At 37.9% G+C, this 576,716-nt stretch overlaps 2 protein-coding genes and 1 pseudogene across 9 annotated transcripts; 1 reads left to right on the forward strand and 2 right to left on the reverse strand.

Moving 5' to 3' along the window:
• Positions 1-11,390: 11,390 nt before the first annotated feature.
• On the forward strand, positions 11,391-431,292 carry SLC44A5 (solute carrier family 44 member 5). Of its 7 annotated transcripts, none has more exons than XR_004276315.1 (26): positions 17,642-17,680; positions 42,782-42,849; positions 83,599-83,674; positions 208,686-208,724; positions 246,650-246,698; positions 306,638-306,711; positions 333,274-333,358; positions 360,343-360,427; positions 375,137-375,265; positions 376,128-376,188; positions 379,649-379,772; positions 381,160-381,243; positions 384,312-384,424; positions 396,162-396,293; positions 399,709-399,808; positions 401,941-402,033; positions 402,496-402,583; positions 403,284-403,546; positions 404,069-404,163; positions 417,531-417,634; positions 418,687-418,760; positions 419,369-419,439; positions 419,560-419,648; positions 421,194-421,278; positions 423,577-423,646; positions 428,019-428,100. XR_004276315.1 is itself a non-coding variant. In XM_032302976.1 (26 exons), the coding sequence occupies exons 3-25, from the start codon at positions 83,662-83,664 to the stop codon at positions 428,123-428,125; spliced, it is 2,157 nt and encodes a 718-aa protein (XP_032158867.1). In that variant the 5' UTR covers positions 17,642-17,680; positions 42,782-42,849; positions 83,599-83,661; the 3' UTR covers positions 428,126-428,155; positions 431,045-431,292. The 7 variants fall into 7 exon arrangements, 6 of the variants coding, with proteins under 6 accessions (XP_032158868.1, XP_032158865.1, XP_032158867.1 ...); XM_032302976.1 differs by lacking the exon at positions 423,577-423,646 and adding an exon at positions 431,045-431,292 and having other exon boundaries at positions 428,019-428,155; XM_032302973.1 differs by lacking the exons at positions 423,577-423,646; positions 428,019-428,100 and adding an exon at positions 424,364-424,868.
• On the reverse strand, positions 107,331-107,424 carry LOC116568337 (annotated as a pseudogene).
• A 42,163-nt stretch (positions 431,293-473,455) lies between the features above and the next one.
• LHX8 (LIM homeobox 8) lies at positions 473,456-498,871 on the reverse strand. Of its 2 annotated transcripts, XM_032303490.1 has the most exons (10): positions 498,616-498,671; positions 498,356-498,428; positions 496,549-496,635; positions 495,991-496,152; positions 492,008-492,129; positions 489,776-489,996; positions 489,172-489,275; positions 483,928-484,023; positions 477,844-478,027; positions 473,456-474,166 (listed from the first exon to the last, which is right to left on the reverse strand). In XM_032303490.1, exons 3-10 carry the CDS (start codon positions 496,621-496,623, stop codon positions 474,090-474,092), a joined length of 1,041 nt encoding a protein of 346 aa, XP_032159381.1. In that variant the 5' UTR covers positions 496,624-496,635; positions 498,356-498,428; positions 498,616-498,671; the 3' UTR covers positions 473,456-474,089. The 2 variants fall into 2 exon arrangements, with proteins under 2 accessions (XP_032159381.1, XP_032159382.1); XM_032303491.1 differs by lacking the exon at positions 498,356-498,428 and having other exon boundaries at positions 498,616-498,871.
• Between the last annotated feature and the right edge of the window lie 77,845 nt (positions 498,872-576,716).

Genomic DNA, 576,716 nt, shown 5'->3' on the forward strand with positions numbered 1-576,716 from the left:
TTTGCTAACATGCGGTGGCTACAGAAACAAACAAATAAAAAATTGGTAAGGTATGTTAGGCAGAATAGTAGCTAGTTTCTTTCTTTTTTTAAGATTTTATTTATTTATGACAGATGGTGGGAGAGGGAACATAAACATGGGGTGGCTCGAGAGGGAGAAGCAGGCTCCCCACTGAGCAGGGAGCCTGATCTGGGGCTTGATCCTAGGACACTGGAATCATGACCTGAGTGCAAGGCAGATGCTTAATGACACTGGGATCATGACCTGAGTGCAAGGCAGATGCTTAATGACTGAGCCACCCAGGCACCCCCCAGTAGCTGGTTTCTTACAGCTGGTGCACATTGCAGAGAAAATTTAGAGGTTCTTGAGCAATTCTGCAGAGATATAAAGGGTAATTTAGAAATAAGCATTAACATATTTTCCAGAAAGTCACAGCAGAGGAGATCTCAGTAGAGGTCTCTGTTCAAAGGAACATCATAGCAGTAACTATGAGTAGGCACCTCCGAGTTGAGGTCCAGATGGAGGATATTGAGAAGTCTCAGAAGGTCAGTAGCATCATCAGCAACATCTTCAGCAGTGAAAATCAATGTAGACAGCCTGGGCTGCAGGAGATGGCCGAGTTTCTTGAGAGCAATCACCATGCATTGTCTATTCCAAGAGATCAGACTCTTGGTCTTTTTAGCAGAGGTCACAGTGAACATATAGTCCAACTCCCAGAGCCCAGGTGAGGCGAGCTATGCACCAGCCAGACATCATATGCATGCCTGGAGCGGACAACAAGAAAACCAGACAACCCCCCCACACCCGCCGTAGTGTGCTATTGCTAAAATATTATAAACTTCTGTAACCACATCTCAAAAGATGAGAGCGTTAAGAAAAGGAATGGGCGGGGGGGGAATCTTTGAAAAACTGAGCATTCCATTCAGTTTTCCCTCCCTTCCTCATGGTCTTCCATGCTATTGCTTATGTTCCACATATGACCAAAACCATATGATAATTGTCTTTCTCTGCTTGACTTATTTCACTTAGCATAATCCACTCCAAGTTTCATCCATGTTTGTTGGGGTCCATCATCAAAGGAATGAGACTGAGACAAAATGAAAGTTATGCAACGCTTTATTTATGTCAAGCATTAGAAGTCAGACTGACTGGCCAGGGCCACCTCCGAAGAGAGGGACAACTCCCAGTCTTACAGGCTCAAGAATCGATTGGCTGGTCAGGGCTGCCTCTAAAGAGAGCGACCCCTCCCAGCCTCACAGACTAACTTTTATAGAGCAAAGGCCATGTGGTTAAGCCTGGCCAATGAGATTGTAACACACACAGAAAGTTGCATAGTCATGTTAATCCATATGCAGGTGCCCAAATAAATTACAATTTACCCGATAGCAGCTGTTTGAACTAGCCTGTCACTCTGGTCAGAACTGGCGCCCAAGTTTGGCGCCCAAAAGGCAGGTTTTACATTCTTTGGTGGTTAGGGAGATAGTATGTGTGATTTTTACTGATTGGATGTCTCCACCTGGCCTGACTCATCCTTGTACTTTGGGCTCTGTTATTAGAAACTGGCCGACTACACTTCACTGCTTTCTCGGACTTGCTTCTAAGTAAGTTTCTTTGGGGGGGGGGGATTAATTTAAGTTTACTGCACAAACAACAAAATGGCTGTTTAACCGAGATGGGAGTCACTCTGGCTAAGTAGGCCCTTACATGTTGATGCAAATTGTGGGTATTCATCCTTTCTGATGGCTGAGTAATACTCCATTGTATATGGACCACATCCTCTTTATCCATTCATCTGTTGAAGAGCATCTCCACTCATTCTGCAGTTTGGCTATCTTGGACATTGCTGCTATGAACATTGGGGTGCATGTGCCCCTTTTCATTATGTCTGTATCTTTGGAATAAATGCCTTGTAGTGCGACTGCTGGGTTGTAGGGTGGTTCTTTTTTATTATTATTATTTTTTAAAATTTTTTAATATATTTTTTTAAATTTTTAATTTATTTGACAGAGAGAGATCAGAAGTTGGCAGAGAAGCAGGCAGAGAGAGAGGAGGAAGCAAGGCTCCCTGCTGAGCAGAGAGCCTGATGCAGGACTCGATCCCAGGACCCTGAGATCATGACCTGAGCCGAAGGCAGAGGCTTAACCCACTGAGCCACCTAGGTGCCCCCGGTGGTTCTATTTTTAACATTAAAGAAACTTCACACTGTTTTCCAGAGTGGCTGTACCAGCTTTCATTCCCACCTTTCTCCACATCCTTACCATACCTGTTGTTTCCTGTCTTGTTAATTTTTGCCATTCTAACTGGTATAAGGTAGTAGATTTGTATTTCCCTAATGGCTAGTGATGTTGAACATTCTTTCATGTGTGTTAGCCATTTGTATGTCTTCTATGGAGGCACTCTTTGGCCCATTTCTTGACTGGGTTATTTGTTTTTGGGGTGTTGAGTTTGAATCCTTTATAGATCTTGATACCAGGCTTTTATCTGTAATGGCATTTACAAATATCTTCTCCCATTCTGTAGGTTGCCTCTTAGTTTTGTTGACCATTTCCTTTGCTGTACAAAAGCTTTTTATCTTGGGGTGCCTGAGTGGCTCAGTGGGTTAAAGCCTCTGCCTTCGGCTCAGGTCATGATCCCAGGTTCCTGGGATATCACCCTGCATAGGGCTCTCTGCTCAGCAGGGAGCCTGCTTCCCTTCCTCTCTCTCTGCCTGCCTCTCTGCCACTTGTGATCTCTGTCTGTCAAATAATAATAATAATAAAAAAAAACTTAAAAAAAAAGCTTTTTATCTTGATAAAGTCCCAAAAGTTCATTTTTGCTTGTTTTCCTTGCCTTTAGAGACATGTCTTGAAAGAGATCGCTGTGGCCAATGTCGAAGAGATTATTGCCTATGTTCTCCTCTAGGATATTAATGAATTCCTGTCTCACATTTAGGTCTTTCATCAATTGTGAGTTTATATTTGTGTGTGGTGTAAAAGAATGGTCCCGTTTCATTCTTCTGCATGTGGTTGTCCAATTTTCCCAGCACTATTTATTGAAGAGACTGTTTGTGATGTACTAATTGGCTGGCTAATTGAACATAATGAAAAAAAACTAAAACCAATCACAAATTTAAAAAAAAAATTAAAAAATAGGAAAATTGAGCATTAGTCTTCTGTAAGAGACTGAATCTATCCTAAATAAAATTTTTTTTTTTAAGATTTTAACCTAATCTCTACAACCAACATGGGGCTTGAACTCACAACCCTGAGATCAAGAGTCACATGCTCTACTGACTGAGCCAACCAGATGCTTCCTAAATAAACTGTTTTTACCTTTAATAGAGAAAGCCTTAGTTTTTCACTTTTTCTGCCCATTTTTCAACTTTATATTTTGAAAATTTTAAAACTAAATCAATAAAAAAGTTGAAAGATTTTTACAATGAACTTTCCTATTTTTCGCCAACATGCATCAGTTTTTAACATTTTGCCTTATTTGATTGTCTTATTTAGCTAGCTACCTACTTACCTACTTATATATCATCTATTAAATTTTTTTTTTTGCCTAACCATTGAAAACAAGTTGCAGACATCATGACATTCATGTCTTAATATTATGTTTAACCGTGTGAAATTGCTTATGTTTAGTAATTTTTGTATGTTCAACTCAATACTTCAGTGTCCATCTCCTAAGAATAAGGACATTGTCCCACACAACAATATTACTACCGTTGCATGTAAGAAAATTCAATCAGTTCTGTAATATCTAACATACAGTCCATATTTTAACTTTTTCCAGTTGTCCAATATGTCTTTTAGAAGTGATTAGCCTTGCCCACTCTGGTCCAGAATCCAGCTGAGGTTCATCCGTTGCATTCGGTGTTTATATGTCTTTAGTCTATAGAACAGGTCTTTGTCTATTTTCATGATATTGATTAAAAATATAAAAGTACAGGCCAGTGTCTTCTAGAATTGCAAATTTTGGATTTATTTGAGTTATTTCCTTGTGACTAGTTTTAGGTTAAATACATTTTTAAGTTTATTTATTATTTTTCTAACTAATCTCTGTACCTAACATGGGGCTCCAACTGTGACATTGGGCTTCAACTTCTGACTGACCCGATCAGGTGCCCCATAGTTTTAGGTCAAATATTTTTGATAAGAGAGGCACCTGAGTGGCTCAGTGGTTAAGCATCTGTCTTTGGCTCAGGTCATGATACCAGATGCTTGTTATCTCTCTCATTGGCTCTCAAATAAATAAACTAAAATCTTAAAAATTTTTTTTTTGATAAGAAAACTACATAGGTGACAATTGCATACTTACTGAGTCTCATTAACCAGACACATGACACATTGTTCAACTACTGGTGATGGTAAATTTGTTTGTTTAGTTAAGGTGGTGACCACACAGATTTTCCATTATACAGACACATTTTCCCCTTTTCAATTAGTAACTAATGTATGGAGGGGTGCCTGGGTGGCTCAGTCGTTAAGCATCGGCCTTCCGCTCAGGTCATGATCCCGGTGTCCTGGGATTGAGCCCAGCAGCCAGCTCCCTGCTCAGCGGTAAGCCTGCTTCTCCCTCTCCCACTCCCCCTGCTTGTGTTCCTTCTCTTGCTGTCTCTCTCTGTCAAATGGATAAATGAAATCTTAAAAAAAACAAAAACAAGGGCACCTGGGTGGCTCAGTGGGTTAAAGCCTCTGCCTTCGGCTCAGGTCATGATCCCAGGCTCCTGGGATCGAGCCCAACGTAAGGCTCTCTGCTCTGCGGGGAGCCTGCTTCCTCCTCTCTCTCTCTCTGCCTGCCTCTCTGCCTACTTGTGATTTCTTTCTCTGTCAAACAAACAAAATCTTAAAAAAAAAAAAAAAAAACAGAACCCTGATATGGAAAAATATTTTGAGACCATATGAATATCAATTCTAACAACCTTTTATCCAAAGGCTTTAGCATCTGTTGATGATCCTTAGCTATTATATTGAATTACCAAATGATGATTTTTCAAATTCTATCATTTCTTCTATACTTATTAGTCCAATCCTTAAAAAAAAAAAAGGAGGAAATAACTCAAATTCTATCTCTCTCTTTTGAATATCACTGTGGATTTGTTCATTTTATTTTATTCAACATATTATAATCTATTATCATCATTGTTCCTTCTGAGGTTCAAATTTTCTTTTTCTTTTCTTTTTTTAAAAGATTTTAAACAAGCAGGGTCAGTAGCAGACAGAGGGAAAAACAGACTCCCTGCTGAGCAGGAGCTTGATGTATGGCACTTGATCCCAGGACTCTGGGATCATGATTGGAGCCAAAGGTAGATGCTTTACCAGCTGAGCCACCCAGGTGCACCTGGTTCAAATTTTCATATATTTGATCGGTAGGCAACCACTTTAAGCTGGCTCTTTTATCTTCTTGGTTTGATCTCATTAGTCTTTGAGTATTTCCTTGCTTTCAGGCACATCAAGATGTTCCAGATTGACCCAGTACTTTGGGTTCTTCAAGGTTCTTCAAGTACTGGGTTCTTTGAGGATCGTTGTCTCCTTTTAGTGGAGAATGGTATTTAGAAACCAAGATCTGGGTGCTAGTTGTGTTCATTGCTGTGGAGTGCATTGCTTCTAAGCCTAGATGGGCTCCAGAGCACATCTGAGTCTTAGTGTGAAAACTTAACTCTCACCCAACCCCCAAATTATATTTATTAGGCTTATTCCAATGACTCATACAGTGATCAGAGTGGTATTTTAAAAGATTTTCCAGCTTAAAATCATCACATACTAAACTTCAGACACATTGGTCTTCCTTAAGTTCCTCAAAAGCAATAGTCTCTGAAAGTGTTCAAAATAGTCCATTTTAAAAAACCTTATTCTTTAAAACTTTCAACTTTTTATGTATATTTTACAATGTACATTATGTTAATACATAGTACACACAATGTAAATATAACCAAACAAATATAGTTGGAGTTGTGCAAGCAAAAAAAAAAAATTTTTAATTGATGACATGCTCAATCACTTTGGAATTTGGAAACCACTGCTCTCGTTCTAAATTTTCTACTGGGGGCCTTTGCTGTTTCCATAAAGAATTTACATGTTAATTTTGTCTGTCCTATAAAATTATGAATGCCGTGTATGTATGGATCATGTTTTACTTTGTTGTATAACCAATCACCTAGAATAGTGACTAGCACATAGTATTGTTCAATAAATATTTGTTGGATATATGTTCAATAGAATAAATAGAAAAGAGAAAAGGATGGGAAATACAATTTGGCCCATTGACAAAAATATTGCAGAAACAATTATTTTTCATGCCATTTATTCCACATGTGAATTGTTCACTCACACATGAGGAACCAGTTGGTAGGTAACTGGTAGGCTGAATAGAAGAACACTCTCATAAACGGGAATTACCGTGGAGGGAGTTACTGCAGTTTTAAAACATTTAGAGGTAAATAGATTAATTAGAAACTAGAAGAGGTCACATTGAACATTCTGCCCTTGAGTAGGCCAACTGGAGTATCAAAACTATTTTAGTGTTTTATATATACTCCATAAAATCTTGATGGTTTAGCTGTGTTTCATACACAACGGACTATCGCTATCCTTGTATCTGTACTCTGCCTTATTTAGGCCAGGTCTGTGGCACTTCCCGCAGAGGAATTTCTGGGTAATTTTTTTTTTTTAAGGTTTTATTTATTTGACGGACAGAGACCACAAGTAGGCAGAGGCAGGCAGAGAGAGAGGAAGGGAAGCAGGCTTCCCAGTCCTAGTACCCCAGGATCACGACGGGAGCCGAAGGCAGAGGCTTCAACCCACTGAGCCACTCAGGTGCCCCAATTTCTGGGTAATTTGAGTAAAGGCTTAGCTTTAGGGTTTCTTGGCTCTCCCAAATTCTTCTTCTTTTTTTTTTTGTTTTTTTGTTTTTTTGTTTCTTTTGGGTTTCTGTGAGATTGAATTATAATAGGCATACATCTCACTGTGAGTGCAAAAATGCTCTTTGTTAACTTCCTTTTAGAGGGGTATGGTTCTAGGAGTTAAGTTACAGTAAAATAATTTAGCAAAATTAAATGAAATTTTCTTGTGCACAGATTCAACATGATATTTTCAATTGCTAGTACTGATAGTGGTGTCATGGGTAAGTCAGCTATCTCTGTAGGAGAGGTTTGCTCTGAAATTAGTGGTGTTAGGGGATTTTTTTGTGAAGGTTTTCCTAAGAAACCTAGAATTTACATTTAAGCCCCTTAAATGATGTCTCTGAATTTGATGTCTTTCTGTGTAATTCAAATGTGCATAAGTCAAATTATACTTCTTGTGGTCACAGGAGAATTAGAATGAAGAGACAAAGACTCTATAAACTCTTATTCCAGGGGCCTTTCATTTAAATTCAGGTGAAATTTCATTATAATGAATCTGTGTCAGCCTGGTTACCAGAGATAAAGGGAAAAAGTGTTATTTAAGGCTTCATGCATCCATAGTGGTATGCAGGAAGGGGAAGGAAGACAGACTCCGTTTCCTCACTCCTTCACATATTGGATTTTGAACAGTAAAGTCTCAGGTTTCTTTTTTTTTTTTTTTTAATGCACTTGTTGACTATCCCACTCTCTTCCCACACACCATCCTTTCTTTCCTTTCCTTTTCTTTCTTTCTTTTTTTTTTTTTTAACCTTTTTTAGTTCTAGTTACAGAATTGTAGGTTCCCTTAAAACCTCTGCTGAGGTATTTTTTTTTTTCTTTTTGCATGTCAATTTTAAAAATAAAAGATTTTTTTTTCAAAAGTGGATTCTTTTGACATCATTTGCTATTAACATGATTAAAATCATTGGGGCTTTTGTTTTCCCTTTTCATTTCCCCTATAGTAGTTAATTTGTAGTTAGACATTCAATATAGAATATTTCAGCAAGAAACACTCTTCTGACGATTATATTTTTCAACCCTTTTACTGCAATTGCAGTAACATATAATTAATGCCAATTATGCCTTGTGTAGTATGAATTATATTTTCATTTTGGTCTTCAGTATAATATGTATGACAAGTTCATTTTCCCTGTTGAGCTCACTTGCTACTTTCAAATGAGGAACATGTATTCCTTTCCTCTATTCCGATTATCTTTTACTCTATAGGGAGTCTTGACAGGCTAGAATGATCTAAGAAGAATGATTATACTATGTCTAACTAAAGTTGCCATTTTAGCACCATGACTATTTTTTCAAAGTATTCATTCAGAATATTTCTGTAAGGGAAATAGAGATTAGGCCAATTTTATCCTTCTTTTCTTCTTCTTCATCATCATCATCAAATAAAATGTGTAAGTTTCCTTATGCCCAGCAGAATCACATGTGACTTAAAAATTACTAGATTTACTGTAGTTACTCTCATTGGTGGCTCCAAGAACAGCCAGAAATGTAGAAACACCAATCTCTCAATATCTCTCTTTAGAAATCATGATTGATTGAGTCAAAATCTTGATCTTTAGTTCTGAGGGCATGTAGATAAATCAGAACCAGAACTATACCCAAGAATTCAGTTCCATCCCTGCTCTCTGATGATAAAACTCAGTTGATGAGATGTAAAAACAGACCCAGAGACACAGCCCAGAAGGCTGCAATGTTACTGGTAGATGTGGCTCGTTAGACCTACCATGTTTTACTTTGTTTTATGTGTTAATCAACATGAACAAAGGTTTGTTCTAGATTCCTGACTCCTACTGAAAAACCAAAATCCTGACCTCTCTAGGTTTCCATTCCTACAAGGTAACCCGGGAGTGTTGCACAGTCCCTATCCTTCACTCAATACAGTATATCTATTTAGACTGCTTGTGTCATGTATTTTAATAGGCATTCTACTTGCAGCCATTAATCACAAATACGCAGTGTGGGCTAGTCAGGCAACACGTGGCCTGGGAGGTGTTGTAACTTTGAAGTCCCCGAGTCTGTTTCCTCATCTGTTCAGTGGGGCTAAATAAACCTCTAGATGATCTCCTGTGATAGTTGTGACCTCCAACTGAGAAAACACGTGTAAAAACACTTTGAAGTGCTACAAGTATAAAAACTTGTTAATTACATCCATACACACACACACACACACACACACACACACACACACAAAAACATATATATATAAATAATAGACATAATTTGTCAACTTAATCTTTGAGCTCCCTCTGCTGAGAATAGTATTGACACCATGGAAGGAGTAAGTAGAAAAAAAAGGAACCTCTCTCTGGTCTGAGGCAGGAAGATTTTATTTCATAAGTTGGTATCATGGGAAGAGCCTGGTATTGAGTTTGAAGGGCATCAAAGTACTGGAAGCTGTGTACAAGTCAGTGAACCTTCACGAATCTCATTTTCTTACCTATAAAATATGGAAGACAGGACCTGCAGTCTAAACTCACAGGCATATGGTCAGGATTAAATGAAATAAAGGATGCAAAAGTAATTAATAAATGAGAAGACCTTATTCTAAGGAAGGCAATAATTAGTACTTAATGATAACATATGAAACACATAAAATGGACTCAGAATATTTACAAGCCTAATACTTGTACACCTTAAGAGTTTGAAGAGATGACACAGTAGTTTTTTGTTGTTGTTGTTGTTGTTTTTAAAGGAAACTCTACCCCCAGGGTGGGACTCATAATCACCACCCTTGACATCAAGGATGGTATGCTCTTACTGACTGAACCAGTGGGGCATCCAGACAGAGAAGTTCTGAATTAAATCAGAGACTGGGCCTATTTTGCTAATTAAAATAAGCTTGTTATTTGTATTTTATATCCAATGCATACCTTTGTTGTTAGAGGGATTGGGTATTTCACATGTTCTTTAGATGACTTAATTCAATACAATACATGATGTAAATTCAGGAAGAGTGCAAAAAACGTGTTATGATTTTGGGATACAAAAAAAAAAAATCTCAGGACATTTATTAGAGCTGGACAGAATCTTTGAGATGATATTTTACAGACCAGAAAACAGAAGAATAGAGGACTTCTACAAGTTTTCAGAGGCAAAATTCAAAACCAGGCATTTGAACTCCAGTGTTCTTTCTGCTACACACCAGTGATGCTGGGGCTACTTCTGGCTAGTGGTACTGAATGGAATCACTAGATATTTAGATAATCTGATTAGGTTGGAAATGTAGGGAGGGAAGGGAAAGAAGTGTTAGTAAGACCACTGTTAATTAGTATGTGGGTTTAAGGGAAAAGTCAGCTCCTGTAAAGGGAAAAAAAAAAAGATTTTGTATTCTTTTTGTACACTGGTAACCCCCTCATTACTCTACCTCTTCTGCCCTTTTTTTGAAGCCTGGTTACTACTTTTACATTCTCAGAAGGATCTTAAACTTTTGCATGCCCTTGCAGTCCTGGGTCACTGGGGAGGTTCCTTCTCTTATCAGCACGCCAGAAGAGGACAGCTCCTCTAGGAAAATGAAAACTTTCCAAACCCCCAATCAGAAAGAATGCAACCACAGGGACAAAATTTGTACCGGACACCAAGAAATCACTCCACCCCCCCAACCCCAGTTCCCCCAACATCTGAGACGTTTTTTCCCTCTATTCCTACAGCCCCAAGGGAACTGTCTAGAGTCCTCGTTTTAAAGAAGTTTAGGGCGTGAACTAGGTCATTCCTTCCAAGTGTCTGGGGGAGGGCTGCACCTGGAATTAGATTTCCCATCTCCACTGTCTTCCAGTGTTCCTCTTCCCTTTTTGGTTCTGGAGGGGCAGAGGCATTCGCGCGCCCCTGGGCTCATTCGGAACTGGTTCCTGGAGGAGGATTTTGGAGAAGTCGGTGGCTGGGCCGAGTTGTTCGAGCCCGTGCTCGTTCTCTTGTAGTTAGCGAGAGTTCTTTTTGGCCTATGGAGACGGGTGTCTTTCGCGCCCGCCCCCCGGCCCCCACACCACGTCCAGCCGCCTGGGAAGGGGTTTCGCAGACCCGAAGGAAAGCAGGCAGGCAGAATGCGGGCCTCACCGGAGTCAGGCTGCCTGGCTTTCCACTTCCTGGCCCCAGAGAGCCGAGGGCTCCCAGCTTCCCCCAGCAGCCCCCCGCTGCCGCCACCACCGCCTTCCCCAGCAGCGGCTGCTAGATGACGGCGTCGTCACTGGTTGGATTGGAGGTGGCGGCTCAGACGGGACACCGGGGTGGGAGAGTGGGGGAGGGAGGGTGTGGGCAAAGGGGAGGTCAGCTCTGGGCGGGCGCTCCGGGGTCCCTGCGCTGCCCCCTCCAGCAGCTGGAGCGCCACAGCAGCATCAACAGTCGCCGCCGCAGCCACAGCGGCCACAGCAGCGCTAGCGCGAGGCTCGCAGCGCTGCGCGGCCGAGAGCAGAGGGGCGGCGGCGCCCGCGCCAGCCGAATCGAGCCGAGCCGAGCGCGCAGCCTGGCCGCCGCCGCCGCCGCCGCCTCGCAGATGCCATCACTGCAACAAAGGGCTTGCTGAGCTGAGAGCCGCGGCGAGAGCTCGCCTGGAAACCGCCGAGCGGGCTGCGGTAGCCCGGCGGCCGCCGGAGGAAACGCGCGGGGGGTCTGGGGGAGGGGCGGGGGCAGAAGATGGCTAAGAAGAGAGGGCCCCCCAGCATCAAGGGTGAGTTCCGCTTCGTTCTCACCTCGGCCCAGCCCACCTCCCACCCGCGGTCCGCCCCGGGGTCCTGCCTGTTTACATCCAGACTCCGCCAGGTGGAAGGTTGTCTGTAGGGGAAGAGTTTGCCTTCTCTGGGAGGTGGAGGGACCTCAGCACTGCTGCACCTCCCTTTGCCTCCGGGGAGACTCTGACAGGAGTTTGTCTCCTTTTTCTAACCTGGGGAAACCTGGAGATTCTTTCTCTCACCCCACCCCTTTCCTACTCCGAGAGCTTGGGTATCTGTTGCGCGTTCCCCCCTGAGGGCACTGGGGAGAAAAGAGACTCCTGGCTCGTAGCGTCTCGTCCTTTTAGGAAACAGGCTGCATGTGTGTGCGTGTGTGTGTGTGCGCGCGCGTGCGCGCGCGAGTGTGTGTGCAGAGAGTGAGTTTTTTCCTTGGTCTTTCCTATTCCCTCCTCCCAACCTCCCCTCTCCTACCGCCCCTTCATCCCTAGGGTGACAAGTTCTGCATTCATTTTCCCAACCTCCAGCCCGAGGAGGTAGTAGTTGTCTGCCTTTCCTTTGGCCCAATGGTTAAGAGGAGTTGCTACCGGCCGGGTCCCTGCACGCTATTTCCCCCTTCCCGACCTGGGCAGGCGAGCAGTGCCCCCTGTTGCTCCTTTGGAACCAGGGTTTCCAAAGTTGGGAAGTTCAGGGGAGGAGAAGCGATGGCAGAAAGGACAAGGAAGAGCTTGTTGCTGGGGTGGTCCAGGGCTGCAACCAGGAGGGAGCCTCGTGGGCAGCATCCGGTTTGGCTGGGCGGGGGACGGAGGGGTGTGTCTCCGGGACTCGCAGAGCGCTGCGCAGCGGGAGCTCGTGTACCGGCCTCAGGCGCGGGGACTCGTAGAGGTCGCAGGTCGACGGCTCCCTCCCACTCCCGTGCTGTCGCTGGGGAACCGGCGGTAGCCCAGAGGTTGTACGCAGCACTGCAGGGAGGTGGAAGTCAGCTCGGTAACCGCGCACGCGGAGGACCGCTGTGCGCCTGGGGGTGGGGGGCCGGACCTCAGTAACTTGGGGAGGAGGAAGGGCCGGTGCTTGAAGTTGGATTTCGACCCAATGGGCCTCTTGGACCGGTAGGCGGAGACATACTGTGCTTTACGGTTATATAAAATAGGACCACCGCTCTGAGATGGGAACCTGTAAATTATTGAATATAACGGCTAGGTTACAGCAGCGCGCTCGGCTTTGACATGCTTCTTGCTTTCCCCCCAAGTCCTGCTTGTGGAAACTTAGCTCCACTCTAGAGGTCACTTAGCGGGACACAACTTCATCTTGGTGATTCAGCTTTCTTGTTAATTGCTCTGGGGTACTCAAATCACTTACTAGAAAGGGTTTTAAGCCACATTCCTTAATCTTTTGGAAGATTTTTGTAAGATGTTACTACAAAACATCTGGGATTCTGTTTGAAACTGATTATGTATATATACACACACACACACACATATATACAATACATACGTATATATGTATGTATATATATACACAGAAAAGGCCTTAAACCTGATTTTTTATTCTACCAATTAATTAGTATATGTTTATAGTGGTAGACGACTTGAAGAAGGAGAGGATATATTCTTCTTCAATTTCTTTATGGTAATATCAGATAATTCCTCTATATCCAGATTGACAAGGTGCATTAGTTGCACTTTTGTTTAGCTCCTTTTTTATGGAACCATATGGCCTGATGAGCAAAACAGAAGGATTGTTTTTCAGCACTGCTGATGTGGCTATCCATTGGCAGGAATACATTTCATTTCCACTCCAAACCTTGCAGATTGTAAATGGTCCATGAACAGTAGAAAAAATTTTACAGTTTTGCAGTACATGCTTAAAGACAACCTTACTCTTGAAGTTAACCTGGACAGAAGCACACACACACACATACACACACACAAATCCAAAGAGACCAAATTAATGAGAAGTGAACCAGTATAAGAGGTTTGATGAAAAGACACCTCCTTTTAATTCTCTCTAACCCACCAAAAAACACCCAAGAAATTTTTGCTTTGGATGCCATGGTAGGATTGTGCGTATTTCCTTAAATTTAAGTTGATGGTGAAATAATTGAAGAATAGTGGTTAATAGAGTTTTGTCATTTAAGTGTTAATAGTTCTTCTGGAAGAATTAATAACCAAGCTTTCCTAAGATTTGTGGCTTCAAGAAATTTCATTGCAGTTTTAAAAAAATAAGGTTTTCTTATGCTACAAGTTTTCCTTAAAGGGAAAGGTATGTTATTTTGCTCTTACTGACTTGTGGGCATTTTTCCCCTCTCTGCTAATGTTGAATTTCTTTTCCTTCCTTCCTTCCTTCCTTTCTTTCTCTTTCTTTCTAAATCAGTTTATTTAATTCTTAGAAGGAAAGGTGCTTGTTTTTCTTTTTTAAGCCTTGGAGTTTCACTTTGGCAAAGCAGGTTTAGTGGTGATACTTTGTAGATAACAAAAGCAAGCCCAGGAAGTTGTAATCCATTGACCTGCCTCAATTTTTCCTTTTAAAAAAACAGCTCTACAAAAGCATCTGACTGCAGGCTTGCAGAACTGCTTGCTTTCAGACATCTGCTTGTAAGCTACAACTAGCTAAATGGAGACTGCCTGGTAGAAAACCAAATTGCTCAATTTCTGGACTTTTATTTTTATTTGTATTTTTTTCCTTTTGGCAGCCTGCTAGGGTAAATTTTGCAGAATAATAAACCATAGGTTTAAGAGTATTCTATGCTGTGTTGGTTATTATCTTAGGAGAGCTGCTTTTCTGCTTAGATACACTGCATAGGGCCAGAGATCATTTGTTGGGGCATGTGACAAGCAAGTTGCTCATTGGCTTCTGAAGTCCTAGCAATGGATACTACATACATAGAACAGCTAGAAATTGGCCAAAGGGAAATGTAGTTTCTTAACACTGACAGAAGAATAGGATGAGTTGGCAGCATTTCTCAAGGAATCCTGGCATTCATTTGTGATATCTCATCAAAAGGACAGCTTTTTAAAAACACAAGTGGAGGGGCGCCTGAGTGGCTCAGTGGGTTAGGCCTCTGCCTTCAGCTCAGATCCTGATCTCAGGGTCCTGGGATTTAGCTCCACATCTGGCTCTCTGCACAGCAGGAAGCCTGCTTCCCCCTCTCTCTCTGTTTGCCTTTCTGCCTGCTTGTGCTCTCTCTCGCTGTTAAATAAATAAATGAAATCTTAAAAAACAAAACAAAACAAAAATGCAAGTGGAATATTTATCAATCCAATATTTATATTTCATTGAAAAAATGTTGTAGTCCATGATCAATAAAAGTCTTATAAATACAAGTTAGTTACATTAGTTATGGTGACCTTAACAACTGTGCCCCCCTTCCAATATTAGTGCAGGATTTCTCAGTTATTTAAATTTAAATGTTAAGTTATGCTTGGATTAATCTTCATGCCTTCATTCAGCATATATTTACTGAGCACTGAACACATATCAGGTTCTGTGCAAAACATGAGGGACACAGGGATGAGCATGATAGGCAACGCAGAGTAAGTGCATTGGTAGGGGGCCTGGAAAGAGCAGGTAAACAATAACACGAACAAAAAAAGTCGCAGTTATGATACCATGAAGAAAATAAACTAAGACAAAGAGGCAAAGAAAAAGAAAGAGAGACAAACTCAGAAACAGACTCTTAACTATAGAGAGCAAACTGTTGATTGTAAGAGGGGAGTGGATGGGGGAAATAGGTGATGGGGATTAAAGAGTACACTTATTGTGAAAACAAAGAAAAGAAAATAGGATGATGTGCTAAAAAGGACTGTAGGATTACTTGAGGTTGTCTGAAGAGGTGACAGTTGAGGTGGGAACCAAATGAAAAGTAATTTACATGCCAAAAGCTGGAATGTAGCAATGCAGGTCTTAAGGCAGGAATGATGTTGCAGTTTGGCATGTTCAAGTATGAAAGGAAGGGCAGTTCAGCTGGAGTGTAGTGCATGAGGTAAAGACAAGTAGGGAGTGGTTTTTGTATAGGTTTTATTTTAGGTGCAGTGGGAAGCCAACTGGATGGTTGAGGTTACTTTCTTATCCTTGAGGCTGATTTCAGAAAGAGCAGCTTTCATATGTCAGGGAGCAAGAATTCCTGTTAAACCTCAAAGGTCTTTCTAGCAGGACTAAGAAATTATTGACCTGGGGCACCTGGCTGGCTCAGTTGGTGGAGCCTGCAACTCTTGATCTCAAGGTTGTGGGTTCAAGCCCCGTGTTGGTGTAGAGTTTACTTAAAAGTAAAAAAAAAAAAAAAGAAAAAAGAAAAAGAAACAGGAACATCTGGGTGGCTCAGTCATTAAGTGGCTGCCTTGGGCTCAGGTCATGATCCCAGGGTCCTGGGATCAAGCCCTGCGTCGGGCTTCCCACTCAGTAGGAAGCCTACTTCTCCCTCTCCCACCCCTGCTTGTGTCTGCTCTCTCGCTGTGACTATCTCTGTCAAATAAATAAACTCTTCAAAAAAAAAAAATTGACATGAAGCAGATTAACAGGTTAAAGTGAAATTTATTAAGTATACATACGGAGATTTCACATAGATATGGAAATTCCAAAGACAGGCAAAATGAGGTATATATGTCACTCTGAACTTAGGAGAAGGAGTTAGGGGTCTGGAATTCCAGAGGAAAGGAATGCATTTCACAAGGCAATAAGGAGAGCAGATGTTTATAATTAGATGTTTGCCCTACCATACAGATAGATCATTCAGATAAAATTGATCTCTATTAATAACCCTTATTCTGGGAAAGACCTCCAATTTGGTTCTTCTGTGTGGCTAAGGGAAGGACATAGTTTTTCTTGAGCTTGTAGGTGCCTTCATCTCAAATCAATCCATATGGCAAAGTGGCACATTGTGTGTGTGTGTGTGTGTTGGGGGCGGGGTTTATTGGGGGTCTGTCCAGAACCCCTACACATATATCAACTCCTTAGGCCAAGTAAAGCAACCCAATGGACTTCACTTTTCTAAAAGGCCTAGTTATAGTCAAGTGTCCTCTCCTACTGCTTACCAAAATACCTACAATATTTTGGGCAGAGATGTTGATAGAATTTCTAAAAATTTCTGCTTGAAAAACAATTGTAAAGAAAACAAGTACTAATTCAAAATTGTGGTAATGATTGTTGGGTTAGTTAGCCACCTAGCAAGACTCACAAAGAAGCCTAATCTTTGGACAAACATACTGTAATGTTAGAAGGGAGAATTGTAAAGAGTCTGGAACATGAGTGTGGGTAGGTGGAATGCGGAAGGCAGCAGGAGGGACTCCTAGGTAACGGAAAGGAGTCCGTGAAAGAAGAGTGATGGTGGGAAAGGGGACATAGGAAAACCTCTACAACAACATCAGCCAATTCATGATTTTTGCCAAGAGAAGCGGAAGCTTGATGTGAGAGTGTTCCAAAAGAAACACTCTAATTCAAACACAAAGGAAGTTCAAATCAGGGTACCTTTATGCTTCTGACTGATCTTTTACTTGTGAAGCATTTATAACAAAGCATGCAGGCTTTTAAAAGATCACTTTGATTTTACTTAATCATTATTAGGTTGTTCTTATGGATTACAGATCTCACAGATGAAAGCAGCATGAAAGAATGATAAAAACTGTCATTTGTTGGCGGGAGCTGCTTGACAGCTAGTTAGCAGGGAAAGTTTACCCTTGGGTCTCTGATCTTATTGTGGAGATATTGGCAGGGGGTAGGAAAGTATAGGGTGTTTTGGATGATTTTCTACTCCCTAAGCATTTGTGATTAGAAAGTGCTATGGTGTTTAGGGAAGATATAAATGATAAACATTTTAAAGCCCTCCATCGCCTTTTTCCAACTCCAAACTGTCTACTGCTTTGCCAAAGATTAATACTGAGAATATACTAAGAATTTTTGTTGGGTCAGGGCTTTGTTTAGTCCCCTCTGTCTCTTTCTTTGAACTCTAAGTCTCTCTTTTGAGCCTAGCAAGGCTGGTAGGACCTCAGGGATTATGTAACTAAGAATGGATCTGGCCCTTAGTGATACTGCAACATAATGTGTTTGTGACATCAGCTCTTTTTCATACTATTGAGAATCACAGTATGTTGGAGTTAGAAGAAATGCTCAGTGTCCACAGAGTTATTAGAAGAATGATAAAGAGGTGAGTGATGCTGCCACATATGAATAGTGTAGGTCTGTAAGGAATTTGATCAAGATTATTTATTATTTATAAATATATATTCTGTATAAGCCAAGATTTATGTCTTGATTGTATATATGTGTGTGTTTGTGTGCCCATGTATATATACATGCGTGCATATTATATATTATATGTACATATATACGTGTATATAATTTAAAGTCCAGAAATATCTATTTCAAATTTGGTTAAGTTTATTCTCTTTTTTTTAAAAGGATTTTTCATGTATTTATTTGGGGAGAAAGAGAGCAAGAGAGTGAGCATGAATGGGGGAAGGGCATCTGGAGAGGGAAAAGTAGACTCCCCACTGAGGGCTGGATCCCAGGACCCTAAGATCATGACCTGAGCCAAAATCAGATGCTTAGCCAACTGAGCCACCCAGGTGCTCCAAGTTTACTCTTTGTAAAAACATATTCTGGGTAAGACAGATCTATATCTAGCTCTATTTATATCTCTATCTTTATATGTTACATATATATTTACATATGTATGATAGAGCTCAGTTCCCAATTTATATTCATACTTCACTCTTTACATATGTGAATGAATATTATTTGCATTTTACATATGAGGAAATTGAGATACAAAGACATTAGGTGCTTTCCTGAGGTCTAGGAGTAAATTGTATACTGTGGATAGAGACATAACCAAGTCCAGTGACTCTTTTTACATTGTCTACATCCAGTATTTTTTTTTTTTTACATCCAGTATTTTAATATCTGTTCATTTCCCTCAAGGTTTATCAAACCTAATGTAGAAAGGTAGATCATGTTTTTTCCCTTCTGAATCAAGAGGATGATATATCTTCTTATACTTTCCTCAGAAGTGTCACAACTTTATTGCATTTAAAATTAAAAATACATTGTTAATAAAAAAATGCTCACAGATGTAAGATGATATTGTATAATGGTTTTATATTATATTATGTATTATATATATATTACATTATATTTTGCCTCTCACTAGAGATGGAAAGGCAAAACAAGGTGAATAAATGATCACGCTTTTTGAAGTGGTATAAGCAGGAAAAGATGCATCCACGTCAACTCTAAGATGAACTGAGATTATTTTTTTATTTTTTAAAGATTTTATTGATTTATTTGACAGAGAGGGAAATCACAAGTAGGCAAAGAGGTAGGCAGAGAGAGGGGAAAGCAGGCTTCTCGCTGAGCAGAGAGCCCGATGTGGGGTTTGATCCCAGGACCCTGAGATCATGACCTGAGCTGAAGGCAGAGGCTTAACCCACTGAGCCACCCAGGCACCCCTGAATTGAGGTTATTTTGCTGTTCATGTGACAAACGATTTTACTGTTGTGGTAGCCAGCCTTCAAGATGTCCTCTATGTCCTTTGTCTACTGGTATTCACACCCTTACAGTCTTCCCTCTTACACTGAATCTGGGCTGACCTGTGTGACCAGTAAAGTATAGTAGAAAGCTACATTGTACATAAAAGCATTGTAGCTTCTCCTAGCTCTTGTGTATCTTTTGCTTTCCTATCTTGCTTACTTCAGGGAAAACTAGCTGCTGTATTGTGAAAACATTCAAATATCCCTGTAGAAAGGCCCACTGTGGGAAGGAGCTGAGCCCTCCTGCTAAGAACCAGCACCAGCTTGCCAGCCATATGAGCGATCAACCTTGCAAACATACCCTCCATTCCAGTTAAACCTTCAGTTGTCCATTGCCTCAGTCAACATCTGACTAAATTTCGCAAGAAACCCTAACCCAGAAATGCCCACTAAGCTGCTTCTGGATTCCTGTATCACAGAAACTGTGAGAGAGAATAAATGGTTACTATTGTGTTAGGCCACTAAATTTTGGAGTAATTTGTTGCATAACATTAGATAATAATATATTTGTAATTTATTATTTTTGCATCTCTCTCTTGGGAGATCGAGACCTTCTCAGGGGTATATAAATATTAGGGGAGATGCGTGTGGAAGAATATATTTTTTTAAAAAACACTCCGCTACAATGGGATTAATTTACTTATTTTGACAGTTATCTTGAACCCTATCTGTCACTTTCAGTCTCTTAATAAAAAGAACACTCTAGTTCACAATCTTTCTTACTAATCTCAGGCATGTCCTTGAATTTTAGCTGTCTTTCCTACTGTAGTGAATTGGACTGAAAACCTAAAGATCTCTTTTCCTGTTTTTCTGGAGTTTCTTTTAGCAGCCTGTCACTTTCCCATATTTTTTGATCCTCATCCCTAGCTCCTTTGTTTCTCTCAGTTTAGAAGGTACCTTCCAACCAGAAGCCCCACTGAACTAAAAATCATAGTGGTAAAGAGAACACAGAAGTCCTAAAATCCCCAGACAGCCTGAGACTTCACAGCTGAAACTGAAAAGACAAAAAGTCTCTTAAAACCTATAATCTACCAGTAAAAAGGTCTCCAGTTATATTTGTCTACTCCTTCCTACCAAAGAATCCCTTCTCCCTCCCAGCCCAGCTAGTGCTTTGATGTGTAACCAGGAAAGTGAGAAAAAGGATAAAGAAAAAAAAAAAAAAGAAGAAGGCTGCAATCCCTTCTATTTCAGAGTGGGATATTCATCCATTTTATTTCACTCATTCATTTGACAAATATTAGCTGAAGACGTATTCTGCACTAGGTACAATTCTGAGGGACTTACCAGAGAAGAAAATGGAGGCTTTTTTGAGGTTTCCATTCTACATAGGGAAGATAGGTAATGAATAATAAACACTAATAAGCAAATCGTTGATATTAAAAATTGAAAAATGTTGTGAAAAAATGTAGAGCACGGTGAGGAGGATTTGGAACGCTGTTACGGGATGATGGAGATCAGTTGTGGGTAGTACTAGGATGCTTAGGATAGACCTAATTGAGAGGTAACGTTGGAGAAGGTTAAATAGTTACTCATGGCAGGGGAATAACCTTCTAGATAAACAGAGAGCAGGTTGGGTGAATTTAGAAAGGAGAATAGAAGTAGGAAAGGGGATCAAGAAGACGAGGGAGGACCAGCTTCCATTAGGCCCTTTAGACACTTTAAAGGAATTTACCTTGGGGGTGTCTGGTGGGCTCAGTCAGTGGAGCCCTTTTAATCTTGGGTTCATGAGTTCAAGCCCCACAATGGGTATAGAGATTACTTTAAAAAATCACTAGCTTATTAATTAAGTGAAATAAAGGACTTTGACTTTAACCTTGAAGGTTTTTAACAGGTTTTTAGCAGAAGAGTGATATGATATGACTTACATTTTATTTTTTTTAAAGATTTATTTATTTTAGAGAGAGAGTGTGTGAGCATGAGTGGGTGAGGAAGAGAGAATCTTGAGCAGTCTCCATGTCCAGTGGAGTGCCCAACACCACTGTGGGGCTCAGTGTCAGGATGCCAAGATCTTGACCTGAGCCCAAACCAAGAATCTGCTGCCCAACCAACTGCGCCACCCAGCTGTCCCATGACTTACCTCTTAAAAGAATTGTTGGGGCTACTGTGTTGAGAGTGTCCTATAGGTGCAAGGAGAGAAACCAGAAGAGACTAGTAAGATGTTTGCAGTATTTCAGTTGAGAGATGCTAGTGGCATCCATTAGGGGAAAAGCACGAGACATGAGAAATGCAAGGACAACCGAATGTATTCTGAAGGTGAAGCTGATATGGTTTTCTGAACTAACGGTGTGTGGAGGGTGAGAGAAAGATAGGCATCACGGATGACTGCACGGTTTTTGGCTTGAGTGACTAATAGGATGGAGTTGCCGTCAGTGTTATTAGAAAATTGTGGATGGGGCAAAGTTAGGGGGAAAGATTGGGGGTTCACTTTTAGACATACCTGGGTTTGAAACATTTATTTGATATTCAAGTGGAAGTGACAAATAGGAGGTTGGATATTTGAGTCTGGAGTCTGGGAGAGAGGCAGTTTGGGAGTCATCAGAACATAGGTGGTATTTAAGGCCACAGACTGGCTGACTCACCGGGAAATGAGTGCAGACTGAGATAAATGACCTGAGCCCAGGCTTGCTGCGTTATGAAGAGGAAGGAGAGAAGAGGAGGAAACCGGTAAAGGAGATTGAAAAACAGTAACTAGTGAGTAAGGGGGAAATCAAGAGAGTGTGGGGTCCTGGGGCTAAGGGGGAAAGCGTGGGAAAGAAGAGGAATAATCAGCTGCCTTAAATGCTGTCCATAGGTGAAGTAAGATGAGGCGGACTTAGAAATCGCCACTGGATTTATTAACGTGAAGGTGACTGCAAACCCTGGCAAGGGTGGTTTCACTGTGGTGGCAGTCATGGTCTGAAGGGACCAGGTTACGAGAGATGGGAGGAGGATTAGAGAAGCTTCGTTCCCTCTTTTGAAGGGTGTTGTTGCAAAAGGGGCAAAGCAGAGGTGCTGCGGCTGGGAGTGGGAGGAGCCCTAGAGAAGAGAATTTGATTTTTTTGAGATGGGAGAAATAATAGGTTTCGTTCCTTGTTGTGTGTTACTCTTTGCTTTTTGAGATGGTCTTTAACCTCTCTTTTACTATTTTACATTTTTTGGCTGCTTTTTTGACAGTTTCCTGGGGAGGTAAGGAAGAGTTCGTGTAGAACGACTTTCTGTCACTGAGTTATGTTTCTTTTTATCTTTATTTCTTTAAATATAGTAAATATAGCACTAAAAGAGGCATATAAATGGACCTCTGGGCAATCTATTTAATAAAATATGCCACAATAGGAGAAAGTTGCCAGGAGAGAAAGGTTTACTAGACATCATGTTTCTGGCTGTAGTAGTCCATTCTCTCAGGTGAAAAGCTCAAAAGAGCTAAAGAAAAAATAAAAAATACACTGGAGTCACTTTTGTAGTGTGTGGAGGCCGTCTTGTAGTGTCATGACTGGAGTAGTGGTATTGGGATCTAGTGAGTCGACACCAGAGAGGCTAGTAAACATCCCAGGACGCTTAGGACAGTCCCTACAGCAAAGAATGACCTGGTTTGAATTGTCAATAGCACGGAGGTTGAGAATTTCCAGGCTAGCCCCATTATTTTTCCATTCTTCCAGAGGGGAGCTAGGAAGCTATTTCTGAAAAAGGAATCCAAAACAGTTGGCTTTACCTATCTCATTATTCTGTTTAGACGAGGCACAACTTTTTAACAATTAGGGTTCAAAATAAGAACATTTCTCTTTGCTTTGCTTTCTCTTTGCCGCCTCCTTTCTCTCTCCCTCTGTTGGTTGCCATTGCATCTTACAGTTTTTCAGTAAACTTACACTGGTTCTCATTAGGGTTCGTGATATTAAAGGAACATTAAAGTCACAGTTAAAAATCGCTAGTTCAGTTGAGGTACCACAATTTCACATTGTTGATTCCTGTTCTGCATATGTCTAAATATTTTGTGAAAGAAAGGATCAAAACCACAATGTTTTGTTAAGCTCTGGCTCTATCTCTCTTTAATGTGAAAGATGAGTAGCCCCCGAACTACTTTTCTGTGGCTTCTTTTGGCCATTAGGACTTTAGCGGAGAGCTGCACTCTTACTAACCCTATCATGTAAAGAACAGCAGTCAGGACTGGTCCTAAGTGCTTGAGCAATTTTCCTGTAGGAACAAAACTAATATAATATTATATGTTAATTATACTGGAATTAAAAAAAATAAAATAAAAATAAAAAGATTTAAAAAAAGAATTGCCATATTCAGTGCATTTTTTTCCAAAATCCAGTTTTATAAGAAGCAATTTAAAATTTGTGCATTTTAAGAACTTTAAAGGATGGATTTTGGGGTGTATTTTGTAGATCATTTGCCTGTGTTTCAGTATTCAAATCATGAGAGAAAAAAAAAAGATTTTGTAATTGACAGTAAAATTTTATTTTATTATTTTTTAGAAGTTTTTAAAAAAAAGATCATATTTATTTATTTATTTGTCAGAGAGAGAAAGAGAGAAAGTGTGCTCAAGGCAAGCAGACAGAGTAGCAGGCCGAGGCAGAGAAGCAGGCTCCCTGCTGAGCAAGGAGCGTGATGGGGAACTCGATCCCAGGACCCTGGGATCATGACCTGACCTGGCTTAACCAGCTAGCCACCCAGGCATCCCCACAGTAAAATTTTATTAAAAAATTATTGTCACTCCAGGTTTGCCTTACAAAGAACTTAAAAGTCATTTTAAAGTTAGGCTATGATCGTGTCCATTTTGTAAATATTACTTGAAAAATACCCAAAGTCACAAAATGAAAAAAAATACTATAAAACATTATTAATGGACATTAATACTACACAAATTCAAGTATTAACAGTATTTTTCAGTTTGAATTAAGTTCTTTTTTCTTTTTATTCACTGTTTTCAGCCTCTTATTCACAGTTCTTTTGTTTGGCTGCACAAGAAAGTCATCACATTCTTTTCCCATGGCAATGACATTGATTCTGCTGACCTAACACCTTTACTGTAGTGCAAGAGTATCAGTGACTAAAGAAGAGCCATTAAGTTGGGAAAAAAATTTTTTGGTCATTAGTAAATGTGTCCAGAGGTATCTTAGCTGTACGGGGTAGGACAGACTTGTAGTTATAAAGAATAAAATTGGAATCTGCCTCTTCCCTCATCCTTCTTACCCGCTACCAAAGCCTTACATTGAAATATGTACTTCGTGAAACTTCATGGAAACTCTGCATTGAATTGTTATCACACTTACCACACATTAAACTTTTATTTAGTAATCTATAGAAACAACATGAAGACAAAAGGAGGACGTACACTTCACATGCCTAATTCTAAACACTCCTTATGTTTTAACCTCTGTAGATTCTCACTGCTGGATTCTGAATTAATGCCCTAGGTATGATGAAGAGTAAGCAAAGTAATAGATTATACACAAGTTTGTGTGGGTCAAGAGAGGCATGTAACCTGTTTAACCTACTTGGGAAGCACAGTTTTCAAGGTTTTGGCAGCACTAAATGTTAGAAAATTATATACGTTAGAAACAATTTTTTTTTTTTTAAGATTTTATTTATTTGACAGAGACAGTGAGAGAGGGAACACAAGCAGGGGGAGTGGGAAAGGGTGAAGCAGGCTTCCTGCTGAGCAGAGAGCCCGATGCGGGGCTCGATCCCAGGACCCTGGGATCATGACCTAAGCCGAAGGCAGACGCTCAACGACTGAGCCACCCAGGTGCCTCGAAACAACTTTCTAAAGGAAGTCTTCGAGGAATTTCAATGGGCATTTTTTTTTTAATTTTTAACTTTTTATAAACATATAATATATTTTTATCCCCAGGGGTACAGGTCTGTGAATTGCCAGGTTTACACACTTCACAGCACTCACCAAAGCACTCAATGGGCATTTTTAAAGCTAACTTCTTATATTAAAAAGATTGAAATATCTTTTGAGTATTTAGAATTTTCGTGAGTCTAGACTTCTTTCCTGTAATTCGTCCTGTTTAATGAGGTTTTATTCTGTATCCTGTATTTCTGAAAAATGGGGTTTTTAATGTATTAAAGCAGAAAAATCTCTAGAGAATTGCCATTGTTAAAATAGCGGTTCAATAATCAAGTCTTTGATTATTGGAGGGCTCTTTACGAAGGATTTCCTGAATAAACATGCAGTCCTTTGATTCCTATAGATATGCTAAAACTTTTGCTTGGAGTCAGCCAGACCCTGAAATAGCTCTTTACCCAGCTTGGGCTATTTTGGCCCCCACAGACGTGCTTTTGCTGATTTGTGCTTAGTTGTTGTAACATTGATTGACATTGAGATGCTTGGCATCCTATTAAGTTCGCAGGTGTTGTTTCTTGTGCTGATCACTATTTACAAAAGTATCTGTGTTATGAGTATCTGATGGAGAAGTTTCTTGGAGAAGCCACTAGCTAACAGTGGATAAACAGAGTTCATGGCGTCTCTTACTATGGGTAGACAGCTAGGAAGCTCAGAACTGAGTCTGAGAGTTCACTCAAGACTTGTATATCAGACATTTGTGGATTTATTTTGTTTCTCGTCGTCTCCATATACTTTGTTTTGTTGAATTGTAGGTATTTCTGAAACTATTTTAAATCGTCTTCAAAACGAGAGGAATTATAAACAAATTAATATTGGCTGAAAATAAATCCATGGAAGTTAACTAATCTATTTAGTTATAAACTAGTAATTTGCAGAGCCTGCATTTAAACCTAGATGTAGTCCCAAATAATTTTGTATGTACAATAGAACACTGAAAGGATTTTGGGAAACCATCCTACTGTCCTAACCCCCATTTTAATTTTATTTTTTTTCATTTGGTCTTTGTTCATGTATAGTTCTCCATAGCTGTGATTTTATTTTATGGCATTTTTATCCACTTGGTTTCACAAGCTGAAAATCTGAAGTTATCCTTCATTCTTTTTCCATGCCCCTGCTTAGCCCTGATCCAGTCAGTCACTACTGTCGATCCTAAGCATCTACTTCTCTCTAATTCCAAGGTATAACTGAGCACTCATCATTTCTAGTATGAATCGAACCACCTGTACACTAACAGGTCTTCTTGCATTAGACTTTCATCATCTACAATTAATTTTTTCACTCTATTGCAAATCTTGTATTCCTACAAGGCAAATCTGATCACTTCACATCCTTAAAATCCAATAATGGTTCTCTGTTACCACCCCAGTGTAAAAATCAGAATTTCACAACAAGGCACACAAGGTTCTCTAGGATCTGACCCATAATTACCTTTTCTGCTTTATCTCCCACCACCTCCCACATCTATCCTAAGTTTAATGATCCTACCATTCTAACACTGGGGACCACACACATTCTTTTGTGCTTCTCTGTCTTTCTGATACTAGATTTTTTGGTTATGATGAAAATCCCTTTTTATCTTTCAAGCTTCAACACGAATGTCCCTACAGTCTCTGTGAAACTTTCCCCATCTTCCCCTCTGGCACTCCCGCCCTGCCCCTACCCTATAGCTGAGTTAAGCACTTCCTCTCTGGAGCTCCTGGACTTGCACATGCTTCTATTAGTGCTCCCAGATGATTTAAATTGTAGAGTCCATCTCCTTTCTCAGTCCTTCTGTGGGTCTTCAGTTTTGCCACTGCCCTGAAGTAAAAGGAACCAAAAAATCTGACAAAATCAGTCAGCGCCTTAACAACCCAGGGTCCAAACATCGCCCGTGCCGTAGCTGACTCCTGCACCCCTGCCTCCCACTGTTCTGGTGACACCATCAGGCAGTTCAGGCCAGCTAGTCTGTGCTTGGTGCCTGAAAGAACAGCACCCTTTCCCAAGCCAGCTGTCTGGAAGCATTCTGCTCTTTGGTAGGGCTGCTTTCTGTCTTTCTGTATCTTGACTTAGTTCTCTTGGATCAAACCTGGCTTTGTGTAGGTTGTCATGTGCCCCAATTTGGACCTGCATTTTACTGGATTGCAGCAAAGGACTGCTGCCTCGCACAGCTTGGGGTTTACACGTGCCCGTTTGCTATCCACTTCTTTAGGGCCCTCCATAGATGTCCATGACTAGGCTGTGAGCTCCTTGAGTTCTGATTGTGTGATATTTATCCTATAATCTAAAATGTCTGGTATAACTCTGGGCATGTCATAGATACTAAATGGCTATAACATTGAATAAATCAAACATACATATTTCTCTATATTTTTACATCGTCTTCATAATTTTTATGGTTTAATGATAATCAGTAGCATAACTAACATATATAACATTTCTAACTGAATATATATATGTATATAAAACATATATAGCTGAATTTTCCAGGTTTTCTCTGTGTATACAATGTTTTAATAAACATCTGTGTGTATATGTGTGTGTGCATTTACCATGTTGAACTATCTATTTAGATTAAAGAGGCTCAGTAGCATCTGAGTCTAAAAGTTAATGTGGCCCATTAAAGGGAAAGTGAATTTATTATTGATGTATCTAGGGAATTGTACTGATTGGATAGTACAAAATCCGATGTTAGCTCCAAATTGTGAGAGTATTATCTTATAATAATGTTATAAATTAGAAAGTTAGCTAGAAAATTATTCCAAGGTCTGATATAAAATAATAGCTCAAGTTCTAACAAAAAGGTACAGAAGAAAGTGATGCTAAATCATCTTCCTTTAACTAGAACTCCTATAGTTTTTATATTCATTTTTCTTTTTGTCCTATTCTTCCTTTATTGACAATACATTTTCACATGAAAATGAAATTAAACCATAAACTTCTTTTTTATTTTCAAAGTATGCTGCCCAGCATAAGCTCATTTTTTAAAAAAAGATTTTTATTTACTTATTTGACAGAGAGATAGAGAGAACAAGTAGGCAGAGAGGCAGGCAGAGGGAGAGGGAGAAGCGGGCTCTCTGCTGAGCAGGGAGCCCAATGAGGGACTTGATCCCAGGATCCTGGGATAATGACCGAAGCTGAAGGCAACCACTCAACCAACTGAGCCACCCCGGCGCCCCCTAAAGTATAAACTTCTTAGAGACTACTAAATTTTTATTTTGATGCCTAACACTTAGTAAGTGTTCAATAATAATTAGTTGAATGAATATGTGAGTGAATTTTAGGATGTAGTTCTTTTGCAGTGAATGGAATAGAGCACTTATGCCTGCTCCTAAACTGAGACCGACAGACAGAGCTCCGAGCAGGTGTTCCTTCTTCCCATAGTAGGAAGAGTTCCCCAGACTATTTCTGAATAATCCATAATGTGAATCTGTTTCTGGATAATAGGGAGCTGTTACTGTTTGTCTGTCTGTCTTTCTTTCTTTCTATTTTATTTATTTGAGAGAGAAAGAGAGGACATGAGCAGGGGGAGAGGCAGAGGCAGAGGGCAGCCCTCATAGGGCTCCATGCTTTGTTGAGCATGGAGCCCTATGAGGGGCTCATCCCAGGACCCCTCAGATCATGACCTGAGCCACAGGCAGATGCTTAACCGACTGAGCCACCCAGGTGCCCCTACTCTTTTTATTCCTTTAAGACTTAAAAGAGGGAACTGTTGAACTCGTCTGCAGAAAAACTTATTGCAGAAAAAGTTGGTTTCATGATCTACAGGGAATAAATAACTTCTGTGTCAGGGCCTTTGAGATGTTTTTGAAACACTGAAGTCAGGTATGTTTAGACAGAAAAATTCTGATTTAAAAATATAGGCAATGAGGGCGCCTGGGTGGCTCAGTGGGTTCAGCCGCTGCCTTCGGCTCAGGTCATGATCTCAGGGTCCTGGGATCGAGTCCCGCATCGGGCTCTCTGCTCAGCAGGGAGCCTGCTTCCTCCTCTCTCTCTCTGCCTGCCTCTCTGCCTACTTGTAATCTCTCTCTGTCAAATAAATAAATAAATCTTTAAAAAAAAAATATAGGCAATGAGAGGAGAGTGGTGAACAGGGCATGAAAGGCTGCCCTTAGGCAGTATCTTTTCCAGAGGATATATCACTGTCACCTAGAGACACTCTTCAGTTTCTAATAAATGACTTTTCCACATTTGGCGTCTTTAAATCCCATTACTCTGGAATTATTTTTGAAATACCTGGAGAGATATTTTTTTCTCTTCCCTCCCTCTCATCCTCCCGCCCTTCTTTCCTTCCTTCCTTTGGTATAATTATTTTCTTATTTTGGGTTAGTCTTGGTTAATAAAAAGTAATTTATTGAAAATGGTTTCCTTAAAAACCACAGCTATTTAATACCAAGTATAATTTTAAGGATTGTCAAATTAATTTATCTATTTGTATTTAACTATATATGTTTTGGTAAGATCTGGAGCTAAATATTATATCTTGAAAAACTAACTTGATGTGAAGGTTGTTATTATTTAACATTGTGATTTTAATCTTTTTTTTCTTATTAATATGATTTAAAAGAAAAAGGTACCATATGCCCTGCCTATATCTGTTGTCTTGTTAGCTTTCCTCCAAGGTATGAAACCTTTTAATTGTTAGCTCATTAATCTTCAGGAGGGAGAGAAAATTTGTAGATAGTATTTTCCCCATTTCTAAAGATAAAGAAAGCACCTTCACCAAAGAATTTTTGTTGCTTATTATCAATTTACATAGCACTGGATGATTTCATTATAACTTTGAATGTCAGTTTATTTGTGACATATGGACAGTTTTTTAAAAGGTTTACCTGCAAATGGGATATTATTAATACGGAGGTTCAGCTTTCCTAACTTTTAATCTTGTTATTTTTCTACTCTGTAGATAGTCAGATACTATGATACAAATGAGAATTCTTTTAACATTTCATTTGAAGACACTAATGACATTTAGATCTGACTTAGACACTCATGCTATATTTAAACATGTTCTTTTTTTCCCTTTTAGAACTTCATTTTTCATCTCAATTTTTAAAAGCTGATGTATTTCCATTTGTGATGTCAGTTTTTCTTACCTTCTTTAGTATTGATTGTGAAATTCATGTGACTAGGGCTCAGCATATTTTTAAAATAATGTACCTTGAAATACTCATCAATATTAAAGTCTAAAATTTTAAGATAGTTTTCAATCAATTTCTGATTAGCAAGTTATGATATGTAGTTAGAGATCATTAGAGTTAAAACTCCAGGCTGTGTTAAAAATGGAAGATTCTACCAATGGGTTCGCTTAACTTCATTTTGGATAAATAAACTTTGGTTCAGAAAGGTAAAGATTACTTTCCCAAGTTACACAGCCAGAACTTAGGCAAGTCTAGATTAAAATGACTTTAGTTCAATGTTGCTTTCACCACGTGCTCTGGAATTGGCTCTATTGTCTGTAGATGACATGGCAGGTGGGGCAACAGAGGTCTTTCATTTATGGACTGGAATTAGAGTGGTGTTTGTGTGCGTGCACATGCACACACAATACAAGAAAGTAGAAAAAAGGTGCTTTAATTCTGCTTACTCATGCTTTAAGTCCCTCTATACCTCCTTAGGCTTTCACTTGTTACAGCATTTATCAAACCATTTTAACTGTATGTATTATTGAGGAAATAAATGAATATATATATATATATATATATATATATATATATTTAAATAAGAAAAACATTATGGAGTCGATATGGGGATCAGATATCTTATTCTAGAAAGAATAATCCCACATCTCAGGGTCCTGGGATCAAGCCCCATGTCAGGCTCCCGCTCCAAAGAGTCTGCTTCTCTCTCTGACCTCTCCCCTCTCATGCTCTCTCTCACTGTCTCTTTCTTAAATAAATAAATAAAATCTTAAAAAAAAAAAAAAAAAGAACTGAGCCACATAGCTGAATGAAGAAAAAGTCATAAAAATAAGCTAATTATCAAAATACCATCTGAAGGGAAGGGCTCTCCTGACACAGGCCATCATCTTGCCTCAGTACAGAAAGTGAGCTGTCAGAGGTGAAGCAACTACTGATGAGGTTCAGATTAGATAATAGACCAGGTGGCCAAGAGTAAAGAAGGAAATCTTAAAAAAAGAGTGTTTGACTCAGAGTGAGACTATTTTTTTTTTCTTCTAATCTACCACTAACTAACTTTGTGATAGAGCCCCAGGTTACAAAGTCTGTTGGTAAAACAAACTGTTATATGCTTGCCAATTGTTGCTATTGGTATTATTTCTTTGGTTTAAGGCCAAACTTTTGTTTAGGAGGGTGGTAGGAGAGTTTACCTCCTTTGAGAACCTCTGCTCTAATGAAAGAGGTATGACAGGGAGATGGTTGTCTGTATACCTCTAAACTTTACTGTGGGGTTACCATGAGACTACAATAAAAAAAAAAAAATCACAAAATTACTTTATGCCAAGTGAGTTTCCATTCATTCATTAAGCATTTTATTGAGTGTCTGCAGGCACTGTGCTGGGCTCTGAGGGTACATAGATAAGTATGACCTGATCTCTACCTCCAAGGACCTTGCTGTCTACTAAATGGAAAAAGTAATGCTTTACCAGTTCATTTCCCTACAAAGCTAAGTGCAACGACACCTGGCAAATTGATACAAATTGCAATGGGACTGCAAAGATGTGACCTTCCCATTCACCCTAGGAGTCTTCTGAGGCTTTGTTGAGAAAGGTGTCATCATATAAGACTGTATTTCAGATCATCAAACAGAGTTAAATTCGCTGACATTGAAACTATAAAATTTTGATACTGTATTTCCTGACTATTGTTTGTTTTCATTTTATACAGACATAATTTTCGGATGTGATTAATGTTTCTCTAACGTAGTATTTTCTCCAAGTGTCATGACTTGGACAGCTGCATCAGTGGCATCTGGGAACCAGCTAGAAATGCAAATTCTTGGGTCCCACCTCAAGCCTACTGAATTGGAAACTCTGGGGGTAGGACCCAGCAATCTGTTCTTACACGTTACCTGACATCCCACTAGACTCACGCCAAAGTTTGAGAAGCACTGCTTTAATAATTCACTGATTATCTCTTATATGTTATATAAAATATTTTTATAAATATGCATAAAATAATGTTTTAAAAAGCAGGATGTGAGGGGCGCCTGGGTGGCTCAGGGGGTTAAACCTCTGCCTTTGGCTTAGATCATGATCTCAGGGTCCTAGGATCGAGCCCCCATCGGGCTTTCTGCTCGGCAGGGAGCTTGCTTCCTCCTCTCTCTCTGCCTGCCTCTCTGTCTACTTATGATCTCTGTCTGTCAAATAAATAAATAAAATCTTTAAAAAAAAAAAAGCAGGATATGATCTATATACTTATATGAATTAAGTATGTGTTCTTAATTAAGTATCTGTATGCATCTCCTCATTTAATCTTCACCATAGCTCTGAGAAGAAGCTTAGTGGCTCTCACTTCTGTGTTATTTTCCAAATACGTGTGAAGCATACAAATACTATTTGTCTAGACCTTGCCTCAGACCTACTGAGTCAGAGACTAGAGTTCCTCATTTGTGCTGTGATTGAGAATCACTGAAGTAGGTATTCTTATTGTATATTTTACATGCATGAAAATTGAAGTTTGGAGATGACACACAATTTGACTGGAATTCTGACATAGGATGAGGTTGAACAAATATTTCATTATTTGCTCAGCAAATACCTACTGACCTTGAGTAATTGCTGAGACTGTCTGACTCCAAGGACTGTGCTACTAGTCATTCAAGTAAATTCTTCTTATGTGATCTAACAGAAAAAAAATTTTTTTTTTGAGAGAGAAAGCTAATATTTGCAAAGTGGTTTACAGTTCCATGACAAAGCATCCCACTGTTGTTATCATTACTGTTATAAATTGGAAACCAAGGCTGAGTAAGAGTAAGTGATTTGCCTAAAATTATGCAGCCAGTAAGTTTTGGGGCCAAGAGTGTGAATGTGGATTTTCTGAGTCTGGATTTCAGCTTTTTCCCCAATTCTACCTAATGGCAATTTTATGTACAAAATTAGAATAAGGAAGCTAGTGACATGATATTTACAGGATAGTTTACTTTCCTGATCACGAAGTTTACTTAGAAATTGTAAACAAAATAAAACTAATGTAGTGTTTATAGTTGGATTTTATTTTCCCAAATCTTAAAGAAAACATTTGTGAATCATCCATCTTCTAAATATGAAGACTGTAGCTTTTTTTTTTTTAAAATATTTTATTTGTTTATTTGACTGAGAGCTAGAGAGAGAGCATAAGTAAGCAGAGCGGCAGGGAGAGGGGGAGAGAGAAAAGCAGGCTCTCTGCTGAGTAGGGAGCCCGATGCGGGGCTCCATCTCAGGACCCTGGAATGATGACCCGAGCGGAAGGCAGCCGCTTAACCCACTGAGCCACCCAAGACTGTAGCTTTTTAAGTTTACTAATAGATAATACTGATAGTCCTAATTCATTGCTAATGCAGGATATGTTTGTCAATTTTATTATGGTCCAGATTTTTAATTTTAGTTGATAGATACCTGGGCTAGTTTATTAATGTAGCGACTGAAGCAGATGGGTTTATTTACACCAGGAAGAATGTAATTAGGATAATGTGCTGCTCTTTCTATCGGCCTTTTAATTACCTTTGCCTTATGCCCTTTCCACTTGGGCTGAATCACAGAACAGTTCAATAAAAGGACAGTTTCTGAGGAACAGAGCCATTTCAAGTGAGGGCCTTCAGCCTCTTATTTTGGATTTCTCCTTTCGAGGCAGTTGGGTGGCAATTCAGAAAGACATAACATAGTTTTATTCGAAATCACATCTATAACATCTGTAACATCTGTTACATCTATAACAACATAAGGAATGGTAGATGTTCTGTTGTTTTAAATACTTGAGAATGCAAAACTTAGGACACTGGGTGAGAGTTACCTCCCTACTTCAAAAAAGAGGTGCTAGACACAACCCAACAGGAATTACTGAAAAGGGGTCAGATCACCAATCTGGGTATCTGTCTCTGGTCTATTCAGAAGAAAGATTCATTTAAGATCCTTGGAAGGGAACTCATAGGAATCGAAAGCAACATGGCATTTCTTTTTCTTCTCTTACAGGGAGGGAAGGGAGATGTTTCCCTCAGCTCCAAGTCAAGTGCTGGGGAATGCAAGATATTGCTTTTATTTTTTTTAATTTTTTAAAAAGATTTTATTTATTTATTTGACAGAGAGAAAAAGATCACAAGGAGGCAGAGAGGCGGGGTGGGGGTAGGCTTCCTGCTGAGCAGAGAGCCCAATGCAGGGCTCCATCCCAGGACCCTGAGATCATGACCTGAGGTGAAGGCAGAAGCTTTAATCCACTGAGCCACCCAGGTGCCCAAGAGTAGTGCTTTTAAAAGTTATGGTGGAGGAGTGCATCCTGGGCAGCTCAGTTGGTTAAGCATCTGCCTTTGGCTCAGGTCATGATCCCAGGCTAGGGCTTCCAGCTTGGTGGGGAGCCTGCTTCTCCCTCTCTCTCTGCTGTTCCCTCTTGCTTGTGCTTTCTCTCTTTCAGAGTTATCTATGAAATGGTGGGTTGGCATCTCAGGCTCTGGCTGGATGTTTGCAAAATGGTAGAGACTAGAGGACTTTTCCCATGCCTCTACATTAGCAGAGTGTGAGCATTTTCTTGAAAGAATCTGACACGTGGACCCCCATAATTTGGAGCAAAGTATGATCATAATAGCTTTCTGCTTCTCCTCTAGGGAAGACTAAAGATAGGAAACAAAATAGAGCTGCCCTTAACTGAAGGGCCAGGAGGAAGGGGTCAGCAGTTTCTAAAACTGCACTAATATTATAATTTCTGTGAGCCAAGCGAACCCCATCAAAGAGGGCTGCTTACAGTGGCAAAGCAGAGAGGGGCTGGATATAACAGGTCTGTTGAAGAGTTCACTGTTGCAGGAAACATGTAGACCATATAACCTTGTTGAGTATCTCCCAACTCCACAGACGTGTCTTATGAGATCCTATATTTGGAAGACCATCATGCAGGATGCATTTAATAGTCAAATAATAACTGCAAACAATACTTTAGTTTTTGATGCTGCATCTCTCAGGATCTGGAAATGAATGGAGCAAGGGTGGGGGTGAGGTGAGGAAGGATGAAAGGAGCATAAAAGAACAGAGCAGAGTCCTCTTCCTTATCTTCCTACTGCTTCTCTTCCCACACACCAGGCGCCATTTCCAAATTGGAGGGAAGGGAGAAGCTCTAACTCTTCTATGAGATTAATGCTTTGATTTAGATAAGACCAATCTTTTTAAAAATACCTGATAGCGAAACTATTATGAAAAGATTTCTGAAAGGGACGCTGTCAAGAGTAGAGGAAGGGAGACCCGATGGAGAGTGTTTGGATGAAGTGATGAGAGAAGAATGAAGCTCGCTCTAGTTCATGAAATAATGGATAATGAAGGTCCTCTTTCTCTCACCGATAGCTTATAAGGAAAAGAAAAAGATGGAAGAGGATTCTGCTTTCTGAATTATAAACAATTTAGAATGTATAGGAACACTTCATTTAAAGGAGAGGCTGAATTAGATCATTTCCATGATACCTTCAAACTTCAAAAATCCATACCTTTTTGGTGTGTGGTGGCTGTGTGTGTGACTTTTTAATGGATTGTGCCCAAGAATAATTTTTCAGCTCCAAGTATGCTTTTGTATATAAGTGGAGCGCAAATATTATTTTTGGAATACTGTCTACCTTTCCTGTATGATTATATCCCATATACATCATTTTTATGAGTTATTAGAGGAGAGTTTTCATTACACATTTTGAAATTACATTCTTCCTTGCTGACAATGCAGCTTTTAAATTGTTGGTCCTAATAGTGGTATTAACTAGTTGGCTTTTTTATTATTTTGTGCCAGTGGACCAAAATGACTCAGCCTTTTGAATATAGGCCAGTTCATTCATTCAGCTAGATCCATTTCTTTAAAGCCAAGATACACCATGGAACAATTTTAGCAGGTAGATTTCATGACCAATTTTTAGACAATGAACTTTGGTTTTGGAAAACTTGATCATACATTGTAATATAAAGTGCTACTTTCCCCTCCAATTTCTGTTTTAAGCCTCTGTCTACTACTAATGCTAATGGTCTCTCTAGGTAATGAGAGAATTAAATCATTGGAGTCATTATATGGTGAATGTGGCTGTTTTGATCAGCCTTCAGGGTCTGGCCTGTCTAAGTTTTAAATGGCGAAGTTGAATAATACCCTTTGTTTTTAAAACTTCCAGTGCCTTAGGCTATTTCTAACTTTTTGACATGTACCCAGAGCTAGGCATCACAGGTAGTAGGTATCTGAGAAAAACTTTTTTCTCCCCTTAGGCACTAATCTTGTATTTTAGGTTTTGATTTAAAGAAAAAAAAAAAGTAGTCTCTGAAATATATTAAGTTACTGATCCTAACACGTTATTCTCTCTAGAGCCAATGAATTCTTAAGCAGTATAACTCTAGGGTGTCATGGTCCTTTCTTCTAATAAGCCTGGTTATCTAGTGCTTACCCTGTTTCTTCTCCATGAGCAGAAGACTATGGACTATACAGACTATAGAGACTATATAGACTATAGACAATAGAGACAATGTAAGAAAACATAAATACTTGCATCTGACTCTCAAATTGCAAGTTTTAGAGCCAGTCATATGAGAAGCTCACCCTCTTTATTTTACAGGGTGATAATTTGTTGTTTAAGATGCTGCAAATTTTGCTTCCTATTGTCTAGGCTCATAGATCCTACAACTGTCCATAAGTATTCTTTAAAGCTTAACTTCAGATTTTGCTTTTTTTTTTTTGCATCTTATAATAAAAGTAGTACAGATCCTACAACTGTCCAGAAATATTCTTTAAAGCTTAACTTCAGATTTTGCTTTTTTTTTTTTGCATCTTATAATAAAAGTAGTATATCTGAGACTTAGATTTGCATCTTTTGACCCTAGAAATATAATCACTTTACTCTATGCTGTGGGTGGTTTTGTTGTTGTTGTTGTGTATTATTTTGGGAAGTGCCTGAATAAGACTCTACTTTTAACGTTTTAGCAATAGATGCTTATGTAATGTGAGTACAGTTGCAAAGACTGAATTACTTTCGGTAGTTTTCCAAGTGTGACACTCTCCTGATTACAACCACCTCTTTCCTGGTAAATTAAAGGGTCATAATTCAGAGTCCATTTCATTTCCTGATTGAAATCCCTACCTTCAGGGTTTAAACTGCAGATTTTAACTCTGTGGTTTATAATAAGCATTTAAAGCCCAAAGATCCCAGTTTTTAATCAAGAATACTTTTATTGATGAGAATACTTATGATAATATGTCCAATTTTAGTTCACAGGGTAGATTTTGTATGCCAATGTTTTTATATTTCAAGTGCTGAAATTTGGCAACAGATTTTTTTAAAACTTAAAGTACTTTGTAAAAATATATATGGCACAATATACCTATATTATTGGTTAGGAGGGAGAAAGAATGAGACATTTAATATGTAAAATCTTGGGTTAATTAAAGGTTATTATTTATCTATATATATAAAACATAAGTTGGGATTTATTTATTTTCTTTTTCTTTTCTTTCTTTTTTTTTTTTTTAGATTTTATTTATTTATTTGACAGACAGAGATCACAAGTAGGCAGAGAAAGCTGGCAGAGAGAGAGGAGGAAGCAGGCTCCCTGCTGGGCAGAGAGCCCGATGCGGGGCTCAATCCCAGGAGCCTGGAATTATGACCTGAGCCAAAGGCAGAGGCTTTAACCCACTGAGCCACCCAGGCGCCGCTTCTTTTTTCTTTTTTTTTTTCTTTGCTGAAAAGTTTCCATGCCCAATGTGGAGCTTGAACTCCAACCCTGAGATCAAAAGTCACATGCTCTACCAACAGAGCCAGCTAGGCACCTATATATATTTTAAATTAGTAAGTGATTTGGCAAAAATTGTATTACAACAAAATGCCTAAGCCAGCAAAGTTATGCAAAAACAATCAAGGTTTTCTAATAGTGAGGCAGAATATCTACTATGAACACTTGCTATCCTTGTGCTGTTGCTATGGAGAGATGCTAACTCAGAGAGCTCTAGCTGTGTTGGTTTCCAAACAGCCACCTGAGTACTATTCATATTTTTGACTTATGATCCCGTTTTGTATGGAATTTAAAAAGAAGCAACGAGAATGATAGAAGAAGATAATGGTATGCTAGATTGTTTTCTTTGCTCTTTATGTAATTTATTTCAGTGCTTCCATAAAATTCTTTTAACTAATTGTTTAAACTCATTTAGCTGATAACACTTAAGAAATCATAGAAAATGAATAGAGAAATATATACAAATTATGTATCTAGGACTTTTATATATAAATATATATAATATATTAAATTAAATAATTAAAATTAAATTTACTTTATTTAAATTAAATAAATTAAAGTTATATATTATATATAATATATAATTTATAATATATAATATACAAATTATGTATCTAGGACTAGGACTTTTTGTAATTCTCCTTACATAAAGTATACTTAGGGAAAATGTATTTAGAGACTAAAAGAGATAAAATATGTATTTAATGGCTATTAAAAGCTAATTTTTAACTGATCATCCTTGTAGGGAATGTCGTTGGACCTTTATGATCACGAGTTTTTAATGTTAGAGTAATTGCATATTGAAGACAAAAAATAACCCCAAACATTAAGGAACAATAAAATGCTTTGAAGCTAAAATAATCTATGATCAAAGTATATACTGAGGAGACTTAAGAAACTAAAAGTCATTATATAAATGAATACACTGAATAAATAATAGCTAATACTTAGTATATACTTAATATGTATCAGACATTTTTAGATGTTTTGTACTTATTAACTTATTCAATTATTTAATAAATATTTATTGGGAAATGTCTCTGTGATGGGTATTAGTTTAGACTCTGGAGGATATATATCACCAGATAATTAAAAAAAAAACAAAAAACCTCTGCCCTCTGGGGATTTATATTGTAGTGGGAGAAGACACATAATAATTAAAACTAATAAGTAAAACATCATATGTTATATGGTGATAAGTTTTGTGGTTTTAAAAAAAAGGAGTAAAGGAAGAAAGGGTGTGTAAGTGAATGTGGGAATTTTTTTTAAAAGATTTTGTTTATTTATTTGTCAGAGAGAGAGAGAGAGAGAGTGCACACAAGCAGGCAGAGTGGAAGGCAGAGGCAGAGAGAGAAGCAGGCTCCCTGCTGAGCAAGGAGCCCAATGTGGGACTCGATATCAGGACCCTACGATCATGGCCTGAGCTGAGGACAGCAGCTTAACCAACTGAGCCACCCAGGCATCCTGGGAATTCTTTAATTTTAAGAAGTTTAGTCAGGGAAGGCCCCCATTAAAACCATGATATTTGAGCAAAGACTCGAAATAGGTGCTGAAGACATCTGGATAGTTGGAAGAAGAAAGGCCGAGAAAGAGGAACAGGTGCAAAGTCTAGAGGAGGAAGTCGTTTTGCACATTCATTCCCAGTATATCAGAGAAGCCCATGAAGTGGGAATAGAGCAAGCAAGGAGGAGACTAACTGGAGATGAAGTTAAGGAGAAATGATGGAACTGATCATTTAGACTTGCACTTTCATTTTACTTTCCTTTAAGGATTTATTTTAGAGGTGGGGAGAGGGGCAGAGGGAGTGTAAGAGAGAAACGTAAGCTGACTCTGCACTGAGCACAAAGCTCTGTCCTGTGACCCTGAGATAGTGACCTGAGTGGAAACCCAAAGGGTTGCCCAACTGGAGCCCTGGCTTACGCTTTTATTTTGGAGGCTATATGAAAGGTTTGAGCAGTGAAGTGATACAACCTGGCTTACATTCTAACAAGATTCCTCTAACTGCTATGATGAGAATAGACTGTGGGGAGCAAAAATCAGAAGAGGAAGTCAATTGGGAAGCTGTTGGAGGCCTCTAAGCAGAGATTATGGTTCTTGGAATGGAATTCTGTAATGGGGAGTGAAGTGAGAAGTGGCTGGATTCTGGATGTGTTTGGAAGATAGAGCCAATACGATGTGGTGCCCAAGAGGAAAAGAAGCATCAGTTATGACTCAAGGCTTTTGTCCTGTGCAATGGAAAAAGAAAACTATGGTGGAGATATGAAGACTATGGAAAGAGCTGGTTTGGAAGAGGAAGATCAGTGATTCGTATTGGACATAGTGAATGGACATAGTGAATTTGAGATGCTTGTTAGCTAAGCAAGTAGAAATGAATCCTCACTACTACAGTTCTATGAGGTAGTTAGTATTGTTGTCCCTTTTCTACAGACAAAGCATCAGTCTAGAAAGGTTAACTTCTCTTTATTCACACAGGAAGTAACAGGGGTAGGATTGAAACCCAGGCAGTCTGACACCACAGCTCTTGATTTTAAACACTGAGGTGTCTACATCTAAAGAATTTAGAAATGAGGATCATCATGTTGAGTTCTATAAAATCATGACATGATGAAGTCCTACCATTAGGGTGCCTGGGTAGTTCAGTCAGTTAAGCATCTGCCTTCCGATCCCGGGGTCCTGCATTAGGCTCTCCTCTCAGCAGGGAGTCTGCTTCTCCTTCTGCCCCTCCTCCTGTTCACATGTGCTCTCTTTCTCTTTCTGAAATAAATAAATAAATAAATAAATAAAATCTTTATTACTTTTAAAAAAATTAACATATGATGTATTATTAGCCCCAGGGGTACAGGTTTGTGAATCGTTAGACTTACACACTTCCCAGCACTCATCATAGCACATACCCTCCCCAATGTCTATAACCCAACCACCCTCTCCCTACCACTCTCTCCCTGGGATCCCTCAGTTTGTTTTGTGAGACTAAGAGTCTCTTACAGTTTGTCTCCCTCCTGATCCCATCTTGTTTCATTTTTTCCTTCCCAATCCCCCCAAACCTCCCACTTTGCCTCTCAAATTCCTCATACCAGGGAGATCATATGATAATTGTCTTTCTCTGATGGACTTATTTCACTAAGCATATTTACCCTAAAGATATGAATGTAGTGATCCAAAGGGGCACGTGCACCCGAATGTTTATAGCAGCAATGTCCACAATAGCCAAATTATGGAAAGAACCTAGATGTCCATCAATAGATGAATGGATAAAGAAGATGTGATATATATATATATATATATATATATATATATATATATATATATATATATATGGAATATTATGCAGCCATCAAAAGAAATGAAATTTTGCCATTTGCAACGATGTGGATGGAACTAAATAAAATCTTTAAAAAAAAAAAAAAGTCCTACCACCTGATCCAGGGCATCTGGCAGTATAGATGGCTCTATCTATGTCTGTGTCTGTGTCTGTGTCTATCTCTCTCTCTTAATCTTTATCCTAGAGAGCTAGTTCTCTGTATCTCTTTAGCTGGAGCGGGAAAGGGTTTTCCATACTGCATAACTGTAAATAAATGTGGCAACAGTTCCTATTTTGATTACTCTATTTCTGGTACTGTTTGTATCTGATACTGTTTGCCTCTTAATCTCAAGCTTTCCACTATTTTAGCTTCAGAGGAACTCCCGTGATTCCTGATTACCTCTTGAATGTTGGTTGACACAACATTCTGATTTCCTAGATGTCCATAGCTAACAGCGTTGTTCAGGCGTAGTATATCCTTATGGTTCCATTTGGCTCAATGTGCTCATCATTGTCCAGCTTACCACATGGCAGTTGTTTAGGCTTCCTTTTGTAAGCTCATCTCTCTACACAAGCCCAACTTGTGTTGCTTTGTGCATAATTCAGCAAAAAAAATTATTACCATTTTAATATATAGCCTCTGTATTAAGTAAGATAGACTTAATGTGGACTATACTCTATATAATTTGTACAAAAACTTGTGGAGTGGAAAAATTTTAGTTTTTAAAGGATTACTTATGTTGTCGGCTAAGTTTTGTACTAGCTCTTAGGAAATGTTTTATATCTTGGCATGATATCCTTGGAAACATGTATTTGTAAATGAATGGCTGACATGCTGTTAACTATTCAGCAATACATTCACTAATCAGAACAAATGTAGTGCGTAGTCAATAATATGAATCATTTGTCACTTGGCAGTTGGTCCCATCAGAGTAAGTACAATATTATAAAAAGCTAAACTTTTTCTTTCCTACATGGTATGCTGTGTTATTGCATGATTAAACCAAAGCATTAAAGTCTGAACTCATGATATTTCACACCTACAAATAAAAATACATGTGTCTGGAAGCACTTAGTGAAGCAATGTAAATAATTGAGGGAATTTAAGCTTATACTTGGTGAAGCTATCTATGGCTTGGAGTTAAGCTTGATTAATTATTAAAAATGTGTTGGGTGCAGAAGTGAACTAGTTCTAGGGAAAGAATATGATTTTTGGATTTTTACTTGTAGAAACTTTAATAAGCATTTTAATGTGTCATAAATGTCCTCTAGAAAATGGGAGTAATAGCATCTTTCTTCCCTGGACTACACTTTTTGGAGTCCCTTTCCCTAAGACTTCCCTCTTTCTTCACTGTCCTTGTTTATCACCCCAAAGGCATGTGTAGTGCTGCATTTTGTGTTTGACTCCTATTAGTTCTCAGACATGTTCCCTATAAATATTCATAAAAGCATAATCAGTCCTTCTCTTTCTGTATCTTTTTTTTTCTTTTTAAGATTTTAAAGTTTATTTTAGAGCAGGGAGAGGCAGAGGGAGAGGGAGAGAGACACTCAAGCAGACTCTGCCCTGTAAATGGAGTGGATGTGGGACTCCCGTCTCCTGACCCTGAGATCACTACCTGAACCAGAAACCAAAAGCCAGATACTTAACTAACAGTGCCACACAGGCACCCCTCTTTCTCTAGCTTTTATTGTTTAAGTAATTTTCTTATGTTACATAGATACCCACACTGTGGGCTTAATGCTTCTGCTAATGCCTGGGTCTAGGAGAAGACAGAGCCTCATTCAGGTGAGTTGTGTTTTACAAGGTAGTAGCCACACTGGGCTGATTTCGAAGGGTGCAGGTATTGGTTTATGGGGTGTTTGTAGGAGTGAGGAGCTCCGGTAGAGCTGGGTCACTGAAGTTTCCTTATCCCACAGTTTTGCCTAAGAGCCAGATCTGTTTCTGCTCTTTCTGTTATTAAACAGTTTGCTTTATCAGCATTGCTAGGTCATAGTTTAATATCAGGAATATTTATTATTTTCAATATTTCATCAAGATTTATCTGTTTATCTGTTATTTAAAACTGCATAAATTTCAGGTTGTACAGAAGAAGAAAAGTTCTCGAATTCAGTCACAGATAATAACTTACTATTAGGATATTCTTGCTTCAGTCAGGTACACCAAAGCCAAGTGGCACCGTTTAGATCACTTACTAAACAATATCAACGTATATTTTCTGTCCAGGCTTCCTTGAGATTAGTTTGCTGCAACACAGTCCACCTGGGACAACTTTTGAAAATGCAACTTAGAAAATGAGTGAAGCCCGACTTCTTACCAGGAGGACATTGTTCTTGTCCTCTAGTTCTGCTGTTTACTTCTAGGTCTAATCAAGGGTGCTAGTTCGGACGTGTTCCGCTTTCTCCGCTTGTTAGCTTTTTCCAAATGCCTCCTCATGAAGCTTATTCAGCTGAGACTGAAATGAGTTGAGACTTTTGCTGACATTGTCTCGATTTGCTGTGTTTGCTGATGCTTTGGGTGCACCAGTGCATGGGGTGCGTAATTATCTTTACCGTAAATATTGAACGTAGATAGAAGATGCAGGCACTCTGTTTGAATCTCAGTGTAGGGACAACACGGACATGGTTCTCAAAGCAGCGAGTATTCTCATAGGAAGTGGAAGGAAACTTTTTTCCTGGCTTCACTGCTTGAATGAGAACTCATTTCTTTTTTTTTTTTTTTTGTGCTAATTTACATAATATTTATTAGGGTAGCCCCTGTTTGTTTCACAAAATTAACCTGCATCATTTGTAGCCCTAGAGCTCTTTTGGGGTGGGGCCACTCCTCTCGTGTCACCTTTAGTTGTCAGAATGAGACTCAGCAACCTTTAAACACATTCATTTTACATTATCTGTGAGGGGAACACTGTGAGGAATATTGTCATTTCTCCATACATTGACAAACATTAGATTTTATTGAAATAATAAATTCATGTGGTTAAAGAAAGTCCAACAATACAGAAGAATTTATAAAAAGTTACAATATCTCAGAGATGCAGTGGTAAGTAACTACTAGAAGGGTCAAAACAGAAATGTTTTAAAGCTAGTCATCCCTGTGGGTAGGGAAGGAGGTGGCTCAATATTGTGGAGATATACATATATATATATGAAGAAATATGTTTTGTTAAGTAGATACATGTACCACTATCAATTTATCTTTTTCTTTCTCTCACTGACTTTAAAAACATTATTTTATTTATTTTTTCAATGTTCCAAGATTCATTGTTTATGCACCAAACACAGTGCTCGATGCAATACATGCCTTCCTTAATACCCACAACCAGGCTCACCTAACCTGCTACCCCCTTCTGCTCCAAGACCTTCAGTTTGTTTAGTTTGTTTCTCGGAGTCCACAGTCTTTCATGGTTTGTCTCCCCCTCTGATTTCCCCCAATTCACTTTTCCTTTCCTTCTAATGTCCTCCATATTATTCCTTATGCTCCACTGGTAAAGGAATCCATATGATCATTGATTTATTTAATTTTTTACAAATTTTGTTTCCTTCTTGATATGGTAGATTAGGACTGAACTGCTTTTCACCTCCTTATTGTCCTATTTGTACATATAATAATCAGTAGTCTGTTTCCATACAGATCACCTTTTGTACTTGAAAAGCATAATTAAATCTTCCTTTCCTATTCCATTGACTGTAGACAGTGCTCTTAACTACTCACTTTATAAGATAAACATACTCCCATTTCTTTTCACCTTCTACTTCCCAATCTTTCAAGTCAATAAATAACATTTTCATTAGTATGACCAGATAAATATTATTTACTGTGCAGTCTATATAGTGAGATGGTATTAACACTTCCTTCCCTGTGGGTCTTATGTTGGGACTTCTCTGCCACTCAGGGCAGAATGTTCTTAGTTTCACATCCCAGGACGAATGAACTCGTTAAACATTCGACCAATAGACTTTATCATATCCTTATCTTTTTCAGAGTTCTCAATCCATTCAGTTCCCTCTTTTTCATCCCTCCTGGGACACTGTGTCTTTTGGGTCCTGTCTATACTGACTCCTCTCTAGGGTCCTGAGACTTATTTTCTTTCTCTCTGAATAACATTCTGTTTCTTGGGTAGTATGTTTTCTTTCTGGCTTACATCCTCAAATTAACTTCTTGAGGAAGGGCACTCAGGAGGTAAAATTATCAGAGAAGATAGCTCAGATTTTTTGTGTAGGGTTAAGTGTCTGACTTCAGGCAATCTTAATTCCTGAGGTGGGGGAAGGGCTTGTATGACAATTGACTGTTCTATAAACTGAGGGTCAGTAAGTGTTTTCTGTAATGACCTGGTGGTAATATTTCGACTCTATGGATTACATACAGTTTCTGTCAGATAGTCTTCTTCTTCTTCTTCTTCTTTTTTTTTTTTTTTAAAGCAAGGCTTTAAAAATATAAAAACTATCTTAGCTCACTGGATATACAAAAGCAGGTGGTAGGCTACAGTTTGCTACTCCGTGCAAAAAGACTTACAGTTAATTTATTTTCCGCCCTATGTTTCATTCTCAACTTCTGAGTCTCGATCCTGAGACTGGGATACCACAAAGTAGATTGAGCCCCAGATTGAGCTTTCCTCCTCACTTTTCCTGGGCTTAAACATTTCTCCCTGTGTATTCTGGGCTGTGTTTATGTTTCAGTCACTAGCTTTCCATCTTCTTTCTGTCTCCCAAGAATTTGTTGAAAATTCATGCCCACTTATGGCTCCCTCACCATTCTCTTGTTATTGTGTGTGGTAGATGCTGTTGGTACCTATATCCCCTCTTCACTTCCAGTTTCCCAGCACATATCCCATTTGCAACTGCCAGCACCTTCAACTCTTAGAGGGTTCTGTCTGGCTGTAGAAGTTTCCTTTGTCTGCCCATGGGGTAGGCTGGAGGAACCAGAGACTGTCTGCCTCAACTGATGTCTAACAAGAATGCATGAGTAAATACCCCAGCTCCCTCACACTACTGCTGGGATAACTCTAAGGTGCATGTTGTATACTGGCTCTAGAGTTGCCTGGCAGGATTGAGACATAGGTTCTAATCTCTTGCTTGATAATGAACCCTTTGTTGGCTCTTCTCTATTCCATGACTCATTTTCTCCTCTCCCTAAATTTCTTGGGGTTACCTCTCACATAAATTCTTGATTCAAGGAACGCCTGGGTGGCTCAGTTTGTTAAGCGGCTGCCTTTGGCTCAGGTCATGATCCCAGGGTCCTGGAATCAAGTCCTATATCCGGCTCCTGGCTCAGCAGAGAGCCTGCTTCTCCCTCCCACTCTGCCTGCTGCTCTCCCTGCTTGTACTCTCCCTTTCTGTTAAATAAACAAATAAAACCTTAAAAAAAAATTCTTGATTCAAATCCTTATCTAGAGTCTGCTTCTGAGGAACCTAGATGGAGATACCATGGGCTAGTTTTTAAATGATTATTATAATTTTAATGAGATCTCAGAAGAGCAGATAACTTTGAGTACTTATTTTTTATATTGAATCTGAATTCAATGAACTAATATTATATTCAACATTTACTATGGACCAGGAATTATTCATGGGGTAAAACAAATAAATTTGACATGAATTCTGCCTACAGGGAACTGAGGAGATAATCCACACAGAATGTTTTATGTGTTGTTAAGAAAGGTTAAGATGTACACATCATGGGGTTTTGCAAGCATGAGAAGTTATTTGCTGATGTGTGATGAGAGATGACTTTAAGGAGAGGTGATATTTGAATTCGGTAAAGAGGAAATTGATGTGAAAACAGAATGATGACTGGGTCAGTTGGTAGAGCATGTAGCTCTTGATCTTGGCGTCATGAGTTGGAGCCCTATGTTAGGGGTAGAGATTTTACTTAAAAAAAAGAGAAAAAAAGAGAATGATGGGACTGGGCATTCCTTGGGAAGAAAACAGAATGAACACAAATCCTCTTCACGATGCACGTATCTTTGCGTGCATCTTTACGTGGTTGACTCAAGAGAAACCTTCCATTTCTGAGAAGAGGACAAAATCATGTAAAACAAACATGAGTACACACACACACACACACACACACACACACATTAATTAAAATTGTAGGGATATGCTCATATGAATATTCCTGAAGATAGGTGGTAAATGATTTATATAATTAGGAGTTTGGATATGATGTGGGAAAAAATGGGAGCCATCAGATTCGTCTGTGAAGGGAAATTAAAAATATCCTTTAAGGGAGAATGTTGTGATATGAGATGTTTTATTCTTGTGAGGAATAGATTGAATGGAGGTGAGGAGGAGACTATTGCAGGCAGGTGCTGATTTTTCAGTCCGTGTCATTGTGGGGGACATATATATATATATTTAGACAGAGGTCACAAGTAGGCAGAGAAGCAGGCAAAGAGAGAGGAGGAAGCAGGCTCCCTGCTGAGCAAAGAGCATGATGTGGGGCTTAATCTCAGGACCCTGGGATCATGACCTGAGCCAAAGGCAGAGGCTTTAACCCACTGAGCCACCCAGGTGCCCCGAGAACAATTTTTTAAAAATAGAAAGTAATATATTCTTCACTGATAATAAAGTCTTGAGCCCAAGTAAAATACTCCTAGAGCCTTTAAATTGAACATGTGAGTTTCTATTTAAACTTGTTTACTGCTGTAGTCATAACATTTACTTTGCTGATTTCCATGTGAAGCCTTCCTGTATACAGAAAAAGTACAAAATAGAATCTGCTGCTTTCCCACAATGTTAATTTCTAATATATCAATCCATGAATTAGTGTTATTAGTGGGGAAGGACACCCTCTGTCTAGCTATGTGTATTTAATCACACGCTGAAAAGATGTGGTCATTATTGCAGCTATAAGGTAGATCTAGCTACACTTTAATAAGTTATGAGCTGCTATGTCAGAGAAATTGCTCCACCAATAATAAGTAGCCTTTATTCTATTTTCCTTCTCCCTTGAATATCTGCATGGAATAAATTAATTCAGAAAACAATCTCAGAGAAGTAGGAAAGCTTAAATCATCTCCAAACCCACTTTTGCTTCCATTCCCCAATCTTATCAAGCTGCATTTGGAATTATTCTAGCCTATTAGTTGCTCTTTCAGACCCTAAACTGTAAGTATTTGTTTTAGTTCATATATACCTTCAAGGTTACCTCCCACTACTTCTTCTGTTTGCAACTGGTAGAAGTGTTATCACACTCTTCTAGTTTTCTTTTTTACCTATCAGTCATTTACTCTGAAGATTCTTTCCTTTCTTCTTACATCCAACAACATGAAAGCTGACTATCCTCTAGGAATTCAGCTCTTTTCTTAGGACTTTAGAATGAGCAATTCCTGAAAAGCCCCTGGGTACTCCAAGAACACTTTTCTTTTAATTTCACTTATTTTTTTTAAAGATTTTATTTGTTTATTTGACAGAGAGAGAAAGGTCACAAGTAGGCAGAGAGGCAGGCAGAGAGAGGGGGAAGCAGGCTCCCTGCTGAGCAGAGCCTGATGTGGGCCTTGATCCATGACCTGAGCTGAAGGCAGAGGCTTAACTCACTGAGCCACTCAGGTGTCCCTCACTTTTTTTTTTTTTTAAGACTTTATTCATTTTTTTTAGGTGGATGGATAGCTAGCTAGCTAGCATGATCTGGGAGCATCAGAAGTGGAAGGGGATATGGGGAGGGAGAGGGACAAGAAAACTCCTTGCTCAGCACAGAGCCCCTAGAGGGGCTTGAATCCAAGATTCTGAGATCACGGCCAAGCAGAAATTAAGAGTCTGATGCTCAACCAACTGAGCCATCTGGGCACCCCTGATTTCACCTATTCTTTTAACAAATGTATCATTGCTTATAATCCACTGTGATAGAATATTGCTGCTTAGTTACTGTCAGATATTTCTGCTTAGCAAATTATGAGAAAGGTTCTTTTTAAATATTTATTTATTTAAGTAGGATTCAAGTACAACATAGGGCTTGAACTCACAACCCTAAGATTAAGAGTTGCACAGTATGAGAAAGGTTCAAATACGAGGGCAGAAGGTACATCTTCTGGGAAACTTCTAAGGTTGTCATATATATGGTGTAGAGTTGTGCTTAACAAGGTACCATCTTTTCTGTTCCACATTTAGCTTTGGAGAGTGTGCAACATCCTGAAGGAACCAGGGATATCTGAATACTTGCAGTAGTTGTGTGACTCTGCCTGAACTTACCCACTTCCAAGATCATATAATCATTAGGCTAAGGAACTTGAAAGAAGAGACCATGTAGATTTGTGTACCCACCTCTGCTTTCACTCAACATTCCTATCCAGTACTTGGCCAGTGAAAATAAGAGGCAAAGATGGGACAACATAACATAGTAGCTGAAGTGTGAGTTCTGCAGTCGGACATTGAAATCCAGATCTTTCACTTACAATTATATAATTTGGGGTGAGTTGATTAACCTCAAATTAACCTCAAAAGCCTTAATCCCCTCAAGCAGTAGACTACAGTCATTAATAATACCTACACCATTGAATTGTAGAGATGAACTGAGGGACCTATAATGTCTTAAGTATTAAATAAAGTGTTAGTTGTTGTTATTTGTTACTTTCAGAACATGTAAGGGCCATTTCCTTAAGTTTGTGCTAAAATCTTTTATGGCTCTCATTAAAGAAATGCCTTGTGGGGCGCCTGGGTGGCTCGGTGGGTTAAAGCCTCTGCCTTTGGCTCAGGTCACGATCCCCGTGTCCTGGGGGGCCTGCTTCCTTCTCTCTCTCTGCCTGCCTCTATCAAATGAATAAAAAAAAAAAATCTTAAAAAAAAAAAGAAATGCATTGTCAGTCCAACTTTTTGAATAAAATCTTTTGTGCTCTGTTCTGCATTGTATCAAACTAACTTAATAACATAATTTACATATTCACATGATATATATACATCTTTGAGTTATTTTTAAAAATCTAGCTATGTTTCACAAAGTTTTAATAAAAAGGGCGTTAGAGATGATAAAATATTTATCTTTTAGCGGCACAGTTTATTTTCATGCTGTTGTTAGGGCTCTGCACCAGTGCTATTTTATATGACTGCTTAAAATTACAATGAGAAAAACTGCTTTTACTATACCTGGTATTGACCTTTTTTCCATAGACTCAGCCTCAGACCTTTGAAAAATAAAGACAGTTTTACTGATTATTTGTTTCTGTCAAATGATTTCTGAATCTCATAGAACTTTAGTTGTTCAAAGTAGACTTGTGGTGATTGTCCCATGTATTTTTATCCTAATATAACTAGAAATAACTGGAATAACCTCTGCCCCTTTTAATTTTGTGTGAATTGGTGCTCTAATCACCAGGCACTGAGTCTCAATAACTGCTGGTGACAGTGTGTTTTTTCCCAGTTCTCACAGGCCCCAAACACTTACTTCAGAAGTGCCTCATTACTGCAATAATGTTCCTGGATCATTGTCATGAACAGATAGCCTGAAGTGGAATGCATGCTATTTAAAGATAGCGGTGTTTTCTTTTTCTTTTTTACATTCGAATAATGCATCAGTGTGGAAAATAGCACTTTCAATATTAAGTTTTGGAGAAAAATTGAATTGTACAAAATTTCAGAAGTTTGTGTCTCAAATGCTACTTTACTTCTTATAAAGCTCTCTCCATACCGGGTAGGGAAAGCATCTCATATTTATTTAGTAGCTTTCCAGTGCCAAGCACTTTGGATAAATTATATCATTTTATTCTCATAATAGCTCCTAGAGGTGTAGGAATCATTACCCTCATTTTATGGAGGAGGAAACGGAGTGTCACAGAGGTAAAATGATTTGCAAAAGTAGTAAGTGCAAAGCTAGGACTTGAACCTGGATCTGACACCTTTCCACTCTACTGCCTTGAGTGAAGGAGAAAGAAATGTGTGCAGCGAAAATGCAAACGAGTCTGACCATCTGGAAGGATAGTTCTGCCAAGTTCTAATACGAAAAGTGCCTCGTTATGGCAAACATTAACATAAAGTTGTACCCATTTACAGAATGATCCCAATTCCTATGAAACACTCTGATATGAATTTTAGTTCCGAGTTTTGTTCCCATACATGAAGGTACAGTAATGGCCATAATTATTGCTGTTGTAACTTTGTACATGAATGGTGATTTTGTAAGACTAGATGAATTTTTCTATTTAGCATGAGCTTGATTGTTCTCTCTAGACTTCCCTTAATCTCCTGCTGAGATCTTGTTAAACATTTTGAGGATGAACTAATCAGTGTTTTGCATCCTTTCAATAATGTGAATGCTTGTTTTTTGGGCATAATTTAATGTGAGACTATTCAGATGGAAATAGATGGAAAGATGCTCTCACCAGTTATGGTCTGGGAAAATGGGCTGGCTTAGTGATGCTGGTGAATAGGTGACCTCATTAAGATTTAACCTGGAGTAGAGGTTTTAGATAAATGTTTGTAGTGGGCAACAATTTATAAATACTTACTAGTCATTTATTCTCTCATTCTCAAAATTAATGGTTACAGGTCAATTGCAGATACAGAAATTCCCCTGGGGTTATTATGAGAGGAAGGTGAGGATTCACAAAATCCTCATAGCCAAACTGATAAGCTTCTGATAGTGTCTGTTGATGCTTGAAAATCAAATTTGCTCTTCCTCCCACCCCAGTGGATCACTTCAGCATAAATTTAGAATGCCTAATTTGAAACTAATTCTCCCCAGAGGAGAAACAGGTCTAATTTTCCTGTTGAGGTTATCGGTACTTCTTTGGATCTAGGGTGAGTCGATTACAGTACTTCCCATGTTGCTCCTGGGTCAAGATCGTCTCCTGGTGTATTACAACTTATAACAAGGAGCCAGCATGTATTTAAATAGTATTTAGTATTTCGATGTATGAGATTAAAATATGTTTTGATGTCTTTGATGGCAACAGTCTTTAAATATAACTTTATACTATTTGAATTTGTAGAGATGGGGGTATAAACCAGTCTCTCTCTCTTTTTTTTTCTATATATTGTACGGTACAGATTCTAAATTTGAGTGGTATAATTCAGATTTTTGTCTTATGTTCTCTGTTATTAATCTGAATATTTTCCAAACTTTTCAAGAGTTCTTTTGATTTGGTTTAAAACAGAATTGGAAATTGTAAGCTGTTAATATAATTTTCAGACACCTGTATGAAAACTGAAATGGTCAAATGCCTAGATAAATAATATAAGGGAACAGTTTTGCTATTTTCAGTTATTATGTGGTATAGGATGATGAGTTTACATAAATGTAACCATTTCTCTTACATTTGAAACCAAGATCATAACTCTGTCTTGTCTTATTAGGGGAGACTTTAAAATTCCTTCAGACCCATATATGCAAGCATGCTCTAAATTATTTATATTTATATCTGTATCTGTATATAGATATTATGCTCTAAATTGAATATATACCCACAACTCATCTTACAGGATTTGTTTAACTATTCTTTTTTTTTTTTTTTTAAGATTTTATTTATTTGAGAGAGAGACAATGAAAGAGAGCATTAGCAAGGAGAAGGTCAGAGGGAGAAACAGACTCCCCTTGGAGCTGGGAGCCTGATGCAGGACTCGATCCCGGAACTCCAGGATCATGACCTGAGCCGAAAGCAGTCATCCAACCAACTGAGCCACCCAGGTGTCCCTTGTTTAACTATTCTTAACTAATCGGTTTGGCTATCATTTAAAATATTATATAAAAATATTTTTTCTAGGCGTGCCTGGGTGGCTCAGTGGGTTAAGCCTCTGGCTTCTGCTCAGGTCATGATCTCAGGGTCCTGGAATCGAGCCCCACAATGGGCTCTTGTTTAGCAGGGGGCCTGCTCCTCCCTACCCCCTCCTGGCTTTCTGCCTATGTGTGATCTCTCTCTCTGTCAAATAAATAAATAAAATCTTTAAAAAAATATTTTTCCTAAATAGTATTAAAGATAGTATCTGAACTGGAATGACAGTACAACATTTCATTCAAGATTTTGGAGTCCAGACTACATAGAACAGATAAAAGACTTCTTTTACAGAATAGTTTCTAAATAAGTGAAATTATCTTCACTGTTACAAAACAAATTTCTATTTTTGCCTTTTCTGTTGCCAAGAAATTTACTACTAATAAATTCTAATAGTATGGAGTTTCAGACTACAGTATAGAGTTTCTGAAACTCCATGTCTAATTACATATAATTGATTTCTCCACTTTTTCATATGTTGCAAAGAACAGATTATGATTCTAGGAAATTTGGATCATGCTGAGAAAAGATTTCAGATAAAAGTGGTCCATGAAAATATAGACTGACATCTTGCTCGCTACCAGAAGCCACAAATAGCTCGCTGAGTGCTGAATTAGCCTATGGGCGAATGTACAGGATTCTTGAAAGAGTTTTAATTAGAGGTGATTTTTAACCCTATCAGATTATTTTCATTAGATGTAGCTAAATAGAATTGAGTATTTAATTATCAACCTGGTTTAGGTTTTGACAGTATACACTGTCAGTATACATCTAAACTGTAACTAGGAGTGGAATTGTTGGGTCATGCGATAACTCTATATTTACCTTTGTGAGGACTTTCAAAATGTTTTCGAAAATGTCTGCACCATTTTATAATCTTTTTTCTTTTTTTTTAAATGTAGGGCTTGAACTCATGAACCTGAGATCAAGATTTGCATGTTCTACTAACTGAGCTAGCCAGGTGCCCCCCATTTTACATTTTTATCAGCAATGTAAAAGGGTTCCAATTTCTCCATATCCTCACTAGCTCTTGTTATTCTCTTTTTTATTATAGCCACCCAAAATGTGAAATGATCTCTCATTGTTTTTGATTTACATTTCCCTAACTATAGTAATGTTGAATACCTTTTCATGTGTTTATTGGCCATATGTTTATCTTCCTTGGATAAATATCTATTCAGTATTTGTCCATTTATCTTAAATTGGGCTGTCTTTTTATTGCAGAGTTGTAAAGGTCTTTATGTATTCTGGATACAAATCCTTTATCACATATATGATTTGCAAGTATTTTCTCCCATTCTGTGGGTTGTCTTTTTACTTTTTTCTTTTTTTTTAAATTGAAGTATAGTTGACCTACAGTGTCTTCTAACTTCCTTGATTGTATCATTTGCAGCACAAAAAATTAAATTAGGTGAAGGGCACCTGGGTGGCTCAGTCAGTTAAGCAACTCTTGATTTAGGCTCAGGTCATGAACTCAGGGTTCTGAGATTGAGCCCTGTGTCAGGCTCCACGCTGGGCTTGGAGCCTGCTTACGATTGTCTCCCTCTCCTCTCTCCTTCTGCCCCTTCCCTCTTACTCTTGTTCTCTATAAATAAATAAATAAATAAATAAATAAATAAATAAATTAGACAAAATCTAATTTATCTAGTTTTTCTCTTTTTTGCTTGTGCTTTTGATTTCATATAAAAAACATTTGAATAGTGTAGTCAATAAGCACCTATTTATGCTAGGCGCTATAAAAATTTTAAGCATGGGTGATTCCAGGGATTGGCAACTTTTCTGAAATTACATCATAAATAATCATGAATAATTTCATTATATTTCAGAGGATGTTTGTGATAAGGAGCACAATGTTTATGAAAGTGCTATGATTTGGAGTGGCCTGATGAAACCACTCAGTAGACATATGGATGGGAAATGCAATGAAGGTAGTATTTTTAAGAGTACTAAGAAGATTCCCTTCCCTTTAAGATTGAGAGTGTGATCATCAAAAGAAATGAAATCTTGCCATTTGCGACAACATGGATGGAACTAGAGCGTATCATGCTTAGTGAAATAAGTCAAGCAGAGAAAGACAACTATCATATGATCTCCCTGATATGAGGAAGTGGTGATGCAACATGGGGGCTTAAGTGGGTAGGAGAATAATCAATGAAACAAGATGGGATTGGGAGGGAGACAAACCATAAGTGACTCTTAATCTCACAAAACAAACTGAGGGTTGCTGGGGGGAGGGGGGTTGGGAGAAGGGGGGTGGGGTTATGGACATTGGGGAGGGTATGTGCTTTGGTGAGTGCTGTGAAGTGTGTAAACCTGGCGATTCACAGACCTGTACCCCTGGGGATAAAAATATATGTTTATAAAAAATAAAAAATTAAAAAAAAAGAAGATTGAGAGTGTGAGGTCTGGCACTGGCTCTGGATGGGTCAGTAAATCATTTACGTGTCATGCACTTTATCTAAATTAGTCATTTAATTTTCATTAGATCCCATGACCAACTTCTCCAATTCCTCAGGAAACGAATATTCAGGAAACTAATTCTTCCGTAGAGCTTCCCGGAGCGGGAGCTGCTCAGTCTCGCATGGTCCAAGTATCATAGATCCCAGAAATCTCATTTGAGTTGCACGCTATCTGGAAGTCACTCCCCGTCTCTTCTGTTAGCTATAATTTACTGGCACACTGGTTACTCTCTCATGCCCATCAAGGCTTTTGCATTTTGCTTGCTGCTTTCCCCTCCAGCTGGAGACTTACCAGTATTCTGGGTGGGCGTCTTCATCTGTTATTGAGCACTTATTTCTTCTTTATAACACTAGTCGATTTCTACTGTTCATTAGATCAGATTCATACCTCTCCATATAATGCTCAGTGCTCCTAACTTAACTATTGCACAGTATCGTACCCAGTGCTTGGTGCCAACTGACCGTGAAAGCCAGTGTTATCGTTTTTGTGACCCAGACACTCCTACCACCTCTGTATGCTTCTAGCTTGTACTTTGGTTTATGTGATTCCTAGCATTTAGATTTATATTTTGACTTCTGATTCATATTTTGTCCATCATTAAAAAACCCTATTCCAGTTTGGCTTTATTTTCCTTGACTGTCCATTACTATTTCCTATTACTCTTGTTTGAGCCAGACAATTAAAACTTATTCGGAGCTATTTATTTATTCTAGTTTCTAATATTCTGTACAGTTCAGTTTAAAATTTTTTTAAAGATTTTATTTATTTATTTGACAGACAGAGATCACAAGTAGACAGAGAGGCAGGCAGAGAGAGAGGGGGAAGCAGGCTCCCTGCCAAGCAGAGAGCCTCATGTGGGGCTTGATCCCAGGACCCTGAGATCATGACCTTAGCTGAAGGCAGAGGCTTTAACCCACTGAGCCACCCAGGCGCCCCTCAGTTTAACATTTTAAGAATAGTACAATCTTATTTCCTTATGGTGCTGTGTTTGTAAGACTTCTTTTCAGTAGAGAGCTGGCTTCTTGTGAGCACGTCAGTGTCTACACATCTATCCCATGGTAGTTTGGCAGATGGTCAGTAAGCACTTAATATACTGACTCCCTGATCCCTTTGGGAATCTTGACTCTCTGTCAGTGAGATGATGAGTTTTAATTAATAATAAGTACAATGATAATAATAATAATAATAGGAAGAAGAACAAGAAGAAGGAGCAAGAGGAAGAGGAGAAGGAGAGGTTGAAGGAAGATGAAGAGATGAAAGGAAGAAGGGGAAGAGAAGCTATTTTATTTTTTGTTGATTTTGGGTTATAAATGTGTGACTAAAGATCACTCTGCACTATTCTTCCCTTTGGGTGAGTTGATTTCAGGTGAATATGTGTTTCTCAGATCAGACAGTGTTGGTTTTATGATAGTGACTCAATATTGAGGTCTCAAGACCTGCATCAGAATATCACAAACTCATTGATCATAATAGAAGAAAATTATATACAGCTCATGTCCTATAGTTCTACATGAAAGTTTCCGGATTTTCTGAATATGCTCTTTATTTTCTTTTGTCTTTTTAAAAAGCAGCTAACCAACCAACAGTATCAAGGCAGCATTTATGTATGAATGTTTCCTTTTCTCTGAGTGGAATAGCAAATCACCAATGTGCAACTGCCATGCTCACAGATGCCAAAGGGCAGGAAACTGTGCCTGTTTTGAATACCCACTTTTAGTACAATGTAATTTTCTGTGCTAATTTCTTGGCAGCATCTCCAACAGAAAAGAACTGATATGTATCTGTAACCAATACACTTGATCTTTGGCAAAATAATGTGAAAATTTGTGTTACATTTTATCAAGTGCTAAAAGTTTTAGGTAGGATGTTTTTAAGATCTCTCAGGCATAAACTCCTCAGTGCTCTTATTACTTGATGTTCTTGCTCAGCTATCTTGCTGTTGTTTCTTCTAAAGAGATGTTAAAAATGAAAAAATGTGAAGGCAACAGAAATCAGAATTAGAGGGACATTTGCTGTGTCAGTTACATATACCGGCTCTACCATGTATTAAACTGTTATTAGATCGTGATTTTTTTTTTTTTTTGAGTCAGGGACTATGTTTTATTTGATTTCTGAACCTAGCACAATGCATAGCTCACTGGAGATGCTTAGGAATAGATGTTTGCTGAATTTTTCCATATGTTTTTGGAGTGTGCTAATATATAAAATATAATCTTTAATAATTTAGACTGAAAAAGTGAATTCTTAATGTTTGACTCACTGACCAAATATTATAAATTAATAGATTCATAAAAAACAACACTCACTCATATTTTATACTTGAAAAAATGTTCTTCATGTCTACTAAATTCTTGAGCAAATGAAGGACATCCATTCTAATTGAACAGAATACTGGGTACTAACTGTGTAGACATAAAATGTCCAGGCTTGATATCATAGTTAGAAATGAATAGAGATTTGCTTGTATTTCAGTCACCATGGAAGCATTTAAGCCTTCTAAACATGAACCATGTTTTTCTCTAGTTCATTAAAAAAATTCATTTTCTTAGATATGATGTTCTGCCTATCTTGCTTCTTCACACCCAGATTACACTTGTGGAACTTTCACATTTGTAAAAATTGCCCTGATAGAACATCAGAGAACTATCTAGATATGAAACATTCAGGAACTGGTACTGTATCACAGGGCAACACAAGAAGCAAAGCTATTGGGGGCACCCTGAATGACTCAGTTGGTTAAGTGTCTGCCTTCGGCTCTAGTCATGATCCCAGAGTCCTGGGATCGAGTCCCATGTCGGGCTTCCTGCTCAGTGGGGAGCCTATGTTGCCCTCTCCCTCTGCTTGCCAGCCCCCCTGATTGTGCTCTGTAAATAAAATCTTTTTTTTTTTTTTTTAAGATTTTATTTACTTATTTGACAGAGATCACACGTCAGTAGAGAGGCGGGGAGAGAGAGAGGAAGGGAAGCAGACTCCCTGCTGAGCAGAGAGTCTGATGTGGGGCTCAATCCCAGGACCCTGGGATCATGACCTGAGCCGAAAGCAGAGGCTTTAACCCATGGAGCCACTCAGGCGCCCCTCTGCCTAATAAAATCTTAAAAAAAAAAAAAAAAAAAAGGCAAAGGTATTGGAAAGAAAATGTGTGAAGTTAAGCAGTAGATCATCACTTCCCAACAATCCCCACTGTCATAGTCTCTTCTTCCTTTCTCTTCTGCTTTTTCCTTAATTATGCTTACTTCCCCCATAGATAAGAAACTGATCTGTCACTTAACAAATACCTGTATGTTCCCTGTAGCACTCAAAGTGTATCAAATCCATGTTTCTCAGGATTAAATTTCTTACCCATATTTGGCATATTAAGATGCCTTTAGAAGAATTTACAGAAAACTATATGAATAATAGCATCATGGTTAATAGCCCAGGTTTGGGAAATAAATCAAGGTCAAATCCTGACTTTACCTGTTAGTAATTGTGGCAGAAATTTCTGGTTTGCTCCTCTGACCTACATTTGCAATCCTTTTCTTCTTAGTGACCTTCCAGTTAGGGGAGGCCTTGTGAGATAATTCTAGCCAATTGTATATAAGCAAAAGCTTGCTGGGTAAGGCTGCTGGGAAAGCTAGGAGATTGAGCTAATGTCACTCTTTTCCCATTCTTTCTGCTCGGAGTCCTGTGATGCCCGAAGGCACAGCAGCTGCAATGTAACTGTGAGGCAAGTAGTGTGCCATCCTTGCTGGAACAGAGAGCCTTCTTATCTTTGTCCACATTGTTTAGCAGTGAAAACAAATATGCATTGCCTACCTATAGCCCTCTTGGTTTTTTGTTTGTTTGTTTGTTTTGTTTTTTTGTTGTTTGTTTAAGATTTTATTTATCTGACAGAGAGAGGTGTGTGCGTACAAGCAGGGGAGCAGCAGAGGGAGAGAGAGAAGCAGGCTTTCGACTGAGCAGGGAGCCCAATGCGGAACTTGATCCTGGGACCCTGAGAACATGACCTGAGCTGAATGCAAATACAAATCTTTCAGTTTTTTTTTTTTTCTTTTGTGTTTACTCAGTCGATTACCAGTTTATTTACACAAGATGTTAAAGAGTACAGATCTACATCCAGGTGAAGAAATAAAAAGGGCAGGTATGGAGAAAGAGCATGGAGTTTCCAAGCCAACCAGGTGCCCCACTCTCCCAGCACCTCCATGTGTTCACTCTGGAAATTCTTTGAACTCTGGCCTTTTAAGTTTTTGTTTTTGTTTTTTTCCTTTATGGTCTAATATTTAAATTTTTTTTTAGATTATAAAACATGTAATCTACTATTTACCTCAAGGGTACAGGTCTGTGAATCATCAGGCTTACACATTTCACAGCACCCACCATAGCACATACCTTCCCCAATGTCCATAACACAGCCACCCTATCCCTACCCCTCCAACCCCCCAAACAACTTCAGTTTGTTCCTTGTGAGATTAAGGGTCTCTTATGGTTTGTCTCCATCCTGATCCCATCTTGTTTCATTTTTTCCATCCCTACCCCCCACAACCTCCTGCCCTATCTCTCAAATTTCTTATATCATAGAGATCATATGAATATTGTCTTGCTCTGATTGATTTATTTCGCTCAGCATAATACCCTCTAGTTCCATCTGCATCATTGCAAATGGCAAGATTTTGGTTTTGGCTTTTTTGATGGCTGCATAGTATTCCATTTACTATGAATACCACATCTTTATCCATTCATCTGTTGATGGACATCTAGGTTCTTTCCATAATTTTGATGTTGTGGACATTGCTGATATAAACATTTAGGCGCATGTGCCCCTTCGGATCACTACATTTGTATCTTTAGGGTAAATACCCAGTAGTGCAATTGCTGGGTAGCAGGGTAACTCTATTTTCAATTTTTTGAGAACCCTCCATACTGTTTTCCAGAGCGGCTGCATCAGCTTGCCCTCCCACCAACAGTGTAGGAGGGTTCCCCTTTCTCTGTATCCTCGCCAACATCTGTCACTTTCTGACTTTCTAATATTAGCCATTCCAACTAGTGTGAGGCGGTATCACATTGTGGTTTTGATTTGTATTTCCCTGGTGCCGAGTGATATGGAGCACTTTTTCATGTGTCTGAACTGGATGTCAACTGGATGTCTTTGCAGAAATGTCTGTTCATGTCCTCTTGGTTGGTTCATGTCCTTTTCTTGGTTGGATTACTGGTTCTTTGAGTGTTGAGTTTAATAAGTTCTTTATGTATTTTGGATACTAGCCCTTTATCTGATATGTGACTATCTTCTTGCATTCTGTCAGTTGTCTTTTGGTTTTGTTAACTGCTTCCTTTGGTGTGCAAAAGCTTTTGGTCTTGATGATGTCACAATAGTTCATTTTTGCCCTTGCTTCCCTTGCCTTTGGCAATGTGTCAGTATGAAGTTGCTGCGGCTGAGCTCGAAGTGGTTGTTACCTGTGTTCTCCTCAAGGATTTTGATGGATTCCTGTCTCACTTTGAGGTCTTTCATCCATTTTGAGTCTATTTTTGTGTGTGGTGTAAGGAAATGGTCCAGCTTCATTCTTCTCCATGTGGCTGTCCAATTTTCCCAATACCATTTGTTGAAGAGACTCTCTTTTTTCCAGTGGACATTCTTTCCTGCTTTGTTGAAGATTAGATGGCCACAGAGTTGAGGGTCTATTTCTGGGCTTTCTGTTCTTTCACACTGATCTATGTGTCTGTATTTGTGCCAGTTCCATACTGTCTTGATGATGACAGCTTTGTTATAGAGCTTGAAGTCTGGAATTGTGATGCCACCAACTCTGGTTTTCTTTTTCAACATTCCGCTGGCTACTTGGGGTCTTTTCTGGTTCCATATAAATTTTAGGATTATTTGTTCCATTTCTTTGAAAAAATTGATGGTATTTTGATAGGGATTTCATCAAATGTGTAGATTGCTTTAGGTAGCATAGACATATTTACAATATTTGTTCTTCCAATCCATGAGCATGGAATGTTTTTCCATTTCTTTGTGTCTTCCTCAGTTTCTTTCAGGAGTACTTTATAGTTCTCTGAGTAGAGGTTCTTTGCCTCGGTTAGGTTTATTCTTAGATATCTTATGTTTTTGGATGCAATTATAAGTGGGATGGAGTCTTTAATTTCTCTTTCTTCTGTCTTGCTGTTGGTATATAGAAATGCAATTAATTTCTGTGCATTCATTTTTTTTACTGAATTCCTGTATGAGTTCAAGCAGTTTTGGGGTGGAGTCTTTTGGGTTTTCCACATAAAATATCATATCATCTGCAAAGAGTGAAAGTTTGACTTTGCTGATTCAGATGCCTTTAATTTCTTTTTGTTGTCTGACTGCTGAGGCTAGGACTTCTAGTACTATGTTGAATAGAGGTGGTGATAGTGGACATCCCTGCTGTATTCCTGACCTTCGGAGAAAAGCTCTCAGTTTTTCCCCATTGAGAATGATATTCGCTGTGAGTTTTTCATAGATGACTTTTATGATATTGAGGTATGTACCCCCTGTCCCTACACTTTGAAGAGTTTTGATCAAGAAAAGATGCTGTACTTGGTCAAATGCTTTTCAGCATCTATTGAGAGTATCATATGGTTCTTGTCCTTTCTTATATTAATGTATTGTATCACATTGATTGATTTGCAAATGTTGCATCAACCTTGCAGCCCAGGAATAAATCCCACTTGGTCGTGATGAATAATCTTTTCAGTGTACTCTTGTATCCTATTGGCTAGTATTTTGGTGAGAATTTTCACATCTGTGTTCATCAAGGATATTATTGGTCTGTAATTCTCCTTTTTGAAGGGGTCTTTGTCTGCTTTTGGGATCAAAGTAATGCTGGCCTCATCAAATGAGTTTGGAAGTTTTCCTTCCATTTCTATTTTTTGAAACAGTTTCAGAAGACTAGGTATTGATTTTTTTTTAAATGTTTGGTAGAATTTCCCTGGGAAGCCATCTGGTCCTGGGCTCTTGTTTGTAGGGAGAATTTTGAGGACTGCTTCAATGTACTTACTTGTTATGGGTGTGTTCAGGTTTTCTGTTTCTTCCTGGTTCAGTTTTGGTAGTTTATATGTCTCTAGGAATGCATCCATTTCTTCCAGATTGTCAAATTTGCTGGTGTATAGTTGGTCATAATATGTTCTTGTAATTGTTTGTATTTCTTTGGTGTTGGTTGTGATGTCTCCTCTTTCACTCATGATTTTATTAATTTGGGTCTTTTCTCTTTTTGACAAGTCTGCCCAGGTGTTTATGCATCTTTTTAATTCTTTTGAAGAACTAGCTCCTAGTTTCATTGATCTACTCTACTGTTCTTTTGGTTCCTATTTTATTGATTTCTGCTCTGATCTTTATTATTTCTGTTCTCCTCGTGGGCTTAGGCTTTCTTTGCTGTTCTTTCTGTAGCTCCTTTATGTATAGGATTGGGTTGTGTACTTGAGACCTTTCTTGTTACATGAGAAAGGCTTGTAATGCTATATACTTTCCTTTGAGGACTGCTTTTGCTGTGTCCCAAAGATTTTAAATATTTGTGCTTTCATTTTCATTTGTTTCCATGAATTTTTAAAATTCTTCTTTAATTTCCTGGTGACCCATTCATTCTTCAGTAGGATGCTCTTTAGCCTCCATATGTTTGAGTTCTTTCCAAATTTGCTTTTATGGTTCAGTTTTAGTTTCAAAGCGCTGTGGTCTGAAAATATGCAGGGAAGGATCCCAATCCTTTGGTACCAGTTGAGACCTGATCGGTGACCCAGGATGTGATCTATTCTAGATAATGTTCCATGTGCACTAGAGAAGAATGGGTATTCTATTGCTTTGGGATGGAATGTTCTGAATATATCTGTGATGTCCGTCTAGTCCAGTGTGTCATTTAAAGCCTTTATTTCCTTATGGATCTTTTGCTTAGATGATCGGTCCATTTCAGTGAGGGGGGTGGTAAAGTCCCCCACTATTACTGTATTATTGTTGATGTGTTTCTTTGATTTTGTTATTAATTGGTTTATATATTTGGCTGCTCTTATGTTAGGGGCATAGATATTTAAAAAAAAATCTTGTTGCACAGACCCTTTGAGTATGATATGGTGTCCTTCCTCTCATCTCTTATTACAGTCTTTGGCTTAAAATCCAATTTACCTGATATAAGGATTGCCTCCCCAGCTTTCTTTTGATGTCCATTAGCATGGTAAATTGTTTTCCATCCCCTCACTTTAAATCTGGAGGTGTCTTTGGGTCTAAAATTAATTTTTTGTAGACAGCATATTGATGTTTTTTGTTTGTTTGTTTGTTTTTTAATTGATTCTGATACCCTGTGTCTTTTAATTGGGGCATTTATCTCATTTACATTCAGGTTCACTATTGAATGATAGGAATTTAGTGTCATTGTATTACCTGTAAGGTGACTCTTACTGTATATGTTCTCTGTTTCTTTCTGGTTTGTTAATTTTAGGCTTTCTCTTTGTTTAGAGAACCCATTTCGATATTTCCTGTAGTGCTTGTTTGGTGTTTCCAAATTTGTTTAAATTTTGTTTGTCCTGGAAACTTTATATCTCTTCTTCTATTTTCAGTGACAGTCTATATATAGTCTATCATATATAGTGTGAATATATAGTATTCTTGGCTGCATATTTTTTTTAGTGTCTGAATATATCATGCCAGTCCTTTCTGCCCTCCAGGTCTCTGTGGATAGGTCTGCTGCCAATCTAATATTTCTACCATTGTATGTGCCTAACCTCTAATCTCAAGCTGCTTTTAGGATTTTCTCTTTGTCACTAAGACTTGTAAGTTTTATTACTAGATGATGGGGTGTGGACCTATTTTTATTAATTTTGAGGGGGGTTCTCTGTGCCTCCTGGATTTTGATACTTGTTCCCTTTGCCATATTAGGGAAATTCTGTACTAAAATTTGCTCCAATGTACCTTCTGCCCCTCTCTCTCTTTCTTCATTTCTGGGATCCCAATTATTCTAATATTGTTTTGTCTTATGGTATCACTTAACTCTTGAATTATCCCCTTGTGGTCCAGTAGTTGTTTGTCTCTCTTTTGGTCATCTTCTCTATTCTCCATCATTTGGTCTATATCACTAATTCTCTCTTCTGCCTCACTTATCCTAGCAGTATGAATCTCCATTTTTTATTGCACCTCATTAATAGCTTTTTTGATTTCAACTTGGTTAGATTTTAGTACTTTTATTTCTCCAGGAAGGGATTTTTTTTTAATCCAGAAAGGGATTCTCTAATATTTTCCATGCTTTTTTCAAGCCCAGCTAGCACCTTGATATAATCATCATTCTGAACTCTAGTTTTGACATATTACTAATGTCCATATTGATTAGGTCCCTAGCCATCAGTACTGCCACTTATTCTTTGTGTGTGGTGGGTTTTTCCACTTTGTCATTTTATTCAGGTAAGAATAGATGAGTGAGAGAAGAAAATACTTAAAGGGTGGCAAAGACCCCAGAAAAATATACACCAACCAAATCAGAAGAGACCCAAAACTGGGGGGAGAAGAAAGGAGGGAAATATATATAAATATATTAATTAGACTGGTGAATAGAACAGAGCCACACACTTGATTTGGTTGTATTCTGGTGTCTTAGAAGAAACTACCTCCCAAAATTTTAAAGAAAGAAATATATATATATATATATATATACACACACACACACACACACACACACAAAAATAAGGGTAAACATGATGAAAGGATGAAATATTAAAGATGAAAATTAGAAACGATTCTGGAGTGCTGTGAAGTGTGTAAACCTGGTAATTCACAGACCTCTACCCCTGGGGATAAAAATATATGTTTATAAAAAATAAAAAATTAAAAAAAAAAAGAAACGATTCTGGAATAGGAATTGATAAGATAAGAAGTTAGTTGAAAAAAGAAAAAAAAAGGAGAGAATGTGATCAGGCTCAAGACTAGAACAAAGCCATGCACTAGATTTAGGGTATATTTTGATCTATTAGAGTAAATTGTATCCCAAAGTTTTAAAGAAAAAAAACCTATATGTATACAAAAAATAAGGTTAAATACAATGAAGGGATACAATTCAACTATAACAGTGGAAATTTAAAAGATTTTTTGAAAAGTGTATTGATAGAATAGTTTAAAAAGTTTAAATAGGAAAGAGGAAAGTTAAAAAATAAGAAAAAAATAAAATTAAAAAAATTTATAAGACTAAGGGATCATGGGAAAAAAGCCATGAATTCTATGTGTTGCTTTCCCCTAGCTTTGGAGTTCTGCTATTCTGAATGATCGGTGAACTTGGTCTTGGCTGGATATTCTTGCTGATCTTCTGGGGAGGGCCCTCTTGCAGTGATTCTCAAATGTCTTTGCCTGAGGCAGAACTGCACTGCCCTTGTTAGGGGCTGGGCTATATAATCTGCTCAGGTTTGGTCTCCATAGCTTTTTTTTCCTGAACACTTTCTGTACAGCTTTGGAGGAGGGGAATGAGGATGGCAGCCTCAAATCTCTGACCTTGTAGGAGCTGGGAGCTCGGGACCCCACTCCCCAGCGCACACTGAGAGAAAAGTAGTCAATCCTTTCTGTCTCCCTGGTCTCCAGCTACACTCTGGGGTCACCCAGCCTGTGACCCAGCGTTTCTATCTCTGGCGCACAACCCCGTTTGGTGTCTCCAAACACAGCAGGTTTCTGCAATGTGCTCCTGTGACTCTCCTTCCAGAGGAGAAAGGTGAGTCTTCCTGGATATGCTGCTTGTTAGGTCCCTGCCTGAATAGAAGTGGCTCAATGGTGCCTTGGATCATGGTTTAAGGTAACCTGGAGCTGAGTGCACACTCCTTGACTCTATCTCTGTTACCAGCTTCCCTGCTCCGATACCTGCGAGCTCTGCCACACTCAGACATCCCTGGTATTTTTTTTTTTTAATTTTTTATTTTTTATAAACATATATTTTTATCCCCAGGGGTACAGGTCTGTGAATCACCAGGTTTACACACTTCACAGCACTCACCAAAGCACATACCCTCCCCAATGTCCATAATCCCACCCCCTTCTCCCAAACCCCCTCCCCCCAGCAACCCTCAGTTTGTTTTGTGAGATTAAGAGTCACTTATGGTTTGTCTCCCTCCCAATCCCATCTTGTTTCATTTATTCTTCTCCTACCCACTTAAGCCCCCATGTTGCATCACCACTTCCTCATATCAGGGAGATCATATGATAGTTGTCTTTCTCTGCTTGACTTATTTCGCTAAGCATGATACGCTCTAGTTCCATCCATGTTGTCGCAAATGGCAAGATTTCATTTCTTTTGATGGCTGCATAGTATTCCACTGTGTATATATACCACATTTTCTTGATCCATTCATCTGTTGATGGACATCTAGGTTCTTTCCATAGTTTGGCTATTGTGGACATTGCTGCTATAAACATTCGGGTGCACGTGCCCCTTTGGATCACTACGTTTGTATCTTTAGGGTAAATACCCAATAGTGCAATTGCTGGGTCATAGGGCAATTCTATTTTCAACATTTTGAGGAACCTCCATGCTGTTTTCCAGAGTGGCTGCACCAGCTTGCATTCCCACCAACAGTGTAGGAGGGTTCCCTTTTCTCCGCATCCTCGCCAGCATCTGTCATTTCCTGACTTGATTTTAGCCATTCTGACTGGTGTGAGGTGATATCTCATTGTGGTTTTGATTTGTATTTCCCTGATGCCGAGTGATATGGAGCACTTTTTCATGTGTCTGTTGGCCATCTGGATGTCTTCTTTGCAGAAATGTCTGTTCATGTCCTCTGCCCATTTCTTGATTGGATTATTTGTTCTTTGGGTGTTGAGTTTGCTAAGTTCTTTATAGATTCTGGACACTAGTCCTTTATCTGATATGTTGTTTGCAAATATCTTCTCCCATTCTGTCAGTTCTCTTTTGATTTTGTTAACTGTTTCCTTTGCTGTGCAAAAGCTTTTGATCTTGATGAAATCCCAATAGTTCATTTTTGCCCTCGCTTCCCTTGCCTTTGGCGATGTTCCCAGGAAGATGTTGCTGCGGCTGAGGTCGAAGAGGTTGCTGCCTGTGTTCTCCTCAAGGATTTTGGTGGATTCCTTTCTCACATTGAGGTCCTTCATCCATTTTGAGTCTATTTTCATGTGTGGTGTAATGAAATGGTCCAATTTCATTTTTCTGCATGTGGCTGTCCAATTTTCCCAGCACCATTTATTGAAGAGGCTGTCTTTTTTCCATTGGACATTCTTTCCTGCTTTGTCGAAGATTAGTTGACCATAGAGTTGAGGGTGTATTTCTGGGCTATCTATTCTGTTCCATTGATCTATGTGTCTGTTTTTGTGCCAATACCATGCTGTCTTGATGATGACAGCTTTGTAATAGAGCTTGAAGTCTGGAATTGTGATGCCGCCAACTTTGGCTTTCTTTTTCAATATCCCTTTGGCTATTCGAGGTCTTTTCTGGTTCCATATAAATTTTAGAATTATTTGTTCCATTTCTTTGAAAAAGATGGATGGTACTTTGATAGGAATTGCATTAAATGTGTAGATTGCTTTAGGTAGCATAGACATTTTCACAATATTTAATCTTCCAATCCAGGAGCATGGAACATTTTTCCATTTCCTTGTGTCTTCCTCAATTTCTTTCATGAGTACTTTATAGTTTTCTGAGTATAGATTCTGTGCCTCTTTGGTTAGGTTTATTCCTAGGTATCTTATGGTTTTGGGTGCAATTGTAAATGGGATTGACTCCTTAATTTCTCTTTTTTCTGTCTTGTTGTTGGTGTAGAGAAATGCAACTGATTTCTGTGCATTGATTTTATATCCTGACACTTTACTGAATTCCTGTACAAGTTCTAGCAGTTTTGGAGTGGAGTCTTTTGGGTTTTCCACATATAGTATCATATCAGTGAAGAGTGATAATTTGACTTCTTCTTTGCCGATTTGGATGCCTTTAATTTCCTTTTGTTGTCTGATTGCTGAGGCTAGGACCTCTAGTACTCTGTTGAATAGTAGTGGTGATAATGGACATCCCTGCCGTGTTCCTGACCTTAGCGGGAACGGTTTCAGTTTTTCTCCATTGAGAATGATATTTGCGGTGGGTTTTTCATAGATGGCTTTGATGATATTGAGGTATGTGCCCTCTATCCCTACACTTTGAAGAGTTTTGATCAGGAAGGGATGCTGTACTTTGTCAAATGCTTTTTCAGCATCTATTGAGAGTATCATATGGTTCTTGTTCTTTCTTTTACTGATGTGTTGTATCACATTGACTGATTTGCGGATGTTGAATCAAGCTTGCAGCCCTGGAATAAATCCCACTTGGTCGTGGTGAATAATCCTTTTAATGGTCTGTTGAATCCTATTGGCTAGTATTTATTGAGTATTTTCGCATCTGTGTTCATCAAGGATATTGGTCTATAGCTCTCTTTTTTGATGGGATCCTTGTCTGGCTTTGGGATCAAGGTAATGCTGGCCTCATAAAATGAGTTTGGATGTTTTCCTTCCATTTCTATTTTTTGGAACAGTTTCAGGAGAATAGGAATTAGTTCTTCTTTAAATGTTTGGTAGAATTCCTCCGGGAAGCCGTCTGGCCCTGGGCTTTTGATTGTTTGGAGATTTTTAATGACTGTTTCAATCTCTTTACTGGTTATGGGTCTGTTCAGGCTTTCTATTTCTTCCTGGTTCAGTTGTGGTAGTTTATATGTTTCTAGGAATGCATCCATTTCTTCCAGATTGTCAAATTTGTTGGCATAGAGTTGCTCATAGTATGTTTTTATAATAGTTTGTATTTCTTTGGTGTTAGTTGTTATCTCTCCTCTTTCATTCATGATTTTATTTATTTGGGTCCTTTCTCTTTTCTTTTTGATAAGTAGGGCCAGGGGTTTATCAATTTTATTAATTCATTCAAAGAACCAGCTCCTAGTTTCGTTGATTTGTTCTATTGTTTTTTTGGTTTCTATTTCATTGATTTCTGCTCTGATCTTTATGATTTCTCTTCTCCTGCTGGGCTTAGGGTTTCTTTCTTGTTCTTTCTCCAGCTCCTTTAGGTGTAGGGTTAGGTTGTGTACCTGAGACCTTTCTTGTTTCTTGAGAAAGGCTTGTACTGCTATATATTTTCCTCTCAGGACTGCCTTTGTTGTGTCCCACAGATTTTGAACCGTTGTATTTTCATTATCATTTGTTCCATGATTTTTTTCAATTCTTTAATTTCCCGGTTGACCCATTCATTCTTTAGAAGGATGCTGTTTAGTCTCCATGTATTTGGGTTCTTTCCAAACTTCCTTTTGTGGTTGAGTTCTAGCTTTAGAGCATTGTGGTCTGAAAATATGCAGGGAATGATCCCAGTCCTTTGATACCGGTTGAGTCCTGATTTAGGACCGAGGATGTGATCTATTCTGGAGAATGTTCCATGTGCACTAGAGAAGAATGTGTATTCTGTTGCTTTGGGATGAAATGTTTTGAATATATCTGTGATGTCCATCTGGTCCAGTGTGTCGTTTAAGGCCTTTATTTCCTTGCTGATCTTTTGCTTGGATGATCTGTCCATTTCAGTGAGGGGAGTGTTAAAGTCCCCTACTATTATTGTATTATTGTTGATGTGTTTCTTTGATTTTGTTATTAATTGGTTTATATAGTTGGCTGCTCCCACGTTGGGGGCATAGATATTTAAAATTGTTAGATCTTCTTGTTGGACAGGCCCTTTGAGTATGATATAGTGTCCTTCCTCATCTCTTATTATAGTCTTTGGCTTAAAATCTAATTGATCTGATATAAGGATTGCCACTCCTGCTTTCTTCTGATGTCCATTAGCATGGTAAATTCTTTTCCACCCCCTCACTTTAAATCTGGAGGTGTCTTCGGGCTTAAAATGAGTTTCTTGGAGGCAACATATAGATGGGTTTTGTTTTTTTATCCATTCTGATACCCTGTGTCTTTTGACAGGGGCATTTAGCCCATTAACATTCAGGGTAACTATTGAGAGATATGAATTTAGTGCCATCGTATTGCCTGTAAGGTGACTGTTACTGTATATGGTCTCCGTTCCTTTCTGATATACCACTTGTAGGCTCTCTCTTTGCTTAGAGGACCCCTTTCAATATTTCTTGTAGAGCTGGTTTGGTGTTTGCAAATTCTTTCAGTTTTTGTTTGTCCTGGAAGCTTTTAATCTCTCCTTCTATTTTCAATGATAGCCTAGCTGGATATAGTATTCTTGGCTGCATGTTTTTCTCGTTTAGTGCTCTGAAAATATCATGCCAGCTCTTTCTGGCCTGCCAGGTCTCTGTGGATAAGTCAGCTGCCAATCTAATATTTTTACCATTGTATGTTACAGACTTCTTTTCCCGGGCTGCTTTCAGGATTTTCTCTTTGTCACTGAGACTTGTAAATTTTACTCTTAGGTGACGGGGTGTGGGCCTATTCTTATTGATTTTGAGGGGTGTTCTCTGAACCTCCTGAATTTTGATGCTCATTCCCTTTGCCATATTGGGGAAATTTTCCCCAATAATTCTCTCCAGTATACCTTCTGCTCCCCTCTCTCTTTCTTCTTCTTCTGGAATCCCAATTATTCTAATGTTGTTTCGTCTTATGGTGTCATTTATCTCTCGAATTCTCCCCTCGTCGTCCAGTAGCTGTTTGTCCCTCTTTTGCTCAGCTCCTTTATTCTCTGTCATTTGGTCTTCTATATCACTAATTCTTTCTTCTGCCTCATTTGTCCTAGCAGTGAGAGCCTCCATTTTTTATTGCACCTCATTAATAGCTTTTTTGATTTCAACTTCGTTAGATTTTAGTTCTGTTATTTCTCCAAAAAGGGCTTTTATATCTCCTGAGAGGTTTCCTCTAATATCTTCCATGCCTTTTTCGAGCCCGCCTAGAACCTTGAGAATTGTCATTCTGAACTCTAGATCTGACATATTACCAATGTCTGTATTGATTAGGTCCCTAGCCTTCGGTACTGCCTCTTGTTCTTTTTTTTGTGTTGAATTTTTCCGTCTTGTCATTTTGTCCAGATAAGAGTATATGAAGGAGCAAGTAAAATACTAAAAGGGTGGCAACAACCCCAGGAAAATATGCTTTAACCAAATTAGAAGAGATCCCAAATCGTGAGGGGGGAGAAAGGGGATAAAAAGAGGTTCAAAAAGGAAGAAAGAAAAAAAAAAAAAAGAAAAAAGAAAGAAAAGAAAAGAATTAAAAAAAAACGAAAACGAATAAAGAAAAAAGGGTAAAAGTTAAAAAAAAATTTACCAGAAGGCAGGAAAAAAAAAATGAAAAAGAAAAAAATTAAATTAACTGCAAGACTAAAAAAAATCACAGGGAGAAACCCATGAGTTCCTTGCTTTGCTTTCTCCTCCTCTGGAATTCTGCTGCTCTCCTTGGTATTGAAACCGCAGTCCTTGGTAGGTGAACTTGGTCTTAGCTGGATTTCTTGTTGATCTTCTGGGGGAGGGGCCTGGTGTAGTGATTCTCAAGTGTCTTTGCCCCAGGCGGAATTGCACCGCCCTTACCAGGGGCCCGGGCTGAGTAATCCAATCGGGTTTGCTTTCAGGAGCTTTTGTTCCTTGAGCGCTTTCTGTAGAGTTCCGGAGGACGGGAATACAAATGGTGGCCTCCTGGTCTCCGGCCCAGAGGAGCCGAGAGCCTGGGGCCCCACTCCTCAGGGCGCCCTCAGAGAACAGCGCCCAGTAACTCCTGTCTGCCTGACCTCCGGCCGCGCTCCGAGCTCACCGAGCCTGTGGCCTCTTCAAGGTAACCCCGAGCTGTGAGCTTACTGTCGGCTCTGTCTCTGTAGCCGGCTTTCCCTTTCTAATCCCGCAAGCTCTGTGACACTCAGACACCCCCGATCCTTCTGTGACCCTGCGGGACCTGAGGCCACGCTGACCCCTTGTGGGCTTCGCCCCGGTTTATCCTCTGGAGCGATGTCCCTCAGTGGAACAAACTTTTAAAAGTCCTGATTTTGTGCTCTGTTGCTCCGCCGCTTGCCGGGAGCCAGCCCCTCTCCCGGGGGTCTATCTTCCCGTCGCTTTGGATTCACTTCTCCGCCGGTCCTACCTTTCAGAAAGTGGTTGTTTTTCTGTTTCCAGAATTGCTGTTCGTCTTCTCTTCAATCTGCTGATGGATTTTCAGGTGTTTGCAATCTTTAGATAAGCTATCTAGCTGATCTCCTGCTAGCTGAAGTAGTCTCAGCCTGCTACTTCTCCACCATCTTGACTCCTCCCCCCACATCCCTGGTCTTTTTGTGACCCATCGGGTCCTGAGACCACACCGTCCCAGCGAGGGCTCTGTCCCCCACTTAGCCTCCGGAGAAACATCCCTCAGTGGAGCAGACTTCTAAAAATTCTGATTTTGTGCTCTGCTACTCTCTCACTTTCTGGGAGCTGGCTCCTCCCCATGCAGTCTATCTTCTTGTTGCTTAGGAGTCACTTCTCTGTATGTCCTAACTTCCAGAAAGTCGTCGATTTTCTGTTCCTAGAAGTGCTGCTCTTCTCTTTTTTCTCCTGTTGAGTTTCTAGGTGTTTGGATGGTTGATAACTCTCTAGTTGTCCTGGGATCCAATGACAGTTCAGTCTCCTACTCCTCTGCCATCTTGCTTTCTTCCTCCTCTCTTTTGGTATTTTTGCTCATATTTTTTTTTAGTAACAGTGGCAACGATTTCTTTTTAAACCATTGAAGCTGTTTTTTCTGCTACTCACAGTTGAACACATTCATAATTCTGTTCCTTCAGTTTCTTCATTTATAACTTGGGGATATTAATACTATCTACTCCATAGGTTTGATGTGAGGATGAAGTGAGAGACAGAACAAAGTGCCTGATTCATTATAAACCCTCAATAAGCATTAGCCAATGTCACTATTCCAACTTGAATTTTTTTTTCATTATTTTTATTGTTAGAAATTTATGCTGTAAATACAGATCATGTGTTAGTTGGTATAGCTATAACATTTTATCTATCTCCTCTCCCAAGATTGTTTTTAGTATTTTTTTATTGCAGTTTTGTTGAGATATAAGTGACTGCATAAACTGCATACATTTAGTCAGTTTGATAAATTTTGATGGATGTATTACCTGTGAAACCAATATAAGTCATAGAAGTAGAACAGGATAGAGCATGATTCATTCTGCCTGGAAGAAGAGGGGTCAGAAAAGGTCTGAAACTCTCACTATCATTAAGATAATGGATATATGCAATGATTTCTTCATTTCCCTTTGTAATCTCTCCATTTCATCGGGTCTTATCTCCTTCTTCCTATGGCCACCACCCTCATCTGCTTCCTGTCACTAAAGATAAGTTTTCATTTTTTGGAGTTTATGAATGGAATCAATACAGTATGTCATCTTTTTAGAGGAAGCTGGGTCTGGCTTCTTTTCATTCAACACAGTTATTTTTAAATTCATCCATGTTTTTACATGTTCAATAGTTTTTAAAAAATTGTTGAATAATATTCCATTGTGTGGCTATACAAGCATTTGATTTTAACTTGTTGATGGGAAATTTGTAGTATTTTTAACTATTTTTAAGCATCTTTCCCAGAACACATTGTTCATAATGCTAGTAGAACATATCTCAGAGCATATATGTTTGTATGTGTGTGTGTGTGTAAATATATATATATATATATATATATGTATATATATATACATATATATATATATATATATATATATATATATATATATGAAGGTTTTTATTTGTCAGGGAGAGAGCAGAAGTATGGAGACCTATAGGCAGAGCAGAGCAGGCAGAGGGAGAAGCAGGCTCCCTCCCTGCTGAGCAAGGACCCTGATGTGGGAGTCAATTCCAGGACCCTGGAATCATGGCCTTAGCCGAAGTTAGGTGCTTAACTGACTGAGCTACGCAGGCATCCCTCAGAGTATGTTAAACTAAGTTGTTTTCATATATCCTTCATTATATTTGTGCTTACCCTTCAAGATTAGGGAACTCTATCTTATTTTTCCTTGCTCTTTCAGCCTCTTGCATAGTGAGTATGGAGAGCTGCAAATTGGCTCTCCATATAAACAGCTTTCTTAGGTGAAGCCCAGACTTTTTCTTCCTCCTCTACTGTCTCCATTATTGCCACTTACTGATTTGTTCAAGTCAGAAACTTGAGAGATATTTGCATCCTATTTTTAACAAAATCTACTTTGTTTAGATGTAAGTTATATACAATAATACTCATCCATTCTAAGTATATAGATCAGTTTCTTTGAAAAATGTATAGACCTATATAACCACCAAACCATTTATTTGATATGGAACATTTCATCTTAAAGGTTTACTTTTGTACCTTTGACTGTATAAGACTGGCTCAAATGATCAGTCTCTTGTACTAACTCTTCTAGGCAACCACTGATTTGATATCTATCAATATGAAATGTTTTTTGTCTGATTTAAACTTTTCATATAATTTCAGTTATTAAGCATGTACTCTTGGTTCATTTCTTTCACCCAGCATAATGTTTGTGTGATTCAACCATATTGCACTGATTTGTCCTTTAAATTGGGGATGTTTAGTCTGTTTACATTTACTATGATTATTGAAATAATTGGGTTTAAGTATACTATATTGCTAGTTTTAAAATTCTGTTTCTTCCATGTTTTCTTCTTTTCTTGATTTCTTTGGGTTAAATGAATTTGTGTGTGTGTCCCATTTTATTTCCTCTATTGGCTTCTTAACTATACTACTACTATTCCTACTACTACTGCTGCTTCTTCTTCTTCTCCTTCTTATTATTTCAGAAGGGGAGAGGGGCAGAGGCAGACAGAGAGTCTTAAGCAGACTCCATGCCCAGTCAGGGCTTAATGTGGGGCTCGATCTCATGACCCTGAAATAATAACCTGAGCCAAAATCAAGAGTCAGATGCTTAACCTCACCGCCCACCAGGCACCTTTATTATTATGTTTTAAATGCTTGTTTAAGGGCTTACAGTATATATCCTTAATATGGCATAGTCTATTTAAAGGCAATAGTCTACCTTTTCATATTTCCTACTTCCTTTTCACACATCCCACTTCTCATTTCACAAATATAAAATGTTAATTATTATTATTCATTTATACCCTTTCCCAAATTCACTTTTTCATTTAAAATCACTCAAATGACTGTTGTCCATTCTTTTCTGTTACAAAAATTAAACTCTTCATATGGCTTGCCAAATCCATAATATTTTGGGCCTTATCCACATCTCTAATGACCTTTGCTGCCACTTTACCTCCAGTAATACTGATTTTTCTTACAATTCTTCAAACACAGCTTGCTGTTTCAGACCTCTGTGTCTTATGCATATTGTTCCTTCTGTTTGGAATACCTATCCCCTTTTGCCATTGGGAGAATTTTTCTGAGGAACTTTAAGTCTGTGAAATTTTCCTGGCTCTTCTCCTTCCAGGTAGAATTAATCGTTCTCTACTCTGCTCTACTTCTGTGCCTCATATATGCTTGTTCAGTCCTCCTTGTGCACCACTTCAAATTTTCTTGACCCTTTTATTCCAGTCCATGACTGCAGTGACAACTTGTAGGAAGATGCTGTCCATCTTCATGCAGGAACAGTCTGACAGTGCCCTGCCTGAGGGCTTTGCAGTTTTCACTCTCAACTGGTTCCTCCCTCCTCCGCCCTCCTTCCCCGCCCCCCCCTCGCTTCCCTGCTGTCCCCCAGGGTGAAGTAGCATGGGGTACCTCTGGGATTTTTCCCGGTACTCATGCATGAGCGATTCAGGAGTGATGGGGAGTTAATGCCCTAGGGGTACACCCTGGACTAGGGAAGAGCAGAGTAATGTATACATGCTTTCTGCTCCCCCCACCCCTGCCCCGGGGAGGTTATCAGGGTGTTCTATGAGACTGAGAATCCAGCCATCTGTATGGGTAGCCAGTCAACTCGATAATGAATCTTCTGACTCTCCTTCCTTCTCTAGTTTGCTCCCTCTTTTCTAACTCTTATACCCTGACTCACATTCCTTTGTTTTAGGATCTGTATTCTGGGGAATCCAGGTTGAGAAAATACAATTATTACTTGTAGAACACTGTATGGTATTTATTTAAGTGTCTGTTGCTTCCTCTAGACCAGTGACTTTTTAAATATCTCAAAACAATAATATCTTATATCAACCCCCCAAACACAGAACTGGTGAACGGAGAGAAATTCTGGTTGATAGAATGGGACAGAAGCTTTGAAAAACAAACAAAAAATAATGTACTAATTGAGCTGTGAACTTCATGAATTAGAAAATATGTCTTGTTAAACTTTGACTCCTAAGAACCTGGTATAGTGTCTGGTCCCCAGCAGGTAGCCAGAAATGTTTGTTAAATTGATCTAAATTGAACTGAGGGGAACGGAAGTCTAGAAAACATGATTTTATTTAGGCTACAATGATTATGGATAAAAGAAGGAAGAAAAAAGAAGTATAGTTCTAATACTTTTCCTGGAAACTTGAGAGGTTTATTAGAAAAGACAATACAACTTCTTCTGCAAGTGTGTTTTCTCATTCTTGACTTGGTATGCTAATTTTCAAATTGTTGTCCTGTTTTTGTTTTTTGTTATTGCCATATACCAGCAGTAATAGATTTAAGTTGAGTTTTTAAAAATCCCCTATGTATATACAGTGGAATATTACCCAGCAGAAAGATTGAATACCTGCCATTTACATCAATGTGTTTGGAACTGGAGGAGATTATGCTAAGTAAAATAAGTCAGTCAGAGAAAGACAGTTATCCTATTGGTTTCACTCATATGCGGAACATAAGGAATAGCATGGAGGCCATGGGGGAAGTGAGGGAAAACTGAATGGGAAGAAATCAGAGAGGGAGACAAACCATGAGAGACTGTTGATTCTGGGAAAAACTGAGGGTTGTGGAAGGGGAGGTAGGTGGGTGTTGGGGTAATAGACTGTCGCTCTCGACCCGCAAGAACGACCTGTAGGCGAGGTGAGTGGCAAACTTCTTTATTCACAATCTTCAGCCGGGGACCCCCACCCAGTCTAAGACCCCCAAGTATATATCCACCAAGTGCGAACTATATCCAATCAGAGTATACCACGACTAACAAAACTACCAATCAGAAGGACTATCTATGTGCACGCATCGTGCTCGTGAGCACGTACATGACTCCATAGGTTTTCTTTGTTCTACAGATCATGCGCCTTTCCCTTGACTCCTGGTATCTATCAAATGTCACCCGCGAATGCACTCACAGTCCTTGGGTTAATCTCTCACTCCCCCCACTCCTCAGGCCTCGCTTAGTACGTGACTCCCTGCATCTGCTCGCATTCCTTAGGCAAACTATCTACAGCCCTGGCCCCTCAAGCCTTGCTTAGTACGTGACTCCTTGCTCCTGCTGCATGGCTCTCCACAATAGACATTAAGAAGTGTGTGTGATGTGATGAGCACTGAGTGTTATACACAACTGATGAACCATTGAACACTATGTCAGAAACTGATAATGTGCTATATATTGGCTGACTGAATTTAAGTAAAAGTTCCCTACGTTCTTTAAATTATTTATTAACAAAGGTGAAAGGGTTGGGAAAGTTATCATTTATAATTACTTCATAGTGACAAATGTGGAACAGGTGAGATAGAGAGCTAAAGATAATTTCTCGAAAGTAAATATGCCACTACAGAATTGAAGACTTGGAAGCTTCTCTTACATCCTGTTATTATAATCAATACTGAATTGTGCCATCATTTCCTAAAAGTGTTAGAAACTCCAGAAGGATAGCTATCAGGAGCAAGGTTTTCTGGGCATTCTGAGATGGGGAAAAAACCCAAATGAAAAAAGCTGGGCAGGAAATTTATGCATTAAAAAGGTATATTTTAAAAGTGTACTTCTGTATGTATTTTGTATAAAGCATTTTGCTTGTTGACTGACCCATCAATCCCATTCATTCATTCATCCTCATGATGTTGAGGCTCGAACGTAGAAACCTACATGAGAGTCTAGTCTTTACCTTCAGTCAATGGATTTTTTGTCAATAATTTTTCTTTATACAAGAACTTTAAACTTTTATGGATAACTAGTGCCTGATATCCATCTTCTTTATTGTAAAAAATGGGTTTGTTTATCAGATTTTTGAACAAAATAGAATCTTAACATCCATTTGTCTAGTTATCGACCTAAATGTCAATCACACCTACTTTGTGCTAAGTTCTGAGGATTCAGTAGTGAATATAGTTAGACATGGCACAGTTACTGATTAATGAGACATAGATATACCTATATATCTATATATCTATATCTATAGGCTAAATGACTTGCCCAAGATAGCAGAGCTTGTGAATAGATTATTCCTCAGAATTTATAAGATTATTTTCATATGCCACTTTTACTGGCATTAAGCCTTCAAGCATTACCAAGTGATAATCTATGAAAGCAGCCAGTTGCAAAAGTCATTACACAAATGAGAGAACATGAAAAAGGAAACTAGAATGGGGAGATTTAGGAATAGATTGGGGTGAAGTGGGAAAAAAGATTTTATTTCAGTTCATCTGGAAATTTTTCAGACTTGGGTTGCATATGGTTTGCATATTAAAAAATATGCAATATATTGCATATAAAAATAAAACATAAACTAATGTTTATTGACAGCCTAACCTGTGCCAGGCACTATAATATTTATTAACATATTTAATAATTACCAGTATCTGTGAAATATTGTATTCTTATACCTGGATGGCCGTTTCAACCTGATATTACAGTGTGCGTGTCAAAAGTGACTGTCGTTGCCCAGAGTCTGACACACAGCTTTCAGGTTTGGAAACTGGGTTACTATGGGGTCACCCAGAAGTTAATAGGCCCAGGCAAATTGATTCCTTCTAGCTAAACTTACAAGAGTCTGATTATAAACCAGAACATCAATTTACAAGTCTCTATGAAGAAATTAACTGCCAAGTAGTCTAGAATACTCATGTGAGTTGTCAGCACATTTTATTCCCTGTGGAAAAGAAAGGTTGGAAAATAAAATTAAGGACAGAAAGATGCCAAGGAAGTATAAAATTAGAAGAAAATGAGTTGGATGCTTTTTTTTTTTTTTAAAGATTTTATTTATTTATTTGATAGAGACAAAGAGAGAGGGAACAGAAGCAGGGGGAGTGGGAGAGGGAAAACCAAGAACCAGGCTTCCCGCAAAGCAGCGAACCCGATGCGGGGCTTGATCCCAGGACACTGGGATCATGACCTGAGCCGAAGGCAGACGCTTAACGACTGAGCCACCCAGGTGCCCCTGGAGGCTTTTCATAAGGAAATTGTTGTGCCATTATTTGAGCCCAGCATGCCTTCTCCACCGTAGAAATGCACTTGTCTAGCTAAGGGATCTAAATATAATTTTCAGTCAGTCAGATCTCTCTCTCTCAATACATCTCTGAAAATGGCCAGTTGTAGCCTCAGCTGCAGCAAGACAGAGCAGATTGGGAGAGTCTGAGATTGTTCAGAATAGAGCAGGCCAGGCTCCTGCAGGTGCTGGAAGGAGGAACAGAGAGGCAACATATGGAGTAAGTATAGTAATCAGGCCAAAGATTGTAACAATAATAGTAATCTCTAACAATGATTGAAGATTTATTATGTGTTAGAAATTGTGCTAAGAACTTTATATCAGTTACTCAGAGCAACCATCTAAGGTAAATACCATTCGTGTTCCTGTTTTATAGATGAAGAAACTGAAGTCTAGAAAAGTTTAAGTAATATACTAGAAAGTATACATTTCTTAACGTAGGGTCGTCCAGATGGTGTTGGGGCATGTCAGGGTTAACAGATCCAAAGTGGAGTTCTTCATTTCTTCTTAAAACGTGTTTGTCCTCTAGGTCTGAAGCTTCCTCTCCCTTCTTCCTGCCTTCCCTGCCTCCCTCTCTCCACCTCCGTTCCTGACATCAGCAATCCCTCTAAATTTTCCTTCCAAAATACACAGTGGGTCTTTCCCCTTTCTAATCTCTACTGTCACTGCTCTAGTGCAGTTACGGAAACCACTCGTCTACATTTCCTTTCCATGAATTTGCCTGTTCTAGACATTTCACACACGGGATTGTACATAGGTAACCTTTTGTGTCTGGCTTCTTTCACTAAGCATAATGTTTTCATTATGGTTCATCCATTACATAGCATGGATTGGTGCTTCATTTTTTTATGACTGAATAATATTCCCCCATATGGATATCATATGTTGTTTATTCATTCATCTGTTGATGGACATTAAGGTTGCTTCCACTTTTGACTATTATGAAAAATGGTGCTATGCTTGTTTGTGTACATGTTTTTGTTTGAAAGCCTCTTTTCAACTTGCCAGGGTAATCTTTTAAAAATGAAAATCATGTGGTTTTCCTGCTCACAGCCTTCAATAGCTTCTCGTTAGAATTATAATCAAAATTCCTTTCTGTAGCTCCCAAGGGTTTGCATGATCTGCCTCTCCTTTAACGCATAAGTATTTTTCCTCTCCCCTCAATATATTCCAACCCCACTGGCTTCCATTTAGCTCCTCCAACTCCCTAAGCTTTTTAGGGTATTCACACTTGCTATAGTTCAGCTAGAAATCCTCCTCTTTCCAGTGCTTTTCATGGCTAGTTCTTTTTCATTCTCCAAATCTCCAACCTCAATGTCAGTCAGAAATGCTTTCCCTGATTAAACTCCATTATTTCCTATTTGTTTCCTAATACTTTTCATACCATGTAATTACATGGCTGTTTCTTTGTGTACCCACTTACTGTCTGTTGCCCTCAGAGGAATACAGTTTCTTAAGCTCAGGAGTTAAAGTATCCCCCCCTTCTTTTAAATCACTACTCTCTGCACATGAGTTTAGCAAAATATTAGACATAGAAGAGGTACTTCATAAATGTTTGTTGAATAAATGAGAAAGATCACAGGTGTGGGAAGTGAGATAGAGCAGTTCAACATGTAGTGGCAGAGCTATACGAACAAGAAGGAAGAGCAAGCTGGTGGAGAATTTTTAGTTACACTGATATTTAAAGATCTAGGTAGGGGATTGGTCAGCAGAAAGTTGTTAGTTCAAGATGGGGAAGTCTGGTCAAGGAGTCAAGAGCTGAAGTCAAAGAAAGTTAAGAGAAAAGAGCATGTTTAATTTGATGTCAGTTGTAGAGAGGCTGGCTAAATTTCCTGTCTAAAATCAGGATTGCTTCTAGAAACCAGGCTGGGACTAAGATTGCAGCCATAGCTTTTGGGAGAGGAAGGATGCAAAAGACGGGGGAACTTGGCAAGGCTTGACCAACCCGAAATTGCGTTTTAGAAATAGAAGTGAACTTTTAATTATTTTTAATTGTTCAGTTGCTTAATAGTAAACACATTTTAAAAGATTATTGAATTTCAGACTGTTAACATCCCAAGTATTTTTTCACTGAGGTTATTGAATCAATGCGTTTTCTGAGGATTACATTTTGATTTTTGTCTGAACACAAAATTGAACTAGGGGGATACAAGGTTCCTGGTCCTTAAATTATAGGATTGGGCTAAGCCTTCCTTATTCTCCACCATGTGATGAATGAAGTGTGATAAAAATGAGAATTAGTTTGTACAAACCAGAGATATAGTAACAAGATTCTTGGATAGGAGTTAGACGTTTTCCAGGACTAATTAAGTAGCACTGTCACGAGGCAGAGGTAGTCTTGGATTATAATTGGAAGTTTGAAGCAAGACTTAGAAATTTCAGTTTTATGAGGTAGGAAAAGGGTTAAATGGGGCAATAGGAAATGTCAGTTCTGGGCTTCTTCTTCTTTTTTTTTTTAAATAATTTTGATTTTATTTATTTATTTAACAGAGAGAGAGAGAGATCACAAGTAGGCAGAGAGGCAGGCAGAGAGAGAGGGGGAAGCAGGCTCCCTGCTGAGCAGAGAGCCTGATGTGGGGCTCCATCCCAGGACCCTGGAATCACGACCTGAGCCGAAGGCAGAGGCTTAACCCACTGAGCCAGCCAGGCACCCCAGTTCGGGGCTTCTTAATGTGTAACGTTGAGAATGTAAAATTTTTAAAAGCGTGATAATATTTAACAAAAAAGATTTAAAAACAACTTGAAAAGTCTTGAATTGGGACATACTTATAGGAAAACAAATACGAATCAAGAACTTTAAGAGAAAGGAATGGTGACATCAACTAATAGATGTAGAAGAAATAATGGAAGTAGAAAAAAAACAACTATTTTGGAACCACTGTGGAAACAACTGACTCAGAAGAATGATTAGTGAATGATAAAAGTCTGAGGAAGAACAGCATATATAATATGTATAAACAGAATACCTCTGCAGAGAATACTTATTAATTGCAAAATAAGAAATGGTAGCCTATGGAGGAGAAAACTCACTGACACTGCCTTACTGGGGGATCAAAGTTAATATCATCCATGACAGAAACACTGAGATTTGATTCCCATTGTGATGCACTGAGAACGTTAAAACATGGTTTATGTAGTATTCTGGCCCAAGAGGCATAACCTGAATCTAGTCATGTGGAAACAGGTTAGACGGACCCAAAGCCATATTCTTCAGAATAACTACTCTGGTGCTTCTGGAAAACCGTCATGAAAAGAGAAGTGTGAAGACCTGTTCCAGATGAAGGGGACCAACAAGATATGCCAACTACATGTGGGCTGTGGTCTTGGATCTGGACAAGAGAGAAATTCTATAAAGGACGTTATTGAGACAACTGGAGAAAGATGATATTAGATAGATTAGATATTAGAAAGATTTATATTAGATAAAAATGGTATATAGACCTTGTCAGAATACACATAGAAGATTTTGATAATTATACTATAGTATAATGGACGATCTTAGCAGAGTATACATAACTGTCCGTACTATTTTTGCAACTTTTCTGTAGGTCTAAATTTTTTTCAAAATAAAAAGTTAAGAGACATACATAGAAAAAGGATGGACAGGACAAATGACCAAATTTTAGTGGTGATTTTCTACCTGGTAAAATTAGCTTTTCCCTTTCATTAAAAAAATACTTTTTTGTAATAAGTTTTCACAAAGAGTAATGTGTTGCATAATCATTTAAAATACTTAGCCTAAAGTTAGGGAAAGAAGAACTAAACGCAAAAGAAAAATGCCACCTACTACAACCCCTTTGTTGATCAGCGTGGCAGCTAAACAGAAAAGCATTGATGGGAGTGTTGAATAAAAGGAGCATAAAAGTGGAAGACAGGATAGAGAAATCAGCTGGCTAGGGATGCGTGTTACAGGTGGTGTGAGGTGTGAGAGTAGATAATAAAAATAAGGACCGAGATTTAGGAGGCTGTGGCAGAGAGAATTTTATTCCAGTAGTAAAGAGGAGAACCCAGTTTCCTTCAAAGAGAGTAGATGCCGGCAGTATTTTATGTGTTAGAAGAGCATTAGGCTAATTCTCCCGGTTCTTAGGGAGTATAAATTAGGGTTGTGAGAGTTTTCCCCACATGTAGGTTTTTAATAAGTTAAAACCATTTGCTTCAGATAATCATCTTCATACTTGTTTTTATCACAGACTCCTTTCTAAACAACTCAACCTGGCAGTGACTCAGGCATCCCCCGAAGAAACAGCCTCTTAATGAGTGACAAAGGTAATCACCTACTCGGGTTAAGTCCCTCTTGCTCGAGACTTCTGCGTAAAATATTATTTGTTCATTATTAAATAAGGACAGTAGGGAAATGAATATTCATTGCGGCGTCATGAGGAGCCGCACCTGAAAGCCTGCAGTGTGGTAGGCGTTATGGTTCTCCATCTCTTCCTAGCTCAAGACCTCTGAGACGCAAGGTACCCTCTCTTCTGTGCCTGAGGCCTCCTGACAGCAGGGTTGCTGGGGCAGGTGTTGGGACCAGGGGCTACGTGGTTTGTAAAAGCCCACCCCCACGCATACTCCAGTCACTTCTTGAGTATGATTCCCTTTTTCCTGCACAGTTCCCGCTACCTGAAGGTTTATTGCTAGAACTGGAATCATTAACCTTTATTTCAGAGGATGATTATTTTCAGCCCCCTTTCTCGTATTGTGACACCACCAGAGCTTCGCTCCTTAGAGAAGCAACATGCTGTCACTTGTTCCTTGGAGAGGGACCACAGGGCTCCACTTCAAATTTTAACCCCGATTCCCACTATTTCTATCTCCGTAATTAGGTTTTAAGCGCCTGGCAGTCACAGACAGGGTCTCATCTATCTTTTTTACCCTCTTCAGGCCAAGCCTTTTACTTTCAAAAAGCTAGTTACTTAGTAAATGTTCATTGAAAATGAACACTGTTTTCCTTAAGAGCACATTTTTTTCCTTCATGAAGGAAAATCTATTCCTAGCTATGAAGAAAGAGCACAATGTTGCCTGAGTACAATTTAAAATGGAAGATCTAGGATGTGTAGCTTAAAGCTAAGCCATGGCTTTGGCTGAGCATTTTGAAAAGATTAAAAGGGTTATTAAAAATAGGATCTAAAGATCTAACAAGATGCTTAAAAGGGGTCCAAGAATGTGTCTAAATGTGTGTAGGTTCCTGAAGGCTGTAAATGCACTGTAGTATGTGGCTGGCCACCGACAGGAACCCCTGCTCCTATGAACGTGTTCCTGGGGATGGCGTGTCCAGAGATCGGCCCTGTGAGTGGGGGTGACAGCTGTCCTCGAGTGTGAGAACTGGGGAATAGCCAACTCACAGGGCATTTTCTTTTATGCAGACGTACAGTGTTACTAACATACTCTGTCTGGGGCAGATGACGTTAGTATTTTAGGCTGGTTTGCTCATCAGTAATTATCACATCGACCAAGGTGGCGCAGGGGGTTAAAGCCTCTGCCTTCGACTCAGGTCATGATCTCAGGGTCCTGGGATTGAGCCCCACGTGAGGCTCTCTGCTTGGCAGGGAGCCTGCTTCTTCCTCTCTCCCTGCCTGCCTCTCTGCCTACGTGTGATCTCTGTCTGTCAAATAAATAAATAAAATCTTTAAAAAAAAAAAAGGTTGAATGTGTTTGAAATCAAATTACTAGTGCTGTATTTTACTTCAACAACACTGTAGTTTAGATTGGTTTATACGAGCAAAGAGCAAAGCATTGCTACCATGTGTAACAGTGCTCTAGGAAAATAATTTCTCAAAGCTATACCATTAGTGTTCTCCTCGACCTTTGGAGCCATGCTGCACATGTGCGCTGAGTGTTACCTAGCCCTTTTGCCTGTTGCTCATTTGATATTTACCTCTCTCCTCTGAATATTGGCCACCGATGATCTGGAAGAGGCATCGCAACTTCCACCACCAGAAAGAAACCATTTCATTCACCGTAACACCCCCTTTTTTCACTTCCACTAATCAATGCTTCTGTCGACCTCCATCTCCAGGCCTTACACTGTAAATTAATAAATGACTTTCTCCATAGCATTTATAAGTCAAACTCCCTGGGCTTGAGTTCATTACTCAAATCACTCTGTAAGGACACTTACCTTTTATTTTTTAATCCCATTTTGGGGGAGGTTTTAATGTAATAAATGAAAACAACCGATGATGATTAGACATCTATAGCAAAAGTTCTACAGGGGATAGCATAGATCCTGGCAAAAACTTGTCCGTTTAGAGGACAATACTTGTCCACTTGTTCGAGTGGAGGAGAGAAGCTGCAGCGTCACCAACACCACCGCCATCAGTACAAAATAGCTCGTAAACAAAATGACCAGTGAAGCTGTGCCAGGCAGCACCATAAGAGAAGCACACTGAGAACAAGTGACCAAGAATTACTTACACAGAATTGATAGATGTTAAACAAATATCTCGAAATGGCACTGTAGTTTTCACGATATTCAACTAAGGTACAAATGAAATTTTGGCAGGTCCCAAAGGCCAATTAGGTGACTGGAGTCGAGATTAGAGATAAAATTTAAATCTTTTGTGTTTGTCAGATTGATCTCTATGGGTAACAGTGTGATTTTGTTCTTTTGAGTCTGTCAGGGGATAGGGCATTTCACTTTTGGTGGCCACCAGGACAGGATATCAGGACAGAGGCATGGAGAGTGACGGCTGTTATTCTTTGGAGGGGGTTCTTCAAGGAGAACCCTGACTCTGGGTGAGCCTGATACTAGTACCTGGTTGCTGATGGCTCATGCTTCATTTCCAGAATGTGCCATTGGCTCCTGTGACTGGGGGAGGGGTTAGAGAGGGGAACACTAGTTTTTTTATGCATGTAGTTCTGGGTGGTGCATAGCTTCAGGGACAACAAAGAGGAATGCCAATGCCAGAGATAATCAAAGGGCAAATAATCTAGCACCAAAAATGGCCTCAGAGATGAATAATAAATTTCAATTTTCACCTGATGTGAAACTGATGTGAATTTTGTATTTTCAAGTGCACGTTAGCAACAAAACCAGCAAATATTTAAATTGGATTTTCAAGCTAATAGTTGACTCAGAATGTCCATGTTAGCTTAAATGGGAACACCTCAATTCACTCCTCATTCAATTCTGCATTTGAAAGGAAGCTTTTTATAGTAGACCTTAAAGCACCCTGAGCGTTTATTGTATGAACATCTTAATTTGGCTAAATGTCAATAAATGCTATGCCTTTGAGTCCCTCTTCTGTTAGAAATTGCCCTTAATGAAAATGTTCTTTTGTAAAACTTAAGAATTATACTGTAACTCATATTTCCTGAAGCCAAGATGCTATTTCTGGTTTTATCTCTAACGTTGACAAAGGATCTACATGTATATCCATATCTGTATCTATTTGTGGCCCAGTGGTCACACACTCAAACATACTTTTCCTACAACTTCCTACATACTTTTCCATACAATTCCTAAAAGAAGGAACTTATTCCTTTTCTAATTAAAAAAAATTTTACACCCCATGAAAAAAATTTCAAATTCACAACCCCAAAATCAAGAGTCACGAGCTCTTACCAATTGAGCCAGCCCGGCACCCCAGAAAATTATTCTTTGGATCCATCGTGGCTAGCATTGTGTCTGGCTTCTAGGAAACACCCAGAAAATCCTTAATGAAAGAATAACAGGATGAATAAGAATTTCGTAGTCTGTGAATAAGAAACAGGCGGCAATTCTTTGTATTCATCATCATGTATTCATCATTCATCACCCAGAAATTGATTCTGAAACAGTTAATCCTTTTCTTCCCTCCTCACCTTATCTTCCTGATGACAGAATTTCTATTTTAGTGTGAAGCCCACATGGCCACCTCCTATTGATAACTAGTAGGCACAACTTAGTTTCATGATGGACAGATGGACCGGCCTGCTGTTGTTCTTGGCCATGAGACTGTTACTGCTTATTCTCTTAGATGCATCCAACATGACGTGCTTCCCCTCTTTTTATTAATTTCTTTTGCAGGACTGTACATATTTGCTCCTAACACTGCCTTGCTGTATTTGTAGTATTCAGAGGCCCACAAGCAGGTTCTGGAAGACAGATTAGCAGAAATACTTTGAGAGGTGCATGTTAATCTAACACAAAAGAAGAGGACTCCATGGAAAAGAGGTCATAAAATGTTGCCATTATTCAACGGAACAGGGGTAGATCCTCCCCCTCTTTCCCTTCTAACAGAGTGGGATTGACTGGAAGAAAAATACAGTTGCAATATATTTCTGGGAAAAGGGAACCAGATTATGCTGCCAATTTGAATTGTTCAGCTAGAGGACTGCAGAGTTATTCATTGAAATTTTGTATATAATTACATATATGAATAGTAGCTGCTTCAGATTAGTTATATAAACAATAATTCATAGACTTATCTAAACGCTGGAATGTTACTTGATTTTTTATTTTTTAAAAAATTAAAAAAAAATTTATTTATTTGAGAGAGAGCATGTGCGTGCGAGCACATGAGTAGGGGGAGGGGAGAGGTAGAGGGAGAAAGACTCTCCAGCAGACCCCTCGCTGATGCAGAGCCTGATGTGGGGCTTAAACCCACCACCTCGAGGTCCGCTGATATCAGGAGTCGGATACTTTACTGACCAAGTCACCCAGGTGCCCCTACTCTCTTGTTACTTAATTTTTTAAACCATATACAGCACCCAAAAACATTTTAACATGGATATCTTCTTTATAAGAAAAAAGGAAATGGGGGAAGAAAATTATTTACTTAGTTTCTCTCATGGGTCAGTCATTTTTATGCCTTTTCCAGTGTTTTTCATGTAATCTCAGAATACGCTGTGAAATACATTTTATTATGATTATTTTATAAAAGAGAAAACAAGTACAATGACAGTACTGCTCATGGTCACTAGGAATGATAAAACTAATAACAAGGCAAGTGTTTCCAACTCAAATTTATTCTCTGTTTACTGTGTTGTATGAACTAGCATACAGTAAGTTTTCAAGAAATTTGGGCTTTAATTATGTAAATAACAGTGTTTTAAAGAATTTTCCATATTGTGAATGGTGTCTTAGAAACTAATTTCTTCTAAGTTAGGTAGGGCACTTGTCCCCTTGGTTAAAAAAATATTCAGTAATGTGCTGCAGGGGAAGTGATTTCTGAATTTTTGGAATGCCTAAGCCAAAAATCAGAGTGCTCCAGTGTTTCACAAATATGCCTTGGGAACTACTGTTTTTCTAGAAGTCATGATTTCTCTCGTGTATTCTTTTTGCTTTCAGGATCCATGCCTGGGCTAACATGATGGGGTCTGACCAGAGCTCTTGGTTTCATTTTGTTTTGACCAAATTCATGGACCACCAGTGCTGAGCAAGGAGCCCGATAAGGGACTTGATCCCAGTATGCTGGCATCCTGACCGGAACCAAAGTCAGATGCTCAACTGACTGAGCTACCCTGGTATCCCATCAAAGGGGGTTGAGGTGAAAATCACTCCAGTTTTCCAGGAGGCTCTTAGCAAGCATCAGTTTATGGCCAGATTTCTCTGAGGCCCATTGGGATTGTTCCTGTGTATATCTAGACCCTAGGAGAATCCTCTTACTGACTGCCCTTTTTTGTGGAGCAGGGGCAGTACAGGCCTTGAACTTCCTCTGTGTATGTTTCAGCATACACTCCTCCTCCTCTGGTGTGGTGGCAGGGTCTGTGTCGAAGAGAAGAGATTCACCTATTTGCTCCTTTCCTCATCCTACCCTTAAATATGAGTCAGACTCATTTTCTCAGGGTAGAAGGATAGAGTATGGGACCAACTGCTGGTAGCCTTACTACTAAGTAACATAGTTGTGAAAATGGATTAACTCTGCAAAGTAACAGAACTGCCAGTTGTCATCCTGGTTTCCTTGGGTAAAGCAAACAGTGCTAGAGGCAATTTCTAACTGCGTTAGATGATGGTTTCTCCCCCCAAATCAGCTTCAATTATAGTATACCTAAAAAATAAGGCTTAATCAAGACAGAATTATCAAATGTCTAGGCAAAAATTTGATGTCAGTTTCATTCCAACTAAGTTGCAAAGGCAATGGCAATATTTGGAAACTGTGCTTTAGGGAGAGGATCTGGAAAATTATAATTCCTTTTTTTTGACAGACAGAGATCACAAGTAGGCAGAGAGAGAGAGAGAGAGGAGGAAGCAGGCTCCCCGCTGCGGGGAGAGCCCGATGTGGGGCTTGATCCTAGGACCCTGGGATCATGACCTGAGCTGAAGGCAGAGGCTTTAATCCACTGAGCCACGCAGGCGCCCCTGGAAAATTATAATTCTAAAATGTGAGCATGTTTTCTGTGATGAGGAAGTGGTTATTATTTATATTAAAATAGATGTTTGTTTCTCTCCATTATTTTCTTTTTTCATATTCCTTTAAATACATTTTTCTTATAATTTAAATTTAGTGATTAATCTGAACTCCTAATAATGCATTGCCATTAATGAGAGAAATAACACCTTTTACAAGTTGATTCAGTAGTATAAGTTATTTTGGGACTGGATTTGAGCCCAGTTCTTTTTTTTTTTTTTTAAATAATTTTTTATTTTTTATAAACATATATTTTTATCCCCAGGGGTACAGGTCTGTGAATCACCAGTTTACACACTTCACAGCACTCACCAAAGCACATACCCTCCCCAATGTCCATAATCCCACCCCCTTCTCCCAAACCCCCTCCCCCCAGCAACCCTCAGTTTGTTTTGTGAGATTAAGAGTCACTTATGGTTTGTCTCCCTCCCAATCCCAACTTGTTTCATTGATTCTTCTCCTACCCACTTAAGCCCCCATGTTGCATCACCACTTCCTCATATCAGGGAGATCATATGATAGTTGTCTTTCTCTGCTTGACTTATTTCGCTAAGCATGATACGCTCTAGTTCCATCCATGTTGTCGCAAATGGCAAGATTTCATTTCTTTTGATGGCTGCATAGTATTCCATTGTGTATATATACCACATCTTCTTGATCCATTCATCTGTTGATGGACGTCTAGGTTCTTTCCATAGTTTGGCTATTGTGGACATTGCTGCTATAAACATTCGGGTGCACGTGCCCCTTTGGATCACTACGTTTGTATCTTTAGGGTAAATACCCAGTAGTGCAATTGCTGGGTCATAGGGCAATTCTATTTTCAACATTTTGAGGAACCTCCATGCTGTTTTCCCGAGTGGCTGTACCAGCTTGCATTCCCACCAACAGTGTAGGAGGGTTCCCCTTTCTCCGCATCCTCGCCAGCATCTGTCATTTCCTGACTTGTTGATTTTAGCCATTCTGACTGGTGTGAGGTGATATCTCATTGTGGTTTTGATTTGTATTTCCCTGATGCTGAGTGATATGGAGCACTTTTTCATGTGTCTGTTGGCCATCTGGATGTCTTCTTTGCAGAAATGTCTGTTCATGTCCTCTGCCCATTTCTTTTTTTTTCTTTTTTTTTTTTTTTTTTAAAGATTTTATTTATTTATTTGACAGAGAGAGATCACAGGTAGACGGAGAGGCAGGCAGAGAGAGAGAAGGAAGCAGGCTCCCTGCTGAGCAGAGAGCCCGATGTGGGACTCGATCCCAGGACCCTGAGATCATGACCTGAGCCGAAGGCAGCGGCTTAACCCACTGAGCCACCCAGGCGCCCATCTGCCCATTTCTTGATTGGATTATTTGTTCTTTGGGTGTTGAGTTTGCTAAGTTCTTCATAGATTCTGGACACTAGTCCTTAATCTGATATGTCGTTTGCAAATATCTTCTCCCATTCTGTCAGTTGTCTTTTGATTTTGTTAACTGTTTCCTTTGCTGTGCAAAAGCTTTTGATCTTGATGAAATCCCAATAGTTCATATTTGCCCTCGCTTCCCTTGCCTTTGGCGTTGTTCCTAGGAAGATGTTGCTGCGGCTGAGGTCGAAGAGGTTGCTGCCTGTGTTCTCCTCAAGGATTTTGATGGATTCCTTTTGCACATTGAGGTCCTTCATCCATTTTGAGTCTATTTTCGTGTGTGGTGTAAGGAAATGGTCCAATTTCATTTTTCTGCATGTGGCTGTCCAGTTTTCCCAGCACCATTTATTGAAGAGGCTGTCTTTTTTCCATTGGACTTTCTTTCCTGCTTTGTCGAAGATTAGTTGACTGTAGAGTTGAGGGTCTATTTCTGGGTTCTCTATTCTGTTCCATTGATCTATGTGTCTGTTTTTGTGCCAGTACCATGCTGTCTTGATGATGACAGCTTTGTAATAGAGCTTGAAGTCCGAAATTGTGATGCCACCAACGTTGGCTTTCTTTTTCAATATCCCTTTGGCTATTCGAGGTCTTTTCTGGTTCCATATAAATTTTAGAATTATTTGTTCCATTTCTTTGAAAAAGATGGATGGTACTTTGATAGGAATTGCATTAAATGTGTAGATTGCTTTAGGTAGCATAGACATTTTCACAATATTTATTCTTCCAATCCAGGAGCATGGAACATTTTTCCATTTCTTTGTGTCTTCCTCAGTTTCTTTCATGAGTACTTTATAGTTTTCTGAGTATAGATTCTGTGCCTCTTTGGTTAGGTTTATTCCTAGGTATCTTATGGTTTTGGGTGCAATTGTAAATGAGATGGACTCCTTAATTTCTCTTTTTTCTGTCTTGTTGTTGGTGTAGAGAAATGCAACTGATTTCTGTGCATTGATTTTATATCCTGACACTTTACTGAATTCCTGTACAAGTTCTAGCAGTTTTGGAGTGGAGTCTTTTGGGTTTTCCACATATAGTATCATATCATCTGCGAAGAGTGATAATTTGACTTCTTCTTTGCCGATTTGGATGCCTTTAATTTCCTTTTGTTGTCTGATTGCTGAGGCTAGGACCTCTAGTACTATGTTGAATAGCAGTGGTGATAATGGACATCCCTGCCGTGTTCCTGACCTTAGCGGGAACGGTTTCAGTTTTTCTCCATTGAGAATGATATTTGCGGTGGGTTTTTCATAGATGACTTTGATGATATTGAGGTATGTGCCCTCTATCCCTACACTTTGAAGAGTTTTGATCAGGAAGGGATGCTGTACTTTGTCAAATGCTTTTTCAGCATCTATTGAGAGTATCATATGGTTCTTGTTCTTTCTTTTATTGATGTGTTGTATCACATTGACTGATTTGCGGATGTTGAACCAACCTTGCAGCCCTGGAATAAATCCCACTTGGTCGTGGTGAATAATCCTTTTAATGTACTGTTGAATCCTATTGGCTAGTATTTTGTTGAGTATTTTCGCATCTGTGTTCATCAAGGATATTGGTCTATAGCTCTCTTTTTTGATGGGATCCTTGTCTGGTTTTGGAATCAAGGTGATGCTGGCCTCATAAAATGAGTTTGGAAGTTTTCCTTCCATTTCTATTTTTTAGAACAGTTTCAGGAGAATAGGAATTAGTTCTTCTTTAAATGTTTGGTAGAATTCCCCCGGGAAGCCGTCTGGCCCTGGGCTTTTGTTTGTTTGGAGATTTTTAATGACTGTTTCAATCTCTTTACTGGTTATGGGTCTGTTCAGGCTTTCTATTTCTTCCTGGTTCAGTTGTGGTAGTTTATATGTTTCTAGGAATGCATCCATTTCTTCCAGATTGTCAAATTTGTTAGCGTAGAGTTGCTCATAGTATGTTCTTATATAGTTTGTATTTCTTTGGTGTTAGTTGTGATCTCTCCTCTTTCATTCATGATTTTATTTATTTGGGTCCTTTCTCTTTTCTTTTTGATAAGTCGGGCCAGGGGTTTATCGATTTTATTAATTCGTTCAAAGAACCAGCTCCTAGTTTCGTTGATTTGTTCTATTGGTTTTTTGGTTTCTATTTCATTGATTTCTGCTCTGATCTTTATGATTTCTCTTCTCCTGCTGGGCTTAGGGTTTCTTTCTTGTTCTTTCTCCAGCTCCTTTAGGTGTAGGGTTAGGTTGTGTACCTGAGACCTTTCTTGTTTCTTGAGAAAGGCTTGTACTGCTATTTATTTTCCTCTCAGGACTGCCTTTGTTGTGTCCCACAGATTTTGAACCGTTGTATTTTCATTATCATTTGTTTCCATGATTTTTTTCAATTCTTCTTTAATTTCCCGGTTGACCCATTCATTCTTTAGAAGGATGTTGTTTAGTCTCCATGTATTTGGGTTCTTTCCAAACTTCTTTTTGTGGTTGAGTTCTAGCTTCAGAGCATTGTGGTCTGAAAATATGCAGGGAATGATCCCAATCTTTTGATACCGGTTGAGTCCTGATTTAGGACCGAGGGTGTGATCTATTCTGGAGAATGTTCCATGTGCACTAGAGAAGAATGTGTATTCTGTTGCTTTGGGATGAAATGTTCTGAATATATCTGTGATGTCCATCTGGTCCAGTGTGTCGTTTAAGGCCTTTATTTCCTTGCTGATCTTTTGCTTGGATGATCTGTCCATTTCAGTGAGGGGAGTGTTAAAGTCCCCTACTATTATTGTATTATTGTTGATGTGTTTCTTTGATTTTGTTATTACTTGGTTTATATAGTTTGCTGCTCCCACGTTGGGGGCATAGATATTTAAAATTGTTAGATCTTCTTGTTGGACAGGCCCTTTGAGTATGATATAGTGTCCTTCCTCATCTCTTATTACAGTCTTTGGCTTAAAATCTAATTGATCTGATATAAGGATTGCCACTCCTGCTTTCTTCTGATGTCCATTAGCATGGTAAATTCTTTTCCACCCCCTCACTTTAAATCTGGAGGTGTCTTCAGGCTTAAAATGAGTGTCTTGGACGCAACATATAGATGGGTTTTGTTTTTTTATCCGTTCTGATACCCTGTGTCTTTTGACAGGGGCATTTAGCCCATTAACATTCAGGGTAACTATTGAGAGATATGAATTTAGTGCCATTGTATTGCCTGTAAGGTGACTGTTACTGTATATGGTCTCTGTTCCTTTCTGATCTACCACTTGTAGGCTCTCTCTTTGCTTAGAGGACCCCTTTCAATATTTCCTGTAGAGCTGGTTTGGTGTTTGCAAATTCTTTCAGTTTTTGTTTGTCCTGGAAGCTTTTAATCTCTCCTTCTATTTTCAATGATAGCCTAGCTGGATATAGTATTCTTGGCTGCATGTTTTTCTCGTTTAGTGCTCTGAAAATATCATGCCAGCTCTTTCTGGCCTGCCAGGTCTCTGTGGATAAGTCAGCTGCCAATCTAATATTTTTACCATTGTATGTTACAGACTTCTTTTCCCAGGCTGCTCTCAGGATTTTCTCTTTGTCACTGAGACTTGTAAATTTTACTCTTAGGTGACGGGGTGTGGGCCTATTCTTATTGATTTTGAGGGGCGTTCTCTGAACCTCCTGAATTTTTTTTTTAAAAGATTTTATTTATTTATTTGAGAGAGAGACAGTGACAGAGAGCATGAGAGGCGAGAAGGTCAGAGGGAGAAGCAGACTCCCCATGGAGCTGGGAGCCTGATGCAGGACTCGATCCCGGGACTCTGGGATTGTGACCTGAGCCGAAGGCAGTTGCTCAACCAACTGAGCCACCCAGGTGTCCTGAACCTCCTGAATTTTGATGCTCATTCCCTTTGCCATATTGGGGAAATTCTCCCCAATAAGTCTCTCCAGTATACCTTCTGCTCCCCTCTCTCTTTCTTCTTCTTCTGGAATCCCAATTATTCTAATGTTGTTTCGTCTTATGGTGTCATTTATCTCTCGAATTCTCCCCTCGTGGTCCAGTAGCTGTTTGTCCCTCTTTTGCTCAGCTTCTTTATTCTCTGTCGTTTGGTCTTCTATATCACTAATTCTTTCTTCTGCCTCATTTATCCTAGCAGTGAGAGCCTCCATTTTTTATTGCACCTCATTAATAGCTTTTTTGATTTCAACTTGGTTAGATTTTAGTTCTTTTATTTATCCAGAAAGGGCTTTTATATCTCCTGAGAGGGTTTCTCTAATATCTTCCATGCGTTTTTCGAGCCCGGCTAGAACCTTGAGAATTGTCATTCTGAACTCTAGATCTGACATATTACCAATGTCTGTATTGATTAGGTCCCTAGCCTTCGGTACTGCCTCTTGTTCTTTTTTTTGTGGTGAATTTTTCCGTCTTGTCATTTTATCCAGATAAGAGTATATGAAGGAGCAAGTAAAATACTAAAAGGGTGGCAACAACCCCAGGAAAATATGCTTTAACCAAATTAGAAGAGATCCCAAATCGTGAGGGGGGAGAAAGGGGATAAAAAGAGGTTCAAAAGGGAAGAAAGAAAAAAAAAGAAAAAAGAAAAAAGAAAGAAAAAAGAAAAAAAAAAGAATGGAAATGACTTTAAAAAATGAAAACAAATAAGAAGAAGAAGAAGAAAAATATAAAAAAGAAAATATATATATATATTGGATAAACTAGTTAAAAAACGTTAAAAAAGAAAAAGGTAAAAGTTAAAAAAAATTTAACCAGAAGGTGAGAATAAAACAACAAATGAAAAAGAAAAAAATTAAATTAACTGCAAGACTAAAAAAAATCACAGGGAAAAAGCCATGAGTTCCGTGCTTTGCTTTCTCCTCCTCTGGAATTCTGTTGCTCTCCTTGGTATTGAAACCGCACTCCTTGGTAGGTGAACTTGGTCTCGGCTGGATTTCTTGTTGATCTTCTGGGGGACGGGGCCTGTTGTAGTGATTCTCAAGTGTCTTTGCCCCAGGCGGAATTGCACCGCCCTTACCAGGGGCCGGACTGAGTAATCCGCTCGGGTTTGCTTTCAGGAGCTTTTGTTCCCTGAGCGCTTTCCGTAGAGTTCCGGAGGACGGGGAATACAAATGGCGGCCTCCTGGTCTCCGGCCCGGAGGAGCCGAGAGCCCAGGGCCCCACTCCTCAGTGTGCCCTCAGAGAACAGTGCCCAGTAACTCCCATCTGCCTGACCTCCGGCCGCGCTCCGAGCTCACAGAGCCTGCGACCGGTTCACCCTAGCTGTGAGCTTACTGTCGGCTCTGTCTCTGTAGCCGGCTTTCCCGTTCCAATACCTGCAAGCTCTGCGACACTCAGACACCCCTGATCCTTCTGTGACCCTGCAGGACCTGAGGCCACGCTGACCCCGTGTGGGCTTCGCCCCGGTTTAGCCTCTGGAGCGATGTCCCTCAGCGGAACAGACTTTTAAAAGTCCTGATTTTGTGCTCCGTTGCTCCGCCGCTTGCCGGGAGCCGGCCCCTCCCCCCGGGGTCTATCTTCCCGTCGCTTTGGATTCATTTCTCTGTCGGTCCTACCTTTCAGAAAGTGGTTGTTTTTCTGTTTCCAGAATTGCTGTTCTTCTTCTCTTCGATCTGCCGATGGATTTTCAGGTGTTTGCAATCTTTAGATAAGCTATCTAGGTGATCTCCGGCTAGCTGAAGTAGTCTCAGCCTGCTACTTCTCCGCCATCTTGACTCCTGAACCTGAGCCCAGTTCTTTAATGAAAACTATTCCCTTTTCTTTTTCTAGGATAGTGGAATGGAAATAATCTGTTTTGTCTATTTCCAGTCATGACACATTCTCGGCTTAAGTAAATAAACCGAACTGACAAATAAGAGACTAACCAACTCTGTCTATCACTTGACTCAAAACTGTCATTTTTCATTTCAACGTTATATTCATGAGTATTAATATGAAAACTCTCTGTCAAAGGTTTGCTGTCTGTATTTTGGTTGCTTTAGAATGGAAACTTAAATACTGCATTTCAGAAATGAATGAGGAGAGAGAATAGAGAGAATTCTGGAGAGGAGTCGGGATGATGGTTCTGGTCTTGGTCTGCTATCATGTATGTGCCTGGACAAGTCAATTTAAATCTCTTGGCATCAGTTTTCTTTGCTTTTAGAAACAGGGGGGTTAGACTAAGTTAGGATGGAAATAGGTGTCCCCTTGTCTGCTAGGTCTGACCAACTGGTAATGGCTGCCTAGAGGGCCACATTGGGGATGATTGTGGGCCTCTTCCAGACATAGATGACAGGAAGACTGGGGGCCAGAAAGCCACTAATTTGCATTCCCTGAACTCAACAACTTCTTGGGTCATTATCTGCTTCAATTTTGACTTTCACTATTCTTAATTTTTCACTTTAAGAAAATGGTCTCCCCATACTTGAAAATATTTTGAAAATTTGACAACAAGGAGACATAGTCTTTGAGATCATCTAATCAAAACAAGATTGATGTATTTAGAGGTACTTTGTAAAATGTAGAGCACTGTTTTTGTTATTTGAGGACTCCATGGCTAATTAATGGTGAATTTTTCCTGGGATTCCTTTGAGGACTCCTTCCTCTGTCAGTTTCATGAATGCTTATTGTATGACGGATGCAGCCTCTCTCAGTAAATTTAAATTTTAGTAAAGTTGCTCTTTCCAATTCATAATTAATTAAGATAAGTTAAGTGCTATTGTATAGTATAGACAGTAACACTGTAGACATTCAGAGAGTTACTCATCAGAATTATCAAGGAATATTAAAGAAATAGAATTTGAGCAGGGTCTAAAATGAGCAGAAGTTAAATAAGAAGGCATTGTTAGGTATGGGACAGAATTTGAATAAAGCATGTAATAAGACATAAGCATAAATTGGAACAGTAAATGGGAAGTATAAGCTATTGTTTTTCAATAAGAAAAATTTGGATTGCTATAATATTAATATTGATAATCATTAACATTTATTCATTCCTTTATCGCACCAGTTGAGTACATGCAATGTACCAGACCCTGACTAGTCACTGGGAATATAGCTCTTAACAAATGGACAAAAATCCTTGATTTTATAGAACCTACATCTTAGTAGGAGAAGGCAGATAATAAAGCAATTAGTGGATATATGTTATATGTTAGAGAATAATAATTGCAAAGGCAAAAATAAACCAGGGGAGGGGAAAAAGGGAATGGTAAAAGTGGGTTGTGATTTTGGACAGAGTGGCCCTGAGGTCCTCCCTGCAAGAGTGACAATTGGGTAATGACCTGAAATACATTGCAGGCATTCTGCTAAGTCTGTTACATACACAAAATCATTTAATTTTCACAGCAACTCTGTGACAATAGGTACTATTATTATCCTCACTTTATAGATGAGAACATGAAACACAGACAGCTATAATAATTCCTCAAGAGTGCACAGCAATTAAAGATTTAAATCTGGGAAGAGCTTATACTGTTAGTCTGTTTAAGACCCAATAACGAAAGTCCTTGAAAAGCCTGTTTGAGGTCCAAGAATGATTCTGTTTTAGAGCCAGAGGGAAATCGACTGGTTGTCCAATCCAGTGGTTTTTACCTGGAGAATCATCTGGAGAGCCGGTTAAAACCCAGGTTACTGGGGTGCCTGAGTGGTTTAGTTGGTTAGACAACTGACTTTTGGTTTCAGCTCAGGTCATGATCTCATGGGTTGTGAGATTGAACTGAACACTGCATAGGGCTCCTGCTCAGCAGGGGAGTCTGCTTGAAGAGTAGCTCCCTGTGCTCTTACCCCTATTTTCATTGCCTGTCTCTCTCTCTATAAATAAATAAATACATACATACATACATAAAAACAAAACCAAAACCGTAAAACCACAACCCAGGTTTCTTTACCCTGTCCCCGAGTTTCTGACTCAGTAGGTCTGTGGTGAGGGCTGAGACTTCTCATTCTAACAAGTTTCTGGGTATTGTTGATACCTGGACAGCACTTTGGGAATCATTTAGTCCAGTGGTTCTCAAACTTGGCTGCACCTTAGAATCACTTGGGGAGTTTTTGAGAACTGCCCATTCCCTGTTGAAGGTGTACTGACAGCTTGTATTTTCATTGGTCTGGGCTGAGCCTCTCTAATAGGATGATGTCCATGACTGCAAGAGGGTTAAATACCACTGGTCTGGTTTAGCCCTCATTTTAAAGATTTTATTTATTTGACAGACAGAGATCACAAGTAGGCAGAGAGGCAGGAAGAGAGAGGAGAAAGCAGGCTCCCTGCGGAGTAGAGAGCTCTATGTGGGGCTCAATCCCAGGATCCTGGGATCATGACCTGAGCCGAAGGCAGAGGCTTTAACCCTCTGAGCTACCCAGGCACCCCAAACCCTCATTTTATAGATAAGGAAATTGAGGTCTCAAAAAAGTAGCTCTTCCCTTCTTGTTTTGGTTCCTAGCATTCTGCACATTGTTTTTTACTCACCTACTTGGTACTCAACAGTATAAAGTCAGGGGCTCTGTATCTATTTAGCACAGAGTACAATTTCAATAGATGTCTACTGTTGAGTTACTAATGTTGAAAGGAATGGGGGACCACTAAAATTTTTTGACCAGCAAGGAATATATATTGGAAGTAATATTTATTTATTTTTTTAAAAGTTTTTGTTTTTTTAAAGATTTATTTATTCATATCCAGAGAGAGGGAGAGAGTATACGTGAGTGGGGGGAAGGGCAGAGGGCGAGGGAGAGAGAGAGAATCTCAAGCAGACTCCCTCCTGAGTGTGGAGCCTGATGGCAGTCTCCATCCTGCAACCCATGAGATCATGACTTGAGCTGAAATCACAAGTTGGACACTTAACTGACTGGGCCACCCAGGTGCCCTGGAAAGACGTTACTTTTAAAGGGTGTCATTTAAAAGTGTCATTTGACCCCCCAATGTGGGGCTCAAACTTACAGCCCTGAGGTCAACAGTCCCATGCTCTTCACACTGAGCCAGCCAGGCACCCTGAAAGTAATATTTTAGGAGGATTTATTATTAGGAAGGAAAAGATAAAGAGACTGGAGATGTGATGATCTTCCTACCGCTGTGGTTCTGTAGAGCCTCGCTACTCAGCATGTGATAGAGACCAGCAGCATCAGCATCACCTGAAGCCTTCTCAGCAGTGCACTCTCCAGCCCCAGCTCAGACCTACTGAGTCAGCATCTACATTTGTACAAGATCATATGTGCACATACAATCGAGATGCATGCACATATAAGTTTAAGAAGCACTGCTCTAGGACATCCTATGACCAGTGCTGGACTTACAGGGGGAGCCCCATGGGATCAAAAAACCCTGCAAATATGAATGGCTGGTCAGGTCAGCTTTTCCTTAAGCCTATTCCTTGAGATTACTGGTTCTCTGGGATCTTAATAGGTCAAAAAGATTTAGCAAATCCCAGGTTAAACAATGTTAAACAAGTTTCTTTATGGGCAGACTTCTTTTATCTTTTAATATGCTAATGTACTTTCTGAGTCACCAAGAGAAAAACTGTATTACATACACCATGGAAGCCAGTTTGGGGGGCATCTTTCCATGTTACTATTTTGTGTAGCACATCTTGGTAAAGTTGTAAAATGCCTTTGTGATATTTAGGGTCTCAGACATAAGATATTCTAGCCCCTAGGCAAGAAATGGTCTTACTCCTAAATTTAATAGATGCCCACTCTTTCTGTCACTGGCCGGGATATGTCCTTTCACTTCTGACTCACTTTCACTGGCTGAAGCCTATCTGGATGGCATCATAGGATAGATTCGTGGGTTCTGTTAGTGCTGGTCTGGGGAAAATTTTAAGAGTTAGTTGCTGGTTATGATGTTTAATGAAAATGAGGAGGAGACCCTGGAAAATGTTAGGGTCATTGGTAACATACTGAATTTTAGTTTGTGTGTAGCAGTGAAATCGGGGATGAGTGATTACTAGGTGAACAAAGAAGACAAAAAGAAATTTGATTGACAATTATGAACCACATAATCTGTCAGCAAATTTATAGTCAAAAATGAAAAGCAGCAGATGAACATATACATTTTAGAACTAAGGTTGTTTTGGACTTAGGACAGTCCAAAATTGGTTTTTCAAAGTTTATTTCCATTGATGCCTTTTTTGAAAATTTATGGCCCATTTTAACACTGACATGTTGATTATCCTGCATTTTTTAACTCAGAAAGCATTTGATTTTAAATCACACTCACCAATAAACTACCTATATTTTGGATAGTGCTTTGTTTTATGTATCCTTGACATGAAGTTTCACTTTTTCTTTTTCTTTCTTTTTTTTGGTAGCAGTATACTTCCTGCTCTTCATGGTAAGAGGAATGAAAATACTTTCTCAATGATACCCTTACTGTAGGCAGTAGCAACATCACTTTTAATTCTTTTCTTTCTGTTAATAAAGCAATATAAAGAATTTTTGATTTGGATCTGTCTTTTCAAAAGGGCACGGATTGCATGGAGCACGGGGTGTGGTGCAAAAATAATGAATACTGTTATGCTGGAAATAAAAAAAAAAAAAGAAAAAAAAATAAAAGTGTAAAAAAAAAAAAAGATTTACTTTTTAAAAAAAAAGATTTTATTTATTTATTTGACAGAGAGAGAGAGATCACAAGTAGGCAGAGAGGCAGGCAGAGGGGGAGGGGGAAGCAGGCTCACTGCTGAGCAGAGAACCCAGATGCAGGACTCGATCCCAGTACCCTGATACCATGACCTGAGCCGAAGGCAGAGGCTCAACCCACTGAGCCACCCAGGTGCCCCAGAAGCTTTACTTTTTATTCCCTTTTCCTGACATAAAAAACGTCATTTCTTGCAAAATCAAGGAAGTACTGTTATTTCTACTTATGATGCCAGTATGCTTTTTCTTAGGATTTTTTCTCTTTAATGGATAAATTTGGATATATAAGCCTTTTTGTTGTTGTTTTTTAGAGAGGGAAAGGGGAAGGGCAGAGAGAGAGAGAGAGGGAGAGAGAGAATCTAAAGCAGGCTCCATGCCCAACATGGAGTTGACACATGGCTGCATCTCACAACCCTGAGATCAGGACCTGAGCTGAAATCAAGAGTGGGATGCTTAACTGACTGAGCCACCAAGGTGCCTCTGGATATGTAAACATCTTAAACCTGATTCAACTCAGTTTCTCTTTACTGTACCCTTAGTTAACAGAATTACCTGCATTTTCAGAAGAAATTTTTAAGAGAAAGGAAGAAAATTTTTGAAAAATCAAGCAGAATATATTGAATTAAAGTAGTCTTTGGTTTCAGAAACTTCTAGAAGATGTTAGTGTAGTTTCAGCCCACTTTTCTCCATGTCTAAAATTGTCAGTTCCCATAACACTATGACTAGAATGGTGATCTGAGATTTTATAAGCTATTAAGTCATCCTAAAGAAATTAAGTTTTTCTTATTTTACTAGATTTACTAAGACAGAAAAGTAGACTAAAGCATTATGTAATGCCAGCCTTTGGAAGGAATTCTAAGATGCTTGAGCTGTCCTATTGGCAGGATAACAATGGTGGGAGATGCCATTTACTAGGCAATTCTGCCTCTGCAGTGGAGTGGGATGGGGGATTTTGTAGCAGCTGAGTGACTACCTCTGGACAGGTGGAGAGGTCTAGATGGGTGCTATGGGAACACCAGCTGCTGAACTTTGGACAGCATGGGTGGCTTGTCCCAACTACAAGCCCTTGGAGTTGGTAGGAAAGAGATAATAGAGGCAGTAATTGTCCCACATATCAAAGGTAATTTACTAATAATCCTTATTTAATATACATGCTGAGGGTTGCCAATAATTATTCTAGAAAGATTTTCAACAAGCATTGGAAATAAGGATTTAAGTTAAGCTTTGGGTCACTAGACAATCCCATTACTTAAATATTTGTACAACATCAAGCCAATAAAGTATTTATCAAGTATCATTAGGGGTCATGTTCTGTGCTAAGTTCTAGAATGCCAGTGCAAGAAAAAGATACATGTTACCATTGCTATCACATTGCATGCTGACTAGCATGTGACGCAGATAAATCAACAAGATGGTATAACACAATAATAAGCCATGAGAGGAGAAATAACAGGGAACCATGATAGTATACAGAAGGGGATACTTGGCTTTTAGTGACGGAGCCAGAGAGGCAGAGGCATCTACATGAAGGATGACTAAGCATTGGATGGACCAAAAGAAGTTGGGCAGAAGAAGCATTCTGGGCAGGGGAAAAAAGCATACACAAAAGCTCAGAGGAAGATCTTAAAGAATGTTTTGTCTAGAGCATACAAATCTTGGGAAGAAGGAGAAGTGGTAGAAATGAGGTTAGAAAAGTAAACAGAATCTTGGCATATAGAGTTTCATAAACATTTGGGCTTTATTATAGATGGAATAGAGAGCCATTGAAAGGTTTTCCAACAGAAATTATTTGATGTGCATTTTAAGACAATGACTCTGGGGGCATTCTAAAGAATAGACTAGAGGGAGGGAGAGAATGCTGGTGAGAATGAGACCATTCTCATGGGGAGACTGTTGCAGAGGTTTAAATGTGAGAAGATGGTAGCCTGTATTTCACAAATGATAGCATTCTTCTTCTTCTTCTTCTTTTTTTTAAAGATTTTATTTATTCATTTGACAGACAGAGATCACAAGTAGGCAGAGAGGCAGGCAGAGAGAGAGGAGGAAGCAGGCTCCCTGCTGAGCAGAGAGCCCGATGCGGGGCTCTATCCCAGGACCCTGAGATCATGACCTGAGCCGAAGGCAGAGGCTTTAACCCACTGAGCCACCCAGGTGCCCCCCAAATGATAGCATTCTTAATGGCTGGTGCTTTCTGACACACTAGACACTAAAGTTATTTATTCTTACTTTAAAAGAATAAAGTGTTTATTATTTTTAACTTTGTATTTCCCATGTTATACTTATTTAAGAAACCATTCTTATTTCTCCTTTCTTGTACCTTTGTTAATTATTATGTCTGTTGCTTCCTGAATATTCTCCTGTAAATGTCTTTTCTGTTCTTGCCATGTATTTTCTACCTTTTGCCGTTGTGATTTCTTTTCCTTTCCTCCCTTCCTTCCTAATTTCTTCTTCAAACTTGAGTATAGAGTTCATGATGAGAGAAAAGAAATTATGATTCTAGTGAATAGATATCAGTTATCACAACTAGGGATAGCCTGAGATTTCCTGAAAAGAACAAGTAGAAAAAAATTCAGTTTCCAGCACTGGAAAGAAAGATCACAGTTTAAAGACAAACAATGTTTTTGGAGGGGAAGTGGCTTGCTGTACAGCAATCAATACAGTAGAATTAGAAAAGACCAACATGAATCAACCCCGAAGCGCAAAAAGTAATTAAGGGCACAAAAAGCACATAATAAATGTCAAGTACAAAACAGAAGCTGAGAAATTACAGAGTGAAGTTCAGAGTTTAAAAATGACAGAAAGACCAAAGGTGGTAAATGACAAAAACATTTCATATAAGACTAACTAAAAGTGCTAAAATATCACAACAATATTACATAGGACACAACAGGTCAGGACACAGCCTTGAAAGATGTCTAATGGATAGTAAGGGTGAATCATTGAGAGGGTCTTATAGACATTGATTTAAAAAAAAGTAAGATTAAAAGAATTCTTTGTCTTAGAACTTTCAAAAAGCTTAGTCTTGCTAAACAGAGAAATCAATGTAAAATGAAAGAAATAAAATTGTTCTTTGGAAACGTTACCAACCAGTAAGTGGCAAAGAAATTGAGAAATTTGAATCTTCATATAGGACCAGATATGCTTGCTTTTAGGATTAGTGATGTCCAAGGCCTTTAGAAATACTTTATAAAAAAGTATGTTGCTTTTGTGTATTTTTTTCCCAAGTCACCCAAGGTAGGCCACTTTTAAGGCTTCCTTGGCTTTCTGTGTGTTAGAGTATGACACACCTGTCCCTTACCAGATAAAATGAAGGAAAACATCAAGAGGATGTACAGAAATCCTAGCAAAAGAACTTCCAACCTATTAAACCTTTTGGGGGGAAGTGGGAAAGGAGGATGTGCTCATTATGTGAAGTGGAGAGCTGGAGGAATGGGAATGCTCTGGAAATCCTTTGTCTTAAACCCTTTGGGCTGCTATAACAAAACTATCATGGACTGGGTGGCTTAAACCAGATTTATTCTGGGGGTGCCTGGGTGGCTCAGTGGGTTAAAGCCTCTGCCTTCGGCTCAGGTCATGATCCCAGAGTCCTGGGATCGAGCCCCGCACCAGGCTCTCTGCTCAGCAGGGAGCCAGCTTCCCTCTCTCTGCCTGCCTCTCTGCCTACTTGTGATCTCTGTCTGTCAAAAGAAAAAGAAAAAAAAAAAAAAAAGACTTATTCCTCACAGTTCTGGAGGCTAAAAACTTCAAAATTTACCAGAAGCCTATTTCATTGTTTCTTAGCTTCTACAAGAAGTCTTGTAGACAGCTGCCTTATAGTTGTATGTGTGTGTGTGTGTGTGAGAGAGAGAGAGAGAGGCAGACAGAAAGGCAGGCAGACAGACAGACACATAGACTAATCCCTTCATGATGGCTTCACCCTGATGACCTAATTACCACTCAAGGGCTTCATCTCCAAATACCATCACTTTGGAGATTAGGGTTTCAGCATATACATTTGGAGAGGACCAGGAGCATTCAGTCCACAGCATTCTCAGAGATAGAAATTTTCCAAAGAGAGAGCAATTGTTCTTTTGAAATTGTATGTTAGCGGCAGGATTCAAAGCATGGGTGTGCCTGACTAATTTATGCTCTATTCTCATTATGCTTGGGGAACAAGGACCACAAAAGACGGAGCAGGCGGAGAAGGTGGTAGCACCTGAGGGACAGGAAGGCAACTGAAATAAATCACAGGAACTGAGGGAATCAATGGAAATGGAACATGAAGAGCTGGTCTTAGGCAATGCGGAGGATTCTGAATCCTCTTGGGGCTGTCGCGGGTTCTGCAACTGTTTTGTATCTGGTCCTGGAAAGACAGCGGTCAACTCTGGAATTACTAATTATATTACTTTAAATGTAATTATATGACTTCAAATGTAACTTCCAAATTTCCCCTTAATTTTATATTTAAGCATTTTCCAAATATCAGAAAACCTCAAAGAATAATACAATATGAGCACTTACGTACTCATTACCTTGATTCAGTAGTTGTTTATATTTTGCCATATTTGCTTTAAATAACTATAAGTATATATATTTTTTCTGAATGCCTTAAAAATAAGCTGCAGACATTGTGATATTCACCATAAATGTTTTATATAACCATAATATTATCAACAGACTTAAGAGAATTAAATATATATAAAGACAATAGGTTACTTTCAAAATTTTTCAATTGTCCACAAATGATTTTTATTTTTTTTTATTATTTTTTAAGATTTTATTTATTTATTTGAGAGAGAGCAGGAGCCAGCATGAGTGGCAGGAAGGGGAAGGATAAGAGAGAGGGAGAAGCAGGCTCCTCACTGAGCAGAGAGCCCAATGTGTGGGGCTCTATCTCAGGACCCTGGGATCATGACCTGAACTGAAGGCAGGTGCTTTCACTGAGCCACCCAGGCACCCCAACAAATGCTTTTTAGATCTCCTTTTTAAAAGCCAGTATTCAAAGAGGATTCAGAGATTGTAATTGACTTCTACGTCTCTCCAGTGTCTTTTAATCTAGAAGTCTCAATTTCTTTCTTTATAACTTTGACTTTTTGAGGACATTGCAGGACAGTTGTCTTTTGGAATTTCCCACATTCTGCATTTACCTGATTTCTCTCATTTGGTGGTGTTTTCCTAGTTCTGATATTCTCTGGATAGCCTTCAAAATCAAAAAGTAGATCTAAAAGGTTGATTAGATTCAAGCTAAACATTTTTTTTTTTTAAAGATTTTATTTGTTTATTTGACAGACCGAGATCACAAGTAGGCAGCGAGGCAGGCAGAGAGAGAGGGGACAAGCAGCCACCCGGCTGAGCAGAGAGCCCAATGTGGGGCTCAATCCCAGGACACTGGGAACATCACCTGAGCCGAAGGCAGAGACTTTAACGCACTGAGCCACCCAGACGCCCCAAGCGAAACACTTTATTAGCAAAATATTATGCAGATTATGTCCTTATTTCATATTATGTTACTGCAAAAGACATGTAAAATTATATTGTTTGATAATTTGGTTAATATGAAATCACCATATCTCTTCATTGAGAAGGCATATTTTTTTCTCTTTACGATTAGCAAGAACCCTGTGAGATAATACCCTGAAACTTTGTGAATAACCAGCAATCTTTCACCTAAAGATTTTATTATTTAAAAAAAAATATATGGAACGCTTCACAAATTTTTGTGTCATTCTTCTGCAGAGGTCATGCTAATCTCTGTATCGTTCCAATTTTAGTGTATGTGCTGCACTCCCCTAAAGGTTTTGATGTCCAACAAAACTCCTTGCCTGAAACAACTATATCATTAGGAATTGCAAAAGTTGTGATTTTTTCTAATTTATATATAATTTCTTCAACATTTATTTGCTGGCATTCTTCTGTGAAGAATAACTGTCTCTCATCAACTGGCTCTTGTATTTCTTTCTAAAGAAGCAGGACTCCGTCCTAATTTTAAAAAACGATTATAGCAATTTTGAATATAGAGAAAAACAATCCCAGCTATAATCTCAACAGATAGTAAACTAGTGTTAACAATTCGGTATGTTTCTTTCCATTCTTCTTTCAAAGCCTATAAGTATATATATTACAAAATTTGATACATAAGTTTTATATCCAGCCTTTTATAGTTAGTATTATATCATTATCTTTACTATGTATGCTGTTAAATATTCTTTAAAGTTTTTTTTTGCTGGCTGTCTGCCATTTCATAATTAGGATGTGGCATACTTTATTTCCCTATTCCCTTACACCAGGAGCCCATATATCCTGCTTTGTCCAGGGCAGTTCTTATTTATGACTGTCGTCTTTGCAAAATTATTAAAGCACCCCCTTTTACACCCAGAGGCATCTCAGTTTGGAAGATAAATTATACAATCACCCTATCATCACTGTACCTGCAATTGGTCACTTGCTATTTTTAATTTTCTAATCTATCTACTCTTGCATAAATCTTTAGGTGCTTTTCTTATTATTTCATCAGGATAGATTTCTAAAAGTGAAGTGACTGGATCAATGTGTATGAGTATTTTTGAGGTTCTAAGTATTGTCTTGTTTGTATTTCTGTTAAATAAGTAAAACACTGTACTGTTAAACTGGACTCAACAAATTTCTCTGCTTTACCTTCCCTTTGGAAGGATTTATCAATATTGGCACTATTAACATTTTAGCCCAGAAAGTTCTTTTTGTAGAGGGCTGTCTGTGCATTGTAGTAGCACCTTTGGCTTTTACCTACTACCTCCAATGGCACTCCCACCCCAGTTGTGACAATCAACACAATCTAGGTATTGCCAGATATCCCCTGGGAGGCAAAATAACTCTCCATTGAGAACCACTGGCTTAGAAATAATAAATGTTTTTATTCCCCCTTATCTAGCTTATTTGTCCTAAGCTGTTAGTTTTTCCAGTAAAGAATTGTCTGTTTAGCCCACTAGTAATAATAAATGGTAAAAGTTCCTTGTTCAAAGTTACCTGATTAAAAATGATTGAATAGGAATTTGAGCTTAGGTCTGTCTGTTGTCAGTCTTATCCTTGGGTCCTGCTGCCTCATGTAAGTACTGTCATCAGGTACCCACTATAGCTACACAGGCCAACAATCAGAAAAAGAAGTATTTTGTCGCTGGTGAGTTTTTGGTAATCATTTGGGATCTGTTTGATTGTTACCAAGATAGTTCTTATTTATTTTTATCATCTGTAAATGGATTGGCTGTGTGAAATAAATGTATTGAAACTTGCAGTTCAGTTCCTGGTACACAGTGGGTACTCAATATGTGCTGGTTTCCCCCTATACTTATATTGGGTTATTATAACCATCTGCTAATGGATCTGCACAGGGCTTAAAGGAGAAGCAAACGAAGGGGGGCTGATCACCTTTCCATCTAACTACTTTCAAAAGCTGCTCTCTCTGCTTTTCCTCAATGTTGAGGGCTCACATGTTCAAGAAAGAACAGGAGTCAGACTCCAGGGCATTGACAAATGAATGAAGGAAACACAATTTAAGTCACTGAAAGTAGTGTTGATCCATCTTCTGTTTCAAAAGCTGTTTGTTCAGAATAAGAAAGCCGTCTTCAAGCTCTGCATATGTAGCTTTATTCCACCTTGTTTGGGGACAGGTTCTAACACATAAACATAGGGCTAGTGAGAAGGGAGAGGACAGACTGGGGAGAATATCATCCACTAATACTTCCCAGAGTCACTCCACCACTACTGCCAGTTAAGTCCAAGTGATGACGGGCCGATAAAAGGAATCTGGCTGACTCTTCCCTCCTAACATAGAAGAAGGAGGTTTGGCTGGAGTTCAGCAGCTAACCTCAACTTAGAACCTTAACTATGATTATTTCAGGAAGCAAGGCTGAACTAAAGCTAGTTTTATTTAGGTTTCTCTTAAATAGTGGACACTGCCGACTGTGGAGGTTTTTGAAAGGAAAAGCAGAGAGACACTATGACAGAATCACGTTTCCTCCAGAAGATACTAGACCAGGAAAGAAAAAAGAGACTGGATGTGAGATACAGGAAGTTCTCATCTATTCTTAACCTATTTTTAACTTCAAAGTGTGATCGTTTAGGCTTTACAGTAGTCTGTGGTTTTTAAAACATTTTCACGAGGGTGGCTCAGTCATTAAGCGTCTGCCTTCGTCTTGGGTCTTGGACCCAGGGTCCTGCAATTGAGCCCTGCATTGGGCTCCCTTCTCAGTGGGGAGCTTGCTTCTCCCTCTCCCACTCCCTCTGCTTGTGTTCCCTTTCTTGCTCTGTCAAATGAATGAATAAAATCTTAAAAAAGACAACATTTTCATGAATAATAGCTTTTTGACCACTGTAACATGGCCTTGAGAGGCAAGTCAGGCAGACCCACATTCTTGAAGAAGAAATGAAACAGGGAGAAGTTGTGATTTTCCTCAGTTTTACAGAATTAGAAATGATAGGGGATCCTTGATGCCTACATCAGTATGGTCTGCATTCTACCCCAATGCTTATATAGTTCTAGAGCTTACACCATTTCTCCGCCCTTAGACTTTTTTTTTTTTTTATTGTTTGGCTGGCTTTTTAAACTACTCCATTTGTGAATAGTTGTTAAAAGAATGATTATGTGGTTGCCTCTTCCAACTTCAGTGCAGCATTTCAGAGTATGCCTACCATGTTGTCTGAAATGTGGGTACTACCCCCTACTCTGTTTTTGTTGTCTTCTTTTGTGTCCTAGTGTAAGGCTGAGCAGGGTTTATTGCTGTACATATATCACATTTTGAATTTATGATAGCTTTCTATTAATGGCTTGGATATTATTGTGTTTCAACCTCTGTGACCCTATGTCAGGACACCTCAGCTTGGGGATATATTGCTGAATTATAATTTAAAAACCCTTGGCCCTTCTCCCCGTCAGACAAACTTGAACATAAGACAGTGTTGTCTTAAATAGGACAGAGTTAGGACTTCTTTTTCAGTAAACGGTGGATATTTGAAAAACAGCATATGCTTAAAATAGCATGTGTTCTCCCTCCCTCCCCCTCCCTCTTTCTCCCTTTCAGACTGATCACAATGTATGAAAGCATAATACAAAGTGGGAAATGATCTCTTTTAGTTATCATGGTGCTGTTTAAAAAAAAAATCTTATTATATCTTGCTTACTAGAAATAATAACATCAAGCACTTATGTCTTAGTTACTTTTAAAAAATTTTAATTCCAGTATAGTGAACATATAGTGTTAAATTAGTTTTGGGTGTACAATATAGTGATTTAACTAATTTGTACATAACTCAGTGCTCATCATGATAAGTGTACTTTAATCCTCTCTACTTTTTTCACCCATCCCCTACCCACCTCCCCTCTGGTAACCATCAGGTTATTCTCTATAGTTAAGAGTTAGTTTTCTGGTTTGTCTCTTTATTTGTCTTTAAATTCCATGTCTGAGTGACATCATATGGTATTTATCTTTCTCTGACTCACTTATTTCATTTAACATTATACCCTCTAGATCCATCCATATTGTTACAAATAGCAAGATTTCATTCTTTTTTTGTGGCTGAATAAAATTCTATTTTATATATATATATATATATATATATATATATATATATATATATATCACTTCTTCCTTGTCCATTCTTCTACCCATGGACACTCAGGGAGCCTCCATAATTTGGCTATCAAAAATAATGGTGTAGTAAACATATGGGTGCATATATATCTTTTCAGATCATGGTGCAATTTTAACTTCTAACTCTTAACTATTTTATTTTATAAATCTTTCAGACCCAAATTACCTTATGTCCTAAATAGTCTTCAATTTCAGCCAGTTGAAATTCATAGTTATATTACTCTCTCCCTTTTTCTTATTTCCCTTTTCTATTATATCCTATTCATCCATCCATCCATCCATCCATCTGTCCATCCATCCATCTGTATCTCTTAGTAGAGGAAGCCCCCAGGGTTAGCATGCATAGAAGCTAAAGCAGCACAATTTCAGAATTTAGTATTAAAAAGTATTCTTAAATTAAGCAAGTGTAAGTGAGTTTGAAATTTATCTTCTCACTCCTATTTTGGAAGTGTTTCATCATGATAATATTATTATCTCTTAAATATAATCATATAACCAAGTGCCCATAATTTATTGACTTTATGTGGTATCATATTAAGAAGCTGAAGAGGTTGAAATTTGAAGTCAAAATTAGAGTATAAAATTTAAAGAATTTAAATTTATTGAGTTTAAATGTATCACACTTATTTATTTTTATTTTTTAAAGATTTTATTTATTTGATAGAGAGAGACAGACAGCCATAAGGGGAACACAAGCAGGGGGAGTGGGAAAGGGAGAAGAAGGCTTCCCGCCGAGCAGGGAGCTCCATCCCAGGACCCTGTGATCATGACCCGAGTGGAAGGCAGACACTTAATGACTGAGCCACCCAGATCCCCCTAAATGTATAGAATTTAAAGTTGAAATTTAGAGTGCAGATAAAAATGGCTTTCTGTGTCTATCCTCATATGTTGCAGTAACTGATCTTTATGATTTCAGTGGCTGGGCCATTTCAGTGTCTCTGCCCACCTCCTTGTATACTGCCCTCACAGCTCCATCTCCTCACAAGATGGAGTCAGTCCTGCTGGTATCACGCATCATCACCCCCAATCTGTGGCATTTTTGTCAGTTACCTCAAGATTACCTTCCACTCCAGTCTCTGAAGGAAATTGACAGGTGGTCAGAGAGTTTCAGCAGTTGAAAGAAGTGTCTTACTTCCTAAGAGAAAACTATCTATAAATTTCCGTCTTAAGAAGGTATTGTGATGAATTTAGATAACTTGGAGCAAAGTGACTGGAGAGTTATTATATTGTAAGGATGTATTATTTTTAGGAGATGAAGGTCAGAGTCATGTAAACTAAAAAGTAAGAAAAAAACAACAGCTTCAGTATCCACATGTTTATTATTTGTGAAATGCTGCATATTTTCCAATATAAAATAGGGTTACTTATGTTTTATTATAGGAAGTTTGGTGTGCATTGGGGAGGAGGGTACAAATAATAATGTAGTAAATCCAGAAGAATGTCTACCTAGTTTATGAGCTAAGAAATATATCTTATTCTCACACTTTGTTGTAAAGTTGTCTCTACTGTCTTTTGTTGAAATATGAAAAAAGAAAAAAGGAAATTTAAGAACATATCCAGAGGTACAACCCTGAAGTCCTGTTTGTGAGTTCAAATTGAAAAAACAAAACAAAACAAAACAACCTTGTAATGAAATAATCTTTACTAATACTTAAAATACCCGACTATCTTAAACAGCTTTACTGAGATAGACTTTCATTTTATATAGTTCTATTTAAAGTACACAGCTCAATGATTTTAGCATATTTACAGAATTGTGTAAACATCAATATAATCTAATCCTGGAATATTTTCATCTCATTAATAAGAAATTTCTTTAGCATTCACTCCCCATCCCCTACCCCAAGGCGACTACTAATCTGTTTTTTTTTTAATTGATTTGCCTATTCTGGAAATCTTACATAAATAAGAATCATAAATACGTGCTTTTTGGAGATGGGCATCTTTTACCAATAATTTTTTGTTATTATAAAAGATAATTGTTTTCTATTTTTTTAACATATGATTTTTTTTTTATGCATCCTGATTTTTATTGCAGCATTATTTATAGCAGCCAAAATACGGAAGCAACCTAGGTACTGAATATTAGACAAATGGATAAGGAAGATGTGAGACAGAGAGATAGATATATAGTTAGGTAGATAGAGATGATAGATAGATGATAGATAAATACATGGTCATGAAACAAGGGTGAATTCTTGCAATTTGAGACAACATGAATAGATCTAGAAAATATTATGCTAAGTAAAATAAGTCAGACTGAGAAAGACAGATGCCTTATTGTTCAACTCATAAGGGGAATATAAAGAAAAATACTTGAATAAACAAGCAAAAAACAGGGCGCCTGGGTGGCTCAGTGGGTTAAAGCCTCAGCCTTAGGCTCAGGTCATGATCTTAGGGTCCTGGAATCGAGGCCCGCTTCGGGCTCTCTGCCTGCCTCTCTGCCTACTTGTGATTCCTGTCTGCCAAATAAATAAATAAAAATCTTAAAAAAAAAAAACAAGCAAAAAACAGAATTCTGTAGACCTATAAATACAGAGAACAAAGTGATGCTTGCCAGAGGGGAGTGAGATGGAGATTGTATAAAAGCGGTGAAGGGAGGTATGCCTGGGTGGCTCAGGGGGTTAAAGCCTCTGCCTTCAGCTCAGGTCATGATCCCAGAGTCCTGGGATGGAGCCCAGCTTCGGGCTCTCTGCTCAGCGGGGAGCCTGCCTCCTCCTCTCTCTCTGCCTGCCTCTCTGCCTACCTGTGATCTCTGTCAAATAAACAAATAAAATATTTATTAAAAAAAAAAGCAGTGAAGGAAAAAGGGACATACAGGCTTCTAGTTATGGGGTGAAAAGTCACAGGAATAAGAAGACGGTGCAAAGGAATATAGTCAAAGATTCATAATTACAATGCAACAGGAAAGATGGTAGCTACAGTGTGGTGAATATAGCATAACATAAAAGCTTCTCAAATCACTAAGTTGTACACCTGAAACTTATGTAACATTGTGTGTCAACTACACTTAAATAAAAATTTTTTTAAACATATTTTATTAAAAATAAGTAAGTACATAAATAATCTCTGACTCTCTGATTTTTTCCTTGTAACAATTCTGCTCACATACCCAGTATTTGCCTTTTCATAGGCAAATTTACAACAAACTTAGAACAAAAACTACACATATGTTTTCACTGATACTGCAACTCATTCCTATCATCCTTATCTCAAGTCTCTATACCGAGTCTGCATGAGCATTTTTCTTCTAAGATTGGCCATGACCTACATTTTACCAATTTCAATTTTATTCATTCTTTCAAAGAACCAGCTCCTAGTTTCGTTGATTTGTTCTACTGTTTTTTTGGTTTCTATTTCATTGATTTCTGCTCTGATCTTTATGATTTCTCTTCTCCTGCTGGGCTTAGGGTTTCTTTCTTGTTCTTTCTCCAGCTCCTTTAGGTGTAGAGTTAGGTTGTGTACTTGAGACCTTTCTTGTTTCTTGAGAAAGGCTTGTACTGCTATTTATTTTCCTCTCAGGACTGCCTTTGTTGTGTCCCACAGATTTTGAACCGTTGTATTTTCATTATCATTTGTTTCCATGATTTTTTTCAATTCTTCTTTAATTTCCCGGTTGACCCATTCATTCTTTAGAAGGATGTTGTTTAGTCTCCATGTATTTGGGTTCTTTCCAAACTTCTTTTTGTGGTTGAGTTCTAGCTTCAGAGCATTGTGGTCTGAAAATATGCAGGGAATGATCCCAATCTTTTGATACTGGTTGAGTCCTGATTTAGGACCGAGGGTGTGATCTATTCTGGAGAATGTTCCATGTGCACTAGAGAAGAATGTGTATTCTGTTGCTTTGGGATGAAATGTTCTGAATATATCTGTGATGTCCATCTGGTCCAATGTGTCGTTTAAGGCCTTTATTTCCTTGCTGATCTTTTGCTTGGATGATCTGTCCATTTCAGTGAGGGGAGTGTTAAAGTCCCCTACTATTATTGTATTATTGTTGATGTGTTTCTTTGATTTTGTTATTACTTGGTTTATATAGTTTGCTGCTCCCACGTTGGGGGCATAGATATTTAAAATTGTTAGATCTTCTTGTTGGACAGGCCCTTTGAGTATGATATAGTGTCCTTCCTCATCTCTTATTACAGTCTTTGGCTTAAAATCTAATTGATCTGATATAAGGATTGCCACTCCTGCTTTCTTCTGATGTCCATTAGCATGGTAAATTCTTTTCCACCCCCTCACTTTAAATCTGGAGGTGTCTTCGGGCTTAAAATGAGTGTCTTGGACGCAACATATAGATGGGTTTTGTTTTTTTATCCGTTCTGATACCCTGTGTCTTTTGACAGGGGCATTTAGCCCATTAACATTCAGGGTAACTATTGAGAGATATGAATTTAGTGCCATTGTATTGCCTGTAAGGTGACTGTTACTGTATATGGTCTCTGTTCCTTTCTGATCTACCACTTGTAGGCTCTCTCTTTGCTTAGAGGACCCCTTTCAATATTTCCTGTAGAGCTGGTTTGGTGTTTGCAAATTCTTTCAGTTTTTGTTTGTCCTGGAAGCTTTTAATCTCTCCTTCTATTTTCAATGATAGCCTAGCTGGATATAGTATTCTTGGCTGCATGTTTTTCTCGTTTAGTGCTCTGAAAATATCATGCCAGCTCTTTCTGGCCTGCCAGGTCTCTGTGGATAAGTCAGCTGCCAATCTAATATTTTTACCATTGTATGTTACAGACTTCTTTTCCCAGGCTGCTCTCAGGATTTTCTCTTTGTCACTGAGACTTGTAAATTTTACTCTTAGGTGACGGGGTGTGGGCCTATTCTTATTGATTTTGAGGGGCGTTCTCTGAACCTCCTGAATTTTTTTTTTAAAAGATTTTATTTATTTATTTGAGAGAGAGACAGTGACAGAGAGCATGAGAGGCGAGAAGGTCAGAGGGAGAAGCAGACTCCCCATGGAGCTGGGAGCCTGATGCAGGACTCGATCCCGGGACTCTGGGATTGTGACCTGAGCCGAAGGCAGTTGCTCAACCAACTGAGCCACCCAGGTGTCCTGAACCTCCTGAATTTTGATGCTCATTCCCTTTGCCATATTGGGGAAATTCTCCCCAATAAGTCTCTCCAGTATACCTTCTGCTCCCCTCTCTCTTTCTTCTTCTTCTGGAATCCCAATTATTCTAATGTTGTTTCGTCTTATGGTGTCATTTATCTCTCGAATTCTCCCCTCGTGGTCCAGTAGCTGTTTGTCCCTCTTTTGCTCAGCTTCTTTATTCTCTGTCGTTTGGTCTTCTATATCACTAATTCTTTCTTCTGCCTCATTTATCCTAGCAGTGAGAGCCTCCATTTTTTATTGCACCTCATTAATAGCTTTTTTGATTTCAACTTGGTTAGATTTTAGTTCTTTTATTTATCCAGAAAGGGCTTTTATATCTCCTGAGAGGGTTTCTCTAATATCTTCCATGCGTTTTTCGAGCCCGGCTAGAACCTTGAGAATTGTCATTCTGAACTCTAGATCTGACATATTACCAATGTCTGTATTGATTAGGTCCCTAGCCTTCGGTACTGCCTCTTGTTCTTTTTTTTGTGGTGAATTTTTCCGTCTTGTCATTTTATCCAGATAAGAGTATATGAAGGAGCAAGTAAAATACTAAAAGGGTGGCAACAACCCCAGGAAAATATGCTTTAACCAAATTAGAAGAGATCCCAAATCGTGAGGGGGGAGAAAGGGGATAAAAAGAGGTTCAAAAAGAAAGAAAGAAAAAAAAAAAAGAAAAAAAAGAAAAGAATTAAAAAAAGAAAATGAATAAAGAAAATTAAAAAAAAGAAAAAATATATATTAGATAAACTAGTTAAAAAACGTTAAAAAGGAAAAGGGTAAAAGTTAAAATAATTTTAGCAAAAGAAGAGAAAAAAAATGAAAAAGAAAAAAATTACTTTAACAACAAGACTAAAAAATCACAGGGAGAAAGCCATGAGTTCTGTGCTTTGCTCTCTCCTCTTCTGGAATTCTGCTGCTCTCCTTGGTATTGAAACTGTACTCCTTGGTAGGTGAACTTGGTCTTGGCTGGATTTCTTGTTGATCTTCTGGGGGAGGGGCCTGGTGTAGTGATTCTCAAGTGTCTTTGCCCCAGGCAAAATTTCACCGCCGTTACCAGGGGGCGGGCTGAGTAATCCGCTCAGGTTTGCTTTCAGGAGCTTTTGTTCCCTGGGCGCTTTCCGTAGAGTTCCAGAGGACGGGAATACAAATGGCTGCCTCCTGGTCTCGGGCCCGGAGGAGCCAAGAGCCCGGGGCCCCACTCCTCAGTGCTCCCTCAGAGAAGAGCACCCAGTTACTCCCGTCTGCCTGACCTCCGGCCGCGCTCCGAGTTCACCGAGCCTGTGGCCGGTTCAGGGTAACCCTGAGCTTCGAGCTTACTGTCGGCTCTGTCTCTGTAGCCGGCTTCCCCTTTCCGATACCCACAAGCTCTGCGACACTCAGACATCTCCGATCCTTCTGTGACCCTGCGGAACCTGAGGCCACACTGACCCCGCGTGGGCTTCACCCCGGTTTAGCCTCTGGAGCGATGTCTCTCAGCGGAACAGACTTTTAAAAGTCCTGATTTTGTGCGCCGTTGCTCCGCCGCTTGCCGGGAGCCGGCCCCTCCCCCCGGGGTCTATCTTCCTGTCGCTTTGGATTCACTTCTCCGCCAGTCCTACCTTTCAGAAAGTGGTTGTTTTTCTGTTTCTAGAATTGCTGTTCTTCTTCTCTTCGATCTGCCGATGGATTTGCAGGTGTTTGCAATCTTTAGATAAGCTATCTAGCTGATCTCCGGCTAGCTGAAGTAGTCTCAGCCTGCTACTTCTCTGCCATCTTGACTCCTCCCCCTAACATATGATTTTTTAAAAGAAGAAAGAACCGCTTCTATCAAATAACTCCTAACAACTTTAAATCATTCAGTCTTTCTCGATTTGTTATTTTTTCCTTAATTTGTTTAAGAAATATTTATTGAGTACATAATATGGATCAATCACACTGCTGGGTGCTGGACATATTGAGGTATACAAGATAAGCAGCTTAAGAGTTGTTGATAGAATAGGTAGTAATGGGGGACCTTGGTGGCTCAGTTGTTTAGATATCAGACTCTTGGTTTCAGCTCAGGTCATGATTTCAGGGTTTTGAGATCAAGCCCTGGGTCAGGCTCTGCAATCAACATGGAGTCTACTTGAGATTCTCTCCCTCTGTCCCACTCATTCTCTCTCTCTCTCTCTCAAATAAATACATCTTAAAAAACAAAAGAATAGGTAATAATAACCATTGTAGTGAGTGCCACAAAGAAGAAGTATAGGCTGCTGTACTGTACAGTGTGGACCTAATTTAGTTTTTCTAAAGAAATTATTTAACGTATGCCTATGTATATGTGTTTTAAATAATTGGGATCATATGATATATTAAGTTTAGTGTATTTTTTCTTAAAGCTATATTATGAATGTCTTTCCATTTCTTTTTTTTTTCTAAAGATTTTATTTATTTATTTGACATAGAGAGAGAGACACAAAGTAAGAGAGGGAACACAAGCAGGGGGAGAGGTAGAGGGAGAAGCAGGCTTCCCATGGAGCAGGGGGCCCATTGCTGGGCTCGACTGCAGGACGCTGGGATCATGACCTGAGCCAAAGGCAGATGCTTAACGATGGAGCTACCCAGGTGCCCCTGTTTTTCTATTTCTTTAAATATTCTTTGAGAATGCTGTTTCTTAAAAGATTTATTTATTTATTTCAAAGGGAGGGGAGTGGCAGAAGGAGGGGGAGAGAGAGAGAGAATCGCAAGCAGACTCCTTGCTGAGCGTGGACCTTTTTTTCCTCCAACAGAGGGCTCAGTCTCATGTGAGATGATGACCTGAGCCAAAATAAAGTCTGACGTTTAACTAACTGAGCCACCCAAGCACCCTATAGAATGCTATTTTTAAAGGCTCCATAATTTTCTACTGGATGTATATACCAAATTTATTAGAAACAAATATCCTGGAATTTAGACTGCTCAGAAGTGGCTTTCATCCTGAGGCTTATAAAGACAAAAAGTTCACATGTGAAAGCATATGAATTTGTAACCAAGAACTACTAATTAATTTCTTTTAATTATGTCTGCCTTGTATATTTTGCTTTAAAAGGTCTCTAGAATCAGGACTTAGGATTTATGGCTCCTGGAGATAAGAAGGTAGTTATAACACTTCTTGCCTTTAATAACCTCGCTGTCACTGCTTTATGATATTTGGGAAATCTCAGAGAATTAAAATAGAAGGGAAGAAAATGATGGCTGAGCTCTCATGGTCCTTCTGGACTCCAAACTGAGAGCTCTTTCTGGACTTAGTGTAGGTATTTAGCTGATTATGGGGAACTTAGGGACAGGAACAGATATTGTTGAAAATAAACTTTTAAAAGAGATGGTGACTCCACAATTGTTGATGTTTGGAAAGCATTTTCTTTGATATTTATTTATGAGTTTACTTGCTTTTTATTTTTCCCTTCCCAACTTTTTGTTCTCCTTTTTAATGTGTTCCTGTGTGCTCCCACCTTGTTTTGTATGACATGCCTTCTGTTTATCGGAGATCATTTCTTTTGTGTGCGGGTCAGAACTATTGTCAGATTTCTCACTGGGGTGAAAGTCATCTGAACATAAATCTTTTTTGCTCTTTTGCTTTCCCCCTCCTCTATGTGTGTTGTCCTTTTCTCCCCCAGTTTTGCATTCCTTCTTTTGTTTTCTTGAGCTACTTGTCCCACCTTCATTCCTCCTTGACTTTCTTGGGTCCTAAGATCTCTCGCTCTATCTTTTTTTTTTTTTCATTTATTTATTTTCAGCATAACAGTATCATTATTTTTTCACCACACCCAGTGCTCCATGCAATCCGTGCCCTCTATAATACCTACCACCTGGTACCCAACCTCCTACCCCCGCCCTGCCACTTCAAACCCCTCAGATTGTTTTTCAGAGTCCATAGTCTCTCATGATTCACCTCCCCTTCCAATTTACCCCAACACCCTTCTCTCTAACTCCCCATGTCCTCCATGCTTTTTGTTATGCTCCACAAATAAGTGAATACCTACGATCTCTTTTACACTCAGGTATAGCTGCTTCTTTTCATTCTACTGTGCTTTGATATTCTGTGCTGCCTTTCTCTTTCTCCCATTCTCTCTCTCTCTCTCAGTGTATTTAATATGTGTTTCACCTTGGCTCTGCTCACTTGTGCTTTTGAATTGCTGCAGGAACTTCTCACACATCCTATGTAGACTGAGGGAAAAGACAGATGTTGTAGTCACTAATGGAACAGCTGCTCCAAATGCAGATTCACTTAGGAAAGGGACTACACTGAAGAAGGAAATTTCCCTAATATGTTTCCCCTATTAAGAAGTTCCCTGGCTGGGACTATGTCACACTAAAAAGCTTTTGCACAGTGAAGGAAACCATCAACAAAACAAAAAGGCAGCCTGTAAAATGGGAGAAGATGTGTGCAAATGATAAATCTGGTATGTGGTCAAAATCCAAAATAAATAAAGAACTCATACAACTCGATCTCACACACACACACACACACACACACACACACACACTCAAAGCAAATGATCAAATTAAAAGATGAGCAGAAGACCTGAATAGACATTTTTTCAAAGAAGGCATGCAGATGGCCAGTAGGGATGTGAAAATGGGCTAAACATTACTAACCCAAAGAAAATGCAAATCAAAATCACGATAAGATATCATCTCATGCCTATCAGAATGGCTATTATCAAAAGACAAGAAATAACAAGTATTGGCAAGGATGTGGAGAATAGGGAAGCCTTGCACAGTATTGGTGGGAGTGTAAATTGGTAAAGCCGTATGGGAAACACTATGGAGTAGAAGTAAACTTAGAAGTACAGGGGTGGGGATGCCTGAGTGGCTCAGTTGGTTAAGCGGCTGCCTTCGGCTCAAGTCATGATCCCAGCGTCCTAGGATCGAGTCCCACATCGGGCTCCTTGCTCGGTGGGGAGCCTGCTTCTCCCTCTGCCTTTTCCTACCACTCTCTCTGCCTGTGCTCGCTTTCGCTCTCTCTTTAACAAATAAATAAATAAAATCTTAAAAAAAAAATGTAGTACGGGGTGCCTGGGTGGCTCGGTTGTTAAGCGTTTGCCTTTGGCTCAGGTCATGATCCCAGAGTCCTGGGATTGAGTCCCACATCGGGCTCCTTGCTCGGTGGGGAGCCTGCTTCTCCCTCTGCCTTTTCCTACCACTCTTTCTGCCTGTGCTCGCTTTCACTCTCTCTTTAACAAATAAATAAATAAAATCTTAAAAAAAAAATGTAGTACGGGGTGCCTGGGTGGCTCGGTTGTTAAGCGTTTGCCTTTGGCTCAGGTCATGATCCCAGAGTCCTGGGATTGAGTCCCGCATCGGGCCCCCTGCTCCACGGGAAGCCTGCTTCTCCCTCTCCCACTCTGCTGTGTTCCCTCTCTCAGTGTCTCTCTCTGTCAAGTAAATAAATAAAATCTTAAAAAAAAAAAAGAGTAGAAATACCGTATGACCCAGCAATTCTACTTCTAAGTATTTAACCAAAGAAGACACACTCATTTGAAAAGACATATGATTTCTTATGTTCATTGCAGCATTATTTATAGTAGCCAAGATATGGAAACAACCTAGGTGTCCATAGATAGATAAATGGATTGTGTATATCTGTATGTTGTGTGTATATATATAGACCTACCTATATACACAATGGTATATTAGTCATAAAAAGAATGAAGTCTTGTTATTTGCAACAACATAGGTAGGCCTGGGGATGCTGTACTAAGAGAAATTAGTCAGCTAGAGAAAGACAAATACTGTATAATTTCACTTATACGTGGAATCTAAAAATCATAATGAAGGAACAAACAAAACTAAAAAGAAACAGACTTATGGATACAGAGAATAAACTGATGGTTGCTAGAGGGGAGGGGTTGGATGAAATAGGTGAAAGGGAATAAAAGGTCCAGCTGTCCAGTTATAAAATAAATAAGTCGTGTGAATGTATCATACTGATGGAGAATATAGTCAGTAATATTGTTAACAGTTTTGTTTGGTGATAGACAATTATAAGACTTACGGTTGTGACCATTTCATAATATATTTAAATATTGAATCACTATGTGATATCGTCAAACATAATACAATATTGTATGTTAGTTATTCTTTTTAAAAATTTATTTAAAATTTTTATTTTAAATTCTAGTATAGTTAACATATAGCATTATATTAGTTTGTGACATATGGTGTTAAATTAGTTTATATATTGATTATTATTTAATACAATTATAAAAATAAATTTATTTAATAAAATTATAAAATAAAATTATAAAATTATAAAAAATAAAAATAATTATTTAAAAAAATATTCCCTGCTCAGTCTATTTTTTTCAAAGAAGATCTCTAAAAACAGGCTGGTCCTCCAAATATGATTATTTATGGAGCTGCACCTGAGTCTTCCTGTGAACAGAACTATTTTAGAGACTTGCAATGGGAAAGATATTCTAAGAAGCAGCTTCTTAGAACCACTTTGAAATTTTAAAATTTTCAAAAAAAAAAAAATACACACATGATATGCTTCAATACTCCACATGACAAAAAGGTTATTCCAGAAGTCTTAACCTAGCTTGCAAGAAGAAAGGTCAAAGAGTCAATCTGACCAAACTTACTGTGGGGCGATTATGAGCCTTGTCTTGTTGTGGTTGCTGGAAATGGACAGGTGAGTGAGTAGGCATACGTAGTACCTGCCATGGTCACAGTCTAACAGAGAATTCATATTCATCTTTTAGCTCATTCATGTGTTTATGCCACATAAATGAACTGTTTTCAACCTTGATTTCACAGCCAAACTGTTGCTTACTGTCCATGGGAACTCATGCTTCAGATAAGGAGCTCACATTTTGCATACAAAAAAAAAAATAGTATGTAAAATCATTGCATAGTGTGCTATGGAATATTTCATTGATACCAAATTTCAGATTTTGTATTGATACAAAATTTTTGAAATAACCAAGAGCTTTTCATAGTGGCCCTATTATACTTAGGCAATTGGACTGGATAATTTCTAAGGCCCCTTTCAGTTATTAAAAAACACGTTTTCTGATTTTATTCATGTCTGTTTTATAATACATTTTATTAATAAATTGCTCTCCATCTAAGAATCATATACCCAAAAAACCTTTGTGTAATTCAGACCAGGTAAAATAGTTTTTCTACCCAAACATCCCATTTTCTTTTCAGTTAAAACAGGTGCCCTCAGACAGTACTGGATATAAAGTCTAGGTTTGTCCTCATAAATCAGTGTAATTCGCTGGCCTTGAGTAATTATGTCAAAATAATTCACCTTTATTCATAATTGGATATTTAAATAAAAAGTCTGTCATTGCCTTTGCAGAGTCTGAAACAAACTGCTTGGTTGATGCAATCAGCATGTTTTCCAACAATGTGTGTTTGAAAATACTAATTACCTAATTAAGTACTAAAAAATAATCCTTTTCCAAATTTATGTTGGTAAAGGAGAAAGATTAAGACAATTATCTCAGGTTAGAGAGGAAAGGACTCCTAATAGAAAAGAAGCTCATTCATTTGGTGTCTGTGTCTCATTTTTCACTTGGATACCATGGCAGCATTTTCTTTAGCCCATGTACAGTATCTGGCCCTTCACAGGACAGCAGCATTGACTCACCTGTAAATGTAACACAATTTTATAGTTGTTGTCACCCTCAGGATCGGGGTGTGACAGGAAAATGTTGGGTGAAAGGCCACTGTAGAAGAATGTGGATTAGCTTTGAAGGGCTCAAAAGTTAGACTCAAAGAATTACAGAGCCATTAACAAGTTTTGGCTAGGGATATTTGGTTCTAATACATGTTACAAAAGAGACTGTAAACAAGAGCCACTGCAGGTTAAACAGATTTTTTTCATATTAATAGTGGCAAGGTATAATTCGAATAGGAAATGATAGGTTAGTGGTCCTTTACATATTATTGATTTAAAAATTAGAGTGAGATTCAGTCTACTCATCATGCAATAAAGAGAAGAGGCAATAGGAAAAGTATAATTTCCCTTCACGGGCTCCCCTTTGTATGGGGGATTAGACCTCCTCCTGCACTTCCAGTTAAGTACTGATCAGTATGGTTGACTAGCATTCATTTTCAAGAGATTGGGTGGCAGTCTTTAACTATGAATTTACATCTAACTAGAATTGTTTTAGATATATGTAAGGAAACAATTTTTGTTTGTATGTGCCATTTAAGATAAGCTTTAAGTTTACCAAGAGCTCTCTGTTATATTTCTTCTATAAATTCAGCATGATTTATTTTTAAGCTTTTATGTTATAGAGTGGTTTATGTCACTCATTATCTAGTAAAAATGGTTGAAGTCATGAACAAAGATGCACTTGACACATCCTTAGATTATGAGTTCTATGAATAAATTATCTAACAATAGTCTGAATTTGAGAAGTCAAATGATTGTATTCTGATAAACACGATTCCCCCATTAAAATCATATATATTGGCATAGCACATTTGAAAAATGTGTTATGCCAATTTATCTAATTCAAGCTCTGACATGAGATTTGCATCAAAATTATAAATGATGGCTACCTACACAAGTCGTTACAGAGTTTCTTCCTTCTGTTTAATGTTATTTGTGTGGTTCAGACCTAAGTCTTCCTCTAATAGCTCTGGACCTGGAGTCAGACGATTGAGATTCCAATTCTGGCTTCACTGATGACTAACCATGTGACAATGAATAAATCCTTTTATCTTGGGTTCAAGGTTCTCATAGGTGAAATGAGCCTAACTGTATTATCCTACCGAATTGATAGAGTTGGTATGAGGATCAAGTAGAATTAAGTAAGAGAGTGGATTAAAGAGCTCTGAATACTGTAATCACCTCAAGTAAATTAATAATAAAAATAAGGTAGACAAACTTACCAAATAGTTTTTAATAGAAAATTTTGTTTTTTAATAACACGAAGTGAAAATTTTCTGCCATAAAATATATAAGGGAACCAAAGGGGCACATGCACCCGAATGTTTATAGCAGCAATGTCCACAATAGCCAAACTATGGAAAGAACCTAGATGTCCATCAACAGATGAATGGATCAAGAAGATGTGGTATATATACACAATGGAATACTATGCAGCCATCAAAAGAAATGAAATCTTGCCATTTGCGACAACATGGATGGAACTAGAGCATATCATGCTTAGCGAAATAAGTTAAGCAGAGAAAGACAACTATCATATGATCTCCCTGATATGAGGAAGTGGTGATGCAACATGGGGGCTTAAGTGGGTAGGAGAAGAATCAATGAAACAAGATGGGATTGGGAGGGAGACAAACCATAAGTGACTCTTAATCTCACAAAACAAACTGAGGGTTGCTGGGGGGAGGGGGTTTGGGAGAAGGGGGTGGGATTATGGACATTGGGGAGGGTATGTGCTTTGGTGAGTGCTGTGAAGTGTGTAAACCTGGTGATTCACAGACCTGTACCCCTGGGGATAAAAATATATGTTTATAAAAAATAAAAAATTTAAATAAATTAAAAAAATATATATATAAGGGAAACATAACTATGGAATATGATCCCATGGATGTCCATTTCCTTCCTCACCCCTTTTTGCCTAGTTAACTTAACTCAGACTTACTCAGAAGAATCTTATGCAACTGCTTTATCCTTCGCTCATACCCCATTGCAATGGGTAATTATACACTACCCCCATTATACAACCCAACACTCACTAGACTACTCTTTTTTTCTTCACTAGACTACTTCTACATAGCATATATGACCTTTGTCTACTTCTGTGCATATTTGATTATCTCTCCCATTAAGTCATAAGCTTCATGAGGGCGTGAACTTGTTCTGCTCATATACCTGAACACCAAATCATCATTGCATGACTGTTGGATAAAAGTTTCAGCTGTTAATGTTTGTCTAAATCAATTTGAGTCACTAACCAAAAACTGGATTCAGGATTGCTCAAAAAGTCAATATAGTAATCTGCAGAGATGAAGGAATAGTCAGTCATTCTACTTGAACTTGTATTAATTATGCTTGCTTTAGCCCAGATGCAGATTGCCATCTTTGAGGTCCTAGGTTCAAAGTAAATTCAATTCTTTTAATGTCATATGAAAGGAATTTCTGGTTTTAGTACTATTTCTTGAACTGCATTCAGTCATCTTAAATGTTCAAATCTTCTGGTTGTAAATAAATTTTTTTTTAAAGATTTTATTTATTTATTTGACAGACAGAGACCACAAGTAGGCAGAGTGGCAGGCAGAGAGAGAGAGAGAGGAGGAAGCAGGCTCCCCGCAGAGCAGAGAGCCCGATGCGGGGCTCGATCCCAGGACCCCTGGGATCACGACCTGAGCTGAAGGCAGAGGATTTAACCCACTGAGCCACCCAGGCGCCCCGTAAATAAATTTTGAGTCCAATTTTCATTATTCATTTATAAAATAATTCCTTTAAGTAGGATCACATTTTCAGAGAGAAATCCGTCCGTATCTTAAGGGTTTTCTTTTCTACTTGAGCTCTGCTTATTTACATGGGCATGTTTCCAGATTTACTGAGGCCAAACCACAGTACATCAACAGGATTGTGAACTGGACCCAGAGGCTTATGAGTTCCTGTTGCAACTCAGCACATAACTTCTCTGTGGCCTTGTGCCAGTCGGTAAGCACTTCTGAACTTTAATGTCCCAGTCATGTAACTGGGATTATAATATGTGTCTCTTTCCTGCATCACTTGAATGGTGAGGGGATTATGAATAGACTGGCTTGACCCTACTGGTGAGAAAGAAGTAAATCACTTGCTTTTTATGGGGTTCATTAACTCTTTGAAGCTAGTAGCTATTTAGTGCTTGAAAAAGATAATTCACTAAATGACCCCAGGTTAGCCTCAAAGATGTAATGCATTTCTCCAAAGTGAGAAATTGTCTCCATCTTGCTGGCAGGAGTAGGCATTCAAGCTTGTATATCATTCTGCAGGAGTGGGTCTCATAGATGTGCATATTAGTCACATCACTTTGTTAATACGTCATAAAAATAATGATGAGATTGTACTGAGAATAGATGAAAGTGGATTTTATAGGTAGGTAACATTTGTTCAAATGAGAAACACTCTGCTTACTTGATATTTATGTTATTTTGTATTCCTAATGATTTTCTTGGGAAAGTGTTCAAGCAAGTTCTAAAAATCATATTTGCTTCTGTCATAGCAATGTTTGTTCATTCACCGCCCTCCCCCACACAGTCTTTATTTTTTAAATTAAAAAATATTCTTTAAATTAACTGATATAATTACCATGTAAAGGTCTGTAAAACACGTTTTATGTTATGAAAGAAGTCCCCATAACTTGAAAAATTTAGAAAGTACTGTCCAATAACAAGTCTGACTATATATATAGACTACAAGTCTGGCTACATTTAGTGTTCCTGTCCCTGACTTAAGATTTAAGGTAACGTTTTGGATTTTCTCCAATGTTTTTACCACTTCTGCTTCATTAACTGATTTTCTGATCTTTGTTGATCAGAATTGGGTTCAGAGAGCAGGTATCTTTATTCTTCCTTTTAACTCCTCAACCAAGTATTCTCAAGGCACACCAAAAATTTATCAGATGCACCGATTTTAGCAAATGGACTTCTTTGAGACACATAGCTACCTGAAGCCCTCCATAATTACTGTATCTTGAGATATGCTATATGTGAATGTGTTCTACACAGTATCTAGTAGCAACATATAGATATTCAGTAAATCTGTTTTCATTCCCTTTTTGCCTTTAAAACATCTGTATCAGGTGTGCGACATTCACATCCTCCAAATGGTCAAGTGGCCTGTGGTATATGCCCTCAGTAGTGTCAGGTCTCTTTCTTTCTCCTTTAACCCTCTTACAAGTTTTCTATTCACAGCACTGCCTTTTCTCCAATCCAGGTTTCTTTTCACTGAAATATGCATTGTCATCTCTGAAATCTAGCCGCAAATTTATCCTGTCAGGTTTGGGAAATGCATGGTTTCCTCTGTCTTAAACGCCCTTGCTCTTTCTGCTCTTCCAGCCTCTTATTTAAGGACCAGCTACTCTAATTTCCCCAACCCTCTGCTTTGATTCAGGTAACCCTCATCTCTTATGTAATGAAAACCCATATGTATCTCTATTGGTATTTAAAACATTGTAATTGTTGGCTCCCTGATCTGCTTCATCCACTAGGCTGTAGGTCTCAGCCACTGAGGTTCTTAGCACTGTATTTCATCTCTGTAACCCAGGACTTAGCAAGTGATGAGCATTCAATAAGTATTTACTGATTCTATAAAGAAAGTTGCACTTATTTGCTTGTGTTAGTATCTTCAATTTATTACCCATTGTGCTTTGGAGTGTAGACATCTCATCTCATAACTCTTACTCCTGCCACTCCTTTATAAATGGATTTCTCATGTAAATTATTGAGTATTTCCTCCGTTGCAAGTCTTCTTCCAATATCATTCATGTCCTCCAAAGTAACCATTCTATTTATATAGTTTTAACTGAGCATTTTTACCTTACCACTTAGATTTCCCACTTAAAGCCTTCTTGGTCAAAGCTGTTCATTTCTGGGCAAACATATAGATTCTTATATTTGTGTAATCACCATCAACATCAAGAAATATGCATTTTCAGCCCCCTTAGAATCCCTCCAGCAGCCCCTCCCAATCACTACCACTTCCCCTCAAGGTAACTATTATTTTAACTTCTAGTACCAGTTATAACTTGCCTATTTTTTATAGACTAAGATTAAAATTATAAAAGCAAGAAACACCCATTTGTAGAATAAGATAAGCCTTGGGGGAAATGGAAATTTTGTATATTAATTTACCTTAAGAGAACTTTACTACACACATACACACACATATATGAAGCCACTTTATCAACTTAGGGTCATAAAAATATTGTGTGTGGCTCCATTGGCTCATGGAAGTATTTAAAATGGATCATTGGGAGATAAGAAATAAACAGGAGAACAAAAATTTTCCCCTCAGCATACAGGGAAAAAATATGTAACAGTCTGGAAACAAAATCTGGGATTTAAAAAAAAAACAAAAAAAAAACCTTCTTTCTTTTTTTAAAGTTTGTACATTCTCTCAGATTTTGTATCTGTAGCCTGCTGATGTGGCCACATTAGAGACCTTTTCTAGCTCTTATTTGGTCACTCAGAGTACTGCAGTTCCATGGCCATGATAGATTAGATTGGCTGAACATTACTACCGGAGTAGTCCTATGGCTCTTTATGTAGACACAGTCTTTTTCATTGCAACCTAAATACTATGACAGGCCAATAATTCTGTCAGCATGTGAGAACTTGTTATTGCAAATGGACAATGGTATTATTTCAAAGGTTCGTAAGGTTAGTACATTTTTTTTTCAGGGAACGTGATTCAGGTACTGAGATTTTGAGTCCACAAATACAAATTATTAATGTGTACTAACATTATTAAGGAGAGCAATAAATTGAAATTACTTGAGAGGAGATGTTGAGAAAGGGTTGAGATAATGTAAGACTATTCAGGAATTCTGAATGTTTTTATAACTAATCTTGTGGCTGTGTCACTTTGTTTTTTATTTTTACATATATAGATTTATTGGTATGCTTGACATATAATATCCTGTTAGTTTCAGGTGTACATCAGAGTGATTCAGTATTTTTACATATTATGAAATGATCCTCATGATAAATCTAGTTATCATCCCTCGCCATGCAAAGTTATTACAGTATTATTGGCTACGTTTCCTATGTTGTGCATTGTATCTTCATGACTTATTTATCTTATAATTGGAAGTGGGTATTGCTTAATCCCTCTTACTTCTTTTTTCTGCCTTCCTGCCCCTCTCTTCATTCTTGTAATCACCAGTTTATCTCCTTTATGAGCCTGTTTTTGTTTTGTTTTCTAGATTCAGCATTTAAATGAAATCATATGGTATTTTTCTTTCTCTGACTTATTTCACTTAGCATGATATCTTCTAGTCCATCCATGTTGTCACAAATGACAAGATTTAATTACTTTTTATGGCTGAGTAATAATTCACTGTATATATTTATATACACATTTATATACCACATTTTCATTATCCGTTCATCTGCCAAAGGATACTTGGGTTGCTTTCATATCTTGATTATTATAAATAATGCTGCATTGAGTTTAGGGGTGCATATATCTCTTTGGATTGGTGTTTTCATTTTTTTGGATAAACACCTGGAAGTGGAATTGCTGTCATAGGATAGTTCTATTTTTAATTTTTTTGAGGAAACTTCATATTGTTTTCCATAGTGCTATACCAGTTTACATTCCTGGTTTTATACTTCTGTGGTCAGGAAAAAAATGCCTGGTAGATTTCAATCTTCTTGAATTTACTGAAACGTTTTTGTGGTCTGATACATGATCTGTCCTGGAGAGTGTTTCATGTACACTTGAACAGAATGTACATTCTGTAGTTTTTGGATGAAATGATTAGTGTATATCTATTAAGTCTATCTGGTCTAATGTGTTGTTTAAAGCCAATGTTTCCTTATTAATTTTCTGTTTGGATGATCTACCCATTTATGCAAATGGGCTATTAAATTCTTTTATGATTGTATTACTGTCAATTTCTCCCTTTATGTCTGTTAGTGTTTGATATATATACATACTTTCATGTTGAGTGCATAAATATTTAGAATGTTATCCTTTTTTTGGATTAACCCCTTTATCATCATGTAGTGTCCTATTTTGTCTTTTGTTACAGGCTCTGTTTTAAAGTTTGCTTTGTCTGGTATAATTATTGTTATATCAGCTTTCTTTTTCTTTTTGTTTCCATTTTCATGGAATATCTTTTTCTTTCTTTATTTTCTGTCTTTGTATGTCTTTAAATATGAAGTCTTTAGATATGAAGATGCCTCTTAGAGGAAGCCTTATATTTTTGTCTACTGGAACATTTAGCCCATTTATATTTAAAGTAATTATTGGTAGGTACATACTTTTAAAAAATATTTTATTTATTTATTTGACAGAGAGAGTGAGAGTGAGAGATCATGAGCAGGGGAGCAGGGTAGAGGGAGAAGCAGACTCCCCCATTGAGCAGGGAGCCCAGTGTGGAACTCGATCCCAGGACCCTGGGATCATGATCAAAGGCAGAAGTTTAACTGACTGAGCCACCCAGGTGCCTGATACGTATGTACTTATTGCTACTTTGTTAACTGGTTTCTAATAGTTTTGTAGTTCTGCTCCTCTCTTCTCTTGGTCTCTTCCATGAGGTTTGATGATTTCCTTTAGTCTTGTATTTGGGTTCCTTTCTCTTTATTTTTTAATTTATATATAAATATGTATATTTATATATAAATATATAAATATATATATAATCAGTCTATTTTAATATGATAATTGGTTACATTTAAGTGCATTCTAAAAGCAATATATTTTTACTACTCCCCCTCCATGTTTTGTTTTTGATGTTTTATTTTACATCTTTTCCTTTGTTTATCCCTTAACTTATTATTGTAGTTATAGTTGATTTACTAGTTTTGTCTTTTATACTAAGTGTCACTTTGAATAAGACATAGAGTCAGTGATATCCTTTGTTCATATAACATATATAACTTTAATCTCATTTAATTCTCAGAGTAACCCTGTGAGATAGGCAAGAAGATTATGAGCCTAATAAGGAAATTAGGGCTCAGGAGAGGTTGAGTGGATTGAGGGTGAACAGAGAAAGTTGCTGGCCAAGCAAAGACTAGAGCTCCCCTCCTGAGCTCTTCGTGCCAGGATTGTTGTATCACAGCACTTGGATTTATTTCAGAAATATGCTAAAGCCCAATTTGAGCCACTTATAAAGAATAGTAAATCTTTGTATGTCAGTTTACAGGACAAAAAATTTCTATTTTAGAAAGTATGGATCTTGAAATTCATCCTTTTCCTCTTCATGCATGAATATTAATTGAGGGTGCACAGGATGGTTGGCACTGCGATTGACTATTTTCATGTGAATTCTGACTTCCCATGAGGCAATGATAAAGGTAAATGGTGCTGGACAAAAACATGCTGGCAGATATATAGGCAAAAATACTTTTCTGTTTTTTGATCAGTATTGGTTCGGGTTACTGAACTAAACTTTTGTCTCACTCTGCAGGCAAGCAAGACATAGTAGGCACAGAGTTGCCACTTAATTAAAAGAAGCTCTGTACTCAGAGAAACTCCATGGGTTTGTTTACATGTGTGTATGTATGTGTATTGTGAGATTTGGCCATTTATTTGGTGCATGAAATTGTTGCTTTTCCTCTGTTGCTTTTGTTAATAAAAACTATTGTTGGCACTTCACTGGTACCATGCATCGAATTTTACACTGGCTTTTATGACTTGAATCTCTCTAATGCATCACAAAGATCTTTAGTAATTTTATTCACCTTGTACCTGAGTGATCACCTTTGTATCTGTGTCTTGGTGTTGTTAAATCCATTTTTAGCATGTGTGTGCCTAGAGAGAAAGTATGTTTTTAAAAAGAACAGCAGGAGTAATTATTTTGCCATATAATGCTGTTTTATTAGGCATTTGGTTTTGGTATTATTCATTGACATCTGTCATTTCTCTTTGCCTGAAGCTTTTAAATCAGATAGCAATTCATCAGAGAAGAACACCTATTCAAAAAGAATACTCTGTGTAAGAACCTGGAGTATAAACTGTTTCATCTGTCTTTTGGAGTTATGTGGCAGCTTACTGATGACTAACAAAAACACTGTAATCTCTCCTTGGCTCATGAAATTCATTACTGCAAGGTTTTACTTCTCCTAGGTATTACTTGATCATGTTTCTTTCATTATAATGAGAAAATGGATGCAAAAGTTGTTTGGACTTTATAGAATGCTTAGCAAACATTAGAGTATTGTTATTATTATTTGTTATGCCTATCACGATGCCCGTCCTAATAATGTAAGATTACCTTGAAAAAGGAAGAAGAGCTGTTATCTTCAGTTTTGTACTGGTTAGTGGAATGTCGTAACAAAGTCTAAGCTTGCAAAGAGATATCTGATTTATTATATATATTTTTTACTGCTTTTTAGGCTTTCAGAGCTTGACAAAAAAGAATGCAACTGAGGAGAGTCAGAAAAATCAAGAGATAAGAGGGAAATAATTTCCCGAGAGACCTTCACTGAGATGTGATTGAAAGGCTGGTCCTTGGTCTCTCTTCCACCCTATTATCCTGAACTTGTATTGTGTTTTCTAATGTCCACTGGAGTCAGTGATTGGAGTCTTTTACTAAATTAAATTAAATATAAATTAAAATAAATAAATTAAATATACCAACTACTAATTTTCTAAGCTTTACTTAATACCCTGAGCTTAGTATAGGATTAGGAAAGAGAGTAATTGTGCACTTTACTCAAGGCCCAACTGTGCCCTAAGCATGTTGTATATGTTATAATATTGTCAAAACAACTCTACAAAGTAGGGTGGGTTCTCTCCATTTATATATGGGAATAAGGGGGCTCTGAGATGATAAATCTATTTATTCTAGGCTCTACAACTAGGAAGTGGTAGAGCTGGCATTCAAGAATATGTTCTCAGAACTCCTTAACAGTGCTTTTAACCTTGTACCTAGCATACTGACTTGGAAATGAAATTCTTATTGATTTGATGTTTTCAAGGTTCTTTCACCAAGTTAATTGTCTCTGACTTCACCAATAATTGTGTTGATGGGCAGAAATACTGGGTGCATTTTTTCAAATGAGCTTCAGATTGTTTTATCAGTTAAGATAGCTGTTGCGGCAACAAGTCTGAAAGTGTTTTATGATTTTAAAATGAAAGAAGTTCATTTTTCTTTCATATAAAATTTAAAAAATCCATACTTCTAATTGGTGGTGTTGACTATTTTCCAAGCAGTGACTCAGGCACCTAAGTGCCTTCCATTTGGTGGAATCTCCATCTTAAACATATGGTTACCAAGACCTGCTGTAGAAAGGGTGTAAAGAGGGAAATAGTCATGTCAGAGATCACTGAGAGCTATCCACATGACCCTACTTAGTTGCAAGGGGAGTGGGAAGTGTAATCTCTGGCTAAGCAGAGCTATAGGGTCAGTGGACACAGGATCTATCTTACAGGTTTTGGTAGGTGATAGTTTTACCAAGTGTTTTGCTGCTGTATATGATGGACCTCCATCTTTCCAGCCTCTGACATTAATTACTTATTATTCACTGCTTGTCCGCAAAGCAATGGCATATATTTTAGGTTTTTCTTACAATAATATCCCATTTGAAGGAATGGCTTTTCTGTATTGATTGTAATAGACTAATTTCTGTACCAAGTAACCCTTAGAATTGTTATGGTTTAATTCAGTAGAATTTTATTTCTTGGCCACATAATAGCAATGTGGGTCCATATTTGTATGTTGCGGGTGAGGGAAATCAGGGTTGGGGGACTGTGCTCTACACAAGTCATTTGAACATCCTGGCATTCATTGGTTTTCCACTTTTTTTTTTTTTTTTTAAAGATTTTTTTTTTATTTATTTATTTGACAGAGAGAGATCACAAGTAGGCAGAGAGACAGGTAGAGAGAGAGAGAGAGAGAGGAGGAAGCAGGCTCCCTGCTGAGCAGAGAGCCCGATGCGGGACTCGATCCCAGGACCCTGAGATCATGACCTGAGCCGAAGGCAGCGGCTTAACCCACTGAGCCACCCAGGCGCCCTGGTTTTCCACTTTTAACAGATGGCTTCCAAGATCACTTGGGCATTGACAACAAGACAGTGATGGGAATGCTTTGTGGGAGGCCCTAGTAGTGGAGCCCATCACTTCTGCTCACATTGCATTAGGCAGAATTAAACCACATGGCCACATCTAACTGCAAGGGAGGTTGGAAAGTCTGATATAGCTTGTGCCCAGCCAGAAGGTTGCAGTGGTTTGGTGAATAGCTATTCTGTTCCATAGTGGATAATAATTTTTAAAGCATATTTACATTGGCTTATATATACATTTGGCAAAGGACTGAGTATGTTCACATGAACTGAGCAGGTATTGAAAAATATTCGTGTCATCATACAAGGAGAATGAGAGCTAGTACAGTAAAAAGCTAGTACAGTGAAAAGCTAGTACAGTAAAAAAGTACAGTTAAAAAGCCTCTCCTACAAGGAGAATGAGAGCTAGTACAGTGAAAAGCCTCCTCCTATCTCCTACCTTGAAAAATATTCGTGTCATCATACAAGGAGAGTGAGAGCTAGTACAGTAGCTGAAAGCTCCTGTGTCTCAATTAGTAAATAAGATGCATTGCCAAATATGCAAAACACTAGGCAAACTGGTTTGATTCTATTTGCTGATAGTAAAAATTTGACTTACAAAGTGCTGCATATAATTCTGTCATTTGAGAGAAGGAGTATTTTTGCAGAACTATAAATGAGTTCTCTCATCTTGAAATTAGTCCAATTCATTTCATAGAAAATTTACACACTGCTGATTTAAAGAATATGATTTTAATAACAGTATGTACTTCCTACCACTGACCATATATGACTTTAATCCCTTTGCAGAGGAAAAACAGACTGATGGTGTGACTCCTACTCTATTATTAAAACAAAATATTTTTAAGACTAAAGTCAAAATAACTGTATAGCATACAAATGTTAGCATCAGACTTGAAAACGTATTATTTTAAGGATAATAGAGATTTAAAATAGTAGAATGAATGCTATATTTTCCTATGCATATCTTAAAAATGCAGCATAAGGTTCAAACTTGTAAAAAGGAAAGAGGAAATCGTAATTAAATTGACTGAAATAACATCCAATTTTAGTAATATGGTTCTATTTCAATAATTTAATTATGAGAATTTATTGCTGGTTCCTTGACATGTAAATATTTAAGACTAGATGTATGGAAAACAGAAAGCTGACACTGAGCATGTGTGCTGTAGTGTTCCATCACATGTGACCTTTTGAGAACCATGGGCCAGAAACTAGGTTTTAAGAATCATTGGTTGAGGGGGCGCCTGGGTGGCTCAGTGGGTTAAGCCTCTGCCTTCGGCTCAGGTCGTGATCTCAGGGTCCTGGGATTGAGCCCCACATTGGGCTCTGTGCTCAGCGGGGAGCCTGCTTCCTCCTCTCTCTCTGCCTGCCTCTCTGTCTACTTGTGATCTTAAAAAAAAAAAAAAAAAGAATCACTGGTTGAATAAATGAATGGTATATTTTCAGGCTGTTTGGTCCAATGTATTGACTGAAATAGAAGCCTTAATTTATACATAATATGACTTTTTTTTCTTTTTTTAAAGATTGATTTATTTATTTGAGAGAGACAGAGAGAGGGAAAGCATGCATGTATGAGTTGATTGAGGGGCAGAGGGAGAGAATCTTCGAGCGGACTCCCAGCTGAGTGCAAAGGCCAATGCGGCGCTTGATCTCACCACCCCAAGATCCTGACCTGTGCCAAAACCAAGAGTGGAGGCTCAACCAACTAAGCCACTTGGGTCCCCCAAATCATGATTTTTTTCTAACAATTTTAAAGTTAGATTGTATTCTTATCCAACTGTCCAAACGTGACAAGAACCTTAGCTGTTTTAAATAGCCATTAATTAGTATCCTTCTTATATTTCTCTCTAGTTTTTGCTGTCTAGAATTTTGATTTTTCATTTTTAAAAAGATTTATTTTATTATTTATTTGAGAGAGAGAAAGCTCACATGAGCGATCTCAAGCAGACTCTCAGCTGAGAAGGGACCCCAATGGTGGGCTTGATCTCACCACCCTGAGATCATGACATGGGCTGAAACCAAGAGTCAGATACCCACCTGACTGAGCCATGCAGGTGCCCTCATTTCTCATTTTTTAAATCATATAAGTAAGTTCCTTTTTTGATAGTCATTAATAATTTATCAATACTCAAAAACTTAATTTCTATGATTATCATTATTTCTTATGAACTGTACTTTTCCTCTCCGTGGTTTTTTTTTTTTCCAGATAAAGTATATCCTCAAGTGATTTTTTTAATGGGTGGTTTGCTTTATATTCTATTAATCATTAGGTATATCTGAAGATGTCAGTATTTTATCTTTATTTATACATGTATTTCCTCAGGATTTTGAAGATGTTGATACATTGTTTTGTGGTCTTGTGGCCGATGATTCTGTTGTAGATTTAATTACTCTCCTCTTGTGGTTAGCATATTTTTTTTTCCTCTGATAGATTTCCTCTCTGTCACTGATTTATCATTTATTCATATAATTATATCAATTGTTGCATAATATATTTTGAGGCTTGCATTGTTAAGTGCATATATGTTGACAGGGCATGTGTACTAACTGGAATATAAATATGCCTTTGTCCTTGTTGACAGCTGATTTGAACATAAAGTTTAAATGCTTTCCAGGGTTAATTATGTGGGCAAAATCGTCAGACACAGCCAAAGGTCAGAGAGCCTGTGGTATTCTCTATGTATTATTATTCTTTCAGTTTTAGAAATTAGAAATCTAACACAGAGTAGCTTAAACAAAAAGGAAATTTTTAGTTCAAGTAATTGTAAAGGGCAAGGATGAAGCTGGATGTGTATGCAATTGGAACCTAAATGCTTCTATACAGAATGCTCCGTCCATTTCTCTGCATTTGGTATTTATTTTCTTCTACTATAGATGGGCCTCTTCCTGTGATAGAGCCATGCTCTTTGGCTACTCAGGGTTTATATATGAAAGCTTTGCGATCATATGACAAAGGGAAGTACTTTGTGAGCTCTATGTACTGAAGGCCTAGGGAATGGCTTTGATCCTCTCAGCTTTGGACATTTGCCCATCCCTTGTCTAGTCTACTCTGCCCAAGTGGGTGGGCAGCATGATGGACCCAGTCTGTCTGAAAGGCTGACACGATAGTCAGGCAGAGTAGAGGTGGGATTTGTTACCCAATGATAGGGGAAGGGATGCTAAAAAGATGAAAGCAGTAGCTTTTACACCCTGTTTTTCTACTTTTCCTTGTTAGGAATATGACCCATCCTTAATTTTAATCCTGTTATATCAATATATCTCTATCTTTTTGCCTAAGCCTTCCTTTATCTTATCTATGTGTATTTAATTACTTCTTTGGATATCTTCTTAGCAAGTTGTGTTTCCTTTATGGATTATCACTTTGCCTAATGTTTATATCTGCGTATGTCTCCCTTATTGGACTTTATTCTCTTTTTGGTGAGAAATGTTTCCTTTTCATTTTCGTGATCTTCATTTATTCATTCATTCAAATAATACTTATGGAGTGCTGCCTTTGTGCCAGGCACTCTGATAGCCACTGGGCAAATAGTGGACATTCCATAAATGCCTTCTTGAGTAAAGCTTTCTGTACATTCTGAAAACAAAACAAAACAAAAAAACAAACAAAAAAAAAAACCAAAAACATTTGTTATGCTAGTAAGGTTTTGACAGGCCAGATGCTTTCATTTCATTTTCCTGTTGTAATTTAAAAGCACGAAGTCTAAGGAATGACCTTTGAAATGTTGCACATGATGTGCATTTTAAGGGAAAAAATTTGGCTTGGCACACCAACCTCCTGACTGTATTTTAAGATGTGATACTTCAGGGATGAGGCAAAAGAGCAAAGCAGGCCAAAATCTTCTCCATGGAGAGATGAACCACAGGCCTGATATATCCCTGTTTTCATTAAAACGGGGAAAATACCCATAATGCTCAGGCAGCTACAGGCTATTTGAAGACAGTTTTTAATACTATAAAGTCACTAAAATAAATTCCAGTGCTTCTCAGGGTAGCATCAAATAAAACAAAGGGTAGAATTAAAAAAATGGAAGACATGAAGACCTCATATTCTACCTTCTGGACTATACTTGTCATAATCATAAAAAGCATATTAGAGCCATTTCGTTTTCTAAGATAAAAATCACTTTTCTTTAGAAATAAGCAACTAGGGATGCCTGAAGGGCTCAGTTGGTTGAGCAGCTCTGACTCTTGGTTTTGGCTCAGGTCATGATATTGGGTAGTGGGATCAAGCCCTGCGTTGGACTTTGCACTCAGCTGGGAGTCTGTTTGTCCCTCTATCCCTGCTCCTCCCCCTGCTCATGCTCTTTCTCTCTCTCTCAAATAAATATGTAAATAAATAAATTAAATAGAAAAAAGAAATATGCAAGTATTATTCCCATCTTCCTGAAGACCTTGTGATATTACCAAAGATCTAATTAACACAGTGTGTGTGTGCATGTGTGCATGTACCTGTGTATGAGTTTGTTAAAATCTGTGGCACCCTAAACTCTAGAGGTTTTCTGAGAACAACTCTGTGTTGTGTGTGTGTGTGTGTGTGTGTGTGTGTGTGTGTGTGTGTGAATAAAGCATCATAGAACCAGGAAGTGCTTTAAAAAGTAGAAAATATACTTGTTCATCCAGTTTTATCCTATAGAAGTGTTCTTTCTCACTATTCTTTTTACTTTATGCATCTTGTTTCTTATCCCTGTATGGCCCCTCCCCCTTCCATGTATCAAATTCATACTCTTCCTTCAGCTGCAAGTAATAGGAAATCCCCAACTCAGATGAATTAACAAGAAAATCTATTATGGGACCTAACCTTTCCAGGGTTGGTTAATTCAAATCTTATTAACATTACTGAGAACCTGGGTTTTTGCCATTTTAAAAGTTTTTGGTTCTCAGTGTATCAGTTCAGTTTTGACATCAGGCAAATTTATTTTGTGGTTGCAAGATAGTTGCAACCACAGGACATCAGTTACGATGTCCTGATGAAAAAGGGTACATCTTTTCCAACGTGTCTGTTTTTCAGAGTGGGGAAGTTCCCTATATGCTCTAGCTGACTTCCCCTCACAGCTCATTTGCCAGGATTGGCCAGATGCCCTGACTAAACCAACCTCTAGAAAAGGGAATGGGATTAATATGATTGCCTTGGATTTACAGAATTAACTTTGAGGAATAAGAGGGAAGGGTGGATCCTGGACAAAATCAGGATTCTCCAATGAGGATGAAAGGAGAATTGGGTACTAGGCAGATCACCCTTGGTGCTGGCTCTGCTCACCTGGAACATTGCTCTCCCTGACCACTTCAGGTAAAATTAATCTTCCTTTTCTATGCTCCCAGTGCAAACTTGAATGAGCATTTTGTTTCTGTTATTTGAACTTAAAAGAAATTACTACTAACATGTCATATGTAGTTTATGCATAATATTACACTCCATTTATAACCCATGCTACCTTTGTTGGTCAAAATGAGGATTCCATCACACCAAAACAGACACTGGCGTTCAAAACTATTGCAGTATGATTCCTTATAGATACATTCCCATGTCATCCATTCCTATGTCAACAATACTGTGATGTTTTTGAAAATATACCTCTAAAATATCAATGTTAGATGCTGTCCCATCCTGTCTCTCTGCCTATTGTGAACGTTTGCTGGAATAACGGAGCGGACCTGGTTAGGAGTATTGAAGGGTGGATAGAAAACAATGGAATCTGAGAGGCCGCAAAGTTTGTGTCTAACATGCGGGGATACATAGCTTAGTTTGGGGAGAGAATAAAACTCTAACATTATTTTAAAACATCTCTTTCAAATTGTTTTCTCTTTAAAGAGCAATAGTGGCAAGATCAGATGAAGGCTGTGGTAATAAAGCAGAAGTTGAGTAAATAGTCTCAATAATCATCCTTCAGATGTTGACCTGTGATATAACAAGGAATAGCTTGGAGAAAAATGTTCTTTTCATAAATAGTAAACATTGCTTCTATAGAGAGACCAGTCCTATTAATTTAAAAAATGCCTTTATCTCAATGTGTTTTTAATGGAAAACCAGGAAAAAAGAAGTCACTGATAGGTGATAAATCTGAGAAATCATGTAGATAACCCAAATGCCTTCCTTAAAAACATAGCCAAATTTAAGTGAACAAACACATTAATATCAGTATTTAAATGTAATGTTCTGTTAACTTAAGTCAGTAATTACTAGATAATGATTTTTCATATTCTTAGATATCCAATGCATTAGTCATTCCTCCTTTGGCTGAGATACGAGAGAATCAGAGTGATCATAGGTTTTATGTAGTGATTTATAGGAAGAATAGATTATTTAGATAAATATTAAATGGAGGCATTGTTGCCTCACTGTTTATTTTTTGTGATGTTTTATTAACCTTCTTTATTGTTCTTTTTTTAAAAATCATTTTACAATGTAATGTTTTCATGAGGAGCGGAGGTTCTAATGGGTGTGAATTTTAGTATCCTTATTAGAAATCAAATACCCTAAAGGGGATTCAGCATGTAATAATTTATGTGGCATCTTGTTCTTCCCTTAATTTTTCACATGAGTTAGTGTATAATGAAATGGAGTAAAGAATTAATATTCTTTCTTTGTACTTATAAATAATTTGTTTTGCTTATTAAAAGTGAGTAAATTTGCTGTTCCAAAAGCTGGTGACTAAAGTTATTGGCTCTTAAATAATCTTTCTTGAATATTAAAATCTACTTATTTTATGTCAGCTTCTTTGAAAATTTGTTTTGTTATCTTTTTTTTTTTTTTGACTTGCCAGTGTAGTCCATTCATTCATTCACTTGGTCACAAAAGGCAATGGGACCCAGACTCCACTGGGACAAACAGACCACACTTGGTTTGAAGCTTCTACTTGCCTCTTTAATGCTGCTTCTGGTTTTTCAAGGGCTTAAGCATGAAGAAGCCCTGAATAAAAGCAAACAACCTGGCTCTAGACCCTTTTATTCTTTTTTTTTTTTTAATTTTTTTATTTCTTTTCAGTGTAACAGTATTCATTGTTTTTGCACCACACCCAGTGCTCCATGCAATCCGTGACCTCTCCAATACCCACCACCTGGTTCCCCCAACCTCCCACCTCCTGCCCCTTCAAAGCCATCAGATTGTTTTTCAGAGTCCATAGTCTCTCATGGTTCACCTCCCCTTCCAATTTCCCTCAACTCCCTTCTCCTCTCCATCTCCCCTTGTCCTCCATTCTATTTGTTATGCTCCACAAATAAGTGAAACCCTATGGATATTGACTCTCTCTGCTTGACTTATTTCACTCAGCATAATCTCTTCCAGTCCCGTCCATGTTGCTACAAAAGTTGGGTGTTCATCCTTTCTGATGGAAGCATAATACTCCATAGTGCATATGGACCACATCTTCCTTATCCATTCATCTGTTGAAGGGCATCTTGGTTCTTTCCACAGTTTGGCGACCATGGCCATTGCTGCTATAAACATTGGGGTACAGATGGCCCTTCTTTTCACTACATCTGTATCTTTGGGGTAAATACCCAGTAGTGCAATTGCAGTAGACCCTTTTATTCTATAGCTATGGTCCTTCGCTGTGCACCATTAATGATAGAGCATCTGGGAGCTGGCTGCATGTTTCTGTTTTCCATCCAGTTGTTTTGGTGTCAACACACTTTCGTCAGTGAGGCAAGAGTTACAGAGCAGAAATTTGGAGAATCTCTATTTTTAGTTCACTAAAGCTCTCTGACCCTTCTCTTCCTTATACACATGAATTTTTATTGTTTGTTAAATCCACTCTCTAAATTCACAGAACAGATCTTGGGCTTATTTTCACTAATGAAGGCTCCTTTCACTTTGGATTGGAGAATAGCTATCATAGTTTTAGGATTGGTCTCAGCTATCATTGATGTTCGACTTAATTATACACATTTTTAGCAAGTTGTATATATGTCATCAGAGCATTTCACCACAGAACGTATAAATTAGTCCTATAATTACAGGGAAATGTCACATGCATCTCATTATCACATGGCAGAATTTGTCTTAGAGAAATAAGTAACTTCATTCTAAGAAAAGGATAAAGTTCAAGTATTTCTGGGTACTGCCAACACCCTAATGCATAATTGAATAAAAATGAATCTGGAGGATTAAATATGAGAGATGAGAATGATTTTCTAAAAATCCAGATTAAAAAAAAATTTATTTATTTATTTATTTGACAGAGATCACAAGCAGGCAGAGAGGCAGGCAGAGAGAGAGAGAGGGAAGCAGGCTCCCTGCCTAGGAGAGAGCCCGATGTGGGGCTCGATCCCAGGACCTTGGGATCGTGACCTGAACCGAAGGCAGAGGCCTTAACCCACTGAGCCACCCAGCTGCCCAAGTCAGTGGAGTATCTTGACCCAAGGACCTTATAGAAGTGATCATAGTTCAGTGAGATTTGAATCAACTCTTCAGGTAGCTCATGTGGATTATGTCTTGAGACTCTGGGTAATTTCCTAGTTCTTCGACATCCTTTTCTATGCAGTACGTGTGATTCATACTTCTCTTCTTCAAATTCTTTGAAAGTGCCATATTTTATCTTGTTTCATGGCCATTGCCCATGCATTTTCCTCTGCCCAGAGCTATTTTACTTGTTTAATTTGCATGGTTTTTCCATTCTCATACTTGAAGTTGCAGCCAAGTATCATCACTTCTGAAAGGCTATTTTTTGACTATTCCGTCAAATTCCCTTTTTCTGTTATTCTCATTCTATTTGTATCTTCTTTCATTTTACTTGTCATAGTTTATAATTGTGGACTTATTTTATCTCTGTCTTGTCCCTATTCTGACCTCTCAGGGACCATAAACTCCAAAGGGATAGACACACATAGTAGGTGTTCAATAAATACTTGATGACTGAATGTATGTTGCTGGTATCAGGGCTGGAACTGAACTCTAGATCTCCAAATTTCTACTTGCTGTGCTTCAGCCACTGTGCACTTCTACCGCAAAAGATATTGAATTATTTTGCCTTTTCTCCATAAACGAAGTAAGGCCCCGCATGGCCTAAATTCAACCAACATGTCATTTCCATATTATATTTGGAAAGTGTAAAAGAAACAAGCAATTAAGGCCTCCCTCTGTATATTACTGATGTGTAAAACATCATCAAGAATAGCAGGATGCTGAACAAAAAAGTGACAATTTCTTTTGACAGCTTAAATCTTCTGCTTTTCAAAAAGCCTGATTGACTCTGAAGTCAAAAGCTACCTTCTTGAAAGATAAATCATTTATTTTTGGGGGGGGGTTTCCTGTGAATTTTGGCAAATTGATAGGAAAAGCACAAAAATAGGTCTTATTTCTATGGAATTCAGCCTTATTAAGCTGTTTATTTTCTTAAAAAAAAAACAACAACTGATTATTCAACACCATATCTTATATATACACACATGTGCCCAGACACGTACAGACACAGAAGCCCATCCTGCATTTTTTTCAAGCACAAATTATCCTGGAGGCTTACTTGATTGACTTAGCTGTGAAATAATTTTCTTGTCTGTGTCAGGGATAGATATGTCAAATTTTTTCAGATTTCTCTTAGCAACAGTCAGTTCATTTGCTATCTTGAGTAGAGCCTTCTGAAGTTTCCTTTGTGGAGGAAATAGCATATTTGAAAATGTGCCAGCATTTTCTTTTCCTTAAAAAAAAAAAAAGATTATTTATTTATTGAGAGAGAGAGAGAGAAAGAGAGAGCATGGGAGGGTGGAGAAGCCAAGGGAGAGGGACAAACAGACTCTGTGCTGAACTCTGACTCCCATGTGGGGCTTGATCCCATGATTTTAAAATCATGACCTGAGATGAAATCAAGAATCAGATGCTTAACTGACTGAGCCACCCAGGCGCCTGTAAAAATGTACCAGCATTTTCATATTATTATGTTATTACTAGATAAAGCAATTTATACAATTTTAGAATTAGAAGGCTCCCTAGAGATAATCTGGTCCAATACCCTCATTTATTATTTTATAGTAACAAAGTGAACTTTTATTTACATAATGCTTTTTTGAAATATATTTGAAATAAAATTATTGTGCATAAAAGTCTTTAAATAAGGAATATTTAAACATTTTCTTTCCTCTTAAAATAGAGAGGGAATAGAGAATTTAATCACCTGAACATTTTAGCAACTTTTTATTCTAAGGTCTTACTTATGTCCACATTTAGATGTTTCATCTCATATTTTTTAAACCCTAGGTAGAGAATATCTGTTTCATCTTTTTTCAATTTATAAGGACTTTCTGATAAATAAGTTGTCCCATATGCTAGTAGATAATTTGTGAGTTTAGGGAACAAGATGTCTTTAAGCTTCTTTTGAGGTTAAGAATTTTGATAATAGAGTAGTGTAGTTATAAAGGACATGCTGATTTTGGGATCAAAGCTTGCTAGCTTTTTAATTACATTTAAGGACTCTCTTTACCTCGTAATTTCACATTGAGTTATCTCCCTCTGAGACCACACACTGCTCTTTCAGGTAGGGCGGCCAGCACTGTTTTCCCTCTGTCCTGAGGTAGCAAGCCTCATGTTTGCATTAGGAGCTTTCCTAATTTACTATTACGCCCAGCAAATAGTAGATGCTCAGAAAGTATTAACTGAATGTGAATGAAAATGTAGTTGATTATATTTTGCCCATAAATGTTATTTATTCAATTTTCAAGTTTATCTAGCTGCTAAACTTAACACATTCATGTGACTTTCTATTACTTACTTGTAACGTATTATACCAACATATCATACCATTTATTCTATACATCAATTTTTTAGTGTGTCAGATTTCCCTGAAAATCTGATGAAGTAATATAGGAAGAAAAGGAAATATATCTGAAGGTGAACAATGAAACTTGTCCTTACACTTCAAAACAAAAGATTTTATGGTTCTTAAAGGCAGAGACTATGCCGTATGTTTATTTTATGATCTCCCCATTTTCATCCACTGTTCAAGTTAAAGAGAAGATTGCTATCTTAAAAAAAAAGAAATTGTATTAGACTCAAACACTTGATATTTTAGGACCAAAGGGAATTTCAGAAATAGTCCAATCTAGTCTTTTCGTTTTTCAGATAAGGAAATGGAAACATGAGAGTTTGTTGCCATTTGCACAGTGTATGGATATAGGGACTAATAATAATTATGTGTATTCAACACTTAGGCTACTAAGTATGATTCTAAATGCTTTTCATGTATTACCTCGTTAATCCTCATAACTCCCTGTTGAGGTATGTTTTGTTTGTAGATGAGAAGAAGCCCTGGCAGGTTAAATGAACTCCTCAGCCCCACATGGCTAGAGTAAGTGGTAAAGCTGGGATTTGGATCAACCTCTCTGAGGTTGATTTTTGTATTTAACCTCTCTGAGCCTTACAGATGCTGCATATGCTATATTGTCTCTCTTATTAGAGCCAATATGTTCTAAACCCTGATTCCTAAGCCTCTAATGTTTTCCTATTCTCTGAAAAGTTTAGAGATGGCTGAGTGTCATTAGTGAGGAAGAGATATTAGAGCAGCAGTGGAAATACTGGAGGAGAATAATAAAAGGAAGCTGGTGAAATGGGAAGAGGATACCAGAGATCTCTTAGGAGGTGGGATGGTGGTGTGGAATTCTGGCGCGGGGTGGGGGTGTGGGGGGGGGGTGGGGGCACATAATCATAAAATAGAACTTCCCGAGTAGCCAATGAAATATTTGTTCAGAGGAATTTAAACTGATTTTCTTGCTGTTAGATGGGTGGTCCTTCCCAAGAGGAGGAGCAAAGCGAGAGATAATTGCAAAGCTCATCTGTAAGAATCTCTGCTAGATACCTTCCTTATCGTTCCTTTCCCTCTTCTGAAATGAATTTGCTATTATGATTGTTATTTGTCTTTTAAAAGGATCCCTCAAATGATATTGGAAGGACACCTAGACAGAGGACATAAAGGCCACTCTCTTCATTTGGCTTCTTGCTGAGGTGTGAATATTTAAGAGATGAGGCGTAAAATCATCACTATTGATGTTATTTTGCCTTATGAGGGGTTCTTTCATAAATGACACGGAGGGCAAGTAGGAAAGGACAAAGAACTTAGACTCCTCATTTAGTTTCCTGCTGACATGTGAATAATTCAGGGGTGGTACATAGCGTTTTTATTTAATACCATTTGTTAGCTCATGCAGGCTGTTGAATTGCTGGAGATCTCTTACTGGAGGTCTTAGTAGGACCCTCTTAGTAGAATAGCACTAGGGAAGAATTCAGAACTATTTGCAAATTCTGATTACTAAGGGGTGCTTTATAAACCAAATTAAATGAAAGGGAATCTTATGTTATTTACCATAAGGTTAGTACAAGGCAGAAGTTTCTGGATTTTTTTTTTTTTTTAAAGAAACACACTAAGATCATGGATTAAATGTGTTTAAGTGAGAGAAATTCAGGGTATGAAATTCCACTGTATATGGTTCTCTCTTATATTGCCATTTGGAAAGAGTGCTTCAGCCACATAATCCTAAATCCCAGAAAGCAAACAGTTAAGTTGGCCTCCCAATTGGCAATAATAAGACAAAACATTGTAGCCAAAAGTTACACAGAAGTGTCTTACTATCAAAGTTAGTTAGTGGCCTATATCTTAATTTTATGAATGACAGTATGTCTAGTTTGCTGATCACCAAGCCAGGAAATGTTAAAGTCAGAGGAGAATATTAGTATTAGGTATCTATTTGAAATGATTAGTATTATAAGATTGAAATAACTTGTTCTAATAGATGACTATAAATATATATAAGGATAATTATCCTGGGCCATGTCTAACTTAGCTTTATTATGCAGTGTTAAATGATTTTATTTAATAATAAAATACGAAATGAATCTAGTAGGTCTAGTCTGGACAAATTTACTATAGACAATGAGTGCCTTGGAAATGGTAGGTGCAGAATGTATGGTAATGAAACAAAAATATATATTGTTAGAGGCTTTTGGCTTTCTCTTACCAGATTGTTACCATTTTTCTCCCCCAGATCCTAGAATAAAATCTGCTCTTGACTGAACTGATTTAATGAAGGAGTGTTAATTATTCAACAAGGCAGCAAAACCGCTCACATTTTTATTAGCATATAATTTTGAAGAAACAAAACAAGTCTAAAGAAAAGACAGAGTCTGAGAGATAAGCATAAAATAAGGTCATGTTTTATGGACTAAATTATTTGGCCTCTCTGATTTTCTATGACAGCCACATAGCAGAGCCATAGAGCTTGTACTTAGAAGATTGGTTCCATTACTTCATACTAAATAGTCTACTGACAGCTGGTTTGGACATACTGTCATTGGAAAAAGTCTGAAGGGGCTACCACAAAGAAAAAAGATCATCTTATTTAAAAAGATTGTAATTTATAAAATTGTCAGAAGTATGTGAGAAAAAAATAAGACAAAGATCAAGAGAAAGAGCTTCTAAAATAAGTTGTTGATATGTTAGAATCAGAGATGTGTTAGAATCAGAATCAGAGGATCAGAGAAGCTGAATATATTCATATACTAAATTATCGTCTTTTGAAAATAAACAGAGAGATGTTTCCAAAAGAGAGATTAATGAAACATGTATATGCAGATGAATTTTGAATGGGGTATAAGGTAAGTGTTGTTAGCAAAGAACAGCACAGATCGAGTCCCTCTCCCTCATAAACAGAAAAGTGAAACCCCATGCTCCTTTCTATCTTGCCAAAAACTGTGTGACATAGTTGGTTTAAACACATGCCATCAATTTAGGAATTTTGCTTTGGAAACCAGCCAGTGAAGTTGGATTATATCTCCAGACATTGTCTTCTCTCTTTGGAAAAGTACCAATACATTTTTGTTTTACAAGCTGTTTGTTTTAATTTTTAACCTGCATTAATTTATTCAATTCCTGGCTCTCGAATGTCCCTGAAGAAGTTTTTGAAGGATTATGCAAAACGCTGCTTGCTTTGGAACGTCCATGTAGGCCCTGGAGATGTTGGGAAATGCTTGTGAGTAATTTTCAGGCAGAAAAAAAGGACACCCAGCTGAATGCTCAACTGTAATTCAATTGGGAAGTTCTGATGGCATTCTAAAACTGGAAAGTACAGTTTGAATGCTTTATGAATAATACCACATTGCCAACATTGAATTACGGCTAGTATTTTTACTCGAGGACTAGGAATACTAGGAACATAAAACAATTTTATAGCCAGTTACCTTTGAGGTTGAGGGAGATGACAATTCATCACACCAGAGGTCTTTAGTGCATGCCACAGAGAAGGATTGTAATATGTGTAGGAATGAGGGCTTGCCACTTGTTAATCTATAAGGAGAAGGATTTTAATATAGAGGACACTGTGGTCTGCAAAGCGTTTTAGGGATTGCGATATGAGGACAGGATTGAAATGCTTTTGAGGATACCCGGGTTGCCAGGGACACGAATCCTAGTCCTCATGCACACCACATTGATACTTTCATCGGAAGAATTCTATTGAGAGTAACCTTTCAGCGAGGGAGTATTATCTAAACAGAACACAGTCATTTCAGCTGTTAGATGAAAACTTACATTTTATGAGCCTAGAAAGAAGTGAGTTGAATGAGTTGAATGTTATCATGAGATAACACATGGTCCTGAGGCACCCAGGGGTGCTGATATCTCACATCCCAGCACAAGCTCAAAAACCCTTACCCTGCCTGATAATTTGTCAAAGTTATTTTAATTTGAGCCATAAGCAATTATTTATGTAAAAATGTACTGCAAAAATGATAGTTGGAAAAAAGAGATGATAGTTGGAGAGCAAGAACATGAAAATGTATTTTTTTCAGCCTTGTTGAGATTAATGAACCCTCAAAAATGTTATTAACTTTGCAGAATGAGTACCAAGTCTAAACAGCTCTGCATTTAAAAATGTCTTGGCTTTCTTCTTAGGAGAATGAATTAAGTTGATACTCATGACTGAGCCGGAAATGTACTCGAGGCAGGTGCTCAGCACATTTTCTCCTGCATGGCTCACTCTAAGGATACCTTAATTTTGCCACAAAAATTCTAGTTTTGCTCTTGGGTCTTATTTTGATAGCTCTATTCCCAGTGGCAAGGTAGTATGAAGAATAAATGCCCCGTGAGGCTCATGATTCAGTCCCTTTGGCCTTATGTTGGGTTTCACTATTTTTTTTTTTTTTAAACCCAGGGATATGTGCTCTACCTATTGTCCTGCTTAGCCAGAGCACTACTAGAATGTGGTGCCTAATCTCTCCCAACCTGCTTCGTGGGGATCTGAGGAATCCTAGAGAACTCTCCAGGACATGCCACAAAACAGACAGATTAGGGGCTGGAAAATAAGAATGATTAGAAGGTGGTATTACAAATACAGAACAGGGGGGAAAAAACCCCCTCAGTGGCTCCTTGGTTATGGTTCTTAAGAATGTGCCAAATTTTTGGACAGAAGGTGTTAAGTAGCTTTATTTTTTAATCTTCCCTGTGAATAGAATAAGAGTAAATGACCTTAAGCAATGACTCTAGGGGTTGAGACTGAACTAAGAAAAAGCTGCCAGTCTAAGATAGTCAGCGGAAGAAAATTAATAAGAACTAGAGGATAGTGGAATGCCAGAGAAAGGAAACGCCTTGAAAAGATTAGAAAAGGAAAACAAAACAAAACCAAAAAAAGGTGATATCTGAAAAAGAGTCATTCATTAGCTGTGTCTGTATCCTCTCAAGGGGATGATTGCTTGATTGAAGGATTGTGTTCTCCTGGCCATCACTGGGAGACAAAGGATAAGGTCAGGTAGAGACAATGATCCTGAAAGCTGCTTATGCCAGTCCTCCCTCCCTTTCTTTGTCCTTGTTCTGATGTAGTTCAGTGTGTGTGTGTGTGTGTGTGTGTGCGCGCGCGCACGCACACACACACGTGTTAGATCGAAAGAAGGATTTGAAATAACTTTCCCTTGTTGAAAGGAAAGTGTCAAATAGAATGACAGTCCCTCTCTCAGAAAAATTTCCATCCTGGGGATCCCCTTTAAAGGCAGAGATTCAAGCAATGATGAGAAAGGTGCCTTTAGACTTGGCCTGTGATGAGATGTTACAAGCCATTAATTTTATGAAACTCCAAAGAAACCACAACCAGGCCATTAAAAAGGGGGAGAAAATAGATCTTACAGGAATCACTGAGAAAATACTAACTTTCCAAGTTCAGTGAATGAATTTGACTGTATTTGCTTTTTTTCTTTTCCCTTTCTCTGTTGCATCTGAAGCTATAGTGTTTAATTAGCTTTTGCCTTTTCCCTGAAACTCTTGTAAAATGCTTTAGTTCTAGGGTTTTCAAGGCATCAGGGAGCTGGAAGCCCCAAGAAGAGAGGAGGTCAAAGCAGAAACAGTCAAGTCACTCAAGAGACTTCAGGAGCTCTCCACTGTTCTGAAGATGAAGCCCATGCTTTTAGTTTACAAAGAGTCAGAGTTTCTTATCTCTTCCTTCATCCTCTACTTTTATTTCTCGACCTGAGTCCCCTACCCTCACACCCATACTTCTCTCAGTGTTTTGACATGCCGTGCCTCTCCCTTCCCTGGCCTTGGAACATCCTGTTTCCTCTTCTTTAAACTCCTTTCATTAGGCTAACGCCTACCCATGGTATAGTTTTAGTTCAGGCCTCACTCTCTGCAGGAGGCTGAACCCCCATCCTACACCCTTCTCCTCCAGTCATGGCCTCTGGGGTGTGCTTCCACCACACCTTCCATATCTTGCCGGTCATCACACTATTTGATCATTTAGATGCCTGTTTACTTCACTGTGGTTGTCCTCACTGGACTATACATTCTACTGTTATGTGCCAGAAGAGTTCTTACAAACTAGCTTTTGTGGAAAGATTATTTCAAACCTGGAGGCTTACTTTTAGTTGTGGCAGCACGTAAGGAACCTTTCTAAGGGGATACCAACTATACAATACGTGTTTTCTCTGAGTGCCCATTCCCTTCCATCTTTGGGTATTTTTTTTTAAATGGGGGTTGTAAAGTACGAACCTGGGATTTTGAAAAAAATGGAGGTTTTAGTTTCACTTGTGGATGGCATTCAGGAGTTTGCTGGTGGTGTTAAGTCCTTCTTGTCCTGAGGATTGATTGGAAATCTTGGCTTTTATCGAAAGCTTTTATCTTTCCGGGGTCATTCCTCAGTTGCTCTTGCAAAAACACCTGAACTGTGAGAATACCTCTAATGTGATGAAGTGAAGTGGGTGTGATAAGTACTTGCCTCTAAAGAAAGTATTTGGTACTTAGGAGATATGCAAGTCATCCTCGAAGGCCTCCTCCCTTTGAACTGCAATTTTTCATTGTGAGAGGCAAGATACATCGACTGCTTTTCATTTGTCTTGTAACCAGGGCATCTTACCCCAATGACACAATATTTTTGTTCTGTTATACTCCATAACGTTTGCTAAGGTTTTTAAGTTTTAATGTTTGCTAAGTTGTACACATATTGGTTTCAGAATGCTATACCAAAGGAAAAAAAGGGGGAAAATAAGCTTTCAGCTAAGGATGGTAATAAAATCTACTTCTAAATTGCATCATTTTATTGTCTTAAATTGCAAACACATAGTGTTAAAAAACAATGTGTATTATATCATAATTTATCTTACATACGTATTTTTTCAACATTCTCTCAGCAATCACTCTCTCTTCCATCTGCGTTATTCAAGACAGTAGCTCCCAGCCAGGTATAGCCTCTGAGCACCTGAAATATGGCTAATTTGAATTGAGATAAGCTATAAATGTAAAACACAGGCTAGATTTCAAAAACTTAGTTAAAAAAATAGAAATACTTCATGGATAACTTTTATGTTGATAATAAGTTGAAACTGATGATATTTTAGATATCAGGCTTAATAAGAGATATTATTAAAATTAATTTCATTTGTTTCTTTTTACTTTTTAAATGCAGTCAAAGAAAACTTAAAATGACAATGTTGGCTTACATGTATGCCTTACATTATATTTCCATTCTACAGTGCTGGTCTAGCCAGTGTCTAAATAATGAAGACCTTTGTTTTCTTTTGCTAGAAAAGGAGGCTATTTAGTCACTATAGCAATTAAAACTTGGTAACTGGTTGATTTGTAGAAATGGGATCCCCCAAAGGCAATTAAATATCCCTAATGTCTTGGGATAAACCACTCACAATACTATTAATAATTATAATGACTCCAGTGAACTACTAATATGATTTACCTCTTTGAGTTATTTGAGATAATATGTGAAAAGAGGTGACCTAAATAATATTGCCTTGTGGAGAGAAGGGTGCAGGTAAAAACTATCAGGGAGCAATGTAAAAATTATTTTCAAATATACACAGTAGTAATGTGCTCTGTTTTCTATGGGTTCAATGAATGTAGAAGAGAATAGACTTCTTTTGGTTTAGGTGAAGACTTGTCATGCCAGCAGCATTGGTATGTAGCTATACAATCTGGGTAACCATCCTTTTAAATGGTGTGTGGTATTTTATTTAATTGATAGATTAACCTTTATGTAATCATTCCTTTATTTTGGGGTGCTGGGTTGCTCTGGTCATTCTCCCACCTCGTTATTAATATTGTAGTGATAAATATCTGTAGAACGCTTTCTACATTTTAGGTGATTTTCTAAGGATGTCCCACTGATTTTGAAGTAGATAATGAGTTATGTAGGGGTGGAAAAACCATTCAAATTCCTGGCTAATACTGAACAAATTATCCGAGTAGGAGGTAGTTGAATATAAGCTGTTTCTCATCTGTCTGACATTTCTAGGGTAGAAAAGATAAATGCGGCAAAGATTTACCAAATGTTACACGAGGTTGTTCCCATTGTGAGAACACTGGTCATCAAATAGTAATAAAACCAACAGATCTTTTGGATATTTCCATTTCCATATCTAGATCTTGTTAGAGCTGAAATCTTGAATGTAGAGTTTTAGCCCCATTGAACAACTGTATCTAAAGCAGTCCAGCTGAGAGTGCCCTGCAGCTATATAAAGGCTCATAATTGAACAGCATCACATGTGAATTAGCCAAATCTGCATACTGGGTTTGGGATGAGAACATTATTTGTGTTTTAGACCTTTTAGTTCCATAAGAAAGGGTCTTGGAAGAAAGGGTTCATTTTGCCCATGACTATATGTTTGTAAAAGTTTTATTTTCAGAGCAGATGTTTAAAGGCCTGAAAGCTGCGTTTACAATTTGTGAATATATTTATTGTCTTAATCACACAGAGCTTCTGTGACTGGTAGCAGGTTAGAAATTGCAACCCATTCCAAATAAAGTTGGGCGGAAATAGGAAGGCAACGCAAATTAAGGCAGGGCACTTTAATAGTGATCTCTTTTAAAATACAGCTTCTCATTATCATAATGTTACAAACCCCATTTGTCGCCAGAGTTCCAGAGTTCAAGAGCAAGTGTTGAGAGCTCATTCATATGGAGAGAACAGAGCAGAGAATGTATATTCAGCGAGGCCGATTTGTGTAGTTTATGTTCTATGCATATAGAGCTGTTAATTTTAACACAGTTACCCTTACTCTCAAGAACACCTGCTACCTGAATAATCCAGTTATAAAATCAACTCTCCCAAGATTTACTACTTCTCTTGCTGGTTTGAAGAGCAACGCTTGAACACTGCTTCTGTGTAAGAAGGTTTTGAAGTTTCAATTGCTGTGATACTGGCTGAACACGTGAAAGATTCCAGGCACCTTGCAGACCATGACTATTGCCCCTGCGTGGGACATTGTGAATTCTAATGACAGTGTGCTGATAATCTGACGTTGCAGGTATGGGAGGAAAGGTGTTCCATTTAGAATCAAAGCATCTGGCTTGGGTGCTGGCTCTCTTGGGCCAGTCACATAACTTCTGAAAGCTACTGAATTTCCTTGTTGGAAACTGAGTGCAGAGCGGATGGTCCTGATTGTTTTGGGATCTTGGTCTGCATAATTTGTTCATCTTTCCCAATCTTTGGGTCAAATAAAATGGAACTTTTGTTTTAAGTGGCATTCCTAGGACACTATCTTTTGCCAGTACCTCCTCTCACTCTCTGAGCTCATCCATTCCCATTGCTTCTGTTATTCTGATGATATCTTACTCTCTTCCACAACTGCAAATTTCTACTTGAAAATTCCACAGGTATCTTCAAACTCATTAGGTTCAATACCAAACTCATCATTTCCACCAACTCCTTGCTTTTTCTCATCAATCCGCATATACTATTGACTGCACACTTTGTGAAGGCTTTGGGCTAGACACTGGAAAAGGAGTGATAACATAGTTCCTTCACTAAGATCATCCAATAAATATACTTTAAACAAGTAATTTCAACACGTGATAGGTATTTTCTTTCTTAGTTTTTGGGAAACTAGTTACTACCCTTGATTCCTTTCACCTATTTTTTATCCTTTCCAATCAATCAATCTGCCTTCCTGACTATCTCTCAAGTTTATTCCTATCTCTTCATCCATCTATAGTATAACTACCTTAGTCCAGGCCTTCAGCATCTCTTTACTATATTATTGCAATAGCTTTCTAGTTGTCCTCCAAGCCTCTAGACCTATCTCCCTCAAATCCATTATCTGTACTATTATTAGAGTATGTTATATTTTTCCAGATAGAAACTCTTCAGTAGTTCTGCATCACCCATACGATAACACTTAAGGTTTAGCAGGACACTAGTTCCCTTTCTTTTTACTCGAGTTTCATGACCAGACCTTTGTTTCATGCTTTGTATCCCAGAAATACTGAACTACTTATGTTTGGTTGCTATCCTACATAATGTGCCATTTATCTTCCTCAAACCTGCACTTTTCTTCTTCTCCTGCTGGTAATACATTTTCTAACTCCATGGTACCATGTTTTGGTTATCTCTTATTATTTTTTTTCTTCAAGATTTATTTATTTATTTTAGAGGGAGAGAGCGAGTGAGCTAGAGAGCACAAGCAGGAGGGGCAGAGGGAGAGTGAGACTCTCAAGCAGACTCTGTGCTGAGCATGGAGTCCCCTATGGGGCTTGATCTCACTCACGACCCTGAGATCATGACCTGAACCAAAGCCAAGAGTCGCATGCTTCACCAGCTGTGCCACCCAAGTGCCCCTAATTATTCTTTAAGACTCATTTAAGATGAATCATTTTTAATCTCTTCTAAGATGAGTTAAGTTCCCTTCACTGTGGATTCATTTATCACATAATGTTGGGATTCTCTTTATGTGCCAGGTTTCATTCACTAGATTACAAGCTTGTTGAGAGTAGGGACTGTGTCCTATTATTCTCAGTGTCTGGCACATAGTGTTCAAAAAGTGTTTACTGAACTGAATCAAAGGCTCCTGCCTTTCTCAACTTCATTTTGTGACGTTTTCTTCCTACTTCACTGAATTTAGAGTTCTTTGGAAATGACATGGTGTAGCTTTTTGGCTATTTATGGGAATGATGCTGTTTCGTGGCCTGCAGTAACTTTCCTCCTGCTGCTCTGTGCAGTTTGTTACCATTTATTCTTTAAGTCTGACCACTAGACTTAGGTATCTCCTCCCTAGGAAGTGCCCATGCTTCTTCCCCAGCATTCCCATTTTATGACAGATTAGAAGTCCACTTTTGTGTTCTTTAAGCATTCTTTGCTATCACAGTACTATTTGAACTGATTGTCCTTTTAGTTATTTGTCTTTCTCCCCCACTAGATTTCTTTCTTCATTAAAAGGAGAAGAAAGAATGGGGTGCCTGGGTGCCCACTCTTGATATCGGCTTGGGTCATGATCTCGGGGTTGTGAGATCGAACCCCACATTGAGCTCCGTGTGGGGCATGGAGCCTGCTTAAGATTCTCTCTCTCCCTCTCCTTCTGCCCTTTGCTCCTCCCAGCCACCCCCTTAGAAAAAGGAGAAGAAAGAATTAGCATTTTGAGAACATAGTCTGTGCTATCACGGTGCCAGATATTTATATCGTTTTGGGAGAGGAGCAATTAGAAGAGGCTTGGCAAACAAAGCATTTGCAATTCCATAATCTTAGATCTGTGCTTACTCATAGACTCAGGAATCTACATGTTTCCCCCCATGTGCTGTAAAAGTCTGTCTCTCTCATTAAGAAGTGTGTGGACCTACTGGGGATGTCCACAGATAGTTTATTTTGCAATATGCTCTGCTTTATTGCAGGAAATTCTATTTAAATAGACTATAAGGTGCTGCTTAAACTGGGGCAAGCATTCTCTTGGGAGTGTGAAACCACGGAATAAATAAACACATCTTCTCAGCATGTGAATATTTACTCATTGCTACAGATACTTCTAGTTAAAGAGGGTGGCCTAAAGCCATCTGATTGCTACACATAAAAACAATAAAACAAACAAAAACCACACCCTCCCTACCAAATCTCCAAAGAGTATAAAACAGAGGAGAAAACTCTGTTTTTAAAGAATGATGAAAAAGTATCAGCCAAATATCATGAAATTTGGATCAAATACGAGAGACTACGGAGAACCCAAGTAAACTTTCTCAGACCTTGAGCAAAGTAGATTCTAGAAACATAAGTGTCAGAGACCAGTCGGCCTATTCAGTGATCTTTTGATTATGGTGAATAGACACAGGGGCAGGGAGAGGGCTATAGAAGTGAAGAGTGTTCCTGTGAAGTCCAAGTTCCGTACTCAAGCTCAGTTCCCATTCCACACCTAAGACTCTACGGGAATGGTACAGAAAGGAGAGCCACATGGGCCAGCTGTCCCAGTTACCTGCCACCTAGATTCTTAGCTGAGGTAGATTGTGAGAGGTAGGGTTGGATAAAGGAGTGAAAAATGGAAAACTAATATTATCAGAAGCTATAACTTAAGGTTTTTCTCTGGAAACCGGACCAGCCTTGTGAATGTCTGTGTGCGGACATGGAAAGACACCTTCGAAAGCTGCAGATTTCCCTAGATCAAATAATCACAAAAATAAATGTATAATTACAAACAGGGACGAAATTACAGAGTGCTAGGAGAGGGTTTAATGAGGGATCAGCATCATCTGTGACGGCGGGAAGTTTTCCCTGAGAAAGCAGTTTGGGTTGAGAGCTGAGGTATGAGTCAGGGGGGCAAATGGAGGAGAACATTCTTATCAGAGGGACTAGCAAGTTCAAAAATCTTTGTGGCAGGTGAGAGCATTCTGTGGGTGAGAAACAGAGAAGGCACATGTACCTGGTGTACAGAGAGAGGGAGTGAGATGGAGAGAGAATAATGAGAGGTGAGACCAGAGGAAAAGAGGGTAAAATATGTAGAACTTTAGTGTTCTCCTTAGTGAATCCTAAAAGCAATGAGAAGCAATTGAAAGATTTTAATCAGAATTATGACGTGATTAGATTTGCATTTTAAAATATAACAAAACAGTTGATTTGGGAGCAAAGGAGAGTGCAACTATAAGAACCTGGTTAGGAGGTTATTGTAATAAAACAGGTCAGATGTGACCGTACTTCGGACAAGGGCTGTGACGGGGAAGGTGGAGGTAAAGGGACAAATGGGAGTTTTTGTGAAGTATATGGGTGGCCCACAGACCTTACTTGGTAATTACTGGATTTTAGGACATGTATGGCAGAAACTACTGGTTGTCCCCAGTATCTATATTTCTTTTCTTCTTCTTCTTTTTTTTTTTAATACTTTATTTATTTATTTGACAGAGATCACAAGTAGGCAGAGAGGCAGGCAGAGAGAGAGAGGGAAGCAGGCTCCCTGCTGAGCAGAGAGCCCAATGTGGGGCTCAATCCCAGGACCCTGAGATCATGACCTGAGCCGAAGGCAGAGGCTTTAACACACTGAGCCACACAGGCGCCCAGTATCTATATTTCTTTTCTTCCTTCTAGAGATAGTACTGACCCCACCCTGACTTTGAACCGTATTTGTGAGCACCTAACTAGAGTTTGCATTAGTCAAGCTCCCTTATAGTTAGATGTGATTATAGACTAAATTTGGGCCAAAATCCAGGTCCTTTCCTTCCTAAAATACAAGGTTGCTTGCTCTGGACTCGAACATGGATGTGATGCTGATGGTCTGATTTCCATTTACACAAACTAAAACATCAATTTAAGGGCTGGCAGAAGATAGAAAAAACTTAGGTTCTTCAGTGACCTTGTGGAGCAGAATCTCCCCCCTGGCTCGATTCTACTCACTTTGCATTTTTAGGCATGACGGAGATCATTTCCTATCCTCGCTGAGTCTCTGTATTTTTGGAATGCTTTGTTTCAGCAACTTAGCCTAATTATTCCAGGTGGCAGGAGAGGACTGAACTGGATGACTGGTAATGTCATTCACTGAGATGAGAAGCATTCATTATCTCTTTCAGCTTTGAGTCATTTGCATATTTGATTAAATATTATTTTGTATCTTAATTTGAGTAATTGATAAAAAATATTTCAAAACCAGATGCCTCTTCCTGGGTTGTCACAGATTCATTCTTCTTGTAAGGTTAAGCTTTGCCAATTATAATTTTATCTAATTGTGCTATCACCCAGTTCATATTTCTCAAACTATTCGGGGATGATGTAAAGCAAAACTGACTTCAGGAACCCTAGATATATTTATTTTGATACACTTGAACTGATTTGTCAATCTAGTTAAACAAACAACAAAGGCAGACAAGGCAAGAGAAATTCCAATAAAGAGGAGAGAAAGGAAAGAGAAAATAAGGTAAACTTAGAGTGAATTTATTTTTTAGTTTACCTCTAGAAATCACCACCTTCATTTTTTTTTTAAATTTAAATTCAATTAGCCAACATATAGTGCATCATTTAGTTTCAGTTACAGAGTTCAGTTATTCATCAGCTACATATAGGACCCAGTGGTCAGGCAGAGAAAGACCATTATCATATGGTTTCACTCATATGTGGAACATAAGAAACAGCACAGAGGATCATAAGGGAAGGAGGGAAAACTGAATGGGAGGAAATCGGAGAGGGAGACAAACTCTGAGAGACTCTAACTATAGGAAATAAACTGAAACTAACTTAAGGGGAGAGGGTAACTGGGTGATGCGATGACCACCTTCTTCTTTTTTTTTTTTTTTAAGATTTTATCTATTTATTTCACAGACAGAGATCACAAGTAGGCAGAGAGACAGGCAAAGAGAGAGAGAGAGAGAGGAGGAAGCAGGTTCCCTGCAGAGCAGAGAGCCCGATTTGGGGCTTGATTCCAGGACCCTGGGATCAGGGCCTGAGCTGAAGGCAGAGGCTTTAACCTACTGAGCCACTCAGGTGCCCCCATTTTTTTTTTTTTTTAAAGATTTTATTTGTTTATTTGACAGAGAGAGACCGCAACAGAGAGGGAACACAAGCAGGGGGAGTGGGAGAAGGAGAAGCAGGCTTCCCACTGAGCAGAGAGCCGAATGCTGGGCATGATCCCGGGACCCGAGGATCATGACCTGAGCCAAAGGCAGACGCTTAACAATTGAGCCACCTAGGCACTCCAACCACCTTCATTTTTGAGAGAGGCTTATGTACTCTGTACTTAATAGTTTACTTAATAATTTTGTTTGGAATTATAAACTACATTCAGTATTCAGAATCCATCTTCTTTCCTTTTAAAAATCAGGACAGAATCCCCACTTACAGACTTCTAACATCTCTTGTTTTCTGTAGTGCTCCAAAGATTACTAAAAAACATTCTATCAAAACACTTCCTTTATTATTTACCCTGAGATATAATTATTACATTATCAAAGAATCAGAAGGTATTCAAATCACCATGTTGTATATCTGAAAGTAATACAATATTGCATATGAATTATGCTTAGATAAAACACATAAAGTAGTAGGAGGTAAAACAAGTGGTTAATTATTATGAGAATTATCCCTACCCTACAAAATCTATATTAAATTCACTTAGAATTTTATGAAATTTTCCTCCAAGTTCAAAGATAAATCAATGAAAGATCTCAATAGCTCCTGTAATAATCTTCATAAAAAATATTTTATGACTCCTGTTTTAATAATTCTAATTTCCCATAGAGAACTTATCTATAGATAGTTCTTTGGATGTACTTTAGGGCAGCTGTTTATATTTAACAGAATTATTAAGTAACAGGTCTATATACCAACCAGAGACCAAATAAGGAATCTGCTCTGAATTTTCTAATGTCCAGTCCAGGGTGCCCTCTATAGGACTGTGCTGGATTTGGCCAGCAAACCTTGAGGTGGTGAATGAAAAGATTACTCCAGACACCTAAACAGGAGAAAGGAGAGGGTGAATGGACCAGTCGCTCTAGTGGCAAAAGGTCTCGAGCCACATTTAGTTTCCGCTTTTCTTGCAAGTCTTATCAATACATCAAGTAAGAGCAGAAAAATAGGAATGTTAAGCTTTAATAATCAAGCAGAGACGTATGGGGCAACGCATGATTGAAGTCAGTGGTTGTGATGTGTGTGCAGGCTAAGGGTATGATGAATACGTGACCATAAGGTGAGAGTGTTTCTCATCTAAGTTAAACATCCAATCCTTGGGTGAGAGCGTTGAGCCCCGGTAAGGATCTGGCTGCTTTTAGCTCAGAAACTTTAAAGGAGACCCAGTGTTCCGGGCACTCCTCCTTTGCTTTTCAATGGGTCTCACCTCAGGAGACATATTTCATTTAAATCTTATCTATGAACAGATATGAATCTCCACAGGACTGTGCTTTCTTATGGAAGTGGAAGTTCATCATCAAGTTAGAAAGTACTAGAAATTATTTGGAATGATGCTGATGAATGAGCTGATTTCATCTAGATAGTACTTTCTGGAGGCACTCCACTTCCAAATCTTTCAGAGTCTTTTTAAACATTGGAAAGTTGATGTAAGACATGATTATTCTTCTAGGAAGTAAGCTTGCTTTAGAGTGTACAGTGATGCATAAATCCATAAACTTGATGCACACAGAATTACTTAAAAGATAGATTTGCCAATTAGAAAGAGACCATTCAGTTGTGACTTCCAAAGTTACTTGAAATGGCTCGAATTCATTCAACCGAGTATTTTTGGCCGGCCACTGTCCACAGTTCACAATGGTGAACAGGACAAAGTCTTTGCCTTCACAGAACTTTGAGGACTCTTTTGGATAAAAATATTAGCTTCAAGAGGTAATATTTAGCTGAAACGCTAATGAGAGGAATGGATAACCTAAAACTTTCTAGGGTACCATGGGAAACTGGTGCAAAGTAGAGATGAGCCGGACACCTACTAGAAACAAGGAAAATGCTGACACGGCTAAAGCAGAATGAGTGAAGTGGGAGTGGTGGGGAGAACGGTTAACAAACTAGCTGGGGCTAGATCATCTAGGGCCAAACAGACCAGAGTGAAGACTCTGGGCTTCATACTAGTGCAATAGAAAGAAAGCATGGAAAGATTTGAGCATGAGAGTGTCTGATCTGACATATTTATAAATGATCACTGTGGCTGCATGTGGAGAATGTCCTGGGAGTGGGGGTAGAGCCAGTATGGAGGCAGGGAAGCTATTGTAGTGATATAGAAAGGAAATAATGGCGTCTTAGAGCAGGGTAGTAGTGGAGGAGATAGTGAGGATTAGATTTGGGGTGTATTTTGAAGGTGAAGCTCATGTAAGTTGTTCATGGATTGGATGTGAGGTAGGAGATAAAGATGAATATAGGGCAAAACTGGGTTTCTGCTCTGGGCAACTGGAAAATGGTGGTACCATCTACTGAATAGTGGAAGACTGGGCAGAGAGAAGAATGGGCAGAAAAATTAAAAAATTATTTTAGACATGTTAAATGAGATGTCTTTTAGATGTCCAGGTGTAGACCTCATATGAACAGTTGGATATATGAGTCTGGAGCTGCTGACGGAGGGAGAAGCTGCCCATACCAGTTTGTGAGTCTTTAGCATGTAAATGGTATCAAAAGCCCAGGGACTAGATAGGTTCACATAAGAATATAACAAAGAGAATATATCTGAGGACTGATCTAGGCATTCTAATATTCAGAGATCAGGGACAGGGGAGAAATCCAGCAAAGGAGAATTGATACAGAGTGGTCAGTGAGGTGGGTGGGCAGGTGGGAGATGTCAAAAGAGTGTACATGAAGGAGGATGTCTCCTTACATTTTCTTGCTCAAATTTCTCCTCTACCCTCAAAGTTAATCATTTCCCTCCTTCTCTTGTCTTCTCAAATCTCTAGTCTTCCCTCCTTTACCTACCCTACCTCACTAGCATATATAACATATTATATTGCATATAATATATTATATGCTTTGAGGAGAATGTTATGATCTTCCCATCAACAAATATATTTAGATATATTTACTCTGCCTACCCATCTGTTAAAACAAGTAAACTTTCTCTGCCGTATTATAAGATGGACCACTCTGCTTAAGCATTCACATTTCTTCTTTCCTAACCAAGAACTTTCCTCTTGTAATTACCTTCTCTCCTTTGCATCATTCATTGTTCCTCTGTTATTTGTATCATCTCTATTACCATAAAAGCATGCTGGATTTTAAATAAATAAATAAATGAATAAAAGCGAAATAATAGGGCTGCCTGGGTGGCTCAGTGGGTTGGGCCTCTGCCTTCGGCTCAGGTCATGATCTCTGGGTCATGAGATTGAGTCCTGCATCGGGCTCTCTGCTGGGCAGGGAGCCTGCTCCTTCCTCTCTCTCCTTGTGATCTCTCTCTGTCAAATAAATAAAATCTAAAAAAAAAGCACGAAATAATAGAATCCTTTCTTACTCCCTTGTCCTCTTCCACCGTTAGCGCTATTTTTTTCCCCTCTTTATGGTTAAGACCTAGGTGAGATGTCTGCATATGCTATTTCTATGTCCTTTCCTCCTATTCTCTCTCTTTTAGAAAAATGTTTTTATGCTGAAATATTTGGTATATATAAAAGATAATTTTTAACCTATCTGTAAGATATGAAACGTGATAATGAACACCCAACTAACTAGCATGCAATTTAAGAACTAAAATCATTAAATATTGTCGGACCTGGACCTTTGTACCTTCCCTATTTTGCCCATTTCCTCCTCCCCCGGGGAACCTCCATCCATAGTTTGTGTTTTTAATTTGTTTCCCCATTTTTCCATTTTATCTCATATATATGACTTTATATATATGTATATATACATATATTTACATACATACACATATATATTTAGTCTTGCTTATTTTGAGCTTTTAAAAGATTATATATAAAAACATATATGCTTATTTTTGAGCTTTTTGAAATGGTACAAACTGCATGGAGTCCTTTGCACTCTGCTTTTTTTCACTATATGATTATATTTCTTAGATTCTTCAAGGTAGCAGTGTTTGTTTTCACTGATGTGTAATATTCTATGATGTGTCTATTTCAACAGTGTATTTATACATTACCCTGTTGATGAATATTTGGGTTGTTTCCATTTCTTTTGCTATTAAAATTAATGCTGCTGTGAATATATTTGTACACCTCTCCTGGTAAACTTAATAGAGGAGTTTCTCTAGGTTAGGATTTATAAGCCCAGGCATAGATTGCCAGCTTATAGGATGGATAAGGGAAGTTTAATTTTTTTTTGAAAATGACAAATTGCTTTTCTAGGTAGTTGTATAAATTTACCCTCTTGCTAGCAGAATAGATGAGAATTTTTGCCATTCTATATTGTCAAGTATCTTATTTTTGCCAGTGTTTAATGGTATGTCATTGTGGTCTAAATTTGCATTTTCCTCATTATTAAGATTGATCAACTTTTTATATGTACAATAGCAAATTTTTATTTCTCTTTGAGGGGAGAATGCTTCCTTATGTCTTAAGGTTTTTTTTTTTAATTTGAATATAGTTCACACAAAATGTTACAATAGTTTCATGTGTACAATACAGTGATTTGGCATCTCTATACATTGTTTTGTCTAAGAAATTCTTTTCTGTCCAAATGCATGAAACATGCTTTTGTCTTGCCTCTAAAGTTTTTAAGATTTTGCCTTTTACATTTAAGTTTTAATTCATCTGTAATTGGTATTAATGTATGGTGGAGATTATTTTTCTTCCTAATGAATAACTATTTGTCTCAGTATTATTTGTTAGAAAGTTCTTTCCCCCCAATGTTCTATATGACTAACTCTTATTTTTAAAGGTTTATTTATTTATTAGAGAGAGAGAGAGAGAAAGAGCATGAGCAAGGGGAGGGGCAGAGGAAAGGGAGATTGCAAGCAAACTCCCCACTTAGCAAGGAACCTGATGCCCAGTTTGACCTCATGACCCCGAGATCATAACCTGAGTCAAGAGTTGGATGCTTAACTGACTGAGCCACCTGGGTACCCCTAACTCTTTTTTTTTTTTAATTAAATTTATTTATTTTCAGCATAACAGTATTCATTAATTTTTTTCACCACACCCAGTGCTCCATGCAATCCATGCCCTCTATAATACCCACCACCTGGTACCCCAACCTCCCACCCCCCCGCCACTTCAAACCCCTCAGATTGTTTTTCAGAGTCCATAGTCTCTCATGGTTCACCTCCCCTTCCAATTTCCCCCAACTCCCTTCTCCTCTCTAACTCCCTATGTCCTCCATGCTATCTGTTATGCTCCACAAATAAGTTAAACCCTATGATAATTGACTCTCTCTGCACCCCTAACTCTTTATTTGATGTTCATATATGAATCTCAGTCTATTTGGGGTGATTGTATTCTATTCCATCTGTCAACTTATCTATCTTTTTGCAATAGCAAACATACTTCTTAAAAACATTTTTTTTTAAACTCTAAAGATCTTATTTATTTATTTGAGGGGGGAGGGGCGGAGTGGGAGAGGTAAAGAGACTCCCCACTGAGCAGGGAGCCCTATGCAGGGCTCTATCCCAGGGTGCCAGGATCATGACCTGAGGCTTGAAGGCAGGTACTTAACCAGCCGCAAAAAACATACTTAACTTCTATAGCTTTATAATGTCTTAATATATGATAGCACAAATTTCCACTTATTCTTTCTCAGGTATGTGAGATATTCTTGGGCTTCATGTTCTTTCATTAATTTTAGAATGATTCCAAAGCTTTTTTGAGATCCTTATTGAAATTATATTGGATTTATTGATAAAAATTGGTGAGACTTGCCATCTTAATGATATTGAGTCTCTTTATCTATGAACATCATATGTTTTTATTAACTTAGGGCTTCCCAATGTCTTATCTTTGCTTATAAAAATGTTATCTTTTTAAATTAGCATTTTCTAACTATTGCTTGTGGGTAGAAATGCAGTTGATATTTATGGAATGATCACAGGTTCAATTGCTATGCTAAACTTTCTTTCTGATTGTGATCATTTATCTATAGATTCTTTTATTTTCTAAACTGACAATATCATCATATGCAAATATATACAATTTTGTTTTCTCTTTTGCAATAATCATAGGCATTATTTCCTTTCTGTATTTGCTCTGCAGTGATAATGGATACCATTGTTCTTTATTTTAAAGGGAATGCTTCTAAGGTTTTATCATTAAGGGTGAGTTTGTTGGGGTTGGTGCCTGGGTGACTCAGTGGGTTAAAGCCTCTGCCTTCGGCTCTGATCATAATCCCAGGGTCCTGGGATCCAGCCCCATATCAGGCTCTCTGCTCAGCAGGGAGCCTGCTTCCTCCTCTCTCTCTGCCTGACTCTCTGCCTACTTGTGATCTCTGTCTGTCAAATAAATAAATAAAATCTTTTAAAAAAAAGAGTGAGTTTGCTGGAGATTTTTTAGTAGATAGCTATTATTGAATTAAGAAGATCAACTTTTATTCCTTATTTGCTAAAATTTTGAAAAATTATGAATGCATGCTTATTTTTGTTCATTTTACAGAATCTATTCAGATGATCATATAATTTTATCCTTGAATTGCTTATTGTAGAAATCTCATTTATAAATTTTTCTATCTTTTTTTTAAAGATTTTTTTATTTTTTCATTTGAGAAGAGAGGGAGTGAGAGCATGAGTCGGGGGAAAGGGTAGGTAGAGGGAGAAGAAGTGTCTGGGTTGAGCAGGGAGCCAAATATGGGGATCAATCCCAGGTCCTGGACCTGGGCTGAGAAATTGCTCAGGGAGAAATTGTCCCATACAAAATACCATTTGCATTTTCTTTGAGAAAACTTGCTCTACGGGTTTGAAACTTATACACTATTTCTACCCTTCTACTTACCCTTGAAAGGTTACCACAGACACTTAATCTAAAATAATTTAAGATCTTAATTCCCTCTTCAACAATTCAAGGATCCTACATTTGTAGTCTAATTAACCTTATGTCATATATGCTATTGTCCAGAATTTTAGCTTTGCCATTTTAAATTTTGAACCTAAGAGATTTTGTATTATTATCATTATTTTATGTTGATGATGTTTGTTTATAACAAAATTTCCAATATCACTGCCTACTCTTCCTTCTTAAATCTTAGATTTTTTTTTCAGGGATTATTTCCTTGCTTCCTGAAATTCTTTTAATGAAGGACTATTGCCAGTAAACTCAGATGCCATTTTTCTGAAAACGTCTTTGGTCCTATTTATTTACTGCTGACTCCCAAATTATGTCTCCAGTCCAAACCTTAAAAATCCCACACTCCTGTATCCTGTGACATCTCCATGTGAGTAATACACATTTCAAACTTAACATGTCCCAAACTGATCTCCTGGTCTTCCCTCCAAGCTGCTCTGTTCAGTTTTTCTCTTTAGAGTAAATGTCAACTGCATCCTTCTAGTTGTCCATCTACAACTCCTCTATGTTATAGACTACTTCAAAACCAAAACAAATCTTGTTTGACCCTTCTTCAGATCTGACCACTTCTCACCATTTGCATTCCTATGACCTTTGTAGATGGCACCGGGCTCTTCACCTTGATTATTGCAGTAGCTTCCCAGCTGGTTTTCCCTGATTCCCCTTTCCTTCCTAGAATCTATTTTGACTCAAGCCTTTCAAAATACAGATCAAATCATGAGATGGCTTTGTTCAAAACTCCCTAAGAGCTTTCCATCAGATGTGGAGTGAAAGCCCAAGTCCTAACAGTCATCTGGAAAGTTCCATGTGATATCCTTCCCTGGCTCTGCTGACTCTCCAACCTCGTTTCCTACCGTTCTGGCTCACTTCCGCTGCTATAGCCATGTTGGCATTATTGCTATTCCTTAAACATATCTTTGAGCTGCCAAATGCCTTTCAACTTGCCATTTCTTCCTTTAATGCTTTCTTCATAGCCATCCACTTAGCTCCCCCAACTCCGACGTCCTCAGGTCTTTGTCTCAATACCAGTTTTCCAGTGATACCTTCTCAGACCATCATATTAAAAATTACAAACTCTCCCTTCCCTTGGTATTACCATCTTCTTTCTGCTCTATTTTTCTCCACATCATCTCACATATTTAATTAAATTTTTATCTGCCCCTACTAGTACAATGTAAATTCCACGAAAGCGGTGATTTTTGTCTGTTCCTGACAGAGTAGCTGCTCAGTAAATATAAATGAATAGATGAATGAATGAATAGATGAATAATCTAAGTTGAATATTTTTTTCCAGTGCTTTTTTGAATACATTTTCCTTTCTCTCTTCTCGGCTTCCATTTTTTCTGTTAAGAAGCTTGCCATCAAGTTTTAGGTAACATCTGTGTTCTTTCTGAGTAGCCTTAGATTCTCTCCTTGTTTCCACTTCTTTGGTTTTTATACTCTAGTGTAGTTTGGCATGGATGTGTTTCATTCATCCTGTGTGGTAGACATTGTGCCTCCTATACCCGTGAACTGATGTCTTTTGTTGATTTTGGAATATTCTATGTCATTATTTCTTCCAATGTTGCCTTTTCTCCATTCTCTCATTCTTTCCTTCTGGACTTTGTGTAGAGGATTATTTGATCTTTGCATTCTATCTTATATTTCTCTTATATCTCTTTACTATTATGCATCTTACATTTTCTGTGCTGCAGATAATTTATTCGTGTCTGTCTTCTAGTTACTGGCCTCTCTTCAGCTTTGTTAAAATGTCATTATCACATCCATTTGAGTTTTTAATATGAACAATAATGTTTTTAATTTCTAAAAATTTTGCTAGTTATTTTTTTGGTCTGCTCGGTCATTTTTATTAGCTCTTACTACTTGCTAATTTTATACTTTCATCTATTATGTCCTTTTTTTTTCACATACAAATTTTCCCTTGTGTTTTTAACTATTATTTTCAATGTATGAAGTCTTTGGAAAGTCTAAAACTATTGTTTATTGTTTGTTTGGTTCTTGCTCATGTGTTTGGTGATTTATTAATTTAATCTTTTTAAATTTGATCTTAATTTGGGGGAGTACTGCAGGCCTAAATTGGAACACTTTTCTCCAGATAAGATTGACATTTTCTTCTGCTCAGGGTCCAGGATACTCTAAACCTGGGACCACTTTAGTTCCTTTGAGGCATTTGGATGATGGAAGGGTTTGAGACTAGGGTGCTATATCTTGCAGTTGACCCATGGCTTAGTCTTAGTAATGGTGGTACCTGCATTTGTTTGCATTTGACTTATTCCATTTCCTTTCCTTATTTGGTATTGCACAGAGCTGCCCACTTAGGTTTCAGCTCTGGGTTTTTTTTTTTTTTTTTTGGTTTTAATTTTCAGTTGTGATGGTAGAGATGCTTAGATATTTTTCTTAGTTCCTGCAAACCCAGCATTTCTTAAAAACAGTATGTATTATTCATGATTTACTTGGTTTGTAGCAAAAAAGGCTCTTTTAGAAAATCTGGTTTACCATTCTGTGGAAGCCATCATTGTGTCTTGAAGCCACTCCAATCACACATTTTTTCCTACCCAGTAAAACCAAACTCATCAAGATTATCACTGAGCTTCAGATTTCTGAATCCAGTGATCAGTTCTCATTTCTTTTCATCTCTTAGTAGCACTTGAGTGACAACTTCAACATCCCTTAACATAACCTGTTGAATGGCTGGGCTTTGAATTGCTTGATTCCTGATATGCATCTTTTGTATTAAAGTAAATAAGAAGATAGATAAGTGGGTTTTCAACAGTGCTCCACTCTGGAGGCTAATCCTACTCAGGGTCACTGTGGCCCACAGTTCATTAATTCAAAGGAACAAATACAGTGCTTATAATAAATAAAAGAAACATGCAGTGGGACATCTGGGTGGCACAGTTAGTTAAGCAGTGGACTCTTGGTTTTGGCTCAGGTTATGGTCATGAGATAGAGCTCCACAAAGGGTTCTGTGCTCAGTGCAGAGTCTGCTTGGGATTCTCTCTCCTTCTCCCTCTGTCCCTCCCCGCCACGAGCCATGAGCCCACTCCTGCTCTCTCTCTCTCAAATAAATAAATAAATCTTAAAAAGAGAAACATGCATTAATTAAAAGCCACTACACGTACACAAGTGAATGTGAAGACGATCTTTTAACAAGGAAGGCAATATTCTTTTCATAGTCTCCCCTCAGAAGTAGGGGTGGTGAGAAAAAAAAATACTGTTCTCTAGCAGATTCTGATAAAATTTCAGAAACGTCACAAAAAGTATGGCCTACCTACTAATACCAGCTAGTATTAGGGACAATAGTAATCGTTTTGGTGTTTTTGTGCCACCCTACTTTATCATTGCTGTGATTATCCCAGAGGCCCTTCTGTACTGTGGATCCTATTACTATTGTGATGTACTGCTGGCCTAAGTGTAGTGGGGGATTCGTGATGACCTTGAGGAGCTTGCTCCAGTCTGGCTGAGGAAACTTTCATCTTCTCACCTGTAATGGAGGATGCAGTTCACTGTGTGCTAGAAAGAAGTACAAAGTGCTAGGGTATACAGAGTGGGGAACAATGATTTCTTTTGGGAGGAATTGGAGAAAACTTTATTGAAGAGGTGAAATTTTAGTTTGACCTTAAAAATTGAGTAGAATTTCCATAGGCAGATATAAAAATCAGATATCCCTGGGTCACCTGGGTGGCTCAGTCCATTGAGCATCCAGCTCTTTGTTTCGGTTCAGGTCATTATCTCATGGACTGTGAGACTGATCACAGCATTGAGCTCCTTGTTCAGTGGGGAGTCTGCTTCAAGGATTCTCTCCCTCTGCCCCTCCTCCCCAATCACCCTCACACTCTGTCTCTCTAAAATAAGTAAATAAATTGAAAAATAAAATAAAATAAAAGAGGTATTCCAAACAATAGAAGTAGGTAATAAAGGGTGGATTCTTGGAATAAATAGAAAGAGTATATAGTGTCATAGTGTGTGTGGCTGGAGTGGCAAATAGAGAGGAGACATAGGGTAGTAGGAGATCAGATAAAGCAGTAGGGTCAGAGCAGACCATAGAGGACTCTGAATATCACACTGAGTTTTTCTTTTTCGGTTACAAGAGTCAATGAAGATTTGAGAGCTGTGAATTTACAGGATCAGATATGTGTTTTAGATTAGGAGGATGACTGTTGGCAGTGAGAGTTCAGTTCCACAGATATGTATTGAGTGATTGTGCTGGAAAATAAAAGGTGACAAAGATATTCTTGCTCTCAGAGAACTTAGTCTATTGCTATGAAAAAAAAACGAGTTGGGAAAGGATGAGATTGGTGGTGAAGAGATCACTTAATAGGCTTCTGTAATGGGTTAGATGAAAGATGATACAAATTTGAAGTAGGACAGTTGCAAGAGGAATGGAGAGTATGGAGCAGAATCAAGAAACATTTCAGAGATAGTATCATCAACAGGACTTGAAGCTGAGTGAAGTTTCAGGGAAGAGAGATGGCAGCCTCAAAAAAAACTCTGAAGTTGTTGCTTCTGTTCATTCATTCATTCTAAAGATGGTGCTTCTATTCATTAAAGTGAGAACACAGAAGGAAAGTAGGCTTAAGAATGGGAGGGAGGGCAGATTGACTTCTGTTTTGGATCTACCAAGTTTGAGGTGCAGCATAACATCTATGAAGAGAGGTAAAAAAGGAATTTAGAAAGGCAATTTTGAGAGATAGAAGAAAAATGAGAACCAGAATTATAATTCTGAAAGGTGCTGACAGCAGAGGTAGTTGAAATTGGGTCAGTGGTTGAGAAATCCTGTTGCAAGAGCATAGAGTAAGCAGAGGGAAGGGTTAGAAAAATGGGTCATCCATGAGTTTGGGAGGATTGGTGATATAATGATGGGGAATCTTATGATATTGCAAGGAAACGTGAGAAAGGGAACATTAATAATAGAGGTTGGTTAGCAATGTGGGTAGAGGTCAAATAGAATGAAGGGCGAGGAGAGCTCATGGATTTTTTAAATTAGAAAATTATCGGCTACCCCTGGAGACTGGTTTTAGTAGAGGAGTGGGCTCAGTAGTTTCATTAGATTGCAGTAGAATGAGGAGTAAATGTGAGATGAAGCCATAGGGAAATCGATTTCTTTTCACTCATTTAATCCATAAATATTTATTGAGAATTTGCCTCTCATTTGTGAAGTGAGGGTAAGAGGGGAGTTGGGCTAGTTATCTTAAAGGGAAAATCAGGGTCAAAGAAAGATTATTTTTTGATGGGCAAGTCTCTGGCAGAGGGAAAGGAAGCAGTGCAGAGGGAGAGATGGAGGCTAAAAGATGAAGAAGAAGTAATAGAGCCAAGATGCTAACAGATAGGAGGGGACGAGCTCCTAGGGATGGATGTTTTACTGTGGCCTAGGGAATGTGCAGGTGGGTGGGAAACAGGGTGACATTGAACCAAAGCTCCACAGTGAGAGCCCTCACTTTAAATCCACACTAAAAAATGATTCCTTTGCCACATGTTATTGTTTGGCATACATTTGCAAAATAGCATAATAATAGTATTTTTCTTTGGGGTGGATCTTCACTTTTATCAGGTGAACAGGGTTCTCTGAACACCATCTGAAATATCACTGGGGACACAGTGTTGTTAAGACTCCCCCTGGTCATTTAAGACAATATTACAAGATGAAACTGGGTGTAATTTCCAGTAGTGCAGCCACACAGAAAGACTGTCTTCCAAGCAGTAATTTACTACTATGTAGATCATAATGGTCATTCTCTGGAAATGACTCCTGTTGGAGTCAACTGATGGTCATGAGAAATAATAGCAGTGTCAGCGTCTGAATGTGTGATAATATGCATGATATTTAAACATTTATGAGAGCTTAAGGAACTATGTTTTTGTTCATAAACACGGGACAGTGTTTGGAGCATATCATAATCTTTGGAGCCTAAGCAAAGAGAGCGTTTCTTTGTTCACGTTGTGAGACAGGGGTGATTATTTCCCACTATGTGAGCAGAAGAAAGTATCTGCAGGGGATTAGCTGTGGGACAAAAGAAGCTGGGTTTGTTGTAAAGAACATTCTCACTTCAATTCACTTTGCATCAAACCCACTTTTGCTGCTAAGGTGTTGTTTAGTGAAGAATCACCTGAGGAAGGTTCACCACGCAGCATGAGAAATGGATTGTGAGAGTGTAGAATAACTGAAGAGAGATCAGAATCAACAAAAAGACTTAACCTTGGTTTAATTCGTTACAAAAACTGTTCACTAAAATGAGTGGGGGCGGCTAAGAGGGAATTCTGTTTTCATTATTGACAAGAACTGCCTTGACATTCACATATCCTAAATGGCAACTGTCTACACACAGGCAAGAACAAAAGGAAGGCAGAAATGCTTTAAAACTTCTACATTTTAAAATCATTCCTCCCCCAAAAAGGAATGAAATTTAAAACAGGCATTTCTTTTTGATTGTGAGGAAATAAAGCTGCTATACATTTGACCATTTACTTGAATTATATGTTTTCATCTAAAGGACTGGTCTGTTCCTCCCCTTCCCTTCAGATGGCAGCTTTTATTATTTAGTTTTTGCTACATCATCAAAAGTGTTTATATTTCTCATTGGACATGAATAAATAATGCTTTACCTGCAACACAAAGAGTTACTAATGTGATAAAAAGACAATGAGTGTATTTCAGCTCTCCAATAAAAACAAAAATCAACTCTTCCTCTTTCCCACTAGACTATTAAATACTAAAAAATCCACAGACTTTCTGCAAAGAAAGTCACATTAAGGATCTATTAAATAAATACGTTAATTAAACCTTGACATTCTGAAACCATTCTGAAAAGTTCTAATTAATTTTTTAACAATATTGAAATAATGACTTGGTACCTCACATTCTTTTAAAATATTATAACCCAATCAATCCCACACACAGTATGCCACTGTAGGCTGCTGATTTTCTAATGGTTAGAAACACAGTTCAATGGTCTGGGTGGTAATCATGATAGCTTGGGTGGAGGGGAGGGGACAAAACACCATTGAGGTTTCATAGAAGTGACTAGAATTTTTAATGGCTTCATTGGCTTTCCAAGTATTTGCTTTGTTTCTTCCTTGATAGGAAATAATGTATTCAACTGCAATCCTTTTTACTTAAGCCAGTAGATAAGGTGGTTGGGTCAACTCTTTTCACTGGATTTTCCCATTCAGTGAAATAGGTCTGGTTGTTTTCCCTACGGAATTGTCCAGTTATAGTGCAATTCTCCTTCATAGCGTAGACAAACCACTTTGTAATCACTGGTAAGAATTCATCTAGTTTTTGTTATTGTGGCTGTTGCTGCACTGGCAGGAGTTCAGGGTATTTGAATGGAATTCTGTGCTTGGACAAGAATTACAAAAGAAGTGGTGGGGACCAGTAGAGAGGGAGCTGAATCTGGCAGAGGCCTAGAGGCCTGAACTCAAGACCAGTGGTGTTTCTAAAATGGGGAGCTGTTAGTGAGACAGCCTGCATCATTTGCAGCAGAGTTTCTTACCACCTGTTTGAGAGTTCCTGATGTGCTGGTTAAAAAAGGCAGATTCAAGCAAGGGCTCCAGTTCAACCTGTTGAATCAGATTCTCTGGGGATGGTATCTGTGTTTTTAACAAGATTCAGGTGGATTTTATACTTTAAAATCTGAGAACTTGACCTTAAATTTTAAGTATCTTCACACACACAATAAAGACAGCCCTCTCTGAAGTGTTGTCTATCATCTCTCACCATTCCCAGACACTAACAGTTATCAGTAGGGAAATGCATGCATTTCTCTTCATATCACACAATTTAGGATCCTCTGTACGAGACTTTGCTGAGAATTGCTCACTTGACAATTCATTTTTTTTTAATTTTAAATTTTTTAAAAATAAACATATAATGTATTATTAGCCCCAGGGGTACAGATCTGTGAATCGCTAGGTTTACACACTTCATAGCACTCATCATAGAACAGACCCTCCCCCAATGTCTATAACCCCACCACCCTCTCCCTACACCACTGCCCCTGGCCACCATCAGTTTGTTTTGTGACATTAAGAGTCTCTTTTGGATTGTCTCCCTCCCAATCCCATCTTGTTTCATTTATTCATCTCCTACCCCCAACCCCCCGCCCATTGCATCTCCACTTCCTCATATCAGGGAGATCATATGATAGTTGTCTTTCTCTGATTGGCTTATTTAGCTAACCATAATACCCTCTAGTTCCATCCATGTCGTTGCAAATGGCAAGATTTCATTTCTTTTGATGGCTGCATAGTATTCCATTGTTTATATATACCTCCTCTTCTTTATCCATTCATCTGTTGATGAATATCTAGGTTCTTTGCATAGTTTGGCTATTGTGGACATTGCTGCTATAAACATTCAGGTGCACATGCCCCTTTGGATCACTATGTTTGTATCTTTAGGGTAAACACCCAGTAGTGTGATTACTGGGTCATAGGATAGCTCTATTTTCAACTTTTTGAGGAAACTCCAAGTTGTTTTCCAGAGTGGTTGCACCAGCTTGCATTCCCACCAACAGTGTAGGAGGGTTCCCCTTTCTCCACATCCTCGCCAGCATCTGTCATTTCCTGACTTGTTAATTTTAGCCATTTTGACTGGTGTGAGGGGGTATCTCATTGTGGTTTTGATTTGTATATCACTGATGCCAAGTGATGTGGAGTACTTTTTCATGTGTCTGTTGGCCATCTGGATGTCTTCTTTGCAGAAATGTCTGTTCATGTCCTCTGCCCATTTCTTGATTGGATTATTGGTTCTTTGGGTGTTGAGTTTGCTAAGCTCTTTATAGATTTTGGATACTAGCCCTTTATCTGATATGTCGTTTGCAAATATCTTCTCCCATTCTGTCAGTTGTCTTTTGGTTTTGTTTACTGTTTCCTTTGCTGTGCAAAAGCTTTTGATCTTAATGAAGTCCCAGTAGTTCATTTTTGCCCTTGCTTTCCTTGCCTTTGGCATTGTTCCTAAGAAGAAGTTGCTGTGACTGAGGTTGAAGAGGTTGCTGCCTGTGTTCTCCTCAAGGATTTTGATGGATTCCTTTCTCACATTGAGGTCCTTCATCCATTTTGAATCTATTTTCGTGTGTGGTGTAAGGAAATGGTCCAATTTCATTTTTCTGCATATGGCTGTCCAATTTTCCCAGCACCATTTGTTGGAGAGGCCGTCTTTTTTCCATTGGACATTCTTTCCTGCTTTGTCGAAGATTAGTTGACCATAGAGTTGAGGATCTATTTCTGGACTCTCTATTCTGTTCCACTGATCTATGTGTCTGTTTTTTTGCCAGTACCATACTCTTTTGATGAAGAAAGCTTTGTAATAGAGCTTGAAGGCCGGAATTGTGATGCCACCTACTTTGGCTTTCTTTTTCAATATTCCTTTGGCTATTCGAGGTCTTTTTTGGTTCCATATAAATTTTAGGATTATTTGTTCCATTTCTTTGAAAAAAATGGATGGGATTTTGATAGGGATTGCATGAAATGTGTAAATTGCTTTAGGTGGCATAGACATTTTCACAATATTTGTTCTTCCAATCCATGAGCATGGAACATTTTTCCAATTCTTTGTGTCTTCCTCAGTTTCTTTCATGAGTACTTTATAGTTTTCTGAGTATAGATTCTGTACCTCTTTGGTTAGGTTTATTCCTAGATATCTTTTGGTTTTGGGTGCAATTCTAAATGGGATTGACTCCTTAATTTCTCTTTGTCTTGTTGTTGGTGTAGAGAAATGCAGCTGATTTCTGTGCATTGATTTTATATATCCTGACACTTTACTGAATTCCTGTACAAGTTCTAGCATATTTGGAGTGGAGTCTTTTGGGTTTTCCACATAATGTATCATATCATCTGCAAAGAGTGATAGTTTGACTTCTTCTTTGCCAATTTGGATGCCTTTAATTTCTTTTTGTTGTCTGATTGCTGAGGCTAGGACTTCTAGTACTATGTTGAATAGCAGTGGTGATAATGGACATCCCTGCCGTATCTCTGACCTTAGAGGAAAAGCTTTCAGATTTTCTCCATTGAGAGTGATATTTACAGTGGGTTTTTCATAGATGGCTTTGATGATATTGAGGTATGTGCCCTCTATCCCTACACTCTGAAGAGTTTTGATCAGGAAGGGATGCTGTACTTTGTCAAATGCTTTTTCAGCATCTATTAAGAGTATCATATGATTCTGTTCTTTCTTTTATTGATGTGTTGTATCACATTGATTGATTTGCAGATGTTGAACCAACCTTGCAGCCCTGGAATAAGTCCCACTTGCTCATGGTGAATAATCCTTTTAATGTACTGTTGTATTCTTTTTTTTTTTTAAGATTTTATTTATTTATTTGACAGACAGAGATCACAAGTAGGCAGAGAGGCAGGCAGAGAGAGGGGGGGAAGCAGGCTCCCTGCTGAGCAGAGAGCCGAATGTGGGGCTCGATCCCAGGACTCTGGGATCATGACCTGAGCTGAAGGCAGAGGCTTTAACCCACTGAGCCATCCAGGTGCCCCTGTACTGTTGTATTCTATTGGCTAATATTTTGGTGAGAATTTTTGCATCTGTGTTCATCAAGGATCTTGGTCTGTAATTCTATTTTTGATGGGATCCTTGTCTGGTTTTGGGATCAAGGTGATGCTGGACTCATAAAATGAGTTTGGAAGTTTTCCTTCCATTTCTATTTTTTGGAACAGTTTCAGGAGAATAGGAATTAATTCTTCTTTGAATGTTTGGTAGAATTCCCCTGGGAAGCCATCTGGCCCTGGGCTTTTGTTTGTTTGGAGACTTTTGATGACTGTTTCAATCTCCTTACTGGTTATGGATCTGTTCGGGTTTTCTATTTCTTCCTGGTTCAGTTGTGGTAGTTTATATGTCTCTACGAATGCATCCATTTCTTCCAGATTGTCAAATTTGTTGGCATAGAGTTGCTCATAATATGTTCTTATAATTGTTTGTATTTCTTTGTTGTTGGTTGTGATCTCTCCTCTTTTATTCATGATTTTATTTATTTGGGTCCTTTCTCTTTTCTTTTTGATAAGTCTGGTCAGGGGGTTATCAATCTTATTAATTCTTTCAAAGAAACAGCTCCTAGTTTCATTGATTTGTTCTATTGTGTTTTTGGTTCTATTTCATTGATTTCTGCACTGATCTTTATGATTTCTCTTCTCCTGCTGGGTTTAGGCTTTCTTTGTTGTTCTTTCTCCAGCTCCTTTAGGTGTATGGTTAGGTTGTATATTTAAGACCTTTCTTGTTTCTTGAGAAAGGTCTGTACCGCTATATATTTTCCTCTCAGGACTGCCTTTACTGTCCCACAGATTTTTGAACCATTGTGTTTTCATTATCATTTGTTTCCATGAATTTTTTCAATTCTTCTTTAATTTCCTGGTTGACCCATTCATTCTTTAGAAGGATGCTGTTTAGTCTCCATGTATTTGGGTTCTTTCCAGATTTCCTCTTGTGATTGAGTTCTAGCTTCAGAGCATTGTGGTCTGAAAATACGCAGGGAATGATCCCAATCTTTTGGTATCAATTGAGACCTGATTTATGACCCAGGATGTGGTCTATTCTGGAGAATGTTCCATGTGCACTAGAGAAGAATGTATATTCTGTTGCTTTGGGATGGAATGTTCTGAATATATCTGTGATGTCCATCTGGTCCAGTGTGTCATTTATTTCCTTGTTGATCTTTTTCTTAGATGATTTGTCCATTTCAGTGAGGGGAATGTTAATGTCCCCTACTATTATTGTATTATGGTTGATGTAGTTCTTTGATTTTGTTATTAATTAGTTTATATAGTAGGCTGCTCCCATGTTAGGGGCATAGATATTTAAAATTGTTAGGTCTTCTTGTTAGACCCTTTGAGTATGATATAGTGTCCTTCCTCATCTTTTATTACAGTCTTTGGCTTAAAATCTGATATAAGGATTGCCACCCCAGCTTTCTTCTGATGTCCATTACGTAAATTGTTTTCCACCCCTTCACATTAAATCTGGAGGTGTCTTTCGGTCTAAAATGAGTTTCTTGTAGGCAGCATATTGATAGGTTTTGTTTTTTAATTCATTCTGATACCCTGTGTCTTTTGACTGTGGCATTTAGCCTCTTTACATTCAGGGTAACTATTGAGAGATATGAATTTAGTGCCATTGTATTGCCTTAAGGTGACTGTTACTGTATATTGTCTCTGTTCCTTTCTGATCTACTATTTTTAGGGTCTCTCTTTGCTTAGAGGACCCCTTTCAATATTTCCTGTAAAACTGGTTTGGTGTTTGCAAATTCTTTCAGTTTTTGTTAGTCCTGGAAGCTTTTTATCTCTCCTTCTATTTTCAATGATAACCTAGCTGGATATAGTATTCTTGGCTGCATGTTTTTCTCGTTTAGTGCTCTGAATATATCATGCCCATTCTTTCTGACCTGCCAAGTCTCTGTGGATAGGTCCGCTGCCAATCTAATGTTTTACCCTTGTATGTTACAGACTTCTTGTCCCGGGCTACTTTCAGGATTTTCTCTTTGTCACTAAGACTTGTAAATTTTACTATCAGGTGATGAGGTGTGGACCCATTTTTATTGATTTTGAGGGGTTTTCTTAGCATCTCCTGGATTTTTTTTTAAAAAATTTTATTTATTTATTTGACAGAGATGACAAGCAGGCAGAGAGGCAGGCAGAGAGAAAGGGGGGAAGCAGGCTCTCTGCTGAGCAGAGAGCCTGATGTGGGGCTCGATTCCAGGACCCCGGGACCATGACCTGAGCCGAAGGCAGAGACTTAACCCACTGAGCCACCCAGGCGCCCCCAACTCCTGGATTTTGATGTTTGTTCCCTTTGCCATATTAGGGAAATTCTCTACAATAATTCTCTCCAATGTACCTTCTGCTCCCCTCTCTCTTTCTTCTTCTTCTGGAATCCCAATTATTCTAATGTTGAGTCGTCATATGGTGTCACTTATATCTCAAATTCTCTCCTCGTGTTCCAGTATTTGTTTGTCTCTCTTTTGCTCAGCTTCTTTATTCTTTGTCATTTGGTCTTCTATGTCACTAATTCTTTCTTCTGCCTCATTTATCCTAGCAGTAAGAACTTCTATTTTTGATTGCACCTCATTAATAGCTTTTTTGATTTCAACTTGGTTAGATTTTAGTTCTTTTATTTCTCCAGAAAGAGCTTTTATCTCTCCAGAGAGGGTTTCTCTAATATCTTCTATGCCTTTTTCGAGCCCGGCTAGAACCTTGAGAATCGTCATTTCTGAACTCTAGATCCATCATATTACCAATGTCTGTATTGATTAGGTCCCTAGCCTTCGGTACTGCCTCTTGTTCTTTTTTCTGTGGTGAGTTTTTCCACCTTGTCATTTTGTCCAGATAAGATTTGCTTTCTCCTCCTCTGGAATTACGCTGTTCTCCTTGATGAGTGAAGTTGGTCTTGGCTGGATTTATTGTTGCTTTTTGGGGGAGGGGCCTGTTGTAGTGATTCTCAAGTGTCTTTGCCCCAGGTGGAATTGCACCGCCCTTACCAGGGACTGGGCTAAGTAATCCGCTTGGGTTTGCTTTTGGGAGCTTTTGTTCCTTGAGTGCTTTCCATAGAGTTCCAGAGGATGGGAATAAAGATGTCCGCCTCCTAATTCTATGGCCCAGAGGAGCTGAGAGCTCGGGGTCCCGCTCCTCACTGCGACCTCAGAGAAAAGCGCCCAACCGCCCCTGTCTCCCTGGCTTCTGGTCGCACTTGGAGGAAAGCGCTCAATCGCTTGCACTTGGAGAAAAGCACTCGGTCGCTTCCGTCTCAGTGGCCTCCGGCTGGGCTCAGAGCTCACCCAGCCCGCGACCGGTTCAAGGTAACCCCGATCTGAGAGCTCACGCCTCGGCTTTGTCGCTGTTGCTGGCTTCCCGCTCTAATACCTGTGAGCTCTGCGACACTCAGACACCCCCGACCTTCTGTGACCCTGTGGGACCTGGGGTTACATTAACCCTGCGTGGGCTTCCCCCTACTTTAGCCTCTGGAGCTATGTCCCTCCGTGGAGTAGACTTTTTTTTTTTTTTTAGATTTTATTTATTTACTTGACAGACAGAGATCACAAGTAGACAGGCAGGCAGAGAGAGAGGGAGAAATAGGCTCCCGCTGAGCAGAGAGCCTGATGCGGGACTCGATCCCAGGACCCTGAGATCATGACCCGACCAAAGGCAGAAGCTTTAGCCCACTGAGCCACCCAGGCACCCCCATGGAGTAGACTTTTAAAAAGTCCTGATTTTGTGCTCTGTTGCTCTGCTGCTTGCCGGATGCCAGCCCCGCCCCCCGCGGTCTATCTTCCCCTGACTTTGGATTCACTTCTCTGCAGGTCCTGCCTTTCAGAAAGTGATTGATTTTCTGTTTCTAGAATTGTTGCTCTTCTCTTCGATTTCCCGTTGGATTTGTAGGTGTTCGCAGTGGTTAGATAAGCTATCTAGCTTATCTCCTGCTACCTGATGTCGTCTCTGCCATCTTGACTCCTCCTTTTGGACCTAGTTTTAACATGAAACTAGTTTGTGACTTTTAGGATCTAGGTCAACTGACCCTGCAGTCTCTTTGCTTAGAATACATTCTCTAACGAGAACTACTCCCAATCAACAACAGCAGCAGCAGCAACAACAACAATTTAAGATACTATTAGACGTGTTTAGATTTGCAATATTAGGAATGGTTATTGCTGAAACTGGCAGTGAATTCCGCTGTCACCAAGCCCCAGCTTCACTACCAGAGTCTCTAAGGATATGGCCCAGGCATGCATTCCTTTAAAAGCTGCAGAGAGGGATGCCTGGGTGGCTCAGTTGGTTAAGTGGCTGCTTTTGGCTCAGGTCATGATCCTAGTGTTCTGGGATCGAGTCCCACATTGGGCTCCTTGCTCAGCAGGAAGCCTGCCTCTCCCTCTGTCTCTGCCTGCCACTCTGTCTGCCTGTGCTCACTCTCTCTCTCTCTGACAAATAAATAAATAAAATCTTAAAAAAAAAAAAAAAAAGCTGCAGAGAAGATTCTGTCATTCAACCAGAGTTGAACCACTGCTTACACTACATGCAAAATGATGTCCTTAGTGACCCTCTAGTAAGTGTGTATTCTGTGAACTACTTGGCATTGTGGGAAGAAAGGAAAACTGAGTCTTAATCACTGGCACTAACTAGCTATGTGCCTGAGGCCAATTATTTATTGCTCAGGACCTTTGTTCTGTTATCTTTAAACTGAGGGGTTGGGTAGGTAATCTCTCAGATTCTTGACAATTCTACACTTCCATATCCTTAGGATTGTAAGCCAGGTCAGGTCAGACACTGACATGGCAGAGTTGCACAGGTGGTATATGTAGTTATGTGATAGCTATCATTTATTTTTTCCTAAATAAATCACTATAAATTGGTTCCGGCACTGAGAATGCCTGTCAGGTTTAGTTTATTATGCTAAATAGTACCTTCTTAGATAAGCTAATTTAACCTCTGTGTCACTTGGACTAACAACTTCCACAATGAGATTATCTGATCGAATCACATTTTACACTCTTACAATTTAATTTGGGTGCACAAACTTTTCCTGAGTTTCAACTAGTAGATCATGCACTATGCTAAATTCTGAGATACAGAGATTAATATGATATAGTTACTGTCCTTGAATTGCTAACAAGGATAATGTGTAAATAGAGATAGTATCAACAGGGTGATTGCCCATAATAGAAAACAGAAGACTTTTACTTTTCTTGTTTTCACTGGAGGTCACTGTATTTCTAGGTTTTTTCCTCCAGCTATAGCCAAATCTTATAATCTGGTGCTAAGATTCTAAAGGATAGAGACTACATAGGTCAGCTTATTTTTTAAGGAAGATTGGACAAGAGAAAGTGGCTTTGACTTGAAATTGAGTTTCAGAATGAAAAAAGAAATGATGTGGAAAAACATGCATTTCATTCCATTTTACACTTGGAAATCATTGAGATGTAGGTACTAGGACATCTGAGAGGATTTGTAGGACATAAGTAGCTCACTAACTATGCACACATATGGTTTATGCAGAGAGGAAAACAGTCCAGGGTTTCTAGACTCATTGGAAACATGGTAAGGTGCTCCTCTGCACTGGGCTCAGTTTATGCCCAGTCTTCGGTTTTCAGAGAATAGAATGAGGTTAACTGGATGGAAGATCTGAAAAACTAGTAGCTGCTTAGATGAGTAACTGGTATGTTGCCTTGGCATTCTGAAAGAATTACAAAAAGCAGAGAGACTTGTTCTGCTTGACTTGGAAATTCTAAGACTAATTGTCATGCACTTTAAGAGACAATGCAGTCAGTGCTTGTGGGGTGCTCTGGCAAAAAGACTCCATTTTAGTTGAAAATGAGATGATGAACCCAATGATAGCAGCTAACATTTTTTGCATGCATGCTATATGCTAGGCACAGGGGTAAGTGCTTGGCATTCATTGCCTTATTTAATTCTAACAGTAACTCCTATTTTTTTTTACAGAAGAGAAACATAAGGCACAAAGATATTAGGTAAAATTGCCTAGATTCTAATAGCTAGTAAGTGGTGGATCTAGAAATGAAGTGCATAAGGGAGTTAGGTAGGTAAAAGAGGGTAGGTACAAGAAATCAACCTAAGCCTGCCTGTACATGGCCCTCTGGTGCAAGTCACTGAGAGGCACGGGACTCCAGATCAGGAAGGGGTTTACTCTCTACCTCTCTTGTTCATTTCTTCTCCTTCCTATGTGTTTGGTTTGTTGCCTCTTTCTTCTCAACCATCTTGGCCCCTTGCCTTAGAACTGACAAAGTAACAGCAGGATTTAGTGGTTAAAGTCTTGACATGGGGAGTCAGACATGAATTTTGCAATAACTTACCAAGGTGGCCTTAAGCACGTCACTGAGGCTGTACTGAACAGTCGTCCTTGTAGTTGACTGGGTCTGTCTAATATTGAGTGAGCATGGATCTTAGATAACTATTACCATAATTAAATAGTTGCCATGCTTTTCTCCCACATACATAATTCTTTTCTGAATTACATATCAGAAAGACCTTCCAAGTTTATCTCCAAAATAACTCTTTGCCTGCCCTGATTCTTCCTGGAAATAGATTGGATAAATGCATTCACTTGTGTGTGTAAAGATTTGGTGATTTATGCATTTCCTACCCCAGGTTTTATGCTGATTCTAAGGGACAACTTGAGAGTGAGTCCCAAAATATCTTCAGGATGAAATTTCAGGCCCCTAAGGAAAGGCAGAGACAAGGCAGATATTTGGGGACATCACTGAGCTAGGCAGCATTCCTCACTTATTCTTTACTGGTAATATGTCACTCAAGGTATATTCCTAAGGATGGAACTCACTGGAATAGAGAATAATATTTAATTGAAATATCCATATAACTGCCTTTCTTTCTGCATTACTCAGGGGAGTAAAAGTTATGCTGTGTAACAAACACTCTCCAAAAGGCCAGTGTCTTAAAACAAAGGTTTATCTTGTGCTCACACACACATACCCCCTCAGAGCAGCAGGGCGCCCTGTGCTCATGTTAATTACTCCAGTTCCCTAGTTTCCACCATGTCAAACATTCCTAGTTGCTTTGCCAGAGGGAAAAGAGTGCTCTAGAGAATCTCAAACTGCCATTTAAACACTCTAATTTATTCTATTTATTCACCAGTGGGAGATGGAAGCATGGCCCCACGCAAGCATGGGGAGGCAGGGAATGTCCTGTACTAAGGAGAGAGAATTTTACTTGATGATAGCACAAATCACTGTCATGCATTTTTAATAGTTTTCCTGTAGAGGCAGAATTCCAGGATATAACAAAAGCATACATTTCAATGCTGTTCACTGCATCAGGTACTGTTTTCATCGTTTTGTGAGTATCATATCATTATCATTTAATCCTCGCAACTCTTTATTATTCCCATTTTAAAGAAGAGAAAACTAAAGCATACGGGATTTAATAGTAATTTGTCCAAGATCCCACTGCAGACTGACCCCAGGCAAGGGAGTCCATGCTCTTAACCACAAAGCTATGTCCTATATGCGAATTATTTATAAATTATGTGGTTTCCCTGAGACATGCTTAATTAATGACACATTTGTTGGGAAAATTCTGAGTTTATAGTCATAGCAGAGGTGTCAAATCTAACTATTGCTAGTATTTTGGAAGTCTGCAAAAATAGAGGAGGAGACGTTTTGCGATTCTGGTATACTTTGAAATTTCAGTGCATGACTGGTGTCCTGATGGCAAGCTCTCATTTAGACTGATTTGTTTAGAAGAAATAAATGATAGGTTATTTACAGAGATCAATGTGCAATCTAACTTTAGAGCATGTTTGCCTAAATATTAATGTAGGTAGCCTGTAGGGGTGTTAACTTTTGTTGATGAGAGATAATGAGGGTACAAACATAGCTGAGAGAATCTGGCTGTGGGGTAGAAGGTCCCTCAACAACTTGGCAAGCCTGGGGCACGAGTCAAGGGCAGGGGGTGGCAAGCAACAGGACGTGATACCTTGGTTGACTTAAGTGGGAAATCGATTTATTGAAAGGCATCAGGGTAGCTGACAGAGCTGCTGGGGAGGCTGCAGAACCAGCCGTAGAAAAGAGAGCGAATGAAGTGGAGCTGGGCTCCTAGAAACACTGCCAGTATCATGAGCTCCCGTCCTGTGAGGGCATGAACACTAGATGCTGCAGTTTGCCTTATTAGCAGAGATGCCATTGCTACAGCTGGAAGCCATGCATTGCTGCTGCCGTCAGCACCACCGGGCTGGATTCTCCCCATCCCTGCTTTTCTGTGCCATCCTCTCCACATTCATAGTCCCAAGTGGCTCTAGTCCCAGGCCTAGGTCAGGTGCCACACTCCAGCTGCTAGAGAGACTGGGAAAGTGAGTCTCCTTTTCAGCTTTATAGTGGGCGGTAAACTCTCCCTCATATGTGGGGCCTTCTCTAAACCTGGGATGGGAGTTCAGAAGCTGAGTAGCCAGGAAGAAAAAAAAAAAAGACAAATGTTCACCATAACTGTTGGTTCTGACTTTCTGCAATATCGTTTTGCATGATGAATCAGGAAAATGCATCTTTGTTCTCTTGTCTGTTTTGCCATTTTCTTTCGTAGAAACTTGCCTCCAAGAGACTTTTCTTTTTTCCTTTTTTTTTTTTAAGATTTTTATTTATTTATTTGACAGACAGAGATCACAAGTAGGCAGAGAGTCAGGCAGAGAGAGAGGAGGAAGCAGGCTCCTTGCTGAGCAGAGAGCCCGATGTGGGCTCGATCCCAGGACCCTGCGATCATGACCTGAGCCAAAGGCAGAGGCTTTAACCCACTGAGCCACCCAGGCGCCCACCTCCAAGAGACTTTTAATATGCTCATTTATTTATGTAGTTAAAAATAGTTATTGACTTCCTGTAACATGTGAAGCCTTATCTGAGGCACTGGGAGAATTACAAAAATAAAATCAAAAGACATAGACCCTGCTCCTCCATTGGTCAGATTGAGTGAGGGAGGGGTGAGGAAGTGGTATGTACACTCAAGGAAAGGTTTTGAGGAAAAAGGGAACTGAATTGAGAAGTGTGCTTATGGAGATGGGATGACAGACATTTCACACGGGGAGAAGATGAGAAAAGCGATAGTGTGGTTGTATTGAGGGAAGAGTTGTTTGACTGATGACCACAGAGATAAAGTGGGAAAGATAAATCAGGCCTACATTATGGATGTGTTTGAATTATTCACTGGGAAGCTTGAGTTTAAGTTCATAGGTACTAGGGAACTATTAAGGATTTTTGAGCAGAGTGAATGATGGAAATGTGGCTGAGATCTAGGAAAATCAATCTGGCAATAATATATAGAATGAATAGTCAGAAAAAGAAACCAGAGGCAGAAAAATTACTTAAGAAATCATATAATCCAGGGCAAAGATATTAAGGCCCTAAAAGAAGTTGGTACAATTGAGAATAGAGAAGGGACTATATGAGAAATAGTCTGGGGGCCACCTGGGTGGCTCAGTGGGTTAAAGCCTCTGCCTTCGGCTCAGGTCATGATCCCAGGGTCCTGGGATCGAGCCCCGCATTGGGCTCTCTGCTCAGCAGGGAGCCTGCTTCCCCTTCCCCTCTCTGCCTACTTGTGATCTCTGTCAAATAAATAAACACAAAATCTTTAAAAGAAAGAAAGAAAGAAAGAAAGAAGGAGAAAGAAAGAGAGAGAGTCTGTATACTATACTGTAGCCAAGAAAGGAATTTTTTGGGGGATGTGGTCACTGAATTGAGAAAGAAGTTCTTAGTAAGGGCCAACCATAGACAGTCTTAAGAGAGAGAACGAGAGAGAGAAAGAGATTGAGAGAGTGGTAAACTAGACCAGTCCTTTTCTCAACACAACATTTTTGGACCTTGCTATCTTGGCCTAGCTCTAAACAACTAATCTTTTTCATTAGCTCTTCTGAAGTAAGATTGGGACTTTTCCCCCAAATAGTAACATGCTACCATTTTTTTTTTCTTTTTTTTTTTTTTTTTTTTTAAGATTTTATTTATTTATTTGACAGAGAGAGATCACAAGCAGGCAGAGAGGCAGGCAGAGAGAGAGAGAGAGGAGGAAGCAGGCTCCCTGCTGAGCAGAGAATCTGATGCGGGGCTCGATCCCAGGACCCTGAGATCATGACCTGAGCCGAAGGCAGCGGCTTAACCCACTGAGCCACCCAGGCGCCCCAACATGCTACCATTTTTGACTGCCTGTTATACACCAAGCATTTTTCATGCCTCATTTACAGTCTTTACCACAACCTTGCCACACAGACTTTGGATCACTTTCAGTATATAGAAATTGGGGATTAGAGAAGCAGTGGACAGCACTAGCTTTCAAACTCATCTTTTCCCCAATAGCCCATGTTTTTTTCTGCTCTTTATGCTACCTTTCAGTGAACTTTAACACAACAAAATGTAAGTAAAAGAGAAGGTTAAATAAATATATAAGAGAAAAAAATTTAAGGAAAAGGAAAGTAAAGTCACAAGTCCACACATGGGTGACTTTCAGAGTCAGATTTTTCCACCCTAAATTTACTATATCCTGCTACAGTTTGGCTTGACTGCTAAAGCTTATTGGACAGAACCTACCTAGTTTCTGTCGTTCTCAGTGTAGCCCTGTGTAGAGCACCTGAATCTCACAATCCTTTATTGTTCGTCTTAGCACATTTCTTCTTTTTGTGGAGGTGTACTCAAGAGGAGGTTATGTGGTTTGGCATCCCTGGCCAATAAATCCAGTCAAATCTCTCAGACACCCTCCTTTCTTGTGAACAGTCAAGGGCCACTTCTTAGAGACTAATAAAATCAAATAGAGGTGAAAGCATGGGGAAGATCACCGAAGGAAGCAGAAAACTGAGGGAAGGGTTGGCTGGGTCTTGGAGTGCTGGCAACAAGACGGGTCTTAGGGTAGCCTTGTCCTGGTGTTTTCTATCCAAGCTACTGCTAATGTTCTGCAGTGTTGGTAGAACCATGAAGTCCAAGCAGACCAGGGCCAATAGCATGGTGTGTCCACAAACAATTCTAAATCTGACAACATGATTACTGGGGACTCCACACCGGGGCTCACACTACTCATGGTCTTGCCTCCAGGAGAAACATTAGGACAAACTTTGTAGATCTAAAACAAGTTTCTTAATTATGTTGGCCTATTTCTGACCACGTCTGGGTTCCTGAGAAGATAGTCATCTGTGAAGCCTCTGTCTCTTCCACTAGGGCCAAAGCCTCTTGATTGCTGAGAGCGTTCCTACAAAATGTAATGCTTCTGAAGTTTGCACACTCCAGGTCTCTACAGCTTTATCGACCACCTGCCACTCTCACACAATTAGTCTGGCCCTTTCTCTCTGATTGTAATTGTTCCAGTTTATGAAGTTCTTTACTCTCCACAAGTCTTTTATTATTCAGTCAATCAACCAGCAAATGCCTAATGACGTCTGCAACCAGGGCTGAATGCCACTGTACGGGCAGCTGCAGGGAGCTGCGAGCCCAGGGTGGGCGGCTCTGCCCACACGTGCTCTGCCTCCTTTTTGCTTTCACCTTCCACATGGAGAATACACTGGGTTAGTGTACTGTCTTATCTCAATTTTTGGACAAGTTGTGTTGAAAGCGCTGCAAGATAAAAATTTTAACAACCTGGAAAAGAAGCTGAAATTGATACAAAATAAAATAAAACTCAATAGAACAATGCTATTGTTTTTATTGTTTTTATTTTTTTTTATTTTAAAATATTTTATTTATTTTAGAGAGAGAGAGAGAGAGAGTGACAAAGATAGCGAGAGAGAGCATGAGCATGGAGCACAATGGGGGTCTCCACTTCAGGACCTTGGGATTGTGACCTGAGCTGAAGGCAGACACTTAACCGACTGAACAACCCAGGTGCCTCAGTGCTATAGTTTTTAATGCTTCCTACCATAAATGGTTCCTGTTGTTCTAGAAATGTATTTACTATTTCTTGTGTTGCTTATACTTTTTAAATGAATTGTTTATAAATGTTTTTATTGTCTGCTGAGTTAAAGATATAATTGGCTCACTAAGTTCTTCATTTTGCATCTTCTTTGTAAGAAAAAACTATACTGAGATACAGTAACTTAAAATTGCATTCCCTGCAGTTGATGCGGAGAACGTATTATTTGAAATAAAACAAAAAAGCAACTTTCTTGACATCTTAATATTTCATCTCTTCTTAGATATTTAAACCAAAAGCAAACCTCAGAAAATAAGAAGCTTTTTTCCTACTAACTTATTGTTTTCACTATCAATAAAACTCAGACTCTTGTTATTACTGAGAGCTTTGTTATTGAAAAGTATTATAATGGGGACATCTGCATGGCTCAGTCAGTTATACATTGGACTCTTGGTTTCAGCTCAGGTCATGATCTCAGGGTTGTGAGATTGAGCCCTGCGTGGGGCTCTATGCTCAGCATGGAGCCTGCTTAAAATTCTTTCTCTCCTTCCTCTTCTCAACCTCCCCCTTGAGTGTGCATGCCCTTTTCTCTCTTTCTCAAAAATAAAAAAAAAGTATGATAATGTATCAAATATTTAAAACTACCTTAGGGAAAGCCTTCAGAAACTCTGAGAGGGGTCTCTTTGTTAATCTATTGATACAGAGGTTTAGAATGAGAGTTGTTGGTTCTATAGAATTAGTATTATATAATGATTTTTAGAAGCAAAGCAAGCCTTTGCACAGCTTACAGCAAAATAAATTATCCAGAACCTTTAAGCAAGGAGATGTGTTTAAAAAAAAAAAAAAAATCCTCCTGTATTCTGGGAGGTGGTCTTAAAGATTTGGAATGCCTGATGATTTCCAGAAGTGGAAGGAAGGTGACACATAGCAAAGCCAAGTTTGAATTCTCCAGAGACATATGGGCTTCCAGCAAAGCAACACCTTTTCCAACCACTTGATGGTGTGTTTGCTGCTTCTACCGTGAGCAACAAACCGTAGGAAACTAATGGTGTTTTAAATGAAAAACAGCAGTTCATTAGGATTGGCTAATAGGTTCTTGGCAAAATTTCAACTTAATGGATATGCAAGTGTGTCTGTGTGTGCTCAGCAAGGCCAGTCCCAAGCTTTCAATGGTGTCATTCAGCACTGTAAATTTACTTTGCCTGCTAGTAAACAGATAAGTCTGTCTTTTTAAAAAATATTTTATTTATTTATTTGACAGAGAGACATAGCGAGAGAGGGAATACAAGCAGGGGGGAGGGGAAGAGGGAGAGGGAGAAGCAGGCTTCCCGCTGAGCAGGGGCCCGATGTGGGCCTTGATTCCAAGACCCTGGGATCATGACCAGAGTCAAAGGCAGATGCTTAACAGGCTGAGCCACCCAGGCGCCCTGATAAGTCTGTCTTGAGAGCAGGGGGCATGGAGCCAGTAGCAATACCCTAAAGGGGGCAGGACAAATAGAGCCAGGCACATGTTAACACAGCAAACATTGAACTTTTATGCTCTTCACTCTTTAATTGAATGTTAGTAATGTAGCAAAGCATCATGCCAAATGCTTTATTTCTTAAAATTCCTAACTCACGGGCACCTGGGTGGCTCAGTGAGTTAAAGCCTCTGCCTTCGGCTCAGGTCATGATTCCAGGGTCCTGGGATCGAGCCCCACATCGGGCTCTCTCCGCAGCAGGAAGCCTGTTTCCTCCTCTCTCTCTGCCTGCCTCTCTTCCTACTTGTGATCTCTGTCAAATAAATAAATAAAATCTTAAAAAAAAAAAAAAATTCCTAACTCACAGGGGCACCTGGGTGGCTCAGTGGGTTAAAAGCCTCTGCTTTCAGCTCAGGTCATGATCCCAGGGTCCTGGGATCAAGCCCCTCATCGGGCTCTCTGCTCAGTGGGGAGCCTGCTTCCTCCTCTCTCTTTGCCTGCTTCTCTGTGATCTCTGTCAAATAAATAAATAAAATCTTAAAAATAAATTCCTAACTCACAGACTCTTATTAGGAATTTCATATTAGAAGCAAATTATTAAAATTTCACATTTTAAAGGAAATAACCAAGGGTCAAGCAATTGTTCAAAGATACTGGCTGCCTTACACAATGTTAGATCAATGTTTCTGTTGGCTCCAGCTGAGTTAGTAGAAGAGTCAAATAACAAGCAGACAACTATCTAATTTAATTCTGCTCTCTGGAGGAAACTGCAGTAGGAGCTGTTCATGTTGCTGAGGAAGCTTGACCTTAGTAAGCAGATTGTAAGCATGATTTTATGGTGTATATGTGAAATTGCTATGTGCATGAGAAATGGCTATCAGTGTTAATCCCACAGAGAGACCTGTAGCTTTCTGCTCTTGTCCAAACAGTCAGAATAATACAGCCCACCCCAGAGAATGTTTCCCCCCAATCTTATAAAAGACGTATTTAAGAATCAGGTTTAGTGTCAGTGAATGGCAGTAGCTTGTGCTTTGAGAATTTTTGGAGCAGAGAAAATGGAAGGAAGGTTTTACTTTTTTAAAATTTATTTAACTTTTATTATTATTATTTTAAAATTGGCACATAAAAGCAGCAGGAATGGAAGAGGGCTGGTTTCTGCTTAGTCTGGGTCTCGAGTAGAAAGCAGTTATGGGTAGTAGAAAGAGCACTAGACCTGCAGCCCAGATGTAGGCCCAAGTTTCAGTCTGGCCATTTAATCATCTTGCTTCCTGGAGAAATTCACATAGGCCTTGCAGGCAAATGGAACAAATAAGGCTTCCCTCACGCTAAAGGCGTTCTACAACTGCCAAGTGTCTTAAGGGCATCTTAAGATATAAAACTTGTTCACACTTGAAATTTTTATTCTACTTTTACTATTTCTATTTCTATTTCTATTACAGCCAAAAGCATCTCTAATCACTACTACTGTGTGTTGTATCAGTTAGTTGGGGATATGGATTATTAGCCTAAATTTAAGTTTATTTTCTAAGTTTCTATTTTTACACATATTTTGAGATGAAACAAAGCTAGTTTGTCATAAGACAACTATTTTCATTTGTCTGTCGCACAGCTAACCACTAACGGCCTGCTAAGTGCCAGACAGTGCTGTGCGCTCTGGGCGTCTGGATAAGGATGAGAGTAAGACTCTCTTGTGGCCCTCGCTGAGCTGGCAGCTTAGTGAAGGGTTCAGCGTGTCCCTAACTAACCCTGATACATGAAGCATAGCTCTTAGAAGATCTTTTCGGTCCCTCTAACTTGGAAGCACTGGCACCTAGCAGTATTTACTCCAGAAAGGGCACTTACTTTTCCTCACATGCTGTCTAAATTTTGTATCACAGCACGCTGGTCAAAAGCCCAGTCTCTTATTCCCCTCTCTCTCTGTGTGTCTCTTTCTCTCACACACACAAAATTGTCTTTCACCAGCTATTTCTTGAGTTTAGTAATTGTACTGAATACCTGGGGAGTTGCTGCAGTGTGACCATGTTCTATGATCATATCTTTCTCCTCTACTCCCTCTTTTTGTCACGCAGATAGCAATTCCATGATAGTCCTTGATCTGTGCTCCACAACTAAAATGGCTCACCATTTTACTACCCCCCCACCCCCAAAAATAGCACTGTTCTTCTCAAGAGGGTTCTGGCAAATAAAATTTCCCACCTCTTACCCCACAAGATTTTATGAGTTATAGACAGAGTTTGCATAACAAAAGCTTCTTTTCAGCTACATGTTTCCCTTTCTCCTATTATGTTTTGATCTGTCTTAGCAATGCAGCAATGAACTAATGACATATATAAAATGAATAACTAGTAATTGGCCCTTCAAGAGCTATATGAAAAATGGTGGTCTTAATGAAAGAAGAGGAGAGCCTTTGTAAATTTCTCAGATCACTAGGGCACTATTGAGTACAATTCTGAAACAATGTCTCCATGCAGTCAGCAAAATGGGGCTCTGCACACCACAGTGCAGTGGTCAGTGGCAAAGCCTTCCTGTTGAAAAGAAAAATTAAAATGAGGAGAATAACTAGTCTATCTCCATTAATTTTTTGCACACATGCACAAAATTTCTAGCTAGTCGTTATCCTTCTTCGTGTAGAATAAGAAGCAACTCTGTTGCTTCCTCCTCAAGTTTGCAGTCCTTGGGCCAAACAGAATATCTCAAAAATGGTGGCCGTGTTAAGCACTTGTAGGGTCACAAGTGCCAGATGGGTTGTACATATCACATTCTCTATATGCTAATTAAAATTATATAGAATGATTTTGTAATACCTAGATATATTTTATATTAACTGCATATGGTTACCATTTGAAAAACTATTTCATGGTAAATAACTATTGTGTTTTATAAGGACAATGTTTGAAGTGGACCATATCATATTAGAAAATGGTCCTGTGTATAAAATAAAACAATTGCCCTTCTGAAACAGTAAAATTATATTAAATTCCAAAAAGATAATTTCTTAGAAGTCTAAATGCTTGCTATTTTCATTTTTGTGAAATGCATGAATTTACTCTATAGCCATTATCAAGTAGGGCTCATAATATGTGAGTCAGGGAAGAAATTTCTAAAGGCGGATACCGTGAAAGCAATACTGCAACTATGGCCTCTAAACTCTTTTTCACTTGACAAAAAATGATAGATGAAAGCTAAACATGAGGAATTTTAGTGTCAGATATGCTTGCGTTTTGTAGATTCCTTTACAAACTCGTCTGTACAGCTATCAAGATATGGTTATTATTAGAAAAACAGTGGTAACTTATCAACAAACAAGTATTTTCCTTGATTGAGTGAAGAAAACTATACACACCACAATAATCTGAAGACCTAGGGTCTACTCAAAGCACTCAAAGCCTAAGAGATTGAGGATCCCGTATTGAAAAAACAGTCACACCCAGGATTTGTTGACGCCAAGTAGTTGAGTCTTCTACTTTTTAACTTTTTGTTATTTTTTATTTATCTAAATAAAAGACATTCTCTGTCTTTTAATTGATGTGTTTAAACAGTTTACTTTTACTCTAGCAATAGGGTTAGGTTTTAATGAAGCATCTTGCTGTTCATTTTTATTTGTCCCATCTGTTCTGTGTTCTTTTTCTCCTCTTTGCTTTCTTTCTTTTGATTATTTCATGTTATTCCATTTTATCTCCACCAGTGATTTAATAGGTGTCCTTCTTTGTTTTATTTTTTAGTGGTTGCACTAGGGTTTAGAATACACATCTTTAACTTACAACAGTATACCTTTAAATAATTTTGTGCCACTCCCTGTGCAGTATAAGAATCTTACAATTGTATGCTTCCATCCCCCTTCCCTGTCCTTGGTCTGATTAATGTTGCTCATTTAAATTACTCATGTATTAAAAAAATTACTCATGTGTTATAAATCCCACAATACACTGCTATTATTTTGCTATAGACAGTCTATTACCAATTAAAATGATCTAAAAATTGAGAAAAATGATTTTATGTTTACCTATATATTTACCATTTCTGCTGTTCTTCATTCCTTTGAGTAGATCCAACTTTTTACCTGGTATCATTTTCCTTCTGCCTAAAGAATTTCCTTTAACATAACATGCAGATCTTTTTGGTAGTGAATACTCTTACCGTCCGTTGGTTTGAGAAAAGTCGTTATTTCATCTCCAGGTTTGAAAGATTTTTTTTCTTTCATGCCAACAGTACTTTTTTCTCCTTTAGTACTTTAAAGATGTCATTCATTTTCTTAGATCTCTGATAAAAATTCTACTGTCACTCATTCTTTCTTCTTCTGTACATATGCTGTCTTTCTCTGGCTGCTTTTAAGATTTTATTTTCTATTCTGCTTTTTCTTGTCAGTTTGAATGTGATGTTCTCTGGTGTGGTTTTTTTCATGTTTATTCTGCTGGTGGTTTATGGAGATTCTTGGCTGTGTGGGTTTATAGTTTTCATTGAATTTGTAAAAATCTCATCCATTATTTCTTCTAATATTTTTCTGCCCCCTCCCTCTTTCTAGAATTCTAATTACATAAGTATCAGACTACTTGATATTGTGATATTCTTAATATTCTGCCTACAATTTTTAGGCATCTCTGCCTTTTCAAACTCTGATCTTTTGGGAAATCACTGAACTCTGGCTGGGTTTCCTTCTCTGAGTTGCGGCCTGAACACGATTCTAGGTAATAATCTGGGGCAGCTTGCTTTGATTCCCTTCCCTCAGAGATCCCAGGCCCTTGCTCTGGAGACTGTTCTTTTATTTTTTATCTTTTCTATTGTTCTAGTTATTTATGGTGGGTGGGAACGCAGTATCCATAGCATTTAATCCTTCAAGGGCAGAAGCAAAATTCCCCTGCTTTATTTTTAAGCAATTCGTAAGTTTTAAAGAAATAATTGATCATTTCAAAATATAAATATGAATCTCCTGGACAAGTATATTGCATTTAGGAAAAAGCTTCCATCCTTTCCCTGACTTACAGACTCTGTGTAATCTGGCCCTTCCTTTCTTTCCTTTTTTCCTTACCCTCTGCTACTCTTTCCTCCACTCAAACCCTCCAGTGATACTAGTTAAATCTTTTTATTCCTCAGATTAACTATGCATGCACTTGCCTCTGCCTGGCATGCTTCCCTCAATCATTTCTTAGGTACCTCTTATTCATCTTTTGTACTGGGCTTCAATGCCCTGTATTCAGAGTGATCCTTTCCTTGATCCTTCATTATCCATGTGTGCAAAAAAAACTAGGATCTTTATTATATTGTATCATAGCACCCTGTAGTTTTCCTCTGCAGCATTGTGCATAATTTATAGTTAGATTTTTATTTGTGTGTTTATATTTAATGGCCATCTGCCTGGTGGACTATAAGTTCCAGCAAGGCAGGGTCTGTGGCTATTTTGTATGTCCTTGTATTTTAGGGTCTGTAACATAGTAGGCCCACGACAAGGTTTGCTGGTGGATGGTTGTGCAAGCTGAGTAATAGTGAGTTCTACAATTTGAGGGGTATGGGATAAGGAATAGGGTCATTATTAGGAAAACATGCAATTCCAAGAAGATACCTAAATGTCACAGCTCCTCTACTGTATTCTTAGTGGTACAAGAAAATGGGCATGAAGGGTAAAAGCAAAGGGAGATGCCACTTTGTGATATTTTTTGTGATTTTTGTGCTTCTGTTAGTTGCTATAATCCTACGGTTTTAAAAGTATAACACAGATGATCTACCATGAATGTTCTAATTCATTTTCTCACTTCAAAATAATGACTACTGCTTTTGGTTTATTATGAGACATTCTAATTACAGAAACTTTGGAAAATAAAGAAAAGTTTTCCTGGTATCCCCTAGTCTCCTTTGTGGGTTGATCACCTTCTGCCCATGTTTTCCGTCTGGGCTTAAGATTAGCCTTGGCTTTCTTCTTTCCTCCTCGGACTATTTCTTTCTTGCTTTTTCCCCTTGCCCGCAGTTTCTTTAAAAAAAAAAAAAAGATTTTATTTTTATTTATTTATTTGACAGAGAGAGAGATCACAGTAGACAGAGTGGCAGGCAGAGAGAAGGGAGAAGCAGGCTCCCCACCCAGCAGAGAGCCTGATGTGGGACTCGATGCCAGGACCCTGAGATCATGACCTGAGCTGAAGGTAGAGGCTTAACCCACTGAGCCACCCAGCCCCCCCCCCCCAAATGTACATTTTTAATTCCGATGTTTCCTCTGGAAACATATACCCAATGCAACATAATACCTCTACTTAGTGATCTAATGTAAGTCCAGAAACAAACTCATCATCAGTCTTCCAAACCCATCCCATGCCTATCATATTCCATCCCAGTGTCTGGTATAATCATCTACCTAGTTGTCTAATCCAAAAACATAGGTATCATCATGAGCTCTTCTTTTCCCCTTACTTACAACTCTGGCCAAATTCTATCACTTTTACAATCAAATAACTTTTGTGCAGTGTATGTCTCTTCATCTCCACTGGCATTTTCTTGACTGATCTGTAAACCTGTTTCACCTAGAATCCTGCTCCACGGGTGTCCTTGCATCATTCTTATTTCCCTCCCTCCTTTTCTCCACACTGCAGCCAGACTAATCTTTGAAAAATACACATTATTTCACTGCCTAGGACCCTTCAATGGCTTCCCACTGATGTCAGAGTAAATTCTAGCCTATAAGGCCCCACATAAAGCCTTCCACCTATTATTTTGGCCTTCTCTTTCTCTTTTAGTTTTTTCTTTTTTTCCAATCACACTTAGACTTTTACCAGGTCCTCTAGTGCATGCTCTTTTCTTCCTCATAGGATTCATAGATGCTGTTCCCTCTGCCTGGAATCCCCATTCTATGAGGAATTCTCTGAACTATGGAATCCCCTGAACTTTGGCCCATTTAACCCCTGCCTTTCTTTCAACACCTAACTAAGCTTTTTTTTTGGCTCTCAAAGTAAAGTCAGGTTTTCTTGTTTTATGCTTTTATAGTACCACATACCTCTTCTTTGTGACACTTCAACACAAATGTAACTTGATAATTAACTAAATTAGGTGATTATGACCTTCACTTACTAGAATGTAAGCTTCATGAGAGCCAAACCTATGTCTGTCTTATCCCTCATTAGCTCCAGCACCTAGCATGGTTTTGAATAAAGTAAGTACTCAGTAAATACTTTTGGCTTGAGAAATCCTTTGAAGGGATTGCTGTTGTAGTCTTGCCTCCACAGAGAGGAAAAGGCAATCTAAAACAAAAAACCCAAGCTTTTGTTTTGTTTTGTTTCAAACCTGATCTTGACCAGGTCATGGGTCAATGTGACTCTGATTTAGAGAGGATAGTAGTGGGGACCAAGGACAATTAGGCAAAGCTTGGACATTTTTAGCACAGGATGTTTTTGATAACTCAAGTTTCAGTTAAAGGAGAGGAGGGTGAGGGGGTAACCAAGATCTAATCTCTGCAGAAAAGAACTTGATGGAAAAAAGGTGAAAGAATCAGGTTTCCCTTCTGATTATGGAGTTTCATTATCCATATTCAAAATGGATGGCATGAGAAATTGAGCACAAAGAAGACACTAAGGCAACAGATAAAGAAAGAAAAGTAAGACTGGCCACATAAGATAGGAAGCTAAGGAAAGTGCACCCAGCTCCTGAAGGGTGTCTGGGACTCTGTTTATCCCTAGCTGTATGTTTTTTTGGTCTGGTTTTTGTTTCTGTTTTTGTTTTTAGCATGGGGAACAGGGTATTCTCACAATCAACCAGCCACCTTGCTAGTGGAAAAGGGAGTCCTTCAAAAATGTACCACTGGACTTGCATCACATTAACCTAGAGACCTGGCTAGAGTGAAATTTGTAATTTATAGGTAGGACATTTTATTGTGGCCTGTTCTGTGAGCGTCATAATAGGCAGAAACTGTCCCAAATACTCGTGCTCAGCATGGTAAATGTTTGCAGTAGGGAGAAAGGAAGACGTAGGACCTGAAAATTTTATTATGCAGTTGATCAATAAATAGCTCTTAAGCACTTCATATGTCCCTGGTACTAGTGATTCCATGGTGATCTAGACAGACATTAAATAAATATGTAAGATCTCAGATAACAGAAAAACTGATGTCAAATTTTATAAATATAGTACTTGTCTAAGTGTGCACATTTATTTTACTTATAACAAGGATATCAACAAAAGCTGCCTGTGCTGGGTCTGTGGTCTGCTCATGACTAATGGATGTGCATAGTAACTTGCAGGAGAGAAAGAAGAAGACAGAATAACAGATTCTAAAGTATGTTCATGGATATAACAATTATTAGAATTGTTAATATGTATGTTGATACCAGAGGAGAAAATTTGGAAAAATCTTTCCTTCTTGTGACTTGGCTGATGGAGACCTTTATTACAGTGATAGGAATAGATTTAACTCTAAAAGCCAGCTTTGATGTAGTGGACTCTAGCTGCCTGGAGGACTGTGTTGAGAAGGATTCTGAGACATGTTTAGGCTTGTGATTGAAATATTTGAAATGGGCTCCGGATGTAGTTACGGAAGCAGTCATGTTATGAATCCGTTCTCCTTAGTCTATGTGGCAACACAACTCATCCACCCTTCCCTAACTGAAATTAATTCTCTTATCTATTCATTATCTGTTGAATATGAGATGTGCCTGGCACTATACTATGTATGGGAGATACAGAGATAAAAGGACATAATGTTTGCACTAAAAGAACTTATAGTCAAGTAAAATAAAACTACAATGCTATTGCATAAAAAATGACATGTCTCTGTGTTTGAACAGTATTGTAAAATGTTACATTTTTGTTCTGTGTTTTTTTTTCCATCAAATCCTAGTAAATAAAATATGCTCAGTTTAGTTAAATACTGAAGGTAGGCTGAAAACTGTCATTCTGAACTCATTTGGAATTTGAGATGAAAAATCTTGAAAAATTCACAAATCATAGTGAATTGTCATCCAACAGAGAATATTTCCATCTAAGGATATGGGCTACACTGAGCTAACAATTGTATTTTGGCACACATTCTAAACCCCATGGCAATGAAAACAATGAAATACAACATTGTGGTGTGGCAGCTGTTTAGAATAAAGATGGAAAAATATTCCCCAAAAGACCTATTAAGAGTATATCTGTGCATATATAATGATCTCTCTGTATTTCTTTGTCTTTATTTTTCTCCTTCCTCCCCCCACCCCCAACTGATCATACTAGAGTTTTCTTGTTTCTCATTGAGGATTATGGTTTGTTCCCTCTGTGTGTGGTGATTGGATTCTGTTATGGGTTAATGACTGTCAAAGAAAGAACTCCTCACGTTCTCTTTTTGTGACTGTTTAGTCTTTTCCTATATTCAATATATCACATCCTTGGTAGCTTATGCCTATTCAACTTGTGCTTTTTTCTTCTTTGTCCACTATCTGGACTGAAGTATGGCCCTTGTTTTTACTTCTGACCTTTACAAGGGGAAGCATCACTGGGTATTCTCCAGGGGCTGATGAGTCTATATGAAGTGATCTTTAGACCAACCTTCAGATGTCTCCTGAAGGTTGGGGAATTGACTAGTATTTTGGTACCAGACAAATTTGCTTAACCTACTTCGTGGACAAATTTTACTCTGACTGCTTTGTTGCTCTTGAAACCCCCTTCCTCTTCCTCTTTAAAGATGATTAAGGTAATAGAATGGAATGAATTGGTTTGTTAATGCCATTCCATTTATTTATTTCTTTGTTCATTTATTTTTATGTTAGTCACCATACAGTATATCATTAGTTTTTGATATAGTGTTCCATGATTCATTGTTTGCATAGAACACCCAGTGCCCCCATGAAATCCATGCCCTCCTTAATACCCATCACCAGGCTCACCCATCCCTCTACCCCCCTCCCTTGTAAAACCTTCAATTTATTTCCCGGAGTCCATAGTCTCTCATGGTTCATCTCCCGCTCTGGTTCCCCCTCTTCATTTTCCTTTTTTTTTTTTTTTAATTTTATTTTTTCAGTGTTTCAATATTCATTGTTTATGTACCACACCCAGTGCTCCATGTAATATGTGCCCTCCTTAATACCCACCACCAGGTTCACCCAAGCCCCCACCCCCACCCCAAAACCCCGAGTTTGTTTCTCAGAGTCCACAGTCTCTCATGGTTCATCTCCCCCTCTGATTTTTCCCAATTCACTTTTCCTTTCCATCTCCTAATGTCCTTTGTGTTATTCCTTATGCTCCACAAGTAAGTGAAACCATATGATAATTTAATTTCTCTGCTTGACTTATTTCACTCAGCATAATCTCCTCCAGTCCTGTCCATATTGATACAGAAGTTGGGTATTCATCCTTTCTGATGGAGGCATGATGTTCCTATTATATATATGGACCACGTCTTCTTTATCCATTCGTCTGTTGAAGGGCATCTCATCTCTTTTGAATGCCATTTCTTTATCTAATAAGCTTTCTAGTCTTGTCAACCTGGATATAATTCTGTGAATATAATTCTGTGGATATAATTCTTTGAATGCTAACATTCAAACATGGATTATACCATTATGACAATAGTCCAATTTGAATCCTCCAAAGTTGCTAACTTCCAGTTTCTATATTTCAGACACTTCTAACTTCCCCATATCTTACAATGGTGAGACTCTTATATATTGTCATTTTCTGAAGAGATATAGTAAAATTCTCATCCCCACTGGAGCATAAACTATTCAAAGGCAGAGGCAGGGTCTTGCTATTTCTTTGTGGGCCTAGTGCTATTCTATTAGCGTGGGACAGGTGCCCAATAAATTCTGGTTGAATGAATAAAAACCATACAAAACTATTTTATTTTAAAATAGTACATAAATATTACAAGCCCCATTTCTACAACCTCCCTCTCTCAAAACACAGTGCAAAAATTTGTAAAATCAATGGTGTTAATTTTTCATAGACTTGAGATGTTCAAGTTTGTATTTTTTTTAAAGATTTTATTTATTAATTTGAGAGAAAGAGTAAGAGAGAGAGCACAGGTTGGCAGGGGGGAAGGGGCAGAAGGAGAGGAGAGAGAATCCCAGCAGACTCTGCCCTGACCATGGAGGCCAACACAGGGTTCGATCTCATGACACTGAGGTGAAATCAAGAGTCGAATACTTAACCGGGTAAGCCACCCGGGCACCCCTCAAATTTATGTTTCTATATGAAGCTTTTCGATTCTGTCTTCTACTTAATATTTACCTTTCCTTTCTTCACCTGCTCCACCATACATCACTATGACATATTACAGAAGCTGATATGGAAAGAAATTGCACCTTTCCTCATTCAAAGGATAGTGTTGATCTGGACAAAGGAGATGAATCCAAGAGGCAGGGTTATATTTAGGATGACATTGCTTGAGATGATATCATATGGATCTTCTTTATTCAAAGAACTTGGTCATTTTTGGGGGGGTGTGGAGGGATTGGCTTTTAAAAAAAGATCACAAATAAAAAGAGACAATAGTATATGTTGGGAAATGTGACATGACATAAATAGGCATAGCAGGTAATTGCATGATGAATTCAGAAATGGCACAATTATTGTCAAATCTATTCTTTACTTCCCTTTGTCTGAGCTATATTATTTGGATGCCACAACTTTTGCAAGGAATTTGTGCTTTAGGTTTCTTTTTGGGGGGGGGGGGTTTAAAGTGTAGTTACTACAAATATGGATAAAGTATTCAGTTTTATTCTAAAATATATAGCATGTTACACTAATTTACACTGTAGTATTCAAGACATCTGTTAAGAGAGAATTTAAAAGTAGGACAGATTATATCGGAATATCTGGAACAAGGCTGAGTTAATTGAGGGGAAGATTGAAAGGGAGGAACAGGTGAAAAAAAGTGAGTTCAAGAATTGTGGAAAATATATGTATGTATGCAGAGAAGGATGTCCATCATAGTGGTAAAAGCCCCTGGGCCATCAAGTGGGTAAACATTGAAACAGCCTTGGGCCAAAATTGTCTGGGTCATGGTTCTTAAAAGAGTGGTGTGAGACTCCTGCCAAATATAAAAATCAGTGATCATCTATGAAATACTGTGGTTTTAGAAGGGATACTTCTGTGTGCATTTTGAGGTGCCTAAATTTCCTTCGTAGTTCAGATTATTTCAAGAAATATCAATGATTTGGAAAATAATTTCATCTTTATTAATCACAATTTACCACCCATTTTATTCTCATGTGCCAGCATCTTTCAGGGCTCCCATTTCTATAAGGAAAGGTATTCACATTCACGGACTGTTATGTGACAGACACTGTAGTGAGCATTTGAGTATCATGTTATTTCTCACAACAGCCCCGTGATGACACTCTGTCCCATTTTACAGCTGAGATGACAGATACAGCAAATGCGACACAGGCCACAGAGGGACTGAGGGTCTCTCTGACTAAGCTGGGGCCAAACAGAAAGCAGAACTTGATTTCATCGGTCCGAATTGTACTTTTTTTTTAGGCTATGAGTTTTCAAACCTTCTACAGTCTATAAAAACATATACCATTTCTGACTACTGAAAGTGCTTAATTTCCTCTACTCTGTAACCTTGTGTTGCTTTTGAGTTCATAGACCTTCGTCATTTTATCCCCTAGCCTGTACCACTTCAGTGGTACCTGTCCTGCCAAGGCTGTCCCTATGAGGGATGCCTGGGACCCCCAGGCCTGGCCCTCTTCTGCACCATCATCTTTTGTGAAAGATGCTGGACTATATTTTCTGGCCCTTTCTCTCTTGACTTTCCCTGGGCCTTCCCTCACTCCCCTATAATTTTCTTTAAATTGTGGCTACTAGAACTGCAAATAAGGTGACTCATGAATAGGATAATGCTTTTTATTTTGTTTTCAGTACTTGACCATGATACCCAGAATATGGTTACCTTTTCAGACTCAACTGCAGTTCTTCTTTTAGATAACATAAAAGGTTACAGATGATACTCAGTTGAGTATAAACTCAACCTCGAGTATTATTGCTATAAGGTGTCTAAGTGGGACCCAACCTGGGCCTTTTACATGGTAGTCAGGTGTACCCATTTGCCTTCCTTCCTGCTTCTCTAGCTCCACCTCACCTCTCCCAGCATCTGACCCATTGTCTTCTAGCCATGCCAGCTTTGATTCTCTCCTGAGTAGCCAAGCTCCTTCCTATCATACGGTCTTTGCCCATGCTGTATCATTTGTCAAGATTGCCGACCATCATGCCAACTCTAACTCATCCTTTAAGTTTTTGTTTTCTTGTCCTCCTACATTGTACTGGTCCTTCATAACACCTATCATATCCCATTTGGAAGTAAATAACTATTGGTGTACTTATTTGCTTAAAGTCTCCATCCTGATGTATTACAAATAACTCCAGGGCAGGGATTCCTTTGGTCACCTATGTAGTCTCAGTGACTAGCATAGTATTTGATAGCAAATAAGAGGTCAATGAATTTAGAATGACTAAATTAAGAATGAGAAGAAATAATGACCCTATGGGCATAGTTGTGCACACTATGGTTCCAGCTCTCCCCTTCAGCAAGACTGGCTCGTTCTCAGATTCTGCAGGCTTAGTATCACATCTGTCTTGGGTTTGCAGACTGCCAGGTCTCTGTAGCAGGGATTAGTGAAGCCAGGACAGAGAGAGAAATGATGTCAGCAGAATGGCCAATGGCCAGCCACCTTGCTCCTTGCTGTGTCCCGAGTATGACAAGGTTGGGTACAGTTTGAGTAGGCAATAGCACCAGAGGTTGACAGGCAGGACACAGTAAAATTCAGAGAAATGGCAGCACTGTGACTCTGAGCATTTTTTATATTCAGACCTATCCAAGCCAAAGAGTTGGTATATCGAGAACAGGATCCAGGGCTGGCAGGAGTTAGGCAGAACCTCAGGGCCAAAGCCAGCCACGTGAGTTCAGGAAAAGAAATGAGATTTGGGGTAAGAATCCAAGGCAGAAGCCCAAGTTCTCCATTTGATGGGCCTGACACAGTGGGTAAGCAGAGGCAGCTAGCAGAAATGCTAAGGCTGCATAAATACTGGGACTCATTCCTAGTACTTAAAACCCAGGATATGGACAGAAATTAAGGTCAGCCTTTGGGTTTTATTCTTGATTATCTACTGACTAAATGTATATTATGCATATTAAAAAACCAGCTCTGTGGCAGGGACCATGCACTTCTATGTAAATACCTAGTTCTTTTTTAAATTAAAATGTTTTTGTTGCTATAAAAGCAGCTTTCAGCATATTGTAGAAATTTTAAAAATATATCAAAGTAAAATTAAATAAAGTACTACAGATACAATCACCACTGTATACAACCTTTCTCATATTTCCTTCCAGATCTGTAGTATTTTTTATAAGAATTTGCTTTATGTGTTGTTTGCTACCTGCTTTCTTTTGGCAGACAGTTTCCACTTTTCCATTTTCAACAAATGTCAATTTTATCTAATATTCATTCTATGTTCAGATTTCCCCAATTGTGCCCCATGGATGTCTTTATAACATTTTGTCCAAATCAGGATCAAATCCAGGGACAAACCTTGTTTCTGATGGTTATGTCCCGCAAGTCTCTAATCTAATTAGAAAGGCCTCCTTCTCTCCTAATACTGACCTGTCCTGCCAGTTGTCCTGCTGAATATCTCACTTTCTGGATATGTTTGGTTCCTTCCAAGGGGTATCATTTACATTGTTTTTTTAATTTCCTATATTTCCTATAAGGTGCAGGTTAGGTTTTAAGGCTAAGTGATTTGTGGATTCCTGTACCAGAATACATTCTAGGTATGCTGTAATGATCTCCATTGCCTCCAGTCAGGAGAAACATAATATCTGGTTGACTCACTGTTAGTGATGCTGAGCTCGAATGTAGGACTAGGTTCCTGGTTGTTGTTGGTGTTGTTGATGTTGTTGTTCTTTTTCTCCTCCTCCTCCTCCTCCCCCTCCTCCCCCTCCTCCTCCTCCTCCTCCCCCTCCTCCCCCTCCTCCCCCTCCTCCTTCTTGTTCTTCTTGTTCTTCCTCTTCTTGTTCTTCTTCTTTCTTCCTCTTTTTCTTCTTAAGATTTATTTATTTATTTGAGAAAGAGTGTGTGTGTGTGTGTGAGAGAGCAGGGGCAGAAAGAGGTAAAGGGAGAGGGAGAGAGAGAGAATCCCCAGTAGACTCCCTGCTGAGCATAGCACCCAATGCAGGGCTCTGTCCTATGACCCTGAGATCATGACCTGAGATGAAATCAAGAGGCAGACCTTTATCCGACTGAGCCACCCAGACACCCTAGTTCTTTTTAGTAATGTTCCAGACTCGGACACAGCAGGAACATGACTCTCACCAACTTCCAGCCTGGCTCCACTCATTGCTACTCCCTCCTCCATCCCTTTCTCCAACCAAACTTTATCGTTATCCCCCTAAGCATCTTTCAAGCAAGAAAGACTAAAGGGAATAAAGGTGGTAAAAGATAAAGCAATCAGACTGGGAAGTGTAGGCCAATAGTTCCCCCTCAGGCTATTTGTTGATTTTCTCGCACTAGATATAAGAAGGCAACAGCATGCATATCCAGGAGCTCATCTCATTTGAGGTTGCAGTCTTCCCAACAATTACCAGGGTCAAAATAATTCTACTTTGGTGTGTTTATGCATGATAAGGCAGTTATATGTATGTCTACATACATTCATGATGTATGAATGTTCTCACAACTTTCTCACAGCTTTTGAAAAAGATAAAATGTTATATAGAAAGCTGGCTCAGCCATCTTTTGAAATGATCACATGGAAAGAGAGAGAGAACTTGGATCTTTTAACTCAGAAGGAGTCAAAATTATATTGTATGATATTCAGTCTGGGTAATGGGAGACCAGCATCTAGGTTCTGCTTTGTTTGTTTGCTTGCTTTTTTTTTTAAACAGTAAGACTATGCAAACTTGGTTACCTTCAACACTCTGATTTTCCATTCCTTATCTGTAAAATGGGAGTAATTACACTCCTAGTGTACAGCCACAGAGGATTTAACTATGTCTGTAAAGCACCTTTATTACACTGAGTAGCCAGTTTTCTTCTCCTTCAACTCCTGGGACTGAGAGTAATGATCTGCCTCCTGCCCTACCCAGCGCGGATTGCAATGACCCTGAGTCTGCAGGTGGAGTTCATTGGTGTCTATAACTGGAGGAGTTGGGGAAGATCAGTCGGGAGCTTGAGGCAGAGGCTAAGCACTTATCGTATGAGCTAGCACTTGATTAGAACAGTGTACTCTTGAGCCATTCACAAAAATCACTGTGACGTGATTTTTTAAAAATATGGCTACAAACCTCAAATTTTTTGTTCTTTAAATTATTTTTGGCATATGAAAGGCAAGTCTAGTTACTTAGGGCCCAGGAATAGGAATAAAGCAGCTGATCCTGGATGTTGACATTTTATTTTCTCTCTCAAGTACTCAGCCTTGAACATACATGCTTTTAAGTCTAATAAAACCAGTGAGAGATGGCCATTCTTACCACATTTGGGAGGCTTTATTTGGCTTTTCAGATGTTAACTCTGAAACCTATATGCCCTGAGACAAACCTGGGAAATTAAATAATGCTTGTCATTCTAATGAATCTGGTCCAGAATTCCTATTTTAAAGGGGATCTGGTGGGGGATGAGGGAAGTGTAAAAAACTTTATGAATAATCTTTATTTTTGTGATACATTGCTAGTATCAGAGGCTGGAAGCTGTACTGGTTATGAGTGGACGTAAGAGCTACACAAACCTGTTTGAATTTCAGATCCATTGCTTACTAGCAGGATGGTGACTCCACGCAAAGATTAGACCCTAAGTTTCACATTGCCTCTGGGAACCTCAGCTTTTCAGTTTTAGAGGAGAATTGATTATTATGACTACAGCAAGGGATGCTGTGAATATTAAAAGAAATATGTAAATGAAGCATGGCTCCTAGTGCATAATAAGTATTCAAAAATTGGCTGCTATTTTAATTATCATTATCTTTCCCAAGGGAACACAGTTTACAAATGCTCACCTTCCCTAGAGTTTTTATCTCAATTCTGACTCTCCATGATTTTCTATTGTTAGATTGATGAGAAGCATCCATGCTTAGACTATGTGTTGTAATTTCTGCTATTGGCTCTATAGTGGGGATTTTTTTTAAAGACTTCACAAGTGTGTTAAAGTACCAGAGAGTGGAGTGTTCATAGAAAGTATTAATGGTTTTGTTTCACACATGTGTGGGATTATTTGGGCAGTAAAACCTTAGTGTGCTATTATTGTTCATTATGGAACTTGCCATAGCCACCTCCCTTCCCCGCAAAAACCCATAAATTGTATCTTCCAAACTGAACCAGTTGTGTTACTAGTTACCATGTGCAAGCTACTGTTAAAGCAAAAGGTCACATGTAATTTGGCTGCAGAATTCCAGTTACATCTTTTTTCTCTAGCCTGTACTTACAATTCTGCATGTAATTGAGAGTATTTAATGCATGTTAAGTTTTTCATGACTAATACATCTTCTGAGGTCAAAGCATGAACATAAAGTGAAAGTAAACAAAGCACCTTATTTCTTGGTGCTGAATTTCCTGAGACTGTGCATATCGCCCTGTACAGGGCGTGGATGAAAGTGGAAGTTTTAATTCCTCCACCTCAAACTTCTTACCTTCAGTACCTTCGTGCAATTTTTCTTGGACTTCCTAAGATTAAATGCTCATGATTAGTGACTTTGGGTATTGAATATATGTTCAGCTAGTCCAACTGACCTTATATTATTCTGTGTGTTAAAGTCTAAGAACTAGAATTTTTATGTCAGAGAGAGATGGGTAATGGAGCTTCAGAATCACCAGTCCCTACAAATAAAGATTTCTTTGCCCTTGTGTTTTTTCCTAGAAGAACAACCAGACACTTCCTTAGACGTTGAGACCTATGGTAAGTCATAGTCTGAGTGTTAAGTGATAAGTTAGTCTAAGAGTTCTTCATGACAGTCCATCATTTAAGAAATACATAATTCTTTCAAAATCTAGGAACACTTAAATATTTGGCTGGTAAAGACCAATTGCTGATGGCATGTTTGGTCCTTCTTTCAGGAGGCTGATTTCTTCTTTCTGACGGGATTTCCTCTCATTAGAGTTATTAAAAAAAAATCCTTCAGAAAGAACATCATATAGCTGTTGATGCTTCATTAACTCAGGCAACCCCCTATCTTGCTTTCTTCCCGTCCTTGAATCCCAGCTTATGACCCTGACCCATGTGTCTTATTTAAATCTCCCTTTCTAACAAAGATGTCTGTTGTCAGGCTTCTTGGCTGTTTCATGACACTGTATCTTACCCAGTCCTCTTTTTGGGACACCTGCCTCATTCCTCAGCTAACCCCAGAGAGCTGAGTCTTGCTATGCAAAATTTGGTCTGTGAACCAAAGCAGGGGCATTACCTCTGAGCACTTCTAGAAAGGCAGAATCTTGGGCCCCAACCTAGTCTTACAGAATAAGAATCTGCATTTTCACAAGTTCCTCAAGTCATTCATGTACAAATGAAAGTTTGAGCAGGCACTGGTTTCATTGTACCTAGGTAGATATTCTAAGGTTTGCTCTTAGACGGATAATAGCATTTTATAGTCTTCAAAGTTCCTTCTCACAGATTTTATTTGATCACATATGATCCTGTAAGATGGAAAGGTTGGAAAAAAACAGTCATTTGTAGAGGCTGTTTTATAAATTTCCGTTTGTGTTTTTCTAAACTTGGGGTGGAAAATATACCAGCATGTACTTTTTTTTCCTATTTTGGAAAAAATAGAAGCCAAGTCTTTTGGGCTATCAGAAATCTGTGAGTGAGTTGTTTTAACTCCAAATGTATCATGATTCAAAATGATGTTTTACTGCTCAATATGATCAGTTATATTTTCATTCATAAACCTTGTATTAATGAGGATATAGTAATTGGGACTATAATGAAGTTATCATTTTTTGGACAAAATTCTTGAGCTAAATGGGCCAAAGAAGAATAAGCCTCCACTTCTGAAATAATAGACCAAGGAGAGAAGGACCCTAGAGCACTGCTTCTGCTGGGATGAACAGGAGTTTTCAAAGAAAGGGGAAAACTCCAATGTAGAATATTGCCTTGAGACCCTTTGCAATTTCCATTCCTCGGAGAGAAGATACATCTGGGAGATTCACTGCTGAACCATGGGCCAGGAGGAACTGTTGGTTTTGCAAGCTCTGGAAGTGCAGCTATATTAGAGGAAACACCTCCAGATCCTAAGAGTGTTATACCCAGGAGTTGGGGGTGAGTGGATGAGTAGGCATGGCAGGTGAATTGGATGTCATTTTTGGTCTTTTCTCTTTGACCTGTTCACTCAACATTTACACTTCTTTTGAAGAATCTTATGTGAAAGAAAGCTTAACTGTATTTAATAATGTAAGTGAGCGTGGGAGAATTGGAATACTGTTGAGGTTAGCCCATAGGAAACATTCTTCAGCATCCTCCTCTTCCAAAAAAGCTGGGAGCCAGAGAAGTTGGTGACTTTGTCCCAAGGGCTCCACCTGCTCTGATCTCACAAGGAAGAGGAACTCTTGTCCTCTTGAGGCTAGTAGCTCCTTGAGGACCTTTCTGTAAAATCGTCCCTTGTCCCTCTGCCACCGTTCCCACCTACATACAAACATGCCTAATTACCAGCTCTGTGAAAAAAACTGGTGAGGCCTCCATTGACCCTCTTACCATCTTCCACCTACCATTCTATTTCTTTGCTTTTTCTCATAGAAACTCCTAGGTGGCTCAGTCGTTAAGTGTCTGCCTTCAGCTCAGGTCATGATCCTAAGGATCCGGGGATTGAGCCCCACATAGGGTTCTCTGCTCAGTGGGAAGCCTGCTTCTCCCTTTCCCACTCCTCCTACTTGTGTTCCCTGTCTCACTGTCTCTCTCTCTCTGTCAAATAAAAAAATAAAATCTTTAAAGAAAGAAGGAGGGAAGAAAGAAGGAAACTTCCCATTAATGTGGTCTTCAGGGACTGACTCCTCCACTTTCTTCTCTCCTATCCTCTCATTACCCGACACCAACTGGAACTGTATCTGCGCTACTTCTGGGAAACGCCTTTTTATCTATTTCTGAGAACATCTCTCTTGCTCCTCCAGTGGAGAATTATTCTCTTTCTCACCTTATTCTCCTTCAGCACAGTTTGCCACTCTCTTTTTTGTAATATTTTCTTCTCCTTCCATGAAGGAAGCCACAGAAACCAGAGAGCCACACTCTTCTGGTTTCCCTCCTTTCTCTCTGATGTGTCCTCTTCCTTTGCCCAATCTCTAACATTTAGAGTCTGAATGTTGGAGAATACCAAGTACATTTTCTCTTTTGGTATTCTTCTGGGTGATTTCGTCTTGTCCCATCGTTTAAAGACCATAAACAAACTGCTTACTTCTAAATTTATATGGCTGGCCTTGATTGCTCTATCTTGCTCCAGAATCATTAATTCAGCTTGACAGTGCACCAGATCCATCTGCCTGTCTTCCATCCCCCGTTCTCTCGTCATACCATCTCCACTGTAAGACTTCATTCTAACAACTGTGCTTTGCATTTAGATACTTACAATAGCCTCCTCAATGGTTTTTATGCTTTACTTATTGCCCTAAATACAGTTATGCTTTCTTTAACATAAATCCATTCTCCACAGAAGAATCCGTTTATATAATATATAATATATATTATATAATATATAATTTTTATGTATTATATGTATTTGTTTATAATATATGAAATTACACTTTATTTAATGTACCAATTTAGTCAGTTTTAAAATTCTTAGTACATAAATGGAGCAATCATTAGAGCAAATATATTAGCCCAGTGGACAGTGCACTATTTTGGATATTGGCTATTTTGGCCTTGCCTTTTTGACCCCTGTAATTTGTTTCTGACATTTTGACCCAGTTTAAACCTGAGGATATTTTGGCTGTTTCTGTACACCAACATTTAAATCTGATTTATACTAACATTAATGAATTGGAGTCAGTAAACTATTCTTTTATTTGATGGGCAGAGTAAACTCTATTAGTTAACTTGATTCCTTAATTTTTTTGTATAACAGTGTTAAACTATTTATGGCTTTATCCTTTTTTATTCTACCAGGATTATTTTAATTAGACTACCATATTTTCTGTGTCAATTTTAAAATAAAGATTGGATTCATTGATTATGTTTTTATCCACATTAAGGTTCATCAACTTTATTAAATATTTTTGTGGTTCCAATTCAGTTTTTCCACATCAAATTTTTATAAGATCATATGATTCTTCTATTGATTTTTGGTCAATAAAATTTTTACCTTGTGTTTTACTTAGTTTATATTTTGTTAGTTACTACTCTAAAAATTAAATTACTTCTGAGGTCAATTTTTGCAGTTTTTATTGTTATTAATAATATGTGATTCTTCAAACTATTTTTTAAGGTTATTTATTTATTTATTTGACAGAGAGAGGGATCAGAAGTAGGCAGAGAGGCAGAGCAGAGAGAGAGGGGAGGAAGCAGGCTCCCTGCTGAGCGGAGAGCCCAATGTGGGGCTTGATCCCAGGACCCTGAGATCATGACCTGAGCTGAAGGCAGAGGCTTAACCCACTGAGCCACCCAGGTGCCCCCAAACTATTTTTTATTAAAAAAGAAAAATGCTTCACTATATATATATTTTTAGCATTGATAGTTTTATTTTGTCGTTATAATTTCCACTTAATCTAATTTTACTTGGGTCAAGTTGTATTTTGTGCTGTCTTCAGGGTCAAAATGCCAGGGTTAAAATACCAGCTATAATCTTAATTGCTCCTTATTTTTTCTTTAAGACTATCAGTGTTAGATAGAGCTGTAACAATTGAAAATTACTCTTAAAACAAGGTTGACTCCAAGTACAAATTCCAGAGAGCCTAGAGGGATCTTGAGGGGAACAAATGTAAACTTAAGAAAAAGGACACATTTCTTTTTTAGGCAAAACATGTAAAGTTGACTTCTCATTCCCTGGGAAAGAGCTCTTTACATACCTTGAAGCTTTTATTTCCCCTGGCAATCCAAGCTGACTTTCTCTCTCTAGATAGTGTTGACTGCCTCTTGGCGCGAAATATCGCAATCAAGTATTCTACATTTGTGTGAACAAAAGCTCTTAGAAGAAGGAATTGATAAAAATATATGGTCTCCTTACACTGTTAAATAGGACACCCTTCATTTTAGCTTTAGATAGTTTGCTTTAAGTAGGTGCAATGTGTATATCTCTCATTAATAATTCTTGAAATGGTTTGGATTTTGCCTGCCTAGTCTTCAAAATTATTAAAAATGGATAAAGTTGGGGTACAACATAGGGAGAGTTAAGATGGCAGAGAAGTGGGGGACCCAGGGCTTTCCTCAACACAGCTCAACACAGCTGTCACACACAGCTGTCAAACACACCTGTCACAGCTGTATTGTAGTCAGATCACTTAGAACACCCAGGAAATTGATATGAGTTTTGGAAACAGGATCTCCATGATTTGAAGGGAGAGTGTGATGTATGTGAGTGCATGGAAGGGAGTTGGGGGAGAGAAAAACTCATGCTGCAGAAGGAAGGGAGCCCTTTCTGCAGGGAGAGATAAGAGAGAGAAAGAGAGAGGGGTTGAGAGAGTGTCCTCTATCTTTTGGGTCTGCACAAGAAAATCTCCCCACACTGCAGACTGGTGAGTGAGGAGATCTGTGTATCACAGGTGTGTGACTTTCAGTGGAGTGGAGCTGTGGCTCATGCTCCTGGGGAGGAGGGTGCCAGCCAGAGAATGCACAAAGTGGTGTAGAGGTCTTCTGGGTCACACTGGGAGAAAGCATTAGTCTCTCCAAGGACAAAAAACCCTGTAGGCACTAGCAAATGGCCTTTCAGGGACAGGGGACCGTGGTGCCTGCACAAGGTGAATAACTTGATTGGTGCTTTTCCCGGTGTTGCAAAGTACATTCTGTGCACTGTGCAGGCATGGGACTGTTTTTTGGGACAAAGGACACTAGGCAGAGCATGGTGGGGAGCCTCTACTCCAGAAGAAGGAGTGGATCCATGTGGTGCCCAGTCCTTTAGGATTTGGACTTTTGAAACCTAGCTGCATGCCAAAAATAAAATGCAAGAGAGCTGTGGTGCTACGAGTGCAGACGGCCCTTGCTTTTCTGTGAGGGCTTTCTGAACTGCAGGGGGTGTGAGATCTCCCGTCCAGGGCTGAGGGTCAGATGGCTCTATTTTCCCTTCACCACCAACATGGTAGGACTTCAGAGAACTACAAACACAGTAGCCCCCAGTGGAGGTGGAAGCTGCTTACACCAAACCCTGTGGCTGGGAAGGGCATATTTACTAGGGCAGAACTGACTCTCAGCCAGCACAGAGGGCCTTTCCCCCTCAGAAGACTAGCATGGAGAGCATACCGCATGCACCAAGTCTACTGAACATACAGTGCTTCAAAGGCTGACCTGGAGTTCTGGTAGAAATGGGATGAAGCTGTATTTTTCTTCTCCTCCTCCTCCTTCTCCTTCTTCCTTCCTTTGGAATCAGGCTTACAGTTTTTTCCTTGTTTGTTAGCTTATTTTTTCATGTCCTTTTCTCTTTTTTTTGGTCAGTTTTCTTTCTTTTTTTTTCTTTTATTTTCTTTTTTTTTTCCTTTTTATTTGGAATCAGCTTATAGTTTTTTTTTTTTTAATTGTAGCTTTGGGTTTTTAAAAAAAATTTGTTATTATTATTTTTTTATTTATTTCTTTTCAGTGTAACAGAACTCATTGTTTATGTACCACACCCAGTGCTCCATGCAATCCGTGCCCTCCTTAATACCCATCACCTAGCTCCCCAACCTCACACCCCCCAATCTGAGGTTTAAAACCCTCAGATTGTTTTTCATAGTCCATAGTATCTCATGGTTCATCTCCCCTTCCAATTTCCCTCAAGTCCCTTCTCCTCTCCATCTCCCCATGTCCTCCGTGTTATTTGTTATGCACAACAAATAAGTGAAACCATATGATAATTGACTGTCTCTGCTTGACTTATTTCACTCAGCATAATCTCTTCCAGTCCCATCCATGTTGATACAAAAGTTGGGTATTCGTCCTTTCTGATGGAGGCATAATACTCCATAGTGTATATGAACCACATCTTCCTTATCCATTCGTCCATTAAAGGGCATCTTGGTTCTTTTCACAGTTTGTCAACTGTGGCCATTGCTGCTATAAACATTGGGGTACAGATGGCCTTTCTTTTCACGACATCTGTGTCTTTGGGGTAAATACCCAGTATTTACCAATTGCAGGGTCATAGGGAATCTCTATTTTTAATTTCTTGAGGAATCTCCACACTGTTCTCCAAAGTGGCTGCACCAACTTGGATTCCCACCAACAGTGTAAGAGGGTTCCCCTTTCTCCACATCCCTTCCAATACTTGTTTTTTACTGTCTTGCTAATTTTGGCCATTCTAACTGGTGTAAGGTGGTATCTCAATGTGGTTTTAATTTGAATTTCCCTGATGGCTAATGATGAACATTTTTTTGAACATTTGAACATTTTTTCATGTATCTGTTAGCCATTTGTATGTCTTCATTGGAGAAGTGTCTGTTCATATCTTCTGCCCATTTTTTGACATGATTATCTGTTTTGTGTGTGTTGAATTTAAGAAGTTCTTTGTAGATCCTGGATATCAGCCTTTGTCTATACTGTCATTTGTGAATATCTTCTCCCATTCCATGGGTTGCCTCTTTGTTTTGTTGACTGTTTCCTTTGCTGTGCAGAAGGTTTTGATCTTGATGAAGTCCCAAAAGTTCATGTTTGCTTTTGTTTCCTTTGCCTTCGGACATATCTTGAAAGAAGTTGCTGTGGCTGATATCGAAGAGGTTACTGCCTATGTTCTCCTCTAGAATTCCTGCCTCACATTGAGGTCTTTTATCCATTTTGAGTTTATCTTAGTGTACAGTGTAAGAGAATGGTCGAGTTTCATTCTTCTACATATAGCTGTCCAGTTTTCCCAGCACCATTTATTGAAGAGACTGTCTTTTTTCCACTGTATATTTTTTTCCTGTTTTGTCGAAGATTATTTGACCATAGAGTTGAGGGTCCATATCTGGGCTCTCTACTCTGTTCCACTGGTCTATGTGTCTGTTTTTATGCCAGTATCATGCTGTCTTGGTGATCACAGCTTTGTAGTAAAGCTTGAAATCAGTAACGTGATGCCCCCAGTTTTATTTTTGTTTTTAAACATTTCTGTAGCAATTTGCGGTCTCTTCTGATTCCATACAAATTTTAGGATTATTTGCTCCAGCTCTTTGAAAAATACCGGTGGAATTTTGATTGGAATGGAATTAAAAATATAGATTGCTCTAGGCAGTATAGACATTTTAACAATATTTATTCTTCCAATCCAAGAGCATGGAATGGTCTTCCATCTTTTTGTGTCTTCTTCAGTTTCTTTCATGAGCGTTCTATAGTTCCTTGAGTACAGATCCTTTACCTCTTTGGTTAGGTTTATTCCCAGGTATCTTATGGTTCTTGGTGCTATAGTAAATGGAATCTATTCTCTAATTTCCCTTTCTGTATTTTCATTGTTAGTGTATAAGAAAGCCACTGATTTCTGTACATTGACTTTGTATCCTGCCACGTTACTGAATTGCCATATGAGTTTTAGTAGTTTGGGTGTGGAGTCTTTTGGGTTTTCATTTCTTTCCCTTTTCTCTCTCTCTATCTCTCTATTTTGGATCAGCCTTTTCTTTTCTTTTCTCTCTGGCCTAATTTCAACAAATAAAGCTAAACACACCTAGTTAGAGGTCCAGACACTCCCCACTGCACAAAAGGGGGGAATCTTCAGAGGAGTGACCAGTGAGAAAAAGCAGCAAAAATACAACAGCAGAGTGCTCACAGCATACACCAGAGACACCTCCTGAAGTGTCAGGTCCTGGACAGTGTATGACCACTTTTTAATATACCATTACTCTCGGTGCAGGGAACATAACAAGTTTTCATAACATGCAAAAGATAAAAACTTAGCCAAAATGACAAGATGGAGGAACTCCCCCAAAAGAACATTCAAGAAGAAATCACAGCCAGGGACTTGCTCAAAATACATAAAAGCAGTATATCTGAGTAAGAATTTAGAACAACAGTCATAAGACTACTAGCTGGACTTGAAAAAAAGCATAGAAGTTGGGGTGCCTGGGTGGCTTAGTCGGTTAAGCATCTGACTCTTGATTTTGGCTCTGGTCATGATTCATGGGTTGTGGGGTCAGGCCTTGCATCAGTACATTGGGGAGTCTCTCTCCTCCTCTGCCCCTCCTCCCTTTTTCTCTCTCTGTCTCTAAAATAAATAAATAGATCTTAAAAAAAAAAAAAGAGAGAGAGAGAGAAAAGCATAAGAGACATCAGAGAAATACTTGTTGCAGAGATAAAGGACCTAAACATTGTCCGGCTGAAATTTAAAAATGCTATAACTGAGATGCAAACTGACTGGATATAATGACAATGAAGATTGAAGAAGCAGAGAAGATAGGTGATATAGAAGATATAATTATAGAAAATAATGAAGCTGAAAAGAAGAGGGTAAGAAAACTATTAGATCATGAAGGTAGATGAGGGGTGGATGAAGGTAGAGAAGGGGAACTCAGCAATTCCATAAAGCAATATCCATATCATAAGAGTCCCAGAAGAAGAAGAGCAGGAAAAGGGTACAGAAGGCTTATTTGAACAAATTATAGCTGAGATCTTCCCTAATTGGGGGAAGGAAACAGACATTCAAGTCCAAGGAGCACAGGGAACTCCTATCAAAATCAACTAAAACAGGCAACACCATGGCATATCATAGTGAAACTCACAAAATACGAAGATGAGGTGAGAATTCTGAAAACAGCTAGGGATGAAAGATACTTAACCTACAAGGGTAGACACATAAGGTTAGCAGCAATCCTGTCCTCAGAGACCTGGAAAGTCAGAAAGGAGTGGAAGGGAATTTTAACATGATAATTGGGAAAATTGTGCAGCCAAGAATACTTTATCCAGCAAGGCTGTCATTCAGAATAAGAGGAGAGATACAGACTTTCCAAGATAAGCAAAAACTAAAGGAGTTTGTGAACACTAAATCAGCTTTGCAAGAGATATTAAAAGGGACCCTTTGAGTGGAAAGAAACCAAAAGCAACAAATATTAGAAAGGAACAGAGACAATCTACAGGAACAACAACTTTAAAGGTAATACAATGGCACTAAATTCATATCTTTCAGTAATTACTCTGAATGTAAATGGATTAAATGCTCCAATCAAAAGACATGTATCAGAATGGATAAAAACCCAAAACCCATCAATATGCTGCTTACAAGATCCTCAGTTTTGATCCAAAGATGCCTCTAGGTTGAAAGTGAGGAGGTGGAGAAAAATTTATCATGATAATGGACATCAAAAGAAAGCTAGAGTAGACATACTTATATCAGATAAATTGGATTTTAAACCAAAGACTGTAATAAGAAATGAAGGAGGGCACTATATAATAATTAAAGGGTTTGTCCAACATGAAGATTTAACAACTGCAAATATCTATTCCCCTAACTTGGGAGCAGCTAAATATATAGATCAATTAATAACAAAATTAAAGCTAATAATATAGTAATAGTGGGGGACTTTAACACCCTACTCACAGCAATGGACAGATCATCTATGTAGAAGATCAACAAGGAAACAAGGGCTTTGAAAGACACACTGGACCAGATAGACTTCACAGATAATATTCAGAGAATTTCATCCTAAACCAGCCGAAGAAAAACATTCTTTTCAAGTGTACATGGAACATTCTTCAGAATAGATCACATACTGGGTCACGAATTAGGCTTCCACAGATACAAAAAGCCTGAGCTCATGCCATGCATATTTTCAGACCACATTGCTATGAAACTTGAAGTCAATCACAAGAAAAAATTTGGAAAGACCACAAATACATGGAGGTTAAAGAATATCCTACTAAAGAATGAATGGGTTAACCAGGAAATTAAAGAAGAAATAAAAAGAAATACATGAAAGCAAGTGAAAATGAAAACACAAAAGGTTTTGGACTGCATCAAATTTGAGATGCAGGAAAGGTTATCCTAAGAGGGAAGTATATAGTAATACTGGCCTTTCTTAAGAAGTAAGAAAAAAGTCTTAAATACACAACCAACTCATAAAGCCTAAATCTAGCAGAAGAAGGGAAATAATAAAGATTAGAGCAAAAATAAATGATATAGAAATAAAGAAACCACAGTAAATTGGATCAATGAAACTAAGAGTTGGTTCTTCAAAAGAATTAACAAAATTGATAATGCCCTAGTCAGATTTATCAAAAAGAATACAGAAAGGACCCAAATTAAATCATGAATGACAGAGAAGAGATCACAACCAACACTGCAGAAACACAAACAATTATAAGAGAATGCTATGAGCAGTTATGTGCCAACAAATTAGGCAATCTGGAAGAAATGGATAAATTCCTAGAAACATATAAACTATCAAAACTGAAACAGGAAGAAATAGAAAATCTGAACAGACCCATAACCAGCAAAGAAACTGAATCAGTAATCAAAAATCTCCCAACAAGTAAGAGCCCAGGGCCAGATGGCTTCCCAGGGGAATTCTACCAGACATTTAAAGAAGAGCTAATATCTATTCTTCTCAAACTGTTCTAAAAAATAGACATGGAATGAAAACTTCCAAACTAATTTTATGAGGCCAGCATTACCCTAATTCCAAAATCAGACAAAGACCCACTATAAAGGAAAATTAATAGACCAATATCCCTAATAAACATGAATGCCAAGGTTCTCAACAAGATACCAGGAAATTGAATCCAAAATTACATTAAAAATATTATTCACCACAACCATGTGGGATTTATTCTTGGGCTACAGGGGTAGTTTGATATACCCAAATTGATCAAGGTGATACACCACATTAATAAAATAAAGGATAAGAACCATATGATCTTCTCAATAGATGCAGAAAAGCACTTGGCAAAATATAGCATTGTTTCTTGAAAAAAAACCTTCAAAAGAATAGGGATATGAAGTACAAACCTCGACATCATAAAGGCCATATACAAAAGACCCACAGCTAATATCATCCTTAATGAGGAAAAATTGAGAACATTTCTCTTAAGGTCAGAAACAAGGCAGGGATGTCCACTCTTACCACTGTTGTTCAACATAGTACTGGAAGTCCTAGACTCAGCAATCAGACAACAAAAAGAAATAGATGGCATCCAAGGAGGAAGTCAAACTTTCACTCTTTGCAAATGACATGATAATCTATATAGAAAACCAAAGACTCCACTAAAAATTTGCTAGAACTGATAAGGAATTCAGCAAAGTTGCAAGATGTAAAATAAATGTACAGAAGTCTGTTGCATTTCTATACACCAATAATGAAGCAGCAAAAATAGAAACCAAGGAATCAATCCCATTTACAATTGCACCAACACCAAAATATTCCAGGGAATAAATCCAACCAAAGAGGCGAAAGACATATATTTTGAAAACTATAGAACTCTCTTGAATGAAATTGAGGAAGGCACAAAGAAATGGAAAAACATTCCATGCTTTGGATTAGAGGAACAAATATTGCTAAAATATCTATACTACCCAGAGAAATCTACCCCTTTAGTGTAATAGCACCAGCATTTTTCACAGAGCTAGAACAAGCAATTCTAAAATTTGTATGAAACCAGAGAAGACCCCAAATAGGCAAAGCAATCTTAAAAAAGGGAAAGCAAACGTGGAAGCATCACAACTCTGGACTTCAAGCTGTACTATGAAGCTGTAATCATCAAGACAGTATGGGACAGGCACAAAAACAGACACATAGATCCATAGAAGAGAATGGAGAAACCAGAAATGGAACCACTACTATATGGTCAACTAATCTTCCACAAAGAAAGAAAGAATATCCAATGGAAAAAAGACCATCTCTCAACAAATGGTGTTGGGGAAACTTGGCCAGCAATATGCAGATGAATGAAAGTGGACCACTTTCTTATGGCATATACAAAAATAAATTCAAAATGGATGAAAGACCTACATGTGAGAGAGGAATCTATCTAAATCCTGGAGAACACAGGCAGCAACTTCTTTGAAATTGGCTGCAGCAACGTCTTACTCATCAAGTCTCCATAGGCAAGCAAAACAAAAGCAAAATGAACTACTGGGACTTCATCAAGATAAAAAGCTTCTGCACAGTGAAGGAAATAATCAACAAAAGTAAAAGGCAACCTGGAATGGGAGAAGATATTTCCAAATGATGTATCAGATAAAAGGCTGATATCCAAAATTTATAAAGAACTTACCAGACTCTGGGGCACCTGGGTGGCTCAGTCGGTTAAAGCCTCTGCCTTCGGCTCAGGTCATGATTGCAGGGTCCTGGGATCAAGCCCCACATCGGGCTCTCAGCTCAGCAGGGAGCCTGCTTCCTCCTCTCTCTCTGCCTGCCTCTCTGCCTACTTGTGATCTCTGTCTGTCAAATAAATAAATAAAATCTTTAAAAAAAAAAAAAAAAGAACTTATCAGACTCAACACCCCCAAAATAAAAAAATACATTTAGGAAATGGGCAGAAGACCTGAACAGACATTTCTCTGATGAAGACATACAGATGACTGACAGACATATGAAAAAATGCTTAGCATCACTCATCATCAGGAAAATATAAATCAAAACCACAATGAGAGATCACCTCACACCAGTCAGATGGCTAAAATCAACAAGTCAGGAAATGACAGATGCTGGTGAGGATGTGGAGAAAGGGGAACCCTCCTACACTGTTGGTGGGAATGCAAGCTGGTACAACCTCTCTGGAAAACAGCATGGAGGTTCCTCAAAATGTTGAAAATAGAACTTCCCTATGACCCAGCAATTGCACTACTGGGTATTTACCCTAAAGATACAAACGTAGTGATCCAAAGGGGCACGTGCACCCGAATGTTTATAACAGCAATGTCCACAATAGCCAAACTACGGAAAGAACCTAGATGTCCATCAACAGATGAATGGATCAAGAAGATGTGGTATATATACACAATGGAATACTATGCAGCCATCAAAAGAAATGAAATCTTGCCATTTGCGGCAACATGAATGGAACTAGAGCGTATCATGCTTAGCGAAATAAGTCAAGCAGAGAAAGACAACTATCATACGATCTCCCTGATATGAGGAAGTGGTGATGCAACATGGGGGCTTAAGTGGGTAGGAGAAGAATCAATGAAACAAGATGGGATTGGGAGGGAGACAAACCATAAGTGACTCTTTATCTCACAAAACAAACTGAGGGTTGCTGGGGGGAGGGGGTTTGGGAGAAGGGGAGTGGGGTTATGGACATTGGGGAGGGTATGTGCTTTGGTGAGTGCTGTGAAGTGTGTAAACCTGGCGATTCACAGACCTGTACCCCTGGGGATAAAAATATATGTTTATAAAAATTAAAAATTAAAAAAAAAAAGAATAGCTAAAATTAACAACTCAGGAAACAGACGCAGAGGAAGGGGAACCCTCTTACACTCTTGTTGGGAATGCAAATTAGTACAGCCACTCTAGAGAACAGTATGGAGCTTCCTCAAAACATGAAAAATAGAACTACCCTAAGGCCCAGTAATTGTACTACTAGGTATTTTTCCAAATGATACAAAAATAGTGATTTGAAAGGGCACCTGCACCCCAATGTTTATAACAGCACTGTCCACAATGGCCAAAAATTGAAGAGAACCGAAAGTCCATTGACAGATGAATGGATAAAGAAGAGGTAGTATATATATGGTGGTATATATATGTGTGTGTGTGTATATACACACACAATATATACATACAGTACAATATTACTCAGCCACCAAAACAAATGAAATCTTGCCATTTGCAGCCATGTGGATGGAACTAGAGGGTATTATGTTAAGTGAAATAAGTCAGTCAGAGAAAGACGAGTACTGTATAATTTCACTCATATGTAGAATTTAAGAAGCAAAATAAATGAATACAAGGGAAGGGAAGGAAAAGAAAATAAGATAAAGACAGAGAGGGGGGCAAACCATAACAGACTCTAAAATATAGTGGAAAATACTGGGTATTGGTGGGGGGATGGGTTAACTGGGTGATGGGCATTAAGGAGAGCACTTGATAAAATGAGCGCTGGGTGTTACATGAAATTGATGAATCATTGAATTCTACCCCTGAAACTACTACTACGTTATATGTGAACTAATTTGAATTTAAATAAAATCTTGAAAGAAAATAAACCAGATAAAGTTGGTTATTCTGGAATGGAATTCATTTATTTCCCAAATGTTTCTTATTTTGGATTTTCTTGGAAATCAAGATGACTAATTGTTATGCTCTGTAAAAAGCTATCTGGTCGTTGAGTGTGATGATGTGACAGCAGCAATAACAAAATATTTGTGTATATGGCACTTACTATTTGTTGGATACTATTCTAAATTGTTTTACTTATGCTAATTTACTCAATCTACTTATGAACTCTTTGAAGTTGGTTCTATGTTTCTGTTTTATAGATGAGGAAACAGGCATAGATAGGTTATGTAAGTTGTGCAAACAAGTGCAATGAAGATCTGACAAACTGCATAAAGTTTTCTACTTTTCAAAAGACTTTTTCTTGATTAAAAGAAATTCGATTCCCTGCCTTAGGAAATGGGGTGAGCCTGTGATTTCCCATTTACATATCCTTGCTGCCCCCAGATAGATAGAGCATGAAGTCTAAAGTATTTGGTAAAACAACTCCACTTGCTGGGTGGTAACCACGTGCAACAGGGAAACGGAAGTGATTTCTCCGTCTCAGATTGAGACCACAGCCCCAATCCGCCTACTCACTCCTCTTTTTTAACAGGCTTCTTAGTTTAATTCTTCCCTCTAGCACATGTGTGGTCTTTCATATAACCAACAAAAATGGTCCTATCGATAGACATATTACTAATGTCCCCAAGTGGAGACAAACCACATTCAGATGAGATTTATTAAATTCTCAGTTTCCTGTTACTTAAACAGGGAAGTCACCTTTTCCCTCCCGTTCCTGCTTTTCTGTCTCTGAAAGCACTGATCCCTGTCACTAGCCTACCGCATTCCCACTCTGATCCTGTATCAGAGCTTTGGAGTACTATTCAACTTTCTGTTTGATCTCTGCAGGAAACCAAGATACACCTCTGAATTTCCCTTGAATATTTTTTTTTCTGTAAATTTATTTATTTGAGAGAGAGAGAGAGGAAGAGTGTGTGCCTGAGTTGGGAGGGGGCAGACTCCCCACTGAGCACAGAGGAGCCAAAGTGGGGCTCAATCCAGGAACCCATCAGATCACAACCTGAGTGAAACCAAGAGTCTGCGGTCCAGTGGACTGGGGCACCCAGGCGCCCCTCCCTTGAATGTTCTGAATACAACCTGCATATGATCTCTACTAAAGTTGCTCGGGTATCTGCTCCAGGAATTTTATTGCTTCTGTGCCCTCTCTACAGACCTACTCTGAAGTGTCTGGTTCTCTACTTAACACAACTTTGGAACAGAGCAGTCTGGGTAGGCTCTATCCTGAATTCTCTATCTCTTGATCTTTGGCAGTTATAGGTATTTTTATTCAATGACCAAAGGAATTTGGGTATTGGCTCGATCCCTTTGTTTCAAGGTTAGGAGGTCGAGCCTCAGAAAACTTAAAGAACTTGCCTCATGTCACTAAGATTGTTGGCGCTGGGCCAGGATTAGGCTTGGATCTTGGAACCAGGGCTTTTTTGTGCTTATACTTTAAATATATGGCTTTTGGTTGTACCTAGACTTGCAGAATATCCTTAAATTTCCCCTAAAAACTTAAAAATATTAATAAATATCCTCTTGCTTTTGTAATCAGATAACAAGTATGCCTTATTATAAAAAATGTTTCTTATATTTCCAATCAGAGATTCATGATACGTGTTTGCATATTAACAAGAGTCCCCATTCATTTATTTCTGTCTACTTCTATAGCTACATATTTATCATATTTTGGTGTGCTTTTATAGGCTAGATTGGGAACAGAACATGTTAGCACAGGGCAAGAGGTCAGGAATACTATTCCATATAGGTTATGTGGAGGATGCCACTTTTAGGCATCTGTAGACACAAACCCCTGGCCATCTTTGCAATAGGAAACAATGCTTGGGAACATTCTGAATACAAAAAGCCCAGGAATACTTTCTTTCCCCTAGATCCAAAGGAAAGCCTATAATGTGAATTTTAGGAACTTGACATTCTTTGCCAGGTTACCAGGTCTGGCTTGTAAAGCCAGAGAGTGAGACATTGACAAATATAATTTGTCTATTCATTGAAGAAAGCGTTTCATCTGGTCAGGACCACCTTTAGTGGAAAATATTTAACCTACTCAATTTCACTTTGAAACATAGATGGTTTCTTAGCAGCTCAGAGCTTGCTGAGAAAACGGAATTGTTTATGTGGGGAAGTATGATTGGGGCTTGGGACTATGAGCTGAAAGCAGTAACATGGTCCAGCAAAAGGAAAAGCTTAGCCAGAAACCTGTTTGTTTTTTGTTTTTTTAAGATTTTATTTATTTGACAGACAGAGATCACAAGTAGGCAGAGAGGCAGGCAGAGAGAGAGGAGGAAGCAGGCTCCCCGCTGAGCAGAGAGCCGGATGCGGGGCTTGATCCCACGACCTTGAGATCATGATCTGAGCCAAAGGCAGAGGCTTTAACCCACTGAGCCACCCAGGTGCCTCAGAAACCTGGTGTTTGATTAACCTGGTTCACTTTTATTTTCTACTCTTCTAGTGAAGTTTTATTTTTTCCTTTCTTTATAAACTTATTTAACGTCTTCAGTTATTCAAAAAGAAAGCTATTTTTTTTTGTAGTGATAAAACTACAGAATGGCATTTAATTAGAAATGTGAAAAAAAGAATGAGTAAATTTTGATGTTTATTTTTTAAAAAAGATTTTATTTATTTATTTGACAGAGAGAGAGATCGCAAGTAGGCAGAGAGGCAGGCAGAGAGAGAGGGGGAAGCAGGCTCCCCGCTGAGCAGAGAGCCCAATGTGGGGCTCCATTCCAGGACCCTGAGATCATGACCAGAGCTGAAGGTGGAGGCTTAGCCCACTGAGCCACCCAGGTGCCCCTTGATGCCCCTTTATGTTGATTTTAAGTAGTAATTTATGTGCTGAAATTATTATTACAAAATTAATTAAAAATCAACCTCTGTTTGGAGACTGATCTGAATTGTCTTAAAAACTAAATTAATAATATATCCTCAAAATAGAAAGTTGTACCATGGCAGATTTCTGTGAATCACTGTTATCATCTCAATTTTAATCATTGCATTGAAAAGAACAAGTAATTATCTTCTCCTTACCACAGGAATTCTAAAAGTTCTAATCATCCTTAAAACCAAAAATACAAAAAGTAACATTATTTAAAAGTATTTCTGTGATAATACTTAACAGATTACCTCTTTTATGCCAAACTATATAAGTAGTAAGAAGGGATGGAATTGATTACATTTGTTTTCTTTGGATGTCTTCCATAAAACCATAAGAATAAGAAAGATGTATGCCTGCAGAGAAAATTTCTGTTATACCATAGTTTAGTATTGTTGACAAATCTTAATGTTCATTTCACTGGTTAGTACATTTAATGTTCCATACAGAAACTTCCATGTCCTGTAATAGATTGTGGCAGAGTGTGGAAACAGTAAACATACAGAACATTCTCATAGTTGCATATGCCTCAGGGAGCAGAATTCCTTTTGACAATATAATAGACATTCTTTGGAACACATTTTCAGGACACCAATGCTTGATTTTGAGCATTTGTTCTGAACTTGTGAGTGTATTATGTGTGTGTACAGTGTGAAAGAGAGAGGAAGAGCCAAAATTGATTTTATTGTCATATCAAGGTACCCACTTAGAGCAGATTTTACAAATGAATCTTTCAAAAAACACTGAGTTTATGCCACCTGTGTCAGAACCCATTAGGATCTACAGAACAAAACTCAAGTTAGTGATTGTGACAAAGACCTTGTCCTGATTGGTCAGATGATCTTGTTAAATGTGATATTTAGCAGGAGACTCTTTGTTTTTCTTGATTGGTTGCTCTGTCAAATAATTCTGGTAAAGTAAAATTTCTTGATGATACTGATATTTTTTTCTAATACTTGGCTTAGTGATGTGATACCAGCCTGAATAAATATTGACAAAAGATTGTTAGTTATTTGTTAAACTTTTTTTTTCATTTAATTTTTTATTTTTTATAAACAAATATTTTTTAAACTTTTATAAGCATAGCTAAATGTTCTTTTGTGACTGAGTCTAAAAAACATAAAAGGTATGGCATTAGCACAATTGCTAACAATGATTTAAATATACCAAACACGGCACACATGCTAATCAAGCTTCTGCCATTCGTAACATTGCCCCTGTGCCTCACATATTCACTGCATCTTGATTTACATCGTTTCAGCTTTTTTTTCTAAAGCACATTTTGAAGAAATTTGACTGCTCAAACATATCTGTTTTCCATTCTTTATATGTTTACAAAATACTTAAACTACAAATCAGGTACAGTTTCTATTATGAAATAAAGTAACTTATCGAGTAAAAAGCTCTCCTAAGGAAAAGTGTAGAATTTTTTTTTTTTAAGTGACATCAAAGAAATGGAGGGCTGGAAACAGACTGGTGCAAAAGCCATGTTAAATTTTATTTTATTTTATTTTTTTAACCTCTTTATTTTATTTTGTTTTATTTTATTTTATTCAGTGTTCCAAGATTCATTGTTTATGCACCACATCCAGTGCCCCATGCAATACGTGCCCTCCTTAATACTCATCACCAGGGTCACCCATCCCTCCACATCCCTCCCCTCCAAAACCCTCAGTTTGTTTTTCAGAGTCCATAGTCGCTCATGCTTTGTCTCCTCCTCCGATTTTCCCCAATTCACTTTTCCTTTCCTTCTCCTAATGTCCTCCATGCTATTCCTTATGCTCCACAAGTAAGTGAAACCATATATAATTTAATTTCTCTGCTTGACTTCTTTCTTTTTTTTTTTAAGATTTTATTTATTTATTTGACAGACAGAGATCACAAGTAGGCAGAGAGGCAGGCAGAGAGAGAGAGGGGAAGCAGGCTCCCCGCTGAGCAGAGAACCCGATGCGGGGCTCGATCCCAGGACCCTGAGATCATGACCTGAGCCGAAGGCAGAGGCTTAACCCACTGAGCCACCCAGGACCCCTGCTTGACCTGTTTCACTCAGCATAATCTCCTTCAGTCCCATCCATGTTGATACAAAAGTTGGGTACTCATGCTTTCTTTTGGAGGCATAATACTCCATTGTATATATAGACCATATCTTCTTTATCCTTTCATCCGTTGAAGGGAATCTTGCTTCTTTCCATAGTTTGGCGATTGTGGCCATTGCAGCTATGAACATTAGGGTACATATGGCTCTTCTTTTCATTACATCTGTATCTTTGGGGTAAATACCCAGTAGTGCAATTGCAGGGTCATGGGGTAGCTCTACTTTTAATTTTTTTTGAGGAATCTCCACACTGTTTTCCAAAGTAAATCATGTTAAATTTCAAAGACAAGTTATCGTCCAAAATTTCTGAAGTACAGAATAGGTTTTCTGGAAGCAATATGTGACATATTACTTAATGAATCTTACTCATTGGTTTTTCTAATGAGGTGTGAGAACAAGGTTAAATTCAAATTATTAAGAAAGGTAAAATTAGCTGATCTGAACACATCTTTAAGTTAAGCTAGCCATGACCACACTTACTCATTTTCTTCTTGTATGATTCACTATTTCCTGACACTGAATTCCCCCATCCCACATTTTCCTTTTTTCGCCCACTGGGCCCAGTCTCTCTCTCATCTTTCCAAGTCCTGATCAAATGGTACCTCCTCAATTTAAAGGCCTTCCTGGTTTCCTCAGCTAAATCCCTCCCATTTCCAGAGGCATTTGTTACACTCCCAGGCTCTCAGTTCTTCCTGTGTTGGTGTGCGTGCACATGCACATTCCCACTTTTACTATGCAACGGTCGTCATCAGAGGGCTCGTTTCGGACTCATCTTTGTGTCTGGTCGTGCTTCACAGTGTAAGTGCTCAGTGAAAGAAAATCAGTCCTGTCTGATACTCAGAGAAAACTGTTCAGAGGTTGAAATCACCTGAAAGGGAAGTTTTTGGTCAGGACATGTTTGTATTTTAAGGTCTTTCAGTCCATAAAGAGACAAGAATGAGATTTTATTTATTTACATAGGTTGCCTGAGCCTCTAAGTTTAAGAGCTCTTGGAGGTGGGGCATGTAAGAGCACTTTTAGCCCTGGTGGATCCTGGAAAACAGAAGCTAAAGCCAAGAAAGGAAGATATAAAGATGATTTTTTCCTCTAAATTCTCACTAATAAGATAAAAGAGGACAGAGTGGGTGGCATGGGTGTGGGGGGTAAAACGGAGCCAGCTTCTTAGGAAAATAGGGAGAAGAAGGGAAAATTTTTATTGAGAACCTATGATGTGTCAGACATTTTACATATGTTCTCTACTGTAAAATAGTAATAATTATCACAAGTATACTTTCTCACATTCATGGAAATGTCCTTTTTATAAATGATTTCTCATTGTGATTTCATTTGATTTTCCCATCTGTGACTTAAGTAGTGTGTGGGTTATATCCTTCTTTTAATAGAAACTAAAACATCAAAAAGCAAAATGGTTTGTTGAATGTTACAGATTGAACCAAAGACATAAGGACTCACATATAAACCGTTATCTGTTTCACTCTCTTTCTGCTACATCTTTATGTGTTATAAACCCAACAATGCAGTTTTGTAATTATTTTATATAGTTATCTTTTTAATCTGTTAAGAGATTTTTATTTCTTCATTTGTGCATTAACATTGGTAATATTTTATTATAAAACTTTCATGAATTAGAATGTGCATGGGAAATTTTTGTGTATTAAACAGAGAATACCATAATTTAAAAGTTTTGACTATGTATTACTAAATGAATAAGCACATCTAACTAAGATTGGGGGAAAAGTGAACATTAAGAAATAGATATAAATTTCAGAGGTAATGGAGAAATGTTTCTCAGTCTTCTGATTCTAATCTTGGCCTAAGGGGAAACAGTCGTGAAGTCCCTTGGGTTGGTATGATCTTGGCATAGAAAAGATGGCCAGAGCTGCTCTTTACTTGAGAACATTGGCTACCTGATAGACCTGAGTATAAAAACAAGTGTCTCAGAAATTCTGGAGATTCCTGCAAGAATGAGAAGACCCAGGAGGTTTTAGTTAAGAGCTCAAGTGTTGGTTGGAATGCTTGATTGGTTGGTTGCCTTGGTTAGATTGTCTGATTTTATAAACTAATCTAGCTACCTTAATTCAGGTATCCTACTAGTTAGGAAGCTGTGAGAATGATTGGGTTTGGGCTGTAACCTCAGTTATCTTCAGCCTAAAATACCTACTTGTACACAGCTGTATGGACCTTTCTTTTTTTTTTTAATTTATTTTTTCTTAGATTTTATTTATTTACTTATTTGACAGAGGGGGTGGGGTGGGAGAGTACAAGTAGGGAGAACAGCAGGAGGAGGAGAGGCAGAAGCAGACTCTCCACTGAGCACGGAGCCTGCGAGGCTCAGTCCCAAGACCCAGGGATCATGACCTGAGCTGAAGGCAGATGCGTAACTGACTCAACCACCCAGGTGCCGCTGTGGACCTTTCTGTTAAGCTCCTCTACAGGATGCCACCTCAGTCCTCTGAGAACTTTTTCCTAGGGCACTGAAATCTACAGGGAAATCTATGGCTAAAGAAACAGATAAGATAGAATCAGTGTTTTTTGAGAGGTAGAAACTGCTCTAAAATCTCTCTAAAATATTTTACTCATTTAAAAAAATAGTAGTGAGAGGGAAGGTAATGTTAATTTGCAGGCCTTTGGGGTCAATAAAATGTGAAAGAAGAATCACCCTTAGAAAGTGCTGAGAATCTTACCCCATGTTATTTCTTCTTTGTGAGCCTGAGGCCGGAATGCCACCCATCCTTGGCTGCCTCAGCAGTAGGGAATGTCTATTGGCAGAAACATCACTGAAATAACCCAAGTGACTAAAATGTGCTTGAGAAGTACTCCCACCTTGCAAGCTCATCTTCATTATCTCTCTCCAGAAAGCAAGTTGGAAATCTGGAGGGCTGTCAGGCTTTTAAAATGTGAAGGCGCCACACTTCTTAAGTCAATGTTACGATACATTCTGGCCAACACTTGCATGCACAACATTATGAAAAGTCTAACTGGCATCTGCCTACGTTGGAGAGTAAGTATAAAGTAGTAGCACAAATAACTTTAAAAGGACAGCTCTAAGAGATACTCCATTATATGTTCATAACTAATATTGAATCAGCAGCTACTCTGGACCAGAACTGCTGTTCCAGGTGGTGGAACATACAGTAGTAAACAAAACAAAGCCCATGTCCTCTTAGAACTTGTGTTCTTGTGGAGAAAACAGAAGATTAAATAAATAGCTGTATTGATGACTAATATGTAGTCAAAATATTATGTACTTTGAGTCAGAGAAGTGACTTGCTAAAGCGAGACAGGCTTTGCAGCTATAATCAAGATGCTAGATAGTTGGTCTCTCATTTGGTTCACTAGAGGGACTCTTTGAATCTCTGAACTTGGATGACCTGCATCTCTGAAGTAATATGAATATCCTTTGTGGAGCTTTTTGTTTGGAAAAAGTAGAATTTTACTTTCTTCCATGTTCATGAGTATGTGTGTGTTTCTGTGCATGTTGGACAAAGAGAGAGAAAGCCCACAGACAGGCACATGAATCTCACAAACCATGATAAGGGAGAAAGACCAAAAAACCCCACAAAGCCCCCAAACCAGCCCATATTCCATTTGTGTACAACCAAAAATAACCAAAACTAAGTTATATGATTTAGGAATACATAAGAGATGATAAACAACAATAAAAATAGGGAAACAATGATCACAAAACTCAGGACACTTGTTACCTCAAGTAAGGAGGTGACTGCTTAGTATTTCATTGTGACTATACTATAATTTATCTTCTCTATTTCCTTTCTTTTTTTAAAATTTATTTTTTATTCTCAGCATAACATTATTCATTATTTTTGCACCACACCCAGTGCTCCATGCAATCCGTGCCCTCTATAATACCCACCACCTGGTACCCCAACCTCCTACCCCCCGCCCCTTCAAAACCCTCAGATTGTTTTTCAGAGTCCATAGTCTCTCATGGTTCACCTCCCCTTCCAATTTCCCCCAACTCCCTTCTCCTCTCTAACTCCCCATGCCCTCCATGCTATTTGTTATGCTCCACAAATAAGTGAAACCATATGATAATTGACTCTCTCTGCTTGGCTTATTTCACTCAGCATAATCTCTTCCAGTCCCATCCATGTTGCTACAAAAGTTGGGTATTCGTCCTTTCTGATGGAGGCATAATACTCCATAGTGTATATGGACCACATCTTCCTTATCCATTTGTCCATTGAAGGACATCTTGGTTCTTTCCACAGTTTGGCGACTGTGGCCATTGCTGCTATAAACATTGGGGTACAGATGGCCCTTCTTTTCACTACATCTGTATCTTTGGGGTAAATACCCAGTAGTGCAATGGCAGGGTCATAGGGAAGTTCTATTTTTAATTTCTTGAGGAATCTCCACACTGTTCTCCAAAGAGGCTGCACCAACTTGCATTCCCACCAACAGTGTAAGAGGGTTCCCCTTTCTCCACATTCTCTCCAACACATGTTGTTTCCTGTCTTGCTAATTTTGGCCATTCTAACTGGTGTAAGGTGATATCTCAATGTAGTTTTAATTTGAATCTCCCTGATGGCTAGTGATGATGAACATTTTTTCCTGTGTCTGATAGCCATTTATATGTCTTCATTGGAGAAGTGTCTGTCCATATCTTCTGCCCATTTTTTGATATGATTGTCTGTTTTGTGTGTGTTGAGTTTGAGGAGTTCATTATAGATCCTGGATATCAACCTTTTGTCTGTACTATCATTTGCAAATATCTTCTCCCATTCCGTGGGTTGCCTCTTTGTTTTCTTGACTGTTTCCTTGGCTGTGCAGAAGCTTTTGATTTTGATGAAGTCCCAAAAGTTCATTTTTGCTTTTGTTTCCTTTACCTTCGGAGACATATCTTGAAAGAAGTTGCTGTGGCTGATATCGAAGAGATTATTGCCTATGTTCTCCTCTAGGATTCTGATGGATTCCTGTCTCACATTGAGGTCTTTTATCCATTTTGAGTTTATCTTTGTGTACGGTGTAAGAGAATGGTCGAGTTTCATTCTTCTACATATAGCTGCCCAGTTTTCCCAGCACCATTTATTGAAGAGACTGTCTTTTTTTCACTGTATATTTTTTCCTGTTTTGTCGAAGATTATTTGACCATAGAGTTGAGGGTCCATATCTGCACTCTCTACTCTGCTCCACTGGTCTATGTGTCTGTTTTTATGCCAGTACCATGCTGTCTTGGTGATCACAGCTTTGTAGTAAAGCTTGAAATCAGTAACGTGATGCCTCCAGTTTTTTTTTTGTTTTTCAACATTTCCTTAGCGATTCGGGGTCTCTTCTGATTCCATACAAATTTTAGGATTATTTGCTCCAGCTCTTTGAAAAATACCGGTGGAATTTTGATCGGAATGGCATTAAAAGTATAGATTGCTCTAGGCAGTATAGACATTTTTTTTTTTTAAAGCCTTTTCCTCTCCATCCTTTTTTTTTTTTTTTTAAAGATTTTATTTATTTATTTGATGACAGAAATCACAAGTAGTCGGAGAGGCAGGCAGAGAGAGAGAGGGAAGCAGACTCCCCACTGAGCAGAGAGCCCAATGCGGGACTCGATCGCAGGACCCCGAGATCATGACCTGAGCCGAAGGCAGCGGCTTAACCCACTGAGCCACCCAGGCGCCCTGGCAGTATAGACATTTTAACAATGTTTATTCTTCCAATCCAAGAGCATGGAATGGTCTTCCATCTTTTTGTGTCTTCAGTTTCTTTCATGAGTGTTCTATAGTTCCTCAAGTACAGATCCTTTACCTCTTTGGTTAGGTTTATTCCCAGGTATCTTATGGTTCTTGGTGCTATAGTAAATGGAATCGATTCTCTAATTTCCCTTTCTGTATTTTCATTATTAGTGTATAAGAAAGCCACTGATTTCTGTACATTGACTTTGTATCCTGCCACGTTGCTGAATTGTTGTATGAGTTCTAGTAGTTTGGGGGTGGAGTCTTTTGGGTTCAATGGCCATTGAGTTGTTTTGAATTTTTGGCTATTACAAAAAATGCTGACATGAACATTATTGTCTCCGTATCTTTATACACACATGCAGTAGTTTGGGATAAAATATAGGACTGAAATCACTCTGTTGTAGGCTGAGATCAGGCCAAACTTCCAAAGCAGTATTTTCCATACCAATGTTGTTTTTGCGGGCAGTGTACAAGTTCTCACTATTCCATGTCTTTGTCAATATATCCTATTATCAAACTTTTCCCTTTTTTGCAAGCATTTGCAGGGCCTATAGTTACTTCTTTTTGTGGTTTACATTTATATCTGCCTAATTATTAATGAGATTGAATGCTACTTTATTATTTATTTGCCATTTGGATTTCCTCCTCTGAAGTTCCTGCCTAAGTCTTTTGCTCCTTTTTTTTTTTTATTGCCACCAGCCTTTTTCTCTTTGATCTATAGTTCTTTATATATCCTCGGTATTAATAATTAAATATTATCCTGTCACTACTACCCTCTATGGATGTCATGTCCCTCTCTTTATTTTTTTGATGAACAGAATTTCTTATTCTCATTGTAGTTAAATTTATCACTTACTTCCTTTATGACTAGTACTTTTTGTACTATTGCTTAATAAATCCTCTCTCTGAGGTCATAAAGTCTTTATAATTTTATCCTTTACTTTAGGTCTTTCTGTCTAGAATTGATGTTTATGTCTGGTGTGAGTAGGGCTCCAAGTTTATTATTTTTTTCTTTATGGATATCCATTGTCCTATCACCATTTATTGAGGAGAATGTACATTTACTGATTTTTTAATGTTTTATAATAGTGAGAAATACTGAGAAAGTATGTTAAAATTTCCTACTATGATTGTGGATTTGTCTATTTCTCCATGTAGTTCTAAATAAACATTTACATTTTAAATTTTGTTAAGTGCATGTATTTAAAATTATTGTCTCTTCTTTGTTAATTGGACTTTATAATTCGAAGTGATCCTCTTTATTGCTACTAATGCTTTTTACCTTAATTTCTGTTTCAGGCATTACCTATAATTTCTTTCTTTTTGTTAAAATTTACATACCATTTACTTTTTCATCCATTTGCTTTAACCTTTATTGGGGGATATACATACAGCATATGGTTCAATTATTTTTCTAGTATGACAATTTTTATCTTTCACAAGCACATTTAGTCCTTTATAGTTAATGTAGTATCAATATATCTGAGTTTATGTATGTCTTAGTTTGCTACAACAAAATGTCATAGACTGGGTGGCTTAAACAACAGAGATTTATTTCTTGCAATTCTGGAGACTAGGAAGTCCAAGATCAAGGTACCAGTTAATTTGGCTCTCACTGGGTCCTCACATGGCAGAGAGAGTTAGTTCTGATCTCTCTTCCTCTTCTCATAAGGACACTAATCACTAATCCCACTCCTAGGATTCTCATCTAAATCTAATTACTGCTCAAAGACACTATCTCCAAATACCATTATATTGGGGGTTAGGACTTTCAACATGAATTTTGGGAAGACACAAACATTTGCTCCATAACAATATACATCACATTACACTGTGCTTTCTCATTCCTTTGACTGTTCTGTGTTTATTTTTCTTCTCTTTCTTCTTTGATTTTGGATTGGCTAATTTTTCTTTCTTTTTTTTTTTAATTAAATTTATTTATTTTCAGCATAACAGTATTCATTATTTTTTCACCATCCCAGTGCTCCATGCAATCCGTTCCCTCTATAATACCCACCACCTGGTTCCCCAACCTCCCACCCCCCTGCCACTTCAAACCCCTCAGATTGTTTTTCAGAGTCCATAGTCTCTCATGATTCACCTCCCCTTCCAATTTCCCCCAACTCCCTTCTCCTCTCTAACTCCTCATGTCCTCCATGCTATTTGTTATGCTCCACAAATAAGTGAAACCATATGATAATTGACTCTCTCTGCTTATTTCACTCAGTTCTTACTCTATTTTCCTTCTGTTTTCAAAGTAATATATGGTGGTTCTACTCTTTTAAAAACTGTTGCATGCACAATTTTGAGGTTAAAATTTATTAATATTTTATGCTTATCTTTGGATTACATTCTATTATTGAAATAATTTTCTCTCATTTTATTTAACCCCAGAAGACTTTATTATTACTGTTTTATATAGTCAGTGATCATTCCTTTTTGCCCCTGGAGTTCTTCATTTCTTCTTTCATCAAAGACATTCCATCTGGGTCACTTTTTCTTCTCTCAGAAATAACTACTCAAGGGGCACCTGAGTGGCTCAGTTGGTTGAACATCTGACTCTTGGTTTCAGCTTAGGTCATGATCTCATGGGTCATGGGACTGAGCCCCAAGTCAGGATCCAGCGCTGAGTGGGTAGTCTGCTTGAAGATTCTCTCTCTGCCCTTACCCCCACTTGCACACACATGTACTCTTTCCCTCTTTCTAAAATAAATAAATAAATAAGTCTTTTTTTTTAAAGAAATATATACTTAATATATGTTAATGAGACTCTACTGATGGCAAATCTTTTTTTTTTTGCCTTGAAGTTTCTTTATTTCATTCTTTTTTCTTGAACAAACTGTACTTGAATAAATCTAGAAATCTGATTTGACATATATTAAAACTCTCACCCTATGCTCATTTTATCAACTAGTAATTTGTTAATTTCCATTCTTAGTTTCTTTATGCTATATTCTGAATAATTTATTTTGACTTACTTTCTTGTTTGCCAATTGCCTCTTCAGCTGTGTCCAATCTGCTATCAAATTTATCCATGGAGTTGTACATTTTATTTATTGTGTTATTCTCTTCCAGATTCAATTTGCTTCATTTCTGAATCTGCCAGGTAGTTTTAAAAACATAGTTCATCACATTTATTTTCACGTTGGTCTTTTATTGCTGAAAAGAAAAAAAGAAAAAAACAGTAAGCTTAGTTGTTTTATAATTTGGGAGTAATCATGTAAATATCTGGAGACTTTATGGATCTATTTCTGTTGTCTGTGTATATCTAGTTCTTTTACGGTACCTTGTTTCTTTATATGATTTGTTTTTTTTTATTGTTTGCTATATATTTTCTTTGGAAATTTATTTGTGAGAATTCTTAGAATAAGATACATTCCATCAGAAGTCTGTTATTTGTCTGTCAGCTGCCTAGAAATACCAACAGATTGAACTTACTTGAGATTACTTCACATACACTGCAAATTCAAATGAAGGTGTTTCCCCCATCTTTTTGCTCAGTGTCAGGTGATTTTGGTAAGGGTGAGGTGGGTTTCATCCTGAGGGTGTATCCCTTTGGAGTTCCGACTTAATGATGTTTTCCTATTTGACTTCTTCTCTTGAGCAACCTCTGATCTCTCTCTTCTGTTCCTTTTGTTCCTTGAATTTGCTAACTTGGTAAATATTTTTGAGACTATGGTAGCTTTGGTAGTATCTTGCTCTCTCCAGGTCTCCACTTTCACTTAGGTTTTGGCCTGGTATTTCTTCACTGCTTTGTCAGCTTTTCGGTGCTCTTTAAAAGATACTCTTTAAGCTTTATATCCATAATTTATAGATTCTGGATTTGGAGAGAGTTGAACCTCTCATACTTCTGGAATTAGAGCTGACAAGTAAACTTTTACTTGCAGATTTATCTTCACAGTTTTGTTTTACTACCATCATGGCAGATTATGAGGCAAACCCTCGTCTTGAGGGCTAGATTTTCCTTCCCTATTCTTTCACTCCCTCCTCCAAATCTATATAGAAGGTCAAAGAAGTAAGACCAAAGTTTTCTTTTGACAGTGAGTTCACAATACATTCAGTCTCTTTGTGGAAAATCCATTTTGTGAGGAAAAAATATTCATGAGCAGTTCTTCCTCACAGATGCTCCATAGAATTTACAAGTATAAAATCTGGCTATTTTATTTTTGACTCCATCCAAGGAGACAGGACTGTAGGAGGAAGTGAGGTAAGTCCCGAGGCATCCATTCCAAGTGATTAGTTTGTTCTGTAACACACATCCACTCCCCTCATCCCAGCTCTGAGGAAGAAGAATCTTAATCTCTCTCTCTCTTTTCTCTGAATGCATATAACAATTTAGGGTGGGTCATCCAGTAGGTTGTGTGTAATCCCTGTTGTGTGCTATTCCCCCATTTGTCATTCTAAGTACCTAGTCTGACCCATTAGTGAAAGAACATAGTTTACCACAATATTCCCCCAATTATTCTATAAATAGAGGCATTCATCTAACACAGATTCTAATAGTGTATTCCACCTGAGCTTTTAATTTGTTGGATCATGATGTCTTGTGGGTAGAAAGTATGCACTAAATCATGTTTTTCTTCCTACATTCAGGCCCAGGGATAGGGATGTTTTGCCAGTGATTATTATCTTCCACCATCTTGAGTTGTGGCAAAAGTCAGAGTTGACGTGCAGTTTAATTTTGTTCTCATCAATAACCCGTGAACAATATGAAGAAGTAGGAGAAATGTTATCACTAGCTACCAAGCTGCTTTATGCGTTTGTGATAAATTGACAAATTCTTGCTATTTTTCTTTAGTAGTGTTTATTCCTAAATTCAACAGAAAGTCTTTTACTCAACTATATCTTAAAAAAATTTTCTCCTTCTTTACAGAAGTTCATTTTTGTATCTGTATAATGATGAAAACTATCATTTCTCCCAAACTTTATTCATTTACTGTGTTATTGCCTGAATTCTGCAGATGGAAAGGCAAGATGAAGTCACTTATTTTTATATTCAGGGCAAGCAAATATACTCTTCATTTCCTATCTCTGATTGTGAAATTGTTATATTTTATAGGACCCAAGGGAATAGCGTCCTGTGTAATAATGAAACACATAACCTATGATACTGAAATAAAATAAGGAATTTCTCCAGTGTAATTAGAGTATGTCGTTGCTCCTTTTTTTTTTTTTTTTTTGAGTGCCTCATGTTGGGCAATAAATACAAATATGGCTAGAAAGAAATATTAGAAACCCCAAGCTGATAACCTTCAGACTCAAATCATGTTCTTGTTTGCTTCCAGACTCTCTTTTTAAATCAATATTGATTCAGAATTTTATTTATTCTGAGAAGATATGTGATTATCCAATAATTCATGGCTCTTCTATAGTGCAAATTCACTGCTTTGTCACAGTAGTCAAGAAAAATCATTTTTTCAGAAGTACATTTCCAATGCCCCCAAACGTGCATCTTTCAGCACTGCCTATAAAATCAGTCCATGAAGAAGCAGCCTGAGTGCTTTATGAATGTTTTCTTTTGCCTGTTCAGTGGAAGTGGAGGTTGTTTCTTCTAGGTATTACTTCTAAGGTTGACATTTTAACTGAATGTTAATGACTTTGTTCATATAGAGTGAATTATTTCAAATGATGATGCAAACTATATAGAAACCAACTCCACAGATTAGAAAACCCTTTCTTAAAGCAGGAGATTGGACATTCTTGATGTAACAGTGGGTGATTTATTATTTTGTATGTTTAGGAAGTTACTCAGGCTGGGAGAAAAACAACCACTATAAGGTCATGGTGCCACAGTATTGTGTGGCATGAATCCGTGCTGAAGGAGTCTCATTTGCATTTTCATTAATCTTGCCATGTCCAACGTGGGGTCATGTTTTTGCCCTAGATGTGTTTCTGGAATGCACATCATTTTCTACATGAGGCACTGCCGTCATCAGGTGATGAAGCATGGTGCCCTGCCCTTTCCTTCACTTCCATCAAGTGTGTTCCTCTGCAGTGCTTTTGGGATTGCCTCATCCTCTCTCACTGCTGCAGCCTCTGTCAGGCATCTACCCTCTTATCTCTGAAATACAGCAGCAATCTTCTTGTCAGTCCCTCTGCCTTAACTTTCCTATTTCTTCTGCATCATACAGGTACATAAACACGTTAGTTGTATTACTTTCTCAGAAGACTTGAGGAGATTCGTAAATCCTACTCCAACTCTAGATGATGTGTGTTTTTCTTCTAACTGCTCTCATGTCTCCTCCCCCAGGAATAACTCTTTGCTATGGCTGAGCATGTGCTTTTTCCAGCGTTCCCACATGGTACAGTCTTCCCTTTAAGCATCCTCAAAATTTCTCTCCTCCAAAAAGTTATTCCATAAGTGTCATATCCAGCTTAGTCATGGAAACCTTTCTAGAACCATTGTCAATTATAGTCACTGTGACAATTTGACTTAAGTTGGGTTGCATTGATTCTACAATGACCTACTTTGGTTATGAGGGTAATTTACACATATCTTGCTGCTTCCAATGATCATCCCAAAGGCAGAAATTGTTTCCTTCTTTTGTTATTTTTAAAATAATTTTTGCTACTATCTATCATTTAATAGATGGCAAAATGGAAGTTCACAGAGAAAAATGGGAATCCTGCCAAGATCACAGTTTATTAGATGGCAGAGATGACATTTGATACCAAGAAATTTGATGCCCACTTTTTATTCACCAGTATGGGATATTGTCTCCATTACTTCTTTTGTTAACTCCTACTGGTCTAAGACATTACAGATTGGATGCTGAGTTAATGGAGTAATTTTTCATATCAGTGCAATTCTAGGAATCCATTAACTTGCCTTTAATCCAGGTTGAATAACATCTAAAATGATTAGCTGGTAATTGTCAAGATTTATCTCCTATTTGTATCTTCATAATCTAAATTAAAGATATGAATTAAAAATTACATTGAAATTTAATAAAAATTTACTACAGAAACATCTATTGAGTGCCTGTTATATATGTATACATGAGACACCAAAGTAGGTAATAGCATTAGACTAACAACCAAGATCTGGTATCTGCCTTAAAGGAGCTATTCATCTAGTAGGAGAAACAGTCATGTATATTAGCTTCCTCTTGCTGCTGTACTGGTTACCACAAATGTGGTGAGTTATAATCGCACAAATTTGTTATCCTATAATTCTGGAGGTCAGAAGTCCAATATAGGTCTCAGTAGGCTAAAATGAAAGTACAGGCCCAGCTGCATTTCTTTCTAGAGGCTCTTAGGAAGAATCCATTTTCTTACTTTTTCCAGCTTCTAGAGGCTGCCACATTCCTTGGCTCATGATTCTTTCCATCTTCAAAGCCAGCAATGGCCAGTTGAGTTTTTCTCCTATCATATCAGTCTGACCTTGTTTCCACAGTCACAGCTCCTTCTTTGATGTTTTTGTCTCCTTCTTTCCCATGTATGGACTGTCGTAATTATATTGGGCTCAACCAGATAATCCAAGAGAATCTCCCCATCTCATAGCCTTCAACTCAATCATACCCACAAAGTCCCTTTTGTGTGTAAATTAAAATAATTCACAAATTTGTGGGATTTGGATGTGGGCATCTGTCTACCACAGCACATGCCTTAAGGCATAGTGTACCAAGTGCAATAATGCAAGTAACAGAAGTATGTGTGTCTCAGAGATAAATGGAATTAGTTATGTTGGGATGGGCTTATATGAAAGTTCTCAGCATTAGTCTCTAATCAAAGTAGGCCCCACCCACTGGCACAGTAGCCAGTAGAAGGTTTCTGTCCTTGTCCTTCTCCTAGAGGGTGAGTGGGAATTTCTAAGAACTATAGGATTTCCTTAGCCATTGTCAACAGCACAAAGAGGGGAAAGGAACACTGTTCAAAGGGCACTATGCAAAACACCTGATTTGGGCTGAAATCATAGCAGTACAGAATTGCTAGAAGATCAGGTTTGAAGTGAGTGATGGTAGGAGATGAGGCTGGGAAGAGGGGCCTGTTTGTGAGAAGCCATGTGTGTTGGGCTGAGAAGTAGGAACATCTCCCTATAAGAAATGGCAAAGAATATGGTTCTTTATCCTTTGTTAAGACTTGGAGGAAAGAGACTTCTTTCCCTAGATGAAGTGGCGGGTCCTCACTTATAGACAGAACCATAAACATGTTTGTAAAAATCAAGTGTAAAACAAATATTTGATGATTCACAATTTTCCGGTAGCTGCTGTTGAATTTAAGGGAAGACTTAATTTTGTGGTATACCATTTTTCCTTGCTTTTTGGAAAGCTATCTGACTTGGTCATTCATAGTAATTCCAAGTCCTACTTTTTCCCACCTTAGAGTTCTCTTTTCTGATATCTAAACCACACTACATTCTCTGAAAAATATACCTGAGGGAATAAAAGTAAAGGTCTCAGATTTTTGGTTTTTATAACTGATTAGTGGTAGTTATATTGCCATTTTTCTTTCAGAAACAGATTGCTTTTAAAGAAAAGAGTCTTTCCAAGCATGCCTGGCTGCTTTATCTTACCATTTGCATTCAACGGAGTCATGTGAAATCCGTACCCATGAGTTGAATTAATTACCTGGACTATTTTCCTTAATCCTCATGAATGATTTCTAGTAACAAAAATTGCATTGTGTAATTTTTGCACTGTGCAATACAGTTAACTATAATAACAAGTGTGTAACTTCTATAATGAATATTTTGTAGTGACTCTGTTGTCATAATAGTTTTGGTGATCTGAAAATCACATGAACTCAAGAAGCTCTTAAAATGATTACCTAATTATAATTATTTTTTCTGTAAGTTAGAAATATGGATTATATTCAGCTAGCTAAGCCGTGTGATAGTTCAGCATTGTGGCTCTTTTCACTTAGCTGGCCTTTCAGTCTATTTATTCCAGAGATGCAATTAGAGCACATGAGGGCCTCCGAGAAAGCAAGGGCCTGTATTGATTTCAGGAAATAAAAAATTTGCATGACAATATAAATTCTGCCAGCACATGGGGCAGGCTGAAGTCATCACTTTCCAGCTGTCATTACTATATGGAATCAGCTAAATCTTATCATTCGACTGTGGCATTAGTGTATTTTCAGCCGAAATAGAAGGCAGCCAGGATTTATAATCAGAAAGTGTCAGCTTTTCAGACAGATTTGACAACAGCATTTCATTTACACTGTGTTCCACTTTTTCACTTTGTAAGGTACAAATCACACCAAAATTGGAAGCCAGCCTAGATACTTTTTTTTTTTTTAAAGTAATCTCTTCGCCCAACATGGGGCTCGAACTCACAACCCCTGAGATTGAGTCACATGCTCTCCTGACTGAGCCAGCCAGGTGTCCCTTCAGCCTAGATACTTTTAAAGCAGTTTTGCCTATCTTTAATGTAAAAAATGAATAAGATCGATGTAAGTTGCTAATCCCTTTTCATCTGCCTCCTCTCCCCACCCATCTGTGGAATTTCTGAGATCACCAGTGAGCAACTTCCTGCCAAGTGGCTCAATATAGGCTTGGGTGTCAGACCATGTGCCTTCCAGGCCCACCTCCACCTCTTGTTAGCTGAGGGACTAGGGCAAATTAGCTCACCCGTTGTACCTCAATTTCCTCACTTTTAAGATGGAATGATAACAATGACACACCTTACAGAATTATGGAGCATTAAATAACATACTCTGTGCAAGGGAGTATCATTCACATTGTTTTCTCTGTGGAATTGTGCAAAATGGCAGATGCATGTGCGAAGTACTTATAGTAGTCCCAGATACAAATAAACATTCGTTTAGTAATCATTTTTCTGTGGAGTTTATCATCTTCCCTCTTTCTTGCAATTCTTTCACTTTACTGAATGTCACTTTTCTGTTTCCCATCCTATAACTGTTTGATTTTACCCTTTACCCTTAATTGTGAAGAGGTCAGTTCCCAGTTGGGCAAAATCAGACAAGCAGTCAGGAAAAGAGAAGTTGACAGTGTGTCAGAGAACCCAGCACTGAAGTATATATAGACCATCTCAAACAGGAAGTATTTTATATACTTCCCCTTGAAGTAGAAACAAGTATTGGCATTGTAAGATATGGCCAGCTAGACAGAGTGGTAATCCCAGGTGGGATAGGTTCTTAGTCTCTCTATGGCTTGTTTTCTTAATAGGCTAATAATGGTTTTCAGTCTACCTATATAATAAGGTTAATAAGAACTTGGAACAGCACTTAGCATTTAATGCTAAAAACATGTTAAATACTATTGTTCTTGTTGTTATAATAACATTATAACTGACAGATCCTGAAGTTCTCCTTTATGGAGTTCATCACTTCATGATACAAACTTTGTGACTTCCACGTATTCATTTCAAGATTTGACCCAAGATTCCAGTTTCTTAACTCTGGATGAATAATGGACTTACAATCAGATGTCACTTCAAAATCAACATCATGTTCTTTTTCTTTTAGCAACTTTGAAATTTCTTCCACCTGCTAATGTTCCCAAACTATTTCAGTAGCATTAATCTTTCCTTAAGTCTAGGCAAAAGACTAAAACTGATTGAGAATTATGGGTTCTTGGTCTGTAGTCACTTGATTTGAAACCATATTTAATTTCTTTTACCCTCCAAGTCATTCATGAAGTTCTGTTTGTTTTTTTCATGTAATTACATTGACTAATGATGAATATTCACTGGGAACTTACTAAGTGCCAGACACTGTTCTAAGCACTTTTGCAGATATTAATTCATTGAATCCTTATAACAACTTTATGGCATAAGCACTGTTGTTATCCACATTTACAAATATGGAAACCAAGACTCAGAGGTGAAATGATTGCTTCTATGCCACACAACTGCTTCGTGATGAATCTTGAATCTCTCTTTCCATCACTTCTGCCACCAAATGGGCAGTGGCTCACATTACTTCACCTCTATTATTACAACAGACTCCAAAGTTGATCTCCTTGATTTTGCATTTTGCCCTACAACTTGTATACTGCTGGTAGATTGCTCTCTTTAAGCACTGCTTTTACCATGTCATTCCTTTGTTCAAAATCATTGTATGGCTCCCAGTGGCCTAGGATGAATAAAATAAATTCCATCCCAATTTTTCAGGCTTTCTGTAGTCTGATTCTGTAGTGTCTATTCAGCTTTGTTTTCCCCTCCTCTTATCCTATTATCCCCAGTCAGACTGAGTTTTTCACCATCCCCACAACCACACTAATCATCTCTACCTTCATTCATTGCTACATGACTTCATTCATTACTACAGGTCTAAACTACACCCTTCCATCCCCAAATGTTGTGGCTCTAGGAACCCTTCCTTACTAATCTCAACTGAAAGTGACCTTTTCTTCCCTAGAACTCTCCTAACACTTTCTTTGTACCCTTCTTATGGTATCATGTTCTGCTTTGTATTGTAGCAATTCTTGTACTTTTCTTATTTCTCTCCCCACTCATCAGTTCGTTAGCTTGTTGAAGACAGAGACTGTTTCAGTAGTCTTGTATCCCCTGCAGTGTATATTTTAATGCAGAACACATAACAGGTGATCAATAAATAGTTAGTGAATTTAACAGAATTCTAGTTTCATCCACCCAAAGTGTTTCTCTTTTCCCTCTTGTTCTATTCTAATCTTTCATAATCTCACTCCTTGAATGAGACCCTCTTGACTGTTCTAGTCCTTGATGAAACCGACTTTCTCAGAACTCTTGTAACACTTAAGGCAGATAACCACACAATTGAGTTCTTGATTAATTGTTTCCTTTGGTATATTCACTGTTCATATGTTACAACACAGGACCTGGTAAATAAAGATTCTCAAGAAGTATTTGTTGAATGACTCAAATGTTGATCTTGTCCCACCAATTAAGGTCTCCAAGATGCTGGTGCTCTTGGCATATCATAGGTTCTTTATAAATATTCACTGACTCTTAGATTTCTGTTCCATGTGTGCCCTTATCTTTCTGTTGTCTTTTCGTCAGCCTGTGATTACACCAAAGAGACCTCTGAGTCCTCAGAACACATGTCCCCATTTTCAGGCAGAGTTGGATTCCTGACACATGGGGATTTTTGCCAGTCCCTTTTGAAATGCTCTGTTTAGTTTCAGGATGAGTCCTTCTCACAGGGACAAATCCCTAGAGGAAGTGGTGGGAATGCTTAGGTTGGGAAAGAAGCATCAGGGATTTGGGATTGCAAAATACAGGTCACTGACCAGAGACGATTTTACAGAACTTAGTGTCCTGGGTCTCATTACACAATGCATGTCATGGGAAAAGGCCATTCTGTGTGTACTTTGTCCTGTTTAAAAACAGGGATAGCATATCATATTCATGATGCAGTAATAAATGACATCTCCCCAGATGGCATGAAGCCTGCCAATAGGATCTTCAAAAACTCAATTAAAAATAATATTTATATAATATAATAATGACTGATATATACCATATAGCCAGTGTGGCAGACCCAACTAATACTTCAACTTCTTGAAGGAAAGCCTTATCTACTGAGAAAAAGGGGAGAACTAAATAAGCAGGCATCTCTATTATACTGTGCATCTTGTGAGCACTCAGCAATACTTGGTGATGGCAGATGGTAGAATGGCTTTGCAGAGCAGAAGGGCTGCAAGTTTTGTTACCCTGAATGGAATCTATAATATTTCCACATAGAACAGTGGGAGATATGTGTATGCTATGCATAGACTATGGTCCTTAAATCTTCCCAGTCTTGCTTCTTATCGGAGAGAGGGAAAGGACTGGCAGATGTAGCCAAGGCATAATTGATGTTTCCCTGGACCAAAGGATGAATTCAACAGTGTGCTGGACAGTAGCCAAGATGTAGATTTTTCTTTATTCATATTTCATATATATTTATTTGCAATTTCATTGGCATACATGCTTAAAAAGTCTTTGTTTTAAATGCAGGTAACCCAAGGACATTTGATCCTAACTTCAAGGGGCCTATTGCCAAAAGGTAAGCAATTCTTTTCCTTGAAATATATTTTTTAACAAACACAGAATGTTTAGTTTTGGTACCATTTTCTGGTCACTGGAAAATTGTATCTGCTCTGAAGGGGAAATGACTTATTTTTAGCCAAAATTTCACCTTATTTATGTAGAGAAAATATGGAAAATAAATATTTCCATGACTCATGAATATCCTTTCCTATTCAGGAACTGAAACGTATTCAATTATTAGACCAAAGAGTTTGTACTGCTTAAAAAGAGAAGCTTAAAAATGTTCTACAAGACATAATCACTCTGTAGAGGAGCAAGCACATTGAAGCCATTGTTTTGTTCACCTGTTTACTCTATGTTTCACCACTGCAATGCAGAGTTGCTATGCCAACTTCTTCCACACCAGGTATTTCTGCTACCCAGTTTCCAAAAGCAGAAAGCTTTTTTAGAGACCGTCATTCACCACTGCATCATGTAAGCTTCAGATATTTTAGAATGCTCTGGGGAAATAGGTACTTATCTCAACTGGTGCTTCTCTCTAAGTTGTGTGGCATGTAAAAACTATTCAGTAGTTCACAGGTCTCTTTTATTATTACTTTCACCCTCTATTCCCAGGCTTCCTGCTAATCAGGAAGGGGTTTGCAGGGTAGAATAGGTAAAAATGAGGAGAAAATCATGCTGTTGGTAGCTGGGTTTTGCTTAGCTTTGACTTTGATTTCTGGTACTTGTATGTCATAATAAACTGCTAGATGAAATAATAATCAGCATGCTTGTTTGCTCTTGCCAACCATCAGCATGTAGATTAGCATTTACTGTTACATGCCTGCAATATCCCAGCTCTAAACAAATACGCGTTCAGTATTTTGCAGAATTAGTATTCTAATTCTGCAAAAAGCCAAGTTGGTTGTTTGGGATTATTTATTTGAAGGTGTACCAGTGCTGCCTTTAGATTAAGTCTGAAATCTCTCATTCTTTCCGTGATAACACCATGGGTACATTCTGTTGTCTGGTATACAAACAGCCCCATTCAGTGTGTAGGTTACTTTTACTGCATTTGCATTGATTTTACAATAACTAATTTGTGAGAATTGAATCTAGCTTATTGGCCCTAAGGGACCTCTAGATAGAATTGGATTCAACAGTAGTAGTAGTTGTAGCAATAATAATAATAATAATAGTAATAATAACATGATGCCACATTTGGACAGACAAAATACAGATTAGAGGTGTGCCTTTTGTAGCCATAGAGAAGAAGGCAAAGTTACGCCTGGCTGGCTTTAGGTGTGGGGATGAAGTTGAGATCTGACTTTAGTTATTTAGAGTTTAATGATGGAAGCAGGTAATCCAGGTAAAGTCTAAACTACTGTGATAATTACTATGAAGAAGGTAATTTATTTTTTTACTAAGGGATGATTTAGGCACCACAGAGGCCTTCAAAGGTGAAAGGGTCATTATTTGGGCATACCTCCCCCATTCTTAAATCCAAGACCAGGGGAAAGTGTTGTAAAACCACAGGGGCTTAACTCTAGGAAGACACAGTTAACCCATTTGTAACTTTTCTATAATGCCCTTCCTGGGAAAGTAATTGGGGTGTTTTATGAGCAAATGAGAAAGCCCAGATTCTTTACATTACCTCGGGCAGCAGGGCCAGCTTTAATAATGCCTTTTGCTTACAGATACCACTTCCCCTCATAGAGATCCGCATTATTATCAGATATTCAGGCCAGCCTTTCCAGCATTCTTTCCTTGTCAGTCGACCCTGTTCTGTACACCTGTCTCCGTTCACAAGGATATCATTTGTACCTAGTGATCACCCAACTGTAGTTATTTCTAGGAGAGGTGAAGGAGTGATGGTAGGGCCATGGGAGATATTAACTCAGTTTCTCATTTGTTCCCATCTACTAAGAATTGGACCTATGGGAACCAATGACCCGTAAGATTGATCCTCTCCACCGAAGGGTGATTTTGATAGTTTAAGTTGTTTTTCCAGTTCCTTTTGAAAAGTCGTTATCCGCTCAGGCTTTGTCTCCTATATTCAACAGATTTTTTTTATAAAGTTTTTTTTTTAAACATTGGATTGAGATTATGAGCTTGGTAAAATGAAGTGGTAGTGAAATGAATGCAAATAGAAAATAAAGAAATAAGCCTCTTTTTAAGATGCTACATGAGAAATTCCATGTGTGATTTAGAACCAAGAAAAAATTTTTATTTAATGGAGAATTAGTTTACTTTCTTCTGTTAGATAAGGAGAACTGTGTAATCCACTATATTTCTCCTTTTGTACTGAATAAGCTGATAAACTTAATTTCAATGCCAGCAACTACATTAGTCTTTGAGTCAAGAATTTATTTTTGGGAGTTTGAATTTCTATTTCTATTTTAATAACTGTTGCACCCAGGTGTTTTAAGTCATTTCATTTAAGTTTTCTTTTTTTCTGGAAAGAGGCAGCATATAGGTAGACAGGTAAATATAAATAAAAGGCCTACATATTCCATAATTGCCTTTTCCCTTTATACAAAAAACAGATGAAGGACATATGACTGATACTCATCAAATTGTAGGTTTCACAATGCTGAAAATAACTATTATTATGAAGGGTAGAAAATCTGTCTGAAATGTAATAAAATGCCTTTATTTCTACCTAAACCATTAGGAAGATGTGACAAATCCACTATCATTTAAGGAGTTCAAGAAGAGAAAGAAACAGGGTTCATTAGGGATGTGGTAGAGAGGATTCACTCACACAAAAGAGCTGGACTAAATGACCTCTAAGTCCTTTCCAACCTTGAAATTTCACGACTGATTCAATTAATGCCAAAGCATAGAAGGAAGAATCCAGCTTCTGGCCTAAGTGATAAACATGTAAAGTACTGTACTGATATCCTCTTGTGAATTCTGAAGTGCCATTATCAAGTACACATCTCAAGTTATTGTGAGAATATAATGCTTTCTCTTAAATTTATGCAGTTCTCATTGGCTACTTGTTGAAATAATTGGTGTGCTTTTTTGGTTATACCAATTATAACATCATTATTTTTATTTCCTTCCATTTCCTTTCATCTTTGGAGACTATTTTAAAGTTTTCAAAGGGAGTGCTGTGGATATAGGCTTTTTATTTCAAAATATTTTACAAGTCAAAATGGCTTGTAACTTCCTCTCTTCCCTCACGTTCTCTCCAGTAGTGGTTTATTCTCTAACACTCTCCTCACACTGATTTTGTGAAGGTTACCAATGATTTCCATCTTTCCAGGTGGTTTCTTTTGTTTTAACCTTGCAGCAATATTTGACAAAGGTGACCATTCTATTTTTTGAAACATTCTTTTCTCTTGTTTTTTTTTGACCTCATACTCACCTGAAGCTTCTTTTACCTTATTGGCCTCTACTTCTCAGTTTTCTCAATCTTGGCTTGATCTCCAAATGTTGGAATGACATAAAACTTGGTCCTTGGCCATCTACTCTTCTCCTTCTCTAGTCTATTTTTAGACTAAGCCAATAACTCTAAGTATTATTTGTATGTCATTGACTCCTAAGCTTGTATTGTTACCAATGACTCTTCCATTGACCTGGGTATTTCTGGATTTCTCTGCCTACTTGACATGTCTCTTTGAATTCTTAGTACTTACTCACACTTAATGTGGCCCAACCAAGCTCTTGATTCCTACTCTCACCCCAAGTTCTAAACCTGCCCCCATCAGTTTTCTCCATTTCAGAAAATAATACCAATATCCATTAGGTTACGGATCCTTGGTTTCTTTCTTTCTTTCTTTTTTTTTTTTTTTTTTTCATCTCCCACATTCGCTCCATTAGGAAGTCTTACTGGCTTTAGCTCTACAATATATCTCCAGGCCAATGGCTTCTCCACCTTTCCCGCTACCACCTTCATCCATGTCTCTATACATCCTGACTATACTTTTGCACTGGACACTAGAATGGTCTTCCTTTTTACACTCCTGCTTTTCTTAAACCCATTATCCACACAAGACCCTGAGTGAACTTTCAAATCATAGATGAAATTATGCAGCTCTTCTACTTACATATTTTCAGTAGCTTCCCATAGCACTTTGATAAGATCTCAAACTTACTGGGCCTTATATGAGTGCCCTTTGTGTAATTCACTGATTTTTTTCTCTACCACTTGTTCTCTCTTTATCCTCTCATTGTAGCTGTACTTGGATTCTCTGAAAGTTTTGAACATTCTGAACTTACATCCATCTTGGAGACTTTGTGATTGTTATTCCTCTACCTGAAATGTTTTGCCCCCAGACCTTTATATGGCTGGCTGCCTCTTATCATCCCTCTCCTAACTGCCATTGCCTAAGAGGTCTTAATGACACTCTCCCCCCCAACCTTTTTTTTTTTTAAATATTTTATTTATTTATTTGACAGACAGAGATCACAAGTCAGCAGAGAGGCAGGCAGAGAGAGAGAGGAGGAAACAGGCTCCCCACTGAGCAGAGAGTCCGATGCGGGGCTCGATCCCAGGACTCTGGGATCATGACCTGAGCTGAAGGCAGAAGCTTTAACCCACTGAGCCACCCAGGCGCCCCCCCGACCTTTTTTTAGTAGCTTCAACTTTTTATTTAAATTCTAGTTAATGAACATAGTCACTCTCTGTGACATCACTTAGTTGTATTTACTTTATAATATTGATCACTACTGAAAAACTCCTTTAGTCCTTTCTTTGCTTACATAGTTAATGCCTAGTCTAAAATATCAGGTCAATGAAAAGCAAGAACCTTGTCTGTTTTGTTGATCATTCTATCCCCTGGATTTAGAAAGTCCCTGACACATATGTATTTGTTGTACAACTAAGTGAACTATTACCCTAGCTTCAAAATGTGCTGGAGATGTGCTGGGAAGGATGGAAGCTAGTTGGAATAAAAGCAGGGTACCATTTAGAAGACTTATTTCAGTAATCCAACTGAGAAATGATTAAAACATGGACTAAGGCAGTGGCCCTGGGAGAGAAGTTTAAGAGCTAATGATAAAGCAAAGCCTTTAAGGCTTTTGTATTGACTGTATGTTGGGGGTAGAAGAAAGAATTTAGCATGACTGGGCCTGATGGTCAGATGGGCTGTGGTTATGATTACCAAATCAGGGAACACAGGAGGAGAAGAAGGATGGTTACGAAGGGTAGAGAAAACCGTAAGTAAGTTTAGATTTAGAAGTGTTGAATTTGGGATTCCTGTGGCATACCCAGGGAGGAATATTTAGTACAAAGTCAGGAATATACTTCTGAGGCTCTTTGAAATATTGATATATTTCTTTTAACTAAAAAAGTATGTAAATAAAGAGGAAAATTTTAAAGAATATTAAAGTGTAATAAAAAACTTTAGGGGTCTGCGTATGCCTGAGTGGCTCAAAGCATCTGCCTTTGGCTCATGTCATGATCCCAGGGTCCTGAGATCAAGGCCCACATCGGGCTCTCTGCTCAGTGGGGAGCCTCCTTCTCCCTCTTCCACTCCGCCTGCTTGTGCTCTCTCTCTCTGTCAAATAAATAGATGAAATAGTAAAATAAATAAATAAATAAAACCTTAAAAAAAATAGTAAGTTTTCTCTTTTGAGAAATACTCCCTGGTCATCTCTAGAGTATACTGTATGTACTTTCTTGGTGCTCTCAGAATACTCTGTGTACTTATAATACTGTATTGTAAATAGTTGTTTTCTTGGCTTATTCTTCAATTAAACCATGGGTTCTGCTAAGTAGTAAAAGTTTTGATCCTGTTGCACCCTCTATTCACATTTCACCAGTGAGTTCCCACTGCTAAACATTAATTCCCATGCCTAATATATATTCACATCCCTACACAAATTTATCTTACTATATCTGCCTAAACTACTTTTCCTCCCTATGCTCTGTCTGTCTGTCTCTTGCTCTGTCTCTTTCTCTGTGGAGTTTCTAAACCCTTGAATGAACTTTCTGTTTAATCAAACCAGTCCTGTATACTTCTGCAGGGCCTGAAAATTTATTATATCAGTGCCCTAGAATTACAACTCAGGGATGATAACTGGCACTAACAAAGTCACAAGAGACTGATGTATAACACCAGAATACCAATGCAGTAATTTACATTAAGAAATTATGATGAGCAGACCTGGTGTTCATGTTGGCCTGACCAGCACATTGCTCCCTTTAGGCAAACTGCATGAGAAACCTAATTATTAAAAGGTTGCTTGATGAGTGTATAGTTCGAACAAGGGAATTGCATGAGTAGAATATCTAATGGCATCAGGGGCTGGCTGCCTATGGTGTCTCTCAATGGAGTGGGATCCTTACATGAGTTTGATTTGGTGCTCTAACCTTGAGTGTGCTTGAAGGGCAGAGCTGTTTGATCATTATTTGCAATTCTCTTTAGATATGTTAATAAAGTCAATAAGTTTAAAATCAGGCTTGCTGGACTAGGAGGCTTATAATATCATAGAACTGATTATGTACATTTCTGCTTTAATTTTGTGTTGATTTCTTAGTTTAACTCTTGGAAAGCAGCATTATTTTGTGTACTCTCAAGTTTTGGGGAAACACTTTACTGTTACATAAAGTGATAGTGTTCCTTGCTTAATGGCCCTGCTCAGGAACCACCCCTTCTGACCCCAGTCTCAGTGTATCTTCCCTCCACTGAAATCCTGCAGCTTTTGGTGTGAATGATATTCAGTACATTCTACTTGTGATTGCTTTTTAACTTCTGTACTCGTGTTTTATTTTGTCATTTGACCTATAACTCCCTTGAAGGATGGAGATCTGCATTCAGTGTATATGTGAGTAATTAATGACAAGGGCTGTCTTTCCACCACCCCCAATAATACCACTAGCTAGAGCATCTGCTCCTTTGATGACATTCTGATTTTAAAGAATGGGGTTATTTCTTTCATGGCTGTGCTTATAAATGTTAATATTCTTCTAATCTGCACCTTTCAGATTTTTCCATTAAACAATAAATAAAATCAACAAAGTCCATCCCCATGTCCTGAGAAGATAATATATGACCTTTATCATAGGCTACTAACTGTAGCAATTTGGACTTTATTTTTTCAGACTTGGACCCACAGGTCAAGCAAATGGTCATAACATTTTAATGGCTTTGCTCTAACATAAAATGAATGAGATAAACAGAATAAACTGAGCTTTTTATACTGGGACCTATAAATCTTTGACCTGCCTTGACCTGGAATACTTGGATCTGCACTGCATACAGTGTCATGCCCTCTGTGGACACTTCATAAAAACTAACTGAATTGAAAATTGGTCTGAGGTATATTCCAAAAGCCCTAGTAATACAAGTAGCTCAGAGAACTCTGATGCTATTTCCTTATTAGCTGAGAGTTGAATTTAGGAATTTGAACTCCCATATCATACCACTGTCATCTGAAAATGGTATAGAATTTGGATAGCTTCTCAGCAAGAGTTTTAAATATGACTTTAAAGTCCTAGAGTTAAAACCTATTAGTAAAGGTTTACTTATATATGGTGACTGTTTTGTCTCAAATATGATAGTGCTATGGCGACCCTGCAGCCTCTTGTGTTTTTCCATAGGTTCTATGTCACTCTGCTTCCTCCTCAGCCTCATTTACCTTTATTAATTGAACAAATATTTTTAATACATGTAACTCTGTGATAAGAATTATGCTAGTTGGTAATAACACAAAAATAAGATGTCTTTGTCCTCAAGGAATTAGATAATAGAAGAAACAGGCAACTGAAAAAAACTTTATGGTTCAATGTAGGAAGTACAAGTGGTGGGAAAAAACGACCTCTTAGCTGTGGAAGTCTTATGTGGCTGCTGTTCCAAAGACTAGTATTGATTTATTTTCATTCAACAAATATTTATTGGTCATCTGATATTTGCCCAAAATCTTATAGGCATTAAATACATAATGATAAGCAAGATAGATACAGCACCTGTGTTTTTGGAAGAGGGAAGAGACAGGGCAGACAACATCTGAAAAATGAACTGACAGTATTACAAAGTGAAAACTATGAGAAAGAAAACAAAACAGTATGATGTGATAATGCATAGCTGAGGATGGGGGTGGGCTCTCATTTAGACTTTGTGGCCGCAGTAGACCTCTTTATAGAGCTGACAATTGAAATGAGACTTGAGTGGTAAGGAGGCATTAGCTATACAAAGATTGAGGACATGGCACTTCAGACAGAGGAATAGAAAAACATTAAGTCTTTAAAGCAGGAATAAGCTTCTGTGTTCAAAGAGCAGAATGAAGGCTGGTGTGACTGCAGTATGATGGAAAGGAGATGGGGTTGGCAGTGGGTTGGTAGGTGACTCCCGCAAGCACATTACAGCTTGTGTGTATAAGTGTGATGCAGAGCCATTGGTAGGTTTTAGGGGAATGAGTTAATCTAATACATGTTCTTAAAACTCATTTTACTGCTGTGTAGAGAATGATTTTTAAGAGTCCAAAAGCAGCAGCAAGGAGATCCATAGGAAGTCTTTGCAGTCATCTAAGTGGAGGAGTCAGACTTAGACTAGGGTGGTGGTAGTGGCGATGGATAGATGTGAATACATTCAATATATTTTTTGGTAGTAGAGATGACAGTACTTACTAGTGTGAGATGAGAGAAAGAAGTCAAGGAAAACTGCTAGATTTGTAAGTTGAACAACTAGGTGGATGATAATTCTCTATATGAAGAATGGAAATAGTAAGGGAGGAACAAGTTTGCTATCATAGGACTTCTATTTTGCTGTGTTATGTTTAAGTTGTAGAGTAGTAGATATTCTTGTGATGATGCTATAAATGAGCCTGTAGCTCAGTGAAGAATAAGGTGAGGGCTAGCCATTGAGAATTGGTGGGGGGCAGTTATTGGTGTAGATTTAATATTTTAAGCCAAGTGTCTGGATTATATCACTTAGGAGGGTGAAGAAGAGACCTAGGGATAAACTCTGAACTTGACCACTTTTGAGGGGGGTCAGTCAGAGGTAGAGGAGCCAGCAAAGGAGACAGAAAAGGCACCCATGGGTTAGCAGAAAAGCAAGGAGTTTGCAACTTTTTAGAAGCTGAAAGTGGTGATACAAGAAGAGATGGATGGGTGGATAGATGGATGGATGGATGGATGGATGTGATCAACTGTGTTGATTGCTTTGGGAGATCAAGCAAGATAAAACTAAGAAGCGACTATTGGATTTGGCAATACAAAAGTTATTAGTGACCTCATCCGCTCAATCTCAGTGATGTAGTGGGCACTTAAGCCTGATAGGGAGAGTTAATTAAAGAATATGAGGTGAAAACCTGGAGGTTCCCACTAGAAACAACTCTTTCAATAAGTTTTATTGGAGGATGAGGGGTATCTGGGATCAAAGTAGAGTTTCTAAAGATAGAGGATACTAGAACATGGTAGTGTATGGTGCTAGAGATGATCCAGGGCGCTATTGATGCAAAAGAAAGGGGAAATTATAGAAACAAAGTTCTGAAGATGAAATCCAGAATGTGACTGGAGAGTGGGCTTTGGTAGGAAGAGAGATACCTAATCCATATAGCAAGATGGTAAACTGGGGATTAGGTGTCAATAGTTTTGATGATGGAAAGAGGGAGATTCTTATTTCTTGCTTTTAATTTCTCAATGAAATTGAGAAAGACAAGGATGGGCTGTTGGTGGTAGTAGAGGTGGTAGCAGGCCCATGTGTGTGAGGGCTGAGAGGAGAATGTACGAAGCAAACATTTTGGAAAGTGAAGAGGTGAACATGATATATTATTAATCCAGAATACATATATTTTGCATTTCCCATATAGAGTTTATTATTCTAGTTTTACAAAAATTTAAGGGAACCCAAAATTTGGTCATTGTTCTAATGGAGCATAATGATTTTTAGACACATGTTAGATACCTAAATTCTGTGAACAAAAATATCCTTGGGGCACCTGGGTGGCTCAGGCGACTAAGTGACTGACTCCTGGTTTTGGCTCAGGTCATGATCTCAGGGTTGTGAGATCAAGCCTCGCATCGTGCTCTGTTCTCAATGTGGAGTCTGCTTGAGATTCTCTCCCTCTCTCTCTGCCCCTTCCCCCTCACACACTCTCTCTCTCTCTCTTTTTTTTTTTTTTTTTAAAGATTTTATTTATTTATTTGACAGAGAGAGATTACAAGTAGGCAGAGAGGCAGAGAGAGAGAGGAGGAAGCAGGCTCCCTGCTGAGCAGAGAGCCCGATGCGGGACTCGATCCCAGGACCCTGAGATCATGACCTGAGCCGAAGGCAGCGGCTTAACCCACTGAGCCACCCAGGCGCCCTCTCTCTCTCTCTCTTAAATAAGTAAATAAAATTTTTTTTTAAAGATTTTTATTTATTTATTTGAGAGAGAGACAGTGAGAGAGCATGAGCGAGGAGAAGGTAAGAGGGAGAAGCAGACTCCCCGTGGAGCTGGGAGCCTGATGTGGGACTCGATCCCGGGACTCCGGATCATGACCTGAGCTGAAGGAAGTTGTCCAACCAACTGAGCCACCCAGGCATCCCGTAAATAAAATCTTAAAAACAAAAAAGAAGATCCTGAGGTAGCTGGAATTGAACACCAGTACCTTAGGGGTACTTCACATACTAGGAATGTCTTGAATAACATTTTGAACAAAGAATCATGTTATTAAAGGAGGCTTCTTTTATGTGATGGCTTAAAGACAGGATAAGCATGTTCCATACCAGGCAGATGTGCTTAGTTAGTGTGGAAAGCAGGAGATATATATATCACATAGCTGAAAAATAGAGAAGATCAGCATATGTATGAAATATTGGAGATGAAATATCAGCAGCACTTTTTTTTTTAGTTATAATGGGGAAGATCATGCATTAGTCTTTTCTTTCATTCATAACTCTTATCTGTTATGTACTGTGGGCATTCAGAAATGAATAAGACATAGACTATGCTCTCAAAAAACTTAAACTACTAACTTCAATATAAAAAATTACTGACTTGATTCACAGATATACAGGCATAATTCAGGGGGATAGAGTAAAATGAGTGAAATGAATAATTATTCCCAATTGGAAGGATGAAAAAATGTTTCTTGAAGGTATCATTTGAGCTGGACCTCGGAAGAGGAGAACGATTTTGATAGAAAATGAAGAACAGAATCAGACTCATGGAGGCCTATGTTGCAGATTAGGTTCTCCGGAAACAGATGGTGAGCTGGATTTGGGGTGCAAGCTCCTTATTAGGGGTCAACACCAGTGTAAAGGAGGGTGGAAAGTGGGAATGCACAGAGCAAGATGTCAAACTGTGACCACAAGGCCTCAGCCCACCCAGCAGGGAGCTTTGGAGTGAGTACTGTCCCTCCCAGGAGTCTGGAGTAACTCTGAAATGGCCACATCTTTATGAGCCCACTTGGCTCAGTCCCTGGTTTGTCAGCTATCTTGGGAGGGCATGACCTCGTGTGAAATGGTTGAGGCAGACTGTGAAGGTCCTGGCACATAAAGGCTGTTTATGACCACACTTTCCCCAACCAGGCAGTAAGTCCTTCTTGAAGGGAACCCAGGTGGTGCATCTCCATGGGGACCACAGAATGTGAGGGCATGGTGTGTCCGATGGTGTTGCAGAGGGGCTGGAACAAACACTCGTGCAAAACCTGCTTTGGGAATGAAGCTGAACAGCTTGTTTGGAATTATGGAGAAATTTAAAGGGCACCATGAAGATTTAGGACTCCCTTTCCTTCGGGGCTTTGTTAAGGAAGTTATGTAGGACTATGTGATCATTTAATGCTCTGCTTTCAGGCGAGAACCCCGCGTAGTGAAGCTAGGGCAGCAGCACCTCTTAGAAATAAGAGCTGCCACAGAACACAGCTGCTTAATGAATTTGTATGTTGGGGGGAGAGAGACAGACTACATATTGTGTCTATTTCCATCTGGTCTCTTATTCTTGGATAATAGTATCTTTGATGTTTCATTCACCACAGACATTTGACTCTTCACCTTTACTATGACTACTAAAACGTTTCTCATAGACCCATAGTTTCTTTTCTTGGAGAAGCTAATGCTTGTTTTTATTACTCTACACCTGTATACCACACACCATATTATTATATCCCTGTGTCAGAAGAGTTTATTACCACATGCTTTTCAAATATTGTTGTATTCAGGCTGTTTTGCAACTGAATGAATTTGTTTTTCATTTGTTCTTCACCATTTTAACACTTACAGTTTGAATTCTTTTGGCAGGACAATGGGAAGAGAAACTTTTTTTTTTTCTGTTTAAAAATTGGACGTACTTTGTGTCCATTTAGAGCAGGAGACATGTGAGTGGGCACAGTGGGGAAGCCAATAGGGCTGAAGGCAACAAACAGTTTCTAAAGGCTTGGGCACGGGACTGTGGGACTCACTCCGTGACTGTGAAATGAAACCTCTGGAGGCAATCCTAGTAATAGCATATCATTATGGAATTTCTGAGTCATTCAGACACCAGCAGTGTGGAGCCAGGTTCCTGAGTCTTAATAGAACAAAAAATACTGGTTCTATACTCCAAAAATACTCCAGAAAACCCAGGAGTAGAAAGAGCATTATCAGGAGACAGAAAGGAAAGGCCTACTAGAATTTTCTCCACTCACTAACAGCTGACCTTAATTGCTTTTCTTAATGTAATGACTATGCAGCAGTTTGACTTGAAGGTTATTTTCCAGTTAGATCTGTGAGGAAAAATTAGTGAAGTATTATCAAACTTTATTTAGGTATGGGTATTTAATTTAAATCTCTTCCAAATTGTACATTAGGCTTTTTTTTAGATGATTTTTTTGCTTGGTTGTTTAAGTAAGGAATTATTAAATAAATGTGAGTTAAGCAGTACTTGAAATGCCTTTCTATTTTGGTAATGAAACTGTCACTCAGGCACAGCCCTTCACTTGATATGAGCTTGTCCAAATCCTATATATAGCCTCTCAGAGAAACAAAATAAGACAACAACAGCTTTTTACTGTTAATGTTATAAACCCAAATGGACAAAGTGACAACAAACCTCACAGCTGTGTATTTTAAAAGTCAGGACATGATAAAATAAAGCTAAAACTTCCCAACACATGTCATATTGTCATTTTGATTTAAGTTACTTGTTGGACATTTATCCAAGATGTCACCGTGTTTCATGATTTACAAGTATAGATACCACTTTATGTGCTCTAGACTTTAGAATTCAGATCATTCTACATTTATTTCAAGCTGGAAGTCTCCTATTTATTTGTTGAAATATCTTCAAGAATTAATTCCTTCATGTTGGTAAAGTTGTGGTCCTGTGAAATAGTATTTATCTTATGTTTTTTGGTAATCTGTCATCTATTCTTCATGGGAAGTTTTCTGTCAGAAATGTAAAAAAAAAAAAAAGGCTCAATGTCAAAAACTAAAAGAAAAGTGTTTGCTCAAAATTTAAAGTAAAAAAATTCACACTAGAGTTGATGGTCTCCATGTGCCTTATTCTTAATGTTTCCCTCCTAAAAACATTCCATGGTAATGTGCATTTACATTTTATAGGTCCCTCTTGGGCCCTGCGGTAAGGATGGAGGAAGTGTGGAAGGCGCTGTTAGTTTACATTTGTGCATTTGATATCACAACTTGTTTTTTAGATTTAGGAAACTAAAGTTACAACCACATAATCCAACTTCTTCATAGGCATTATCCATAATTTAATTTAATTTTGTTCAATAAGAGAGGGAATGGAACTCCTTCTCTTCCTTTCTGGAAGAGGTTTGATTTCCCATCCCACTGCCCTCACCTTCCTCCCTAAAACTCTGGCTTTGATATGTATGCATTATGTTTGTGCTGAATTTATAAATTTATTTAACATTCTTGGTTCCCTAACTATGTTATTATAGTTTTGGTGAGCTATTTATTGACTCTGTGATCTGTTCTGGATTAGTAGACCATGTCTACATCTCTAACCTGATATGCTGTCTGTATCATTTACGATTCCATGAGGGAGTTAAAACTAACACACATAAATCTTAGCAGGTTGTTAAGTGCTAAACCATGATGATGATTGTAAGGGCAATAGAATTTTCAGTTATAACAGAAAGAGCTCAGTCAAGTGATAAAGATCAGAATTAATGTACAAGAGAGCTTTTGAACTGAACCTGGAAAGGTGGATTGGATCAGTATTTTGGTGGGGGGGGGAAGGACGAAGGATTCCAAGTTTAAAAAAAAAAAAAATCTATAAAGGCAAGAAGTCTTCACTCAGCATTTGGGATACAATCCTAACCATAGGGCTTCATCTCTAGTAGATATCCTCAAGTCCAGTTTGCATTAGGAGCGCAGCCCAGTTACTGAAATTTACTTGACTTGTTCCCTCTTTGAACTGGACTGGTTTTTTCCTTGGATTGGTCATATTGACTAATTGACTTGATATTGAGTAGATACAGTCTCAGCATCTTTAATGAGGAGCACAGTATTTTTCTCTTAATATCTCTAACTTTTATTGCCCGAATATACTAAAATATGAGGAGCCCTTTAGCTACAATCTTAGGGTTTGAGAGTTCAGTTTTAATTCCCTTAAAAATCAGAAGCTGGTATGACCAATGCTGAATTGTTTATACCCCTGAAAATATGCAGAGTAAAATAAGAATTTGTTATTTCCTAGTTGGAACAGCCATAGAAAGTATTTTGTTTTAAGGAATTTATTCATTTATTTAAGTAGGTAATACATGTGGGTAAACGTTTCAAACAGTACAGAAAAGGCATAGAGTCCCTAGCACCTCAGAATCTTGTCTCAGAGACAACAAATACTATCAATGACTTGTGTAGCCTTTCAAATAAATGTATGTATGTAAAAGTATATATTTGTATGTGTATATATATATATATACACACACACATATATATATGTACATATATATCTTGTATTTCCCTTTTTTCATATAAAAAATAATAGCATGCTATAATAGCTTTCCCTACTGTTTATTTTTTTTCCTACTGTTTTTAACCTAACACTACACCTGGGAAATCAATTCATCAGTACATACTGAAGTCATAGGAGTTGGAAGAGAGGTCTTGAAAGAAATGTATTAGATTCTTAAAATTTTATTATTATCCATACTATTTCAAGAAATAACTTCCGCAGTACTCTTCTTTGTCTTCTAGTCACATATAAAAGCCAAATCCACATGTTTCTTGTCTAACTCTTAGCCCTAGTTACTCCCTGGAAGTTGCTCTCTTATTTGTGTTCTCTACATCTTTTATACATTATACATACTCCATTTGGACCCTGGTCATATTGAGGGTTTTTTGTTTGCCTTTTTAAAGTCTGTTTTTATCTGTGAACAGATTGTGAGTGACTTGAAGCTTTTCTTTTTAAGGCAAAGGAAACAAGCGAAAATGAACTTTTGGGACTTCATCAAAATATCTCTGGATCCTTATTCCTAGTATAGAGTCTGGTATATAATAGGTGCTCAATACATGTTTGCCTGATTTTTAAAAAATATGAGGCCCTTAATGTTCACTGTTAATAGAGTCCATATTTTTGTTTTCTTGCTGTAATCCTTTGGCATTGTTTTGAAATACTTAGTTCTCCAGTGATAACTACTTTTCTTGTTTGTTTATTCTCTATAGAGCAGGAAAAGATTATGGGTGAAAAATAAAACAAAGAAATCACCTGCAAATATTTATACATCTTTTATGAACTTTTATGAGAAAAATAGATGATCCTCCCGTTTTGTGTTACAGATTGCTGAGGAAAAGCTGATGTGGCTAAAACAAATATACACCCTCCAGCTTGGAGTAATTACCCATAGATGTGTTTGCATATATACACTTCTTGAACCTACTCTGTGATGTATGCACATACTTGTGTAATGCTCACAAAGATGCTTCATGTCATTACTTTGAAAATCGTCATGTTCAGCTTAGTCAAGCAAAAGTGCTTTAATAGCATCTTAGGTTTTGTTGCCATGCTCTGAGACTACAGAACTGTATTTTCATTCATATAGCACTATGTGCCACTCATTTATATCATCCTCTGTTGCTTGCAATATACAATAGAATGTTTGATGTAAATGCAAATAGTTGAAAGAATTATTTTGTATTTGTTCATGGTACGGAGCTTATGGGTCTGCTGTAACTATCCTTACTCAGAGAAGGAGCATTTTTCTTCACATTGCTTCGAAGATCATTTAAGACTCATCTTTAAACTGCCTCATTATGTCTTTCAGAAATACAGTTCTCATATAACAACTAATCAGGAAATTCGGAGTATTTGAAATATGTTAAGAAAAACAGATGTTTTCTATTTAAAGTACTGCAGATGATTGTTATTTCTTTTCCTCGTAAAAAAAAAAAAAAAAAAACCACGTTCATATCCACTAAATAAATGTATTGTCTTTAAGTGTGCGTCTTCTGTGTCACAGTGGTGGGAAGTCTACACTGCTAGAGTTACAAATGGACCTGTTCTGCTAATGTTCTGCTTAACTATTCATTTTGCACAATAGGAAAGCTTGGGCTGGGAAAACATCAGTAAATTTCATTCCTCTTAGCCTGACATGAGAAATAGACAATGCTAATGGCAGTTGTTGGCTGGTTGCTTTGAAATATGCTGAATGATTCAATAGGCATTTTTTTTTTTTTACCCAAAATAAACTTAGCTGATTTTTTTTAAACTTATTTATTTATTTATTTATTTAGAGCAGGAGCAGGGAAGGGGGTGAGCACGTGAGCCAGAAGAGGGACAGAGGGAGAGGGAGAGAGGGAATCCCAAGCAGGCTTCCCACTGGGTGTAGAGTCCGACGTGGGGCTTAGTCTCATGACCCTGAGATCATGAACTGAGCTGCAATCCAGAGTCAGATGCTTAACTGACTGAGCCACCCAGGCACCTCTAAACTTAGCTGATTTTGTGGAAAGACTAAATCTTACAGATAAACATCTTACAGATGTTAAAAGGTTAAGCAATAGAGTAAGAGCAGGAAGAATTAGCCAGATGTATTTAATTATCCATTGAATTTAACTATAGAATTTAAAAGATATAGTATCCTTCAATACTTTTTTAAAAATATTTTATTTATTTATTTGACAGACAGAGATCACAAGTAGGCAGAGGAGGCAGGCAGAGAGAGGGGAGAAGCAGGCTCCCCCCTGAGCAGAGAGCCCAATGCGGAGCTTTATCCCACGACCCTGGAATCATGACCTGAGCCAAAGGCAGAGGCTTTAACCCACTGAGCCACCCAGGTGCCCCTTTTAATACTTTTTTAAGAAAGATTTTATTTATTTATTTGACAGAGAGAAACATAGCGAGAAAGAGAACAGAAGCAGGGCGAGTAGGAGAGGGAGAAGCGGGTTTCCTGCTGAGCAGGGAGCCCGATGCTGGGCTCTATCCCAGGACCCCAAGATCATAACCTGAGCTGAAAGCAGTTAATTAATGGGCCACTCAGGTGCCCCTCCTTTAATACTTTTGTTGAAACAGAATCATTATTATCCATTTACTTTTAAAACAATTTGAAAGCTTATTTAGTTCAGCCTTCTGTTTTGGGGTGGGAAACAAAAGCCTGGATGAATGGAAAATCTTAATTAACCAAGATTACCTGATGACTTGATGGCAAAGGTGGGGTTTGATTCCAGGTCTCCAGGTTATGAGTCTGGAGTTCTTTCCTCTGCATATCTCTGAAGTCATTTTTCAGTAAGTCTGTCACTTTTCATTTCATGGCAGCATTTTGTTTTTTGTTTGTTTTCTGTTTTGTTGTTGTTGTTGTTGAGTGGAAAAGCAAGCTGAGAGTAAGAGGAAAACTGCATCTATGCAATGGATGGAGGAAGAGGAAGGAATTTAAACTAGATGGCAGAAGAGAGGAAATTTGGAGAGCAAAAATGCCCACTGGGGAGTATTTTCTTTTTTCTGACATATTGCATACAGTGTGTGGCCTCTTATGGGGCCCACCATGAACTTCTCAACGAACTTCTATTCTTTAACTCATTGGAGAGCTGGATTCATTTTGATGGATGTGATTGAAGTGCTGAGGGTACCCTCGGGGTGGATGGGGTCAAGAGCCCAGCTTGTCACTGGGAGGACTGCCTTACATATTTATTTCTGGGATTATTTGACTGCATCTCTTTTGAAAACTATGAGCACGACAAGAGTGAGCCATGGGTCTGTCTGTTCACTTTTGCATCTTCAGTACTAAGTATGTTGCCTGGTTAGATGTAAATAGCATGTGCACAGTAAGTTTGTTGGAATCTATTAGAACTCAAATATAATAAGGTGATTCCTTCTTCATGATGGCTATATATCAGACACTTGATCCCCAGGAGAATTTAATCTCAGGACAACTCCCCAAGGTTTTTATTTCTATCTACCACTTACAGATTAGGAGCTGAGATTTAGGGAGAGCAAATCACTATCCAACAGCATACAACTCATTAGTGCCAAAGCTGGTATATCCAGAAAGTGGTAGGCTATCTGGCATCAAAAGTCAGTCTTTCATCATGCTCTTCTAAATAGTCTTGGTCTTCAAAATCCTACAGACAGGGCCTTACTAAAAATAGGATATAAGGATCATGATTTCACTAGGAGATAAAAGATTTTATTGCTTTTCAAAGAAACTATGAAGAGGATAGCAACTCAACCTAACAGACTTTCTGTACTGCCCAGTAAGAATAATTTTTTTCTGCAACAGCTGAAATTTACTTCATAGGGTAGCTCATGGCTGCAACATATTTTGCTTTATTGAAGCAATTAATCAGACTAGGAAGATTGTTCTAAGTCCAGAATTTCCTCAGAAATACCCCAAATTTCTTATTTTTTCTTGTTGCTGAATACTTCTGGAGTCCTAAGAATAATCTCCCAATTACTGAGTGATTTCTCAATTACTTTATCTAGAAGAATTAAGTAATATTTGGTGAAGAGATACTGGTGAGTAATAGAGAGCTACTTTGGGATTGCTCTAGAGATCACCTGATGAAATGAGATTTAAAAAAAAGAGTGGGCAAGTAATATAAATTTATTACTTCTGGCTATAAGAAATATTGGATGTTATTATAAAAACACTCAATTAAAAATCAATCTTTAAAGCAGTACAGTAAGTAGTTATATTATGGAGACCACAAATGAGAAATTTGGAATTAAATTTCCTGTGGAATATCACCAATAAATGAAAAAACTTTGTATCTCAGACGTCTTAGAGGAGAAGGTGTTGTGTGGTCTGGACAACTAGACTGTATGACTAAGAAATCCAGTGATGACAAAGATGTGGATATTAAAGATGAATCAAATAATTTTTTGGTGAAATTTGTTTATTTATTTATTTTTAAAAGATTTTATTTATTTGACAGAGAGACACACAGTGATAGAGGGAACACAAGCAGGAAGAGTGGGAGAGGGAGAAGCAGTCTTCCTGCTGAGCCTGGAGCCTGATGCAGGACTCGATCTCGGGACCCTGGGATCATGACCTGAGCCAAAGGCAGACACTTAACGACTGAGCCATCCAGGCACCTCTTTTTTGGGAAAATTTAAAAAGAAAAAGTCACTAATACCTAGTTAGTATATCATTTATATTTATTTAATGTATGATTTTACATATGCATGTGTGAATAAACTTATAAATCAAATACATAAGTGGATCTTTATCTATTTCATTATATTTTGATTGATCCCTCCCCCCATCTTTGTTACTTTCTTCATTTTTTAAGATTTTATTCATTTATGAGAGAGAACGCAATAGGAAAACCAGAGGGAGAGGGACAAGCAGACTCTGTGCTGAACCTGGAGCCTGAGGTGGGGTTGATCTCACAACCCTAAGATCATGACCTGAGCTGAAACCAAGAGTCAGAGGTTTAACTGACTAAGCCACCCAGGCTCCCCCCACCCCCCATTTTTAATCTTCTCACTGGGAAGATAGGAACTTGTCACACATTTGGGGCTGTAATTTTAGGAGTTTTTTTTTTTTTTTCTAATTTATTTGAGAGAGAGAGCACAAGCAGGGGGAGTAGCAGAGGGAGAAGCAGGCTTCCTACTGAGCAAGGAACCTGATGTGGGGCTCTATCCCAGGACTCTGGGATCATGACCCGAGCCAAAGGCAGTCCCTTAACCAACTGAGTCACCCAGGCACCCAATATTGGTTATATAGTATTGGTTCTCTCTGGCTTTTTCCCTTCAAATAACCCAATTATAAAATTAGTATTTGTAGAGAGATAGGATTTGTTAGTTCTTAGGATGATGCAATGGAAAATAGTAAACTTGTTGAGAATGGAGCATGCATTCACTAGAGACAAAATACCAACAAATAAAGGAAAGTGGCCCTTTTTTAAAATTAAAATTGAGATATCTGTAATTATATATAGATAGAAATTTCTGAGAAATAAGTGCTTTATTCTGATGTCATAAATAAATAAATAATTATCTCATTATAATATGATACTAAATTCCAATTTGTATTTTCTCTTACATATTTATGATAGAAAATTCATATTTCTTTGCTTTTTGCCTTTGATAGCAATACAACAATGACAAATAAGCATACTCACTTAGAATCCCAGCCCGATTTTCTGAAACAAGGTCATGTATCACTAACTTATTTGTGCTGCCCCAACCTTTTACCAGAAGGCTCTTCGGGGATTTGTGAATTAAATCTCTGAGTGCTTTTGAAAATCTTGCTTGGTAATTGGACAGAAAGAGAACTTTAAGAACAAGGTCACCTAACCAAAACCATTATTTAGGTCACATACTTCTCTAATATTAAACAGTTAGGAAGACACACATATAATTAAATGATCCATACTATTTAATGAATATCTATTTGTCATTCAAAATATTGCTCCCATTAGGGAATGATGGAAACAATTAACATTCAGCCCTTTAGGCTATAGCTTAAAGATGAATTTATATCCTTAGGCATATAGAATGGATTTAACCTCCCTCATATTACAGGAAAAGCTATGTACATTTTTGTGGCTTTTTCTTGGGATATGTTAAATCTCTTAGAGCACAAAAGGTTGGTATTTCTTTCCATAGAAATTAATGTCATGTTGTATTCAGTCTCTAAAGACTTTTCACATAATTTTGATATTTGCTACAGGGCAGATGAGTTATAAAATTATGCTTTTAAAATATATTTCATTTATAGGTTTTGTGTGAAGAATTCCCTTATCTTTTATTATTCATTTTTCTTCCTATGAATTTCTTTGATTGTTCTTAGGCTTTGTTTCTTTTCCTGGTCAGTTATAGCTTGATAGCATTGCCTATTATTGTTTTCAAAGATGTATTTCTTTTTGAGGCTACTGGTAGGTAACTTTTACTAAATTTAAGTTTGAGTTTTTTGTAAACCCTTTTCACTTGAGACTTATATGCCATACTTTCCAGCATATTTGAATTACAAATAATTAATGGTCATTTTCTGTTTATAAGTAATTATCTTTTCTTTATGCTAAAAGGATCTAAAACCTTTGAAAAGAATCAGGTAATAATGAGGCAGGGAAGAAGATTTTTGGAAAGTTAAGGGTAATTGCTTTTCTAACTCAGGTGCAAAAGCCAAGCATTTAATAATTTCCTGGGACAATGAAATGAGAACTTTACAGTGTATTCTTAATTTAAGTCATTTATTTCATCATTTGTTCCCTTTATTGAAGTGTATCTTCTTTCCTTGTCTAGGATATATTATTATGTTACCTATTTTATTTTGGAAGCCTTCAGCTGAGCTGCTGATAATATGTAATCATTTTGCGTTCTGTTCCCAGTGATCCATGCTAACCTAAGAAAACTAATACATGCATGACCCAAGACAATTCAAACTGAACCTGTTACACTAGAGTTGAACAGACACAGCTTTGTCTCTCCTTGAAGAAGGATGGTAGCAGGGAGGCAGAAATGCACTGGTAGACTTACGTCTTTGTGGGTCTACAGAAGAAAGTTCTGGAGAATAAAGGGCAGATCTTGGGTCTTGGAACTAAGATCCTTTTCCTTTACTGCTCTTAGAAGAATTGGTAATGACTTAAAAAAAAACAATAATAAAAATATTTTAATAGAGCTAAGATTTTTTTTTCATCTTTTAGTATTGCCTCTGAGAAAGAATAGTGTACCAATACCCTCAGGATTACTGAGTTTGCATGAAAACAAACTAAAAACACTTCATAACAAATTTTTAAAAATCGATGAGCCAGCAGTTATGTTTATAAATATTTCTATCATCTGAATTGATATAGCATGTAGGACAAATGCTCTTTCTTGTCTGCTACTCGTATACTTGGAGAGGGTGTATTTGCCTGGGATTTCAGGGTGGAGAGGGGAAGGAGAGATTATATTTCTCTTTTGTACAAATATTAATGTATCCCAAAGCACACAGAAGTCTCTACAGAATCATATAGAGCTAAATAAAAAATCAACATAATGCACTGTTTACCAGCCTAGTGTCCAAATGTCAGCTTGGCTAGAATTTTGTGGGGCCTTCTTAGTTGATAGTCTCGATGTGCCTTTGTTAACTAAGCACACATCTCTGAAGATTTGCAGATCCAGAAAGGCCTTGAGAATATGGAATAGGGAGATGTGTGTTGATGTCAGATTTGGACTGGATATTTGGAATGAAGAATGCTAGATTAACTTTGAATACTGGCTCTGAAGAATAGGAAGCAGGCTTTGCCCTTCACTTTATTCTGGTGCTCACCTCTCCATAAGAGACAGCTGCCGAGAATACCAAGGAGACCATGTAACAGGGGAGCCACAAAGACAGATCCTGGCCGAAAGCTCTGGACCAAAAATGAAGCTTAGAGTAGAATATTAAAGAGCCAGCCAAGGAGGATGCTTCTGCATCGAAAGCCAGAAAACAACATGGATTAACCTGGCATTTGTATCTGGCATTCTTTTGTCTCTTCTGGGGTTTTCTGTATCCTAAGATTCAAGGATATGAAGCCTGAAGTCAGTATATGAAACCCATATGTACGTGTCATAAAACTCCACTTTATATAACTTATTTATCGGTGATTTCAGATAAAACAGACAAGATCATTTGCTTAAAATGAAATATATACTTGCAAAAGTCAAATGTTTAAATATTACTTTTACTTTTGGTCTCTGTGGAAATTTAAATTATCTTCTTGAACTCTATTTTTAGAGAGAAGTTTTAATGTAAGAAAGAAATAGATGGCATACCCAGTCTGGAATAGGTTCTACACTGATACCATACTATAGCAGATGCTACTTGCTGTTATGGACTGGATATTTATAGTCCCCCAAATGCACACATTGAAACCCTACTCCCCCGGTGATATTTGGAGGTAGAGACTTTGGGGGTAATTGGGTTTGGAGAAGGTTATGAGGGTGGGGTCCTCATAATGGAATTAGTGCCCTTATAAGAAGAGATGAGAAAACCAGCTGTCTCTCTGTCTCTACCATATGGGGATATGAGGATACTACGAGTTGGCAGATATCTGTAAGTCAAGAGAGAGCTCTCACCAGAACCTGACCATACTGGCATTGTGAACCCAGCCTTCCCAACCTCCAGAACTGTGAGAAATAAGTGTCTGTTATTTAAGCCACTCCATCTATGGTATTTTGTTACAATATTACAATATTTGTAACAATATTTTGTTACAGTGTTACTCAGCCTGAGCTGAGTAAGATGCATAGGGTGTTCACTCTACCTATTAGGATAGGGTTTTTATTTTATTGTATTTTGACTGTTAACTTTCTTGTATTGAATACTATACATAAACATTATCAGAGTAAGTACTCAACTAGGATAGTGTTTTTTAAATGATGTATGGATCCCCTTTGTTTAAGAAACTTCCCTTAGCTGTGTGAGAAAGGAATTTTATGAAAACTACAGAAACATTGAGAATATGTATCTGAACCCAACTCAAGAATTTGCTGTGTATAGTTTTTAAACAAATCTTGACAACAGATCTTGACAAATCAATTTCAGTCATAGGCTATACGTAGGCATCAGAACAATCTGATTCTGGTATTAATTCCCAATTCTGTTTCATTAATATGTGGGAAAAACTGGCTGGGAACATTTCTTTGTCCTAGTCCCAGTTAAGTCCTTCCTTAGTCTCAGTCTGACTGTAGTGTTGGCCTTTCCTGGGTCTTGCACAGATCTGTTTTTGTTCTGTACATCCTGTCTATTTCTAGATCACTCCAAACTAAGTAGCCACCTTTGTGTTGTTGGAGGTGATTGAAAAATTGGAGCATTCATAGTCTCGCCGTCTAAAATCATACATTTTGAATATAGAATATCCTATGGTCTGAGATCTAATATTGTAGTCATATGTGCAGTCCAGTCTTTAAAGTATAGACTTCAGTTTTTCTTTTTCCATTGTTACTGAGATTTTCTTTTCTTAATCACTGATTCCACAGATTTGTAAAAGGCTGAAGGTTATGTTCTTTCAATATAAATAGGCTCTGCAAAAATGTCTGCTATAAAATGCCTCCTGTACATTTTGCAATGCCTGTGAATGTCCTCCATGCATTTTCATGGAGGACTTTCATTGATCTCTGTAGCTTTTGGTGAGTAGAAAACACCTTTGGTTGAGTGTTACCAGAAATAATCTTAGAATTGTTAAGAATTGTAATCATATTATTTGATATTTATTTTTGTTTGTTTATTTATTTGATAGACTGAGATCACAAGTAGGCAGAGAGGCAGGCAGAGATAGAGAGGGAAGCAGACTCTCTGCTGAGCAGGGGGCCCAATGTGAGGCTCGATCCCAGGACCCTGAGATCATGACCTGAGCTGAAGGCAGAGGCTTAACCCACAGAGACACCCAGGTGCCCCAAGAATCGTGTTCACATTATAGCTGCTTCTTAACTCTGCTTGCTGCCTCCTGGAGTTTTGCTGGTTGAATCATAGATGTCTGCTTCCCTGTGGATTACATACATATAACAGGACTCACTGTGACCACGTGGTCTGGTTTTGTATCATCATTTCTTTCAGAGCGACTTAAAATCCGTCTGGTAAGAACAAATACATTGTCCAGTAAGAAGTAAAAAGGGGAATATGATATAAAAAGAGGGAAAAATGCATTCGGGACAATATATTGAATCACTCTCTCTCCTCTCATTTTTAACCAAAATATCACCAGCTTTTTTTCCCCAGTTAATTAGTGCTTTTTTTAATTAACTTTTTTTTTTTGTTATGTTAGTCATTAGTTTTTTTTTTTTTTTTAAGATTTTATCTATTTATCAGAGAGAGAGAGGGGGAGAGAGCGAGCACAGGCAGACAGAATGGCAGGCAGAGGCAGAGGGAGAAGCAGGCTCCCTGCTGAGCAAGGAGCCCAATGTGGGACTCGATCCCAGGACGCTGGGATCATGACCTGAGCCGAAGGCAGCTGCTTAATCAACTGAGCCACCCAGGCGTCCCAAGTCATTAGTTTTTGATGTAGTGTTCCATGATTCATTGTTTGGATGTAACACCCAGTGCTCCATACAATCTGTGCCCTCCTTAATGCCCATCACCGGGCTCACCCATCCTCCTACCCCTCCTGTCTAAAATCCTTAGTTTGATTCCCAGAGTCCATAGTCTGTCATGGTTTGTCTCCCCCTCTGATTTCCCCCTCTTCATTTCCCCTTCCTTCTCCTAATGTACTCCATGCTATTCCTTATGTTTCACAAATAAGTGAAATCATATAATTGTCTTTCTCTGCTTGACTTATTTCACTTAGCATATTTTTGTATAACAAATTCATTCATTCACTCAACAAATATTTATTTACTCCTGATTAGACATTGTTCTGGAAGTAATGATATAGATATAATTAAGTCCTAGTTTCTACTGTTAAGTTTCCCATATTCTAGTGGCACAGACAAGTATGTACAAATAATTAAAACACAGTGCTGTGGCAGAGGTATGACAAAGTGTTAAGGGGGCACAGAAAAGGGGTCTGTCTTTAACCTAGTGTGACCAATAATTTCTTCCCAGAGGAGGAGATATTTGAGCTGGTTCTTGATGTTTTGACAAGTAAGGGTGAAAGGGCATTCAAGGCAGAGCAAAAACATTATTAGTTGAGCCATATGAAATTACCATTTTTAAGGTCAAAACCAGTTAAATATCAGCAATTTCATATGGCTCAATCAAATACAAAGCCACTAAGATTTGAGAGAGCATAGGTTATTTGTGAGAGTGGATAGAAGATAGAAAGTAATTTTGAGCAACTAAGTGAGGGCCGGACTAAGAAGTTTGGATTTTATTTTGTAAAAGGTTGAGAATCTTAAAGGTTTTGACCAATGGGTTTATATGTCAGGTTCTGCGTTTTATAAAGTGTGTATGATGGGTCAGAGACAGCAAGATGCTATTTGGAGGCTGTGGTATCAGTCCTGATAGGGGATGATGTGGCATCAACATAGCTACTGGCAGTGAGATTGGAGAAAAGGAAGCAGAGCATTATAAGATGGAGAATCAGTAGGACTTGTCAATCAACTAGATGTGGAAGATGAGAGAAGAGTCCAGAATGGCACAATTTTGGGGTTAAGAGTGGGTGATAGAAATAGACAATGAAAACAAAGAAAACTTTTGGGACTTTGAGAGCAACAGATAGTTCAATTTTTGGCATTTCAGTTTAAAAATAAGGGCCTGGAATTCAAGAGAAAGGTTATGGCTATTCATAGCTGAAGCTTTGAAAACCATGTAGATATAGATGAGATCACCTTAGATTAGAAGGAGCATAAGAGATGAAAGAAGTATGCATGTGAGAGAGTTTTTCTGGAAGATCCGATAAGAGGATTTTGAGGATGGAGTAGTTAATAATTGTGGTTTCCCAGAAAATTCATGCTTGGCAATAGGCTGAAAGTAATCATATATTGTGACGTTCTGCCTAGTAAAATGAGAACCAATATTAAATCTTATTGGGAGGTTTTAGACCTTAGATGTTAAAAAAAAAATGAAGATGTTTTAGACTGGTACAAACTTTTTCCAGCCCTAAATCTTGATTAATTCAAACTTTTGCATATGGATTTTTATATAATGGTGGTAATAATTCAATCTATGTCCAAGTTTCAATTTTCTGCTTCTCCATGTGCTTTTCTATTTTTTTTTTGGAAGATTTTTAAAAATTTATTAGAGAGAGAGAGAGCACGAGCAAGGAGAGGGGCAGGAGAAGCAGGCTCCCCACTGAGCAGGAAACTCAACATCTGGCTTGATTCCAGGACCCTGGGATCATGACCTGAGCTGAAGGCAGAAACTTAACCGACTGAGCCACCCAAGCACCCCTCCATGTGCTTTTCTAAACATACATTTATGGGCACATACTCTGAACTCACCTTTTTCTACGGGGAGTTCTATATGCTTTATAGATGTTGCATAATTCAGTTTCCACCCCTCCACTCTCTGTTATTGATAGAAATAGTAAGACTCATGCTATTTTTTCGACTCTCTTTCAAATAAATAAATAAAATCTTTTAAAAAAAATAGTAACTTGGTACTCAAAGCTTCATAAAGGGGTGCTAAGAGACTCACCATGTGTTAACTTTATTTTTTTTTAATATTTTATTTATTCATTTGACAGACAGAGATCACACGTAGGCAGAGAGGCAGGCAGAGAGAGAAAGAGAGGAAAGGCTCCCTGCTGAGCAGAGAGTCCGATGCCAGGACTTGATCCCAGGACCCTGAGATCATGACCTGAGCCGAAGGCAGAGGCTTAACCCACTGAGCCACTTAGGTGCCCCGATGTGTTAACTTTAGATAGAGCATAAATTCCCGGGCTATGGTCCTCAAGGCAGTCTTTATCTCAAGGAGAAAGCCCAGACTGAGAAGAGATTATATTTTGAGTATCTTCCCTCTGTTTACAGTGAGTGAGGCAGAGAAGAAAGACTAAAAGATGCAATACAGCTGCTTAAAATTAAGACTTTATTAAGACTTTATTCTTCTGGGAAAACTCTTGGTGAACATAAACTAAGATGAAACAATCATATTAATTTGCTTGTTTAGATTTAAGATCAAATTTGATGGATTAAAATTCTGAAAAGCTACCAGTAAGCTGAACAGAAGTATTCATCAAGAGTCTGGGATGGTTCAGTTATTTGATGATTCCATGAGAAGAGGGTTCTAGGAGTCCCAGTTACCCTACCAAATACTTGCAGGTATTAAAGTAAACTCGAGTTCGTTCTGTATCTAGCATATTTCATTTTGGCTTTAAGTCTTGAGACAGTTTCTTAGCTGTGGTTATTGTTGATACAGCAACCCCAGAGTCAATTAAAAGCTAAAGACAGGCTGATCTGCTGCCCCCTAGGGCACATTTGGCTAAATGTAACTAAAAGATAAAGTAAGGGTGGCAATCTGCAAGTATTCTAGCTTTATTAATAAACTGCTGCTGAATGCATATAGTTTTTATACCAAAGTGAAAGAAGATGCTGGCATGTTTCCTGTTATGCAGCATTAATTAGCGACCCTTCTGGCACCAGGCTGCACACACATGAAGTTTAGGTAGATTCTCCAAGTGAATTAATGGGGGAGACAGGAACATGGGTCCATTGATTGGCTTTCTGGTCATTGACACATAATAGTTGTATCAGAAAGGAATTAGCTATAAATGTTTTGAGGAGGGGAACAATGGATACAAAGCACACACGCCCTTGAACTTTGCTCTAGTGTACAATCTTTATTATTTGACTGTTAGAATCACTTAAAACCACAAAGTCGGAATAGGAAATTAATTTTCAGGTAATTTAATAACCATGATCCGCTGCATTTTTTTCTTTTGCACACATATAAAATACTACTCTTATAATTGGATGTGTGGACTTGCTTTTAGCTTTTCTCCAAACCCAGACAGATTTCAGTAAACTTCCTTATGTATAACCTCTCGACATTTCCCCCCCTCTTATGCCATATCAGTCTTTCTTTGCATTTTTTTCTTGATCTCGTTTCTCTAATTTCTTCTCTTTTGCTTTTTCTTTCTCAGCCTTTACCTTAGTTCTTCTGATTTTCATCAGGAACCCTACTTTTTTTCCCTTTGTTTTTCTTCTTTAAATCTCTTTTCAGTTTATCTCTCTCTTGGTTTTATCTTGCCTTCAGATGTCACTTTTCTCTTTCCCTTCTTGTCCTTTCCCCTCTCTTTGCCCATTTATATACAGTTGACAAGAACTAGAAACAACACAATTCAGTAACTTGTCACATGTGTTGTTCGTAATGGACAGTCTACATCCAGGAGCGTTCAGGGCCAGCTCTCTTTTGATGTGGCCCTTGGGGATTAAAACCAACAAAAGAACAACACTTTATGTCCATTACAGAAAAGACAGATGTCAGCTAACCACATTCACAGCAGAAAACTGAAAAATAAGATCTTTGATCTCCAAAAGCTCAGACAAAATATATTTTTATCAGGTTGATCTAATAAAAAAAGGGGAACAGAGTGCTTTGAAGACCACAGGAGAGATAAATTGAAGATGGTGTTGAAAGATTTGTGAGCTTCCCTTTCTCCCTCTGTGTTAAAAACCATTAGGGAGAAATCCATTCACATCCAACCCGGTTTATGAGGCATCTTTGTGGAGTTGTAAACTGTCTCCATGCTGTGGCATTTATCTTCACAATATCCTGGTGACCCAGGAAAACAGACGTGCACAGGAGGCTGGTGATGCTGATGAAGCAGAATGGGCCCTCGTCTCATTCTCTTCTGTCTTGCTACCTCCTAGCTCAGCCCTCATCGCCCTAGTTCTCATCCTTCTCCACTCACCCCTTCATCCCGGTTCATTTTTCATCCTGGTGCCAAATAAACCTAACTAAAATGCTGCTTTTGATATATTACTCCTCTATTCAAGAACTTTCAGTAGAAAATGAGCAAAAATTGTAGTTACCTAATTTATAAAATGATGTGTGAGAATGCCTCTCATATCACCTTGATAGAGTTGTTGTACTGATCCAAATGAAATAATATATGTCAAAATGAGCTTTGAGCTGTCAAGTCCTTTTATGCATAAAATATTGTAACTGGAGTCCCCAGATAGACAAGTCCAAACTGAGGACTACTTAGTCATTCTGTTGTAACAAACTACCCATGTGCTTTCTCCTCTATGTTGTGTTCACACTGACTGTCAGCCTCCAGGACAACCCTGATCTCACCTGTTCTCAGGGCCTTTGCATTTGTTGTTTCCACCCCCACCACCCTTTATTTCACCTCCCCATCCCACTTTACTGAGATGTAATTGACATGTAACATTGTATAGGTTTAAGATGGACAGTATGTTCATTTGATACACATGTCTTGCAAATTGATTACTACTGTAGTGTTAGCTAATACCTCCATCCCATCCCAAAATTCCATTTCTTTGTGTGTGTGTGTGGTGAGCACATTTAAGACTCGTTTCCTAGCTACTTGGAAGTATATAATACAGTATTGTATTACACTGTGCACTCATCTTCTTACAGCAAGTTTGTACTTTGACCTGCATCTCCCCATTCCCCCACCATTCTACTTGGTTTCCACAAGTTCAGCTTTTTTGGATTCCACACATAAGTGATATCATACCGTGTTTGTCTTTCCTGACTTACTGCAATTAGCATAATGCCTTCAAGTTATATGTTGTTGCAAATGGCAGGATTTCCTTCTTTCTGATAACTGAATAATATTCCATTGGTGTGTGTGTGTGTGTGTGTGTGTGTGTGTGTGTGTATTTTAATCAAGTTGTTGCTATTGAGTTGCTTTGAGGTTTTTATATATTTTGAATATTATATATTTTGAATATTAACTCCTTATCAGATACATGATTTGCAAATGTTTCTCCCACTCTGTAAGTTGCCTTTTCACTTAGTTGGTGGTTTCCTTTGCTGTGCAGCAATTTTTTAGTTTGATATAGTCCAACTTATTTATTTTTGCCTTTGTTGCTTATACTTTTGAATATATAAAAATATATATATTTTATATATAAATAATTTATATATTATATATAATATAAAATATATACATTATATATATTTATATATTATATATAAATAATTTATATTGCTAAGACCAATGACAGGAGTTTTTCCTTATGTTTTCTTCTAGGAGTTCTACAGTTTCATTTCTTATGTTTTAGTTTTAATCCATTTTGAGTTGAGTATTCAATTTTGTAAGTGGTACAAAATAGGGGTCCAATTTCATTTTTCTGTATGTGATTATCCAGTTTTCCCAACACCATTTCTTGCAGAGACTATCCTTTAGCCACCGAGTAGTCTTGATTCCTCTGTCAAATATTATTTGACCATATACTTAGGGAGTTTATTTCTGGATTCTCGATTATGTTCCACTGATCTCTTTGAGTCTGTTTTTGTGTCAATTCCATATGGTTTTGATTAGTATAGCTTTGTAATATAATTTGAAATGAGGACGTGTAATGGTACCAGCTTTGTTCTTTTTTCTCAAGACTGTTTTGGCTATTTGACGTCTCTCCTGGCTCCGTATGAATTTTTATCACAACAGAATGGTACTCACTTCCTCTTTAGAGAGCCCTTTCCCATGCATCCTATCCTTATTATTCTTTCCCACAGTATCGTATTTATTTTTTTCCTAGACTTACTGTGCAATCACTCAGTCATTTTATTTGTTGATCTTTACTTATGTATTACCTGTTTCTCATACTAAATTGTGAATTCCATGAGAGTAGATATCTTGTCTACTTGTCTATCTTGTCTGGTTCACCTTGTATTTATAGAATGTACCATAGTACCTAGCATAGAATAGGTATCAAGTAAATATTACATGAATACAAGAATGGATATATTTGGGGTGCCTGGGTGGCTCAGTGAGTTAAGCCCCTGCCTTCAGCTCAGGTCATGATCCCAGGGTCCTGGGATTGAGCCCCGCATCGGGCTCTCTGCTCAGCAGAGAGCCTGCTTCCTCCCCCCTCTCTCTCTGCCTGCCTTTCTGCCTACTTGTGATCTCTGTCAAATAAAAATAAAATCTTAAAAAAAAAAAATGAGTATATTTTTTGGTTCCCTGATACGATGTGGTCTGTTTTATAATTTCTACCAGTACCAGTATCAACCAGTCTGGTTTTCTTAATCCTATCAGACATCCTTAATTTCACATCTTTGTTCCTTTACTTGTTTTTTGCCTCGACGAGACCACTCTTCTTCACCAGTCAAAATCTCTATAATTCAAAACATAACCCATCCCTTGTGATTAAAGTATCTCACGTACTCTAAATCACACTGAGATTTTTCCACTTTAACCATCTAGATCATTTCTACCCACGGTAGTTATTTTTACCTCTACATTTTAAACTTTATTTTCTAATGTTAATCTTTTAAGTGCATTACTCTTTTATTTTTAAATCACGAAATTAGACTATTTGAAGGGTAGGAGCATGTTATTTTTCTGCTTTGTATTTCGTCCCCCCAACAGTCTTGGCTTCCCTTCATTTCCATCCTGTCTCTCGCTCTCTGTCTCTCTCTCACACACACACACATGCATATATACATATCTCTCACCATAGTAGCAAATAATAGACACTTAACAAATAGCCATTGAGAAAAGTTGCTAGGGAGATTTTGTAAAACAAAGAGGAAGGACTTAGAGTTAGCAAAGTCTTGGAAAATATGGGTCCTCCATGAACTTACATCTCAAAATGCCAAGAAAGAGGATAGTAAATAGGAACTGAAACCTGTTATGTATGATGCATTTTAGTACTTTTTTAATAAGAAAACCGGGAACATTCTTGGACAAAATTGAGTATAAGATTGCCTAATGACTCCCAGACTTACTATTAAGATGCTACTCTGAATATCTTGTGTTGAAATAAGAGACTTACTGGCATAGTATGTGATACATTTTATGTCCAATGATTAATAGAAGATGTATATGAACTTAAGGAAGGTTTGTATTTTAATATTCAGCTTAGGAAAACTGCATTTTTATGTATTTCCTATAACTGGATTTAAATTTCAAACCCTATTCCATTGAACATGAATGTCAAGAATTACTTAACTAATTGAATTTGAAATACGAAATTATTCAGAGATAAGATCTAACAACTTGCTATTTTGCTGTTATTAATATCAGTTCTAGAATATACTTTGCTATGAAATTAATCTTGGTTTGACTTAAATTCTGTGACAGTATGCACAATCCAGTTTTCCTTTGTTAACCTTTTAAAATATGTTTAATATTTAAAAATAATTGCAGAGGAAAACACACATTCTTTGGCATAATCCATTGGGTTGATTACAAATTATTAGAATGAGAAAATCTTATTTAAAAAATTTTTTTTTTAAGATTTACTTATTTGACAGAGAGAGAGAGAGAGATCACAAGGAGGCAGAGAGGCAGGCAGAAAGAGAGAGAGGAGGAAGCAGGCTCCCTGCCGAGTGGAGAGCCGGACACAGGGCTCAATCCCAGGACCCCGGGATCATGACCTGAGCCAAAGGCAGAGACTTTAACCCACTGAGCCACCCAGGTGCCCCTTATTATTATTATTTTTTGTTTATTATTATTATTATTATTTATTTTATTATAGTTATTATTATTATTTTTGTTTAAATAAATGTCACTAGTAGCTGTGGCATATTCTGTAATTTGCCTCCCTGGACATCCATTCCAAATCATCATCTCTCTTGGTTCCTCTATTACAGAAGCTAAAAGACTAAACACTCAATATTCCTTACCACCTGCAGGGATTGCCATGAGACACAGTTCTAGCCAAGAAATCAAAAGGGAAGTCAGGAAGGACCTTCTTTTCTATGTAAAAAGTCACAGTTTTATTGAATAGATTGAGGTATCTTCAGTGACTTGTGACATGAAGTACAGCATGAAGTTCAATGTCTACAAGCTAAGGATGAAGGAGTAGAAAGATGAAATGAGTTAGGTCTCTTACAGCATCAGTGAATGACACACCATACCAGCTCAGGACTACCAACTACAGGATTTCTTGTTGTGTGAAACAGGTAAATTCCTTGGAATCAAACCATCGTTTCTAGTATAAATTTTCTGTTGTTTGGAACTGAACACATTCTTAACTGATACACCTAGGCTCAAATTTAAACTGGATTACACAGAGACTGCATTTAATAACTTCAAACCACTAAACATTGAGAAAACATTTAGTTTTACCTGAAACACCATAAAAAGGTTAAGTCCTTTTTAAAATTAATAACTATGACCCTATTCTTACTTTCCTTTTTAATAGTATATACAACTTGTAGAATGAAATGTATTAGCAGATCTTTGCAGTAAAGAATGAACAATTGATATACCACTTCAGGCTCTAGACAAATGGTTGGAATTTCCCACTTTGCTGAACAAGTTGAGAACAGAGGGACAAAACATTTTTTTTTTTAATTTATTTGTTTGACAGATAGAGATCACAGGTAGGCAGAGAGAGAGAGAGAGGGAGAGAGAGAGAGAGAGAGGAGGAAGAAGGTTCCCTGCTGAGCAGAGAGCCCAATGTGGGGCTCGATCCCAGGACCCTGGGACCATGACCCGAGCTGAAGGCAGAGGCTTTAACCCACTGAGCCACCCAGGCACCCCAGGGACAAAACATTTTTATACATTTTTGAAAATGTTTGCAATATATTAATGTTTAATGTTCAGACAACCCTTTGACTCATTTATTCAGTAAACATGTATTGGATGCCCCTGCTTCTTTTCTATGGACATGTCATGGAAACTCTCTATTTCTTACTGTAGCATTGTACAAATCTATTAATTTTTTTCCTAAAACTGGTAGAGACCTCCCATTTCACAGTAAGGATTTGCCAATGGCATGCTGGTGTAATGTCTAGTATTACTCAAGTCAAATTTATCATGTTGCATTTGTTATTTTCTTCTGAAAACTGAAATAATTGCCAAAACAAACAAGTAAAAAAATTTTATGATGAAGAAACTTTGTTTTCTACGTGCATGATTTAAATCATTAATAACCAAAATTCAATCTTAATCAAGATGAATGGGTAGATCTATAATCACAATAAAGGATTTTAACTGAATATAATCCTGATAACTTTATAGCCATATAGTTTGTAGTTTGATTTCTATTAAGTTTATTTCTCTCCCCCATTCATTTTAATGGTTAATAGTTGACATTTCTCAGGTTATTTCTATTCTAAAATAATAGCAAATTCAAACTCAAATGATTTTGTTTTAGAATTTAATTATTTTCATTAGATTTTTAATTTGTGTTTGATATACACTTTACCAAATTATTCTTTTTTTTAAGATTTTATTTATTTATTGGACAGAGAGATCACAAGTAGGCAGAGAGGCAGGCAGAGAGAGAGGAGGAAGCAGGCTCCCCACTGAGCAGAGAGCCCGATGCGGGGCTCGATCCCAGCACCCTGGGATCATGACCTGAGCCAAAGGCAGAGGCTTAACCCACTGAGCCACCCAGGTGCCCCGATATACATTTTAAAAGTTACAAAAGAACATATGTGACAAGTTTCTTCCCAAACACACAGTTCCCTGTCTTTTAAACAAATTTTTATTTTATTTCTTTTCAGTGTTCCAAAATTCATTGTTTATGCACCACACCCAGTGCTCCATGCAATACGTGCCCTCCATGATACGCATCACCAGGCTCACCCAACACCCCACCCCTTTCCCCTCTAAAATCCTCAGTTTGTTTCTCAGAGTCCACAGTCTTAATGGGTTGTCTCCCCCTCCAATTTCCACCATCTCACTTCTCCTCTCCATCTCCCAATATCCTCTGTGTTATTCCTTACGCTCCACAAGTGAAACCATATGATAATTGACTTATCTGCTTCGCTGACTTCACTCAGCATAATCTCCTCCAGTCCCATCCATGTTGATACAAAGTTGGGTATTCATCCTTTCTGATGGAGGCATAATACTCCATTGTATATATGGACCATATTTTCTTTATCCATTCGTCCATTGAAGGGCATCTTGGTTCTTTCCACAGTTTGCTGACTATGGCCATTGCTGCTATGAACATTGGGATACAGGTGGCCCTTCTTTTCACTACATCTGTATCTTTAGGGTAAATACCCAGTAGTGCAATTGCAGGGTCATAGGGAAGCTCTATTTTTAATTTCTTAAGGAATCTCCACACTGTTTTCCAAAGTGGCTACACCAATTTGCATTCCCACCAACAGTGTAAGAGGGTTCCTCTTTCTCTGCATCCCCTCCAACACTTGTTTACTGTCTTGTTGATTTTGGCCATTCTAACTTGTGTAAGGTGGTATCTCAATGTGGTTTTGATTTGAATCTCCCTGATCGCTAATGATGATGAACATTTTTACATGTGTCTGTTAGCCATTTGTATGTCTTCTTTGGAGAAGTATCTGTTCATATCTTCTGCCCATTTTTTGATGTGATAATCTGTTTTGTGTGTGTTGGGTTTGAAGAGTTCTTTATAGATCTTGGATATCAGCCCTCTGTAGTGTCATTGCGAATATCTTATCCCATTCCGTGGGTTGCCTCTTTGTTTTTTTGACTGTTTCCTTTGCTGTGCAGAAGCTTTTTGATCTTGATGAAGTCCCAAAGGTTCATTCTTGCTTTTGTTTCCTTTGCCTTTGGAGACATATCTTGAAAGAAGTTGCTGGGGCCAATGTCAAAGAGGTTACTGCCTATGTTCTTCTCTAGGATTCTGATAATTTCCTGCCTCACGTTGAGGTCCTTTATCCGTTTTGAGTTTAACTTTGTGTATGGTGTAAGAGAATGTTCAAGTTTCATTCTTCTACACATCGCTGTCCAATTTTCCCAGCACCATTTATTGAAGAGACTATCTTTTTTCCACTGTATATTTTTTCCTGCTTTGTCAAAGATTATTTGACCATAGAGTTGAGGGTCTGTATCTGGGCTCTCTATTCTGTTCCACTGGTCTGTGTGTCTGTTTTTGTGCCAGTACCATGCTGTCTTGGTGATCACGGCTTTGTAGTAAAGCTTCAAATCAGACAATGTGATGCCCCCAGTTTTGTTTTTCTTTTTCAACGTTTCCTTAGCAATTTGGGGTCTCTTCTGGCATCTACTATTCCCAGTTACTTGTGTAGTCTGACCTAAAATTATTTTAAATTTACTCCTTTACCTAATGGACACTCAAACAATTATAAGTATAAAAATGTTTTAAATATGAGGTGATTGCTTTGCTAAATTAATTTCTAAACTGAAGTTTTATTTCATGTTCAGAAAATATAAGGATGATTATAGGATACTGTTAAAGGTTAGTGTGGATGTAATAAACATTCTAAGCAGAGGCAAAGTTCTAAGATCTCCACTGAATAAATATCAACTTAAGATAATTAACAGAGGTGTTTTTATTATTCAGCTTCACTAAATATACTTAGAGGAAATGACAAAAGATAGATATAATATCAAATTGTAAAGACTTGATTAATGAAAGTTTAAAGGCCAACTCTGTTTTTATTTTATGCCATCCTTCAAACGACTGTATCTTAGAAAGCTTATGAGATTATTATGTTCACGGGTTGATGAAGTTGTGACTTGTTAGATGTCTTAATGAGGCATTTATGGATGCACATTTTCAATTCCATTCCCACTTATGAATCTTTGAGCATTAAGAAAGTTTAATCAGAAAACAATCCCTCATCCCCTCACGCACTTGTAGTAGCAATTTTTGTTTAAAGATTACACAGAGGAATGTTCCCTCTATCCCTATACTTTGAAGCGTTTTAATCAGGAACGGATGCTGGATTTTGTCAAATGCTTTTTCTGCATCAATTGAGAAGACCATGTGGTTCTTCTCTCTTCTCTTATTAATTTATTCTATCACATTGATTGATTTGCGAATGTTGAACCATCCTTGTAGCCCAGGGATGAATCCCACCTGGTCATGGTGGATAATCTTTTTAATGTGCTGTTGGATCCTGTTTGCTAGGATCTTGTTGAGAATCTTAGCATCCATATTCATCAGTGATATTGGTCTGAAATTCTCCTTTTTGGTAGGGTCTTTGCCTGGTTTGGGGATCAGGGTAATGCTGGCTTCATAGAAAGAGTCAGGAAGTTTTCCTTCTGCTTCAATTTTTGGAAACATCTTCAGGAGAATAGGTGTTATTTCTTCTTTGAAAGTTTGGTAGAATTCCCCAGGGAATCCATCAGGTCCTGGGCTCTTGTTTTATGGGAGGTTTTTGATCACCGCTTCAATCTCGTTACTAGATATTGGTCTATTCAGGCTGTCAATTTCTTCCTGGTTCTATTTTGGGAGTTTACAGTTTTCCATGAATGCATCCATTTCATCTAGGTTGCTTAGCTTATTGGCATATAACTGTTGATAATAACTTCTGATGATTGTTTCTACTTCCTTGGTGTTTGTTGTGATCTCTCCCTTTTCATTCATAATTTTATGTATTTGAGCTTTCTCTCTTTTCTTTTGGATTAGTGTCACCAATGGTTTATCGATCTCATTGATTCTTTCAAAAAACCAGCTTCTAGTTTCATTGATACGTTCTACTGTATCTCTGGTTTCTACCTCATCAATCTCAGCTCTAATCTTGATTATTTCCCTTCTTATGTGTGGAGTTGGTTTGATTTGTTGTTGATTCTCCAGTTCTTTAAGGTGTAGAGACAGCTGGTGTGTTCTGGATTTTTCAATTTTTTTGAGGGATGCTTGGATGGCTATATATTTCCCCCTTAGGACTGCCTTTGCTGTATCCCATAGGTTTTGGATCGAAGTGTCTTCATTCTCATTGGTTTCCATGAATTGTTTAAGTTCTTCTTTGATTTCCTGGTTGATCCAAGCATTCTTAAGCAAGGTGGTCTTTAGCTTCCAGGTGTTTGAGTTCCTTCTGAACTTTTCTTTTTGATTGAGCTCCAGTTTCAAAGCATTGTGATCTGAGAATGTGCAGGGAGTAATCTCAGTCTTTTGGTATCGGTTGAGTCCTGATTTGTGACCCAGTATGTGGTCTATTCTGGAGAAGGTTCCATGTGCACTTGAGAAGAATGAGTATTCTGTTGTTTCAGGGTGGAATGCTCTGTATATATCTGTGAGGTCCATCTGGTCCAATGTGTCATTCAATGCTCTTGTTTCTTTATTGATTTTCTGCTTCGACGATCTGTCTATTTCTGAGAGAGGCGTGTTAAGATCTCCAACGATCAAGGAAACAAAGAGGCAACCCATGGAATGGGAGAAGATATTTGCAAATGACAGTACAGACAAAAGGTTGATATCCAGGATCTATAATAAACTCCTCAAACTCAACACACACAAAACAGACAATCATATCAAAAAATGGGCAGAAGATATGGACAGACACTTCTCCAAAAAAGACATACAAATGGCTATCAGACACGTGAAAAAATGTTCATCATCACTAGCCATCAGGGAGATTCAAATTAAAACTACATTGAGATACCACCTTACACCAGTTAGAATGGCCAAAATTAGCAAGACAGGAAACAACATGTGTTGGAGAGAATGTGGAGAAAGGGGAACCCTCTTACACTGTTGGTGGGAAGGCAAGTTGGTGCAGCCTTTTTGGAGAACAGTGTGGAGATTCCTCAAGAAATTAAAAATAGAACTTCCCTATGACCCTGCCATTGCACTACTGGGTATTTACCCCAAAGATACAGATGTCATGAAAAGAAGGGCCATCTGTACCCCAATGTTTATAGCAGCAATGGCCACAGTCGCCAAACTGTGGAAAGAACCAAGCTGCCCTTCAATGGACGAATGGATAAGGAAGATGTGGTCCATATACACTATGGAGTATTATGCCTCCATCAGAAAGGACGAATACCCAACTTTTGTAGCAACATGGACGGGACTGGAAGAGATTATGCTGAGTGAAATAAGTCAGGAGAGAGTCATTTATCATATGGCTTCACTTATTTGTGAAGCATAACAAATAGCATGGAGGACATGGGGAGATAGAGAGGAGAAGGGAGTTAGGGAAAATTGGAAGGGGAGGTGAACCATGAGAGACTATGGACTCTGAAAAACAGTCTGAGGGTTTTGAAGGGGCATGGGGTGGGAGGTCGGGGTACCAGGTGGTGGGTATTATAGAGGGCACGGATTGCATGGAGCACTGGGGTGTGGTGCAAAAATAATGAATACTGTTATGCTGAAAATAAAAAATAAATTAAAAAAAAGATTACACAAAGGTGTGTGTTTTGAATTTTAATCAATAATGGTCAAGAAAAAAGGGAAAGCAGAAGATCAATTTTTAAACATATTTTGATGGGATCACAAGGAAATTAATATAATGAGATAAGTCAACAATCTATTTATAGTCATCAAATGTAGTTTGTGTCTCTATTGCAAATGCAATTGGTGTCCATTGTGGAAGTTTTGAAAAAAAAAAAAAAACGGATAAAACAAAAGAGGAAAACAGAATCACACAAAACTGTGTGTGATTACTACCCAGAGATAATGACCACTAATTTTTTTGTATATTTTCATCTTGCTAAGCATTTATATAGATTTTATAAACACTTATAAGCATACTAACATGTTCTATAATCTACTTTTTACTGAATATATTATGAATGTGTCTTCATATAATTATTGTTCTAAAAAGCATTCCCATCTTTTCTTTATTATAAGGAATACAGTGTTTTAAATCCTTACAAATCCTTACTTCTTCTCTATGTGTTTCCATGGTATAAATTACTAGAAAAGAAATTAGCTCAAAGAGCATACAATTTTCTAAGGCTCATATCATCAATAATCAATGGTTTTTATTATTAACAGTTTTGGTGACAGGTAGTGATCTTCTCTATTTAATGTGCATGCCTTTGGATACTAAAAACATCAGCTACTTATCATATATTTATTAGAAGGCATGAAGTTTAAAAAAAAATTTAATAGCTGAATTTCAGTAACCATCCCAGTTATGAAAATGTTCGTGTTTCAACAAATATTTTGAGCAGCTACTCTGTATTTCTGTGTAGAAGAGACTCTAACCTAGTCTCAAGATTAAAGAGCATTCTAAACTGATACAGACTCCCTCTAAAATTAGTTGATAACTTTGGACTAATGTTCCAAGGCTGTTTGTTCTAAGCCGGATCTCTAGCACCTCTTCTATATAATACCTTTTATCCAGAATACCACATGTAATATGAGCAATGACTATGATCTGGCTCTCACTTTACTAGCAATTTATTTAGTGGTTTCCACCTACTGACAGGTTCTTGAATGCAAGTTTTACAACGATGATGAATAACATAGTAAGACCAATTATGTCTGAACTTGTCCCATTTTAAACAAAAGAGACATTTATATAAGCATCACTAAACTCTATATAAGAAAATGAGGTTTTATTTACTCTTTACAAGTAGAAAATACAAACCACACCAAGTTAAAGCTATTCTCTCAAAGTAGTGGAAACCCAAATGCAAATGGGATGGAAGAAGGGACTAACCATCGAGTATAGAGAAGCTTTTTAGATCCAAATATCATCTTATATGCTCTAAGAAATTTGAAAGACATTATCAACATCATCCTATAATTTCTTAGGATATCAAGTAATTTGGTATATTTTATTTTTCAGCAAGTTTAAAATGTGCTAAAAAAGAATAATCTCACAAAATTAACACTCCTTAATGATTGGATGCTGGAATTAAATTTTAAGGTACATGTTAACCTCAAGTCATCCTTAAAGCTTTTTTGAGATTTGGAAAAATTTGCATTAAGATTGAACACCTGAAAAAAACAAGTTCATGTAATTAAAAACTCACTTGCAGCTTCCTGTCAAATTTCTGATTTCAGAATAGTGGAATTCTTCAAGATACTCTTTTAACCTCTTATTATCCTTGTAGAAATGGTAAGTACAAGTGGAAAGGATATAATTAACCCCCTCAAACACAAGTTCTTAGAGAATGTTTCTCACAAAATTACCAAATTGTCCACTAATAGTGAAGAGTGGAGGAATAAAGGTAAAATATATTTAACATATAAAATATAATATATAAAATATATTTAACATATTTAATTTTACCCTGAAATAGCCCATATTTTGAGTTTGCTGATATATTAGTGTCAATTCAGATGATTCGGATGATTACTCTCCATTCAGATGATCTGTCCAATTCAAGCCATACTTGTGTATCTCAGTGAAGCTTGGAGGGAGGGTGGTCCCAAAGTGCATTGTTCCGTAGTAAAGCCTCTAGGAAGTGAAGCAGTCTTTCTATTTCCTGGGACAGACTTCTGCAGGGAGAATCTGAGAGGTGACAAATGACTTTAATGTCATCATGCAGGTGCCAGCAGAACCACAGAGGAGCAGTGGTTCTAAACTGTGAGTTATAAATGCAGCCATGTTGTAGACAGATGTATCCAGGTGACACTAAGAACTTAAGAATGGGAGGTGATCATCCAACAAGAATTACAAGCAGTGGACAGTCTCTAAACTGACTCATTCAACACAAACAGATGATCTGTCAGAGAATAATGACTTTCAGGATTTTCATTCTCACTCTAATGCTTGATATTAATGACCTTTCAGAATGGTTGATATCAGTGGGGTTTCATCTGCTACAAAGAAAGAAAACCAGTAAATGAATCAGTTTCTGAATAAAGGTACAAAACTGTCCCTGAAAAGGAAGCAGAATGGCAGTTCTTGGAGAATAAGAACTAGTGTGGAACTGAAGTATACATTTAATAAGCAAAACTCTCTTACGACCTCCTAATTTAATCTCATGGGGGTTGTGTGAAGTGGAGGAGGGAGGGAGAGAGAGGGGGAGGGGAAAAGAGATTGATTTATTTTACTGGAGACAGTAATGTCATCAACTTAAGCTTGACCACAAAATTGAATCCCTGGAAAACATATTCACTATATAGGGCTCCTCCTCCCACAAAACCCTGAAGTTTGAAACAGCACTTTTAATTTCATAAGAGCCCACTTAGGATACATTAGCCTGTTAGATGTAAGACGTGTGTCTTACTGATCATTCATGGGATTGTATGTCTTTAGCATGCAAGGCTCTGTATCAAATGCTGCCATAGAGGATTTTATGGTCTAGGTGAAAATTTCTATAAAGGTCCAGGTAGTAAATATTTCAGGTTGTATGGGCCAGGGAGTTTCTACTGCAACTACTCAACTTAGCCCTTGTAGCACAAAAGTAGGCTTAGAAAAAGTATATATGAATGAGTATGGCTATTTTCCAAAAATCTTTATTTATGGAAGCTGAGATTTGAATTTTGTGTAATTTGTATGGTATGACACAAAATATTATTTTTCGGATTTTTTTAATCATTAAAAATATAAAAAACACTCTTAGTTCACAAGCTATGTAAAACAGGTAGTAGGCCAGATTTGAGTTAATCTAACCCCCTGGTCTAAATTATAATAAATGGAAGATAGTTGCCTTGGGGATGTACAAACAAAATGTCGGTAAGTCTACAAAGATAAAAGAGATCTCTTCCAGTTGAAAACTTCATGAATGAGGTGATATTTGAACCAGTTTGAAAGGTGAATTTTTTTTTAAGATTTTATTTATGTATTTGGCAGAGAGACAGAGAGAGAGAGCACAAGTAGGCAAAGCAGCAGGTAGATAGAGGGAGAAACAGGCTCTCTGCTGAGCAGGATGCCCAAGGCAGGGCTGGATCCCAAGATCCTGAGGTCATGACCTGAGCTGAAGGCAGATGTTTAACTGACTGATTTACCAAGGCACACCTGAAGGATAGAATTTTAATTTAAACAAAGTTTACATGTAGGGATGCCTGGGTAGTTCAGTTGGTTAAGCATCTGACTCTTGATGTCAGCTCAGGACATAATCTCAGGGTTGCGAAATCGAGCCCCACATGGACTCTGTGCTGGGCATGGAGCCTGCTTAAGATTCTCTGTCTTGGGGTGCCTGGGTGGCTCAGTGGGTTGAAGCCTCTGCCTTTGGCTCAGGTCATGATCCTGGGGTCCTGGGATCGAGCCCCGCATCAGGCTCTCTGCTCAGCAGGGCGCCTACTTCCTCCTCTCTCTCTCTGCCTGCCTCTCTGCCTACTTGTAATCTCTGTCTGTCAAATAAAATAAATAAAATCTTAAAAAAAATTGTGATATATACATACAGTGGAGTAGTACACAGTCCTAAAAAATGAAGGGAATCCTATCATGTGAAGAATGGGATTTTATAGATGGGTTGAAGAGCCACACAGGGGCACTTTTGAGAGTAAAATGGAGCATTGCTAATGGTTACTAGGTTACTAGGACACTAGGTTTAAACGCTGGCTGTTCCATGCAAGTTGGAACATATAGGTTATTCCCGGAGGAAGAATCTAAAGGGGCCATTTAACAGAGTGCCCTGAGTGTAGTCAAGGGAAGCTGCATAGGTGTATTCAATGAATGAAAAATCCCGAGTTGGTTGAAGCACATTGAGAGGAATAATGGGAGAAAAACTAGAAAGATAGTCTGGGGCTTGAACTAGGATTGAACTTGTAGGTTCTTAAACATAAAGCTAAGACATTTAGAAATTATTAAGTAGGTGGAGGAGGGACAGTGCTATTTTTTTTTCAACAATAGAATGATACCATCACATATAACTGATAATCAGTGATCTACAGAATGAATCAGATCAGGTAGAGACTACATACAGGAGCCCAATTAGGAGACCATGGCACTAGTTTGAAGACAGGATAAGAGAATTTGGATTGAGTCCAGGCAGTAGGAATAGAAAGGAAGGGGTAGATGAAAGACACATCAGAGAGAAGTAGACAAGAGAACTTGTCAATTCAATACAAAAGATAAGCTAAGAAAGGAAAAGTCAAAGGAAACTCCCATGATTTAAGTTGCGGTTACTATACACATAGTATATTTGTGGGTTCCAGATAGGAAGGAAGGAGAAATCTACAAATGCATCTATAATTGGGATCCTATTCTTCATTTTGCAATTTGGAAAAATAGGATAAGATAGCAATGGAATTTCTGTAGTTTAACTTTTGAAAATAGTTTTGTATCAGAGTGGCTCGATCTGAATAAAGTTTTGAATAGCTTTCTGAATAAATGTGAATGTGAGCATTTTTTTTTTTTTTAAAGTTGGACTTCGATTTGGAAGGAGGGTGACAGAGAGGATTGGGGCATATTTATCTTTAACTATTCTTTCTTTCTGGGTCCTAGTGGGATGCAACCCATTTTTAACTTAGTACAGTAGCTCATAGTGCTTGCTTTGAAAGTAAATATGAATGCACTTGAGAAAAAGGCACAACAATGACAGACCTCTAGGTAGAATATGATTCAGAATGATTTTCAGCCATGAGGTGGTATCACCCAGGTATTATAATAGCTGTCTTAAGAGTCTTAAAAATTATCCAAACTAAATAAATTAAAAAAAAAAACCCACCCAATTTCTGGTCTTGTGATTGACTTCCAAGTTTCAAGACTGGAAATGATATATAAACTAAACAAATAGTAGAACAGGTCAGTGAAATCATGAGCTGGTTCTTTGAGGAAAATAATAAATTTGATAAACACCTTGCCAGACTTATCAAAAAGAAATGAGAAAGGACTCAAATAAATAAAATCACAAGTGAGAGTGGAGAAATAATAACCAATAACACAGAAATACAAACAATTATAAGAGGATATTATGAAAAATTGTATGCCAACAAATTGGACAATCTGGAAGAAATGGAATAATTCCTAGAAATACATAAACTACCAAAACTAAAACAGGAAGAAATGGAAAACTAGAACAGACCCATAAACAACAAAGAAATTGAATCAGTAATCAAAAATCTTACAATTAACAAAAATCGAGGACCAGATGGGTTCCAGGAGAATGCTACCAAACATTCAAAGAATAAATAATATCTATTCTCAAACTATCCAAAAAAATGAAATGGAAGGAAAACTTCTAAACTCATTCTATGAGGCCAACATTACCTTGATTCCAAAACCAGACAAAGACTCCATTAAAAAGAAAACTAGAGGCCAATATGCCTGGTTAACATGATATAAAAATTCTCAAAAAATGCTACTAAATAGAATCTAACAGTATATTAAAAGAATCATTCACCACATTTGAGTGGGATTTATTCCTGGGCTGCAAGGTAGTTATATATTTGCAAATCAACATGATATAACACATTAATGAAAGAGAGGATAAGAACCATATGATCCTCTCAATAGATGCAGGAAAAGCATTTGACAAAGTACAACATCCACACATGATAAAAACCCTGAACAAAGTAGGGATAGAGAGAATATACCTTAATATCATAAAAGCCATATATGAAAAATCCACAGCTAGTATCATCCTCTATGGAGAAAAACTAAGGTTTCCCCTAAGGTTAAGAAAAGACAGAATGTCTACTTTCACCATTGTTAATTAATGTCATCCTGGAAGTCCTTGACTTAGCAATCAGACAACAAAAAGAAATGAAAAGTGTCAAAATCAGCAAGGAATAAGTCAGACTTTCATTATTTGCAAATAACATGATATTCTATATGGAAAACGCAGAAGACTCCACCAAAAATTGCTAGAACTGATACACAAATTCAGTAGTGTTTCAGGATACAAAATTAACAGACAGAAATCTGTTGCGTTTCTGTACAACAATAATGAAACAGCAGAAAGAGAAATCAAAGAACTGATCCCATTTACAGTTGCACCAAAACCCATATGATACTTAGGAATAAACCTAACCGAAGAGGTAAAAGACCTGTAGTCTAAAAAGCATAAAACACTGGTGAAGGAAATTGAAGATGTGAAAAACATTCCATGCTCATGGATTGGAAGAACAAATATTGTTAAAATGTGTATGATACTGAAAGAAATGTATATCTTTAATGCAATCCCTACCAAAATACCACCAGCATTTTTAAAGGAGCTATAACAAACAATCCTGAAATTTTTATGGAACCAGAAAATACCCTGAATAGCTGAAGTCATCTTGAAAAAGAAAAGCAAACTGGAGGCATCAGCATTCTGGACTATTACAAAGCTGTAGTCATCAAGACAGTATATATGGTACTGGAACAAAAGCAGACCCATAGATCAATGGGACAGAACAGAAAACTCACAAATGAACCCACAAGAGTGTGGTCAACTAATATTTGACAAAACAGGAAAGAATATCCAATGGAAAGGGGAAAAAAAGCAATCTCTTCAACAAATCATGTTGGGAAAATTGGACAGCCACATGCAGGAGAATATATATATATATATATATATATATATATATATATACCCTTAAACCATTGTGCTATCACTTTCCTATACTATATACAAAAATAAATTCAAAATTGTGAAAGACCTGAATGTGAGACAGGAAACCATCAAAATCCTAGAGAAGAACACAGGCAGTAACCTCTTTGACATTGGCCATAGCAACTTCTTACTAAATACGTCTCTTTTTTTTTTTTAAAGATTTTATTTATTTATTTGACAGAGATCACAAGTCGGCAGAGAGGCAGGCAGAGAGAGAGGAGGAAACAGGCTCCCAGGACCCTGGGATCATGACCTGAGCCAAAGGCAGAGGCTTTAACCCACTGAGCCACCCAGGTGCCCCCTAAATACATCTCTTTTTTTTTTTTTTTTTAAATTTATTTATTTTTTTTTATTTCCAGCATAACAGTATTCATTATTTTTGCACCACACCCCATGCTCCATGCAATCCGTGCCCTCTATAATACCCACCACCTGGTACCCCAACCTCCCACCCCCGTCCCTTCAAAACCCTCAGATTGTTTTTCAGAGTCCATAGTCTCTCATGGTTCACCTCCCCCTCCAATTTCCCCCAACTCCCTTCTCCACTCTAAGTCCCCATGTCCTCCATGCTATTTGTTATGCTCCACAAATAAGTGAAACCATATGATAATTGACTCTCTCTGCTTGACTTATTTCACTCAGCATAATCTCTTCCAGTCCCATCCATGTTGCTACAACAGTTGGGTATTCATCCTTTCTGATGGAGGCATAATACTCTATCCCCAGGGGTACAGGTCTGTGAATCACCAGGTTTACACACTTCACAGCACTCACCAAAGCACATACCCTCCCCAATGTCCATAATCCCACCCCCTTCTCCCAAACCCCCTCCCCCCAGCAACCCTCAGTTTGTTTTGTGAGATTAAAAGTCACTTATGGTTTGTCTCCCTCCCAATCCCATCTTGTTTCATTTATTCTTCTCCTACCCACTTAAGCCCCCATGTTGCATCACCACTTCCTCATATCAAGGAGATCATATGATAGTTGTCTTTCTCTGCTTGACTTATTTCGCTAAGCATGATACGCTCTAGTTCCATCCATGTTGTCGCAAATGGCAAGATTTCATTTATTTTGATGGCTGTATAGTATTCCATTGTGTATATATACCACATCTTCTTGATCCATTCATCTGTTGATGGACATTTAGGTTCTTTCCATAGTTTGGCTATTGTGGACATTGCTGCTATAAACATTCAGGTGCATGTGCCCCTTTGGATCACTACGTTTGTATCCTTAGGGTAAATACCCAATAGTGCAATTGCTGGGTCATAGGGCAGTTCTATTTTCAACATTTTGAGGAACCTCCATGCTGTTTTCCAGAGTGGCTGCACCAGCTTGCATTCCCACCAACAGTGTAGGAGGGTTCCCCTTTCTCCGCATCCTCGCCAGCATCTGTCATTTCCTGACTTGTTGATTTTAGCCATTCTGACTGGTGTGAGATGATATCTCATTGTGGTTTTGATTTGTATTTCCCTGATGCCGAGTGATATGGAGCACTTTTTCATGTGTTTGTTGGCCATCTGGATGTCTTCTTTGCAGAAATGTCTGTTCATGTCCTCTGCCCATTTCTTGATTAGATTATTTGTTCTTTGGGTGTTGAGTTTGCTAAGTTCTTTATAGATTCTGGACACTAGTCCTTTATCTGATATGTCGTTGGCAAATATCTTCTCCCATTCTGTCAGTTGTCTTTTGATTTTGTTAACTGTTTCCTTTGCTGTGCAAAAGCTTTTGATCTTGATGAAATCCCAATAGTTCATTTTTGCCCTTGCTTCCCTTGCCTTTTGCGTTGTTCCTAGGAAGATGTTGCTGCGGCAGAGGTCAAGGAGGTTGCTGCCTGTGTTTTCCTCAAGGATTTTGATGGATTCCTTTCGCACATTGAGGTCCTTCATCCATTTTGAGTCTATTTTTGTGTGTGGTGTAAGGAAATGGTCCAATTTCATTTTTCTGCATGTGGCTGTCCAATTTTCCCAGCACCATTTATTGAAGAGGCTGTCTTTTTTCCATTGGACATTCTTTCCTGCTTTGTCGAAGATTAGTTGACCATAGAGTTGAGGGTCTATTTCTGGGCTCTCTATTCTGTTCCATTGATCTATGTGTCTGTTTTTGTGCCAGTACCATGCTGTCTTGATGACGACAGCTTTGTAATAGAGCTTGAAGTCCGGAATTGTGATGCCACCAACGTTGGCTTTCTTTTTCAATATCCCTTTGGCTATTCGAGGTCTTTTCTGGTTCCATATAAATTTTAGCATTATTTGTTCCATTTCTTTGAAAAAGATGGATGGTACTTTGATAGGAATTGCATTAAATGTGTAGATTGCTTTACGTAGCATAGACATTTTCACAATATTTATTCTTCCAATCCAGGAGCATGGAACATTTTTCCATTTCTTTGTGTCTTCCTCAGTTTCTTTCATGAGTACTTTATAGTTTTCTGAGTATAGATTCTGTGTCTCTTTGGTTAGGTTTATTCCTAGGTATCTTATGGTTTTGGGTGCAATTGTAAATGGGATTGACTCCTTAATTTCTCTTTCTTCTGTCTTGCTGTTGGTGTAGAGAAATGCAACTGATTTCTGTGCATTGATTTTATATCCTGACACTTTACTGAATTCCTGTATAAGTTCTAGCAGTTTTGGAGTGGAGTCTTTTGGGTTTTCCACATATAGTATCATATCATCTGCGAAGAGTGATAATTTGACTTCTTCTTTGCCGATTTGGATGCCTTTAATTTCCTTTTGTTGTCTGATTGCTGAGGCTAGGACCTCTAGTACTATGTTGAATAGCAGTGGTGATAATGGACATCCCTGCCGTGTTCCTGACCTTAGCGGAAAAGCTTTCAGTTTTTCTCCATTGAGAATGATATTTGCGGTGGGTTTTTCATAGATGGCTTTGATGATATTGAGGTATGTGCCCTCTATCCCTACACTTTGAAGAGTTTTGATCAGGAAGGGATGCTGTACTTTGTCAAATGCTTTTTCAGCATCTATTGAGAGTATCATATGGTTCTTGTTCTTTCTTTTATTGATGTGTTGTATCACATTGACTGATTTGCGGATGTTGAACCAACCTTGCAGCCCTGGAATAAATCCCACTTGGTCGTGGTGAATAATCTTTTTAATGTACTGTTGAATCCTATTGGCTAGTATTTTGTTGAGTATTTTCGCATCTGTGTTCATCAAGGATATCGGTCTATAGCTCTCTTTTTTGGTGGGATCCTTGTCTGGTTTTGGGATCAAGGTGATGCTGGCCTCATAAAATGAGTTTGGAAGTTTTCCTTCCATTTCTATTTTTTGGAACAGTTTCAGGAGAATAGGAATTAGTTCTTCTTTAAATGTTTGGTAGAATTCCCCCGGGAAGCCGTCTGGCCCTGGGCTTTTGATTGTTTGGAGATTTTTAATGACTGTTTCAATCTCCTTACTGGTTATGGGGCTGTTCAGGCTTTCTATTTCTTCCTGGTTCAGTTGTGGTAGTTTATATGTTTCTAGGAATGCATCCATTTCTTCCAGATTGTCAAATTTATTGGCGTAGAGTTGCTCATAGTATGTTCTTATAATAGTTTGTATTTCTTTGGTGTTAGTTGTGATCTCTCCTCTTTCATTCATGATTTTATTTATTTGGGTCCTTTCTCTTTTCTTTTTGATAAGTCGGGCCAGGGGTTTATCAATTTTATTAATTCTTTCAAAGAACCAGCTCCTAGTTTTGTTGATTTGTTCTATTGTTTTTTTGGTTTCTATATCATTGATTTCTGCTCTGATCTTTATGATTTCTCTCCTCCTGCTGGGCTTAGGGTTTCTTTCTTGTTCTTTCTCCAGCTTTTTTTAGGTGTAGGGTTAGGTTGTGTACCTGAGACCTTTCTTGTTTCTTGAGAAAGGCTTGTACCGCTATATATTTTCCTCTCAGGACTGCCTTTGTTGTGTCCCACAGATTTTGAACCGTTGTATTTTCATTATCATTTGTTTCCATGATTTTTTTCAATTCTTCTTTAATTTCCCGGTTGACCCATTCATTCTTTAGAAGGATGCTGTTTAGTCTCCATGTATTTGGGTTCTTTCCAAACTTCCTTTTGTGGTTGAGTTCTAGCTTTAGAGCATTGTGGTCTGAAAATATGCAGGGAATGATCCCAATCTTTTGATACCGGTTGAGGCCTGATTTAGGACCGAGGATGTGATCTATTCTGTTCCATGTGCACTAGAGAAGAATGTGTATTCTGTTGCTTTGGGATGAAATATTCTGAATATATCTGTGATGTCCATCTGGTCCAGTGTGTCGTTTAAGGCCTTTATTTCCTTGCTGATCTTTTGCTTGGATGACCTGTCCATTTCAGTGAGGGGAGTGTTAAAGTCCCCTACTATTATTGTATTATTGTTGATGTGTTTCTTTGATTTTGTTATTAATTGGTTTATATAGTTGGCTGCTCCCACGTTGGGGGCATAGATATTTAAAATTGTTAAATCTTCTTGTTGGACAGACCCTTTGAGTATGATATAGTGTCCTTCCTCATCTCTTATTATAGTCTTTGGCTTAAAATCTAATTGATCTGATATAAGGATTGCCACTCCTGCTTTCTTCTGATGTCCATTAGCATGGTAAATTCTTTTCCACCCCCTCACTTTAAATCTGGAGGTGTCTTCGGGCTTAAAATGAGTGTCTTGGAGGCAACATATAGATGGGTTTTGTTTTTTTATCCATTCTGATACCATGTGTCTTTTGACAGGGGCATTTAGCCCATTAACATTCAGGGTAACTATTGAGAGATATGAATTTAGTGCCATTGTATTGCCTGTAAGGTGACTGTTACTGTATATGGTCTCTGTTCCTTTCTGATCTACCACTTGTAGGCTCTCTCTTTGCTTAGAGGACCCCTTTCAATATTTCCTGTAGAGCTGGTTTGGTATTTGCAAATTCTTTCAGTTTTTGTTTGTCCTGGAAGCTTTTACTCTCTCCTTCTATTTTCAATGATAGCCTAGCTGGATATAGTATTCTTGGCTGCATGTTTTTCTCGTTTAGTGCTCTGAAAATATCATGCCAGCTCTTTCTGGCCTGCCAGGTCTCTGTGGATAAGTCAGCTGCCAATCTAATATTTTTACCATTGTATGTTACAGACTTCTTTTCCCGGGCTGCTTTCAGGATTTTCTCTTTGTCACTGAGACTTGTAAATTTTACTATTAGGTGACGGGGTGTGGGCCTATTCTTATTGATTTTGAGGGGCGTTCTCTGAACCTCCTGAATTTTGATGCTCGTTCCCTTTGCCATATTGGGGAAATTCTCCCCAATAATTCTCTCCAGTATACCTTCTGCTCCCCTCTCTCTTTCTTCTTCTTCTGGAATCCCAATTATTCTAATGTTGTTTCGTCTTATGGTGTCACTTATCTCTCGAATTCTCCCCTCATGGTCCAGTAGCTGTTTGTCCCTCTTTTGCTCAGCTTCTTTATTCTCTGTCATTTGGTCTTCTATATCACTAATTCTTTCTTCTGCCTCATTTATCCTAGCAGTGAGAGCCTCCATTTTTGATTGCACCTCATTAATAGCTTTTTTGATTTCAACTTGGTTAGATTTTAGTTCTTTTATTTCTCCAGAAAGGGCTTTTATATCTCTCGAGAGGGTTTCTCTAATATCTTCCATGCCTTTTTCGAGTCCGGCTAGAACCTTGAGAATTGTCATTCTGAACTCTAGATCTGACATATTACCAATGTCTGTATTGATTAGGTCCCTAGCCTTCGGTACTGCCTCTTGTTCTTTTTTTTGTGTTGAATTTTTCCGTCTTGTCATTTTGTCCAGATAAGAGTATATGAAGGGGCAAGTAAAATACTAAAAGGGTGGCAACAACCCCAGGAAAAAATGCTTTAACCAAATTAGAAGAGATCCAAAATCGTGAGGGGGGAGAAAGGGGATAAAAAGAGGTTCAAAAAGGAAGAAAGAAAAAAAAAGAAAAAAGAAAAAAAAAAGAAAGAAAGAAAAGAAAAGAAAAGAATTAAAAAAAAAAGGAAAACACCTAAGAAAAATGTAAAAAAGAAAAAATATATATATTCGATAAACTAGTAAAAAATCGTTAAAAAAGAAAAAGGTGACAGTTAAAAAAAAATTTACCTGAAGGCGAGGAAAAAAAAAAATGAAAAAGAAAAAAATTAAATTAACTGCAAGACTAAAAAAAAATCACAGGGAAAAAGCCATGAGTTCCGTGCTTGGCTTTCTCCTCCTCTTGAATTCTCCTGCTCTCCTTGGTATTGAAACCGCACTCCTTGGTAGGTGAACTTGGTCTCGGCTGGATTTCTTGTTGATCTTCTGGGGGAGGGGCCTGTTGTAGTGATTCTCAAGTGTCTTTGCCCCAGGCGGAATTACACCGCCCTTACCCGGGGCCGGGGTGAGTAATCCGCTCGGGTTTGCTTTCAGGAGCTTTTGTTCCCTGAGCTCTTTCCGTAGAGTTCCGGAGGACGGGAATACAAATGGTGGCCTCCTGGTCTCCGGCCCGGAGGAGCCGAGAGCCCAGGGCCGCACTCCTCAGTGCGCCCTCAGAGAACAGCGCCCAGTTACTCCTGTCTGCCTGACCTCCGGCCGTGCTCTGAGCTCACCGAGCCTGCGACCAGTTCAAGGTCACACCGAGCTGTGAGCTTACTGTCGGCTCTGTCTCTGTAGCCGGCTTTCCCGTTCCAATACCCGCAAGCTCTGCGACACTCATACACCCCCGATCCTTCTGTGACCCTGCAGGACCTGAGGCCACCCTGACCCCACGTGGGCTTCGCCCCGGTTTAGCCTCTGGAGCGATGTCCCTCAGCGGAACAGACCTTTAAAAGTCCTGATTTTGTGCTCTGTTGCTCCGCCGCTTGCCGGGAGCCGGCCCCTCCCCCCGGGGTCTATCTTCCTGTCGCTTTGGATTCACTTCTCCGCCGGTCCTACCTTTCAGAAAGTGGTTGTTTTTCTGTTTCCAGAATTGCTGTTCTTCTTCTCTTCGATCTGCCGATGGATTTTCAGGTGTTTGCAATCTTTAGATAAGCTATCTAGCTGATCTCCGGCTAGCTGAAGCAGTCTCAGCCTGCTGCTTCTCCTCCATCTGGACTCCTCCCCTAAATACATCTCTTGAAGCAAGAGAAACAAAAGCAAAAATGAACTATTAGAATTTTATCAAGATAAAAAGCTTCTGTACAACAAAGGAAACAATCAACAAAACTAAAAGACAATCTACAGAATGGGAGAAGATATTATAAATGACATACCTAGTAAAAGGGTAGGTTTGCAAACCCATAAAGAGCTTATAAAACTCAACACACAAAGAACAAATCATCCAGTTAAAAATGGGCAGAAGACATGAACAGATACTTTTCTAAAGAAGAATCCAGATGGCTAACAGACACATGAAAATGTGCTCATGAGAGAAAAATCAAAAATACAATGAGATACAACCTCACACCAGTCAGAATGGCCAAAATTAACAACACAAGGAACAGCAGGTGTTGGCAAGGATGTGGAGAAAGGGAACCCTCTTACACTACTGGTGGGAATCCAAACTGGTACAACCATTCTGGAAAAATGTATGGTGGTTCCTGAAAAAATTAAAAATAGGACTAGTCTATGTCCCTAAAATTGAACTACTATGTATTTACCAAAAGGATACGAACATACATTATTTGAAGGGATATGTGCACCCTGATGTTCATAGCAGCATTATCAACAGTAGCCAAATTATGGAAAGAGCCCAAATGCTCCTCAACTGATGAATGGATAAAGAAGAAATGGTATATATATAGATATAGATATAGATATAAATGTAGATATAGATATAGATGTAGATATAGATATAAATGTAGATATATCTATATCTATATCTATATCTACATTTATATCTATATCTATATCTATATCTATATCTATATCTATATCTATATCCCCTTAAACCATTGTGCTATCCAGGCACCCTGCCCCCTATTTTTAAGAAGGAGTTTCTAAAATAACAAAGAGTGGTCCAGGTGAAAAAACGCGGGGGTAGCTGGCTTGCTGATTTCAGGGCTGCTAGGTTGGTCTAGGGTGCAGCTGGGGCCATCAAGTGGCACCCATGAGGGGGAGGGCTCAGCTTGCATGTGGAAGGCCCTCACCGACTTCTAGTGCTCCTCAGCGGGAAAGTGAGCACGCCAGGTTACTTCATGGAGAGCTGAGAGACCCAAGTTTCTTACCCCCATCTCCACATCAGGGCCAGGCCCTTTTCCTGGGGAGAGTTAGAAGTCACTTCATGTCTGGCTATAAAGATGAATAAAGAGAAAGAGAATCTGGACCACTGCCCTTTGGGAACACAGTACTAGTTTGGACCATGACTCTGCACACAGACCAGAAAAGTATATGGGACCTTAAACTCACCTTCCTTACTTGTATCAAATGACAACCAGTTTACTGATCTTCCATCCCTTTGCTTTTGATGGGGGAAAATTAACTGGTCTGGCTAGAGGGTATGGTCTACTTTCTCCAAAGCAATGTACCAGAAAAGCAAAGCAGATTTGAATACATTATCCTCCCTGGTCCAAGAATATAATCCCCAAACACCTCAAAGTGTGAATTATTGAGAAATGCTATCCCACCATGGTGGGAGACTGCTGAGGGATAGTTGTGTGGGCATGGAGTAGTCCCTGGTGCTGTAGCCTATACCTGGGCACCAGGAGAGGGAGAGATAGAGAGAGAGAGAGGGAGGGAGAGAGAGAAACCATAGTGTAAAACCCCATATGGAACCAAAATTCCAGGTGATGCCCATTCATCAGTGCTAGTAGCTGAGGAGTGAGGGTTTTAGTTTTTAAAAATTTTCTTTTGGGGGACGCCTGGGTGGCTCAGTTGGTTAAGCAGCTGCCTTCGGCTCAGGTCATGATCCCAGCGTCCTGGGATCGAGTCCCACATCGGGCTCCTTGCTCCGCAGGGAGCCTGCTTCTCCCTCTGACTCTGCCTGCCACTCTGTCTGCCTGTGCTCGCTCTCGCTCGCTCTCTCTCTGACAAATAAATAAATAAAATCTTTAAAAAAAAAAAATTTTCTTTTGGGCTCTGTTGCTTTCTATGTGCTCTGTCCTTTGAGATTGGCAAGTTTTTTCCAGTCATTGCTAGTATATGTTTACCTCTCCTTGTGCTTGCTACATAATGTTACAAATACATAACATTATAATACTATGTAACATTAGATTATTATAAATAAGAATTATATAATTATATAATATATAATTTTATATAATTATATATAATATATAATTTTATATAATTATATATAACATATAATTATATATAGTATATAATTATTGGTATAAACATATTATAGGAATAAACATAAGTATATAATTATAGGATGCTGGCTAATCTGGTTCTTCTGGTCACACCTGATCTTCCTCTTCTTGATGGTTCTGATTAAACAGAAAGGCTTTAACAACTTCAAAATTTCTAATTAAGGCACACCAGTGTTCTAGTTTTCACTCCTTTAGTTCTTTACCCACAGACATTTCTTACTAGATTTCCCCTATTTAACTACTGCTGTCAATTTAACAACCTCCTGGTAGGATGAGAACCTGATTTTTAATAGGGTCTGTCAGAATGCATGTGAACCAGATAATCTTCCTCACCTCCAAGCAGGTTTTTGCTTTTCAATGATTGTTAACCAAAGAAAGCTAGAGCACCTGTTTTCTTCTCTTTTTATTATTATTATTATTATTATTATTATCATTATCACAATTCTTTAAGTGAAATTTAAAATTCCTGGGTTGAAATTGGATTTAAGCAAATGATAGTTTGTGGATTGAGCGTGATTAACTTTCTCCATGAATGATTCATTTCCTATTGTGGGATAGAGTAATCGGGATATGGGTGACATTTTAGATATGGTCAATTTGAGGCTTTACAGAAAACTGAAATAATATTAGAACAACTGCTAAATGAAACGGTTAAGAATTGGAGATCTAGATATTTGTTCTACTTTACCCTCTCTCTACTTCTCTCTCATGGACCTTAAATAAGTCAAATCACCTTACTATCCCCTAAAAACCCAAAGGTATTCTTAAGAAACTCACAAGGTATGTGAAAGCAGTAAAGGTATAGCTGGGCTTTATCAATGGAAGGTATTACTGTGTCTGTTACTGTACAGTTATTATTCATTATTATTCCTACTACCATCACAAAAAATAGTGTGTAACTTCCACCAGCCTGCATTAAAACATTAGAGGATATATCCTTATGCTCTCAGGAACAAAGAAGTTTTTGCTATGAAAATTCTCATGTGCAACTTTTAATCCTGCCAAATAGTTTGATCTTTTTTCTTTACTAATAAATTTTTCATTACGTTTCAAATAGAGATTTGTGGGATTATTTCTCACGTTCAAGATACAGTTTTGGCCTTCCAAACCACTTACCAGCTGAACAAGATATAATATTAGGGTTAGGAAATTAATTGAAAGCTTTGAGTATCCCTGCTGGATCTTTTTTTTTTTTTTTAAAGATTCCATTTATTTATTTGACAGGCAGAGATCACAAGTAGGCACAAAAACAGGCAGAGAGAAAGGAGGAAGCAGGCTCCCTGCTGAGCAGACAGCCGGAGGCAGGGCTTGATCCCAGGAATCATGACCTGAGTTGAAGGCAGAGGCCCTAACCCACTGAGCCACCCAGGTGCCCAAAATTCAATATCTTTTTTTAAAAAAATATTTTATTTGTTTATTTATTTGACAGAGAGAGAGAGAGAGAGAGAGAGATCCCAAGTAGACAGGCAGGCAGAGAGAGAGGGGGAAGCAGGCTCCCTGCTGAGCAGAGAGCCTGAATCCCTGCTGGATCTGAGCTTGATTTGTTATCCTTTGCAAATCAATGAGTCTCTATCAAGCCAGTTTTTCTCTAAACCAAGTCTGACAGTATCTAGTTTATGAAATGGCTGGGAAAATTACAGTTTTGAGCCATTTCATTTTTTAATGCATTATATACATTATTGTGAGTTTGGTTGCAAATCTACCCCCTATACAAGTTTATGTAGTCAGTCCTTTACTTAATAAATAGTACCCTTTTTTAAGAGAAGGAGAGAGGTGGGGGAGTGTGAGAGAGAGAGAGGGAGAGAACCTTAAGAAGGTTCCATGCCTACTCTGTTCCACTGGTCTATGTGTCTGTTTTTATGCCAGTACCATGCTGTCTTGGTGATCACAGCTTTGTAGTAAAGCTTGAAATCAGGTAACGTGATGCCCCCAACTCTATGGTCAAATAATATTCGACAAAACAGGAAAAAATATACTGGAAAAAAGACAGTCTCTTCAATAAATGGTGCTGGGAAAACTGGGCAGCTATATGTAGAAGAATGAAACTCGACCATTCTCTTACACCGTACACAAAGATAAACTCAAAATGGATAAAAGACCTCAATGTGAGACAGGAATCCATCAGAATCCTAGAGGAGAACATAGGCAATAATCTCTTCGATATCAGCCACAGCAACTTCTTTCAAGATATGTCTCCGAAGGTAAAGGAAACAAAAGCAAAAATGAACTTTTGGGACTTCATCAAAATCAAAAGCTTCTGCACAGCCAAGGAAACAGTCAAGAAAACAAAGAGGCAACCCACGGAATGGGAGAAGATATTTGCAAATGATAGTACAGACAAAAGGTTGATATCCAGGATCTATAATGAACTCCTCAAACTCAACACACACAAAACAGACAATCATATCAAAAAATGGGCAGAAGATATGGACAGACACTTCTCCAATGAAGACATATAAATGGCTATCAGACACAGGAAAAAATGTTCATCATCACTAGCCATCAGGGAGATTCAAATTAAAACTACATTGAGATATCACCTTACACCAGTTAGAATGGCCAAAATTAGCAAGACAGGAAACAACACGTGTTGGAGAGGATGTGGAGAAAGGGGAACCCTCTTACACTGTTGGTGGGAATGCAAGTTGGTGCAGCCTCTTTGGAGAATAGTGTGGAGATTCCTCAAGAAATTAAAAATAGAACTTCCCTATGACCCTGCCATTGCACTACTGGGTATTTACCCCAGAGATACAGATGTAGTGAAAAGAAGGGCCATCTGTACCCCAATGTTTATAGCAGCAATGGCCAAACTGTGGAAAGAACCAAGATGCCTTTCAACGGATGAATGGATAAGGAAGATGTGGTCCATATACACTATGGAGTATTATGCCTCCATCAGAAAGGATGAATACCCAACTTTTGTAGCAACATGGACGGGACTGGAAGAGATTATGCTGAGTGAAATAAGTCAAGCAGAGAGATTCATTTATCATATGGTTTCACTTATTTGTGGAGCATAACAAAAAGCATGGAGGACATGGGGAGTTAGAGAGAAGGGGGTTGGGGTAAATTGGAAGGGGAGGTGAATTATGAGAGACTATGGACTCTGAAAAACAATCTGAGGGGTTTGAAGTGGCGGGGGGGTGGGAGGTCGGGGTACCAGGTGGTGGGTATTATAGAGGGCACGGATTGCATGGAGCACTGGGTGTGGTGAAAAAATAATGATACTGTTATGCTGAAAACAAATAAATAAATAAATAAATAAAGAAGTTTCCATGCCCAGCCTGGGCTTTGATCTCATAACCTGAGATTATGGCCTGAGCAGAAATCAAGAGTTGAATGCTTAACTGACTGAATCATATAGGTGCCCCAATAAGTAGTACCCTATAAATGTGTATGTAGAAAGATAATGGGGGGGGAGGGAGAAGTGGAAACTGGTTTTTATTTTTTTTTAACTATACCATACAGTGGGGAGCCACAATGAGGAAAACCATAAAATCAAATAAATTACCACTTCATATAAAAAAAAATTTACTTGATATTGCTAGACTTGTCTCTAAAAACATCATACAAATAAAGAACCAAAAGAAAATAAATACTAAGAATTCTGAGGGAGCTCCTTTAATCATGGAACTGTGACCATTCCATCACTGCCAAATCTCTGATTACAGGAATACATCTGATACACCTTTTGGAAATACTGGATATGAAATGGCATAATTACTATTACTACTTTTCCCCCTTTCCTATATTTGTTTACTAGGTAAGATGCTGTTTTGGGCCCCTTTTAATTCTGTATTCCTTTTTGTCTTTAGGAATTGTACAGATGTCCTGTGCTGTATCATCTTCGTACTGTTTATCATTGCCTACATTCTTTTAGGACTCGTGGGTGAGTAAATACAGGTATAGGAGAGATTTAAAATTTGCTAATGGAATAACAACTAAGTCAATGTCACATTTTTAATATTAATCATTTTCTTCCCCAAACCTTTTTCTTATTGATTATTGTCTCTTCTGGAATGTTGTGCCTTACAGGTACTCATTGGGTAGCAGACTCAAACAATAATAAAAAGTAGTTTATTCAAAGGCAAGTCCATATTATTTAAGTACCTACAATTATAAAGAAGGAAGAAAAATATCTTACGGTTTTGGGGCACCTGGGTGACTCAGTTGGTTAAGTGTCTGCCTTCAGCTTGGGTCATGATCCAGGGTCCTAAGATCAAGGTCCCACTCAGCAGGGAGCTTGCTTCTCCCTCTCCCTCTGCTCTCTCAAATAGATAAATAAAATCTTTAAAAAACCCCAAAACTTATGTTTTTTTTTTTAATCATTTTTACTCATGAAATTCTCTTAAGCAGCTAATTATGTTCACGTTGCTATTTACTAGTATGCACTAAGGTCTAGATTAGTTTAGGTAATATATAAACTTTTTTATAAGCAAATTAAAAAGAAGCAATAATTATTAAGAATTTCACCACATTGTATATATACAATGGAATATTATACAGCCATCAAACCCCCGAAATCTTGACATTTGCAATGACGTGGATGGAAATAGAGGGTATTATGCTAAGCGCAATAAGTCAATCAGAGAGGGACGATTAACATATGTTCTCACTGATTTGAGGAATTTGAGAAACAAGACAGAGGATTATAAGAGAAGGGAGGGAAAAAATTAAACAAGATGAAACCAGAGAGGGAGCCAAACCTAAAGAGACTCTCATCTCGGGAAACAAACTGAGGGCTCCTGGAGGTGAAGAGGGTAGGAGGGATGGGGTGGCTGGGTGATAGACATTGGGGAGGTATGTGCTAGGGTGAGTGCTGTGAATTGTGTAAGACTGATGAATCACAGACTGTACCCTTGAGACAAATAATACATTTATGTTAATAAAAAAAAAGAATTTCACCACATAATTCATTGATGTTTAAGAAGTCTTATTGTCTTTAACTACGAGAAGGGATATTCTGTTATTTACTGTTAGGCTGAAGATTTTTCTCTGAAGGTGAAAATAAAGAGAAAGATGTACAAATTATTAACATTTTTTAAAACCTACCAAAGGGTAGTGAATAGTTTCTGTAAAAAAAAGTTTTCATAATTGCATGTGAATGTATCACTTTTCCCTTTGAGACCGAAGTCCTGTTCCTTAGATGCTGACTCAGGAAACTTTAACGTATTATTATGAGAGCAGGGGTTAGAAAACCTCAGTAATTCTAGTACCAGTAATGAATGGGCTGAAGTGTGTGGACAGAATGCATAAGCAGAAAGGAGGCTGTGCCTGCCAGAGGAACAGTGGAAAATCCTCTTCCCGGTTCTTCAGTTTTATCTCCCATTAGGAGAAATACTTTGAGAATAGCAATTGGAAGTAATTTTCAAAAGATCACCTCATTAATACCATGCAAAAACTATGCAGAATTGGAGAATTCAAAAAAATAAGGCAGGAAGAAAAGTAGGGAGGGAAGAATAAAGGAGAAGAAACCACAATACTAAATAATGTTCTCTAAGACCTTCTGAAGATTCCTTTGTTATTTCTTCCAAGCATTTTAACTTCTCAACATTAAGGCAGTTGTAGCACAATACACAGTCTGTATGTTGAATATTATAATATCATAAATTTTCTTATGCAGTTAAAAGAATTTTAGCTTCTCTAACTTTGGGACTCATCTCTAACTTTGGGACTCATCTTGCCTTAATTTTTTTTTTTTTTGATTACTTTTACTTTTTGTCAGAGAACTGACATTGGTTGCATAAGAGAAAGAAGACTTAGAGTCAGGTTCTTCTAGGGTTTCCTTATATTACTTAGTGGATTTGGGCTACTTTCTTAACCTCGGTTTTCTCATGTGTGAAGTATATAAACACCATCTACTTTGCAGGGCTGCTGTGTGGAGTAAATGAAATGATATCCAGGTACACCAATAATACAAATTACTGGGCAGTATTTCATTTGCTATTATTGTGTAATCTAGGTGTTCTGGATTTTAATAAATTGCTTTTAAGTGTAATTTACTATATTATTTCTATGGCAGCTCATAATTTGGGTTATTAAAGTTTGAATACACACAGGAACTTCATATGGATCTCGTACTGTCTCCTCCATTTCTCAGGACAAAGTTGTAGCCCACAGAGAAATGTGTTCTGTCCTTATATAGAGCTGGAAAAGCCACTGCCACTCTCTTACCTGCTGACACAGTAGAGAAAAAAGATGGGAGTGTACCCCATCATCCCCTCTGGAGCAAGATAAGAATTTTGCTTCTTGGTTTAAGATCTCCAGATTCGGTTTATAAATATCATCATTCACATGAAGAAATTGAAGGATAAATGTTCCCTAAAGAAAAACTGTGTTCAGTATTGGATTTAGTGATTCTTCCAAATTAATCCTGATGCCACTGATTAAAATGAATGACTCATAAAATTTACTTTATATATATACATGCATATACACACACATTTATTATATATATGCTTATATATATACACACAGTTATATATATACATATTTACTCTATATATATATACACTTGTCTCATTCCTGAACTACAGATAGCCTAAATAGTCTAAGATAAACTTTAGCCTTCAGTTATGTCCTGTGTTGGATTAAAAGAAGAATGAAGGTAAATGATTAGCAGAGATTACTAGGAGTGTGAAAAAATTTTTGACAAGAATATGTACTTCATCTGATGAGAGATGGTGCTAACTCAGTTTCACTGATGTGTATTATAAGTAGTGTGAAATCAATGAAAGGTAATCTTACTTAAAGTGGCTCTCCTGCCTGCCACTCCTCAATGATTGCAAATCCAGCAGGAAGAGAGGTACCCCAAGTCAGCACTACTTTATTTATTTATTGAAAAAGATATACGTGTTTTTATTTTATTTTCAAATTTTAACTTCAGTATAGTTAACATACAGTGTTATTTTAGTTTCAGATGTACAATATAGTGATTCAACAAGGTCAGTACTACTTTTGTTGCTTTTTACTTTTTACTATCCCAGAAGGAGGAAGAAATGTTCTCTTCCCCAACAACAGCCCAGCAATGACCACTGAGGGACAGTCATAACTCAGCCAATGAGAAACCACTATACTTTAAATTCCAGGTTACTCCAATTGACTTTTATTATTATTATTATTATTATTTTTAATATAATAGCCCTCTCAGCTTCCCTTTTCCTCTTCATAAAGCTGTGTTCATCTCCTTTGCTCAGTTTTGTTGTAGCTTGCTCTTGTTATTCCCGGGTTAAACCCATTTTTGCTGGTGAAACAACTGGCAGTTTTATTTTTAAGGTTCATAGTACTTTGACATCTTTTGCTGTTTTGTTAGACCAGGGCCTGCCAAGGTATATCTTTTGTCCATTTCTTTTTATAAGAAGTTTTATCATGAAAAAGCCATGTTTCTTGCAAATTCTGCTGTGGGGGGGAAAAAAAAACTGTTCTGTGCCCTTTATGTGGAATATGGCCAGCTAGGGTAACACTTGGATGCAACAAAGGCACTTGACATTCGGCTAATGAAAAGCAGAACTTCTGTTCAAGTGAGTAAAGTGGAGTCTGGATAGACGATAATCATATCTTGAAAGATCAAACTAACGTTTATGATAATCGCTGCCTTTTGTCCCACTTCACTGACGGTTGCTATCCAATTATTGTACTAACTAGAAAAATGAATAGGAATATTTATCATGCAAATTGTCCTTTGTTATCCTTGTGCTAACATTATACAATAATAGTACAATTTTAACATTTAATAAATTTTTAGTTCTCCTCATATCCTTTTTAAAAGAATTTTAATTTCAGTATAGTTAACATACAGTGTTATATGAATTTCAGGTGTACAATATAGTGATTCAACAACTCTATAAATGACTCAGTGCTTATAAGAAAAGTGGACTCTTCTTTATCCCCTTCACCTATTTCACCCATCACCCCCACCCTCATTTGTCTCTATAGGTTAGAGTCTGTTTTTTGGTTTGTCTCTTCATTTTTCCTGTTTGTTTTTCTTCTGAAATTCTATGTGTGAGTGAAATCATTTGCATTTGCCATATTTCTCGTTTTTTTTTTTTTTAATGTATTTCCAGTTGAGTATGTCAGTTCATTGTTGTATTTCCATATAAAGCCCTTGGAGTTAGGGTCCAAAGTTTGTTTTTTGGTTGTGCTTTTCAGTCTTAGGAACAATTATTCCTATTAGTTGAAGTGATAGGACATTAACACAAAAGTAAAATAATGTAAACAAACTGAGAACTCTCACCATGCTGTGAGAGGCCCAACCCACGTGGAGAAGCTCTGTGTGGGGGTCCGATCATCAGGCTCAGCTGAGCTCCTAGGAACAGTATTTACTATCCACTTCACAGGGTCTTCAGATGATTGAAGCCTCTGTCAACATGGGACTGCAGGGGCCCCGGCTGAGGCTTCTCCAGATTTCTGACTGCCAAAATCACTAGCAGAATAAAATGGTTGTATTGAGCCAGGGGGTTTGGAGGTATAAAAATAGATAAAGAGAACAAAATTTTGTACCTGGAAGTGAGATGCTGCTTAACCAAACCTGAAACACAGGCATTGGTTTTTAAGCCAGGGTATGTTCAGAAGCCCAATGAGTTTGGAGGAAACTATTAGAGTTTGAAAGAAAATGAGAAAAATGCAGTTAGAAACAGGAGAGGTCACTTTACTACATGGAAGCAGCAGTTTGGCAACACTGTTGCAGCTGGTAATGTGGGAAGTAGGAAATGTACCTAATGAATTCAGTGATCTAGCTGACTAGAGCGTGCCTATGAGAGGAACCAACCCCGAAGGGCTTCATCCACACCTGGCCCTGACTTGGGTGAAGAGATCCAGACTTGGAACCAGAGCCTGATGCTTTAATTGGATGAGGCTTCTGGGGATCTTGGGAGAGTATAAACGTGTTTGATTGCAGAGAGAATGTAACAAATGTGTTGCCGGAGGCTGGACTAAGGTAGTTTTAACGCATGGCTGTGACTTCTTTGCCCCTCTTTCTGCAGAGAAGTATGGAATCCCAAGCTTCACTTTGCTGGTGAAGCTTGGGATTCCTTCAATGGAGAAATGAACTAAGCCAAATAAGACTAGTTGGGGCCTTGATGTGCAAGTGATTTACAGATTGGTGGCAAAGGATAAATGGAAGGCCATCATGGGTCCACTGCACTTTCCAATAGACTGAAAGTACCAAGTACAGAAAGGAGGAGGCTTTGCATAATTCAGTCTTTTTTTTTTTAAGATTTTATTTATTTGACAGACAGAGATCTCAAGTAGGCAGAGAGGCAGGCAGAGAGAGAGGAGGAAGCAGGCTCCCTGCTGAGCAGAGAGCCCGATGCGGGGCTCATCCCAGGACCCTGGGATCATGACCTGAGCCGAAGGCAGAGGCTTTAACCCACTGAGCCACCCAGGCACCCCTGCATAATTCAGTCTTAAATCTGTCCTAGAATGAGGTAGAGAATAAACAAAGGAGCTAAATTAATAATTAAATGTGGTCAAACTTGACTCCATCATTTCTGGTGTTAGAGTATATGGGGTAACAATATGGCGTTATGTGTACTTTATATTCATTGCTTCAGGAAATCCAGTGTATCATTCTCTTCCCTAACTTGAACTGCCCCCAAATGCCAAGGAGGGTGGAGTCTTACTTCTGATGTCTAGGTGGAAAGAGAGACCTTAGAGTCTACTGGAGCACTGACATTTCTGTTGGTGCCGTTTGGTATCCTTTCTCAGTCAGTTGCTCATCTGGATCCTTCCACTACTGTAGTGGTTTCCTACGCTAGGATCCAAAAATAGAGCCTATAGGTCTTTATGCAGTGCTCAGCCATTTCTCCCTGAAGCGCTACTAGTGTCTGAATGCAGCCCCTACTCTTAGGCCCCAGTATTCAGCCTAGGGGACCAGCTCAGTCTCTGCCTTCATGGCAAGGTCCCTTTTGGAGTATTTGTATTCCTTTTGGCCTTCAGACTTGGTTCAGGGTCATTCTCACCTGTCCTAAATTGAATTCTCAGTAAGGTTTGAGTTCTTGTCCATTTCTCATGAAGAAAGTTGATCTTCCCCATCCCAAGGAATGCGGAACAAAAAGGAGAAACCATGTTTTCATCACTGAGAAATTACTCAGGTGAGCTTCTGAAGAGCAGAGGTAATTCCAAGGTGACTTTGAGTCTGTCATACCCAGAAATAGTGAAGAGTTTATCTTACTAATAAATAAATGTAATGTAAATATGAATTACGCCTCACCAAGCATCCTGTTACAGTTTGTGATCTTGATGGTATGATCCTAATGTTCATGGGAAGGGGAAATTGGTGATGGACAGCGGCTCTGACAGGATACCCTACCATGCTTTTAGTCTACCCTAAAACTAAAACGTGCCTTCCTATCAGATCACAGCTTGGAAACATTGTTTTAGCAAGAGATTTGAAGAATTCTAGTTCTTTTATTTTTAAAATTGTTCTACTAAACTTCATCTTTTTTTTTTAAGGTTTTTGTTTTTCAGATGTTAATTCCAGTATAGTTAACGTACAGCGTTATATTAGTTTTGGGTAAACAAGATAGTGATTCAGCAACTCTATAAATGACTCAGTGTCCATTGTAAGTGTACTCTTAACCCCTTTCATTTATTTCACCCATCTTCTCTCCAGTCTCCCCTCTGGTAACCATCATATTGTTCTCTATAGTTAAGTCTGTTTCTTGGTTGGTTTGTTTTTTTCTTAAATTCCCCACGTGAGAGGAAATCATATTTGTCTTTCTCTGACTGACTTAACTTCACTTAGCAATCTACTCTCAACACTCATGTTTTACAAATGGCAACATTTCTTTTTTTATGGATGAGTAATATTCCATTTTGTGTGTGTAAGCATGCATGTGTATGCTTGTACGCGTGCGCACGCACACACACACACACACACACACACACCCCACTTCATCCATTCATTCATGGACAGGCAGCTTCCATAATTTGGCTATTGGAAATAATGCTGCAATAAACATAGGGATGCATATATCTTTTCAAACAAGTTTTTTCACATTCTTTGAAATATGAAATATCCAGTTGTGGAATTACTGGATCATATGGTAATTCTATTTTTATTTTTTTGTGTTACATACATACATACATACATACATACATTCCACAGTGACTGTACCAGTTTGCATTCCCATGAACAGTGCATGAGGTTTCCTGTTTCTTCATATCCTGGCCAAGAAACTTGTTTTTCCTTGTGATTTTGATTTTAGCCATTCTGACAGGTATGAGGTGATATCTCATTGTGGTTTTGATTTGCATTTTTCCTGATGATTAACAATTTTCAGCATCCTTTCATGTGTCTGTTGGCCATCTGTATATCTTCTTTGGGGAAAAGTCTGTTCATGTCTTCTGCCCATTTTTAAAGTAGATTTTTTGGGGGGAGGTGTTGAGTTGTATGAGATCTTTATATATTTTGGATACTAACTCTTTTTTAGATATGTCATTTGCAAATATCTTCTCCCATTCAGTAAGTTGCCTTTTAGTCTTGTTGAGTTTTTCCTTTGCTGTGCAGAAGCTTTTTATTTTGGTATAGTCTCAATAGTTTATTTTTGTTTTTATTTCCTTTAGGAGACATATCCAGGAAAATGTTGCTATGGCAATGTCAAAGAAATTACTGCTTGTGCTCTCTTCTAGGATTTTTACAGTTTCAGATTTCACATTTAGGTTCTTAATCCATTTTGAGTTTATTTTTGTGTATAGTGTAAGAAGTGGTCCAGTTTCATTCTTTCACATATGGCTAACCAGTCTTCCCAAGCTATCTGTTGAAGAGACTGTCTTTTCCCATTGCAAATTCTTGCCTCCTTTGTCAAAGATTTGACTATGTAATCATGGACTTATTTCGGGGTGCTCTATTCTATTTCATTGATCTGTGTGCTTATTTTCATGCTAGTCTCATACTGTTTTGATGCTACAGCTTTGTAGTATATATTGTAATCTGGGATTATGATACCTCCAGTCTTTTCTTTTTCAAGATTGTTTTGGCCGTTGGGGGTCTTTTGTGGTTCTGTACAAATTTTAGGATTATTTGTTCCAGTTCTGGAAAAAAAATCTGTTGGTAGTTGTACAAGGATTGCATTAATCTGTAGATTGTTTAGGGTAGTATAGACATTTTAATAATATTTATTGTTCCAATCCATGAACATAGAATTTCTTTCCATTTGTACTATCTCCAGTTTCTTTCCTCAGTATTTTATAGTTTTCAGAGTATAGGTCTTTCACCTTCTTGGTTAAGCTTATTCCTAGGTGGAGGTTCCTCAAAATGTTGAAAATAGAACTGCCCTATGACCCAGCAATTGCACTATTGGGCATTTACCCTAAAGATACAAACGTAGTGATCCAAAGGGGCACGTGCACCTGAATGTTTATAGCAGCAATGTCCACAATAGCCAAACTATGGAAAGAACCTAGATGTCCATCAACAGATGAATGGATCAAGAAGATGTGGTATATATACACAATGGAATACTATGCAGCCATCAAAAGAAATGAAATCTTGCCATTTGCGACAACATGGATGGAACTAGAGCGTATCATGCTTAGCGAAATAAGTCAAGCAGAGAAAGACAACTATCATATGAGCTCCCTGATATGAGGAAGTGGTGATGCAACATGGGGGCTTAAGTGGGTAGGAGAAGAATCAATGAAACAAGATGGGATTGGGAGGGAGACAAACCATAAGTGACTCTTTATCTCACAAAACAAACTGAGGGTTGCTGGGGGGAGGGGGTTTGGGAGAAGGGGGTGGGATTATGGACATTGGGGAGGGTATGTGCTTTGGTGAGTGCTGTGAAGTGTGTAAACCTGGTGATTCACAGGCCTGTACCCCTGGGGATAAAATATATATGTTTATAAAAAATAAAAAATTAAAAAAAAAAGCTTATTCCTAGGTATTTTATTATCTTTGGTGAAATTATAAATGGGATTGTTGGGCGCCTGGGTGGCTCAGTGGATTAAGCCGCTGCCTTCAGCTCAGGTCATGATCTCAGGGTCTTGGGATCGAGTCCCGCATCGGGCTCTCTGCTCAGCGGGGAGCCTGCTTCCCTCTCTCTCTCTGCCTGCCTCTCTGTCTACTGTGATCTCTCTCTGTCAAATGAATAAATAAAATCTTAAAAAAAAAAAAAGGTTTCTTATATAAATGGGATTGTTCTCTTAATTTCTCTTTACTTCATTATTTTTGCATAGAAATGCAACAAATTTCCATATTGATTTTGTAACCCATGACCTTACTGAATTTATTAATCAATTCTAGTAGTTTTTGGTTCAGTCTTTATGGTTTGCTCTATTTATAGTATCATATCATCTGCAAATAGTGCTGCTTCCTTACCATATTGGACGTCTTTTATTCTTTGTCTGATTTCTGTGCTTGGAATTCTAGTACTATATTGACTAAAAATGGTGAGTGGGCATCCTTGTCTTATTCCTGATGTTAGAGGAAAAGCTCTCGGTTTTTCAGCATTGAATTTGATGTTAGCTGTGGGTTTTTCATTTATGGTCTTTATTAAATTGAGGTATGTTCCCCCCACACCCAAACCTCTTTCTTTGAAAGTTTTTACATGAATGGGTGTTGGATGTATAACAACTTTTCTGCATCTATGGAAATGATCCTATGGATTTTCTTTTCTTGATGTGTGTACGTATCATGTTGATTTATTTGCAAATAATGAGCCACACTGCCTCCAAGGAACAAATCCTCTTTGATCATAGTGAATGACTTTTTAAAAATGTGTTGTTGGATTAGTTTGCTAATTTTGCTAATTTTGTTGAGGATTTTGCATCTGTGTTCCTCAGAAATATTGGCTGATAGTTCTCTTTGTAGTGTCTTTGATTTTGTATCAGGGTGAATCTGGTCTCATTGAATGAATTTGGGAGCTTTTCTTCCTCTTCTGTTTTTTGGAATAGTTTGAGAAGAATAAATATTGCCTCTTCTTTAAATGTTTGGTAGAATTCACCTATGAAGCCATATGGTCTTGTACTTTTGTTTATTGGGAGGTTTTTGATTACTGATTCAGTTTCATTGATGGTAATCAGTCTATTCATATTTTATATTTCTTCCTGATTTAGTTTTGGGATATTATGTTTCTAGGAATTTATCCATTTCTTCTAGGTTGTCCAATTTGTAGATATATAGTTTTTCATAATATTTTAATCATTTGCATTTCTGTGAGATTGTTTATTTCTTTTTCATTTCTGATTATGTTTAAGTCCTCTCTCTCTTTTCTCCTTTTTCTCCCCCCTCCCTCCCTTCCTTTGGATGAGTCTGGGTATAATCTTATCCATTTTGTTGATCTTTTCAAAGAACCAGCTCCTGGTTTTTCCTTCTGGCTTGGGGCTTTATTTTTCTTTTTCTGGCTCCTTTAGATGTAAGGTTAGGTTGTTTGAGACTTTTCTTTCTTCTGGAGGTAGGCTTGCATTGCTATAAAATTGCCTCTTAGAACAGTTTTGCTGCATCCCCAAGACTTTGAACCATTGGGTTTTCATCTGCATTCATCTTTGTGTATTGTTTGATGCCCTCTTTGACTTCTTGGTTGACCTGTTCATTGTTTAGTAGCATCTTATTTATCCTCTATGAATTTGTATTCTTTCCAGCTTTTTTCTTATGGTTGACTTCTAGTTCCAAGGCATTGCTGTTGGAAAGGAGCATGTTATGACTTCAGTCTTTTTGAATTTGTTGGAGATTGTTTTGTGGCCTAATATGTGATCTATTCTGTAGAATGTTCCATATGTGCTTGAAAAGAATGTGTAGTCTGCTGTTTCAGGACAGACTCTTCTGATGTATCATTTAGATCCATCCATCATGTCCAATGTGCCATTCAAAGCCACTGTTTCCTGGCTGATTTTCTGTTTGGGTGATCTATCCATCGATATAAATGGGGTGTTAAAATCCCCTACTCTTATTATATTACTATTGTTCATTTTCTTTGTTACACGCTGCTCTGTGTACTTGGGTGTTCTCATGTTGGGTACATAAATATTTACAATTTTTCTATCTTTATGTTGGATTGTTACTTTTATGATTATATACTGTCCTCCTTTGTCTCTTGTTACAGTCTTTGTTTTAAAGTCTATTTTGTCTGATGTAAGAATTGCTACCCCAGCTTTCTTTTCACTATGGTTGCAAACGTAGTGATTGCATATGGTTGCATATTCAATGCTTCTTCTCTCTTCACTTTTAATCTGCATGTGTGTTTAGGTCTGAAATGAGTTGTAGGCAGTATATAAATGGGTCTTGCTTTTCTATCCATTTTGTCACCCTATGTCTTTTGATTAGAGCATTTAATCCATTTACATTCCAAGTAATTATTAGTAAGTATGTACTTATTGCCATTTTGCTACCTGCTTTATGGTTGTTTTTGTAGTTCTCTGTTCCCTCTCATACTCTCTTTCATGGTTTATTTGCTGTCTTTGGTGATCTACTTGGATTCCTTTCTATTTGTTTTTTGCTTCTCTACCAGAGGTTTTTATTTGTGGTTGCCATTAAGTTCATCTTATGCATATAGTAGTCTATATTAAGTTGATGACTTAAGTTTGAATCAATTATTTTCTCCTTTCTCCTGTTCCCCCCCCACATTTTAGTTATATGATGTCATACTTTATATTCTTTAATTTTGTGAATCCCTTTACTGATTTTATAGGTATACTTAATTTTACTGCTTTTGTGCTTCCTACTTTTCTTGCTTCTGTTTATGGTCTTTCCTTTCCATTCATAGAGTCCCCTTTAATATTTCTTGTGGGGCTGGCTTAGTGGTCATGAATTTCTTAAACTGTTGTTTACCTAGGGAACTCTTTATCTCTCTTATTCTGAACGAATAAGAATTGATTATAATATAATTAATTATAAGGCTAGCTGGATAGAGTATTCTTGGTTGCAGATCTTTTTCTTTTAGCATGTTGAATATATCACAGCACTCTCTTCTGGCCTGTAAAATTTCTGCTGAAAAATCAGCTGATAGGCTTTTGAGGTTCCCCTAATATGTAATTGTATTTTTCTCTTGAAACCTTTGATATTCTTTATCACCTTTTTTTTTGCCATTTTTCTTTCTTTTTTTTTAATTTAAAGATTTTATTTATTTGTTTGACAGAGAGACAGAGAGAATGAGAGAGAGAGAGAGAGCATGAATGGAGAAAGGTCGGTGGGAGAAGCAGACTCTCTGCTGAGCAGGGAGCCCAATGTGGGACTCACGGGACTCCAGGATCATGACTTGAGCCGAAGGCAGTCGCTTAACCAACTGAGCCACCCAGGGGCCCCTTTTCTTTTGCCATTTTAATTACTATGTGTCCTAGTGTGGATCTCCTTGGGTTGATTTACTTGGGGCTTCTCTGCCTCTTGCATCTGGATTTCTGCTCTCTTTCCCAGATTTGGGAAGTTTTCACCTATTTCCTCAAATAAATTTTCTGCCCCCCTTTCTGTCTCTTCTCTTTCTGGGGTCCATATAATGTAAATATTATTTTTGGTGGTGTCACTAAGTTCCCCAAGTCTATTTTCATTTTTTTTTTTCTCTCTCTCTCCTATTCAGTCAGATTGCTTTCCATTACTCTGTCCTCCAGGTCACCGATCTGTTTCTCTGCTTCCTCTAGTTCTACTATTTATTCTATCTCTATATTTTAAAATTTAACTATTGTTTCTTTGTCTCTGATTGGTTATGTTTTCTGTCTCTTTGTTGAAGGTCTTACTGAGGTCTTTTCTCAAGCCCATTGGGCATTTTTGTGACCATTACTTTAAATTCTCAATCAGGCATATATAATTATCCCTATTACATGTGGGTCTTTTCTCACATCCACTGAGTATTTTTGTGACCATTACTTTAAACTCTCTATCAGGTGTATATATTAATTATCTCCATTATATTTAGCTCTCTGGCTATGATTTTTTTCCTGTTGCTTTAATTGGGACAAATTCTGCTGTCTTCTCATTTTATGTAACTCCATGTCTGTTTCTATGTGTTAGGAAAGTCAGCTATGTCTCCTACTGTTGACAGCCATGGCCTTATCAAAAAGAGGTCCTATAGTGCCTTGCAGTGTGATGTCCCTTGTTCACCAGAACCATGCTTCAAGGGCATCTCCTGTGTGTGTTGCATGCACCCTACTATTGTGGCTGAGCTACATTTACCTGTAGGCTACTTGTCTGCAATGGCTTTTTGTTGTGACCAGCATTTGGTACCTGTGTTGTTAATGGGCCATTCTGGAACTCAACTGCTTGAGTTGAGTTAGGCCAGGTGTTTGCTGGAGTTGAGGTAGCAGCAAACTGCAGTGTGCTTTTCTTATATTGTCCCCTGAGAAGTTTTTATTAATGAGGCGGGGGAGGCTGCAGTCAGATCAGATATCTTTCCCCAACCCCCTAGTGGAGCCCTAGTCAATCTGGTGCTTGTGGTTATCTTTCCCTCTTCCTGGTTTAGAGCCTCTTTTAATTGTACTGGCCTCTGTCAGGGCTGCTTGCACACTGCCAGGTTTGTGGCCAGATGTTCTCTGGCCAAGGGTGTTTGGGAAAGTACAGGTCCACAGGTGAATGTGGGGGCAAAGCATGTGGTGCCAGCAATGTCCTCACTGGTCTCCTTCTGGAGTGGACCAGCAACTGCCAGGGAGAATTTCTGTAGAGGCCAAAGAGGATGGAGGGTACAGATCTATAGAAACCCACAGGGGTGGGCACACTGTTACCAGTTTAGGTGAAATGTTCAGGCTGCACTGGTTCCTGCAGGTGTCTCGGTATTTAGGTTGGCAGTGGAGGAGGAAAATGGCACCTGCCAGTTCCTTTGTTCTTGAAGTATCCCAAAGATCCCTGCCCCTCCAGCACAAGCTCTAAGATTAGTGAATACATCTCCATTTCCTAGGCCCCAGGCATTTTATAAAAATGCTGCTTCTAGGGGCACCTGGCTGATTTAGTTGGTAGAGTATACAACTCTTGATCTCTAGGCTCTGAGTTCAAGCCCCACGTTGGGTGTAGTTATTACTTAAAAATAAAAATCTTACAACATAGATGCAGCATTTTTTTTTTTTTTAAATTTAAATCTCAGTAGGGTTGTTTGTTGTGTTGTCTCTTAAATGGTGGGAAGGGCCACCTTCTAAAACAGAGTTTTGTGTTTTGTGGCCCTTCAGCTTTCCTAGAACCAAGTTGCTGATTTTAAATTTCCAGGTGTTAAGCCCCATGATTATAAGAACTTGCAAAGTTAGGCCCCTTTGGTGTTCAAAGCCAAATATTATGGGTATTTGTATTCCAAGTGCAGACCCCCTACTTGGGAGCGCAAGTTTCTGTTTCTTTTCCCTCCTTGTGCCTGTGACATCCCTCTCTTCTGTGGGCAGTCCTGTTGGTCCATTTAGCTCCCAGCTGCATTTCCACCCTTCTTACACTCTGGATGTGGTCTCTTCTCTATATGTAGTTGTGGAGAGTCCATTCTTCCAGTTTCTGGGTTGTTTTCTGGATGTTTACACTGTTGTGGATGTTATCTAGTTGTATACATGGGACGAGGTGAGTTTAAGGTCCTCCCCATTCTTTTTCCCAAAAGTCAAGTAATCTTTTATTAGGAAAAATTTATTGTATTTATAATTAACCAAAACCAGTTTTAAATGTCTTTTTTCATTATCTTTACAAATATATAAATATTTTGTAAATTAAACTAGATACCTACACTTCCTCTTGTTTAGGAATCCTTCATTTTAAGAAAGATAGCACCTAGTTTTGTTACTTGAACAGATTTTTTTAGTGTTTTGGTGAGACTTTTTTGCGTTTGTTATATTTTGCTGAATGCGTGCATTCTTGATCTTTTTAAGTAGAATATTGTTAGCATGAGAGAGACTGATTTGTGCTCAAGGACATGACCTGAAACTCACCATTGGGTGGAAGAGGCCACCTGTGAAATGGTAGACAACATTTTTCTTATCCAGGCAACTGAATATCGGGCTGCTTCCAAAAATGTTTCTACAGCAGAAGTGTCATCAACACAGATTTTCAAATTCGGTATCATGTGTCCTATTATCTGCTTCATTGCATTTGTAAATTGCTTGTGTTAAAAAGCCATAAGCACAATTTGGCAGGCCTGTTTCTCACATATTAAGACAGTTAAAATCTACCTTTAAGGGATACAGAATAATGATTTGAAAGCCAACATTCCCAACCAGCAAGTGTTTAGGGAATGCCTTAGCTGCCCCAAACAGATTTGTAGTTAATTTTTTTTTTTTTTTTTTTTTTTTTTTTTTAAGAATTTATTTATTTATTTGACAGAGAGAGATCACAAGTAAGCAGAGAGGCAGGCAGAGAGAGAGAGGAGGAAGCAGGCTCCCTGCTGAGCAGAGAACCCGATGCGGGACTCGATCCCAGGACCCTGGGATCATGACCTGAGCCGAAGGCAGTGGCTTAACCCACTGAGCCACCCAGGCGCCCTGTAGTTAATTTTTAAGTGTCAGTGCAAGCAGTTGGTCTAATCACGTTTTCTCCTTGACAGAGGGCTTTTTAATGGCTGCAACTTCTGACTCAACCCTAGAGCACAACAGGCACATGCTTTGCAAATGTTGAAAATGAAAGATAATACTAGATAATAATGCTTGCTCCTGGTACTTCAGTAACATGCATATCCTTGATAAGAGTGAAAGGATAATTTACTTGAATAAAGCTTTTACCTATCTCTTACCAACCTTTGCTTATCTGCTATGAATTACCCAAATAGGAGTATTTCACAAATAACTTCTCTTTCTCTATATGCAACACACACACACACACACACACACACACACACACACACATGAATGTACCAGTTTTGCTTAAAGTGGTCTTTCAAAGTTATTTCTAAAGACGAAAATTAAAGGGAGTAGGCAGTTGATCTAGATTTGTATCAATTGCTATGTCACTTTGTCATTTAGTTTTATTCACCAATACAACCCAGAGAGTTTAATTCTAGAGCCTGTGCTCTTAACCACCACACTACAGTGGCTTTTATTTAATGAAGAAGATAAGGAATCTTTTAAGTAATAAAGGTTACTAAGAAAGGGGACTGACTGACCAGAACCCCATGATAGTCTCCTAATGCTTTTCTCTCTCTCCTTCTCTTCCCCTCCTAATTTCACACACATAGAGTTGGGCTTAAAACAGCAAGTGTCAGAGGAGTAAGTGGAAAGCCGGTATTCTTCTGCAAGCAAAAGCCATGAATAATCTAATAGCTTTGGTCTTAACACTATGGGACTGAGTGTGTGTTCACTTCACTGTGCTGTCATTGTCTACATTCCGTGGTTGTTTGCAAAATTAGCCTCTAATAAGTATGCACTAAAAAGGGAAGCACAGTCTTTATGCTAATAGACACTTACTAATATAGGCTTGATTTTTTTTTTCTTTCAGTTAATGCTCATCCTATAGAGTAAATAAAATTATGTTAGACAGTATCTCATTCTTTGGGGGTTTTTGGCCAGGAAGACCTCAAATGATTTCATGGATCTTTCAAAAAAGATGTATTTATTAGTAGATATTAATGAATATTACACGGAGCATTTTCAGATGTAATAAATTACATCAATTTTCAGGAATGATGAGAGCTCTTCCTTCATATAAAACAAGGGGGTGTTGTCAATTATGGAACTACAATTAAGCAAACACCATGATGAGTGACACTGAATGTGTGGTGACCTTGAGGTTTTTCAAGGAAAATTGAATAGGAAGAGAACAGAACTTCTGCTATGGATTGTATGCTGGCACTGATAAACATATTATGCTAGAACAATCTCTCTGTAGTTCATTATAGAAAATAACCTAGGATACTGCCTGTCTATTCACATCTGAACCATGAGTCAGCCTGTCTCTGCACCACACTGCTTTCCTTTTCCATTGCAGTACCCATCATGCCCCACCCCTCCTAGGGACTTCGTCCGTGTGTCCCTCTAATGGAAGCCTCCCTGTGCATCCGTTCATTTCTCAAGTCTCAGCTCCTGCATTACCTCTTCAAAGACATCATCCCTGACCTCTTTCATTTGGTCATTGGCTTCTATTAATCCTTCTCTTTGTACCATTTTTGCTCATTTGCATTGCTTGTCAGAATTGTAATTTTATGTTTGTGCAATTCATTCATTAAGATCTCTTTCCCCCAATAGACTTTAGGCTCAGAGAGCAAGGATCTTAGTGCTGACACATAGCGGGTACTCAAAAAATATCTGTAGAAAGAATGAAGAATGAATAAATTTCTGTCATTATTTCCAACTACTTCCTTACCTTTAAAAAAAAAAACACCTCATTTTCCAATGTGAATCAAAACCTTTAAACAGGTTATGAATGTGATAGATTAACATTACCTAGAAAACTAGAAAAAGTATATTAAAGTAAACAGCATAGAGTCAGTCTTGCTAATGAAGAAAACAACAAAGATGTAAAAAGGTTTATTTAGTTTTTTGGATATTTGTTTGTTTTTCCATTTTCTTTCAATGCTTTGTCTATTTTTTTCCCAAAGATTTCTTAAAAATATGCATTTCCCACTTTTACCTCCTACTGTCATTTCAGACTCTGAAATTTCAGACTCTGAAATTTAGAATGTGTGTCTTTCTTCTTTTGCTCTTTTCTCTTGCTTCCATTTCAGACTCTGAAATTTAGAATGTGTGTCTTTCTTCTTTTGCTCTTTTCTCTTGCTCCTCTATGTGGCACTAAATTCTGACAAAAGAAAATCTGAAATCTTATACCTCTGGTTATTTTGTTTACTCTTTTGTTTTTAATAATGTTGTAAAGTTTTTTAAAAGATTTTATTTATTTGACAGAGAGAGAGATCACAAGCAGGCAGAGAGGCAGGCAGGGGGAGGGGGAAGCAGGCTCCCTGCTGAGCAGAGAGCCTGATGCAGGGCTCAATCCCAGGACCCTGAGATCATGACCTGAGCCCAAGGCAGAGACCTTACCCACTGAGCCACCCAGGCACCCCATGTTCTAGATGTTTTGCTGAATATATCGAAAGTTCCACCCTTGGGTAGGCTGGTCACTTATTCAGAATACAGGCTGGGTATTTTTCTTTGTCCCCTCCAGTTTCCTTCTCTACCTGTTCTTCACCCTGCTCTGTCCTCTGAGAAACTAACATATAACCCTAAGGATTATATCAACAGGTTCTCTAGTCCTGCAGCTTCTGATATGGTTTGGCCAGTGGGAGGTATCAATAATAGCTTGGAGCATAGGAGGATGAGTTTGTGAAATGTATTTTTCTGGCTCTCTTCCTGGCAAGTCCTTTCAGGCTAGCTATACCTCTCTCCCTAAGGTTTCCAGTCTTATCAGTCGGTGTTTCCATTTGGCCTTTCTTTCTGGATTTGGGTAACCTCTTTCCCCTTTGCTAGTTCAGTCATAGAAGCAAAAATGGCTCCCAATTGTTGCTAGCCTCTGGGTACTGCATCAACTCTTATTTCCTGTAACTCTACCCGTATCTTTATTTACTAAACTCTCTACAATTTTCTGTGTGACTATAACATGTATTTCCTGCTAGGATCCTGCTCTACTCTAAAAAAATAACAATCCAAACTTGAAAGGTATTGTTTCTTAAGTAGTGCTTCAAATGGATCTCTGATAGGGTATTCAACTGTTCCTAAGGTTGGCTAGTTCAGGGTTGGTCATCCACTACTGGCAAATTTGTCACATAAGCATTGTTAGGAGCCAAGTCAGCCCTTTTGGATAAAACTCCATGTTATCAAAATTCCTGCATAATCTTCATCCCTGTTATCGTGATTACTTTTCAATGAAATCATTAAATAAATGTTTTAACATTTAATCATAAAAGATACCGCTACAAAAGGGTCTTTACTCAGTAACCATATGAAACCTCAACATCTTCATATTCTAGGTCCATTTTGAGTTCAGTCCTTCTAGTTATTTCTCTAACTTCCTTGTCTAATAGTTCTATTTTCAAGTCCATGACAATGTGGCCAAATTGTTGACTTCCATTTATGAATAAACAAATAATTCAAGTCATCTCTTCTTCCAGTCAAAGTAGATAACCAGGAGCATTTCCCCTGATCGGTACCAACAGATCCTCTGTAGCCATCTATGAATCTAGTTTAATTTTTTTCCCCAGTGAACTATCATCAGGTCCTTTTCATGAGTCATAGGTCCATGTTAAGACAGCACCTCAAGAGTCAACATACTATTGTAACCAGTATTTTTATGTAACTTTCTCATGCCTTCATGACTTTCTCAAGCACTGTATGAATATACCACTTCTGCTCAATAATGGAGTGCTGTGGGGCACAGCTAACTTTAGGCTTGATGGATCAGATAACATCTAGTTTATGCTGGGCTTCTTATGTCATTGAGTATGATTCAGGAGCAACTTCTCAAAAGAACAATCTTTTGCTTGAAACCACATGAATTTTCTCCAAAACCCCAGGGACCCCCAACTATGATTCTCTAAAAGACATTTTCCATAGGTTGCATACAGCATCCTGTTCTGACAGATATTTTGAACACCATTGAGTACATTATGCCATGCCTGCTGGTAGATCTACACATACAGTAGAATGGATTCTGTTGAAAAACATTTTATTCCTCTGGGTTTTGCTCAAATCTGGTAGGTGATTAGAGTTGTGCCTCTTTCTTAACAGAGAATGCAAGGTGCAGCAACTTATCTTTCACCTTGGAGGAGCTGTCTTACTGGACTCCTCAAGTCTGTTTTAGAAGACTTGCATTTTCCTAAGATTTATTTCCCATTCATTAGCATATGTAAGTCTTTTGGAGGCATCAAGATCACATGCTTTCTAATATTCTCCAGATCTTAGAATGCCACCAACGTAAGGAATTTGTGTGGTGCCCTGTGGAATAAGAGTATCAAAACTCGGCAGACTAAATTGTGGCAAAGAGCTAGGAAGTCCTATGACTTTGAAGGAAGATAGTGAGGATGCAATACTATCTCTTCCAGGTGAAAGCAAATTCCCTTGGTGTTCTCCACTTATTGGGAAAGGAGGAAAGGACCAGCTGCTGCATTCAAGGCAGCAGAGACCACTTTGATGTGTTCTAGTAAAGACTACAACCTGAAGAACAGTTAAAATTAAGGTTGTGACTTCATTAAGCTAAAGATAATTCTTATCATTCTTTAGAAGCCATTCTCTTGCTACAATGGCCAATCATGATGAAATATAGTTTCCTTAGGGAGAATGTGTTAATTATGAAATAATATACTAAATATGAATGTGTTCATCTCTATATCCTCAGAGTCTTTATGTGCCTACCACAGTAAGTATGACCCAATGAGTGAATGACTAAATGGATAGAACTGTGATAATTGACCATCCTGTATGTATGAATGAGTGAATGGGAGTTTGATCATTTTCTAGACTGGCACTTTAAAGCTTTTCATGCTAACTTTCTTTTAAGAATTAAGGTTAATAGGTATCAGGTGCTGTATAATTGGTTAGGACCTAGGGAATATCTACATCAAGTTGAGGACTCCATGTATTAAATCATATAGTGAAGAAAAAAATTACTAAAATCCTAGCAATTGTAGCTATGGGTTAAGAAACATAACAAAATGAATCAAATAGAAAAGGGGATTTAATTATTATGAATATTTAGATCAGAGAAGAGAAAAATGATTAAATCTTTCAAGTATATAAAATATTTTTAAAAGCTGTATAGTAATTGCTTCTTTATTGCTACACAGTTGATCACTCCATAAAGCAATGAATGTTTCTTATTTCACAGTGTCTGTGGTCAAGAATTGGGAACTGCTTCGCCAGGTGGCTCTGGCTCCAAGTTCATGGCTTCATGAGGTTTCAATCAAGATTTAAGCCTAGGCTACAGTCAGTTGAAGGCTTGTTTAAAGTGGAGGACCAGGCTTTAAGATGGCTCACTTACATGAATGTTGGCAGGAAGCTTCAGTACTCACAGACCGCTGGCAGTCATGTGGGCTTTTCTGTAGGACTTTCTGAGTATTGCAAGCCCTAGAGCTAGTGATCGAAAGGAGAGCAAAGATGAAGCTGTGGATGCCTTTTATGACCTAATTTTGGAAGTCACCCAAATGTAATTTCTGCCACATTCTGTTCATTAGAAGCAAGTCACTAAGTCTAGTCCACACAGAAGAGATGGGGAATTATGCACCATCTCTAGAAGGAAAAAGGTCAAATAATTTTTGGACCTATCTAAAAGTCATCATAGGTGGTGGTCAGCTGAATAAAAGTAAATGGTATTAAATTATAAGAAAGAACTCCATGATATATCCACCCCCATAAAATATGGAAGCAAAAAAGATAATTTGGGATATACATACATATGTATGGGGTTTTTTTTATATATATATTTTTGAGTGTGTGAATGAACATGTAAACCAGTGGAACTCAACTGAAGCAGTACCGCTGACTAGGTCTTTCAAAAAATGTGAGTTGACTTTTTGTTTTTGTTTTTTTTTTTAAAGATTTTATTTATTTATTTGACAGAGATCACAAGTAGGCAGAGAAGCAGGCAAAGAGAGAGAGGAGGAAGCAGGTTCCCCACTGAGCAGAGAGCCTGATGCGGGGCTGGATTCCAGGACCCTGAGATTATGACCTGAGCCGAAGGCAGAGGCTTTAACCCACTGAGCCACCCAGGTGCCTCTGAGTTGACTTTGTGATTGTCATTGTGTTTGAGGGGGAGTGCTACTGGCATTTAGTGGATGGGAGCAGGAAAGGTAGATGTTTTACAATATCTGGGATAGTTCTATACAACCAAGAATTGTCTCACTTACTGCCTGACTTCCCCATGTCCCTCATGTAAACGGCTATTCATTTTTTAAGTCTTTGAATCTAGAACTTATGTTTTAAAATTACAAACATTATTTTTGCATGGTTTCAGTGAATACCAAGGGAATTTGAAGAGTGTAATTTTTTGTTAGAAATCACTAAGATTTATTCACTTAAGAAAATCATATCGTTAACGACACATTTGTATTATTTAAGTCTCTTACACAGTAAGTACACCTACATATTCTTGTAGTTATAGCTGTTACATTCAGTGATTCTATCTATAGGTGCGTACAACTAGCTTCATTCACTATCTTTTGGTTTAGCCACTTAAGCATTTGCATATTGATATGCATACTTTATAAACTATTTTCTGTTTCTCATTTACATTACATGAGGACATGATATTGATTTTTTTTAAGATTTTTTTTATTTATTTGACAGAGAGAGAGATCACAGGTAGGCAGAGAGGCAGGCAGAGAGAGGGGGGAAGCAGGTTCCCTGCTGAGCAGAGAGCCCGATGCAGGGCTTGATCCCAGGACCCTGAGATCATGACCTTAGCCGAAGGCAGAGGCTTAACCCACTGAGCCACCCAGGCACCCCATGATATTGATATTTTAAAAGAAATTATGTATGTGGGTGAGTTTGTTATGTGTATTATATAAAATTGTAAAAGGAACATGGCAAAATATTTATTATAAAAAGGATGCATGGGGTATGATGTGGTTAGAGAAGGACTGACTTGCAAATCTGAAGTTACAGCACTATTTTTTTTTTAAAGATTTTAAAAATTATTTTCTAGAGAGAGAGCATGTGAGTTGGGGGAGGGGTAGAAGGAGAGGGAAAGAGAGAATCTCAAGCAGACTCCCTGCCAAGCACAGAACCTAATGCAGGGCTCAATCTTATGACCCCAAGATCATGACCTGAGCTGAAATCAAGAGTTGAACACAGATGAATGAGCTACCCAGGTGCCCCAACAAATCTGTGATGTAATGGCACTATTAATCAGCGTATATAACAAATCCTTGACATTCGTGGGGAAAATTTAAGAGTAGATCTATCCAGGAGCAACAAAATGTGAGTCACGTGTAATGTCAAATTTTCCAATAGCCATTGTTAAGAGAATAAAGAGAGATAAGTGAAAAATTAACTTTAATAATATATTGTATTTAACAATAACTATGAGTTCAGATATGATCAATATAAAAATTATTGAAATTTTAGTTCTTTTTTTCTGCATACTGTCATTAAAATCTGATGTGTATTTTGTACTTCGAACATGTCTCGGTTTAGATAAGCCACAGTTAAGTGTTCAGTGGACTCAAGTGGCTAGTGGCTACCATATTGGACAGCAGATTCCAAGAAGTGCCATGAATAGAGAAATCCTAAGAAAGGGAGTAAAATGTGGCAGTCCCGATATGTTCACAGATAAAATGCTGTTGCTGCATGTCTCCATTTCCTCCTTTTTTCCCCCTGTCCAATTCCTCCAGTGAAGGTGTGACAAGATGGGGAATTGATGGAGGAGATAAACCAGATACCCTTGGCTGAGGTGACTTGGTTGAACTGGTCTTTGCAGCTGGTAGCAAAGATTTGACGTTCCAGCTCAAGCACAGATGGTCGGCAACACAGCTTCTGTGCCAGAGCTTGTCTAGAGATGTGTAGCAGCGACTTCATATCACAGCCACCTGTCTCAATTTAAAACTACAGAACCATAGAAGGGCATTCTTCCCTTGACAATTAAATCTTTGTCTCTTTCTCCTTTGTCCCCAGGCACCAGCTCCCTCCCAACCAGATACTTGTCCTCTCCTGCCAAGTACAAAGTTTTTCTTTTCAAGTGACAAAGTTCCAAAATTACCTGTGACATCTCCTTTCCTACCATATGTGTCCAACATCCTGCTGATCCTCATCTAGCCAATATCCCTGTAGTTTCCCACTGCTAACAAGCTCATTCCTAATTTATCCTCTAGCAGGCAGCATTACAGCTACCTGGCGGTTAAAGCTTAAGCTTTAGACAGCAACAAGCCTAACTTTAAGCCCTGTTCATGCCACTGAAAACCATGACCCTGAGAAGTAAATAAAATTCTGAGGGGCGCTTGGGTGGCTCAGTAGGTTATGTGTCCAACTCTTGATGTTGGCTCAGGTCATGATCTTGGGGTTGTGTAGTCGGGCTTACATGCTGGGCATGGAGCCTGCTTAGGATTCTCTCTCTCTCTGCCCCTCCCTGCCATCTCTTTATTACAGCTTTGTTTTTATTACCCTAAAAAATCTGAGTGAAAATAATATCTACCTTATAGAATTATTGCAAGACTTAAATAAGACAATGGATGCAATACAATTAGCATAGTACTTGACCCATTGTAAGTGATTAATACATTGAAGCTCTTATCATTATACTGTTTCCTCAATCTATAAATTCTTCCCTGCTCCTGGCTACGTGGTCCAAGTTTTAGTCATTTTTCAATCTTTGCCAGGTTCAGCTTTTCTCTATGGCTTTGGTAAATTTTAAAGATTTTATTTATTTATTTGAGAGGGCATGAAAGCACATGGGCATGAGGGAGGGGCAAAAGGAGAGGGGGAGAGAGAGAATCTCAAGCAGATTCCTTGTTGAGGGTGGAGCCCGACTTGAGATTCAATCTCACCACCCTAGATCATGACCTGAGCAGAATTCAAGTCAGATGCTAAACCAACTGAGCCACTCAGGTACCTGCTTCTGCAAATTTTGTTGCTCCTTTTCTGTTTTTCTTGAAGTCTGATATAAACTATATTGGTATTGACTTCTAGTACCGGATGCATAGTGGCCCCTTAGTAAATTCTTTGGTTAATTGATGAAAGGGAAAGAAACTATGGCAGATTCTGCTAATGCCCCTCACATCCCTTCCATTTTTCTGGGTTTGCTTGCAGCTATGGTAGGCTATTTCACCATGCCCCTCAGTAAGCATGTTCTATGTGGCTCCTCAGAAGGTCCTCAGCAGGATTGAGTCACCACGCCCCCAAAAGTACCCCACTTGTGAACATGCCTTTCATTGGTTTTGCTTCCTTCCCACTTATGCTTCCTAGAATTATCTCCTAAATTAACCTACCCACAGCAAAGTCCTTATCTCCGGGATTTACGTCTGGGAAACCTAAAATAGGAACTAACATTACCAAGTCCATATTGCATGCAAAGCACCATGTTAGGTATTATACTTTATTATCTTCTTTCATATTCTCAACATTCTTATAGGATTTGGTATTATTGTGCCCATTTTGTAGCAACAAATTAGAAAGCCAAAACTAAAACAATTAAATGACTTGTTCAGTGTCATAAGTATATTAAGAAGCCAACCTAGCAATCTAAATACTTCTTTATGTGCCATTTCTGAGTTAATATTTGTATAGGAAAGGAATAAAATATTTCAGGATAAAAGAAAAATATTGCAGGAAATAGGTAAAAGTGGACCTCTTAGCTTTAGTTAAAATGTGACTCAAAAAAAAAGACATAAAAGCAGAGTATAATGAAATAGCATCCAGAGACATTGGCCACTGAATGCTTAGATGACATTTAAATGCTTTCTTTGCAGTCGACTCTCTTTGTTCTGGGAAATACAGACAGGAAGATAAGGCAGCAGAGGACTGCCTGAGTGAATCAGATTTTATAAGACTGTGTTAGAAGATGAAACCTATTTGGCTCTATGACATTGAAGAAAGAATGAAACAAAGACTTTTCTGGGTACTTAGATAGTAACAGGAAAGACTTGGATGGATGAGAAAAATTATTGAGAAAAATTTCTCTTCCATATTAAAATTCTCATTCAGAATTGATTTTTTTTATCTTCCTGAGTCACACAGGCCATGGACGTGAGGGTGATTGAATTATTACATGAACTGTCAAATCCAATAAATGTGAGTAAGGAGATAGCTGGGCAACTGTTAAAGGAAGCAAAGGAAAGAGAGATAGGTTTTCCATCTGCAGAGGCAAGTGTTTTCAGATGGCTAGTGCATTTTCTAGATTTTTAGGAACTATATAAATCAGACTGAAAAAGTTAGAAACATTCAGTTAGAATTAGATGGTACTATTTAGCTAATGCCTGTTACTTTCTGTCATTCTATATCCTCGCTGTCAGTCAAGTTCATAATTCTTGGAAAATAAAGGTGATGAGTTTATATGATGTAAAGCCCAGCATTTTCTGAGAAAACAGAATCAAGCCTTCAGTTTTCCTTAAGTTTGAGAACACTTGATATTTATACTAAGCGTTGAGATTATCTGACAAAATGCAGAAAAAAATCTTTATTCTATATTGCCACTAAAGTTGCTGATGTTTGCCTTTCATAATGGCACATAAAGTCATAAAGAACTAGTCAATGTGAATTGGGTAATACAGTTTCATTCGGTTGAATTTTTAAATGGTTTTCACTTATATATAACCCAAAAGAATTACATCATAATATTTACTGTAAATTTATTAGCTCTGCTATGAAGCCATTTAGTTTTAAGCCCTAGAAAAAAAGTGACTTCTAGCCAACCAAGCATTTGTAGTGTGCCCTCTAATTCACATTCTAATAAATGTCATTTTCTAAGTGCATTACCTCAGGTTTTGGCTACAACCCAGATGAGTCCTGAGAGATTAAGAGAAATGTGTTTTCTGACTGATTCATCCATATTTTATTTTACTTTTCATTAAGAAATTACTCTTTGAAGAAAATCAATAATCTCCTGTGACTGAGGGGAGAGGTTAGTGTGTTGCAGTCATGCATTCTAATTTCTCAAATCAGACTGCCTTTAGTCAGCTGTCGCTGATAGAGTTTTTGTCCTTTCTTGTTCCTGCAGCCTGGGTACATGGAGACCCCAGGAGAGTGGCCTACCCTACAGACAGCAAGGGTCACTTTTGTGGCCAGAAGGGCACCCCCAATGAGTGAGTATGGCTGCCTTTCCTTTGTCTGATATTACTGTCTAAGGGGGAGCCAAGAAATTGTAACTGAACCAGCGTGAGCTCACTCCTTGGTGAGTCTCAGGTAGAAACTACACCAGGTGAGTTGTCACACAAAGGAAACTTTATTTGCACTAAATAAGTTGATCACAGGAAATAAAGTTGTAACTCTCTGAGCAAGGATGAATGGGTCCCTTTTATTTGAGGTTAGGATGAATATTTAGATAGGAAAGCCTTGTCATTGTATGCAGAGATAGGTATAAGGTCATACCTGAACCTTAAAGAACTATGCCTAAAGATATATATATATACTTTTGAGATATATATCACATGGTATGTAAATGAGGCTCATGCTCCATCTTGGGCAGAGATTTTAGTATTACATTGAAGTAAAGGTAATTGAAGGTCATTCCAGAGGTCACTCCATGTTCCATCTGTGCAGAAGTGAGTCAGGGTTTAGCTCAAACTGGCTTGGTGGTCTGGGCCACTGGAGCTCTTCCTCAGGCAGTCATTATTGCTTGAGGTAGTTTCAACGTCCATCATGAGACATTATGACCATAAGGTCCTTTGTCTGAGTTAAGAGCTAAGTTGGGAAGAAGAGCTTAAGGAAAATGTGGGACAAATGTTGGTGGGTACAAGCAGGTGAGCCGTAATGGCCAGGACTTGGGGTCTCGCTGGTGAGAAAATAATTTGTACAATAATCCTACTAGACTTTGTAGGAAGATTGAAATTCGAAAAGAAGTTTTTCCCACCAGTTTTTCTTAGATACCTTTTATAAGCAATTGGGAAATTTCATACCATATGACTTAGGACAAGTTGTCATTGTTATGCAGCATTTATTAGAATGCATGAAGACTCTGCTTAGTAAAAGTATAATTATAGTGGATGAATTGGATGAGTGATTTTTATCAGAAACCATTTTTTAAAATGCCTTATGAAATAGGCTTTTGGAAGGCTGAGTTCTGACTAGCTAAACATTACAGTTAGAATTGTTTTTGCCACAGTGCCTACTGGCAAATCACTTCGCTTTTGAAAATGTGTGTCACCCAGAAGTCTTCAGTGAGTGGTAGGCTTTTCAGGGCTTCTTGGTTACCACAGATAGTGACTCTGACTAGCTTAAATAAAGGAGGATGTTCTATCAAATTCCTTTCTAATGTTAATCATAACAAAAGTTTCCAATTTCCGAAAGCAAGTTTTCTATTTCTTTACCCTAAAAAAACAAAATAAAAACATAAATTTCACATTTTTAGAAACTCTCCTCTCCTTTCCCACTGGTCCATTTCTTTTCTGGCAATACCTGGGTTTTTACTAGATCTCCTGGTTCTTCATAGCTAAATCCCATTCTGTAAAAGTTAGCATTGAATAGGTAAAAAAAAAAAAAAAAAAAATATATATATATATATATATATATATATATATATATATATATATATTTTATATTTAGCAACCCTCACCTCTACCAAAAACAACAAAAATATAAGTCCCAAAACATTTTTTGTGTGCTTTCGTGTGAACGTTTGTTGTGTTCAGTCTGTTGCCCACCCATAGCTTTGGAGCTTATTATTCCAAGAGATACAAATTTAAAAAATAGATTCAGGAAAGTATTAAAATTCACAGAGTAGAATTATTACAGATGATCGAGAGAAATTAGAAATTTGGGCAGCAGGGTGGGTGAGGATCAATCCTTAATCATATCAGATTGAGTTTATGACAGAGGAGCGAACTCCTACAAAATGTCCTCGTTGCCCATTGGAGACTGGACTAAGTCCTCATCTAGAGCGGTAATTCTTATTTTAACCTCAGTAACTCAGAAAATCCTAGACATTGCCAAAAAACTTTTACACTATGAAGGACAAAGAAAGCACCAGATGGTGTAAAAAAAAAAACCAAAACATACAACTGTCTAAATCTCTAGTTCTTAAAATAGGCTATTTTTAAAAGGATCTGTGTAACAGTAAGTTTTCTAGATCTAAGCCAATGACCTACTTATTTCCAACAAAAAATGGGATACAAATTGCAGCACCTAAAGATCATTCAAAGACAATCCTAGTGTAACACAGACATGTGCATTAACCTATGATTTATAACAACAATATATTGGAAACTCTACAGATATCCAGAAATGTGTGGATGATGATAAATTATGATACCTCTAATGTAATGGAGCCATTAAAAATTATGTTTATGTTTTTAGGAGGTAATTCTGTTGATTTTTTTCCATTATAGTTTTTAGATTTTTTTTTGTTTTGTTTTTTGTTTTTTGTTTTTTGTTTTTTGTTTTTTTTTTATTTCCAGCATAACAGTATTCATTATTTTTGCACCACACCCCGTGCTATGAGTTTTTAGATTTTTAATTGTTATGTTGGTCACCATACAGTAGTACATCATTAGTTTTTGATGTAGTGTTCCATGACAAATTGTTTGCATATAACACCCCGTACTCCATGCAATCTGTGCCCTCATTAATACCCATCACCCAGCTCACCCATCCCCTCAACGCCCTCCCTTCTAAAACCCCCAGTTTGTTTCCCAGAGTATATAGTCTCTCATGGTTTGTCTCCTGCTCTGATTTCTCTCCCTTTGTTTTTCCCTTCCTTCTCCTAATGGCCTCCATGTTATTCCTTATGTTCCACAAGTAAGTGAAACCATATGATAATTGACTTTCTCTGTTTAACTTATTTCACTCAGTATACTCTCCAGTCCCATCCGTGTTGATGCAAAAGTTGGGTATTCATCCTTTCTGATGGCTAACTAATATTCCATTGTGTATATGGACTGCATCTTCTTTATCTATTGAAAGGCATCTAAGCTCTTTCCACAATTTAGCTATTGTGGACATTGCTGCATTGAACACTGAGGTGCATGTGACACTTCTTTTCACTATATCTGTATCTTTGGGGTAAATACACAGTAGTGCAATTGCCGAGTCATCGGGTAATTCTATTTTTAATTTTTCGAGGAAATTTCACGCTGTTTTCCCAAGTGGCCGCACCAACTTGCATTCGCACCAACAGTGTAAGAGGGTTCCCCTTTCTCCACAACATCTCCAATCTTTGTTGTTTCTTGTTTTGTTGATTTTTGCCATCCTAACTGGTGTAAGGTAGTATATCAGTGTGGTTTTGATTTGAATTACCCTGATGGCTAAGGATGATGAACACTTTTTCATGTGTCTGTTAGCCAATTTTATGTCTTTTTTGGAGAAGTGTCTGTTCATGTCTTCTGCCCATTTTTTGACTTGATTATTTGTTTTATTTTGGGGGGGGTATTGAGTTTGAGAAGATCTTTATAGATCTTGGGTATCAGCCCTTTCTCTGTAGTGTCATTTGCAAATATCTTCTCCTATTCTGTAGGTTACCTTTTAGTTTTGTTGACTGTTTCTTTTGCTGCGCAGAAGGTTTTTGTCTTGATGAAGTCCTAATAGTTCATTTTTGCCTTTGTTTCCCTTCCCTTTGGAGAAGAGTCTTGCAAGAAGTTGCTGCAGCCAAGGTTGAAGAGGTTGCTGTGTGTGCTCTCCTCAAGGATTTTGATGGATTCCTGTCTCAGATTGAGGTCTTCCATCTGTTTAGAGTTTATCTTTGTGTAGAGTGTAAGAGAATGGTTGAGTTTCAGTCTTCTGTATATAGCTGTTCAATTTTCCCAGCACCATTTATTGAAGAGACTGTCTTTTTCCCATTGGATATTTTTTCTGCTTTTTCAAAGATTATTTGACCATAGAGTTGATAGTCCATATCTGGGCTCTCTATTCAGTTTCATTGGTCTATGTGTCTGTTTTTGTGCCAGTACCATACTGTCTTGGTGATCACAGCTTTGTAATGTAGCTTGAAATCAGGCAATGGGATGCCCCCAGCTTTGTTTCTCTTTTTCAGCATTTCTTTGGCAATTCAGTGTCTTTTCTGGTTCCATACAAATTTTAGGATTGTTTGTTCCAGCATTCTGAAAAATTGCCATTGTTATTTTGATTGGGATAGCATTGAAGGTATAGATTGCTCTAGGCAGCATAGACATGTTAATAATGTTTATTCTTCTGATCCACGAGCTTGGAATTTTTTCTATCTTTTTGTGTCTTCAATTTCTTTCATGAATGTTCTCCTAAAGTATAGATCCTTACCTCTTTGGCGAGGTTTATTCCAAGGTATCTGATGGTTTTTGGTGCTATTGTAAGTGGAATTGATTCCTCTGATTTCTCTTTGTACAGTTACATTGCTAGTATATAAGAAAGCAGCTGATTAGTTTCTGGATTTTGTGTCATGACTAGAACTGCTTTCCTACTCTTGAAAATAACATTCACCTTTATTTCTCTAGTATTTTTGTGGTTCCCTTAATTTTATATTTAAATTTCTAATCTACTTAGGATTTCTGTTTTGTAAATGGACTGAAGTAGGAATCCAAATTTTTTCTAACTGCAGATGCAATTATCTGAGAATAGTTGGTAGTTGGTTGAGCAATATGTTTTGCCCACTGATTTCTGATACCATAACTATCATGTAATAATTACATAATACATGATAAATTTATAGTTTTAAGCATCTCAATTGTTTTAATTCTTATAATAAATGTATATTAATATGAAAATTTATGAAGGAGGTTTAAATGATGGTTAGTTTTTAATTGTAAATGAAAATATTTATGAGAATGTCAGATTTCAATCACTTAAACAGTGTGGAACTATCATAGAAATAGGCAGAAAGAAGTAAATACATTTATAAATATAAATTTGGAATGTGATAAAGGTAGGATTTTGAATCAGTAACAAAGATGAATTGTTAAATAGTACTGGATTAATGGAAATACTATTCAAAAATTAGATATTTATCTCCTACTTACACCAAAATGAATACTGAAACACTGAAGATTTTGTACATAAAATATACAATCAAAGAAGTAACAGAAGAAAACATAGAGGTATGTTTATAGAATATGGGTAAGAAAGTCTATCTAAAAATATATTGCCACTGTGTTACCACTTAACTCATTGTATACAAAGTTAAAAGATAAGTGGCAGTCCAGAAAAAAATATTTTCAATGTATGTATCTAACAATGGGTCAATAGCTTTATTATATGAACTGCGTGACAAAATCAAAGAGGAAAAGAATAATTCAGTATCAATTCTGCCAAAAGTCATAAACAGAAAATAATGTAATGGCCAATAATCATACAAGACACTGTTCAACTATAGTTAAAGAAATGCAAATTAATACTTTTTTTGTTTATTAGGTTGTCAGATTTAAAAACATTAAAATTTTACAGTGCTAAACAGTAAGGGGGGGAAAGCATCTCATTTTCCACTGTGGAATTAAATATAATATATGAAATGAAATATAATATTTATCAAAACTGTGGTATCTAAATGTGGTGTTTCCCTCTCAGGAAAAGGAAGGGGGGGGCACCAGATGTGAGGCTACTATCAGGTGGAAGCCAGTGGTGCTGGCAGTAGCAAGAATTCACCTGAGGCAGGGATGCTTGAGTGGCTCAGATGTTTCGGCATCTGCCTTTGGCTCAGGTCATGATCTGCAGGTCTTGGGATGGAGCCCTCCAACAGGCTTCCTGATCAGTGGGGAGCCTTCTTCTCCCTCTCCTTCTGCCCCTCCCCCTGCTGTTTATTGAATACATCTCAAGAGAGCTGCAGGCCAGACAGATCTGCAAGGAAGGTAGTGAGTGGGGGCTGTTTTTAAAGGGGAAGGTGAGGAGGTATGGAAACATGAACTTCCCTGTTTTGGTAACTGTGGCTGGTTGTAAGTGGCCCATGGGTTATCTCTAACCTATGGACCCTTTGAGGTGGGTCCCCTGATGGGCCTGTTGTATTCATTCAGCCAGGGTCACTTTGGGCCCTTCTGCCTTGATCGAGTTTCCGTTGCCGAAGCCTGTTGTCTAAAAGTGGCTTCTCCGAAATACTCATCAAATTTGTATGTTTTTTCTGATTCAGCAGTTTTCCTCCTAGAAGCTTATCTAGTGGAAATTTGCATAAAATTTCCTAATGTTACAGTGATACAGGTACTATGAAATAGTAGTAATAAAGTGGGAACAGCTTACATGACCATCAATAGAGATTAATTAAATAAATTATAGAACAGTCCTATGATAAAGCGTTGCATATTTACCAGTCCTAAAAACCTTGAACATAAACTGGTAAAATATCATTAAAATAACACACACACACACACACACACACACACACACACGCACGCACACATTTCTGTTGTAAAATGAAATGCATCTATGTTAGGATGTGTAATTAATTTAAGAACCCCAAACGAAACAGTCCAGGAAATTCTTGTTAGATTATAACAGAATATTTGTACTAAGTTAGTGTCACGATGTACTTACAACAACTTTTAGATTCTCAGCTCTCAAAGACCTTCCTTATAACTAAGCTTAAATTTCATGTTTAGAAATGGCATGATAATATTTGGGACGTAGAGTTTGTCCATTTTGTGTTTTGTTTATCCATGCCTAACCAAAAAGACTCTTGGAGAAGCACTGGAGTTTTCTAAAATGTTGAAACAGATAAGACAGAGACCTCAAAGGAAAACAGAGTTCTCTGTTGATGTAACTTTCTCTGCCTATTGAGTTTCAGGGAAGTTATTCCTGATACTTGCATATGTTCCTGTTCTTTGGGATTTCCACTCAATTGATTTTGATGCCACCTTCTGGCTACTACAAAAACTTCAGCTTATAGAAGTGTTTTGAACATGTGGACGCAGCACAGTTACCAAATCAGAGGGAAATACCATCCCTAGTATGTGATTCAGTTAGAGACACAGGTAAGATTAAGAGCAAAACTCTTCCATTTAAGTTTTGGCATCTAAGTCAAGCAAGAAAACTTGTCTTCAGTTTACTTTAGAACCTCTCCTAAAATAGCAAGAAATTCTCACCAATTTGTTGGAACACACTACAAGCCCAGATATATTACTTGATTTAATTTTAAAAATCTATATTGATATAACAGGTATAATATAGACATGTAAAGATAAACTGAATATTAATGAAAAGCTTATAAAGGCAATAAAAGCAATGGTTTCCTGTCCTATGACTCCTTACTGACAATTTCAATCCAGAGACCCTCTCTTCTTTCTCTGGTTCACTTAGTGAATTCAGGCTGCTGTAACAAAATACGATAGACTGGGTGGCTTGTGAATGACAGAAATTCATTCCTTACATTTCAGGGGACTGGAAGTCCAAGATCAGGGTGCCAGTGTGGTCAGACTCTTGGTGTGGGCCTGTTCCCCAAGGTGCAGACAGAAGTCCTCACTCTGTATCTTCAAATGGAGGAAGGGGTTCGAGAGCTCTCTGGAGTCTAAGAACATTAATGCTGTTCACGGGAGCTCCACCCACATGACCCATTCACCTCCCAAAAGTTCTGCCTCCTGGGATTATCACATTGGGGGTTAGGATTTCAGCATATGAGTTTGTGGCTAGACACAGGCATTCAGTCTGTAACACTGGCCTTAGTTCTCTGGTGGTTTTTTGCATAACTTTAAGTAATATGCTTATTCTTTTGTTCTGTGCTTTATTAATGTTAGAAATATGCATTAAAAAAAACTATTCATTGCCAGCCTGCTATGAAAAATGAAGATCGAACTCAGGATCTTCCCCTGATCCCTTCGTCCTCCTTTGTTTGCAGTTAGATTATTACCTTTAGGTTTTCATATGGTTGCTTCTGTGACTTTAGATAGTGTACTAACACCTCTATTTCTTGTTCCATTAACTTTGTCAGTGTTTTGATTCCTCTTTATATAAAAGGAGGATATTATCCGGCTACCCTTCTCTCCCTTCCCCTTCCACTTTCTGTATTTATCTTTTATGTAATCAGATTTGTTATGATGTTCAGTTCCACAACTTTAACAGGACCTTTCTTGTTCCACTGGTAGGTTGATTTTAGAAGTTGGAAACAAAAGACTTTGGGTTATAACTCTGTAAACTTTATTCAATACCAGGCCATAACAAAGTCAGATCTTTTGCTTTATTAGTGGCTTAGTATCATCCCACATTTTAGTTTGCTTTAATTATATTTTGTTTGCCAACAAGTTGTTTTCCTTAAAAATTTTTTAACTGGCCTATAGTTGACTTATACTGTTACCTTTTATGTAATATAATGTGTAATTATATGTAAAAATGTTGACATACTGTTTCGGGTGTGCAAGGTAGTGATTCAACAACTGTATACATTTCCATACGCTCACCATGTCAAGGGTAGTTACCATCTGTCCTCAGAGAAAGTTATTACAGTATTATTGACTCTATTCCCTATGCTGTGCTTCTCATCCCTGTGACCTATTTATTTTATAACTGGAAGTATATACCTTTTAATCCTCATCTGCCTATTTTGCCTATCTCTCTGCTCCTATCCCTCTGGCAACCACCAGTTTATTCTCTATATTTATGAGTCCGTTGCTCTTTTGTTGTATTCATGTGTTCACTTGTTTTGTGGCATATAAACATAATGGAATATTAGCCATTAAAAAGGAATGAAATCTTGCCATTTGCAATAACATGGGTGGAACTAGAAGGTATTATGTGAAGTTTTTAATGAACAACCTTTATCAGGACCACAAGTTTTGCTACCCAATCACCCCATTTTTCAGAGGCCCTTTTTTTTTCTGAAGACAACCCTGCAGAACCTCTGTCCTTTTGTTTCACTCAGGACCTGGTAAATTTTAGATCTACTGCATAACTTTAATTTTGGGACCTGTCTACCCCATTAGATTGGATCCTGATTCTAGAGTTGCCAGATTTAGTGAACAAAAACACAGAATGCCCACTAAAATTTTAATTTCAGATAAACAACAGACACTTGTTAAAGTATGTACATGTCCCAGGTACTGTTTCCTGTTTGCCAATTCATATTCCTTGCTGACACCCTTGTTTTGATGGAGAACATTCTCGATATTCCTAGGAAAAGAAAGCACAGGAAGTATATTTCCCGAGTCCCTAGAAATACTTTTGTCTCTTTATAGTTAATTGATGGCCTACTGAAAGATTTGTACTATTTTATTTTATTTTATTATTTTATTTTATTTTATTTTTTATTTTATGTTATTTTATTTTATTTTTTATTTCTTTCCAGTGTTCCAGCATTCATGGTTTATGCACCACACCCAGTGCTCCATGCAATACCTGCCCTTTTATACCCACGACCAGGCTCACCCAACCCCCCACCTCCCTCCCCTCCAAAATCCTCAGTTTGTTTCTCAGAGTCCACAGTGTCTCATGGTTTGTCTCCGCCTTCAATTTCCCCCAACTCACTTCTCCTTTGAAAGACAATTTTTGTCAGATATTTGAAGACATTTTTTTCAGTGTTTTTGAAGTCCAGTATGGCTAATGCCAGTCTGATTCACATACGTTGTGGTGACATTTTTCTTTTTGGAAAAGACATTTAAAATCATTTCTTGGGCACCTGGGTGGCTCAGTGGGTTAAGCCGCTGCCTTCGGCTCAGGTCATGATCTCAGGGTCCTGGGATCGAGTCCCGCATCGGGTTCTCTGCTCCGCGGGGAGCCTGCTTCCTCCTCTCTCTCTCTCTGCCTGCCTCTCTGCCTATTTGTGATCTCTCTGTGTCTAATGAATAAATAAAATCTTTAAAAAAAAATAAAATAAAATAAATAAAAAATAAAATAAAATCATTTCTTTTCCTTAGTGTTTTGAAATCTCACAATGTGACATAGAACTTTTTCTCTTCTTAAGTTCTTTTTTTCAGTCCTGAGTCTGTCAATTCTGGAAAACTAGGATTCTTATTAGCCCTGGAAAATTTTCTTCAGTTATTTCTTTGCTGTTTTCATTCTTTCCATTTTATTGGTTGTCTCTTTGGAATTCTGTTATTCACACCTTGGACTTCCTGGATTAATTTCTTTTCTTTTTTTTTTTTTTCCACATTTTTATTTAAATATCAGTTGGTTAACATACAATGTAATGTTAATTTCAGGTGTAGTTTAGTGATTCATCACTTTCTATAATACCCAGTGCTGCTCACAACCAGTGCCCATTTAACCCATCCCCCCACCCATCTCCTCTCCAGCAACCCTCAGTTTGTTCTCTATAGCTAAGAGTTGGTTTTATGGGTTACCTCTCTTTTTCCCCCTTCTGTTTATGTTTTGTTTCTTAAATTCCACATAGGACTGAACTCATACAGTATTTTTCTTTCTCTTACTGATTTATTTCACTTAGCATAATACTCTAGTTTCATCTACTTTGTTTCAAATGGCAAGATTTCATTCTTTTTAATGGCTGAGTAATATTCCTGTGTGTGTGTATGTGTGTGTGTGTGTGTGTGTGTGTGTATGTACACACACCCCAAATATTCTTTATCCATTAATCAGTTGAGGAGCATTTGGGCTCTTTCCACAATTGGACTATTGTTGATAGTGCTGCTATAAACATCGGGATGCATGTATCCCTTCAAATGAGTATTTTTCTATCTTTTGGGTGAATACCTAGTGGTACCATTGCTGGGACATAGACTAGTTCTATTTTTAACTTTCTGAGGAGCCTCCATACTGTTTTTCAGAGTGGCTCCACCAGTGTGCATTCCTACCAACGGTGTAAGAGTGTTTCCCTTTCTCCACATCTTTGCCAACATTTGTTGTTTCCTGTGTTGTTATTTTTAGCCATTTTGACAGGAATGTGGTGATATCTCACTGTAGTTTTATTTGCATTTTTCTGATGAGCAATGATACTGAGCAACTTTTCATGTGCCTGTTGGCCATCTGGAAGTCTTCTTTGGAAAAATGTCTGATCATGTCTTCAGCCCATTTTTTAACTGGATTATTTGTTTTCTGAGTGTTGAGTTTGATAAGTTCTTTTTAGATTTTAGATACCAACAGTTTATCAGATGTGTCATTTGCTAATATCTTCCTCCATTTCATTGATGCCTTATAGTTTTGTTGATTGTTTCCTTTGCTGTGCAGAAGATTTTTATCTTGATAAAGTCCCAATAGTTCATTTTTGCTTGTATTTTCTGTGCCTCCCGTGACAGGTTTAGTAAGAAGCTGCTACAACTGATGTCAAAGAGGTTATCATCAAAGAGGATTTTGCTGGTTTCCTATCTCACATTTTAGGTCTTCAATCCATTTTTATTTTTGTGTATGGTGTAGGAAAGTGTCCAGTAAATGACATTGCTTATGGTTTTCCCTATCCATTCAAGAGTCCCCTTTTTTTTGTAGGGCTGGTGTAGTGGTCATGAGTTCCTTTAATTTTTGTTTGTCTGGGAAATTCCTTTTTTCTTTCTATTCTGTCTGATTGTCTTGCTGGATAGAGCATTCTTAGTTGCAGGTTTTTTTCTTCAGTATTTTGAATACATCATGCCAGCCTCTTCAGGCTTACAAAATTTCTGCTGAAAAATCAGCTGATGGCCTTATGGGATTTTCCTTGTATGCACCTGTTTTCTTTTGCTGCTTTTAAAATTCTCTACCACTACTTTTTGCCATTTTAATTACTATGTATCTTGGTGAGGACCTTCCTGGATTGATGTTGATGGGGGTTCTCTGGGAGTTTTGAATCTAGATTTCTGTCTCCTTCCCCCAGATTTGAGAAGTTTTCACCTATTATTTCTTCAGATAAATTTTCTAGCTCCCTTTTTTCTTTGTTCTCTTTCTAGGATCTGTATAATGCAAATGTAGATACACTGGATGGTGTCACTGAGGTCCCTAAGTCCTTTTTCATTTTGTATTATCGTTTTCTCTCACCTGTTCAGGTTGATTCCCCTCTATTAGTCTGTCCTCCAGATCATTATTTTTTTTCTCCATCTCCTCTAGTCCACTATTTATTCCATTTAGTTTTTTTTTTAAATTTTTGTTATTTCTTCATCTCTGGTTTGTTTTTGTTTTCTGTCTCTGTTGAGGGTCTCATTGAATTCCTCCACTCTTTTCTCAAGTCCACTGAGTATTTTTGTGTCCATTATTTTAAATTCTCTATTTAAGAGAAGGTATATATATATTATTTCATTACATTTAGTGCTCTAGCTATAATTTTGTCCTCTTATTTGGAACAAGTTCGTCTGTCTCCTTAATTTGTGGAACTCTGTGTCTATTTTTATGTGTTAGGAAAGTCAGCTGTATTTCCTGCTCTTGAAAGTAATGGCCTTATAAAGGGGAGGTCCTGCAGTGCCCTGTCCTGGAATGTTCTCCATTTACCAGAACCTGGCACTTTAGGAATGTCTCTGTGTGTTGGGTGTGCCCTGCTGTGGTGGCTGAGCTGTATTTGCCTTTAGTCCAGTTATCTGCAATGGCTCTCTCCTTGTGGGCAGTGTTGTGCCCTGTGTTAGTGGACTAGTCTGCAGCCATCTTGCACTTGAGTTGAGTCAGACTAAATGTTTGCCAGAGATGCTATAGCACCGAACTGTAAGGTTCTTTCCTCTCTGCTGTCCCTTGAGAAGCTTTTGTTGGTGGGAAGGGCCAGTAGTCAGGCCAGATGTCTGCCCATCCTAACTTTGTGGCCAAATTCAGTCTGGTATGTGTGGTTATCACCCCCTTTCACCTGGGAAGGAGTCACTTTGAAGTTGTGCTGGCATCTCTCAGGGCTGCTTGCACACTGCCAGCCTCATGAGAGAACTTTGAATGGTCTCTCCATGGTTGTATTGGAGGGGGCAAGTCCGCAGGAGAACACAGGGGTGAGGTGCACAGTGTCAGGAAGCTTTGCTCAGGTCTGCTTGGGAGTGGCCCTAGAATAAAGGCTTGGCTGTGGAGAGGCATGTCTGCTGGAGACTGCGAGGGCAGGGTACAGTGTTAGCAAGCGAGGATATCAAGTGTTGGCACTATGTTGGTTAGACACAGGTGTCCCTGTGTCTAAGCTGAGGGGCATTGTAAGGGGAGGAATGACACCTGTCCTCTTTTGTTCTTGGTGAAATCCCCCCAAATCCCTGCCCTTCCAGCCTTCACTCCCAGATTAGTAAACAAATCTCCATCCTGTGTATCCCAAGTGTTTTTCAAACTGCTGCTTCTATACTATACCTTAGTGGGACTATTTGTTGTGCTATCTTTTTAAGGGTGGGGAGTCCGTTTCCTCCTGTCTTCCAGGCTCTCCCAGCTCTTCCAGAGTCCACCCTGATGACTTTTACAGTTCCAGGTATTAAGCCCCAGTGACTGTAAAAACTCACAAAACTCATTCTGTCTGGTTTTCAAAGTCAAATGCTGTGGTGGTTTATCTTCTCCATGCAGATTCTCTATGCCTGGGATACCTGGTTTACTTGCATTGCCCCTCTGGGGACAGTCCTGTGGGTCTGTTTAACTCCTCTCTGTATCTCTGTTCTTCATACCCCCTTCAGGGTGACCTTCTTTACATTTAGCTTTGGAGAATCTGTTCTGCCAATCTTTTGGTCATTTTCTGGATTATTTATACTGATGGGGGTGTTCTCTTGTATCCATGGGATGTGGGGAGCTTAGGGTCTTCTTACTCTTCCATTCTCCTCATTTTTTTCATCTTTAAAGGCTTTATCCTCTATTCCTTTGTAATGTTATAATATTTTTATTTTATGGACAGTCTGCTTGAATTACCTTGAAAATACTGGATTTTCTTTCAAGGTCCATACTATGGACTAAATTATTTTGTTTCATTCAGCATCAGTTTTAGTTTTTTTTTTTTTTAATTTAGTCTTTCTCTTTCATATTCTGATTCCTCCTTACATTTCTGATTCTACTTGATTACCCATTATTATTTTTTAAAAAAATAAGTCACCTGTGTGAATTGGTCCCACAGCTATGTTAGTAAGTCAGCTTTCCTGTGAGACCTCTGCCCTGTAGAAGGTAATGAAGCCATGTTTGCTGTTGTATTTCACTGCAGCATGAGCTGATGGGAAGCTGGCTGTCAGGCATGTGCTTGGGAAAATGCCAGAATATGAAGGCATGTAGGCTGGGACACCAAATTCCATAAAAGCCTTTGCTAACCCCAGAAGGTTCATTCCATAATGGAGGCCTCAATTTTGCATGTTTTTCTTGGATGCTGGAATTCTAAGTGCCGAGATACAGGAAAAACAGAGAGGTGCTGGTTTGTACTATAGCTCTGTACTTTGGTGATCAGCCACATTTTTCATTTTCAACTCCGAATCCAGCATCTCCTGATTTCTAACAGGGAAGTTGTATTTCACCCTTTCCCTTCCCCTCTGTGGTGCATTCATCACTCAACATACTCTCATATGCTTTCCATCTTCCAGAAATTGTTGAACTCTCATACAGTTGTGAACAGATCCTGTCTTTCCCACTTTCAGCTGGTGTGGTGAGGTTTATTCCTTTTTGTACTTCCATTCTTTTATTTCTGTGAGTCTCAGGAAAGAGGAGAGAAGGCTTAAGTGCATGGTACATCATTTTAAACTAGTAGTTTGCAGTTGATTTTACTTTGTTTTTTCTTGATGGAAATACAGTTTGTTAGTTACTCCCTCATTCACTCCCATGGCATTGCTCAGTTGCAACCACCATCCCCAAGGCTGTACCTGAGGAATATGAGGTTCACTGAAGTTTGTTTTTGTTTTCTAAGATTTATTTTAGAAAAAGAGTACATGGTTGGGGGAATTGCAAAGAAAGAGCACAGAACTCAATGTGGGGTTCTGTCCCAGAACCCTGAGATCATGACACTGAACTGAAATCAAGAGTCAGGGGCACCCCATGAGGTTCACTAATGTTTAAAGATATCAGACAGACCAGGGTTGAATGTAGATTTGTACTGGGAATCTAAGGAGGTTTCTTTCTTTCTTTTTCTTTTTTTTTTTTTTTAAGATTTTATTTATTTAACAGACAGAGATCACAACATAAGTAGGCAGAGAGGCAGGCAGAGAGAGAGGAGGAAGCAGGCTCCTTGCTGAGCAGAGAGCCTGATGCGGGGCTCGATCCCAGGACCCCGGGATCATGACCCGAGCCTAAGGCAGAGGCTTTAACCCACTGAACCACCCAGGCCCCCCTCTAAGGAGGTTTCTAAGATGAAACAACATCTTACTCTGGAGTTATTCTCATTCATTCAGCAACACTTAATAAATATCTAGAATGGGCCAAGTACTAGGATAAGTGTTGGAAAAGTGGGATATAAAGGTGAAAGAGGTATAAACCTTACCCTTGACAATAGCATAATCTGGTGAATAACTTGAGTTTTTGTAGCATTTTGCCATTTGTAAATCAATTTTACCTATAGGGGACTCTTGACACTTAGTGATTTACCATTCACAGTTTTAATTACTCCCAAGGAACTCCAATAATGCATGACATGCAATAATTTATTCATTTGCATAGATGCAAATTCAAATCACATGTACCACAAGACTGTGTGGATGATAGGGCTGTTTGTTGAAAGAGCAAAGTTGGCTCTTGTGGAATCATGAAGTACCTGTGTGCATACTATGTGTAAGATTATGGCAATATTCTTGAGGTCTCTGAACTTGATAGAATTATAAACATGAAATGGGTTTATTTTTCCCCCTATCCTTGCCTTGAACAAAGTTCTTTCAAGTCTGTCTTCTTATTTCAAGGTCTCTGGTAGATTCTGTATTTTTCCAGACCCTTTCTGTTGTTAGAGTTTAGTGTCACCCAGTTTAAACTTTGAATCTCTCTTCTTCCAATCCCCCAGCTCAAGTTTGAACTTTGAAAGGGAACTGAGAGAGGAAGAGAGGGCCTGGTCTGCTGTTTCCCTTCTCTTCCCTCTCTTTTGGTTCTGGCTCTTTCATTGTGTTATGAGGGACGGAAGGAGCAGGAGTGTCTGGTCATGGCCCTAGTCCCATGTGGTTGTTGCTACTACAGTTAAGACATGATTAAATAGACATCAACACCTTCTTTGGAGTAAGCATCTAAAAGTTGGCTCTCTCATGGGGATTCTCTGGGGGAAACTCCTTACTAAATAGTACTTCAATTTGAGAGATCAACTCTGGCTTGTCACCCCCCAAACCCCTTCAGCTCCATCTCTGGTGATGCACCTCCTGTCTCTTGGTGTCAGATGAGGTATCACCAGGGAAGTACAAACCCATTTACTTGATTCTACATCCTTCCGTAAGAGGCTACTTCAGGGCTGCCATCTTTCTGTGCCATTGGCTTTTCTAACCCTCTGTGGTCTCTTTGGGTTTCATTTCTCACTTCTAAAATGGGCACAAAGTAAGTCGGCCACAGAAGAGATGTACAATTGAAAATGAGATGCTGGTCTGCCCTTCCTATAGGTACCCTCAGTTTTTATGAGAGGTTCTCTCAGAGCCCTCTGCAATTTGGAATTGGGAAAAAATTCACCCATTCTAGGGAGGAAGAGGGTAGAAATGATGCAAGAATCTAGCCAATATTTATTGTGGAGAGCTTTCTTTATTTTTACATTTGGATCCTACTTGGCAATTCTGAGTCAACAATCTATTATACATTCTGCTGTGTATGCAGTTACATTAATTAATGGGGACAACAAATGCTTAATGTTTAGGGCTGTGTTTCTCAAGGTATGGTTTATAAACCACTAGTATCTAAATCTGGGAAGGAAGTGGAGGGAAGACGGCAGAACAATAGGGCCCTTGTTTCATCTGGTCCCTTGAATTCAGCTAGATATCTATCAAATCATTCTGTATGCCTGAAAACTCAACCTGAGATCTAAGAAAAGAATGGCTGCAATTCTACAAATAGAAAATCGCCACTTTCTGCAAAGAGAAGTATAGAGGTGTGGAGAAGTTAATCTTAACCATCATATTGGAAGAAAAACTGTAGGGGGAGGGAGCCTCTGTAAACTGACAACTGGAAAGTGATATAGCAGCAGAGCATAAAATCGGAACTTTTGGAAGTCTTCTCAGGTGAGTGACATCTCTGCCTAAAAGGTGTTCAGATGGTGAAGTGGGGCAGAAAGATAGGTAGGACAGTGTGGTCTCAGGATCCCCAGGGTCACAGAAAGAATGGGGGTGCCTGAGTGCAGCAGAGTTCCCAAGCATTGGAGCAGGAAACCAGCTATCATTAGCAAGCCCCAGAGTGGCCTCTCAACTAGGTGGGAGGCCAGTCCTGGGAGAAGTGATTACCTGCTTTTCCCTGAGAGTACACTGAAGAGTGGGGGCCACAACCATTCAGCCCAGGGGCTCTGGAGATAGGGTTGCCACCATTTTTTTTCCCAATCTAAAATGGCATGAAAAGCCTTCAGGGAACAAAAGCCACTTAGAGCAACCCAGAGCAACTTATACTGAGCCCAGCCCCCTGGCAGGGGGTGGTGTAAGTCTGCCCAGGAAAAGACACCTGAGAATCAGCACAGCAGGCTCCTCCCATGGAAGATCAGCAGAAATATCAGGTGAATACAAAGTTTATGGATCACACAGAACTGAAAAGCTCCTGCAGTAGGGGAAAATAGTATATAGAATTTGAAGGTTTTATTCTTATAGTTCCTTAATCTTTTAATTTAAAATTTTCTTTTTCTTTTGTTTTTCTGTCTTTCCCTTCCTTTAATTTCTTTGCAGTGTAAAAGAATTCATTGTTTATGCACCACACCCAGTGCTCCAGCAATACACGCCCTCCATAATACCCACCATCAGGCTCCCCCAACCTCCCACCCCCCACCCCTTCAAAACCCTCAGATTGTTTTTCAGAGTCCATAGTCTCTCATGGTTCATCTCTGCCTCTAATTTCCCTCAACTCCCTTCTCCTCTCCATCTCCCCATATCCTTTCTATTATTTCTTATGCTCCACAAATAAGTGAAACCATATGATAATTGATTCTCTCTGCTTGACTTATTTCACTCAGCATAATCTCTTCCAGTACCATCCATGTTGCTACAAAAGTTGGGTATTCATCCTTTCTGATGGAGGCATAATACTCCGTACTGTATATGGACCACATCTTCCTTATCCATTCATCTGTTGAAGGGCGTCTTGGTTCTTTCCACAGTTTGGTGACCGCAGCCATTGCTGCTATGAACGTTGGGGTACAGATGGACCTTCTTTTCACTACATCTATATCTTTGGGGTAAATACCCAGTAGTGCAATTGCAGGGTTATAGGGAAGCTCTATTTTTAATTTCTTAAGGAATCTCCACACGGTTCTCCAAAGTGGCTGCACCAACTTGCCTTCCCACCAACAGTGTAAGAGGTTTCCCCTTTTTCCACATCCCTTCCAACAGTTGTTGTTTCCTGGCTTGCTAATTTTGGCCATTCTAACTGGGTGTAAGGTGGTATGTCAATGTGGTTTTGATTCTTATCTCTCTGATGGCTAATGATGATGAACATTTTTTCATTTGCATTAGCCATTTGGATGTCTTGATTGGAGAGGTGTCTGTTCATGTCTTCTGCCCATTTCTTGACATGATTATCTGTTTTGTGTGTGTTGAGTTTGAGAAGTTCTTTATAGATCCTGGATATCAACCTTTTGTCTGTACTGTCATTTGCAAATATCTTCTCCCATTCCATGGATTGCCTCTTTGTTTTGTTGACTGTTTCCTTTGATGTGCAGAAGCTTTTGATTTTGATGAAGTCCCAAAAGTTCATTTTTGCTTTTCTTTCCTTTGCCTTTGGAGACATATCTTGAAAGAAGTGGCTGATATCGAAGAGGTTACTGCCTATGTTCTCCTCTAGGATTCTGATGGATTCCTGTCTCACATTGAGGTCTTTTATCCATTTTGAGTTTATCTTTGTATACAGTGTAAGAGAATGGTCGAGTTTCATTCTTCTACATATAGCTGTCCAATTTTCCCAGCACCATTTATTGAAGAGACTGTCTTTTTTCCACTGTATATTTTTTCCTGTTTTGTCAAAGATTATTTGACCACAGAGTTGAGGGTACATATCTGGGTTCTTTACTCTGTTTCACTGGTCTATGTGTCTGTTTTTATGCCAGTACCGTGCTGCCTTGGTGATCACAGCTTTGTAGTAAAGCGAGAAATCAGATAATGTGATACTGCCAGTTTAGTTTTTGTTTTTCAAAATTTTCTTAGCAATTTCGGGTCTCTTCTGATTCCATACAAATTTTAGGATTATTTGCTCCAGCTCTTTGAAAAATACCAGTGGAATTTTAATCGGAATGGCATTAAAAGTATAAGGTTTCTCTAGGCAGTATAGACATTTTAACAGTGTTTATTCTTCCGATCCAAGAGCATAGAATGGTCTTCCATCTTTCTGTGTCTTCTTCAATTTCTTCATGAGTGTTCTGTAGTTCTTTGAGTATAGATCCTTTACCTCTTTCATTAGGTTTATTCCCAGGCATCTTATGGTTCTTGGTGCTATAGTAAATGGAATCATTCTCTAATTTCCCTTTCTATTTTTTCATTGTTAGTATATAAGAAAGCAACTGATTTCTGTACATTGACTTTGTATCCTGCCACATTACTGAATTGCTGTATGAGTTCTAGTAGTTTGGGGGTGGAGTCTTTTGGGTTTTCCATATAAAGTATCATGTCACCTGCAAAGAGAGAGAGTTTGACTTCTTCATTGCCAATCTGGATACCTTTATTTCTCTTTGTTGTCTGATTATTGTTGCTAGGACTTTTAATACTATGTCGAACAAGAGTGGTGAGAGGGGGCATCCTTGTCGTGTCCCTGATCTCAACGGGAAGGCTGTGAGCTTTTTCCCATTGAGGATGATATTTGCTGTGGGTTTTTCATAGATAGATTTTATGAAGTTGAGGAATGTTCCCTCTATCCCTATACTTTGGAGCGTTTTAATCAGGAACGGATGCTGGATTTTGTCAAATGCTTTTTCTGCATCAACTGTGAGGACCATGTGGTTCTTCTCTCTCCTCTTATTGATTTGTTCTATCACATTGATTGATTTGTGAATGTTCAACCATCCTTGCAACCCAGGGATAAATCCCACCTGGTCATGGTGGATAATCTTTTTAATGTGCTGTTGGATCCTATTAGCTAGTATCTTGTTGAGAATCTTAGCATCCATATTCATCAGGGATATTGGTCTGAAATTCTCCTTTTTGGTAGGGTCTTTGCCTGGTTTGGGGATCAGGGTAATCCTGGCTTCATAAAAAGACTCTGGAAATTTTCCTTCTGCTTCAATTTTTGGAAACACCTTCAGGAGAATGGGTGTTATTTCTTCTATGAAAGTTTGGTGGCATTCCCCAGGGAATCCATCAGGTCCTGCGCTCTTGTTTTTTGGGAGGTTTTTGATCACTGCTTCAATCTCGTTACTAGATATCGGTCTATTCAGGTTGTCAGTTTTCTTCCTGGTTCAATTTTGGAAGTTTATAGTTTTCCAGGAATGCATCCATTTTATCTAGGTTGCTTAACTTATTGACATATAACTGTTGATAATAACTTCTGATGATTGTTTCTATCTCCTTGGTGTTGGTTGTGAGCTCTCCCTTTTCATTCATAATTGTATTAATTTGGGCCTTCTCTCTTTTCTTTTGGTTAATTTGGCCAATGATTTATCAATCTTATTGATTCTTTCAAAAAACCAGCTTCTAGTTTCGTTGATGTGTTCTACTCTATTTCTAGTTTCTATCTCATTGATCTCTGCTCTAATCTTGATTATCTTCCTCCTTGTGTGTGGAGTTGGCTTAATTTGTTGTTGATTCTCCAGTTCTTTAAGGTATAGAGACAGCTGGTGTATTCTGGAATTTTCAATTTTTTTGAGGGAGGCTTGGATGGCTATGTATTTCCCCCTTAGGACTGCCTTTGCTGTATCCCATAGGTTTGGGACCAAAGTTTATTCATTCTCATTGGTTTCCATGAATTGTTTAAGTTCTTCTTTGATTTCCTGGTTGATCCATGCATTCTTAAGCAAGGTGGCATTTAGCTTCCAGGTATTTGAGTGCCTTCCAAACTTTTCCTTGTGGCTGAGCGCCAGTTTCAAAGCCCTGTGATCTGAGAAAATGCAGGGAATAATCTCAATCCTTTGGTATCGATTGAGCCCTGATTTGTGATCCAGTACGTGGTCTATTCTGGAGAAGGTTCCATGTTCTCTTGAGAGGAATGAGTATTCTGTTGTTTTAGGGTGGAATGTTCTGTATGTACCTATGAGGTCCGTCTGGTCCAATGTGTCATTCAATGCTCTTGTTTCTTTATTGATTTTCTGCTTCGATGATCTGTCTGTTACTGAGAGTGGTGTGTTAAGATCCCCTACTATTAATGTATTCATATCAATATGGCTCTTTATCTTGATTAACAGTTGTCTTATGTAGTTGGCTGCTTCCATATTGGGGGCATAAATAATTACAATTGTTAGATCTTCTTGGTGGATAGACCCTTTAAGAATGATGTAGTGTCCTTCTGTATCTCTGAATATAGTCTTTAGTTTAAAATCTAATTTACCTGATATGAGAATCACTACCCCAGCCTTCTTTTGAGGCCCATTGGCATGAAAGATGCTTCTCCATCCCTTCACTTTCAGTCTGGGTGTATATTTAGGTTTGAAATGTGTCTCTTGTAGACAACATATGGATGGGTCCTGTCATTTTATGCAATCTGCAGCCCTGTGTCATTTTATGGGCACATTTAGGCCATTCACATTGAGAGTGATTATTGAGAGATAAATTTTTATTGACACCTTGTTACCTGTGAAGTCTTTCTTTCTATACATTGCCTCCATATATTTCTGTTCAATGATATTCTTAGAATTTTTCCTCTTTTATAGAACCCCCCTTAATATTTCCTGCAATGTTGGCTTGGTGGTCACATACTCCTTTAAACCTTGCTGGTCTTGAAAGCTGTTTATCTCTTCATCCATTTTGAATGTCAGTCTTACTGGATAAAGTATTCTTGGCTGCATGTTCTTCTCATTTAGTGCCCTGAATACGTCTTGCCAGCCCTTTCTCTGTTTTTCCTTTTCAACTAGCTTCTTTTTTCAACTCCTTATGTCTTTTTTCAATTTTCATTTTTACATATACATTTTATAAATATATTCTTAATTTCTGGCTTCTTTTCACTGTATTCAATTTTGTGCGTGCGTGTGTGTGTATTTTCTTTCTTTTTCTTCCTTTCTTTCTTTCTGTCTTTCTTTACAGTTTTGGGATCAGGTGTCTTCTAACAAACAGACAAAAGTATATCCAGGACCATGGGTATCACCTTGTTCTACCTGTTTGATTATAGTCTCTACTCCCACCTTTTTTTCTTTTCTTTTTTGGTTTTTAATCTCTTCTGATTTGCCTAGTGTATATTTTACTGGGGTCATGGTTGATATTTTTATTTTTTATTTCTTTTTTGTTCTCTTGTTCATCTATTCCTTCTCTAGACAAAATGAGCAGAAGGAAAAATTCCCAGAAAAGAAGAACAAGAAGAAGTAATCACTGTAATAGACTTAATAAATATGGATATTGTTAACATAACAGAGCAGAATTAAGAACAATGATTATAAGGACACTAGCTGGGCTTTAAAAAAGCACAGAAGACATAAGAGAATCCCTTTCTGGAGAAATAAAAGAATTAAGCCTTAATCAGATTGAAAAGGTTGATGCTGAGATGCAATCAACAATGGAGGCTCTTACTGCTATGATAAATAAGGCAGAAGAGAGAATAAGTGATATAGAAGATAAAATTTTGGAGAATAAAGAACCTGAGCAAAAGAGAGATAACCAAATACTGGACCATGAGGTCAGGATTCAAGAGATCAGTGATAATATAAAGCAAAACAGGATTAGAATTATTGGTATTCCAGAGGAAGAAGAAAGAGAGGGGCAGAAGGTAGGTATCTTTGAGCAAATTATAGCTGAGAACATCTCTAATCTGGGGAAGGATATAGGCATTTACATCCAGGAGGCACAGAGAATCTCACTTAAAATCAATAAATTTAGATCAGCACCCTGACAAATAACAGTGAGGCTTGCAAATTTCAGAGATAAAGAGAAAATCCTGAAAGTAGTTTGAGACAAGAGGTCCTTAACATACTAGGGTAGAAACATTACACCAGCAAAAAACTTATCCACAGATATCAGGCAGGCTAGAAAGGGCTGACATGACATGTTCAGGGTACTAAATGAGACAAATATAAAGCCAAGAATACTTTATACAGCAAGGCTGTCATTCAGAATGGAAGGATAGCTAAAGAGCTTCTAGGACAAACAGAAACTAAAAGAATTTGTGATCATTAAACCAGCCCTGTAAGAAATATTAGAAGGGACCTCTCAAGTGAAGAGAGAGCCCAGAATTAACATTGACCAGAAAGAAACAGAGGCAATACACAGAAGCAGTGATTTTACAGGTAATACAATGGCACTAAATTCATATATTTCAATAGTTACTCTGAATGTAAATGGGCTAAATGCTCCAATCAAAAAACACAGGGTATTAGACTGAATAAAAAAGCAAAACCCATTGATATGCTGTCTGTAGGAGACTCATTTTAGACCTGAAGACCCCTCCAGACTGAAAGAGAGTGGAGAATGACTCATTATGCTAATGGACATCAAAAGAAAGCTAAGGTTGCAATCCTAATGTCAGACTAGATTTTAAACCAAAGACTGTCATAAGGGATAAAGAGGGATACTATATCATACTTAAAGTGTCTATCCAACAAGAAGATCTAATAATTATAAATATTTATGTGCCCAACATATGAGCAGCCAATTCTATCAACCAATTAATAACAAAATTAAGCACATTGATAATAATACAATAATAGTAGGGTATTTTAACACCCCACAGATCATCTAAGCAGATTAACAAGGAAACAAGGGCTTTGAATGACACACTGGACCAGATGGACTTCACAGATATATACAGAGCATTCCATCCTAAAGCAACAGAATACACATTCTTTATGAGGGCACATGGAACATTCTCCAGAATAGATCACATACTGGGTCACAAATCAGGTCTCAACAGGTAATGAAAGATTGAGATTATTCCTTGCATATTTTTTTTTTTTAAAGATTTTATTTATTTATTTGACAGACAGAGATCACAAGTAGGCAGAGAGGCAGGCAGAGAGAGAGGAGAAAGCAGGCTCCCTGCTGAGCAGAGAGCCCGATGTGGGACTCGATCCCAGGACCCTGAGATCATGACCTGAGCCGAAGGCAGCGGCTTAACCCACTGAGCCACCCAGGCGCCCTATTCCTTGCATATTTTTAAGCCACAGGGCTTTGAAACATGAATTCAATCACAAGAGGAAATTTGGGAGGAACTCAAATACTTGGAGGTTAAAGTACATCCTATCAAAGAATGCATGGATCAACCAGGAAATTAAAGAAGAATTTTAAAAATTCATGGAAACAAGTGAAAATTAAAAAACAAACAAACAAACAAACAAAAACAACCCTGTTCAAAATCGCTGGGATACTGTAAAGGTGGTCCAAAGTGAGGAAGTACATAGCAATACAAGCCTTTCTCAAGAAATTAGAAAAGTATGAAATACACAAGCTAACCTTACACCTAAAGGAGCTGGAGAAAGAACAGCAAATAGGGCCTAAAACTAGCCAGAGATGAGAAATAATAAAGATTAGAACAGAAATCAATCAAATTAAAACCAAAGGAGCAGTAGAACAGAAGAACAGTAGAAGCTGGTTTTTTGAAAGAATTAATAAGATTGATAAACCTCTAGCCAGACTTATCAAAAAGAAAAAAAAAAGCCCAAATTAATAAAATCATGAATGGAAGAGGAGAAATCATGACCAACACCAAGGAAATAGACAATTATAAGAACATATTATGAACAACTATACACCCAAAAACTAGGAAACCTGGAAGAAATGGGTGTATTCCTAGAGATGTATAAACTACCAAAACTGAACCAGGAAGAAACAGAAAACATGAGCAGACCCATAACTAGTAAGGAAATTGAAGCAGTAATAAAAAAGTCTCCCAGCAAACAAGAGGCCAGGGCCAGATGGCTTCCCAGGGGAATTCTACCAAGCATTTAAAGAAGACTTAATACCCATTATTCTGAAGCTTTTTCAAAAAAACAGAAATGGAAAGACAACTTCCAAATTCTATGAGGTCAGTATTACCCTGATCCCAAAACCAAAGACCCCACCAAAAAGAATTACAGACATGTCCCTGATGAACATGGATGCCAAAATATTCACCAAGATACTAGCCCATAGGATCCAACAGTACATTAAAAGGTCCTGGTCACCAAGACCAAGAGAGATTTATTCCTGGGCTGCAAGTGTGGTTCAACATCTGCAAATCAATCAGAGTGGTATGCTACATTAATATTAAGTAATATAGATATTTGTAAATGACAAATCAAATAATTGATTTGCAAATCAACTTTCAAATGACAAATCAGATAAAGGGCTAGTATCCAAGATCTATAAAGAACTTATCAAACTCAACACCAAAAGAACAAATCTATCAAGAAATGGGCAGAAGGCTGAACAGACATTTCTTCAAAGAAGACCTACAAATAGCCAACAGACACATGAAAAAATGTTCAACATGATTTGGCATCAGGGAATAACAAATCAAAACCACAATGAGATACTACCTCACACATACTGGGTCACACTCAGAATGGCTAAAACTAAGTCAGGAAACAACAAATGTTGTCAAGGATGTGGAGAAAGGGGGACCCTCTTACATTGTTGGTGGGAATGCATGCTGGTACAGCCACTCTGGAAAACAGTATGGATGTTTCTCAAGAAGTTAAAAATAGGTCTGCCTGAGACACAGCAATTGCACTACGAGGTACTTACCCCAGAGATACAAATGTAGTGATCTGAAGGGGCACATGTACCCCAATTTTATAGAAGTCCACAATAGCTGAACTATGGAAAGGGCTGAGAATGTCCATTGACAGATGATTGGATAAAGAAAGATGTGGTGTATACGTATACATGCACACACACGTGCACGCGCACACACACACACACACACACACACACTCACAGAGGAATATTACTCAGCCATCAGAAAGGATGAATACCACCATTTACATGATGTGGTTGGAACTGGAGGGTGTTAGGCTGAGTGAAGTAAGTCAAAGAAAAGACAATTATATGGTTTCGTTCATATGTGGAATATAAGAAAGAGCATAAAGGATCATAGAGGAAGTGAAGAAAAACTGAATGGGAAGTAATCAAAGGGAGAAAAACTATGAGAGACTCTAAACTATAGGAAACAAACTGAGGGTTGCTGGAGGGAAGGGGGTGAGGGATGAGCTAACTAGGTGTTGGGCATTAGGGAGGGCGCGTGTTGTGATGAGTACTGGGTGTTACAACTGATGAATTATTGAACTCTACATCTGAAATTAATGATATATTATATGTTGGCTATTCAAATTTACATAAAAGTAATTAAAAGAATAAATCCACTGGGGAGAATAGGGGGAAAAATGTGAATTCCAAAATTCTCAAGAGTTGAGGAAGAGTCAGGAATCATGATTTTCAACAAAGATTTCAAATTTTAGAAATACATATTGGAGTTGGACAGCCACTTGTCTTGAGTTCACTACATATTCTCTTACGTCCTTCCAAAACAACTGTGAAGTTGGTAGGGCTGGTATTATCCCCCATTGTACAGATGAAATTGAGATTCAAAAGAGAATCATGGATTGCTAAATGGCAGATTACTACTACACTCAATGCTAGTGATAGTGAATATCACCCTGCCTCATTATTATGCTACTGCCCACAATTTCAAACAGAACATCTCACTGAATTTATTTATCTTTTTTTAGTTTACCAAAGTGATACCTTTATTTTAGAAAATCCATAAAGGCACAAAAATTAACTAAACATATTATCCTGCTATTCATATATATTAATTTGTTTCTACATATGTTTTATCTGTTTTTGAAAAACTAAAATCTAATTATATTTTAATACTTTTTAGTGACCTGCTTCCTAAAATTAATGTATTGTGAATTTACGCATCTGTTAAACATTTTCTTCAATATTATTTTCAATGGTAATATAGTCTTCCTTGTGGATATAAAATTCTGTAACTAATCTACTGTTGATGGACAATTTCATTATTTCAATTTTTAATTATTACAAGAAGTTTTGAATGTTAGGCAGCTTAAAGGGGAGTTGTGGACTATATTGTAGCTATCTGGGGAAAATGAAGCCAAATTTTAAAGGTCATTATATTAAAGGTGTACAGGGTCTGAAATGATATAGACTATTTCCACCATTACTAAAAAGATTATTTTATGCTGTTTTCTTAACAGGAACAAGACCATTTTGTTTTACTTTAACTTGTTCAGCTGTACCAGTCCTTCTGTGGTGGTAAACCTACAGTGCCCTACTACACAGGTAAGGCAGAAAATGTGTTTCAATTTTGAACATTCTTGGATAAAAGAATAAACAATTCCATTTGAATCCTGAGTGTGTATAGTTAATGATAAATTTATGGAAGATGGGAAGACATAAGCATGAGCACATGTTTGTTCATATACCATCAAAATAAGGCAGGATTAATTATTGTAGTATCACTAAAGATTTTCTTTGACCACGTAATTTTATAAAATGAACAAACTGCTGTCCTGAGAAGTGGCATTTTTTTCTCAAGGTCAGTATTAGGAAGAGCAAAGCTAGCTAGTATAATGAATAAACTTGAGTTTCTTAAGTGTCTTAACACAATAAAGCTTATTTCTGGTCATGTTACAGTATAAGGCTAGTGTTTGTGGTCAGTAGGCAGCTCTTCTCCAAGCTCCTTTCACCTGGTCACTCTGCCTTAAGACCTTATCATCTGTATCTACCTGCCAGAAGGAAACATAAGACAAATAAGCATCCCTTCTGTTTTTTAATTTTTTATTTTTTATTAACATATAATGTATTATTAGCCCCAGGGGTACAGGTCTGTGAATTGCCGGGTTTACACACATCACCGTACTCACCATAGCACATACCTTCCCCAGTGTCCATAACCCAACCACCGTCTCCCTGCCTCCCTCCCCCCAGCAACCCTCAGTTTGTTTTGTAAGAATAAGAGTCTCTTATGGTTAGTCTCCCTCCCGATCCCATCTTATTTCATTTATTCCCTTCCTACCTCCAACCCCCCAACGCTGCCTCTCAACTTCCTCATATCAGGGAGATCATATGATAACTGTCTTTCTCTGATTGACTTATTTCATTAAGCATAATACCCTCTAGTTTCCATCCACGTTGTCGCAAATGGCAAGATTTCATTTCCTTTGATGGCTGTGTAGTATCCCATTGTATATATATATACCTCTTCTTTATCTATTCATCTGTTGATGGACATCTAGGTTCTTTCCATAATTTGGCTATTGTGGACATTGCTGCTATAAACATTTAGGTACACGTGCCCCTTCGGATCACTATGTTTGTATCTTTAGGGTAAATACCCAGTAGTGCAATTGCTGGGTCATAAGGTAGCTCTATTTTCAACTTTTTGAGGAACCTCCATGCTGTTTTCCAGAGTGGCTGCACCAGCTTGTATTCCCACCAACAGTGTAGGAGGGTTCCCCTTTCTCTGCATCCTTGCCAGCATTTATAATTTCCTGACTTGTTAATTTTAGCCATTCTGACTGGTGTGAGGTGGTATCTCATTGTGGTTTTGATTTGTATATCACTGATGCCAAGTGATGTGGAACACTTTTTCATGTGTCTGTTGGCCATCTGGATGTCTTCTTTGCAGAAATGTCTGTTCATGTCCTCTGCCCATTTCTTGATTGGATTATTTGTTCTTTGGGTGTTGAGTTTGATAAGTTCTTTATAGATTTTGAATACTAGTCCTTTATCTGATATGTCGTTTGCAAAGATCTTCTCCCATTCTGTCAGTTGTCTTTTGGTTTTGTTAACTGTTTCCTTTGCTGTGCAGAAGCTTTGGATCCTGATGAAGTCCCAGTAGTTCATTTTTGCCCTTGCTTCCCTTGCCTTTGGCATTGTTCCTAGGAAGAAGTTGCTGTGACTGAGGTGGAAGAGGTTGCTGCATGTGTTGTCCTCAAGGATTTTGATGGATTCCTTTCTCACATTGAGGTCCTTCATCCATTTTGAGTCAATTTTTGTGTGTAGTGTAAGGAAATGGTCCAGTTTCATTCTTCTCCATGTGGCTGTCCAATTTTCCCAAGACCATTTGTTGCAGAGACTCTCTTTTTTCCATTGGACATTCTTTCCTGCTTTGTCAAAGATTAGTTGACCACATAGTTGAGGGTCTATTTCTGGGCTTTCTATTTCTGTTCCATTGATCTATGTGTCTGTTTTAATGCCAGTACATACTGTCTTGATGATGACAGCTTTGTAATAGAGTTTGAAGTCTGGAATTGTGATGCCACCAACTTTGGCTTGCTTTTTCAACATTCCTCCGGCTATTTGAGCATCTCTGCTCTTAAAATCCTTGGCTTAGAAGTGTTCTTGCATTGCATTTCTACTTAAACAACATGATAATTATTTTTATATGTTCACATCTAGGTGCAAAGGATGGACTAAAGGAATGCCACTGTGGGATAAAGCACAGACTTCAATGGGCAGTTAGTTGGGTCTTCCATAATCTATCCCTCTTTCCTCCAGAATGTTCTTCTTCCCAAGGGAGATAACCCAGCATCCCACTTAGTACTATCTTTAACCCAAAGTCCAAGGATCTCTGGGTGGTAAGTCCTCTTTAAGGTCTTTACATTGAATGCACAATGGGGAATGAGGCTCGGACTATTAGAATACAACTCCAGATCAGAAAAGGAGGAGTGATAAATGCACAGTGGTTTCTGGTGCATGGCACTGGAAAACATTCTTATTCAACCTGCATTATATTCCCCATTTCATCCTATGGTCCTTTACTCAACTACATGGAAGATTATTTCCTGTCTGCTATCCTCAGACCACATCACTGCTGAGCATTGGAGATATATGCTCTTTTGAGGGCCATAGAACTTTGAAGCTCCCTTCCTGTTGTGCAAATTTAGCACATCAGAGATTATTTTAACAGTCAAAGGCCTTTTCAGATTAGGTCATGAAATCTTTGGCAGCATAACTGCCTCAAAAATGTCTTAGGCTTCTACCTTATTTGCTTCCTCTTTGCTCCATGTACTAGTAAACCACACCCAAAGATCTTCTCTGATCTAGTTGTAAATCTGCTTGCTTGCTCTCTTCCTCATTTCTCTCAAAGAATTTTGATATCTTATTTCCTGCTGAGACAAAAGCTAACTTGAGATATTGGCATCTTAGTTCTGTGACTACCTCTATCACAAGACTTCATTTTCTATCACAGCCACCCACTACCAAGATCAAATCTTTGAACTCTTCATATAAGTAGTTACCACCCTTCCTAATTTCAATTTCAAACATCCCTATATCTGACCATCTCAGTGCCTCTAACATTCCAATTACAATCCTTCTACTTCACTGGGACCTACAAATCCCTAATGTTAACCCTTTTCACAGTATCCCTTAGTTCCCTCATGTTTTCATTTCCATCTCTGTCTTATATTTCATGACTCCTCTTTAAATTCATTCCCTTATGTAAACCCTCAATTCCTTTTCCCCCTCCCAAGTAGTTGGACTTCCTTAAAAAATTTCAATCCTTAGCTAAGTGCAACTCTCTGCCTATTCTATGTCTAAATGCAGGCAGCTGTGAATTTTTGGAGAGAACATATATAATAGTTCTTCTGATTCAGAACCACTAATCTCAGTGGGCCCTTAGTGTTATCCCACAACCATGCTACAAACCCCTTGTCTATTCACTAGCCTAGCCTTCTAGAAAACAATTTCACACCTTTTCCTCTTAAACCTCTAAGAACTCTGTGTCAATCTCTGTCAACCTCTGACTTTTCTTCCTATTTCACTGAGAAAGTGTAAGCGTTCAGAAGACAACTTTTAAAAGCTTCTACAGTAATATCAGTAATATCCTCTTGCCTACCTGTCATCATTTGTGTTCATTTATTTGTTCAGCTTTTCCTTGTCATAATGTGGATGAACTGCATGTGCTCTTAAGGTCAGCCCATCCGTTTGTGCATTATATCTCACACATTCAAGCACAGCACTCCAGAAATTTTCTGTTTGGGTTTTTTTTTTTTTTTTAAGATTTTATTTATACATTTGACAGAGAGAAAGATCACAAGTAGGCAGAGAGGCAGGCAAAGAGAGAGGGGGAAGCAGGCTCCCTGCTGAGCAGACAGCCTGATGTGGGTCTCGATCCCAGGACCCTGAGATCATGATCTGAGCCGAAGGCAGAGGATTAACCTACTGAGCCACCCAGGTGCCCTTGGGTTTTTTAATTACCACTTTTCCTTCTCTACTAAATCATCTCCATCAGTATAAAACATGCTGTTATTTCTTCTGTCTCAAAGAATTCTCTCCTTGATCCCACACACCCCACCCTCCAGGTACTGCTTCATATCTCTGTACCTCTTTTTTGCAAAAGTCCTCAGAACAATAGTCTCTATTCAATGAATCTAAATCCTCTATTCTTATTCAGGCTTTTATTCCTACACCATTTTTTTCCAAGTGATACCATTGAACTCTGTATTATTAAACAAATGGCTAATTCTCATTTCCACATTTACTTGATCTAACAGCATTGTTCATTCAAGCTGCCCTCCTTAAAACACTTTCTTAACTTGGCTTTTAGGACACAACATGCTTCTAGGTTTCCTCCCAACTCTCTGGATACTCCTCGTTAGTCTCCTTTGCTGGGTTTTCTTCATCTTTCCAACACCTTGTAAATGTTGGAGTTCCCTCCCATCACCAAGCTTAGTCCTTTTCAAAATCTACATTTACTCTTTTGGTGATCTCATCTAGTCTGATGGTTTTAACATCATCTATATGCTGCCCTCCCTAATTTATATCTCCAGATAAATCTGCTCCCTAATCTCTTGATCTTTATATCCAACCACCTGTGCAATGTCTCTACATGGATATTTAGTTTGTATCTCAAATTTAACATCTCCAAAACTCAATTTCTAGCCTCTGACTTTATCCTTTAAACTATTTTCCCATCGTAGCTGTCTTCCCTCTTTCAGTTAAGGCCAGCTCTAGATGCCATGGAAACAATTCTTCATTCCTCTTTTTCTCTCGCACTTCAGCTAATTCCTCTGGTCTCCGTTCAAAATATGCCTAGACCAAATTAGTTTTCACCATCTCTTCCTTTTTTCAAAAAACCATCATCTCTTATCTGCATTAGTTCAATGACCTTCTGACTGGTCTCTCTGACTCTATCCTTGCCCTAATTTCTACCCCTTACAGTCTCTTTTCTACTCAGCAGCTAGAGTGATCCTATTAAATATGTCACATTTATGTTTCTCTTTCATTTAGGCCTTGTCCCCATAACTTCCCAGGTTACTGAGATTAAAAGCAAAGTCTTAACAGTGGCCTTACAGGATCCTTCACTGTCTGTCCAACTTTGACTACATTTGCTGTTACTCTCTCTCTGCTCACTGCACTCAGGTTATATTACCCATCTATTGTCTGTGAAAGGATCCAGGAGTGCTCCTGCCTCAGAGCCTTGGACTTTGCTATTCTCTCTGCCTAGAGTACTTTTTCTCCAAATGACTATGATTTGATGAATAGTCTTCACATCATTCTCAAATGTTACCTTTTTTTTAGGGCCTCCCTTGATTACCCATTTAAAACTGGAATCTTGGTTACCCTAGCTGTTAGAGAATTTAGATAAGATTGGATATCATTGATAGTAATTTTAACTTCTTCCTGGGCAGTTTCACTTCTGCCTTACTTGATTCCATGCTGTCATTAATGGTTTTCTCCAGTCTAGCTATTGTCTGGATAATTGTTACCCTGAATTCCCTTTCCTATATACTGCTTATGTGCATATCCAATGGCTCTGATGGAGAGGGCACAGTCTCTGAATTTTTCCTCTGTTAGGCATTCCTCCTCCTAGTCATTTTGGTGAGAGGTGGTTGAGGGGATGTGTAGCTGAATATATCAACCATGATCCAGGAAAGGTGCACCTTGGAATGCTTCCGGGCAATCAGAAGTCATTACCAAACAGAAAGAAAAAAGAAAGAGAGAGAGAGAGAGACAGACAGACAGACAGACAGAAAACAAAAAGAAAAGACCCAGCCAGAATGGGCCCCAAAGCTAAGGTTTGTAAGGTATACAAACAAAAATGGACAAACAAAAAGACCGACAAAAGTAAATGACAAGAAAAGAAAAAGAACCCAGCCAAAATGAACCCCTAGGATAAGATTTATATAATACTAGAACAAAACAAATACACAGAAACACGGATGGAAGAAAAAGATGAGAGGGTGGTTATAAATCCTCATTGTGGGCAAGGAAGGTTACTTTGATTCTTCCTAGGTGTATCTTGATATCTTTGTTAAAGGACTCCACTTTCTAGAGATAAAGGGAGATTAAAACTCATTTATATATAGGGGTAGTGTTGATTAGGGAAAGAGGATTACCTTAAGCTTATATCTATGTGTATATTTTAAAAAAATAGAAAAGCAAAAGAAAAACACAGGTATATGTACGAAAAAAGTTCAAGTTAAAAGGTTATTATGGAATATGTTATATTAAACTCATTGTAATGGTAAATAGGTTAAAAAATTAAAAAGAATAAGAATAGTGAGAATGAATTAGAAATAAAAGTTGTATCTATGAAATAACAGGTTTTAGGGCAATACTGGGAGCTTAATATCTTGTTTTCCCCTGATATTTGGGTTTTACAGTTTTATGGGGACCCTGTGGTGGTTGTCCTCTTGTTCTTTTGGCTGGCTTTCTGGGGGAGGGGCCTGCCGTGCTGCTTTTCAGTCAGTCTTGCTTGGGTTGAGTCCTCCTGCTCCCTATCAAGGTGCTAGGCTCTGTGGAAACCGTTTTTTTCAGGCTTTTCTTCTCTGGGGTTTTTTTTTTTTTTTTTTTTTTTTTCCTTTGGCGGCTTTTTGTGGCCTTTCAGAGGTTTAATGGAAAGCAAACTGCACCCAGACCTCCATCTCAGAGAGAAGCCTCAGTCTGCTTCTCTCTGGGTTGTCCAGAACACACAGAATCCCCTTTTGCAAACTCCGCTGAGCCGGGCTACCTCCCACAGGCAGTGCACATCCCCAGCCACTGTCTCGGGGATCATCCAAAGCACCTGCTTGTCTCTGCACCCCTGTGCCACTAAAACCATAAGCGATACTGGTCCGGGGAGCCCACTTCCAGTGCAGCCTCTGCTGGGACTGCTGTCTGGGGTCCAGACCTCCCCAGAGATCCCAACTAGAGATAGCATGCTGAGATTTTCAAGCCCAGGCTGGGAGTGTTCCGACTCTCGGCCAGTCCTAGAGACCACTGGCTAGTGCCCGCACGGAACTCTCTCAGGTGCAGGTAACCAAGGCAGAAGATAGAATTAATGATCTAGAAAACAAACTGATAGAGAAAAAGGATCAGGAGGAGGCCTGGTACAAAAAGCTTAGAAGCCTTTAAAACAGAATTAGGGAAATAAATGATGCCATGAAATGTTCCAAAGCCAGAATTATTGGGTCCCTGAGGGGGAGGAGAAAGAAAGAAGACTAGAAGATATACCTGAACAAATTCTCCATGAAAATTTTCCCAATCTGGGGAATGGAACCAGTGTTCCGGTCCTAGAGGCAGAAAGATCACCCCTCAAATCAATGAATCTAGAAAGACCTCAAGACACTTGATTGTGAAACCGATGAATCATAATTTTAGACAAGATCTCTTGAGAGCAGCGAGGGGGAAGAGATTCCTTATGTACAGAGGCAGGTCCATCAGAATAACATCAGACCTGTTCACAGAAACTTGATAAGCCAGAAAGGGCTGGCAAGACATATTCAGGGCACTAAAAGAGAAGAACATTCAGCCAAGAATACTTTATCCATCAAGGCTGACATTCAAAATATATGGAAAGATAAAGAGCTTCCAAGACTGGCAAAGTTTAAAAGAGTATGGGACCACCAAGCCAGACTACAAGAAATATTAAGGGGGGGTTCTATAAAAGAAGAAGGAACCCAAGAGTGTCATAGAACAGAAATTTACAGAGACAATCTGTAGAAACCAAGACTTCACAGGCAACATGATGTCAATAAAAATTTATCTTTCAAAATCACTCTCAATGTGAATGGCCTAAACGCTCCCATAAAATGGCACAGGGTTCCAAATTGGATACAATGACAGGACCCATCCATATGTTGTCTACAAGAGACCCATTTGGAACCTAAGGATACATCCAGACTGAAATTTAAGGGATGGAGAAGCATCTTTCATGCCAATGGGCCTCAAAAAAAGGGGGGGGGGTAGAAAGAAAATATCCGTCTGATATGGATTCTTATATCAGATAAATTAGATTTTAAACTAAAGGCTGTAGTCAGAGATAAAGAAGGACATTATATCATTCTTAAAGGGTCTATCCACCAAGAAGATCTAACAATTGTAATTATTTATGCCCCCAATATGGAAGCAGCCAACTACATAAGACAACTGTTAAGATAAAGAGCCATATTGATATGAATACATTAATAGTAGGGGGATCTTAACACGCCACTCTCAGTAATAGACAGATCATCGAAGCAGAAAATCAATAAAGAAACAAGAGCATTGAATGACACATTGGACCAGACGGACCTCATAGGTACATACAGAACATTCCACCCTAAAACAACAGAATACTCATTCCTCTCAAGAGAACATGGAACCTTCTCCAGAATAGACCACATACTGGATCACAAATCAGGGCTCAACCGATACCAAAGGATTGAGATTATTCCCTGCATTTTCTCAGATCACAGGGCTTTGAAACTGGCGCTCAGCCACAAGGAAAAGTTTGGAAGGCACTCAAATACCTGGAAGCTAAATACCACCTTGCTTAAGAATGCATGGATCAACCAGGAAATCAAAGAAGAACTTAAACAATTCATGGAAACCAATGAGAATGAATAAACTTTGGTCCAAAACCTATGGGATACAGCAAAGGCAGTCCTAAGGGGGAAATACATAGCCATCCAAGCCTCCCTCAAAAAAATTGAAAATTCCAGAATACACCAGCTGTCTCTATACCTTAAAGAACTGGAGAATCAACAACAAATTAAGCCAACTCCACACACAAGGAGGAAGATAATCAAGAGTAGAGCAGAGATCAATGAGATAGAAACTAGAAATAGAGTAGAACACATCAACGAAACTAGAAGCTGTTTTTTTGAAAGAATCAATAAGATCGATAAATCATTGGCCAAATTAACCAAAAGAAAAGAGAGAAGGCCCAAATTAATAAAATTATGAATGAAAAGGGAGAGATCACAACCAACACCAAGGAGATAGAAACAATCATCAGAAGTTATTATCAACAGTTATATGTCAATAAGTTAAGCAACCTAGATGAAATGGATGCATTCCTGGAAAACTATAAACTTCCAAAATTGAACCAGGAAGAAAACTGACAACCTGAATAGACCGATATCTAGTAACGAGATTGAAGCAGTGATCAAAAACCTCCCAAAAAACAAGAGCCCAGGACCCGATGGATTCCCTGGGGAATGCCACCAAACTTTCATAGAAGAAATAACACCCATTCTCCTGAAGATGTTTCCAAAAATTGAAGCAGAAGGAAAATTTCCAGAGTCTTTTTATGAAGCCAGGATTACCCTGATCCCCAAACCAGGCAAAGACCCTACCAAAAAGGAGAATTTCAGACCAATATCCCTGATGAATATGGATGCTAAGATTCTCAACAAGATCCTAGCTAATAGGATCCAACAGCACATTAAAAAGATTATCCACCATGACCAGGTGGGATTTATCCCTGGGTTGCAAGGATGGTTGAACATTTGCAAATCAATCAATGTGATAGAACAAATCAATAAGAGGAGAGAGAAGAACCACATGGTCCTCGCAGTTGATGCAGAAAAAGCATTTGACAAAATCCAGCGTCCGTTCCTGATTAAAACGCTCCAAAGTATAGGGATAGAGGGAACATTCCTCAACTTCATAAAATCTATCTATGAAAAACCCACAGCAAATATCATCCTCAATGGGAAAAAGCTCACAGCCTTCCCGTTGAGATCAGGAACACGACAAGGATGCCCCCTCTCACCACTCTTGTTCGACATAGTATGAAAAGTCCTAGCAACAATAATCAGACAACAAAGAGAAATAAAGGTATCTTTGCAGGTGACATGATACTTTATACGGAAAACCCAAAAGACTCCACCCCCAAACTACTAGAACTCATACAGCAATTCAGTAATGTGGCAGGATACAAAGTCAATGTACAGAAATCAGTTGCTTTCTTATATACTAACAATGAAAAAATAGAAAGGGAAATTAGAGAATGATTCCATTTACTATAGCACCAAGAACCATAAGATGCCTGGGAATAAACCTAATAGAGGTAAAGGATCCATCCTCAAAGAACTACAGAACACTCATGAAGAAATTGAAGAAGACACAGAAAGATGGAAGACCATTCTATGCTCTTGGATCGGAAGAATAAACACTGTTAAAATGTCTATACTGCCTAGAGAAACCTTATACTTTTAATGCCATTCCGATTAAAATTCCACTGGTATTTTTCAAAGAGCTGGAAGAAATTATCCTAAAATTTGTATGGAATCAGAAGAGACCCGAAATTGCTAAGAAAATTTTGAAAAACAAAAACTAAACTGGCAGTACCACATTATCTGATTTCTCGCTTTACTACAAAGCTGTGATCACCAAGGCAGCACGGTACTGGCATAAAAACAGACACATAGACCAGTGAAACAGAGTAAAGAACCCAGATATGTACCCTCAACTCTGTGGTCAAATAATCTTTGACAAAGCAGGAAAAAATATACAGTGGAAAAAAGACAGTCTCTTCAATAAATAGTGCTGGAAAAATTGGACAGCTATGTGTAGAAGAATGAAACTCAAGCATTCTCTTACAGCATACACAAAGATAAATTCAAAATGGATAAAAGACCTAAATGTGAGGCAGGAAATCTATCAAAATCCTATAGGAGAACATAGGCAGTAACCTCTTTGACATCAGCCACAGCAACTTCTTTCAAGATATGAAAGAAGGCAAAGGAAAACAAAGGAAAAGCAAACAAAGGCAAAGGAAATAAAAGAAAAAATAAACTTTTGGGACTTCATCAAGATCAAAAGCTTCTGCACAGCAAAGGAAACAGTCAACAAAACAAAGAGGCAATCCATGGAATGGAAGAAGATATTTGCAAATGACTGTACAGACAAAGGGCTGATATCCAAGATCTATAAAGAACTCTTCAAACTCAACACACACAAAGCACATTATCACATCAAAAAATGTGCTGAAGACATGAACAGATACTTCTCCAAAGAAGACATACAAATGGCTAATAGACATGGAAAAATGTTCATCATTAGCGATCAGGGAGATTCAAATCAAAACCACATTGAGATACCACCTTACACCAGTTAGAATGGCCAAAATTAACAACACAGGAAACAACAAGTGTTGGAGGGGATGTGGAGAAAGGGGAACCCTCTTACACTGTTGGTGGGAATGCAAGTAGGTGCAGCCACTTTGGAAAACAGTGTGGAGATTCCTTAAGAAACTAAAAATTGAGCTTCCCTATGACCCTGCCATCACTACTGGGTATTTACCCCAAAGATACAGATATAGTGAAAAGAAGGGCCACCTGTACCCCAATGTTCATAGCAGCAATGGCTATAGTCACCAAACTGTGGAAAGAACCAAATGCCCTTCAATGGATGAATGGATAAAGAAGATATGGTCCATATATACAATGGAGTAGTATGCCTCTATCAGAAAGGATGAATACCCAACTTTTGTAGCAATGTGGACGGGACTGGAAGAGATTATGCTGAGTGAAATAAGTCAAGCAGAGAGAGTCAATTATCATATAGTTTCATTTACTTGTGGAGCATAAGGAATAATACAGAGGATATTGGGAGATGCAGAGGAGAAGTGAGATGGGGGAAATCGGAGGGGGGTACAAACCATGAGAGACTGTGGACTCTGAGAAAAAAACTGAAGGTTTTGGAGGGGAAGAGGGGGGTTGGGTGAGCGTGGTGGTGAGCCTGGTGGTGGGTATTATGGAGGGCACACATTGCATGGAGCATGGAGTTTATGCACTGGGTGTAGTGCATAAACAATGAATTTTGGAACATTGAAAAGAAATAAAATAAAGCTGGAATCTTACTCAGCTACCTTTTATCCTCTAACCTTTCTAGCCTTATTTTTCTCCATAGCACTTATTACCATCTTATAACAAACAATTATACTTATTTGTTGTTATCCATCTCTCCTCTATTAGAAATTAAACAGCTTGAGGGCAAAAATTTTATTTGTTTTATTCACTGTGTTTCCAGTGCCTAGAACAGGCTCAGAGCAGATGATCAATAAGTATTTGTTGAAGGAATAAATGAGTGAATTAATATCTTCCTACTCCCAGTCCAGGAAATTTTCCACTGTACAGATTCATCATTCCCATGAGGAAACAAAAATATCTTTGTACAGATTTTTTTTAATATACCCATGTACATTTTATTTACATTTATGTAAAGTACCCCACTAGACCATGCTTTTTTCATAGCAAATGTAGTGTTGTCACCTACAGATAGCTCTTCTACTCAGCAAATTCTGATTTGTATTAGAATGTTAAACTATATGAATTGCAGATTTAAAAATAATGACAAAGAACTATATTTTAAGTGCCCCTTTGTGGTCACACAAAGAGGCAGAATGAGTCAGAATGTATTTTTGCTGCCAGTCATGGAGACTTGCTTTTAGTCTGCCAGGCATTAGTCTATCTACTGATCCAAGCCATATTTTTATGCATTATGTTTTTTGTTAACTGCCAGCATAGTCCAGACATGTGTCACAAGCGTTTAGAGGACAGACTGTGATCAATTAGGATACTGTGCCTCAATGTGACCTTCATTTTTGGCTAATTATATGTTGATTGCTACTAATCAGCATCGTATTTGAAATGAACAAATTGGTCTGCTAGAGGGAGAGAGTAAAGAGCAGTTGCTATATTGTATTTTAACAGCTCGTTTGTGTCTGGAATGAAATTTGATGTGCTTCTCTAACAAACCACTTTTTACCATCTTAATTACTTTCTTGTATACGTTGCATACACAGCACTGTTAATATGAAGTATACATTGTGTGTGTGTGTATTTAGGAATATAGAAATCATGGTCCCAACTCAGTAGTTCTTATTGTCATTTAAGGCCTGTGAAAGCATTAGTACTTTCAGTATTCGTTTTATAAATCCATTTAAATCTACCTGATAGGGGAACTAGTGAAGTTATGTTTCAAACCATATTATTGTCAAAGTCTAAATGTAAAGTATCTTCCAATATGTTAAAGGTTTACTCAGTCAGCTTAGCTCCAATCAGAGTGAAATTTTGACATTTGTATTGATGATAACCTTAACCTTCTTTAAAAAAAAAAAAAAAAAAAAAGTGAGCCTCTTGGGGGCTTTGAATGTCCCTAAACAGTACTTCAGCTTTTGCAGAAAGAGCTGTGAAATTTAAATATTTCCTCTAGAGGTGTGTGAGTGTGTGTGTGTGTATGTGTGTGCATGTGTGCACACACACCTGCACATGAATGCCTATATATATATACGAGAAACTGACACAGAGGAAATACATACAGAGGTGTGAATGTGGAGACAGGTTGTTTGCCATGTCAGAACTTGTAGAAGAAATTCAGTTGCTGCTGCTGCTACTACAAAACAACACTAACGGTGAGATTTGACATATCTGTTTAGTTTTCTACCTCTTCCCTTAGCTGTGGAGTTGACACCAAATGTTTTTGTGTGCAGTAGAAACATGACCCAAATAATGGGGAAGAGCTGTCAGCTAAGCAGCAGTGTTTTTTACCTAGCTGCCAATGGATTGAGATAGAATCTGGCCAGTGAGAAGTTAACAAATTACAGCAGGCTTGTGGAGCAAGTCAGAGCTGAGAAGGCTTTCATAAGGAGGAACCAAAGGTGGGGGAGAAAATGTCTAGGGACTGCAACTCTGATGGCTTAATGGGATCTTTGTTTTTGCTTTTTGTTTTTTTAAATTACAAACAAAAGCAAAACCGATAGAGTGTATCTTTCTGGATTCTGCTTTCTCTCTGTGGAGTTCATACTTAGATTTCAGTCACTCCACAATGGCTCTGTAGACTAGTAGTCACAGTGATCTGGTTTGGTATTAATAGGCCCTCTGAAGTCATTAATGTAAAATAATTGCATTGGTGAACTCTCTGCCCACATTTGGCTGGTGTTGTTGGTAAAAGACTATAATAATGATTGCCACAAATAGTCCCAGTTTTGTTATTTTCTTATAGTAGTAAGTCCAATATTGTATTTTGAGAATTGTTGAGAATTCACTGACATGGATAGTTATTAGGGGCATAAGTTATCAATATTTGGAGCATTTTTAATGACCATTTTATTCATATATAGAAAAGGAGGCAAGATTCTAACCCTGAATATACATAAACTACACAGGCAAAATTAATCTTGCGAAAAATTAATCTTGCATTATACTCTTATCTACTAACTCAGAAACTAATAAGGGAATATTTTATTTAAAAAATCCATCACTGTCCTGTGGTAGTGGTCACATGAATCTAAACATGATAAAATTGCATAGAAATGTAAATGCATGGATGCACACACACACATACACACACAAATAAATGAGTGTATGTAAGACTGGTAGAATCTAAATAAGGTTAGTGGGTGGTAACAATACCAATTTTTTGGTTGTGATATTGTTCTGTAATTGTACAAGTTATTACCATTGATTAAAACTGGGTGGAATATGTTATTTCTACAGCTACAAGTAGATCTACAATTATTCCAAAATCAGATGTTAAAAACAAGCCGTCATTGTACAACATCTATTGTCTTAACACAAATCATTGTCAAAAGGCAAGAAGTAGAGATTGATAACTATTACATGAAATTTTATTTTTTACATAAATTAGAAAATTGATGCAAGTTTCTTTGATGGAAAATGGTGCTTTGCTTCTTGTAGTGGTAGATAGCTTAGAAGTCTAATCTTACAGATACTTCCTTGGTTTATTCAATTCAGTTGAGTCTCCACCACTGTGTTTTCCTTTTCTTCACAGATCTGTGTCTCCAAGTGCCCAGAAAAGTTTCTAACCTACATGGAAATACAATTTTCATACAGAACAAACAAACACTATTGGACATACTACAGCCAATTCTGCAAATCCCCTTTTGTTAAGCCTGTGAAGGTATGCGTGTTTAAACTTAAAACTAGACTTTATATAAAAGAAGACTTTAACTCTTGTTTCAATCTCATTTGTAATGGACAAGATGAGCATTTGTAATGGACAAGCTCCTAAATCCTCTAGGAAATGATTATTTATTATTCCATTAAGACACAAATGCACGTGTACGTACAAATTTACATGCACCATTTATAGCATATCATTGTGTAGACTTTGGGTATTATTCAAAACTCTTAAGCCTGGTATGTTACCTTTAGCTTTAACTATTCCCTGAAACCAACAAATTCTCTACTTGGCTGGACCCTGTCATCAAGATCTAGGAGCTAACTAATGGCAATATTAATATTATCATTTCATTAATGTGGTGATGAAGATCCATGACTTAGTAACAAGTAGAATTTTACTTCCAAACTCAATTTGATAATTATTCATTTAAGAAAAAAATCCTCAAACCCTACCTAGGTTTGGGACTTAAGAAGGAATTCTAAAGCCCCATTAATTTAAATAATATTAATGGCTTCTAACTTAGAGAAGATGCTGTTTTTCCAGAAAAAAAAAAAATGAAGAATTAGAGACTCAAAATGTGACTAAGACATAGATACACACTTTCAAAATTGTGTCTTGACTTCAGTGTGTCTGGTTTTATTATTGTTGATTTGATTGAATTACAGTTAGAACATTTTAGAGAATTTGTCAAATAAGTATGTGTGTATGATAATCTTAAAATCATTCTTATAGGGGACTAACATGAAATAATGAGATAATTATGGAGTTAAATTTTTGAAGGACACAATTTTTATACTGAGAATAAAAGTTGTCATTACATAGCCTTTGAAATGTTAATATACTCTTCCTTCCATTTTAGACTCTCTCACAAGTCTTACTGGATGATGATTGTCCAACAGCAATTTTTCCAAGCAAACCATGTAAGTGGTTATTACTTATCTTAGAACATATAAGAAGTTACTTAATTCAGTTCCCTTAATTTCTCTGTTGACAAAATTGAAGATAAGAATAGTTGTATGATTGGCCCAGTGTCCCAGAATTAATTAGGAGAAAACCAAAGCTAAAGCCCATTCTCCTGACTCCAGCCAGAGACATTTCTACAGGAGATCTGTTAGTTTTGGGGTTTTGCTGTATCAAGATACACAGAAAAGATTAAAAACTGATTCTAAAAGCCCAGATTGAATATTTGGTGCTCTATAAGCACCTGTAAGTGCACAGACATAAACTTGCATACTCTCACCCCTGAATTCAGCCAAAGAGTTTGTTCCGAAGTTGCCCGGGGTGTGATGGTGGGACATAAACTTGTCCCATAATTTGAAATTTGAAATATTTAAGTATCTCTTAAAGGAATCGATATTTTATATGTTTAATATTTATAAATTTTATTTAAAGTTTATATAAACTTCATTACATTTTCTTTTTTAAAAAGTTACACAATCACTAATATTCCATTCCTACAAATATAATCCTAACCCAAGAGAAACAATGTTACATAAAGATGGCCATCACAGTGTTATTCAGGAGAACTAAAAATAAAGAGAAAAAAAAAAAGAAAATTAAAAGAAATACTCTTATGTCCAAGAGCAAGAAAGTGCTTAAATAAATGATGATGTATTCATTAAATGGAATATTTTAGAGTTATTAAATATAAGTACCATGTAATATAATGTTAATAAAATGTTATTTACATTATAATGATATTTTATAATTATATATTATGTAATTATAATATAATTATATATAAATTATTATAAATTATCATAATTTAATGTATAAATTAAAATAAACAAAAAAAGCTATTCAAAGAAAAATATTGGAAAGAAATATGCCAAAATAGTATGGATATTTTGGAGATGGCAAGACTGTGGGCATTTCCTCTCTTCTTTCTTTTTTCAATTGGAGTAGAAGGTCATGTACCATTTTCTATTTGAGTAGAAAGTCAGGTACCATTGAAGTAGCTACCACCAAACACAATGCCTTACGTTCCTCTTTCCCTCTTCTTTGGGTCACTGAGGACCCTGATGTAAGATGTAGGTCTTTCAAACAACTTCATGTTGCCAATAATAATGTTACAAAAGGATAGAAATGAATCCTTAGTCACTGAAGATATAGTAGGCATAAGAATATAAGACATCCCTGCCCTTACAAGTGTACTGTTTAAATCACACAATATAAAATGTACACTGGGGATACAAAAATGAATAAGGCATAGTCCCTCTCAATATAGTACAGTGGTGCTCATTCGCCCAATAGGTAATTAAACATGCGACTTAATTGAATAGTATATAGCAAATAAAATTCACTTATTAAATAGTTTATGAAAAGAAATAAGTAATATTTTAAAAAAAATAAACAAGGGAAAACCCTGCATTTATTTTATGGTTATGACTCTCAAAAAATTTTCTTGCAGAGAAAGACTAAAAAGAAACTAATCTAAAATGTTAGAGTTCATTTTGGGTGGTAGGACTATGTATTGTTTTGCATTTTCCTTCTTATTTTCTCTACTTTTCAAATATATAATGGACATATTTAGCCATTGGAGTTAACTGAATAAAATTGCCCAGAATAGGATTGGAGGACTCTGTGGGTGGAAACAGTCCTATTATAAGGCGTGGCAAAGGAAAGAATGCACAGTAAAACTAAAGGGAGGCAGGAGAGAGCCTGGGTATGTAAGCCAAAGGAAGAGAGTTTCAAAAAACAGGGTTTGTCTACCATGTCAAAGACTCAGAAAAGTTAGCTCACTTAACAGCCAATAGTGACTGAGTTCTACTATATACCAAACACTGTGCTAGATAATGGTTGAGTTCAAGCAGGATAATTACTAAAAGATATTGAGAGGTTTGGCCATTAAAAGATTATTGGGATCACTGGGAGGAAAATTTCTTTGGAGTGGTGGGGACAGCATGTGATTGGATTGAGAGGGAATAGAAGCAGCTGGTAGAGACTACTATGTCAAATTTTCCAGGGAAGAACCAGAAAAAGATGAGAAGATACTGAAGGACTCAGCCTTATTTTAAATGCTCTAGGAGATCAAAGTAGGTAGACAGGAGATCATTTTAAGCCCAAAAAGTCAGGAAAGGCTTGGTAAAGACCTATTTCTTCATTCCCTATATCAACTACTTTAATATTTTCAAGCTTAAATTCCCTGAAAAGTCAAGCAAATCTGTGATGCTTCCTGTAAGAAAAAATATGAAAATGATCCACTTCTGATTTCTCTTCCCTCTTGATTTAAAATTGGGGTTTTAAAATATTTTTAGTAATACAGGTATGTAAAGAAGCAAGGATTCTATTTAATCAAAGTAAGTGTATAGAAAATTGAACAGTGAAGTAAATCTTCTGAGGAATTATGCTAGTCTACAAAGTGTGGGCCATTTTGATAGCTTTAGAATTTCTATTTCCAGTCCCTCCAAAAAACCAGGTAAATGAGAAAGCTGGAAGACACAAATTATTAAGACTTCACAAATAAAATTTCAGTTGTCTTAATGGCCTGAAGTTTGAGATAGTCCTTATTTTTCAAGAAATTATTCACTAATCTCCAGTTTTCAAGGTTTCAGTCAAGGAGTATCTATTTTTTTTTTTTTTTTAAAGAAAAAGTAAACTCAGAAGTCCTGGGTGGCTCAGGTGGTTAAGCATCTGCCTTCAGCTCAGGTCATGATCCCAGGGTCCTGGGATAGAGCCCCATATCAAGCTCCCTGCTCAGCAGGGAGTCTGTTTCTTCCTCTTCCTCTGCCTGCTACTCTGCCTATTTGTGGTCTCTATCTCTCTGTCAAATAAATAAAAAAATTCTTAAAAAAAAGTAAACTCAGGACATCTGGGGGGCTCAGCCTAATAAGCATCTGCCTTCAGCTCAGGCCATGATCCCAGAGTCCTGGGATGAACCACACACACACACACCTGGTTTCCTGCTCAGTGTGGAGTCTCCTTCTCCCTTTTTTCTCCCCCTCCCCACTGCCCTCTCTCTCTCTCCCTCTTTCTCTTAAATAAATAAAATCTTTTATAAAAAAAGAAATAAACTCAGTCATACAAGTAAATATAGCCTTTTTATTAAATTTTTTTTTTACCATGTGAGATGTTATCCGTATTACTCTTTTTTAAAAACCTATGCTGTGCATCTTACTTATTAGCGACTTAATGAATGTACCATGAGTAAAATAACAAGTTTAGAGTGTAGCTTCAGACTGTGATCATATTTGCTTTCTACAGCTGTCTGAGAACCATCAGAAAACCTTCTGACCATCAAGTAATGGACAATGTTGAGCAATATGCCTATACATTGTCTAGCAAGAATTTGATTATAAATAACAGAAAGCTTAAGAAAGGGAGAACATTACATAGGAAGAAGTAGAAAAATAACTACCATAATTTTATTTTTTTTTACAGTTCTCCAGAGATGTTTCCCTGACTTCACTACTAAAAATGGCACTTTGACAGTAGGAAATAAAACAACATTTGAAGATGGAAGTGGAAAAACAAGAAATGCTATAGAACTCAGGACAGCTGCAAAGTATGTTTGTTTGCATTCTTATTTTCAGTTTGGATGAATCCTATTACTGTACACAAAACTAAAACTTCCATTAGGTTAAGGGTTATAGAGGAAGAATATGCATTATTATGAAATACACATGTCACTGTGGTTTGGAGACCCTGGTGTAAGTATTGTTAAGAAAAACAGATAAAGGAGAAACCAAAGTGAATTAGAAAGTGCAATGATGTTTTTTTAAATGGTTAAATCTTTCATTATCAACAGATAAAGAAATGAAATTTCCGTAAGCATATTGAAAGACCTTAATGTACTTGTTGAGGGAACACAATAAAAAGATGATGTTTAAATCACCATTCAAAAAAACTGACTAAAATTATGAAACTGCCAGATGTCTTAAAGGGAAGAGGGCCTTAAGAAAGTCAAGACAACCATGGTAATGTTTCTATGTACTAACTACAAGGAAGTCAATTTACTCTTTCCCTTGCATACACATCATGATGTTTCAGGTTATAGGGAAATATAATTCTCTGGGCGGGTGCACAAACAGAGTATCATTGTATAGCTCAGTTGTTGAATTAAAAGTGAAACATAAAGATACTCTAAAAATGTTTTTCTCTTCCAAAGAGTTTAGCAGTCCAAGTAGAATACGGTAGGCCCTGCATATTTCAAATGTAATAGCAACATGATGGATTTCACGACTATAAATCTGTGTGAACCAAATCACAAAATAATAGTACAAGTGCAGTTCCACTGATAGAAAAATTCAAAACCAAGTGCAACTAAATTAAATTACCCGGCGATGCATAGGTAAGTGGTAAAACTGAAAAAGAAAACCAGGGAATTATTAGCACAAAAGTCAGGTCTGTGGTTACCTTAGTGGAAGGAAGAGGTGTTTGTAACTGGGGCCACAGGGAAAGGGACAACAGGGGTGTAGTTACACAGTACATTCACTTCTGATAATTCGTCAAACTGGACAGTAATGATTTGTGCACTTTTCTGGATGTGCTCCCTGGTGCCTTCCTGCAACAGCTGTCAGAGGATTAGAAAAGGGAATTAAGGATGACGGTCATTCTTGACTCTATGGAGTTTGTAAGCTAAGAACTGATCTTATTTAAATTCATTTCTTACAGTGAAATTTCTGCAATATTGAGGACATGTCACATATGTTGAAAAGGGATCTGTTCACCATTCTTGAAAGCCACGTTCTCTGTGTGTGGCTATAGCTGCCTTTGTAGTATACCAAAGTGACATCTCACATATTGTGGTGGCTGGGGAAGGAGTGCCTCTTGATAAATGGTTTCTAAAAATATGTTTTGAACAGCATCTTGCAAAACCCCTTTTATCATAACAAGAACATTTCTGTTTAGTGGCAGTCAAAATAATTGACTTTTTCCTCCTTTGAATTCAGTCGTGTCAATAAAATCCTTGATGCAAGGGCAATTGGAATGAAAGTATTTGAAGACTATGCAACAACTTGGTATTGGATTCTCATGTAAGTGCAAATGCTGGTGTTTCTTCTCCAGCCCCATTTTATCCTTGTTTTTATTTTATCGCTTTTGTCAAACTCCCCATTCAGGGCGTCTAGGTGGCTCAGCTTGTTAAGCGTCTGCCTTCGCCTCAGGTCATGATCCCAGAGCCCTGGGATCAAGCGGCACATCCAGCTGTCTGCTCAGTGGGGAGGCTGCTTCTCCCTCTACCCTTCCCTTCCGCTCCTGATCTGTCTCTCACTCAAATCTTCAAATAAATTTTTTAAAAAAAGAAATTCCCCATTCATATTTGTGAATAAAAGTTTGACTCAGTTCCTGCCATTTTCTTTTTCAGATAGGCTGAAAATGGGGCAAAGATATTTGCAAATATACCCAGTGTTACAAAAGTTAGAAGAATGAAAATTTGAACTTTATTCATTAAATTCCCAATAAAAGTACTTGTATAAATATACGTAAAGTCATGTGGGGACAACATCTGTAGTATGTTTGCTTCTTACTGTTAAGTTACAGTGAATGCAATTTTATTTATTTATGAGTCTGTTTTCTCATTTGTACTTCCCTTGACCTCCAAAGGATCACTCTTATTTTATAACACATCCTTTTCACATAATGTTGTTATCGTCATCACCAAAGGTCACTGTAGTTATGAAGAGCTGAAAAATATATATGAAAGGAGGAGGAGATTAAGAATTTTTAGACATAAGATTTGCATTCCTGAAAGGTATGGGAAAATGCAGTCACTCTATTGGAGCAGGTTCATGTGTCTGATATATTTAAGGCTATTGTTACTCTCTGGCTCTTATATCACCTTCTTATGCTGTAAAAGCATCTATGGTTCCCTAGTGATCAAAGAGCAAAGAGAAAACTCCTTCAGATAGTTACAGGGCCCTTTACAGCCTTGTCCAACTAGTTTCCCAGATTCATCTCCACCCATGTTACTTGATTAACCCTATAAACACATGAAATAACACACCCATTCTTAGACTGTCAAGTCCCCTGTTTTTGCACATTCTGTTCTCTTTCCTAGCACATCCTTCCTGTGTCCTGGGCAACTCTGTCAAATTATTTAAAATCATCTTTTGTGTAAATTTTGAAGTCTTTCTTGACTTCTCCAGATATAATTACATTCCCCTTCTGTGTTCCTCCTAACCACACATGCACACGCATGCACACACATACACACACACACACACCCCTATACATACACACATGCTTATCGTCCAGATAGCACCTAGAATTGTATGTTATTTACCTGGCTCTCTGATAAACTATGAATTCTTTATGTAACTATGTCTAACTCATTTCTATTTTTCTACCTCCCAGTTTGGTCCTTGAAACATAGATGCATAGAAAATGTGGGTTCAAGGAACAGTTATAAAACCACGAGGGGAACAAGAGAGATATAATATATATAATATAATATGTAATACTCAATAAAGTCAAAATTGTTTTGTGTGTAAAATAGTAATGATTAGTTTTTAGAGCTGTAAAACTAGCTAGTGTTTTTTGAGATTTTACTCATTTCGATGCTTTGTCTTAAACACAATAATTATTTTCAGTGTGTATCAGTATTTCAGGATCTCTCTCCATAGCAGAGATTGTAGTCTACACTTGACAGTGGTAAACTTGTTCCCCTATTGTCAAACTCAAATATTATTAGATAATTTGCGTATTTCTTCTTTATTTTGGCTTTTTAACTACTGTCTGAAAAAGTATACATTATGATAGACCTTTCTATTTACCTCATTCCCAACATACACTGAAACCCTCTCCACCCAGGCACAGCTCACACCACTAGAACATAAATACTCCTTATCTTTGACTCTTCTGGTTCTCCATCTATCTAACAAATATAAAGCCAAAGACTAATATGCTGTGCCTTAATTTATTCAGTTACAATTTTATGCAGGAATTAAAACCACAGAGAATAAACAGCTATATTTCTTTTCTCCCCCTGACCTTTTTGTTTATTCCTCTGGGACTATGCCATAGAATAATCTTTCAACCATATTAAATATTTAAGCATTAAAGTATCTGTGATTTTAGTAGGGAATGCCTTCTGGAGTTGAAAGCATAGGCTTTGCAAGAATTGTGACCTTAGAAATTACTTTGATACAATGCTATCATCTATTCAGTGACAGTATTTATTAAGATTTTTTTTTTTTTAAAGATAATACTTGGAGACCATAAACTCAGTAAATTTACCAGGTAATGTTTCTGTTTGGAAACTTACAAAGAGTATCAGAGGTATCAGTTCTTAATGGAAACATCATCCAAATTTCTAATCTTAATGAGTTCTGTTTAATGAAATTACCTAGAAGAATTCAATATGTATTTAACCTGGATATATGGGCTGGGGGTGGGAGGTGGGGAAGTATCTCTAGTATTTCAAACTCCAGGATAAAATTAAAACCAAAAACATAGTCATGCTGCTGATTGCTTTATAAAGTCATATGGCCCAGGAGATACAGAAGCTGTATCATAGCTCCATATAATGGCCCACAGATCACTGGGGACCTGAGATAGATGTCTGGTGATGTCAAACATCACAAATTATTAAAAATAATTAGACTGTAATAATGACTACAAAGCCATGGATTCAGGAACTGTGTGGGCAATTATTTTTCTTTTCTTCCCTAAGACTGCTCTCTTACTTCTAAATAGTTCTGATGTATAAGGTTTCCTTCTGTTACTATCATGGATATGTTTTATAATTTGTCACTTAGTGAGACGTGTGGAGGGAAAAAAAATACAGCATGACAACTGTGGCAGATAGGCCAAAACTGTAGGTGGAAGGAATTGTGTTTTTCTTTGAACAGTGGTTGCTACTGGACTTCCATTTACCGAGGTACACAGATTTTGACTCAGGTGTGAAGTTCCCGACGGTCCGACTCTTTCATATGAAAGTCTTAATAGAAACTATTGTTTGTACTTTTTAATATTATAAATATTTCCATAGCCAGCTAAAATAGAATAATCTGAGATTATTCTGAATAGAAATGTTGTCTTGCTGTTAACTTTATGTTATGTTTAGCACACTTGACCCCTGTGTGTTTTATGCTTTTTCCTCTAGTGGCCTGACTATCGCCATGCTCCTCAGTTGGATGTTTGTGATACTCCTGAGGTTCATAGCTGGATTCCTTTTCTGGGTCTTCATGGCGGGTGTGATTGGAATTATAGGTTACGGTAGGTATCGCCCTTCTTAAAAATCACAACTATTCAAAATAGTCCTTTTCTTTCCAGTTGCCATTATCAATTATCAGAAAGCATTTAACTTGCAGTAAGTTTAGTTATTTACTTCTCACCCCAAAGTATTAAATTGAGAAAAATTATTTAATTTTGCATATATTATTCCTATAACTTTTATCTTCTTTATCTTGAAAAAAAGTGCTATTAAAATGTTCTACATGTTTTCCTTAGTGACCTTTGGTCCCATGCCTTATGGTTATTAAGATGGAGATGAAAAGAATACCATTTAGGTTAATGAAAAACATTTCAGAAAACTTATTTTATTCATTTAACTTTTTTGTTTGCTCAAAGGCTAGGTCTATGTAGTTACAGAAGTGTGATCTCTTTTTCTCTTTCAATTTACTAATTTTAATCCAGGTACTGTCACACTTTCTAATAGCTGGCCAGTACTCCATAATGAGGCATCACCCTCTAGAGGCAGGTATTCTGAATTACACTCTTTGGGTGGAGAATTACTTTGTATCAAGTTTGAAATCTAGCCAATCACCCAGTCCCCTCAAAAGCAATACAGGTACAGTGTGAACACCAAAAAAGGAACTGAAGTTTCTTCCAAGGAGCAGTGTAGCATTTATGGCAGCTTCTTTCAGAGCGCTAATAAACAGATGGGGCCAATATAAGAATGTTTGTGAGGTTTCTATTCAGGAGTAATTTTCCCTGCAACACCATTTGGATTGACAATGCACTTTTATGGTAGCAGACACCAAAAAGAGAAATTTCCTATTATTGTCACCTGAAGAAGAGCTTTACACATATCAATATAAGAATGATGTTGAATCCCCAGGTTGTGTAGTTAACCTAGTTCTAATCCCGGCTCCATAACGGATAATTGAGGAACTTTGGAAATGCTTCCTAATGATTATAAGACCCAGTTTTCTTACCCATAACAGAACAGTAATGGTATATATCTCCATCTCACGAGGTTGTGAGGATTAACTGAGACAATGAATATAAAGCTCTTAGAACAGTATCTGAAAAACAATAAACTCTTAGTATGTTTGTGTTGGTTTATTGTTACTATCCTCCTTGTTATCCTCAAAAGGTTTCTAGACAGCTTCAGGTCTCCTCAGGGTTTCCTTATCTGCAGCTACATGTGAAAAGGTTGGGTCAGTCTGGTGGAGGAATGTAAGAACTGCTACCCCTTAATCAAAGACTCCCAAGAAACCTTATTGTATAAAAGTCTTTTGTGTATGTTTTTGCTTGGAGCTCAAAATAAACTCTGCCCTTTACTACTATATAGCCTCGGCATGTGATTCAGTCACTCTTATTGTCATCAAGAAGGGAAAGACAGTAAAGCCTCGTATTGATTTCAGTAACTTGTTGTAGGGGGAGCAAGAAAAATCTGATATTGGCTATAGTTCAAGTTTGACAGTGGCAAGAAGGAGAGAGAGTGTCAATATATCAAAAATACAGGAGACAACCAATTTCAGCTCCCTGTTGACTTCCTAGGTAGTTCTAACCCAGCAGTTAATGGTGTGGCAAGTCAGCTTAAAGCCATTCATTGGGTGGGGAAATGTCCACTTAGATTGAGAAGTGTAACACTGTGACTCACCTTTGCCTACTACCTGGGACAACCGATTTTCTCTGTATCTTGGGAAACCAATCATTTCCCAGTAATGGCACCCTATTTCCTAGGGCAAACAACATATGAAAAAGCCAGACTATTTGTGGGCAAGTGCCCTTGAACATCAGTGGAACAATTCTTATTGACCAGAACAGGTTAAGATTTATACAGGAGAGGTCATAGAACAGTGGGGTTAGAGACATGGATTTGGAGTTTGAAAAGGCACAGATTCATTGCACATGAACTGTGTGAACCTCTGCAAGTACATGGTCTAATTAGTAGTTTCTTCAACTATACAATAGGATTCTGTGAATATTTTGAAAAATAATGTACTTAAAGCCCTTTGAAAGAGGCTTAGTACATACTAACTGTTCAGTAGAAAGTCTCAGTTGTAGTTGTTAACACAGGAATGGTTGTTAAGTTTTCTTGAATGCTTGTCTGCATCTATTGAGAATATCATGTGATTTTTATCTTTCATTTCATTAATGTGGTAGATCATATTTATTTATTTATGGATGCTGAACCATCCTTGCATCTCTGGGATAAATCCCATGATGTATGACATTTTTAATATAGTGTTGAATTCAGTTTGCCAATATGTTGTTCAGGATTTGTACATCTATTTTCAATAGAAATATAAATGAAATATTTGTTCATCAGGTGTATTGGCCAGTAGTTCTCTTTTCTTATGGTTTCCTTGTCTGATTTTTCTATCAGGGTAATGTTGGCCTTGGAAAATGAGTTTGGAAATATTCTCTCCACTTTTGTTTTTTGGTAGAGCTTGAGGAGGTTGGTGTTAAATCTTCTTTGAATTTTGGTAGACTTCACCAGTGAAGCTATCTGGTCCTGGCCTTTTGTTTGTTGGGAGACATTTGATTACCAACTCAATTTTCTTAGTAGAAATTGGCCTGTTAGGTATTCAATTTTATCATGATTCAGCCTTGGTAGGCTGTATCTTTCTAGGAATTCATCCATCTCAGTTGTTGAATTTGTTGGCATATAATTGTTCATAGTATAGTTGAACTTTGAATATCATGGATTTGAACTGCATGTGTCCACTTATATGCAGATTTTTTAATAAACTCAGTACTGTAAATGAATTTCCTTTTCCTTATGATTTTCCTAATAATGTTTTCTTTTCTGTAGCTTACTTTATTATGAGAATACCTAATACATATAGCATACTAAGTGTTAGGGGTTAATGTTAACTGTTAATCAGCTGCTTGTGGTATCAGTGAGGCTTCTGGTCAATAGTAGGCTATTAATAGTTAAGATTTTGGGGAGTCAAAATTTACATATGGGTTTTTGAATGCATTGGGGTAGGTACCCCTAACCTTCCTGTTGTTTAAGGATTGACTGGAGTCTCTTATGATCCTTTGTATTTCTGTAGTATCAGTTGTAACCTCTCCTCTTTTCTGATTTTGAGTGCTCTCTTTCTTGGTGAGTCTGGCTAATCACTTGTCCACTTTTCTCATTTTTTCAAAGAACCATCTCTTAGTCTCATTGATCTTTTGTATTGTCTTTTTAGTCTGTCTTATTTATTTCTGCTCTAATCTTTGTTATTTCCTTCCTTCTAAATTTGGATTTCATTTGTTCTTTCCTTTAAACCTCAAGGGAGGTATAATGTTAGGTTATTTGAGACTTTTCTTGTTTCTTGAGGTAAAGCTGTGCCCTTAGGAACTTCCTTCTTAAACTGCTTTTACTGTGTACCACAAATTTTGGTATATTTCTATTTTCACTTGTCACAAGGTATTATTTTCCTTTTGATTTCTTCTTTAACCTATTGGTTGTTTGGTAATATGTTGTTTAATCTCTACATATTTGTGAATTTTTCAGTTTTCCTCATGTAATTTCTGGTTTCATACCAGTGTGGTCAAAGAAGATACTCAATATAATTTCTATTCTCTTAAATTTACTAAGACTTGTTTTGTGGCCTAACATATGATCTGCCCTTAAAAAGACTTATGTGCGCTTGAGAATAATGTGTATTCTGTTGTTTTTGTTGGGATATTCTATATACATCTATATATTAGACCAGTCCACCTGGTCTAATGTGTTGTTTAAAGACTGATGTTTCCTTACTGATTTTCTGTGTTAGTGGTCTATCCATTTATAATCCTATTTACAGTTGCATCAGAAGAATAAAATAACTAGGAATAAATTTAACAAAGGAGGTAAAAGTCCTATGTATTGAAAACTATAAGACATTAATAAAAAAAGATTGGAGAAGAAACAAAAAATGGAAAGATATTCTATGCTCATGGATTGGGAGAATAAATATTGTTAAAATCTGAAAACTACCCAAAGGATCTACAGATTCAGTGCAATCCCTATCAAAATTCAAATTTCACTTTTAAAATAAGTGGGGAAATAAATAAATAAATAAAATAAGTGGGGCAGATAGTCCTAAAATTTGTATGGAACCGCAAAAAAAAAAGAAACAGAAAAACACAAACCCACAAAACCAAAAAGCTAAAGCAATCTTGAGAAAGGAGAAAAAAACTGGAGGTATCATATGCCCTGATTTCAAACTATATTACAAAGCTATAGTAATTAAAACAGTATGGTATTGGCATAAAAACAGACATATACATCAATGGAACAGCATAGAGAGCCCCCAAATAAACCTACTCATGTATCAATTTATGACAAAGGAGCCAAGATATACAATGGAAAGGACATTCTCTTCAATAAATTGTGTTGGAAAAACTGGACAGGCACACACAAAAGAATAAAATTGGACCACTATCTTACAGCATACACAAAAATTAACTCAAAATGGATTAGATACGTGAATGAAGGACCTGAAACCATAAAACTCCTAGAAGAAAACATAGGCAGTAAGCTCCTTGATACAGGTCTTGGCAATGATTTTTTTGGATCTGACCTAAAAATCATAAGCAATAAAAAGAAAGATAAATAAGTGGAACTATGTAATCTACAAAGTTTCTGAACAGCAAAGAAATCCCTCAACCAAATGAAAAGACAAACTATTGGATAAAGAAAATATTTGCAAATCAGATACCTGATAAGGAGCTAATATAAAGAATTCATACAACTTAGTAGCAAAAAAGGTAAAGTTAAAAAAATCAAACAACCCAACTTAAAAATGGGCAGAAAATATGAATAGATATTTTCTCAGAGAAAATCTGAGTATGGCCAACAGTTACATGAAAGGTACTCAACATCACTATTCATCAGGGAAATACAAATCAAAACCATAATACGATAGCACCCCACACCTGTTAGAATGTCTATTATCAAAAAGACAATGATTAAGTGTTAGCAAGGATGTAGAGAAAAATGAACACTTCTGCACAGTTGGTAGGAATATAAATTGGTTCAGCCACTATGGAAAATATTATGGAGGTTCCTTAAGAAATTAAAAATAGAGGGGCACCTGGGTGGCTCCATTGGTTAAATGTCTGCCTTCAGCTCAGGTGATGATCCTAGAGTCCTGGGATCGAGCCCTTCATCGGGCTTGCTGCTCAATGGAGACCCTACTTCTCCCTCCCCCTCTGCTACTCCCTTTGCTTGTACTCTCTCCCTCTGTGTGTGTGTGGGTGTGTGTGTCAAATAAGTGAATAAAATCTTTAAGAAAAATTAAAAATAGAAATACCATCTGATTCAACAAGTCCACTTTTGGATGTTTACCTGAAGAAAATGAAAACACTAGCTTGAAAAGATATATGAACCCCAAGATATGGAAACAACCATCAGTGGATGAATGGATAAAGAAATTGATTTTAAAAAATGGATTAAAAAGAATGAAACCTTGCCACTTCTAACAACATGAATCCATAGAGTATTATGCTAACTGAAGTAAGTCAGATAAAGAAAAATACCATATGATTTTACTTACATGTGGAATCTAAAAAACAAACAAGCACAGAAAGAGACCCATAAATATAGAGAACAAATTGGTGGTTGCCAGAGGGGTGGGGAGTGGGGAGTGAGATAAATGAAAGAGATTAAGAGTTACAAGTCATGGGGATGCAAAATAAGCATAGGAAAAATAGTCAATAATATTAAAATAGCTTTATATGATGACAGATGGTAACTATACTTTTTCTAGCGAGTGTTTTGTAATATATAAAATTGTCAAATCACTGTTATACTAATATATTGTATGTCAACTATATTGCAATTAAAAATTAAGAATATAAAATTAAAAAAAACAAGCTTGTAGGTACAAGAACAGATGAGTAGTTGCCAGAGGCAGGAGGTGGGGGGATGGGGGTGGAAGAAATTGGTGAAATGGGTATAAATCTTTTTAAAATCATTAACAGAAAGCTGCAGTTGCCATATTAACCAGACAAAACAGGTTTAAAAATAAAAAGCATTATTAGAGATAGAAGGGATTTAATTTGCTTAAAAGATATACCAAACATTTAAAGAAGAATTAATACCTATTTTCTTGAAATTGTTCCAAAAAATAGAAATGGAAGGAAAACTTCCAAACTCATTTTATGAGGCCAACATTACCTTGATCCTAAAACCAGACAAAGACCCCATCAAAAAGTTGTATACTGTGAAGAGTTTGATCAAGAAATGATGCTATACTTTGTCAAATGCTTTTTCAACATCTATCGAGAGTATCATATGGTTCTTGTTCTTTCTTTTATTAATGTATTGTATCACATTAATTATGTGATTGATTATGATTAATTGATTATGTGATTGATTGATTTGCAGATGTTGCACCAACCTTGCAGCCCAGGAATAAATCCCCCTTGGTTGTAGTGAATAATCCTTTTAATGTGCTGTTGGATCCTATTGGCTAGTATTTTGGTGAGAATTTTTGCATCTCTGTTCATCAAGGATATTGGTCTGTAATTCTCCTTTTTGATGGGGTCTTTGTCTGCTTTGGGGATCAAAGTAATGCTGGCCTTATAAAATGAGTTAGGAAGTTTTCCTTCCATTTCTATTTTTTGGAACAATTTCAGTAGATTAGGTATTAATTCTTCTTAAATGTTTGGTAGAATTCCCCTGTGAAGCGGTCTGGCCTTGGGCTCTTGTTTGTTGGGAGAGTTTTGAGGACTGCTTCAATCTACTTACTATTAGGTTTTCTATGTCTTCCTGGTTCAGTTTTGGTTTATATGTCTCTAGGAATGCATCCATTTCTTCCAGATTGTCAAATTTGCTGGTGTATAGTTGGTCATAATATGTTCTTGTAATTGTTTGTATTTCTTTGGTGTTGGTTGTGATCTCTCCCTTTCATTCATGATTTTATTTATTTGGGTCCTTTCTCTTTTCTTTTTGACAAGTCTGCCCTGGGGATTATCAGTCTTATTAATTCTTTCAAAGAACCAGCTCCTAGTTTCGTTGATTTGTTCTACTGTTCTTTTGGTTTCTATTTCATTGATTTCTGCTCTGATCTTTATCATTTCTCTTCTCCTGCTGGGTTTAGGCTTTCTTTGCTGTTCTTTCTCCAGCTCCTTTAGGTGTAGGGTTAGGTTGTGTACTTGGGACCTTTCTTGTTTCTTGAGAAAGACGTATATGGCTATATACTTTTCCTTTCAGGACTGCTTTTGCTGTGTTCCAAAGATTTTAAACAGTTGTGCTTTCATTTTCACTTGTTTCCATGAATTTTTCAAATTCTTCTTTAATTTGCTGGTGACCCATTCACTCTTTAGTAGGATGGTCTTTAGCCTCCACATATTTGAGTTCTTTCCAACTTTCTCCTTGTGGTTGAGGTCTAGTTTCAAAGCATTGTGGTCTGAAAATATGCAGGGAATAATCCCAGTTTTTGGTACCAGTTGAGACCTTATTTTTGACCTAGGATGTGATCTATTCTGGAGAATGTTTCATGTGTACTAGAGAATAATGTGTGTTCTGTTGGTTTGGGATGGAATGTCCTGAATATATCTGTTATGTCTATCTGGTCCAGTGTGTCACTTAAAGCCTTTATTTCTTTTTAATCTTTTGCTTAAGTGATCTGTCCATTTCAGTGAGGGGAGTGTTAAAGGCCCTTACTATTACTGTATTATTGTTGATGTGTTTCTTTGATTTTATTATTTATTTATTTATGTTAAAAAATATTTTATTTATTTATTTGACAGACAGAGATCACAAGTAGGCAGAGAGGCAGGCAGAGACAGAGAGGAAGGGAAGCAGGCTCCCTGCTGAGCAGAGAGCCTGATGCGGGGCTTGATCCCAGAACCCTGGGATCATGACTTGAGCCAAAGGCAGAGGCCTTAACCCACTGAGCCACCCAGGCACTCCTGATTTTATTATTAATTGGTTTATATAACTGACTGCTCCCATGTTAGGGGTATAGATACTTAAAATTGTTAGATCTTCTTATTGGACAGACCCTTTAAGTATGATATAGTGTCCTTCCTCATCTCTTATTACAGTCTTTGGCTTAAAATCCAATTTACCTGATATAAGGATTGCCACCGCAGCTTTCTTTTGATGTCCATTTTCATGGTAAGTTGTTTTACATCCCCTCACTTTAAATCTGGAGGTGTCTTTGGGTCTAAAATGAGTTTCTTGTAGATAGCATATTAATGGGTTTGGGTTTTTATCCATTCTAATACCCTGTGTCTTTTGACTGGGGCATTTAGCCCATTTACATTCAGTGTAACAACTGAAAGATATGAATTTAGTGCCATTCTGTTGTCTGTAAGGTAAGTGTTTATATTTTCTCTGTTCCTTTCTGGTCCATTACTTTTTGTCTCTCTCTTTGCTTAGAGGACCTCTTTCAATATTTCATGTAGGGCTGATTTGGTGTTGGCAAGTTTTTTCAGTCTTTGTTTGTCTTGGAAGCTTTTTATCTCTCCTTCTATTTTCAGTGATAGCCCAGGTGGATGTAGTATTCTTGGCTGCATATTTTTCTCATTTAGTACTCTGAATATTTCATGCCCGTCCTTTCTAGTCTGCCAGGTCTCTGTAGATAGGTCTGCTGCCAATCTAATATTTCTACCATTGTATGTTACAGACCTCTTATCCCAAGCTGCTTTCAGAATCTTCTCTTTGTCACTGAGACTTGTAAGTTTTACTATTAGATGAAAGGGTGTGGACTTATTTTTATTGATTTTGAGGGGCATTCTCTGTGCATCCTGGATTTTGATGCTTGTTCTCTTCACCATATTAGGGAAATTCTCTGCTATAATTTGCTCCAATATACCTTCTGCCCCTCTCTCCCTTCTTCTTCTGGGATCCCAATTATTCTAATAGTGTTTCATCTCATGGTATCACTTATCTCTCAAATTCTCCCCTCACGGTTCAGTAGTTGTTTCTCTTTTTCTTAGCTTCTTTATTCTCCATCATTTGGTCTTCTATATCACTAATTTTCTCTTCTGCCTCATTTATCCTAGCAGTAGCATTTATCCATTTGTTATTGCACCTCCTTAATAGCTTTTTAATTGACACTTGGTTAGATTTTAGTTAATTTCTCCAGAAAGGGATGTTATTTCTCCAGAAAGGGATGTTATTTCTCCAGAAAGGGATTATCTAATATATGTCATGCATTTTTCAAGCCCAGCTAGCACCTTGATAATCATCACGTGGAACTCTAGATCTGACATCTTACTAAGGCCCGTATTGATGGGGATTGATGGGGTCCCAAGCTGTTTGTACTGCCTCTTATTCTTTTTTTTTTTTTTTTGAGGTGAATTTTTCTGCCTCGTCATTTTATCCAGATAAGAATAGATGAATTAAAGAACAAAATACTAAAAGGGTAGCAATGACCCCAGAAAAATATACACTAACCAAATCAGAAGAGACCTGAAACCTTTGGTGGGGGGGGTGGGGAAGAAAGGTGAAAAAATATATATGTATATGTGTATATACATACATACATACACACACACACACACACACACACACACACGTGCGTATATATATTAGATTGGTGAATAGAACAGAACCACACACGTGATTTTGGGTGTACTTTGGTCTATTAGAAGAAACTGCCTCCCAAAATTTTAAAGAACGAAAAACTTACATATATACAAAAATAAGGGTAAGCATGATGAAGGGATGGAATATGACTGTAAAGATGAAACTTTAAAAAGATTCTCAAAAAGGAATTGAAAAGAAGTGGGTTGAAAAAAGAAAAAAAAAAAAAGAGGAAAGAGTGTGATCAGGCCAGAGACTAGAACAAAGCCATACATTAGATTTAGCGTATATTTTGAGCTGTTAGAAGAAACTATCTCCCAAAATTTTAAAGAAAGAAAAACCTATATGTATTCAAAAAACAAGGCTAAATACAATAAAGGGATTTAATATGACTATAACAATGAAAATTTAAAAAGGTATTGATAAGATAAAGTAGTTTAAAAAATAGGAAAGAAGAATAATTTTTAAAAATAGAATTAAAAAATTTAAAAAAATTTAGCTTTGAAAAACTAAAGAATCATGGGGAAAAAATTCCAAGTGAATTTTAAAATGAATTCTATGTGTTGCATTCCCCTAGCTCTGGAGTTCCACAGTTCTCATTAATTCGTGAACTTGGTCTTTGCTGGATGTTCTTGCTGATCTTCTGGGGGAGGGGCCTGTTGCAGTGATTCTCAAATGTCTTTGCCTGTGGCAGAATTGCACCACGCTTGCCAGGAGCCAGGCTAAGTACTCTGCTTGGGTTCACTCTTGGGAGCTTTTATTCCCTGAACACTTTCAGAATAGCTTTAGAGGACAGGAATGAAAATGGTGGCCTCCCATCTCCGGCCCCAGAGCAGCCAAGAGCTCAGGGCCTCACAATTCAGTGTGCCCTCAGAGAAAATCAGTCAGTTAGTCCTGTCCCCCGGTGTCTAACTGCACTCTATGCTCACCTGGCCTGTGACTGAGGCCTTTGACTGAGCGTTTTGTATCTCTGGTGCATGGCCCACTTTGGAGTCTCCAAACCCAGCAGATTCCTGCAGCATGCTCCTGCACTGCTCTCCCGGAGGAAGGAGGGTGGCTCCCCGGATCTGCCACTTGTGGGGTCCCTGCTTGAAGAGCAGTGGTCCTACTATGCCTCGGATCACAGTTTAAGGTAACTCCAAGCTGAGAGCATACTTCTTGGCTCTGTCTGCAGCCGGCTTCCCTGCTCTGATACCTGGGACTCTCAGACACCCCTGGTCTTTTTGTGACCCCCACAGGTCCTGAGAGCACACTGTCCCACCCCCTGCTTAGCCTCTGAAACAACGTCCTTCAGTGTAGCAGACTTCTAAAAGTTCTGATTTTGTGCTCTGCTGCTCTACCACTTGCCAGGAGCTGGCCCCTCCCCCTTTGGTCTATCGTCTTATATGTCACCTCGGATTCACTTCTCTGCACAGCCTACCTTCCAGAAAGTGGTCACTTTTCTGTTCCTAGAATTGCTGCTCTTCTTCTCTTCAATCCCCTGTTGAGTTTGTAGGTGTTCAGAATGGTTTGGTAACTATCCAGCTGAACCCCTGGGATCTGATGATATTAGGTCTCCTACTCCCCTGCCATCTTGCTCCTGCCTCCAAAAATATTTTTTTGAACTCTAAAGTATTTTTTCAACTTAATGATTTTTACAAATTTGCTTCTTAAATTGATTATATATCTATGTGCTTCAAATTTCAAAAGGTATAAATTCTATACAGTGAAATATCCTTCTTGTTCTATTCCTTGGTTGGTAAGTTTCCTTCCCTGGAGGTAAAAAAATACACTGCTGTGTATCCTTCCAGAGATACTCTATGTGTATATAAGTAAATATATGTAAATATTATTCTTATTATGTGAATTATAGCATACTTTTATGTCATTTTGTACCTTGCTTTTTTCACTTATCAAAATAACTTAGTGATCATTGAGTATCAGTGTACTTTCTCTTATTTATATGAAAAGCTAGTATTGTACAGTACACACATACCATAATTTATTTAGCCAGTCCCTGTTGATGGACATTGAGGTTGTTTCTAGTCAAAAGGACATTTAAAGCCAGAAGTCACTGTAATCAGCCAGGTAAATACTGATAACATTTATTTTGAATATAGAATATATAGTTAGAATATTAGAGCCATATACAATGTTTACTTTGTAAATATGAATCTTGCCTTTGTAGAAATGACCAGCTATTCGATTTCATGTAGATATGTATAAGTGTGTAGCTTACATTTCAGGAAATGGAATTTTATATTAGTCTGTTTTTCTTTTCTTTTCAAGGAATATGGTACTGTTACCAGGAATATAGCAATCTTCAGGGACGGCCAAATTCTCACTTAAGTATATATGACATTGGGATTCAGACTGATATAAGCATGTACTTCCAACTGAAACAAACGTGGTTCGCATTTAGTGAGTGGATTTTAAAAAACTAATTTTGTTAAAGTAATAATAATGAAAGAGAATCTTTGTCTAAAGGAAATCTTGGGTTGGTGTAACCTGTTAGATACACTTATCACAATGTCATTAAAGTAAATGTGTCTGTAATCTTTATAGCTAGAGTAAATGGCAAAGTCATTTAGGGGAATTTATTATATTGCCTAAGAAAATAGTACTTTACAATGATGTCATGCTGTTTGCTTTCACTTTAGAATGGTTTGGATGTGGCTATTTATAGCCTTTAACTTGATACCCAAGAAAGGTGTTTTAAAAGGAAAAAAAATGTTTGATTTTTTAAACTTGTTTTAAAAACAGAAAAAGACCAATTTTTTCACAAGACTTTTAAACTATTACAGGAATTGAAATAATGAGTAATTTATATTTTTGAAGTGTTTATTCAAACTATTGAATTAGTTAAGGGTAATATTAACAAAAATTTTAAAGCAAGATAATTTCAGAGAGAGCTTTAATTTATTTATATTTATATTTACATTTATTTATATAGCTTTAATTTGTTCCTAAAATGGCTCTAGTATAATATTCCTCCAATTTCATGTTCTTTAATCAAGATTTAAAATAATCTCTAATTACATGTTGCTTTAAAAAAAAGAATTCTTCATATTGTTTAAGTTAGAGAGCCAAACAAAGCACTTCAAGGAGGCCTGGTAAGAAGCCCAGAGATTGCCTCAGAGTTGACCAGTATTTTGATGGGAGGCATCACGGGTCCACGGATGGGTCTCATCTCCATAAATGTGAAAACTTGGTTTTGCCACTTCCCCTAGAAGTCTTCAGGCTTTCAAGGACAGGCTCATGTTATGTAACTAGTGTGCCATTTTAGTTGTTTCTATACTAGGATACCCATCCTGACCAGAATGCAGACCTAGTCCATCTAGGACACTGCTTTCCTGGAATCAAGGCATGTGAGGAACAAAATTAATAATGAGTAGCCTTTTTAGCAAAGGTTTTTGCTTCGAGAGACTTTATTCTATAGGTTCCTGGCAAGCTTGATGACCTAGCCTTGCACAGAAGCCCCCCACTGGATTCCTTTTGTCTGCCACATTGAGTTTTTCTCTTTCCCTTGGGCAGTGTTGGATCAAAATGCCACACCCTTGTTCCTTGGCTTCCCACTTCAGTTCACGTGCAGATTAGTTCCTTTATTTAACAATTTTTTTTCCAAATATGTTGCAGAAAGATTATTTCATTTGTAGGCATTTCTTTTTAATTATAAAGAGCAGGCATCTTAGGACTCATATCCTCACCATTTTCCCTGAATTTGAGTGATTCCGTACATTCTCAGCAATTCGCTTGCAATTATCTGTCATGTCAAGAGATGATGAATCTCATTCATTATGTATTGAAACCTCTTAGTTTTATTCTCAGGTGGCTCTTAATTACAGGTTCTGTGGTCATTCCACTGTTGTTTCTTAAGGGCTTTCAACACAAAAATTATTAGCATGATGAGAATCTGCCATTGGAGGAGTTAAGAGATGTCCTTTGAGGAAAATATAGAGTTTGCTTTTATTTTTAAGTCTGGCAATACCAGTCTTTCCTCAAATCAGTCGCCACTTTCACAACCCATTTACTGGACATTGATTGATTACATACTCTGGGACTGGACAAAATTCTAGGTATCAGAGAAAAGGGCATAATGTAAAACTATACTCTTTGATGGAAATGTTGAAAATAAGCAGAATTACATATATAAAAACTATCATTTTTATGAGTCTCAGATGTGTTAGGAGATGGTTCTATTCTCATTTCTGCTATGAGTTTTCTCAGTCTCCTCTTCAGAAGAGTTAGAGTTATACCAGCTTTTCAACAGGGTCTCAGAAAATAGATTTCAAACACAAGAAAGGGATATAATACATAAATTCAAAAGACAATAAAATTTCTCTAATTGTTTTGGATATGCGATTTTGTATAAGCTTCATATGCAATGTTGTTCACCAATGCAATTTCAGAATATAAAATGATTCTGGGTATATCTCGTATTCTCAGGTTTGTCTGAAGATAACAATTTTAGCTTAATATGGCCATACCCCATAATTTTGGACTCAGTTTATTTATTTTAAGAGAATCAAATATGCATGACAACATATATAATTTAACTAAAAGGAGACATGTGTTTGGTGACATCAGAATCTTAGTGGTGTAACAATTGAATGAAATAATGAGTGCCTATCACTCAAAGTGCTCAGACATGAGCAGAATTACTGTCTACCAAAGGATGTAATAGAGCAGATTCTTTTGCAGGTGGGGCTTTAAATTTCCATTAAGTTTCTTCTATAATTTCAGAGTCTATGATTAGCAGTGCTATATTTCCTTAATTTTAAGATCCAGACTTTTCACTTTAAAACATCTGAAGTCAGGATGCATCTTATAATCAATGAAAAGATGAAAAATGAAAAATAAAATCCTTTCCTGAAAAGTTATTACTTAATTAAAGATGTGTCTTAAAATTGAGAAAGTATAGTGATTATGACCCTTTGGCTTAAAGTAAAAAGAAACTAATTGAGGGTAGCCAAAAAGAAAAGAAAATTGGAACAAGCTGGGGTCAAGGGATTGGTACTTATTATAAGAATATGGAAGTAGCTCATCAAAGTAAAAAAAAAAAAAAAACAAAACAAAACCAGAAAAACAGTTGGACTTTCAAGTGTACTTGGATCCAGCAAACAGAAAGCCAAAAGAACTCAAGATTGCCTCTCTGCTGTGTTTCTTTAACACACATACACTTTATTCTTTCTTTGCAAATACACTTATTTCACATAAAGGTGACACCGTTCATTAAGTTTGTATAACTCGAAGTTCAAGAGGTCCATAACCTTCAATTCAAAACTGAAGTAGATTCCCTTAGTTCTAATCCCGAGACTTTTATTAGAGACTTTTATTGAGTTTACATCCTGATTCCATCAATGTTAACCATGATGGGTAGAGTCACAAAATAAAAATGCGGCAGCCAAGAGCCTGCCCTGTCAGTCAGCAAGGTCAGTTAATGAAGAGGCATTGTGAACGTGGTGGGCAATTCAAAAAGTTTCTCCTGTAACGACTCTCTTACTCAACGAAATGAAAGTGAAAACATCTGAAATAGAGCTGCCTGTAGCAGTCCTTCCTTCTCTCATTTCTACAAATGGTGTGAAATATTTCTATAGATAAAATGGAGCCTGACCAGTTGAGTTGCTCAAACTCTAGCTAGATGTTTTAATCTAGATTTCTTGGAGGTTTTGAAAGTGAATTTCTAAGATTAGCATTTTGGGAGACGTAGCACTGCTTAAATTAGAGTGTCAGAATTGGGAGAAAAAGTCATGAAACTCAGTCCTGACTTTTGCAGAGAAGTTTGTTTTGGGGGTTGATTTGAATCACACTTTTTTTTTTTTTTTCCTGTTTAAAGTGATAATACTCTGCCTTCTTGAAGTGTTTATCATCCTCATGCTGATCTTCCTCAGGGGACGAATCTGCATCTCCATTGCCCTGCTGAAGGAAGGAAGCAAGTAAGGCCCTGATGGAGAAACTCACATAACTTTTATCTGTCATTCAAATCAGTCACTGCCTATTGTGTAGATGCCCCCAGATGACTTCCCCTTTAAGACTTGTTGAAGAAATCTGCTTGCCATTCAAGAAGACTGAAGTTCAGACTTTGCCACTTATTAGAAGGGTCATTCTAACAAATCCTTCAGTATCTCCACACCTCAATTATCATAGGATGAACTAAGGCTCAAACCTGTGTAGTATAGGTATTAGCACTTTTTGAACGCATTAGAATAATGTGTGGAAGTATGATAAAGTGCTGTATAAAGGTAACTTGTATTATATATTGTATTATTCCCCTGCTGAATCATATGTTAATATTGATGATTGAGATCATTTGCCATACATCACCATAATTCTATGAAGTTAATTATGTGCTATTACTATTTCTATGTGAATGACAAAATTTGCTTATAGAGGGAATAATTGATCCTAGGAGCACCAGACTATACATTTTGTATCTATAGCTCTTAATTCAGAACACTTTATACCTGGGGCCTTTTTTGTTAAAAAATGCTGTAAAATAAACACCAAAATTCATGCTGGAAGATAATGATCCCTACAGGTTCTAAACTATTCCAAAGGTCACCTGACGGTAATACTTTAAACCTTTGAATAATGCATGGAAGAAACAAAAAGCATTACTATCAAGCCAACAGACCATGCATTCTATTTAGAATGATGAAAACCTAAATTATTAGTGACCGAAGCCAAAAGTATTTTAAATAGTCTGTAAGATTATTTTAACAAAATAATCATCTATAATTGTAATAATCATCTATATATTATATAGATGACTAAAATAGCCATCTGTAATTGTAATAGTGCCACTGGAATCTAATGGTTTAAATAGTTAATAAGCAGTTTAAATTCTCTCTCCTTTTCATAACTGAAACCCTATCATTAGCCCCTGAAAACTCTGATTTGCTGAGTTTATTTTTTAAATAAAATGATACTGTACAATTTACTATAACTTGCCCCATTGTTATGTGTGTGTGTGTGTGTGTGTGTGTGAAAGGACCAATACAACTGTGACAAGTTAATTTTTTTCAAGAGAAAGTAAGAGCTGGAATAAATTGGTGTGAGAATACAGGGTAGACACAGAGATGCTCAGTTTCACTTAATTAGCAAAATCTTGAGAAAGGAGGGAACTTAGCTCAAATAGTGAGGTGAACGAGGTAACGGATGCAAAAGGCATCTAAACTATGCCAGTGCATTACATTAGAGCTGGAAATAGTTTCATCATCGTTCTTGGTGGTTATATCAAACAGCATTGGGCTTCCAGTGTCATATGCTGAAAAGACCATTCAAAAGTAGGAACAGGGGAACTAGGATGGTGAACATTTCAGACACCACAACTTATGAGGAAATATTAAAGGAATGATTATAGTGGAGTATAAAAGAATAAGGAGTTCCATGAAAGGGAGCTATATGGAAAAGTGATAATTTCTTCTCTTAAAGGTAGTGGATATGAGTAGCAGGCTAGCAGATAAGGACGAACTTTCTAATATTTTGGTTGTTGTTAAGCGCTGTCATACAAAAGTTAAGTTTTTATCACTCCATATGATCACCAAAAACTAATAAACATTTAAAAGATAGTACATTCCCTTTTATTCTTCCTGAATTAGGAAGGGATTCTCACATTTGATCAGATGATCTCAAGGTCTTCTCCAATTTTGAGAGTCTAAGAATCTTAACAAAAGGAAGAACTATGATTATAATATATCAAATCTTTATGAGTCATACAGAAATAACCAAAGAAGAGAAGATTTAGGGTATCAGATCTTTGAGTCATACAGAAACCTGGGGGAAGTTTGGGGAACTTTTGACAAGAATCAAATATGAACAATAAAAAAGGCTTCTAATTACTAAAAACAAATAAATAATATTTAAGTAAAATTTAAAAGCCAATCAAAAAATTTAAAAATGTTTAAGAAAATGCCAGAATGATCAGCAAAAAAGAGTCAATGGTTATTACCATCATTCTTAAATGGATTCAGTTTAAAGCTTATTTCTAATTTTAACAGGTAAAGATTTAATTGAGAAATTATATCTCTGAATTATTTTTAATTTCAACTATTTTGCTTTATTTCAGAGCCATTGGATACCTCCCTACTACATTAATTTATCCAGTTTTAACTTTCATTTTCCTCTTTATCTGTATTGCCTACTGGGCAGTGACAGCAATGTATCCTTTGGTAACTGACATTTTTAAACCTCACGTCCACACTACTATTCACACTACTACTATTGTTTCCGGTGCTTTCCATCCTAGGAAGACTAGAAACATCATAAACGTTTTTCATTTGTCTGTTTTTTTACTAAGCTCTAAAAAATCTTTGTCTACTTATTGAATTTCCCTCCCCCCACAGATAGGTCATGCGGTAGATTTTGTTTTGGCTTCAAATATGGTGCTTCTTCTTGGCAGTAACCTAAGGAAATTCCTTTGTATTTGAGTATGAGGGGGCCACTCAGTGTAGCTGACCCATGTTATATTATTCCAGGTCTGAAAAAAATGTATGAATTATTAAAAGATTAGAAGTTTTTTGAAGTTAATCTCTCTGTAGACTTTTGAGGTTTTTGCATTATTTTCTTGTCCATCTACTTTCCTTCTACCAGCCAGTAGTTTTTTCTTAATAGGTTAACCCAGTTACTTGGCTACATCAGGGGTACCTATATACAAAGTCATATCCCCAGAAAGGACATGTGAACATGAAAATACAACCTGTGACCCAGAGGTAAGTCAAAGAACTCTCTCTCTTTTACTTACTTCAGTATAGCGCTCTACTACATTTCACCTAGCGGTTGTAAAAACAATGCAGAAATAGAGGACTTAATAGGAATCACTGTTAAGGGCAGGTGGATCAGGTGTTAGCAGGAGAGCACTGAAATGATAGGCAGAATAGAGGAAAAGCGCTATTATTTCCTGAGCCCCTGGAAGAGGCAGGAATGGTTAACAACAACATTAATAAATGTGAAATTTTAGTGGGTGCGGAGTGGTAAACGTATGACAGAAAATGAAATACTTTACAGTGCTCATTAAGGAATAATATAAAATGATGGGATAGAAAATAGGAGTAACAGAGGTGTCTGGGTGGCTCTGTCATGAAACATCTGCCTTTGGCTCAGGTCACGATTTCAGGGTCCTGGGACTGAGTCTCTTGTTGGGCTCCCTGCCCAGCGGGGAGTCTGCTTCTCCCTTTCCCTCTGCCCATCCCCCCACTTGTGCTCCTGCTGTTTCTCGTGCTCACTCAGTCTCACATCTTTAAAAAAATCTATATATTCAAAAAAAGAAAATAGGACTAACAGTGGAAGTTAATGGGAAAAGAGTAGGACAGGCAATTGAGGGTTAGGAAAGAAGAGAAGGCAGGGAAGGTGTTATTTTGGAATGGCATTTCATACTATCTTATCTGTATTTTTTTTTTTTCCTGAGTACAGATTTTTAATACAACTGAAATTGCCAAAGCTTGCCCTGGGGCTCAGTGTAACTTTGCTTTCTATGGTGGAAAGAGCCTGTACCATCAGTATGTCCCTACCTTCCAGATTTTCAATCTATTTGTCTTTCTCTGGCTTATAAACTTTGTCATTGCACTGGGTCAGTGTGCCCTTGCTGGTGCCTTTGCTTCTTATTACTGGGCCTTGAAAAAACCTGATGACATCCCACCATATCCACTTTTTACTGCATTTGGGCGAGCCATACGGTAAGTTCCACATTCAATCCTACATCTATCATCCCAGTTATGTTTAGTGTGCTTAAAATTCAGTCTTATGCTTATATAATTCAAGTGGCAAAATACAAATGAGATCAAAGTTATGATTTAAGATTCATGGATGTCCATTGCTTATGTCTGATTTTATAGCCATAGTTTTACAATCCCTACCCAGGCCAACGTCCTTCTAAAAGCCGTAAGTTGCTGAAGACAAATAGTAGGGGAGGGCACCAAAATAAAAATTAAGAATTAACTGGGCTCTATCTCTCCATTGCTTAGCCCAAACATTGTATTTTATGATGACAGGCTATTGGTATTTTTATAGACATGGATCATCATAGACGTGTATCATTTAAAATCCTCTAAGGAGACCTTTATCAACCTGAATAAGAAAGTGTGATAAACCCTTTCTTATCCTTCTGCAGATCCTTTTTACCTATTAAAATTATTTAGCATCCTATTAGCTAGTAATGAAGATATTTTAACTTTGATTCTTATTTTATCTTTGCTCAGTTATCACACAGGATCCCTAGCATTTGGATCTTTAATCCTGGCATTAGTTCAAATGTTTAAATTCATCCTAGAATACTTGGACCGCCGTCTGAAAGGTAAGACTCTAGAATTCATCTTTTCTCAGACTTCCTGACTTTTGTAAAAATAATGGTTTGGGGCAAGGATTTAGGGGAAATATTATGACTACAAGTTGGACTAGGGAATAAGGATGGAAGTGGTCAGATTGGGGATATGTTTGGAAGGAAAAGCCACAGGACTTGCTGAGAGATAAAATATGGGACAGGAGAGGATGTGAAGAGAAGCAGGGTAAAGAAAAAAGACAAAAAGTGTATGATGCCATTTATGAAGATGTAGAAACCAGGAAAAGCAAATTTCAAAGAAGAGATGAAAAACAGTGTTTGGGGCATGTTGATACTGAGAAGCTTGGTGGAGATGTCAGGTGGTTTTAAGCCTGAAGCTCAGGATGAGTCAGGCTTAAAATATAAACATGGGTGTTATCAGCATAAATCTTTACACATAACACATATAGTTTACAAACTCTACCTTGAATATACTTTGTTTTTTTTTAATTTATTTTTTTATTTTCAGCATAACAGTATTCATTATTTTTGCACCACACCCAGTGCTCCATGCAATCCGTGCCCTCTATAATACCCACCACCTGGCTTATTATTAATTGCCAAAACAGTCTTCAAACATAGCTAACTTGGACATTCCCTGTACATGATTTTAAAAATTAGTATCAAGCTACAGTAATCAAACAGTGTGGTGCTACCATAAGGACAGACACATAGAACTGGAATAGAATAGAAACCCCAAAATTAATCCTCATACATAAGGCCAATCAATGGGGAAAGGACAGTTTTCTCAACTAACATTACTAGAAAAATGGATATCTACCTGCAAAAGAATAAAGTTGGACCCTTACACAATATACAAAAGTTAATTCAAAAAATGGATCAAAGACTTAAAAGCTAAAATGGAAGTAAAACTCTGAGAAGAAAGCATAGGAGGAAATCTTTAGGATGTTGGATTTGATGAAGATCTCTTAGCACAGGTAATAAAAGAAAAAAAACCAGACTTTATATACATGCACAAAGTCTGTGTATCAAACGACACTATTAAGAGAATGAAAAGACAACCCATAAAATAGGAAAAAATATTTGCAAGTCATTTGACAGATAAACAACTGTTATTCAGAATATATAAAGAGCTTCCACGGTGGCAAGATGATGGAAGAACAGGGGACCTTATATCATCTGGTCCCTTGACATTAGCTGGATATCTGTTGAACCATTCTGAACATCCATGAATTCATCCTGAGATGTAAGAAAAATAAGTCTGGAACTCTATGAGTAGAAAAGCAACTGTATTTTGCAAGGTAGGAGATATGGAGACATCAATCTGCAGGGAGATATTGGAACATAAATGGAGGAAGAGGGAGCCTCCATAAGCCAGCTACTGGAAAACGATACAGCCCCAGAGGACAAAATTGGAAACCTTAGAAATCTGCTCCAGTGAGCAGATTTCCTGACTGGAGCAGATTTCCTGTCTGAAAGGGGCTCAGGGGATGAAAAGAGCAGAATTCTAGGTGGGTCATTGTGGTCTCAGGATCCCAGGAGTCACAGAATGAATGGGGTATCTGAACTGGTAGAGTGCCCAAGCAGTAGAGTGGGGAAACTGGTTATAGTCAGTGAGCCCAGGAGGGGACTTTTAGCCCAGGTCATCATAAACTGCAAGCCAGGCTGGTTGGGTGACCACTCTGCCTGAGCACCCTGAAAAGAACTGGAACATGTAGCCATTTGCCTTACCCCAGAAGGGGCCAAAAGGCTGCACACATGACTGAACAATAGCTCTCAAGGTGGCAGCCCTGGAAAGGACAGTACGGTGACACCCAGCAGTCCCCTGGGAGCAGTGGAGCAGGTTATGCACATGAGCCTGCAACTACTCTCAGTCCCTGGGCACACAAAAGGCAGTGACACAGGCCCCTTGGGTACCTGCCAGGAGGATTACAGTGGGCATGCACTAAAAGAGACTGTGAGATGGGCACACACAAAACTGAAGTCTATTTGTCCTAGAGGTTTTATTGAAAGAGGGGACTACAGTCTTCCAGCTCTGGGGCTGGGGATCTGGGCACATCTAAAGAGGTGCAGAAAGCCTCTAAGGAACAAAAGCCACACAGAGGACCAGCTTACACTGAGCCCAGCGCCCTGGCAAAGGGCCATGCAAATCCAACCAAGCAAAGACCTGAGAAGCTGCACAGCAGGCCCCACCCTAGGAGGTAATCTGGAAGAACAGGTACAAACTAGGTTACCGATCCCACAAGATTGTAAAATTCCAGAGCCAGGGGAAAATAGTATATTGAGCTCGAGGTTCATTCTCATGATTTGGTTATCATTCAGTTTTAAAATTTTCCATTTCTTTTTTTTTTTAACTTTCCCCCATTTCAACTAGTTTCTTATTTTATCAACTTATTTATTTGTTTATTTATTTTTAAGATTTTATTTATTTAACAGAGAGAGACACAGTTAGAGAGGGAAAACAAGCACAGAGAGTGGGAGAGGGAGAAGCAGATTTCCTGTCAAGCAGGGAGCCCAATGTGGGGCTCGATCCGCGGCATCATGACCCGAGCCAAAGGCAGATGCTTAACAATTGAGCCACCCAGGCACCCTCCCAACTTATGTTTTCAAGTCACTTTTTAACTTTTTCTTTTACATATATGTTTAATAGATATATGCTTCATTTAATCCTTATCTTCACTCTATTCAATTTTATTTTTGTGTATAGGTAAGAACTTATCTATATAAACCAATTAATAAGCAAAATAAAGAAACACATTGATAATAATATATTAATAATAAGGAACTTGTACACCCCACTCACAGCGATGGTCAGATCATCTAAGCAGAAGATCAACAAAGAAACAAGAGCTTTGAATGACACACTAGGCCAGATGGACTTCACAGATATGTAGGGAACATTCCATCCTAAAACAACAAAATACTCATTATTCTCAATAGAACTTTCTCATAGAACTTTCTCTAGTACAGACCACATACTGGGTCATAAAATAAATCTCAACTGATACCAAAAGACTGAGATTATCCCCTGCATATTTTTTGACCCTAGTGCTTTGAAACTTGAACTCAATCACAAGAGGAAATTTGGAAGGAGCTCAAACACTTGGAGGTTAAGGAACATCCTGCTAAAGCATGAAAGGTCAACCAGGAAATTAAAGAAGAACTTAAATGATTCCATGAATCATTTCAAACCAGTGAAATGAAATGAAACCAGTGAAAATGAAAACACATTGGATCAAAACCTATGGGATACTGTAAAGGCAGTCCTAGGAAGAGAATACATAACCATCCAAGCCTCTCTCAAAAAATTAGAAAAATCCCAAAGATACAAGCTAACCTTACACTCAAAAGACCTAGAGAAAGAACAGCAAATAAATCCTAAACAAACAGAAGAGAAATAATAAAGATTCGAGCAGAAAACAATGAAATAGAAACCAGAAAATCAGTAGAACTGATTAACAAAACTAGAGGCTGATTCTTTGAAAGAATTAAAAGATCAATAAGCTTCTAGCCAGATTTATCCAAAAGAAAAGAGAAAGAACCCAAATTAATACAATCATGAATGAAACGGGAGAAGAACAACACAAGGGAATAGACAATTGTAAGAACATATTATGAGCAACTATATGCCAACAAATTAGGCAATCTGGAAGGAAGAAATGGATGTATTCCTGGAAACTTTTGAACTACCAAAACTGAAAAAGGAAGAAACAGAAAATCTGGAAAGACCAATATCCAGCAAGGAAAATGAAGCAGTAATCAAAAATCTCCCAACACATGAGTCCAGGGCCAATGGCTTCCCAGGGGGAATTCTACCTAACATTTAAAAAAGAAATAATACCTATTCTTCTGAAGCTGTTTCAAAAAATTGAAATGGAAGGAAAACTTCCAAACTCATTCTATGAGGCCAACATTACCTTGATCCCCAAACCAGAAAAAGACCCCATCAAAAAGAGAATTACAGACCAATATCCCATCATCCCTAATGAACATGGATGCCAAAATACTTACCAAGATACTAGCCCATAGGATCCAATAGTACATTAAAAGGATTATTCACCATGACCAAGTGGGATTTATTCCTGGGATGAAATGGTGGTTCGATATCCCCAAATCAATCAATGTGATACACCACATTAATAAAAGAAAAGGTAAGAACCATATGATCCTCTCATTTGCTGCAGAAAAAGCTTTTGACAAAATATGGCATCCTTTTTTGATTAAAACTCCTCACGGTGGGGAAAAAAAAAAAAAAAACTCCTCACAGTGTAGGGATAAAGGGTACATACCTCAATATCATAAAAGTCATATATGAAAAGCCCACAAGAAATGTCATTCTCAATGGGGAAAAAAATGAGAGCTTTTCCCTTAATGTCATGAACACAACAGGAATGCCCACTCTCACTACTATTGTTCAACATAGTATTAGAAGTCCAGCTTTAGCAGTTAGACAACAAAAGGAAATAAAAGCCATTCAAATTGGCAAAGAAGTCACTCTCTCACTCTTTACAGATGACATGATACTTTATGTGGAAAACCCGAAAGACCCCACCCCAACATTGCTAGAACTCATACAGCAATTCAGCAATGTGGCAGGATACAAAATCAATGCACAGAAATCACTTGCATTTCTATACACTAACTATGTGACTGAAGAAAGAGAAATTAAGCAATCAATTACATTTACAGTTGTACCAAAAACCATAAGATGCCTTGGGATAAACCTAACCAAAGAAGTAAAGATCTGTACTCTAAAAACTACAGGACACTTAGGAAGGAAATTGAGGGAGACACAAAGAGATGGAAAAGATTCCATGCTCATCCATTGGAAAAAGAAACATTGTTAAAATGTCTCTGTTGCCCAGAGCAATCTACACATTCAATGCAATCCCCATCAAAATACCATCGATATTGTTCAAGCTGGAACAGACAGTCCTAAAATTTGTATGGAACCACAAAAGACCCCAAACAGCCAAAGCAAACTTGAAAAAGAAAAGCAAAGCTGGTGGCATCACAATGCTGGACTTCAAGCTACATTACAAAGCCATTATCATCAAGACAGTATGATACTGGCACAAAAAAAGACACATAGATCATTAGAACAGAGTAGAGAGCCCAGAAATGGACCCACAACTCTATGGTCAACCAATATTTGGACAAGCAGAAAGGAATGTCCAATGGAAAAAAGATAGTCTCTTCAACAAATGGTGTTGGGAAAATTGGACAGCCATAAGCAGAAGAATTAAACTGGACCATTTCCTTATGCCACACACAAAAGCAGACTCAAAATGGATGAAAGACTTAATGTGAGACAGGAATCCACCAAAATCCTTAAGGAGAGCACAGGCTCTCAACCTCTTCAACCTTGGCTGCAGCAACTTCTTGCAATACACTTCTTCAAAGGCAAGGGAAACAAAGGCAAAAATGAACTATTAGGACTTCATCAAGACAAAAACCTTCTGCACAGCAAAGGAAACAGTCAACAAAACTAAAAGGCAACCTACAGAGTAGAAGATTTTTGCAAATGACAAAGGGCTGGTATCCAAGAGCTAGAAAGAACTTATCAAACCCAACACCCAAAAACCAAATAATCTATTCGAGAAATGGCCAGAAGACATGAATAGACGCTTCTCCAAAGAAGACATATGGATGGCCAGGAGATATATGAGAAAATGTTCCATATCACTTGTCATGGGGGAAGTACAAATCAAAACCATAATTAGAATGGCTAAAATTAATAAGACAGGAAACAACAAATGTTGCCAAGGATATGGAGAACAGGTAACACCCTTATACTCTTGGTGGGAATGCAAGCTGGTGCAGCCACTCTGGAAAACAGTATGAAGGTTCCTCAAGAAGTTAAAAATAGAGTTACCCAATGACCTGGAGGTTGCACTACTGGGTATTTACTCCAAAGATACAGATGTAGTGAAAAGATGGGGTTACCTGCATCCCAATGTTCATAGCAGCAATGTCCATAATAGCCAAACTGCGGAAGGAGACAAAATGTCCTTCAACAGATGAATGGATAAAGATGTGGTTCATCTATATAATGGAATATTACTCAGCCATCAGAAAGGAGGAATACCTACCATTTACTTCAACATGGATAGAACTCCAGGGTATTGTGCTGAGTGAGGTGAGTCAGTTAGAAAAAGACAATTATGATATGGTTTAACTCATAGGTAGAATATAAGAAATACTGCAGGAGATCACAGGAAGGGAGGGAAAACTAAATGGGAAGAAATCAGAGAGCAAGACAAACTTTGAGAGACTCTGGACTCCAGGAGACAAACTGAGGGTTACAGAAGGGAGGTGGGTGGGGGGATGTGGTAACTAGGTGACGGGTATTAAAGAGGGCATGTGTTACGATGAGCACTGGGTGTTATATGCAACTAATGAATCACTGAAAACTACATCAACATAGGAGTACAGGTATCTCATTGACATAGTGATTTCATTTTCTTTGGATATGTAGTTCTATTTTTAAATTTTTTGAGGAACTTCCATACTGTTTTCCATAGTGGACACACCAATTTACCTTCCCACCCACAGTATACAAGAGTTCCCTTTTCTCCACATCCTCATCTTTTATCTTTGGATAATAGACATCCTATCATCTACCTTGTTGTGGTTTTCATTTGCATTTCTCTGTTGAGCAGTAATGTTGAGCACCATTTCATGTACTTATTGGCCATCTGTATGTCTTCTTTGGAAAAATGTCTCTTTGGGTCCTTTACCCATTTTTTAAAAATTGGGTTATTGGTGTTTTTCCTATTGAGTTCTATGAGTTCCTTGTATATTTTGGATAGTAACTCACCATCACATATATGGTTTGCAAATAATTTCTCATTCCATGGGTTGCCTTTTTATTTTGTTGATGGTTTTCTTTGCTATGCAGAAGCTTTTTACTTTGATGTAGTCTCACTAGTTTATTTTTGCTTTTGTTGCCCTTGCTTTTAGCATCAAATCCAAACAGGCATTGCTAAGACCAATGTCTTGTTTTCTTCTAGGAGTTTTATGGTTTCAGATTTCCATTCAAATCTTTAATCCATTTTGAATTGTTTTGTGTGATGTAAGAGTCCAATTTTATTCTTTTGTATGTGGACATTCAGTTTTCCCAGAACATTGAATTGAAGAGACTAGCCTTTCTCCATTGTATATTATTTACTTCTTTTTTGCAAATTAATTGACCATATATGTATGCATGTATGTGTGTGTGTGTGTGTGTGTGTGTGTGTGTGTGTGTATTTCTGGGTTCTCTATTCTGTTCCATTCATTTGTGTGTCTCTTTCTTTCCCAACACTATAATATTTTGATTATCATGCTTCATAATATAGTCTGAAATCAGGAGATGTAATGCTTTCAGTTTTATTCTTCTTTCAGATTGCTTTGGCTATTCAGAGTCTTTTATGATTCCAAACAAATTTTAGGACTGTTTTTCCTATTTCTGTGGAAAATGCCATTGGAATTTTGATAGGTATTGCATTGATTTTAATTGTTTGGGGTATTATGGACACTTAACAATATTATTTTTTCCAAGCAATGATCATAGGATATTTTTTCACTTATTTGTCTTTATTTCATCAATGGCTTACAGTTTTCAATGCACAAGTAATTCCCTACCTTAGTTAATTTTCCCCTAGGTATTTTCTTGTTTTTGATACAGTTGTAAATGGGATTATCTTCTTAATTTCTCTTTTCAATAATTAGTTGTTATTATGTAGAAATGCAGCTGAGTTTATATATTGACTACCTTTCCTGCAACTTCACTGAATTCATTTATTAGTTTTAATAGGATGGGGTGTTCTGGCGGTATTTTTTGTTTTGTTTTTGGTGGACTCTAGGGTTTTCTATAAATAATATCATTTGATCTGCAAAGACAATTTTACTTCTTCTTTTAGAGTTTTAATTTCTTTTTCTTGCCTAATTGCTCTGACTAGGACTTCTAGTATTATATTGAATAAAAATGGCAAGAGTGGACATCCTTGTCTTATTCCTCATTTCAGAAAAAAAGTTTTCAACTTTTTACCATTGAGTATCATGTTAGTTGTGGCCTTGCTGTATGTGGTTTTCATTATTTTAAGGCATTCTATAATAAATTTATTGAGTTTTTATCATGAAAGAAGGCTAAATTTTGTCAAGTGAATTTTCTGCATCTACCAAGATGTCCATGATTTGGATCCTTCATTTTGTTAATATGGTACATCACATTTATTGATTTGCATATATTGAGCCATCCTTACATCTCTTGGTAAATCCACTTGTTCTTGGTGTATGATCCTTTTACTGTACTGCTGAATTCAGTTCACTAATATTTTGTTAAGAATTTTTGCATTTATGATCATTAGGGATATTGGTCTATAATTTTCTCTTAGTGTAGTGTCTTTCTTGCTTTGATTATCAGAGTGATGCTGGCCTTGTAAAATGAATTTGGAAATGTTTCTCTTATTCAGTTTTTTAGAAGAGTTTGAGAAGGATTAATATTAATTCTTCTTTAAATGTCTGATAGAATTTACCAGTAAAGCCATCTAGTTGTGGCCTTTGTTTGTTAGAAAGTTTTTGATTATTGATTCAAAATCCTTACTAGTAATTGGTCTTTACAGATTTTCTATTTCATCATAATCCAGTCTTACTAGGTTGTGTATCTGTAGGAATTTATGCATTTCTTCTAGGTTATCTAATTTTTGCACAACTGTTCATAGTAGTCTCTTATGATCCTTTGTACTTCTGTGGTATTGATTGTAATACCCGTTCTTTCATTTCTGAAATGAAATGCTCCTCTTTGTTCCTTTCTAACTAAAGTTTGTTAATTTTGTTTATCTTTTCAGAAAACCAATGATTATTTCCAATGGTGTTTTCTATGGTCTTCTTAATTTCTATTTCATCTATTTCCACTCTGAAATTTCCCTTCTCTTTCCTTCTACTAATTTGTGCTCATTTGTTCTTCTTTTTCTACTTCTTTAAGGTGTAAAGTCAGATTGATATATTTTGTTTTTCTTAATATAGGTGTTCATTGCTATGAACCTTCTTCTTTGAATTACTTTTGCTGCATTCCATATGTTGGCATGCTGTGTTTCCAGTTTTGTCTCAAGATACTCTTTGATTTCCTCTTTGGCTCATTGGTTGTTCTGTAGTATGTAGTTAAATCTCCACACACTGGTGAATTTTCCAGTTTTCTTCCCGTAATTGATTTCTAGTTTCAAACCACTGTGGTTGGAGGAGGTTCTTGATATTATTTCAGTCTTATATTTATTAAGACCTGTTTTGTGGTCTAGCAATGATCTATCCTGGACAGTGTTCCATTTGCACTTGAGAAGAATGTATATTCTGCTGTGTTTGGAAGGACTGTATTGTAAATGTCTAATCTGTCTGGTCAATGTACAGTTTAAGTCCAGTACTTCCTTCTCTTCTATCTGGATGATCTGTTGTTGAAAGTGGGGTATTGAAATCCTCTAGTATTAATATATTGCTATATATGTTCCCCTTAATATCTGTTTATATTTTGCTTTGTATATTTTGGTGTTCCAATGTTGGGTACATGAGTATTTATGATTTTTATATTCTTTTGATGAATAGACTCCTTTATCACAGTATAATGACCTTTATGTTAGTTTTTTGGCTTAACTATTTTTGGCTTAACCAAACTCCTTTTGGTTTCCATTTGCATGAAAAAATTTTTTCCAATCCTTCACTTTCATCCTTTATGTGTTTTTACAGGTGAAGTGAGACTTATAGGTAGCTTATAACTGAGGGTTTTTTTTTTTTTTTAATACACTCAGACACTTTGTGTCTTCTGGTTGGAGAATTTCATTCACTTATAGATAATTATGGACTTAGTATTGCTATTTTGTTGATTGTTTTCTGGCTGTTTTATATCTTAAATAAAATATCTTGTATCTATTTTAAGCTGATAACTTAATTTCAAATGTGTACAAAATCTCTGCATTTTTACACTTTCCCCACATTAATGCTACATTTTTGATGATTACGATTTACCTCTTTTTATGTTGTGTATCCATTAACAACTTGCTGTAGTTACAGTTATCTTTAACACTTTGTATTTTAATCCTTATACTAGAATTGTGATTTACTTGCTACCATTAGTTTGAGTATTCTGAATTTAACTATACATCTACCTTTTACTAGTGAATTTTATACTTCCACATATTTTCATGTTACTAATTAGCTCCTTTGTTTCAGCTTAAAAAACTCCCTTTGACATTTCTTGTAAGGCTGACTAGGGAGGATGAACTCTTCAGCTTTTATTTGTCTGGAAAACTTTACCCTTCGATTCTGAAGGACAGTTTGGCCCCATAGAGTTTCTTGCTTTGCAGTTTTTTTCCTTCATCACTTTGAATATATCATCCCACTCTTTTCTGGCCTACAAAATTTCTGCTGAAAAACTCACTTTTCTGTGACTTTTTTTTTATCCCCAAAAAAGTAGAAGTCACTTTTCTCCTGCTGCCTTTAATTGCCTTTCAGCTTCTGAAAATTTATGTGTTTGTGTTTCAATATGGATCTCTTTAGATTCATCTTTTTGAGATTCTTTAGACTTTCTGGATCTGAATGTCTGTTTGTTTCTACAGATTAAGGAAATGTACAGCCATTATTTCTTCAGTTAAGCTTTCTGCACCTTTCTCTCTCTCTCTCTCTCTTCTCCTTCTGGGACCTCCAATTTGGTCTGCTTGTTGGTGTCCAATAAATACATGCCTCTCTCCATTCTTTTTCCCTTTTGCTTCTCTAATTGGATGAATTCCACTTCCTTGTCTTTGAATTTGTTGATTCTTTCCTCTGCTTGATCTGGTCTGCTATTAAAACCCTCTATTGAATTTTTTAAGTCTGTTATTGTATTCTTTGGTTCTATAAATTCTGTTTAGTGCTTTTTTTATATTTTCTGTCCCTTTGTTAAAATTATCAATGTTCATGCATTGTTCCCCTGACCTTGATGAGCATCTTTATGGCCATTATTTCAAACCCTATCAGGTAGACCACTTACTTCTGAAATATCGGTTTCTAGAGATTTATCCTGTTTTTTTATTTGGAATATATTCTCTTCTTTCTTCATTTTTTTCTTGAGTCTCTATGGTGGATTCATTGTATTAGATAAAACAGTCACTTCTCCCAGTCTTAACAGACTGGTCTTATACAGGAGATGAATTTCATCAATCAGCCAAGCTCAAGCTTCTAGGTCTCTCAGGCATTTGTGATTCTCCTAGCCACCAGATTCTTAATGTTCCCCAACAGCTGAATATGTGCCAAGACCTCAGTGTTCCAAAGAGAAAGATCACAGTCAGAACCTATATGCAGGCTAAATTAGAAGCCAGACCCTCAGGCAGTAGGTGGGAAAGTATGCAGGTAAGGCTCTTCCACAGAGAAACTAAGAAGTAGGTATTTGCCTATTCCTTCTGCACTGAGCCAGGGTGTGTATCCATGCTGGGATTGGAGGAGGGTGCTCCTGCACCACTTAAAAACTGCTTATTTGTTTGTTATAGTCCTGTAGGACTTTTCAGTGCAACCCCCATTGGCAATCAGAGCCAGGGAAGGTGTGGACCATCCTCAGGCAGCAACTGTAAAAACTAGGGCAGTAGGTATGTGTAAAGTCTCCTTCTAATAGTGGCCTAAGTATATAATTGGAGTTAGCTAGAGGGAGAAAGTAGTAGAAGTGCCCACTAGCTCCCCTGGACAACTCCATTAAGGACTGTAACTAACAACTAGATATGTGCAAATTATAAACCAGACCCTCAGGCGGTGGGCTGTAAAGTATGTAGTCCACTCCCTTCCAGGAAAAGACTGAAAAATGGACCCTTTTTTTTCCCCTGCTTCCTCTGTACTAAGCCTCTTGGAGGACAGCCACAGTGAGTGCTAGCATGTAAAGAACTAGCTTTGTTTTCTGTGGTGCTATGGGACTTGTGGTTATAAACTCCACTGGCTTTCAGAGCTAGGAATTTGGGGCACTTGTCCCTTGGGTGAGAACCTTAAAAGTTGGAATCCTTTATGTCCTGTCCAAATGCTTTTCTCCTCAGGAAGAGGCTGAGAGTTGGGGGTATCTTCCTTATAGTATGGTTCTGTGCCAGAAATGGGTTTACAATATGTTTGTCTCATCTTTCCTACCCATTTCACTGTGGTTATTTTTTTTAGTTGCCGGATGTGGTAGGAGTCAATCAGCTAGTTTCCAGTTTTTTTGCCACGGATATTGTTCCGTGAGTAGCTGTACTTTATGTGCATCTGTGGAAGGAGGGAAGTTCAGGGGCCTCCTATGTCACCACCTTGGTCCCTTCTACAAAGGAATGGCATATACATTGCTCCAAAGAAGATATACAAATGGCGAATAAGCACATGGAAAGATGCTCCGTATAATTCATTAAGGAAATGCAAATCAAAATCATAATAAGGTTACCACTTCACATCCATTGGAATGGCTACTATTTTTAAAAAATGTAAAATAACAAGTATTTGTAGGATGAGGATAAGCTGGGAACCTTTGTGTATTGTTGCTAGAAATGTAAAATGGTATAGCCGTTATGGAGAACATTACGATGATCCTTCAGAAAGTTACAAGTTTGAGTATAGATATATACTCAAAAGAATTGAAAACAGGGACTCAAATACTTGCATACAAGTATTCACGATAGCATTATTCTCAGTAGCTAAAAGGTAGAAACAACCCAAATTTCCATGAACAGATAAAGGATAAGCAAAATGTGATATATACATGCAATGGAATGTTGTTCAGCTTTAAAACAGAATGAAATGATGAACCTTGAAAACCTTGTTAAGTGAAATAAGACACAAAAGGATAAATATTATATCATTCCACTTATATGAGGTGTCCAGAAGAAGCAAATTCATACAAACTGCAATAGAAGTTATCAGGGGCTTAGGGAAGAGGAGAATGAGAAGTTATTGTTTAAGAGGTACAGAGTTTCTATTTGAGATGATAAGTTCTAGAAATGGTTAGTGATGATGATTGTGCAACACTGTGAATGCACTTAATGGATTGAATTGAATTGACTTGTACAATATTGTACATAATTGAATAGTACACTTAAAATAGTTAAAACAGTAGCTGTATATTTTATCAAATTTTTTTTAAAAGCCTATTTTTTTAAAAGATTTTATTTATTTACTTGACAGACAGAGATCACAAGTAGGCAGAGAGGCAGGCAGAGAGAGAGGAGGAAGAAGGCTCCCTGCTGAGCAGAGAGCCCAATGTGGGGCTCAATCCTAGGACCCTGGGATCATGACCTGAGCCGAAGGCAGAGGTTCAACCCACTGAGCCACCCAGGCGCCCCTAAAAAGCCTATTTTTAAAATTTTTGTTTTTTGATCATAAAGTTTAGTTACAAATCATTAATAGATTTGAATATTTCATTTTCATAGAGGCCCAGAACAACGTTTGTAAATTTCTACAGTGCTGCCTAAAATGCTGTTTCTGGTGTTTGGAAAGAATGGTAAAGTTTTTTAACAGAAATGCCTATGTTATGGTAAGTAGATTATTTTTTATTTACTGATTTCTTCTTTGCAAACCCAAACCCCATTTGCACATTTCCATCTCTAACACTTTTTACCTCATGCAGGTGAATTTATCACCATGTCGATACAAGGATTTGTGATTCCCATGTATGATTCAGAGCTATGCTTTCCTAGTTGAGATAACATCTAAACTGTACTTCATTATTACTGTTAATATCTTTTTAAAGAGGGAAAATATTATTTACCTTAGAAATTTTTAAATATGCTAGATTGAAAAGATTTTGTGTGTCTTTGACATTGTTTAGTGGAAGGAGAGGTTAGTCTGTATTCCACTCTGAGAAAAAAAAAGTCTTTCTAATTCTGGGACTTACATATTTCTAGGGAATGGTCTATTTCTTCTTGTAAATCTTATGTTGAAATGTGTGGGAATCGATAAGGCCTAACTAAAGTGTTACTTCTTTCCTATGGGGAATATGGAGATTTTTAAAAACAGGGGTTCCAAAAACATAATTCTTCTAAAATTTAGTAACTACAACCTTATGATCCTTGCTGATTATCACCATGACACAGAATCTGCAGGGGTGATTCAAATAGTCCTGAAGATTTAAATAGTCATTAATTTACCTCCAGTAGGAATACTGTATTGAGCCTTTTAATCAATAAATCAATGTATTGAAAGGTGTTGTTTTCCTGAGACTAACCTTTAAAGTAAATGCTGCAACATTTTTCCTATTCACAACAGACCCTACCTAGCCCAGACACTTCAAAGACAGAAACCATAACCTGGGATTTGAGAAAAAGATCTACTTCTGTGTGAATTCCCATGGAGTTAACAGGCATATAGCATCTAAAGCACACCTTATTGTAAATGCCCCTGACAGCTGTGCAGAGTTGAGGATGTACAGTTCTCTGGTCTCACATGTACCCAAAGGCTAGAAAGAGGAATGACAGTAGCAGGCTGGGTGATAAAAGAGAATTAATTCATTTTCCTGTCATTGGATTGTCTGTTGGTCTTGTTAGGGCATGTTACTGACTCCAGAATAATAACAACTGTTTTCCTCAGATTGCAATATATGGCAAAAACTTCTGCAGGTCAGCAAGAGATGCTTTCAATCTGCTGATGAGAAATGTTTTAAAGTAAGTAATCAGGTTGAATTTGCAAAAGAAAATTTGGTGAACCTTGAGCATCAAATACTTCACATGGGATTTAAATTGATGGTGATCTTATTAGACATGAATATTATATTTCAATTGGATAGATTTAAATCTCTCTCACACTACTTCTTTTTGTATCTTAGAATGTTGCTTCTATCATCCATCTACATCTTCATACTCACTGGCATTTTATTGATTTTTATTATCCCTTCTGCTCAAGAAAGTCTCCACACAAACATCATGTCTCTGACCATTTCCTTCTCCCCAAATTGACAGAGTGAGCAAAAGCAGGGAAGAAATTAAACCTTCTCAAAATTCAGGGTGTCTTACTTGGGCTTTGAAACAGAGGCTGACATATCTAATTATGCCAGATAGCCCTACAATGCCATCTTCTGTTTACTTCATCAAAAATAAATCAGAACTTCATTTGGGAGGTCTACCTTCATTTCTTGCATTTAACAAAGGCTAAATAAAATTTTCAGCAAAGACATATCAAAACGAGCTCATGAATTATTTACTCTCATAAATTTCAAGTGACAAATGTAATTTAAACACAAAATTATACTTTCTTTTTTTTTTCTGATTCTCAGAGTTGCAGTTATGGATAAAGTTACAGACTTTGTACTAATCCTGGGGAAAATTCTAGTTGCTGGATGTATAGGTAAGTGATAATAATAAATATAGTAGTAAGTCTAAAAGGTACTTGGAAAAACTCCTTTTCTATAAAAAACTATGTTTCTTTGCAAATACATAATATGCATGTTCTGCCTGCCCAATGTAGGTGTGCTGGCCTTTTTACTCTTCACACACAGATTGCCAACGATGATAGAAGGACCGACATCTTTAAATTACTACTGGGTACCTTTGCTGGTAAGATCTGGTGTCTTAGTCAGTTCAAGCGTCTATAATAAAAATATCATAGATTGGATGGCTTAAGCAAGAATTTATTCCTCACGGTTCTGAAGGCTGAGAAGTCCAAGATTAAGGTGCCCACAGATTCAGTTCCTGGTGAGAGCTCTCCTCCCGGTTTGCAAAGAGACACCACCCCCCCACCCCCCCACCCCCCCATCTCACTATATCCTAACATGGTGGAGAGAGATCTCATCATCTCTCCTATCTCGTCTTTTAAGGGCACTAATCCCATTCATGAGGGCTCCACCCTCATGACCTACTTACCTCCCCAAACCTCACCTCTAGATATCCTCATATTAGGGATTAGGTTCAATATATGCATTTTGAGAGGACACAATTCATTCATAGCCACTGCATAATATTGACTCTGATTTATCAGAGATGGCAAAAAAAAAAGGGGGGGGACAAGAAAAATAATAATAGTTAAAATTATTGGTCCTACTTTGTGCCAAGCCTTATTCTGTTTCAGATTGGATTGCTTAGAAACAACCTCTGAGACAGGATTGCATGCAGAATGTTTATTAGGAAGTGTTTTCCTGAGATACCCTGGTAACAAGGAAGTGAGGAGGGCAGGCATGGGCAAAGGAAAAAGCTGCAGTTAGAGTGGGGGCCTCAGACATATTGATGGGAATTCTTCTGAAGGAAGAAGTAGGCCTCTGTATGTGGTGGTTGGCCAGGGATTGCCCCCTGGATGGGGGTGTAACCTTGGGTGAGGCAGTTCCTGGCAATAAGGGCAATTCCTAGTGAGGGAAGCCTCTCAGTCTTCTGCAGGCTACATTCCTAACAACTGGAGGAGAGATGTAGCAGTTGGAGAGGACCTGATGGGAGCCTGGCAGCATCTGTAGCAATTAACTCATTCGCTTAATCCATATGCCATGAATACTGTTATTATTCACATTCTCCCCTCGCCCACCAGTAATTTTTTTTTTCAAAGATTTTATCCATTTACTTGACAGAGAGAGATAACAAGTAGGCAGAAAGGCAGGCAGAGAGAGAGAAAGAGAGAGAAGCAGGCTCCCTGCTGAGCAGAGAGCCCGATGTGGGGCTTGAGCCCAGAACCCTGGGATCATGACCCGAGCCGAAGGCAGAGGCTTAACCCACTGAGCCACCCAGGCGCCCCTCACCAGTAATTTTTTATAGGAGGCAGGAGGCACAGTGAGGTTAAGTAACTTGTTGAGTGAGTGCCTGGCAAGTGATTCAACCCCTAGGCAGTGTGTGCTCTTAACTCGCATGCTTTCCTGCCTCAGTTTATAGGATCCTAAATCTGGGGTATTTTTGTAGGCATTGGGGATAGTGGTAAGAAAATTAACAGGTAATATAATATATTTAAATCCCAGTGCAAAGTACCCAAAATTGTTATTGGAATATTTTGGGTCTCTATGTTGAAATCTTTTCTACATAGGGTACTTCAAAGTTTCTCATCCTGACTTTCATTTAAAACTGAATTATTGTGCTTCTGGACAAGTTAATGACATCTTCATTTTGTTCTTTACTCATTTGCAGACTGTCATTATTGGATCTTACCTAGTTGCCCATGGATTCTTCAGCGTCTATGCAATGTGTATTGATACAATTTTCATCTGCTTCTGTAAGTTTTCAGTATATGTGTTTTCTCCCTTTGGAGAGTAACTGAAAGATAAGAAGGTTAAGACCCATGTACTTAGCTGGCTTGTGGATTTGCTATGGTTTGGCTGCAACTACCAAATATTGTTTATTTGGAAAGAGACTCTGTTTAGTAGATGCTCTTTAAACCTTAACAGCTGAGAGAATGAAGTTGGCAAAGCACAGGAGAGTCTGCTACTGAAATGAACCTCGGGCTCCACTGCATGGTGTTAGCATGAAACCGTTTTTTTCGTTTCTTAGTATTTTCAAGTTTTAATGATAAATCACAACAGAATCGAATCATTAACAGAACTGAGGACATAACTGGGCTTTGAGACCAGAGTAGAGGAACACTTTGAGGAGAGCTTTTATAATTCTGATAAAGCCAAGCTGGCAATGGTTTCAGAGACACATAGAGCCAATTCACACTATATTCCCTGAGGGGAATGTCTGGGAAACAGCTCGATCATTCTGATGCTTAGAGTTAAAATACTTCTTGCGAGCTTTCATCACTGACTTATTTCTGTGCCTCTATGTGGCATTTGTAGCTCATAATGGATAGGTTTTCTATTAGTATCTCATCTTAAAAGCCTTGGAGAACCTGGTGCCCTAGGAACTTGACCTGGCCCTTACCTTCAGCCTAGAGAAAGGAGGTTCAGCAGGTGAAAGAACAAATTGTTAAGCCCTCCAGCTATGCCCTGTAGAGATTATTTCTCTGGCACCTTGTTCTTAAGAGAAGCAGAGAAAACATTCTATGACAGGTCATTACTGAGTGATCCACTTGTGTAAAATTAACAGTTTATTTTTTGGCATCACTCACGACACCAACTTTACACAGGGGTCAGGGGAGGAGATACTACTAATAAGGAGACATATTCAAGGGGGAAAAAAACAAACATCCTAGAAAGTGGTTTGCCTTTTTTTTTCTTAATATTTAAAAATTATTTTCAGTAGCTGGGCAATTCAGAAATCAAGAAAACTAGACATACTAGTTAGTTCTCTCTCTGGCTATGGACGAAACAGACATGTTTAATCATCTTCTAATGCCACTGTCAGCGGTTTATTAGGAGAAGCCATCTACAAAATGCCACATTCTAATGCTACTGTCAGCGGTTTATTAGGAGACGCCATCTACAAAATGCCACATGAACAAACTTCAGCTCAGGTTGGAGATGGAGGAAGGAGCACAGAATTGTAGTGCCTGAGACAGAGGTCTTAAATTTCAAAGATCTCTTTTTTCATCTCAGATACTAATGATAGCAACAGTGGGAGATCCCTTTAGGATCTTCCCCCTTCTTATAACTGAAAATGTCTCTGAAAATGTATCTTAGGGAATGCACAGAAGCCACTAGCTCCCAATCTTTGGAAGCTTTGGAAAAATCTTACGGATTTTAAATTTGACAAGGATATTAAATTTGAGTGGTAAGAACTGTTTCCCAACTTTTTATGTTAATAATTGCCAGCTTCTGAAAATCAGGTGTAATTTCAGCTTTACTCAATCTTGTGTGTTGAACATGAACAGTTTCCTTCTGGAGACTCTTGTCTTTGAGAATAAAGAACAAGGGATACCAAATTCTATTTCTCCTCCTCCCTAACCTTTACGATCGCAACATCTTACTTTGGAAAACATTCTTCTTAAATGGTGCTATAAGCCAAATTCTGATTGTGTATAACTGTACCCATATAATCTTTATAATTTTTTATATAATCTTTTATAATCTCTTTTTATACTTATTCTCTCGGCTGCCAGATAGCTGGTATTTTTAAAAATGCAAACCATTTGCAAACACTGTGTTTATAGAAACATGGCATCTTTTTAATATTACCAGGCAATGAGAATTTTGGTCCCAGTTTGAGAAAAAAGTAATGTTATTGATGATTATTAATGTGATTCATACCAAGCTTCCTAATAATGCTTCAAGGGTAATAACAATATAGATATACTATATATGATATAGAAATATGGTTAAGGAAGAAAGAACAAAAATGTTTCCATCATATTCACTCCTCAGCTTTCCATTTTGTCTGAGAAAGGTCACTGTGAGGTCCAATGTAAAAAATCTAAATCAGTAATCCAACCATTCCCCCAAAAGGATGAAAAACAATTTAGAATTATTCCATAAATCTATGATTATCTTGTATGTTTTTACATAATATTTCTTATCCTTTGTCAAAATAATGGCTATGAATAACAAAATCTTTAATACACTTAGTGAAAACATAGAGTTAAGTTGTACTTGCATACTTATTGATAGATATTATCTACTGCGAATTCTATCTTTAGGAAGCTTAATTCTGTGCCAACTTCTTACACTTCAGCATCATTTTGGGGCTTTCCCTGAATCACCCGATAGGTATGTGCTCAGTGAACACTCCATCATTTTATTATTAGCCTAGGCAAAGCAGGAAGGTAAATTCATGTGTTATGTGAAGTCAGAAAACACTGCCAATAATTTTCTAATGCAATTCTGAGGAGATTTAAGGCAGGATGACTTATAGTTAAGTAGAACCAGAACCAAACTAGTTGTTCAAGAGGCTGGGTCCTCACCTCATTCTGACTGCTCCAGAGCTTTTGACGTCAGGAGAATCATTTCAATACATGGGTCTCCGTTTCTTCATCTATAATGTTACAGGTATGGACTTTCATTAAAAGTGACTTTGGACTCTGAAATTCAATTACTATTCTACATTTATCACAGACTTTTTATTCAGCTTCCTCTCAGAAGATGTGGCATTTTACCTTTCTGAAATGAACAGTCACAGATTTAGAGATGATTCTGTTGAAAGCACATGAAGGATCTTATTAACCTTTAAACTATATAAATATAAACCTTTAAACTATAAAATAAACCTCTTTGGGCATTGGTGGGATTTAGGAAGTTTCAGTTCTTCCTGGAAGAGATTGAAGTTTCTTACTTGGTCCAGCAATTTAACAGTACTAATTGTCTTATATTTGACTTTCTAACACTAATTTCTCTGATTTTTCCTTGTTTGATTCTCCAATTCATAAAAATACATTTAATTCTGCTGCCGCTTGCTGCTTTTGCCTGCTTTGGCTGCTGCATATACAGGTGAAGATCTGGAAAGAAATGATGGATCCAGAGAAAAACCCTACTACATAGCCCCTACCCTGCACGGAACTCTGAACAAGATGCAACTAGTTCCCCAGAAGCAGAAAGAGTAGAAAAGCTCCAAACAGTGACATTCATTTTTTAAATAGAACTTTTGTAAATTAGATCATTTGTAACTTGAAAATGATGCTTTTGAGTAATGTGACATTTCTGAGCTTATTCCTGAAAAGCCAGAACGTGGTACCACCTGAGGTGACAAGCATTTGATGACAGTAGCCTCTGTGAACTAGGATACTTTATAGACTGTGGTCCCAGCTGAAAAGCAAGGTGTAAATGTCAAACATTTTTAAAGCCTATAGCCAAAAGTGTTTTAAATGAGACGTTTATAACTCAGAGTGCTGTTTCCCACTGAAGCACTTTGCTCGCCTTTCTTTTTATAAATGTATATTTGTAAAGGGTATTCAGGCAATTTTTGAAAGCACTATAAATGTATAGTCAATTAGCCATAAAGAGATGATATAGCTAACCAGCATATGGTACTAAATTTGTAAATATGGTGCTATGGTTATAGCTGCTCCAGCTAGTGGACAGCTTTCTCAACTGTGATTAAACTTGTATAAATGTTTTCCTCGGAAGTATATTTCAGTGTGTGATTCAAGACCATTTGAAACAGAGATGTTAATGTTATACAAGTTCCATAGAGAACTCTGCTAGGTAAAAATTACTGGGGAACCTCATAGCCCACTTTGTTTTAGTGAAATTATATTCATAGTAAAGTTGAATCTGGGTTTTGGGATATCATTTCCAATAATATGAACATCTAGCCACCATGAATATATTCTGAACAAAACTGAAATAGATACATAACTTATACCTTTTGTCTCTAACCCAGATGGAGACCAGTTCCTATTTTCCTATTTCCACCATACAGAAAATTGGAATGGATTTGTTTCAGAAGAGTGATTCTATCTTTCACAAGCATATCTGTTTTTCTAGATGAAAGAGATTTTTTTTTACTTCATTCTACAAAAGGTTTAGTTGTAGCTCAACTTATGTGAGGAAAGAGAAATATGATTAAGACACTACAGATTTTATCCTAAGGAAATACACTACTAGCACTCCACTGTTACCTTTTCTCGTACCTTTATAGGGGTGTACTGTGCATTAGGAAATCTCTCCCTTGAGAGTTTTAGTAGGAAAGTTATTTTTATACTCCATCCTTGCTGGTCACAGCAACAAGCTGGTTGCTGGCAGCCATACCTTAGTCTTTTGCAGAGTGGAGCAGAACATGAATCAGACACTCAAGTACTTTGCCCGTCTACTCCTGTGTGCACACGTGTATGATTTGGCTCACAGTTACCCCAAAGGAACACTGAATCAAGTAGTATCCTTGGGCATTTACACTAAGCTTGTGTATAGGGATTATTTATGTATTGATAGAAAGAAATATGTTGATCTAAGATTGTGGTCGAAATGTGATCTAACTATGATCCATGTATTTAAGAAGAGTCAGAAATGTATCATCGTGTCACAAATTAATTTAATTTATGTGACAAATTAATGTCACAAATTAAAAACCAACTTACTTAATGATCCTGAAGTATGAGAACATAGATTTAGACTGATTCTGATAGCTTAATAGCAAGAAGTCAATGAATATGGAAGATTTTCTAAATAGGTCTTTATAATGGCCACCATCTTGTTCTTGGCTTATTTTCTTGAGATTATTAGAGTCAGAAGTGTCACTTGGCTTCACCTAGTGGCAAAGGGCCTTCACTCTCATTCTCCTTGAAGTATAAATTCAGAGAAGGGTGATAATCTGTCTTTCTGGATGATTATTGTTATCCAACAACACAGAAGTCTCAACCAAGATCTGGTAAATAGTTACTTCTCTTTTTTCTTTTTTTAAATTTTTTTTTAAATTTTTTTAAAGATTTTATTTATTTATTTGACAGGCAGAGATCACAAGTAGGCAGAGAGGCAGGCAGAGAGAGAGGAGGAAGCAGGCTCCCTGCTGAGCAGAGAGCCCAATGTGGGGCTCAATCCCAGGACTCTGGGATCATGACCTGAGCCGAAGGCAGCGGCTTTAATCCACTGAGCCACCCAGGCACCCCAACTTCTCTTTTTTCTTTTTCTCTTCCTTTCTTTTCTTTTTTCTTTTTCTTTTCTTTCTTTCTTTTTTTTTTTTCTTTTTTCTTTTTTTTTTTTTGAGAGCGAGAGAGAGTGCAAGTACACGTGTGTACACACGAGCAGCAGGAAAGAGGAGAGAGAGAGAATCTTAAACAGGTTCCACATCCAGTGCAGAGCCCAGTGCTGGACCTCATGACCCTGAGATTATGACCTGGGCCAAAATCAAGAGTAGGAGGCTTAACCATCTGAGCTACCCAGGTGTCCCAGTTACCTCTCTCTTAAGTGTTGAAAAATGATAGAGAATATATCCTCTTCAGGAGTAGTTGAATGATACATAATGATGAAACAACACAATTCTAATTCTTTTTGGTAGGCATCAGAATCATTCTGAGAACTTCTAATAGACATCTGTGCCCCTTCCCTAACAGATTCTGATATGTTGTGTTTGGGCACGGGGTAGCTTGTGAATTATTATAAAGTTCTCTAGTTGATTCTGATACACATAAAAGTTGGAAAATCACTTGAATAAAATACAAATCAACACGCAAGAAACTAGTTGCCTGTATTATATTCTTTACTGTTTCAGGAGTTAGAAAATTAAGACAAAGATTAATTTGGAGACTTTGAATAATCATAACTACTTCTGTATTTTAGATTCTTGGATTAGGTGTTACATGTTTAATATTATATCTGCTTATCAGACCAAAAAGTTCACTAGAGTAAGAGTGTTCACTGAATTATATGGAGGCACATTCTATAGCTGGTTATAATTTAAGGATATAACCCATGGGTACAAAATCATAAGAAAAGAAATGTCATTTAGCTCAATATTTTTAAATAATTTCTTTACTACTTAAAGGAAGAAGTTTTAACTATATTATGGACCTAGTTCTAGTTAGAAAGAGTTTTCCTCATTAGTTACTTCTTTGTGTAGAAGAGAATAAAAATGAGCATTATTTTTGAAGGAAGAAATTAGAAGCTATTATCTTATAAAGCAATTAAAGTAATTAACTGCAAAACAATATTTTTCAAAACTTGCTGTTTAAGGCTTTGAAATACATTAAAACTTTACAAATCTTTAAAACTGTGCTACCCAAATTGTTGATGGCAAAACAAAAGCAATTTTGAACAAACACAATAATTTAGAAAGTAAATTGAGTACATATTACTTTTCAGGAATTTGAAGGTGAATTTAGAAATTCCGGATGAGGCTTTTTGTTTTTGTTATTTTTGGTTAGTTTGCCATCCGAAAGAAGGTAGAAGTTATTTCCTCAATCATGCCCCTGAGAGGCATGCATTATTGGCAGACTATGATTTCATACACAGAATTAGATGGTATTTTACTAACATGATAACAAGGGCTGCTTGTTTTCTCATAGGTATGTTTATAATGATGATACCAAACTATGCTATTTTTAAAAAGAGAATGTTTTGAACTGCTGTAAAGCAAGTGTGCAGCAGATGGCGACGTTACTTCTCTTACAGTTTTGCTTTGATATTTACTCTGTGCCATTCTTCCTCCTAGTGGAAGATATAGAAAGAAACGATGGTTCTCCTGAAAGGCCCTATTACATGAGTCAGTCTCTGCTGAAGATTTTGAACGAGCCAAATATGCAAACTAAGAAGCATTAGAAGTGCAAACTGTGGTCATCCTGCAGCGCGGTGTGTAACCTAATCTTCATCTGCTGTGTCTGCACAACACTCGTTTCATAAGTGCTTTGTATTTGGGACACTGTATTCACCACCTTGTTGGCTTTTATTTGCATGTTTAATACCAAAGCTTATACTGTAATATGTGAAGCCATCAGAAGTCGCAAGGGAATTGTTAACAACATGGTACATTTTTATACTAAGATCTTTTGTTGTGTAATTCATTTTTAAATACAGTGGCTTGGATGTTTTGAAAACACTATTGAATATGTTCATATTCTTTATATATTACATTGAAAAATGAAGCGTTATTTAAACTGATAGCTCCTAATATATTTTTTAAATTACAACTAAAAGACTTCTGCAGGGAAAATTGGTCAACAAAGTGAAATAGAAAATTTTAAAGTTTTCCCCACTCCTGTTTGACAGTAAATTGGTAAAAGGACTGCCTGCTCCAGATTTTGCTCTCTTTAAGTATAGAATGTTTCCTATTAAACAAATTGCCAATCATCCAGCCTTTACTACTTAGTCCTCTCTGACAAAGTGCCTTACTGGCTGTTTAATATTACCCAGCTTTTGTGGGCAAGTTTACAAACGCTGTTTAAAAAAAAAAAAACAAAAAAACAACCTGCAATGTTTAGTGATTGAAACAAGTCTTCTTGAATTTGTTTTCCTCTTAGCTCACTGGTTAGAAACCACTTGTCATTTCAGTATGTTTGATATCTTCACTATATAGAGTACGTTTTGCAGCATAAACAATTTCCCTTGCGCCTAGTGGACATTCATGAATGTGTACTACACGCAAGAAAAAAAAAAGTGAAAGGTTGCTTGTTAGTTTTTTTTTTTTACTAAAAGTGAAAAGTTTAAAAATCTAGTCTTTTCTATAGTAAATCTTTGAAAATAGGTATAAGATTACATTTCTCAATGTTTTACACAGTTTGAAAAAGGACACCTTGAGAAATTACAAAGGGAAACTTTACCCCTGGAAAGGGTGCTCACAGGTGTCATGTACTGAATCTCTCTGTTTTAAATGATTGTTTATTATCATCAAGAAGTGGTCTATGTATGTTATTTCATTTTTTTAACTTTTGATATGAAATAATCACTTTATTAATAATGTTAACTTTTATTGTGCTAATGTAAAAAGGAACATGATTTCTAATTCAATTTTAAGTAATTTTACTAGTACTACTAACTTTAAAGAAAATGAAGTCAGTTGGTTACTCAGTGTTAAAGTATTCACCCCAAGGGAATGTCAGTCAGATATGATAATTTGTGAAAAAGCCTTGAGAATCAACTGTAAGTTACTATTAGCTTATCTATGATCACATTTGTTTAAATGTGACTTTAGATATTCTTTTATGCCAAAAACAAACTCACATGAGCACATGACAGTCTGAGCTCTATAATCACTGTGTTTCTGCTGTGCAGAAATATTAGGAACATATTGTCTAAATATCTTTGATAACTAAAATGTTTAATATTAAATAAAATTTGTTGTTACTCATCATTTTAAATGTTTTTTTTTCTTCTAATAAAGATTTAGATTAAAAAAAAAAAGCCCTGTCTTTTTATTTCTTTAAGCTAGAAAATGAGAAAAGCTTTAGTTTTTTAAACCTACCACAGGCTGACAGAATCTTCTCTGTATCAACTAAGGGTTTTGTTTATTTATTTTTTTTTTTACTAGATTTATCCTTTTAAAAATTTCCATTTTTCTCTAGCTGTGCATTGTCCAATAACTGTAACTGATAATTTATATGAAGTGAATAGGTAAAAACTAAATGGATAAGAGATGGATTTTTAAAACCCAAACAGTGGCCTAAATTAGTTAGTCTTTGTTTTAATTTACCAAAGGTTTGCTCAGTCCCTCGTTTGGTTTTACCAACACTGGAAGAAGCAAATCTCATTTTAAAGGCAGGGATGAATTTAGAGAAGGTTTAAAATATGTGAACACTAATGATAGTTTTCTAAGACAAGATTAAGTGTACCTATCAATAGCTTATCTTAAGCTAAAAGTTTTCTTTTACATCCAGCTCTTCCTTAACAAATGTGTAAGAATCTGTTTTTTACTTATCTTGTCATCAAAATTAATTTTTCTTTAAAATTTAATGGATTTCTTTCAATGGAAACATCAAATATTCTTGCAGTTTTCAGTGTTCTTTTAAAATGTTCCAAATCTAATTAGATGCTAATACAATTAGTGATTCTTACTAACTTAAAATAAAAATACAGTTTGGTTTCTGGAAGAAATCTAAATTCTACTTTAGATTTTAATAACTCTTACTTTTAGAAGATAAAGCACTAATCCTATTTCTAAAGTGTTTGAAACTAGACTATGATTAGATTTTTCTGTGTTGCCTACAAAGTTTAAGAAGTTTGTAAATCCATACACTACAATTACACTATTAAAAGTTCTGGGGAATCACCAGGCAAAATGCAGTTATTATTTAAACTAATATTGGAAATGGACTCTGTGTAACAATTCTGTATTTTTCTTTTACTGTGTAGATGAATAGCACTCATTCCAATGTATGTTCTTTCACTTTTACAAGTGGTGCCTCAGGAAATTGCTCTTAAACTCTAACCAGGCACAATAATTATCTCCAGTATTATCTGGTTCTGGGCTGGGGAACATGCTTTATAAATCAGTCTTTGTTGGCATAAGATGGACAAAATTGAACTAAAATTATTATTGCAGACCATGGTATATGAAATGGTGTCTTGACATTTTTTCCAGTTTTTTTGCAAATATTATCCTTAATGTTTGTTTTTCAAGTATAGCTATATGATTATAAGAATACAATTCAATAAATTACAGATGAAAATAAATAGCTTACCAATATAGCAGTAATAATTTACTTTCCCAAAGTAATTGTCCATATATCGTGTTTTTTCCGCTAGAACTAACATGGATATTGAAGACTTCTCTGAGGACCTAAGTTACTTCTGGCCCCTGTGAGTCTATACATCTCCCAGAAAACAAAACTATCCCTCACTAAAACAAATGTGATTGATTCACTCATGAAAATTGAGTACCACATTATACAAGGCTTGGACATCAGGATAACATCAAGGTCATGGACTCTCGGGCCAAATTAGCCAACTTCTCCACAACCTTCCAAGAATAAAAGGTAGCTAAAACAGCACAGAATCTGGCAATATCTTTTCTAATGTTTTTTTGTGCTGGGAAGACTGGGGACTGTTATGGCACATTTGAAAGCAATCAAGAGTTCCAGGGAAGATGACAGAGTAGGAAGATTCTAAGCTCATCTCCTCCAGGGGATACAGCCAGATAACACCTACATCAGGGTAAACAACCCAGAAAAGAACCCAAAGACTGACAGAACAGACTCTGCACAACTCAATGTAGAGAAGAGGTCACATCAAAGAGGGTAGGAAGGACAGAGATGCCTTGGGAACTAAACAGACCCATAACAGTACTGTCTGCAGGAGGGAGGGAGGCCCTGGGTATGGAGGGGGAGAGGAGCAAAACTTCACACTAGGCATACTACACATGGGGAACCCGCACAAGAAAGAGGAATCCCTATAACGTTTGGCTTTGAAAAACCAGAGGGGTAGATTTTCCGAGTCTTACAATCAGTGAAGCTTAAAATCTGTAACTTTAAAAATCAGCCCGCTGGCCTCTGGGCAAGTGAGGAGGGCAATAAGAATCTGAGTCCCTACACTTAAAGAGACAGCACAACAAATATCCCCTCAGAGATACTGCACAGATGCTGCAGTATGAAAAAGTCTGGGCTAAAGAAGAGGGAGATTTGTTTATTATCCTCAGTGTGTGTGCTGGATGGGGAGGGATCTTTGAGAGATTTTGAGAACAAAATTTCTGGAGGGTGCCATTGCCCTCCCCTGACTCCTAGTCTAGATACACAGAAGCCTGCAAGAATAAGCATAGTGTCCACACTTTCCACCTTGCTTATGAACAGTGTGCCCCCCCACCCCGCACATGTCTGTGGATTTAAGCCCTCTAACCCAGCAACAGTTTTGCCTGTCAGCTGCAGGGCCCTTCCCATAGCAAAACTGTATACCTTGCTGGCACCGTGCACCCTGCTTCCACACTCTCCTGTGGAGTCGCCCCCCCTCTAACCCTGTGCCAGGAGTTCCTAAAGCAGCTCAGTTCTTCTTCCACAGCAGATCTGTCCAAACCTTGCTAACATTGTGCACTCTGTCCCTGCAATCTCCTGCAGACCTGCCCCCTCCATTACATCATTTGCTGAAGGATCCTGACAGTGTGCAAGCACCCAACAAGGGTCAGAAGCTCTCCAAAGTGATTCCTGCCCTAGGGAGAGGATAAGATAACCACCAGTTCAACTGCAGCTCTAGCAAGGGGGCAGACTTCTGGTCTAACTGTGGGCCCCCTACCAACAAAAGCTTCTCAGAGGAAAACAAGGAAAAGCACCCTGCAGTTCAGCGCTACAGCATCTCTGGCAAATTACTAACTAGACTGATGCAACTGAAGGCAAAGGCAGCCCCAGACTGGCCCACCGATGACACAGGGTCCAAATGCTGCCCACAACAGGGAAAGGGAGCTATTGCAAATGACTGGACTAAAGGCATATGCAGCTCAGCCATAACAGCAGGATGCACACAACATAGGAGACACTTCTGAAGCACCAGGTTCTGGGGAATGGGTGACATTGCACTGCAGGTCACTACTTTCAAGAACAGGAGACATAGCTGATATTCCTAACACATGGAAACAGACACAGAGAGCTAAACAAAGTGAGACAGAAGTATATATCTCAAATAAAAGAACAGGACAAAAATCACAGCAAGAGACTTAAAATGGAGGTAAGTTATATACCTGCTAGAGAATTTAAAGTAATGGTCATAAAGATACTTCTTGGACTTGAGAGAAGAGTGGAGGAACTCAGTGAGACTCTTAAATAAGAGAAAACATAAAAATTAATGAATATAGATGAAGACTCAATAACTAAAATTAACTATACAATAAATGGAACATGTAGGAAAACAGAGGAAGCAGAATTGATCAGTGACCTAGAGTACTGAGTAATGGGAGCAATCAAGGTGAAAAAGAGAAAATATAAATAAAAATAGACTTAGGGACCTCAGTGACATTATCAAGCATAGTAACATTCACATCATACAAATCCCAGGAGGAAAAGAGAGAGAAAAGGGGGAAAATGTATTTCAAGATATAATAGCTTAAAAATTCCCCTAATCCGGGGAAGGAAACAGAAATCCGTATCCAGAAGGCACAGAGAGCACCCAACAAAATCAACCCAAAGAGGACCACACCAAGACACATTGTAATTAAAATGGAAAAATGTAGTGATAATGGATTTTAAAAGCAGTAAGGGAAAATAGTTACATTCAAGGGAAACCTCATAAGGCAATCAGCTGATCTTTCAGCAGGAACTGCAGGCCAGAAGAGAGGGGGCCATGGTATATTCAAAGTGCTGGAAGGGAAGAATTTGCAGCCAAGAATATGCTATGCAGCAAGGTTATCAATCGGAATAGGAGAAGAGATAAAGAGTTTTCCAGACAAACATAATTAAAGGAATTCATGACCACTAAATAATCCCTACAAGAAATGTTAAAGGAACTCTGCAAGTGAAAACAAAAGCTGTAAGTAAGAGTAAGAAAAATATGAAGCACAAAAAAAGTATATATTAAAAATCAGGCAAGAGAAACACAAAAGGATGCAAAATTTGAACCGAGTATCTGAAACATGGAGAGGAGAACAGTAAAGGATGAGATCAAAATTAAACAACCATCAGCGTAATATAGACAGCTATATACAGAAGATGTTATATATAAAATGGTAATCACAAGTCAAAAAATAGTACTACATATGCAGAAAATAAAAAGTAAGAGATCCAAGAATTTTGCTAAAGAAAACTAACCATGGGAGAAGACAGCAAGAGAAGAAAGCAGCAGAGAGGAACTACCAAAACAACCATAAAACAAGTAACAAAAAAGCAATAAATACACACATATTAAAAATTGCTTTGAATGTAAATGGACTAAATACTCCAATCAAAAGACATAAGGTGACAGAATGGATAAAAAAGCTAAATCTATCTATATGTTACCTACAAAAGACTCACTTCAGACCTAAAACACTTATAGGTTTAAAGGGATAGAAAAATATTTATCATGAAAATGTAAGTAAAGAGAAAGCTGGGTTACCAATATTTATATTGGATAAAATAGACTTTAAAATAAAGATGGTAACAAGGAACAAAGAAGGATACTACAAAACCATAAATGGTGCAATTCAACAAGAAGATATAACAATTGTAAATGTTTTAGCACCCACCATGCAAGTACCCAAATACATAAAGCAGCTAATAACAAACATAAAGGAAATGATCAATAATAATACAACAATAGTAGGGGACTTTAACACCCCACTTAAATCAATGGATAGATCACCCAAACAGAAAATCAGCAAGGAAACAGTGGCTTTGAGTGAAACAACAGACCAGGTGGATCTAACAGATATATTCAGAATACTGCATTCTAAACAGCAGAGTACACATTCCTCTCAAGTGTACATGGAACATTCTCCAGAAGAAATCACAGGTTAGGCCACAAAACAAGTCTCAACAAATTCTAAAAGATAAAGTCATACCATAACTCTTTTCTGACTATAACACAATGAACTAGAAATCAACCACAAGAAAAAATATGGAAGGAACACAAACACAAGGAGGTTAAATAAAATGCTACTAAACAATGAATGGGTCAGCCAACCAATCAAAGAGGAAATTTAAAAATATATGAAGACAAATGAAAATGAAAACACAACAGTCCTGGAGCACCTGGGTAGCTCAGTTGGTTAAGTGTCCAAGTCTTGGTTTCAGCTCAGGTCCTGATCTCATGGACCATGAGATTGAGCCCTGCATTAGGCTCAAACTCAGCAGGTATGCTTGAATATTCTCTCCCTCTTTTGCTTTTTTCCACTCATGCTCGCTCGCTCGCTCTCTCTCAAATAAACGAAGAAAGGAAGGAAGGAATAAAGGAAGGAAGGAAGGAAACACAATAGTCCCAAATATTTGGGATACAACAAAGGGTGTTCTAAGAAGGAAGTTTATAGCATTACAGGCCTACCTCAAGAAGCAAGGAACATCTCAAATAAATAACCTAATCTTACACATAAAGGAAAGAAAAAAAGAAGAGCAAAAAAGTCCAAAACTAGGAGAAGGAAGGAATTAATAAAGATCAGAGCCAAAATAAACAAAATAGAAACTAAAAAACAATAAAACATCAATGAAATGAGGAGCTGCTTCTTTGAAAAGATCAACAAAATCAATAAGGCTTTAACTAGACTAATAAAAAACAGGACTCAAAATCATGAATGAAAGAGGAGAAATAATAATTGATACCACAGAAATACAAAAGCTTGTAAAAGTATTATGAAAAAATATATGTCCCAAAAATGGCAACCCAGAAGAAATGGATAAAGTTCTAGAAATATATAACCTCCCCAAATTGAATCAGGTATAAACAGAAAATGTGAACAGGCCAGTTACTCGCAATGAAATTGAATCAATAATCACAAAACTATCAGTGAACAGGCTCACTGGTGAATTCTACCAAACATGTAAAGAAGAAAAAAGCATAAAAAGCATTTGACAAAGTACAAAATCCATTCAGGATAAAAACTCTCAACAAAGTAGACTAGAGTGAACACACCTCAACATAATAAAAGCAATCTTTGAAAAAAACCACAGCTAATATCAAACTCAATGTTGGAAAACTGAGAGCATTTCCCCTAAGGTCAAGAATAAGACACTATTAAAAACAAGAAGTCCTGGCCACAGCAATCATATAATAAAAAGAAATAAAAGACATCCAAACTGGTAGGGAAGAAGTAAAACTCACACTATTTGCACCCAACATGATTGTATGTACAGAAATCCCTAAAAACTCTACTAAAAAACTCTAGAATTGATAAATGATTTCAATAAGTTGCCAGGATAAAAATAAATGTAAAGAAATCTGTGGCATTTTTATGTATTAATAATGAAGCAAGAGAAAGAGAAATTAAGAAAACAATCTCATCTACAATTACACCAATAATAATAAAATATCTAGGATAAACTTAGCCAAGGAGGTGAAAGACCTGTACTCTGAAAACTGTAACACACAGATGAAAGATACTGAAGAAGAAACAAATAAAAAGATATCCCATGCTTATGGATTAGAAGAACAAATGTTAAAATGCCCATACAACTGAAAGCAATCTACAGATTTAATGCAATCTCTGTCAAAATAGCAACAACATTTTTCACAGTACTAGAACAAACTATGCTAAAAAACTGTGTGGAACCACAAAAGACCCCAAATAGCCAAAACAATCTTAAAAAGAAAAACAAAGCTAGAGATATCACAAGTCCAGAATTCAATATATACTATAAAGCTGTTGTAATCAATACAGTATGGTACTGCCACAGAAAAAGACCCACAGATCAACGGAATAGAATAGAAAGCCCAGAAATAAACCCATAATTATTTGGTCAATTAATCTTTGACAAAGGAGTAAATAATATGCAATGGGAAAAAGAGAGTCTCTTCAACAAATGGTGCTGGAAAAACTGGACAGCTCCAAGCAGAAGACTAAAACTGGACTGCTGACTTACACCATACACAAAATAAACTCAAAATGGATTAAGGATTAAATGTAGACCTAAAACCATAAAAATGCTGGAAGAGAGCACAGGCTGTAATATCTCTAACATTGGCCAGAGCAACATTTTTCTAGATATGTCTCCTGAGGCAAGGGAAATAAAAGCAAAAATAAACAATTGGGACTATGTCAAAATGAAAAGTTTCTGCACATCAAAGGAAACAAACAAACAAACAAAAAATCAAGACAACCTACTGAATGGGAGAAGATATTCGTAAATGACATTTCCAAAGACAAGTTAGTCTCCAAAATAGATAAATAACTTACACAACTCAAAACAATCCAATTTAAAAATGGGCAGGAGAAGTGAACAGACATTTTTCTAAATAAAATATACAGTTGGGGCACCTGGGTGGCTCAGTCATTAAGTGTCTGCCTTCGGCTCAGGTCATGATCCCAGGGTCCTGGGATTGAGCCCCGCATTGGGCTCCCTGCTTGGCGGGAAGCCTGCTTCTCCCTCTCCCAGTACCCCTGCTTATGTTCCCTCTCTCACTGTGTCTCTCTCTGTCAATTAATAAATAAAATATTAAAAAAAAAAAAGAAAATATACAGTTGGCCAACAGACACATGAAAAGATGCTCAAATGTCACTCATCATCAGAGAAATGCAAATCAAAACCACAATGAGATGCCACCTCTAACCTGTGAGAATGGCTACAATCAAAAACACAAGGAACAAGTGTTGATGAGGATGTGGAGAAACAGGAACCCTCATGCACTATTGATGAAAATGCAAACTGGTACAGCCACTGTGGAAAAGAGTATGGGGTGGTGGGGGACACCTGGGTGGCTTTGTTGGTTTAGCAGCTGCCTTTGGCTTGGGTCATGATCTCAGGGTCTGAGGACTGGGCCCCGTGTTCGGCTCCTTGTTCGATGGGGAGCCTGCTTCTCTCTCTGCCTGCCATTCCTTCTCCTTTTTCTCTCTCCCTCTCTCCGTCAAATAAATAAATAAAATCTTAAAAAAAAAAAAAAAGAATATTAAGATTCCTCAAAAATTTTTAAAATAGAATTTCCATGTGACCCAGTAATGATACTACTGGGTATTTACCAAAAGAATATGAAAACTCTAATCTAAAAAGATACATGCATCCCTATGTTTGTTTCAACATTATTTACAATAGCCAAATTATGGAAGCAGCCCAAATGTCAATCAATAGATGAGCAGATAAAGAAGTGACATATATATATATATATACTTATTTCATTTAGCAGTATACTCCCTACATCCATCCATATCACTGCAAATGATAAGATTTCATTCTTTTTTATGGCCTAGAAATATTCCATATACAATATACTGCTAAGTGAAATAGTCAAAGACAAATACCATTTGATTTCACTCATATGTGAAATTTAAGGTGGGGAAAAAGAAAAAGCAAAGAAGAAACAAAACAAACCAAAAAACAGACTCTAAACGGTAGAGAACAAAGGGATGGTTACCAGAAGGAAGGTGGTTAGAGGGATGGATGAAACAGGTGAAGTGAGGTACGAGTATTCTCACCATGGTGATCACTGAGTCATGTACAGAATTGTTGAATTACTATATTGTACACCCAAAACTAATACAACACTGTATGTTAACTATATATAACTAAATTTTTAAAAAAGCAATCAATTCAATTTTACTATTTAAAGTCACTAACTTTCTTTTTTAAATGCCTTATTTCTTTTTGTCCAGTCCTTTACATCTACTATACGATTTGTAATACTTTAAGGAAGGAAAGGAAACAAGCTTGTGAATAAAGTAAAATATGCTTCTACTTAAGGCTTGCAAATATGGGCATTTTAATATTCTTGCCCTTTGCTATTTAAAAACACTGTGTTTTGGGGCACTGGGGTGGCTCAGTCCGTTAAGCATCTGCCGTTAGCTCAGGTCCTGATCCTGGGGTCCTGGGATCGAATCCCAAGCTGGGCTCTCTGCTCAGTGGGAGTCTGCTTCTCCCTCTGTGCCTCACCTCTGCTTGTGCTTGCCCACTCTCTCTCAAATAAATAAAATATTAAAAAAAAAAAATAAAAAGCATTGTGATTTAAAGGGGGCAGGAGAAACTTATGAAGAAAGGATGTTCCATTTTGCATGTAAATTCAAGGGAACTCAGACTTGATTCATTGTTAGATTAACCTTGAAGTCTCTACATTTTCCCAGCCAGATGAATGTGTGCTACTGCAATAGTGTCTGTAAGGTACAGAAAAGAAAATGAAGGGAACATGTTGGGAAAAGCATTGGCATTCAACGGGAGAAGAGAAAAAAGTTAAGGATAGATTTTAAAAGTCTCCAGTAGGATTCAAGAAAGCAACATTACAAAAGTGGGGTGCCTTCTGAATGCAATTCATAAATCTACTGAAAAAGCAACTCAGTAACAAATTAGAAGCCAATAATAAATAAAATACTTTCCATTTTCTGATAAACATTGAAAGATTATAATAAAACCAATCACATAGACAAATTTTTAGCTCAAGCAAACAAAGAAAAAAGAATGATGTCCCAACATGATTTATGATTAAGGGATTAAAAAACATCTGCCTCCTTTTCTCAGTGCTCCTGTAGGTTAGCCAAAATTTTGCTATTATGATAAGTTGGTGTATTTTTCTCTTCACTCCAGCTCACTCTCTCCTTCTAGCTCATTTCTCCTTGCCTATAAGAAATTGAGGTTCTAATAAGGTCTTTGAAAAGAAACAGGGTTGGAAGAGGAAAAGGAAGAATAAAAATGAAGACATCCAGTAGAAGCCTGGGTTGTGCTATAAATATCGGGCTCATGGAATGAGTTCTGAGCACCAGGGCACCAGGGATGGCAAATGACAGAGATCAGGAGTAGAGCATATTGGGTATTAGGATGGGCTTTAGAACCAGGTATCAGGTTTGCTTTGAATCTAAGTTACCCTGTTACTACATGACCATGGACAAAGTGTTTAACTGCTCAGAAGCTTTTTTAGCTGGAAATGGCACCATGTGCATTGTGCCTGTGATTGAGAGGGCCTGGTACACAGAAACACTCCCTGCCTACTAGGCATTAATGATGTTCTCTTGACTGAGGACCTATTATGCCCCTGATGATTGGACTTTGCCACTCCCTTTGATCCAGCAGGCAGCTTACTTTGGCTTCTCTGTGAAGCTGGTGAAGGGCATCATAGTGGGGGTCTCTTCCCAGCACCAACACCACAGCTAGGCCAGAATAAATGTCCTTGGTACATGGGTGGCTCTCAATTCTTCCCTGGAGTTTCATTCCAAATCCCACATGAGATGTCCTTAACAAAGCTTGAATTCTTGGCTCACTAATGCAGACCATTTTTTAGTAACCAAGGAAAATTTCACTGAGATTTCAGCTTTTCTGACTCATATTCTGTCACTATCACCTTCCTCTTTTATTCTAAATTCCGGCATTAAGCCAGGTTTGTGAAGTCAGTAAATTGGACGGCCTTCCTATCATCTCTTCACCTTTACTTGTTCTTTAGGTAATGCTGAAAACCAGTAACATTTCAGTTTAATGTTGCACAATGGCAGAATTGCAGCCTTCAAAACTGGGGCCAAAGATCTGCGCTTTATGTATTTGGTTGGTAGCTTTTCTCTACAGACACTCTCCAGGAGTTTCTGTAGATCCATGGAAGATCTTTCACTCTGCTTCCCTACCTGGGTTCCTGGGCAGGAAGCCCTCAATAAACTGCAAGTTTTAGGCCTTTCTTGAGGACTGTTTCAGGCTTCTATGAGGGCTCCTGTTTTCCTGAGGCAGAACAATATGGCCCCACAAATCTTAAATAAAATCGTCTGAGAAAGAAATAATGTTTAAAAGCACGTGTTCCTTTTCTTTTGACAGGTCCTAATTAGCTTTTGGTGGCCATTAAAAAAAAAAAAAAAAAGGAGTGGCTAGAAATCATTTTATGCCATGTCATTTAAATAATTACAGTGTTTATTTCAACTAACTGTGTAAACTGATTAATAGGCAAATCCTTTTGTCATCTACAACATGGAAACTTAAATTCCAGTGTGTTGTTGGAAGATGGCTTTAAGAGAAATCAAACTACTAAAAGATTTTAGAAATTATACAATCGTGTTCTTTTTAATAAGGCTTGCTAATTTATCAGGTATTTTTAGACTGCTAATTTAGCATTTATATGATAGAGGTAAAGCATGACTGAGCACAAAATGTTTCCTAATTCAAAAAGTACATGTGAAAGGAACAAAGTTCAGCATAAAACATAATAAATGTTGAGAATGTTTCCACATTTTCCTAGTTTATAATTTTAAAATTAAATTATTTCTTTAATTTCTAATTTGAAATTTTTTTGGAAAACAAAGTTGTTTTATATTTGCTATTTGGAACTTCTTTTTTGAATGATTTTCGTTTGCTCCTGACACAATCTATTGTCCTTGTTGCTGTTTTGCATATGTGAGTCTTGGGCATAGAAACTGTTCTTGAGCTGGTTTTTATCAAGTGTGGGTCATTATGAAATAGTCACTCTCAAATGATACTTAATGGAACTTAAAAGCAGAAAATAAACCACAAATAGGGAGGCCCCTTGATGGGCCTTGATTGCCTCCAAGCACTATGCCTGCAGCGTGTGTGCCTGCACGTGTGCAAGATGGGCAAATGTGTGTGTATTAAGAGGGGGGTATGTTGTGTGTGCCTGGCATACAGGAGAGCATATGAGTCCATCTCCTCTACTGCTAGTGTCTCAGAAATACAAAAACTATCTCTATAAGAAGCTAAGCCAGATACCAAAACTACCTTAGGATTAAAAACAGAAATAAGAGCTGATCTAAAATGTTTCCTATTATGCTCCACTATCTCTCCCCCAAGCCACTGAAAACCCTCATTAGGTTTATAACATGGTGAGTTTGGAGGGAAGACCAGTACTGACACAATCTTCAAAGGGAAGAGTCACAACTATGGCAGCGCCAGCTATTTGGCTGTCATTTGTTCTCCAGCCAGCTTTTAGCTGAATTCACATTAAAGTGTGCCATGTGTATTTCATTCAAGCTCCAGAGAATTGGAATTCCTGCCAGTACCACCCAGTAAGCCCCTGAAGAAGCAGCTGCTTGATCCAGGATGTGCTTACATCCGTGCAGAACTGCTCCAAGAATTTTTCCCACCTGGCAATTACCACTTGAATATCAAGCATCTATGAGGTGTCCCAGGTCCTCCAGGACCCCAGAGTACTGGCAATGGTCCTCACAGGACCCAGAGGCAAATGCATGGGAATAGACCCTGCCACAAGATCTTTTCTCAGCTTTGAAAAAAATTCAACTTGATAGTTAACAAACTCTTTCTGGATGGGAGTAATGTAGAAGAATTGAAAGTGTATCAAATTTTCCATGCCCTGTGCTTTCCCTCTAGAGAAAACATTACAAGTACTTATTTATAGCCCCCACTAGATTATAAGCTCGATGAGGACACATACTGCATCTGTCTTGTTCTTTACTCTCTCCTGCTCCTGTCATATAAAACTGCTCATTAAATGTTTCTCCAATAAGTGAATGAGATGGGAGAAGATTTCATGGAAAAGGTAGAACTTGTATTGTCTTTGGAAGGATATTGAGGGTTGGTATAAGATAATGAAGAAATATGTTATAGATAAAAAGAAAATAGGAATTCCCAAAGGGAGGCAAAAAAGAGAAATTAATTCCACATTTTGAACACTGGTTTGTGCACTGTTGGGGAAGGTGTAGCAGACAATTCTTGATGAATGACTACAGAGGCTTGAAGTACAGCATAACAAGTATTTAGGCAAGGGACCCATGAAAGCCCCAGGAGTGAATACCATCTCAGAGAATGGGTGTGAGGCAGGAGGGCTGGGGAAGCATCTTGGCGTGAAGCCCACAAAGACTGAACAATAAGATTCAGAGAGCAGAAGAGAGAAAGAGAGAGAGTAACCCAAAAGGTAGATTAAGGATATCCTTATCATTTAAGGATCAAGACTGTTTCTTTTATCTCCCTTTCGTATCACCAGCTGGCAGGGCTCCTCATTGCTGGCTACCAGGTAAAGTCTTCCCTTGAGCCAGGATTTGGGGACATGGTACAACACCTACACACTCACTCCTGGACAAGTTACTTTACCTCTCTGAAATTCAGATTTCTCAGTAAAGTTGGGATGAGACCTGCCTCTTGGAATTGGGATAAAAGTGTTAAATGTGATAAGGCATCTAAAGCACCAAACACACAGTACCTGACATATCACAGAAGAGACTGATTATAGATAGATAGATAGATAGATATAGATACAGATACAGTTATAAATATAAATATAGGTAGATGGATACAAATATCGTTTTCTTTCTCCCACTTAACCACTTACTTCTTAGAAGACAAGTTTAAGACCTCGCTTAGCCAATACATTGACGTGTGATCATGTGCCTCAATTTCCTCACTGAGGAAACATGAGGGAATAGGATGGTCTATCTCTAAACTACCTTCAAGCTCTAAAACTCTCTAATTCCCAGGTTGCAAGGAGGAATGGTTGGGGATCACATTTTTAAGCTTTGTAAGAATGGGATTTCTTAGGAGAGGTGAAAAATTACAAAATAACTAGCCTTCTCTTAGCCTCTTTACTAAACTGTAAGAACGCCATGACAGTACTTTCTGATCTTCTTCCTCGCACAGGTAATGGATGTGTCTGTGACACTTAATTCTTAGGAGAATCACCCATGAGTGAAGGGAAGGACTGAAGTCCATGAGAGAAATTCCCTGCTTTCCCTCGAGGCACGGGAAAGTTAAGTGTGTCAGCTTGGAAGAAACACTGGAGTGAATCATGAAAGCACAGGTGGTGGCTATAAATGCTGAGAGGAAGGATATCAAATGCAGACTTGGCATTACACTGAAAGCACATTTCTACACAAATCTTCATGGTGTTAGTTTAGTAAGTGTACTATCTCCAGAGCCACAGGCTTTTATAACAATTATGTCACCAACCACACTTACCACCTCTCCCCACCCCCGCCCAGCCCAAAACTCTGCCTCAGGCAAGGGCCTAACAGGCCTCTCAGGATGGGGTCTTACATAGAGACAGCACTCAGAAATGCAGGGTAAATTGAATAAAAGGTAGGAGGCATGCCCCCAAAGTCCTAGTCACCCTCAGTAATGGCTAACAGTATGAAGCTATCTGAGCCTTTTTAGAATTTGTTTCATATTTGCAGCCTGTATGAGTTTAGATAATTAGTGACAGAGTACTTCCATTCATTTGTTTTGAACAGTTCTTTCTGCTTTGAAGCATCTCCTCAAGTTGAGAAGCGCTGGGTCTGGGGCGCCTGGGTGGCTCAGTGGGTTAAGGCCTCTGCCGTCAGCTCAGGGTCCTGGGATTGGGCCCTGCATCAGGCTCTCTGCTCAGCAGAGAGCCTGCTTCCCCATCTCTCTCTGCCTGCCTCTCCGCCTACTTGTGATCTGTCTATCAAATAAATAAATAAAATCTTAAAAAAAAAAAGCAGCAGCAGCAGCTCTGGGTCTGATGGGAGAGGTAGCAGATGCATAAATAGAAATTACAGAGCAGACGGTGAATCATCATAAATAAAGTAAAAAAAAAAAAATACCCACTGTGAATTAAAGGAGAAGGTGATGTTCGAGGAAACAGAAAGGTTTCATGGACTGAGGGTATTTGTGTGAAGATTCTGAGTAATAGAAAGAAAAAGAGCAAGACGACATCTTAAGCAAATTATAGAGCCTGAGCAAAGCATGAAAGGGAAGAAAGGGAAGAACACATCCTGAAAGGAACTAGTCAGATTAAATGTAGGCTACTTAGATAAATTAAGTTAGATGTACGCTGGGGATTGTAAGGGTTAAGGCAGAAGCACAGGTTGAGGTTTAATCGTGAAGAGATTTTATTTACTATTCAATTATGTAAGCCACAATATTTTAGCAGGAAGAACAGGATCAAAGTTTAGGAACACTAACCTGAAAATTGGACTAAAAAAGAAAACATCTGGATTCTGGGGCTCTCACTAGAAGACTGTGTCTTGCTTCCCAGAGTGTGGTAGGTAACCAGCAGCTTTGGCACCACCTGGAGCTTGTTAGGAATGTGGAAACGGGTTGTTCCAGGCCTACAGAATCAGAATCTGTATTTGAACGGGATCCCTGGGTGATCGACATGCTCATTAAGATATAAGAAGCACTGGTCAAAGGAGGGCTGAGGGGAGCCTGAACATAAGCAGCTGCTCAAAGATGATGAGGAGACAATGCAAGCCATCTAGGGCATTTGAGGCTTTGCACTAGGACCAAGAGAATGGTGGGGTCCTTCTCAGGAAGGAAACGATGTAGAGCTCATAGGATGATAGGAAAGGTGAAATTATGCATTCACTTACAGAGGTGGAGGAGCCTTCAGGGAATACCTAGGTATAGATGCCCAGAAGGTATTTGGAGCACATTAGATTACAAAGTCCACTTATAGACATTTAAAAAGGTTAAAAAAAAAAAAAAGAAAGAAAGAAAATCACCTGTAGTGTTGGAATAGAATAAGAAAATGTCAGAACTCAAAGGATAACACAGATAACACAGATGTCATCTAGTTCAACCCTCTCTTGTAATGGGAGGAGTTGTAGGCCCAGGAGGGGGAAGTGATTTTGACAAGTGACGCAGAAAAAACTACCTCAGCCAGATACTTGTCACCTGACTGCCAACCCAAGGTTTATTCCCCGTCACTGTTACTCTAAAAGTATTGGCCTTTTTTCCCAGGAATGCCGAAACTGGCTTCCAGAAAAATATAGCTAGAAATCCCAAAAGAATCAATGGAAATCTTAGCAAATGCCTCAGCAAGAAAACTTCATGAATTTTGTAAACTAGTCACCTTGTGTGGTTCACAGACTTCAGTTAGGTTTTAGGGTTATTTCAGAACATACTTAGTATTGGCATACCAAGACCAACTCTAATCTGGGAAGTTTATTATATGATAATCATATTAACTAGAATTTATATAGCACTTACCATGTGCCTGGGACTCTAGTATGTGTGTGTGTGTGTGTGTGTGTGTGTGTGTATGCATATGTATATGGACTCACTTAATACAACAACTACATGAAATAGGCACTAACCCTCTCTTCCATTTTACAGATAGAGAATCTGAGGCACAAACACATTAAATAACCTACCCATGGTCACACAACAAGTAAGTGATGCTGCTAGGATTCAAACAGGCTACAGCTTAGGAGGAGATCAGATGTTTTTCCTCTTTTTCATGTAAAACTGTATAACTTTCTGCAAGCATCAGTTCTGACTCCACAGGCTGTTGGGCTAACAGAAGTGCTTGGCTTGGGGTCATGCATTAGACTATATCCTCTTTGGTTAATCCATGTGCAGTGCTGATCTAACACTGGCTTCTATCCAGTGATGTTAATCCACTTCCATATCCTTTTTAACGCTTTTCAGTCCCATTATCTTGAGGTCATTTCTAGTGACCACCTTAATGTGTTTGCCTCTCAGTGTGTTTCAGTAACAGGACTGCTTCTATTATTTTCCAAGAACAAAGACTTCTTAACCGGGTTTTCCTTTCTTCATCTTTGGAGTTGAGATATCTGTTTCCGGGAGTTGAGTTTCCTTAGATGGAAGTCAGGGGCACTGGCTATGATTGTCTCCCTCTTCAGTCCTGAGGAAGATTCTTCCAGCGTGCCACCTGTGCCTCCTTTGCAGCATTGTTTGGTAACCATGCTCCGACTGTGTTTCCCTTGGAAGATGCTGGCATAGCTTCCCTGAAATAAATCCTCCCAGCTGGAGAGAGAGCCTGGGCCGAGGGCGGGGTGCAGAAGCAGAGACTCTCTTATGGGGACCTTCATTAATGGCCTTGTGGGTTGCCTTGATTTTCCACACGTCTGACCAAGTCAATTTCCTGTCTTGGATCTCTTTCCTTCTTGTCAAATCCCAAGTTTTCTGCTCTTCATTCTTGGCCTGCCTGTGTGGGTGATTGATTTTAATTATTCTGCTTGAAATGTACCAAGTGCTTGCCTTCTGGAAAAGAGTCTGGAGCAGTGTCAGAAGAAGGACCCAAAGTTTAGTTTCCCCAAATTATAAAACAAAGTCTATTTTCTTCCCTTCTTCCCTCTCATCTTTTTTTTATTAAAAAAAAAAAAAAAAAGGAAAAGAAAAAGAATTTATATACAATGAAATTGACCTTTTAAATCTATGATTCTCTGACTTTGAGCAAATGTAGAGTCATGTAAGCAAATGTAGAGTCATAATTAATTCTTTTTTTTTTTTTTAACTCCAACTCTTGGAACAAAATAGTAAACAAACATGCTAATACTCTGTATCATAATAAAACTATTATTAGCATAAGACTTGGTGGCTTTTCTTCCCCTAGGATTGTTATTCAAAACATTTTAAACATTGCAATATTTTGTTTCTCTTTAAGAGGACTTTCTAGTTCCTGAATATGCAAATATAAATAAACAAGATTAAGATTTTCATGGTCGAATACAGTTGATTCTACCAAGTGTACCTTTAAATTTCTTGGACTCATGAGTATGAATGGTGTTTTGATCATTCGTTTTGAAGAATCTTGCTTTTATTACTTTGAGCAGTTACTTATTTAGGGCAAGACAGGTAAATCTTATCCAGCTGAGAAATGATGTTTACATTTCATAATGTAAAAAACAATGTTGTGAAAACAAAATAAGGGACACAAATGTAGTCAACTTTGACTCTCACGTCGAACTACAATTTCCAAACTTGGGGAAAAGTAATCATCATATGAGAATGTGGCTAAGGGGAACAATCTGTTTTCAGCTTTATATTTGAAGTTTAAAAAATATAGAGTAAAAATGAATTTGATTAATGAAGAATAGTCTGTATGATTCTGAATGGCAAAACCAAAAAGCTCAGAAAGTCAACTTAAATAGTCTTGACTTTTAAGTTCTTGAGAAAAAATATTTTTTCCTTAGATTTCTTTACTGAAGAGTCTTTGCACACTCCATCCGTTTCTTCCTCCCACCTCTCATTCTCCAAAACCCAGCTGAGAGAAATCTTTCCCTGAAAAGCAGTTCTGATTCTCAGGGTAGAATTAGGTGTTCAGCTCAGACATCTTCTAGAGATAACCATCATGTGCAACAAACCTCTCTTTATAAGTCTGTCTCCCCCCTTGAGCTGTGGTAATGGCTTATTCACTCTTGTTTTGACAGAGACCTAGCAAAGAACCCACTTGTTGATGAATGAAAAATGAATGAATAAATATCACTGAGCAGTTAATTAAATGGCCAATATTCATACTCATTTAAATTAATATTGTTAGGCACAGCAAGATGTTGGGAATACAATGATGAACAAAAAATTGTCTTGGTCCTTGTCCTTGTGGTGCTTACAGTCTGGTGAGGGAGAAGAATAATAATAAATATCAATTTCAATTTCAGAGAGATTTTTTTTTTATGATTGGTAGAATGTATTTTAAATCAAGTGGGTTAATATAACTTGTATTACCATTTTTATGGCACTATTAAGTTTTTTTTAAAGATTTTATTTATTTATTTGACAGATATTGAGATCACAAGTAGGCAGAGAGGCAGACAGAGAGAGAGAGGGGGAAGCAGGCTCCCCACTGAGCAGAGAGTTTGATGCGGGCCTCGATCCCAGGACCCCGAGATCATGACCTGAGCCAAAGGTAGAGGTTTAACCCACTGAGCCACCCAGGCACCCTGGCACTACTAAGTTTTGATATTACTCTGATGAGATTTTAGTTTCAGCAAAGAGCTACTGAATATGACACTAACATAATCAGAAAATATTTGGGTGTTTTTATTTCTTGGGTTTTCTTGTTTGAGTTATTAGGTTACAATATATAAATATTAAGTTTCATGTATTTAATATCAATGGAATCTTTGTAAAGAGAACAAAAAGTCAGGTTAGAAGATGGCAGTTCTAATTCTAGGTCTGCCAATAAGCAACTCTGTGTCTTTAATTGTTAACAGATCTCTCTCTTCTCAGCATACAGAGCTCTAAGAAAGGATGTTATGAGGCCTAGATAAAAACTGCAAAATCTAATAAATTTAAAAATACAGTGATACTATAAATTTTAGAGAAGTTATCTAATTCAGGTAAGGGAGTATTTATTGAGTGTCTTCTCTGTTAGGCACACTAGCCCAGGTAACATAAATGAGAGATCTGAGAATAGGAGCTACTCTGTAGAGGGAAGAAAAGGAGTTTGAGTCTAGATTTTTTTTTTTTTTTTTTTTTTATAATTAACTACAATTTATTTGGGAAAAGGGGAGAGGAAAGAAAAGGCCCAAATGGAATTTAATTTTCTCTTTTAATTTGAGTTCTTGAAGGAAAATTTTGAGATACTTCTTGACATTTCCACAGTGCCCATAGTTGAAGGGGCTGTCCACTGAGAGTTAGGAATCCCCACTGCAGATAGAATCAGAGGAAATTATAAGTTACTCTTCAAGGTTTTAAGCAACTTTCATCTTGAGAATGTATCACATAGAAATAGTGTCAGCATTGATGTTGTTAGCTTCAGCGGACAAATGAGGGTCTTCAAATAGGCCATTCAATGGAGAAGGTAAGCTTCTAAGGCAGAATTCCTTAGTAGAGCAGGTGGGAGGAAAAAAAACAAGCTTTAACCACCAGAGAGCCTTTTATTTATATTTTTGTTACATACTGGAATTTGATACTAAATTAAACTTACATGAGTGCAAGTGAAAAAATAAAACTACTACTTCAACCTAATACCATTTACTCTATAAATTCTGGTGAGATTTGAAAATCTCTGGAAGGTTGAGGCATGACAGGCTTGATGTTGAAAACTTGCCTTTAAGACCCAAAAAATACGTTACATTGTAGCCACAGCTGCATGTGCTACATATAGTGACATCAATAGAATGGGATGCTAGTGCCTTTCTCTTCAAAAGTCTTGAGTTATATTTATGATGACATTTTTGTAAACTAGTGGTTTTCTTGGCTGATCTAGTAACTTGCATTCAAATCAGTCAAATGTTGATGGCAAACTTTGTCTTTAGAAAATAGTCCAGTTAAGGAGTTCCACCAAAATGGCAGAGGAGTGGGAAGACTCTGTTTCAACCCTTTCGACTGGTCCCCTGAATTTAGCTAGAAATCTACCAAGCCACTCTAAACACCCACAAAATCAGCCTAAGATGTAAGATTATATGTGTCTGGATCTCTACAGGGGCAGAGTATCATCAGTTGAGAGGTACAAAAGACAGAGCTGGGATTGCACAGACAGATATTGGAGGGTAAACAGAAAGGGGAGCCACTAGAAGCTAGTCACTGGAAAGCAACATGCCAGTGCAAAAGTGCTCTGCTCTTGGGGATCAATGATAGTTGGGAGCCCAGTGGCTGTGTGAGATGGGAAGGGACTGATAACAGTGCTCAGACAGAACAAAGGTTTTAAGGGACAACTGCTGGGACCAAGCGGCTGCAGGCACAGACCTACGGTTCCCAGGACTGACCAGAGCAAATGCCCACCCATGGCTGAGAGAACCCAGTGCAGACCTGAGTCAGTGATCCCTGGGCTGGCCATGGCTGTCACTGCAGCTCCCTCTGCTGCTGCAGCTGCAGCTGAGAGGACCCAATTTGGACTGGAAACGATGGTCCTGGAACAGCAGCTGTAAGGGCCAGGCTCACCTGGACAGGTATTACTCATGGTTTTGGTGGCATGGGGTACAGAGACAAGCGGGGCATTGGCTGATCACTGGGAAGGTCACTGGGGGGCACCAGTTTATTTTGCTCTGACTCCCCAAAAGGTGGGAAAAGCCACCAGGGAACAAAAGCCTCCAGAGAACAAAAGCCCAAAAAAGCAGTTTCCAAGGAGCCCAGCCCCTTAATAGGGGCAGGGCAACTCTGCAAAACAACTTGGCAGGCTCCTCCCCCAGAAGAAAAGCTAGAAGAACAAGAGGACAACAACCACAGGGTCCCATTAAACTGTAAAACCCCAACACTAGGGGAAAACAGTATATCAAGCTCCTGGTATTGCCTCATAGCCTGTATATTTCTTAGATACAACTTTTCCCTCTTTTTTTACTTACTTATCATTTCAACTAAATGTTTAATACAACGTATTCCATAGTAACTTTTTAACCTGAACTTTTTCATACATACACTTTTTTTCCTTTTTCTTTTTTATATAATGTATATAAACTTCAATGTAGTCCCAATACTGCCTTTATGTATAACAGTTTTAACTTCTCTATCTCTGGGAAGTAGAGTTTTCCAACAAAGATGACAAAATACACTCAGGAAGGACTGAAATACCCTTCCTCACCCACATCAAGGGATTATAACCACCTTCCTGTCACCTCGCCCTTTTAATTTTTTAATTTTTTCTTTTTTGTCAGCCTTTTGTTTGTTTTATTTTGTACTTTATAAATCTTACTCTTGGAGCTCATTTTGGCTGGATTTTTTTTTTTTTAAGTGGTAACTTCCGATTGCTCCAAAACTTCCCAGGGTGCACATTGTCTAGATAGTGATTGATATTTTCAGCTGTACATTCCTTCAACCACAACTCCACAGAATAACTAGGAGGAGGAACTCCCAACAAAGAAAGACCCAGAGACAATGGCCTCTCCCATAGATCTAATGGATATGGATTTAAGCAAGATGTCAGAAATAGACTTCAGGGTAGCAGTTATGAAGACAATAGTCAGGCTGGAGAAAACTATTATGGCAACATAGATTTGTTAAAGGCAGAAATGAGATCTGGCAGAACTTAAAAATGCTATCAGTGAGATACCATCTAATCTAATACTCTAACAGTTAGGGTAAATGAAGCAGAAGAACGAATTAGTGATCTTGAAGACAAACTAATAGAAAAGAAGGAGGGGGAGGAGGCCTGGAACAAACAGCTTAAAATCCATGAAACAGAATACACCAGTTAGAATGGCAAAAATTAATAACAAATGTTGGAGAGGATGTGGAGAAAGGGGAATCCTCTTACACTGTCGGTGGGAATGCAAGTTGGTGCAGCCACTTTGTAAAACTGTGTGAAGGTTCCTCAAAAAATTAAAAATAGAATTACCCTATGACCCAGCAATTGCACTACTGGGTATTTAACCCAAGAATACAGATGTAGTGAAAAGAAGGACCATATGCACCCCAATGTTCATAACAGCAATGTCCACAATAGCCAAACTGTGGAATGAGCAGAGATGCCCTTTCATAGATGAATGGATAAAGAAGATGCCATCCATGGAATATTACTCAGATGGGATATTACTCAGCCATCAGAAAGGATGAATACCCAACTTTTGCATCAACATGATGGGACTGGAGGAGATTATGCTGAGTAAAATAAGTCAAGCAGAGAAAGTCAATTGTCATATGTTTCACTTACTTTTGGAACATAAGGAATAGCACAGAGGACATTAGGAGAAGGAAGGGAAAAATGAAGGGGGATAATTAGAGGGGGAGAGGAACCATGAGAGATTGTGGACTCCAAGAAACGAATTGAGGATTTCAGAGAGGAGGGGGCTAGGTAAATGGGTTGGCCCAGTGATGGGTATTAAGGAGGGCACAGATTGCATGGAGCACTGGGTGTTATGTGTAAACAATGAATCTTGGCACACTACATCAAAACTAATGACATACTGTATGGTGACTAACATAACATAATAGAAAATATTAAGGAAAATAAAAAAGAACAGACCAAGATGTTAGGAACGTATGTGCTAACGCCAAAGTCTGCGTAAAATAAATAGTGAGGCACAGAAAACCCTCTTTGAAGGACAGAGAAAAGGTTCAGAAGATTATTAAAAGCAGGCAATTCCCACAAAGTGTGTTGAGGGGGGCTAGTAAAACTGTCTGATAGTGGGACTGAAAATGGAAAAGCGGTAGCCATAGTTGCTGATACCAGATTGTAGCATATGTTTTCATAATGGAGGTTAGGGAACTGATTTCAGTGATGGAGGGAAGAGAAAGCAAAGCCCAGAAATCTTCACATAGTTGGAACTAGGTAATTTTACCTGCATTGATCTTCCAGTGAAGAACATTAAGAATTCTTTCACAGTCACCCAAGAAGAATCAAGCTTCTACATATGCTGTACTGGTCCCAGACCTCCCAGGCTCCACTTGGATGACAGGCAAGACAAATGTTGGCATCAGTTCCAGAAAAGGGAAAAGGGAACCCCAGGGAGAGGGAACTGTGAAGCTAAGGTCCATGAAAAATGGAACAGGGAGACAAGGGGTTGAGAAGAAACAGGACAAGCTCCATAAATGTTTTAAGAGCTGTCATATACAGTCTTGTTCTGTGAATTCCTGGAGGCTGGGCTAGAATCCATACAAAGAAGTCATAAAGTGTATAGTTCACCTGAACTTATGTTTAACCAATATCTTGGATAAGCAGAGTGTGAGGGTATAAACACAACTGAAAGTTGACTTTCACCACACACCATCTCTTTAAATGTGCTCTTTGAGAGCAGTCTTTCTCTATCTGGATGAAAACTTGGGCAATCCTACGATTGTTCTGTTCCCTTTTACATAAAAAAGAAAGTTTTATGGCTACTTAAAGTAAAAAATACAACTTCAAACCAGTAATTAGAAATGATGGGGTCCAGAGAAAATGGCAGAGTAAGAAGACCCTAAGCTCACCTTCTCCCATAGATACCACTAGATAACACCCACATCAGTTTAAATAACCCAGAAAACTACCTGAAGATTGGCAGAACAGACTTTCCACAGTTAAATATAGAGAATAGACCACATGAAAGTGGGTAGGAAGGGCCGAGATTGGTGTCCTGCGCTAAGTGGACCCATGGGACTATCCACAGGAGAGAATGATGCTGTGTGGACATGGGAAGCTGGAGAGAAACAGACTCTGACTACAAGGGAACCCACTCTAGGAAGACAAATGCCCATGACATTTGGCTTTAAAAACCAGAGGGGCCAAGTTTCATGTGTTCCTAGAATCAGTGGGATTGCATACCTAGAACTTTAAAATTAATAGGCTCATGGGAGATCTGTGAAGGTGAAAGGGTGAAAGGAAACAAAGTCCCCATGGAGACATGGCATAGAAGCAGCAGTTTGAAAAACACTTGAAATATACAGGAGAGAGATTTGTTTACTAATCTCAGAGTCAGGAACAAAGGAGTTGGTGGGCACCATTTACCTCCCCTTCCCCCAGCATAAACACACAGACACCAGTGTGGCACCAATACCCACTACCTAACTTGCTAACAGTGCACCATGCCCTTGCATTCTCCTACAGACAAGTTCCCTCCAGCCAGGCCTCATCTCCAGGTCCTTTCCCACAGCAGACTTGGGAAAACCTTGCTAACACCATGCATCCTGCCCCTGCACACTTCTGCAGATCTACCACCTCCAAACAGGCCCATCTTGTCCTGACAGCTACAGGTGCACCCGGCTAGTGCAGACCTTGTTGGCATTGTGCACTCCATCCCCATGGTCACCTACAGTTCTGTGCTACTGCATCTCTGGCAAACACCTGGTCTGACTCAACTCAAGTTGAAGGCTTCCCTGGGCTGGACTACTAACAACACAGGGACCAAACACTGCCCACCACAGTCTACTGAAGATACCTGGACTGAAGACAAAAGTGGCTCAGCCACAATATCAGGGTGAACAATACATTTAAAAGAAACTCTGGAGGTGCCAGTTTCTGAGAAACAGGGGACAGTGCACTGCAGGGCACTACAGGACCTCTTCTTCATAAGGTCACTACTTTCAAGAGCAGGAGATGTAGCTGACTCTCCTAATACATAGAATCAGACACAGGGAGTTAAACGAAGAGATAGAGGAATATGTCCCAAATGAAATAACAGAACAAAACCACAGCAAGAGAACTAAATCAAATGGAGATAAGCAATATATTTGACAAAGAATTTTAAGTAATGGTTATAAAGATACTCACTGGACTTGAGAAAGAGTGGAGGACCTCAGTAAGGCCTTTAACAAAGAGATAAAAAATAAACATAAAAAAGAACCAATCAGAGATGAAGAACTCAATAACTGAAATTAAAAATACACTAGATGGATTAAATAGTAGGAAGCAGAAGAATCAGTGACCTAGAGGACAGAGTGATGGAAAGCAATCAAGCTGAACAGGAGAGAGGAAAAAAATAATAATAAATGAAAATAAACTTAGGAACCACAGTAACATTATCAAGTATAGTAACTTTTGTACTCTAAGGATCCCAGAAGGAAAACAGAGAAAAAAGAGCAAAAACTTCACTTGAGGAAATAATAGCTGAAAAATTCCCAAATCTGTGGAAGGAAAGGGAAATCCAGATCAGAAAGCACAAAGAGTCCCCAATAAAATCAACCCAAGGAAGGCCACACCAAGACACATAGTAATTAAAATGGCAAAAATAGTGACAAAAAAAAGAATTTTAAAGATTGCAAAGAATCAGCAAGGTTGCATACATGGGGAACCCCAGAAGCCTATTAGCTGATTTTTCAGCAAAAACTTTGCAGGTCAAAAGGGACTACCATGATATATTCAAAGTGCTGAAAGAAAAAACAAAACATACAAAACAAAACACTGCAACCAAGAATACACTATGCAGCAAGGCTATCCTTCAGAATAGGAGAGATACAGAAAATCCCAGACAAAGTTTAATAAATCATGATCACTGAACCAGCACTATGAGAAATATTAAATGGAACTTGTTGAGTCAAAAAGAAAGACCATAAGTAGGAGTAAGAGAATTAGAAAACATAAAAGCAGTGAAATTAAGTATACATATAAAAATCAGTCAAAGGAAAAGGATGTCATGTATGACACTATATGCCTAAAACATGGTGGGGGGGAGAAGAGCGTGAAATTAAGTATACATATAAAAATCAGTCAAAATGAAAGGATGTCATGTATGACACTATATACCTAAAACATGGTGGTGGGGAGAAGAGCGAAGAATGAAATCAAACTTAAATGACTGTCAACTTAGTATAAACTGATCTATGCATAAGACGTTATATACAAACCGAATGGTAACCAGGAATCAAAACCCAGTAATAGATATGCAAAAAATAAAGAAAAAGGCATCCAAGTATGTCACTAAAGAAGCCAGAAAACCATTAAAGAAGGGAGCAAGAGAAGAAAGGAACTGGGAACTACATAAACAATGATACAACAAGTAGTAAAATGACAATAAGGACATACTTATCAATAATTACTTTGAATATAAACTAACTAAGAGCTCCAATCAAAAGGCACAGGATAATGGAAAGGAAAAAAAGCAAGACCCATCCATATGCGGCCTACAAGAGACTCATTTCTGACCTAAAAATATATGCAGATTGAAAGGGAAGGGATGGAAGAGCATTTATCATCAAAATAGAGGTGAAGAAAAACCTGAGGTAGCAACGTTTGCACCACAAACTTTCTAGTAAAGACTGTAACAAAGATAAAGAGCCACACCATATAATCATAAAGAAAACAATCCAACAAGAATATATAACAATTGTAAATATATTTTTTTTAATTTTATTTATTCCTTTGACAGAGACAGATCAGAAGTAGGCAGAGAGGAAGGCAGAGAGAGGAGGAAGCAGGCTCCCTGCCGAGCAGAGAGCCCGATGCGGGACTCGATCCCAGGACCCTGAGATCATGACCTGAGCTGAAGGCAGAGGCTTTAACCCACTGAGCCACCCAGGCGCCCCAACAATTGTAAATATTTTTGCACCCAACATGGGAGCACCCAAATACATAAAGCAGCTAATAACAAACATAAAGGAAATGATCAATAATAATACAGTAATAGTAGGTGACTTTAACACTCCACTTAAATCAATGGATAGATCACCCAAACAGAAAATCAGCAAGGAAACAGTGGCTTTGAGTGACACAATAGACCAGATAGATCTAACTGATATATTCAGAATACTGCATCCTACACAGCAGAGTACACATTCTTCTCAAGTGTACATGGAACATTCTCCAGAAGAAATCACAGGTTAGGCCAGAAAACAAATCTCAACAAATTCAAAAAGATAAAAGTCATGCCATGCATCCTTTCTGACTACAACACTATGAAACTAGAAATCAACCACAAGAAAAAATACAGAAGGAACATAAACACAAGGAGGTTAAATAAAACATGAATGGGTCAACCAACCAATCAAAGAGGAAATTAAAAAATATATGGAGACAAATGAAAATGAAAACACAACAAAATCTGTGGGATACAGCAAAGGCTGTTCTAAGAGGGAAGTATATATTAATATAGGTATAACTCAAAAAGCAAGAAAACTCTCAAATATATAACCTAATCTTACAATCAAAGGTCCTAAAAAAAAAAAAAAGAGAAAAAAGCAAAGAAAACCCAAAACCAGGGAAGGGAAGGAAATACTAAAGATTAGAGAAGAAATAAAAGGCATACAAACTAAAAACAAAACAAAACAAAACAAAAATAGCCAAAAACCCACAGTGGAACAGATCAATGAAACGATGAACTTGGCCTTTGAAAAGATCAACAAAATGGTTAAACCTTTACGTTTATAGACAGAAAGAAAACTTTAGGTTCATAGAGAGACAGAGAGAACTCAAATAAACAAAATCAGAAATGAAAGAGAAATAACTTACACCACAGAAATACAAAGCATAACAGAATATTACAGAAATGTATATGCCAAAAAATTGGACAACCTAGAGGAAATGAATAAATTCTTAGGAACATATAACCTACCAAAACTAAATCAGGAAGAAATAGAATGTTTAAACAGACCAATTATCAGCAATTCAATTGAACCAGTAATTTAAAAACTCCAGAACCAGACAGCTTCACAGGTGAATTTTATCAAACATTGAAAGAAGAGTTAATACCTATTCTTCTCAAGCCATTCCAAAACATAGAAGAGGAAGGAAACTTTCTAATCCAGTCCATGAGACCAGCATTACTTTGATATAAAAACAAGATAAAAACACTACAATAAAAAAAGAGAACTATAAGCTAATATCTCCGAGAAACACAGAAGCAAAATTTCTCAACAAAATATTAACCAACTGAATCCAACAATACATTAAAACAATCATTCACCATGATCAATGGGATTTATTCCTTTGATATGAGGGTGGTTCAATATTCACAGCTTCTCTTCTGTAGAGGTTTTAGTGCCCTTGGGGTGGTCATTAAACAAACCCCCCATGAGGGCTTGCTCTACACACACACAATGTGCAGGTCTTCCCCATATAGCAGCATTTCTCCCCTGTTCCAGCTGGCCAGGCCTTTCTCTCTTCCTCCTCCTTTGGTCCCTGCCCCTGCCAGCTGGAGGAGGCAAGTAGACCACTAAAGCCCCTTTCCCTTAAATTGAAATGACGGTAAAGAGGAGACTCTCTAAACTTTTCCCCATAAGATCATATCCAATTTCAAAGAACTTGACCCTTTTATACCCTGTATGTTGCAGACAAGTCCTCTAGCAATTGCTTAGCCATAGCAGTCTGTTTCACAATTCACTTTTGAATTTGGTGGAGAGGGCTTTTCAGATATGTAGTATACTATCATGCTGAGTTGGGGGCTAGAGTCAGTTGGTACTTTCCAAACTTTATTTTGGCCTTGTTTTATCATTTTATGGCAGTGCCTCAGGTGAAGAAAAAGAGGAATGTCTCAAATGTTGCTCTACATCCTTCACTGTTGCATCATCTGGAGCATCTCCACTATTATGTTTCTGACATATTGAGGTTTTATGTAAGATTTTATTGGAAAAGTATTATGCAGCCAAATAAAAGATGGCTTACGTGTTAAAAACATCTTGACTGATGACTCACTCACTTATTTGTCTACTCTAAGTAAGATAGCAGTTAAGGCAAGTTTACTCTGATCTTAAGCTAGCAGAGCTAATCAGCTGTTTTCAATTCTAATTATTATAAAAAGAGCTCTTTTTAGTTAGGCCATTTACTTGCTGGGGGAACTTGAATGAGTTACTGGAATTCTCAAAATCTCAACTTTCTCATCTGTTAAAAACCTGTCTGGTAAAATGCTTTGAATCTTATACGTTGAGTGGCTAACATGACATCATAATCATTGTTGGTACTCAGGAATTCAGTTATATGGCCCTCTCAAAGCTGTCTGGAAAGTCAATGAGCAATGTTCCTAGAAACCATCCTCTACTATGTTACCAGTTTGAAGAACTTTGCCCTAGTGATACCTGTGCCAAGGGGACACCATGTCCTCTCAAACCATTTCCTTCTCCTATTCCTTAAATGAGAGATTTAAACTTCTCAGAGAGTTTCCTTGGAGACTTTTATCATGGTTACAGGCACAAAAAGCCCATCTGGGCAGCTGTTCCTAAACAGAAAACTGAGCAAACATTACTGGTAGCCCAGAAATGTCCACTTGAGTGCAGACTAGTCCCAAGGAATGGAAAGAAAGCTTTATGACAAAAGAATTAACAACTGTTATAGATTCTACTTGGAAACTGCAGTTACCTCAAGTCTGCTAATTTCCAACACCTCTTAGTGTCCCCAAAGAATAATTCCCAATACCATAATTTCCAGATGAAGTATGGATCTTGTGATGGTTAATTTTACATGTCAACTTGGCTAGGCTATAGTGCCCAGTTGTTTGGCTTAGAAATTGCTGTGAAAGTATTTTGCATGTGATTAATATTTAATCAGTAGACCTTAAATAAATGGGGGTGGGCCTCATCCAATCATTCAAAGGCCTGAAGGGTGAAACCGGTTTTTTGGAGAGGAACAAATTTGGTCTCAAGTCTGCAACATAAAAACCCTGCCTGAGTTTCCAGCCAGGCTGCCCTGACCTACAGATTTTAGAGTCAAAGACTTAACATCAAATCTTACTTCATTTCCAGCTTTCAGGACTCTTGTACATATTTCAGACTTGTCAGCCCCAACAATCACATGTGCCAGTTCTTAAAATAAAGTTCTCTTTCTATGTTGTATATATCTGATTGGTCGTTTCTTTGGAGGACCCTGACTGATAGCCCATCTCGCACTTCTTAAAGTACCTAGCACAGTGCTGAACTGACTTCTCTTGGGAGAAGTCATCATTTCTCAAAAATGAACTATAACGCTATCTGGAAAAGTTCTGCTCTGAGTTTGATGCTGCCCTGCGACGTACTACCTCTATCAGACCCGTCTTTTTGCTCAGCCCTACATCTTTTTGGCAACTCGACCATATGCAGCCTAGATCATTCCCTAATGTGGTGTCTGCCCACATTAAGCCCTCATGGCAGAAGTCACAATGACTTCAGTACTAAGGCCCAACTGACAGGACTCATGGAGACTGTTTTCCCGAAGAGGCTGCCAAGAGGGAACAGGTGACATAAATTGCAAGTGCAGGGAAATTAATGTCACCTCCGATAGAGATTGATAAAAAGAAAGACTAGAGATAGAAAGGGCCAACAGAGAATTGTTGCTCGAAGATGTGTTGTTCTGAGATACAATGGCTTCACATGGATATTTAAACTCCTTAGAGAAGCCCATGTAACCAAGAAAATAGTAGTGGAGTAAAACACCACTTTGAATTTGCTATTCTTTCTTCTGCCTCACTTTTTCTTCATTTATGATCTCCTGGAATGGCACAACCCCCCTCCCCCACCAAACCAAAGTGTTAGCATGTAAGATTTGTCTAATTTTTGTCTTCAAAAGACCTGGGCTAAGACACTAGCTGTAGGACCTTAGTATATCATGTGACCAATCTAAGTTCCAATTTCCTCATCTTTAACATGGAAACCATAAGAGTAATTTCTCTGTAGGAACGTTCCGAGGACTAGATGGGATAATGCACAACTCTTGGGGATGCTTTTAATGAATGACAACTGTAGCTGTTGCTACCCCCTGCAGAAAGTGCATAGGGACAGCCCTACATGGAGCAGGGGCTAAAGCTTTCCAAAGATGCCAATGACCAAATGACTCAATCTGTCTAATTCTGGGGCCAAGCCCATTGCTGCTGTGTACATAAACCACGCGTTGTAATACGAGCAGAGCAGAATGCCTATTCCCTCACGGCAGCTGGCCTCCAAGTGAGAAAGGAATGAGAAGGGCATTCCCAGCATTCTTCCTAACCTCATTCATCTAGTATCTCTGTTTCAGAAGGAAGGTGTAATAGGTGGGCCAATCAGCCAGCAGTGTTTAAAGAAAGTGCCTTTTCATGAAGACCAGGGGTGGTGACGACATTTCCCATCCGCTGCCATACTTTGTAACATTTTATCATGTCCTACCTTGAATAAAAAGTTGTTGGGGTGGGGTTGAAGGGATTTCTTTAGAAGAAATGTCACTTATCCTGAAAGAGGAAATAGGATAGATTTTGAGGTGGATTTCAGGGTTAGAGTACAGAATTAGAGGAAGCAGTTGGTCTAGGTTCTAAGCCCTTGCAGATCTATCTTGGGGAAAATGGTTGCAGAGTATGGTGTGTGTGTGTGTGTGTGTGTGTGTGTGTGTGTGTGTGTGTGTGTAAAATAGAGAAGTTACAGAATCAAGCATATAAAATGATTGAGAACTTGGGGTTTTGGGGATAAGGAGATTCTATAAATGAGTGTACCCAGCATGGGGAATCAGAAGAGAGGCATCCTCTTCTCTGTACTGGAGAACACCCAGCTACACCAGGGACAGAACAAGCCTGCACCTGCTGTTACTGCCTTTCTTTAGTGGACAGGGGTTATACCAGGCTCCATGATTTCTAGTCTGGAAGGTGGCAGGGAGGGAGGAGGTGAGATCCAATCTCTAGGCTACCAATGTTTCAGTTATACCATATGAAGAATGGGAGTCTTCAACAGAACAAAAAATGTTCTCTTTTCAGGACCATAATAATGGAGAGAACTTCTTAGACTGAGGAACTATAGTTGGGAGTCTAGAAGCTACTACAGTAGGAAGGAAGGAAGACACACCTGTTGATGTTAGAAGGAAGTCTTAGATTAATTTTATTAGAATATTTGAAAGATCAGATCCTTTAGTAATTCCCTGAGTTGGTAACTTGAGATGGCTTCTTGTTTACATCTTAGTTTTTTGAAAACAGGCTAGCATAATGATTAAAAATATATATTCTGGGGCACCTGAGTGGCTCAGCCAGCTAAGCATCTGCCTTTGGCTCAGGTCATGATCCTAGGGTCCTGGGATGGAGCCCACTATACAGTGGGGAGCCTTCTTCTCCCTCTCCCTCTGCCTGCTGCTCCCCCTGCTTGTGCTCTCTCTCCCTCTCTCAAATAAATAAATAAATAAATAAAATCTAAAAAAGAAAAAAGAGAGAGAATATACATTCTTGGGGTGCCTGGGTGGCTCAGTTGGTTGAGAGGCTGACTCTTGATTTAGCTCAGGTCATGATCTCAGGGTTGTGATATGTACTCTGCACTGGGCATGGAGCCTGCTTAAGATTTTCTTTTTGCCCCTCCCCACCAGCTAACATGCATGAGCTCTCTCTCTAAAAACAAAAACAACAATGACAAAAAGAATATCTATTCTGGAGTTAAACTGCCTGCATTTAAATCCTGGCTCTGCCACTTACAAACTTTGTGACTTATGCTTCAGTCTCCTCAAATGTGAAGTCAGGATCCTAATAACTAACTCATGCGATATAGGGATGATTAAAGAAAGTTAACACATGTAAGCATTTGGCACAGTACCTGACACATAATAAATGTTCACTAAATGTCAGGTAGTAATGTGGACTTTTTTTTTTTTTTTTTAAGATTTTATTTATTTTTTTGACAGAGAGAGATCACAAGTACACTGAGAGGCAGGCAGAGAGGGGGTGGGGGGAAGCAGGCTCCCTGCTGAGCAGAGAGCCCAAGGCAGGGATCGATCCCAGGACCCTGAGATCATGACCTGAGCCGAAGGCAGAGACTTAACTCACTGAGCTACCCAGGCGCCCCAGTCTTGACCCCCCCACCCGTGGGGATCTTCGCTTCCCTCGAGGAAATGGGGGTTCCCAAAAGCCTCCCAGAAAAGGCTGAACATGCTCACAGTCAGCTCTTAACAATGGAGACTTTCTTCAGAAGGAAGAGCATGAGCGGAACAGAGTCAGAAAGATAAAATTCAGAGTTTGACGTTAGGGTTCCTGGCTCAGAGTTATTTGAAGGTACAAACAGGTAGCGTCATGAAGACTTGGGAGCAGCTCAGTGATCCCATAGGGGTGCCACAGGCAAACAAATCATTTAGCAGAGCCCGGAGTGTTCCTTGGAGATTCAAGCAGGGGGCCTGAACTGAATTATTTTTGTTTCCATTTCCAAAGAGAAGCTGGAAGGGAGGGGCATTTGGATTCAGAGAGTAAAATGGGCTTATTGGATGAGATGATCTCTAAAGACCGTTCCAGAATTCTGCAAGGCACTGAGTCTCTGAGCATGACGAAAAGAAGGGGGATTAAAAACTATTCAATGCAGGAGAATTCAGGCAGATGCTCAGGAAAATATGTCCCAATCAAATTCCTGCTGAGCCCCAGAATACCCTGGTAAGGGAAAGGATGTGAGATTCATAACCAGAGTTATGGAAAATAAAATGAAGCACGAAAGGTTGGGGGAAAGTCGTACACTGGCAGAGAGGAAAGCCTCTTTTCCAGCCAGCCTCATTTTACCATGACTAAAAGTTATGTTTTGTCAAAGAAAGCTTTAAAAGGATTTAGATGGACAAGTTCAGCAGTGGCTACGTACAAATTATCCCTATTCTCTTTTAAAATCTCCTGTTTAAGCAACAGTTGTTAGGCCCAGACTTACAAGGATAAAATAATTCACAAATTATATTCAATTGTGACTGTCTGAAGATCTCAGGACTCATGTAATGGTCCCACATGTCTCTCAGAAGCAGTCCAAATAGTTGTGATATGCAGTATAGTTTGTGTGCTATAAGGTCATGAAATTAGACTGTAAAACCCCATTTGATGGATAAGGATATTAAAATGGAATTAAAGTATTATTGCAAGAGAGGAATTCTTGTGCTTCAAGAGATGAAAGATGGGGGAGGCTTTGGCAAGTCCAGGGATGAGACAAGCAGCTGCTGTACAAATCTCTATGCTATTAGTTTACCAGAGCATCCCTAAAGTTTCCAGTTCACAATCTCTTGACCTACACAATCACCAATCATTCTGCCAAGATGTTGACTCCACATTCAGTACAGAAGCTGCAGCCTCTCTATTCAGTTGCTCAGCAAAGCCTCAGACTCGCCATGTTTTCTCTCTCTTAGCCATTGAATCTCTAATATGGCCTTTGTCACCCTGCTTCTTACTCTTTTCTTGGGAGGAAAGAGGAAGGGAAGGGAAGAGAAATGTTAAAAGGCATCAGCTGAAATCTGAGACGAGACAGCAGTCTTCCCCTAGTGCGGTCTTCCTGCTCACACCAAGTTTTACTGTCTTAAAAGCATAGCACAGTTTTCAAAAGCAAAGCAAACCATTAATGTTATGACTCCAGCTTGGGTAAACTTTTCTTCAGAAACAGAGGACATGCCTGTTAACATTGATTCCCTTTATCTCCAGCTGTCATCCTCTTTGGGAAAGGGATTCTCATATGGGAATGACCTCCAACAACACCAAGCATATTGGGACCTTACCATTTTTGAAAGAAGTGGCTATATTAACTCATATCAGGTAGAGAAAATGTACACCCCCCCCCCAAAAAAAAGTGGTTTCATCTCTTGGTCACTCGGTGACTCAGATTTCCTACCTGAAAATTAGAAAACTAATCTCAAGCCAGTGTCTCTGTGACAAGCCAAAACGTCTGAATATTTGAAAATATGTGCATGTAGGGTAGGTACCAAGTGCACTCATCCAAGGGACTGACTCACATTTGGCAACTGTGTAATGCCAAATAGCATCTCGGTCAAAAATTTCGTGGAATTAAAAAAAAAAATCAGCACAAAGAATATTTGTTGTAAACAAAACAGACTCAGTTGTTTGTTCTAATTTTTCTCTGAGCCCCCATGGTTGATTTAGCTCAGAGTGTGCCTTGGTTGGTTTGCTCACAGGCCACCTGTCTCACTTTTGTCAACCTTTACTGTGACATATGTAATGGCAAAAAAAATCTAAGACTTGGGTTCAAATTCCAGCTTGCTAGGAACATTTCTAACTACCCTAAATCTCAGTTGTATCATCTGTAAAGTGGAAATGAGAATAGTTTTCACTGTGATAGTGTTGTGAGGAGTAAACCTAAGGTACTTGAAGCCCCCAGTTTACAGCAGACCCTTGGTAAGTAAACAGCAGCTTAAGAAGGGCAAACATTGTGAATGAGTGATTTTGCACAGGGCGCAATCATTCATCTATTTAAAGCCCCTCCTGTTGCCTCAGGGTTTCTCAAAAGTGTGATCGCTGACCATTTGTTGCAGGAGCCCTCAGGGTGCTTGTAAGACACAGAGATTTCTGATCCCCATCCCAGATATTGTAAATCAGGATCTCTGGCTATCACCATATGTAACGCCACCCCCCCCCACCCCCATGGAATCTCCAGATGACACTTGAGTGCCTTAAATTTGAAAACCATTGATTTTAGGGCACTAGCTACAATCTATTATCCTTTTTAGTCACTGGTTTGTAAAAGACATAGATAGGTCATAGGTTTCAATGACCAAAAAGCTTTCTCTGAGTCCTGAGATCCAGAGGTCCTCTGAAAGATTAGATAATATCATTTGGGGGAAGTTTAAAAAGCCAGTCAAGATACTTTGTAGGAAAGCTATCTTTTTATTTTTCCTTTTTTGCTGGTCAACTGAGTAATCCTGTGCTATTATTTAGGCCCAATGGACAGCACTTACTCAATTCCCTGGGCTATTAAACACAATTTTATATTATTTGCTCATTTAGCTTAATAAAACACCAAATGCTATAGAAGACACTAGGTGTCAAATCCACTTACTCTTATATTCAATAGTCCAAAAGAAACATTTGACCCAGGAGCACTGAAGTCTTGAATTTACAGTTCAGTAGAGAAAATTATTCAGCAGACAGGAGACATCTGGCTAGGATGGATACATATTAGCACAAAGGTAAGAACAGTCTCAACAGCAGACACTGGCCACTCCTTCGGCAATGGAGAAGTGTGGCCCCAAGGTATCTACTGAAAAAAGCAAAAATAAAGTTGGCAGAGATGTCAGATTACCAGAGCTCATGTAGCAGTGAGACCAAGAAAGCCCTATGAAGCCTGAAATATGGGCCAATGTCACTGGTGAAGACTAGAAGTTCCAACTCCACTTTGGTAAAGCCTGTATTGAATGGGACCTAGAGCTGAAGAGATACAGAGAACTTGGAGAGGAGCCATGAAAGGCAATCAAGATCAATCAGGCTTCAGAGAAATACATTCTCGGAGGGACTGGCTTCTTTCAGACCAGAGCAAAGAGTTGTGGGCTGGGAGGATGGTTGCACAGAGGCGATTAACAGTGCCTTTAAATAGGTAACTGATAGTAGTGTAAATGTTTCTACTAACAGCATCAAATGTAGGAGTTGGGCTGAACTTCAGCAGAAATTGGGCTTGAAATTGAAGACCTGGTTGCCAGGGAGAGTGGTAACTCTGTTTTTAGTGTTTCAGGGAAAGCTCTAGTGCTGCTTTCCTGCCTCAGAGCACCCTCTCCCTTTAGCCTCACCTTTCATTCCAGTAGCCACCAGTTCCTGACTTAGGGCTGACAATATGCCAGGTACTGGGCTAACTGGTTTATCTGTCCTTTCTCATTTATTTAATCTTCATTGCAGCCCTGCAATGTGGGTAGTGGTATGCTCATTTATAGAAGAGAAAACAGGCTCCAAGAGCATAAGCAACTTTTCCAGAGTCACAGAGTCAAAAAGTGGCAGACCGAATGTGTCTTCTAAATCTTGAAAGCACTATTTTATCCTGCCTACTTGTCTGAAGCCCCCTGGAGGCCAGTGTGACTGGAAGCAAGAGAGCAAGGGAGTGAGTGAGTGGGGACAAGGGGAAAAGACAAGGTCGAAAAGTAAGAGGTTAGAACCAGGGCAGCTACCTGATGAAAAGTGCCTTTCAAGGCCATGGAGAATGTTGGATTTTCTTCTGAATGTGAAGGGAAGGCACTAGAGAATTTTGAGAAGAAAAGTATTAACCTAGGTTTCAAATAGATCTGTGTGAACGTCTTTTAAGGGAGAGGAGGTGGAAGCCGGGAAAATAATTGTGTAGCAATTTTAATAGCCCCGATGAGAGAGGGCGGCTTGCACTGTTAAGTGTTAAACAGCATGTGATATACTGGTAAATGATATATCCAAAGTCACATAGGTAATAAGGCTGAACTAGGCTAAATTCAGAACAAGGCTCTATCTGAAACCAGACCCTGTGATCTTTCCCTGACTACAGTGAGCCAATGGTCACAGGTTAATGAGAAAGGGATGTCCTGAACCTGAGGCCAAAATATAGACAGTTTCCAGTGTGCAACACTTATGACAGAGTTGTTTGGTTTTACGCGAATATATGTGTATGTATCCTGTATGTCCCTGGATCTTCTTCCCTCACACCAAAAAAAAAAAAAAAGGAGAGTTGACAGCTGATTATCCAAAACACAGAAGGAAAAAAAAAAACAACAAAACAACCCCATATCCAACATGTCAGCCTACTTTGAAGATTAATGGAGGTCAGCTACAACCCAGAACAGTACCATGTTGATGGTGAAAGGTAAAGTTGTTTTAAGCTGTATTCAGTAGAGGATGGGAGGAGCCACTCAACAAATGAAAAGACTCTGTAGCCACATTTGCACAGCAAAAGCCAAGTGGAAGATTGAGCAATTACCTAGTAACTGCAGGCTGGGGAGTCAGCCAATTTGGGTAACTCAGATAAAAACATGTGCTTTGGCTGCTTCTCTTGCCTGAATTACTCGATAATGGCCCAACTGTCTGTTTTGCTTAGCTGAAGAGAACAAGAAACAGGTCCATCTGAGTTGGAGACCTTCCATGGGTCATGGTGCAGCCCAGGCTGAGGAGGCAGCATGGGAAAGGCTGCCCCTAGGAGCCTGCCTTCAGGCTGGCATGAGGTAGTCAGCCTGGTAAAGACTGCTCTGTTGGTGTCCTCTGCCACGTTCTGGACACCCAAAGATAAACAATCCTTATTTTGATGTTTCTCAAAACTTAGTCTTGTGACAAAGTTGAGAAAATATAATTACAAAAAATCTGTGAAATGTAGAGATATTCTCTGAAGAGATGATGGGAAGACAAAGGCAGTAACTGACCCATTCTGGGATGGGGTAGATGGTGGGCAACAGCTATGGAAGGCTTCCTGGAGGAGATGATGCCTGAGGTGGGACCTAGAAATGAGTAATTATTAGCAGGAAAAGAGGGAGGGGAAAGGGTGAGTGAAAGCTAGTGTGAAGGCTTGTGATATTTTTCCCCACTTGGTAAAAGTTAAATTCCCAAACAATAATAATTAATAATATTCAGGCTTTACTATGCCCATGACATTTTACTAAGTACTTACCAGGAATTATATTACTGCATCTTCACAATAACCACGTGGAAATGGGGCTATTATTATTCTGTTTTGCTTATGAAAAAACTGAGGCACAGTTCAATAATTTGCCTATAATCACACCAGTGGGGTATGGCAAAACCAGGACTTCAGACTATCAGACTTCAGAGTTTTTTCAGTTTTGATTATATCTGTAATGTGGCTCTTCTAGCCCTAGGTACCACCGTGCAATGTCCATACTGGTCCATGATAGGTCAGATTAAATGCATGCTTCACAGAGGCCAGAAATCTGCTCTTAGAGTAGAACTATCTAGCAGCCAAATGGCCTGCCTGCTCCTGAGTCAGCTCAACACTACCTGAATTCTCTTTGGTACCTGGCACCTTGTTCCCAGCGCTATGTGAGCTCAGTGTGCTCTCAGAACCCATGAATTCACTGTAGACTCCGACTGCCTTCACTTAGTTCCACTACAGTCTCCCTCCTCCCATTGTAGCAGAAGTGCAAGCCTGTCTTTGTTAGAATTTTCTTGATCCCTATCCCACCTTCCTTCCATTACTGATCTCCAGCACGTGCCAGGCTCTGCTGAGGACCCTGTGAAGCTAGCTTTGCCCACCAAAACTCGTAAGACACGCTTTTACAGTTGTCATAAAATGTACCAGGCCATGTTCTGAAAGATGAATGATGAACTTGGAGAATTGCACATGGTCTCGCTTGGAGGAGTTTCAACCAAAGATGAAATTTTGTGGTTCAGAACCATACTGGCAAAGTAACAGACTCACTCCAGTGCATCTGAAAAAAATGAGCTAGTAACTGGTAGTGGTTCTCTAGAGACTTTACCCTGGTTCCGGGAAGTAAATATTTTGAAATCAGATTTGTAACAATGGTTTCCATCTTCAAATATAGCATCATAACTCTGTTGGGTTTAAAAAAAAATTTTTTTTGCAAGCATTCAAATCACCTCTGTAATCTAAATTATATAGAGTTTTTCTATGCCCAAATTACAGAAGGTGACACCTCTACTGGTCTGAAAAACTCTTTAAGATCAAGAAGTGAGTTTATGTGGAAAGCAAATAGATGTTTTCCATTTGTGCTGAGGTCGGGATATGAGAACATGGAACTCATTACCAGCATAGATACTCCACCTCTGACTTTATTTGAAGAAATGGATAGAGCACTGTCCTCCTGGGGTTGCCTGGGGTAGGGCAGGGCTTGCCAGACTTCTGGTGCTCTAACAGCCCGGCCTGGGCTTGCCTGATCTCTTGTCACGAGCTCCACCCTCCTAAATTAATAGATCATATTTTTACTGTGTGTTTCTCATTCATCCTCTCACTTTTGCCTCATACAAATCTTCCTTCTACTGTTGAGGAAACTGCCTTCAGTGAGGTTAGAGTTTTTATAGTTTATTGGTGTTAAAGAATGAGCTAAAATCCAGGTGTCCCGTCTCATACTAAGTGATATATGAATATGAAAAATGTCACAGGTATAGACAAGATCTTTGTTGAAAAAAAAGGATATTTTGAGACTTTATAAAGAGCTCTTTCGGAATTTGAAGTTTTCTTAGGGTGTTCAGGTATATTATTCTGATTATTTTCCTTTCAAACTTACTCTATTAACTGAGTATTTATCTAGTGTTTACCATATTACACACTGGAATACAATGGAAAGGAAGTCCCTCCCAGGGCTCACTATCATTTATTTTTTAATATCCTTTTCTCTTGCTGTCCACCCCTAAACTCTGCTCTCAGCCCCCACCAGCTACAGATTCTAGGTAGATCCTTGGTAAGTATTGTAAATGTTGATACAATTTAAAAAGGGAGAAGAGCCTTCCCTGCAGGGGGCTTCACATACTCTGAGCCTTTGGAAATCTATCTTCTTTGGAATGGCTTAGGAAACCCAAACAACCAGAAACCACTTACAATTTTATTCTCCTGAGGTCTCCACAGATTTGTAAAAATAATCTGGTGCTCTGGAGAACTCTTGGATATTAACACCAAAAGCCTAATTATGTTAATCAATGTTCCTTAAATTTCAGGTCCCCATTTGTCACATGAGGACATGATATACAGAAAACCATTAGAAAGGTGTAAAGGACCATGTAAATAAAGGTACCAATGTGATGATCAGTAAAGCTAACAAAATACCACAGTATAGAGTACCAGGTACTAAAGTAAAATATGATAAACTTTATCATATTTTAAATATGATAAAATATCATAAATATATGATTTTTGAATAAGTCCTAAAGAATGTTCACTTAGCCATGTAAGCAGAATAACTAAAAGAAGAAATGTCACCAAAGTGGTAGCTTATGTTTAACTTCATCCTTTTTTATAAGAAACTAGTTCCCCAAAATGTAAATTAAAACTTTATATAAAGAAATAAATGAAATATAACACTTCAAAAATTATCTATTAAATTAGAAAAATAACTAAGACATTAATTCCACTGGTACACAGGAGAGACAGTGTTCTGAAGAATACCTCAGACACTGCTGGTAGGGATGTAAGTTAGTGCTGCATTTTGGGGACAATTAATGATTTTTAAGAGTCTTTAAATTGTGTATGCACACCCATTCCGGTTCTAAGAATTTATACTGGAGAAATACAGATGTGAATAAAAAGGTAGCTAGGAGATGTTCATCATGGTGTTACTTAAAACAGTGCTTAAAGTACAGAAATTAAGAATATGGTACCTGATATCACTGAGCTGCTAGATTCGAACACTGATTTTGTTATTTCTTACTGAGATTCTAGACATATTGCTTTTTAACTTCCAAATTTGCAAAATAAAGCTGATAATAACAGAACCTGTTTCATGAGGTGGCTATGATTGTTTAACAAAATACATTTAAGGCACTTAGGGCATACTAGGAAGTGCTCATGGTGTTAAGTTATGTTCATTATAATGAACAATTACAAAAAATCTACATATCTAATAAATTGTTTCCTCCTAGCAATATAGTGCTATATACCAATTAAAATGATACTGTAGGTGAATATTTGACTTAGATAATTACTATGTTAAAGAGGAAAAGAAGGCTATAAAATAGTATTTACTATGTGACTGAATCCAAACAGATGTTAACCAGACATTATCTAGTCTACCTGAACTTGTTTTGAATTTAAATGCATTTATGCCTCTAAAAATGTAGTTGTGTTTCACAAGGGCAAAAATCAAATAGTGCTAATTTCAGTTCCTTTACCTTCTGAGGTGGGGGGTCAATAAGATTTTTTTCTGGGCTAATATCCTTTTGGTACTTAGTGTGCTGCAATCCAAACGACTTCTAATAATAAAGTAGAAGCACTTCTTTTACTAACTGGTGAAGTCCCCCATGCCATAACAAAGTCCCAAAATACTATCTAATGTCATAATACTATTAGAGTAATTATATACATAATTTACCAAGTCAAGAAATACTCTAGCTACCAGCATTCAAGTTGCTATAACAATTTTTAAAAGCTTGAACTATGATTCTAATAATGTTTATTATGAGATACTTATAACAGATATAATTTACAATAATGTGGAATTTTAAGAATGACATTTGCATAATATAAAAGTACTGCTAAATAGGAATGCTCTCTTGTCCAACAAACAAGATTCACTTAAGGGTACTTAAGTGAATATAGTTTATATTGTTTATAGTTTATATATTGTATAATCATAATTTCTATTTGATTCATATTTGATGAATCATTATTATGATTCATATGAATCATAATTCATAATTTATTCATGAAGTACAGGGTCTTAAGTGAATATAGTGAATATATCACTTAAGTGATATAGTGTGACTTCAGTTTCAATGTCTGAATTTGTGATTCAATTGATTTACATACCAAAAATGTATCCTTACTCTCTCAGATTATGAATCTCTGAATCCCTAAGAGATACTATTTGTTACTCAGGTCTTTGCTAATTCAGTGATAAAAAGTCTTCCTCCAATCCTCACAAAAGTTGTTTGATCACCCCCCAATTCAAGCAAAAAAAGTACTGTGCCTACACGTGTACTCTATTACTAACATGGAAACACTTCAGTTCTTTGTTGATGTTACAAAATTAGGACCTCTGACTTCCACCAATAGAAATGAAAACATAGGCATATGTTTGTATCATATGGAATTTTTTAGTACTTTCAAATCTATCTCATTTCGTTATTAATATTAACTTTATATGCAGGATATATAAATCTCATTCACTTTGACAACTTTGAGCCTCTTTGTTATGGAAGTTCTACTTCCACTTTGGGCATTCATCTTCGGAAACAAAAAGTGTAGTGATGTGGTTTATAAAAATTCTCTGAACAGTTAGAGGGTGGTGAGCACAGGAAAATGACAAGAGAGGAGAACTAACACTCACAATCAAGCACCTCCCAAGCTAAATGATGCCAATTATATCCAGCTGGGAAATGCTATAAGCTGCTAACAGTGCAGAGCTTGGCTAGACTACAAGAGCTTTCCTCCACATCTGGTAGAGGTAAAGCTGACCTCACTACTTCGTGCCTGGGACAGGTAGACAAAAACCCAAGGAGATTAGCATCAATCTCACAAGATCAGATAGAGTGACTATTGGCTACGTTCTTTGCTTTTGGAAAAAAAAATTCTAACTGGAGTAGCAGGTTTCAACAAAACAAAACAAAAGCCTTTTTTCTTCCTTTCTCTTATAGTGAAACTTAGGCTTATTGCCTCTGGTTTGAGGCAGATAGTGAGTTCCTTACACCCACGTGATTGCTTTCTGGTTGCATTTATGATTACTAGAATAGAATTACAAATACTCCACTATTACTTCCAGTCCTCAGCCAGATGTGAATCTGCTAAGTTAAACAAAGACTTAAACTTAAGATTCTTAAGATTTTTTTTTCCGCCATTACCTTTTTCCCCCTTACTGGTCTATGAAAAACAAGAAGTGAGTACTGATTAAGTTCTTTAAATCCAAAAATTAGTGAGGGTGGCACCACTTACTTTTGTAATTCCAAGATAAGCGTCCACGGCTACATATGATAAAGTCCTGGGGTTTAGATTTCAGCTCTCAGAATCACAATCCCTAAAGAGTGTTCACTAGGAAGAAAAAGTAAAGAGTCTGCTCTAGAAACATTGCTCATAAATTCCAAATACTTTTAGTTCTCCTTTTTCACCCCTCAAGAATATATTCTCATGACCCATATTTCATTTCTGACTTGGGATACCCAAAAAGGTAGTTTTGAAGAGTGCTCTTTTCTTTCACATTAATTTTATTAGCTAGTTTGAAAGGGATAATTTGCCAGATTAGATGTTTTCATGTGTTCTTTTGTTAAGTGCAATCATCTACAAATAAGTTTCGTATTAAAATGTACTCAAAACACAGCTCAAAACAAAATGACTTTCTAAAATTAAGAGTTGTGATATTTGAGACTAACGTCAACTTAATGCTGAAAACACACACACAAAAGGACAGATTGGTTGAAACTTTCACAAGAATGGAAAATGTTTAATAAACTTAGAGTGGTGGGCTTATTAAACTATAGTGTTATTTACAGCCATAATTCATCAACCACAAACACAATAATGTGTTTGCATGGCATGCTACAACAAAAGCTTTATTCAATTCATTCAGAAAACATTGGCAAAATAAATTTCAGTTGCGAATTCACAGATACAAGCTTCAAAGTATAAAGTTGTATATAACAAAAAATACAGGTAGTATTTATAACAATAACTTACAGATACAAACTAATGATAAACTACGATTTCACAAAGGATTGTAAACATTTTGCACACTTGTCAGTCCTTTCTTTTAGGCAAAGTGCTCTTTTGATGACAAATAAATTAACAGATACACACTAGCGTGAACTATTTCCAGACAATACAAAAAAAAGTTCTGATTTATTTTCTTCTTGTAAACATAAATTTTACAAAAAAATGAAGACTCAATAAAAGTGTCTTGCAGGCCAACTATAGATACATACCTGGTTAGCAAAGTGATGTTGAAAATGCTTTGAGTGTTAAATAAAAAATTAACATTAATATCTTTTCAATGGTATTTTATACATAATAAATGACAAGATTATATCCTTAATCATTTCTATCCCTGAAAAAAGGAATTAGGTATGACTTATTGGCAGTTGTGTCATTGAATGGGGTAACAAGGGCTGGAGTCCAAGAGTTGTTGGTGAATGAGCTATAAAATAGAAAGAAATTTGTGAATCAGTTTTGTAGGGTGAATAAAACTGATTTAAAAACAAACAAAAACAATCCAAGGCAATGTGATTTCATTACTCATTATAGCTGAGGGCACCAAGCTACACTCATTCCACTAACCTCAGCAGAAACATTAACTTATTCAGCATAGTGAGTACAGTATTAAATGAGAATCCAGGAATAGCTTACCCCCAAAACCTTTTTTGGGGCCACAAGCTTTTGACACTTTAATGTCCTCCATCCATACCCCATTCACTGCACTTTACCCTGCAGTTAGAAAACATAAGAGCTTTGTCTGCAGAGATGCTGCTGTCTTCCATATAAAAATGTCTATAGGATGATCGCCCCCCCCACAATTTTCCTTTATGAATGCTTAACTACCTCTTTCCCAAACATACATCAAAGCACATTTGACTCGGGCAACACTATAGTCATTCATGTGAACACATACAATTTTAATGCTAGTATAATAGCAACAATGGTATAGGTTCTGGTTTTTTATTTAACCAAAACTTTAAATGAAGTTTCCATTCTCTGCAAGGTCTATGACACTTCAAACCAAACCTCCCTCTGAGAGCAACTAGGAAGCCGGCCAAAATTTTTAAAAATCGGTTGGAAGGCATCTGAAAGATACCAAGATAATGAAAAATTGCAAAGCAAGTCCCAAAAGAGAAGGGAAATAAAATGAGGCAACTTTCCACCATCCACCCCCCAAATTTAGTGACCATTTTAAAAGAAAAGGGATGTCTGAGAGGCTGAGAATTTGAGCAGACTCTCAGGAGTTAGATTGGCTGGGTGATGGGGAATAAACATGAAAGATCAGAGACCACTGAAGAGAAGGACCAGTTTAAAACAACAGGAACAAAACACAACAAAATGAAAGCTTTGTCTGGGATCCCCAAAGGCAAAATCCAATTAGTGACCCAGAAATATACCAGCCTTCATGAAGACTGATGCTCATTGGATTAAGTTGATCTTACCCTAACCTAAATTCCTGCCAGAGGCAAAACCAAATCCTCTCTGGTGGAGGATCAATCCAAATTTGAATCCAAAGCTTCAAATTATTTCTAGTTTTTCATACCCAATCCAACATCTGAAGTGCAATAAAAAAATAAAAAGGTAAAGAAGAAGACATGACTTGACTGAAAACCAAGAGATCCAGATACTGGAGTTATTAGACATAAACTTTAATTAATATAACAATAATTTTATTAAGGAATAAAGTGGCAAAAATAGAAGATTTCAATAAAAAAGTGAAAACTATGTAAAAGAATGAAATGGAAGTTCTAACACTGAAGACACAATAACTGAAATTAAGAACTTAGTGGGTGAGTTTTATACCATATTAGAGACTTAGTGACCTGGAGATAGGTCAGAAGAAAATACCTAGACGAAAGCATGGAAGGTCAAAAACTGGAAAATACAGAATTTTTTCATAAAGAGCAGAAACAATATCTGAAGAGACAAAAACAGACATTTCCATAATGAAATACATCAAACATACTCAAGAAGCATATCATTATAATAAAACTGAAGACCAAACACAAAGAGAAAACCTGGGATAAAACAACATTTACTTTCAAAAGAGAAAGAATAAGATATTTTCAATATGAAAATATATAGTCCAATAAAATAGAATGTACAGAAATTAACACCTACATTACATGAACAGTTGATTTATGAGAAATGTGTCACTACAAAACAGTTGGGAAATTGGTATTTTTATCAATATAACAAAAGAGTTTTACTTCCTATCTCATACTACACATAAAAATTCAATTCCAGATGGAGTATAACTCTAAATGTCAACGGTAAGGTAAGTGTCAAGAAGATAACATTAGAGGAATCTGTTCACTATCTTTGAGGCGATCCAATTTCTTTAATAGGTTACAAAGAAAGCACTGTCCATGAAGGAAAAAAAAAATTGATGAAATGAACTACATTAAAATTAGGAACTTGTGCTCAACAAAACATACCCTTAAGAGAGTAGAAAAAGGCAAGCCAATGAATAGGAGGGGATGCCATCAAAAAGCTTTTCTATATGCAAATTTAGTGAGAACTAAGAAATCAAGAAAAAATCAAAATGGACAAGCCAATAAACCAACAGGCAAAAGACATGAAAAGGCTCTTCACACACACACACGCACACACAGGGTCTACAAATGCCCAGTGGAAACATGCTCAATCTCATCAGTCATGAGGGCAAAGAAAACTAAAATAATGAGCACTACCCCACCATCAACTTGGTTAAAATTAAGAAGTCACACCGTACCAAGTGTTGGCAAGGATGTGGAGCACCTTGAACTCTCACACAGTGCTGGTCCCAGTGTAAACTGGGTCAGCCACTATGGGAAACTGGCAGGATCAGCTGAAGTTGAGTATGGGTAGCCTATTACCCTAAGTTCCACACCCAGGTGCATACCAAACAGAAGTGTGAATTAATGTACACCGAAAGGCATGTACAATGAAGTCCATAGCAGCATAGTCATAAAAGCCTAAACATGCTCAATCACAAATGTTATCTACCATAAAATGGTTAAATTGTGGTACATTACCACAGTGGAATTCAATAGAACAATAAAATCACGGATTCTTGCAACAAATACAAGTGAATCTCACAAACAATGTAGTTGAAAGAAGTGAGATACACAAGAATACATTCTATACGGTTCAGTTTATATAAAGCTCAAAAACAGGCACAACTAAAACATTATTTTAGAAGTCAAGGCAATGATACTCTGGAGGAAGAGGATAATAATTGGAAGGGGGCATAAGAGAGGTTTCTGGGTGTTAAGTATGCTCTACTACTTCATCTGGTATTTACATGGATATCTTCACTTTAATAATTCATCCAGCTGGATACTTGTTGTGTATGTATATGTATGTTTTACTTCAGTAAAAAAGTTGAACAAAACTCAGTATACTAACTCTGATCTAAAATTCTGAGTGTGCCACTTGCAACAATATGGGTGGACCTACAGGGTATTATGCTAAGTGAAATAAGTCAATCAGAGAAAGACAATCATCATATGATCCCTCATATGTGGAATTTAAGAAACAAAATAGAGGATCATAGGGGAAGAGAGGAAAAAAAAGATGAAATCAGAGAGGAAGACAAACTGTAAGAGACTTAATCATAGGAAGCAAAAGGAGGGTTGCTGGAGGGTAGGTGGGTGGAGGGATGGGTAACTGGGTCATGGGCATTAAGGAGGACATGTGATGTAATGGGCACTGGATATTATATGCAAAACTGAACTCTATCTCTGAAACTAGTAATACTGTATGTTAATTAATGAATTTAAATAAATGAATAAATGAGTAAAACTATGTGTGTGAATACTTTCTCTGGCCACAGGAATATAAATTATTTAACTATTGGGTGAAAACAACAAAAAGTTTTTTCTAAATAAAAAAATCAAGCACTGCATTATCAATATTTGTATTTTAGCTGTGAAGTGGGTGTTAAATTTGTCCCTACAAATGTAGTCACAGAAATAAGAATGTTTGGACATTTCTGCTCTCTCCTGCACCCCCCCCCCCAATTTTTCAGCTACGACTGAGGTAATATTTCAAAATATGCATCCTATCGATCAGCTAATGATAGCAGTTAACAGTTACTGTGCCTGAGCAACAGCTGTTAAAGGCTGGGATACCTACCATCCATGTAACTATGCAGCGCAGTTAGCATCGTCCCATCTTGGGGCACATAGGCAGAATAAGCCATTTCTTCTAACATGGGTGGAGATAGCCTGGAGGGCGGGACTGCTGTGACTGGGGCAGAGGAGGAGTGATTAGGACTGACGTGTTTCTTATGGCGTGCTCGACAATTCTGAAACCACACCTGAGAGAGGAGAAAAGCAATGGAGGTACATCACATGTCAACTTCTGAGTATATTATCAACTTAGCTTACAAAGAAATGTATCCTCAATTTCTCTACTAGATAACCACGGTATAAATCTATAAACAAGCTTTCTAAACAGTTCTATAGGCAGAAGAGAAACATTTGCATAAATATCAATGGTCATTTTCTTTGCTCATATAATGACCATCTGGTGATTTACTTAAAAGCCAATTCTATACTACACCAGCATCTTCCAAAATAAAAAGGGAGAGAAGAAGTTCAAGAATTCCAGAGACGTTTCCTTGGCTTTCCCTACTGGCATTTGGGACAAAAAGAAAAAGAGAAAAAATCCCTTTAAATCATAACTTAACAACAACAACAATAAAAAACCCAACTAAACGTATTCTTAGACACCTGCTGGACTTATTTCAAATCCCTTTCCAAATGACTAATATCCCCACTGAGAACTTAAAGCTTTCTACAAACCTCTTGATTCAGTTATTCCAATCACATTTTAGCCTGCTGAGTTCAATTTCTCTTAGTGAATGCACAGACTATTCCCTATGAAGTATGTTAAGGTCAGGCTTGTAATAAGAAAAAATGAGTAATATTTAAGCAGAATAAAATACAAACACATCCACTAGTGAAACAGTTCACAAAATGTAAAGAGCTAATCATCCTGTTGTCTACTCTGTCACAGAAATAAAGGAAACAAATTCAAGGCAAGCATAGTTTTGCATCCAGGTCAAGATGAATGAATCTAGACTGCCCAGAATGCTCCCAGTAATTAATTTACCTGTGTTTTGACTCCCTGTTGTTAGATAAAACTTGACTATAGAGGGTTACTCTAGACCATTGATATTTATGCAAATGTTTCTCTTCTGCCTACAGAACTGTTTAGAAAGCTTGTTTATAGATTTATACCGTGGTTATCTGGTAGAGAAATTGAGGATACATTTCTTTGTAAGCTAAGTTGATAATATACTCATATGAAAATATCATAGCACTTACTTTCTATCACTCCAAAGAAGCCTGTCATGAGGAGAAAGAGAAGTGAAGGAATAAAAAGTTTAAGGAGATAAAGATAACATTTTAGTGTCAGGGGAGAAGGCCAGGGAGAGATCAGGGGCATAAATCTCTGCCCAAGGCTGGTAGGAAGTTATCCGATGGCACAAGGGAATCAGGGCTGAATAGTAGAACAGAAAGAATCTGCAAAAAGTTTTATACAAAAAAGCTGACCTGATTTCAAAGACACATCCTGCCCTGAGGACCCAAAACCAGAAGACTGACAAAGTACAAACTCTAGGGGTTAAAACTAAAGTAATAAAAAGTGATCAGGTAAAAGGGTATGCGGCCCTGGGCAGACGGATGGAAGGTGACACCTGAGGAATGTTTCAGGAACAAGACATAGGCATATATCAAGGAAAAGCAGTGGGAAGTCACAGCCTTCTCTTCCATTTCTGGAGTATTAGACTCTTGGATACTTACACAGACACCGAACCCAAAGTGTTCAGTCACAGTTCTTCCACAGGCTCCTTAATAATGGGCGTCATTACTGTCGCTCACCCAGGCAAGAAGATATACTCACATGTTCTCCAACTTGTAAAAGAGAACTACTGCCACCAGCATTTTCCCCAACAGTACCCAGAAGAGATGCACCCCAATGGGCCACATATAACCTAATGGACACGGCACTATGGTTCCCAGAGTTTCTCTAAAGTATCTTATGTGTCCAATAAATTATATCCTGGGTGGAACCTACTCAGTTGTTTAAAAAAAATCCAGACTTTGGAAATAATATGAAAAAGGCATGACATATCAGCAGAAAAACTACCTTAATTCTGATTCAAATAGCTCCTTGGAAAGATCATCAACAGGTAATCAAGTAGAGAGAGGTTTATAAACACAAAATGTCATGTAACTAGCACAGAAAAATATAGTTGACAATTCCAGACCATCAGAAAATAACTTCTGGCTTGGGGGCATCTCAACTTCAGAATTCATATACAAGTCATTTTGATCCTCCTCACTGACTTAAAATTCTTCTGTTTTGCAAACTTCCAAGAGTTAAAATTTCTTCTGAGCAACATATTTAAAAATTTTTTGAGTTCTAAATTGTATACTATATAAGCTAAGAGCAGGCTGTATGGACATTCTGGAAAAGAAAAGACTAATCCATAAGATGGATCTCTGAAAAAGCCCAAGGAGCCAAATATCAGACTTTAATGTAGAAAAAAGATGGAAGTTTAAATTGTTGGAAAAGCATGGCATAATATTGATTTAGAGAAACTGGCTAATCATTTGTGAGGGGAAAAAAAGTGGTAAAATTCTTACCTTAATAATAACCAAATGTTTAATTCCAGATAACTTAAAGATTAGATGTATGTAATTGGAACCATAAATATTTAAGGGAAACAACAGTCAATATTGATAAACCCTACAGGTGGAGAAGCCAAAACTAAAAGAAAAAAATATTTAGAGATTTGAATATGTAAAAATATAAAACTTTTGGAGCTCCTGGGTGGCTCAGTGGCTTAAGCCTTTGCTTTTGGTTCAGGTCATGGTCTCAGGGTTGTGAGACTGACCCTCACGTGGAGCCGCGCACTCAGGGAGAAGTCTGCCTGAGATTCTTTCCCCCTCCCTCTCCTTCCCCTCTGCTCTTTCCTCCTCTCTCTCTAAACTTAAATAAATAAATAAACAAATGAAAAAGAAACTGTTGAACTATGGAGGTTTAACATGATAACTAGAATAAAAATCAGCAAGATGGAGAGAAAAGGAACCACCCAATAGAAAAGTGGACTAAAAACATACAATTTCTAAAATTACAAAATAAACAAACATGTTATAAAGGTCATTGATACTCAAAGAAATATAAATAAAAACGATTTTCTACCAAAACTGGGGGGAACGTAAAAGAATGACTGAATTCAGGATTTGCATGGGTTGGTGAAAGAGAACTTGCCTATGTAGCTCCTGGCAGAATAAACCGGTATGAACTTCCAGGATAGTGATTTTTGTACTATCAGTTAGTCAGTTAAAGGCCTTAAAAATGTTTTATCTTTTGACTCAACAACCCCACTTCTAGAAATTTATCATATGAAAACTAAGCAACAAGGGAGCAAGGTGTACATACAGTGATATTCATTACAGAATTTTTAGGATAATGAAAACATGGAAATAAACACACACACACACACAACATATTTTTGCATGCTAGTACTCCTTCCTTTGCTATCCTATCTAAAATAGTTAATTTAATCCTCACATATTAAAAACCACCGTCTAACAATATATTCTTCAAGTTCTAGTACTTAGAATCAAGATAACTTGCCCATGATACTGGTGAGCTAAATACTTGGAAATTCTGTGACATTGTCTGGGGGCCTTACTTCTTCAGATAATAAGAAAAGCTCTCAGAAAATCCTTCATTTTCTTTTATTTCCAATTTCAAAATAATCTAAAACATAATAGTCATGAATTGACTTAGCTGGAGTAGTCATTGTCATTGAAAGTATAGACTCTTGGATTAGAAGGAACCCTCAGCCCACTGAGTCTGTACTACCTCAACAAAGGAAGCTCCATTTCTAGGCTCGGAAACTCACTACCTCCAATGGCAGCCCATGTCATTTTTGTAGACTTTCATGCTGAGAAAATTCTTCATCATGAGTGAAATCTGCCTTTTCCTTCATTCCCCTGCAAAGACATGATTCTGCTATCTGCAGGACAGCCTTCCACATATATTTAAAGATACTTTTTCTGTTTATACCATTCCTTCTCTTACTTTCTCATCTCCTGAGAAATATTCCCATTGCTGTTAACATTAGCGTATGATTTCTAATTCTTTCATGACTTATTAACTTGTCTCTAAAGGAAGCAGTCTGTTTGGGTTGGTTTCTTGTTAGACCCTTTTTAAAAATTTGGTACTCTGAAATAAACACAGTATCCTGAACATTTGAAAAGCACTGAGAACTCCTCAGAGAACCTCATTACACTGTAGTCAGTCCAGTCTACTGGAATCTAAGCTTTAGAGAAGCTATAGCACCACCAGGTCTTTCCCAATCAGATTTTTTGTATAGATGATTTAACTACAAAATATTTCAGGCTTAATAACAATGAATGAAGAATGAGCACCCCAAGGGCACCTGGGTGGCTCAGTGGGTTAAGCCGCTGCATTTGGCTCAGGTCATGATCTCAGGGCCCTGGGATCGAGCCCTGTGCCAGACTCTCTGCTCAGCAGGGAGCCTGCTTCCTCCTCTCTCTCTCTGCCTGCCTCTCTGCCTGCTTGTGATTTCTCTCTGTCAAATAAATAAATAAAATCTTAAAAAAAAAAAAAAAGAATGAGCACCCCATTTAAAAATATCAGCCACCCAATTCAAGAAGTAAAACATATAAACAATGTTGGATTTCACCTGCCCCCCCCCTAAATTTCATCTTGCTGGTTATGTTTACTTTCCTTAATTCTGGAAACAGTTCTGAACCCTGAATGTTATTTATAATTATTTTCCATTTCCCTGACTTCTCTATAAGATCTTGAGACAGCTGGCCAGCCCCATCTTGGGACACATTCCTTTGGCTTCCATGATGTTCCCTACCCTACTCATTCCTTAATCCCACCTGTTACTATGTCCCTTCCTAACAGCATCACTTACCCTCCTCTCTCTAAAGTCCATTCTTCTTTTTTTTACTGTCTATTATCTCATTCCAAAGGATCTTACCCAATTTCATGGCATTGGATCTTTTTGCATGAGTCCTGTTCATCTTTTAAAATATGTGCTTATAGGGGCGCCTGGGTGGCTCAGTGGGTTAAGGCCTCTGCCTTTGGCTCAGGTCATGATCCCAGAGCCCTGGGATAGAGCCCCACGTCAGGCTCTCTGCTCAACGGGAAGCCTGCTTCCTCCTCTCTCTCTCTGCCTGCCTTTCTGCCTACTTGTGATCTCTGTCTGTCAAATAAGTAAATAAAATCTTTTAAAAAAAATGTGCTTATATGCCCAACTGTCCAAGACAGACCTAAAAGAAAATTCATCTCCCTCCCAATTACCAAACCACCTTTTTGACTTGAATATTCCTGTCAATAGCACTATTCCTATGGATACTCTGACTTCAAATTTAAGAGTCATCCTTTACTTCTCTCTCCCTCCTCATTTATAGTGTCCAGGTCTTCTTCTTGTCTGTCTGCCACTAGCATCATGCAATAAAATGTTTCTCAATGAATTTCAGGTCACTACCCCTATTTAAATCTCTTCTAAAAATATCACTCCTTTGCAGGGCATCCCAACAAATCTGAATCTCTAATCTAGCCTCTTTCAACCCTAATTCTTGCCATCTACTGCCATCAGCTACCATGGCTTTCTCCTGCTCAAGACAGAACTCTATAGTCACATGTCCCTATTAGTTAGTTCAGCTCCAACAATTTCAACTCTCACAATTTGCAGATATAAAATTAACATTTCAATGAATTTGCTCTAATTTATCCTTCCCTAACTTTGTTCACACGATTTCCTCTACCTGGATCAAGCCCCCCTACACACACACACACACACACACACACACACTCACTCACATATACAATCACAGAAAAGTGGGGGAAAAAATTACTGGCTTCAGAACCAGATCTAGCTTGGAACCACAGTTGTGTTTTTCAGCTTGAGTATCTTAGGGTTGCTCCAAGCACAGAATGAAGTAACTTGTACACAAAGTCATTTAACAACTGATAGCGCAGATCAAACAGGCTAATTATCAGGTGTAAAAAAAAATTGATATAGAGTATAAAAGAGACCTAAAATGGGAAGCTAATGCTTTGATATTTCTGCAAACACACACACATATACACACACTGAACATTCATAACGACCTAGAATAGATTATTTAGTATCTCTTGATTAACCTTTAAAATAATCACCTGTATCACACGTCTGCTCAAGCCTGTCCTTTCTGCCAGTTTCTGAAGGGTCTGTGCATCTGGGTTGTTGTCCTGAGCAAATTGTGCTTGCATAACCTGTTTAAAAAAAAAATGTAGTAAATAGCTAAATATAAGAAACTCAATCTTCTGCATTGATGACCAGGGAGATAAGACAAGCATAAGAAAATAAGATACTTGTATTTTATGAGTTGAAAATAAAAATGGGTGAATACACATAAATGAAAAGAAAGCATATGTTGCAAATTTACAAACAAGTCACTACACGGAGATCTGTAAGAAAAAAATCCATTTCAACATAAAACTTGTCTCTCAACTATGCTGCTAAAAATGAGCTCACATTTGCTCTTCCATTCTTCTATGCACAAATGAAATGAATAAACGGTAAGTCCATCTATTTCTTGCATTTTGTTAAAAATTTTTTGTATTAGAAAACTTAAAAACACAAAAATCCTATCAAATTTTTCTCCATCCTCTACAAAGCTAAATAGACCCAGATTACAATTTTTCTCAGTCAGCAAATAGTATGGATGATTCCATTTAATCGTAATAACTCCAACATTAACTACAGCATTTGCACTCGCTCTATGCAAAAAAGTATCAGGGATCTTAAAAAAGGATATCAATCAACCCACTGAATAAGAATTTCCTGGGATCTAAACATCTATATATTGAAAAAGCTCTCAGGTGATATGATATGACCCTTTGGATTAGAATCACTGTGCTAAGTGCCATGAGACAGTGATACGTCCGTGGTCTCAACTTTTTGAGACAAAGATGTGGACATGCCAATAACTACAATACAAGGTAAAGGGGAGAAGTACAGAGCGTGAGCGAGTATCAGAATAAAGCTTAAGCCAAGGGTTTTGGATTCTTTCTGAAGAGGAAATCATGAGAATTAAGACGGATATTTGAATTTTATTACTTAAAAATCAATAAACTGAGGGAAGTAGAATAACATATGAAGAAAGTATTACAAAAAATGGGAGAGCAGAGCCTGTCATCCAACATAATTGTGCGATGGGGTTAACCAATCTACCCAAAGACTGCAAGCTACCACGGGCCTCAACACCATTTTCCATAGGCAAAATTATTGCATTGTCCACATGCTTCTCATATGCTTCTGCCACTGCACATATCACAGCAGCTAAATAACTAATGGCAAGTCTAGCTCTCCTAAGCAAAGTAAGCTTCCTGAGGACAAAGGGAATGTCTTATTCTTCATATCCCCAGGAGCTAATACCCTTTCCTATCACACAGTATGTGCTGAAGGGTTTGTAACACAATGAACCCTGACAATTCGAGGAAAAGTTGAAGATAGTGTGGAGAAAAAGACCAATGTTGTTCCAGGAAATTTATGAAGTTTACAAATTCTCTTTTTCAGTTAAGTTTTCTCTAATTAGTGACTTTTGGAATAAGGTATTCCTGCAGATCTCAACTCCAAAGTTTACCCTTAGAGAGAACTCCCCTGGCCCCCACCAGCTAAAGCTTTTCTCTCTCTCCATATTAAACCACTGTCTTCAGAGAATTTCACATTATTTGAAGTTATTTTAACTGATCACATCATTAGATATCATTAAATTGTTGTTACATGAATGAGTTTAGCATAGGGATTAAGAACTCAACTAGGACCTGATCTTCCTAAGCAAGTCTTGGCCCTGATATTTGACATCCATAAGTCTGTGGGCAAATAACTTATCCTCTTTGTGAGTTTCCCTATCTACACAATGAAGATACTCAGTGGCACCTACTTTATAAAGTTAAGATTGGATAAATGAACACATGTGCTAGAGAGGAACAGTGCTTATGCAGAACATCATATACACTGAGGAAAGTCAGTTCATAATTTAAAGAATTACATTTACATTTCTCACCATGATTAAAGCTGAAAAGCATTATAGTAACTACACAGGTTGAAGAAATGCTAAAGGTTTTAGGAGGAACGAGAACTCTCCATAAAAAAAAATAAAAAAAAAAAAAGGAAAAAAAGAATAAAGTATTCCTGGCTTTCTGTCCAACCATATTTGTTCACACACTTACTGTAAATAGCATGTGTATTTTTACTTTAAAAAATGGGCAGAACTGGCCTAAGAGTTTATAATTTCACTCAGTTCACCTCATGCTTCCTTTCTTATTCCAAATGCATTACTTCAATATTGTCATGTACAAATAGTTGTGTTCCTATGTAGCTGAGCATGTAATAACCCAAAGAGAAAAAGAATGAGCAAATTAATGGTCTTTGTTTTTTTAATTTTTCAAGAGGAAAAGCTAAACAGATATTTAAGGATTTGCTTATTAGGTCATTATTGATAATTTATGAAACAAAAAAACCAGCATGCTTTTTCACAAATATATTTCAAATTCACAAATTTAATAATGAAACCAAGTTATACTTAATAAAGCAATTTCTCATAAGGAATAAAGCAAAACTTAAATGAATAGTGATGGTTTAGAATTAGTATATGCTAAGGGGAAAGTAAGATGTGCTTTTATCAATGTTTAATCTCATACACACACACAAAAAGCCTTTTAATCGCTACTTAATTTCATTATTCTCCAGTCACTAATGATGTTGAAACCCACCCCACTTCTTTTCTGAAGGCTTTTTTAACATGATCAAGGAATGAGCCTTTGTAGACACTCATCATTTTAAGGCCAGGAATTCTCAGAAATGACAGGTATTTGCATAGTAGCAGCTGACCAAGTCATTCTGAAAGTAGATTAAAATAGGTGATAACCTTGGCATGTTTTATATTCATCATCATTGAGCAAGAGCTTCCAACTACAATAAGCAAACCACAATATTGGCAGGAACTTCTTAAGTACCATTTCTACAGACGGGACAATATTTGAGATATTCTTGCCAACACAAAATGTTACTCTGTTGTGAGCCTTAAACTAATTTTTCTTCCCGTAAATTTCTAAATAATTTTGGCAAATTATCTTGTTTATTCTTCCCATGTTAACTCTCCTCTGTCCAAAGCAGTACTTTATGAATAGTTTTGACTTATTGATCACCTATAATATTTTATTATTTTGCTTAATTCAAGCACTACTTGAATATGTTCAGTTTTCAGAAAGGACAATTTGACAATGAACGTACATTATGTGATTTATTAGAGGTTCTAGCAAAATATAATGATTTAAGTTTTTTAAAAATTTACAACTATGTTTTCCAGATTCTTAAGGTATAAGGAACCACTTGAGGACAAAGATTGTGTCTCATTTGTTTCAGCTGTCCCTGGCAAAAGACAGATACTAATAAATATTGAAAAAATGAGTATGTGCTTTGAAGGCATATCACTTCTATTTTTGTTTTTTTTATTTTCATTTTTTAAAACCTATGGTTCCACTATACATCTTTAAAAACTAATGAGTCAGATCACATTTTCATATAATTATGGATATGATGATGCAAATAGCTTAGGTATGTTCGCAATTTAAAACTATAAAGCTATCCACAAGATTTAGGAATCTCATTCTTGTTTTAGCTGCTGCTGCCATTAAGTGGAGCTTTTATTCCACTCATGGTCTGGTGGTCAAGAAAAATGAAAAGACCAGAGGATTGGGGAAGTTTCCAAATCTCTTCTCTGTCATTCCCTTGGTAGTCTGCCTTGAAGGGAGTTCCTGCACTTCTTGGATGAGGCTACCTACATCAAGGAATTATTGTTAAGAATTAAAGGAGAGAATGTAGATAAATGTCTGGCATAGGACTTGACACACAAAAACCTTCACAAATATTATTCTCTCTTTATTTCATTAGTACCTGTAATTATTTTCCTATATGAAATTATAGTTTTCACTATTCTAATTTTAATAAGCTTAATTTCATATAAACTTTCATTGTCAGCCTTATAATTATTAAAATTATAGCCAGTCCTTTATGGAAACAGCCCACTGTAAAAAACAATATATTTATATTAGAAATTCTATTTTAACTCCGACATCTTTTAGCTACTGCATATTTTGCTGCCTGGTCTTCCACCGGTATTCATATCTCCCATTTTAGGGTTTTATGTGATCTAAGTTCCCTTGAAATACTTGTATCACATGAAGGATTCTTTCCTAACCACTCCCCAAATAAAAGTTCTCTCTTGAAACTCCTTTACTGTGTTCATCTTAAACACTGGCAAGTCTTAGATACCATAGGTGACTTTCAGAATATTACTTTTGCGCAATTGTTAATGCTGTATAAATATCTTTTAAAGTTTGAGCTAAGATATATCCTATGTGTAAAGCACCCAGTAGTGCATGGTAGGCACTCAATAAATGTTACTTTACCTTACCATAAAACAAATACCTCATCCACATTACTGTTTTAGGAAACGTGATTTCTTTATCTGAAAAAATTCCGGAAAGAATCATCATATGTGTAGACTTAAAGTAAGGAGTAATTATTTAATTTTTTTTGACAGTCGACTTGAATTGATCTTATAACAATTATATTTAATTTTTTTTGATAGTTGACATGAATTGAACTTATAACAATTATAAACTGAAATAATCTCTCCTTTTTCAGGGGACATAATCAACCTTCAGCATCAAACTACAGAATTAGCTCCCTCTATACCTTTTAAAAACAAGTATAGGTTTATTGGTTGTAGAGTCAGTCAATAACTAGATTCCTGTTGTAATTTTATTATAAGGCATATTTAATTCTCTCCTATTCAGAAAGCTCTATAAACTTAGCCATTAAAAGGCTCATTGTAATTTGTTAAAAAGGTGAACACATTAGTGTTTCATAGGCCCACATACTGTATGTCTCTTTCTGTTAATAGTCTTAAAATATTTTGTCTTCTATCCCCATTATATGTAGTAATGTAAATAAATGCCTGGGCTAAACTGATTTTATCAGGAAGTCAGGACCGATCAATATTTTATTTGTACTTTGACGTTAATGCCAATAAAACCCAGGGAAATAAAGCTTGAATGACTAGTTCACACCAGGTCAGGACTCTGGAAATATTGACAAACATTTTAGAGCTATAAATATGTTTTCATACATTCACCAAGTTAGTATTCATTAAAAGCACAGGCTGATCTTTTTGAAAACATGAAAATGTTCTTAGGCAGCAGGAAATTGTTTTGGGCATTTTGGAGAGGGGACAGGAGAACTGGGGGGGGGGTTGTTTATATGAAATTAAAATTATCAAAATTATGTTTTTGTTGTTTGTTTGTTATGGTCAGGAGAGACTTGAAAAATCATAAATTCATTGTTATGTCTACCTGGAGCTGATCTGCTGTAAAGCTGGTCCGAGCTCTTTTTGCTGGTTTTGGATGATTAACATCTTGCTCTGTGAGGAGGGCGCCTTCAACACTAATCCCATTGCCTGTATTTAAAAAAACAGCATACATGTTGGTAACTCAAATGGGTCCACTGATCAAACAATAATATGTTTCTTGCATCTCTTGGCTTTGTGTGAAATTGTAGATTGTCCAAATCTGTCAGTTAAGTTTTAAAATACACTAAAATATTCTGTGGAAATAATATACAGGCTTGTATAATTACTCAAAAGCACAAAAAGTTAGGAGAATACACATTTAAGGTTCATGCTTAAAAGACAAATACAGGAAAACAACTGGCTATGAAAGCAAAACAGCCTTAAATTCAAGGCTGCTGCCTGAGAATGTGGTACAAGGCTAATACACATGCTATGACTTTTCCTGCATATAAACACATGGAGATCATCACTAACAGGAGAATGCTTAATGAGTTTTACCACAATTACACTGCACAAAATAATACATTAAAATGACCTTAGGAAAAATCATTTTATTCCCTGTATTCACTGTCCCAAAAGACTCCAAAGTATTTTAAGTGTATATTTACCATTTTCCACTTCTCTTTTTAAATTATCCAGCATACAGTCATAATGCACTCTGCAGAGGACTTTCTCTTCCACCAAAGCAAACTCCTCTCCCGTAGAAAGCTGCCTTTTGCAAGAAAAGCAGGCAAAGCATGCCAAGTGATAGACATTCCCCTTGGCCCTCCGGACCCAGTCAGTAGAATGGATGTGCCTCCCACAACGAGAGCAGCGAGTTCCATACCTTCTACATAAATAGAAGAGCAGGAGGTGAAGATTTTACTATTTGGGGAGATATTCATCAGCCTGAGTAAACTAATACACTGTATTACTTATTGGATAAGTTTAAGTGTTTACATCTTTTGAAAACGAAACAGGAACCAGTTATTTTTCTTTAAGTCAATATGGGAAGCAATCAAGACTTGAGATAGGGCCATAGTTCAAATCTGTTTATAAAACAAAAGCTTCTCATTACTTTAAAGGAAGACCGGATTTTTTTCTTTTAAAATAAATGTGCTATGAGTTTCAATACCTCGTTTGTAACAAATTATCAATCCATTTATAAATTACCTAGAGATTCAAGATACAAACACACATATACTCCAGACTGAAACCTCAAAGTGCAAAAACATACAATGAAAATATAATGACTTCCTAAAACTAAATTGAGATAATTCAGAAAGGTTTTAAATATCATTTTTTAAGTTAAAATATTTAAACATTTAGAACTGACATTATCATACAATGGGTAGAACAAACTGTTCACCCTGAGAGTGAGGAATGAAAACTCAGACATGTTTCCATTGGTGAATAAGCTATCGTACTGCTAGTCACAAGAAGGGGAGAAATACCTAAAACTTTCAGAGACCTACCTAGACAGTAAATGCAGGTTAACTCTAACAGAATGCCAGATGGAACTATTTCTTTTTTCTCCTGGTCTGAGTAACTGGACATTCTTTGCTATGTCTCCTATCATAATCACAGTCATGGCCTTCATATCCACATCAAACAAGATATTCTGTTTCTATTCATTAGCCTATCTTTAGAGGTATTGCCAGTTTTGTTTAAGTTAATCTGAAAAAGTGAATCCTAAAACTAAATTTCAGAATATAATATGAAGTATAAAAAAATCCAGAAGAACAAGACTTTCAATAACTTGCTGAAACTAAACCTTTCAAAAAGCTTTAAATTATCATGAAAAAATTAAGATTTGCATATCTTAAGTCAAAGAGGAGGTAGATTGCTATGATTTTTGAGGAAATGGAGAGTAAACCTGATGAGAAATATATGTTTTTGGTAATTATAAAATTCTTTGACTTTATAAAATAAAGCATCTGGGTTTTATGAAGTGTTTTTAATTAGCAATTTTATTCAGTCACTAAACTCTCTGAAACCAGTTTTTGAAACTGAGTATAAACATAATTAGTATTACAAACTTCATTATATAGCATTAATTTCCCAATTTCACGATGAACAGTTTTCTTCATTTGGAAATTCAAATAAAGAAAAAATATATGGTAATTTTAAAAAGTCATGCTTAGGAATAATTTCAATTTCTACAAAGCTATCCATTAAAAACTGAATTATATCCTACAAGAAACTGTGCATTTCAATAATTTATAAAGAGATCTTAGAAAAAAATGTTACATTTAATATCTTAGGCAAATACAATCTCAAAAAACAAAGATCAAAGAACAGATAAAAAGAAACAGGATTTTTAGACAGAATAATCAGACTTGGTATATTTCAGATACTGAAATCCTCTAAATTATAGGTTTATCACAGTCTCCAAACTGCTGTTATTTTAAAGGTATAACTGGGATCATTCTTATAAACTGGTAAACACTTAACAAAACCTTCATTTTTTTTACAACCATAATTATTTCATTTCACCTTAGCATCACCTGCACATCACGGACTTTGTCACAATAAGTCATCTTACATTTTATACTTTACCTATGCACAGCAAGGAGAAGTTTCCCTGTTTTTAATATCTAAACCTTTCATTCCCAAAGAGGAAATAATTATTTTAAATTAGTTTTTGTATACAGAATTCTTAAAACACACAAACATTATTTTTTATTTGTTTTGAGAGAAGTTAGACCTCAAAAATGTGAGGTATTCTCATTTTGAAATCCATTATATAAGAAAAACTGGTTACAAAAACTGGATACATAAAACGACAAGAAAGCTTGTTTACAAAACTCTCTTTTTGTATTATCTTGGAGTGTCTACTAAAAAAATGTTTCACAGTTTACCTGAAATAATCAAGTTTGCAGAAAATGTCTTTGTCTTTAATATAACAGCTGGTATGCCTTCCTAAGGAGGTCCTGCAGACACTGCATGAGAGACACCGAACATGCCAGCACAGGTCATTCACCTGTAAAGGAAAAAGGGGAAGGGTAAGAAACAATTTTAATACCACACTCACAGTATCATTCATTGGTTTTGTGCAGTAAGCAATTTTAAAAACTGACTTCTTGATATTTTAACATATGCTCTTCAATGCTTCTACCTAAAAGGTGTCATTTACACAAACATGTGTCTAAATGTATTCTCTTTCAGACCCCAACCAGAAAAATCACAATAACATATTTTACACTGTGTTAAATTCTTTATTCCTTTGAAGAATTCAGGGCGTGTACTTTTTTTTTTTTCTTTTTTTCTTATTGAAGTCGAACTTCTATGAACACGGAAAATTTGGGTCACTTTAAAGTCCTACATACAGGCTTGTTTTATTTTTTCTTTCGCCAAATTCTTTTCACCAGGAAACCTGAGAGCAAAGGAAGTCAAGCCACACAACATCTCAATGTATTTTTTTGGCCAAACAATTATATTTGGTGCAGTAGTTGAAGTGAGAGAGAAGAAAATTAAAAAAGAAGCTTTGTAAGATACTTACCCTTATAAAGAAGGCAGGCAACATTTCCCTTAACAAAGAGAAATTGCTAAGGTAGATTTAAATGTTGATCTGGCAGAAATCCTGGATACCTTCTAACATTAAATAATAAACTCAAGGAATGAATTATTGGAACCCTAACTAATGATTTGGCTACTGGACAAAAAATATTAATCTGATGATAAGTGGTTCTAAAAAGGCACCCAAATATTGTTTGCCATTTATACTTCAAGGAGTAAGGCACAACATAGTGTCTAATAAATCATACCACTTTATATTTTCTAAATAAGCACATGAAATATTGTCAATTCAGGAAACAAATCTTAATAACCCTCACCTCACACTGTTGCTGTAATACTATAAGCACCACAACTTCAGCCCTCAAGAATGAAGATGTATATATATTAGATTGAACTTGCTTATAACAGAGGCTTCCAGCATTTGCTCTTGTTAAATGGACACAAGAATTGGGTTTATGTTTAATCAAGTAACTATAATTTCATTTCATGTAAAAGAACAGCAATGATGCAAAAATACTAGTTACACCCTACAAATGGATCTAATGTCTTAAATAGTAATTAGGAAATTGTGAAAAGGGGAAATTGTGAAATAATCTTTATTATGAAATAGTGTAGCAAAAATCCTATCTGTCCAATGATTCTATCAGATTAGCACTACTGTCCAAAAATTTTTTTCCAAAATGTTTGTGATACAAAATATAAAAAGTCCTTTGAAGCTGAAGGAAAAGTTTCACTTGCTACTAATTGTAGTTATAGGCCTATTTCCAAGGCATTAATGAAGAGTAACATTTTGATGAAATTTTTTTAAATATTAAGTTTTGGTCTGGGATTACATGCTTACTACATAAGAAAACTTGGAATATACAAACAAGCAAACAGAGGAAGTCAGAATAAAAAATATTAACAATGGTTAATACTATCCTAGAAATAAATATGTATTTTCCTTGTATTCTTTCCTAACATGGGACAATTAAAGTTTAAAAATACAGGCTTCCTTTAGCACTCCAATGTTTAGGGACGTCTACATTTTTGATCTTATCCAGGCTCTCTTTTCTCCCCCTCTCCCCAAGCAAGTGTAGATTCAGGCTACAGAGCAGAGTCATGGCTATCTTCTAACTCCCTAATGCCAAACCTAATGCCTGGTTTACCACCTTTCTTTAAAGTTTATTTAAAAAAGAAAAAAAATGTTCATTTTCAATTTCTTTTCCAGGGAAGAAGGTAAGGTAAAGAGAAAATTCTAGAGAATATAAAACTTTCCTGATGGCTGTTATTGATCCAATCTGTATATGTATATGAGACCAAGCCCGAAAAACCATCCAAACAACAGGGCACTAAAATATTACAGGAGGCAAAAGACACATCTAATTCCTCTCCTACTTTTTTGTTTTAACTCCATTTTACTCGCCTCATGAGATGATGTTTTTCTATATTAAATGATTTCTATATTTTCCATAGAAAATAGTTGTACCCTCAAATACTCTACTAAGTCTAGCAATTATTTTTCACCAGTGACTCAAATTGAATTTAAACTACTCTTTTAGAATAAGTACCCAAATTTAAAAAAAAAAAAAGAACTCAATAATCATATAATGTCAAACTTTCGTTAGAACTAAGATACTAATAGGTACAAAAAGGGATAGAATAAGCCTGTACATAGAAGACTTCACTGGGAGGACAACAGTCCTACAACAAAAAGCTTTATGTAAGATATTTAGATAACTTAGGTATTTTATGTAACACAAGTAAATATAATAAACAAATGTGTTTTTAACATATAAAAGTGAATATTAGCAACAATATCTATTTCAGAGGTGTGTTAAGAGTCACTTTATAATGCCCTTTTTTCCTAAATCCTCTCTGGTATGAAGTATTAAAGCCTTTATAGACCCATTCAGAAACACTCTTAAATATTATGTTTATTATTGAGAGGGCTCATTGAAAATAACAAACTAGTTTTGGTCCAAAAGATGATTTTGAGATATCTAAAAAGGCTCAGGTCTAGAAACAGTGAAAAAGAGTATCTTAATGTAGATTTAAAGGGAGAGCCATGTTAATTTGCTAGCTTTAAGACTCAATCCCCAAATAAACTTAATTTAGTTAATTTCAATTTTTCACCAATACTTCTTTTGGTGATTTATCTGGGTTGTATCTATAACTTATTATTTCCACCTTACATTTTAAATAGCTTTCTACATTGAGGTCGAAATTTGAAGAAACCCAGTAACTTGCTTTTTGAACTCCTACTCTCCATAATTAATCCTTCTGAAAAAATGGGGTAAGGGGGTGGAGGGAGATTGATGAGGAGGGAATAGAAAGTGAACTGGTTTGCTACTAATTCAGTGTATGAGAGATCATTATTTTAAATAGTGGTTTTAAAGAGCTGTTGAAGTTGAAAAACCCATGGTATTAGAATTAAGACACAAGGGACCATGACCCTGCTCTCAATGATATAGTTAACTGTGGCCTGCCAGAATTTCTACTTCAAAATCCCTGCACAATATTTTGAGAGAAGTGAAACAAATTAAGACCATCAAATTCTCAAACTAGCACTTCATCCCAGGCATTCATCTATCCATCTATCTTTCTTTTGGTTTCCCTTCCTGCCTTCTTTCTCTCCTGCGTGCATCCTTTCTTTTTTTGGGGGGGTGGGGTGGGTAGCGGGTGGGAGGGTGTCTAACCATCCATTTCCTTTTTTTTTTTTTTTTTTTTTTAACAAGCACTGGAAGGGACATTAAAAAAGCATTGGGTGGCCTCCAAATACTAGTAACAGGAAGGAGGTACTGAAAATGCTCCTACAATCTTTTACTCTGAAAAAGTCTCAAGCGACTGCTACTAAATATAAAACTATGTAAAGGCTCTGTCCAGAAAAGACACTTTACCAGAGTCCTTAACAAAGGAGACACTGCAAAGGGGAATCAACCAACATATACTAACCAGAAACTCTTAGAAGCAGGCAGGTGTAGGGGTGTTGTTGGGGGTGGAGGGACAACCCAGTCTCGGTAAAAATAATCAGGCAGGACCCTGTTTCAAAAGTGAGTAAAAGGATTACCCACTTTTGCTCCCCTACAAGTCGGTGGCTGACGCTAGTACAACCAGCCCGGCGTACGGGCACTTCTAGAGCACGACGTGTCATATGCATAAGTTGTTTTGCAACAATGTGGAAGAGTCTGGGATTTCTTCTCCCGCTCTTTCGACTTGCCCTGGACTGGGCTGCTTTGCTGAGAAAGCCTACAACCTGCACGAGAACTTGAAATTGAAAAGAGGGGAAAAACTTTTCTCTTTGCCCAGAGTTCCCGCTCCCCTTGGGCCTCACCGCTCCCCCTACCTTGAGAAGGTACTTGTCCACGATCTCCAGGCCGCAGCTGTTGCACACACACTTGCCAGGGGGGCAGACAGAGCCCGAGGCCATGGACCGGGGCGAAGACGACGGGGACAGCGGGGCCGAGGAGGAGCAGGAGTCCTCGTCCCCCGCTCCCTCGGGGCTCACCTGAAAGAAGCCGGGAGGCACAGTCGCGGGCGGTTCTAGACCCCTCCTCCTCTCCTCATCCCACGGAACTCCCGGAGCTCCCCCACCCTACCCCTCCTTTTTCCCGGGCCACCCTCAGTTCGTGAGTTCTCGCTCCCCGCTCTCTCCCCACAAGCTCCTGCCACGCACCCGCTGGGGCTGTCGACCCCTGACCTCAAGGACCCAGGGAGCTTTAGAGCCCTGCGCCGCCCGTCGCGCCGGTTCAGCTTTCCACCCCGCCCTGCCCCAGGCCCTCCTTCCACCCGCTCCCCAAGGGGGCCAGCTGGGCCCTGGAAGGAGCGCGGGAATAGCGGCCCTTGATTCTGGGCCGTCTCCACACGTCCAGTCTTGCCAAAAGCCATGTCCCTCCCCACTCACCAGTCCCTCTTCCCCGGCGCCTTTCCGAGTCCTCCCGGCCGCCAGGGCTGCAATCCGCCCGCACTCCTCCGACATGAGCCCCTGGCACTGCGGGTTGGGAGGAGGGGGAAAGGGGGAAAAACGGAGAGCAGAAGTTCAGAGCCGGCACGCTCAGCCCAGAGCCGCGGCTTCTGGCACGCGGAGTGGGCTAATGAAGGCCCCCAGCGCTACCGGCCGCGCGTGCACCGTCAGGGCTCCAGGAACGCAGCGCGCGGGTAAACCCGCGGGAGCGCAGCCTCTCTTGTCAGACGTAGGGCGCCGCGGCGTTGGCCGAGCGCGCGGCAAGGCTGCCACCGCAGCGCTGAGGGCTCCCCCGGCGCGCTCCGGCGCTCTCGGGGCCGCAGGTCCCTAGCGCTCACCGGAGCAAGTCGGTTCTCCGCCCCCCTGCCGGGGGTAACAAGTTAATAACAATCATCCCAGCACAAAGCATTTTCTTTCTAGACGTCAATCACGGCGGAGCGGGGATCACCAGGCTAAAGCGGGTGCAACGGGCGGGGGGGGGGGGGAGTGGGAGAGAAGAAAAGAGGATTGAGGAGGGGGTGGGGGAAGAAACTTGATTTCTTTAATAACCTCAATTAAAAGAGCAAGACACATATATATTTTTAAAAGGGGGCTTTTTGAATTGGATAGCCCGAAAGGTGAAGAGGTTTAATAGGATACTTGAAAGCTAATTACAGCGGGATTTAAGAAGCCTGGTGTTTGTTCCGATGACAATTTGAATGAAAATGCTTCAGATTACACCAAGCCAGCAGCTCTTTCGTAAACTTACAGCAATTAGAGCTGCGAGTGATTTACACTCGTTTCTTTAAGGTGTAAATTGCCACTTATTGCTCAGTAAGTCAACATTTGAGCTACTAAAGGATTATTTTTAACCAGCGCGAAAAGCGGGACGAATAATGGAAAATATCCAGCTGAATTTAATTTGTGCCATTAAAACTCACCCAACCTCGGTCAAAATGTTTTAAAGCAACAGCGCGCATTACTCAAGTGTTTCCAAGCCTTTGCTGGAGTTTTGTTCTTAAACGAAAACGCAGCCTCTGCAGGCTTTTTCTGCCTTCGTTCAGGAAAACTCCAGTTTGGGGGAGGGGATGCGGAACTCAGGCGACCCACACCTGCGATTCTGACTTTTCACCTCCCTCCTTCCGGCTGCGCCAGGCAAGATACAGTCCAAACCCGAGAGCCCCCCGCTCCCTGCCCGGCCCTCAGTGGGGACCCTCGGGTGCGCTCCCTAGTGCGGACCCAGGCCCGCCGCTCAGAGGCCGCATCCTCTCAGACACAAAGCAAGTTTAAGCAGAGAAGTCCCGCGTTCGCTGGGTATTCCCCGCCAGAGTCCGACAAAGTCAGCGGTTCCCAAGGCGGGGCCCTCTGAGGAGCTCAAACAGGCTACAGATGATTTTCAAACTTAAAACGCGAGACACCAACGGGCCTCCAGAGAGAGGTGAGCGCTTGTCAGTTTTCCCCATCTACTCTAGGAAAGGTGTGACTCACTGGTCCTGGGTTTTGACTTTTTGGGGGGGCGGGTATTTTAAGTAAAATCTCGCGCCCTGGGATTCCCCCAAGGCCTTCCAGGAGCCACGACTCTGTTTCCTCGTGCGCCCGCGGCGCGGCGGGTCGTCCAGCTGCGAGCCTGTGCGCTGGCAAACGCCCGCGGGCGGCTGGACGCGAAGAGCCAAGACTCTGATCCCACCCGGACAGCCGCCCCGACCTCCCGACTCGCTCTTCCCACCGCCACGATCACCACGGCAAATAGAACAAAAGCACGACTCACATGTACCCGAGAACGCCTTAGGCTTGAGGCTTCGTCTCCCAAATTACAGTCTCCATGCCTCAGGTTATGTGAGCTTGTGGGGAGGGGAGGCAATGATTACTGACTAACGCTACTACGTAATAAAAAAAAAAAAAAAAAAAAGCCAAGTCTGAAGATGAGGCCGTTACAGGTAATTTCTGAACCTCGTTTAGGAGCCCAAACAGCTCGCGTTTCAAGGGAACTGCAATTCAGCTGGTCTGGCCAGGCGTCGGCTCGCTCACCTTCTCAGTGGGAACTGCCAGCTCCGGCACGTCCTTTTCTTCTAGTTTACACACAAACATCTGATCGCTTTTCCAATACATGGCACTGCTAGGGCTGCTTATCACATACCAACTCCAGGGTCAGCGGCCGTCCGTGTCTGCCGATCTTCCCCCTCCCCCGCCCCAAAGCACTAATAAAAGCTGACACCGAGAAGAGCAGGAATGCTACAAGCAAGTCTTCGTCCAAAGAGGCCGCTGTGGCTGTTACCACTCTGGTGGACTGTTCTTAAGATTCTTATCCCAACTTCACTGAGGTCTGTCCCTCCAGGAAAAGAAAAAAAAAAAGTTTTGTTTTCCAGAGGGTGGAACCTTACATAAAGGGAGGGAAGGGGGTGTGTGTGCGGTGGGGGGGGAGTCTTCTCCTGGAGGAATAGCCTCACCTCCTTAAGGAAAACCCGCCTTCTGTACATGTTAAGATCTTTATCAGAGCAAGCCAACTTACTCCAGATTTAGTATTGGGGGGGGGGGGGCAACACTGGGAATGGCCTGTTAACTTTTGACTTAAAAAAAAAAAAATCTGCTCTCTGCATTTGTCCTGGCTTTTTAATTCTCGCTCCCCAACCAAAACCTAAACAAAGATTCAGGTTACATCTCTTTCCGCAGCAAGCAGAAGGGGAAGCGGAGGTCTGAGTGACTTAAACTTTTTAGTCATTCTCCTGAAACACGCAGCTCTGGGTCTAGCCGGGAACTCGACCGCTCCCTGGCAGCCTCGGGGCTGACTTATCTAGTGGTTCGCGCTCCCTTTGTGAAAAGTTTTCTCATTAAGATAAAGAAGGAACATCTGAGCAGCACAAAAGCTTATGATTTGCGACTAGATTTGAAATCAAGGCTACAAGAAAGACAAAAGTATGTTGCTAATAGTATTGCTCTTTCATCTCGTCCTAGACAAAATTTAAGTCCTAGAAGGGACCAGTTCCTGCCTCAAATGTTGGCTGTGGGTTTGTGGAGGGGGGCGGTGTTCGCAGAATACCTAATTTTGATTAGGATTGGAGGATATGTTTGCTAAAGAAGTTTCTTGGTTGTGCAAATTTTACTTCATTATTTAGTGTGTAAAGTGGAATTTAGTTAGAGACCATTTAATAATATTTTATTTCCAATTCTTTTTTTTTTTTTTAAAGAAACGAAACAAAGCAAAACGTAGCTTAAGAATACTTGGAAGTCTCTGTTTCCTAAAGGCCTTTAGTAAAATCATGTGATGTTGCTCCAGTTAGATGGATATATGTATCTGTGTATCTACTTATCTATCTATAATCAGATATTCTTATCTCCTTGCCTCGTTTGTCCAGAAGAGTAAGATGGCTCTCAGGCAGATACCTCAATAGCAGAACAGAGTAGGGGCAGTAGGCAGAGCTAGGTAGCCTTTCCTGTAATGAAGTGAGATTATATAACCCAGGACCGAGCAAGGACTGCAAATTTAGTTTTCCCTCAAGTACATTTTTCTCCCATAAACACGAGGGTCCCTAGAGCATTTTCCTATTGCCATTGTGTTCCTTTTCCTTAACTGCGGACACGTTAATGTTAGCCATCCCCCTTCCGGTCCTTTCTGGGAGATCTCGCTTAAATTTATGAATTGTGAGGTAGAGGACGCTGGGATCTGTGCCCTCTTACAGAACTGAAGGCTTGGGGCGGACCTACTTCTCCTCGTAAAGCTAACCTGTGCGTGGAGAACAGAAAGTCTTGAGTTTTTCATCAAGTGCAAAAATTAGTATTTGGGGGGAAATCCACATAATGCATTTTCCATGAAATAGCATCGGCCTCGAGATGGCTCTTCCGAATGGAAAGAGTCGTCAGAACATTGGCTCTGTCAGGGTGTTCGTAGAGAGCAAAATTGAAAGTGGAATTAAAAATAAAGACCCAGTTCAGATTTAGTTACTATTCATTAGGGTCTGCAAAATGAATCTGGGGTACTGCTTGGCTACTCTCCGGGAGAATTAATCGCTCCGGTCATTTGGAGATCCGGAGAGAGCTGGAGCTGTTTGGGGGAAGTAGGGCGGGGGCGCGGGCGTTTGTGCGGTCTTTTCACCCACCCTCGCCTAATCAGTCGGCTCGGCTCTCAATCAGGTTTTCAAAATACTAATCTTGATCTAAGAGCCGCTATCTCTACATCAGTGGAGGAAATGATCATTTTTAGAGGCTTCTGGGCATGGGGAATAAGAATGGTCTTCAGATCGCAGAAGACCTGAAAGACTGGTCTGGCGTTCTCTTTACTGTGGACGCACTGCTGGACGAGGACCTTTTCCCGGGGTGTGATTGTGTGCACACAGCCTTGCTCTGTAGGCCTCCCGGCGGCGGTGAGTCTGTTTGTGTGTCCTGAGCATTGTAAACCTTTGGCAGAGGTTGTATGTGGAGGTGGGAGGAGGGGGTGGTGTGCAAGTATTTGCTGTGAATGTCGGGGCTGAGCCTGTTGGTGATGGGCCCAAGGACCTCCTGACCCTTTGTCAGGGGTGAACATATGCTGGGGTTGCTCCTGAACGTGGCCCGGCTTCCTGGAGCTCGCGTCACACCTCTTACCCACGCTCCTCCTCCGCTAGGGCAAGGGGAAAAGTTCGCCCGCTGCTTCTCAAGAGTTGGGTTCCTGTGCTAAAAATAAGGGCTCTTTTTGTCTTTCTAATAAGGGTTTTGAGCCCAGACTCCAATTGAAACCAATTTTGGTCGAAGCAGGACATACCAAAAAACATCATCTTGTGTTTCTGCAGGTGGGAGAGGAATCACCCGCGTTGGGTCGATTCCTACCTACTAACTTAAAATTTCTAGGTGGCTACCTCCACTTAAATAAATCAGAGACCACAAGCCCACCCAGGGGACTAACCAACACCCCTGGACTGCAAAGGGTCTTTGCAAGGCACGAGGAAGAAACCCAGAAGACTTGGGAGGACGCCCTAGCAAGTTGGGAGGCGCTGGGTGTGTCTCCCTAAAGTCCGAGGGGGTTAGGGAAGGGGTCTGGTCCCCTGGGGTCAGGCCTTGATTGGAGGTCCGGGGATGGAGAGCGGAAACACCAACCCGCTCTCACCCCTACAGATTCCACTCACCGCGAAGAGCTGCCTAATTGGGCTGCGAGCAGCTGCGAAATTTGTAATCGCCTAATAAGCCTTCCACCTCGGTAATTCTTATCAAAAGGCATAAAACTGATATTTTCACACTTGGCTTCCTCCACAGGAGCCGTTTATAAACATCCTTCATCAGTAGGATGAAATTAAGCCTGCATTGACAAAGGTCTCTGGAACTCGATATTTAAAAGCAATAGATCCGAATTAGCAAATTACTACTTTAAGTAGGGAAAGTCCCCACCAACTTGACTATTGAACCCTTTGCCTCTGAGCTCCTCGCCGTGAGTAACCACATGTTTGAGGGAACTTAACCTGGAGTTTCCGCGTTACTCAAGCAACCTCCGGAATCTCGCTTCCCGAATCCGCGCGCTCCCTGGCTCCCAGCCCTTCCACCAGCCTGAGAGGACCCACTCGGGTCAGAGCTGTGGAGACCTGGGCGAGGACTGCTGGGGGCCTGGTCGGAAACGCGGTTACACCAGACGCTCCTAGGACTCCCGGGCCTCAGGCGCAGGGCCAGCGCCAGCCATGGCACCTCTACGCTTCCTCCCTGCGCCGGGGGCCAGCCCGGAGCCCTGTGGAAGGTTGAGGCATGGGAGACCTCCGCACGGATAAGAAAGCGCAGCTTCTCGCTGATTCTTGTGGCGACCTCTTCACCCATGAAGGTAAAAGCCAAGAGAGCTCTGAAACTGCGAAGGTCACGCTTGTTTCAGGGTTAGGAGTGTGTCCTTTGATTTTTGCCCACCCCGTCTAACCATTATTAATACATATTTGGAAAGAAACTGAAGGAGATAACTTCCAAAGACCTTCTCCCACCAACTTGAGCAGCTCAGAACCCACGTCACCCCTCAGAGATCGCGCAGCGGGACGCGCGCTCACCTTGGGACTTACCGGTCCCAGGCTCCTTCTCAGTTTCTGAGGGAAAAGGAAGGGCGTGTTTATTCACGGCAGTGGAGGACGCCCAAAGGTGGAGAGGGCCTCCGTCTGGGACCTTCTGGTGTTTGCTGCGGGCGGAGCCGAGGTTCATTAAACTTGTCGGCGAGGCTGCCGTGCTCCGCGTGGGACAGCCGGGGACGCACTGGCGCGCCGGCCGCGCCTGGACTACGGGGCCGCGCCGGGCGTCTGTTGCGCTCGCTGCAGTCTTGCGCGCCTGCTGGGGCCAGCGGTCTCCCGCGGTTCTAGAGACCCAACTACCGAAAACCACGTTCTGCGCCCCTGAGTGTGGGGCGTGTGGATTCGGTGTCTCTCTTCAGCGGGTGCCCCTGTTCCCCCACAACGCGAGTAAACTTGCCCAGTCCTCTGCGGAAGGAGAGAGGGGAAGCGTTTCTCGCCTGATGCGACGGGTAACAGGCGTGATGGAATTGGGAGCTCTCTGGAGCCTGAAATTAGTCAAGACGCAGTCTGGGACGCTCTGGACCAAATGCTACTGGGCAAAGCGCGAAAGTCCACTACACTAGTTTCCCACTGTAACATTTCCAAGCCCACAATCTTCGCCTTGAGCACACTTGTGGTTTAGAGCTGCTAATTTTATAGGCATTTTATCGTTCAGAACAAGCAGCGCGGCAGGACCAGGGGAAACCTGATTCTAACCTGTTTCTGCAGACCTCGGCCCACACAACGATGTAAAAAACCGAGCTAGGAGGTTGGCGGCGGGGCATCTCACCGCCAATTCCCCCGCCCTGGGTTTTCCTACATGTCCTAGTAGGCTCTCCGGGAGGATCTAGAGTGGAGCTCACGAATCTAGAAGGACGACGGAAACCCTAGCCCCGCAGATACCCTCTTCCTCCACTCTCCTCTTCCCCTGCGATCCCTGAGCGGCTCACTAAAACCCGGCCAGGGAGCCAAGAAAGCCACAGTTGATCTGAGTGTAAAAAATGGGCGCCTGAGAGTGTCGGGTGGAGTGGGGAGGGGTGGTGGTGGCTGCGGGGAGCTGTGTGAGCCTCCTATTCGCAGCCTTCAATCCGGTTTTGATAAGGGAACACAGGGCTCCGGTTCTTAGCCGACCTGAGTGTGCCGCAAGCAAACTCCGGTCGTCCCGCCCACAGTCTCAGCAACACTGATACATCCCGTCGTTGCTTTACCGATGGATCCTATAAAATCTCCGGAATAATCTTAAAATATAACTTTAAAAAAGTTAACTAATTTTTTTTAATACGGTTTCTCCTTCAGGAGACTTGGTTTTGTAACTTTGGCAGTGTTTTCTTCCTTTCCTCCTTGTCCTTTCCCTCTCCCTCCCTCCTTTCCGTCTTCCCTACTAGCTTGACTGCCTGCCTGCCTTCATGGGAACTCAAGGTTTAAGAAGCTAGGCAACGTGCTATTAGAGTGAGATTATGAGATTTGAAATTAGTCTAACCTGTAATGGATTGCAGAGCAATTTAACAATTTAACAATTTAACACCTCGGTTTTCTCATCCAGAAAATAGAGATGACAGCACTAAGGTTGAAAAGTGTTCACTGATGCGCAGTAGATTCTCAATCTCATGCTCTTCCCGAGCCCTTCTTTTGCTGTGGTAAGAGAGGTCTAGATGCAGAGGCATCAACAAAGGTCTCACTCCCCAGGTGAAGGGGACAGGCCAATGCTCCTCCTCAGCACCCAGCTGGCTTCCAGTTGGCTATTTCTGGGAGTTCCACAGATCCGGTGGCCAGTGCCAGATAAGCCTCCCAGAGCTGCAGACTCTGGAGAAGAGCTGGCAGCTGAAGCCCCTCTGCTATGGCAGTTTGTCTCAAGGAAGCACAATGAAAAACTTTTTCTCCTCTTTTGTCACTTGTTTATTGGGGGGTTAATCTGGCATATTTAAATGCTTGGCACCCTGACTCCTGTCAGTTTGTATAAACTTCTGAATATTGTGAAAGTGGGAGCAATCATAGTTGTTGCTTGCTACCTGTCCAATGTCCCCAGTGATGCTGAGATGTAAAACCCTGCTTGATTTACTTGCCTGCAACCATATCACCAAAGTGGGTTGGAATTCAAACCCAGAGGCCAGATGCGAGGTTCCCATGCCCATGTTGCCCTATTTGTGGTCAGTTCAAAAACAGACACCTCTGTTAATGGATTCATTTACCCATCTCAAGGTGGTTCTTTATATCGTCCACTTGATCTGAGTTGCAGCTCCAGCACATCTAGTCCAGCTACAGGCCTCTTGCTGACACCAGCTTCCAGCCCAGCTTCAGGCTTTCCCAGATGCAAGGCATCTGGTGTCCAGTGGGAAAGAGCGCCCCCTTCCTACCCCCACTCTTGCTGTGTGGAGGTTAAATAGCATAGAAGGATTTGGAGCCTCAAACCAGCTACAAAGGGGGAAAGGGAGCCAACCTAGGCTTTAACTGGGCAGTAAAACCTCTCTCTTCTTGCAAATTACAGAATCCAATGACTAATCATCAGCAAGTGGATCAAAGCCTGGATTAAACAACATCGCTCTCTGTATCTCCTGTGTTACAAAGGCCTGCGCTCAGTTCTGGAACTTTTCTTTGGCTTGGACCAAAGTTCGGGTCACTGCGTGGAGTCCAGCAGAGGCCGCGGTGCCCAGCTCTGTCTGGGCACAGGTCATCTCGCGGCACCCTCTCGCACCCTCTTTCATCTCTTCAGAGAAGTCTTCGGAAATAGTTTTCCCAGACACAAACGGGTGAATAAATCTGACCTCACCAGACTTTCCTGCAGGCTGCGAGCACCCTAGAGGCAGGAAACTTGCACTGTTCCTGACTCTGGAACCCAGTTCAGTGCCTGGCACTGGGCAATAAAGGATGGCTTTTTGAATGAAACAAAGTATGTGCTGGCAAGTACAGATGGTTTCAAGTCTGTGTATTTTTAGTTCGAGCTTGCTACATCTTCACATTGGCCCTTTCTTGTCCAGAACTTAAATTTTTTAGTCTCATAGAAGAGTGAGGGAAGGAAGGGCATGGAGATCCCGACAATTTAAATTAAGGGAATTCCTGGACTTCATTTTTCTTTTAGGGGGAGGGACTTGCAGCCTCCACTGGATCTTCTGGCACAGTGGTTCATTTTGACACTTCTTGAGAGTCCTTCAGACCTTATTATTTGCAATTAAATGGGAAACCTACTCTGGGTGCCTAAGAGACCATACAGGTCTGAACCTCAGTTATAGAAAAGGAGGCTATTGAGAGTTGGAGTAGGACCATGGTGGACCTCAGAAGTCTCCATGACACCCTGACTCCTGTCAGTTTGTGCAAACTTCTGAATATTGTGAAAGTGGCTGAGTAAGCTTCCATGGCCCCATTTTGATTGCATGCATGGAGATGCTGTGCATGTTGGCCATACTATAAGTCAGCACAAGTTTGGGTTTGCCCGGGAACCAGAAGGGGGCCTGGGGAGACAATCAGGATGGGAGCTGAGGTCATACAGAGCCACATACTGGTGCTCTCAGACTTCCCTGGCTTGGAAAGGAGATGCATACCTGTTTTCAGTCTTTAGCAAGGCAGAAGAACATGGAGGAGACATGTGGGCTGTAGATGGAGTCTTAAACAGGACTGATCCAGTCTCTGTGCCATGTCATAACCATGTGTCTTGGGTTCCCGTGTGGCTTGGCCTAGTCTCTTCCCAGATGCAGTCTATCTCAAACAGGAGTATGGAGGTCCTGAGCAGGAACAGTAACCCTAGGACTCAGAGAGTAGCCTGGGGTCCTGGAAAAGGGCTGGAAGAGGTCTCTAGACCTGGGATGATTGCACCAGCCCCCTTGGTCATGAATATACCCAGACTCTAAGAGAGGAAAACATTAGGGTTCTATCTGAAAGACTATGGTCTCTTGCCAGACACATCAGACAGTTTGCAAACTGAGTCACAGCTCCTACAGGCATACCAATGTGTCAAAAATCATTTCAAAAGGGTGTAATACCAGTTTTCCTCTGAGTAGCCGCCCCCCCCCCACCACTTGCAGCTATCTTGTTTCCTAAAAAAACTTTATTTTAGGGGTAAGTGTATACATGTATGTACTACACTTTTATAATAAGAAATATCATTTATTGTTTCATATCACCCACGTTTTGAATATGTTGTAACGTATATTCCTTAGAATTATCTATGAGGTATGTATTCGTATGCCCAATTCACAGATAGGGAAACTAAAGCTCAGACAGAAGGGCCAAGTTGTTGCGCTAATTAAAGACAGGATACGGATGCAAAACTATTCCAAGGTCTTAACCGTTGTGCTTTATATAAAGGATATTGTGTGAGCCTTGCAGAGTGTAAAGTGAAGTCCCCACTGCTGGCTGGTAGGATGTGTGGCTCCTCCCTTTCTTCTGGAGTCCTGGAAACTGGAATTCTTTTAGGCTCCGGGTGCGCGGGCGGGGAAATGAGGCTCAGGGACCTGACCTCCGCCTTTGGTCAGTTCTCTAAGTAAGATGCCCGCGTGGAGCCCGCGGGGAAAACGGACTAGAGGGATGAGAAGTTGACGGAGGATGGGGGTAGATCGCAAACTGGGAAAACGCTTTTTCATCTCCTGCTGGTCATAAATATTGTTGTATTGCCTTGGTAACCCCCCAGCCCGAGGCGGAGGCCTGCAGGCTGCCTCTTGTGGGTATAAGGCTCTTCCCCGCCCGCGGCGGCCTTTGGAGGCGACCACCCCACGCAGGTCCTCACGGCGTTCAGGACCTGGTCCTTCAGCCCCCGGGTCTCGGTCCCAGCCCGGCAGCAGCCCGGCCGGGACCGTCCCCGCCTCGCGGTGCACTCCGGGAGGCTCCGCGGCGTGTGGGCGCCGCGCGCCGCGAAGGGCAGACGCCAAGAAACGTGTTCTGGCCGGAAAGGCAGGCAGTGGGGACCTTGCGTGAACCTGCAGCTCACCGACCCAAACTCGGGGAGGCGGGTGGCCGCGGCCGGGAGCGCCAGAATGCCTGCCCCAGACCCGGCTCCGCGGCAGGGTCCTGGCCCCGGGCGGGTTTGCCCACTGCCCTCCTCGCGCCCTTTTCCGTGGGCGACCCTAGGGCGGAGGCTTGGGTTTCAAATGCGAAACATTCGTCTCCTGGAATCAGATCTGGCTTCCAGAGGGTGTTAGGACTTTTCTTTCCTGAGAAAGTCAGCGTCTGGAGGAGACCTAAGGCCCAAGCCTTCTTGCCCTCAGCCGTATCTGCCCATAAATAGGTAGGTAACTCTTGCTCTACTCTTACAAAGCCCCGGAGCCGTCGTCCTGCCACCCCACAGAAAGCTGTTCAGTGAAAAGGTAAAACCAAAAACCCCAGCCAACCACGAAGCAAGGAAGGGGGCAAGGCCTAACTAGGCCAGAACAACGTGTGTCTGAGCCGTCCCGCCAAGCGGACAGGCTGAGGATGCCCAGTCGGGAAGGAGGGCTGGAGCGGGAGGCACGCGACCTCCCCGGCCCACTTGTCTTTCCCCCAGGCGCGGGGCTGACTCAGGCAGGCCGGCCCCTGGAGAGCCAGCGGAGGGCCTCTGCGGGGTTCCAGTCTCTCCTACTTGGCTTCAGTTTTTATGCCAGTCCTAGTCGCTTGGCCCTTAGTACTTTTAATACTGTTGTGTAACGCTTGGGCAAATAATTTTAACCGACCACGCACTTGTATACACTCGACTAAAAGGAGTGTGTCTGTGTGTGTATGAAAGGGGGAGAGAGAGAGATTACTTTCTGGACTGATGAGAATATTTTCAGTTTCAAATGCTGGATAGGAGGAGCCCAGAGATCTGCTAAATTTCTCTTATTTTCTTTTAATATTGGTTTTTAAAAATGTGTCTAATAAAATAATTTGGCCACCCTGACAGAGAGGAAATATCAATGTATAAAGGGAATCCAAAGCAAGAAATATGTGTGTGCCAACCTTGGTGTGAAAAAGTATTGGTAGCATTTCTCATTTGACAAGGAAATGTATTTGCTCAGTGTTTTTTTCTTTCTTTCTTCTTCTTCTTCTTCTTTTTTTTTTTTTTTCAGTTGGCAGGAACATCATTTTTAATATATATCCATGTTTATTGTTTCTGTTTGGTACTTTGGTCATTTGCAGCACATCTGTTTCTGATATTGTTCCTGTGTTAAGCACACACTATTGTGTTAGCAAGATTTTACACCATCTGTTTAAGAAAATTCTTGCCAGTGCTATTTGATGCCCAGTTGAACTTTAGCCAAACTTCTTCATTTTATAATGTTCTCTCAGTCCTGAGCATATATAATACACTTTAATGAAATTATGCTTTTATACTTGCTGACAGACATCAGAAACACATTTATGCAGGTCAACAGCAGTTTAGCTAAATGTTGGATAGGAAGAACAATATTAAATTTTAAAGACGCTAAAAGTAAAAATATTTGGAAACAAAACTATTAAAATCAAATAATCGCCCAAATAAACAACTGCTACACACCCATGTACACACACAAATGTGGACACAGTGGCTATTGAAAGTTAATGTATGGTTTTGATGATTTGTGTATTTCTGAAATATGTTTATGTTTCACTATATATATTAAACCTAGGAATTTGGGTTCCTGACACTATTCCCAAGGGTGTAAACTAGTTTAAATAATAAAGTAGAATAACGTTGTAATGTGACTGTATCAAATATATATTAAGTGTAACACATGCAGGTAAACTTAATCATTGAGCTTAACTAAAGTAGTATTTTTTTCTTTTTATCCTATGGCCACTCATATAGATTTTACACAGTATTATCAAAAGCTAACAGGCAATGTTACCCACTTCCGAACTCTTTAAAAGGAGAGCGATTTGTGACAACTCAAAAAATATGCAAGTGTCATATTTGATGGCCAAGCATATGTAGCTAATAATGGCAAAAATACAAGACCAGGCTTGGCTTGAAAAAGCAAATACTGGCTGCATGTTTTCAAAATTTTTTCTAAAATGTAACATTCCTGTTGATAATATTACTTATTTTGTTTATACCTAATTTGTATATCCTGGTGTAAAACTTAAAAACAGTTTTACATGATAAGCCCAGAAATATATGCCTTGACACTTGGGTTAATAAGCTTCTGACATTTATTCTGGGAAATCAGTATTCTTCAGTTGACAAAATTTGCTTTGACTGAAATCTGCCCAAAACAGGTTGTCACATTTTTTAAGTTGTTACCTGGACAGACTGCTTTTATTGTAGATGCAGTGATTAAAGTTATGCCCATTAGATAACTGCTTCTTAGAGGTGTATAGTCTCTTTCTAGTTGTTTCTTTAAGAAAACAAATCTTTGTTTTGGTTACTTAATTTGTACATAAAATGTATCTGTGGTGATATAGGTAATTGGCATTATTTATGTAAGACTGTTGGAATTCAGTATATTGTTACTGTGAGATAAATCTGGTTGAAGAAAAGAGAACCATTCTCATAACATTTCTGCCTCTATACACTTCTAGGAAAGTATTTATCAAGTTCCATACTTTCCTTAAACTATTAAGTTAGATGTGCTGAAGTGCAACCTATAAATTTTGTCTTTAATAACTGATATTACAAAGAAAAGCAAACCTTATGAATCTTCACCTGTCTGGTTCCAATTAATCTGCTTAGACTATTTAATGGATAAAATAGCCTGATTTAGGGGCACCTGGGTGGCTCAGTTGGTTAAGCAACTGCCTTCAGCTTAGGTTGTGATCCCGCAATCCCGGAATCAAGTCCCACATCAGGCTCCCTGCTTGACAGGGAGTCTGCTTCTCCCTCTGACCTCTCTCCTCTCATGCCCTCTCTCTCTCTCCCAAATAAATAAATAAAATCTTAAAAAAAAAAACCCTGATTTAGTCAATTTAGAGGTTTTTTTTTTTTTTTTAAATTTGTTTATTTGACAGAGAGGTCACAAGTAGGCAGAGAGGCAGGCAGAGAGAGAGAGAGAGGGAGAAGCAGGCTCCCCGCCAAGGAGAGAGCCTGATGTGGGGCTCGATCCCAGGACCCTGGGATCATGACCTGGGCCGAAGGCAGAGGCTTAACCCACTGAGCCACCCAGGCGCCCCATAGTCAATTTAGAGTTTTGCACCACCAATTTTCTATGTGCTTCTTTAAGGTCTGATGCCTTTTTCTACACATATTTAGTTCATAGCTATACTCATATAAAACCTAGGATTAGAAAAATAATTAACTAGATATATATATATTTTTTGCATTTATGTCAGTATAAAAGGGAGATGTTCTCAAAGTTAGCATCAATAATTATTGAAAGAACACTGTATACATCTTTGTGAGTTCAATTAATCAAACACCAACAATGTATCAATGCTGGGTATAAAGAAGAGTAAGACATGGGTGGTCCTTGTTCTCAGAAAATTTCCAATCTATTAAGGAGACTGACAAAAATACAACTAGCTCATCCCTACGATTGTATAATGATCTCTATCTACTCCTTGGGCTCTGAATTGACAAAGTAGATGATCTCATCACAACACTTTGTATATGTTTTAAAAATTTTAAAGGCTTTCATTTGTGTGGAACAAAATGAACAAAAATGAACTATCCCCAGAAGGCTGTATGGCTTCTGAGATAACATGTCTTCTGTACTTTTTCAGGTTTAGGAAAGGGACAGTATTAACTTCATGTTCCTGAAACATCTGCTCGATTATTTTGAGAATTACATCACAATTATTTCTTGGGTCTGCTGTAGAATCTGCTGAAAGAATAGTGGTGGGGTCCTGTATTGAGCTAGAAAATTTTTTTAGTTTAATTCTAAAATTTAAAATAGTTCTTTTCCTCTTACCACTTCCCTCTCTCCTACGTAATTATTTTATATTTTCATCACTGTAAACTTTTGTAGGTGACTGGGAAAGGAAAGAAGGATTCTCAAAGACTAACATTTAAGTCTAAAACTTTGCTTTTTTTTTTTGCTAAAAAAAATTGCTATTTTTCCCCAACATATATTTACTAGCTTTGAGAATTATCTTTTTTTTTTTTTAGATTTTATTTATTTATTTGACAGAGAGAAATCACAAGTAGGTAGAGCAGTAGCCAAGGGGTGGGGGGAAAGCAGGCTTCCTGCTGAGCAGAGAGCCCAATGTGGGGCGTGAGCCCAGGACCCTGAGATCATGACCTGAGCTGAAGGCAGAGGCTTAACCCACTGAACCACCCAGGTGCCCCAAGAATTAATTATCTTAAAACTACCAGTCTGGGCTTATTTTTCACAAAAACAAATTTGGGGATTGACTGTTTAGCAGACTTTTTAGAAAGTTAGGTTTATAAAAAGGTTTGTTGGGAATTAAGAGTAAAAAAATGGAAGTTTAAAGTTTCTTTAGCACTTGTAAGAATTAAAGCCAAGTTGAAATGAATTACTCTCTCTAATACTTTTAGAGATAAATTTTTAGAGTATAATTTTAGAGTATAATTTTCTTCTATGTATATTGATGAAAAATATCAGGAGAGAAAGGAGCAATCATTTGATTGAATTAATTGAATGCCTTTTACCCTTGAGAAGACATTGCATTTTAATTGTCTTTTGTTTAATCACGGTTTTTGGAGTAAGTCTGTATTATGTTTTCCTTTTAGAGGCTATTTCATCTCATTTTGCCTCCCCATAATCACAGATCTGTTTAAGTGATCAGTTGATTCCTACTGGGTATTGTCACACTTTTCATTTCTGATTCTCTCCATTTTCCTCAATCCCTTGCTTCCACTCCATCATAAGTGAAAGTTCTTATTGTTATAGTCTGCTGACCTGTAGTTCACGTTCAGCTTCTTCTGATTTTTTAGCTGTGTGATGACCTTGGGCAGATCACTTAACTTTCTGAGCTTCTGTTTCACCAGTTTTTGGGGGGAGGGTATAAGGGTCATAAGAGTAATTTATCACTGAACATCTTTCTACTTTTTAATGGTAAATCACTGCTCACAAATTTTCAAGAGCTTTTCTCAAAACAGCTTTGATATCTTAGTTATGACTGTCCTCCACAGGGAAATTTTTCTTTAGGTTATACCTCTGTTAAAGAGTACCATCATATCATACATAGTTTATTTACTGAGACTAAACTCTGATCTATAACCAGCAGCAGTTCCTTCTCCAAAGATAGGCAGAATTATCTTAAGAAAACTTAGCTGACTCCTGACAAGAGTAAGAATCCAGGTCTAACAAAATGAGATGATTCCCAAACAGGCATCCTTTTTCCAGTGCTCCTCCCTCAATCCTTAAAGCCTGCCTTAAATGCTGACTTCTTCTCAAGCATTTCCATCCAAACTGGAGGTGATTTTTCTTTGAGCACCATATTCATCAAGTTGGGCAGTTGCTAGCTTGTTTAATTAATGTCCACTATAGGAACAGCTGAATGTGATTCTTCTAATGTTAGGGTGCTGGCATCTTATTTTTGGTGGTTCAGCCTTAGAGTCTGATGTGAATAAACCCTGCTAATGATGCAGATGAAGCAGAGGTAAAAATTGGTAACATGATCTGATATGTCGTTTGTTAATAAGCTCAACATATTCTTCTTTGTGTCCTTTATTTCAAGAAGACTTTTTATCCGTCATGAGTATGACATGCATTTTTTGCTTGTTTTCTGGTAGTTACGATGAATCTGGCCATCCTCTATTCGGGCCTCTTTAGGTGGTGGACTACAGTCAAGGGTGGAGACTGTGGCCATGGAAGAAAGTGAAGGGGGAACTAGAACAATGTAGGCTCGGTCTGGAGCATGATGATATTTTACTTTCTAAAAATACACATTAAAAAAAAAAAGTTTTACAGAATAGTTCCTGACATTAACTGTGGTGGTAAAAACAGTGGCGTGGCTAATGTTTTATTTTAGGTGGTTGACATCTCGATAGTAGCTCAGTAAAACAGAAGTCTCATCATCCTGGGGATGGGATTTGTAACCTATTTCACAATTGCAGGAGATTACTTTCATTCTCCTCAAGGTATGGGTTATTTCCATGTAAAGTAATTCTATACATGCATTTTCAACTCATATAGAATTGTATATTAATTGATCTCAATAATTATCTATATCCATTGCCAAAATATTATCAGGTCGAGTGATGAACAATGCAGTTGTCTTACCAACATCTGTTCCTTAACATTGTGTTGTAGCCATGTGGTTTGACACTACAAGTGTCAAACTAATGGAGGTAAACTAGTCCTCACTGCGATTGATTCAGGGATGGTTTCAGGAACTTAAGCTGTGCAAAAATAGGAAATATGTTTTGTTCATTGCTATAGTCCTAGTACCAAGAATAGTACCTGATATACAGTATGTGATCAATAAGTGTTCGTTGAAAGAATGAATGAAACAAGGTTGATCAAAGTGATCCTTGGGAGTTTTGTTTGATCTTTAGAATATTGGAGTGTCCCTCTTTTCTGTATGTATAAGCAAGGAAGCATGTAGCTAATGTACTCATCATGTGGCCATGAAGGAAATACCTAAGGATGAAATTGACATGGAAGAGAGATGGGGGTAAAGCTCAGAAAATGAGTGAGAAACATCTTCTGTGTTAACTTATATCTCTACTCCTATAGTTTATCTTGAAATAGATATTTTTTATTTAACCAAGAGCATCCAGAATGATGTATTGAGAAGGTTCAGAGTGTACAGCAAAGAACAGTTAGCACCTTCTTCTTTCTCTGTACATACTGAGTCTTGACGCTTAGAGTTTAAAGACTTGAATATAAAACCGTCACGTACCAATCTTTGACTGAAATAGGGTTTTTGGTAAAACTTCCCAAGACATGTAAAATCTATACATGTTGTGGTTGAGCCAGAGCCCTTTTAACAAATCGACAAATAGTTTTAAAAATATAATTTAGTTTTTCTGCATCCACAAGCTTAGAGAGCATTAGTAATAATACATAGAAAACTGGATATATTCCTTTTAGGTAAATTTTTGTTATGTGGCTTTTTAACCTTCCCTAAATTTGGTATAAGATCGTATGTACTTAGAACACGGTAGTATACATAGTGCTAAATAAAACATTTGATGTGGCTTTAATCTAGCAACAATGTTGAATATAATTTTCTTTGTTGATCAGAAATAAGACATGTCTCTTATCTGTATTTTCATTGTATTTTGAAAATCTGTTTTTAAAAATTCTTAAATCTGTGGTAGAACTGTAACCTTAGGCTCTCCTCCAAAACATCTTTACCAAAATTTAACACAAAACTGTAACAATTTGAACTTAACCTGAAGCTATGTCTGTAGTCCTCATTCTATATGACAGAATGTTTATAAATACTCAGAATTTAAATTTTGAAAGTTGCAGTCTGGAATGCCTTCGAATAGTGGCTATACTGTGATGAACAAATGGATGGATTATTGAATAAATGAATGGCTGTTCTTTATTTTTTTTTTTTTTAATTTCTTTATCTGACAGACAGAGATCACAAGCAGGCAGAGAGGCAGGCAGAGAGAGAGGGGGGAAGCAGGCTCCCTGCCAAGCAGAGAGCCTGATGCGGGCGGGGCTCCATCCCAGGACTCTGGGATCATGACCTGAGCCGAAGGTAGAGGCTTTAACCCACTGAGCCACCCAGGTGCCCCGAATGGCTGTTCTTTTTGATGAGATCTCAGTGCAAATAACTTCAGTGACCAGGTAGGAACATGATGTGGGTAGGGGCCCAATAAAATTCTATAGGGAGTGGTAAGCCTGTAACATAACTTGCTTATGCAGATTCAAAATAATTTTCAAAATAACAATGTCAAGGGCACCTGGGTGGCTCAGTTGGTTAAGCAACTGCCTTTGGCTCAGGTCATGATCCTGGAGTCCCAGGATCAAGTCCCACATCAGGCCCTCTGATCATCAGGGAGCCGGCTTCTCCCTCTGCCCCTCGCCCCTTTCATGCTTTCTCTCTCTCAAATAAATAAAATCTTAAAAAGTAAAAACAAAAACAATGTCAAGATACTTATGAAGATTCCTAGTCTGGGATTCCTGCATTAGGTCATCTTTTAAAAAAATCTGAACTTGAAAGTAAAAGACTCAGCTCTGCTACTTGCTAGCCTTGTGACCTTTCTAGGCCTATTTTTTGTTTAGAAAATGAAGATAATAATGACTTCTTTGACTAACTTATAGGGTCATTGTGATGATCAAATGATACAATGTAGCAGAGATTTCTTAAAACATGCATAGCAATAAACAATTCTTAGGTAACTTTATGAATTTCTAGAAGCATAAATTATGGGGGACATTCTGAGTGCAAACAAACAAAAAGAGACTCAGTGGTAAGGGATCATTAGCAGAGTTCTGATACAGGTTTCTATTGTATTCATATCTAAATCCAAATGACTTGACTTTGGTACATAGTGTGCAATCTAGGAATTTGGAACTGCTTGGGACTTTCTAAAGAGTTTATGAAATGAGGTCCAAAAACACTTCCTATTCAGAGAAAACTCATTGGGAAGTCCTGGGGAATAGCAAATGGATTGAGACGCTGCTTGAATTAGAAGCTTACATACCTAGGGGTTAACTACGTTTCTCCCCCCCAGATTTGTGCTGATTGTTGGTCTTCCTTTTACAGCCAGGCTCTTAGGAAGCTGAAGCCTAAAACCTTTCTAGGAGAAGGAAAAAGCTGTGGCACTAAGGTTCTCTTCCCCCAAGGGGGAGAGGAGATAGGTAAAACCTGTTTCTAAAAGCATAGAGTATAGATAATCTGAGTGATGAGCAGAGCAGCAGTAGACCTTGTCTTCTGGCAGCAAGAGAAAGGTAGAAATAGCCTTCAGATATTCTATCAAAATATTTATTGAGTACCTGCTGTGTGCCAAGCACTGTGACGGACCCTGGGGACACACTGATGAATCAAATAGGCATTGTCCTTCCTGATCCCTTGATGCTTGCAGTCAGGTTGCTGATGAAGACATTAAACAATTTACAAATAATTTTTCCCATACCTGGGAATAGATGATAATGGAAAAATACTAATGAACCTCTTCTCTAATGTAGGATAATAATGTCCTTCCAATCTGTTCTCTCCAAATGAGTTTTATCATATCCTTCAAAATAAATTTTAAAGCACTTCTTTGTTTTTCTTTTTCAAGGTTACTACTAAGTCTGAGTGATTAAGGATTTAAAATTTAATTCAACTGTGAAAAGTAGACATAGGCAAATTCTCCAATATCCCAAAGTAAATAAAACAAATAATTAAAAAGCGATTTTAAATGAAGGGAGTAGTACTTTTTTTTTTACTTTTTTTTAAATGAAGCCGAGTTATGAGAGTTTCACCATAAACACTGTTGCAAAATTTTTAATTTAATTCTTAGTGGATTTTTTAAAGGTCAAAAGTACATTAAAATGTATTTTTGTTACTTACTTCTTATTCTTATTTATCTTATTTGTAGTAGGTACTCAATAAATATTTATTGTATAAATGAATAAATTCATGGTCAGATCCTGAAGAATGTGGAAATACAGTGGGGAAAAAATGTAATTTTACTTCTCTCCCGCAGGCCTTATCCCCATGGAGCTGATGAGTGTAGTTTAAAAAAACAAACAGCAATATCAGAGTCTCATACTCTACAGGGCAGGAAGAATTAAAACAAAACAAAACAAAACAAAAACAAAAAACCCCTCCAAAAAACCCTCAAAGGCAAGTAATCACCATTTAGAAGTTGCTGGCTTGAGAGTCCATTGTAACTCTCAGAATGCTTAATCTTGAGTATTTACTACTTATCTCACTTTCAGCACAAACATGTTTTTTACGAAGTTGTTTTGCAAAGAGGTTTTCCACATCTCTCAATTATTTCTGGCTACTAGCTCATCTAGTAGTTTAGATCAGAGAAAAATAAATAGTACAACGGGCTTATTTATCATGATGCATCTGAAGCTTCCATTTTTAGGAAAGTACTTCCTAAAGTACTTTCATCAAGGCAGCAATTTCACCATGTTTTACTTTACAAAATAATTTTAAGTGTTGGGTATGCAACTCACTTGTTAATTCAGTGTCTGATAAAGAACTTAGTCCTTCTTTTTTGCTAGACTGTAAACGGTCTCTGAAATGCTTTTGGGAGTTTGCTTTGGGCTATCTCCTCTTCTCTCTCTACTGAGTTAATGTTTATACTTTCCAGTTTGTGGATTTACATGGGGCATATACTCCTCATTGGTTACTTTCCTAATTTTCAAGAGATAAAGGATATATTAAAATACATTTTGATGCTTTCATAAATTTTGGTGTTGTAAAGAGAGAAAAGCCATGGACATTTGTGTTTTAAAGTAAAGCATAGTAATCTCTTATTTTTGTGAATGTGTCTTAACATGTACATCTATCCTAAATAGAACGAAGAAGACTCTCCTTGAGCGCTTTTGAAAATGATGAAATCCAGGGGGTAAATATATTTTATTGATATTTGCCAGACAAAAACTTAGAATGAGTTATGCTTCAGCTCTGATAGTTGAAGCTGTCTAGCAATTATATATTCCATTCATCTAGATCTTTCTCATTATTTTAATTGTGGGGGAAATGCATTTAAGAAACTTTACAACAAATACCTCTATCTTCCAGTGTTTGCCTCTTTTTGGCTTGAACTCTGGTTTTGAAAAATCTTTAATGGTCAGGTTAGGTGGAAAAGTCTATAGTTCTCTAGCATGAAAACTGAGTAACTGAGTTCTAGAGTACATAATTAGGATAAAGGACTTTCCTGGACTTACATGGCACTCCTTTTTTTTTTTTTTTTTTTTTTGGCTCTGGTTCTTTTCACTTTGCTCATCTAAGGCTTCCCAGTTGGCAACCTCTTAGTCTCTCCCATGGTCAGTAGTCATTGACTAAAGGCCTATGTATTAGTAATTAGTAATAGAGACTTTCCAGAATATTGGTGGTTTTAAAGTAAGCTGTTAATGTATAGTACATGCAACTTTAAACATGTTCACTGCTGATCTTTTTAGGTTAGAGGTCTAGTATCCTTTTATTTTTTCCTCCTTGTAAATCTTTAAGTATAAGAAAATGCTTCATTACCAATCTAGCAGTTTACAAGTAAATATTATATCTGATGCATTTAAAATGTGCATAAGAACTTAGTTTGTATCTTTTGTGTTCAGTAAAAATGTAATGGGTAAAGTGCCATTATATATCTTTCAGCCAATGTTACTGTTAGATGCACCTAGGATATTATAGTTTAATCAGCATTTTGTCTTTAGATAGGATTTCTAGGCATCATCTGGGGGAAAGGGGAAATAAAAAAATATGCTCAGTGCTCAAGTATAACTTATTTTGGCTGCCTTGCTATTGTATCTGTTGGTAAATGTGGTTGGTTTGTTTTGTGCTTTATTCGTTTTCTTTTTAAGAGAACATTAAGCCCAAAGTCTCAGAAAAATTTAGATTTCAAATAAAACATCTCTAAGTTTAGGGATTTTTTTTTCTCTTCTTGGAAAACAAGAAAATGTTTAAAATAATACTGTTCAGAAAACATCTTAAATTATCAAAGAGAGATGATAAGTAGAGATTTATGGATGACAAAAATGGTAACAGGAATAACCAAAATTTCATTTAAATTACCAAAATGAAGAGTCAATAGTCTATTTGGAAAGTTTCAAACCAACCACATTGCAGAAAATATGTTATTATAGTGTTTTTAGAAGATTGGTTAGTAATATTTTGAATTTATTGTCTATGAGCGTATAAAAATAATTGATCACAATTATAGTGTAAAGGAAGTAGATTTTAATTGACTCTTTGTTCCAAGAACATTCTTATTCTTTATTTTTGATAAAGAATTTGGAAAGTGAGCCTTTATTCAAGGTGAAATAGCAAGAAGCTTCAGTTGTTTTGCTAATATCTTTATTCTCTATTAAACTGTTATTATAGTGAAGGGAAATATGGTATTAAAGCCTTCATTACTGAACTTGCAAAGCAAAATATTTTCTGGAAAAATTATATTAAAACGAACGTTTAAAAATAGTCATATATTTCTTTGTATATTTTGTTATAGACTGTTGAAGTCATTATTAAAATGAAATTGCAAAAAATAAAAAGTAAAAGAAATAAAGACTTTGTAGAAATCATAACAGTTTATTTCTCTCCTGATAAGCAACATATTAAACAGTTAAGGAAACAATGCTCTTAAATTTAAACTTTTCTTAAGTAACAATAAAAATTAAAATACCACTTTATATTTAAAAAACAATATATAGCTTCATTCTTAAAATCAATACACTTAAGTAATTAAAATTAAGTTGTATAAGATGACATAATATTTAATGTAAGTGGAATTATAAAGATAGTTAACATTTTTAATCTTTTGTTAATTATATTTATATCTGGTTAACAGAATAATGTAATACATATTCATTAGTGAAGATTATAGGTCATTATCAACATGTTGGCATTAAGATTTTGAGTCACAATTTAGGCCTTACTTTTATATGTATTCCTCTGTGCGACCACAAATAAGTATGAATCTGCTCCAAAATGTTCAAAGCTACTGTCAAGGAAAAAAAACAAAAACCCCAAAACCTTGACAAAGGCATTTTGAAATAATTGATGTGTTCAATCAAACTACAAAGACATTGCAATGAAGAGCCTAGGTTATTTGGTTTTCTTTTGCATTTCATAGGGTATGCTAACACTAGATATATTTTTACATTTTATAATTTGAAATAATGAGTTATGTTTAGACAAAGTAACAGTGTATTCAGAGTTGGAAACTACTTTTTATTTTCTTAGCTGCATTCCATCTGTTTTGTCAAAGGCATGGCTCCAGCAGTTTCATGATATCCAAATCATTAGACTCAAAGCTCTTGTACGTATGTGAATCAGGGTAGATTTGTTTTATGTTTGACTTACTTTGGAAGAAAGAACAGCAATGATCGTGAATTGCTTAGATGATTCAAATATGTTTGAAGAGAAAGCCATACATGTATCCTTAGATACAGTAATTATTTTTAAAAAAGTACAATTTTGAGCCAGATTATTTGTCATTCATTAACTATTTGATTTGATTAGTTATAACAGTAGATATGATGACTTCATGGCTTCATTTTGAGGACTATTAACATTTTCTCCCCTAATAGATATAAGCATGTGTTGCTGTGTTGAGAAAATTTTTATTTATTTATTTTTCATGAAGCTAAATAAAAAAAAAAATGTTTTGGGGCTAATTAAAAATTATTATTATTTTTCTAACTATAAATATATGTGTTCACTGTAAAATTAAAATATTAAACATACAAATAAAAAACCCACACAGTATCTTACACATGCAGACTGGTTGCATTTTAAATAACAAAAAGTGGTTTGTTTCCTTTGTTGTATCCTATAGAACAAGTATAGTTATTTAAAAATGCCATTTTTGATTTCACTGTTGAAAAAATGGCTGTGCTTTCAGTTAGTAAAATGTTAATATATGAGCATATTTGTGAGGGGAAAACATGGGTTTTCCAATTTTTTATGAAGAAATTAGGGAAACCCATATCTTGAAATTAGATTACATGTGTGCTGACGTTTTACCATTCCCCTTCCTCCAATTTATTACTGATAGAGAATATCTGAACTAGCTTTAATTTGCATCTTATTTTTTTTCAACCAAGAAAACGATGTAAATTAATTTGGAATTGCTTTATTTCTGAATATAATCTGGATTATTTTAGCAAGGTCTTACCTATTGCATTCTATATGTATGCTGGGTTAAATTTATTTATTGGCGAGCTTGGTTCCTAATAAAATGAAATAAGTATATTTTACCTATAAAATGAATGATTCAAACTCCTTTCCCAAGTAGATTTTAAAATGTAATTTTTTACTCAAAATTTGCCAACCCCCCCAAAGCATCAACATAAGAAGCATGAATAATAACTTAATTTGATTCTCTCTAGAATTTATAAAATAATTTTCAAAATATGTAATGTAATTCAGTAGTTATTCAGAAAGACTTTGTGAAGCTAGAAAAATAATCTGTTACTTGAGAATTTTGTTGAATCATGATAAATGCCTATATTGTCCTAATATCTATGTTTTTATTAAAATAACTTTATAATCTTGAGTGAATTAAATAGTATTTTTGTGAAATTTATTTCCTCCTATTAATATAATGAAAGGAAGAGCTTTGCGAAATTTGTTTAGATTTTTCTCCACTTAAAAAAATCATTATATGAAAACTTTTTTGCTTATTTTACTCTTTCATAATTAAGGATGATATGGAGAACCTGAAATTGATGCTATATGGCTTCTTACCTTATGGAAATACTTTTATCCTCCTTCCTAGCTTGTCCTATGGACCTCAATGCCAAGAAGCATAAATTGCTAATTTAATAGGACATTTTGTAACAAAAGGCCAATTATGAAGCACCTAGAATTTTTCAGTTAAAAGAATATACTCTCTGGGTTCTGTTATGAATCAGAGAGTATTAACTTTTTTTTTTCTATTGTAGGTTTTTATTTTTTTCCCTCAGAAATTGGTTTTATTTGATTACCTAAGTCTAAAGTTTCCCAAATAAAAAGAGAAATGAAAAGATAAAGGAATATCTGTAAAAGAAATCCCTATAGGAGTGTTCAGATTTGGTAGTACCTCTGTACATTCAGAGTTTCTTATGTGGAAAAATAAACAAACAAACATGTAAATTATTGTTTATTTTATAGTCATCCCTGGTCTTTAAGAGTCTCATGCTCTACCAACTGAGCTAGCCTGGTGCTCATCCCTGGTCTTTAAAGTGACAAAAGATAGGTAGTACACTTAGCCTACTTTCAGAAAAGACTTATTAATTTAAACACTGCTAATTTAGAGTTGATAATCATGTAAATGGAAGTTAGCCTTTCTTAAAGACTATGTATGAGTAATTTGCGTAATATTATTTTAGTAATCTTTAAAATATTTCAGAGACTTTTAATGTGTTATTTATATATAAACTATGACATGTTAAACAAAATGTCTTGTGCATTATTTAAACATTAAGTTTTGTAATAGGATGACATAAATTTGTGGTAAATGTGACAGAGAATTGATAACTTTGTTCTTAAAGAGCTCATACAACTCAGTAAGATGAATATGAAATCTCATAAATAAATGGGCAAAAAGCATGATTGTTTTATAAAAGGGGAATTACAAATGGTTAAGAAGCATGAAAAGATTTCTCAACCACAATAGTTTCTGAAAAAATATAAATAACAGAATAATGAGATTATTCATTACTCAAATCAGATTAGCAAATTGTAAAAGATACTAATGCTGGTGAGGGTGAAGGTTATCTATACCCTTGCTGAGAATAAAAACTGGTGTAGCTTTTAGTAATATGTAACAAAAAGGCTTTATAAAATGTCTATAAGGCAGCATTTCTTTTAAAATAATCTATGCAAGGAAATAATAAAAAATTTTCACTAAATTTTATACTCAAAGGTGACCTTTTTTATAATGAGGAAAAACTGTAAATGACCTACATTCTCAGTGATGTGGTTAGGCAAATCATGTTTCACTCAAATGATGGAGCATAATGCAGTCATTAATAATAAGTGTAAATAATTTTAATGCTATATGAAGATGCTTCTGATACATTAGATGAGAAGAGCTGAATACAAAAGTATATACACAAAATAACTTCAAGTGTGTTAAAATGAAAGAAAAAAGACTGGAAGGAAATGTGGCAGAATGTGGTTGCACAAGGAGGAAAGTTACAGATATTTTTTTTCCTCCTGCTTTTTTACTTACTATTACTGACCAAAGAGCATTATCTTATTTTTAAATTAGGGAGAAGGGATCTTAAAAAAAAAAAATCCATACCCTTTGCCTCAGCTGTCTGTATAGAAATGTATCCTGAGAAAATATTCCTAAATATTTATGCAGATTTGTGCAAAAGGAGTGCAGCTTTTTTTGTTGTTTTCAAGAACACGCTATTTGGAACAAGCAAGATATTCAAAATGGGTGAATCATTAATATATAGTATATTTCTAGAATAGACTATTATATCATTATTAAAATTATTTTTCTGAAGAGATTTTCAAATGAGAAAATGTTGTGATATAATTAAGTTTAAATATATATATAAAATATGATCTCAACCATATGCAAAATAATACATGGAAAGAAAATGAAAATAGAATAAAATGTGTGAAATGTTGGTGATTTTTATTTTCTTCTTCAAATGTTTTTCCATTTTTGAAATTTTTTCCAAATATTTCACCAATTACTTTTTATAATTAAGAAAACAGGAATTTTTAGTATATGTGCTGCCGAAGCGAGCACAAGAAAACAGGAATTTTTAATAAACAAGTTTTTACTATTTCTCCTGGGTAAAATTTGTTAACCTTAAAATAATTACTTAATAACATATTATTTATAACTTAAGTAATAACTTGAAAAGTAGTAACTTACAAATAATAACAGCTTTGAAGTTTCCAATCAGACTTTTACCAGTGGCAATAACTCTTCTTTTAACCTGAATTAGGGAGGTTAAGCATGTAATTTCATTAGTAACAAATAACTGATGGTCTATTAGAATGTCGATACCTGAGTGACACTGTTCTAAGATATACTCAAAAGAAAGGGGAAAAACCACATCAAAAAGACTAGCAAATGTGCCTGACAGTGGGGTTTCATGCTGCTCAGTAAATCACAGTTCCAGAGTATCATCTACATTTTTCAGACCCTGTAGCTAGCTACAGCCTATGGTAGTTAGTCAAGTGGGGTTATCTTCCTATTTCCCAGGGTACGCCCCACATTATCCTGCCTTGTTTGAAAATAGGCTTTGGTGTAACTTTCTTTTCACTCAGTTTGACACTGTAATAGGTGTATCCATGTGTTATCCTAGGACGGTGAAATAGCCACCTCTACACTTCCCCAAGAGACTATGCTTTTCTGCAAAATAAGACTCAGGTATGATAGTCACAACTATTTTTAAAAGGGAAATTTGGACAAAAGAAGACTATAAAATAACTTAAAGCATAAAGTTTTTGTCTTCTTTTATAAAATCAATTTCCATAAAAATATATAGTACTGTAATAAGCCAAAACATCTACTCACATAAGACTTCATAACTTAAAAATATTAGAATTAGGGCGCCTGGGTGGCTCAGTGGGTTAAGCCGCTGCCTTCGGCTCAGGTCATAATCTCAGAGTCCTGGGATCGAGTCCCTCATCGGGCTCTCTGCTCAGCGGAGAGCCTGCTTCCCTCTCTCTCTCTCTGCCTGCCTCTCCATCTACTTGTGATTTCTCTCTGTCAAATAAATAAATAAAATCTTAAAAAAAAATATTAGAATTAAATGTTTCTACTTATTTTTCAAAAATATTTTATTTTTTTACTTATCAGAGAGAGTAAGAGAGAGTAAGAATAAGCAGGGAGAATGGCAGGCAGAGGGAGAAGCAGGCTCCTGCTGAGCAAGGAGCCCAATGTGGGACTCAAATCCAGGACCCTGAGATCATGACCTGAGCTGAACAACTGAATCACCCAGGTGTCCCATATTCCTACTTATTTCTTTAGTCACTCTGTTTATAGATGAATATATGTATACTATAAACATGTGTGCATATTAAATATATATTCACATAAGACCAGCTCAATCACAAGTCATGTCTTCCTATCTCAGAAACACACAGTAAGATTTAAATTAACCATCTTACCAAAATTGACTTTATTTCTTCTATAAGTAATAACTGTCATAGAAAAGGCACATGGTTTCTGATTGTGGGGAACCAAAGATTTAAGAGTTCATAAATATGTAATGGGGGAACTTGTAAAAGACACATTTGTTTGTACATATCACAATTTTTTTTTCTTAAATTTAGTTCCATTTTCTTTCCAGCTATACAAAAAGACTCGAGTCAATTTAAAAAATCCCATCCACTACCCCTTTTACTTCCCCACAGTCCTCCAAAAGTGAAAAACAAAAAAACAGTTTTGTTCATACGATATTTCCTTTGAGGTCTTAATCGGTTTGGTCTGTAGGATTTCCTTTTTGGGTGACATTATCAGAGGAAATTATGCTGTACCATTACCTATGGTCAATGAGGTTTGACAGGCTTTCCTTCTTTCTCTTCTGCCTCTGAGTGGAGATTGCAGGCAATTCCCTGAGACAGGAAGGTGTTGTCTAGACGTGACCCTTTGAAGTTTCTTTACTTCCATCTTCAGCTCACCATTTCATTTTGGAGGGTCATCAACCTTAAACACTCAGAGCCTGTGGACAATGCTGCTTTAGTTATTATAACCATTTACTCTAGTACTCTGTACCAGAGGAAAACTCATGTTGGCCTATGAAATTTGCCTGGAATTCATTTGGTGTCAGCCTTGGGTGTCCCTTACCCAGGCGATGGCTTCAAGCCAGGGAGGAAGACAAGAAGAAGCTAGGAAGAGAACTTTGCAAATTGGGAAGGTTCAAGGGAGTTTATCTTAGTCATGCAATAGTAATTTTTTGTTTTGTTTTGTTTTGTTTTTTCTGAGGAACAGAGCATTCACTGCAAATTTGCAGTTTAAAACTGGTAAAAAATCAATAATGACAGAAAAGGATGCTTCAGCCAGTTTTGTAACTAGTTTAAAAAGTGTGCATTGTTTTAGTTTTATTCTTTTTACATTGTCCCCTTAAATCAATATAGTTAAATTCCCTTGATATTAGTACACTGGTCAAAGTTTCAAAAAAGATTGGCACTTTAGGAAACAGGCTCATTCCCTGTAATGTACCCCACCCCTTCCAATGGATCTAGTAGATCGTAGATAAGGGGTTGATATGTCTGTGTTTAGCATCCTCTTCGGCTTGTTCATTGTGAGTAGAACATTAAAGAAATGATAACCTTAATAAACCCTGAAACTCCTGCAGACTTTCACCTAGGAAAAAACTGATAGCTTTCAGGAGGTAGTCTCACAGCCAAACTGTACTTTTTGAGAGGGTTAGGGAAGATGGGGTAGAGTTGGAGTGGCATTGTAATTCCAGATTTTTTCTTTTACTGATAATGAGATAAACTTAAGTGTTTTACTTTACATGCCCATTTTGTTGTGTTAACATCAGTTAACTCCCTTGCATTTGTTCCTCTGGCTATAGGAAAAAGGTCTATTCACTTTAAATTCACATCTGCTTTGTCCGAGTTATAGTTTCAGGGAAAATATGGCAGTGGTCATTTTGCAGAAGTCTTTTATAAGAGTAGGACTTTCCAATTCTTCCTATCAAGGTCTTAATTCCGATGGGGAGAACTTTCTAATAAGTTAGACAATATGGTGGAAAAAGGGATTTTAGAAAGCCCCAAGAAATGCCCCTACATTTTGCAGGTAGTGCTCTAGGTCTCTTATGACCACATAACTGAATTGAGTCCCAAGATTCAGGAGGATGATATTTTGAATTGAGTCCTATCAAGGGGGAGTGACAATGGAAGAGATGGTGTAGCATGAATATTGCTGGGCCAGAGAAGAGTCGGAGGAATAGTACTCCTTATTGTACGAAGTACTGCGTCGTTCAAAACAGCATTTTGCCTATATGTAATCTCACTTCAATTTTGATCCTAAAAGTAATCCCTCTTAAATAGGCTATCATAAGTAGCCATTACCAAATTTCCATTTTTAAGGTATGGAAGGTGAGGGTCCTGATTACTAACATGCTTTATGTACTTAGTTAGTAAAAGGCAAAGGATTAAAACCGAGGCCTTCTGATGACAGGATCTTGCTGGTAGACCAGGATTTAATGAGGATACCGGTATGAGAAGGGAATTATAGAGAAATTTGGTTTCTTGAGATTTGCCAAAGACTAAACCTATCGCAAGCATCAAGTCTGAGAATAAATCCAATCTGTGAAGCACGGGGGAAATAAGCATTGTTTTAAACACCCACAAATTGATTTATAACTTTTTTTTTACATTCTTTTACAAAGAATTTTATAAGTGCTCAGTTTTGATAGATCTTGCCATTTTTACTTGTATACATAACCATCAATATGTCATAAGCATTCCCCCAAATTATATCACATATATTTAAGAGGTGGTTTCCAACTATTTTTCAGAATAAGTTTTGTGGCATGTGGGATAAAATAAGATTTCTAAATCTGAAGTTTATTCTTGGGGACTGAGAAAGGTAGATTCTAAAGATTCCTAAGAAATGAAAAATTACATATTATAAATACCCGGAAGAGTTACCTTATGATTTAAATGGTTGTTTTATTGTGGATTCAGTTATAGACTGAATTTTCTATTTTATTTATTTATTTTAAATTTATTTGTTTGACAGACAGAGATCACAAGTAGGTAGAAAGGCAGGCCGAGAGAGAGGAGGAAGCAGGCTCCCTGCTGAGCAGAGAGCCTGATGTGGGGCTCGAACCCAGGACCCTGAGATCATGACCCGAGCCGAAGGCAGAGGCTTTAACCCACTGAGCCACCCAGGTGCCCCTATTTTAGTTTATTTTTAATTCATTACATCATACAAAATTTTCTTTAAAAGCTCATCCATAAACCCAATAATGAAATCTTGAAAAGTAAAACTTGAAAAAGCAGTATCATGAAAAAATATCAAAAAATTAAAAAATAATATCATATACCAATGCTGCATCATCATGAATATTTAAAACATAGATATCTGACCATATGAACATATATATATATATATATATATATATATATATATATAGCCATAAAATGTTAAACATTTTAATGGTCAGATTGTATTTTTTTTTGAGAAGTTGGTTTCTACTCTTTCAATAAAAAATTATTATGCATGACTTTTTACAGTGATTTTTTTTTTAAATGAAAACCAAACTGCTTAGGGAAATACTTTAAAAGCTGAGAATTTTTCATAATACCATTTTTTTAGTAACTTTCTTTCTAGTCACCATTACAATTTTTCCTGGCCTGTCATAACTTATTTTTTATATTCTGATTTTAAAAATTAATGGGACTCTTCATTAGTGCTTTACTGTCTAGCAGAAATAGAGGATTTCCACAAAAAAAAAATGGATCTCACTGTGATTCTGAATTATTCTAGTAATTTTATTGGGCCTCAAAATGTTCTGAGCCTGGAGGAAACACTCTATGTAAAACTTGCAGATTCATCTGGTAGTGATTTGTCATTTACCATGTTTTGGGCTTGTAGCCAGGTCAGCTTTTGCCAAGAGAAGGCAGACAGGGGAATAAAATTATTATCAAGGAAAGACTTGGAAATATACTGAATGAAGCAAGCTGAGACAAACTCAAACAAAATCTAGGATGTAATGGACTCCCAGAAATAACTTAAAGGGGGCTAGAAGAAGAAGAGGCTCAATCCCTCTAGGCTACTTTTCTTTCTTTTTCTTTTTTTTTTTCCCCCTCTGTCTGCCCCTGACATACCAAGTATTAGTCTTTAAATTTATTTTTATTAATTGGACAACTAGGAATAGATTTCCTCCAACATTTTGGTCAAATCAATTCTATGACCTGGAAATTTGCTCTTGGATTTACTCTTTCACCACTGTTTTTAGTAGTTTTAAATGTTTCTAGCAAGTTTATCTCTTGAACTCACTATTCTTCAGATTCAGCCAATAAAATAGGTAAATCTTATAATGAAAAGTAGTTTAAAAAACATAGTTTAAATCTAATAAGAAAACATGGGCTGACAATTTCAAATGTACTTGGGGGACAAATATATTTAAGAGTCCTATAGCCTTAGTAAAAAAGATTCTGAATATAGAGATAGAAAGATAAATTGCAGCAATATGCAACTCAGAAATATTTGTAACAGTCTTGAAGTTAAGGTTCAAAAAGCTTTAGACTTGAAAAAGTTCTCCAAACGTCATCAGTTCTTTTGGCATTTTTTAATTGAAGTATTATAATTATCACTAATATTTATGGGATACTCCAGGTTGATGCTATTTACTGAAAGGCTGAAGATAGAATGTATGTATGCAACCAATAAATTTGATACCTTTTGTTTTATGGGAACGGTTGCAAAACAAACAGTATTGATGATGACCAAGAAAAACCAGATAAAAGAACTTAGCTAACTTGTTTATGTCGTAATCTATCTAAAACGTAGAGAATGTCTCAGGATGATGAAGACAATTTATATATGCCCAAGAAACCAATAGAATAATTTAGAATGTCAGATTGATTTATATGTCTAAAATAGTAGTTTATATCAAATAAGTTGCTTTTTGAGAGAATTGTTTATTTAAATTAAGAAAGTATTATATAGCATAAGTAGAAAGGGCCCTGATTAAGCTGGAATCCCAGCTGTACCACTAACAACCTGGACAACTTCGGGCAAGCCATTTAAACAGTTGCCTGTATATAAAGGGGACAGGGGTTACAGTAATATCTTCCTTGTAGAATTCATAGATAATGTAATTATAGTGCCTAGAGTGATAAATGGTATATGCAGGAGTTCAATAAATGGTGGCCACTATTCTATTTGTAATGATTATGTTATTCTAAGTTTAATTCTGAACATTCCATAATTTTTTTAAAAAAGTATAAATTCCTTATCTATCCTTCCTCCCTCCCTCCCTCTCTCCCTTTCTTTTTTTCTCCCTTTTCCTTTTCCTCCTTCCTTCCTTCTTTCCTTTTCCTTAAGAGAGAGAGAGAGATTGGGGCAGGGTGTGGAGGGGCAAAGGGAGAGAGAGAACCCCAAGCAGACCCCACACCCAGCACAGAGCCTGATGAGGGGCTCAATCTTGCAACCCTGAGATCATGACCTGAGCCAAAATCACGAGTTGGATGCTTAACTGACTGAGCCACCCAGGCACACCTTTATACTCCATTCCTGAAGTGAAATTCTTTTAGTGTTGTTTCTTGATCATAATGTGTTCATTTTAGTCATCTTGAGATAAACTGGTACATGGTAAATGAAGAGACTTGAAGCGGAAAGTTGGTGTGCTTAAGTTTACCATGCTGAAATTCCAGGCCATTGTCCTGCTGAAGCCAAATCTGAAGCTCAGGATCCCTGTTTCTGAGCCACAGGAAAGACAGAAGTGTCGAGGGCCCACTACTAGGGAGGGAAAAGAAGAAAGAACAGCTCAAGAATCACTCTTCTCAAGGGGACCTGGGTGGTTCAGTCAGTTAAGTGTCTCCCTTTGGCTCAGGTCATGATCCTGGGGTCCTGGGATCGAGTCCTGCATTGGGTTCCTTGCTCAGTGGGGACTCTGCTTCTGTTTCTCCCTCCACCCTCTCTCTCTTGCTTTCTCTTAATTAAAAAAAAAAGAAGAAAGAAAAAAGGAAAAAAAAAAAGAATATCTTTGCTATTCAAAGAGTTGGTGCCATTATTATAGCCACCACAACCTATGGGGCCAGCATCCTTTTTTTGCAAAGGCTATCCATCACAGGTCCATTAGTCCTATTATTCAAGAAAAAAAGAGGTTGGTAAATTTGATTGTTACAATTTTTCAATCAACAAATTGCTTTATAAAGTTATGTGCCAAATTTTAAGATTCACTGGATTTTTCTGATTATTGCTTTTTAAGTATTAATTAAAAATAATTTGCCTTTTATTGCTTTGAATTCCACATGGTACCTAAGCTAGGGTCTTGCCTGTATAAATTTTAATATTAAAGTTAATTGATTTAAAAATCTCTATTTCCCCTGAAGACTTGACCTTTTCCTGAGAGCTTTTTTTTTTCCTTTGGGAATTATAACAATATGGATTATTCCAAAGCTTTCCTACCTCTAACTATTGTGTTTGTACCCATCTGTAAATATTGCAGACAAAACAAAGTTTATAGAATACTAATTGAATTGAAGTTTTAATATAAAAGTTTATAGAATATTAATTGAATTAAAGGTATTGCTAGAAGTTCTCAAAATAGGCATTGCATACACAACCTTTTAAAAATGAAGTTAGTATAAGAACACTAATTAAATTTTACATCAAACCAGTGTGCAAAAACCCATTTTTTTTTTTTAAGATTTTATTTATTTACTTGACAGAGAGACAGCAAGAGAGAAGACAAATGGGGGGACTGGGAAAGGGAGAAGAAGGCTTCCTGCTGAGCAGGGAGCACGATGCGTGGCTCCATCCCAGGACCCTGGGATCATGAGCTGAGTGAAGGCAGACACCTAGTGACTGAGCCCCCCAGGGGCCCCCAAAACCCAAAGTCTTTATCAACCAAAGGAACTCTATTCCCAGGTGAGGCAGTGGAGATTAGAGGTTTATTTCCTTCAGAAGCAGATTCAGCAGTTACCCTTTTCCAAGATATCAGCTTTATGGCCACAAAATTATAAATATTATTGTTTTATTGAAATAATACCTATTTTTATTTTAGAATAGTTAGAAAATAAAGATGTTATATGTGGTGATTTGTTATAAAATGGATCCTAGTGAACCACACCTACAAGAATTCAAGCCCTGTGTGTAGCCCTCTCTTACATTGAATCTGGGCTGGCCTTATGATTTGTTGGTCCAGTAGAATGTGGTGAAAAGGGAGAATGTGCAAGTTCTGGGTCTAGGTCTTTTTTTTTTTTTTTTTTTTTTTAAGATTTTATTTGACAGAGGGAGATCATATGCAGGCAGAGAGAGAGGGGGAAGCAGACTCCCTGCTGAGCAGAGAGCCCGATGTAGAGCTCGATGTAGAGCTCGATCCCACGACCCTGAGATCATGACCTGAGCCAAAGGCAGAGGCTTTAATCCACTGAGCTACCAGGCGCCCCCTGGGTCTAGGTCTTAAGAAACCTTATAGCATTTTCTTGCTGCTCTGAGACAGCATATAAAGAAGGCTGAATTAGTTTATTTGATGATAAGAGGTCTTATGGAAAGAGAGGCCCTGTTGCAGAAAGACTACAAAGAGATTCAGTGAGAGCCTAGCCCTTTCGGCCATATTGGCCTATGACCTTCACATGTAGGTGAAAACATCTTGGATCCTTCAGCTCCTGTCAAATGGCAGGGTGACTGCAGGTGCATGAGTGAGCCCAGTTAATACCACATAGAGCTGAGATCAGCGGTCTACCTGGACCCAGTCCATACTGCAGAACTGTTATCAAATAAATTGTTCTTTTAGTCCTGAATTAGGAGATGGTTTGTTTCGCGGCAATAATTAACTGTTATGTATAAGAAAATTATGTGTAACCCTAACACTTTGGCATAAGTAAACATTTTGGAGTAATTCATATTGTATAGAGTGTTTGTAATTTGCGTTTCTTTGTTTAATATTATATTATGAATTATTTCCTCATGCAATTTTCAAAATTTTGGATTTTATAAGAACAAAAAGACAGTTAAAAAAACTAAAAAAAATTATAAAATAGACTTTACAAAGTGAGCTGTATATGTTCCTCTCTGTATTAACGATGGCACAAATATATGTGGAATATGAACCATGCTGTGTATTAGCTATCTATTGCTATGAAACAAATCACCCCAGAATGTCGTAGCTTAAAAAAACAATAAACATTTATTATCCCCCATGATTTCTCCAGATAAGAATTAAAGAGCAGCTTAGCTTGATGGTTCTGGCCCCGGGTCTGTCATGAGATTGTAGTTAAGGTGTCTGAAGACTTCACTAGGGTGTATTCACTTCCGAGGTGACTTACTTAAAAGGCTAACAAGTTAGTCCTAATTATTAGTGGGAGGCCTCAGTTCCTCTCCTCCTGTCCTCCCTACAGGGCTGGTCGACTGTTCTCTGGACATAATGACTGGCTTTCCCCGCAGTTAATGAGCCAAGAACTTGAAGTGGAAACTGTGATACCTTTTATGACCGCTATAGCATCAAAAGTTACGTACTATTACTTCTTCAATAACATGGTAGTCACTCAGGTCAACTCTAGTTTAGTGATATAAATCACCTTTGCTGAAATTCTAGTAGAATAATAGAAATGACCATTAGAGGGGCACCTGGGTGCCTCAGTTAGTTAAGGGTCTGTTTTCAGTTCAGGTCATGATCTCTGGGTTCTGGGTTTGAGCCCCAAATCTGGCTTCCTGCTCAGCTGGGAGTCTGCTTCTTTGCCTCTCTCCCTCTACCTCTCCCCACTGCTCATGCTCTCTCTCTCTCTCTCTCAAATACATAAATAGAATCTTAAAAAAAAAATAAGAGAAATGACCATTAGAAACATGTTGACAATAATGGTCTCTGACAGAATATTGAACCAAAACTGCCATAGAATGAAAATAGTTTCACTGAAATATAGCTTTAGGACTTGAGTCATAAGGGTGTAGGTAGTTGCGGAAAACAACGTTTATATTCTTTTTGGAAGAAAACTTTCTATTTTTAACTAAAAATAATGAAAAAAAGCTTACTTGTATGTGAAAAAATTAAGCTGGATTTTAATATCTTAGTGAAATAGTATGTTAAGAAAAATTCATCTTTGGGTTAAAAAAGAATTCTCCACTTAAGATGAATTTAGCTGGAAAACAGCATGAAAAGGAACCTGAAGCCATTTTAGAAAGCTCTAACAGTGAGTTAATGCACATAGTCTGAATCTATACAAAAGTGAGGTAGAGTTAATGTATTTTCTGGTGGATGAAATAGGTTTATAATGTCAATCTGGAATATACAGATATTACCAAAAAAGTTCCTCTTTTTGAGTAACTTTTTTCCTTTGTTGATTTGTCTACAAAACCAAAGCAGATCCATGGAACTCTAGCACATTAAAACTGGAAGAGACTTTGGCAGTGAGATAGTCTTCTATCCTATACAATAATTCCACAGTTTTTTGGGGCAGCTATCTACCTTTTACTTGAATGTTTATGTTGTTGAGCAATTCTAGTTTTTTAACTTTCTTTTTTTTATTTTGAGTCAAAATACAGCATTCTGTAATTCACCTATTTCTGATTTTAGAGTACCAAACATTTAATCTACTTTTGCTTCTTTATGGCAGTCTTTAAATACCTACTTTCATCTTGCTTTCTCTACGTCATATATACTGAGATCCAGGCTATTCACAGATAATATGCATTGTCACTGTCTACTTCTTTAGGACCTCATTTTGCCTTACTGTGCTATTATAAAAGCAGTCCCAAAATATGACTTGGAAATACAGATTATACCTCAAGCTGATCGAATTTCAATTTAATACGTAACTAGATGGTTAACTTCATGAAGGCAAGGGCTGTATGTTTTTTTAATATTTTTTCTTACATTATATCCCTAACACCTGGCAAATTGCATAGCACATAATATTTGTTGAATGAATAATGAATGAATTGGTTAATATGGCTCCTCCATTCAGCATACATGTCTTTTTTACTAAATCCTGGTTTGTTCCTTTCTTAAAATTGCAAGTTTACATTACCAGTAGAAAATAATACTTTTCATTTTATTTATTTTTAAAGATTCTATTTATTTTTAGAGAGAGTGAGGGCTCACGAGGAGCACAGAGGGAGGGCCACGAAGGGGAAAGAACCTCAGGCAGACTCTGCACTGAGCATGGAGCCTGACATAAGGCATAATCCCATGACCCTGAGACCATGACCTGAGCTGAAACTAAGAGTCAGCGCTTAACCAACTGAGCCACCGAGGCATCCCAGTACTTTTTATTTCTTAAAGTGTATCCTAACACTTTATTTTGTGAAGGCAGATGAGCCCAGAGGAAGGGGGAAAAAAAGAGAGGGAAGCAAACCATAAGAGATGGGTAGAGGGATGGACTTAGATGAGCACTTGTGATGAGCATTGGGTGTTATATGTAAGTGATGAATCCCTAAATTCTGCTCCTGAAACCAATATTACACTACATGTTAACTAAGTAGAATTTAAACAAAAATTTGAAAAAAAAATTTTTTTGTGAACAAATTAGTGAACCATCCCTATACATTTGATTATGTCTGCTTTCATTGAACAAGCACTACCCAAAAGCCCTTATGCATTTCTTTAAATCATGAAAAGGAAAAGTATGTTATGTCCAGTGGGAAAGGAAAGTGAAGCAAAAACAACTCTATGAACTGAAAAAAGACTGCATGACAAAGATAGCCTCTTTATTCTTATTCTTATAAGAGTCAACCATAGAATTTTATAATTCTTTCTGAAAGCAAAATGAAGCAACACCTCTTTCTTCCATATGGGAATCATTAGATTTAGGTCTGGTTCAGAATGAGGACTTCTTACTACATCATCTGCCTGCTTTCTGGGATTTACTAAAACTGTTTATTGTGCATGTACATTTAGCCTCCTTTTATTAAGCTTGTGATAACTGACAGAATCAATGTCAAAGATAAAGGATTTACTTTACATTGAAGCTTTTGACTGGGTGACGTGATGTTAGCTTTCATGTTAACCTTCTGTGGAATCTACTTACTTGTTCTGGTCACTCAAGAAGTATCATTAATGCTGCCAAACACTTGCATAAGAAAGCCCCAACTCCATTATTTGATTGCAACCCTACTATTTCAGGTGTAGTCAGTATACTGGAGCAAAGTGAGGATCCCCTGTAACTTGAAAATAAGACTACTTTCTAAATGTAAGGCAAGTAAGAATCATTAAGAGATTAGCCATCTGCAAAAACTGTTACTGTGTGTTTGAAGTTGTTCATAGCTTAGATAAAATATCCTTCCAAACTCAGTTTGCTTACATTCCTTGCTTACAGAGCTACTTTCTGATTAATAAGTCAGTCTTCCAGGTACTTTAACCTGCAAGATCTGTTTCTCTGAATAAGGGACAGACCTGTGTCTATGGTCCCTGGAAAAAACACGTTCATCATTGTAAATTAATGGGTTGCTTCATGAATAAGCCCCTGGTGAATTTAGCTAGCCTGTTGAACTTTTGGTGTGCTGAATATAATACCAAGCAATAAACTTTCAGGTATAAAGATACAGGTGTGATTAGCCCTTTTATTATTTTTTATTTTTCATAAAAGATATATTTATTTAGAGTAAGCATGAGCAGGAGTGGGGTTGCGTAGGGCAGAGGGAGAGGGAAAGAGAGAACCTGAAGCAGACTCCATGCTGAGTGTGGATTCCAGGACCCTGAGATCATTACCTGAGCCAAAACCAAGAGTCTGATGTTTAAGTGACTGAGCCACTCAGGCGCTCCATGATTAGCCCTTTTAAAATATGTGTGGACAGCTAACACCTCTCCTTTTATCCCTAATCTCTCACTTAATTTTATTCTAAACATTTGAAAGTGTTATGCTATAGTTGTCAATATAGTGAGTAGATACTACATCACCATTATTTGGTAAAGTTTTATTTGGACATACAGTTTTAGCAGTATGCAAAGTACTAGTTGATTAAGCTCATTAAAATTTTATGAGATATGAGCTGAATTTGACAAAGCAAGGGCTGTCTTGTCAAACTATATTTGCCTCATATTTTGGCATCATTGGCTCAACAATAATTGTATAACAAAACAGTTTATGATAATGTCTATAAAGAAAATATTTCAGAATTGTACAAAGTTGTCTTAATTCAGAATGTATAGAGGAGATTTATTGTACATAAGTGAAACATGATATTCTTTAAGCATTGTAATTGAATTAGGACTCTCAGATTTTGAATGTAAGATTCTTATATCTTAAATAAGGAATCCTTGCTATTTTAAGAGTCCCTAAAACTATTGTAATTTATTTATAGTATCATGAAAAGTAAGATGAATGTCAATATTTACTCAGATAATGTAATCACAGTAAAATATAACATTTTGGTGTGGTAGACAGAAAAAGCAGCACCCCCAAAGATATATTCACTTCATAATCCTCAGATTCTTGGATAGTATTTTATTTGGTGAAAGATGTGTTAAATTAATTATCTTGACAGGACACGCTTATCCTGAATTATTGGGTGGACCCTGAATGCAATCACATGTTCTTATAAAAGGAAGGAGATTAAACATAGGGAAAAGAAACACAGTGAGGACAGGCAATGTGAAAGCAGAGCAGAGAGGTGCAGCTACCAGCAGCTGGAAGAGGCAAGGAGTGGATTCTCCCCAGAGCCTTCTGAGACAATGTAGTCTTCTGACACCTTGATTTTGGACTTCTGACCTCCAGAACTATGAGAGAATAAATTTCTGTTGTTTTAGCCACTAAGTTTGTGATCATGTGTTGAAAAAAATCACAGGAAAGTTGTACAGTAGGCGTAGGTTTGAAGAAGTTTTATTTTCCTCCCCAACTTAAAAGTCATACTGCTTCTTTCAGTATTGGGTCATAGGTGGAAAGTATACAGTTGTGCCTTTGATGAAGTACATTATAGTCTTGTAAGGTTATATGGTATTTTGTTACATTAAAGTGTTCTCTCTTTTTTTAATAAAGAAGAGTCTTATATACTCTTGGCATAAAAAAACATTTGGCTAGATTAGCAAATGTGTCAGGACGATAAAAATTAGGTTGTAATTTACTTGACCTTAATGCAATTTATGTTTGTCATGATGTTTTGGATCTGTGAATAAGAACAAAACAGTGATGCATGACGCTCATTTTTCTTTTCTCTCTGACTTCCCAGGTCTAGCAGTGCACCTTCTAGAACCAAAGAAAGGAGCACTTATTTCAGATTCTTTGCTTGAGTTTTGCAGTTACTGGCACTTCACATAGACAGTTCTTTCCTTTCCTTCTCTTACTTCCTTATATGTTTATTAAGTTGCTTTTATCTGCTATGCATTATTTGAAATGCTAAAGATATGGCAGTAGATGAGACAGATACAGTCTTTTTCTCTAGCGTCACCACTAGCCCATTAGAGCCTTTGCAGAAATTAGTAAAAAGTGCCTCCATTCAGCTGTCAGAGTCTGAGGATATAGGGTTTGTCCAGCTGAATAAAGATGGATTTTAGCCCCAATTCTCCTTTTATAGGGCACTTTCGTGCACAGCCTGTACAACTCTAGGCTGAAGCCCTGCTTTGTCTCAAGATTATTTTGTAGCTGTGATGATGGCTTCCTCAGTCAGGACCTCCAGCACTTCTCTCTACTTTGAAAAAGAGATAAAAACTTTTTCTGGATGATTGAATAGAACAGGCTCCATTCCCAAATAAAGTCGCATATACCAGAGAATGGAGAAGCTGGAGAAGTGAAGATTGATACTTTCCACTACTGAAGTGCCTTTTCCCATAAAGCTGGTAGATTTATCTTGACACGTTTTCATAAACCTAATTCTATCCCACAAGTTAGAGAAATTGTCCTATTTTCTGTTTCCCAGAAGGTGAAATGCTGATCCATAAGCCTTGTGTACATTGGGTGAAAAACTACTGTGATGGTGAGGAATATTTTGTGGCCTGTGGGCTGTGGGCTGCTCAAGTTTGTGGAGAGGTGCTAATAGGTTATGAGAAACTCTTTGGGAGGATAATATATTAATGAAAAAAATATTGCAAGAACACATGTAGCCAGAGCTAGGACACAGATGTGTACAGAGAAAAAAACCACTCTTTTGGGACTACTTAGAATTATCACATGACAAAAATGGAGAAAGTTATCGAATTCTCAATATACTTTGTCTTCTTTTCACCAGCAGTAAATATACATGTGGATAAATTGTTCATCTCTCTTCTTAAAGTGAAGATATATTTGTATTGTTCAAGAAACTAATTATTGTCCACTTGAAACTTGAACAGATTGTGGGAATTAGGTGGTGCCGTGTGTGTGTGTGTGTGTGTGTGTATGTACATACACATGTAGGATAATTAGGCATGGTTTTCTTTAAAAAAATAATGGGAGAATAAAGTTTCCTCATTATTCCCTATTACAGCATAGGGATCTAGGGACAGAAAAATAACTGATAAGTGATTTTTTTAAGTCAGGGAAAAAAAAAAACCCTAAATCTGTAATCTAGCTTGCCAAATGGAGACTGATGTATAAGAAAGATTTGTATTTTAGGGGTTAGAGTTGAGTGGGAGTGGAGAAAAGGATGTGAGTGGGGAAGAGTAACCAACAACAGGCTGCAAATAGTTAGGAGGGAGCCAAGAAGGAAAGACAAGCCAAAATCTGGAAGATTCATTCCATTCTAAAATAAGTATCTCCACTGCTTAGTTAAGATGAGAGAAGGTTTATGCTAAAATTGCCTGTCTGTGGGATAGCTCACTCTAAACTTTCTCTTGAGATAGCTGAACCACTCATTCAGTTATAATTAGGTTGATCAAAGTAGATAAAGTCTTTTTCTTTGAGTTTGAACTATACAGATTGTTCTTAAACTGTGTTATTACAATTGTGTGGAGGACACTTAAGTGTGACACAAAATTATACTTAAACAGAAGGTGAGCTAACTTAAAAATAGTCTTATTTTTCACTTACCTTTTTTTTTTTTCCTACAGTGAACAGACAAACCCCTATAAGGAGTCCTTTTTCTTTCCTTCAATTTCCATATCTGTGTTGAATATGAAAAGCAGAATTTATCTTCTTATATCATATCCTCACAGTTGAGATAAGAAAGGCCATAAGGTTAAATATCTCCAGTTTATACAACTACACTCACTCTAGTTTTGGGCTTGGAACAAGGCAAGAGAACTCAGGTGGGAACCATTCCAAACAAAACTGCCTTTTTTTGTGTTCAGATCCAGGACAAGGAGTTTGCAAAGCAGACCTAATCTCCTGGTTATAACGGACAGAAGACAGATCTGAAAAGATACAGACTGAACCAAATACAGATATAGTTGACCAATGGGTTTTCATTTTGGAGCCTTGCTGCTTGTGGCCATGGTGACCACAATAGTATGTATTATAAACTATGTCTTTAGTACCACAAGAAGCTGTGGCATCCCTACTCTTCTGCTTCTCACGAAGGCCTGGTTCCTGCTGAGCCTTTTGTTGGTCGGCCTGCATTCCTGATTCCTGAATGCTGAGTCAGGGTCCTTGCTCCCAACCCACCCAATGCCACCCTTATAAGTAGAAAGATGCGGTAGTTCACAAAAGAGGAAGTGGTAAGGCCCAGGAAAAGCGCTTTGCTGCTCTTTCTCTTCTCTGGAAAATTGCTAAAACATGGGAAACTACAGGAAACAATTCCCAGATCCCAGCCTGGGAGGAGTTTAGCATCCTCAGTGAGGCAGCATAACATAGTGATTACAGTACTAAAATCTGATTTTCTGGATTTGTGTTCCAACTCCCCCAGGACAATAGGGCTTTGGAAAGGTAACTAAGGTCTCCCTGTGCCTCAGTTTCCTCACGATGAAGATGGTGATAATAACAGTACATGTCTCGTAGTGTGGTTGCCAGGATTAAATGAATTAATAAAATGCCTGGAATGGTTAAAGCACTCTAGTTCTTCTAAAATACAGTGAGTGTCCCCTGCAGGAAACTATTTAAAAAGCTTAAAAGTGATACCTCAAATTATTTGCCCTGTAGAGTTGACTAATGCCTTACATTTCTTACCAGAAATCACTCCAGGATGCAGAGTAGAATGAAATGGAAGGCAGGGAATTTGTCCTAGGGCCCAAAGTCATAAACTGGAGAAAAGGCAGCCTTAGGGTTAACCGGCTGCCATAAAGGGAAGGGCTATGCCATTTTCTATACCTCACCTCCGCTTGTTAGCGAGTTTTGTCTCAGAATTTGGCTGAAAACTGAGCTTCTGAGAGAGGACTGAATTGGTTAGACTAGCTCCAGGGATCAGTCCAGCTGCAGGGACACCAAATGGGAGTAGCTGAAACCACCTTGTGATGGCAGTTTTAAAAGATCTGAAGAGCACTGGGTGTGGTGAAAAAATAATGAATACTGTTAAGCCGAAAATACATAAAAGATAAATTAAAAAAAAAAAAAGAAATTGACTCTGAAAAAAAAAAGATCTGAAGACTTGTCCGTTGGAAGAAATACTGAATTCATTTATTTCGATAAGATAGAACTAAGAGGAATGACTGGAGGTTTCGTGAAGGCAATTTGGGCTCCATATGGGGAAAAGTTTTCAGCCACAACTATTTTAAAATAGAAAGGGCTGTCTCATTGGGTAAGAAACTTCATAATGCTAATAATATTCCAGCAGAAGCTAGCCCACCACTAATCGGAAAGTCCCTGTATATTCACATGTAATATGAAGATAATAATCATTCAACTGGATTGTTATAGAGATTAAATGAGATCCTGTGGGTATGGGCATTAGCCTAGTGCCCGACACGCTGTAAGTATTGGATGAATGGTGATTGATGCTACTACCACAACCACCGGACCACCACTTCCATCAGCACCAGTCATTACTATTATTAATAGGAATTTTAAACTTACCTAAAAGGCTGAACTTTATGATCTCTCTACTTTCTATGAAAACAGACTGTTAGCTTATGCTTTTTAAGGTCTTTTTCCACTCTGGACGTTTAAAATTCATAGAAATGGGAGACATCTTACATTGTAGGATGTGGTGTTACTCTTCATGTGTTTATTATGCTAGCTCCTTTGACTATTCTATTATTTATTATTCTCGACTTTATTTAGAATGGTTTAACCTGTGTACAGTTCAGCTGTATTCTTTGTTAGTACAGTAATTATAGACTTTCTTCTGTTTATAGAGTTGAAAAGGAGATAGGATAAAGAGATGGAGAAAGTTCCAAATTTAAATACCATGTTTCTTATTTCTCAGCTGGTAAACAGGTTAGATGAAGATTATTCTTTAAGAAATGGCACCTTGTTTATTTTCTCCTGAAAGATACATTATGCTTTAAATTCAGACTTTGAAAGTTTTAATGCTTTCTTGTGACTAAGCCTTTTCTTACAAAAAGAAATTGAGTTAGGAATAAAATAAAATAAAAAATAAATAAAATAAAATAAAATAAATCAGCATATTTCCCTCCAAAGGCAAAGAACAGAACTTGCTTCTGCAAGTTAGGAACAAAAAAATCTGAACAAAAGATACGTTTAAATGAAAAAGGTGAAAGCTATTAATTCTCTCATTGCTCTAAGTACATTCTCTTGGTATAAAGTATTTTAGGTTACTAAAGGAAATATCTAATTGTTTTGTCTATGCATTCATTGATGGTGAAATAGGGCTCTACAGGAAAAATTAAAGATTTCACCTTTATCAACATCTATGAGAAAAAGGAACACAGATAGTGAAGTTATAAAGAATTCAGAACGGTAAATGCTTTTTGCTCTATAATCCCTGCTTGCTTAGCAGATGATAAAAGGAAGCCCTGTTGGAGTTTGGCTTCATTTTTATTTTTCCTCTATGTGTGCAGTTTACTTAGACTGCCTCCTCCTTCGAGGATTTCCACCCCCCCACCTCGCCTAAAGGCCTGCAGAGGCAATCAGGGCTAAACGATAGGTGCCTTCTTATTTCAAGTGGGCAATTTGCATTTCTGAGCATCTCCTGACTGCTCTAAACACATTTCCCAGAGGCTTCTGTGGCTCCTGGGAATGTTCCTTCTAAAAACTTGTGTAAGGGAAGGTATTTATCACTCAGCTCTAACACTCCTGAGAAACAAAAGGCACCTCAGTCTGCACAAAGTAATTGTTTGCATTTCTTCTGCGATTCTCTCATTCATAAATTCAGAGTGGTCAAGTCCATTCTCTTTCCTAATTCTCAAACAGTTGATTTGCATCTTTTTCTGAAAATGGAGCACACAAGGGGTACCTGGGTGGCTCAGTCGTTTACACAAAGGACTCTTGATTTTGGCTCAGATCATGATCTCAAGGTTGTGAGATTGAACTCTGCATCCAGTGGGGAATCTGCTTGGGGTTCTCCCTTTCCCTCTGCTCCTTCCCTGCTCTGTCTCTCTCTCTCTCAAATAATAAATGTTTTTAAAAAATGGAGCAGACATACCACGAAAGAGCTGGAAACTAGAATTTTGAAATTCTGTCCTTTTGATGAACTCTGCGATTTTAGGTCAACTACTTTGCCATTCTGAATCTGTTTCCTCATTTATAACATGAGGGGTTACTACACTTTAGAGGTCTAAGAGATGAAATTTCAATAAAAAGTTACCACTGACTAACCCTCCTTTTCATCCTGCAACAAAGAAATATTGTAGATCTATCAAGTGTCAGGCACTATAGATAGAAACTGGATAATATATGGCCTTTGCTTTCAAAAGTCTTACTGTTTCCGGGGAGGGGTTGACATACAATACGTGCAAAATGTTGTGATAAATATTGTAGACAAAGAAGTTCAAGAACAGGCTTTATAGAGTAGATGGCATTTTGCATCTTAAAGAATGGAAAGGAATTCAGTAAAGAACAGTCCCCCCTTTCAAGAGGGGAGAGGTTGAACTCAGGGAGTAATCAACATCTGACCTGTGTAGAGGAAGCCGAGCTCATCATGGAGGCTCAGGGAGGTCTGAGAGGTAAGGTGGAAAAACAAGGGAGTCCAGAGTCCTGGAAGCCAAGAAAGATGGCTTCGGGGGAGTGCTCATAAGCCAGGTCAGATATCACTAGGAGCTCACTTAAAGCTCAGGTCTGTTAGAAAAGGTAAATTGAAGACTTTCCATGTAGTCAGGCGGACAAGAGACATACTGCAGTAGATTTTAGCAGTAAATGTGAAGTAGAGACCAAAAGTATAGATTCTTATTTTCAGAAGCTTCACTACTTGGTTTAGAAGAGGGGGGAAAGATAGAGGAAAAGATACAGAAATGTAGGGCCAAGAGGGATTTTCTTTTCCAAGGAGGAAAGACATTACTATGTTTATATATTGGGGGAACACAGACAGTAGAAAAGAGACAGTAAACACAATCACAACCCAAGAAAGAGATGCAAGCCACTGTCTTGCCCCAAATTCTCCAGTCTCTTTGGCTTGACTCACAAAATCTTTTGAATTCTGACTATTCCTTACTTCTCTAGCTTTATCTCTAATCATCCTCTATGTGCACTTGAGCTATGCAGTGCAATTGAACTGTAAGGGCCTATTTAGCCAGAGTGGCCCCCACCTCGGTTGAACAGCCATTTTGTTGTTTATGTGGTAAAACTTAAATTGACCCTGCCACCCCCCCACCCCCCACAAGAGGAACTTACTTAAAAGCAAGACCGGGAAACCAGTCCCAGGTAACAAAGCCCAAATACAAGGGTGGGTCAGGTCAGGTGGAGATAGCAGTCCGAATGCAGGGATGAGTCGGGTCAAGTGGAGACATCCAATCAGTAGAGCTTGCATACCGGCTCCCTAGCTACCGAGGAGTGTGGGCCCCACCTTTTGGGCACCAATTCTGACCAAGGTGATAGGCTAGTTCAAATGTCTACTATAGGCCAATTGGCCACCCGTGTGGGACCTAGCATGACTGTGCAGCTTTCTCTGTGTGTGGCAATCTCATTGGCCACCTGTGTGTGGCCAGGCCCAACCACATGGCCTTTGCTCTATAAAAGTTAGTCTGTGAGGCAGGGAGGAGTCGCCCTTTCTGTAAGGGGCGGCCCCGACCGGTCTGTTTGACGGTTTGATTCTTGATGCTTGGCACGAAATAAAGCCTTGCTTGACCTTCGCTTTTATCAGTCTTGCTCCTTTGACCATGGACCCATTATTGGGGGACCCAACAGAACCATGGACCTTTACTTGGATGTCATTGTATGTGTTGCCCCAAATGCCTTTCCTTCACCGCCACCACCTCCTCCCTCACTCTCCCTCCTCTTCTTTTTCTTCCTTCTTTTTTGGCCTGGTTAATTGTTACTTATCTTTCAAGCCTTGTTCAGATGATTCCTTCCTCTGGGAAACATTTCCTCACATCTCTCTCCTTACCCTCATCTCAGCCAGGGTTAGCCATTTCAATTTGAACTCCTTTAACATTGTTTGTAGACTTCTATGTTAATAATTGCATAGTATTTAAATTCCCCATTTATTTTGTCTGCCTCCTACAGTGGCCATTAATTCCATGAGACTAGAGAACATGACTGGACAGATAAATGTCCAGTAAATGTTTATTAAACCAGACAAGGACAGTAACACTTGGGTATAGCAGTACCTATATTTGCTTTGCTTCAAAGGTCCTTGTTCAAATGTCTCTTTGTTCCCCAGTTCTCCCTCACAAATAGCTGAAGCCTTCTGGATCATTAAGAAAAGGTGATGGTATGAAAGACAGTTAGTACTTACATTGTCACTTATTCCAAGGCTAGGGCAGACACAATTAACCAATGACTGCACTTTCTTACACAACCTGGATGCTACCTCTTTATGTGGTACCTATTATTCATGGATCAGAGTTGACACTTGAGACAAAAACTCTTTGTTGTTCTTATACATCACACAGAAGTCTCTCTTTTTTTTTTTTAAACCTTTTCTTTTAGAGCTGAAACCTTCCTTCTGCTCTAAAACTGTGTTGCCTGGCATCCCTGGGAATCCACCTGAGCCACCTTCAAGTGTGTATGATCTTTAAGCAATGAAGTTCAGAGGGATTTTCACTTTCTTTAGTAATTCGTGATATGAATTATGCTCCTGTGTGTAAGCAGGTAGTATGAATTCCACCCCTCAGATGAGGGAGCGTGGAATCATTAACATCTTTAGAAGAATTGCAGCAGAGGGACTGTTGAGGGGAAGAATGATGATATTGTGCCTACATAGGAAAACGATATGGAGAAGTGAGGAATCATCATGATCATTATCTTGTTTTAACCTCTTATTCTCCATTTCTCACTACACATAATATAATTCAGTTTAACAAAAATTTACCAAGCGCTTACTTGTGTTAAGTACTGCATTCGGAACAGGAAATATTAAAACACACACACACACACACACACACACACACACAAAACAAACAAACAAACAAACAAAAAAAACACATGAGAAAAACAGCCCTCAAGGAGTTAACAGTCTTGTTAGTCAAGAAGTTAAGAACTAAAGCAGAGGGTTGCATAGGATGATAGTGAAAAACATGCTAATATAGCTTGGTCTGAATTGTCCTTTCTATCTAACTGTGTTGTTAGAATTCGGGAGAGCATTGCTAACCTTTTAACAATCAAAGCCGCTTAGAATTTTTGTTCTTTAAAAAAGAAAGATTGATTTATTTATTATTTTAGAGAAAGACAGTGTGAGGGGTATGGTGAGGGGTAAAGGGAGAGGGAGAGAGAGAATCTCAAGCAGATACCCTGCTGACCACAGAGCTTGAACACAGGGCTTGATCTCATGACCCTGAGATCATGATTTGAGCTGAAATCAAGAGTCAGATGCTTAACTGAATGAACCATCCAGGCACCCCTAGAATTTTTGTTCTTAATCTTGAATCATCTTTGTATATGGGATAATTCCCTTGACTCATGGAAACCAGATGTGGATAAGAAGTTATACTCTTATAATATATTCTTATGGATAAAACTATGTTAAAATATAACATTATAAACAGGATGTATACTTATTTTCTGGAATGAAAGAAGTTCGAATTCAGTAAGACTTAAGAATTAATCAATTTAGAAAATACTACTAATTTCTTTTAAAGATCATCCATACTTTAAGTCTGTAAAATTGGCTTGTATTGGCTTGTTATAAGAGAAAAAGACAAACTTTATTTAGAACATAAAAAAAGACATCTCCCAAACCCTGTTTACTCTTGACTCAAATTGCAATACAAGCATTAAAGAATGCCTTGCTAAACTCATTGTGTTCTCCAGTGAACGTTAAAATTAGTGCCCATGTGAATATTATAAAAATAAGGCACAACATGTTCACAACAAACCTTAGGAAGATTCTGATGCAGATAAAGACAAATGTTTCATTTTCATTTTTTAATGTAATGCTGTTACAACTTAGCTGCAACATTATTCCCTGCATGGAGGCCCCCTAATTATTTCATCATGCAGCAGGAAATCCTGGTAGGTCATATATAAACAGCCTGAGGCAGGAACCTCTTCATCTGATAGAGTATGACATCTGACATCTGTGCAGCCTGCTGCTCGCCTGCCACAATTAACCAGGAAGCTCAGACATTAACTAATGCAAAGGCAACTGGGAGCTTGGGATAATGTGGAGTAGCAAAGGTCTTTCCTAATCCAATAAATTCCTATGAAGATGAAAAAGCAACAGCAAATAGGTGACAATTTTCTCAGGAACTGAACCTTTGTGGTCCTTTTTCTGACTGTTTTCCAAGAAGCAGCAAGCCATCTTTCTTACCTCCCCTCCCCTTCTACTTCTCATGTATGCATAATTTCCTTTGACTTTGAATGAAATTTAAGTGCACTTAGAGGCTGCTGGATTTAGCTCTTGGTATTGTTTATGCCTACTGCTGCAGTGGGGGTAGCAGTCCGTTTCTGGGCTTTACAAACTAAATGAAACTCAGAATGGAACCTCTATATAGAACGTGTGGAGGGAATGAGCCAGCACCTGCTTTATAGGCTAATTGCTTCTACCAGAAATTTCTTGTTTATGATTCTGGTTAAAGGCAAATGCTAAGGACAGTGGGTGCTTTGCATTGCCAGAGATGTCATTGTTATTACCTGCTAAGAAAATATAATTTTCATATTTTAGTTCAGTGTTTTTATTAAACAAATATTTACTGAGTACTTACTATGAGTCAGACTTTGTGCTTGACCCAGGGTCGAATCAGATCATCTCTTAGAGCTCAAAAGATTATCTCTGCCCATAAATTTAGCCTATTGAAGGACACTACCACATAAAGGAAATAACACGCAAATGTGCTGAGTGGCATATAACATAGGCTAAGAGTTGATAAGGAGGAAGAAACTATCTTAGTAAGAGTAGAGTCAGGAGAGATAGCATGGAGGTAGTGACATTTATTCTGCATCTTAAGTGCTAAATTTTCCAGGTTCACAAAGTTAGGAAGAGTGTTATAAAGTGACAGAAACAAGGGCACTGGATATTGAGGAGGGAAGATGTTTGAGGGAACTCAGGGAGGATTGATACTGTAGGCACATAGGAGGTGTGGAGGGCAGTGGAACAAGATCAGGCTAGAAAAGTAGTCCTGGGACTTCGAGGGTCATGCCAAGGAGTTACTGTACAGGCAGTGATTTTCTTTAAAAATTAAAGGAAGATTATTGCTAGAACTGTACTTTTGGAAGACTACCCTGGCAGAAATGTGTGGGATAGATTGAAGAAGGAAAAAGATTTCAGTCAGGAAACCAGCTAGAAAGCTGTTTCATTAGAGACTCTCCGCATTCATTTGTTGATTCCTTCAACAGATAGATGCCTAAGGTCAAAACAGATACCTTTGAATTTTGATCTCTTGGTATTTTAAATAATACTGGTATGGCTTCATGATTAATTTCTCTAACCTCTTTCTCCTTACTCCCTTACCCCATTCTCCATTTTCTTTTCTCTATTTCTGAGCCATCTGAAACCAGAAATCACTGAAATCACACCCCTTTGAGGTTAAAGCTCTTGGCCAACATTCCAATCATTTCAACACTATCCAAGTTGAACTCTTTGAAGTCCATGCCTTGCTAGTAATGATATAGGAGATATTTGTCCAAAATAATCATAGTGGGTTTATGAGAGAAGGAAGCCTAACAGGCAAGGATTGAGAAATACATATGGTCAATTATGAATTGACTTAAAAAAAAAAAAAAGTAGGCTGCAAGAATCCGATAAGGAAAAGTCTGTGGGATTCAGGATAAACATACTGTATTAATTATTATTATTCATTCTATATTGCCACAAGTGTACACAATGCTCTATAGATGGTTGACAGTGTTGGAGAAAGAATAATATCCCAGCCCTGGAGTGCTTATAATTTATGTAAACACGTCCTTTTATTTTGTTTTTCCAGGCTGTATCTCTGAATTGTGATTCTGCTTATTTTGCTCATATTCATACTTTATCTCTGGTTCTCATATAAACTAAAAAAAGGAGTTGTTTTAGGAATCACACATGTTTTTCCAAAATGACGGTTCTCCTCCATAGTACTAAAACTGTTCCACTGGGAATTGTGAGCACAGAGCCACTATTTGGTCGAGGTCTCCATGCATATATGAAATGAGAAAACGGGAGTATATTTATGCCCCTCTGAAAATGAATGGGGCTAGAAGAATGCATTATTGTTAGGAGTTTTTCTTAGTGGAATATTAAAATCCTTTGCCTTTAAAAGTGTTTTTGTTGCTATGAAAATACAGAGGAAGCCGTGTAGAGAAGATTAAAACCAACATTTACTTTTACCCTAAATTCCTTGCTAGTTCCACCTTCTGATCATACTGTTTATTCATCAGGATCGTTGGTCTCACCTAGTATACATTCATGTTATATTATTGCTTTATTTCACCTTTGGCACAAAAGTCTTTAAGCTAATTGAGTTTAGAAGCAAACAAGTAATTTATACAGCCTCTCAGGTGTTTGTTAAATGGCAATAAATATCCCACAGGCAGGCAAATTTGCTATTAATATGAATGTGATAGTGAAGAAACTTATGGTCTATTGCAACTACACATATTACTTGTTGTACTACCCTTCATTTTCCTATTTTAAAACATTTGAAAGACACACTTAAACCTTGACACAGCCTATATTAGTCTCTGAAAAGATTTTCCTTACAATCAGAAAGAAAATTTGTGAGCAAATTTGGAACCTCTAATTTAAAGGTCCTAGAAGATGTGATTAATAATAATATCTATTTTCTAATATGAAACAACCACCATTTATAAGAAATACATAGGAGGTCAAGAGAAATGAGTTTATTTTAACCCTGATATTAATTAGGCTCTTCATCATGTGAGGTGTTATACTGGGTACTGTTGATACCATAAGTGAATAAAAGAGACATATACTCTGAACTTGTAGGTATGCATAATATAAACTGAAATTCATAGTGAAAACTGAAAATCATTTCGTGGAAGTGTATCAATCACTCAGCATAATCTCTTCCAGTCCCGTCCATGTTGCTACAAAAGTTGGGTATTCATCCTTTCTGATGGAGGCATAATACTCCATAGTGTATATGGACCACATTTTCCTTATCCATTCGTCTGTTGAAGAGCATCTTGGTTCTTTCCATAGTTTGGCGACCATGGCCATTGCTGCTATAAACATTGGGGTACAGATGGCCTTTCTTTTCACGACATCTGCATCTTTGGGGTAAATACCCAGTAGTGCAATTGCAGGGTCATAGGGAAGTTCTATTTTTAATTTCTTGAGGAATCTCCACACTGTTCTCCAAAGAGGCTGCACCAACCGGCATTTCCACCAACAGTGTAAGAGCGTTCCCCTTTCTCTACATCCCTTCCAACACATGTTGTTTCCTGTCTTGTTAATTTTGGCCATTCTAACTGGTGTAAGGTGATATATCAATGTGGTTTTAATTTGAATCTCCCTGAGGGCTAGTGATGATGAACATTTTTTCATGTGTCTGATAGCCATTTGTATGTCTTTATTGGAGAAGTTTCTGTCCATATCTTCTGCCCATTTTTTGATATGATTGTCTGTTTTGTGTGTGTTGAGTCTGAGGAGTTCATTATAGATCCTGGATATCAACCTTTTGTCTGTACTGTCATTTGCAAATATTTTCTCCCATTCCGTGGGTTGCCTCTTTGTTTTTTTGACTGTTCCCTTTGCTGTGCAGAAGCTTTTGATTTTGATGAAGTCCCAAAAGTTTATTTTCACTTTTGTTTCCTTTGCCTTTGGAGACATATCTTGAAAGAAGTTGCTGTGGCTGATATCGAACAGATTACTGCCTATGTTCTCCTCTAGGATTCTGATGGATTCCTGTCTCACGTTGAGGTCTTTTATCCATTTTGAGTTTATCTTTGTGTACGGTGTAAGAGAATGGTCGAATTTCATTCTTCTACATATAGCTGTCCAGTTTTCCCAGCACCATTTATTGAAGAGACTGTCTTTTTTCCACGGTATATTTTTTCCTGTTTTGTCGAAGATTTGAGGGTCCATATCTGGGTTCTCTACTCTGTTCCACTGGTCTATGCGTCTGTTTTTATGCCAGTACCATGCTGTTTTGGTCTAACATGGGGAGTTAGAGAGGAGAAGGGAGTTGGGGGAAATTGGAAACGGAGGTGAATCATGAGAGACTATGGACTCTGAAAAACAATCTGAGGGGTTTGAAGGGGCGGGGGGTGGGAGGTTGGGGTACCAGGTGGTGGGTATTATAGAGGGCACAGATTGCATGGAGCACTGGGTGTGGTGAAAAAATAATGAATACTGTTATGCTGAAAATAAATAAATTTAATTAAAAAAAAAAAGAGAAATACAGAATAAACAATGGGAGTTCTTTAAAGCTCCCAACTCCCACTTAATGATCAGGGAGGACTTCCCAGAGGAAATGACATCTATGTAGTGATCTAAAAAATGAGTGAAAGACGAAAGTGAGAGCTGGGGGTTTGGAGATGATTCCAGATAGAGAGCAAAGTCTAGAGGCAAGTACAATTCTAGTAAGAGTCTAGAACTAAAAATAACACAGTGTGGCTTGAAGGAAGAGAGCAGAAAGCTCTAAATAAAAGTCAAATTATTTGCATCATACAGTCAAGATAATGTATTTGAACCGTACACTGAAACAGCGGTTCTAAACTTGGGTTCCATGACCTTGTAGGGAGTCGTGGATGAGGGAATTCAGGGAATTGCTTATGAAAATTTTGTGCATAAACAGATTCTCAGAGGGTTCTGACAAGCTACTCTCCTAGTTAAAAATAAAAATCTTTTCCTTGATGACATGAGTATTTATAAAATGTTAACCAATTGGGCCTTGGCAACTTGATTTCACTCATTCACATACTCATATATTCAACAGATATTCATTGAATTTTTCATAAGCAAGGGATACAGTGAAGACAGATTTCTAAAAGGGGAGGACAAAAATAAAATTAGGAAAAAAATGAATGAGATTTCCTAGTAATAAGCACCATGAAGAAACTAAAATAAGGGACTCTGGTAAAGAGGAAGGCTTCCTTGAAGTGACATTTGACCTATCATTTGAATTGGCAAGAAACTGAAACAGCTAGTACAAAGGCCCTGAGACAGAGTTGACTAAATGGATTTGTTGAGTAGAAAGAAGGCAAGTATGACTGCAGTATAAGTAGCTGATGGGAGTAATACAAAGTAGGGTGCAATACTGGAGAAATGCGCCAGGAGTCAAGTCATGTAAGTCTCGGTCATGAATTTGAATTTTATTTTCAGGGCCATGCGAAACCAATGAAGGAATTTACCAGTAGCATTGCAGAATCCAGTTTATGGTTAAAAAAAAAACCAAAAACCAAAAACCAAAAACCAAAAAACAAAAAACAAACAAACGAAAAGACAAAACAAAACAAAAACCGTGAAGGGAAGGGAAGAGTGAAACAGGGAGACTAGTTGGAAATCCACTGTAGCAGTTCAGTTTATCTTGAACTAAGGTAACTTGAGATGTATTTTGGAGCAATATATGCTGCCTATGTGTGGACACAGAAAGATACCAAAAACTGCAGTGCATAAGAGTCTCCAAATACAAATACTTCTAAAAAGAGAATACTAAAGATATTTCAACAAAACTACTTTATGGAACTGTCTGACAGACAAAACCAAGTCAGGATATGTGAATTCAAACCCCACCCCTGTCATTCGTGACCTTGAACCAACCCGTGATTTACCTTCTCTGGGTCAATTTTCTCGTATAAAACATGAAGTGAATAAAATGTGAAATCCCTTGATACTCCCGGTACCAAGTTAATTTTGTTTGGTTTTAAAAAGGACAATAAATAACTTCAGAAATCAAATGATCTTTGAGAATGAGTAGCTGAAAGGGGAGATAAAGAGAATCTAGAAGAAAAATATTACCGAAAGCAAAATTCCTACTTTTCTTATCATGGCGGCTTCACATTGAAAATTTGCTTTTAGGACCTCATTAAATATGATCTCAACTGTTCCTTTTGTTTCTAAATTCAGAAGCGTGCACACAAGCTAAGCAGTGAGGAGATTTCTAGTGCTATGTAAACAGTGTAGTCTGGCTTCTGAAAATTCATTCTGCATATATTACATGCATTGATATTCAAATATTCACAAGAACTTCCCAACAAGCTCCTAGTGATTATGACCTCCACAATCACCTTAATTGGCCCAGCCCTTCTCTAAGAGTGTGCCCAGGAGTCACTGAGGATAAGCTCAGACTTTTATGACTGTGTATTTACCAAACATCTCTTCCTTTCTCTTTTCTATTCACTGTGAAAGCTCTACACTTAAAAGTAATTCTAGAAAGTAGGGTTAGGATGCGAGTGTAGAACAGACTCTCAAAAAGCTTTAATTAGATACCTACTTTGTGAGACCCAGGGACTAGCCTTGTTTATATATTTCTTTAAAAATTATTTTGAGTTATATTTTACTCTCTTAAATAGCTAGCTGAGGGTTAAATAAAATTGTGGCTTAGTAAACGATGTTTGTGAGAATGGGTTCTCTGTCATACTGCCATACTAGTATGAAACGAGAGAAACATCACGTGCCTTTGTTATTTCCTCAGTATAGAAACAAGATTCTTGAATTTGGCAGTGGTGGTGGGGGTGGTGGCTTGGGTGGGGGAGTGTAGGGTGAAGGTATTTGATAGCATACATAAGCTTTCCCTATTGGAAAGTCTGTTATTCATAGCCTGCCCCCAAAATCCTGCGAATGGATGTTAAGCTGTGCAGCCAAAGCTGATCTGGAAGGAACCTCCTAGAAATGAGCCAAGGTTTCAAAAATCTTAAAAGAAAACAAACGCTGTTAAGATTTCAGAATTTGAAAACATCCTTTTAGGTTGTGCCTGTGAATATTATATAACTAGTGTTTGTATCAACTGGGCAGTGCCCCTGTGGCCAAGAGAAAAGATTTTGAATTTTAATTTTGATTATTCTCCAGATTGCTGCTCAGATATCTCTCTTTTATTCATGTTCATATATTAGAAAAAAAAAAAAAGGCCTTTGAACTTGACACCTGAGATTTTTACACTGCTAGACTCTTCCTTGGAATAGCAGGACAGGAAATCTTCCTATAAAGTAAAATATTGCAGGAAGTGAAGTTTGCTCTAAAGGAATTATCTCTCTTGCTTTTTTGACATACTCCTTTCATTCTTTTACTCTACAATGTCCTAGAAGATAATTAACAAAAATAAAATTATGATTCTTATAAGATATAAAAATGAACAGGTATTAAATATTGAACTTATTTAATGAGAGAACCAGGCAGAAAGTTCCCCTCTCCCAGCACTTTCTTTTCTCTCTTGCATTAAAGGAAAATATAGTACTGTTCTGAGGTTGGGATTTATCATTTCTATGCATATTTTTACCACATATGTATATATCCAGAATATATATGTATACATAGAGATATTATGCATATATGTGCTATTGATATTTACCCAGAACTTTATATTACTGCTCTGTATATCCTTTGAAACTTCGTTAATATTATTTTTAAAATTATCCATAGTGATACACTAGCTACAGTTAATTTATTTTGATTGCTATATAGTGTTAAAAGATAAACTGAAGCACATTAAGATTGTTATGAGTTTATTAAAGCAAAAATTGATTTAAATCAGGCAGCACTAAGCCAAAAGGGCTTAGGAGCTCTCTGCCAAAAGGTATTGGGGGTTGGGGGGGAGACTTTTATAAAGAAAAGGCAGAAGCAGACAAAGGAAATTATTTAATTGGCCATGGCTTAGGTGGTTGCCTTATTTGGGATAATTGACTTGACTGTTTGTGATTGGTTGTCCTTTTTTTATTTCTTAACCTTAGGCATTTCAGGCTTAGGATTTGGTTTGCTTAGTAGGTTGCTAAAGCATTAAAAAGCCACTTCATACTAAAAGCCTCCTTGCTTAATTAATTTAACAATAGTATTTCATTGTATGAATAAACAACTTATTTTCTGTCCCTAACTGAGAGGCTACTTAGATTGATGTCACTTTTTTGTTGTACAGTAAACATCCCTTTTCATGTCTTCTTGCATATGTGTGCAAGTTTCTTTATTAGAAGGCTAGAAGTGAAATTGCTGTGTTCTATAGTATATATACCTTTATACTACATATTATTAAATTACAACCTCTTCAAACTGCTGTGCCAAAATATATACTTTAACAGCAACCTATAAAAACTATACTTTCCTCGATCATCACTAATACTTTGTGCTTTCAGATTTATTACATTTTGTCCATCTGGAGAGTATTGTTATTTAATTTTTATTCTCAGATTTATTAGTGAGGTTTATCTTCCTTACATTGTCCATTATAGATTTTCCTTTTCTGAATTGTCTATTTATCTGTTGGGTTGCTAGTTTTTCTTAGTGATTTGAAGGAAATTTTGAAATATACTGGATATGAATATTTTTGTCATTAAAAAGATCTAAAGTTTCTTTTACCAGGATGAGGATTGTCTTTTCATTTTGTTTATTATACCTGTTGACATATGGAGCTTATAATTTTCATGTTGATCTGTCTTTTCTCATATGACTTATGCCTTTCCTTGGTGGTCATAGGAAATTCTTTCCTAATTGTGGTGGCTTTCTAATGTGTCAATTCTGCTAGGCTGAACTATACTTCCCAGAATTTCCTCCTGCATGTTTCTGGCTAGGTAGGCCAAGAGAAAGATTCTTGTGTGAGATTTAGAGGGCTGAAGTTAAATAACAGACATTTTATAGCTCTTACATTTTAATCATCTATCTGATAGATCACTTCATTGGCAGGAAGCAGCTGTCAGGCTGTAATTGCTACACTTTTTCCTGGATCCTTCTTTAACTTCTCTAACACCTTGGCCGGATGTGTGTGTTTTAGCTCTGTGAAGAAGAGTCCTGGTTCCTGCAGGACACATTTTCCAACAAGGTCAGAGGCAATAAGAACTGAAAGATATTTTAACCTGTCCCATGTTGATTCTAGCTCCTGCTTTTGACTTCTATGTTGTTCTTGCTGTTTCCCAGTTCACATTTTTTTTTTTAAGATTTTATTTATTTATTTGACAGATGGAGATCACAAGTAGGCAGAGAAGCAGGCAGAGAGAGAGGAGGAAGCAGGCTCCCTGCTGAGCAGAGAGCCCAATGCGGGGCTCTATCCCAGGACCCTGGGATCATGACCTGAGCCGAGGACAGAGGCTTTAACCCACTGAGCCACCCAGGTGCCCCTCCCCAGTTCACATTTATATTGCTTTCTGCTCTTCTAGCTTAAGGCTCCAGCGTCATACAGGAAGATAGCAGGCTTACACAAACTGGTTAACCAATCTTCCACAATTACCTCAAGTCAAATTTCTGTAACAAATATCTGTGTTTGTGTGTGTGTGTGTGTATCTTCTAATGCTTCTCTTATTGAAACCCTCACAGATATAACATCTTTCTGCCAGGAAGAAAGTCTCCTATAGGCTTTTATAATAGTTTTATTTTTCATATTTAGATATTAGTCCATCTAAAATTTACCTTTTTGTGTGGCAAGTTGCACACATAAAAAATCTATATTTTTCAGTGCTCCACATCACTCAGCATCAGGGAAATGCAAATCAAAACCACAATGAGATATCACCTCACACCAGTCAGAATGGCTAAAATTAACAAGTCAGGAAATAACACATGCTGGCCAGGATGCAGAGAAAGGGGATCCCTCCTACACTGTTGGTGGGAATGCAAGCTGGTGCAACCACTCTGGAAAACAGCATGGAGGTTCCTCAAAAAGTTGAAAATAGAACTACCCTATGACCCAGCGATTGCACTACTGGGTATTTACCCTAAAGATACAAATGTAGTGATCCGAAGGGGCACATGCACCTGAATGTTTATAGCAGCAATGTCTACAATAGCCAAACTATGGAAAGAACCTAGATGTCCATCAACAGATGAATGGATAAAGAAGAGGTGGTATATATACACAATGGAATACTATGCAGCCATCAAAAGAAATGAAATCTTGCCATTTGCGACAACGTGGATGGAACTAGAGGGTATCATGCTCAGCGAAGTAAGTCAATCGGAGAAAGACAACTGTCATATGATCTCCCTGATATGAGGAAGTGGAGTTGCAACATGGGGGGCTAAGGGGGTAAGAGAAGAATAAATGAAACAAGATGGGATCGGGAGGGAGACAAACCATGAGTGACTCTTAATCTCACAAAACAGAGGGTTGCTGGGGGGAGGGGGATTGGGAGAGGGTGGTGGGGTTATGGACATTGGGGAGGGTATGTGCTATGGGGAGTGCTGTGAAGTGTGTAAACCTGGTGATTCACAGACCTGTACCCCTGGGGATAAAAATACATTATATGTTTATTTAAAAAAATCTATCTTTTTCATATGGATAGCTATTTGTGCATTCTTTTCCCACTGATTTGTAATGTCACCTCTGTCATAAATTAATTATCCATATGTATGCCTCTGGGTCTTTTTAAAAAATTTTAATTCCAATATAGTTAACATACAGTGTTATATTAGTTTCATATGTACAATATAGTGATTCAACAATTCCGTACATTACTCAGTGCTTATCATGATAAATGTACTCTTCATCCCCTTCACCTGTTTCACCATCCCCCCCTCCTCCTCTCTGGTAACCATTCCTGTGTTCTCTATAGTTAAGAGTCTGGTTTTTGGTATGCCTTTTTTTTCCCCTTGTTCATTTGTTTTATTATATTCCATATGTGAACAAAATCATATGGTATTTGTCTTTCTCTGAACGATTTATTTTACTTAGCATTCAAAGTGATTATTAATATAATTGGATCAGATTTGTGTCTATCATATACATTACTGTTTTCTACTTGTTGTCTTTATTTTTGTTCCTGTTTTTGCCTTCCACTCATTTTCTGCTTTTTGTGGTTTTAACTGAGCATTTTAAGTGAGTACTTTATCAACAAAATAATTTCTTCCTTCCATCATTTTTATCATTGCTGTCATTCATTTCACTTATACAGAAGCATACAAAAGTATATATATATATATATATAAACAGACATACACATATGTAAGATATACATATATGATATATATACATATCTAATCAAATACATTATTGCTATTCTTATTTTGAACAAACTGTTATGTTAGACCAATTATATAGAGTAAGAGAAATAAAAGGTATTGTTTACTTCACTTATTCCTTCTTTGATGCTCTTTGTTTATATAGATCTGAGTTTCTGATCTTTATTATTTTCTGTCTCTCTGAAGATCTTTTAACATTTCTTGAAAGGCAGGACTACTGGCAACAAAGTCCCTCAATTTTTGTCTGTCTAAGAAAACCTTTATTTTGCCTTCACTTTTGAAGGATACTTTCACAGGAGACATAATTCTAGGTTGATACGTTTTTTTCTTTCAACGCTTTAAGTATTTTATACTATTCTTTATTCATTTTCATGGTTTCTGAGGAAAAGTTGGGTGTAATTCTTATCTTTGTTCTTCTATAGGTAATAAGTTCCTCTGGCTTCTTTCAGGAATTTTTTTTTATCTTGGAATTTCTGTAATTTGAAAATAAGTTGTCTAGGTTTAGTTTTTGTTGGCATTTATCCTGCTTGGTTTTCTCTGAGCTTTCTGGATCTGTGGTTTGGTGTCTGACACTAATTGGGGGGAAATTCTCAGTCACTATTATTTCAAATATTTCCTCTGTTCCTTTCTCTCTTTCTTCTTGTGGTATTTCCATTATGTGTATGTATACCTTTTTTTGTAGTTGTCCCATAGTCCCTGGAAATTCTGTTCTGTTTTTTTCAGTTTTTGTTCTCTTTTTTCAGTTTTGTTCTCTTTTTGGTTTTGGAGGTTTCTTTGATACATTCTCAGGGTCAGAGATTCTTCCCTCAGCCGTGTCCAGTTTACTAGTAAGCCCACTGGAGGCATTCTTCATTTCTGTTATAGTATTTTTTTTAATCTCTGGATTTCTTTTTGGTTCTTAGGGTTTCCATTTTTATGCTTATATTACCCATCTGTTTTTGCATGCTGTCCACTTTATACATTACAGCCTTTAGCATATTAATCATAATTGATTAAATTCTCAGCCTGATAAGTCCTGCATCCTGCCACGTCTGGTTCTGATGCTTATTCTATCTCTTGCAACTGTGTCTTTTGCCCTTTGATAGTCCTTGTAATTTCTTCTGGATAGCCAGACATGATGTACAAGGTAAAAGGAACTGCTGTAAATAGGCCATTAGTAATGTAGTGGTGAGGTGTGGGGGGAGGGAAGAGTTCTATAGTCCTATGGTTAGGTTTCAGGCTTTTAGAGACTCTGTGCTTCTGGACTGTGACCATCATGAATAATTCTGTTTTTGTTCTCCTCCATCTTAAGTAGGGCAGGGTGGTAGAGTGGGTTGCAGATGGGTATTTTCTTTCTTCTATGTGGAGGACTAGAACTGACAGGAGTTGGGTATATCCTTTAGGTTCTGATAATACACCAGCAGGTTAGGCTCCTGGTTAACTAAGTTTCCAATGAGGGCAGGACTTTTTGAGGAGAAAAGAGTACTCTGATACATTTCAAAATGGTTCCTTTTTCCCTCTCCCTGCTGAAAGCTTGAGGGAATTTTTTTTTTTTTTTCTGATATTTCCTGGAGGAAAATCTTATAACATTGTGGGACCACCTCTATGATTGGGTCCCCCTGGAGTTTTTACTTCTCACAATTGTCTGCAGTGAGCATCCAGAAATTAATCAGAGTTCAGGTTTTCCTACCCTGGCACTGGTTCCTGTTGTGCTTTCTGTTTGTGAGTCCCTGTTTTGAGAAGTTATGCCTGCCTGTATTTGCCTATCTGTCTCTCTAATCTTGGGGCAGCAATTCTCCCTAGGTTTTCCCTCTCCTAGGAATTAAAAAAGAGTTTTTGAATTTTTAGTCTGTTGAACTTTTACTTCTTATTAGGATGGAGTGGCTACTTCTAAGAACCTTACATATGGAATTGGAAACCGAAAGTCCTAAAGCTCTTATTTTTATTCTCCTTTTTGAATAGTACTGTCTACAGCGGTCGCCTTATCTTGCTCTCTCGTATATGGGTGTATACAGTTATACAAGGAAGTATATACATGTTTGCAAGGGAAGATAATTTTTTTTTTTTTTAAGTTCCTAGGTCTTCAGATTGAAAGAAGAATTGTATGTGAGGACCCTTGTTTACACCTGGACCTTATTTAAATGATAAGATCCTGGGCTACAAATTAGAGCCCAGTTCTGTAAGGGGATGAGAGTTTGGAGGTAATGGAAGTGAGTAAGTGTATTTTACTTGTGGGAGGAACAGAAATCATTAGGAGACAGAAGTTGAATTAGTAGTCTGTTACATTGTTGGGCAGCAATGGGTCAGGTGATATAGTATTCATACTTTTGACTATGGACTGGCTTAAGGATTGTTTTGAAGACTATAATGTGGGTTAGCAGTCTAGGACTTCCGAGTTTAGTCACTAAGAAGATTTAGTAGTCCCCAGTTTTAAATATTTGGGAGTCTTGAGTTGTTACATAAGAATTTTAGCTGCTCTGTTGGAGAGGTCTCATGGGGAAAAAGAGGCCTGAGACTATATGGAAGAAAACTGGTTACCTTAGATGATTGTGAGAACCGTGGCCCCAGACAAATAGTCTCACTTGAGTCATTCTATCTGCTTTCAGTCTGTATGAATCACTCTAGGTGAGGCACCAGATAATATGCATGAAAAAGCCATCTTGGCATCTCTGGATGCCACAGTAGCTGCTCACACTGCAAACTGTAGACCCTTCCAAGAGAACTACACTGGAACCAGATATGGAAACTTCCTTTAGTGTCTTCTGCTGACAAAGTTTAAACTGTGCCAGCTGGCAAAGGAGAAATATTTACAGGTTGCAGAGCAGACAGTGGAGGGCGGATGTAGAGCTGGAGACAATAAGTTGGTAACTGAAAACCAACCATTATATATTTATTTCCATTAATTCTGCATTGAGGAAGTAACCTGAATTAGAAATTTTGTGGGTGTCACACCTACCTGCTAATTACAATAAATTTTCATTTTAATATTATTTTTTTCAATGACTTAAAGGCACATACATCAAATTTATATATGACTTAAAGCTAGAAGAGCTGGCTAGGAGTGACACAGTGAGTAATGGCACACAGTAGGTATTCCTGTAAATATTTGTTAGATGAATAGTTAAGTGAATGGATAACTTTATTATCATTTAACAAGATCTCAAAAGACTCAAGCCAACTTTAATGTTTTAATAAGTGTTTAAAAAGTTAGTTCCAAGTAATAGGATGAAGGACAATTTTAGGGAGCTATAAGGCATGGCAATTCCTTATAAAAACAGAAGAGTTTTGGATGGCCATAAGCTCAAAATGAACTAAATGAAAGAAAAGAGGGGAAAAGTCTAGATGGATTCCAGATTCAGATGTCAGGTTAATTTCATCTTTAGCGATTCTTCTGGTAAAATGGTAGTATCTGCCTAGAGCTATATTTTGAGAATTGTGCATCTACTTTGGGGCACAATGGAAAATGGTTTAGTAATTGATTAGCAATATATGAATGTGGGGGGTGGGAATGGTACCAAGAGAAATAATGACATCAGACTTGCCCACTGGTAGATCAGCTTTTGCAATATTGTGTTCTATGACGGATATCACCATTTTGAAAGGTTACATTGTAGCAATGCTTTTACCATTTTTAGAATTTGATGAAAACTATGAGCTTTCTTCTAGAAGAATGCACACTGCATACATATGTAAAATTTTGTATGAAATTGCAAAAGGTTCATGGTTCATGGATTCTAGATTAAGAATTCTTGAGTTGGAGGATATGGGAAAATAACCCTTAAATAATAATAGTAAGAATCACTTTTAGTGAACTGGTCTATGGGTCCGTGCTCTAATAGGAAATTTTATATGTAGTGTCTCCTTTAAGATGCAACAAACAGTCCTGAAAAATGGCTAGGATTCCTTCCACTTTTCAGTAGAGGTAACTGTGAGAGATTCTGTTATTTTGTTCAAAGTTGCGGAATGGCACGTCTGGAATTCCAGCTCACTGGGATTCTTCTCCCTCAGAGCTCATCATTTCCATTTTCTATAAAGGAACATATTTTGCATATCTTAATAAATGTCTGAACAATAAATAAGCTACCATGTAGAAGATACCGTATTTTCTCTTGCCCTGGAAAGAATGCATGGGTAGTACTTACACAGAATGGTGTTTGATATTTGCCATTTTATTCATTCATTCATTCTTTCTTTCATTCACTCATTTACTTACTTACAAACACCACAGTACTAGGTCATTTCATTTTCCTAATGATTTGCCTCTTCTAAAGAACTTGTTCTCACATAAACTCTCACATAGCTTCTACCCTTATTTTGTGAGGCAGTTAAGGCAGATAGAATTACTACTATTTTTTAAGTAATACTGCTCAAACAAAGGGACTATGTGATTTACCCAAGGTTGGAGAGCGTGTTATAATCAGAGTTCCATGCCTCCTCTCATCATATAGTCCATGTTCCTTCAGCCATGGCCTTCAGCTTCTCAGAACATCTCACTGTAAAATGAAGCATTAGATAGTCACAAGTGCATGAACATGTAGGAGTCTAAAAGACTATGCAGTCCATTTTGGCTGGCTGGATAATCTATGAAAATGTAGATTAAAAATTCTAAATCAAATAATTATTAGTGTTTTAGATTTATATCCTTCCTACTAATGTAAAGGAGTTCAGAGATGTACAATTAAACATCCTGAGTTTTGAAATGGAAGAATATGACTTTTGAATCTTTGGGGGAAAATTTTTACACCAGGGTTCAGTGGTAACAAAGAATTCCCTAGGGAGTTCTTTGAAGCAGCTTCCCTGCTGCCTTCTTCTCTCTCCTCTATTACTGTTTCTTTCAGGATTAGCAAAAGTTCCTTCCTCTTCTTTTCCTTTGTCTTCTAAAGCAAAGTGCAGAGTTTCGCGAGATACCTTAGCTACAGCCTAATTCCACTGTTCATATCAGTTACTTTGTTTTATGTGGAACTTTATAATTTACAGAGTTCTTTCCCATATGTTGTTTTGTAAATTTAAACCATCTGGTTTCATAGGCAGACCAGAACTTTTGAATCCATATTTTAGGAGTGAAGCAACTGAGGTCCAGAGAGGTCGAAAGACTTCTCCTAGTCACACAGCTATGTTAGTCACACACTGACAGAGCTGAGACAAGGTGGTCCAATAAGCACAAATTGGAAAATGGATGCTAAGGAGATTTTGAAGTTAGCAGCAGCACTTAAACCTCTCAGGACAACTTAGATCTGTTTTTAGAGATACCTTCAATCTTGTTTTTTAGGATAATCTGTTTACCTATTCTGGTATGGAACAATCTTGTTTTCTTGTGTTCAGAACTTCTTTTAGAAAAAGGTAAAGTGGATAAATTGTTCTCATGACAGTTCCAGGTTTTGGATGGAACCAGAAATTGTTTTCTGAATCTGTTGAGTGCTCCCAGTGATGGAGATTTTGGCTGGAGATTCTTTTGGCAGTTCACTCAAGTGCAACCCTCCTACTTTCCTTCTCTCTGCTTGTTTTTGTCAAGTTAGGACCTGACTTATGTAGGTCTGACCATTTGTCAAAGAGGGCCAAGAATGAAAACAAACTGTGGCATATTTACACTTTCATAAGTTAACCATACTCTATTTACTTAAAAAAAAAAAAAAGATAACCTGGGAGGGGCGCCTGGGTGGCTCAGAGGGCTAAGCCTCTGCCTTCGGCTCAGGTCATGGTCTCAGGGTCCTAGGTTCGAGCCCTGCATTGGGCTCTCTGCTCCGCGGGGAGCCTGCTTCCCCCTCTCTCTCTGCCTGCCTCTCTGCCTACTTGTGATCTTTCTCTGCGTCAAATAAATAAATAAAATAAATTTTTTTAAAAATGGTCTATAACTGATATATAACATAATAATTTCAAGTGTACAACACAATTATTCCATATTTATATACACTGAAAAATTACTACCACAAAATGTTTAGTTAACATATCACCATCTACGGTAAAAAAATTTTTCTTGTGATGAGAGCTTTTAAGATTTACTGTTAGGAACTTTCACATATACAATAAAATATTAACTGTAGTCACCACACTATACATTACATCCCCATGACTTATTTATTTTATAACTGGAATTTTGTATCTTTTGACCCCCTTCACCCATCTTTTCCACCCCTACCTCCCATCTCTGGCAACCATCAGTCTGTTCTCTGCTTCTATGAACTTGATATATTTTAAAATCCTACATACAAGTAAGATCTTACCGTATTTGTCTTTCTCTGACTTAGCACAATGCCCTCAAGGTTCATGCATGTTGGTATAAATGGCAAGATTTCATTCTTTTGTATGGCTGAATAATATCCCATTATATATATTATAAAGGCTATATATTTTTTTGGTAGTGTCCTTTGAAGAAAAGTGTTTATTTTTATATGACTAATTTATCTATTTTCTCTCATAAGGAAACTATTGTCTAACATACATACACACTTTTTATACACAGATAGATATGAATAGATACAGATATCTGTCTATAAATGCATATACATACATACATACATATATATATATATTTTTTTTCCTACCACATTTTCTTTATTCATTCATCCATCACTGGGTACATGTTGTTTTTATGTCTTGGCTATTATATATAATGCTGCAGTAAACATAGGGATGCATGTATCTTTTTGAGTTAGTTTTTTTGTTTCTTCAGATAAAAGCTCAGAAGTGGAATTGCTGGATTATACTGTAGTTCCATTTTTAATTTCTGAGGAAGGTTCCAACTGTTTTCTGTAGTGGTTGCACCAATTTACATTCCCACCAATAGTGCACAAGGATTCCCTTTTCTTCACATCCTCACCAACACTTGTTATTTCTTGTCTTTTTGATAACAGCCATTCTAATAGGTGTAAGGCGATAGATATCTTACTATTTGCTTTTTAAAGAAATTATTATGACAGCTTCATTTCCTTGTATTATTTTTATAATAGCTTTATTAATATACATGTATATATAACTTATATCCTACAGAATTTATGTCCTATAAAATTCACACTCTTAAATTGTATGATCTAGTGGTTTTTAGAATATTCACAAAGTTTGTGCAAACATTACCATCGATTTTAGAATATTTTCATCAGTCTGAAAAGAAACCAAGATCCATTAGCAGTCATTTCTTATATCCCTCCTCCAGCTCCTGGCAACCAGTAATCTAATTCTGTTTTTATGGATTTACCTATTCTGAATATTTCATATACATGGATTATACAGTATGTGGTCTTTGACTGCTTCTTTCACTTGGTGTAATGTTTTCAAAGTTCATCCATATTGTAGCATGCATGTGGTAGCATGCATTATAACATGTACTCATTTGTTTTTATTGCTAAATAATATTCCACTGTATGTATATATCAAATTTTGTTTGTCCTTTTATCAACTTCTGGCCATTTGGCTTGTTTCTGTTTTTTGGTTATTACAAATATTATTACTATGAACGTTTATGTGCAAATTTTTTTGTGGACATGTTTTTACTTCTCTTAGATATATACCTAGGACTGGAAGTGTTGGGTCATTTAGTAACTGTGTGTTTAATATTTTGAGCAATCTTTCTTTCCAAAGAGGCTGGACTATTTTATTTCACCAGCAATGTACAAGGGCTTCAATTTCTCTATACACATGCTAAGCACTTGTATGTCTTTTTCAGTTTTTATTTTAGCTATTTAGTTGGTGTGGAGTGCTTTATCATGGTTTTAACATTCATTTCCCTAATGACTAATGATGTTGAGCAACTTTTCTTGCCATTTGCATGTCTTCTTGAGAAAAAAATGTTGATTTAAATCCTTTGTCCATTTTTTTACGTGGGTATAAGTCCCTTATCAGATATATGCTTTGCAAATATTTTCTCCATGTCTGTGGACTGTCTTTTTGTTTTCTTGGTAGTGTCCTTTAGAGAAAAGTATTTGATCTGTATTAGTCCAATTTATCTATTTTTTTTTCTTGTTAAGAAACCATTGCCTAACATAAAGTCATGAAGAAATACTTCTAAGTTTCCTTCTCAAGATTTTATAGTTTTAGCTCATCATTTAGATCTATAATCTATCTTCAGTTAATTTTTGAAAAGATTGTATTTATTTGTTTGGCAGAGAGAGAGAGAGTGCAAGCAGGGAGGCAGGAGAGGGAGAAGCAGGCTCCCCACTGAGCAGAGAGCCTGATGTGGAACTCGATCCCAGGACCTGAACCAAAGGCAGACACTTAACCAACTAAGCCACTCAGGTGCCCCCAGTTTATTTTTATATATGTTTTGTGATAGGAGTTCAACTTTACTCTTTAGTATCTGGATAATCAGTTGTCCCAGCACCATTTGTTGAAAAGACTGTTCTTCCCCTCACCACGGTACCCCCCCACCACACCATTGAATAGTCTTGACACCCTTGTTGAACATCAATTGACCATAAAGTCTGGGTTTAATTCTTAACTCTCAATTCTATTTCATTAATCTATTGTCTGTTCTTTTGCCAGTAATGTGCTGTTTCAGTTTCTGTAGCTTTGTAGTAAGTTTTGAAATGAAGAAGTATAAATTCTCTAGCTTGGTTCTTATCTAAGATTGTTTCAGCAATTTTGGGTCCCTTGCATTTCCATATAAATTTTAGGATTCGTTTGCTAATTTCTGCAAAAAAGCAGCTGGCATTTTGATAAGTAGATCAATTCATAAATCTACTTAATATTGCCATCACAGGGTTAAATCTTCAGATCCATGAACATGGATGACTTTACATTTCTTTAGATTTCCTTTGATTTCTTTTAGTGGTGTTTAATAGTTTTCAGTATATAAGTCTTGCACTTCTTTTATTAAATCTATTCTTAAGTATTTAATTCTTTTTGATGCAGTTGTAAGTGGAATTTTTTTCTGAATTTCATGTTTGGACTTTTTATTGTTAGTGTTTAGAAATTTAGGATTTTTATATATTGATCATGTATTTAGTACCTTACTAAAGACTTGTATTAGTTTTTATATATTGATCATGTATTTAGTACCTTACTAAAGACTTGTATTAGTTCTAATAGGGTATTTTTGGATGCATTTATGAGGATTTCTTTGTTAAAAATCTGCAAGTAGAGATAGTTTAAATTCCATTTATATCTTAAGATTTGTTTTCTCTGATCTTGTTTTAGTACTCTAGCTTTCTTTTGGTTACTGTTTGCATGTTATATAATTTTCAGTCATTATAGTTATAATTTATTTGTGTCTGTGAATTTAAAGAATGTTTTTTCTAAGCAGAATGTATTTGGATTTTTTAAAACCATATGCTGATCTCTGCCTTTTGATGAGAGTGTTCAATCCAATTGCATGTATTTAATGTAATTTATGCTAAGGTAGAGTTTATGCCTGATATTTTGCATTCCCTGTTTTGTGTCCTCTTTTCTCTATTTCTGCCTTCTTTTGTGTTAAGTAGGTATTTTTTTTAGTATTCTAACTTAATTTACTTGTTTCCTTTATTTGTATATTTTTCAGTTATTTTCATAGCTGTTGCCCTGGAGATTAGAATTCTCATTTTGACTTAAAACAATCTAATTCAGATTAATACCAACTTAATTTTAATGGTATACAAATCTTTGTTTTAATAGTGCTCCATTCCCTCCTGCTCCCTTGTGCTATTTATCATACAAATTATATTTTTGTAGGCTTATCAGCACAAAACTATTGCTTAATACAGTTGTCCTTTGAATAAGATAAGGAGAGAGTTACAAACATACATTTTTATGGTCTTTTATATTTACCTATGTAGTTAGCCTTTACCAGTGTGCTTTGTTTCTTTGTGTACATCTGAATTACTGTCTATTGTCCATTTATTTTAGCCTAAAAGTCTCCTTTTACTGTAGGAGGGCTGGTGATAAAATATATATTTTTTCTTAATCTGGAATATCTTAATTTCTTCCACATTTTGAATGATAAACTTGATGCTCATAAAATTTTGGACTGGCATTCTTTTTCTTTCAGCACTTTGTGTCCTACTGCTTCCTGGGCTACATAGTTACTAATGAGAAGTCAGCTGTTAATTTTAATTTTATTGAGATTTCCTTGGATATGGTGATTTGTTTTTCTCTTGTTGCTTTGAATAGTCTCTCTCCTTTTTTTTTCCTCCCAGTTTTCAACATTTTGACTGTGATGTGTTTAGGCCCAGATCTCTTGGAGTTTATCATATTGGACTCCATTGAGCTTCTTGGTTGTTTAGATTAATATATTCTTTCTTTTTATCAAATTGGAAAGTTTTGCAACTTCTTTTTTTTAAGATTTTATTTATTAATTTGACAGAGATCACAAGTAGGCAGAGAGGCAGGCAGAGAGAGAGGGGGAAGCAGGCTCCCTGCCAAGCAGAGAACCTGATGCGGAGCTTGATCCCAGGACCCGAGACCACAACCCAAGCCAAAGGCAGGGGCCCAACCTACTGAGCCACCCAGGTGCCCCAGTTTGGCAACTTTTTCATCAAATATTCTTTTTGTTGTTTTCTGTCTCTCCTGCCATTATACATATCTTGGTATGCTTGATGAAGTCCTATATGTCTCTGAGGTTCTGTTCATTTTTTATCACTCTTTTTCTTTCTGTTCCCCTAACTGGATAATCTCAATTGATATTTCTTCAAGTTTGTTGATTCTTTCTGTTACTAGTATGTTCAGTCTTCTACTAAGACCCTCTAATGGATTTTTTACTACAGTTATTATATTTTTAAACTCCAAAATTTCTACTTGCTTCTTTGTAATAATTTCTATCTCTTTGCTGATATTCTCTATTTGTAAGGGATTATTCTCATAATTTTCTTTAATTCTTTAGACACCATTCCTTCGGATCCTTGAACATATTTATGATTGTTTTTTATAAATCTTTTTAAAGTAAGTCCAATATTTATACCTTCTCAGGCATAGTTCCTATTGATTACATTTTATCCCTGTGTATGGTCCATACTTTCCTATTTCTTTGCATATATATATATATATATATATGTGTGTGTGTGTGTGTGTGTGTGTATATATATATATATGTATGTATTTTGCTCAGAACTAGATATTTAAAATGATACAATATGACAACTCTTAAGGTCAGATTCTCTCCTCTGCAGGACTTGTTGTTGCTATTGGTTATTGTTATCTCTGTTTGCTAAGTAACTTTCTGGAATTAATTCTCTAAAATATGTTTTATTTATTATATGTGTCCCCTCAAATCTCTGTTCAGTTGGGTTAATAGTCAAGGAAATCCAATTTTGTCTTTTTAAAAAATTAACTCTCCCTGAATTGTTATAAGCCTTTGGTTAACATCCAGAGTTCTGAAACAGTTGATTTTGGCAGTTGTTGCCAGTATTTGCATTGCTTTTACAAAGGAGTGGATTTTCCAAGGTCTTTCCTCATCATTCCAGAAATGCTTCTTTTTGCATTATTTCCTATTAAGTTTTACCAAGACTAATGGAAAAATGTGCCCCCCGCCCCAAGAATTCCTAGCTCCATTTGCCTCACATCATTTTTTTCTAGAAATGCTGTTAAAGTTTGTGGATCTGAACATCAGATTGTCTTCTAGTGAACAGAGACTCTTATTTTGAATTCACATTTTTTTGACATTATTCAAGAGTACTTAGCGTATGTCATTAGAAACAACATTAGAACTTGTGACTAAGTCCTATTCCTCCTATCTACTTTACTTCTCATTAAGGTAGATATGCTTTGCTCAATCCACCTGGGCCATCTTATATGGATAATAAAATCTAAGTGTAGTCACTATTTACTACTAGTCAGCAATTTTATTAAGAGTTTTACTCGCGTTATTTTATTTGATGTTCACAAAAGCTTGATGCTGTTGGTACTTTTGTTTGTCCCATTTTACAGTAGAGGAAACTGAAGTTTGAAAGGCCAAGCAACTTGTCTAAGGTCACGCAGCTAGTAAGTAGCAAGCCTGGTACCCAGAAGTCTCCTTGTGGAGACATGTGCAGTGACAATATTCTGCTGATCTCTACATCACAGAGTAAGAAAATGGGAGAGTTTGGAATGTGGAGGCAGACTAAATTAATCTTGATGAATTTTCTTAGTAAAGACATTTTTGACACCATGAGCATATATTCTTCTTCACCTTTGTTGATCCTTTATTCAGTACCATTAAGAGAAATCTTTGGATCTGCTTTGTTAAGCTGACCAGTTAGAGGGAAATCTAACATTCTGGAAACATAGAATGTCATATTAAATTATTTTTGAGATTTAAATGTAAAGATGAAAGTAAGAGGAATTTGTAGACTGAAAGTATTTTTGTTGGGTAGAATAATTATAGTAATTTTTGGATAAAGAGAATTAAAATGCCAAGTATATGCCTTTTACATAATACTATTCTGATGAAAAAATGAGAAATGTTTTGCAGGGAGTTCATAAGGAGTGTTTTAAACAATTTTTAAAAATCAAGGTATATATTTTCCTGGCTTTTATGTTGGAAAGGTTATAACAAAGTTTTTTTTATTGTCTCTAAGAAAATTATGATTTTATTAGTGATGTTTATAATCACACATTTCTTAACTTGGAATTATAGTGTTAAATGCAATTATATTTAAATTTTTTAAGTAAAAATGCTCTACTCTGGGAGTCATATAAAAATATTTATGTACATATGATATTCTTTTTATTTATTTTAAAGAAATAAAATTAACTTATATAGCTTGGAGAAACCATGAATGGAAACATATTTTCCAAGTAAGATAAAGTTAAAAAATAATGGATGCCTGGAGGTCTCAGACAGTGAGGTGTGTGCCTTCAACTCAGGTCATGATCCCAGTGTCCTGGGATCAAGTACCATATTGGGCTCCTTGCTCAGCAGGGAGCCTGTTTCTCCCTCTGCCGGCTGCTCCTCTTGCTTATGTTCTCTCTCCCTGACAAATAAATAAAAACTTAAAAAAAGAAAGCAAAATAATGCAAATTTTATTTCTTATTATATATATGTGCACACTGATATTCTTGAAACATGCAAACATATTTTCTTCATAAATGAGAGCATTAATGTCATATAGTTGTATTTAACATTGCAAAGAGTGTTATTTTGAGTTGAATTTTTTATCCCGTTGATGTCCTTATATTTCTTCCCACTTGAAGGAAAAATCACCTTCATTTTTACAGAGATTTTAAGGTCATATTCAGTTTATCGTGGATTTAAGATATTAAGAACATTTTCTTTAAGGCATCCATGAAGATTTAGCCAAAAAGCTTCTAAGTAACTAATGGAAAAGGACCAAAGAGTGAAAGAAATGTTCTGAAATATTTCTTCAGATTAGAGTGACTGGACATTCCACCTGTGGTAGTTGGTTTGTTGTTGGCAACCACGTTCTTCTGCCTGGCCACCATGCAGAACAGAGGGAAACAATCCTTGTATTATGGTCGTGTGCTTGCACATCTGTTTTGGAAGTCTGGTGGATGTGCATTCTTTTAAGCTACAAACTCTAGCTTTTAAGGCTATGTTCAAGTTGTTTAGTTTGAGCTCTTAGTCATGTGTCCCCAGCCAGTTGGCCTGGAAGTGACTAGAAAGATATTTGAGAACTGCTGCTGACCGTATAGTGCGGGGCAGCTTACTGCTGCCCTCCCTAAAAGTGAAATAATAGATATCTGGCTACCCAGAAGCAACCTTACACAGCTGCTTCACATCAGACTTGCAGTCAGCTAATCTTCCTGGAAGAAGCTGCTATAGACAGTTAGGCAGGTTATTGGATCAACATTTTTCTGGATTGTAGCCCTGTCAGTTGCTTCAGGCTTTGCCTCATTTAGTCAGATTTAACCAGAGATTTTTCTTGTGGGTGTTGCACCGGTCTTTGGACATTGGGGACAGACTTTGAAATAGTAATACTGACTCCATCAACATTCAGTCAATTGCAGGTATTTTTCTGCTGTGCAGTTCAAGATTGAAATAGTAATTGGTATTCAAAGACATTGGATCATACAGGCAGAAGTTATAGTGTAATAGAATTATCAGCTCTGGAGTTAGGCCAGTCTGAATTTGCATCCTGGTTTCAATACCTATAAGTGTTTTGACTAGTTTTCTCATCTGTAAACAGGGGTAGTAGTATCTTCCTCATAGGCTGTAAAAAGGTTTAAGCTAGTTAATGCATTTAAGTGTTTAATATAGTATCTGGCAAATATAAATCCAATTTTTTCTGGAAAGTTCTAAAATAGTCTAATATTTGACAAATGATGTTAACTAAATGGGATATAGCTCACTTTTTGTCTAAGATGTTCATTAATCAGAATACTCTATTCCAGATGACATTAATTCTAATATATATAAATTTTAGTTTTTGAAATCTTGCTTACTATATCCTTTATTCAAATAATAACTATCTTAGTCCATTTAGGCAGCCGTAACATAATATCATAGATCAGGTAGCTTATAAAAAATAGAAATTTATCTTTTGTTCAAGGGGCTGGAAGTTTGAGATCTGGGTGACAGCACAGTCAAATGGGGTTGCAGACTTCTAATATATATTCACATGGTGGAAGGGGTTAGAAAACTCTCTGGGGTCTCTTATAAGAACACTAATCCCTTTATAAGGGCTATACCCTTATTACCTTATCAGTTCCCAAAGGCCCCATCTGCTAACATCATCATTTTGGGCATCAGGATTCTACCATGTGAAGTTTGAGGGGACACAAACATTCAGGCTAGGACAATAGCCATGTAGTAAATGTGTACTCTATCTCCAGATTAGGTATAAGGAGGCAGACAGAAGAAGCAGAATGCTGTTGCTATTCTAGAAAAGCTTGAAACCATCTTGTTTTAGCTTTGTGTGAGAAGCCAATTAGCTTAGTTCTTGATTCTTTTTGTCTTAGAATTGGAGCAGTACTATGATATTGCACTGGACTTGAAGCAACATACTTCTCTTGGGGTTTTAATCATATATAGAGCTTCCACAGGAGACCTACCAGTAATTTTTATATATACTTAATTATATGGGGCTATTACTGTGGTTTATCCAGCAGTGAAGAGCCCTAAAGTACCTCCTGGGATATCAAAATGTTTTCTGTTTCTAATAAGATATTCTGGCTAGTTACAGCCTCTTAATTTTCCTTTGAATTATATTTCTAAAACCATAGCGGGTATTTTCTCTACTGGGTAGTTGGATGATAGAATATGACCAGACATGGAGTTTTGAAAAAAAATTGGTTAACAGGTGATATTAAGAATAGGAAGAAGAGGGTACAGCGTTTTTAGATATGTCTCTTGTTCTAAGTTACTCAATTTTTATAAATTTGAACTTCATTTTTTTTTCTTTTTGTTATGACTACAGTTGATTTGGAAGGTGATATGGTCTAAAGGTTTGTGTCTCCCCTAAATTTATACAGTGAAATCCTAATGCCCATTGTGAGGGTATTAGTAGGTGGGGCCTTTGGGAAGTGATTAGGTCTTGAGGGTGGAGCCCTCATGAGTGGGATCAGTAGAAGAGACCCCATGGAATTCTCTAGCCTCTTACACCATGTGAGGATGCAGAGAGAAGTCAGAATCTGCAGCCCAGAAAAGTTCTTTTACTAGAACCTGACCATGCTGGCACCCTGATCTTCAACTTCCAATCTCCAGAACTATGAGAAATAAGATTTATTGTTTATAAGCCACTTAGTCTGTGGCATTTTCTTATAGTAGCCTGCATGGACTAAGACAATAGCCAAGCTTCTCAGTAGTAAATGAATCAGGATGAGAATCACTAGAACAATTATGGCCAGGTTTCTTAAACTATTGGAATATATGAGGCAATGATCAAGGAACTTAAAATTTGAGACATTGTTAATTGACAGTGACATTTTCTAGCTTGGCTTGAGTTTGGGCATCTAGAGGTTTCCATGAACAAATGCTCCATCCTGTTTTGTGTTATACAGACTGGTCTTAGAAGGGTGAAGGTCTGCCATTATTCAGATATTTCAAACTCCTGATCCCAAATGAGCAAATTATTGAATTGTTTATAAATATGTATGTAGCCAATAGCTACATACACAAGCCAAGAATTCTTTTCTTGAAATGTCTGGATAATAACAATAGCAAATATCTATTTGTAAGTGGAGCTTCCAAATTTTCCAAGTGCTCTCCACCTACCTTATCTTATTTGTAAGTTAGTTTCATTTGGTAATTAAAAAAAACACAGATGAGAAATTAGGATACAGAGAGGTTAAGAGTTAAGTTTTACTTTAGGCTACATAGAATGTCAATGGAGAGGGACGCAAACTTAAGTTTTCTGGCTACAGATCCAGCTCTCTTTGCCTTACGTAATCCACCCCAATAAAGTCTAATAGCCATGTCATTCTCTCTGACTTAAGCTCCATTTAGAATATGACTGATAAACATATGCATTAATAGTAGACTTTTAAAAACTTGAAGTATTCTCTCAATTAGTCTCTTGCTTGGCTGATGCAAAATTCACCATGCTTGCCTGTCATGTGGAATGTAACGGTGACAAATCACATTCCACATTGCTAGGCTTTTTACAGTATATTTAAACTTCATTGGCTGTAGAGCTCTCTTTGAGGAATGGGAATGTGAACAGTACACTCACAGAACATAAAACATCTGTTAGATTTTCTTGTTGTTAAACAAGTAATTTTAGCAGAATTTTGAGATAAGAAATAGCCTGCCAGTAACAAGTTATGGAAGCTAGAAAAGTAATAATTACATGAGTTAGCTTCTGAGGGTTGGTTGTGTTTGTGTGCTTAATCTTCTAGATGACCCTTGCATGAAGTATATCCCAACAATCTAACTTGACTGTGGCTTTTAATACCATGTACAAAGAAAAGTTTAGGCTAGAAATGAATGATTGTAACTTACAAATGGTATAATGGGGAAACACACAGAGCCAACATACTGAAGTGTTTTCTGTTATTTATACTAAAGAGTTATAGAAATTATATAGATGTAGGATATAATGACTCTAAATTATATACTTTCTATAATAGTCTTATTCAGTAACCTTTATCCTCCACTATGAATAGATTCTTTTCCAGAAGTGGGAAGAGAGTAGGAAAAAGGACCAAAAAGTTCAGATAGCCCTGAATTAGACAGTACTGGGTATAGCTGACTATCCTCCTTATTAAGGAAATATGCATTCCTTTTCCTTTGTACTAATAAAGGACATTTGACTTTCTCTTAGCCATCTTTCATCCTTATAGTTAATGTGGCTTGTGTTTTAGGTAACTGAGTACCAGATTTCTTCTTTTCCATTATTCTTTGCAGTGAATTACTAGATGACAAACTGGTAGGATGTTTAGAAACAATTGGGATATGGTAAGCAGCTATCATTCCCTAAAAAATAGATAAAGAAGCACTTTATTATAACACTTTGAATACTGTTTGACATATGCAATTGTGAATGAACATTTACAAACATGAAAGAGGATAGCAAGACCATTTTCTGATCTTTTCCATCCCTTTTGGAAATACATAAATTTGTATATTCCTTGCACTAGGGAATTTATAAATAGTTACTCCAACTCTTGAGATAATAAAAAATGGATGTGTAAGTTTTCAGGCCTTTCTTATAGAAAGATGGAAGGAAAGGTATTGACCAATGTGAGCACAAGTATTTTCTTCTTTTTTTTTTTTTCCAATTATGAATCTACACTGTCCAAAAAGACATTTATCATACAAATTCAGAAGACTTATATGTGTGTTTTTAGTTAAATATTTATTACAAAAAGTGAATTGTGGAGTTAACAGGTATCTAGAAAATTTGGGTTTTGCAGACAATCAAAAAACCAGTGTTGGCCAAGTTCAAAAATAAAAACTAAACCTCAGCCATTCAAATAAGTCAAAAAACAAACACTTGATTTAAACTTAATTAAAATTCTTGAGTTCTTTTACCTTATTTCCTCAGATCCCTTTACAGAATCAAAATATGCATTTTTCTATTTTCATTAAAGACTTTGCTTAAAGAAGATGACAAAAGTAAGAAGATTTTAGGAAAGTTATTTTCCATATCCAGAAAATGAAGTTTAAAGACAAAATAAAAAACATTATTGGTCCATAATAATTCCCTAAGTGTACCACGAGTATGTTTTCACTCAGTCAGTAAGGTCATTAAGTAAGCCTGTATTTTAATGAGATATCAAATATCAGATATTTGATAGATATCAGATGATTGACAGAAACAGTCTCTTTTCCTCATGTGTCAGACTTCAAAATCTAAGCAGCTTCAACACTTTCCAATGCTTTAAAAACATATGAATGCTGCATGGAAAATGCTTCCATTGTTCTTATGTCATATCAATTATAGGTCAAGGTATTATTTGTGCCATTTGCTGTAGTGCCTAGAACATATTTAGGATTTATAAAAAAAAAATAGGTAAAGTAATCTGAAGACTGTAGCTATCATCAGCATTAACAAAGATTGGTAATGCATCATTTCCTATTGGTATTATTTAATCTAATTTCTCAGGAAACCAAGGGATAAGTGACAGAGGAAAGTAGGAGTTCAGAGTGGATGTAATGTCATTGGGAGTGGACAATAACAAGATTTTAGGAAATGAAAGCCCGGGGCAACGCTTAGGAGGGAGAGGAACAGTGCTATCATTATTCCAAAGGTAACTACCATTTGGTGTCAAAAACATTTCTAAAGGATTTTTTTGGGCACCTGATTCTGGTTTTATGAAATGGGAACAAGAGAGATCTTATTTTGGGCTCATGTGATTATGGACAAATATGTCACCAGAGTTCTCTGGGCTCTGGTTTTCTCACCTATAAAATTAGACATTTGGATTGGAATCTCTACTGACCTTTCCACCTTTAAAATTCTACCCCTAAGTTACTAGAACTCGTA

This window comes from Mustela erminea, chromosome 10, assembly GCF_009829155.1.
Source record: "Mustela erminea isolate mMusErm1 chromosome 10, mMusErm1.Pri, whole genome shotgun sequence".
Classification (NCBI taxonomy): Eukaryota; Metazoa; Chordata; class Mammalia; order Carnivora; family Mustelidae; genus Mustela; species Mustela erminea.

Excerpts from the sequence above, each read along its gene's own strand:
- SLC44A5 (XM_032302974.1), top strand. Across the intron at positions 375,266-376,127 it reads CTTTTGTTAAGCCTGTGAAG|ACTCTCTCACAAGTCTTACT; the intron begins GTATGCGTGTTT and ends CTTCCATTTTAG. Across the intron at positions 399,809-401,940 it reads CTGCTGAAGGAAGGAAGCAA|AGCCATTGGATACCTCCCTA; the intron begins GTAAGGCCCTGA and ends GCTTTATTTCAG.
- LHX8 (XM_032303491.1), bottom strand. The coding sequence starts at position 498,696 with ATGTATTGGAAAAGCGATCAGATGTTTGTGTGTAAACTAGAAGAAAAG. Across the intron at positions 478,028-483,927 it reads TGAGCAGACGTGTGATACAG|GTGTGGTTTCAGAATTGTCG; the intron begins GTGATTATTTTA and ends CTCCTCTCTCAG. Across the intron at positions 474,167-477,843 it reads GCTGCATAGTTACATGGATG|CTCATTCACCAACAACTCTT; the intron begins GTAGGTATCCCA and ends TCTATTTTATAG.